The 545,242-nt window shown below is 35.6% G+C and overlaps 14 protein-coding genes and 2 long non-coding RNA genes across 30 annotated transcripts; 8 read left to right on the top strand and 8 right to left on the bottom strand.

Moving 5' to 3' along the window:
• Window positions 1–6,704: 6,704 nt before the first annotated feature.
• On the bottom strand, window positions 6,705–10,105 carry LOC141482243 (choline/ethanolamine transporter flvcr2b-like). The gene is made up of 5 exons (XM_074175249.1): window positions 9,992–10,105; window positions 9,677–9,818; window positions 9,413–9,618; window positions 9,089–9,192; window positions 6,705–6,984 (listed from the first exon to the last, which is right to left on the bottom strand). Exons 1-5 carry the CDS (start codon window positions 10,103–10,105, stop codon window positions 6,705–6,707), a joined length of 846 nt encoding a protein of 281 aa, XP_074031350.1.
• A 1,310-nt stretch (window positions 10,106–11,415) lies between these two features.
• LOC141482184 (eukaryotic translation initiation factor 4 gamma 3-like) lies at window positions 11,416–18,874 on the top strand. The gene is made up of 7 exons (XM_074175098.1): window positions 11,416–11,566; window positions 13,174–13,361; window positions 13,442–13,662; window positions 13,751–13,867; window positions 13,926–14,142; window positions 16,667–16,774; window positions 17,817–18,874. The coding sequence occupies exons 1-7, from the start codon at window positions 11,544–11,546 to the stop codon at window positions 17,906–17,908; spliced, it is 966 nt and encodes a 321-aa protein (XP_074031199.1). The 5' UTR covers window positions 11,416–11,543; the 3' UTR covers window positions 17,909–18,874.
• Window positions 18,875–22,875: 4,001 nt separating this feature from the next.
• Window positions 22,876–26,881, bottom strand: LOC141479902 (choline/ethanolamine transporter flvcr2b-like). Its single transcript, XM_074175248.1, has 6 exons — window positions 26,768–26,881; window positions 26,453–26,594; window positions 26,189–26,394; window positions 25,866–25,969; window positions 23,634–23,761; window positions 22,876–22,898 (listed from the first exon to the last, which is right to left on the bottom strand). Exons 1-6 carry the CDS (start codon window positions 26,879–26,881, stop codon window positions 22,876–22,878), a joined length of 717 nt encoding a protein of 238 aa, XP_074031349.1.
• Window positions 26,882–28,192: 1,311 nt separating this feature from the next.
• On the top strand, window positions 28,193–35,805 carry LOC141482183 (eukaryotic translation initiation factor 4 gamma 3-like). Its single transcript, XM_074175097.1, has 7 exons — window positions 28,193–28,343; window positions 29,950–30,137; window positions 30,218–30,438; window positions 30,526–30,642; window positions 30,701–30,917; window positions 33,441–33,548; window positions 34,591–35,805. The coding sequence occupies exons 1-7, from the start codon at window positions 28,321–28,323 to the stop codon at window positions 34,680–34,682; spliced, it is 966 nt and encodes a 321-aa protein (XP_074031198.1). The 5' UTR covers window positions 28,193–28,320; the 3' UTR covers window positions 34,683–35,805.
• A 3,803-nt stretch (window positions 35,806–39,608) lies between these two features.
• On the bottom strand, window positions 39,609–68,522 carry HisT (Histamine transporter). 5 transcript variants are annotated; one of them, XM_023159717.2, is made up of 9 exons: window positions 59,928–60,035; window positions 54,427–54,725; window positions 49,867–50,091; window positions 49,552–49,693; window positions 49,288–49,493; window positions 48,964–49,067; window positions 48,802–48,909; window positions 46,622–46,878; window positions 39,609–39,752 (listed from the first exon to the last, which is right to left on the bottom strand). In XM_023159717.2, the coding sequence occupies exons 2-9, from the start codon at window positions 54,700–54,702 to the stop codon at window positions 39,742–39,744; spliced, it is 1,329 nt and encodes a 442-aa protein (XP_023015485.2). In that variant the 5' UTR covers window positions 54,703–54,725; window positions 59,928–60,035; the 3' UTR covers window positions 39,609–39,741. The 5 variants fall into 5 exon arrangements, with proteins under 5 accessions (XP_023015485.2, XP_074031188.1, XP_074031189.1 ...); XM_074175087.1 differs by lacking the exons at window positions 39,609–39,752; window positions 59,928–60,035 and adding exons at window positions 65,917–66,021; window positions 68,382–68,426 and having other exon boundaries at window positions 46,345–46,878; XM_023159718.2 differs by lacking the exons at window positions 39,609–39,752; window positions 59,928–60,035 and adding an exon at window positions 68,382–68,522 and having other exon boundaries at window positions 46,346–46,878.
• LOC111502094 (choline/ethanolamine transporter flvcr2a) lies at window positions 67,113–121,913 on the top strand. Of its 3 annotated transcripts, XR_012465392.1 has the most exons (9): window positions 79,907–80,060; window positions 81,535–81,826; window positions 96,860–97,084; window positions 104,225–104,366; window positions 104,534–104,739; window positions 104,824–104,927; window positions 112,050–112,157; window positions 116,524–116,868; window positions 117,545–121,913. XR_012465392.1 is itself a non-coding variant. In XM_074175090.1 (8 exons), exons 2-8 carry the CDS (start codon window positions 81,566–81,568, stop codon window positions 116,801–116,803), a joined length of 1,326 nt encoding a protein of 441 aa, XP_074031191.1. In that variant the 5' UTR covers window positions 67,113–67,268; window positions 81,535–81,565; the 3' UTR covers window positions 116,804–121,913. The 3 variants fall into 3 exon arrangements, 2 of the variants coding, with proteins under 2 accessions (XP_074031191.1, XP_074031190.1); XM_074175090.1 differs by lacking the exon at window positions 79,907–80,060 and adding an exon at window positions 67,113–67,268 and having other exon boundaries at window positions 116,524–121,913; XM_074175089.1 differs by having other exon boundaries at window positions 116,524–121,913.
• Window positions 90,954–93,327, top strand: LOC141482182 (uncharacterized). Its single transcript, XR_012465393.1, has 2 exons — window positions 90,954–93,072; window positions 93,128–93,327. It is a non-coding gene; the product is annotated as an uncharacterized lncRNA (long non-coding RNA).
• Window positions 121,914–143,351: 21,438 nt separating the features above from the next.
• On the top strand, window positions 143,352–203,222 carry LOC111512354 (choline/ethanolamine transporter flvcr2a-like). The gene is made up of 8 exons (XM_074175091.1): window positions 143,352–143,531; window positions 157,904–158,192; window positions 182,854–183,078; window positions 188,525–188,666; window positions 192,679–192,872; window positions 193,007–193,110; window positions 200,702–200,809; window positions 202,852–203,222. Exons 2-8 carry the CDS (start codon window positions 157,932–157,934, stop codon window positions 203,129–203,131), a joined length of 1,314 nt encoding a protein of 437 aa, XP_074031192.1. The 5' UTR covers window positions 143,352–143,531; window positions 157,904–157,931; the 3' UTR covers window positions 203,132–203,222.
• LOC111512353 (uncharacterized) lies at window positions 193,852–195,328 on the bottom strand. Its single transcript, XM_074175094.1, has 3 exons — window positions 194,984–195,328; window positions 194,703–194,924; window positions 193,852–194,646 (listed from the first exon to the last, which is right to left on the bottom strand). Exons 1-3 carry the CDS (start codon window positions 195,152–195,154, stop codon window positions 194,011–194,013), a joined length of 1,029 nt encoding a protein of 342 aa, XP_074031195.1. The 5' UTR covers window positions 195,155–195,328; the 3' UTR covers window positions 193,852–194,010.
• Window positions 195,414–196,850, bottom strand: LOC141482181 (uncharacterized). The gene is made up of 3 exons (XM_074175093.1): window positions 196,638–196,850; window positions 196,357–196,578; window positions 195,414–196,300 (listed from the first exon to the last, which is right to left on the bottom strand). Exons 1-3 carry the CDS (start codon window positions 196,806–196,808, stop codon window positions 195,653–195,655), a joined length of 1,041 nt encoding a protein of 346 aa, XP_074031194.1. The 5' UTR covers window positions 196,809–196,850; the 3' UTR covers window positions 195,414–195,652.
• A 12,225-nt stretch (window positions 203,223–215,447) lies between the features above and the next one.
• Window positions 215,448–265,041, top strand: LOC111503440 (probable tubulin polyglutamylase TTLL2). 4 transcript variants are annotated; one of them, XM_074175080.1, is made up of 12 exons: window positions 215,448–215,618; window positions 222,542–222,682; window positions 244,147–244,260; window positions 250,763–250,866; window positions 250,966–251,134; window positions 254,078–254,354; window positions 256,133–256,335; window positions 256,562–256,719; window positions 258,584–258,744; window positions 258,806–258,888; window positions 260,501–260,660; window positions 263,965–265,041. In XM_074175080.1, exons 2-12 carry the CDS (start codon window positions 222,602–222,604, stop codon window positions 264,183–264,185), a joined length of 1,731 nt encoding a protein of 576 aa, XP_074031181.1. In that variant the 5' UTR covers window positions 215,448–215,618; window positions 222,542–222,601; the 3' UTR covers window positions 264,186–265,041. The 4 variants fall into 4 exon arrangements, with proteins under 4 accessions (XP_074031181.1, XP_074031183.1, XP_074031182.1 ...); XM_074175082.1 differs by having other exon boundaries at window positions 215,455–215,618; window positions 260,501–260,674; XM_074175081.1 differs by lacking the exon at window positions 215,448–215,618 and adding an exon at window positions 221,772–221,866.
• Window positions 264,806–399,727, bottom strand: Zasp52 (Z band alternatively spliced PDZ-motif protein 52). 3 transcript variants are annotated; one of them, XM_023157727.2, is made up of 16 exons: window positions 399,467–399,727; window positions 329,148–329,299; window positions 321,864–322,038; window positions 313,723–313,856; window positions 310,905–311,005; window positions 309,417–309,561; window positions 300,397–300,483; window positions 300,239–300,340; window positions 298,149–298,260; window positions 297,710–297,847; window positions 283,066–283,231; window positions 275,161–278,170; window positions 268,684–268,870; window positions 266,377–266,497; window positions 266,037–266,152; window positions 264,806–265,342 (listed from the first exon to the last, which is right to left on the bottom strand). In XM_023157727.2, the coding sequence occupies exons 1-16, from the start codon at window positions 399,569–399,571 to the stop codon at window positions 265,265–265,267; spliced, it is 4,929 nt and encodes a 1,642-aa protein (XP_023013495.2). In that variant the 5' UTR covers window positions 399,572–399,727; the 3' UTR covers window positions 264,806–265,264. The 3 variants fall into 3 exon arrangements, with proteins under 3 accessions (XP_023013495.2, XP_023013494.2, XP_023013496.2); XM_023157726.2 differs by lacking the exon at window positions 309,417–309,561 and adding an exon at window positions 308,965–309,145; XM_023157728.2 differs by lacking the exons at window positions 297,710–297,847; window positions 309,417–309,561 and adding an exon at window positions 308,965–309,145.
• LOC111503439 (cilia- and flagella-associated protein 99) lies at window positions 331,212–335,671 on the bottom strand. The gene is made up of 2 exons (XM_023157736.2): window positions 334,191–335,671; window positions 331,212–331,809 (listed from the first exon to the last, which is right to left on the bottom strand). Exons 1-2 carry the CDS (start codon window positions 335,346–335,348, stop codon window positions 331,279–331,281), a joined length of 1,689 nt encoding a protein of 562 aa, XP_023013504.2. The 5' UTR covers window positions 335,349–335,671; the 3' UTR covers window positions 331,212–331,278.
• LOC141482179 (uncharacterized) lies at window positions 399,653–407,114 on the top strand. 2 transcript variants are annotated; one of them, XM_074175084.1, is made up of 3 exons: window positions 399,653–399,881; window positions 405,777–405,818; window positions 405,883–407,114. In XM_074175084.1, the coding sequence occupies exons 1-3, from the start codon at window positions 399,653–399,655 to the stop codon at window positions 406,008–406,010; spliced, it is 399 nt and encodes a 132-aa protein (XP_074031185.1). In that variant the 3' UTR covers window positions 406,011–407,114. The 2 variants fall into 2 exon arrangements, with proteins under 2 accessions (XP_074031185.1, XP_074031186.1); XM_074175085.1 differs by having other exon boundaries at window positions 405,879–407,106.
• A 26,088-nt stretch (window positions 407,115–433,202) lies between these two features.
• On the bottom strand, window positions 433,203–495,388 carry LOC111503441 (cytochrome P450 CYP4BN11). 2 transcript variants are annotated; one of them, XM_074175078.1, is made up of 8 exons: window positions 495,068–495,388; window positions 460,837–461,037; window positions 456,865–457,050; window positions 445,767–446,131; window positions 438,902–438,970; window positions 438,615–438,786; window positions 435,543–435,716; window positions 433,203–433,433 (listed from the first exon to the last, which is right to left on the bottom strand). In XM_074175078.1, the coding sequence occupies exons 1-8, from the start codon at window positions 495,237–495,239 to the stop codon at window positions 433,264–433,266; spliced, it is 1,509 nt and encodes a 502-aa protein (XP_074031179.1). In that variant the 5' UTR covers window positions 495,240–495,388; the 3' UTR covers window positions 433,203–433,263. The 2 variants fall into 2 exon arrangements, with proteins under 2 accessions (XP_074031179.1, XP_074031180.1); XM_074175079.1 differs by lacking the exon at window positions 495,068–495,388 and adding an exon at window positions 484,899–485,126.
• Window positions 452,496–479,612, top strand: LOC141482178 (uncharacterized). 2 transcript variants are annotated; one of them, XR_012465391.1, is made up of 3 exons: window positions 452,496–452,811; window positions 469,220–469,946; window positions 478,932–479,612. It is a non-coding gene; the product is annotated as an uncharacterized lncRNA (long non-coding RNA). The 2 variants fall into 2 exon arrangements; XR_012465390.1 differs by lacking the exon at window positions 452,496–452,811 and having other exon boundaries at window positions 463,075–469,946.
• Window positions 495,389–545,242: the final 49,854 nt, after the last annotated feature.

Genomic DNA, 545,242 nt, shown 5'->3' with positions numbered 1-545,242 from the left:
TGTCATCAAACACAAACAATGAATCAAGAAAGTGATAAAATAAGTCATTTCAATATTGACCAAGCCATACTGAAAAGATATTTTATATATTCAATAAACACTCTATTAGTCTATTGTGAGATTTTCACTAAACAGTTTTACAGGAACGCAACACGTGTTTCACTATTCAGTGCTTCTTCAAGCGTATCTATGCATATAGACACGCCTGAAGAAACTATTGTAAAGCGAAACACGTTGCGTTTTTGTAAAACTGTTGAGCAAGTATGTCACAAAGTGTTTCTTGAAAATATTATGGATTTTCATCAAGTATCGGCTGATTTCATCTAAGAGATTTTATGACGAACAACTACAGAAGGCTAAGTTATTGATAGATAGTCACATGTGAAAGCAACAAAAGTTGTGAAAGGTATAAATGAAACCTCTGACATAGAATTAATATAACTGAACATACTATTGAATTAATGAGCACGCATGAAGAAGGAGTGAATATAACTAAAAAAGGACTTTATGACAGAATCAGAAGTCCTTCAAGTTGTCTATCAACAGCTGCTTAACAAAAAAATAGATTTCAAAATTTATTATCATTTAGAAGCTCAATCAACTAACTTTTTTTTAAATACAGATCACTGGAACTTGAAAATAACACTAAATTTCTAAGAGTGTTCATTGACCAGAATTTAAAATTTGTGGATCATGTTTAACAACAGCTGTTATGCGGTTGAAGTGGTTTATAAAGAATTGGGGTTCAGCACTGCAAAGATGACGTACTATGCACTCATAGATTCTCACTTACACCATGGACTACCATTTTGGGGAGCATGCAGTCCAACTTTATTCAAAAGTCTACTAATTTTACAGAAAAGAGCAATAAGGTATATAGAAAACCTTGAACCAAGAGACTCCTGTAGAATCTTCTTCAAAACTCATAATATTCTAACGGTAACTGCATTATTTATACTGGAATCTGTGTGTTTAATAAATAAGCCGATATAAAATTTTGCTGCATCCTCTTACTACTAAAACAGCAGACACACTCTGAAACTCACTGTGTCAACTAAAAACATCACCAGAGACTCCATATTTTACAACGATGGAAAAATGTACAATCATTTGTTATGGACATAAGATCTGCCAATTTCATTTGGTATGTATTGCATCATATGCAATACATACCATATGTCTTATTATAATAAGGCATATTATTATTATTATTATTAATGTTGACAACATCGGATATATATGATGGAATTGGCCGATACTTGTTGAACGTATTGAAAAAACACTTCATTGTGAGATTTTCACTAAACAGTTTTACAAAAACGCAACATGTGTTTCGCCATACAATGGCTTCTTCGGGCGGAGTAAAGACACGTATTCAAAAAACACTTTACTGCAAGATTTTCACAAAACGATTTTACCAAAAACACAACTCGTGTTTTGCCATACAATGGCTTCTTTGGGCGGAATAAAGACACGCCCGAAGTAGTCATTGTATGGCAAAACACGTGTTGCGTTTTTGTAAAATCGTTTTGTGAAAATCTCTCTTTTGTGAAAAGTGTTTTTGAATACGTTACTATCGGATATATCATGAGATCGAAATTTACCCAGATATGAAATGAAGTTCAAAGGATAGTGCGTTCATGAAAAACAGAAAAAGTTGATGTGTTTAGAAAACGGGTAATTGAAGGCTTACAAAAAACCTAGAGGGACGGTTAAGTTACCTCAAAGTAAAATGCCATGTCAGGTGGCTATGCACAGTCGTAACTGTGTTTGTGCCAACATTCTTCATTAGTCTGCTGACCAGGAAGATTCAACAAGCCAGCTTCTTTGTAAGTATGACGATATATATATATAATGGAATCAATCACTAATCTGACATAATACATGACTATGCTACTTGATGAAAATTAATAAAACTATCCATGATAATAATTGTACAATTTTCACACATTTTATTGGAAACGCGTATCACTACACGGTAGCTTCATCAGTTGAAATGGTACAACAAACTACTCAACAATGTCTTTTATTTAACAGTATATGTAAAAGTTATTAACTTAAATATATACATGATTAAGTAATTCTGGCAAAACAGGAAGATTATGGAAAATCAATCACAACACATACTTCTAAGAAAACAGGTTATTTATAAATATATTGAATTATTGTCATTTTATGCCAAAACCTAATTAGATTTCTAGCAAGAGAGGAACCCTAGAGTTCCACGATACCCCCGTAGGGATTCCACAAAAAATTAGAAACAAATTCAAAACACCTATCACTGTTCGACCGTTTTGACGCGGCGTATCACGATTCACGAGGCGCAGCCGAACGGGCCGCCGCGCCGCTCGAGACAAAGCTACCGCTGCCTTGTCGAAAGGCGGCGTTCGGCTACTCCAAAGAATCCGATGCAAGCATTTGGGTGAACGTACCGGACAATTTTACTATGCCGCCACCGCCGATATCTACTTGTGAGCGCGCAATACTTTTTTGATAAAAGCCGCTTCTGAGATTAGACGCTATAGTTGTGAACAGGCGACTTTCGGATCTAACTTCAAAACATTAAGTCGAGATTGTTTACAGCGCATTTTTTGTATACCTATTTTCATTTAGGCTTTTTATTTATCAAAGGCGCCGATTCGAGTATTTTTGAAAATGTTCTAGATCGAGGCTACGACTATGAAAGCGACATTTATTCTTTGGACTAACTCTTTGACGCAGTGATTATCGGGCGTTATTTTGACCAACCCCTCTGACGTGTAATATTATTAATGAAGAGGAGTGGAATGTTGGCCTAAAGTCGTTAAACGCGATGCAACAATATTTTCTAACGAAGCAGAATGTTCAAAAAAGCAGTACTCGCAGAGTATACAGCAATTACCGATCTAGACGATGATGCAACGACGTCAAGTTCCACGGTTTTAAAGACGAAAAAAAGGAAGTATGATGAATCATATATCAGTTTCTTATTTGTTGATTCCAACGGCTCAGCTCTCTGCATTCTGTGTAGTGAACTGCTTCCTAATGTTCCATGGCCCCTGCTGAGTTGCACCGACATTTAGAAACTGTTAACCCCGACTCTTAAGACAAGAATAAATAATTTTTTGGTATGATTTTTTGTAAAAACGAACAGTTATTGAAAATTCAAAAAACTATGATCCATGTAACCCAAATTAACAATGAAAAGGCCACGGAGGCATCATATTTAGTTAGCTATGGGACTGCACAAGCAAGTGAAGTTCACACTATCTCTGATAATTTAATAAAACCATGTGTGTTGGACATAACAAAATGTATGCTCGATGAAAAAACTGCAAAGCATCTTTCTACCGAGCCGCTATCGAACGTAACTGTGTCACGAAGAATTCATGATCTGGCAAGCTACGTCATACAACTATATATTTACCTACACGTCTACAAAAAATACGATTCGTTTTGAAAATGGATGAGTCGACTGATATCGCTGGTCTGGCTATCTTGCTGGTTACCGTGAGATATCCATATGAAAGTTCTTTCGAAGATGACATGCGTATGTGTTCACCGCTGTTCATAAACACTACCGGAGAAGAAATTTTTAATGATATTTTTTAAGAAAATAATGTCAGATGGATCGATTGCATTTTGCCATTTGTGCAGATGGGGCCAAGGCGATGACGAGTAAAACAACAGGAGTAGTGTCACGTATAAAACATAAAGCGCCTTGTTGTAATTCCATTCATTGTATCCTGCATAAACAAGCACTTCTGATGAAGCAAATATGCCGTTGAATTTAAAATTAGTTATGGATGAAGCGGTAAAAATAATAAATTTTATCAAATCACGACGACTACAATCCCGATTGTTCTCATTATTGTGTGAAGATTATGGCAGCAAACATAAAACACACTGCTGCTCCATACATAAGTGCGATGGCTATCTGGGGATAGAACTTCAACAAGGCTATTTGAACTTAGAGCTAAGTTACAAATGTTTTTTCCAGGTACGTATTTTAATTTGAAAAACCGTTTGTTTGATACAACTTGGATGTTCCGACTGTCTTTTATGGCGGATATCTTTGAAAAAGTGAACGAATTAAATTTATCATTGCAAGGTAAACAAACAACAGTGTTTCAGGCTTGTAACAAAATAACTGCATTCAAAAGAAAATTAGACTTTTGGAATATTTGCGTTGGTAGGAGCGAAATAGAAAGCGATAACGACTAAGAAATGTTTCAAGATGATGTATTTGAAGAATTTGTCCAATACCTCACTTCGATGTGCGTACTTTTGAGAAGTATTTTTCTAAAGAACAGAATTTTGTATTCTGCTCTGGAACAGAATTCATAGATTCATAATCCCTGATTACCCAACTTACAAAAGCCCGGAAGTATGTCAAACGAGATATATGAATCTTTTTTAGAACTGTCATCAGATACAAGTATGGAGTCACTGTTCGAAACGAATCTTTGCTGCATAGTCCATGATTAATATCCAATGCTTACCAAAATGGCTCTGAATATTCTTCGACAACCATCTTCAGTTCAGACAGGTTGAAGTTTAACTCCCTTACCCTTTCGGCTGATTAAATCTGAATATTTTTCTCTCGTTCCCAACAATATAGTGCGAAACAGGATTCTCAACCTCTGCAGCCACGAAAGCAAAATACCGCAATGTACTAGACACCGAACCTGATATGAGACCTCAACTTTCTTCTATTAAACCTAATATCAACCAATTGATGAGAAATAAAAAAAACAGTTTCATACCTTCCATTAGATAGATTTTTTCTTTTTTAATATCTTCTAGTATTATATACTTAATATGTAAGAAGGTAATAAGTAATATATTACATTGTACTTTTAATACTTAAATGAATAATACACTTTAAAAAAGTATTGTTTTATTGTGAGGCTCCGTCAAAAATTTTAGAACCGCTGTACCAGTCCAACTGATGAAACAACCGTGTTGCAAAACACGTCTCAAATATAACTACAGTATGAAAATTGTATAACCATTATCATGGATAATAATAGTAATACCTAACAGTCAGGGCCGTAGCGAAAAGAAAAACCAGGGGGGAGGGAATCCGAATATTCCCAACCCCACCAGCAAAATTTCTCAACTTTTGAAATAATGAAAACCGCGTAACCAGATTCTGTTGTTTGAGAAATTGCTAACTCGAAAACGACGGAAGCGATACACAACATGGACAAACTAAACACGGACGGAAATACATAACACATAACAGGCCAGAGTCCAACGTTATTTCTGATGAAAACCAATCGTGCGCTTCTTCGATATCGAGCCTTTTAATGCGCATGCGTCAGTTTTTCTACCCTCTTCACAATACTGGTTTTCCCCTCGCGAAAAGTTGGGAATTTTGTGAAATTGTCACTTCAAAATTTGTGAACTGTTAAGGACTGTTCTCTTACTTGGGAGAAATTAAAATTTTTGAAGTCTTCAAACAACTCAGAATTTCAAAGTATGGGATCTCAAAGTTATGCATGTTGGGAAATCCAAACCTTCTCCTGGTTTCTTTCCCTTTTCTTATAACATCTCCCTTTCTTTTCTCTCATTTTCATTTTTTAAATCCTCATTCATTTTTTTACTATTATTTTTTTCTATCTTCACGGCCCAAAATTTCCCAACTTTTTCCCAAGTCGAAAAAGCAGGAGGGGAGGCTCCCCCCAATCCCCCACATGGCGACGGCCCTGCTAACAGTAACTACAATAGTTACTGGTTCAACATGTATTCACATAATACATAACACTGAACACAATGTATTGGATGATAGGCAGCGTAGGTATTAAACCACAAGCCCAGGGAAATTCTTAGGGGGTGATTTTATACACCACGAGTCATATATAATCTTGAAGTGCTGGTCGAAAAACAAATTTTAGGCACTATGTCGTCAATTTTCCGCGGTACAGGTGAGTGCACATGTGAGATGAAATGTTGTCAAAAGGGGGTACTTTTTGATTACATCATAGATGACGGCTCTATTCTCGTTAAAGAGGCAATGAAAAAAGAATACTTTAAAACCAGTGCCGTCAAAAAATATCGGTACCGGAAGTCAGAAATTTTTTTTGGAAATCGGCGATTTTACCCCCCCTCCCCAGTTAATCGAATACTTGACGGCGTTGATTCAGTTAACTTTGCCTTTACTTAAAAAACTATAATATATCTATGCCGTCAGAAAAGGGGGGTACATAGGGTCATAAATCGCGAATCAAAACCCGATTTTTACCCTTTGTGGGGATGGTTATTCAGAATTTGACGGCACCGATTTGAGTTGTAGGTTGTAGGTGTTGTAAACATTGTGCCGTCAAAAAATGATAGTTCATGCAAAAAAAATACTAAAATTTTAGAGCAAAAAATCAATTTTTTTCTGATAAGGTCATTTATTTCAGGACGGCATATGGTTTTTTTTTAATTGAAACTAATTATTATGGTTTTATAATTATGGCATCAATAATTCACGGTACCCTATTAAAATACAGAATAAAAATAAAAATAATTCGACATTTCAGTATTGAACCATGAAGGCAGGCCAGTGAATAAAAAATTGGTTTACAATTAGTAGATGTACTGATACGTGATCGTTCTGATGGAGTATAATTTAAGATTTATGAAAAACTTATATACTGCGAAATATTCGAATCTTTGATAAAAATTTTCAGTAGACGATGAGTACGACCTTCGAAAATTCGAATATTCGAAACTACTCATAACAAAGCGTTTTTCTCACTGTGTGCAGCCTGTCTCCTCAAGTCCGAACTCGTGCACGCCAAAAGCACCGTCCCCACTATCAGCGTGACGCACATGGCCAGGTTAGCCCAAAGACCGCTCCACTGGTAGAAAATGAATGAGTAAATACTGGTGAAAATGATGCCAAAGACGTTAGCAGCCGCGTTGAGCAGACCTGCAGAAGTGCCTTCGGGTTCTGGGTAGGTCAGCTCGGCTGCCAGTTCGAAACCGACGGGGAGCAGTCCTGTCATGAAAAATCTGAAATGAAATGAAAATTAAATAGTTCAGCATAGGCTGAACTCACGTTATCACGTTTTCAAAGGCCCAACTAATTGATAAAAATACCCATGACTATATGAAGCGATAGAAATTAAAAAACATTTTCAACAGAAAATGAGAGGAAATGAACATCAACAAAATCTAGGTTGGGTTAGGTCAGGTCCAAGGTGAGTCAGTCTATTCGATCTCCACCGCAACCCGCAAGGGTTTAATCTGGCTCACACCTATTCACACTCGACCAAATAAATCCAGCTTCTTAACGAAGCCGATTAGTTTGTATGGTGTGTGGTCTTTCATGGCAGATGGAAAGAGTACGGCTCTGCCGAACTCTATAAACCTGATTCGGTCCCCAGCGGGGCAGGCACTGTGCCTGCCAGCGGGGCAGGCACAGGCTGTATGAGACAGCAGGCTCTGCTGTCGCGAGGTATTTGTCGCGAGATTTCGACCTTGATACACGCGACAACCTTTCCATATGAAGGTTGTTGCACGTCAGCTACACCTGACGATGCCTCAAATTCAACCGTACAGGGCTTTTTCGCCTCTGATTTTGGTGAATCATCACTTGAGCGCAAACGTTTGTTAACCTGCTCATGGGAGGTTTGTTCCTAGACCTGAGACAGATTCTGCGTACGCCGCTCAAGAACTTGGTGCAAGGCGGTTTCATGAGGTACGCCAGTCTTGAGGAGACGACTCAGTCGTTTCCTGGCTGCACCACCAAACCTTTTTTTTACGTTCAGCTATTGGATCAGGAGTTGGGAAGCTCTCGCTCCTGATCTAAATTTATAGGGAGGTCAGTTGGAGTCGTAAGCTCGACATCCACCTCCTCTGTAGACTTGCTCCTGATCTGAATTTGCAGGGAGGTCAGTTAGAGTCGTGAGCTCAACATCCATCTCCAGCTCAACATCCATCTCCTCTGTAGACTTAGCGTCCATAAAAGTCCCAGGAGTAGCTAGGGAAAGAAGGTCAATCACGGCAGAGCCCCGCATCACCGTGAAAAGGCGATGCTACGACGAGAGGGCGCCCGGTATCTGGAAGGTTCCGTAGAGACAGCTGATTAGCTCAGTGTCATTCATCCTCTCGGCATGGATACACACACTTTAGGATTAAGCCATTGTTGGGATGCCATTCAGTTAGGGAATAAGAGAACCACAAGTGATTCTGTCATTCCCATATCCAGCGGGGCTACGTGGAAGCAGCCATCCGATGGCCGATTTGCTCAACCACCACATCCCAAGCCAATACACTCGCCAAAAACAGCATGCACAGTGGTTCAGGCAGTGAAAGATGAACAAAGACAGTCATTTCGCCCAAATGTAGTAGACAAAAATCTAGCTACCGGCGATAAATCACACTCTTAGAATGAGGCTGGGCAGTTTGAACTTTTGAAACGAAGCCAAGACCTCCACCAATGGAAATTCAATCATCGAATGTATTATTTGCTGTGAGGACACTTCGTCCGTTGTCTCATCGCCTTTGATGAAACGCCACGCAGAGAATATCTTCGACACAGTTATATCCAGACGTGAAAGTTTGCACTCTTTGATTAACACAACAATTAAGTCTGTTCATGAATCAATTTCTTACGTTATGACGTATTCCTGAGGCAACTGTGTTACAATTTCTATTCTATGTATGAACTCTGGAATGCCCTGCGGTTTGTAACGAGTGCGTGCGAATCCTCGTTAAAAATCTAAGGGTCTCATAGAAGGTGATCTTGCAGGCTATTCCACTGGTTTTATATTTGTCATTCAGTCAGTTCAGAAGTCCATTTCAACATTATGGCAATTACCTTAGAATCAATAATTTTTTTTCGTTACGGACTCCCAAGCCCGTGGATCCTTATATTCCAGTGGCAACTGCAGAGAGTATTCGGGCTTATAAAATTGTCGGTCAGAAAACTGAAAAAATATCGAATACTTACCCCAATAAACAGGAAATTACGTAGACAACAGGAATAGGGCTTGATAGGGTAAACGTATAGGTGGCCATGCCTACCAACGAAAACGCATATACAACCAAAATCGTTTCTCTGCGAAAAAAAGTAATTTATTGAAAAATCCAGACTATAACGATTATCACCTACTTGAATTTACGGTATTTGTCTAAAACGACACCACAGCAGACTGACCCCAGCATTCCTGCCAAAATAATGGCTAACCCTATACGTCCAGCGTCTTCGTTGGCACCCTGTGAAATTTCTTTATACAGTAGGGGTTGAAATTGTTCCAATATGTCCAATAAAAGTACATATTTGTAAATGATTCAAATTTATTTTTATTTATTCAATTTAAAGGTATGAAAGTATTTTTTTGCTAAAACAAAGATGAAATCCTTTACAAATCAAACAAAAGTATAAGGAAGTATAAGTATAAGTATAAGGAAAAATCTACCAGTTTTGAAAACTTACCGGATAGTAATATAGGATGATCTGATTCAGAAGTGTCGAAATTGCATAAAAAACTCCTGTGATGATACCATACGCAATCAGAAGCAATACATAAGATCTATTCTGAATTAAATTTTTCAAAGAAACTGAAAAATCGACGGTATCCCCAGAAGCGATTTGCTGAGCTGCAGCATGAGAGGGGGGAGTGGGCGGGGCGTTTTCGAAAACTGAAAACATGAAAATCATTCAAAAATGCAATACACAAAAATTTGTGCAGTAACTCACACAATAAAATGAGGACCAGAATTATTGTCGCCACAACAGCACTGGATATATGTAACACATAAAACTGCGTCGAAGTTTCCTCTATTGTACTATCGGCTCTGACAATGATTGGGGGTACTAGAAACCCTATAGCGATTCCGAGCTGAAAAAAATCATTCACTTCAAGATCTGGGAAATAAAATAAGATGATCGAAGGTAATCCTACTCACTGCGCCAAAAAAGTTGCTTCAGGGTCGAATATCAAGTATATATTATATGTGGAGAGCATTTATGGCGCAGTTGGTAGGATTGTGATCAGAAATCATTGTATCTTACCTGATTACCGAATACTCTAATGCTACACGCTGAAGACACTTGCGTGGGACCGAACCAAACGGCCGCCACCCGTGCAGGAACAGACAGAATGAAAATTTGAGAGAAGGCTATCATGGTTTGACCGACGAACGCCAGCCAGAAGCGGTCCGGACTGACAGATCCCACTTTGACCCATGCTCCTGCGCATGTGCCTACTATGCCTATTATCACAGCTTTTCGTAAACCCTGTAGAAAAATTGAACGGTCGGAAGTGTTTGGAAACACTTTTCCAGGACTGAAGTATAGTGTCTCGAAAAGCAATTCGCTAGCCAAGCATTATCTTCTGACGATGATTGATTGAAATTAAAAAATATTTAATTTTCATTTCTAGTTAATAATTTCTTAATTTTTTGTCTCGTGTTAATTGTTTATTTTTTGATTTTTTCGTTGTTGCTTGTATTTTATTTCATTGTAATTTCAGTTTTTTTGTTTATTATAGCTGTTTTTTCAGCTAATCGTTTTTAATTTTTTACAGATTCTTTCAGGTGTTTCAAATCAATTTATATCATATTAGACAATAAAAGTCCGAACTAATGAAATGCAAGTTATATATGAATTGATTCAAAACATCCATGTTGAAAATATTAAATATTTTTTTAGTGCGAAATTTCTTGGTTTCATTCTAGATGAAAATTTATCATCGATACAACATATTGAAAAAATAAATAGCAAAATAACTTCTATAATTAGAATTTTATTCAAAGATGTTTTGTACCAGTGAAATTCTTCAAATTGATTTATTTTTCATTAGTTTATACAAAAATTCAATATCAAATATTAGTATGGGGAATGACAACAAATTTTCTACTGAAACGAAGTAATAAACTTCAAAATGAAACTATAAATTGTATATCAATTTAAAGTACAAAGAATCAGAAATGAGCTTGTATAAACAACAAAACAATTAGATTTGTCATTTTTACATGAATTCAAATTATGTTGCTTCATTCATTTAGTCAAAAATAATCTCAAATATTGAAATCTGACTTTTAAAATTGATAGTGATGAACATAACCAATCATGACAAGATATTCAGGTAATCTGAAAACGAATACTGGCCAAATTCGATTTATTATAGAGGATCAAGTTTTACAATGAGTTATCAAATGTTAAAAAAATTAATGAACAAAAAATCCACATTGTCCCAGGTAAACAGAATTCAGGTACTGAAATAAGTTGATACCTTGATTAGGTTAGGTTAGATTGGGTGAGGTTAATTCAGGTTACGTTAGGTTAGGTGAGGTTAGTTCAGGTTAGGTTAGGTCAGTTCAGGTTATGTTAGGTCAGATTAGGTTAGTTCAGGTAAGGTTAGGTTAGAATAGATTAGGTTAGTTTAGGTTGGGTTAGGTTAGAGTAGATTAGGTTAAGTTAGGTTAGGTTACCTACAGTGGTGTTTAGAAGAACAGAAGAACAGATTGAGAGGAGGATATCCAACAGTCTGGAAGAGTATATAAATGGAAATTGTTCCGTTGGTGAATACTTCGAAGAAATATCGGAAATTCCTGCCTCTTACATGAGCAGAGTCGTTTGCGATAGGTAAATAATCAATATCGTAATAATACTTCTTTAATTTAAAACGATAATGACAACCTGCAAAACTTCATAGAAATATCATCTCTTGTTGCTAACATTCCATGTATAGAGTGACCCATTTGATATGTGACCTTCAAATGTATTCATAAAAAATACATTAACGCGTCTGCAAAAATAAATTGATGACTCACTGATAAAAGTCGTGACAGCTTTTTCTAGAAGCGTTTACTGGTTGACGTTGAATTCTAATTATTTCTATGTCGGCTGGCTTTTCTTCTGTAAACTAGTGGTCTACTATTGATAGCATACTGTTATCATTTCAACGAAAAACTTTTTGTTTAAGTGAATTCTATGTTCAAATAAGTCGTTTCTTCCCATAATTAAAGTTATTCCATAAGGAAACAAGGCTCATTATATCATAAGCTAATATATACATGATCAAAAAATGGGGATTTTTATCTGGGAGGGACATCTCTCAGTCTGTACTTCTCAAATTTTGATACAAGTTTATGATGATTGACACAGTCAAAATCACCACTCAAGTCACAGATCACAAAATCTACAGTTTTGATGTGAAAACTGTTTTATGTAGATTCAAAAATGAGGTAGGACTATTCATGAATGCATATTCAAATATTTTTTAGTCTTCATGAGACTTTCACTATACATTAATTTTTCATTAGAGTTCATTTGTGTGAGGACAAAGATCACTTTTTCATTTTCACGGCAGGTTAATCTGATATGTACAAAGGAATGCCAATTGCACCAGATTTATCATTGTTTCAATAATAAGATAGTAATTGATTTTTTCTAAATTGCGTAGCGACAAACAACTACTTTCCTATCTAATATGATGAGGTAGATAGATAGATATTCATTCATTTCTACAGAGTATATGTTAATCTTTTAAAAAATTAAAAGAAATACTTTGTCCGAGAAATACGTCAGTGAACAAAATTACAAAAGATTAATAAGATACAAAATTTGAATACAACACTCGTACAAATGTATGTTGGACATATTTCAATGCCCATCGTGGTATTAGCCAGGGAAGTGGTTGTTTTCCGGTAGACATTTACCAGATCTCCCTGCGTAGGTACATTGGGAGAGGTGAATTTTTCAATACATATATATCTCTCCTCAATATAGTTATCAGACTTATTTTGATTTCAATCGAAATGAAATGAACGAAAAGAATAAGTAAGTACAATTAGATTGATCAACTGTGGCAACATTGAGTAGAAAGAAGTGGAACATTTCATTTAAAAAATATATTTGGCACATCCAAGGCAACTGTGATACTATATTTTCGTATCTCAGTGTTCGGATTGTGCAAAATAAAATCTGGGAAGGATTCGCTAACACCATGAGGATTATGGTCCGATGAATGGAGTTTGATAGTAGCCTTCCCACAATATACGTCTTTTGAGTGATTCTTATCAGACTGTAACATTTATTGACGTGTTATCTTATAACTTTGACTTGTGTAAACTGTGTAAAATCATAGCACTTTAAGAATAGATTAAAATTCTTATCAGGTTGAAGAATAGATTAAAATTCTTATCAGGTTGAAGACCACATTAACTGATCACCTTTCAATTTCTCTACAGTTTCTTTTATGTAATTGAGAAGAAGCAGCATTATCGTTTGAAGACTGGACTTCTATTCGCCAATTTACTGAGGTCAGAAAAGATTCAGCTGAATGATTACATCAACGGGCTGAAAGAGGTTCTGCCTCAAGCCGACGATCTTAAAATTGACATTCCCAAGATTTGGGACTGTTTAGCCGAGTTGTTAGGTGAGTATTCGAATCGGGAATGGGTTTTGTGTTTCTGTGCTCTTGGCTGATGTATTAACTGATTATTCTTATAATTCCAGTGGATGTGATTTGCGAAGAAGTACTCCCTCTACGAGAGCTCCATTCGTGTTGTCACGTTCTCATCGAACAGAAACAGGCTGACAAGTTGTTGGCTCCGCTGTTTAAATTAATGGTTAGCAGAAAAGGTCCAATGTTCTTGAGTAGCATATGGAAACAGTCGAATCTGCGAGTGGAGGATTTCGTTAGTGATAATGTTACTGCTGGTTTCATCCAAGACAATGTGAGTATTCTGTCTTTTCTAATGAAGTTTGAGTAAAAAATCGTTATCTTGAATATACCTGTTTGATCGAGTATTTTTTTTTTTGCAGCAATTAGAATTTTTAGTTGGCGGCAAAATAAAAATGTCGTTTGAAGAAATGCAAGAGGCGTTATGCAAAGTTATATCGACTAGCAGCGAAATTGACTCGATTAGCAATTGGATATCTGTAAGTACTCAAAATTTATTGCGAAATGGAATCACTTACCATTTTCGTTCTGTTTTAGAGCAACATAGAAGGTCAACTCAAGGAAAACACGTTCATCAGAGCACTCGCTACAGCGATAACTATTGTGTCACTAGACAACAAGTCTAAATTATCGTTGTCCAAGCTTACTGCGTTTCAGAAATTGATTACCTTATACGTTGACAACGACAGTAACAAGGAGATGCAGTACCTGTATGCCATACAGACTTTAATTAACAAAATGGAGCATCCTCAGGGTAAGTAAACATAACTTCGTTAATTTTTTGCTAATGGAAATAATGGGTTTGTTTCATGCTATGGAAAATGATACTGGTTTGCTTATAGACTGATCGAGTTAGGGGTTTATTATACTTATCAAGCCTAATCGATCCCAAAATCTCTTTATATTTTCAGAAAAAAGAACAATTCGAAAAGTAAGAATTTAAATTGGCCGTGTGTCTGTTGACCATTAAAAATGATCGTGTCTAGAGCGGAGTTGCCAAGTGTATTGGTTATTGATATCCAATCACAGATCTGATGATCCAATTTGACAAACGCCATTTTTGTTATTATTGTTTTGAACTCGATGTGAATACAACTGTTACAATTATCTAATTGAACGTTTTTTTTTTGTAAAAGGTAGGTCTCGGCGGGTGCCTATTTTGCTGCATATTCTGTATCATTAAGTTTACATTCAGAAAAATATTTTTTCAGGTTATTTTTGAATTGATATGTTCTGGAGTAATTCTACATATCACTGTACATATTTCTTCTTCTCTTTTCAGTCACCATACTGCTCCTTGGCCGAGTTAAAATAAAAATTAAATCAAAACTTTCCATCCTTCGATAAAAGACACAGTCTGAAATGAATGTCATATAAATAAAAGGGACCTACTAAATATACCACTTATCGTTTTCATTATTCATTTCGGTACCAAAGTATTGCAAATTTTTCAAGTAAAATTCATCGATCATTTCAAAAACGACTCTAACAAAACTAGGCTCAGCATTTATTTTGAAATTATTTTAACAAAGATTCAAAGTTTGTAGAAACCATTGACATTAGAAAGAGCACATTGTCGCATACACTACAGAGAGCGCTGGCTGACTGGATGACAATATGGCTAATATACCAGTAACGTTGAATTTCTTATTTTTGATGGGTGGCATGAATGCATCATTGATTTATTTTATTAGGGTTCATAAGCATTCGAAAACTATTAGAAAATACAGCTCGTTTAATTCTATTTAGAATCGTATTTAGATATAACTTGTAATATATCAGTTATCAAGGCAAATATTATTGTCCATTTTTATGCTTAATTCGTGGATTCGAGCGACCTTATTATTGTATATTTATTTGTTTACTGGCTTTATTCTTAAAATGAATGAATAATTACATAAAATTTTGATTGATCGTCCATTTTCTCAGGAAAATGGAGTACCCATATCACAATTTATTGGTTTATTCGGCATTGAAAATGTATGTCATATCGGATCCATTCTGCTTGTTTTTGCAACATTGAGTTTCAACTTTTTATTTGCTGACAGCTCGCATAGGAACAATTTGTTTTTTCATTGAGTTTAGTTTGTGTATGTTTTAAAAGTGTTTTAGAGATATATTTGAATATTAATATGATACATTCTTGTTGCTGATTTTAATTGTGCGGAAAGGCACAAGAAAACAGAAAGCGCATTGGTTTATTCCATATAATGAGTTTAGGTTCCCAAAGGATAAAATGATGAGAAAAAAAATGGGTGAAAGTATTGAAAAGAAAAAACTACAATCCTTCTACTCTTTCAAGACTTTATAGAAATCATTTAAAAAGTGACTATAAATGAAATGGGAACGAAAATATTGAATTTGATGACACAGTTTTTTATTTCATCTTCAAGTATTCTCCACAGAAAGTATTATCTGGAGTTGATCTTGTTACTGATAGTATGAAACAAAATTAATTAAATTTTATCATATGATTAATGGTATTATTACCTCAGAAGCTTTTGTTGGATCAGTTCGAATACAATCAATTCTGTCTATACTAGACCTCATTCAACCTTCCTCTCAAGTTTTGGAAGATTCAACAGATTACCCAAGCAAGCTTATACACTTGAATTTAGTAGTTATATTAGAAAGAGGCGCGTATGTAGGAATCGTTTTTTTTATAATAAATTGAAGTTGTACAGATTGAGGATTGTAGAATAAATTGAATATTTGAAACGATTCTTTAATCCAGTTTGCTATATTTTTTTATTTTTATAACTGTATATTATTAAATAATGCATAAAATCATAGTTTAGGTAAATATTTTGTGATCTATAGACTTTGTGTACTGATTTTAGATATAGAACTTATTTCCGAATATGATTTTTCGTGTACATTTTATTCCACGTGGAGAATTTTTCATTAATTGAAACGTTAACGGGTTCATATACACTTCCATAATTAAATTGATAATTATAGGCTCCGTAAATTTTACGGCAATGTTGATTATTTCTATTGTTCGTATTGGTCAATCGAAAAAGAAGCGGTAATAGGGGCGTGACGTCACCACCCTACCACATTCGATTTTTAATAATTAATTACGGGAAAACTACGGTACTTGGAGAGATGAAACAAAGTGCACTGTTTTTCAATTTAAAATTTCTATCTAAGTGAACTATGAACCAAAAATCATGAAACAAGCTCATTTTCTATCCAGCATGAAGGAGCAAAACATAGGGATCTCTTGAAAAAGAAATGCAGGGAATTGTAATAACCAATCAATTTTCTTTATCTAGGTCTTCTACTCCAAATTTGCAATTGCCTGTATGATATGGGAGTGATTTCCGAAGAAAGTTTCCTCGCATGGGAAAAAGATGAAGACCCGGCTGAACAGGCGGGTAAAGGTAAGCATTTATGAATAATACAATTTTTGGTAATCTGGCACGTCCAAGGCAACTGCGGCTCACGATTTTCGTGTCGCAGTGTTCGGATTGTGCAAAATTGAATTTGGGAAGGATTCGCTAACACCACAAGGATTCTGGTCCGATGAATGGGGTTTGATAGTAACCTTCCTACAATGTTTTTTTCAGATGCCTTTGAAAAATGTTTTTGTATGCAACCGATTCAATGAATGCCAATACATTTTTTGTCACAATTCTCGTGGCTCAAGTACTGCCATTCTTCCTGTAGACATCATATTCTAGGTCCTGGTTACTTCTGTTCACTGAAATATTCGAAAATGTTATCTCATTGTTTTCAATATCACATGTGAATTTAATATTTTGGGGTTCTGTTGTTGAGAGAGTTGAAACAACTTTCACAGGGAAATTTCCCGCAAATTTCTACCCGAAATTATTGATGTGCATCTGAATATACATAGAGAACAGTTTTGAAGTTGGGAATTAGTTTTCATCTCCTGAAGTCCTGATTGATGAAACGCGCGTCGAGAAGAGTATTGAATCTCTGATAATCAGAGAATGTGCTTGTTTTCAATTTATTCTATGGCATAGGTTCCAGTTTCATCTCTGATTACTTTTTTATGCAATCTTTGAAATTGTTTTCTATGCAATATAGAGAAAGGCTTTAACATGTCAATAGTATTTGTATTTTCAACTGAAAACTAATAGAACTGTTCATTGTATATCAGAAGTGATTGTCAATTGTTTTGAATATTACTTATCAAATTTATGGAAATACCGCCAAATTTAAATGGTATTTTTATTATCAATTCGAATGTCTATAAATTTTAAATATAGAATTATTTTGAAGTATATTTGACAAATGGCAATTATCAATTGTCAAAGTTTAGAAGTCCCTGTTGGAAGACTCTTTAATAGTTATATACGTTTTATTTCCAATATGTATTTGTTTTTGTTGCTTATTTGTATACTGAGTATTTAAGTTTTGAGGTACCGATTGCTCAACAAAATTCTCTTTTGTCCCCAGGAGTTGCTCTAAAACAGCTGACGTCGTTCTTCACACAACTGAAGGAAAACGACGAAGACGAGGAAGATGAAGGTTCTGCATCGGGAAATTAACAAATGCCCCCTTCGGTGCCAGTGCTAGTGCCGTCTACATAGACATGAAATAAATTTTATAAATAATTATGAAACACGTCGTGTTTTAACTGAAAGACAGAAAAACAAAAGTAGCTAAAAAATTTATACAATTGTTTATATATACATATTATACATATTTAATTATATATAAAATAAAACGGTTGTGTGGTTCAAAGAGGAGGGTAAGAGGAAGCGAGTGCGGGACGATAATAACGCCCGCCTCCGCCGCTACGACCGCCTTCTCGTCGTGCTCCCCCACCCCCACGCGTGAAAACAAATGGACAAAAAAAATTTAGTTGTTAAGGACTCAGTGAGACGGAATTTAGGAGTGAATCGGAGAGTAAAACGGTGGGCTCAGCCGGTTACGGAACATTTTTATATACCATTATTCTGTCTTTATTATTTATATATATTATATATTTTATATTCTTTAATACCCTTTTATTGTTCATAGTGACGTTGTTATTTTAGTGGCGCTGGCCTCTGTGATCTGCTGAGCCCTCTTGCCGCCGTTGCAGCAGCAGCAGCCGCCTCGAGGTGTCTTTTCGAAAGGAAACAACAACAACGTTGTTATAAATATTGATTTGTTACGCACGCCTTTGATAATTTTTCTTATTGTTAAGTTGTATACATAGGTATAACAATGTGTCGAGATTGTTCTGTATAATAAAATATGCAGCTGCACGATTCAGTTTTGGATATGCGTCCGCTACTGCGACGTTGTTGCGTTCTCTTTATCAACCACGATATTTTATTCGGAAACGATCTGAAACTGCTTTGGGCTACTGTTGCTAGTCAGAAGTTGATTTATTCGATGCTTGAAATGATATTGTATATATTTTTTTGGTATAAACATATACAGTATTTTTTTCTCCTCCTTTCTGACTGATGATGATAATGTACATAGAATACTTTCCCTTCTAAAATAAATATTCTTCGAACGTATTCGTTCCTGATGCAGGTTTTCTTTTTTTTTGATGGATTATGTATCTTGTAATTTTTTTTGTAAGTTTTTTGTGGATAATTGCCAAACGATGATGACTTGTTTCCTCGAGGCCTTCGTAAACTTATTAATTTTCAAATAAAAGGCTGGTTCGTTTTACGAGTGTTTTGTTATTTCCGGATTTTCGAAGATGAAGAGTCCGAAAATGGGCGGCTAGGAATAAAGATGAGATCGAAAAAAAATGGAAATCACTAACAGAAGTTACTACCCATCACAGCTGAGGTGATAGAATATTGTAAGTTACGAAAATATTTACTGGTGTACCTGAGAAAGCTTTGAGAAATTCATATAACTGGTGTATATGAATAATAATAAATATTACTGGAGTTTTTCCCAACACCATATTATTATTTTCAACACCTTGACACATGTTTCGATCACCAAGTGATCATCTTCAAGAGGAAGATTGAACTAACAGCTAATTTATCAACTAGAAACACCTGAAGAGAGTAAACAAAAAATAAAATAAGGGAAACATTAAGCTTAGGAAACCATAAGCTCACATGGTAGAGTAACTTTCAAGTTACGTTAGGTTGACTAGAGTGTCAAAGTTTCTCAACATGGTTCTTGAAATAAATGAATTTTTCCTGTGAAAATTGTTTCTGAAAAATGTATATCTAAGTTATACTTCACTTCTCATTCCTTTTTTGAATTTTAAGAGGAATTTCATCAAGGTGATCCCTTTCTAACTGCGGCCGATTTCGAAGTATTGCAATTTTTTTGGAAAATCATTGTCTGAGCAACCCCATTTCACTCTTATGCCACACCTGGTTGGAATATTCAGAGCCTCTCTAGCTCTGAGGTATATTCCCAGTAAGTGGAGAGAAGTAAGAGTAGTATTTATACCCAAACCAGGTAGGATGGACTACACCCTACCAAAAGCATTCCGACCAATTAGTCTCACATCGTTTTTCTTAAAAACCATGGAGAGACTATGTGAGCGGTATATAAGAGATGAAGTACTTGTTAACAACCCACTTCATCCAAATCAGCATGCATATACCTCGGGAAGGTCTACTGATTCGGCCCTTCACCATGTGGTTGGCAGAATCGAGAGATCATTGGATAACAAAGAATCCACCCTAGGTATATTCATAGATATTGAGGGAGCGTTTGATAAAACAACCTTTCCAACAATTACCCAGCAACTACACTCCAGGAATGTACCCCTGGTAGTAGGAGAATGGATACTCCAGATGCTCTCTAGCAGAGCAATAAGTATTAATGTAGAAGACATCACAGTAAAAGGACTGGTCATGAGGGGATGTCCACAGGGAGGGGTCTTATCACCCCTTCTCTGGAACATAGTTCTGGATACCCTAATTAATCACCTTAACAAAAATGGATTCTACACAATTGCATACGCAGATGACATAGTTATCTTGCAGACCGGCAAATTTGTAAACACACTGTGCGATAGAGCGCAGGATGGGCTCAAATTGATAGAAACATGGTGTAAGGAACACTCACTGTCGATCAATCCCAAGAAGACTGAGATGGTCCTTTTCACCAGGAAAAGAAGTTTAACGAGCTTAAAACCTCCCGAAATCTTCAAAAGCCAACTAAACTTCTCTGAAGAGGTGAAATACCTTGTTATTATCCTCGACAAGAAGCTAACATGGAACTCTCATCTACAGAGTAGAGCAAAAAGAGCATACGTGGCTTATGAGCAATGTCGGAGGACAGTGGGACGCGCATGGGGTCTTTCACCCCGTGTAGTCGCCTGGATCTACACTGCAATTATAAGACCTATGTTAACGTATGGAGCCATTGCATGGGGACCTAAAGTTCTACAAGCAACGGCCATCCAAAAATTATACCAAATACAGCGACTGGCTTGTTTAAACATCACAGGAGCCATGAGAACAACACCAACCGCGGCAATGGAATTAATCACGGGTCTGACCCCTCTGGACCTGTACGTTAAGGAGGTTGCGTTAATGGCCATGGTACGATTGCACACGGCTGGTGTAAACCTAGAAGTAGGAATGAGTCGATTGAGGTTGGGCCTATGGCAGAAAGCGCTTACTGCGCAACCTCTGCTGCAGGCAACAAGTGATGCAATTGAACCCAGGTTTGTGTTTAATAAACCCTACAAAATACAAATCAATCAGAACACAGAGTCAGATGTTACAAATGCAATACGGATTTATACAGATGGCTCAAAAACCAAAGAAGGCTCAGGATGTGGAGTGTACTCCAGATCACTAAGCCTAAGGATTAAGTGGGGAATGGGAAGAAATACCAGCGTGGTCCAAACAGAACTGGCTGGTATCTCAATCGCCACAAAAGAAATAACCAAGAAAAGAATTTCTGGCAAAAACATTACAATCTGCACTGATAGCAGACAAGCACTATTAGCCTTGAACAGACACCGTGTTACTTCAGGGCTAGCACTAGAGTGCCACGAAGATTTAGCCAAAGCCTCGATAGATAATAACATTATCCTGAGGTGGGTTAAAGGGCACAACAGGAGTAAAGGTAATCGCATTGCCGACTCTTTAGCTAAGGAAGCGGCTGGACTAAGAATTTTAGGACCAAGTGGCACCCACGGCCTGATGACTTCGACAATTGCGGAACTAGTCAAAAGTTACACCCATGCTCAATCTCTAAAGAGATGGGATGAAATCAAAGGATGTAATCTTGCCAGGATCACCTTAGGCGACCCTGGGAAGCTGGCGCCGAAGAAATATCTGGCGATGACCAGGAAAAATCTACGCCTTACAGTAGGATTTCTGACTGGCCACTGTCAGCTAAGGAAACACCTACATAATATGGGGCTAGTGGACACACCTCTATGCAGGATGTGTGAACAGGAAGATGAGACTGTCAGGCATGTCCTGTGCGAGTGCCCGGAGTTATCGTCAATAAGAGAGTGTGTGTTCGGCGAGTCTTGGCCTACACCTGCCGATATAAAGGAGATGTCTCCCAGCGACCTGTCCACCTTCCTGGAAAGGACAGGATGGACGACGACCTAGGAGGACAACTCCTCGGGAGGATGTACAATGGGTCACATGTGGCCTAAGTGCGTGGGCTTACACTCACCCTCCCTACTCTACAGATACAGAACCCCATTTCACACGAAATAAAAAAAATATTTTCTGGGATGAAGGTCTCCTAATTTACTTTCGAATGAAGTACATTGTTCCTATACCTAAACTTGAAAGTTTTCGAATAAATAACGTTTTCTAGTTGTTTTTAATTTTTAATATTTCGATAAAGTCAAGCCATTGTTTATTCTGCATTGTCGAGTCGTGGTCATTTTTCTGCCAGTAGTGTTCCGATCCAATGTAATTTCTTATGGCTCCTTGAAATGAAAAAATATGTCGCATTTATTTGCACAACCCATTTCATAGATTCGAATCATGCCTATTAAAATTCAAATTTTGTTATTTTCAGTTTAAATTCAATTTTCTTCCATATAACCTTCGATGTATGAACAAATATGTTTCAACACTTTGAAACAATTCTTAGTTCGACTACTACATCAATCTCCCTTAATGTTTCATTTTGAGTTTGATTGCGAACCATTCGATTGGATCTCTTGTCTGTCATTTATTCCACGTCATACACCTTTGTTTATAATGAAAGTTTATTCTATCCAAGAAAGAGTCAATATGGTTTAATCCAAGATTTGCTCAACGTTTTCGAAAGATTGTTATAGAGATTGCTTGAATCTTGTTCCTTTGATTACCCGTAACAAAAAAGAAGATACAAAGTAACTGGAAATGAAGACATTGAGGTCATAGTTTTGGGGTCTGTGGCAGAGAATCCAAACATAAGATTCAGACGAATTTTCAAACGAACTGAAATAATTTAACTCCAAAATATGGCTCATAAAGGTTGTCACAGTAAAAAATATTTGACAAATATTTTGCCGTCAGTTGTCAAATAAATAATATTTACGAATTCGCAAATTTCAGTTTAATTCATAAGCATAAACTCATTCTTCTACTACAAACATTCCTATAAATAGTACAAATATAAATAGTGGCACTTATGATGTTCAAAATACATTCACTCTGACGTGGCAGGTGTGGTATTACAGTGTTTCTGTAAAAAAAATTAAACTCATTTAATTTCAAATAAGTTCATTAAAAATATAGGTAGTTCATTTATTTATGTTTTCATCTTTGTATACACAAGGTATTTGTAGATCAACACATTTGAAAGCACAGATTAAACTACAAGGAATAAAAATGTCATCAAACACAAACAATGAATCAAGAAAGTGATAAAATAAGTCATTTCAATATTGACCAAGCCATACTGAAAAGATATTTTATATATTCAATAAACACTCTATTAGTCTATTGTGAGATTTTCACTAAACAGTTTTACAGGAACGCAACACGTGTTTCACTATTCAGTGCTTCTTCAAGCGTATCTATGCATATAGACACGCCTGAAGAAACTATTGTAAAGCGAAACACGTTGCGTTTTTGTAAAACTGTTGAGCAAGTATGTCACAAAGTGTTTCTTGAATCTTTGATAAAAATTTTCAGTAGACGATGAGTACGACCTTCGAAAATTCGAATATTCGAAACTACTCATAACAAAGCGTTTTTCTCACTGTGTGCAGCCTGTCTCCTCAAGTCCGAACTCGTGCACGCCAAAAGCACCGTCCCCACTATCAGCGTGACGCACATGGCCAGGTTAGCCCAAAGACCGCTCCATGGTAGAAAATGAATGAGTAAATACTGGTGAAAATGATGCCAAAGACGTTAGCAGCCGCGTTGAGCAGACCTGCAGAAGTGCCTTCGGGTTCTGGGTAGGTCAGCTCGGCTGCCAGTTCGAAACCGACGGGGAGCAGTCCTGTCATGAAAAATCTGAAATGAAATGAAAATTAAATAGTTCAGCATAGGCTGAACTCACGTTATCACGTTTTCAAAGGCCCAACTAATTGATAAAAATACCCATGACTATATGAAGCGATAGAAATTAAAAAACATTTTCAACAGAAAATGAGAGGAAATGAACATCAACAAAATCTAGGTTGGGTTAGGTCAGGTCCAAGGTGAGTCAGTCTATTCGATCTCCACCGCAACCCGCAAGGGTTTAATCTGGCTCACACCTATTCACACTCGACCAAATAAATCCAGCTTCTTAACGAAGCCGATTAGTTTGTATGGTGTGTGGTCTTTCATGGCAGATGGAAAGAGTACGGCTCTGCCGAACTCTATAAACCTGATTCGGTCCCCAGCGGGGCAGGCACTGTGCCTGCCAGCGGGGCAGGCACAGGCTGTATGAGACAGCAGGCTCTGCTGTCGCGAGGTATTTGTCGCGAGATTTCGACCTTGATACACGCGACAACCTTTCCATATGAAGGTTGTTGCACGTCAGCTACACCTGACGATGCCTCAAATTCAACCGTACAGGGCTTTTTCGCCTCTGATTTTGGTGAATCATCACTTGAGCGCAAACGTTTGTTAACCTGCTCATGGGAGGTTTGTTCCTAGACCTGAGACAGATTCTGCGTACGCCGCTCAAGAACTTGGTGCAAGGCGGTTTCATGAGGTACGCCAGTCTTGAGGAGACGACTCAGTCGTTTCCTGGCTGCACCACCAAACCTTTTTTTTACGTTCAGCTATTGGATCAGGAGTTGGGAAGCTCTCGCTCCTGATCTAAATTTACAGGGAGGTCAGTTGGAGTCGTAAGCTCGACATCCACCTCCTCTGTAGACTTGCTCCTGATCTGAATTTGCAGGGAGGTCAGTTAGAGTCGTGAGCTCAACATCCATCTCCAGCTCAACATCCATCTCCTCTGTAGACTTAGCGTCCATAAAAGTCCCAGGAGTAGCTAGGGAAAGAAGGTCAATCACGGCAGAGCCCCGCATCACCGTGAAAAGGCGATGCTACGACGAGAGGGCGCCCGGTATCTGGAAGGTTCCGTAGAGACAGCTGATTAGCTCAGTGTCATTCATCCTCTCGGCATGGATACACACACTTTAGGATTAAGCCATTGTTGGGATGCCATTCAGTTAGGGAATAAGAGAACCACAAGTGATTCTGTCATTCCCATATCCAGCGGGGCTACGTGGAAGCAGCCATCCGATGGCCGATTTGCTCAACCACCACATCCCAAGCCAATACACTCGCCAAAAACAGCATGCACAGTGGTTCAGGCAGTGAAAGATGAACAAAGACAGTCATTTCGCCCAAATGTAGTAGACAAAAATCTAGCTACCGGCGATAAATCACACTCTTAGAATGAGGCTGGGCAGTTTGAACTTTTGAAACGAAGCCAAGACCTCCACCAATGGAAATTCAATCATCGAATGTATTATTTGCTGTGAGGACACTTCGTCCGTTGTCTCATCGCCTTTGATGAAACGCCACGCAGAGAATATCTTCGACACAGTTATATCCAGACGTGAAAGTTTGCACTCTTTGATTAACACAACAATTAAGTCTGTTCATGAATCAATTTCTTACGTTATGACGTATTCCTGAGGCAACTGTGTTACAATTTCTATTCTATGTATGAACTCTGGAATGCCCTGCGGTTTGTAACGAGTGCGTGCGAATCCTCGTTAAAAATCTAAGGGTCTCATAGAAGGTGATCTTGCAGGCTATTCCACTGGTTTTATATTTGTCATTCAGTCAGTTCAGAAGTCCATTTCAACATTATGGCAATTACCTTAGAATCAATAATTTTTTTTCGTTACGGACTCCCAAGCCCGTGGATCCTTATATTCCAGTGGCAACTGCAGAGAGTATTCGGGCTTATAAAATTGTCGGTCAGAAAACTGAAAAAATATCGAATACTTACCCCAATAAACAGGAAATTACGTAGACAACAGGAATAGGGCTTGATAGGGTAAACGTATAGGTGGCCATGCCTACCAACGAAAACGCATATACAACCAAAATCGTTTCTCTGCGAAAAAAAGTAATTTATTGAAAAATCCAGACTATAACGATTATCACCTACTTGAATTTACGGTATTTGTCTAAAACGACACCACAGCAGACTGACCCCAGCATTCCTGCCAAAATAATGGCTAACCCTATACGTCCAGCGTCTTCGTTGGCACCCTGTGAAATTTCTTTATACAGTAGGGGTTGAAATTGTTCCAATATGTCCAATAAAAGTACATATTTGTAAATGATTCAAATTTATTTTTATTTATTCAATTTAAAGGTATGAAAGTATTTTTTTGCTAAAACAAAGATGAAATCCTTTAAAATCAAACAAAAGTATAAGGAAGTATAAGTATAAGTATAAGGAAAAATCTACCAGTTTTGAAAACTTACCGGATAGTAATATAGGATGATCTGATTCAGAAGTGTCGAAATTGCATAAAAAACTCCTGTGATGATACCATACGCAATCAGAAGCAATACATAAGATCTATTCTGAATTAAATTTTTCAAAGAAACTGAAAAATCGACGGTATCCCCAGAAGCGATTTGCTGAGCTGCAGCATGAGAGGGGGGAGTGGGCGGGGCGTTTTCGAAAACTGAAAACATGAAAATCATTCAAAAATGCAATACACAAAAATTTGTGCAGTAACTCACACAATAAAATGAGGACCAGAATTATTGTCGCCACAACAGCACTGGATATATGTAACACATAAAACTGCGTCGAAGTTTCCTCTATTGTACTATCGGCTCTGACAATGATTGGGGGTACTAGAAACCCTATAGCGATTCCGAGCTGAAAAAAATCATTCACTTCAAGATCTGGGAAATAAAATAAGATGATCGAAGGTAATCCTACTCACTGCGCCAAAAAAGTTGCTTCAGGGTCGAATATCAAGTATATATTATATGTGAAGAGCATTTATGGCGCAGTTGGTAGGATTGTGATCAGAAATCATTGTATCTTACCTGATTACCGAATACTCTAATGCTACACGCTGAAGACACTTGCGTGGGACCGAACCAAACGGCCGCCACCCGTGCAGGAACAGACAGAATGAAAATTTGAGAGAAGGCTATCATGGTTTGACCGACGAACGCCAGCCAGAAGCGGTCCGGACTGACAGATCCCACTTTGACCCATGCTCCTGCGCATGTGCCTACTATGCCTATTATCACAGCTTTTCGTAAACCCTGTAGAAAAATTGAACGGTCGGAAGTGTTTGGAAACACTTTTCCAGGACTGAAGTATAGTGTCTCGAAAAGCAATTCGCTAGCCAAGCATTATCTTCTGACGATGATTGATTGAAATTAAAAAATATTTAATTTTCATTTCTAGTTAATAATTTCTTAATTTTTTGTCTCGTGTTAATTGTTTATTTTTTGATTTTTTCGTTGTTGCTTGTATTTTATTTCATTGTAATTTCAGTTTTTTTGTTTATTATAGCTGTTTTTTCAGCTAATCGTTTTTAATTTTTTACAGATTCTTTCAGGTGTTTCAAATCAATTTATATCATATTAGACAATAAAAGTCCGAACTAATGAAATGCAAGTTATATATGAATTGATTCAAAACATCCATGTTGAAAATATTAAATATTTTTTTAGTGCGAAATTTCTTGGTTTCATTCTAGATGAAAATTTATCATCGATACAACATATTGAAAAAATAAATAGCAAAATAACTTCTATAATTAGAATTTTATTCAAAGATGTTTTGTACCAGTGAAATTCTTCAAATTGATTTATTTTTCATTAGTTTATACAAAAATTCAATATCAAATATTAGTATGGGGAATGACAACAAATTTTCTACTGAAACGAAGTAATAAACTTCAAAATGAAACTATAAATTGTATATCAATTTAAAGTACAAAGAATCAGAAATGAGCTTGTATAAACAACAAAACAATTAGATTTGTCATTTTTACATGAATTCAAATTATGTTGCTTCATTCATTTAGTCAAAAATAATCTCAAATATTGAAATCTGACTTTTAAAATTGATAGTGATGAACATAACCAATCATGACAAGATATTCAGGTAATCTGAAAACGAATACTGGCCAAATTCGATTTATTATAGAGGATCAAGTTTTACAATGAGTTATCAAATGTTAAAAAAATTAATGAACAAAAAAATCCACATTGTCCCAGGTAAACAGAATTCAGGTACTGAAATAAGTTGATACCTTGATTAGGTTAGGTTAGATTGGGTGAGGTTAATTCAGGTTACGTTAGGTTAGGTGAGGTTAGTTCAGGTTAGGTTAGGTCAGTTCAGGTTATGTTAGGTCAGATTAGGTTAGTTCAGGTAAGGTTAGGTTAGAATAGATTAGGTTAGTTTAGGTTGGGTTAGGTTAGAGTAGATTAGGTTAAGTTAGGTTAGGTTACCTACAGTGGTGTTTAGAAGAACAGAAGAACAGATTGAGAGGAGGATATCCAACAGTCTGGAAGAGTATATAAATGGAAATTGTTCCGTTGGTGAATACTTCGAAGAAATATCGGAAATTCCTGCCTCTTACATGAGCAGAGTCGTTTGCGATAGGTAAATAATCAATATCGTAATAATACTTCTTTAATTTAAAACGATAATGACAACCTGCAAAACTTCATAGAAATATCATCTCTTGTTGCTAACATTCCATGTATAGAGTGACCCATTTGATATGTGACCTTCAAATGTATTCATAAAAAATACATTAACGCGTCTGCAAAAATAAATTGATGACTCACTGATAAAAGTCGTGACAGCTTTTTCTAGAAGCGTTTACTGGTTGACGTTGAATTCTAATTATTTCTATGTCGGCTGGCTTTTCTTCTGTAAACTAGTGGTCTACTATTGATAGCATACTGTTATCATTTCAACGAAAAACTTTTTGTTTAAGTGAATTCTATGTTCAAATAAGTCGTTTCTTCCCATAATTAAAGTTATTCCATAAGGAAACAAGGCTCATTATATCATAAGCTAATATATACATGATCAAAAATGGGGATTTTTATCTGGGAGGGACATCTCTCAGTCTGTACTTCTCAAATTTTGATACAAGTTTATGATGATTGACACAGTCAAAATCACCACTCAAGTCACAGATCACAAAATCTACAGTTTTGATGTGAAAACTGTTTTATGTAGATTCAAAAATGAGGTAGGACTATTCATGAATGCATATTCAAATATTTTTTAGTCTTCATGAGACTTTCACTATACATTAATTTTTCATTAGAGTTCATTTGTGTGAGGACAAAGATCACTTTTTCATTTTCACGGCAGGTTAATCTGATATGTACAAAGGAATGCCAATTGCACCAGATTTATCATTGTTTCAATAATAAGATAGTAATTGATTTTTTCTAAATTGCGTAGCGACAAACAACTACTTTCCTATCTAATATGATGAGGTAGATAGATAGATATTCATTCATTTCTACAGAGTATATGTTAATCTTTTAAAAAATTAAAAGAAATACTTTGTCCGAGAAATACGTCAGTGAACAAAATTACAAAAGATTAATAAGATACAAAATTTGAATACAACACTCGTACAAATGTATGTTGGACATATTTCAATGCCCATCGTGGTATTAGCCAGGGAAGTGGTTGTTTTCCGGTAGACATTTACCAGATCTCCCTGCGTAGGTACATTGGGAGAGGTGAATTTTTCAATACATATATATCTCTCCTCAATATAGTTATCAGACTTATTTTGATTTCAATCGAAATGAAATGAACGAAAAGAATAAGTAAGTACAATTAGATTGATCAACTGTGGCAACATTGAGTAGAAAGAAGTGGAACATTTCATTTAAAAAATATATTTGGCACATCCAAGGCAACTGTGATACTATATTTTCGTATCTCAGTGTTCGGATTGTGCAAAATAAAATCTGGGAAGGATTCGCTAACACCATGAGGATTATGGTCCGATGAATGGAGTTTGATAGTAGCCTTCCCACAATATACGTCTTTTGAGTGATTCTTATCAGACTGTAACATTTATTGACGTGTTATCTTATAACTTTGACTTGTGTAAACTGTGTAAAATCATAGCACTTTAAGAATAGATTAAAATTCTTATCAGGTTGAAGAATAGATTAAAATTCTTATCAGGTTGAAGACCACATTAACTGATCACCTTTCAATTTCTCTACAGTTTCTTTTATGTAATTGAGAAGAAGCAGCATTATCGTTTGAAGACTGGACTTCTATTCGCCAATTTACTGAGGTCAGAAAAGATTCAGCTGAATGATTACATCAACGGGCTGAAAGAGGTTCTGCCTCAAGCCGACGATCTTAAAATTGACATTCCCAAGATTTGGGACTGTTTAGCCGAGTTGTTAGGTGAGTATTCGAATCGGGAATGGGTTTTGTGTTTCTGTGCTCTTGGCTGATGTATTAACTGATTATTCTTATAATTCCAGTGGATGTGATTTGCGAAGAAGTACTCCCTCTACGAGAGCTCCATTCGTGTTGTCACGTTCTCATCGAACAGAAACAGGCTGACAAGTTGTTGGCTCCGCTGTTTAAATTAATGGTTAGCAGAAAAGGTCCAATGTTCTTGAGTAGCATATGGAAACAGTCGAATCTGCGAGTGGAGGATTTCGTTAGTGATAATGTTACTGCTGGTTTCATCCAAGACAATGTGAGTATTCTGTCTTTTCTAATGAAGTTTGAGTAAAAAATCGTTATCTTGAATATACCTGTTTGATCGAGTATTTTTTTTTTGCAGCAATTAGAATTTTTAGTTGGCGGCAAAATAAAAATGTCGTTTGAAGAAATGCAAGAGGCGTTATGCAAAGTTATATCGACTAGCAGCGAAATTGACTCGATTAGCAATTGGATATCTGTAAGTACTCAAAATTTATTGCGAAATGGAATCACTTACCATTTTCGTTCTGTTTTAGAGCAACATAGAAGGTCAACTCAAGGAAAACACGTTCATCAGAGCACTCGCTACAGCGATAACTATTGTGTCACTAGACAACAAGTCTAAATTATCGTTGTCCAAGCTTACTGCGTTTCAGAAATTGATTACCTTATACGTTGACAACGACAGTAACAAGGAGATGCAGTACCTGTATGCCATACAGACTTTAATTAACAAAATGGAGCATCCTCAGGGTAAGTAAACATAACTTCGTTAATTTTTTGCTAATGGAAATAATGGGTTTGTTTCATGCTATGGAAAATGATACTGGTTTGCTTATAGACTGATCGAGTTAGGGGTTTATTATACTTATCAAGCCTAATCGATCCCAAAATCTCTTTATATTTTCAGAAAAAAGAACAATTCGAAAAGTAAGAATTTAAATTGGCCGTGTGTCTGTTGACCATTAAAAATGATCGTGTCTAGAGCGGAGTTGCCAAGTGTATTGGTTATTGATATCCAATCACAGATCTGATGATCCAATTTGACAAACGCCATTTTTGTTATTATTGTTTTGAACTCGATGTGAATACAACTGTTACAATTATCTAATTGAACGTTTTTTTTTTGTAAAAGGTAGGTCTCGGCGGGTGCCTATTTTGCTGCATATTCTGTATCATTAAGTTTACATTCAGAAAAATATTTTTTCAGGTTATTTTTGAATTGATATGTTCTGGAGTAATTCTACATATCACTGTACATATTTCTTCTTCTCTTTTCAGTCACCATACTGCTCCTTGGCCGAGTTAAAATAAAAATTAAATCAAAACTTTCCATCCTTCGATAAAAGACACAGTCTGAAATGAATGTCATATAAATAAAAGGGACCTACTAAATATACCACTTATCGTTTTCATTATTCATTTCGGTACCAAAGTATTGCAAATTTTTCAAGTAAAATTCATCGATCATTTCAAAAACGACTCTAACAAAACTAGGCTCAGCATTTATTTTGAAATTATTTTAACAAAGATTCAAAGTTTGTAGAAACCATTGACATTAGAAAGAGCACATTGTCGCATACACTACAGAGAGCGCTGGCTGACTGGATGACAATATGGCTAATATACCAGTAACGTTGAATTTCTTATTTTTGATGGGTGGCATGAATGCATCATTGATTTATTTTATTAGGGTTCATAAGCATTCGAAAACTATTAGAAAATACAGCTCGTTTAATTCTATTTAGAATCGTATTTAGATATAACTTGTAATATATCAGTTATCAAGGCAAATATTATTGTCCATTTTTATGCTTAATTCGTGGATTCGAGCGACCTTATTATTGTATATTTATTTGTTTACTGGCTTTATTCTTAAAATGAATGAATAATTACATAAAATTTTGATTGATCGTTCATTTTCTCAGGAAAATGGAGTACCCATATCACAATTTATTGGTTTATTCGGCATTGAAAATGTATGTCATATCGGATCCATTCTGCTTGTTTTTGCAACATTGAGTTTCAACTTTTTATTTGCTGACAGCTCGCATAGGAACAATTTGTTTTTTCATTGAGTTTAGTTTGTGTATGTTTTAAAAGTGTTTTAGAGATATATTTGAATATTAATATGGTACATTCTTGTTGCTGATTTTAATTGTGCGGAAAGGCACAAGAAAACAGAAAGCGCATTGGTTTATTCCATATAATGAGTTTAGGTTCCCAAAGGATAAAATGATGAGAAAAAAAATGGGTGAAAGTATTGAAAAGAAAAAACTACAATCCTTCTACTCTTTCAAGACTTTATAGAAATCATTTAAAAAGTGACTATAAATGAAATGGGAACGAAAATATTGAATTTGATGACACAGTTTTTTATTTCATCTTCAAGTATTCTCCACAGAAAGTATTATCTGGAGTTGATCTTGTTACTGATAGTATGAAACAAAATTAATTAAATTTTATCATATGATTAATGGTATTATTACCTCAGAAGCTTTTGTTGGATCAGTTCGAATACAATCAATTCTGTCTATACTAGACCTCATTCAACCTTCCTCTCAAGTTTTGGAAGATTCAACAGATTACCCAAGCAAGCTTATACACTTGAATTTAGTAGTTATATTAGAAAGAGGCGCGTATGTAGGAATCGTTTTTTTTATAATAAATTGAAGTTGTACAGATTGAGGATTGTAGAATAAATTGAATATTTGAAACGATTCTTTAATCCAGTTTGCTATATTTTTTTATTTTTATAACTGTATATTATTAAATAATGCATAAAATCATAGTTTAGGTAAATATTTTGTGATCTATAGACTTTGTGTACTGATTTTAGATATAGAACTTATTTCCGAATATGATTTTTCGTGTACATTTTATTCCACGTGGAGAATTTTTCATTAATTGAAACGTTAACGGGTTCATATACACTTCCATAATTAAATTGATAATTATAGGCTCGTAAATTTTACGGCAATGTTGATTATTTCTATTGTTCGTATTGGTCAATCGAAAAAGAAGCGGTAATAGGGGCGTGACGTCACCACCCTACCACATTCGATTTTTAATAATTAATTACGGGAAAACTACGGTACTTGGAGAGATGAAACAAAGTGCACTGTTTTTCAATTTAAAATTTCTATCTAAGTGAACTATGAACCAAAAATCATGAAACAAGCTCATTTTCTATCCAGCATGAAGGAGCAAAACATAGGGATCTCTTGAAAAAGAAATGCAGGGAATTGTAATAACCAATCAATTTTCTTTATCTAGGTCTTCTACTCCAAATTTGCAATTGCCTGTATGATATGGGAGTGATTTCCGAAGAAAGTTTCCTCGCATGGGAAAAAGATGAAGACCCGGCTGAACAGGCGGGTAAAGGTAAGCATTTATGAATAATACAATTTTTGGTAATCTGGCACGTCCAAGGCAACTGCGGCTCACGATTTTCGTGTCGCAGTGTTCGGATTGTGCAAAATTGAATTTGGGAAGGATTCGCTAACACCACAAGGATTCTGGTCCGATGAATGGGGTTTGATAGTAACCTTCCTACAATGTTTTTTTCAGATGCCTTTGAAAAATGTTTTTGTATGCAACCGATTCAATGAATGCCAATACATTTTTTGTCACAATTCTCGTGGCTCAAGTACTGCCATTCTTCCTGTAGACATCATATTCTAGGTCCTGGTTACTTCTGTTCACTGAAATATTCGAAAATGTTATCTCATTGTTTTCAATATCACATGTGAATTTAATATTTTGGGGTTCTGTTGTTGAGAGAGTTGAAACAACTTTCACAGGGAAATTTCCCGCAAATTTCTACCCGAAATTATTGATGTGCATCTGAATATACATAGAGAACAGTTTTGAAGTTGGGAATTAGTTTTCATCTCCTGAAGTCCTGATTGATGAAACGCGCGTCGAGAAGAGTATTGAATCTCTGATAATCAGAGAATGTGCTTGTTTTCAATTTATTCTATGGCATAGGTTCCAGTTTCATCTCTGATTACTTTTTTATGCAATCTTTGAAATTGTTTTCTATGCAATATAGAGAAAGGCTTTAACATGTCAATAGTATTTGTATTTTCAACTGAAAACTAATAGAACTGTTCATTGTATATCAGAAGTGATTGTCAATTGTTTTGAATATTACTTATCAAATTTATGGAAATACCGCCAAATTTAAATGGTATTTTTATTATCAATTCGAATGTCTATAAATTTTAAATATAGAATTATTTTGAAGTATATTTGACAAATGGCAATTATCAATTGTCAAAGTTTAGAAGTCCCTGTTGGAAGACTCTTTAATAGTTATATACGTTTTATTTCCAATATGTATTTGTTTTTGTTGCTTATTTGTATACTGAGTATTTAAGTTTTGAGGTACCGATTGCTCAACAAAATTCTCTTTTGTCCCCAGGAGTTGCTCTAAAACAGCTGACGTCGTTCTTCACACAACTGAAGGAAAACGACGAAGACGAGGAAGATGAAGGTTCTGCATCGGGAAATTAACAAATGCCCCCTTCGGTGCCAGTGCTAGTGCCGTCTACATAGACATGAAATAAATTTTATAAATAATTATGAAACACGTCGTGTTTTAACTGAAAGACAGAAAAACAAAAGTAGCTAAAAAATTTATACAATTGTTTATATATACATATTATACATATTTAATTATATATAAAATAAAACGGTTGTGTGGTTCAAAGAGGAGGGTAAGAGGAAGCGAGTGCGGGACGATAATAACGCCCGCCTCCGCCGCTACGACCGCCTTCTCGTCGTGCTCCCCCACCCCCACGCGTGAAAACAAATGGACAAAAAAAATTTAGTTGTTAAGGACTCAGTGAGACGGAATTTAGGAGTGAATCGGAGAGTAAAACGGTGGGCTCAGCCGGTTACGGAACATTTTTATATACCATTATTCTGTCTTTATTATTTATATATATTATATATTTTATATTCTTTAATACCCTTTTATTGTTCATAGTGACGTTGTTATTTTAGTGGCGCTGGCCTCTGTGATCTGCTGAGCCCTCTTGCCGCCGTTGCAGCAGCAGCAGCCGCCTCGAGGTGTCTTTTCGAAAGGAAACAACAACAACGTTGTTATAAATATTGATTTGTTACGCACGCCTTTGATAATTTTTCTTATTGTTAAGTTGTATACATAGGTATAACAATGTGTCGAGATTGTTCTGTATAATAAAATATGCAGCTGCACGATTCAGTTTTGGATATGCGTCCGCTACTGCGACGTTGTTGCGTTCTCTTTATCAACCACGATATTTTATTCGGAAACGATCTGAAACTGCTTTGGGCTACTGTTGCTAGTCAGAAGTTGATTTATTCGATGCTTGAAATGATATTGTATATATTTTTTTGGTATAAACATATACAGTATTTTTTTCTCCTCCTTTCTGACTGATGATGATAATGTACATAGAATACTTTCCCTTCTAAAATAAATATTCTTCGAACGTATTCGTTCCTGATGCAGGTTTTCTTTTTTTTTGATGGATTATGTATCTTGTAATTTTTTTTGTAAGTTTTTTGTGGATAATTGCCAAACGATGATGACTTGTTTCCTCGAGGCCTTCGTAAACTTATTAATTTTCAAATAAAAGGCTGGTTCGTTTTACGAGTGTTTTGTTATTTCCGGATTTTCGAAGATGAAGAGTCCGAAAATGGGCGGCTAGGAATAAAGATGAGATCGAAAAAAAATGGAAATCACTAACAGAAGTTACTACCCATCACAGCTGAGGTGATAGAATATTGTAAGTTACGAAAATATTTACTGGTGTACCTGAGAAAGCTTTGAGAAATTCATATAACTGGTGTATATGAATAATAATAAATATTACTGGAGTTTTTCCCAACACCATATTATTATTTTCAACACCTTGACACATGTTTCGATCACCAAGTGATCATCTTCAAGAGGAAGATTGAACTAACAGCTAATTTATCAACTAGAAACACCTGAAGAGAGTAAACAAAAAATAAAATAAGGGAAACATTAAGCTTAGGAAACCATAAGCTCACATGGTAGAGTAACTTTCAAGTTACGTTAGGTTGACTAGAGTGTCAAAGTTTCTCAACATGGTTCTTGAAATAAATGAATTTTTCCTGTGAAAATTGTTTCTGAAAAATGTATATCTAAGTTATACTTCACTTCTCATTCCTTTTTTGAATTTTAAGAGGAATTTCATCAAGGTGATCCCTTTCTAACTGCGGCCGATTTCGAAGTATTGCAATTTTTTTGGAAAATCATTGTCTGAGCAACCCCATTTCACTCTTATGCCACACCTGGTTGGAATATTCAGAGCCTCTCTAGCTCTGAGGTATATTCCCAGTAAGTGGAGAGAAGTAAGAGTAGTATTTATACCCAAACCAGGTAGGATGGACTACACCCTACCAAAAGCATTCCGACCAATTAGTCTCACATCGTTTTTCTTAAAAACCATGGAGAGACTATGTGAGCGGTATATAAGAGATGAAGTACTTGTTAACAACCCACTTCATCCAAATCAGCATGCATATACCCGGGAAGGTCTACTGATTCGGCCCTTCACCATGTGGTTGGCAGAATCGAGAGATCATTGGATAACAAAGAATCCACCCTAGGTATATTCATAGATATTGAGGGAGCGTTTGATAAAACAACCTTTCCAACAATTACCCAGCAACTACACTCCAGGAATGTACCCCTGGTAGTAGGAGAATGGATACTCCAGATGCTCTCTAGCAGAGCAATAAGTATTAATGTAGAAGACATCACAGTAAAAGGACTGGTCATGAGGGGATGTCCACAGGGAGGGGTCTTATCACCCCTTCTCTGGAACATAGTTCTGGATACCCTAATTAATCACCTTAACAAAAATGGATTCTACACAATTGCATACGCAGATGACATAGTTATCTTGCAGACCGGCAAATTTGTAAACACACTGTGCGATAGAGCGCAGGATGGGCTCAAATTGATAGAAACATGGTGTAAGGAACACTCACTGTCGATCAATCCCAAGAAGACTGAGATGGTCCTTTTCACCAGGAAAAGAAGTTTAACGAGCTTAAAACCTCCCGAAATCTTCAAAAGCCAACTAAACTTCTCTGAAGAGGTGAAATACCTTGTTATTATCCTCGACAAGAAGCTAACATGGAACTCTCATCTACAGAGTAGAGCAAAAAGAGCATACGTGGCTTATGAGCAATGTCGGAGGACAGTGGGACGCGCATGGGGTCTTTCACCCCGTGTAGTCGCCTGGATCTACACTGCAATTATAAGACCTATGTTAACGTATGGAGCCATTGCATGGGGACCTAAAGTTCTACAAGCAACGGCCATCCAAAAATTATACCAAATACAGCGACTGGCTTGTTTAAACATCACAGGAGCCATGAGAACAACACCAACCGCGGCAATGGAATTAATCACGGGTCTGACCCCTCTGGACCTGTACGTTAAGGAGGTTGCGTTAATGGCCATGGTACGATTGCACACGGCTGGTGTAAACCTAGAAGTAGGAATGAGTCGATTGAGGTTGGGCCTATGGCAGAAAGCGCTTACTGCGCAACCTCTGCTGCAGGCAACAAGTGATGCAATTGAACCCAGGTTTGTGTTTAATAAACCCTACAAAATACAAATCAATCAGAACACAGAGTCAGATGTTACAAATGCAATACGGATTTATACAGATGGCTCAAAAACCAAAGAAGGCTCAGGATGTGGAGTGTACTCCAGATCACTAAGCCTAAGGATTAAGTGGGGAATGGGAAGAAATACCAGCGTGGTCCAAACAGAACTGGCTGGTATCTCAATCGCCACAAAAGAAATAACCAAGAAAAGAATTTCTGGCAAAAACATTACAATCTGCACTGATAGCAGACAAGCACTATTAGCCTTGAACAGACACCGTGTTACTTCAGGGCTAGCACTAGAGTGCCACGAAGATTTAGCCAAAGCCTCGATAGATAATAACATTATCCTGAGGTGGGTTAAAGGGCACAACAGGAGTAAAGGTAATCGCATTGCCGACTCTTTAGCTAAGGAAGCGGCTGGACTAAGAATTTTAGGACCAAGTGGCACCCACGGCCTGATGACTTCGACAATTGCGGAACTAGTCAAAAGTTACACCCATGCTCAATCTCTAAAGAGATGGGATGAAATCAAAGGATGTAATCTTGCCAGGATCACCTTAGGCGACCCTGGGAAGCTGGCGCCGAAGAAATATCTGGCGATGACCAGGAAAAATCTACGCCTTACAGTAGGATTTCTGACTGGCCACTGTCAGCTAAGGAAACACCTACATAATATGGGGCTAGTGGACACACCTCTATGCAGGATGTGTGCAGATGAGACTGTCAGGCATGTCCTGTGCGAGTGCCCGGAGTTATCGTCAATAAGAGAGTGTGTGTTCGGCGAGTCTTGGCCTACACCTGCCGATATAAAGGAGATGTCTCCCAGCGACCTGTCCACCTTCCTGGAAAGGACAGGATGGACGACGACCTAGGAGGACAACTCCTCGGGAGGATGTACAATGGGTCACATGTGGCCTAAGTGCGTGGGCTTACACTCACCCTCCCTACTCTACAGATACAGAACCCCATTTCACACGAAATAAAAAAAATATTTTCTGGGATGAAGGTCTCCTAATTTACTTTCGAATGAAGTACATTGTTCCTATACCTAAACTTGAAAGTTTTCGAATAAATAACGTTTTCTAGTTGTTTTTAATTTTTAATATTTCGATAAAGTCAAGCCATTGTTTATTCTGCATTGTCGAGTCGTGGTCATTTTTCTGCCAGTAGTGTTCCGATCCAATGTAATTTCTTATGGCTCCTTGAAATGAAAAAATATGTCGCATTTATTTGCACAACCCATTTCATAGATTCGAATCATGCCTATTAAAATTCAAATTTTGTTATTTTCAGTTTAAATTCAATTTTCTTCCATATAACCTTCGATGTATGAACAAATATGTTTCAACACTTTGAAACAATTCTTAGTTCGACTACTACATCAATCTCCCTTAATGTTTCATTTTGAGTTTGATTGCGAACCATTCGATTGGATCTCTTGTCTGTCATTTATTCCACGTCATACACCTTTGTTTATAATGAAAGTTTATTCTATCCAAGAAAGAGTCAATATGGTTTAATCCAAGATTTGCTCAACGTTTTCGAAAGATTGTTATAGAGATTGCTTGAATCTTGTTCCTTTGATTACCCGTAACAAAAAAGAAGATACAAAGTAACTGGAAATGAAGACATTGAGGTCATAGTTTTGGGGTCTGTGGCAGAGAATCCAAACATAAGATTCAGACGAATTTTCAAACGAACTGAAATAATTTAACTCCAAAATATGGCTCATAAAGGTTGTCACAGTAAAAAATATTTGACAAATATTTTGCCGTCAGTTGTCAAATAAATAATATTTACGAATTCGCAAATTTCAGTTTAATTCATAAGCATAAACTCATTCTTCTACTACAAACATTCCTATAAATAGTACAAATATAAATAGTGGCACTTATGATGTTCAAAATACATTCACTCTGACGTGGCAGGTGTGGTATTACAGTGTTTCTGTAAAAAAAATTAAACTCATTTAATTTCAAATAAGTTCATTAAAAATATAGGTAGTTCATTTATTTATGTTTTCATCTTTGTATACACAAGGTATTTGTAGATCAACACATTTGAAAGCACAGATTAAACTACAAGGAATAAAAATGTCATCAAACACAAACAATGAATCAAGAAAGTGATAAAATAAGTCATTTCAATATTGACCAAGCCATACTGAAAAGATATTTTATATATTCAATAAACACTCTATTAGTCTATTGTGAGATTTTCACTAAACAGTTTTACAGGAACGCAACACGTGTTTCACTATTCAGTGCTTCTTCAAGCGTATCTATGCATATAGACACGCCTGAAGAAACTATTGTAAAGCGAAACACGTTGCGTTTTTGTAAAACTGTTGAGCAAGTATGTCACAAAGTGTTTCTTGAAAATATTATGGATTTTCATCAAGTATCGGCTGATTTCATCTAAGAGATTTTATGACGAACAACTACAGAAGGCTAAGTTATTGATAGATAGTCACATGTGAAAGCAACAAAAGTTGTGAAAGGTATAAATGAAACCTCTGACATAGAATTAATATAACTGAACATACTATTGAATTAATGAGCACGCATGAAGAAGGAGTGAATATAACTAAAAAAGGACTTTATGACAGAATCAGAAGTCCTTCAAGTTGTCTATCAACAGCTGCTTAACAAAAAAATAGATTTCAAAATTTATTATCATTTAGAAGCTCAATCAACTAACTTTTTTTTAAATACAGATCACTGGAACTTGAAAATAACACTAAATTTCTAAGAGTGTTCATTGACCAGAATTTAAAATTTGTGGATCATGTTTAACAACAGCTGTTATGCGGTTGAAGTGGTTTATAAAGAATTGGGGTTCAGCACTGCAAAGATGACGTACTATGCACTCATAGATTCTCACTTACACCATGGACTACCATTTTGGGGAGCATGCAGTCCAACTTTATTCAAAAGTCTACTAATTTTACAGAAAAGAGCAATAAGGTATATAGAAAACCTTGAACCAAGAGACTCCTGTAGAATCTTCTTCAAAACTCATAATATTCTAACGGTAACTGCATTATTTATACTGGAATCTGTGTGTTTAATAAATAAGCCGATATAAAATTTTGCTGCATCCTCTTACTACTAAAACAGCAGACACACTCTGAAACTCACTGTGTCAACTAAAAACATCACCAGAGACTCCATATTTTACAACGATGGAAAAATGTACAATCATTTGTTATGGACATAAGATCTGCCAATTTCATTTGGTATGTATTGCATCATATGCAATACATACCATATGTCTTATTATAATAAGGCATATTATTATTATTATTATTAATGTTGACGACATCGGATATATATGATGGAATTGGCCGATACTTGTTGAACGTATTGAAAAAACACTTCATTGTGAGATTTTCACTAAACAGTTTTACAAAAACGCAACATGTGTTTCGCCATACAATGGCTTCTTCGGGCGGAGTAAAGACACGTATTCAAAAAACACTTTACTGCAAGATTTTCACAAAACGATTTTACCAAAAACACAACACGTGTTTTGCCATACAATGGCTTCTTTGGGCGGAATAAAGACACGCCCGAAGTAGTCATTGTATGGCGAAACACGTGTTGCGTTTTTGTAAAATCGTTTTGTGAAAATCTCTCTTTTGTGAAAAGTGTTTTTGAATACGTTACTATCGGATATATCATGAGATCGAAATTTACCCAGATATGAAATGAAGTTCAAAGGATAGTACGTTCATGAAAAACAGAAAAAGTTGATGTGTTTAGAAAACGGGTAATTGAAGGCTTACAAAAAACCTAGAGGGACGGTTAAGTTACCTCAAAGTAAAATGCCATGTCAGGTGGCTATGCACAGTCGTAACTGTGTTTGTGCCAACATTCTTCATTAGTCTGCTGACCAGGAAGATTCAACAAGCCAGCTTCTTTGTAAGTATGACGATATATATAATGGAATCAATCACTAATCTGACGTAATACATGACTATGCTACTTGATGAAAATTAATAAAACTATCCATGATAATAATTGTACAATTTTCACACATTTTATTGGAAACGCGTATCACTACACGGTAGCTTCATCAGTTGAAATGGTACAACAAACTACTCAACAATGTCTTTTATTTAACAGTATATGTAAAAGTTATTAACTTAAATATATACATGATTAAGTAATTCTGGCAAAACAGGAAGATTATGGAAAATCAATCACAACACATACTTCTAAGAAAACAGGTTATTTATAAATATATTGAATTATTGTCATTTTATGCCAAAACCTAATTAGATTTCTAGCAAGAGAGGAATCCTAGAGTTCCACGATACCCCCGTAGGGATTCCACAAAAAATTAGAAACAAATTCAAAACACCTATCACTGTTCGACCGTTTTGACGCGGCGTATCACGATTCACGAGGCGCAGCCGAACGGGCCGCCGCGCCGCTCGAGACAAAGCTACCGCTGCCTTGTCGAAAGGCGGCGTTCGGCTACTCCAAAGAATCCGATGCAAGCATTTGGGTGAACGTACCGGACAATTTTACTATGCCGCCACCGCCGATACCTACTTGTGAGCGCGCAATACTTTTTTGATAAAAGCCGCTTCTGAGATTAGACGCTATAGTTGTGAACAGGCGACTTTCGGATCTAACTTCAAAACATTAAGTCGAGATTGTTTACAGCGCATTTTTTGTATACCTATTTTCATTAAGGCTTTTTATTTATCAAAGGCGCCGATTCGAGTATTTTTGAAAATGTTCTAGATCGAGGCTACGACTATGAAAGCGACATTTATTCTTTGGACTAACTCTTTGACGCAGTGATTATCGGGCGTTATTTTGACCAACCCCTCTGACGTGTAATATTATTAATGAAGAGGAGTGGAATGTTGGCCTAAAGTCGTTAAACGCGATGCAACAATATTTTCTAACGAAGCAGAATGTTCAAAAAAGCAGTACTCGCAGAGTATACAGCAATTACCGATCTAGACGATGATGCAACGACGTCAAGTTCCACGGTTTTAAAGACGAAAAAAAGGAAGTATGATGAATCATATATCAGTTTCTTATTTGTTGATTCCAACGGCTCAGCTCTCTGCATTCTGTGTAGTGAACTGCTTCCTAATGTTCCATGGCCCCTGCTGAGTTGCACCGACATTTAGAAACTGTTAACTCCGACTCTTAAGACAAGAATAAATAATTTTTTGGTATGATTTTTTGTAAAAACGAACAGTTATTGAAAATTCAAAAAACTATGATCCATGTAACCCAAACTAACAATGAAAAGGCCACGGAGGCATCATATTTAGTTAGCTATGGGACTGCACAAGCAAGTGAAGTTCACACTATCGCTGATAATTTAATAAAACCATGTGTGTTGGACATAACAAAATGTATGCTCGATGAAAAAACTGCAAAGCATCTTTCTACCGAGCCGCTATCGAACGTAACTGTGTCACGAAGAATTCATGATCTGGCAAGCTACGTCATACAACTATATATTTACCTACACGTCTACAAAAAATACGATTCGTTTTGAAAATGGATGAGTCGACTGATATCGCTGGTCTGGCTATCTTGCTGGTTACCGTGAGATATCCATATGAAAGTTCTTTCGAAGATGACATGCGTATGTGTTCACCGCTGTCCATAAACACTACCGGAGAAGAAATTTTTAATGATATTTTTTAAGAAAATAATGTCAGATGGATCGATTGCATTTTGCCATTTGTGCAGATGGGGCCAAGGCGATGACGAGTAAAACAACAGGAGTAGTGTCACGTATAAAACATAAAGCGCCTTGTTGTGATTCCAGTCATTGTATCCTGCATAAACGAGCACTTCTGATGAAGCAAATATGCCGTTAAATTTAAAATTAGTTATGGATGAAGCGGTAAAAATAATAAATTTTATCAAATCACGACGACTACAATCCCCTTTTGTTCTCATTATTGTGTGAAGATTATGGCAGCAAACATAAAACACACTGCTGCTCCATACATAAGTGCGATGGCTATCTGGGGATAAAACTTCAACAAGGCTATTTGAACTTAGAGCTAAGTTACAAATGTTTTTTCCAGGTACCTACGTATTTTAATTTGAAAGACCGTTTGTTTGATACAACTTGGATGTTCCGACTGTCTTTTATGGCGGATATCTTTAAAAAACTGAACGAATTAAACTCATCATTGCAAGGTAAACAAACAACAGTGTTTCAGGCTTGTAACAAAATAACTGCATTCAAAAGAAAATTAGACTTTTGGAATATTTGCGTTGGTAGGAGCGAAATAGAAGGCGATAACGACTAAGAAATGTTTCAAGATGATGTATTTGAAGAATTTGTCCAATCGATGTGCGCATCTTTTGAGAAGTATTTTTCTAAAGAACAGAATTTTGTATTCTGCTCTGGAACAGAATTCATGGATTCATAATCCCTGATTACCCAACTTACAAAAGCCCGGAAGTATGTCAAACGAGATATATGAATCTCTTTTAGAACTGTCATCAGATACAAGTATGGAGTCACTGTTCGAAACGAATCTTTGCTGCATAGTCCATGATTAATATCCAATGCTTACCAAAATGGCTCTGAATATTCTTCGACAACCATCTTCAGTTCAGACAGGTTGAAGCTTAACTCCCTTACCCTTTCGGCTGATTAAATCTGAATATTTTTCTCTCGTTCCCAACAATATAGTGCGAAACAGGATTCTCAACCTCTGCAGCCACGAAAGCAAAATACCGCAATGTACTAGACACCGAACCTGATATGAGACCTCAACTTTCTTCTATTAAACCTAATATCAACCAATTGATGAGAAATAAAAAAAACAGTTTCATACCTTCCATTAGATAGATTTTTTCTTTTTTAATATCTTCTAGTATTATATACTTAATATGTAAGAAGGTAATAAGTAATATATTACATTGTACTTTTAATACTTAAATGAATAATACACTTTAAAAAAGTATTGTTTTATTGTGAGGCTCCGTCAAAAATTTTAGAACCGCTGTACCAGTCCAACTGATGAAACAATCGTGTTGCAAAACACGTCTCAAATATAACTACAGTATGAAAATTGTATAACCATTATCATGGATAATAATACTAATACCTAACAGTCAGGGCCGTAGCGAAAAGAAAAACCAGGGGGGAGGGAATCCGAATATTCCCAACCCCACCAGCAAAATTTCTCAACTTTTGAAATAATGAAAACCGCGTAACCAGATTCTGTTGTTTGAGAAATTGCTAACTCAAAAACGACGGAAGCGATACACAACATGGACAAACTAAACACGGACGGAAATACATAACACATAACAGGCCAGAGTCCAACGTTATTTCTGATGAAAACCAATCGTGCGCTTCTTCGATATCGAGCCTTTTAATGCGCATGCGTCAGTTTTTCTACCCTCTTCACAATACTGGTTTTCCCCTCGCGAAAAGTTGGGAATTTTGTGAAATTGTCACTTCAAAAATTGTGAACTGTTCAGGACTGTTCTCTTACTTGGGAGAAATTAAAATTTTTTTGAAGTGTTCAAACAACTCAGAATTTCAAAGTATGGGATCTCAAAGTTATGCATGTTGGGAAATCCAAACCTTCTCCTGGTTTCTTTCCCTTTTCTTATAACATCTCCCTTTCTTTTCTCTCATTTTTATTTTTTAAATCCTCATTCATTTTTTTACTATTATTTTTTTCTATCTTCACGGCCCAAAATTTCCCAACTTTTTCCCAAGTCGAAAAAACAGGAGGGGAGGCTCCCCCCAATCCCCCACATGGCGACGGCCCTGCTAACAGTAACTACAATAGTTACTGGTTCAACATGTATTCACTTAATACATAACACTGAACACAATGTATTGGATGATAGGCAGCGTAGGTATTAAACCACAAGCCCAGGCAAATTCTTAGGGGGTGATTTTATACACCACGAGTCATATATAATCTTGAAGTGCTGGTCGAAAAACAAATTTTAGGCACTATGTCGTCAATTTTCCGCGGTACAGGTGAGTGCACATGTGAGATGAAATGTTGTCAAAAGGGGGTACTTTTTGATTACATCATAGATGACGGCTCTATTCTCGTTAAAGAGGCAATGAAAAAAGAATACTTTAAAACCAGTGCCGTCAAAAAATATCGGTACCGGAAGTCAGAAATTTTTTTTGGAAATCGGCGATTTTACCCCCCTCCCCAGTTAATCGAATACTTGACGGCGTTGATTCAGTTAACTTTGCCTTTACTTAAAAAACTATAATATATCTATGCCGTCAGAAAAGGGGGGTACATAGGGTCATAAATCGCGAATCAAAACCCGATTTTTACCCTTTGTGGGGATGGTTATTCAGAATTTGACGGCACCGATTTGAGTTGTAGGTTGTAGGTGTTGTAAACATTGTGCCGTCAAAAAATGATAGTTCATACAAAAAAAAATACTAAAATTTTAGAGCAAAAAATCAATTTTTTCTGATAAGGTAATTTATTTCAGGACGGCATATGTTTTTTTTTTAATTGAAACTGATTATTATGGTATTATAATTATGGCATCAATAATTCACGGTACCCTATTAAAATACAGAATAAAAATAAAAATAACTCGACATTTCAGTATTGAACCAAGAAAGGCAGGCCAGTGAATAAAAAATTGGTTTACAATTAGTAGACGTACTGATACGTGATCGTTCTGATGGAGTATAATTTAAGATTTATGAAAAACTTATATACTGCGAAATATTCGAATCTTTGATAAAAATTTTCAGTAGACGATGAGTACGACCTTCGAAAATTCGAATATTCGAAACTACTCATAACAAAGCGTTTTTCTCACTGTGTGCAGCCTGTCTCCTCAAGTCCGAACTCGTGCACGCCAAAAGCACCGTCCCCACTATCAGCGTGACGCACATGGCCAGGTTAGCCCAAAGACCGCTCCACTGGTAGAAAATGAATGAGTAAATACTGGTGAAAATGATGCCAAAGACGTTAGCAGCCGCGTTGAGCAGACCTGCAGAAGTGCCTTCGGGTTCTGGGTAGGTCAGCTCGGCTGCCAGTTCAAAACCGACGGGGAGCAGTCCTGTCATAAAAAATCTGAAATGAAATGAAAATCAAATAGTTCAGCATAGGCTGAACTCACGTTATCACGCCCAACTAATTGATAAAAATACCCATGACTATATGAAGCGATAGAAATTAAAAAACATTTTCAACAGAAAATGAGAGGAAATGAACATCAACAAAATCTAGGTTGGGTTAGGTCAGGTCCAAGGTGAGTCAGTCTATTCGATCTCCACCGCAACCCGCAAGGATTTAATCTGGCTCACACCTATTCACACTCGACCAAATAAATCCAGCTTCTTAACGAAGCCGATTAGTTTGTATGGTGTGTGGTCTTTCATGGCAGATGGAAAGAGTACGGCCCTGCCGAACTCTATAAACCTGATTCGGTCCCCAGCGGGGCAGGCACTGTGCCTGCCAGCGGAGCAGGCACAGGCTGTATGAGACAGCAGGCTCTGCTGTCTCATCATTAATGTGTTAGTCGGATAGTCAAGGTGCTAGATTTCGACCTTGATACACGCGACAACCTTTCCATATGAGGGTTTTTGCACGTCAGCTACACCTGACGATGCCTTAAATTCAACCGTACAGGGCTTTTTCGCCTCTGGTTTTGGTGAATCATCACTTGAGCGCAAACGTTTGCTAACCTGCTCATGGGAAGTTTGTTCTTCGACCTGAGACAGATTCTGCGTACGCCGCTCAAGAATTTGGTGCAAGGCGGTTTCATGAGGTACGCCAGTCTTGAGGAGACGACTCAGTCGTTCCCTGGCTGCACCACCAAACCTTTTTTTTACGTTCAGCTATTGGATCAGGAGTTGGGAAGCTCTCGCTCCTGATCTTAATTTACAGGGAGGTCAGTTGGAGTTGTAAGCTCGACATCCATCTCCTCTGTAGACTTGCTCCTGATCTAAATTTGCAGGGAGGTCAGTTGGAGTCGTAAGCTCAACATCCATCTCCTCTGTAGACTTAGCGTCCATAAAAGTCCCACGAATAGCTAGGGAAAGAAGGTCAATCACGGCAGAGCCCCGCATCACCGTGAAAAGGCGATGCTACGACGAGAGGGCGCCCGGTATCTGGAAGGTTCCGTAGAGACAGCTGATTAGCTCACTGTCATTCATCCTCTCGGCATGGATACACACACTTTAGGATTAAGCCATTGTTGGGATGCCATTCAGTTAGGGAATAAGAGAACCACAAGTGATTCTGTCATTCCCGTATCCAGCGGGGCTACGTGGAAGCAGCCATCCGATGGCCGATTTGCTCAACCACCACATCCCAAGGCAATACACTCGCCAAAAACAGCATACACAGTGGTTCAGGCAGTGAAAGATGAACAAAGACAGCCATTCCGCCCAAATGTAGTAGACAAAAATCTAGCTACCGGCGATAAATCACACTCTTAGAATGAGGCTGGGCAGTTTGAACTTTTGAAACGAAGCCAAGACCTCCACCAATGGAAATTCAATCATCGAATGTATTATTTGCTGTGAGGACACTTCGTCCGTTGTCTCATCGCCTTTGATGAAACGCCACGCAGAGAATTTCTTCGACACAGTTATATCCAGACGTGAAAGTTTGCACTCTTTGATTAACACAACAATTAAGTCTGTTCATGAATCAATTTCTTACGTTATGACGTATTCCTGAGGCAACTGTGTTGCAATTTCTATTCTATGTATGAACTCTGGAATGCCCTGCGGTTTGTAACGAGTGCGTGCGAATCCTCGTTAAAAATCTAAGGGTCTCATAGTGCAGGCTATTCCACTGGTTTTATATTTGTCATTCAGTCAGTTCAGAAGTCCATTTCAACATTATGGCAATTACCTTAGAATCAATAATTTTTTTTCGTTACGGACTCCCAAGCCCGTGGATCCTTATATTCCAGTGGCAACTGCAGAGAGTATTCGGGCTTATAAAATTGTCGGTCAGAAAACTGAAAAAATATCGAATACTTACCCCAATAAACAGGAAATTACGTAGACAACAGGAATAGGGCTTGATAGGGTAAACGTATAGGTGGCCATGCCTACCAACGAAAACGCATATACAACCAAAATCGTTTCTCTGCGAAAAAAAGTAATTTATTGAAAAATCCAGACTATAACGATTATCACCTACTTGAATTTACGGTATTTGTCTAAAACGACACCACAGCAGACTGACCCCAGCATTCCTGCCAAAATAATGGCTAACCCTATACGTCCAGCGTCTTCGTTGGCACCCTGTGAAATTTCTTTATATAGTAGGGGTTGAAATTGTTCCAATATGTCCAATAAAAGTACATATTTGTAAATGATTCAAATTTATTTTTATTTATTCAATTTAAAGGTATGAAAGTATTTTTTTGCTAAAACAAAGATGAAATCCTTTACAAATCAAACAAAAGTATAAGGAAGTATAAGTATAAGTATAAGGAAAAATCTACCAGTTTTGAAAACTTACCGGATGGTAATATAGGATGATCTGATTCAGAAGTGTCGAAATTGCATAAAAAACTCCTGTGATGATACCATACGCAATCAGAAGCAATACATAAGATCTATTCTGAATTAAATTTTTCAAAGAAACTGAAAAATCGACGGTATCCCCAGAAGCGATTTGCTGAGCTGCAGCATGAGAGGGGGGAGTGGGCGGGGCGTTTTCGAAAACTGAAAACATGAAAATCATTCAAAAATGCAATACACAAAAATTTGTGCAGTAACTCACACAATAAAATGAGGACCAGAATTATTGTCGCCACAACAGCACTGGATATATGTAACACATAAAACTGCGTCGAAGTTTCCTCTATTGTACTATCGGCTCTGACAATGATTGGGGGTACTAGAAACCCTATAGCGATTCCGAGCTGAAAAAAATCATTCACTTCAAGATCTGGGAAATAAAATAAGATGATCGAAGGTAATCCTACTCACTGCGCCAAAAAAGTTGCTTCAGGGTCGAATATCAAGTATATATTATATGTGAAGAGCATTTATGGTGCAGTTGGTAGGATTGTGATCAGAAATCATTGTATCTTACCTGATTACCGAATACTCCAATGCTACACGCTGAAGACACTTGCGTGGGACCGAACCAAACGGCCGCCACCCGTGCAGGAACAGACAGAATGAAAATTTGAGAGAAGGCTATCATGGTTTGACCGACGAACGCCAGCCAGAAGCGGTCCGGACTGACAGATCCCACTTTGACCCATGCTCCTGCGCATGTGCCTACTATGCCTATTATCACAGCTTTTCGTAAACCCTGTAGAAAAATTGAACGGTCGGAAGTGTTTGGAAACACTTTTCCAGTACTAAAGCATAGTGTCTCGACAAGCAATTCGCTAACCAAGCATTATCTTCTAACGATGATTAATTAAAATAAAAAAAAAATTTTTGTTAATAATTTTTTATTTTCATCTGGTGTTAATAGTTTATTTTTTTGATTTTTTCGTTATTGTTTGTATTTTATTTCATTGTAATTTCAGTTTTTTTGTATAGTTGTTTTTTCAGCTAATCCTTTTTTTTACAGATTCTTTTAGGTGTTTCAAATTAATTTATATCATATTAGATAATGGAAGTCCGAACTGATGAAATTCAAGGTATATATGAATTGATTCAAAACATCCATGTTATATTAAATACTTGCTTAGTGCGAAATTTCTTGGTTTCATTCTAGATGAAAATTTATCATCGATACAACATATTGAAACAATATATAGCAAAAAGCTTCTATAACTGGAATTTCATTCAAAGATATTTTGTACCAGTAAAATACCTTAAAAATAATGGTCAAAAATAAACTCAAATATTGAAATCCAACTATCAAAATTAATAGTGATGAACGTAACCAATCATGACAAAATATTCGGGCAATCTGAAAACGAATACTGGGCAAAATTTGATTTATTAAAAAGGATCAACTTTTACAATGAGCTATCAAATGTTAAAAAAAATAATGAACAAAAAATCCACATTGTCCCAGGTGAACAGAATTCAGGTACTAAATTGAGTTGATACCTTGGTTAGGTTAGGTTAGGTTGGGTTAGGTTACGTTAGGTTAGTTCAGCGTTAGGTTAGATTGGGTTAGATTAGGTTAGTTCAGGTTGGGTTGGGTCAGTTCAGATTAGGTTAGGTTAGTTCAGATTAGGTAAGGTTAGTTCAGGTTAGGTTAGAATAGGTTAGGTTAGTTCAGGTTAGGTTAGGTTAGTCTCGGCTGAAGCACTCTGCGTAATTGCAGGAGTGACGCCAATCGACCTCCAAATCGAGGAGAGGGATGAACAGTACCAGACAGCCGAAAACAGGAACAGGGAAATGAATGCAGAACTGAGAAGGAACACACTCGAGAAGTGGCAGGATAAATGGAGGGCAAATACAGCGGTGGCACAAAGGACGAAAGTACTGATCCCCGATATAAGCGTGTGGACGGAATGTTGACACAAAAGGGTGGACTATCACATGACGCAGTTCATAACAGGACACGGTTCTTACAGGACATACACCCACCGTATCGGGAAAGCGAAAAACGCCTTGTGCATCTATTGCGGAGAGGAAGACGACCCAAACCATACGATCTTCTATTGTAGGAGATGGGAGCACTACAGGGAAGACGTGGAGGTAAATGAGGAAAACATAATCTCATACATGCTAGAAAGCCGCACAAAATGGAACAGAGTGCATCATATGATAACTAATATCATGTTATACAAAGAGAACGAGGAAAGGCGAAGTCAGCAGTAGTCCTTTGCTGATATCGGAAAGAAACGACGAGATACTTTCACGTGACTGATGTAATATCCTAAGGGATTCTCCAGGTTACGTGAAGCAGTTCAGGGGGGTTTTAGTCGGTAGGAGTCCGACACTACCGTTCGCGATAGATCATAAGCGGCGTTGCCCATGAGCTGGGTTTCCCCCCGACCAAAAAAAAGGATAGGTTAGTTCAGGTTGTGTTAGGTTAGGTTAGGTTAAGTTAGGTTAGGTTACTTACAGTGGTGTTTAGTTATATCAGGGCTAGCATTATCATTCAATTTCAGTTTTGTTGTATTGGTTTTGTAAATGTCCATATAGAACAAAACTGCTGTCACGATAGTTTAATATAAAATAAATAAATTGATGGATGTAGCCATTACTATGTGGTACGTAAGACCGGTAAGAGAGTAAGAGAACTAGGAATACGTCTTAACAAGTTGTTCAAAAATATTACCAATTTGTCCCACCTCACAGCATTAAAAATTCACTGACTTCAGTAGAAAACATAAGGAACCAAATCACGCCACATAATTCAATTTTAGTGTCATTCGATGTAAAGAGTATATTCTCCAAAATACCGTACAACGAGTGTAAGCCCCTCATTTTAGACATATTGATCAAGCCAAATTAGATCATATCACTTCCTTTGAGGTTTCAACAGCTTTCGATGTGTGCCTGAATCAGAGTTACCTACAGTTCAACAACAAATTCTATAAACAGGATTCAGGTATACCAATGGGCTCACCCCTTAGTCCACTTTTAGCAGACATATTTATGAACAACTTGGAGACCAAGATAGTAAACTCCGACCTGGATAAAAAACATATTCATTTTTGGTACAGACATGTAGACGATATTCTTGTCTGTTTCAGAGGTACTACACGACAGCTGAACCAATTTATGACATTCATGAACAATCTCAATAGCAACATTCAGTTCACACTCGAAACAGAGATAGAAAAACAAATAAATTTCTTAGACCTGGTCATTACACACAATCAGAATAAATTCGAGTACAATGTTTTCAGAAAACCTAGCTATACAGACATCACCATCCCAAGCGATTCTTTCCATCCAGACAGTCATAAATCAGCAGCCTACAATTCAATGTTGCACAGAGTATTCTCACTGCCTTTGTCTGCAGACAATCTAGCTAGGAAAATTGATACAATTAAACAGATAGGTCATAACAACGGTTTCAACGCAGATACTATCTAGAAGTTAGTCAGGAAACAAAGCCGGAAATCCACTTGTAGAATAATACATCAAGAAATGGGTAACGCTAACATATTTTGGAAAAAAAAAACAGAAATTGTCGCAGGTTTCTTCAGAAAAAACAATGTGGAAGTAGCATTCAGACCACATGCCAGGTTATCTCATTTTATTTCCAATGCCAAAGATAAGGTCGACAAGTTGGAAAAATCTGGAGTTTATAAGCTTAAGTGTCCGGAGTGTAATAGTGTTTATGTGGGACAATTCGGACGAAATTTCCAAAAACGGTATGTTGAACATCAAAGGTCCTTCAGACTGGGAAAAAATGATTCGACGTGTTCAAACCATTCCTTGTTATGCAACCACAAGTTTCCGAATCTAAACAATACGGAAATTCTGCACTATGCAAGGAAGGGTTGCAAACTCAATTATTTAGAATCCTTGGAAATTCACAAGCATAAATATTGCGGGTGCAACCTGTTAAATGACCAAATCGATTTAATTTACTCTCCGGTTTTTAAATTGGCGCATTGTGAACTGTAAATTCAGGTACTCAATCAAGTACCTGAATGGTATATATTAGCGAATGTAATGAATCATTCTTAGTTTATTGTTTAAGTTTGAAAATATCCATATAGGACGAAACTGCAGTAACGTTAGTTACAAATAAAAGTCGCAAAAAACATAGAAAGTTTCATTTTCATGATGATCTCCCACCAGGTAGTAACGGCATTTTTCATCGGAAAAGTGGATACCCCATTCGATTTAGACATATTTCGAACATCTAGATTTCGAGTTTCAGCCCAATATCTCATACAGAGTGTCGGTTAGACGATGACAAATTTTCAAATCCATGATTTTTTGAGTGACCCTGTATGAAAGTCTATGAACTCTACAGAAAAGATGAAGTAACCATTCAATAAAATAATACTTCGCAAGCTCAGCTACGAAGTTATATAAGTAGTGATCGTTTTATGGAGTTGTCTCTAGTTTAATTAAAATCAACAATTCAAATGTTGAAAACGTGTTTTTAATTTTAAAAAAATTACCAACAACAGAAAATTCAGGCAGGTCTTCTTCAATTGGCCTAGAGTTATTTCACCACACTTTTGCCTTATCCTCTCCTTCAATCCGTTAAAATTTCGTGGTCCATTTCTATAAACACTTTCTTTCAAATATCCCCACAGAAAAAATAACGGAGTCAGGTCTGGTGATAAAAGGGCTGTTCCTTTGAATCCATCTTCCTTCTGCGTTCTTCAATTCTCAGTTTTTCGATGAAATCCAAGATTATAAAATCTTCCACTGTTCAGTGTCTTTTCGAAAAACACTGGACCTATTATAGGTTTTGAATATTCTCAACCAGACATTGTTTTTTTTTGTGAATATTGTCTTTTCGCATTTATCATCCAGTTTGGATTCTCCCTTGCCCATTACCTGGAATTCTGAGTGGACAATATACCGTTAGTGGTAAATGTCGCCTCATCGATGAAGAGAATATTGCCCAGAAAGTTATTATTATTCAAATATTCACCTTGGTAGAATAAACAGAATTTCAACCTTCGTGTCTAACAAATAACTTAATTTTTTTTTTCGGTAGGTATAAAATGCAACTATCAATAGAAGAAATTCATGAACTCACCAACTTTTCCAAGAGATAGCTAGCAGGAAAGACGAAAGGTACATATAGAACCATGAAGATCATAGAGGTCCAGTCAACCCATGTGGTCGAGATACCATAGTACTTGACTATGACGTCCGTAATGATGGAGAGCTGAATCCAGTGGCTGGAGTTGCAAGCCGAGTACATCACAAAAATGGCCAAAACCACCCATCGCACCCCGTATACTTTGGTCTTCGGTACTGAAGGGACGTCCACGACCTCCAGAGCCTCTTTGCTTTCTACCATCTGGTTCATGTTGATGTAGGATTGTAAAATTCCTGCGGAGGAACAATTTGTTAAACGTTGGAATATCTAGTGTGCTAACGAAATTGATCGGATCGTCAATTGGGAATTAATCGATCGGTTTTATTCTTTCAATTAGTGTGGCCTGGTGACGAAATTTGAACCGTTCATACGGAGCGTCAAAAATTTGGCGTGTGTCGATTGTTAATTTGTATTACAGGGTGTTCTAAAACCTAACATGATCACTTCAAGGTCTGATTGGGCAACATAACATCAATATATGAATTCAGTTTGACATTTGGAGAGGTATATAAGTACAAAGGCATAAAATAATTTGTTTCAGAAAAAGTGTTTAGGTGGTTTGAAGAAGAAAAGTTTGAATGAGTGCACGTCCCAAACCTCTTGGCTTTTAAGCTACAGGGTGTTAAAATCTTGAGAAAAAAGTTTTTTCGTCATAACTAAAGTAATTTCATAGATATGTTTATGGAATTCCGAACACGCTATCTGAGCATCTACAGTCATATTTTAATGTAGATGATTTTTCAAAACTTCAACCAGTGGCGTCCAAACAGGTATGTGAATAAGATATAAAAAAATATACAGGGTAATTCGAATTCAACCCCCACCATTGGGATCTCTTAAACTACAGGAGATATGTCGAAGCTTAAATTGGGACAGAGTTGCGTTTTTTGTGTTTAACAAAATACTGTTTTGAAACTTGGAAAATTCTGAGTATTTCCGGAAATATCCAGAAAAAACTGAAAATCGTAATAGCTCAAAACCAAGAACATTTTTTTAAATACTTTTTTCAGCTACACGTTTTCAGACAATCATCATCAACTTTTTTTTATATTATGGGCACCATATTGTTTTTTTATACATAAAAATAGTACTTCTCATTCTGATTTGCTTGACGTATAATTTGTTACGATTTGCTCTTCTGAAATCACAGGCATTAAAAAAAAAATAACTCCATCTGAGATAGTCATGACTCCATCGAAAAATTTTGTTTAATAAACACTAGTTGTCAGAACTCATCAAACATCATAAGTCTACACAAATACTTCAGTCGAAATGTCCTCATTCTCAAATGAAGAAAACAGAGATATATTGAAACTTTATTATAAATTTGATAGGAATAGTACGAAAACAGCATAAATTAATTTTGAATTATATACGGAAAGACAACAGCCAGATAGAACATTATTCGGAATTTTGGACAAACACTTGGCTGAGTACGGTGCTTTTCAAAAACCAAGACTGAAGTTTGAAAAAAAATCTGTTTGAAATCTGTTTTTCCGTTAACCAGCATTCGCAACCCTACGAACGACAACCCTCAGAAGTCAAAACTTATGCCAGCTAAGGACTAACGAAATCTCATCTTTTAACGTGAGATTCCTAATACGGGGACAGAATAGAATAAAATACCAGAAATAACTCATTAGCCGAGGTGATATGATTGTTCTCTCCATATTCGAAGAAGAATGATTATTTTTGGTACTTTTTTAGACAAATGCAGATCCTTCCAAATCCACGCATCTAGTCTCGGTAGAAATGAATGTGCCACAGACGAGTGTTTGGAGGGAATTCATAAAAAATGGTTTGATATGTTATAAGATACATATTTCACAAAAATTGCAACCAGGTGATCCTGAGAGAAGGATGGATTTTTGAAAAACATTATTTGGACCGACGAAAGTACTTTTTCGACCTGTGGTGTTTTTAATAGAAATAATGAGCACATTTGTAGTGAAAATAATCCACGACACTTCAAAAAAGTGAATGTGTGGACTGGAATTTATAATCACCGAATACTTGGATCTTATTTCTTCTATAATACTTTGAACAGGGACACCTATCTTCGGTTCTTAAGAAACGAATTCGAAGAATATATGGATACTTTTTCCCTTGTTAATTATAACAGCTGCTGGTTTCAGAATGATGTGGCTCCTCCACACAATAAAAGAGCAGTTTGCGAATATTTACACCAAAGATTTCCTAATAGCTGGTTACTAATTTCTAGACCACCTCACTGGATACTTTTTTGTGGGGCACTTTAAAAAACAGAATCTATGGAGATCAAGAATATGACATAGTAGGTGAACTTAGTGAACTTAAAGAAAATATCATCACACAATTCAGGTCTATCAGAAAAAGGGATATTGTTAGGGCTCTTCTTAATTTGAGCCGACGAGCTCGCTTATGTATCCAAGAGGAAGGCTATCATTTCGAACACTTGTCGTAATACTTTTTGTGCATTTTTAAAAAGCTCATGATTTCATTCTTGGTTTTTCAAACGCACCGTACTCAGCCAAGTGTTTGTCTGAAATACCGAATAATGTTCTATCCGGCTGTTGTCTTTTCGGAAATAATTCAAAATGAATTTGTGCTGTTTTCGTACTATTCCCATCAAAAATAAAGTTTCAACATATCTCGTTTTTCTTCATTTGAGAATGAGGACATTTCGATTGAAGTATTCGTGCAAACTTATGATGTTTGATGAGTTCTGGTAACTAGTGTCCATTAAACATCTCAGATGAAGTTGTTTTTTTAAATACCTGTGGTTTCAGAAGAGCAAATCAAATAAAACGAAAATTCGGATTTTCAGTTTTTCCGGTTTCCGGTAATAATAAGGCAAAATGAGGTGCTTTTCGAATACGGTGGTGTAATATTTACTACGTTTTGATTTAGAGTCACAAACAGTGGTTATATTGTAGTTCGCGTATCATTGATAGAATCGACAGAAGGAAAGAGAAAATAAGCAAAGTAAAGTGTACCCAATCTATGTTACATATTGGTTCAAAGTATGACTCCCTCCAACACGTTTGAAATTTTGATTCTCAGTGTTTTCTACATAAGTTCAACCGCAGCAATAATTTTCGGCTCTGCTGAATTCTAAAAACCTGATTCGGTCCCCAGCAGGGCAGGCACAAAGTATGTGCTCTGCTGTTTCATAATTTTTCAAACAGAGGCGACACACACTGTCTTTTGACAGTCCGAGTCTCTGCATATGATGATTCAAATAACGGTGACCTGTAAGAAGGCCTGTTAGATATCGTAGTTCATCTCTACTGTAGTCCAACAACTATTTGGTATCAAGCTTTGAAGGGTGAATAAACGCCTTGGAGTTAGCCAATCCTGGAAGATTCTGCCAGAAGTCCATGAATCTTCTTGCCATCCAGTTGTTCAATCTTTGTTTGGCGAAGCCTAAAGCGATGCCCATTACAGGTTCTGGTCCGATGAAGCTAACTGCAGCGCCCTCCTTTGCAAGAGAGTTAGCAGCTTCATTGCCTTCCAGGCCAGTATGCCCAGGAATCCAGACTAGAGACAATCTGTTTAGTCTTCCTATCGGGAAGAGTCGTTTTTGGCAATTAGCTACCAACTTAGACGTTGCTCGCTAGTATCATATGAAGAAGGACTTCATATTATACTTTGACTGAACCACATGGCCTCAATCCAAAAATGTATTTTCTTGGCTATAAGCCTATTTTGTTTTATAAAAGTCAAATATTGCAAATGTGCCATGTACTTATTTTGATACTTCCTGTTGCCTGACAAGTAAGTAATCTTAAACAATTTTTCCAAATTTCTTAACCTTAAAGTTTAAAAACTTTTTGCAACTTCAATTTTCACTAAATTTCCTTTTCAATTAGATCACTTACTTTCAGGTGAGCACTGAAGATGACGAAAGTCGAAAGCGCTTTGCAAGAATTTTAAAAATTATACACTTTAATACAAAAACCTCTTCGATTCATTAATTCTCAGGAATTGATTACATCTATAGAAAGGGTATTATCTAGGGTTAGTATCATATAAAAATATCATTATTTATTAAAGTATTACATTTTAGAGTTTTTCAACAGAAATTCCAAAACTGTCATCAGTGTTGAAAGAGACCTAAATCTTTATAACTAAATCATAATCGGTTAGGTTAGGTTAGGTCCAAAGTGAGTGGGTCTATTCGACCCTCCACCGCAACCCGCAAGGGTTCATTGTGGCTCACACCTATTCACACTCGACCAAATAAACCCAGCTTCTTAACGAAGCCGATTAGTTTGTGTGGTGAGTGGTCTTTCAGGTCAGATGGTGAGAGTACGGCTCTGCCTAACTCTAAAAACCTGATTCGGTCCCCAGCGGGGCAGGCACAAAGTATATCGTTAATGAGGTAGTCGGATAGTCAAGGTACAAGTTTCCCACCTTGATACCCGCGACAACCTTTCCATATGAGGGTTTTTGCACGTCAGCTACATCTGACGATACCTTTAATTCAACCGTGTAGGGCTTTTTCGCCTCTGGTTTTGGTGAATCATCACTTGAGCGCAAACATTTGCTAACATGCTCATGGGGGGTTTTTTCTTTCACCTGGGACAGATTCTCCGTACGCCACTCAAGAATTTGGTACAAGTCGGTTTCATAAGATACCCGCTTAGTCGTTTCCTGGCTGAACCACCAAACCTTTTTTTTTTTTAGGTTCAGTTATGGGATCAAGAGTTCAAAAGAATAATAGATCAAAGAAAAAAAATAATCTACGTATTATTCAACGAATATTTACGCTCATGAATGTTAACCTAATCGCGCTCAACTGTTGGGCCTGTCTCTTGACAAATCCTCCTTTTTTTTTGCGCTCACAAACATTTCTGTGTACGCAAAGTTGCCATTTTTAAATTTTAGTCGCAGAATATAATTCAAATATTTCATAATTATTTAATGAACATTGATGCTGTTGAAAACATTTCATTAGCAGGAAGTTTCTTTAATGAATAAAACACGTTTTCCGCTATTCTATGGCCATTTAGCTGCGTGTGTATGATCTAAACAGAAGATGATGAAATATACAGAATCACAACTTGACAACAAAGTTTTCGTTTCAATGCAAAAAAAAATCTGAGAGTTTAGTGCCTACCATTATGGGACTTTGGATTAGTTTATTCATACAGTCTCCCAAATTAACTTTCGCAACGCCTCAAACTTTTTGATTTCTTTCGATTAAAAAAAAATAATGAAACTCCCTCAAAACTTCATTTTGCGCCATGGTTTTCTTCTTACTACGGTCCTGTCTTCTCCGACGCCGTCGACAAAATCCCAATTATTAGGATTAGTCAGTAAACGTAAACGTGACATGCCGGCAAAAACATTTGCATTACGTTAGCGTTAATTATTTTAAGCAACATTTGGCTTGTTTTTCAATAATTTTACAAGCGAAACAAATTTGAAAATGACCAGACAGATGAACTCACCTAATCCAGAATTGCCCAAGGAGGTTGATAAAGTCGTCAATAACTAATGTAGTCTTTTGAAGGAAACCGCTAATTCAGCACATATAACCGTAACAAAAGATACGTGGAATATAACTCTATACAGGTCAGGTCCGCACCGACCCGTACTCGTTAATTTTCAGAAATTAGAATAATTTTTAGAAATTATGGAATAGAGGACCATTGAAACATTAATTTTTACCTTTTTTTGTCTCGAGAATTCGGAAAAGTCTGGAATTTACGAAATTGAATGTAAGGACGGCGATGCCAAATATTATAGACAGACAAAAAGATCTATTAAAGTAAGATATAAGGAACACATAGCACACTTAAAATATGGAAAACCTGAAAAATCAGCAGTCGCCCATCATATTTTGCAACAGAACCATTCCATAGACTTCATTCCATTAAGATTATTTAGACAAGTTAACAACAGGCAACTAGATGCCTATGAGAGTGTAGAAATAAGTAAACTAATAATATTATGAATAACGATGACGGACCTATACCAAAGAGCATAGTATATAGCTTGTTAAAATAATATTGTTGGGTTTACTGATAACTACGTAAGGACACATTCCAAAAATAAATTTAGATAGGCAATATAACAGTTAAACATATATTGTAAAATAATAGATAAGGCAAAATTGTAACATTAACTTAGGTTGGTATACCTGTATGGGTGGTACACCTGAATTGTTTACTTTAATGGGATATCTATTTAGCATAAATAGCATTAGCTTCGCGTTAGTTTCCAGTTTAATCTTCCTCTTTGAAGATGATCACTTGGTGATCGAGGTGTTCAAAATAACCATTTGGTGTTGAGAAAAAACTTCAGTAATATTGATTTTTGGCCACAATTTCTTAAATCCGTCAGTGGATGAGGTTTTGAAACATTTACAAATATGAATCACCAGATATGGGAATAGCAATGTGATTTCTTAATATTCCTGCTTAGACATTTATTTTCTAATGAGTTTTAGTGTGTCGAATAATAGGTGAGTTCATATCTGACCAATATCGTATATTGTGGCGGTTAACAAATACTTTTTATGCATTTTCGATTTGAAATCAAACATTTGGACATTAACTCATAAAACTGCATTCTCTCTATGGCATATTCACATCTGTTTGTCTTTACATACTATATTATAATGATATTAATGATAATAATCATTATGGAGTGTCTACATGACATAATGGTACTGGATATAGCCCGTAAAGTCGTCAGGAGTTCGGATTCCCTTCTCTGCATGGTCCGTGACCATGAGAGAGCGGGAATTGGAGCATTTCTCTTCAGGGCAGCTGCTCGAGCAGCTGATGAACTCGGTTCAGTTTTCGACACTGAACGAGGTGACCACAACTCTGTCACCAAGTTGGAACCCGTTCAGCAAAACGCTCATATGAAAGCCGCAGAGATCACCTCACTTCTTCGGAAACATAGGGATAAGCCAATGTATTGGGTCTTCTTCAATAACATTGAAGACCTTGGCTTATCAAAGCGCCTTACTTTCGCTTTCCTCAGGTCGAGTGGGCTGAAGTCGGAAACTGAGGGGTTCATCATGGCTTGCCAGGATTGTGTCTTCAACACCTTAGTCTACCGCATTTGCGTGATGGGTATAGAGGTTCCTGACACAAGGTGCAGGGCCTGCCGCGAGGTGCCCGAGACCCTAATGCACTTGCTATCAGCATGTCCAGCATATGCGGTCTGGGACTATATCCATCGACATAACTCGGCCCTAAGAATGCTATATTACTATCTACGACACTCTTACGGTATTGACGAGACACCGGTGTTGCCCTACGCTCCGGGGGATATTGAATCCGTTGTGGGGAACGAGAAGTGCCGAATTTATTGGAACTATTCGTTCCCCACCCTCAGGCTCATACAAGCTAATAAGCCTGATGTAGTCCTTCTCGACCACCAGAACAAGACGATATTTGTCATGAAGTTTTCAGCTCTCGGCGAGAGAAATATCGTCAGAAAAAAAGGGAAAAACGGATAAAATATCAAGATTTTCTCTTCGAACTCCGCAGACTCTACCCAGACCACTCTGTCAAGATGGTTGTTCTGATTATTGGAGTCCTTGGTGGAATGATACCCTCTCTACTCTCGAATCTCAAAATCATACCGGCTTGCCGCACTAAGGCATAAATCTTAGCCGGACAGATGCAGAAGGCTGTCATTCTTGGCTTACTGCGCTTGCTCATGGCACATGATTCTCGGACATTGGTCATTGGTTAATAATGCTGGTGCGCCCTCGGAGCTTCGGGGGATAGGATCTAACCAGCGCACACTACGGTGAAAAAAAATAATATAATTTTATCAACAAAAGATAAATACAAAATCAGATACGAATAAGTTACAACATAGAATAAATGAATAAAGCGATTCTAGGATAAGTGCAAAGCACTTGTTTCCCATAACAACATTTAGAAAAAATGACAAAATAAAAATGTTATAAAAAATTATGAAATGTGGAATATGCAACAATTTAAGAATGCGTGTGTATATAAATAAATAAGTCAAGCATCATAAAGAATACACAATGCAATAATTATAATAATAACTTTGTTCACTTAACAGATAGCTGTAAAAATTACAAAATATAAATACATTTTGAAATAATTATTAAATGAATAAGACAGTAAAAAATGTTAAGTACCCAAGTACTTATAGAAATAAAACATACATGAAATTAATTTTAAATAGATCTATAAGAATTATAATGAATTTTCAATGAAGTTATATAATAAAATAACAGGCAGGTATATACACATTATAATAAAATTTCTATTATAATGATTATATATTATGTATATATGTTTTTAAAAATATGAGTGAATTATCCTGTAACCAGCAAGGTCAACCTTACCCTTAACCTAACTAGGCTAGAGAGATGCTAACATCTTATCCCCAACTAGTCTTAAACACCTTCAAGTTCTGCCAATTACTCAATGTTTAAGTCACGATCTAAGTAACAGAAACAGCTATAGCAATGAAGAATTTCAACAATAAACTTATTAGGTTGTTTCAAAAGTTTTGAGTCTACTTTAAACTGGAATACATCAGTGAATACCTCAATTCAATCGAAATAAGTACAATTTGTATCAGTGTACTTTTGCAAACGTAACACAAGTCAATTAATTCCGTCAGCATAAAAATTGAGTGCTCGGGATTAGATTAAGTCGACGAAGTCGGTTTTCTTCTGATATTGATTGACGAAGGTTCTACCGGTGAAAACGTTATCGAGGTGCTTGAGAAGTTCGTAGTCAGTTGGCGAGAGGTCTGGAAAGTAAGTTGGGTGAGGCAGAGCTTCGACGCTCAATTCGTTTAATTTTCTGACGGTGATTTGGGAAACGTGCGGACGGGCGTTGTCGTGGAGCAGGAACGGATAATCTCCGTTGACCAGTGCCGCAGTTGCTGACGCAATTTTTGGTACATCTCGTCGCAACGGTGATCCTCCACTGCAATTGGAGACGTTCAGGATAGTGGTTGGATAGTCGACACTGGTCAGGAGAAGAGGTCATCCTGCTCCACGATAACGCCCGTGTGCATGTTGTATGTTGGCAAAAAGCACTGATTCAAGTGGCGCTTATTTCGATTGAATTGAATAAGTATTCACTGAGATATTACAGTTTCAAGTAGACTCATAAAATCGAACACAACTATCGAAACAACTTAATATAGCTATTTATTCCCAGTGATGTGTATTCACCCAAAATACATTCTGTAGGTTTTGATTGATCAATTGATTACCTCAAAAAGTAACGACGGCTCTCACTGTTTGAAATAGAGAGATCCAAATAGAGATTTTGAATCTTTGATCATATCTAGTGGTATCATACTATATCTGACGAGTTAGAAATTAATTTCAAATTTCTAGAAAAGTGATTCAAAATGAAAACGGTCAAAAGGTTTCATTGAAAAAAAAAGATAATGATGTAGATAATGTACTAAAAAACAATACCGAAGGTCCTAGGCAGCAGTCATCACACCACTCTCCTCAGCGATTTACGGAATTGATCGGATATAAAAAGATAAAATCGTGGTGACGCTACACCCAACGATTTTATTATTTTTTTTATCTTTCAAGTGCATTTTGGGGATGTTTTGCTCAGCACGATCATTAGCTTCAGAGATTCAGTCACTCAGAACTTGTCCAGATTTTACTACCAATAATTAAACCACTGCAAGGAAAAACATTATCTTTTGTGAAAAATACTAGGCATTTTGTTGAACTACTAGGGACAATCGAAGTCAAAGAGCAGGATCAACTGATCAGTTCCGACGTGGAAAGCTTCTACACCAACGTTCCTGTCGAAGAAGCACTTCGAATCATACAGAGGAAACTAACCGAAGATGGGAATCTGAAAGATAGAACAAAGTTACCGATACAAGTAATCATGAAATTACTAGGATGATATGTTCGAAACTGCCACTTCAAACTGAAAGACGAATTATTTACGCAAGATGAGGGACTGCCAATGGGATCGCCACTTCCACCGGTTATAGCCAACATGTATATGGAGTGGTTTGAAACTCTGGCCTTCGAAGAAGCCCACAAGAAGCCCCGAGATTGGTTGAGATACGTGTACGACACCTTCATAATATGGAACCATGGAAATGCAGAACTAGACATCTTTCTGAAGCACATCAACTACATAAGTGCTTTCATCACTTCCATAATGGAGAAGGAAGTCCACAACGAATTGCCATTCTTAGACGTATTGCAGAAGAGAACCGCCACAACCAGTACTTGTACTTCCCTACATCAGAGGATTATCGGAAAGGATAAGTAGAATTGGTTCCAAGTTTGACATCAGAACCTGCTTCAGATCTGAGACACTATCCGTAGCAGCCTCACGAAAACCAGGCCACCAAACGCGGACTGCGTTTCCAAGAATTCCATTTACCGGATACCCTTCGAGTGCGGAGAATCATACATCGGTGATATTAAGAGGTCATTGAAAGTTCACATTGTCGAGCACAAGAAACACACACAGCGTGGAGAAACCAGCAAATCAGGAATAGCAGAGCATATTTGGACTCATCAACATAACATCAAGTGGGCTCAAGCTGAAATCATCCACAAGGAGGAACACTGGTTTAGAAGGAAATTCAAAAAACCGCATATATGTTATTCAACAAAGCATTTAGCCAAGCTAGCGTAGAGATACGCAACATATGGAAATCTCTAATCAAACGGAACACGATCAACTCCCGCTAAACGGTTCTCTCCCGCTAAAACCGATGAAGCGAGGAGAGGGAAGAAGAGAAAGGTGAAAGCACTCGAATGCCCTCTAAATAGACAGATCTCGAAAGAGTAAGACCAGTTATCATCACCTGAAGACGATGGTGGTTACCAACAAATCGAAATGTCGTGAAGTTACTTGGTTTGGACTCTTTTAATTTTTATTAAAAGCTTTTATTTAATTTGAGTTGTATGTATGCTAACAAATCTTGCAAGTTTAATTTGACCCACTTCCCGGTATCCGATTGACCTGAAATTTTGCATGTTGGTCCAGAACCGATGACAATGCATGTTGATCATAAACGTGGCCTGATGCTGCTGCCAGGATCGGCTCCGTACGAGAGATCTCGTCAGCGGTAAATAGCAGGGACACGAAATTTTGTATGCGCATTCGTTTATGATAGGCATTTGGTTGGCTCACCTTGAAATAGATGCCATATCCAGGGTTGGCTTCAATAAAAAATATATTTCCAGAAAAAAAAATCAAATCAAGCTTTTACCTTCAAATACCTACTTCCCGACTTTAAAAAGAGGACAATAAATGGTGTAGTAGGTTGTAAGAACCCATATTTATTTGCATTGTAAAACAATATTAGACTGTTCGAAATTAACTGGAACTCGGCCATGTAATAATGACGCTATCAATGAAATGAATGGACTAAGAAATATAACAAGCTAATTCTTCTATAAGGTATGCCGGAGGAGTAGGTACCTACCTACTTCTATTGAATATAGTTTTCCCCGTTCCTTAAGTTTTTCTGTTGAAGGACTCTCCGTTTTATAGATGGACTTTCGTATTGATCGAAAACTATCGATTGAAACTAAAAAATATAAAATAAAATAATGATAAAAAACTTTTGAAACAAGCTTTTATTTAAGTGCCCTAAAAAGATCAAAATAAAATTTTAAATCACATTAACCACATTCATTTATGACTTTACACAATTGAAATTATAATAAAAGCTTGTCGCGATGCCTAGAAGAAATAGAAGAAATCTCTACATATTCAATCAGATGAAATTTAAATTAAGAAACCTTCTGACAGATCAACTTGGTACTGCAATAAATTTCAAACCCCATAAATCCTATGTGTGCAAAAAAGTTATTCAAGGTTAAAGTTCCACATTTTAAGCATTCACGGCACTTTTATTTAATTACAAACATCATAAATTGCTCCGAAGTTTAGTAGGTGCCTCCCTGATTACAAAATTTCAATTACAAATTGAAATTATCGCGACAAGTTTTTATTATAATTTCAATTTAAAGTCATAAATGGATGTGGTTGATGTGATTTAAAATATTATTTTGATTTTTTCAGGGCACTTAAAAGTTTTTTTTATCATTATTTTATCAATTTTCATTCGTTTTCAATATTTTTTTTAAACTTTAATGTCGTGTTAATAGTTCAATTTTTTTATTTTGTTGTTGTTGCTTGTATTTCATTTGATGGTAATTTAAGTTTTTTTGCTTGATATAATTGTTATTTTTCAGTTATTTTTTTTATTTTTTGCAGATTCTTTCAGGGATTTCAAATCAATTTATATCACGTTAGACAATGGAAGTCCGAACTAATAAAATGCACCACGGAACATTGTCAACCACCTTCAAACAGAAATCACAGAAGTTTACAAAAGTAAAAGTTGGCAAGATGGTGACATGCAAAATAAATAAGAATTAAGAATAATTCTTTCCATTATCTGAACTTCGTTCTTGACCTGATTTCCAGGCCTACACCAAAGGCAACCAGTGTGAGACAGAACAGTTACCGGTATGAGACAGAAAAGGGACTCTATAACGAAACCATTTGCGCATGAAAATCGCAGTTGAACTCCAGCTGCACCAGGTGCTCCCCCCGTCGGTGTCATTGTTATTATTTTGACTGATTTTTTCCTGTTACCAATTGTTGCTAACGTGCAGTACGTGAACTTCTGCATAATCGTCCACTCGTACGATTTCGGTGGGTGTATCGCGCACGTGATTGCGATCGATATCCATTCTTAGTGATTTTTTTCCTTCCCTTATTGTTGAATGTAGGAGACTGCATGTCGTCTAGTGTTGAATAGATAAAGTGAGTGGTTTCATTGATGATAACTTTTAAGAGAAGAAATTTCAGAAAACATGCATTCGTTGATAATTTTTCAATGATAGAATATTAAGATTTTTGAAAATACTAGCGTTTCTAGAAATGAAACCACACTGAAAGTGTTGATGGTTCATTGGTATATGAAGTCATAAATGAATGTATTCCAGCCTACATGAGTTTACAAAAAATCAATTGGTATCAGGCCTGGGAGTTTGAGGGGTCTATCATTCGTGTTCATTGAAGGATATCATGGAAAATAGAATGTTATGGTCATCGTGCTGTTAGACTTGAAATGGGGATAATGCATTGGAAATTTGAACTTTGAAAGGCAGTATGAATTCTTGAAAACTTTCTCTCATGAAAAGCTACTATTTGTAACATTAACTTTTGCAGTCTCAGTAAGTCGTCCCCAACAAACTTCTGCATACAGATAGTTTGTAAATAACATGCTGATATTTAAGATAAATCATTTTGGGTCCATTTCGAGAAAAAACTGAAGAAGAAAAAACCATGGTGCTTCTGCTTTCTTGCGAAACATGAGCTTGAAAATACCCATCACTTTGATTCACAAAGTAGTAGGATGATAGCTCCTGAATTTGATCAGGAGAAAAGAACAACTCTGGAAATGCTTCATTTTCAAAAGATCATAATTTTGTTAATAATCGAAGTGACATTCAGGTCTCATATTCACAAAGACTTGAAAAACACGCCGAAATCCATCTTGATTTTAGTCAGGTTGAAGCCTGGCTCCCTTCCTCGTAACCTCGCTCATTTAAACTCGATGAACAGTTTTTGCATATCACTTGTCCCAGTTTTTCATTTTGTTTTTGCCAAAACGTACGTTGTTTTTGTATGATTGAAAAATAAATCATATCATAAGTTTTATTTCGATATAGAACGAATCTTTCGAAGAACAACTACCTAATGAAAGAAAACAGAAAACGGGGAATAATTATTTTACACGAAAGCGTTTGCTTGCAAGGAAAATTTTTAATAAGATTTTGATGAACTGACCTAGATCAACGAGGGAAATATGTTGATATCAATTCCAGAGAAAGGAAAGTATAATATGACTTAATTTAAGTATTTATGTATTACCTGTTGAAATATTGATGTTGACAAGCTTGTCTAAGTAGGTACATTTACTGTAAAAGCTGTCCAACTTTCAACTTATTAATAGTTTTTATGCAGTGAGGAATACACGTATCAGTATTTTTCATTTCAAATAACTTTGTAACAAAATTGTTTCAAATAATGATTTGCGTAACCAACAAAATTAAACCACTTTGGAAAGTACTATGACAGCGATAAGAAAATATATTGTAACGATTCCAACCAACGTTCCGAATTTTTGAAATTCATTGAATAAAGTAGAGAAATTGAACCATGTAATGTGAATTATTGCCTAGTTGATAACCATAGGTGGTTGATGCTTAATCAAATTTGAAAAAAAGTGAAGAAATGAATATTTTCTAGCTATGCTGTTTAAAATAATCGAAAAAACCATTCAAAGGAGAAATATTTCATATTCATTTTCATATTTTGAATATGATTCTGTTTAGTTCAGTAGTTTTGGAGAAATATCCCTCAAACATGAAAGTGGTCACCTTTTTTATTGTTCTGAAGTATTTCATCGCTGAGGGAATTTTACGAAAAAATTTAACGGGCTGAAATCAGGTGATATTGTGAGCCACTTACTGTTCCTTTTTAACCAAACCACCGACCAGAAAATCATCCTTGCACATACTGACGAACATCTCGATACATCTTGTTGAAATACAGACTCATTTTTATTAAAACTTTGGTCTGGATTTTTCGCCAATACTAGAGCTTGTAACAACAATCTCCAGTAGAAGATGGTTGACAATGTTTCATGGTGAATTTCATTAGTTCGGACTTCCATTGTCTAATATGATATAAAATGATTTGAAATTCCTGAAATGTTGTGAAGTAACTTAGCTTGAATTCTTTTAATTTTTATATATTTGTTTTCAATTTTGCTTGTATTTTTTTATTGTAACTTCATTTCAGGGTTTATTGCTTAATATAATTATTATTTTCAGCTATTTATTTTAATTTTATTGATTCTTTCAGGGTTTTGAAATAATTTTATATCATATTAGGTAATGGAAGTCCGAACTAATGAAATTCAGTCTCCAGTAGATTTCTCCTACTGAATTTCCACTTGAAAAATAGTCCACAATGGAATCGCAGTAAATTTCATACATTCAATTTCTGAGGATGTTAGTAGAGAACTTCATGAAATAGTTGTTTATTTCCGATGCGATTGACAACATATGCAACAAAATAGTTTTGCCCTTCGAAAGAAAAGTGCACCTACATGTCACACATTTCGTTAATATACAGAATACTATCAGATAAAAGATACGATATTTGTTTATGAACCACTCTATATGCGGCACATTAAAAATAGAAACATAGTATTTCAACAGATTTGAATAGTTTTTTCAGATTATGGTAGACATTCGAGCATTCTGAAGAAACAACAAATTTCCTGAATAAGTCTTCGTTTTCAAGGTCACCTTTCATTATTTTTCAATGTAAAAATCGGAAAGAATAACTACCACATGGAATTCAGGTGAATGGTATATGTTAAAATTACGTCCATATTCGTTTGTCATCGAAAAAATTATTAGGAGACTGGTGGGTTGACGTGGGTGGTTTGCTTAACTCACTCAGTCCATCGTTGTGTGAACCGGTGGTACGAACCGCAAGGATTTCAATTCCCTATCGTCCAACCCGTGTTAGGAATCACACGTTGAATAGTCCGGTCAAATTAGACAAAAAAATAAGGGTAAAGCTACTTAAATTCCCACCAAGCTGAAAATCAATAAGATTGTTTAAAATATGATTGAAAATGAAATTTGGGAGTTCCCCATCTTTCCCCTGTATGGAAAAAAAATCAAGGTCAAAGGTCAAAAAAATGAGTTTTTCGCGATTTTCAGCAAAACGATAAGTTTTATCATGAAAATGATTCAGACAAAAATTGTAGATCATAAGATTATCTACAAAAAATGTTCCTATACTTTTTTCCTACGAGCCATCGTTTTTGAGATATAACGATTCAAAAAGTTGTTAAAGTTGTAATCGTCATAATATGCATGAGTACGCCAGGTATATACATCTCTGTAGTTGTAATATATGTTAAAATATTTTTCTATCCGTCATCGTAACTTACACTCATAATATAGAATATACATAAGTTATAACCCCTTATCGTTGTTTGATGACATCGGGATGCGTAAAACACAGTAGTCTGCCATTTACGATTGTTTCGAAAAGGTAGATTTTGATATTAACAACACAAATGCGATATAGATCATTGACGTAGGATTCTTACTACATCGCGTTGTATGGGAAAGCGAAGAAACATTTAACGTTATCCTAGATAAATACGTACAGTATGTACGTCGACATTTTGGTTCCAGAATTACTGTCGTATGTAAAATAACGTTTTCAAAATGTTTGAAAAACAAAATTTAGTTCAATGTGCTGAAGTTTTTAAAAATAGTAGTTTAACTCGACAAGGAATTATCACTAACGGCATTCGCTTTCTTCTTTCTATGTACGGAGCTTCTGAAAAAACTACCTGCTTAGATAACTATAGATATGCATGTTCGGTTAAAAATACCAAAAGTAAAAAACAAGTACAATTACCTTGTCTTCCTCCAACCTCAGTTGCTGCTCATCAACATCTTTTTCGGGTATATTACCAAGTTCAAGTGTGGCTTGGTTATCAGCTAGACCTTACAGACTGGGGTTGGAAGTTGGTCAACAATTCATTAGAACCAGTCCAAACTTCACTTCCACCTGCGCCGGAAAAACTGCTGAACACAATTTATTGAAGATGAAGAAAAACAAGAATAAGAAGAACACGACGAACAAGAACAAGAAGAAGAACAAGAAGAAGAATTCGAAAGTTACGACTCGGACGATTTAATTTTACTACTTTTTTTAACTTGAATTGCTTTTATCTTTTCAATCTCTGTTAAAATCCATTAGTTTGCAATAGTTTCAAATTGAACAGGATCACAACTGACCCGTGCTATAGGCCTATTGGGAAAACCACGTTAAAAAAACGTGCTAAATATGCTTCATCATAGGTGGCGTGGAAACGTGTGCATCTTAAGACGATTACAACTTTTACAACTTTTTGAATCGTTATATCTCTAAAACGGTGGCTCGTAGAAAAAAAATCAATGATCACTACAGTCAGTGGAATGTATTATTCGAGTAAATTCAACAAACGTTTCAATTCCGCATATAATTTTGACCTCTGAATAAAATGTTAGTTATTTATATGACTGTTGAATTATAATGAAACTTTAAATTCACTTTCTGAAAGTAAGTTTGGGAATGAAATTTCAATGAATATATTTGAATGACTCAAAGTTTTCCCATGAAACATTGTTGGTAATGAAAATAGATTTTCGTTTGTCTGAAAATATAGCAAATTAAGTTTCCATACTAAATATTTTTCTATGAATATTAAAGATTGTTATATTTAAATTTTTTCGAAAGTGTTGAATATTTACAACATTCACTTTAATGCATTCAATTTAAAATTTGGTTACAACTTTTGTGCAAAACGTTCTCAAGCAAGTATCATTTTATTTTATCAATCTTTTTAAAAAGCAAATTTCTGACAAAGAATTGAATTTTTAGATGATTCAAAACGTTTGTTGTATTTGAAAGATACATTTAAAACGATTGTTGATAATTTTAATTCGGCGCTGGTATCGAGCGGATTTATCAAGAACTTCAACATATGGCAACATGCTAGTTCATTTATAGTACGACAAAACGCCGTTCAACATTGGCGCCAAATGAAAATTATCAACAATCAATTTAATTCATGTATTACTGAAATTCAACAAACAAAATAATTCAGCTCATTTCAAAGGCATGCCGTTTTACTTTCTATTGGTATTTTGTGAAAAGGAATTGTTATCACTGTTGCATTTAGGTGATACATGAATTAAATTGATTGTTGATAACTTTTATTCGTCGCTGCGGTCGAACAGATTATTACCGAACTATGACCAACGCCATAAATATATGCAGTTGAGTAGTTCCACAAAAATAGGCCCGACGTTAGCGCCGAATAAAAATTATCAACAATCAATTTAATTCATGTATCACTGAAATTCAACAAACAAAATAATTCAGCTCATTTCAAATGAATATTAATAAAAAGCAAAAAGGCATACCACGCCGTTTTACTTTTTATTGTTATTCCTTTGGAAAGAATTGAATTAATTTGTTTGTTGCATTTCAGTGATACATGAATTAAATTGTTTGTTGATAATTTTTATTCGTCGCTGCGTTCGAACGGATTATTACCGTACTATGACAAACGCCATACATATATGCAGTTATGTAGTTCCACAAAAATACGCCCGACGTCAGCGCCGAATGAAAGTTATCAACAATCAATTTAATTCATGTATCACTGAAATTCAACAAACAAAATAATTCAGCTCATTTCAAATGAATATTAATAAAAAGCAAAACGGCATACCACGCCGTTTTACTTTTTATTGTTATTCCTTTGGAAAGAATTGAATCAATTTGTTTATTGCATTTCAGTGATACATGAATTAAATTGTTTGTTGATAATTTTTATTCGTCGCTGCGTTCGAACGGATTATTACCGTACTATGACAAACGCCATACATATATGCAGTTATGTAGTTCCACAAAAATACGCCCGACGTCAGCGCCGAATAAAAGTTATCACAACAATCAATTTAATGCTTGTATCACTGAAATTCAACAAACAAAATAATTCAGCTCATTTCAAATGAATATTAATAAAAAGCAAAACGGCATACCACGCCGTTTTACTTTTCATTATTATTCCTTTGGAAAGAATTGAATTAATTTCTTTGTTGCATTTCAGTGATACATGAATTAAATTGTTTGTTGATAATGTTTATTCGCTGCGGTCGAACGGATTATTACCGTACTATGACCAACGCCATACATATACAGTGCTTTTCAGATAAAAGTATCCACCTTTAATAACTTTTGTAATACTGGTATTTAGGAAAAATCCAAAAAACACGTCAATTTATGTTGGAAGGGGCAAGCATTATGGCTTATTTAAACTTACTGGAAAAGCCACCCCCTCACCCCTAGCATCATCCCTTTTTTTTAAAATTACTTCTCATATTTTTTATGTAAAATTTGGATACTCCTCTTTGAGCTGATTTCAAAAATGTATAATACTTGTAGGTTAAAGTGATTAGTTTATGAGATAAACAATTTTTCTTTTAATAGCACAAATTTTACTTATTTTTTACTTTCACCTCATTTGCCTGTAATAAAATGGGTTGTACAAGCCATAATGCTTGCCCCTTCCAACATAAATTGACGTGTTTTTGGATTTTTCCTAAATACCAGTATTACAAAAGTTATTAAAGGTGGATACTTTTATCTGAAAAGCACTGTATGTAGTTATGTAGCTTCACAAAAATACGCCCGACGTCAGCGCCGAATAAAAATTATCAACAATAAATTCAATTCGTGTCATCAATTTAATTCATGTTCACTGAAATTCAACAAACAAAATAATCCAGCTCAGTTTAAAAGAAATATTAATAAAAAGTAAAACGGCGTGGGACGCCGTTTTACTTTTTGATTATTGCTTTTGGATGATACATGAATTAAATTGATTGTTGACAATTTTTATTCGGCGCTGCGGTCGGACGGAATATTGTGTTACTGTCACTAGACTATCATTTTGCCAGATTCAAACATTCAGCTTCTGCAAGAATCCGCTCGACGCTAGCGCCGAATTAAAATTATCAACAATCCTTTTCATTCATGTAACTATAATTATCAACAAAATTTTATTCATGTTTCACAGAAATTGTAGTAAATTATTCGATAGTAATATAGTATATATGACTTACTTCCAAAAATTTCAAATAATGAATCTATATTTATCTCAAGATTGATTTACAACATACACAATTTTAAGACAACGATAAAAATAAAATAAATACAACAATAAAAATTAATTGGCGCTCCGGGGCCACTTCATTGATTCCAGTGGCGCATTTGCTTTTTCAGCTGCAGGAAAACCCGGAAAAACCTGCAGCACCACATCATCTGAAGATCTTGATCCAACAATGTCCTCTCTCTCATAAAACAAAATGTAGGGTATCTCCAGAGGCTCCAATAAATTCAATGCATTGCCAGAACACTTCGTGACACGACTATCGTCAAACTTAAACCAGTCCGTTTCTTCTTTGACCAAGGCGTAATAATGACCACATTCAACGCCAGAACCACAGTGAACAATGACTGCATGAATATTATAACAGTGGTCTGCTAGGTTGAAATGTTCATCTATTTCGAACCTTCCAAAGAGTTTCTTGCTTCCGTTAGAGGTTGAGTCTTGTTTGAAAATCATCAGTGTTATTATTAGATTGACTGGTGCCTCAGATATACTTGTTTCCTTATAACAGTTTGTTTGGCGCATGTTTGACAATACAGTCGATCATCACCTGTTAAAAATTCCATTTTCAGATGATTTAACAATAAGCTTTGCACGGACTGGTAATTAGTCGTATTAGGAAAAGCTAGATGAAGTTCCAGAAATTCACATAAGTTTTCAGTACTTCTTGAACATTTACCACAAAGTAAACAAGTGAGGATTTTTCCAGCAAAAGATTTACAAACACAAGACGAGATGGGTTGTACGGAATCATTCAGTCCAGAGCGGCTGGGAGTATTGATTTTGCCATTGTTTTGCTCACGAAGAATATTCAACAAGAACCCCAAGAATTCAGAACAATCCTCTTGTTGTCCTAACGAGTATTTAGTGGACTTCAACAAAGACTCCAGGAAATCGGTTGGAGGGAAAGATGATACCTTCTTACGAAACTGCAGCTGCATGAACAGTTGTTTGAGTTTGATGAATAAGCAGGAAACATTCCCGTTCTCGTTCATCATTAAAACTTCGTTCTTGAAATTCTTCGTCATGAACAGCACTTGTAAAATGAATCTATATTATATGTTCGCAACTTTTCATCAAACAAATTAATTCATGTAACATTTTAAATCAAGTGTAATTTAAAATAGAACAAATTTTGCGAACAATCGTTTTAAATGTGTCGAACAAATGCATGAATCAATTAAATTCAAATAAATTCAAATAAATTGTTAGTTGAATGAATTGAGGAATGAATATTTGTGACAATAAAAAGTAAAACGTTGTTTCATAAATAACGGTGTGTACTAATCGCTGTTGATGTTGATCTTTTCAAGATAGTCGCACATCCCAAAAGACTTATACCACTACTTTGCTAGCCTTGGAGTCGGTTCGTCACGTGCAGTCCACTCAGATGACGATCGTTTTGATTCTAATGTGAAATAAACCATTGTCATATATCACATGGTGAAATAACTTCAAACACTGCTCAGAATAATCAATTCGTTGTTGTTTTTGGTGGATTTTGAGCTCGCATACCAGAATATTCATGCACGATGTATCCAAAACATTCCGTTGATATCTCTAGCACAGTATACTATATACAGTAAACCGGGTGATTTTTGGTTTGAATTTTCTACACGCAGACCTAGGAGTTGCAGTCTCAGGTCTGCGCAAACGATGAGTTCAAGACAGGCACGCAACCCTTCCATAGTTGTCAAATTTCATGGGTTTCACCCAACCTACTGTGAAATAAAAATATATTTTGTCACATCCGAATATGAACATCTGCCGATCCCATGAATTTTCAAAATCTACTCGAAACATAGTTCATCATTGTCCAAATGATCTGGGTTACTTGAATATTACACAAATGCAAAATTATCATTTGTACAATTTTCTCAGGTGCCCAATATGGTTTTCATCGACTATATTTTTTTGAGCAGTTTATATGAATAGTTGTTATGTTGAGCAGTGTTTAGACGCTTTGGTTGATATTGTAGTAGGGAGAAATGCCATTAGTGTCAAATAAGCCAGCATTGTGAAAACTGAAACTCCTGGACACCAACATCAAAGGGACCGACGCTAAGTGGGACTACTGTATATACGTATACTGTGTCTCCAGACTCTAGACCTTCAGCTATCTCGATCTACCTCACTTCGCGTTCGTCCAAGATTATTTTGTGAATTTTTTCGGAGCTTCCAATGCGTGCATCGTCCTTGTTGCTCATTTCACCTTGTTTAAACTCAGCCAATCATTTCTCAACGGTTGATTTTCTCAATGCAAAGTGCGATTATTGTTCATCAAGCCAACCCTTGGCTTCAACAGTATTTTTTTTCGCCAAAAAGCAATGCATTATTAATACAAAAAAGTTGCTTCACTGGAAATGTTCTATCTCACAAACTGATAGTCCGACAGCTGTGACATTTGTAAAAGTTAGTTATTTGTAAAAGGTTAGGGTTGAATGAAAATTATATGTATTCGATACTAGTACCGCCATCTATGTGCAAGCCCACGAACTTTTCAGTCCACCTAATATTTCTGTCATTTACAGATTCACAAATGATAAACAGATAAACATGTTGAAACAAAATTTACGGAGTACTATTCCATTTCAAAGCAAACTTCCGAAAAAGTTAAATATTTGTAGCAGTTTTTGTAACCCATTAGAATAGACCCAAATACGTGTCAAAGGGCACTTTGAAGTATTATCAAGTATGATATGTTCAATGGATAAAAAATTTATTGCTGATTACATATTTATTCGATTCGTTAGCAACAAATGGACTATTAAATTTCGCAAAGTTTCAAGTAGAAAATCAGATGGCTTTTTGATATATACTCCAACTGATAAACTACCTGAACTTTGTAATTTATTCGTTGTGTAAACACTATGGATCGTGCCGTCTGATACTTTTATCGACTCATTTGAGTAAGTTATTGAATGTAATGCATTTCTATCAATGCAGTGTATATTCTGGACTATTCTAAACCTTACTAGAGGGTGAATCATCCAGGTTCTGATATCTACAAAGGCACGCCCTTCAGGTAAACATGGGAACCTTCCCCAAGGATGGGGAAAAGAGAGCTTCCATACTATATCCCTGGATCTCTTCACATTCATATGGAATACTTTTGGATATTCTTAAAATATTCAGACTATTTCCGAACATTTTACATCATTTCAAAATGTCTCAAGATATCATGGAATGATGCGAAAAGCTTTTGAATACTCTCTAGTGTTATGTGTCGTTGTGCAATATATATGCAGCTGTTGGTAGGTTCAAACATTCTCCGTTATTTCTGATTTGCTAGTTTTCTCCAGCTGGTTTTGTTGTGCTCCACAATAAGTACTCTAGAGGCCCCTTGGATCCAGATTCACATACCCGTTTAGAAGGTTTTTGGAGTTATTGTCCAGGAGTGGTTTCTGGTAGGCTGCTACAAATGGTTTTATTCATAGCAAAAATTGAAAATGGGTGGATGTCAAACAATAGGTCAACAAAGTGGTGAAGTTTTCTGAAAATACTTCGCCAATCAGCTTTATCCTGTTCCTATTTGATTTGAAACATAGTGTAATGACACTATTTAGTCTGTGACTGTAGTACTGTCGTGACTGTGACTGCAGTAGTAGCAGGGGTGCCCACGATGCAAAATGGGGATTAACTCGAGCGTCATAGAGACCTATTAGGTTGCAAAGCTTAGATGATGAGAAGAAAAAAATGTTATATAATATAGACCTTTTCATGGGTAGGGGAAGCTGCTATAGATTATTAAATATGTAAAAAAAAACTGTTGCATGGACATACTCGAGCGCGTCAGATATTGATACCATCAATGTCCTACGTATTTTTGAAAATGTTGGTATGTTAATCTGATCGTTTGCATGATGTGGGTGGTTGTATGTAAGGGTTAAAAAAGAAAAAAAAAATTAATCGAGCGCGTCAGATTTTCTAAGGGGGTGTTAAGTGCACCAAAAAAGCTCTCATTCAATAATGTGACGATTTCGATCTGACGCAAACTCGCGGCCATTATTATAAGGTGCAAAACAAATTCACCATTTCCAAATACTCAAGCGCGTCAGATTGAGATATATATGGTTCATCTTTATGTTTTAAACGTGCTGTCTTATAATCTGACGATTATCTAGAGGGATTCGCCTAATCTGCCAAAAAAATATTTAAATTTTTTTTTTATCATTGAACTTAATTAATTGAAAAGCTCAGGAAATAGCATGCAAATAAATAAGTGTATGTTTTTTAAGTAGAATACTTGTATTTATAGAAAAATAATTTGAAAAAAATGCTCAAAAAATTAAATTTTTTATAATCAATTGATTAATTAATGAAGAAAAGAGAAATGAAACTTTCTATGTTTTTTACCACTTTTATTTGTAACTAACGTTACTGCAGTTACTTATACAATATATAAGTTTGAAAATGCCTTTATAGGACGAAACTGCAGTAACGTTAGTTACAAATAAAAGTGGTAAAAAACATAGAAAGTGTTAGTTACAAATAAAAGTGGTAAAAAACATAGAAAGTTTCATTTCTCTTTTCTTCATTATGATTTCCTACCACGTAGTAACGGCTACATCCATCAATTAATTGATTAATTAATCATCATCATCATCTTCATCTTCATCACGAACGAGTCTCTGTGATCAGCTGTGATGGCGTCATGGCAACAGAATTCAGAGTGGGGACGTAGTGAGAGAGTAATAGATAGAGAAAAAGTGAAAAAGGAATAGAAACGCAGAGAGGGAAATTTCGGCTTGCGGAAATCGTCAGATTATATATTTTTCGATATCCTTGAATTATTTTCTTCAAAATAAAAAACATTAGCTACGCTCGAGAATGTAGAGATGACGCATTTTTTTACATTTTTGCTGCCCTCCCCTATCTTTACGTCACTCTCAAATTGTCAGATTACTGGAATATACACTTTTTAGCATGTAATCAACTCACCTTACCTTAATCTGACGCGCTCGAGAATTTCTGATGATTATTTTTTTTACTAATCTGATCCTTTATCCTTAACGGGTGGCATTATATATGGGGCTCATATTTGTTGGATGTACTTAACTGGGTACACACATCCCCCTGTATATTAATCTGCCGCGCTTCAGTAAATCCCGAAATCCCCGCTTGTGCTCCCCTATTATAGTGTCGTTAAATGTTTGGACAGCTCATAGTTAGTGAACGTGTCATGTTCACGAAAGGACTCAGTAGTACCCTTTCATTGATTTTTGGTAAACTTTTTAGACGAGGCAGAACAGCCTTCTATTTTTCTAGGAGCTTCTTCGTGTTACCATTTAGATTCGATGAACGGATACGGTGATTCGTTCTTCTCAAAATACCAGCGGCCGGATTCCGATTGAATTCTTGGATCGAGTAAGTCTGTAGTAGTTATTTTATTATTTTTTCCTGATTCATTTCATTCCGAACATATAAATTTCAAATGTTTTTGGATCGGCTAGCTCTACTCCGATATTATACTCTTGAAACCGGTTAACGATAAGATTAAGTGGTTTCATCGAAAAACATATTCACTTCTTCACTGAATCGCGATTAAGAACCAATTTTATGCAGATACATAATGACGAATTGACAAATTAGCGTAATGATGATAATAAATGAGGTGTCAATTAGGTTTACAAACGAAACTAAACCAACAGCTGAATCAGTTGTTCGACGTGTACCATCATATCAAAGTTACTTTTATCGAAATCGGAAGAGGATAGAAACAACGTGTTTCAAACTGGATTATTAGTCACGCATTGTCCTAGGTGATAAGGAATACCATTTCCAAGTAAAAGGTATGCTTGGAAATAATTTACTTCTTTTTAATATGAATCTGTTATTTAAAAAATGTAACTTAAATAAGAATGTGAAACAGAAAATATTTTGTTATATGGTTACTGGTTTCGTATCTATAGTTTATTTTCTTGAGCAGCGGAGAAACAAATCATTCTCATTTAGCTTTCCAAGGCGTACCTAATTGAATCGGTTACAAAATGAAAATGTAGGATTCATTCAACATTTTCAAACAACAATCAAAGTTGTTCGGTTCATTTTCGGTCGCTGCCTAGAGGTTTGAGATAGTGAATTGGCTTCTATTCGATACCTGATAAAACATAAATTCATAGCCTGGAAATGAAAAGCAATAAAGGTATTCAAACACAAACAGTTCAGTTTCTTTTTCAATTTGATAGCGAGTGGATCTAATTATATATTTCATTACAAGTTTTTGAAAAAACATCCCCCCATAAATATTTTTGGGCCTTGAGCTTCACGTATAATCCATAAATGTAATTGAAAAGTTTTTCTTGATATTCTTTTTCAGGGAAAGTATTGTGAATTTTTGGAGCAATGTATTCTGGCCCAAAATAAGTACTTTTAATTTCGCAATTGGCACATGGAACTGGTTTTTGATTCTCGTTTCGTGGTGGTGAATACTCTTATTTAATGTGAAACTTGACTTATTTTTATACACATACACACACATTTCAAATATGTAGACTGATGCAAAAGTTAAATTATCGTATTTTTCTAAATACTATCTACAAGAATCTCTTTAGAAAACATTTGCTATGCATCGTACAACGCATTTTTGTGTAACGAAAACATTTTGTGCTGAAATTGAGCCTCCCCAGAAACACCGTACCTAATTCTAGAGTCTACATGAGCATAGTAGGTACTAAACAACTGAACTCCAGTCAACACCGATCTTGAATTAATAAATAGAAACTTCAGGAAATTGAGTTAAGATATCAGATGTTAACAATGACTATTCCAATGTAGGAATCTATTGCTAAGCTCAGCTGTCCTTGAAGGACAAGCCTGAGAAATAATAGTGATGATATCTTTCCTTGCGAAGACGCCATCGATACGGCAAGATTTCATCGACTTCATCGAGTCTACCAACCAGGAGGTTGCAACGCATTATGATCGGAGCCTCTTCCTACTATGAGACAACAAATATCTAGCCTTGCTAATGATAATAATAATAATTATGGTCATCCACTCGATTTTCGAGTGGATGTTCATTAGGATATCAAGATTAATGTATTTCACAATACAATATTTTCAAAAAACTTATTTAAATACGACAAAGAAAATGCATTGTTGCTGATTATTCCAAGAAACAAAGATTTCAGTTTTCCCAGTGTATGAATCCTCGAACAATTCTTATCAATGAATTCTAACTAATGATCAATGTTATCAATGATGATTTTGTAACTGTCGTGATAAATACAAATCATTGGCTTTGAAACTTTGTTTTTATTGCAGGAATTTGCGAGAGGAACTCTAATTAAAAAAAATGAATGGGGAAAATACTGAAGTGAAGTCTTTGCCGGAGATGGAGAAGATCAAAGTATATGGCACAAGATGGGCAGTTCTCGCTATTTTTGTGATGTATTCGGCTTCAAATGCCTATCAGTGGATCCAGTTTTCTATCATCACCGATGTTATTACTAAATATTATGGAGTTTCCACGCTTTGGGTCGACTGGACGTCAATGATCTACATGGTTCTGTACGTTCCTTTTGTTTTCCCTGCCAGCTATCTTTTGGAGAAATTGGTAAGTTGTTTCTGCGTTCATTATTAAGAAATGTTCATGGAATTTGATACAAACATAATCAATGAAGAGTAAATCAAGAACCTATGGCATGAAATAAATCCAAAATGAGCACCTCGATGCGCGTTTCACCAACCAAGTTGGCGTCCGCAGAAGATGAATTCCAAGTAAAAATATAACTTAAAAATCAGCTGTCACTGCCAAACCTTTCTATTAAGAAAGTGGGGGAAATTAGGGTCTTCCACCTACGGCCTGATGACTTCGACAATTGCGGAACTAGCCAAACGTCTCACCCGTGCTCAATCCCTAAAGGGATGAGATGGAATCAAAGGACGCAATCTTGCTGGACGACTCTGGGAAGCTAGTATCTGGCGATGACCAGGAAAAATCTATGCTTAACAACAGGATTTCTGACTGGCCACTGTCAACTGAGGAAACTCTTTTATATTTAGAGATCTAGTGGACACACCTCTATGCAGGATGTGTGAACAGGAATATGAAACTGTCAGGCATGTCCTATGCGAGTGTCTGAAGTTATCGTCAATAAGAGAGTGTATGTTCGGCGAGACTTGGCTTACACCTGCCGATATGAAGAAGATGTCTACCAGTGATCTGTCCACCTTCCTGGAAAGGACAAGATGGATGATGACCTAGGAGGACAACTCCTCGGGAGGATGTACAATGGGTCACATGTGGCCCAAGTGCTGTAGGCCTACACTTACCCTCCCTACTCTACGGATACAGGAAGGATCTTCCAACAGGGACTTCTGAACTTTGACAATTGATGACGGCCATCTTGTTGACCCTATGTCTGGAAATTAGTTGTCATTTATGTAGTCTGTTTTGCCAAATCAGCATAGACGGATAAAGCGATCGACAACACACGCGAATAATAAATCTGTTTTAATCAAAATGAGTGTCCTGTTCGGGAAACGTACCGCGCGCTTCGCTCATTTTACGGTCGGCATAATCGTTCTACCGAAAAGACTATTCGCAATGTGGTGGATATATTTGAGTTAACTAATTCAGTAAACGATCGACCAACACCCGTACGCCGGAAAAACGCCAGATCTGTAGAAAACATCGCCGATGTCTGTGAAAGTGTGTAGAAGCATCCGAAACAGTCGATTTCACGTCGCTCACAAGAACTCGGCCTTTTGCAGACCACAACTTGGCCTGCACTCGTCCAAAATTCAACTGACCCATGAACTGAAGATGAACGACCATAGACAACGACGTGTGTTCGCTGACTGGTCTCCGGAGAAGTTGGCAACTGCACTTGGCCTGCAGTCGTACAAAATCCAACTGACCTAAGAACTGAAGATAAACGACCATAGACAACGACGTGTGTTCGCTAACTGGGCCTTGGAGCAATTGGCAACTACACTTGGCCTATACTCGTACAAAATTCACCTGACCCATGAACTGAAGATAAACGACCATAGACAACGACGTGTGTTTGCTGACTGAGCCCCGGAGCAGTTGGCAACTGCATCAGGCCTGCACTCGTACCAAATTCAACTGATCCAAGAACTGAAGATAAACGACCACAGACAACGACATGTGTCCGCTAACTGGGTCTTGGAGCAGTTGGCAACTGCACTTGGCCTGCACCCGTACAACATTCAACTGACCCAAGAACTGAAATTAAACGACCATAGACAACGACGTGTGTTCGCTGACTGGGCCTTGGAGCAGTTGGCAACTGCACTTGGCCTGCACCCGTACAAAATTCAACTGACCTAGGAACTGAAGATAAACGACCATAGACAACGACATGTGTTCGCTAACTGGGTCTTGGAGCGGTTGGCAACTGCACTTGGCCTGCACCCGTACAAAATTCAACTGACCCAAGAACTGAAGATAAACGACCATAGACAACGACGTGTGTTCGCTGACTGTGCCTTGGAGCAGTTGGCAACTGCACTTGGCCTGCTGCACCCGTACAAAATTCAACTGACCTAAGAACTGAAATTAAACGACCATAGACAACGACATGTGTTCGCTAACTGGGTCTTGGAGCAATTGGCAACTGCACTTGGCCTGCACCCGTACAAAATTCAACTGACCTAAGAACTGAAATTAAACGACGTGTGTTCGCTGACTGGGCCTTGGAGCAGTTGGCAACTGCACTTGGCCTGCACTCGTACAAAATTCAACTGACACAAGAACTGAAATTAAACGACGTGTGTTCGCTGACTGGGCCTTGAAGCAGTTGGCAACTGCACTAGGCAACTGCACTTGGTCTGCACTCGTACAAAATTCAACTGACCCAAGAACTAAAGATGAACGACCATAGACAACGACATGTGTTCGCTAACTGGGCCTTGGAGCAGTTGGCAACTGCACTTGGCCTGCACTCGTACAAAATTCACCTGATCAATGAACTGAAGATGAACGACCATAGGCAACGACGTGTGTTCGCTGACTGGGCCTTGGAGCAGTTGGCAACTGCACTTGGCCTGCACTCGTACTAAATTCAACTGACCCAAGAACTAAAGATGAACGACCATAGACAACGACATGTGTTCGCTAACTGGGCCTTGGAGCAGTTGGCAACTGCACTTGGCCTGCACTCGTACAAAATTCACCTGATCAATGAACTGAAGATGAACGACCATAGACAACGACGTGTGTTCGCTGACTGGGCCTTGGAGCAGTTGGCAACTGCACTTGACATGCACTCGTACAAAATTCAACTGACCCAAGAACTAAAGATGAACGACCATAGATAACAACGTGTGTTGGGCCTTGGAGCAGTTGGCAACTGCACTTGGCCTGCACTCTTACAAAATTCAACTGACCCAAGAACTGAAGATAAACGACCATAGACAACGACATGTGTTCGCTAACTGGGTCTTGGAGCAGTTGGCAACTGCACTTGGCCTGCACTCGTACAAAATTCAACTGACCCAAGAACTGCAGATAAACGACCATAGACAACGACGTGTGTTCGCTGACTGGGCCTTGCAGCAGTTGGCAACTGCACTTGGCCTGTACTCGTACAAAATTCAACTGAGCCAAGAACTGCAGATAAACGACCATAGACAACGACGTGTGTTCGCTGACTGGGCCTTGGAGCAGTTGGCAACTGCAATTGGCCTGCACTCGTACAAAATTCAACTGACCCAAGAACTGAATATAAACGACCATAGACAACTACGTGTGTTCGCTGACTGGGCTCCGAGGCAGTTGGCAACTGCATTTGGCCTGCACTCAAACAAAATTCAACTGACCCAAGAACTGAAGATAAACGACCATAGGCAACGATGTGTGTTCGCTGACTGGGCTCCGGAGAAGTTGGCAACTGTACTTGGCCTGCAGTCGTACAAAATTCAACTGACCTAAGAACTAAATATGAACAACCATAGACAACGACGTGTGTTCGCTAACTGGGCCTTGGAGCAGTTGGCAACTGCACTTGGCCTGCACTCATACAAAATCCAACTGACCCAAGAACTGAAGATAAACAACCATAGGCAACTACGTGTGTTCGCTGACTGGGCCTTGGAGCAGTTGGCAACTGCACTTGGCCTGCACTCGTACAAAATTCAACTGAAGATAAACGACCATAGACAACGACGTGTGTTCGCTGACTGGGCCTTGGAGCAGTTGACAATTTCACTTGGCCTGCACTCAAACAAAATTCAAGTGACCCATGAACTGAAGATAAACGACCATAGACAACTACGTGGGTTCGCTGACTGGGCTCCGGAGCAGTTGGCAACTGCACTTGGCCTGCACTCAAACAAAATTCAAGTGACCCATGAACTGAAGATAAACGATCATAGACAACTACGTGTGTTCGCTGACTGGGCTCCGGAGCAGTTGACAACTGCACTTGGCCTGCACTCAGACAAAATTCAACTGACCCAAGAACTAAAGATGAACGACCATAGACCACGACGTGTGTTCGCTGACTGGGTTCCGGAGCAGTTGGCAACTGCACTCGGCCTGCACTCAAACAAAATTCAACTGACCCATGAACTGAAGATAAACGACCATAGACAACTACGTGTGTTCGCTGACTGGGCCTTGGAGTAGCTGGCAACTGCATTTGGCCTGTACTCGTACAAAATTCACGTGACCCATGAACTGAAGATAAACGACCATAGAAAAAAACGTGTGTTCGCTGACTGGGCTTTGGATCAGTTGGCAACTGGCACTTACTTTCATCAAAAAATCATCTTCAGTGATGAGGTCCGTTACTGGTTGATACCAATTCACATGAGATCCAAGTGAGCACGGTGAGCACTATAGGTCGATGATTATCAGCTTCTTTTGACCTCAATTGGTTGATTTGGACACCAACCACATTGGATATTCCGCACGAGCAATTTGAGGGCATGGTCATCTCACGTGGAGGTGATGTGAACTGTCCACCGAGATCGTCCGATTTGACCCCGTTAGACTTCTTCTTGTGTGGTTTTCTTAAGTCTTGTAGGTGTGTGCGAATAAGCCACAAACCACAGCGGTCCTCAAAACCAACATAACTCATGCCATCGGTTAAATTTCAGCCTGATTTATTGGCAAGAGTCATGAAATATGGGACGTTTCGGATGCGCTTCACCCAGAGGAGTCGTGGCGGACATTTGAACGATGTTAAATTCCACCCACACATAGTGACATCAATAGGCATTTCAAACGAATGAAAAATTTCGATGATATTTTACACACACTTTGTTTTATTTCAATTTAAAGATAGGAAGTGCTTAATGAAAGGCACTTCATAAGTGAACTATTTTGACAAATAGTTTATCGCTTGCAGTTTCTAATATTTGATAACGCTTATCGAATCGAAGGTCATCCTACTGGATCATGACATATTTCGGACGTTATCACCTTAATGACGCACTTTTAACACAAAAAAAAAAAATTACAGCCATTCTATGATTGTTTTTATCTTTTGACTACCTTGCACTGTTTTTCGTGAAGTCTAATCATTGATAAAAACAAAAAGTGTCGTCTGAAATGGCTATTTTACGTACCAAATCAAACGTCCCACGAGCTACAAAAATATCCGATTGAATATAGTCAATGAATTGTTAGTCACTCTAAAATTTATCTGATTTGTTCAAGTAAACATTCAAAATTAGAGTGATTATATTGGAAAGTTAGGAAATGATTTCGTCAATTATTTGTTCAACTTCCAGAAATGTTTTTCTGGCGTTACAAAATATACATTGTGTTTATGATCGAATGATATTATGATACGTTAGCGTTATGATGGAGTACGTTATGAAGAAGTACGTTATGAAGAAGTATATTATGATGAATTACGTTATGAAACTGTACATTATGCCGCTGTACGTTTCTATATATGATCAATTGCGATTTCTATCGTTTGACGTTATGATGGAGTAAATTTCTGTGTATTACGATTTCTATCTTGTACATTATGATGCATTAGGTGTCCCCACTAATAGCGACCTACCAGATAGATTAGTTTCGTATTTTCGCATTTATGACGATGTATCTCTGTAGTTGTTCGTAAAATAATGTTTTGCTGTGAACTGGTTTATTTTGGGCAAAAAACCCAGGAGACATTTTTTGTTTAGAATTAAACAGGCTATTAGAAATAAATTTTCAAATGGTAAACAAATAATAAAACAAAAAGTTACATTGGAAATAAATTTTAGGGGTTGAGTTTTCCACCCATTACAACCATGGGGTAAACCAAATAAATTTCTGGCTAAGTGTCTTTTTGGTAGTACAAAACGTCAGGTTAATTTCAATATTGTAACTTTAGTGCTTGCGAAAAAAATTCTTATACAAATTTTATGTACCCCCTTTAAGGGGCTGTATCTTAACAAGGGATGCTCCAATGAAATTTCTTTATATGAAAGATCCTTTTTTTTGATGAGGAATCACCTCCTTGAATCTTTTACACTTATATAGTTACACCCTGTATTGCCTACAAATGCGGATATAGACCTTAATGTGTAAAACAACTTCTACTGTACGATAGTACAGAAAAATATGAATATTCCAGATAACTTTCACCTATACAGACATATACGAATTGAAACAAACTATAAATGAAATAAAGAACAAAACATCATCTGGTTATGTTGAAATATCAGTTAAAATTTAAAAAAAAATCTCCTAGAATACGCTTTAAATATTCTTGTTAGGCCATAAATAAATCATTTCATTCTGGCAGATTTCCTACATGTCTGAAACTAGCAATAGTCATTCCGCTTCATAAAGGTGGTCAAATGAATGATTTATTAAACTTCCGACATATATCATTGCTTCCGACAATCTCAAAAATAATTGAAAAACTGGTTTGAAAGAGAATGCTTAATTTCCTAAGTAATCATAACATACTATGCGAATATCAATATGGATTCCAAAGCCATAAAAATACAGGCGAAGCAAGCTTTTCTTTACTGGAAGATATATTGGTTTGAATAATAACGAATGTATTGGGGCAGTATTCTGTGATTTCTCAAAAGCGTTCGACTGCGTGAACCATGAAACACTATTATTTAAACTTCAGTGCTATGGCTTTAGAGGATTGTCATATAACTGGCTTTACAGTTATTTAACAGACAGGAAGCAGTTAGTAAAACTCCAAGGAAATACATCGCATATTGAGAATCGTATATCAGGTATACCACAAGGTTCGGTTATGGATACTATCCTTTTTCTGCTTCATCTGAATGATCCGGTAACCATTGACATTAAAGGGAAGTTAACACTTTTTGCGGATCATACTGCGATCGTTTGGCGTGGAACAAATGAAGATAATCTCAGAGACATCATAACTCTGGATCTCTATAGGGTTGAACAATGATGCCATTTCAATTCCTTATGTTTCAACACAAATAAAACAAACATAGTTTGCTTCAAACTCAATTTTAACGACTTACTTATAGAAAATCACGCTATGGTTAACAAAATTCACACAAAATTTTTAGGGGTATTTATAGGTGATAAATTAAAATTTGATGAGCATATAACAAATTTATGCAAAAAATAGCATCTGGCTGCTATGCAGTTCGAGTTGTTTCTAACAAACTCGGTCAATCCTCAACCAGAACTGTGTATTTTTCCTTGATAGAGTCGCACTTGAAATATGGAATCGACTTTTGGGGCTTTTGTAGTCAGCAACTAGTAAATTCAGTATTCGTTTTACAAAAAAGGGATATCAGATATATATAATAATAATAATAATAATAAATCGTCTTTATTGGTGAAGGTACAAAATAGGCGCAGTTTAGCCAAAGGCTACTCTTACACTTAACCTAAAATGTACAATTCTAATCAACTAAAATGCTAAATAGAGAGAAAGACACGATGAAAAAAACGCATAACATAATAATAATTTATATCATAGGTATCTAGGTATCTATGATTCTTAACTCTCCCTTCAAAAGTTGCATACAATTGTATAACAGTGAGTTGTAGAATTTGATGGAGAGATAAGTGAACGACCTCTGAAACAGTGACGTCTTATAACGAGGGACATGCAGTTTATTTTTTGATCTTACATCCAATGAATGTAGCATACACCTAGGAATCAGTTTATTGTAAAGTGATGTGGGAATTTTGTAACTCAATACTTTGTACACAAAATTGCAAAGATTATAATTAGTACGATTGATCATTGTCAGCCAATTTAATTCTTTGATTTTATTCGAGACATGATCGAATTTTCTTAAAGAATAGACAAGTCTACAACAGAAGTTCTGTACTTTCTGTTTCCGATTTAAATCAAATTTACTTAAAAGATTGCTGTACACAATGTCACCATAGTTGAACCGTGATAAGACCAACGACTCAGTGAGAAGTTTCCTGATTGGTCGACTGAAAAAATATCTATTTGAATAAATTAGTTTGAGAGTCCCAAACGATTTTCTGAGCAAATCATTCAAATGCAAATCAAATTTTAGGTCAGAATCAAAAATAATACCTAGGTTTTTAATATGTAGGGCAAAACCACAAGATCACTGCAAACCACTTTTTATCAGTCAAAAAATTCTTACTGTAGCTTGTTTATTCCTTTTAGAAACCGTTTGCCTAATTCACAAAAAGTACTCTAACTCAGCAGCAAATAATGACAGATATTTCTACACGAGAGAAAGTCGGAATTTATCCTTGCCAATCCCAAAATCAGCAACTACAAAATTTTCTTTTATACAGCGTGACTCACGGTCAATGGTAGTTTACACGTTTCTGGAAAACGCAAAGCATGATTTTTCTGAAAATTCCACCTCTTACATTTCCTTACCTGTTCTATCGATCTAAAATATTTTCAGCATTGCGGCGTTGCCACTTCTATCAAAAAGTCCTAGCAATTATATTTTTTTTAATGGAACACCCCATATATTAATACATTTTTGGAATCGCTCTAGTATTTTAATACTTTTTTGTTGATAATGTCCTATAATGTCCTATCTCTATCTGTTTTCGAGATAAAAAATAAAATGTGCTAAATATGGTCCAAAACATAGCCTTAATTGAAATTAAGTACATCAGTACTCTCAGTTCATGAAAAGTTGATATTTTGATGATAGTTTGGACAAACTCGAAATATTCAAACAACACCAAGAAATCGACTTCACATCATACAGGGCGTGCTAAAATTACTAATATTTCCATAAATAAAGCCGTTTTTGTGGAAAAATAGTTATTCACGTTTTACCTACAAGTGTTGAAGGTGACATTTTATTTTGTGAGTGGGGATTAATGCAAAACGAGCGTCAGCAAGTGGAGCAAACTCACGAGTAAAATAAAATCACTTTTAACAAATGTATCATACAAATTTTTTTGTATAACGTTACTGCTGATAATAAAAAAATTATAGGTTCCATGGGATTTGAACACACGATCTTTGAATTACAAGGCATATGTTACAACTACATACGCCAACTCACGTTATTTTAAGGAGGATTATTGGTTAGTCATGAAGGACTTTCAACAGTTGGACTGAATACTACTTCGTCATCGTCAGTAACTTCACAGGGATTTAATATTACCAATAGCACGAACTGCATGTGTGAACTTTTCTAAATGATTTTTTCGTAGGTGTTCTGATTGAAGTGTTTCTATCAAAGAGATTTTTCAATAACAGTTGTACAAAAACTTATTTTTGAAGAATTTGATTTCTAGGTAGCCGTGGAAATATCAAGCTTATGACAGTTTGGTGACTTTTATGAGTAATTGATAAATGGTTATTGACGGTGTTTCAAAAAATCGCCAAAAATGAATGCAAATATTGATTATTCAAATGAAGTTCTTATGAAATTATTTATTATACATGGACAGTGTGATCAAATCATTGCCAGAACTTGTAGAAAATTCAACCAAATGTATCCTGAATTAACACCAATGAACGGAAGGAAGTTTGTAAGATTACAAAATAATTTCCTTAACTATGGCTCCGTGTTAAAAGCGCCATCAACATTACCAAAACCTGTTACTTCAAATGAGGACAATACTGTTAACGTTTTGGCATATTTTTATGCACATCCAGAAGCTTCCATTTGCAGTGCAGAAAAATATTTAGGTGTATCACATGCTTCAGTACAACGAATTTTGAAAAATCACGGAATGCATCCGTATAAATTTACCAAAGTTCAAGCTCTAAAAGCAGGAGACTTCGAACGTAGAATGCATTTTTGTGAATCCCTTTTGATTCATACACAGAAAGATCGGGAATTTTTGTCAAAAATAATTTGGAGTGACGAATCAAAATTTACGAGGGATTTCAATAGAATTTTCAATAGAAGGAATAAACATTTTTGGGCTGATCATAATCCTCATGTTACAAAAGAATTGGGTTTTCAAGAAAAATTTGACCCGAATGTTTTCTGTATTCTGAAGAACAATAAAATTAGCTTTTTTATTTATGAAGACACACTGAATGCAGAGAGATACCTCCAAATATTAAGGACGACTATAACCGATTTTCTTGAAAATTTGCCTTTAGAGGAATATAGGAATTCGTGGTTTCAACTGGACGCAGCGCCAGCTCATTCCACCCAGGAAGTTTCCAGGAAACTTGACGAACTCTTCGACGATTGATGGTTTAGGCGTTTAGGGCCGTGGGATTGGCCACCGAGATCACCCGATCTCACGCCACTTATTTTTTTATGGGGTGTTTTAATAGATAGGGTATACAGTACTCCAGTGCCTACCAAAGAAGAATTGCGACGGCGAATAGTGCGGAGTGTTGAAGATCTGGATCCCCAGGAAATTGAAAAAGCAACCACAAGTCGCGTACAAACAAACATTTTAAAGTGTTTAGAATGTAATGGACAACATTTTCAGCATTTATTGTGAAAATGTGATATTTTGTTTACAATTTTGTTATTTTGAATCATCCTATTCTGTTATTGTCTGTACTTTCACATGTTTTAGCCCACAAAATCTTACGTTTTACCTAGAAATGACTGATTTTTGGTACAGTTGTTCCCTGGAAACTTTGAGCCATAGTTAAGGAAATTGTTTGGTAACCTTACAAACTTCCATTCGTTCATTGGTGTTAATTCAGGATACATTTGGTTGAATTTTTTACACGTTCTGACAATGATTTGATCACTTTGTTCGTGAGTATAATAAATAATTTCATAAGAACTTCGTCTGAATAATCGATATTTGCATTCATTTTGGAAGATGATTCGAAACACCGTCGATAACTCTTTGTGAATTACTTATAAAAGTAACCGAAACGCTTGATAATTCCACTGCTACCTAAATCCAAATTCTAAAAAAAATAATGTTTCTACAAGAAGCGACTTTATTGAGAAAACTTGACAATTCAGGTATAGGGACATGATATATCATCTTGAAGCATTTTTCACCATCTTTCAATTTACCGAGTAATATACAGGGGGTTTCATTTGAAAAAATGAACTTTTGACTACTTTTATGCACAATAGAAATAATAGTAATTTTAGCACGCCCTGTATGATATGGAGTCGATTTCTTGGTGTTCGAATATTTCGAGTTTGTCCAAACTATCATCAAAATATCAACTTTTCATGAATTGAGAGAACTGATGTACTTAATTTCAATTAAGGCTATGTTTTGGACCATATTTAGCACAATTTATTTTTTATCTCGAAAACAGATAGAGATAGGTAAAGGACATCATCAACAAAAAAGTATCAAAATACCAGAGCGATTCCAAAAATGTATTAATATACGGGGTGTTCTATTTAAAAAAATAAAGTTGCTAGGACTTTTTGATGGAAGTGGCAACGCCGCAATGCTGAAAATATTTTAGATCGATAGAACAGGTAAGAAAATGTGAGAGATGAAATTTTCAGGAAAATCATGCTTTACGTTTTCCAGAAACGTCTAACCTACCATCGACCGTGAGTCACCCTGTATATGAGAGCAAGAAAATATACAACCACCTTCCGAAGTGCTATAGGGCAATAGCAAATTTTAAAAACAATCAGAAAATTTTAACTCTCAGTATTTCAGATGCTTACATATCTGTAATGATTTATTTATTATTTATCTGTAATATATTGTTTTATTTATGTGTATACGTATATGTACATTTTTTAACCCTATAATGATTGTTCACTGTATATCAAATTTTGATATTTTTCAAAAACTTCAACATTGTTGACTTCATAAAGTTTCACTAGCTTTGTCAATAAGGATTTCTTAGATAATAGAGCATGATTGATTGATTAATTGATTGATTGATTGATATACCTGTAAGTGCTTGTTTCCTTCCTGAACACATCGTATTCTATAGCTTTCTCTATTGGTTTCTCATCACCAAAACGTCAAGAAATGGAAGTTGTCCCTGATCTTCTAACTCATATGCGAATTTTATTGATGGAAATCTGTTATTCAAAAAGGAAACAAAGTCCTCAATACCATCAATATACGAAGAACTTTAGAAAATTTTTCGAGGAGCTAGGTAGGAAGGTGGTATTTAAAACAAGCAATACACTAGATCTCCTTCTAATGAACTGCAGTCTGAGTCCATTCCTATCCTTATTATACTCATACCGTTTCCTTTAAGTACTGTTTTTGCCAGCTTGGGAACTGTGTTTGCTCTTTATATCCGATTCGTTGTCAAAGTTCAGTCAAGATGTGTGAGAATAATAGAAAACGGGGTTCATTAAAGGCAAAGTTAACCATATTCTTTAAGTATGTGGATGATGTGAAGGGGAAGTCAGAAATTTCAGACTTTGATATCATTCAACTAAAAGATAGATTAGAAAGAATTGAACAAACTATGATTGAATTTGATCCAATTCAAAATGTCATTGAGTGTTTGACAGATGAGTTAGAAAGTGAAATTTCCGAAAGACAGTTATTTGAAGACTCTTTCTACAACCTTACTTCAATTGCAAAGAAAATCATAAAAGATTTTGATATTCTTTCTAATCAAGATAATGTCTCTTCTCATTCCTCAATTCTTTCTCAGCCATTGGCGAATAATTCTATTTCAAACCAAAACTTCAATGTCAAATTACCTACTATAAGTTTACCTACATTTAGTGGAGAGTATGCAAATTGGTTGGAGTTTCGCGATACTTATGAATGTTTAATTCACCAAAATGTAAGTATAACTGACATTCAGAAGTTTCATTATCTTTGATCGGCTTTGGCTGGAGGCCCGACTCAGGTTATAGGTTCTCTTGAATTTACATAAAAAAACTATGCAGTGGCGTGGCGAGCTATGCTTGAGCGCTTTAATAATAATAGAATACTAGTTCAGAATTATTTCAAGGCTTTATTTAATATGGAGTCTTTGAATAGGGAATCAGCAGATGGCATAAGAAAATGTATGGATACTGTTTCAAAACATATGCGAGCGTTGGAACAGCTCGAACAACGTACGGATAAATGGGATACACTAATAATTTATTCAGTGACAACAAAATTAGATTCCTCTACACTACGCGAGTGGGAGGAATATAAAGCGGATAACAATTTACCGGCATTAAATGACCTTAAAATATTTTTAAAATCACGAGCTGATTTATTAGAAACTTTAGAGGTAAATAAACTTGAAAAATCGGCTAAAGCCAAAATATCTAAAAATTTCGTTGCAACCGATAATAATAAGTTCAAATGTAAAGTTTGCAGCAAAGAACATTACATACAAAATTGTTTTCAACTTTTGCAATTACCGGTTGACAAGAGATTAGAGAAAACAAAAGCTTTAAAATTGTGCTTAAATTGTCTACGACCTGGACATAATAGCTATATTTGTCGTCGGGGAACTTACAAAAAATGCAACTCAAAGCATCATACTTCATTACATTTTGAAAAACATGTTTCGAATGAATTAGATGTTAATAACGACGACCCATTCAGTAATAATGTTTCAACTTTGTCTTCTCGGGTGTCAGATTCACACATCCTTTTGTCTACGGCATATATTCAAGTATTAGATGCGAACAAAGTTTCTCATACAGTTCGTGTATTCTTAGATTCAGGATCACAATCAAGTTATATTACAAAATATATATGTAGACGATTGAATTAAATCACTAATGCAATTAATTTATTAGTTTCTGGAATGAGTCAATCAAATTTAAATATAATATGTAATATAAAATGTAATTTAACAATTCAATCTCTTCACAATGAATTTTCTGAAGATATTACATGTTTAGTTATTCCTCATATTTCCAGCGAGTTACCGAGTATAGGTATCTCTCAACATTGAAGACTTGAATATTCCTAAAAACCTGATTTTAGCTGACCCGTTATTTTATGAACCAAGCCAAATAGACATACTCATTGGGGACAATTTGTTTTGGAATTTGTTGGCAGAAGGTCAGACTTCGTTAGGAAATAATCAACCTGTCCTACAAAAAACACGTTTGGGCTGGATTGTTTCCGGTCCATGTAATCAAGTTCAGTTTTCAAATAAGACTTGTAATTTTAGTCAAATACGGGATATTCTATTTGAATTATCACGTTTTTGGGAGTTAGAAGAATATACAGATGAAAAAATGTGGTCAAAAGATGAGATGGCTTGTGAAAATCATTTTATAGAAAATACATTGTGCAATAATGATGGCAGATTTGTAGTAAAATTGGCATTTAAAGACGACTTGGAAAAACTTGGCGATTCTTACGAACACACAAAGTACCGATTTTATTTTTTAGAACGTAAATTTTAAAGGCAATCCAATTTGAGGGAAGAATACATAAAATTTATGAAAGAATATGAACGTTTAGGACACATGACTGAAATGAAACAAGCTGATGCTTCTGAAGAGGCATATGGAGGATGCATCTACTTAAGGTCAGTTAATAAACACGGAAATATAGAAGTCAATTTACTCTGTTCAAAAACTAAGGTCGCACCTCTAAAAACAATCAGTTTGCATCGTTTGGAATTATCGGGTGCATTAATATTAGCATGATTGGCAAACAAAGTATCGAAATCATTACGGCTAAATATCAACAAAAGATTCTTCTGGTCTGATTCAACTATAGTCCTGGCATGGTTGAAAACACCACCGAACAAACTTTTGTGAGCAACAGAGTAGCAAAAATACAAGAACTAACTAATACTGACATTTGGCGTCATATTCCTAGCGATATTTTATCTCGCGGATTGATACCTGACGAAATAGCTAATGTTCAGCTGTGGTGGCATGGTCCATTGTTGCTTTCAAAAGGTTGTGAGGATTGGCCAAATGAAGTTAATTCATTGAAAACAAATGAATTACCAGACTTCAGTTAAGAAATTCAGTTATTTGCAGTACAAAATCTTGAAACCTTTCCTTGAAATTGATTTTAGACAAGACACAGGTACCTAGCAGAGGTATGTACGATATAAATAAGGATACATTGTATGTTATTTAGTTTAATCTTCCTCTTAAAGATGATCACTTGGTGATTGAAACATGTGTCGAGGTGTTAAAAATGACGGTTTGGTGTTGGGACTAAACTCCAGTAATATTCATCAGTACACTAAAGGTTCTAAAACAGTTCATCACAAGTTTGACACTATTAGTTATTTGATTTCAAAGATGACGTATTTTATGCATGTTCATTGCTGGATTTTGATTCTATTTGCATTGTTCATTGTTACAGGGTTTACGAAAAAGTGTGTTAATAGGAATGATTGGCACATGCGCAGGCTCATGGTTGAAATTAGGCTCAGTCAGCCAGGATCGCTTCTGGGTGGCTTTCGTGGGTCAATCCATCGTAGCTTTCTGTCAAATTTTCGTGCTTTCAGTGCCGGCTCGAGTAGCTGCAGTTTGGTTTGGCCCATCCGAAGTGTCTTCGGCTTGCAGCATCGGAGTGTTCGGAAATCAGGTGAGAAGCTATTGTAGGCAATTAATTTTCAGAAACAATTTGTTTTTCATTAGAATTGTTCGATACTTGATCCAAATTCAAAAGAATACTAATGAACACGACAAATTATGAGATTTGCGAGAGTTCCTGGGAACAGCTCTTCAAATGATAATAATCAGTTTGATATGCTGACACATTGTCTTATTTTGAGCAAATATTACTGGCACACTAGAGAAAAAACAATAATAACAAATTTAAAAAACAAATGTTATTAACTACTACCAGAATTTTGAAAGTAGTAATCAAGAAGTCTTTAACATGTCACTAGCGCACAGTTTATTTGCCACAAAAAACCTGATATTGTTTAATTGTCACTGTTAAACAATGACCAAGCATACGAAAGTACTGCCCACTAATGGAATGGAACAGTTACAGCCATAAACGTAGCTCTTTACTATTATTGAACAGTTTATCGTTAGTTACCTATTTCTTGGAATAAGTGTAGTTACAGATTGATTGTGATACGCGAATTGTAATAACAATAAATACTTGAAGCAAATTCTATTGTTTTGTGTTGAATCAAAAGTCAATAGCAGTAATTAAAATAGTGTCAAAATGCACATGTTCACTTGAGCGTTTTTCTTTTGAGGGATGGTTTACGGTGAAGTTTTGTTTTTCACATTTACCTAATAGCTATTTATGATATGAGTGTTAAAAGTGAGGTTTTATTTTGTGAGTGGAAAAGTTTGCGAAACGACCGTAGTAAGTTGAGCAATTTCATGAACAAAGTAAAACTTACTTTTAACACAAATATCATACAAAGTTTTTTGTACAACTGTCCTGTTTTCATAATGAAATAGACGAATTTAATATTTCTACGTTTGTTTGAAGGTGATTGACAATGTTTCCTGATGAATTTCACTAGTTCGGACTTCCATTGTCTGATATTATATGAAATGATTTGAAATCCCTGAAAGAACAAAAAAAAAAGAAGAATTAAAAATTAATAGCTGAAAATAACAATTATATTAAGCAAAAAAAACCTGAAATGAAATTATAGTGAAATAAAATACAAGTGAAAATGGAACAATTGAACAAAAAATAAAAATAAAAAAGATAAAAATGAAAAATAAAAAGTTAAGAGATTTCAAACCAAGTTATTTCACGACGTTTCGATTGTTAGAATCCACAATCGTCTTCGGGTGATGACTGGACTGATTCCTCCGAGAGATGACTATTTATGGGTCGTTCAAGTACTTTCACTTATCCCCGCTTTCCATTTTGTTGGCCAGTTTTCGCATGTTGATGGGTTTCCTTACGCTGCGTATCTCTACGCTAGCTTAGCTGAATACGTTGTTGGACAACATGTATGCGGCTTCTTTGAATTTTTTCCTGAACCAATGTTCCTCTCTGTGTATGATCTCAGCTTGGGACCACTCGATGTTGTGTTGATGGGTCTAAACATGGTCTGCTACTCCTGATTTGCTGGTTTGACCTCGCTGTGTGTGTTTCTTGTGCTCGACAATGCGAACAATCAATGGCCTCTTAGTTTCACCGAAATAGGATTTTCCGCACTCACAGGTAAATGCATTTCTTGGAATCGCAGTCCGCGTTTGGTGGCCTGGTTTTCGTGGGGCTGCTACGGATAGTGATACCGGATCTGAAGCAGATTCTGATGTTGTACTTGAAACCAATTCTGCTCTGATGTAGGGAAGTGCAAGCACTGGTTGTGACGGCTTCTGTTCTTTTCGAGGCTCCTGCTATTTTCGGAATATATGGAGCCTGCTGGCGTGAAGAGCTGTGCCATTTATTGAAGAAGACATCAAATCAATGGATATTTTCGCCATTGAATAACATTACAAATCATACTTACAGTAAAAATGAGCGAAAACAATAAATTGAACATTGAATTGACGAGAAAGTTATACATGTATATGAATTTTTTTGTGGGTTTGACAAATGTCATACCTTCACATAAATGTCATTTTTCAATGGGTATTATGATACAATTTTCATTATTATTATGTTTTTGATGTAGTTCCAGTGAGTTACTGTATATACTGCTGAGATTATCAATGCCAGTTTTCTTATTCATACAATCAGAAGATTTATTAATTTCAACCATTTCAAGAAAAAGGCGTTTGGAAATATTTTTTTCTGTATGTGAAAATTTGATATTGGAGTAATTTGGTTTATGTCCTGTTCCAATATAATTCAAGGTACAATTGTTACAAGGAATGTTATGAATCACATTTGACTTTTTTGTTTTATCTTTCAATTTGGTATTCAAATTCTTCATAGTTTTAATATTTTTTTGGCATATTTTGATATTTTGTTCATTATGAAAAAGTTTAATGATATTTGAAGATAAATTTCCAAGGTTAGGTATATATTGATAAGAAATATTGATAGGTGAACTATCATTATATACATTCCTGTTAATTACATCGGAATTTGTGTTACTGCCATTATTACGAAATCATCATACCCATTGAAAAATTACATTTATGTGAAGGTATGACATTTGTCAAACCCACAAAAAAGTCATATACATGTACAACTATCTTGTAAATTTAATTCAATTTATTGTTTTTCGCTCATTTTTACTGTTAGTATGATTTGTAATGTTATTCAATGACGAAAATATTCACAACTCATTAAATTATAGGCCCTGAAGAAGCTTCACATTAAAAGCAAAAGCTTGGCAAAGTAAAAACATTTCTCCAGTCGCTAAGATTATCTATATATGTATATATATATATATATATATATATATATATATATATATATATATATATATATATATATATATATATATATGTATATATATTGAAAATATTTTTAACGCGCTACTCAATATCTTTTAATACTCTTGACAATCATTAATAATATCACTTTTAATGACGTTTGTACAAAAAACCATTTTCTGGATCAGTTTTCCGTCATTCATTTTGCTTTACTTCAAATCTCACGAATCTCACGAATATCTCCAACAGTGGTTTTCGACAACCTTTTTTTATAATTGGCGATTTTTTTTCATTTTCCTTCCCAGTTTGTACGTCTTGTTGATTGAAGAAGTGATACCTCTTCTCCAGATTGGAACAATCTATTTTTGGGTCCGCAACAACCTTCGATAATTCAACTTGACATGCCCATCACGTTACTCATTTAAAAAATGATATAGCCCATCCAAATTGTACTCTATTACAGCTCGTTAGACACTTTATCTATTAGGATATCCGCAGGGAGATCAACAACTTCTATAGTTATATCATAAATAATTCATACATTTGTCTACATGTCACTCATATTCGCCGTTTTATTCAAAGAAATTATATCTTCAATCAGCACAGAGCCGAACTTGGAATAGTTGGAATATCTAAAGTCCTAAATGATCATTTTATTAAGACAATCTACATGCATTGTTCTGACTTATAACTTCATATCCTCCCCTATTTGAAGAATGGTAGTAATGATTATCTAAAACTAGACAGCACTGTTTCGATCCGCCTTATATCTCATCAGTGGTGCCGAGTTGGACAACTTAGGTTTTACTAGTTGTTTGGTAGTAAAAACCGCAGAGAAAGATAGAAAGCGATTTGTTCAGCGGAAGATATCCAAGCTTGGCATTGCAACAAACTACCCTTGTTTATCTTATTCCAGGTTTTCCTGATGATTCCATAGATGACGTATTTATGAGGAAAGATGTCCATGCTCACTTTTAATACAAATCCTGTTGAGTTTTTCATTATGCTGTTGTATCTTTTATGTGATTATATGAATGAATATAATGAATTTACTCAAAAGATAGGCAGCTCTTCGTCGGTATGCACTATGGGTTATTAAAAAAATTCAGTATCCTAAAATTTCAGCAATTGAATATATTCTTTTATAGAGATCTAAGTTGGGTTCCACACAGCCAATAAAATAAGTGGTAAATTATCTGGTCCACTGTGTAACCAAATCTAATCAAATTGAGTTCTTCAAATCACAGCAATGAAGTGAATCTCTAAGACTCAGATATTCTGAAGATACTTGATATCCACAAAATACTGGCTGGTAAATTGAACAATTGTAGAAATCAAAATCTGAATATGCTACAAATTTGTTATTTAATCGCGTGTAAAATAATTGTAATTACTTAATAATGATCTTAGATGAAAGTACGCTTTGACTTATATAAGGAAAGTCCAAGTGAAAATATGAGGAGAAGTATTACTTATAAGATTCATGTCATTGAAAAATTGAAAAAAATAATTATTGAGAATGGTATCAAAATCACCTCACCAGAGAATACTCGATTCAGGTTTACACTAGCAATGATCATCGCTAACACCGCACCACACTAAGCCCCTTATTTGGACTACCCAAAATCTACAAGAAGGACGTTCCGCTCTGACCGATCATCAGCTCCAGGAATTCGGCTGCTCTTCGGTTTGTCTAGATTTTTACTACCCATAATACAAGCATTACAAGGAAAAATATCGTCTTTTGTGAAGAATTAAAGACATTTTGTAGAACTACTAGGGGCAATTGAAGTCACACAGGAAGATCAGTTGATCTTCCTGTGTGAGTTCGACGTGGAAAGCTTTTAAACCAACGTTCCGGTCGAAGAAGCACTCCAAATGATACAGAGGAAGCTATCCGAAGACGGGGACCTGGAAGATAGAACGAATTTACCTATAGAAGTAATTATAGAATGACTACGATTTTGTGTACGAAACTGTTATTTCCAACTGAAGGACGAATTCTTTACAGAAGATGAGGGACTGCCAATGGGATCGCCACTTTCAACAGTCATAGCCAACATATTTATACTACATATGATTAATTTTATATCTACTTACACGTCTACAAAGTTTTTGAATGTTCTGTATATATTTATTTCACCCTTTTGTTAACCTTATACTCATTATTAATTTTAGTATCTTAAGTTATAAACATTTTTTTACACCACGCACAAGCCACACCTGTAGCTTCTGTGGGTTTCCCAATGTTTATTTGCCTTGTTATGCTTGCTGTTTTTCTTTTTGTGTAAATAAAAGATGATGATGATGATATATATGGAGTGGTTTGAAACTCTGGCCATTGAAGAAGCCCACAAGAAACCTCGTGTCTGATTGAGATACGTTGACGACACCTTCATGATATGGAACCACGGGAAACTGAACTAGACGCCTTTCTGTAAGACCTTCTATCACTTTCACAATGGAGAAGGAAGTCCACAACGAATTGTCATTCTTAGACGTATTGGTGAAGAGGACCGACACTGAGTGGGAAATATCTGTATACCGAAAACCTACTCACACGGGACAGTATCTGAACGACGAATCCAACCGAAATCAATCGACTGAAAAAAGAGTAATCAAGATTCTATTAGACTGTGCTTTCGGGCTCTGTAATACAAAGGAAGGTCTCGAGAAGGAACTAGACATCATCAGAAATTATCTTCAATCGAAACGTCGTGAAGTAATTTGGCTTGGAATCTCTTAACTTTTTATTTTTTGTTCAATTGTTCTATTTTCACATGTATTTCATTTCACTATTATTTCATTTCAGGTTTTTTGGCTTAATATAATTGTTATTTTCAGCTATTCATTTTTATTATTTTTATTGTTTCTTTCAGGGATTTCAAGTCATTTTATATGATATCAGACAAAGTCCGAACTGATGAAATTCATCATGAAACATTGTCAGTCACCTTCAAATTAACATTTGCCTGTTGCATTCTTGTCGAGCTGTAGATGTAGTTTTATTCTATCAGGAACGGGACAGATTGGAAATATATACTTTTTTAATTGATAAAATGGACATGGACTATCTTGTGGACGTGGAAAATGTCATTTATCGAACTGGACGAATGGAAAACCCACCATTGGGCAAATTAACTGAAAATCTATTCCGTGTGGCAATCAGAGATAGAACTTTTTGTTCTTCCCTCTTCAATAATTCCAGACAAATTCTGCAGACTATTTGGTTCAAAATCTTGAAATTGAACCACTAAGCATTCACCCAAATAGTTTTGGCAAAACCTTATTCCCGACTTTCGGTTTAACGAATATAGAAATTGTACCTTGAAGGAATCCGACTGAATCGGTCGTATTGAAAAAAAAACTCACCAATCTATACCAAAAACTAATTATCATACGACTGTTGGGAAAATAAATGACAAAGGGCATTCGAGAAGACCTGGAACTTTCTATGAGTAATGAAAAAGGAATGTTTCATTATAGATATCTCGTTTTTTTTTCAAAATGAGAAGTGAAAATCTTAGCGAGGCAAAAAATGTAATTTGGATTGCATACTCCCCAGAAAACTTTCTTTAAAATCATATGGGATTACGATTGATAACATAAAAAATATATAAAAAGTACTGTAGGTTTTTATAAACGCTACAAAGTCTAAAGAAGTTGATCTACCCAAAAAGCTGTTGCATGTCTAATTTATCTTTCAAACTTATTTGGAGATCTTTTTGTGAAGGTTATTAAAAAACACGAACATTTTTCAATTGAATGTAATTGAATGAATTATAATATGATGAAGTAATATTGTTGATTTCCAGAAAGCCTAACATCGATGGAAGGAACAGTTTAACGAATCTTTCAGATTTACAGATTTTAGAGCCAGATTGGAATTGATGAATATTGTTGAAAAGATGACGGTGAATTTGACTTGTCTGCATTTTTTTGTTTTTATCATTATCGCACAAGTTGAGGCTTTTCAGTGAGATATATCAGCATCAAAAAGAAATACAAAAGTTGACGAATTCAAGTTTCTGGTGATGTAATTTTTTTAAGGGGTGGTTGGATTGTACTTGGAGGAAACAAAAAGTCAAATGTGAGATAAGTGAGGAGGAGGGCAGAACAAGATTTTCTCAATTTGACACACTAACGAAAAGAAAATGCTGGCATAGTAAAAGTCAAGATCCTAAACCACCTAAATGAACAGCACTTAGGGCTAAGATAGATCAATAAAATTGTTGTTACTCTGTTTCCCAAAAATTACCTGTTTCATTTTACCATGCCATGTGATATTGATTAGTTAATAATCAACTGAAAGCAAACACATTTTATTTTGTTTCGAATAGGTACCTTATACAGTCAGTCTTATTATATGTACTAGTTGGACAAATAAAAATTGTTCAATGTTTGGTTTTTTCAGTTAGGAGTCGCTTTGGGATTTTTTATTCCACCACTTCTTGTTCCCGCAGAAAAATCCATGGATGAAACCTCCCAAAATCTGTACATCTTCTATGGATCCCTTGCAGTAATTTCTACAGTGATTTTGTTGTTAGTTTTGTTCTGTAAGTATCCTACAATCAGCACTTATGCAACTTATGCACTGATGCACTCGTGTTTAATATGAAACAAGAATATGGGTCAAGAAGGCCTTACTTACTTACCAAATAGAAGTCATCTGTGTTCTGACAATAGATACTTTTCTCTAATTTGTATCCTTTGCATTCTCCAGTTTTCAAAGACGCACCTCCTACTCCTCCTTCGTACGCCGTAGCTCAGCAAGATTCTACAGGCAGTTTCAAAGAATTCGTAACATCTTTGAAAAACCTTTTGAGAAACAGATCATTCATGCTTCTGTTGAGCGCTTACGGTATCAACACTGGTGTTTTCTACGCCATTTCAACGCTACTCAATCAGATCATCCTACATTACTACCCGGTGAGTGGAATTAACATACACAATTTCACGTATTTTCATTAGTTGATTATTTCAGTTTTGACACCCTATATGTATATTTTTTAGGACGGAAACGAAGATGCAGGTCGAATAGGTTTGGCCATTGTTGTGGCCGGAATGATGGGATCTGTTTGTTGTGGAGTCATCCTGGATAGATATCACAAGTTCAAGTAAGTTTTAGTTTGCAGAGAGAAGGGTTTTTTCCGAAAGTGCGAGAATCTTCAATTTAATAGTCACAAGACACACAGACCCACAGGACTTTTTGAGTCTATCTCTGTTTGGGGACACTGTTGTACCTAGGAACGGTTTTCTGAAATTCCGTCCTAGATGCCAACTAGAACTAGATTTTTCAATTAAACAAATTATATTCCCTTTGTAGTACCTCCTAATAATATATCAAAAATACATTTTTCTTATTAGTCAGTGGGCTATGCTTGAAGACTGGCAGTAAACAAATCCAAAGAAATGAACTTTAAACGTTCAAGCCAGTCTCGAATATATATATTCGAGGAATCGGGCAAATTACGGATATGCAGTTGGTTAGTACCTCGTCCACTAGATGGAGAAACATTTTGTTGTTCGCTCCAACTTAGGAAGAGGAATGAAATACTCTGAGGGAATTCCGACTTTCGGAATATCATTGACTTTAGTTCGATGATGGCCACTATCTTGCACTGATGAGTGGCCAATGAGCCCGAAACCGGTCTGCAAGTGTGCCCGTTCCAAAATTGAACTTCGACTCTTTCAGTTGTATTGCCAATTGCATATGCAGGAAATTTTCTGCACTGTCGCCTGTCAGATATAATCCAACGCTCTTCGTGGTATTTGCCAGGGAAGTAGTTGTTTTCTGATAGGCGTCAGTCCATTCAACCTACTGTGTGGGTATATTCGAGACTGACTTGAACGTTTGAAGTTCAATTCTTGAAATTCATCAAAAATAAATTCCTGCTCCGAATTATTCAGTAATTAATAATAGTATGCAACTTGTTCCAAGGTACACGATGTTCGTGTACCTTGAAACTTACATCGTGTACCTTGAAACGCAAACCAAAAAAATTAACTAAGTAAAAATTCGGATTATTTGAAAATATAATTTTTACTAGTTTTCATAAATTAACAAAAGCAGTTGTGAAAAATAACAAGATATTTGAGAAAAAAGCAACTTAGAATCTAACTATCCTTGTTTTCTTCTTGGTGATGGAAAACTTAAAATATGATTTTGGAAAAAATACAAAAATGAATAACCAAACTATAACTTCTTTGCGCAAAAATTGCATAGGTATGTTTACCACTTATCATCTTTAAGATCGGCACATAGGTTATGAGCCCAGCGACCACACTTAATGCAATGACTCCATTTTTCTCCACCCTTATTTGCCGCTGTGGTGTTGCCACAAAACCAACATGATTCATTGCCACTGTCTTCATGTTCAGTTGATAAAAGAGATATATTGTCTTGGCTGTCTGTGACAATAATTGTTTTGCCTCATTTTCTCCTCTCTTCTTACCTTGTTGTCTAGCTTGTGCTTTAGGAAACGGTTGCACTCGTTCAGGGGAAACAAAGCTTGTTTCACAGGTCTGTTTCCTATTGGTAACCGCAGATATCAACACATGTTGCTGTGAGTCGCGGAAGGTCCTGCAGATGGTTCTTCTTCTAGTTCTACTGATTTATCTTGAATTGTAGGAATAACAGGTGTTGAAATATTCGCAGAGTTGGAGGGAGACTGAGACTATCAGGCTTTGCTGATCTGCTCGATCGAAGTTCTGTTGATCTCTTTTGAGGGTGAACTGTTAGAAACAAATTCAGTGAGTGGTTCGTGATCAGTGACGTAAGCCCCAAGAAAGTCCTCTCCCGAAAAAATTGCTCTATCCAACGGAAAAATTCCTGAGCATCTAAAACTACTCAATACATTACTTGGAGTAAAATCCCTTGGAAAAGCAGTTCCCAAAACCTCTGAAACGCTATAAATATAAAACGTTTTGTCTGCATTATTGACCATCCATGCCTCGATATCTGGACTACAAAATGTTTTTAAAGGACCGTATAGGGTTAAATATAGGGGCTGTATGTAATTCATTAGATGTATAAGGTGGGAATGTCACCATAACAATACCAGCACTAGAAGCTTTTTCTAGTGTCTCTACTGACAGATGGCTCTCATGATTGCCTAACAGTAACAACACCCTCTCATCTCTAGAATATTTTACATTCACAATAAAATTTTCTAAGAATTTAGAAAAATCGTTAGACCATCCTGAGGGAGACCACTCGTTAGACCACTCCCAACAGTTCCAGGGGGTGCACCATATATCATCTTGTCTTTGAAATACAAGCGAGGGAATATTAACATTGGAGAAATGTAGTTTCCAATGGCATTTACAGCGGTTATCGGCTTTATCTCTTTTGTGAGCTGATATTTTGGACTGTGATTGCACCGTGCTGAGCCCAGTCTCATCAAGATTCCATATTCTCTGTGGAGGGATTGGTCCGAAACGAGTATGAACACTTTGTAGGTTGTCAAAAAAAGTATTTACGTTTGTTTCATTAAAACTTGTAGATCGTCTTGTGCTAGTAGCTTCCAGTTTCCTTATAAAAAGTTTCCCGATGCCTTTTCATAAAGCTACGCATCCATTCTTTCCCTGCAATTTCCCTGCAATTTCATCCATGTCCCAACCTGGCGGATAATTCTTTTTATTGGCAGAGGCAAGTTTGTAAGCTAAACTTCTCACCTATTTCTTTGTCAAACCATATTGCACTTTCGCCACTTTTTGACTATATTCTACGAGACTATTTTCTTCTCCATTGGAAAAGACTCGTTCCACAGCGTTATTCGCAGTGTATTTATATAGAATCTCCACTTTCGTTATACTTTCTAGATTCTCTTAGAAGTGTGGCAAGGCTTACGTGAAAAATTTTCACTGCATCTCTATATGAAATTTTCTTTTCTGGATCAGAAGAGTCAACAGCTTCTAGAGGCCTTATGTAAGGATTCTGTAACCACGGGTTCTCGTTTTTTATCTTTACTACGCGGCATAGTTCTGAAAAGAAAATGAAATGAAATTTTCTTTTCTGGATCAGAAGAGTCAACAGCTTCTAGAGGCCTTATTTAAGGATTCTGTAACCACGGGTTCTCGTTTTTTATCTTTACTACGCGGCATAGTTCTGAAAAGAAAAAATGCCGATGTTTCAAGGTACAAAAGGTTGCAACATAACAAAAAAATGGCTGCCTGCGTGGTGAAGCATGCGTCGCCACATTTCTCACTTCTTTAATTATATAGTATCAATTATTGAACGATAGTGACACGTCATCAATTGCTGATTTTGGTTTCCAAAGATACTGGGTGCCAGGGCATTCAGGAATCACAGGTAATGATAAAGCTGATGAATGCGGATCATCAATTTCATATATAGATCCTGAACCAGCTCTGGGGGTACCAAAATCATTGGTAAGAAACCAGATTGGGACATGGACCAATAAGAAATACACAGAGTACTGGACAAAAGTACCTGGCAACAAACACAGTAGAACCTTCATTAGAAAAGAACCGAAGAACTACTTCAATACAGTAGGGATTGGCTCAGAATAATTAAAGGGTTACTAACCGGTCATTGTCCGCTTAGAGGACACCTGAATAAAATGAGGCTGTACAACGGAGACCTCGGCTGCAGATTATGCACATCTTATGCGAATGTGAGGCATTGACTCACAGGAGGCAGGCAATATATGGACGTACGAAATTACGTCCAGAAGAATATGACGAACATCCAACACGGAACCTGTACAAACTAGTACAGGGAACAAGACTGATGGAATGGGTGTCATGAGAAGTTGGAAGAATAAACGCAATGAGCCTAAGAGGCTGCAGTGTCAGACAGCTCCCAAGGTACCAAAAAAAGTTTCCAAATAAAAAAACATTATGTATTTACTTGCCATTGAACACTATTTGCACACAAAAATTATTTGATTATTTGAAAGCTACCACTTCTCAAATTATCTACACACTAATATGTTGCAAATTATTTACTTTTCATGGCGAAAGAACACTTTTTTATTGCGCCACTTCAAAATACGACTGTGACGGGTGAAACATAAGTGAATCACTGAAGGGCACGCAAGAGGGAATTGTAACTGGATTTTAAATTGATAGATGGCGATGTCTGTCTATGAGAATCCTTTCGAAGTACATTATGCTCTAGGTACAACAGTTTCCCCTAAATAAAATCACTCACAATTTGTAACGTGTTGAAATGAGAGTTTATGAAAATAGCACTTAATCATTACTTATTTATATTTTATTAAAACAACGATAAAAATAAAATAAAAACAACAATAAAAATTAATTGGCGCTCCCGGGCGACTTCATTAATTCCAGCGGCGCATTCGCTTTTTCAGCTGCAGGAAAACCCGGAAAAACCTGCAGCACCACATCATCTGAAGATCTTGATCTAACAATGTCCTCTCTCTTATAAAATAAAATGTAGGGTGTCTCCAGAGGCTCCAATAAATTCAATGCATCGCTAGAACACTTCGTGACACGACTATCGTCAAACTTAAACCAGTCCCTTTCGTCTTTGACCAAGGCGTAATAATGATCAAATTCAACGCCAAAACCACAGTGAGCAATGACTGCATGAATATTATAGTAGTGGTCTGCTAGGTTGAAATGTTCATCTATTTCGAACCTTCCAAAGAGTTTCTTGCTTCTGTTAGAGGTTGAGTCTTGTTTGAAGATCATCAGTGTTAATTATTAGATTGACTGGTGCCTGAGCTATACTTGTTTCCTTATAACAGTCAGTTAGTTTGGCGCATGTTTGGCAATACAGTCGAACATCACCTGTTAAAAATTCCATTTTCAGATGATTTAACAATAAGCTTTGCACGGACTGGTTATTAGTCATATTAGGAAAAGCTAGATGCAGTTTCAGAAATTCACATGAGTTTTCGCTACTTCTTGAACATTCACCACAAAGTAAACAAGTGCATATGAATCAATTCTTCAGACGTGTAATATTCACTAAGAAAATTTGTCGAATATGCCCAAAAAAACCACTAATACAAGCGGATGGTTCAATTGCAACAACAGTCATAAAAAAAGCAAATACTCCACAGTTGATTTTCTGGAAAAGGGACCACCCACTATTCCCACACTAGAATTCACAATTCCGGAAATTACATTTCAACAGCGTCTCGTCAGGGGAATATTGAAACAGCTTAATATCAACAAGGCGTCTTGCCTTGATGAAGTGACCGTCATCGTACGCAAATGAACTCGTACCAGTATTCTGCAGATTTTTCAATCTGTCTTACTAGAAAGGAGTTTTTTCTTCTTCGCGTTCAGCCTATTCCCAAAAAGGACAAGAAAAATCTTCCAAATGACTATAGACCAGTCGCTTTGCTTTGATATCAAAAATCATGGAGGAAGTTGTAAAGCACCATATCCTCAAATATTTGAAAGGCTTCAACATCTTGAGCGATCATCAATATGGCTTACGGAAACAAAGATTAACTGGCGACCTTCTATCGTATGTCACCTATATGTTGAATAACGCAATCGAGAAACATGGAGAATCAAGAGCTGTTGCGCTTGATATTTCTAAAGCCTTTGACCGTGTATGGCATGAGGGTTTGCTAATCAAACTTCGATGCCATGGCTTGTGGGATCATTTTTGTGTATGGCTCTTCAGCTTCCTGAAAGAACGTTTCCTGCAAATGGCCGTCGATGGATATCTCTCGAATACTTTCACCATCAACGCTGGTGTTCCCCAGGGACCCATATTGTCTGCAACCCTCTTTTCATTGTATTTCAACGTCTTATTGGAAAAAACCAAGAATCCAATACATTACTTCGCTGACGACAGCACATTTGTGTCGTCATTCCATTTGGATTCTAGGACATCGGCTACGGAGGCACATCTCCACTGGCAGCAGGAGGTTGCAAATCTTAATGAGGATCTAGAAGTGATTTCAAATTGAGGTAAAAAAACAGGTTCAATTCAATGCCACAAAAACCCAGGCATCGATTTTCTCCAAGAATATAAATGTCTCCAAACCGGATAAAATAATGTCAGATCGGACAATTCTGCTGTCTGCTTCGATAAGTTTGTTAAGGGTTGAAATGGACACCAATATGTTTTGGCACAATCATGTCGCTTGAATTGCAAAGGCTGCTTCTCAAAAGCTCGAACTAGAAAGTTGTACACACCTCAGCAACTTTTGATGCTTTATAAAGCTCAGATCAGACCTTCTTTGGAGTATTGTTCTCATGTATGGAGCTCTGCCCTCAAACATACCCTGAAGTTGCTGAATTCCACCCAGAAAAGAGCCATCCGCCTGATTGAAGACGATAACATCACTTGCAACCTTGATAGCCTGGAACATCGAAGATAGGTTGGAGATTTGTTTCTCTTTTTCCACGCGAGATGTTCAAGTGACTTGGCACATTTAATTCCACCAAGAGCGGTACATATCAGAAATACGCGACGGACTGTGGCTGCTCAACTTCACTATTTAAGAACTCTTTCATCTGGAGAACTGCGTTTATGTGGAATAAACTTCTCGAGAACGTTTTCCCAAATGGATTTAATCTCCGGTGATTCAACTCCAATGTGAATCGTTACTTTCGCACAGACACCACTCTGAGAGCGCCTCAAGGATTTTCCTGTAGTGCTTGTGTTTTGTCTCTAAAAAAAACAATAATGAAATTCCGTATTCTTCTAGGAATGCAATCATTATAAGAGTATAATTTATACCTATTTAAATAATGATTGTTAAATATACGAAAGTCTAAGGAATATCGAAAAGAACTTCATTTGACGATATCATATTATTGCGGACCAAAATATTGTTATAAAAATACTGGTCCGTTTCTAAATGGCACCCTGCTTAAAAATTCTGTGAAAATAATCTTATAGACTTACAATTTACAATGGTTTTTGGTTGTTCCTGTAAGACCAATTTTGCGCGAAACATTAACATTATTTTTGGTGGGTTTATTACTGTGCCATTTTTTTTCAAAATATTTTATTTACTAGAAAAAATCTCTCAACATGAAACGCTTATTTCAATTGTTTCATTGAACATTTCAATAGTTGACGGATGAATTTCGGTTGTTTAGACGAGTCTTCAATAAACAAAACGTTTAGAATGCTCTTCATGAATCATAATTTGAAAACGTGATTTTTTCATGTTCCATTTTATTAACGGATTTGACAAAATTTGACTTGTAAAATGAATTACTGGGATACTTTTCTACCGAGCACCGTTTGAGATATTCTTATTTTCAATTTTTAGGGAAACTACCCTTGTCGTATATGCCTTGGCACTGATAGGGATGGTTCTCTTCACCTTCACAATATCTACTGGACTATATGTGGTTTACATTATTTCATTTCTATTGGGGTAAGTATATATATTATAATTCCACCCATACCACCACCTCGACATCTTTTTTCCACTCAATTTTCGAACTATATTTGAAATTGAATAAAATAACAAAAATAGAAAATTTTTTTGAGTGCTTTTTTCAAATAACTTCTCCTATTACTCTGACTCGAAATATCCTTCACAAATATTTTGAAATACTCCTGTTATGAGTCGAAGAAAAAGTATAGTATTCTATTCGTGACTGACTATGCTCTCCTTCAGCACGCGTCGCCACATTTCTCACTTCTTTGATTATATAGTATCAACTCTCGAACGATAGTGACACTTGTTTCAATTGTTGAATTTGGATTTTTGACTCACATTTGTAGGCCTATCTCTCTTCGATATACTCGCGTAAAAGAACATCAATTTATGACGTATTTATATTGATTTTTTGCCAGAAGTGTCCCTGTTTTGATTTCAATACTAAGACTGTTAAAAAAATGATGTGAATGTTCTAATTTAGCGGGCTACGTACATTCGATAAGCGATTTTTATTTTTTTTTATGTTGGTACACTCGTCTCGAACATATGTTCACAGTATCAGCTGTTATGCATGTTGGGTTTTTTGGTGAAGGACGTAAAAGTTGAACGTATTTTGCGTGTTCGGTGAATTTCTGCTATCAAAAAAATAGATAAAATTTTGTGGGAAGAACGGAATTAAGTGCTTGATTATACTGTGAGTCAGAAACTTATTTGCAAGTGGTACAAGCTTTTCACAGAAAGTCAAGAAGATGTGAATGACGATGCTCACCCTGGACGATCAAAAACTTTTACCAAAAAACCGTCGCATGAACATTATTCAGCATTTGTTGAATGACATCAACGACGATCCAGATTTACCTATGAGGGTCATAACTGGTGACGAATTATAAGTATATGATTACCGTGGCGTAGTGCATCAGCAGGTCTTACTACATGATGGTACGGCCAATAAAAAGTATCATCTTCGAACTTATGCACCTGCTCACTTGTCATTGCTTGTTAATAATTTTTGGCCAAAAACAACACCGTAATCATGCCTCGGTCACCTTCTTCACCAGATTTGCCCCCCTGCGACTTTTTACTTTGTCCAAGTTAGAAGGGACCCATGAAAGGGCAATGTTTTGCAATTACTAATGAGATAGAACCCGAATCGCTGAGAGAGCTTGACGACATATCAAAAAGTGCATATCAGAACTACTTGGAAAATGCACCAGTATTTTGCAGACTTTTCAACCTGTCTTACAAGAGAAGGTTTCTCCTTCTGGTTGGAAGATTGCTCGCGTTTGGCCTCAGCAGAGGTTGCGCAGTAAGCGCTTACCGCCACAGGCCCAGCCTCAATTGACCCATTCCTACTTCGAGGTTTACACCAGCCGTACGCAATCGTACCATGGCCATTAACGCAACCTCCTTAACGTACAGATCCAGAGGGGTCGGACCCGTGATTAATTCCATTGCCGCGGTTGGTGTTGTTCTTATGGCTCCTGTGATGTTTAAACAAGCCAGTCGCTGTTTTTGGTATACTTTTTGGATGGCCGTTGCTTGTAGAACTTTCGGTCTCCATGCAATGGCTCCATACGTTAACATTTAACAATTAAGTACACATTACAGTGTAGATCCAGGTGACCACATGGGGTGAAAGACCCCATGCGCGTCCCACTGTCCTCCGACATTGCTCATAAGCCACGTATGCTGTTTTTGTTCTACTCTGTAGATGAGAGTTCCATGTTAGCTTCCTGTCGAGGATAGTACCAAGGTATTTTACCTCTTCAGAGAAGTTTAGTTTGCTTTTTAAGATTTCGGGAGGTTTTAAGCCCGTTAAACTTCTTTTCGTGGTGAAGAGGACCTTCTCAGTCTTCTTGGGATTGATCGACAGTGAGTGTTCCTTACACCATGTTTCTATTAATTTGAGCCCATCCTGCGCTGTATCGCACAGTGTGTTTACAAATTTGCCGGTCTGCAAGATAACTATGTCATCTGCGTATGCAATTGTGTAGAATTCATTTTTGTTAAGGTGATTAATCAGGGTGTCCAGAACTATGTTCCAGAGGAGGGGTGATAAGACCCCTTCCTGTGGACATCCCCTCATGACCAGCCCTTTCACTGTGATGTCTTCTACATTAATACTTATTGCTCTACTAGAGAGGATCTTGAGTATCCATTCTCCTACTACCATGGGTACATTCCTGGAGTGTAGTTGCTGGGTAATTGTTGGAAAGGTTGTTTTATCAAACGCTCTCTCGATATCTATGAATATACCCAGGGTGGATTCTTTGTTGTCCAATGATGTCTCGATTCTGCCAACGACATGGTGAAGAGCAGAATCAGTAGACCTTCCCGGAGTATATGACTGCTGATTTGGATGAAGTGGGTTGTGTACTAGTACTTCATCTCTTATGTACCGCTCACATATCCTCTCCATGGGTTTTAAGAAAAACGATGTGAGACTAATTGGTAAGAATGCTTTTGGTAGGGTGTAGTCCATCCTACCTGGTTTGGGTATAAATTCTACTCTTACTTCTCTCCACTTACTGGGAATATACCTCAGAGCTAGAGAGGCTGTGAATATTCCAACCAGGTGCGGCATAAGAGTGTCCAGTCCCCACTGAAGTAGGGCTGGTCTTATACCATCAGGTCCTGTTGACTTGAAGGGGGAAAAGCCCAATATAGCTCATCTTATTTTGTCCTCATCAATTACTGCACTAGCAGATTGCCAGTCGTATTGTGAGGGTGTTGTTGATACATCCATCCAGTTCGTCGTTCCAGGAAAGACGGAACCTGGGAAGTAAGTTTCCATAAGAATCTCAGCACTCTCCTGGAGGTTGGCGGCTTTGTCGCCATTTTCCCTCATCAGGATGCCGATACTCTCATGGTAGTCATTTGAGAATGCCTTCTGTAGCCTAGAAGCTAGTGGGAAGTCTTCGACTGCCTCACAATAGGCTCTCCAGACTTCTCTTTCATTTCGTCTGCAGACTTTTTTGAACTCTCTACATATATTGGAATAACGCAATCGAGAAACATGGAGAATCAAGAGCTGTTGAGCTTGATATTTCTAAGGCCTTTAACCGTGTGTAGCATGAGGGTTTGTTGGCCAAACATCGATTATATGCCTTGTCGGATTATTTTTGTGAATGACTCTTCAGCTTCCTGAAAGAACGTTCCCTGCAAGTGTCCGTCGATGGGTATCTCTCGAATTCTTTCACCATCAACGCTGGTGTTCCCCAGGAATCCATATTGTCTCCAACCTTTTTTTTATTGTATATCAACGACTCATTGAAAAAAAAAGAAAAAATACAATATATTGCTTTGCTGACGACAGCACACTTGTCTCGTCATTCCATTTGCATTCGAGTAATTTCGAATTTGAAAGTAACCAGGTTCAATTCAATGCCACAAAAAACCAGGCATCGGTTTTCTCCAAGAAAATAAATGACTCCGAACCGTATATAATAATGTCAGGTCAGAAAATTCAGCTTTCTGCTTCGATAAGTTTGTTGGGGGGTTAAAATGGACACCAACATGTCTTGGCACAATCATGTAGCCGAAATTGCAAAGGCTGCTTCTTAAAAGTTTGGAACACTGGTCAAAACCAGAAAACTGTACACACCTCAGCAACTTTTGATGCTTTATAAAGCTCAGATCAGACCTTCTTTGAAGTATTGTTCTCATGCTCTGGCCCCAAACATACCCTGAAGTTGCTGGATTCCATCCGGAAAAGAGTCATCGATTGATACGCGAACATCACGTGCAACCATGATAGCTTGGAACATCGAAAAAAGGTTGGAGATTTGTTTCTTTTCCATAGATACTCTCACAGGAGGTGTTTCAAGTGACTTGGCACATTTGATTCCACCAAGAGCGGTAAATATCAGAAATACGCGACGGACTGTGACTGCTTATCGTTTTGAGGTTCAACTCAGTACACTTCGAACTTCACTGTTAATAACTCTTCCATCTGGAGAACTGCGTTTATGTGGAGTAAACTTCCTGCGAATATTTTTCCAAATAGATTTAACCTCCAGCGATTCGAAACCAACGTGAATCGCTACTCTCGTACGAGAGCCGCTCTTAGAGCACCTTAAGGATTTTCCTGTAGTTCTTATGTTTTCCTTAAAAAAAAGAGGATAGAAAAAAACGGTGGCATAAGTGTATTATAAATATCTGAGGGCGACTACTCTAATGGGGACTGTACAGAAATTGATGAATAAACGAATATTTTTTGAGAAAAATTGAAAATTCACCTTCCTTTTTTCACAGACAGCGTATTCTGGAAATTATGTTGTTTTTGTTGGAAGTTATTATGTATGCTTTAAATTATTTTGTTCGGTATTTAGAATTTGATTGAATCAATTTTCTGCAGATTCTTCATGACCGGACTGCTCCCTGTCGGTTTCGAACTAGCAGCCGAGCTGACCTACCCAGAACCCGAAGGCACTTCGGCAGGCCTGCTCAACGCGGCGGCCAATCTATGTGGCATCATTTTCACCAATTTCTACTCTGCTATTTTCTATCACGTCGACGTCGTGTCGGCCAACATATCCATGAGCTTGATGTTGGTTGTAGGGACAATTCTTCTGGCATGCACCAGCCCAGATTTGAAGAGGCAGGCTGCGCAAGGCGAGAAAAATGGCGTACCGTGAAGGAACACTTAGGAAATTGGTCTACTTATTATTTACTGCTTGAGGTTCAACCTTAGAAGTTGGAAGTAGGTGTAATAATAGACAATCCGTCGATTGACATAATGAATTCGTCGTAACATATTTACGATGCAGATATTAAAAAAAGCTGATAATAGCCATTTTCGAAAGCAAACAATAGACTCTACCGGATAGGTATTTTATTTGGAACACATGTTTTTTTGTCATTAGTGTTAGTTTTCATGTTAATTGTTCATGACGTTACTGCCACTAATTATTTATGAAACTAAATAGAAAATGAATACAATGAAAACAGCAACTAAAACTCAAAATTCGACAAATAAATATCAATTACATATGGAAAATACATAGAGTAACCAACTTAGAAAAAATACATATGTTCTAAACCCACGTGTGATCAAAACACGTGTCGAAGTGTTGAAAATAATGATTTGGTGTTGGGAAAAAACTCCAGTATTATTCATTACTTCACTAAAAGTTCCGTCTTCACCAGTTTTTTATTTTTTTTTATTTTTCATTTTTTTTCTTTGTGTATTTGTCTACTGATGATTTTCATTCAATTTCAATTTCACAAAATTTGTATTCAACGCGAAGTTCGGCTGTGTTTCCTATTCTGATTAAATATATGGAGCGCTCCTCGTATCAATATATTTGGTCAATTGCTGAAACAGCAGCAGAACAACAGGGATTCGATATATAGACTCGCTACAGAAAGCATTTCAGGTGATTCGACAAGCTACTCAATTAAGAAAGTTGCTGGCCAGATAGTGCCGTGTGATCCAACGGGTTCTTACGATCATCCTCCTGGAACCAGAAATCTCTCTACAAGCCGCTACTAGAGCCGACATACACTCAGGTGAGAACCACAGCCACGTAATCTCTCTCGCTCTTTTTTTTTGTCTCCAGAACAAAATTCTATCGGGAACTTTCTCAAATCATACAATCCTGTGTTATACTACAGTCCACTTATCTAATGAAGCTACAGGTTCCAAACAGGGCATCATAAGATACAGGGTGTTAAAATGAAAATAAAAAAAGTTATTCGTAAATATCCTTCACCTAATTTTGTTGTAATTGTCAGTGGTATTATTAAGGAGCTAATTTAGCCCGAACGTGATTCAATTAGTCCAGTGGCGTCTCGAGCGGGATTTGAACGAATATTTTTGACGCCACCGACTTTTGTGCAGTTTTCATTGTTGTATTTGGTTTAGCAATTAGAAATACAACTTTTTTGTCTCTTGAATTTTATTCGTATCTTGCTTAGTTTTTAAGTTGACCTAATTGCATATCTGTGGACCTCACAAGGAATAGTATGGGGAATTAAATGTTTCTTTTGGAAATAATTATTTTTACAATTTTTCTAGCCGCCGCATCATTGAATTTCGCACTCTCCTGAAAATATCTGGCGTATTTTTTATTATATCACATGAATTAATGATTTTATTCCGTTAATCTTTTTCACTTTGAATAGCAGTTTTGTATACCAACGCTTTAAGGTGTCCCCAGAGAAAATAATCTAAGGGATTCATTTCGGCCGAGTGAGGTGTCCATGGGTGTGGGCCTGCTCTCCCAATCCAGCGATTATGGTAATTTTCATCTAAAAATTGCCTGCCGTGCCACTACACTGAAGTGTGGTGGAGCACCATCGTGCATGTACCACATATGGAATCTTTCCATGACTGGAATTTCTTCTAAAAGTCCAGGTAAAAAAAATTTCGAAAAAACCTTCGGTATTCTTCTCCATTAAGTCTAGGTGGAAGGAAGTAAGGCCCAAAGAGATGGTCACCGACAATTCCAACCCGAATATTAAAAGAAAACTGTTCTTGAAAATTATTTTCTATCAAGGCGTGTGGATTGTTTCCGGCCCAAATGTGATTGTTGTGGAAGTTAATATTTGAATTTCGAGAAGAAGAAGCTTTATTTGTAAACAATATTCGACTTAGGAAACCTGGATTTCTTCTTATTTTACCGCGTAAGTAATTATAAAAAGCTAGTTTTACAGGCAAATCTCTGGGCAATAAAGCTTGCACACGTTGCATGTAATAGGGATATAGCTGCTGGGCTCTTGAAATTTGCCACACTGTGACATGGGTAATATTCAGTTCTTCAGCTATTTTCCGAGTACTTGTATAAGGATTTACTTCAATCTCATTTAAAACAGCTTCTTCAATTTGAACTGTTCGTACCGTTGCAGGCCTCCCAATGACAACCGTCGATCATTTTAAGCTGCCTGTTTCAGAAAGTCGTGCATGGAGACGTACAAAAGTTTTTCTATTAGGCACTACACGCTGAGGAAATCTTTCATTCGAGTTTCCGTGAGCCATTCCATAACAGAAATGCATATCTGCCATTTCACTGTTAGTGAATTGTACCATGTTTTACAAAAATTGTTCGAAAAATAACCACTAAACACACTTTTCATAATAATTATAAATCAAAAACTTATAAAGTTGACAACAACTGTCAAGTTGTTTATTGAATGTTGCAATTATTTTCCAGAGCAACCCTTGATTATTATTTATGGTATTTTCAGAAGAGTGCCAAATTCAATGATGCGGCGGCTAGACGGTTGTATTTAAGCCGAAGGAGGCCATTTCCAACACTTAGTTTAGTGCAATTTGTTAGTCTAGATGTTAATGTTATTTAATATTTGTTGTTATTGTTTCATAATTAGTAATGAAAAATTGTAAAAATAATAATTTCCAGAAGAAACATTTAATTATTATTCCTTGTGAGGTCCAGGGATATGCAATTAGGTCGACTTTTTTTTCTTAAAAACTAAGTAAGATACGAAAAAAATTCAAGAGACAATAAGAATTGTATTCCTAATTGGTTAACCAAAGTAATTAATAAAAATTGCACAAAAGTCAGTGGCGTACATTTTTAAGTAAAAAATATTCGTTCAAATCCCGCTAGAGACGCCACTGGACTTAATCACGTTCGGGCTAAATTAGCTCCTTGATGTTATAAATTCCATTGCCAAAAAACAACAAAATTAGGTGAAGGATATTTAAGATATTTACGAATAACTTTTTTTAAATTTTTATTTTAACACCCTGTGTCTCGAGAACAAAGGATTTGTGGACCCATGTTTATATGAACATTTCGTCTTAAAATTACCCAAAGATTTTAAATTTATGGTACATACCTAATTAACACCCTGTATATTCAAAATATTGTCAATTACCAATTCAAAAAAAAAAACAAAATGGACATTCAAAATCAAAAATAATGGATGTTACAGAAAAACATTGCTTGTAACTCATATGAGTTCGGACTTTCTATGTGGATTGAAAGAATTTTAAGAATCTGATCTGACTTATAATTCGTTAAAAATGGTACTTTATTTCCTTACTTCAGATATTAGCAAGCATCCAAGATTTCAAATCTACCAATAAATTGTACAAAATCAACAGACGAGGCTTTCGACTGTAATGACAATTGACGATTTTTTCAATATTAGATGATCAAAACTGAAAATTGAAAGAGACTAAATATAAAATTATATTGACGGATATTAGAAATGTCAGCTGACAGTTTTTGAAAGTTTTGAATTAACTGCGGATTTTCAATTCGAAAGTGTCAACTGATTTGCAATTATTGTAGACAGATTTCAAAAGTGTCAATTAGTGAGTTTTGAATGTGAAAGTATCAAAATTGGCAGGTTTTGAAAGTTCCATTGAATGTACTTAGATAATAATAATAATGAATATTTCCAACTCGTCCACAATTTGCAGGATTTTTTTTTTCACATATAGTCAGTCACTATATGTGAAAAGTTTTCTTTCCTTATACGAAGAATTGGGCAAATTTTGGATATGCGGTTGGTTACCTCGTTTACAGGCAGATAGGGCGACGACAAACCTGTTGTTTGTTGTCTGCTTCAGCCTAGTTCGAGGAATGATACTCTGAAGGGATTCGATTTTTAATTATCGGAAATCATCAACTATATTTTGATAGACACTACGAGTGGCCAAACAGCCCGCAAGTGTGTTCCAATAATTGAAAATCTATTACGGCAATTGTATCGCCAACAGCATATGCAGGAATAACTTCAGTGAAGAATCCTGCACTGACTCCTGACGGATATAATCCAACGCCCTTCGTGGTATCAGTCAGAGGAGTAGTTGTTTTCTGATAGGTGTCAGTCCATTAACCTACAGTGTAGGGAGTTGAGTCTGGCCTGAACGAATTGTTCTTTAGATGATTCAATTTGAAGGATTTTCAAAATGCTAATTGACTGATTTGAAAAGTATCAATAGCCATGTTTTAAAAGTGGCATTTTATTGGTTTTAGTGGTGATAAATCCTTTAACAAATATCAATATGATCAATAAACTGAAGGATTGATTGACTTTGAAAGTGCCAATCAGTGAGTTGTGAAAGTATTATTCGATTTATTTCAAAAATGTTATTGTTTTATCAAAACAGTCAACAGTTTCAAGAGGTGGAAACTGAATGATTTCAAAAGTGCTGATTGCCCTATTTTGAAAACGCCAATCAACAGGTTTCAAAGATGTCATTAGATTAATTTTAATTGAAATCAAGACACAATCGATAGATTTTGAGAATACTAATTGACGAACTCTTCAAAATGTCAGATTTAAGGAAAGGTATTTGACTATTTTCAAAAAGAGTCGATTGACTGCTACTAAATGGAGGAATTTGGAGGTTGCTTGTTGAAAGATTTAAAAAAAATAACAATATACTCAATAATGTTTTGTTCTAATCCATATTTACAAGAAACCAAGAGCGATACTTGATTCAACGGGCGATTTTTTTGGAAATCAAAGATTGCTTTTAGCTGACGCATTTAAAATGTGATTTTAGGGTTCAAGGTATCCTCCTAGAGTCTCATTAAAATGCCCAACGTTTATAAACGCAAACTCGTTAGCATAGATAAGTAGATAACAATAGTGGTATTTTCATGTGATGAAGTAGCTGTGAAATATACGATGTTAGTGAATTATTTAGCTGAATTGTTAGTTGAATGTAAGTTTTGGAATTGGCAGTTCAATTACTAACATGTTTTCAATAGTTTTCTGTTCAAATTGAAAAGGGCATATTTTCAGGAGAGATACTTTTTTTGGGAAAGAGAGATTTCGCCTTTCTACTTCTCTATCTCCATACAAAAAAGTGATAATTTTACAAAGAAAAGAAGAAAGCAATTAATCCCAATTGAATCCTAGTCCTATGGATCTTGTTGAAATTGAAACAGAATACCAATTTTTGGAAACGGAAAACTACATTTGCATTGAACGAAAAATTAATCACAGTGACTGACGTAATTATCTGAAACCAATTTAGTTCTATCAAAGTTACAATTAGAATTTTACGATGTTTCCAAGATTTTCTGTTTTGTGACAATGAAGACCTAATAACTGCCATTTTTGGCATTATTTTGAAACCTAGCTATATCAGCCCTTCTTCAAATCCACCAGAATTAATTTTTCACGAGTTGGTACATTGGGACCGGACGACAAATGCTCATAAAATTTATTTTTATCTTGTTTACCATCTTTTTGTAGATAAAACACAGATTTCTGAAATTCAATAGATTATCAAATGCTTTTGTTTTAAATTGAAATGGTTTTGTTCCTGTTTATTTGCGAAAGGATAAACTGTGCAGTAATTTATTCTGCCAATTCTCATCAAACCAAACACTGTGTTTATGGAATCTCTACAATAACTTCTGACAATAAAATTTATATATGTAAATTTTCTGCTTGAAATATCGATTGATATATATTTTTATTGTAACAGTATTTTTAAGTATTATTAGACTCATATACGAGATTGAAGATATGGTTCAAAGTGATAGATACGATGAAACGATTTCATGGTGAGTCCATCTACGCTGAATGGAATTGTGTACAACAAATAGTTTACATTAGCATTAGTAAAATATTAATTTTTGGATATACTGACCTGTTACTCGGTGAAAATACATAGTTCTATTCATGATTATAATTATTGATGATTATTCAGTCTAACTGAGGATGCTACTATGTAGTAAAATATGTATTGGAAATAAAATTCATATTGAGAAAATTTATAATTAATATCATGATAGTGTTAAATATTATTTTTGTAAAATAATTTATTGTGATAAGGAGTAGCTGATCAAATGAAAAACTATTTTTCATCGTGACATACTAGGACAATAAAATTTAATTTTGGAAGATTACAGCTATTTCAAATTCAGGGAAAAATTGTTTGGTGCCCAAACAAATATTTGATATAAATGATCTATCGATTAAAGACAAATATCATATCACCTTCACCTATAGGACTCATAATTTCATATCTACAACTATTGAAAACATATCTCATTGAAACATAGTGGGTGATATTCATTGTTTTCTGTATTTTGTTTAAATAAAGGATGTATTCGTTAGAGAAATGAGTTTACTTTCACTTCAAACAATTCTATGACTTTCTGGTCTGTAGAGAAACTTCAACAGATGAAGGTCTGAAAACCCGGAACCACAAATAATTCCACTTTGGATTCTTTGGACACAAACTTTGATTGTATTTTCCTCAGAGATACTTGGAAAATCTGAAGTTCATGTTTTTTTTATAGATTCCTTCTCATTGTAACTCTGCGATACGAAAAAGGTAGGTAATAACAGAAGTCCTCAGCAGATGTTTTCAAAAAAGTTCCTTAACCATGCTAATCTGAAAACCGTCGAGTAAATTTGATCGATTAAGTCAGGTCACATCCCAATGTTTATGCTTATGATGTAAGGATTCCAAATAATTGAAAAAGGATGAAAAAGAAATTATTAGTTACATATACCCCAGAAAGGAAAAATAAATATAAATCATACAGAAATCGATAAAATAATATTATAAAGTTGACAAAAAATTAATATCATAAAAACAGTTTGAGTACAATAAATGGAAATTGTAAAAACACGTGTGAACTTGTAAATGAAATAACTTGAAAAAACTCATTAATAAAAACAAAAGTCGGTAATATAACGTTCAAAAATCAAAACGAAAAACCAATCTCTGACAAAAAAGATAATCCTTATAATTTTAACAGTTACTTCACTAATATTGGAACTGAAATGGCAAAAAACATTAAAAAAACAGGAAACTTACCTGATCATTTTCTCAAAAACACCATGCAACAAGAATCCATGTTTCTGAAACCAGTAACATAAAATGAGCTGATTGAAATTATATTCAAGCTAAAAACCAACTCTTCATCTGGCCCTGATGGCATTTCTTTGAAACTCATAAAGAATATTCATTTATTCGTTATATCTCCATTAACTCACATGATGAATTTCATCCATAAAAATGGTAAACTATCACACCAATTTAAAGAGTCAATCATTACTCCCATAAATGGAAACAGGAAAGCGTGATGACATTGAACACTATAGACTGATATCGGTTATCAATAATTTTGCTGAATCATTTAAACAATCCTTAAAAGGTAGACTTGTAAACTGTAAACAGACAATTTGGTTTCATTAGCAACTCCAATACCGAAAAAGCAGTACTAGATTTTGTACAAAAAATTATTGGAGCATTGGATAGATCAGAAAAATGTTCAGCTATATTTCTAGACCTAGCTAAGGCATTCGACACCGTTGATCACGACATGCTATTGAAAAAATTACATGGGTATGGTATACGTGGCCCAACATACAATATTTTGGAAGACTATCTATCACATAGGACACAAAAGGTCAAAGTTGATAATAGCCTGAGTGAATCAATGAAAGTTAAAACAGGAGTACCACAGGGAACAGTTTTAGGTCCCATACTATTTCTTGTTTACATTAATAGTATCCGTTCTATCAACAATTTTGGGGGTCATCTCATATCATCTGCGGACGATACAGCACTCATATTCACAGGTAGTAATTGGAAGGAGGCATTTGAAAAATCAAAAAAGAGACTGAAAGATATCCAGATATGGCTTGATCACAATCTTCTGAGTCTGAATATGAACAAAACTAAATTTATTACATTCACCCCATTACAGAACGATCAACCTGGAAATAACATAATCCATATACATGACAGAGACTGTAATAATACAACAAATTGCAATTGGGATGTTATAGAAAGAACGGAAATGATTAAGTATCTGGGAGTTATAGTGGATCGGCATATGAGGTGGGATGACCACATAAACTATCTTGTAAAACAGATTAGACTTTTAACAAAAAAATTCTATGAATTGAGAAACATTCTAGAATACAAAAATTTGATCACCATATACCAGTCTTTAGCAGAATCTGTAATAAGATACTGTATTGTTGCCTGGGGTGGTACATTTAACAATTCTCTCAATACCCTCCAAATATCTCAAAATACAATCTTGAAAATATTATTCAAGAAACCTAAAATATACTCCACCGAATGTCTGTATAAGGAAACGCAGTTACTGAAAACAAGAGAACTCTATTTCCACCAATGTTTAACTTGCGTGTACACAAACAAACTCACACTTCAATCAACAAACAAAGAAAAACAAACAAGATTCGTCACTAGTTCTTCCATAAACATACCAACATTTAATAAAAGTCACACACAGAGATGTATTTTCTATCACGGTCCAAAAAATTATTCAATCTTTTGCCAGTTAACATAAGAAACTATTCCAATCTCAATACATTTAAAAAATCAATCAAAACATTCATTATGTTCAATACCGAACTTCTCGATTTATTCGGTTGAACATATACGATGTTCAGCAAGCTCTTCATCATTCCCAATGTTTATCAATTCTGTAAATTAATTAATCAAAATGTGTGTATATATAGATATAAGAGTTAATTGCATATAATTGAATACCCTGAGTGGTAGATGGCAAGCGCAACACAAGTACTTTAGTTACTTAGGTGCATCCATCCTCACACTGAGGGTAATAAAACTGTATACATATATACATATATATCTACATATATATATATATATATATATATATATATATATATATATATATATATATATATATATATATATATATATATATATATAAATATATGTATATATATATAAATACATATATACATATATATGTATATATATATACATATATATCTACATATATATATATATATATATATATATATATATATTTGTTCATTGCATATTGGTGAGCCCGGTATATGAACGGGGCGTTGGTCCACCCAGCACTTCCCGAATATATTTAGGTATATACTTTTTGGAATACTCTTCAGTGGTATGATTTTATTAATAGGCCCATCAGAGGGGTAGATTTTTTCTGAAAATAAAAATTTTACATATCCTTTAAACCTTTGTCAGCCCCATGCTGTTGGTCAGCCCATAGTTATACAAATCACTATATGAAGAGCATCTTGGTCAGCCCTACAATGCTGCCACATCGAAGGGCTGACCAGGAACGCGATCCATTTCAGTGTATCATTGGATTTCATCGTGAGGGTATCAAGTATTTTTAAAATCCTGGCAAATCCAGTTTTTCAGAGGTAAACTATGTGTTAGTTTACCGGAAAAAATATATTAGGAAAAGAAAAAGATGCCGTTACTATTTACTATTTATGTTTCATATAGTTTCTGTATTATGTATGATTGATCACCTGTTTATTTTGTGGTAATTCATGATCACTTTAATGAAATGAATAAAAACACTTTTGTCTAAGTACCACTAGTTGATTTTATGTATACGACCAGTTTCGGGTTTGACATCGCATTATTAAGTATTTTTTCAATACTTCAAATCAAATCAATAATCTTTATTTCCGTAGACCTAGGGACGGCATGGAAAAAGTCACATAACTCAGTACAATTACAATGAGGTCACAATCATAAAACAACATAATTATATGATATATTATATAACATTCAGACCATAAAAGGGGTACAAAAATTAAAATTTAAAATTCCACATCAGACTGAAAAAATTCATCAAGCGAATAAAATACCTTTTCACATAATACTTTCCGAACTTTTTGTTTAGAGAGCTTTACACTAGTTATTTTTTAATGGATATTGGGAGCTTGTTGTACAGTTTTTTTGACATGATATGAGGTCCATTAGTCACCTTGGCTAACTTATGACTAGGAATTGAAATGTTATAGTTTTTTCTCAGGGTGAAGCCCGAAAGAAGACATGTATCATCTCTGTTCTAAAACTTGGAGCAATTTGATTTAACGTAGATTACGCAATTAAAAATATGCATGCAAGTAACAGTTAATATATTCAACTTTGCAAATAGTGGTTTACAGGAATCGAGTTTTTTTTTAAACAAATTGTTCTAATATTTTTTTTCTGGAAAATTAATAAGACACTGATTCTATTGCAGTTGCCAAAACAAATAATACAGTAATTGAGGGCAGAGTAAATATATGCATAATAGTAACTTTTAAGAATTTCAATAGACACAAAATTACGCAGATTCCATATAACGAAACAATGTGTCGCTAATTTCTTCAGTATGAAATCTACATGATGATTCCAATTGAGTTGGGAATCAATAAAAACTCCTAAAATTTTTTTATAGTTTACCTGTTCAATATTTTTAATCTCAGACCTAACCAATACACTACAATCAGTTTCCTGAATTGTAAAGAAAATGGTGTTGGTTTTAAGATTATTTAGAATCAAGCCATTCTTAGAACAATAATTTTGCATGTTGAATACAGCATCATTTGCTCTTACTGACAATGTTTCACATTCCGAACCACTGATAGTAAAAGATGTGTCATCAGCAAATTGTATAGAGCACTGTGGATGATTAATTTTTGAAAGGTCATTAACAAATAAAATAAATAGTGTAGGCCCCAAAACACTACCTTGGGGCACACCTGTAACAACGTTTCGAAATTCAGAGAAAAATGACCCAGTCTGAAACCTAACTTTAACAACCTGTGTACGACCAGTTGAATAGGTTTCAATCCATTTCAGACTTGGACCACGAACGCCCATGCCAAACAGTTCATCAAGAAGAAGACCATGATGACTGATATCAAACGCTCGTGTCAAGTCGAAAAGAACACTAAGTGATTTTTCATCGTTGTCGAAGTTTGATAATACATGATTATGTAGAGAAAGGATGGCATCCTGGGTTGACAAGCCCACTTGAAACCCATATTGGTTGTCAGATACGATATTGTATTTATTTAAAAAGGACACAAGTTTTGATATGATTCTTCAAATATTTTCGAAAATGGAGATAGTAAAGCAATACCTCTGTAGTTCGACATTACATGCTTATCGCTTTTTTTATAGACTGGAACGACCATTGCTTGCTTAAGTCGGGAAGGAAAAATACCTTCAGAGAAAGATAAATTGATTAGATAAATCAGAGGTTCCATTATTTTCAAAGCAGCCTTCATTAAAACATTGCCTGGCAATTCATCAACCCCACTGGAATTTTTCGAACATGCGAATTTAATTATTTCCACGAGTTCAGTTTCATCTATTGGATAGAGGAAAGGACTCTCAGTTTTTACACAACGATTTTCAATGCCACCAGGTGCAGTATTTTTTACTAATGACTCCACTGAATCGACAAAATAACTACTAAATGCTTGAGATATACCGGGACCATCGTCAACAAGTACACCATCGCCAATGTCTTAGATGAATCGTTTATAATAGTATTTTTCCTGATGATAGACCAGGCAGCTTCAGATTTATGTTGAGCCTTGAGGAATTGATTATTAAAGTATTGACTTTTTGAGAGCACAATTTTTTGTCTATGATTTTTTAAGAGCTGCTTATATTGACCCAATAAATGTACATTGGTTTGGCACTTGTTCAAATTATAAATATCTCTGAGTAATATACCTTCTTCAACGATATCCTTAGTAATCCATGGTTTGTGTCTACTTGAATTTTGATTTTGTTTAATTTTTTGAAACTGTTTAGGAAAGGATATATCAAAAGCTTGAAGAAAAACATCATGAAAATGGGAAAATTTAGTATCGAAGTCAAATTCAGTGAAGTATAGAAAATTGCACTTTTCATCCGATAATAAATTTATGAAATGGAGGATATTATGATCATCAAAATTTCTCTTCAAAAAATAATGGTATATATCAGCGGCGACGAAATTTATAGGTAAGGTAATACTTGGTAATGGGGTCAAACCCGAAAACGGTCATATAAATAGAATCAAATATAGGTAATTAGACAAAAGTGTTTTTATTCATTTCATTAAAGTTTCAGTATTCCTAGGAAATCTGCAATTGTTTCACACGCGTTAACTATTTTGGCGCGAAACTCTTTGAGAACCGTTACGATCTTTGCAATGGTCCTAATGCTATTTTGTTAATTAGCTTGCCAATATTTTGGTATACTTAGAGAATGATTGGAGAATATATAGGTATATGACGATTACAAATACATATCATAGAATCTACTTAATTTTAAGTAATTCACTGTTTTCCAATTCCTAACTCAAATGAAATATTATTTTCCTGTGTTTTCATTTTTAGTTCGAATGGATGTTCCAAATTTGGTATATCGATTTGATGTGAATGTGTGTAGAAAGTAGCAAGTATTAGAATAAATATGATACTTCACGGAAGCTCATCATTTTTTTTCAACAAATAGACGTTACAGTTTGTTCAGGACTGTTGTATTAAATATTCATTATGCATGTATTTCTTCAAGCATTACGATATCCATTTATCACTAGTGAATAATGACATCATTACAGAAAAGCAAGTAGGCAAGTTCGTTGAATATGTCAATTCCATCCACCCGTCAATGAAATTTACCACTGAGAGGAAGGTAAATAATTCTTTAAATTACCTTGACTCAACTATTACAAAAAATAACAATGAACATGAATTTGGAATTTTCCACAAACCATCTTACACGGACATTATCATACATAATTCCTCTACGCACTCTTACCAGCATAAAGTTGCTGCATTCAATAATATTCTTCATAGACTATTGAATAATTTCCAGAGAGAGCTGAGTTTGATCAAACAAATCAAATAAAAACTACAAAAGCAAGCCATGGACCATATCTACCCAAATTCAAGATGCGATAACGTCAGTTATGAGACATTGTCATTTTTGGCTGAACCAACCAATAATATTTTTTTGAAGAAAGACTGCGTAAACTTAGCTCACAGAAATAGTAATAGTCCGAATAATAGTGTAAGTGCATTTATTAAAAACAATAAAGACAAAACTTCGGTATCGGATAGATCAGGAGTATATCAGCTAAGTAGTGGCTCTTGCCCAAAACTGTATAATGGCCAAACAGGGAGATTATTTTCCAAAGAATTAAAAGCTTAGATGTAATTTTGTGAATAGAAAGACCAATTTCACATTTGCAAACCATCTTTTAGCAGAAGTACATGAGTTCAGTCATGAATATGACATGTTATATTTAGAAGAGAAGAGTTTGAAATTCAATCTTCTAAAATGTCAAGCAATCAATAGATTCAAGAATTCGGGTAACTAACTAAATGATCAATTAGAATTGAATAACCGTTAATGAATATTTTTCAAATGTGGGGACTGGGACATAAGCTCAGGTCATTTAATCTATTACAAATTCAAGTACTTGAAATGTAGGTACTTTAAATTTTAGAATTAGGTATTCCAAGCATTAAATTCGTAAAATATAGTAGATAAAGATACGCCCGAAGAAGCCATTGTATGGCGAAACACGTGTCGCGTTTTTATAAAACTGTTTAGTGGAACATTTTTGGCTGTGAGTTTTAGAAAGTATTTTGAAGTGTTTTGTGTGAGAAACTTTGCCAAAAATCCGACAGATATAATTCAACGCGACAAAAGTTGTTTTCTGTTAGGAACTTGACAATAGAAATAATTGTTGTATACGTTTTTGTGAGAGATTGTATCAATTAATCTAAAAAGTTGTTCACTTATACTTCAAGGTCCTTCTTCACAGTAAATTAGAAATCAACCCTGAAAAATCATCGTTGAATTCCTGATAAAATCACTCATCCAATAGATGGCATATATGGGGTTATTTTGTTTGATATTTTGAAGAGGAGTGTGTACGCATCTTAGCGATACCTTATATTATTTCACAAAAATTAGGTGTTTCGGGAAATTTACATTACTGTCTTATATATGGAGATATTGAACGTGGTTCCTTTTGAAAAAAATTCCCTATATGCAATCAATTATTTATATTTTGAGCTGTTTTGGAATCATCCGTATCTCTGAGTATAGGTTGGAAATGAGTCAAATCACTTTTCAGTATCGTCCTTCCATTTTTTATTTTTATCATTCATTTTTGGATCCATTTTCAACCCGTTTGATATCTTGATAGAGTTTTTCAACACACTGATCTCATTTCAGATCATCAGACACGCACAGTTTTGAAAACAATAAAACCTTCTCAAAAACAAACTTGGTCTAAGGAGCAAAACGAAATATAGTCAAAAAGTTTTTCGCTCCGAAAAAAAAGAAGTGCTAGAATTGAATTAGTTCTTGTTTGTATCTAAAATATAAGGAAAAGAAATATTCATCATTATTAAAAAATAGAAACTGAGCTGCAATCAAAGAATACGTTTACTGTTGTTATAGAAAGAAGAAATAATATTAATAATTTTCATTTGATATTTTTTTACCCATGTTGTAGTTTCATTTCATTAGAAATTATGTTATTTTTTCATACTACGTGTTTATTAGTTTACCGAAAAATTTTTGTCAGCAGTTCTCAAATTGAAGAATAATACTCCATTCAAATAAATGTTTATTCAACCTGATCAAATTTTTTCTGTGCTAAAATATTCCAAGTCTTTTTTATTTTGATTGAAATGTCTGCTGCAGGTTATAATCGATGATGATATGACGTATTCATCGTCATGAACAGTCAACATCATAAAAAAACATTGGTTTAATCTCCACTTCATTATGTTCAACCTGAACAACATCATACCTCCAAAAACTGAAAGGGAGTTTTCGAAAAAACTATTGCTAAGAAAAAGAGAATTGAAACTTATTACTAATATCTGTTTCACAAATTATATCTTACCTTATGCTAGTCACTCAGAATTTCGTTTCGTCATAGAAAACATACTTAGTGCGATTTTTACCTAATTTTTGAACTAAATTATATATCGGAAATCCGTAGTGCTGCTGCGGATTTTTATATAGAATTTATTGAAACTGTAGACGTTCTGGATATTCACTATTCATTTCTCAATAAATTCATTACCAGATGATTCATCACATTTTAGATTTTTCGTTTGTGAAAAAAATGTCATTTTTCATCTACTCATTTCTACTCAGTCACACTTCGATTATTTTTGTGCAGTCAGGTTTTTAAATCTACAGTTTCAAAGTCAAATCCGAAGTTTCCTACTTAATGTCTAAAATTGATTTACACAACGCGATTTCTGTTGAGGCGTCCATGCCAAATAATTAGAATTTGAAAATCTACATTTGAAAATACAAACAGGAAACGGTTTAAAATATGTCTGTCGCACCCCTACGAACGACAACCCTCAGAAATATAAACTTGTACTAGCTATAGATTAACGAGGTCTTACATTTTAACGTGTGATTCCGAACACTATATTGATATTTTCAACTTATAACATATTCAAATTTTTGTATCTAAGATAGTGCAGAGGTTAAAATTGCTTCGACAAGCTAAATGGAATAACGCACTGTTAGTAATTATATTATTATTATCCTAACTAGAACGGAAACAGTACATTTCCGTACTCGACACCGTTATCCGAAAAAGTTGATTTCGGGTAAGTAGTCGAATGTGGGAAAGTATGAGTTCAGATCAAGCATTTTTCTACAAGTGAATATGTTACGAAGCTCTGATAAAACTTTGTATAGATATAAGGTGATGCACGCACACGAACGCTTGTACAAAAAACATACAAAACAGGAACTTTTTCATAAAATTCTACATCTCTCAAAAAAATTTCCATTTCTATTATCGAATTTCTGCACCACGACAATCTAGTTAGAATCATGAAATGCAAGTGCAGCGTTGCCCGATTGTGGGCTGACCAACATGCTATCCATTGAAAGTGTTCGTATAAACCTGGGCTCACAAAGACACTATTCACATCAGGTGTATACAATTACACAGACACGCCTCCTGGCGAAGTTTTGTGAAAGTAGGTGGTGTATCAGCTATGTGTATATGGTGTAATGGTCGGCCCAACCGAAAATTTGCTAAACGTCATTTCACATGATAACATGTCCAAAAAACACTATATACAGTGGGAAACGTTGGTGAGCCCGAAACCGGGACGACCGACGTTTCCGAGGGCTGACCAGAGTTCACATCGTATATTCTACGGGCTGACAAATGACCGTTTACATATATATATATATATATATATATATATAAAGGAGTTTTTTAATCGGACATAGCACTCAAGGAAGTGGCAAACCATAGACACGTGTTTCGGGCTTTTGGCCCATCATCAGTATGGTACAGCCAAGTGTAAGGATGGGCAACACTTGGTTACTAGAAGAAATAAATACAAATGCACGGAGCCACCAGCAGGAGCCAGCCGCACATTTGTGGTTTCACTTAATAGATCTTGTGTTTACAAGAAAACTATCAAAATCACCACGGAGGCAGCTATAGCTACCTGCGTGACATCCGGGTGTTGCCCATCCTTACACTTGGCTGCACCATACTGATGATGGGCCAAAAGCCCATCATCAGTATGGTGCAGCCTATATCAAGACACTCAACAACCTTCTTATTTATATATATATATATATATATATATATATATATATATATATATATATATATATATATATATATATATATATATATATATATATATATATATATATATATATATATATATATATATTCCTTTCATGCTCAGCAAACCGTTTTGAGAAATTTCGTCCACATTGTCCCACATGAACACTATTACATTCCGGACACTTAAGCTTATGAACTCCAGATTTTTCCCAGTTACGTTTTTTTCGTAGATACAAATGCAGGAATTAAATGGTGTCACATTTTTATTTTTCAGCAGTATGAATATTTAATGAGAATTATATCATCTAAATTGCCGGGAATTTTGTACAAAACTCAAATGAACTTAACTGAAATGTACATATTACTGAAGCTTTTTCCCAACACCAAACCGTTATTTCAACACCTCGACACGAAGATGATCACTTGGTGATCGAAACACGTGTCGAGGTGTTAAAATAACGATTTGGTGTTGGAAAAAAACTCCCAGTAATATTCATTACTACACCAAAAGTTCCAAAAAGTGCATCACAAATGAAATGTAACGGGTGATTTTTTAAGAGCTTGAGAACTTAAAAAAAAAAACGCATAAAATTTGCAAAATCTTATCGGTTCTTTATTTAAAACGTTAGATTGGTCCATGACATTTACTTTTTGAAGATAATTTCATTTAAATGTTGACCGCGGCTGCGTCTTAGGTGGTCCATTCGGAAAGTCCAATTTTGGGCAACTTTTTCGAGCATTTCGGCCGGAATAGCCCGAATTTCTTCGGAAATGTTGTCTTCCAAAGCTGGAATAGTTGCTGGCTTATTTCTGTAGACTTTAGACTTGACGTAGCCCCACAAAAAATAGTCTAAAGGCGTCAAATCGCATGATCTTGGTGGCCAACTTACCGGTCCATTTCTTGAGATGAATTGTTCTCCGAAGTTTTCCCTCAAAATGGCCATAGAATCGCGAGCTGTGTGGCATGTAGCGCCATCTTGTTGAAACCACATGTCAACCAAATTCAGTTCTTCCATTTTTGGCAACAAAAAGTTTGTTAGCATCGAACGATAGCGATCGCCATTCACCGTAACGTTGCGTCCAACAGCATCTTTGAAAAAATACGGTCCAATGATTCCACCAGCGTACAAACCACACCAAACAGTGCATTTTTCGGGATGCATGGGCAGTTCTCACTTGGTCGATTATGTAGACCATAAATCGGGCGTAAAGCGCGAAACACATTTCGAACCGAACACTGATTTTGGTAATAAAATTCAATGATTTGCAAGCGTTGCTCGTTAGTAAGTCTATTCATGATGAAATGTCAAAGCATACTGAGCATCTTTCTCTTTGCACCATGTCTGAAATCCCGCGTGATTTGTCAAATACTAATGCATGAAAATCCTAACCTCAAAAAAATCACCCGTTACATTTGAAGTCATTTGATTCAGAATTTTCAGCTATGGCTGCAATGTTTTTCATAGATATATAGATCTTGTGTTCATACTGAAAAGCAAAGAAAATGAAGTGCTTATTGCTGTGCAAAAAAATAAAGTGAACCTGTTACCCACAGCTAATTGTTATACTTGCATTTGGCGGATTATCATACATTTCAATTACGTGGTACAAAGAAATTAAACACAATTTGAGATCACAAGGAACAGCAATATAATTATTTCCATTGGTCTCGTGATGGATACGTATTACTTTCAAACATATAACATTGTATGGACGAGGACAAGCGAACAGTGAATTTGAATCTTAGAATGATTCAAATATAAATGTTGAAAAAGCAATTCTCTTGGTCCCTATATACAGTGTGTGAAAGCCAAATGGAATAAATTCATTAATTCTGTTACTATACATATTTGAAAAAATCCTGAAACACGACAAATGTAAATTATAATTTGACATTCTTCAGCATAAAAATGCCATCTCTACCTTCAACCCTCTTCGAATGACAGGAACAACCCCCAATTTTTTGAATGGGAAGTATAGGTTTGTAATATGTCGTTTGAAAAGGTTTCTTCATTCTCTATTGAAAAATGTTATCGTTTTCAAGTTCATTGCAACAATTGAGATAAAATAAATTAAAATCATGTGGTTACCGAAATTCGATAAATACACTCAAAAACTAATATAACGTAATGAAAAACGTAGTGAAATGTAGAATATGAAAAAGAACTATGGATGTTAACGAAGTAAATGTTCAAACTGTTCACCGCGAACGTCTTGTCAACATCTCAATCTCAAATAAAACTGTTTTCTAACATTATTTAACATATCAGGCGAGACCGACCTAATCGCAAGCGTTATTCGTTCTTTTAAGTCATTCAAATCTGAAGGTTCAGCTTTGTACACATTGCTCTTTACATATCCCCATAAAAAGAAATCTAATGATGCAAGATCAGGTAATCGCGCTGGCCATTCAATCGATCCTCGCCTCCCTATCCACTGGTTGGGAAATGTTGTATCGAGGTATTGCCGGACATCAACTTGGTAATATGGTGATGCTCCATCCTGCTGAAACCATATCGTATTCACTGGAACTTGAGGTAGTGCCAAATAATAATCGCCATTCAAGTTGCTCTCAATGAAAAAGGGACCAATGAAATGGTTTTCTACAATCCCTGCCCAAACATTACCCTTTGGATTGCCTGTATTCTCACATCCAGTGAGGATTTTCCGTTGATCAGTAGTGGCAATAATGCCGATTAGCATGACCATTGAGAGACATAAAAAAACAACATATTGTTATCCAACATGTCCATCATTTGCTCACTTCTATCCAAATAGTCTTCCATGAGGTCCTGAGTAGGTATCATTTATAAGGATGCATTTTATTTTCCTTTGATATGCTTACTATCGATGTATGGCTAACATTGAATGTAGTGGATGCCTCTCAACTCTATGTATGTGGATTTTCCTCAAACTCAAGCATCACATCCAATTTGAGTTCATCACTCATTGTATTGGCAGCTGCTTTTTTATCTGCCCCACATGACCGAGCTCGCGAAACTGCTTCTCTATTTTGTTTATTGTTTCTTCAGATATGGGCGGTAAATTAGGAAATTTCTCATGGAATAGGCGAGCTACTACCTGTTGTGTTCGGGTTTCATCTCCGTGACCAATAATCTGTACAACTGTTATTTTATGCATCTCCGTTATTATGACCATTTGTCAGACTTGAAGTTAACGAACTTTGAACTTAAATTGAAATACTGACAGCTTATGTTGTAACATAAAAAAAAAGTTGACAAGGCGTTTTAAACTAACATTGCTACGGAAATTATTCACAGTTTTTTAAAGGATACCGCCTAAAAACATTGCTATGGTTTTTGCCTACTTTTTTATTATCAATACCTCAACATGAAATACGTTTTGAATATATTGCAATAAGTTTTGAATGTATTTTCTCGAATTTCGTTTATCACATGATTTTAATTTAATTTATCTTAATAGTTGCAATAAACTTGGAAGCGATAATATTTTTGAATAAGGAATGAAGGACCTTTCAAACGATATATCGCAAGCCTATCTTCCCATTTGAAAAATTTTCGGTTGTACCTGTCATTCGACGGGGGTTGAAGGTAGGGTTAGCATTTTTCCGTTGAAGTATGTCAAATTATAATTTAAATATACCGAAATAATGAATTTATTCCATTTGACTGTATATTAAACACCCATCATTGTGAGATATTAATCAAAAAAATATCAAATTACAAATTTCACCAAAATTTGTGTATACCAGATGGAAACTAAATCTCAAACACAATTCAATATGATTCAACAACAGACAGCGCTGTTTCGACCGGCTATAGGGTTCATTAGTGGTGATATGCGTTGCTGGGCTCAACTGCCTTGAACGGCAAGCCTGAAAAAGTGAGGTCGACGACATTTTTCCTTATGAAGATGAGTGGTCTTAGACTGAAACAAAAATGAGTTGCTGTATTTTTAAATAACAACCCTGAGTCGCTGACGTAATATAATTTCTCAACCTAATTGGGACCACTGAATCGTTATAGGATATCTTTCCGGATTTCTTCACGGATATCTTCACGGAAATCTTTATGGTGACTTCAATCAAGTAATTTCATTACTAGTATAACAGTATAACATTATTTATTGGACTTCAATATGACCTGTCGGGTTGAAAGAGGTACTCTATTATTTGTTTCAGAGAACAAACACCAACCTACCCTAAAGTTCATAATTACCCTCAACGAATATCACTCGGATATCTCATACAACACAGAAACATACAATTACAACTTTAAGCCGATTTTCCTGGGCTATTCCCAGGTTGACTAGATACTGATTGGACTTCTCTTCAAAATTCTTCAGATGTGAACGTAGCATTAAATGGTTTTTGGTCTCTGTTGTACGAGATGTTTGATAGGCATATTCCACATCAACCCAACTGTCAAAATAAAATATCCACCATTGTATAACAATTAAATTATTCGTTGAATAAAAAAATAATGTATTCTCGAAACTGAAAGAATTCAATTTAGATATTCGTAGAGTTCAATTCTCCTCCCTATGGAAATAGATTGAAATAGATATGAAAATTGCATACAAGCAATAAATACAGCAAATCCTTCGAAGTTCTGCTGCATGTACACAGCCTCTGATACACAATGCGATAATAATGAAACAGTCACAGATCTGTAATTAGTGTTAATTCCGTAAATGGAAGCAGAGTTATAATAGCTTTAAAAAAGTTGAAGGATAAATTTACTTGTGGCTACGATAGAATCCCAAGCTTCTTAGTTGAAGATGGTGCTCATATTCTTCCCAAATCACTACGAATAATCTTCAATTCCGCATTAAGAACAAGCACCTTTCCCCAGGTTTGGAAAATAAGTGAAGTAATTTCTATTTCCAAAACTGGTGAGATAAATGACATAAAAAGTTTCGATCCATCACCTACCTGTGTCTCTTTGTGAAGGGCTTTGAGATATGTATCTATAATAGAATATCTCCCAGAGAACAAAATATAATAATTCCTGAACAACATGACTTTCTCGAAAAAAAAATCTACAATAAGTGATCGAATAACATTTACACAAGCGATAAGTTGTGCTTCAGATAATCAGAATATTGTAGACACAATATATATACAGACTTCTCAAAGGCGGACCTCACCATACCCATTTCAAAATTAAATTAAATCAGTTTTGATTTAAACCTGCTAAAATTCTTTTATTCCTGTCTTACGAATAGGTCCCAATTTGTTGACTACAGAGGACAAATCTGAATACAGTGCTATCACTGGTGCTCCATAGGGAAGCAACCTAGCTCCCCTTTTATTCTTCCTGTTTATCAACGACATAGGAATAAATATGGATAATGAAATTATATTATATGTTGATGGTCTGAATGTTTTCTTGACAACCAAATACTATGAAATGATTTGAATAAATTAGCTCTCTGGTGTTCTTCAACAACCTTCGACTCAATTTCACTCAATACTCTTTCAACGAACAATCTAATCATCAAAACATTTTCAACGCACATTTTTGTATCGACTTCAGTATTCGCTACGAATTCTATTTTATGCCATCTTTTATGCCATGATCCTTTGTTGATTGATAACTACCGACCAATAACTATTCCTAGTGAGTTGAGCAAAGTTATTGAAACATGTATCTATGAACAATTACTTCTTTTCTTAACGAAACATAATGTGATTATCAAATGTCAAAATGGATTTTGCCCTGGTAGATAGACAAGAAGTGCGACTACAGCTTTCTTGGAAAATATCTATAGAGAAATTGACAGAGGAAAGTTTGTGGCCGCACTGTTCTCTGATTTATGAAAGGCTTTTGATTCTATAAACTTCAATATACTGGCCAAGAAACTAAGTACAATTGGAATTCGAAGTGAATTTTTATTTAGTATTATGTCTTACATGAAATTTCAAAATATGTACGTAGAATGGAATAATGTGAGCTCGAATATTTATGACTTGAAAGTTGGGGTTCCACAAGGCTCAGTATTGGGACCATTAATGTTTTTACTATACATAAATGATTTACCACAACATATCGGCACTACTTAGATAGTTCTTTTTGCCAATAATACTTCTATTTCCGCAGAAGCCGACACTCCTTTGGAACTTCAAAAAAAATTTAATGTAATAAGTCAAAATTTCTCAAAGTGGTGTCAAACAAATAGACTTATGGTCAATGCAGAAAAAACAGTATTGGTACAGTTTTCTCCAAAAAAATCTGTCAAACATCCCATACACGTTATTATAAATAACACAAATATATACCCTTCAGAATCCACAAATTTTTTAGGAGTTCACATCGACCACTCATTGAACTGGCAATTTCAAGTCGACTACGTGAGTAAAAGATTTAATAGCAGTGTCTATGCCTTAATGCAGCTTAAAAAAATTACTCGTATAGGGAAAGAAAACTTTTCACTTGAAGACTAGTCTTCAAGTGACTATATGTGAAAAGTTTCCTTTCCTCATACATATAGTCAGTGTTTGTTGAGATTTGTTGAGTTTTTGATCAGAAATTCGGTCACAATGAAAGCGTTGTGAAAAAAGGTCGTTATCGTTGTGAAATCTATGAGTTTTCTTGCTACATATCGCTCAGATGATATTCTTTTTTCACAGTTCCATCTTGTGGCAAAAATTTTGAGTGCACAATACCGCTGTGACTATTGATATCACCCTCACTTTCGATCGACTTTCACGACCATTTTTCGGTTTCGGCTTAGTTGGGAGGTGCCGATCCTAGGCTGGTTCATTTTTGTCGAACCTAAACCTTTGTCTTACCACAGTTACAAGGCGTTTTATGAATGTGAAGTCAAAATGTTCTCGTGCTAACAGGTTTTTACTGAATTCAGGTGTTTCGGTATTAGTCCAGCGGAAACATGTTTCATACTTAAAAATCGTTCAAAATAATACGAACTTATTCGTGAGACGTAGACATTTCAGCGGCTCTCTCTCTCTCTCTCTCTCTCTCTCTCTCAGACCCAAAGGATAATTTTCCGCCATAATTTCTTTAAGTCAAGTTCATTTGGGAATGTTAATGGTCAATGGTCAGAGCGAGGCAAATGTTCCACCGCTTATGAGTGTAAAAAGTGTGCACTGTACATCTCATACATAAGTGTTTTGATACTATTTATAGTTCAATCTACAACAGTTCAATTTTTCTGATCATTGTAATCACGAGCAGACCTAATAAAATAATCTTTGAGTTGCCTCAGTGCAAATTTTGTATTTTCCATATCTGATTTTTCAAAAGTAGCTGATAAAATAAAGATATAAATTAGTGCGTACTTCGTTGAAGAAGAGTCTTCTTAGAAACTGCCCCCCTTCAATACAAAATTGGCATTTCTTTCCGATTCTTCATATTATTTTCTGGGGAAAAATATTGATGGTTAAACCTTCCCAAATAATAATAATAATAATACATTTATTGTGCATAAAAAATACATTTTAGACACAAAGGGGATCGGGTTAGCCGGAGGCTGTCTTCCACCCCTCCCATAACTGACATGTGTAATACAATATGAGATATTATAAACTAAAATAAAATACAACACAGATATCCCTCATATAGAGGGATATAACTACATACACATTTCAAAGTGGAGATTTTTCTTTTTTTATTACAATGAAGATTATGATGTAACAGAGTATCAATACATAAACAGACAATATACATATCATATTCAGATGGAGAAGATGTTTCACAATATAATAGAAAATATAATAATATAATATAATAGGAATAATAAAAACATAAATAAATAAATAAATAAATATATCAAATCTAAGTATTCATCAATTTTAATTTTAATTCTCTTTTGAAGAGGTTAAACGAATTATTAAGTAATGACAGAATATTGTTCAGGTTATAAGGAGCAAAACATGAGAAACAATCTTCAAATTTTGTAGTTAGGTGCTGAGGAACACAAAAGGAATCGGTTCTTACATTTACTGTATGAATGTCAGACCGTCTGTTTAATGAACGAAACAAGTAAAAAGGAGTTTTGGTTTTCAACAAATTATACAAGAATAAACAAGTGAAATATTTTACCATAGCTTTAACGTTCAACTCTTTCATATTCATTATGTAAGGCGTAACATGTTCTCTATACGGTATGCAACAAACGAATCGCATGCAAGTATTCTGTAAACGTTGCAATTTCATTTTATTATATTCTGGTAAGAAGTTGTAATACACCATGCAACAATAATCAGTATGAGGGTAAATTAGTGATTTGACCAATTTGAGTTTCGTGTCAGAGGAAAGTTGAAATTTAAATTTGTACAAGTTTTTTAGCTTGAAAAACGAAGTTCTACATATACTTCTCACATGGTCATCGAAAGTCAAAGTGTTATCTACAATGACACCTAAGTTTCTTGCAGAATCCACCCAATTTATTTCAGAGTTATCTAAGGCAAGCGTATGGTTTCTTTGTACATAGTGATTTGTGCTTGAGATCCTAAGCATAGGGCGACTGTTTTAGTGGGATTAATTTTCAACCCATGATTATTTGAGTAGATTGAAGTATTTTGAAGATCCTCATTTATGAATGTAATGCCATTTTCTATATCGTCGGGTTTAAAAGATAAATATAACTGAAAGTCATCTGCATATAGATGAACATGACAATTAGTTATAAAAGAAGGATAATCGAAAATAAAAATCGAGAACATAAGAGGGCCAAGAATACTCCCCTGAGGAACACCCGAACAGGTTTCCCTAAAAGAGGAGCATAACATATTTTGATCAAGTTTCACTCTCTGAGCTCGACCAGTGAGGTAACTAGACATCCAATTCAGTGTTGAATTGTCAAAGCCGATATACTTGAGTTTGGTAAATAATAAGTTGTGATTAACCAAATCGAAGGCTTTGCTTTGATCGAGTGAAACCAAGAGTGAGATATATGATTTATCCCTGGCTTTCCCAATGTCATCAATCACCTTCAAGAGAGCGGTTTGAGTTCCATGTTTCCGTCGAAACCCCGATTGTACATCAGGAAGAATTCTATGACTTTCCAAAAAATATTTTATTTGATTGGAGATAATTTTTTCAAATATTTTGGAAAAAGCAGGCAAAATATTTATTGGACGTAATTCATTGAGAGAGGAAGGCGAACTTTTTTTTGGAATGGGTATGACATTTGCCATTTTCCATATGTCGGGAAACACACCCTGATTGAGAGATTCGTTGAAGATATATTTGATTTCATTGACACAAAATCCTATTCCTATTCCTAAGGCATTGGATTTGACATCTCTAACAGCATTAAGGATGTCTTCGCATGTTATTTCAGCAAAAGAGAACTTGAATTCGTGATTCAATTTATTACTGTTATAGAAAGCGAAAGTATCATTGTTTATTGAAGTGCTACCTGAAACATTCAGGAAATAATCGTTGATTTCTTCTGGATTTTGTAGCTCCTCAGGTAAATAAGTATTTTGCTGGCCAGACTTTGTAGTAATACCCCAATTAGAAAATGTTTTCCATATCATTCTATTGTTATTTTTGTTTTTATTTAGAACGTACTGTATGTACGCTTTTTTCTCTCTTTTCAACGCATCATTGATGTAATTACGTAAATCGACATAATATTTCCTATTAGCAGGTGTTCTATTTTTCAAATATTTGGCATGGGCCCTATCTCTAATGTGCATCATTAGTTTGAGGTTGTATGTTATATAAGGAAGACTTCTATATTTTTTATTACTTGAGCAAACGGGGGCATGCTTATCAAATAAAAATAGTTTACAGTCATTACAAATATTGAACACGATAATAGTAAGATTAAACTGGTTCCATTGAAAAACTCATTTAATTATCAACCGCAACCAATGTCCTTGGGAAGAACAAAATTAACAAAATGTTACCAAATTCACAATTGAGTGTTAATTGAAAAAGAAGAAGCATTGTTTCGATACATTTATTAGTTTTTTCACCGAAATCAAAAGGAAACACAAGGTACTTGCTAATCGGATCATAATCAGAGTGGCCTCACTGGAAAATAAGATCATTTCTCAAGACAGGTATGTTGAAAAATAAGTTATTTTGTGTGTATGCTGAATATTACTTTTACCTTACTATCCGTCAAACTAGAGAAAATATTTATGTGGCGGCCTCAGAAGGTTTGCAAAAGATTCATATCATTTCAATATCGAAATGAATTTCTACAGTAACGATGACATTAGAGAATTTTTCCTGTCTTTTTTGGTGTAGGCAGTACATTGGAACATTTTTTGTATTCGAATATCCGAGTGGTGTACTGTATTATAATTGGGATGTGAGTGGTGTTTTTCGCAGAAAATCATGCATCGAATTTCTTTCGTCAACCAGAACCAGGCAAAAACGACTTTCGTCGACTTCATCGAATCCCGAAGTACACAATTTTTATGCTGGTGAAATCAATCAGTTCACTTTTTCCAATTGTGTTGCAATGGCAAAAGTGCACTGATTCAAATGACCCTCATTTCAATTAAATTGAAAGTTCAGTGTAGAATACCGGTCAAACTGAGGAAACTACAGTTGTGGTGAAGCGCGTATTGGAAATAAAGTCTTTATTATATATATATATATATATATATATATATATATATATATATATATATATATATATATATATATATATATATATATATATATTATATATATATATAGTCCTATATATATATATATATATATATATATATATATATATATATATATATATATATATATATATATATATACTGTCACCGATAAAGTCCGCATCAAACCGTTCCTCTTTTCTTCATAGATAAACCTTGCTTAATGGGAGGAGTTAAGCAGAAATAACAGTCGTCTGTATGATTGGTAGGCTCACGCCAAACCATAGGTACTGCAAAAGCCATTGCCTGGTTTTTATTTTTCAGCCACTCTCGCAATATGACGGAACAAAAATTACAACATATATGAGGAGCCCATGATTTATCTTGGTCCCCAACTTTCACACCAAAATAATGTTCATAGGCTGTCTTAACGATAGGTGTCATTTTACGTTTATGAGCCTTAAATGTTATTTCACCACATATATAGCAAAAGCTATCGACAGAATTCACACACTTTCGAGGCATTTCAGATCAGCACTTAAATTAATTTAAAAATCAACTTCACACGATAATTTCAATAGCAACCACGTGCGTACAATTGACAAACTCACATAGGTTATGTTTACTACTTAAGAACAGCTGATGAGAGGGGTGTTATGTAAACAAACATGTGTACCAACTGTTGGTGATGAAATATTTCATTTGTTGAAAACTCAATATACATATATATATATATATAATATAATGATACAAGAAAACAAGAGCTAATATATAATTTTTATGGTCACTTTCGGTTTTAACACGTGGAAATACATTAAAATCATCTAATTTCAACCCCGAAACAAAAACTTTGTTGTGTTGTGTTATTATTCTTCCCTTTACTGCACCTATACTGTAACCGTCAAATGTCAACTGGTAACTGAAGTATAAATTCTAAAATCCTAAATACATTCCCTTTTATAATCGAAATATCCGACGGTATACTTCGAATTGGATCGTTGTAGATACGCAACGCTGTGTTAAGGCATCGTATAATAGCCAGTAACAATTTAAAAGCCTATGAAATCGGTTGTTGTAATATTGCAACAATATGCATTTAATGATGCGACCAACTGCGACCCACTGACATTCAGTGTTCGTCGAATTCATTTTTTTTTATTAAAAAAGTGCATTTCTAGATCGAATTCAACAAAAAGTTACTTGAAAAAGTTGTGTCTACGGCAATTTTTTATCCATATGCCAAATTTTATGCAACTAGGATAAAGTTAACGTTTTGCTTATTTTTGACAGATTTCCCCTTTATTTTAAAAAACAGGTTCGGTTAATTGTCATCAATTCATGTATACATAACAAACTCATCATGAAAGTTCAACATTTCTGATACATTTTTACTTATACGGACATTTTTAGAGAGAAATTAAAAATTTGCTACAAAAATTTTAATTGGTGCAAAGTTTCAATCACTTGGCTATTTTCTTAAACTGAGGCAACTGAAAAAAATGCAAATAATTTCGATAGAACTATTATTATTATAAATTTTAAACAACAATAATATTATAGAAAATACAAATGGATTCAAAAAATTACTCATTGATCTAAATGAGGTTGTCAAACACTTATAGCCTACATTTCAGTATGTCATATTCAACGTGATTAAGCATCCTTACCGCCCTAGTTAGTGTTTATAAATAATCTGTGAATACTGTATATTGAGATTTTAATGTAATTTCAACTCTAGTAATTTCATTGATACTTATTGCAGTTTTTGAGTTGTGTCTGCTTTTTTCAAAATTGAAGGTACTGACGATTAAGAAAATAGCCAAGTGATTGAAAAAGTGATTGAAATTTTTATAGCACATTTTTAATTTCTCTCTAAAAATGTCCGTATAGGTAAAAATGTATTAGAAAAGTTAAACTCCATGATGAGTTTGTTATGTATACATGAATTGATGACAATTACCCGCTAATGTTTATTAGCTTTATCGAAGGCTGTAATATAAAAAGGACATAATATATATATATATATATATATATATATATATATATATATATATATATATATATATATATATGGATTAACTATAAATCGATTTAATTCGTGAGGTTGCAGTCAATAGCTGGGCTGTTACAAAGAAAACTCTTTGTTATATGTCAAGCTTTCGGTATATTTCACACCTTCGTCAGGACAACTACAATAATAAGATTATATATCTTGTAAAAAATATATAAATATGGAGAACTTACTAACGTGAGACTAAAATATAAAATGGTTCAAAAACAGATAGAAAAACATTAATAAATGACAGTTAATAAAAATTTTGTCTGACAATGTCAAGTGGGAAAATTCTGAATGATACTCGAATTACTAGATTTTTTATTTTCTTTATCATATTTCAGTAGGTACGTGTAAATTTTGCTGAGACTATCAATATCAGTTCGTTTATTCATTGAATGTTCTTCGTTATTAATATGTATCATTTCCAAAAATATTCTTTTCGTTGTATTGGTTTCTCTATCTAAAATATTTGGATTTTCAAAATTCATTTTATGATCCTCCGAATTAACATGTTCTGTTAATGCAGAACGAAATGTTAATTCTTGTGCATTGAACCATTTTATATTTTATTCTCACGTTAGTAAGTTCTCCATATTTATATATTTTTTACAAGATATATAATCTTATTATTGTAGTTGTCCTGACGAAGGTGTGAAATATACCGAAAGCTTGACATATAACAAAGAGTTTTCTTTGTAACAGCCCAGCTATTGACTGCAACCTCACGAATTAAATCGATTTATAGTTAATCCATATATATATATATATATATATATATATATATATATATATATATATATATATATATATATATATATATATATATATATATATATATATAGGCGGTTCCACTTATGTTTCGCTTGCGTTTACGCAGCTATTTTTATCAAGTACTTTCTTGGTTTTTTCTCATTTTGTCTTCAATCGAGGACCGCCTGACCGGTACTGACGATGCCCAATAGGCTGAAACAGCTGTATACCGGTGGCTCTTAAATTGAAATCAATATGGGAATGATCAAAAAGTACTAATCTATTCATCTTTTGATTTTCATGGAATTATTTTCCAGCAGCTTGACTGCATTAACCTTTCTCGATATTATATATATATATATATATATATATATATATATATATATATATATATATATATATATATATATATATATGAATATATATATATATATATATATATATATATATATATATATATATAATGTTAGCGACTGGAGAAATGTATGGTAAAATGGATTAACAGGGTCTCTCAGTCAAAAAATCAAAAATCAAACTCTGCTTTACTTTGCCAAGCTTTCGCTTCTAATGGGAAGCTTCTTCAGGGCCTATAATTTAATGATTTTTGAATATTTTCGCCTTTGAATAATATTACAAATCATACTTACAGTAAAAATGAGTGAAAAACAATAAATTGAAGATAGAATTGACATAAAAGTTAACATGTATACGATTTTTTTTGTGGGTTTGACAAATGTCATACCTTCACATAAATGTCATTTTTCAATGGGTATGATGATTTGATAATTTTTTACTGTAATGAAAGAGTTATTGATTGATACATCTTTCATTATTATTATGTTTTTGATGTAGTTCTAGTAAATTACTATATATACTGCTGAGATTATCAATGTCAGTTTTCTTATTCATACAATCAGAAGACTTATTAATTTCCACCATTTCAAGAAAAAGGCGTTTGGAAATATTTTTTTCTGTATGTAAAACTTTGATATTAGAGAAATTTGGTTTATGACCTGTTTCTATAGAGTGTTGTGATTTTGTATTGAGCTTTATATCACTTTTATGTGAAGTTATTCTATCATTAAGAATTCTAGATGTTGTTCCAATATAATTCAAGTTACAATTATACAAGAAGCTTCCCATTAGAAGCGAAAGCTTGGCAAAGTAAAGCAGAGTTTGATTTTTGATTTTTTGACTGAGAGACCCTGTTAATCCATTTTACCATATATATATATATATATATATATATATATATATATATATATATATATATATATATATATTATGTCCTTTTTATATTACAGCCTTCGATAAAGCTAATAAACATTAGCGGGTAATTGTCATCAATTCATGTATACATAACAAACTCATCATGGAGTTTAACTTTTCTAATACATTTTTACCTATACGGACATTTTTAGAGAGAAATTAAAAATGTGCTATAAAAATTTCAATCACTTTTTCAATCACTTGGCTATTTTCTTAATCGTCAGTACCTTCAATTTTGAAAAAAGCAGACACAACTCAAAAACTGCAATAAGTATCAATGAAATTACTAGAGTTGAAATTACATTAAAATCTCAATATACAGTATTCACAGATTATTTATAAACACTAACTAGGGCGGTAAGGATGCTTAATCACGTTGAATATGACATACTGAAATGTAGGCTATAAGTGTTTGACAACCTCATTTAGATCAATGAGTAATTTTTTGTATCCATTTGTATTTTCTATAATATTATTGTTGTTTGAAATTTATAATAATAATAGTTCTATCGAAATTATTTGCATTTTTTTCAGTTGCCTCAGTTTAAGAAAATAGCCAAGTGATTGAAACTTTGCACCAATTAAAATTTTTGTAGCAAATTTTTAATTTCTCTCTAAAAATGTCCGTATAAGTAAAAATGTATCAGAAAAGTTGAACTTTCATGATGAGTTTGTTATGTATACATGAATTGATGACAATTAACCGAACCTGTTTTTTAAAATAAAGGGGAAATCTGTCAAAAATAAGCAAAACGTTAACTTTATCCTAGTTGCATAAAATTTGGCATATGGATAAAAAATTGCCGTAGACACAACTTTTTCAAGTAACTTTTTGTTAAATTCGATCTAGAAATGCACTTTTTTAATAAAAAAAAATGAATTCGACGAACACTGAATGTCAGTGGGTCGCAGTTGGTCGCATCATTAAATGCATATTGTTGCAATATTACAACAACCGATTTCATAGGCTTTTAAATTGTTACTGGCTATTATACGATGCCTTAACACAGCGTTGCGTATCTACAACGATCCAATTCGAAGTATACCGTCGGATATTTCGATTATAAAAGGGAAAGTATTTAGGATTTTAGAATTTATACTTCAGTTACCAGTTGACATTTGACGGTTACAGTATAGGTGCAGTAAAGGGAAGAATAATAACACAACACAACAAAGTTTTTGTTTCGGGGTTGAAATTAGATGATTTTAATGTATTTCCACGTGTTAAAACCGAAAGTGACCATAAAAATTATATATTAGCTCTTGTTTTCTTGTATCATTATATTATATATATATATATATGTATATTGAGTTTTCAACAAATGAAATATTTCATCACCAACAGTTGGTACACATGTTTGTTTACATAACACCCCTCTCATCAGCTGTTCTTAAGTAGTAAACATAACCTATGTGAGTTTGTCAATTGTACGCACGTGGTTGCTATTGAAATTATCGTGTGAAGTTGATTTTTAAATTAATTTAAGTGCTGATCTGAAATGCCTCGAAAGTGTGTGAATTCTGTCGATAGCTTTTGCTATATATGTGGTGAAATAACATTTAAGGCTCATAAACGTAAAATGACACCTATCGTTAAGACAGCCTATGAACATTATTTTGGTGTGAAAGTTGGGGACCAAGATAAATCATGGGCTCCTCATATATGTTGTAATTTTTGTTCCGTCATATTGCGAGAGTGGCTGAAAAATAAAAACCAGGCAATGGCTTTTGCAGTACCTATGGTTTGGCGTGAGCCTACCAATCATACAGACGACTGTTATTTCTGCTTAACTCCTCCCATTAAGCAAGGTTTATCTATGAAGAAAAGAGGAACGGTTAAATACCCTAATCTCCCATCTGCTCTTCGGCTTGTACCACACTCAGACAATTTGCCAGTCCCTTCTCCACCCCAAAACTATGAAATTTTAGAGGAAGGTGATGAAGACTGTTTAGAAGGAGCAACCCATCCTTCTACATCCTATGACCCTGATTTTGAGGTAAGCGATAGGTCTAGTGATCCGCACAGAATTAGTCAAGCAGAGTTGAGTGACCTTATAAGAGATCTTCGCTTGTCTAAGAAAAAGGCTGAGCTGTTAGGGTCAAGACTACAACAGTGGAATCTTCTAAAACATGATGTGAAAATATCTCATCTGTGGTGATCTGAAAGTCATTGCTATACTCCTAGGAATGCAATTAGGGTTCACCAAGTACTGTTGTTTTTTGTGTCTGTGGGACAGTCGGGATAGAAAATCTCACTATAAAAAAATGAACTGGCCTACACGAGACCTAAACCCTAATGAGAAAAATGTAGTTTACGAGCCTCTTGTAGATCCTAAGGATGTTCTCCTTCCCCCATTACATATTAAGTTGGGACAATACGCGCTTCACCACAACTGTAGTTTCCTCAGTTTGACCGGTATTCTACACTGAACTTTCAATTTAATTGAAATGAGGGTCATTTGAATCAGTGCACTTTTGCCATTGCAACACAATTGGAAAAAGTGAACTGATTGATTTCACCAGCATAAAAATTGTGTACTTCGGGATTCGATGAAGTCGACGAAAGTCGTTTTTGCCTGGTTCTGGTTGACGAAAGAAATTCGATGCATGATTTTCTGCGAAAAACACCACTCACATCCCAATTATAATACAGTACACCACTCGGATATTCGAATACAAAAAATGTTCCAATGTACTGCCTACACCAAAAAAGACAGGAAAAATTCTCTAATGTCATCGTTACTGTAGAAATTCATTTCGATATTGAAATGATATGAATCTTTTGCAAACCTTCTGAGGCCGCCACATAAATATTTTCTCTAGTTTGACGGATAGTAAGGTAAAAGTAATATTCAGCATACACACAAAATAACTTATTTTTCAACATACCTGTCTTGAGAAATGATCTTATTTTCCAGTGAGGCCACTCTGATTATGATCCGATTAGCAAGTACCTTGTGTTTCCTTTTGATTTCGGTGAAAAAACTAATAAATGTATCGAAACAATGCTTCTTCTTTTTCAATTAACACTCAATTGTGAATTTGGTAACATTTTGTTAATTTTGTTCTTCCCAAGGACATTGGTTGCGGTTGATAATTAAATGAGTTTTTCAATGGAACCAGTTTAATCTTACTATTATCGTGTTCAATATTTGTAATGACTGTAAACTATTTTTATTTGATAAGCATGCCCCCGTTTGCTCAAGTAATAAAAAATATAGAAGTCTTCCTTATATAACATACAACCTCAAACTAATGATGCACATTAGAGATAGGGCCCATGCCAAATATTTGAAAAATAGAACACCTGCTAATAGGAAATATTATGTCGATTTACGTAATTACATCAATGATGCGTTGAAAAGAGAGAAAAAAGCGTACATACAGTACGTTCTAAATAAAAACAAAAATAACAATAGAATGATATGGAAAACATTTTCTAATTGGGGTATTACTACAAAGTCTGGCCAGCAAAATACTTATTTACCTGAGGAGCTACAAAATCCAGAAGAAATCAACGATTATTTCCTGAATGTTTCAGGTAGCACTTCAATAAACAATGATACTTTCGCTTTCTATAACAGTAATAAATTGAATCACGAATTCAAGTTCTCTTTTGCTGAAATAACATGCGAAGACATCCTTATTGCTGTTAGAGATGTCAAATCCAATGCCTTAGGAATAGATAACATAAATATTAGGATGATTTCTCTTGTTATTCCTTTTTGTGTCAATGAAATCAAATATATCTTCAACGAATCTCTCAATCAGGGTGTGTTTCCCGACATATGGAAAATGGCAAATGTCATACCCATTCCAAAAAAAAGTTCGCCACATTGGGAAAGCCAGGGATAAATCATATATCTCACTCTTGGTTTCACTCGATCAAAGCAAAGCCTTCGATTTGGTTAATCACAACTTATTATTTACCAAACTCAAGTATATCGGCTTTGACAATTCAACACTGAATTGGATGTCTAGTTACCTCACTGGTCGAGCTCAGAGAGTGAAACTTGGATCAAAATATGTTATGCTCCTCTTTTAGGGAAACCTGTTCGGGTGTTCCTCAGGGGAGTATTCTTGGCCCTCTTATGTTCTCGATTTTTATTTTCGATTATCCTTCTTTTATAACTAATTGTCATGTTCATCTATATGCAGATGACTTTCAGTTATATTTATCTTTTAAACCCGACGATATAGAAAATGGCATTACATTCATAAATGAGGATCTTCAAAATACTTCAATCTACTCAAATAATCATAGGTTGAAAATTAATCCCACTAAAACAGTCGCCCTATGCTTAGGATCTCAAGCACAAATCACTATGTACAAAGAAACCATACGCTTGCCTTAGATAACTCTGAAATAAATTGGGTGGATTCTGCAAGAAACTTAGGTGTCATTGTAGATAACACTTTGACTTTCGATGACCATGTGAGAAGTATATGTAGAACTTCGTTTTTCAAGCTAAAAAACTTGTACAAATTTAAATTTCAACTTTCCTCTGACACGAAACTCAAATTGGTCAAATCACTAATTTACCCTCATACTGATTATTGTTGCATGGTGTATTACAACTTCTTACCAGAATATAATAAAATGAAATTGCAACGTTTACAGAATACTTGCATGCGATTCGTTTGTTGCATACCGTATAGAGAACATGTTACGCCTTACATAATGAATATGAAAGAGTTGAACGTTAAAGCTATGGTAAAATATTTCACTTGTTTATTCTTGTATAATTTGTTGAAAACCAAAACTCCTTTTTACTTGTTTCGTTCATTAAACAGACGGTCTGACATTCATACAGTAAATGTAAGAACCGATTCCTTCTGTGTTCCTCTGCACCTAACTACAAAATTTGAAGATTGTTTCTCATGTTTTGCTCCTTATAACCTGAACAATATTCTGTCATTACTTAATAATTCGTTTAACCTCTTCAAAAGAGAATTAAAATTAAAATTGATGAATACTTAGATTTGATATATTTATTTATTTATTTATTTATGTTTTTATTATTCCTATTATATTATATTATTATATTTTCTATTATATTGTGAAACATCTTCTCTATCTGAATATGATATGTATATTGTCTGTTTATGTATTGATACTCTGTTACATCATAATCTTCATTGTAATAAAAAAAGAAAAATCTCCACTTTGAAATGTGTATGTAGTTATATCCCTCTATATGAGGGATATCTGTGTTGTATTTGTATTTTATTTTAGTTTATAATATCTCATATTGTATTACACATGTCAGTTATGGGAAGGGTGGAAGACAGCCGCCGGCTAACCCGATCCCCTTTGTGTCTAAAATGTATTTTTATGCACAATAAATGTATTATTATTATTATTTGGGAAGGTTCAACCATCAATATTTTTCCCCAGAAAATAATATGAAGAATCGGATAAACGTAAAATGACGCCTATCGTTAAGACAGCCTATGAACATTATTTTGGTGTGAAAGTTGGGGACCAAGATAAATCATGGGCTCCTCATATATGTTGTAATTTTTGTTCCGTCATATTGCGAGAGTGGCTGAAAAATAAAAAGCAGGCAATGGCTTTTGCAGTACCTATGGTTTGGCGTGAGCCTACCAATCATACAGACGACTGTTATTTCTGCTTAACTCCTCCCATTAAGCAAGGTTTATCTATGAAGAAAAGAGGAACGGTTAAATACCCTAATCTCCCATCTGCTCTTCGGCTTGTACCACACTCAGACAATTTGCCAGTCCCTTCTCCACCCCAAAACTATGAAATTTTAGAGGAAGGTGATGAAGACTGTTTAGAAGGAGCAACCCATCCTTCTACATCCTATGACCCTGATTTTGAGGTAAGCGATAGGTCTAGTGATCCGCACAGAATTAGTCAAGCAGAGTTGAGTGACCTTATAAGAGATCTTCGCTTGTCTAAGAAAAAGGCTGAGCTGTTAGGGTCAAGACTACAACAGTGGAATCTTCTAAAACATGATGTGAAAATATCTCATCTGTGGTGATCTGAAAGTCATTGCTATACTCCTAGGAATGCAATTAGGGTTCACCAAGTACTGTTGTTTTTTGTGTCTGTGGGACAGTCGGGATAGAAAATCTCACTATAAAAAAATGAACTGGCCTACACGAGACCTAAACCCTAATGAGAAAAATGTAGTTTACGAGCCTCTTGTAGATCCTAAGGATGTTCTCCTTCCCCCATTACATATTAAGTTGGGACTAATGAAAAACTTTGTGAAGGCCATGGACCAGGAAGGACAAGCTTTTAAGTACTTGAGAGCAAAGTTTCCCAGGTTGAGTGATGCTAAAGTCAAGGAAGGCATCTTTATTGGGCCTCAAATCCGTGAAATCGTAAATGATCCTGCTTTTGACATGATTTTAACAGGAAATGAAAAAAGAGCCTGGGAAGCCTTTAAGGGGGTTGTACATGAGTTTTTAGGTAACAAAAGAGTAACTTCACAGCATTGGTTAAAGAGCTTCTTCAAGCTTACCACCAACTTGGATGCAACATGTCCTTAAAAATTCATTTTCTTCACTCTCATCTTAATTTCTTCCCACAAAACTGTGGAGCTGTGAGTGACGAACATGGAGAAAGATTCCATCAAGACATTGCCTTAATGGAACAGAGATATCAGGGCCGTTGGAATGAAGCAATGCTTGCAGACTACTGCTGGTCTGTGTGTAGGGATGCTCCAGAAGTGTTTTATAAAAGACAAGCTAAACGACACCGATCTTACAATGAATCGGATGGACTTAATTGAAATTTGGTGGTACAAACTTCTTTTATTTGTCAAAACACTAAGAATAATGGTTTTTTTTATTAATTTTGTACTTAAAATATTCTAAAAGAAACATAACAATATTGTTTTATGTACTTTCACTTTTCACGTATAGTATAACTACTCTTTAAGATTAAGTACTGTGTATCTCAAAAACCAGAGCTAATAAAAATTTTTCATTGGTATTTTCGTTTTTATCACCCCAAAATTAGTAGAAATTGACTAATTTAGTGTAGGAAACATTCAAAAAATATTTTTTTGTTGTGTTGTGTAATAGTGCTTTTGAAGAAAACTTCATAAGAAAAATTGTGTTCTTGTGCAATAAGGTATGTACTTTTGATATAATTTCATGAGGAATGTCAAATATAATATATTGATAGTGATAATTGATTATGAATTGTTGTTGCAGAATTGCAACACTGTGCATTGAGAGGTAAAACTTTCATAATAAGCATGGATTGGAGAAAACCGCTTACTGACGAAGAATTGGCTGATATTTGGGAGAATTGCTCAGACAGCGAGGATGGCTTGGACTTTTCGGATACAGATAGTGTTGCTGACCCAGATTATGCACCAAGTGAGACAGACATAATAAATGCACTTGTAGATCAAAACGAAGATATTAAAGAAGCATTATCCCAGGAGCCTTCCAATGAGATGAAGGAAGAATTTGTACCAGAAGATCAAAATCAATCTGTCCTGCAGCATTCGGTGGATGAGTCGGTAAAAAAAAGGTTGCAAAAGCGAAAAGTGGTTTGGAGACATCGAAATATTCATTTGAACGATCTGCAATTGGCATTTCATGGGGAAACTGAACTCCCACCTGCAGTTATGGCTTTGGAAACCCCACAATAGAAAATACTTTGGAACAGACCAATCTATTCGCTATTCAAACAAATCCGAATAATTCACAACTGTTTACTGTAACAGACATAAAGCAGTTCATGGGTATTTGCTTCTATACTTCAATAGTTCATTTGCCTAGTGTGAGATCTTATTGGAGCAGTGAGATAGGCTATGATCTTGTGAGAAATGTAATGCCTCTGAACAAATTCGAAAAGATCAGACGTTTTATACATATCAACGATAACTCTAAACATGTCCCACGTAATACTCCAGGACATGACAGATTACATAAGCTTCGCTCAGTAGTTGATCATCTGAATGAGAAGTTTATCAGCATTCCACTAGAACCTACTCTTTCAGTAGATGAACAAATGTGTGCCACAAAAGTAAGGCATTACATGAAGCAATATATGCCCATGAAACCCCACAAAAGGGGTTTCAAATTATTCGTACTTGCTGGTATTTCTGGATTTGCATATCGTTTTGAAGTATATTCAGGTCAAGAAAATTTAGGAAATAGACCTGCTAATGAACCAGATATTGGGGTGCTAATATTGTTGTTCGGTTGTCCCGGGTCATACCTAATATGAAAAACTATAGATTGTATTGTGACAATTATTACACGTTATTAGAACTAATGCTTTATCTTGCAAAAAGAGGTATATTATCTCTTGGAACAATCGGACGTAATCGAATTCCAGATTGTAAATTACCAACAGAAAATGACCTGAAAAAGAAAGAACGTGGCACCTCCGATGAGTACGTAGCCACTATAGAGGATACTGAAGTGTCATCCCTGATATGGAGAGATAACAAATGTGTGACACTCCTCTCAATATATGCTGGTGTATATCCTATAAAAAGTGTTCAACGATATGATAAGAAGAAAGGGGGAAATGTGAATGTAGAATGCCCTTATGTCATTCAAGAATACAATCGACATATGGGTGGAGTGGATTTAATGGATAGTTTCATAGGATGCTACATGATCAAGTTAAAAAGTAGAAAATGGTACCTACGAATATTCTATCATTTACTTGATTTGTGTATGGTAAACGCATGGCTACTATATAAGCGAGTCTTGACTTCACACGGAAAACAGAAAGCAATATTACCACAGTCGAAATTCAGAAGCTAAGTGGCAAATTGTTTGTGTATGGCTGTATCTAAAAATACCACCACACGAGGTAGACCAAGTCATAGTCTGGAAGAAAATATTGAAGCTAAACGGGACAAAGGCAATGCACAACATATTCTTCCAAAAGATGTACGAACTGATCAAGTTGGACACTGGCCAATCCATGTTTCAATAAAAAAAATAATTGTTTCAGACAATTTCACCATTGAGAAACTTTTATGAATTTGTGTACAATGTTGCATTTCTGCAACAACGACAAATGTTGAAAATATTAAAAAAATATGCAAATAGAATTTTCTTCGTTATTTTTCCCTTGTTTCTTTGATCATTTTATAATGAAAAATATTTTTTTTAATCGAAAATAAAAAATCATGCATTTAAGGGTAAGTTAATTTTGAAGCACAAACAAGTGTCGAAGTTGAATTTCATTGAAACTTTTCGAAAAAAAAGTTTCCCACATGGTGCGCACTTTAATGGTGACACTGTATATTATGATTCTTATATATTCAGAAATGATTATTGAATAACAAAATTAGTTAGCTCCCCAATGATTTTATCAAAGTGGAACTGCTGGAAGGTAGGTTTACTATATCGTTTACTTGAACTGTACCTCGTACGTTTGTCATTGAAACAATGTCTAAACTAGGTGGTCTGTGTAAAAGACCTTTCTGCAGCATATAAGAAGGTTAAACATTTTAATATTCTTTGGGGGTACTAAAAAATACACGTAGTTTCGGGTGTGGAAGGGGGGTTAGTCTTGTATCACCAAGGGGTAGGGGGGTTAATGAATGCTAAAAAACATCACATGATTCATGGACGATCCCTTAGTGATATGTAGTGTCGAAATAATGCAAACATGTTTGTATTCCCAGTATTCGAATTCGTGTACGCTTCATCAATACGTAATAACTAATAATTAATACTGTAGATAATGATTTTCTAATTGTCCAAGTAACAACCAGTCACTGGTTCTTAATGTCTTTTTTCATTGCAGACATTTTTGTGAAGAACTCAAATAAAAAATGAACGGAGATAATCCCGAAGTGAAGTCACTACCTGAAGTTAAAAAAATCAAAGTGTACGGTACCAGATGGGTGGTTCTCGCTATTTTTGTGATGTATTCTGCTTCCAACGCTTTCCATTGGACGATGTTTTCCATCATTGCCGATGTGATTACTGAATATTATGGAATTTCAATGGCTTGGGTCGACTGGACGACAATGATTTACTTTTTGTTGTATATTCCGTTTGTTTTTCCTGCCAGCTATCTTTTGGAAAAGTTGGTAAGTGTTTTCCTGCTCAATAACAAAAAAGGTTATTTCAAAAGTTTTGTCCATTTCAATATGATGTGTTTTTGTAACTGAATATCTCAATAAATATTCATTCTACTGTGTCGTATATACTGATCGATAGAGGGCGTTCCAACGAAAACTTGACCCACCGTAAGTCAGCAACTACTCCCCTATCTTGTTCCTCTATTACTTCTGTAATTTTTGTCGAAAGTGGTTCATTCGTTATCGAGAAATTAAATGTTGAACGTTTTATTTATGAAAAAACAAAACATTCGCTGTCACTCATTTTATTGAGAAAATCAACAATAGTAATATCAAGGCAATACAATCAAAGGATGAAGTGTTCAAAATAACCTTCATCTAGTTCCAAATAATACAGTCTATTTTCGAAAGCGTTCCTTACATTATTGAAGATGTCCTGAGTCAGGAATCGGAATTCCCGAACAATTCTCTGTAGCAGGTCTTCTAGATTTGTAGAATTAATTTGATAAGTAGTAAACGTATCGAAATGGAGGACGCTGTTAGTTTTTTCTGCACTGCTATTTTTTGTTTAATCTAGTTGTCGCAGAACAAAGAGTAGATAGTTGGCCACTGTCACTTCTTCACGAATTATTATTCCGTCATCCGGGTTCACTGTGTTCCAACATGGTTTATTCTACTGAAGAAAAAATAGAAATTGTTGCAACCTATTATTGAAATAATGAATGTGCTAAAGCTGCTGCAAATATTCATAGTACGAATCATTTAGACCACAACGTTAAACACATAATGGACAAGTTTCGAACTTCAAGTTCTGTTCAGAACAGAAAACATAAAGTATCCCGTCCTGTCAGAAATGACGGAGTTGAAGTTGCAGTTTTGGGACATGCACAAAAGGATATTATCGACAATTTATCAGACAAGTAGTTCAGGAATTCAACGAAGATGATCCTGATCGTCGACTTCAGTTTTGTGAGGTGTTCAGCGAGACATTGACCAATAACCCAAACCTATTATACAATAGGTTTGGGTTATTGGTAAATTCAGACGAAAGTTCTTTCATGTTGAATGACGAAGTGAATAGACATAATTGTCATTACTGGAGCTTTGTATATCCTCATTTGCTGATGGAAACACATTTACAAACTCCACAAAAATTGCATGTTTGGGCCGGCATTTTTGGTAATCATATTGTTGGACCATTCTTCATTGAAGGTAATCTCAATGGAGACACATACTTAAATCTATTACCAGACTGTGTAGATCCTATGATTATACAAATTTTAGAAAATTATGACAATTTAGAAGAAAATGAAATGACATACCAGCAGGATGGTGCTCACCTACATTTTGATGTTCGAGTGAGAGAGTTTTTGGACGAACGCTTTCCAATGCGTTGGATCGGCAGAAGGGGTCCAGTGGAGTGACCAGCTAGATCACCTGATATCACACCGATTGACTTCTCTCTATGGGGATATTCGAAGTCGAAAGTGTACTCCACTGAGCCTACAGATCTAGAAGAGTTGCGACAGATAATTTTTCGGGAATGCTGATTGTTGACTCCGGAACGGTTTCGAGAGTAGATTGTATTATTGTATGGAACTAGGTGGAGGTCAGTTTGAACAATTTATCCGTTGATTTTGTTTTCATTGATATTATTTTTTTCGATTCTCTCACTGAAATGAACGATAGCGAATTTTCTGTTTTTTCTTAAATAAAACGTTCAACATTCAATTTCTAAATAATCAATTTCGAAAAAAATTACAGAGGTGATAGAACAGAAAGCCTTCCAAATGATGTATCACTCGGTCCCCAATGCCATTCAAAAAATAGGGAGGGGAGTTGCTGACCGCAGGGGGGCGCAGTTTCGGGAATGATTTCCATATCAGAGTTAGTCCCTCGTCCTCAAATCCTCGTCAGCCTCAGTAGCAGCCACACTGGTCCAATCCTGCTTTACGACAACGCTCATCCGTACGTTTCAAAAATCACCGTCCTTAATATAGACGAATTGAACGTAGAAGTTCTACCTCACTCATTGTCAGGCGCTTCAATAACTTTCTCACTGGTAAAACCATCGAATCCTGTGCACCCAAATTTTATGCTGACAGAATTATCGACTCGCGGTATGTTGGTAAAATTGCACGGATTCGAATGGCGCTCATTTCGATCATTGAATAAGTATTCACTGATATATTATAGTTTTAAGTAAAATAAAAACTGACTAAACATTTAAAACAACTCAATACATTTGAATTGAAGGGGTTATATTTTTAGGAGTGATTAATTTTTGGGAAAGAAAGGTTTTGGCGAAACATCAGTGTATACCAGTGAGGGTGACAGTGTTCCATGTGAGTGCAATTTATTACCATTAATTCAAAGTAGAACTCGTGTGAATGATATCTGAATTTTATTCCACAATGAATGTTTGAAATACAAACTGAGTAGAGAAAAGTATCTTCTGTATAATTCAATGTTCATATAAAAGTATTTGTTTCGAAAGAATTTTTTTTCTTTCGTGTAATTCAATGTTTATATGAAAGTAGCTGTTTCAGGAGGACTTTCTTTCAGTTTGTGTCTGAAAGTTACTTCTTTGCATGATCTACACATCCATGTATAGAGTTACTTATTTTCAAATTGATTACTTCCTTCCTTTCTTTGGAAGATTCTCTCATCCCTTTTTTTGTATCAGATGGAGAAGTAGAAAGCCAAAACCTTTTTTTTCAAAAAAAAAAACTCAATACAATTTCGTACAAACTTATTCAGGTAATTAGGAAAATGCATATTTTGATTTTGCAAACATTCATCACTTTCACTGTACTAGACAGTAGTATCTAGTATATATCTACTGGAAATAACCTATCGGAAATATAAAACACTTTTGAAGGTGCTTCTTATTCGTCTGGCAGAAGGACCCCACAGAAATCAATAGAGTGATCTTATGTAGACCCGTTTCGGAAGCGGGTTTTATCCCTCATCAGTGCAGGTCAGATTCAACTCGGTCTCCACCATATTATGATTGTTGAAGTACCTCAGGGTTCATTTTTGAGCATGTTAAGAAGTATTGCTACCGTAAATGTTAAAAACTCTATTATCTTCCTGATGACAGGTTCGTTCACACCCCAACAGCATTTGAGGATCTATACCATCGGATCATCAATTCTGAAAAACCGTCTATATACAGGGTGTTTATTAAACATGTGGCAAACATTCAAGGGACTATTTCTTGGACTATTGTGAGGATATTTTATCTCTCGATGATTTTTGATAGGGCGCTTTGTTTCGAAGATACAGAGCGAAAAAAATTTCAACAATTATAACACAGGTCTGCGATGAAAAAATTTTAGGATATTTAACAAGCGACTTTAACAGTATTTTGTGTACCAATTACGAAAAAAAATACTAAAAAAATTCTATCACCTATAGATAAGTCACAAATTTCACCTGAAATTAAATGGGTTTTTAGGTTCGGTGTGGGTTCGATGATTATAGCCTATATAAGCGGTAAATTGAGCCTGAATTATAGAGCTTTTATGATGAACAAGTTACTACACAATGTGAGTGTATATCTAAGATAAAATACGGTTTTAATCTATTTATTTCAATAAAAAAAAAACGAATCTAAACTGGGAAAATCCAGTTCCTACTGCAACAAGGCATATATGTGTGGGTCTTATGCCATCTAGAAGCAACAAAGGAATATTTTTAATTTTGTTCATAATGTGTATTTTGCATACTTTGGTATTAAATTAGGGAATCAAGATAAATCTTGGGCTCCCCATATAGTGGGTGTTGTGTGTTGAAGAATAATAGTTTCAAAGTAAGAAAAAGTCATTTCGGTTTGGAGTACCAATGGTTTGGAGAGAGCCTAAAAATCACAGTGATGGCTATTATTTTCGTTCTTGTTCAGTGCAAGGTTTCGATTTAAAAAACAGAAAAGATATTTCATACCCCACCAACATTCGTTCACCTGTTCGCCCTGTTCCTCACGAACCTAACTTAACTACTTCTTCACCTACGGATACCTTGAACCACATTTTAGACGATTTTGACGCAAAAACACATAGTAGCAGTAGCGACAGTGATGACAGCTGGCGATTCAGGTACCAATGACCCTGAACTTTTCTTTCAATCAGACTTGAACGATTCAGTACGAGATCTGGGACTCGGCAGAAATTTTAGGATCTAGACTTAAAGAAAGACATATGTTAGCCTCCGGTGTTTCATTTTCATGGTACCGATTTAGAGAAAGGTAATTTGTCCCTTTTTTTACACAAGAGAGTGACCTAGTTTTCTGCAACAATATTTCCGGCGTCATGGAAATGTTCAACATAACGTATGAACCAGAGAAATGGAGACTTTTCATCGATTCATTAAAAGTGAGTTTGAAAGCTGTACTTCTTCACAATAGGAACCAATATGCTTCTGTGGCCTATTGGACACTGAGTCCATCTGAAAGAGTGCTACGAAAATCTTGAATTTGTTCTTAATAAGTTCTTAATGAACTCTGATCGTAAGTGGACCATTTGTGGAGGCTTGAAAGTTATTTCAATGTGACAAGGTCAACAAAGTGGTTACACTAAGTTTCCATGTTTCCTATGTTAATGGGATAGCCGTGACAAGAAACAACACGATGTCAAGCAGCTGTGGTCAATAAGAAATAGTCTTATTCCTGGAGCTAAAAAGGGTGAAAAACAAAGTTTAGTGGTTCCTAAAAAATCTCACTTCCACCACTCCATATCAAATTGGGGCTAATAAAACAGTTTGTGAAAGCATTAGACAAAGAAGGAGATTGTTTCAAGTATCTTTCTGAAAAGTTTCCTAGTCTATCCGATGCTAAATTAAAAAAGGAATCTTCGTTGGGCCTGACATAAGAAAACTCTCAAAAGGTGAAGGCGTTGTCACTAAAATGGAAATGAAAAAAAAAATTGCCTGTAATTCATTTAAACTTGTTATAACAGGCTCTCTTGGAAACAAAACAGAACCAAACTACAAAACTTGATTGCTGAAGTGATACAAAACTATAAAATGTTGGACTGCAACAAAGTCCATTTCCTTCACTCACCTTCATCTAGTTCCAAACAATAATACAGTCTATTTTCGAAAGCGTTCCTTACATTATTGAAGATGTCCGGAGTCAGAAATCGGCATCCTCGAACAATTCTCTGTAGCAGGTCTTCCAGATTTGTAGAAATAATTCGATAAGTAGTAAACGTATCGAAATGGACGACGCTGTTAGATTTTTCTGCGCTGCTATTTTTTGTTTAATCTAGTTGTCGCAGAACAAAGAGTAGATAGTTGGCCACTGTCACTTCTTCACGAATTATTATTCCGTCATCCGGGTTCACTGTGTTCCAACATGGTTTATTCTACTGAAGAAAAAATAGAAATTGTTGCAACCTATTATTGAAATAATGAATGTGCTACAAGTGATACAAAACTATAAAATGTTGGACTGCAACAAAGTCCATTTCCTTCACTCACATCTGGACTACTTATTCGATAATATGGAACGCAGATACCAAGGTCGGTGGAATGTTAACATGATGGCAGACTACTGCTGGATGTTAAAAAGGGAAAGTTCACAAGAAAACAGCCGAAAAAGTACCAAAAGAAGTTTTTCGTAAATACTTGTGTATCACTATTATGCTTAATTTAGCTTGGTAGCATTGTTTCTTTGCTTTTACTTCATATTTAAATAAAAATAAATCCACAATTTCTAGTTTTTTTGTACTTTTTCAATTATTTCATCCTTATTTTGTATGCAAACCTCACGTGATAGATAAAAACAAATGTCATTTTTTAAATCAGCGCAAAAAACTACATAAAGATCAGTTAACGAAATCGAAAAAAAATTCAACTTTTTTATAGACCTGTGTAATTTATTACCAAAAATTACATGTAATGTGTTTTAATCTACAGGAACCTTTGAAAAGGTTACCCCCCGCTCGGATGCAAGACTCCAATCTACTCCTCATAGACTCCCGAACTCAAAATACCATGATCACTTACGAGACACACTATTTAACTTGAATGTCTGCAGCCGTTTATAGTAATCGGAATGTTGTTGATAGGTACCAACGGAATTGTTAGATTTTTCTTACTCGGTAGGTGTAGTGTACTATGCTATACTTTTATTCCGGCTACGTTGATAATTTTAAAATTACCAAAATCGTTATTAACGAAATTCTTCGTATCTTCGAAACAAAGTGCCCTATCAAAAATCTCTGAAGGACAAAATATCCTTAATATAGTCCAAGGAATAGGCCCCTAATTTTTAACACATTTTTGATAAACACCCTATATAGAGTGTGTCTCACATTTAGCTCCTCTCAGAAGAAGGAAAGTTATCAAAAAATGTTTCAGATAACAGTGGCATACATTAGTGCACTGGATTTTCTGAAATAATTCAACAGTATAATGGGTCTTTCATTAAGCGTTTCCTATCTTTAAACTAAAATTAAACGAAGTTTACATATCATCCACATTTTTATCCGTTTGAAAGACCTATTGGTGTCATTATGTGTTAAATATAACATCGTTCGAATGTTCGCCAACATCCAGTTTTCCATCACTCTGGCGTATAAATTATTCTGAAATTGACCAGTGGCATGGGTTATGTTGGCTTTGAGGACCGCCGTGATTTGTGGCTTATTCGCATACACCTGCGACTCAAGAAAACCCTATAAGAAAAATTCTAACGGGGTCGAATCGCACGATATCGTGGGCCAGTTCACATCACCTCCACGTGAGATGACTATGCCCTCAAATTGCCCGTGCAGAATATGCAATGTGGCATGAGCTGTGTGGCATGAGCTGTGTGGCATGTAGCGCTGTCCTATCGAAACCACATGGAGTTGGTGTCTAGATCTTCCGATTAAGGCTGATAGAAATTGTAATCATCGCCGTTGACAGTAATGGCCTGGCCAACGTCGTTCTCAAAGAAATATGAACCGATGACGCCGCCAGCCCAAAATCCACACCAAACAGTGACTTCTTCGGGATGCAAGGGACGCTCTTGGATCTCATATGGATCGATATCGTCCCAAATTCGACAATTTTGTTTTTTTACGTACCTCTTCATCGAACAAACATCTTCATCGCTGAAAATGTTTTTTCGATGAAGATTAGAGTCCGTTGCCAATTGCTCCAGAACACATTCAGTGACCACACGTCGTTGTCTATGGTTGTTTATCTTCAGTTCCTGGGTCGGTTGAATTTTGTACTGGTGCAGTCTCGACCCGAAATTTGCTAAGTTGTGGTCTGCCAAAGATCGAGTTTTTGTGAGCGACGCAAAATCGACTGCCTAGGATTATCTGGCAGTCTCACAGAGTGGCGATGTTTCTGGCGGATCTTTCATTTCGTCAACCTACAGGTATTGGAAGATCGTTTACTGAACTAGTGTAGTCAAATTTATCCACCACATCGCGAATAGTCCTCTCGGTAGCACGATTATGGCGATTGTAAAATGGGCAAAGCGCGATACGTTGCCTCTACAGAACACCCATTTTGATAAAACAATTTCATCATTTGCTCGTGTTGTTGAATGCTTTATCCATTCATGGTGATTTGGCAAAACGGACTGAATAAATGACAACTGATTTCTAAGATGTAGCTTCAACAAAATAGTCGTTATCAATTGTGAAAGTTTGAAAGTCTCTATTGGAAGGCCCTTTACGCGGTACACAGTAGAAGAGTGGTGTATTCTCACAAATTGAGTATTCGTTAAAAACATTCAAAAATCCTCCACAAAAAAGATTCTGGTCAATTCATCATCTGACAACAAGAAGATTATATTTTTGATGGGAACCAAATAAGTCTAATGATTGTATCGAGGATAGAAACATACTCATAAGAAAATAAATATCTGGAAAGGAATTCTCTAAAAATTCTTCTCTTCCAACGTGTGTACGCAGTAGGTCTTGCATGCACTTACGAATCTTTCCTACACTAATGAAAGGTAATACTCCGAAACCAGTCTGTAGGTGATCTACTCGATCGATTTTAGTGGAGTCCTGTTGCTGGATGAACAAGAAACATCTGCAAAACCAACCTCCGCCAGGCAACTTGCATAAATATCTGTCGGATATAGGTTAGGTTAGCTCCAAAGTGAGTGAGTCTATTCGACCCTCCACCGCAACCCGCAAGGGTTTATTGTGGCTTACACCTATTCATACTCGACCAAATAAACCCAGCTTCTTAACGAAGTCGATTAGTTTGTATGGTGGGTGGTCTTTAAGGTCAGATGGTGAGAGTAACGAGTAAACAGCTCTGCTGTTTCATCGTTAATGAGGTAGTTGGATACAAATACGGATGAGAAGTACAAATTGAAAGTTCAAATAAATAACGAGATGCCCGATAAGTAAGTGAATACTTGTTTCGAGATACAAATTTGGAGTGAATGGGCATATACATACATACCTTGAAATAGTTAAGAGTGAGAGGCCCGGTTTTACCGGGTATGCCTACAGACACGTACGCTTTATCAAAATGTGTAGTGACAGATATGTTTAAATGATTTCTGCTCATTCCATTATATTCAGAAAAGGGCATGGAAGGTTTGGATGGCGAGATTTTTTGAGAAAATGAAATACTTTTCCAAATATCATTGTGTGAAATGTCTTGTTTGAAGAAATTTTATTGAACTTCTGCACAGGCTAATGCTTACCAAAAATTCAAATATGTCTTCGTCCGAACCTTACAATGCCTATGTAGCTTACAGTAAGACACTTAGTTTCCAAAAAAAAATAATTATAAGATCATATTTTGCAAAATTGAATTAACAGAAACGCTACTAGTTAGGCAAATTATTCACATCAGATCATCGCTAGTTGACTGAATTCAGGCGCGATAGAATAATCAGTGGAAGTTTGTGGTAGTAGCCACGCCTCTAGAACAGCGGCGCGCGTATACATATTTTAATATTTCTTCAATAAAATGTAAATGGGATATTCCAAAATTACTGGATAAATATTCAGTACTGAATATTTCACAGGAAGTGGTCAAAATTACGGGTTAGAGCGCATAATGTATATTTAGACAAGCTTTTATTTATAAGCTTGTAGGATTAGGTTCACTTGCAGAAATACTGCAAGTTGAATTTGACCCAGTTCTAATCATCCGATTGATTTGAAATTTTGCAGGTATACATAATCCCAGTGACAATGCATTATGAAATTTTTATTAACAGAAAAAACAAAAGAGAGACTTCATATGGCGAACGAGTTTTGTTTTTATAGTCCGATTCGAATCAAATTTGGTATCCAGTGGTTTTTGGGGTCGGAGATTATGATTCTCATATCAAAATTGGGAAATTCAACGTGATGGCTCCAGAATGGTGGACGAGTTTTGTGATTATCGTCCGATTTATTCAAAATTGGAATCTGGGGGTTTTCAAAAAAAATGAAGATGGAGGCGAAATAAACGGAAAAAAATGTTATTTGTAGTTGTCAATAACAAGAGAAATAAAAAGTTGAAATAAAAAAAATAAAAAACATTTTCCAACAAAAGCTTTTATACGAACACACTAAAAAAGGAAAATAATAATTTGTTATTTGATCTAGGTTATTCTGTAAGTTTTTTATTTTAAACTATATACTCAATACTCACTTGACTTGCAGCAAACTGCTGCGCTATCGAGAGATTGCGAAATTATTGACAATTCGTATTGCTGTAGGTCTAGTGATATCTGACTATTTTCTAAATATAGGTATTTACTTTTTGAAAATACTTCGCCTCCCACTGATTTGTATTATTTTGCAAAATACTGGGTGTTCTATAAATGAATGTTAAAATTTATACTTATAGAATATAAATAGTTTAGGTTGTCAATGTCAATAAGTTATTTCAAAGATGTCGTACCATGCGTCACTTTTACTTTAGGGAAAAAAAGTACGGCTTTACTTCCCACAGTGAGGTCAGGAAATGTATACTTTCGATAGAGGTTGGCGGAAAACATATTCATTGTCTATTTCTTCCTAATAAAAGTGTGTGTATTACTTGAAACCCAAAGTGAACTACGTGCAAATACGCAAAGAAACAAAAATGCAAAATATTTCTCTTTGTCACAACTTGGGGTGTTTAAAAAAGTATCAATAAATAAGTTATATAATCGAATAAATTTATTTGCTGTTAAAACAATCAATTAAGGAATTATTGAACTGTATCTTCGAAGATAAAAATGAAAACAACAATAAAAATTAATTGGAGCTCCGAGGCGGCTTCATTGATTCCAGTGGCGCATTTGCTTTTTCAGCTGCAGGAAACTCCAGTAAAATCTGCAGCACCACATCATCTGAAGATCTTGAACTGTCAATGTCCTCTCTCTCATAAAACAAAATGTAGGGTGTTCCTGCATTTTGCTTTTCCAAAAATTTTCGTCCCTTTCAATTTCCTTAATTTTAATTCTCTTGAAAGTCCAAACTTCGAAAATACACTTTTTATATCCAGTAACATGCAACTGGCCTTGTATTTGATAATAACATTTGTGACTCGTATTGACAGTTCCAGTTTTTTTCTACAAAACGTTATCTTTCCATTTTCGATTCCTTCTTGAGGAGTAATCGATTTCGCCGAATATGGACATTTCACCTCTATAATAGCAGTACCGTCTTGCAAGACTCCATCTGGTGAAGCACCAAGAAATTGTTGATCTTTATCGACGTAAAGACCACATTTTAGTATTTTTTGCTTTACTTCTATTTCCAATGCAAGGACCCTTTTTTCGTATTGCTTTCCATGCATTATTGTTGGCGTAGATAAGTACTTGGGATAAATAATTTGTACTATGATATCGAAATTTGGTTTGGAGTTAGGTGATACTTAGACACTTCCCACACGTCAGCCTAATCTCCGTTACTTCAATACAGGGTGGTAAAAAAATACAGTTTTTTCGTTTGCTTGAAAAAGTTGTTGAAATTTGATTATATTAAATGGAACACCCTGTATATTATTGAAAATTCGGAAAGCTGCTGAAATTTGCTTTCTTTTTATGTATATCATACCTATACCTAACTAGTCAAGTTTCGGACTTATGAACATTTATTTGTGAAAATGTCCCTTCAGAATGGTATTTCCATTCGGTATTTGGTAAGCAGGCCATGATTACTATTTGACAGTAGCGTTGTGACATTCTCATAATAATATCGACATTTTCGTCACTTCAGAAGTTGCAAATACCTTCAAAACGATGGAACAAAACTATTCAAACGAAGTTCTTATGAATTTGTTTATTATTTTTGGACAGTGTGACAAAATTATCAACAGAACATGTAGAAAGTTCAATGAAATGTATCCGAATCTACCGCCAGTGAACCTCAAGAAATTTATACGAATTCAGAACAATTTCAATATGTTTGGATAAACTTTAAAAAAGCACCAAGAAACTTGAAATTGGAAATATTGATATGAATAATTATAAAAAAGTAAAACAATCATGTGGAATATTTCAAAATATGTTCGAATCGCTGGCCGTTCACTTCCAAGCACTTTAAAATGCGGGTGTTGACTGCTTTCGTGGTGGCAGATCTGATTTCATTGGGATCCAAATCTTCAAATGTTTAGGCAATCCTTTCTAACAATTCATCTCTCGAACGCACGGGTATTTTGTAAACTTTTTCTTTAAGCATTCCCCACAAATAAAAATCTAATGGATTAAGATCGGGTGATCTCGCTGGCCAATTCCATGGTCCCAAGCGCCTCATCCACCGATCGTCAAATAGTCTATCCAGTTCTGCGCTCACTTCTCTTGTGCAATGTGCAGGAGCTCCGTCTAGTTGGTACCAACAGTTTTGATAATCTTCGAGTGGCAGATTATCTACGAAACTGTCTACAGTTTTCTCCAAAATATTCAGGTAGCTTCTGGATGTTAATGACTCCGCGTATATCACGTACCTCAATTTGTTGTCCATCAACATGCAGAAGACATTTAAACTAAATTTTTCTTGAAATCCGGCTTCTTTTGTGACGTGAGGATTTTCACTGGACCAATAATGACGATTTTTTCTATTGAAAATCCCTTCTCTCGAAAATTTCGATTCATCAGTCCAAATAATTTTATTTAAAAAAGTGGATCTTCTTGAATGCGTGTCAACAACATTTCACAAAATTCTACTGTCTGTTGAGGATCTTGAGGCTTCATTGCTTGAATTTTGGTGAATTTATAATCATGCATTTTATGTCTTCGCAAGATTCTTTGAACCGATGAATATTTTATACCCAAATCTTCTTCAGCACTTCTTATCGATGACTCGGGAAATGCGTGAAAATATGCTAAGACATTAATCTGGTTGTCTTCGAAAGTTACGGGTCGAGGCAAGTTTCTTGATGCTTTTAAAGTTGATCCAAATGCATTGAAATTGTTCTGAATTCGTATAAATTTCTTGAGGTTCATTGGCGGTAGATTCGGATACATTTCATTGAACTTTCTACATGTTCTGCTGATAATTTTGTCACACTGTCCAAAAATAATAAACAAATTCATAAGAACTTCGTTTGAATAGTTTTATTCCATCGTTTTGAAGGTATTTGCAACTTCTGAAGTGACGAAAATGTCGATATCATTAGGACAATGTCACAACGCTACTGTCAAATAGTAATCATGGCCTGCTTACCAAATACCAAATGGAAATACCATTCTGAAGAGACATTTTCACAAATAAATGTTCATAGGTCCGAAACTTGATTAGTTAGGTATAGGTATGATATACATAGAAAGAAAGCAAATTTCAGCAGCTTTCCGAATTTTCAATAATATACAGGGTGTTCCATTTAAGATAATCAAATTTCAGCAACTTTTTCAAGAAAACGAAAAAACTGTATTTTTTTACCACCCTGTATTGAAGTAACGGAGCTTAGGCTGACGTGTGGGAAGTGTCCAAGTATCACCTAACTCCAAACCAAATTTCGATATCATAGTACTTCTTAACTAAAAGATATCGGCATTTTTAGAAGTCATGATTTTCGAAGAAAAAAATTGAATTTAATTTTTATTTCGAAAACGGTAACAGATAGGTATAGGGAAATATCAAGAAAAGTTGTCGTGCAATTGTTGGAGATTCCAAAAATAAATTCTCAAATTCTTCCTATCTAGAATATCTCGTAGGTTATAGAAGGTGTAAATGAGCTTTCTCAGTCTTTTTGTGACTTGACTTATGTGTTCATCCCACCTGAAATGCTGGTATTTGATAGTTGAATTCTTTTCTATTATATCACATGTACATGGTGGATGTGAGTCGCATCTCAAAGTTTTTATTTTCAGTTTTGTTCTATGTGGCTGATCAGTGTTTTGCAGAGAAAATGTCATAAATCTTGTCTTATTAACATTCAAAGTCAGTAGATTATAATCAAGCCATGTTTTTATCTTTTGAAGCCCGTCTTCAGCAAGTTTATAGACATCTTCCCATGATTCTCCTGTGTATACAATAGCTGTGTCATCAGCATGGCAGATGAGGTGACCACAGAAGTCGGTTATTTCTGTGATACTGTTTATGTAAGTTAGAAGGAGAACTGGTACAAGAACAGTTCCCTGAGGAACGCCAATAGTGACTTCTTGTGGGGTACTCAAGTGTTCATCAATTTTAACTCTTTGTAATCTATTTGCTGAATAATTCTGCAAGACATCTAGTGTCTTATCTCGCACTCCATATGTATATAATGTTTCTATTAGTAATCTATGGGATACGGTGTCAAATGTTTTGGCCAAATCCAGGAATATGGTTGAAGATTTCCTCGACTCGTCCAATGCACCGACAGCCTTCTCAACAAGGTTCATAATAGCATTTTCAGTGCATAATTTATTCAGAAAGCCGTACTGATGTTTTGTTATGACGGAATGTTTATCAAAGAATGATAATAATCATTTTTTAATGCAGTGTTCGAAAATCTTTGCAAAATTGTTAATGACAAAGATCGGCCTGTAGTTGTTTAATTGATTTTTTTTACCCGTTTTATAGATTGGTGTTATGACTGATTCTTTCCATTGTCGAGGCACGGCTCCTGTTTGAAACGATAATTTTATAATATGTACCAAGGGTCCTATGATCTGTGTGTGAGTATGTTTTATCATTTTAGCAGTTATTCCATCAGGTCCAGGGGAGCAGTTATTTTTGAGATTTGCAATCAAGATAATTACTTCATTTTCATCCGTAGGTTCCAAATACATAGTAGAATTTATAGATGTTTTTTTTTAGAAAACCGTTTGGCAAATCTACTGCAGGGATTTTTTTTAACATGTCCTTGCCCATGTCCTTTTAGTGCTGTTTTCATTTGAAATATCTTTGATAATTTTCCAAAGTTTTTTACAATCACCGTTTGCTTTAACCAGTTTATTTCTGTAATATTGATTTTTTGTGTGCCTTATCGGTCCGGTCAATTTGTTTCTCAGTTCTTGTATTTGATTTTTGCTTCAATTGTTTTGGTGTTATTCCATGTTTTCTTAAGATAATCCCGGTACTTTATAGAATCTATGAGTTCCATGGTAATCCAAGGTTCAATATGTTTAATCTTGTTTTTAACGAATGTGATTGTCTTAGTTGCCCTATCTAAGCATTGTTTGAATTTATCAATGAAAAGATCATATGCAAGTTGTGCTTCCTCGCAGTTCAGAATACTCACCCAATCCTCTCGTTCTAAGAATAAATTTAGCTTCATATAATCAATTCTCTTGGTGATTTCACTTTTTGTGTTTATGAATACATTGTTTTTTTTCTTTTCGTTTATGAATAAAAATACAGGGTAATGATCTGTCATGTCAGCTAGAACCATTTTTGGTATCATTTGAATTTCGTTTCTATTAAAATTTTTTTTCCCAATAAAGATGTGGTCAATAATAGTACTTGATTCTTCCGTTATTCTACTAGGCTCATTAATATATGATATGAAACCGTGTTCAGTTAGAATGTTTAAGTATCTTACTGTGTTTTGTATAAGGGTGTCCTTCAGATTAATGTTAATATCGCCCATGAAAATCTCAATATTTTTTTTGGTAGAGTTTGCAAAGAACTGTTCTATATTGTCCAAATATGTTTGTACGTTCACAGATGGGGGTCTTTATGATGCAGTTAGGCAAATTGAGACACCACTGGTTTCAAAGGTCAGACTCAGAAGTTTTGTTTCAGATAGTGAGATGATTTCAGTATTTACATTGATATTATTTCTCACATAGATGATGATTCCATCATTTTGATTAACTTTAGATTCATTATAGAATATATTGTAATTTGGGATGTTAAATGTACTCACACCTTCAATATTCCATGTTTACGACAAGATTACTACACCGAGAATGCGTTTTCCAGACTCTAAGTAAACGAGTAATTCATCATAATGTTTTTGATACTCCTTATATTAAAATGGATTATTCCAATACCTCTCACTCCCCATCCTTCAGCCTCAAAACACTCCTACAAACTCCCTACAATTTCCGTTTTAATATTCTCCTCCTCATCTAAAATCTCTAAGGAATCTATCATTACAGTTCGTTCCTATATGCATAGAATTAAGGTGCGTATACCTAGTAAATATGTAGAAATCAAATCAATAGTAATAGTGGATACAATTATTTTACAGCTTTTTCATTAGGAATTCATAGAGAAAAGTTCATCAATCTCTTCCCTGGTTCTTATTCAGGTAACTTTGTTTTAAACATCAACATAAATTTCACCAGCACTTGTCCATACATTTTGCAGATGTGTTTTTTCAACTGTACGAGCCAGTAAATCGACTCTATTGCTTGTTAGATTTTCTCGAATTACTATTCTAGTACCTATTAGTAATTTTTTCTTTCTATATATCTCCTGCTTCATTTCAAAATCTTTTAATTTCAAAAATATTCCTCTTGGTTTGCCTCCATCTTTTTTTTTTCCCACCCTATAGCACAGAACTATATCGTTTGTGGAAATGTTGATTGCCATTTTGGTTTCCAATAGTTTGATGATGTATTCTCTAGTATTTTCTTTGTTACTTTCTTCAACATTGAAAATTCTCAAATTCTTCGTTCATTTTCCTTGATCTATGTTGTAAACTTTTTTCTTCAGCAATTCATTTTGTTGTATAAGGTTCGCAATATCATTCTCACTTTTGATTCTCATATTTTCCATTTCTTCATTCATACTATTCAGATCATCCTGTAGATGGGCGATTTTTTGTTCAATTTGGCTGAACTTCTTTTCGATGTTTTTCATCACTGCGCTTGCTACATTGTTTTCCATCGTTTTTATGAATTTCGGGTCCTTTAGACATCGGGTCAACGAGGAATTTCCTGCCGTCTCCACTTCTTCTCGGACTTCTCTCGTAATAACCATTGGTGTTGTATTTAAGACTATTTTCCCACAAAGGTAAAACCAATAGTTTTGCTATTCAAGAGAGTTTTCGTCAATTTCACACTGTTTTCACTGTTTTATTCAAGACTTTACTAGGAGCACACCTGCTCACGCCTTTTCAGTACGCACCATACTTCTATACTATCATCTTTATCTTGTATACTATCCTCTTTAAATACTTTGAATCCTTCATCATCTAAGTCTGGTTTTTTGCAACATTCACCGTAATCCTCGTTGTTACTTTTTTGCCAGGCCCTGTTTTAACGCAAATTTTGTGACGACGTGTGTATCTCTCCTCAATTTTTTTTGATAGTGCAGGCATTCTACCTGTTAGCGACTGCGATAAAATGGACACAAAATGTTTTGTATTCCATTCCACAGTAGAAGCTTCACATCTCGCTTGAAAGGGTCGTCTTGAACAATAATTGATCCGTTTTCCACCTATGTGTTCACAAATGATGGAATTAAATTTTTCAACAGTATTCGTATCGACATTATATACTAAACTTTTGGAATGCGTGGCAAAATATTTGACTGGGACCATCATTATTTTGTATATAGCTGGAAGAAAATGATAAGTTAGTATATAATTCACATACCATCAATGTTTTAATTTGAATATTCTAATTAAATTTCAATCTTATCTTGATAAATGAATTTCACTCACCTATAAGCTTCATATCAGTTATTATTGAGTTTGCATTCGACTTTTCATTGCAGAAGTATGATGAGCAATTTCTGTGTTCTCCTGAAATATGACTGGGTCCATTCAATATCTTTCCTTGAATTTTCAATTTTTTTATATAAAAAAGTATTTTCTTCTGATCTATATTCGATAGCCTTTGTTACTGAAGACCTAAACCGCAGAAGATTCTTCTGAAATTATCAAAAAAAAGTATCATTACCCGAGAATATATCAATGTTGATAATTAATGGGGTATATTTCTTATAGATTTTTTCATTTGTTCTGATGAAATAATCGTTCATTGACCTTAATTTGTTTTCTCAAAACTGCAGGGCCAGCATGTTTGTTATTGCAAATATCTGCCAATTTATTGACATAATTCCTTAGGAGATGGTTTCTACATTCAATTTTTTCCAGTGTAATGTTGTATTCTGCGTAAGGGTCGCGTTCCAATAACTTTTGATAACAGGAGCTGTCCCCATCAGTAATCATCGTTTTACAAATCACTCCGTGCTTTTCCAAACTTTGTTGAAGTGCTGCTGCAATTACATCCGACTCCATGGCACTTGAAGACAATATCCAATTTTTGAAATAGCGATGGGCTTTGGCTGACTTCCTTTATTTTGTTACACACAACGCAATATTTATTTTTAACACCCATGCTAATTACTTTATTAGTTTTTGCACCAATCACCACACCACCACACCACCACCAGACAATGACGAATAGTTCCTTTTATACGACTTTTCGGCCCAAAATCCATCGCATTTTACGGTAATAAATGGAATTCCGTTGATAATAACAATCAATAGCAATTTTTTTTCTTCTTCTATAGCTTCATCTATTACTTCTTGGGATTTCTCCTCTATCTTATCACAAACTCTATTGTGAAATTTATCGTATTTTCGATGGGATCTATAAGGAATTTCTAATGTTGCTGCGATCTTCTCAACATGTTTGTATCCCAATCCTAATGACATGAACCCTAAAACCGCTTGTTCATTCACTCCTTCGGCATCATAGTTAGTTTTTATATTGTAATATCTATTGCACATGTTACATTTCAATTTTATAGTCGATGCGAATCCAGAACGATGTTCATCAATAACAACAATATTTTGCAAAGTGCATTCCGTACCGGGATCATGATTTTCTGGAAGTGAAATTATTTTCAGTGTATTGAAAAAATGGTCGATATCTATAATTCTTTTCCTAACCAAAATATATTTTTTTCAACAGTGTATCTGAAATTTCTTTTTTTAGATTAATTGGTTTTACCATCCATTTGGGTTTTTGTATCTTCACCAGAATTCGTATCTGATGATGATATCTCTCTGTTATCGCTTTCCAATTGATCTGCTGATATATTTCCGTATTTGGATCGTTATTCTTATTATTTTCCAAAATTAAAGGTTACTCATTCGTTACATTGTTTGTTTTGGACCTGAAATAATAAAGAATAAGACACATATTCAATATTTATGGAACACATGAATGATATGTTGTGGGTACAAAAAGTGTAATTCACGGCCTAGTGCATAAAGTTGAACTTTATAAACTACGAGTAAAATTTTTACTTCATGTACGGAGTAAATAAACTTTTCATTTTTCCAATATAGTTCTAGTTTCGGTTCACAAAAATATTTCTTCGAAATCTTTTTTGAAACGTTTTATAAATCCCTTCAACATTTTGTATGGTTACTTAGGCCTGATCCAAAAATAAAACCAACTTGATTTTTAAACTTATTTGTACAAAATTTTGACTTTACCAAAAGTTGTCAAAGTGACCACTTTAGGCCACTAGGTAGGGCAAAGTGGCCACTGCCTAAATGGATTTAGGTAGTATGGAAAAAATAAAACGCATATAGTTTCAGAACTCAAAACAATTGTATTAGGGTTTTAAACAAAAATAGGCATTACTGAAAGTATGTGGAACTATGATATCACTGGTATTTACATAAATGACAAATAAACTCATCGTCCTCCTCTTCGGCTCCTGTGCAGGCTTCGTGAGCCCATTTGAGGCACCCAGAACATCTAATCCAGCCTTCGTTGTCCTTGGATTTCGAGTAACAATCACCACAGAATAAACAATCGACGTCGCTGACGTTGCCTTCTTCATCATCATAATAGAGATCGTCATTTTTTTTCTTAACCAATGCGCGTTCTCCTTTATTTTCAATTTTAGTCACCCTTTTCTTTGGAGCCTGCTGTTTTTTTTTCGATATTCCTTTCTCTTTTTGCTTCCAGCATACGTTGTTTCGCATTCTCTTTATCTTCTTTTTCTTTTCCAATTGCCATGAGAGTGGCCTTATATGGTCTGGAATGTTAGAACTGTTGCTGTCGCGCTTAGTTTCTCTTTTGATAATTCTATTGATATTTTTGATATTCTACAGAAACAATTTCACGTGGACTTACAGCAAATGAAGTGGACTTCTTGTTTGGTGGACTATTCAAATTTGAAGTTGTTTGTAGGGAACCAGCTGATGAAGGCGATATTGGGGTTTTCAAAACCACCAATGACTTCTGTTGAGCTACTGTTGTTTACAGTCTGAGATGAAGATGTACAAACTTGTATGATGGTGTTCTCTTCTCCTGGCGCAGGGTCTTATTGTAGAGTTATTTCTGTTGTTTCAGCAGCTGCATAATTCAGTTCTGTAAACACATTTGTGTTAACAGAACTGAAGTTGCCGGGAAAGTTGCCGGGAAACCTGGAATTGAGTCACTGTTCGTCCTGGATTATTCCTTAAGAACTTTTCAATGCTTTGTACAAAATACGTATTGAAAAGTGCCATAAACGCAACGTCGAATGGCTGCATTTTATGACTGCATTGGGGGGAAATGCACAAAGTCTAAGTTGTTCGTGTGAGTTGCATGACCGTCTAGTACCAGAAGAATCGGGTCGCCTTTTGTTGGCTTTGAAAATTTCAAGAAGTGGTCAAACTATAAGGTGAATATTACCATTTACATTCAACCAGTAGGATGACATGAAAAAGCTGATCCAGGAGGTGCACCATCTTGCAGTTCAACTTACATTCTACGCCTTGGTAAAATCACAAAGGGTGGTATAAATGTCCCTCCAGCCGAAACACAGACTACAAAAGTTGAAAGAACGCCTCGTTCAGCAGATGTTAAAGAGCCAACTTGTCGCCGACTTTTTAGAGCGAAGACCCTGGACGACTTGGACTGGACTGTTGAGAGTGCAGTCTTATCAACAGTGTACACCCTATGAGGTGGGAATTCGTGATCTTTCTGAATGCCTTCCAAAATTTTAAAAAACTTTGATGCATTAGTTTTGTTAAACGCTTGAGCCCATGCAGCTGAAGTCGCCTCAGGCTTCCGTAATGCAATCATAGGGTGGCGTTTTCTAAATCCCTATTCCCAATCTTTCCCAGCAGTTTTTTTTTCATTACTAAAGTTATGAGGTATGCAATTTTCAACAGCGAGTTTGTAGGCAAGAGCCTGCAGATCAGCGACTGTTACACAAAAAAAGGACTTCCATGTCCAAAAGATGGTTAACTATTTCTTTTTCCTGCTCCTCAGTGAATATGGGTCGAAAGTGACAAACAACCTTTTTTGTGTTTACTGCATGAACATTTTTGTCGAGTGTACACCGTTTTAAAGTATTTCGAGGTACCTGGAACCTTTTAGCTGCGGTTTGCTAAGGTTCACTGCATCAATGGCCTTTTGCATAGCTTCAGAGTTCCAGGACTGCTGAGCGGTTTTCTTTTTTATACTTGGACACCAGACTGTTTTTCTTCTGTAAAAAAAACACGGAATTAGAATAACTGAAGTTTGCCGCAATATTGCTTTTAATATTATAGGCCTACACAGTTTTGTTTGTGATGAATGCAGTTTCAAAAATCAAGTTTTATGCAACATACATTGCGGGCAAAGTGGGCACACTCTAGCACGCCATTTTCTAAATATAATATTTCACGTACAACCTGTTGTAGTATCTACTGTTGAGACATATGAATTTAAAGCTAGAAACATGTTTTGTATGATTGATGTACAATTTACTTCACCTAGGCCTACAATAAAATGAAGCGAAACATGTGATGCACTTACCTAACATCAGAGGGTCGAAAAAGTGGAAAATTTGCGATATCTCGGTGAGCTTGCGTCTGAGCGGAACCAAACTACAACACAATAACAACGGCTTCCGGGCGAGTCGTTGAGACTATTGCCGCGAGGCTGCAGCACTATACAGGGAAGAAAACTTAGAGTGGCAACTTTGCCCGCAATGGCCACTATGCCCACCCTTCCCCTATGCTAAGCACAACTTATACTTTACGAACTGAACTAAACCGAAATAAAACAGCAATAATCCAACCGAAAACCTAGAAACACTATTACAAAGTTTTTTATGTACCACCACTGTCGAGTTCCTTCTGTATCGATATTGTGTTTATGTGCATATCTAGGCTACTTGCAAGCTCCACCTTTTCCCTTCCTCCCGCCTGACCCTTGCACCCCTCAGAAACTGTTCGTGAAAGGCATGACACTGTTAAACAAAAACATAGAATGAATAACATATAAAGGTATTCGACTACGAACATATTCAATCGTAAATGTAATCAAACATGTACAGCCATTATACTTTGTTATTATACCTAAAATAAAATGAAATGAAAAAACAAACACTATAATACAATATAAAGACACAGTTCAAGATTATTTAGATTTCAACCAGTTCTGTTTAATATAATATATCAATCGTTTGTATTCATGCTTGATAAGAGTGAGACATATGTATTTAAAATGGTGTTAAATTTTCATTTTCCTTTGAATAAAAATATGAATACAAATAGTATAATACAGTAACACAATTTTCAACTTAGCGAATATCAAACTTTTAAACAGTTCAGTACATCGGTATTTAAAAGGTTTTCAATTTTCATTTTCCTTCGATTATTTCAGTGACTACTATTCAAGGCATTTTCAGAATGTATTTTTTTAATTCTTTCTTGAAAGTAAAAGTGTTATTGATGTCGGTTATTAATTTGGGAATAGAATTATATACGTTAGGCGCAATGTATCTGTATGACCTTTGACCAAAAGATTTAGCCATGTGAGGTACTATATGTTGATTTTTCTGTGCTTGATTCCGCGAAATATGATATTTCAAACCAGTTTTCAGATAGTACAATTGCCTTGGATCAAGGATATAACTTTCACTAAAAAGCTGGTCTAAAGGATATCTGTTGTTTTTTGACAGCATTATTCTCAGTGCGCCGCCCCATCCCAAAATACCATTTCTCAAATGACTTTCTAACACGGCGTGATGCCTTAGATTCAATCGTCCAGGGCTTTCTCGCCTCTGGTTTTGGTGAATCATCACTTGAGCGCAAACGTTTGCTAACCAGCTCAGGGGGGGTTTGCTCCTCCACCTGGACCATATTCTGCGTAAGCTGCTCAAGAATTTGGTGCAAGGTGGTTTCATAAGGTATCCCGTTCTTGAGGAGATGACTCAGTCGTTTTCTGGTTGCACCACCAAACCTTTTTTTTAGGTTCAGTTATTGGATCCGGAGTTGGAAAGTTGAGGAGCTCTCGCTCCTCACCTGAATTTACAGGGAGGTCAGTTGGAGTAGTAAGCTCGACATCCATCTCCTCTGTAAACTCAGCGTCAGAAATAATTTTTAAGTTTACTCTGACCATAAAAGTCTCACGAGTAGCTAAGGCACTATCAGTGCTATTCTTTCTCAAATATTGCTTGAAAGAATGCATTGATTTACGACGTTACTAACAACTGATGAAGAATATTCTGGAATATATCAATATACACCCATCAAAGTGCCTCTATGCCATTATAAGGGTGTCAGAGATATGGAGGTTGAAATTTGTCAACTCAGAAAAAATATGACCACAATCACGAAAGGATCTGGATTGTTTCTGAATTCAAAATGCGTTCGAGAAATTTCAAGAATGTTTTGAAAACTTGTGATGTTTATTTCAGTGTAGTTAATTACTTCAGATTAATTCTAATGATTCTAGAACCGTCTGGACCAGTCTGAAAACTTGTGGAACGTTTTAAAATTATCTTCATTGCAATATCATGAATGGTTTTGAAATAATTCTACTGGATTTATGTTCTGGAGCGTTTAATAAACTTTTGAAAATTTTTGTCTGTTGCACTCTGCATGAAATTGATTTGTGCAATTGGTAATGTGCACAAGTCTATATGCAGTCCATCTAGCCGCTCTCTCCAGAAAAATGTGGAGAGGAGGTAGATCAAGAAGGATCCCCATGGCCGCTGACGGTGTGGTACATGTGTGGTGGTCAAACAAGCCTGTCCCTGTAAGCCAGAGAGCTATGCCTGGGCCGTTTTCTGTAATGCCTTCGGCCATCAGGTAATTGCACCATAAGTGATCAATGGTCTGACAATCATCACATAAATCCAATTGATTCGTTTGAGACCAAAACCCTGATTTTTACCATAAATCCTTCGACATGTCCATAGGGACAGTCTGGCTTTGTGTGAAACAAGTGAGCTTTCCAGGTGACTTTAATTAAGGACAATGCCACGATATTTCACCTCCGTTCCAAATGGAATGACCTCACCATTGAGGAAACGTGGCGTTAGATCGTCTAATTTTTTCCTCCTGGGGAAGGGGATTATCACAGATTTGCTGGAGTTGACAGTCAGCTGCTCTCTCAGTCACCAACTGTGAGCAACGTCCATCATGCTTTGGGGGATATTACACGCTACCCTTCCCGACGTGGACCTTGACAAGATGACAAGGTAATCTGCATAAGCTTGCGGATCCACTTTTCTTCTATCGAGGGCATCAAGCAGACTTTCCATCAGGAGCGACCACAGAAGGGGAGATAGTACCCCACCTTGAGGGCAGCCTCTGGCGACTTCGCCTTGACTAGTCGTAGTTGCAGTTATGTTTACCAGCATGGCATAGATCCAGCCAGTTATGGTCGTTTCAATACCTATCCTGGTCAGAGACGATCCTATAGATTCAGGTAGTGCATTACAAGGATGTTTCATGCTAAATTTGTCGATTTACCGGTTTGATAAGCATACTAGCGGTTATTTTGGGGGGATGTATATAATGCCACCCTCCTGATGTGCCCGTCCAGTATCCTCTCAAAAGGATGTGAGGCTGATTAGTCGTACCGATTTAGGGTGTAGGTCTTTCCGCTCCACTTTTGGTATGTATACCACCCTTGCTGCCAACCAACTGGGTGATATATAGTTTCACGCCAGACTAGCTCTATACAATTTTATGAGAATAGGTAAAATTATTTCCAGTCCGTTTTGAAGAAGAGCTGGAAATATAGCATTCTCTCCAGAAGATTTGAAGGGGTTGGTGATGAAAGGGTCAAAAGGAAGGTTTATATATTCTTCAAAGCCACATCATAAAAAAATTAAAACAAAACATTTTGTTGAAAAAAATAAAAAATAGTTTGGGGTGGTGCACCCTTACCACTTAGGGGTATGCAAAGTATATTTAAACCTTTTCTCAAACCTACCGAATATACATATGAAATTTTATAAAAATCTGTCAAGTCATTTCCGAGATGTAAGGCAACTTACGCTGTGACATGAGAACTTTATATATTAGATATGAAATGAACCATCAATTTGGACCAGTTTTCTCTCTGTGTGTATGATATTCATTCACTTCTCTGTTCAATTCATTTTTTTAATTGGAACAGGGTCTGCGAAAAATTGTGCTGATAGGAATGGTTGGCACATGTGCTGGTACATGGTTGAAACTAGGCGCAGTCAGTCCAGATCGCTTCTGGCTAGCTTTCCTGGGGCAATCTATAGTGGCTTTCTGTCAAGTTTTCGTGTTGTCAGTGCCTTCCCGACTAGCTGCAGTTTGGTTCGGTCCTGCGCAGGTATCATCAGCTTGCAGCATCGGAGTATTTGGAAATCAGGTAAGAGAGGGAATTGTGAACGAAAGAATCATCAGAAATCATGTTTCATTTTGGAAAATACAATGGAACTGTTTAGCGACCAACTGCATTGGAAATGGACCTAGAATAGATATGTAGATTATTGTAGACATAAGTACGGAATATTTATAATATAATTTTTGTTGTTGTTCGTCTTCCTACAGAGATTTTTATAAATAAAAAATAAAGCAGGTAGAACAATAGGATGCAAATTAGATGGGCTGGAGTCAAGGCTGGATTTATATCTGCACTCCGGAGAGGAGGAGAATAATTTGTAAATTTCGGGGAATTAGTGATTTTCAGAGGGATTTTAAGGAAGTATTTGCGTGTAGATATGTATTACAATACTCAATTGAAATGTAGTGTTAATTCAAAAATTAATTTAAGACAATTAAGACGCAGGTACCTAGCAGAGGTATCTATGGTATGAATAAGGACACCATTGCATGTGTATTTAGTTTAATCTTCCCCTTGAAGATGATCACTTGGTGATCGAAACACCTGTCAAGGTGGCAAAATAACGGTTTGGTATAAAACTCCAGTAATATTCATTACTACACGCTCTCGAAGTAAACTGAAGAATATCACGACTAACCCCTCTAACATGGGCTTTGAACTCCCAACAGAAAATAATGTAATATTTTATTTCTATGGAAAAAGCCAAGTCAGTCCTATTATTGAGTGTAGTGTGTCTGTTGAAGGTATAATTCAAAGGAATATCTGTTTATACCGCCTTCAAAAAAACAATGTTTTTTCAATCCCTTTCAACTAAATAGTCATTTGTTGGAGAATTCATTTCAAAGCACGATTTTTCTGAAAATTTCACCTCTCACATTTCTTTACCTGTTCTATCAATCTAAAATATTTTCAGCATTGCGGCGTTGCCACTTCCATCAAAAAGTCCTAGCAACTTATTTTTTTTAAATATAACACCCCGTATATTAATACATTTTGGGAATCGCTGTGGTATTTCAATACTTTTTTGTTAATAATGACCTATATCTATCTCTATCTGTTTTCGAGATAAAAAATAAATTGTGCTAAATATGGTCCAAAACATAGCCTTAATTGAAATTAAGTACATCAGTACTCTAAATTCATGAAAAGTTAATATTTTGAAGATAGTTTGGACAAACTCAAAATATTCAAATAACATCAAGAAATTGACTCCATATCATACAGGGCGTGCTAAAATCACTATTGTTTCCATTGCGCATAAAAGTAATCAAAAGTACATTTTTCCAAATGAAACCCCTGTATATTATTCGGTAAATTGAAAGATGGTGAAAAATGCTTCAAGATGATATATCATGTCCCTATACCTAAATCTTCAAGTTTTCTCAATAAAGTCGCTTCTTCTAGAAACATTATTTTTTTTAGAATTTGGATTTAGGTAGCAGTGGAATTATCAAGCTCATAGCAGTTCGGTTACTTCAATAAGTAATTTACAAAGAGTTATCGACGGTGTTTCGAATCATCTTCCAAAATGAATGCAAATATCGATTATTCAAACGAAGTTCTTATGAAATTATTTATTATACACATGAACAAAGTGATCGAATCATTGTCAGAACGTGTAAAAAATTCAACCATGAATTCAACAATATATTAACACCAATGAACGAGAGGAAGTTTGTAAGGTTACAAAATAATTTCCTTAACTATGGTTCAAAGTTTCCAGGGAACAACTGTACAAAATCAGTCATTTCTAGATAAAAAGTAAGATTTTGTGGGCTAAAACATGTGAAAGTACAGACAATAACAGAATAGGATGATTCAAAATAACAAAATTGTAAACAAAATATCACATTTTCACAATAAATGCTGAAAATATTGTCCATTACATTCTAAACACTTTAAAATGTTTTTTTGTACGCGACTTGTGGTTGCTTTTTTAATTTCCTGGGGATCCAGATCTTCAATACTCCGCACTATTCGCCGTCGCAATTCTTCTTTGGTAGGCACTGGAGTACTGTATACACTTTCTATTAAAACACCCCATAAAAAAAAGTCAAGTGGCGTGAGATCGAGTGATCTCGGTGGCCAATCCCATGGCCCTAAACGCCTAAACCAACGATCGTCGAAGAGTTCGTCAAGTTTCCTGGAAACTTCCTGAATGGAATGAGCTGGCGCTCCGTCCAGTTGAAACCACGAATTCCTCTATTCCTCCAAAGGCAAATTTTCAAGAAAATCGGTTACAGTCGTCCTTAATATTTGGAGATATCTCTCTGCATTCAGTGTGTCTTCATAAATAAAAAAGCTAATTTTATTGTTCTTCAGAATACAGAAAACATTCAGGTCAAATTTTTCTTGAGAACCCATTTCTTTTGTAACATGAGGATTATGATCAGCCCAAAAATGTTTATTCCTTTTATTGAAAATACCATCCCTCGCAGATTTTGATTCGTCGCTCCAAATTATTTTTGACGAAAATTCCCGATCTTCCTATGCATGAATCAAAAGGGATTCACAAAAATGCATTCTACGTTCGAAGTCTCCTGCTTTTAGAGCTTGAAATTTGGTAAATTTATACGTATGCATTCCGTGATTTTTCAAAATTCGTTGTACTGAAGCATGTGATACACCTAAATCTTCTTCTGCACTGCGAATGGAAGCTTCTGGATATGCATAAAAATATGCCAAAACGTTAACAGTATTGTCCTCATTTGAAGTAACAGGTTTTGGTAATGTTGAAGGCGCTTTTAACATGGAGCCATAGTTAAGGAAATTATTTTGTAATTTTACAAACTTCCTCTCGTTCATTGGTGGTAATTCAGGATACATTTGGTTGAATTCTAAAAGTTCTGGCAATGATTTGATCACACTGTCTGTGTATAATAAATAATTTCATAACAACTTTGTTTGAATAAGCAATATTTGCATTCATTTTTGGCGATTTTTTGAAACACCGTCAATTACTTATAAAAGTCACCAAACTGTCATAAGCTTGATATTTCCACGGCTACCTAGAAATCAAATTCTTTAAAAATTATTTTTTGTACAACTGTTATTGAAAATCTCTTTGATAGAAACACTTCAATCAGAACACCTACGAAAAATCATTAAGAAAACTTCACACATGCAGTTCGGGCTATTGGTAATATTGAATCCCTGTGAAGTTACTGACGATGACGAAGTAGTATTCAGTCCAACTGTAGAAAGTCCTTCATGAGTAACCAATAATCCTCCTTAAAATAACGTGAGTTGGCGTATGTAGTTGTAACATATGCCTTGTAATCCAAAGATCGTGTGTTCAAATCCCATGGACCCTATAATTTTTTTTATTATCAGCAGTAACGTTATACAAAAAAATTTGTATGATACATTTGTTAAAAGTGATTTTATTTTGCTCGTGAGTTTTCTCCAGTTGCTGACGGTCGTTTTGCAATAATCCCCACTCACAAAATAAAATGCCACTTTCAACACTTGAAGGTAAAACGTGAACTATTTTTTCACAAAAACGGCTTTATTAAGAAAACTTGACGATTTGGGTATAGGGACATAATGAACTTTCGGCTACTTTTATGCACAATGGAAATAATAGTAATTTTAGCACGCTCTGTATGATATGGAGTCGATTTCTTGATGTTATTTGAATATTTCAAATTTATCCAAACTATCATCAAAATATCAACCTTTCATGAATTGAGAGTACTGATGTACTTAATTTCAATTAAGGCTATGTTTTGGACCATATTTAGTACAATTTATTTTTTATCTCGAAAACAGATAGAGATAGGTATATAACATTATCAGCAAAAAAGTATTAAAATACTAGAGCGATTCCAAAAATGTATTAATATACGGGGTATTCTATTAAAAAAAATATAATTGCTAGAACTTTTTGATAGAATTGGCAACGCCGCAATGCTGAAAATATTTCAGATCGATAGAACAGGTAAGGAAATGTGAGAGGTGAAATTTTTAGAAAAATCATGCTTTGCGTTTTCCAGAAACGTCTAACCTATCATCGACCGTGAGTCACGCTGTATATATATATATATATATATATATATATATATATATATATATATATATATATATATATATATATATATATATATCTTAAAAATTTTTCATATTATTATTAATTTGATGTTAAAAGTTCACATATTTTGTTAGTTCAGTGTTGAAAGTTTGTGAAAATCAAAGTTATTTTTAGATGTTTAATTTTATTAGAAAGCCAGATACTTTACCTTTATTCAAATTCTTACCTGTATAATTTGGAGTAATGTTCATGCCCAGATCAGGCAAAGTTGTGACTTATCAGTATTAGAGTATTTCAGATCATTTCCAAACAGCACAACTAACCAGAAACCATCAATCATCGGGATAAATACACTGAAAACAGTAAAGACATTAATACAACATAATAACATACAATAAAACAGATTTACACTACAAATTGATAACAAAAATTCAATTAACACTGACATTAGGAATTTTATCTGAAAAATGGTAATAACACTCAGTACATGATTTGGATGCAACTAGAGTAGCCAATCAGATTGATAAATTAAAAAGGAGGTGTTAACTTCTGAAAAATGATGAATTTTGGATTCAAAATTAGAAAAATTCAAAACTAAATGTGATGAAATGTAATCAAAATTAATCATTATTAGTATTAGTGAAAATTGGGTAACAGAAATCATAGATATAATATGTGTGAACAGTGAAAAGTGTCAAAATTGAAGAAATTTCAAAATTACTGTCATGAAGAGTAGCAGGCAGAAAAAATTTTGTCTGGTTGCCAGGAGTGAATCAATAGAGACGGGGGAGAGAAGCGTTTGAAATGTTCAGACGCGAATTTTTTGGAAGAGCTGTTTGAAATAAAAAAGGAAAAGAAAGAGAAAAGGCCGTTTTGCATGTTATTATCAATATAAAACCATCAATAGGAGCCAGAGTATAAATAATAATAACGAGAAAGGATACTTACTGGAGATTTTAGAGTGTCTGGAAGAATTCAAAATTCCAATCAGGGGAAAGCCAATCCAGGGAAGCTGTACCAGTTTTGAGGTATTACAATATCATTTATAATTCCCAATCCATAAGAAGAATACATGTTTGAAAATGTTGAACAATTCATAACCTCCAAATCGAATCAAGAGTTCTCCAGTCACAACTTCCAGTGTGAAAATCACAACTTTTATTTATCAACGAACTTCATCATTTTATTTACAAGAACTATTATAGGATTTAATATTAGGAAAATTTGAAAAATTCACTGACATTTAGCACAGATATTTTTAAAATCGTTTCCCACGCACGAACCACAGACATCTTAAGTTTTCAAGTAACTATATATATATGCTGTTTCTATATATATATATATATATATATATATATATATATATATATATATATATATATATATATATATATATATATATATATATATATATTTATATTATGAGACTATTTTTTTCAGTTAGGAATCGCTCTAGGATTTATACTCCCACCACTACTGGTCCCGGCAGGAAAGTCTACAGATGAAACGACCTACAGTTTGTACGTGTTGAATGGCTCAGCTTCTGTAATTCTCACCTTGATTTTGCTGTTAGTTTTATTCTGTGAGTATGAAAATACGTGATGGAATTGGCCGATGCTTTGATGAAAATCTACTATTTATTCGATTAACACGTCATTGTGAGATTTACAAACATATGAAGATGCTTGAGGAAGCATGAAAATGAGAATTGGAACTTCCTATGCTTTTATACCACTTGTATTTGTAATTAACGTTTCATCCTATAAGAACATTTTCAAGCGGATACAATAAGCTGAAACAATCAACAATTCACACCTTTACATTCTATACAACATTGTCGGTAATAACATATGATCCTTAATGACTTTATTACCTGAATTTTGTTTACGTGTGACAATGTGGGTCCGCTAATCTGGAAACGGGCAAGTAGACCTGGTCAGTTTGGTCATTTAGTGAGTTACATCCGTATTGATTGTGTTTATGTATTTAGAGGGATTCCAAATAATTGAGTTTCCAGCCCCTGTCCCACATAAACATTATTACATTCTGGACACTTAAGCTTATAAACTCCAAATTTCTCCAACTTGTCCACTTTATCTTTGACATTGAAAAGGTGATTAGATAACCTGGCATGTGGCTTGAATGCCACTTACACATTGTTTTTTATGAAAAATCCCTCAATTGTCTCTGTTCTTTCACCAAAATATGTTGGAGTTTCAAATTTTTTGATGATCTCTGATTTTTTGATCGAGGGGTATATTAATCTACGTGAATTTGATGCTTTGCTTTCTGACTAACTTCTGGATTGTGTCTGCGTTGAAACCATTATTCTGTCCGATCTGTATAATTGTTTTGATTTTACTATCTATCTAATATACAGATGGGACAGAATAATGGTTTCAATGCGGACACAATCCAGAAGTTAATAGGAAAAATAAGCCTCAAATTAACGTACAGATATCCCCAGATCAAACAATGAGAAATCAATAAATTTGTTACATATTTTGGTAAAAGAACAGAGGCAATTGCGGGACTATTCAGAAGAAAAAAAAAACAATGTGGAAGTTACAATCAGGCCACATGCCAGGTAGTCTAATTTCATTTTCAATGCCAAAGATAAAGTGAACAAGATGGAGGAATCTGGAGTTTATAAGCTCAAGTGTCCGGAGTGTAATAGTGTTTATGTGGGACAATGTGGTCGAAATTTCTGAAAACGGTATGCTGAACATGGAAGGTCATTTAGACTGGGTAAAATGATTCTAGGTTTTTGAACCATTCCTTGAAAGGTATCCACAAATTTCCGAATTTACACTATACGGAAATTTTGCACTATGCAGGCAAGAGTTGAAAACTCAATCATTTGGAGTTTCTGGAAATTCATAAACATAAGCATTGCGTATATAACTTACTGAATGACCGGGTCTACTCGCAGGTTTTCAGATTAGCATACCCACATGGTCACACGTAAATAAAATTCAAGTAATGAAGTCATTAAGGATCGTCTGTTATTACCGACAGTGACTGTACAGGTATATAAAAAGTTCCAGTAAGACGAAACTGCAATAGGTAACATTAGTTACAAATACAAGTTGTATGAAAATATAGAAAGTTTTAATTTTCATTTTTATGTTGATCTGCCACGTAGTAGGTTATGTTAGGTTAAGTCTGAAGTGAGTGGGTCTATTCGACCCTTCACCGCAACCTGCAAGGGTTTTTGTTGCCCACACCTATTCACACTCGACCAAATAAACCTGATTCGGTCCCAAACATGGCAGGCACAAAGTATATGCTCTGTTGTTTTATCATTTTCCATACAGAGGCGACACACACTGTCTTCCGACAGTTCGAGTCTCTGCATATGCTGATTCAAATAGCGGTGACCTGTAAGAAGGCCTGTAAGACATCGTAGTTCATCCCTACGGTAGTCCAACACTGTTTGGTATCAAGCTTCGAAGGGTGAATAAACGCCTTGGAGTGAGCCAGTCCTGGAAGATTCTGCCAGAAGTTCATAAATACTCTTGCCATCTAAGTGTTCATTTTGGAAGCCTAAAGCGATGCCAATGAAAGGATCTGGTCCGATGAAGCTGCTTGCAGCACCCCCCTTTGCAATGGAGTCAGTAGCCTCATTGCCTTTCAGGCCAATATGACCAGGAGTCCAGACCAGAGAAGATCTGGTGAATCTACCTATCGAGAAGAATTGTTTTTGTCAATTTGCTACCAATTTAGACGTTGTTCGGTAGGAGTCAATAGCTTCCAACGCCGCTTGACTGTCAGAGAATATTTTTATTGACTTGTGTCTGAGGTTGGACTTTTCAAATCTCTCCGCACACAATTCAAAAGCGTACATTTCCACATGAAATATAGTCGTATAGATTCCTAGGCAGGTAGATATCTCTGTTCTGAGTCTGCGACCAAAAACACCTGCACCAGAACCGGAAGGTATTTTTGATCCATCTGTGAACCAACAACTATCTGCTCTTGATATTTCCTTCTCCCGTAGGATCCACTCCTCTTCACTCGGGAACAGTACTTTATAAGGCAGTTCGTAGTTGACAGTTGGAGGCATAAAGTCAGAGGTCATTTCCAGAATGCTGTGACTTCCAGTGTCAACCAACAGTCTGTTGCACTCTGCCACGTAGTAATGGCTACATCCATCAATGGCTCGGGGTGATTAGCGTGGGAGTCACTGTCACTCTCTTACGGGTGATTGACAGGCCCCTGGTGCAGACCACACGGCACTTACCCAATAAAGTCATCGGTCAACGACCCAATCCCGCACCTGCGGGCAACAGGCGTTGGCCGGTTTCAAGCTAGATGTGTGGGAGAGGTGTCTCGCAAGAACCCTCGACGGTTACTCATCTAACATTGGAAAGACAGCTTTCCTAACATGAGTGCCTTTTGGGGTAACGTAAGTGTATGCAGTGCAGACCACACGGCGCACACCCAAAAGTTGTTGGCGAACCGCCCTATTTCACATCGACACGGGTAATGGGCGCGACGTATTCGACATAAGATGTGTGGTAGAGAATGCTCGAAAGAGTCATCGATGGTTACTCATCAAACGTTGGAAAGGGAACTTCCCTAACATGAGTTCTAGAAGGGAGATGAGTGCCCGCTCGCGGCTGGAGGCTAGTGAGCCTCATCTCCGCCTGGCGTTGGCCTCTTAGAGGCAGAGGCTAAAGGGATAGGCTTGCGGTAATCCATTCATGGGTGCATTGCAGCCCCTTATTGAGGCACTGGATGGCTTATGCTGTTTCGTGATCCTCGCCTGCTTATGTATGGATTCAAGCGTTCGAGGTGTCGGGGCTCGCGGTCCTTCCAACAGGCACTAATATCCGAGTCTAGCCTTGGAGGGCACCAAGGCAGACGTTCGAGGTGTCGGACCCCGGGATGGACGGAGCTGGTAGTATCCGAGCTTAGGATCCCGACTTGCCACTTCCGTTACCATATTCCCAACTGATTTGGCAGGTTAGCGGGGGCAGGTGTGCGACGCGAGCACTCTCTGGCGAAAGACGAGCTCAGTTAACTTGTACGAACGTTTGGTCGAACGCTGCCGATGTTCATGTCTCTTGGTTAGCCACACTAAGTAGATGAAAGGAGGCAACTCCGGGTTCGGTGAAGCGGGAGGAAGCCCTGCGAAATCCTGTTGGTGTGGGCGAGGGGCGTTACCCGCAAGCATTTCCCGAAAATCCACTCCACCACACCCGATCGCATCCAACGCCAGGGTGCGTCTGGGAGGCCTAATTGGCCCCCAGGCCCCCCGGTGCGGTCGTAATTATGACTATCTTAATGGTAGCTATTGTATAAAGAAAAAACACGTGTTGCGGTTTTGTGAACTGTCCAGAGCAAATCTCACAATGAAGTTTCAGTTGAATAACTATGAATATAATTGATGAATTCCTAACTTTCAAATGTGATGACGAATATAAGAAGTACGAATAAGTTTACCCATATTTCCGTTTTATCAAAACATTTTGAAAAAACTATCAGTGTAAGTTGATGCCATCTGAAGTAGTAGTTCAACAATCCAAAAGTAAAAATGTCGTCGGCACATACAAAGAATAGTTTTCCTAGTTTGTCCTTGCTTTTTCTAGTTTTCAAAGACGCACCACCCACTCCTCCTTCACACGCCGTAGCTCAGCAAGATTCCACTGAATTCGTGATATCACTGAAGAATCTGCTTAAAGACAAATCTTTCATGCTTCTGTTCAGCGCATATGGCATCAGTACTGGTGTTTTTTATGCTATTTCGACTCTTCTCAACCAGATCATCTTACATTACTATCCGGTGAGTGAAATCAATGAATTAACCACAATAAGGAAACCTTCAATGAACGAGTTGAGGTAGGCTGTAGGACGACTTTTCAATTTTCAACTCATTCATTTTTGATGTTATGTAACATCCTATATTTATATTTTTAGAACGGAAATGAAGATGCTGGTCGTATAGGTTTGGTCATAATCGTGGCTGGAATGATTGGATCTGTCTGTTGTGGCGTCATTTTAGACAGGTATCACAAGTTCAAGTAAGTTATTATACACGGACCGAATGAGAACACTTTTGAAGTATTCTTCATTATAATTTCCGTTCACAGAGGTAGGGGAGAGTCGGTCGATAATACCGCGCACCACATTATCTCCCAGAAGAAAGTCATTTTTGGCAATACCGCACAAATAGTCGTTAGCTTCAACGTCTTTTTTCGCCCCGTAGTTCAAATATTTCTATTGCAAGCACTGGATCGAGCTCGGCACGTGTTTATTGTTTACCGTGAAAATTCTTATAACTTTTATCATTTTTTGGATCAAGGTAGGTACTAAACCTTTTATTCAAATGTTACATATTGTGCTGCCATAGACGGCTAATAATATTAGGAAAACTATGTGATGTTGATTGCTTGTCCCAGATTTCCATTTTCTGAATTATCTTCGCATGAATTCAAAATGGTCACATCTGATAATTGCGCGCCCAGGGCGCGGTATTATCAGCCGCGCGGTATTATCAGGCCATGCTAATATAGTTTTTCTACAGATGACTGAACCTACTCCAAAGAGAAAAAAGGCGTTATGGGATCCAGCTCAGATGAAAGCTGCTCTGGAAGCTGTACGTTCTGAAAGAAAAGTACAAGAGGTGGCAAGAACTTTCGACTTGCCAGAATCGTCAATACGAGACAGACTTAAAAGAGGAGCATATTATGATCCTCGTATGGGTCGACATGCAAAATTTACAAATGAAGAAGAGAAAGAATTAAAGTATCATGTAGACTAGCAAAAAACATTTTATTTCTGACCGGGATATTATAAGCTTATATCGTCATAGTTACGCTATCAATAAAGAAGGTCATAACTCCCTTGGGACATTATAGATTTTATAATTCCCTCTACCTTTCACAAGTAAAAATAAATAGAAATGAAAACTGAACCATATTTTATTTATTCACGTCATTACAAATAATAAATGTACAATTTTGAAATGTTCCCTGAAAATTACTTCCGCCACTGGAAACAATTTCTTCTTTTGTATGGCTGGAGCTTCTGTTCACTACAGTCGAGGTACCTGCCTCTTCTGATGACAAAGTAGACAACATACGCGCCGTTTTATTTCTCAATTCGATGCTATCCTCCAAATACCCCTCCGCCACCGTGGAACTTTTCCAACCTCCGTGTCTTTTTAAGTTAGTCATAGTTGCTCCTGCATTGGCTAGAGCAGTAGCAGAAGTCCGACGAAGGCAATGTCCCATATAGGAAGATGAGTTTGGCAATCCTAAATACATTGCGATTTTGCTGGGGATTTTCCCAAACATGTTTTTTCCAATTGGCTGAGATGTACATTTATTTTGTCGGAAGCTCAAAAAAAATCGTTCAATACCTTTAGGACGCAAAGACATATAAAGTCTTAATAAAGGGAAAGCGGAGAACTCTTTTTCATTCACAACTGTAAATTTCTTCGATACACCAGTTTTACTTTCCGGTACGTTCACTACCATAACGGAATCCCGGTCCTCTATATCCGATATCTTCATATTCAAATTGCATCCTCCAAAATAACCCATAGTCAAAACAACCTATAACAAAAAAAGGAAATAAATACACACAAAAAGGAAAATAAGAAAAAAATTACCTTATGCAATAAATGAATATCATTAGGAGCGTCCTTTAGGAATCTGATAACATCTTTAGGAGATAAAACAGCAGACTTTTTCGGCTTATAACTCTTACTCTTCCGTTTCAAAAAAGCCTGTAGTTCATTGAACTTGGTGATATCTCGTTTCTCATGTATAGTCACCATCGATTTTAGCATTGACCATTTAGTCCATAAAGAATTCGGACTATACGTTTCTGACTGAAACGAATAAACACAATTACTATCAAATCTACCGAAAAACATAGAAAATTCCTTACCAGTTCTTGAAAATATGCCAGAAATACAGTTTCAGTGACATCTTTTGGCATAACATTTTTCCGTGTCAGCCAGTCCAGATATATCTTGTATTCTTTTTGGTATACGGCTTCACTTTTCGATGGAATTAATGATTCTCTTGCTTGTTCAGCTTTTTTCAAAATATCCTCCATTATATTTGGGGTAGAAAACACGTTTTCACCGCAAACACAGCTTGATAACAAAGTTCTGTTTATAAACAAGTAACATAGCAACAACCTAGCAACAAGAAAACTCTACTATAATCAACGGTACCTGATTCAAATATACCGGGAAGGTAATGAATTGGTACATTTTTCCATTTCAAAAATGAACAAAATTTTATTAAAATCGGTCAGAAATAAAATTATCTATGTACCACGGGAATAAATGAGCCTTAATAACCTCAGGCAATTGCTGTCCCTCGGGCCAGAGGCCCTCGGGACGCAAACTTTGCCATCGGTAATTAAGGCCCTCCTAATTCCCTTGATACATAAATAACTATTATTTCTGACCGGGATATTATAAGCTTATATCGTCATAGTTACGCTATCAATAAAGAGGGTCATAACTCCCTTGGGACATTATAGATTTTATAATTCCCTCTACCTTTCACAAGTAAAAATAAATAGAAATGAAAACTGAACCATATTTTATTTATTCACGTCATTACAAATAATAAATGTACAATTTTGAAATGTTCCCTGAGAATTACTTCCGCCACTGGAAACAATTTCTTCTTTTGTATAGCTGGAGCTTCTGTTCACTACAGTCGAGGTACCTGCCTCTTCTGATGACAAAGTAGACAACATACGCGCCGTTTTATTTCTCAATTCGATGCTATCCTCCAAATACCCCTCCGCCACCGTGGAACTTTTCCAACCTCCGTGTCTTTTTAAGTTAGTCATAGTTGCTCCTGCATTGGCTAGAGCAGTAGCAGAAGTGCGACGAAGGCAATGTCCCGTATAGGAAGATGAGTTTGGCAATCCTAAATACATTGCGATTTTGCTGGGGATTTTCCCAAACATGTTTTTTCCAATTGGCTGAGATGTACATTTATTTTGTCGGAAGCTCAAAAAAAATCGTTCAATACCTTTAGGACGCAAAGACATATAAAGTCTTAAAGGCAAAGCGGAGAACTCTTTTTCATCCACAACTGTAAATTTCTTCGATACACCAGTTTTACTTTCCGGTACGTTCACTACCATAACGGAATCCCGGTCCTCTATATCCGACATCTTCGACATATTCGAAAGTTCCTGACTTCTGCATCCTCCAAAATAACCCATAATCAAAACAACCTATAACAAAAAAAGGAAATAAATACACACAAAAAGGAAAATAAGAAAAAAATTACCTTATGCAATAAATGAATATCATTAGGAGCGTCCTTTAGGAATCTGATAACATCTTTAGGAGATAAAACAGCAGACTTTTTCGGCTTATAACTCTTACTCTTCCGTTTCAAAAAAGCCTGTAGTTCATTGAACTTGGTGATATCTCGTTTCTCATGTATAGTCACCATCGATTTTAGCATTGACCATTTAGTCCATAAAGAATTCGGACTATACGTTTCTGACTGAAACGAATAAACACAATTACTACCAAATCTACCGAAAAACATAGAAAATTCCTTACCAGTTCTTGAAAATATGCCAGAAATACAGTTTCAGTGACATCTTTTGGCATAACATTTTTCCGTGTCAGCCAGTCCAGATATATCTTGTATTCTTTTTGGTATACGGCTTCACTTTTCGATGGAATTAATGATTCTCTTGCTTGTTCAGCTTTTTTCAAAATATCCTCCATTATATTTGGGGTAGAAAACACGTTTATTTCTGACCGGGATATTATAAGCTTATATCGTCATAGTTACGCTATCAATAAAAAGGGTCATAACTTCCTTGGGACATTATAGATTTTATAATTCCCTCTACCTTTCACAAGTAAAAATAAATAGAAATGAAAACTGAACCATATTTTATTTATTCACGTCATTACAAATAATAAATGTACAATTTTGAAATGTTCCCTGAAAATTACTTCCGCCACTGGAAACAATTTCTTCTTTTGTATGGCTGGAGCTTCTGTTCACTACAGTCATCAGTTCTTGAAAATATGCCAGAAATACAGTTTCAGTGACATCTTTTGGCATAACATTTTTCCAGGTCAGCCAGTCCAGATATATCTTGTATTCTTTTTGGTATACGGCCTCACTTTTCGATGAAATTAATGATTCTCTTGCTTGTTCAGCTTTTTTCAAAATATCCCCCATTATATTTGGGGTAGAAAACACGTTTTCACCGCAAACACAGCTTGATAACAAAGTTCTGTTTATAAACAAGTAACATAGCAACAACCTAGCAACAAGAAAACTCTACTATAATCAACGATACCTGACTCAAATATACCGGGAAGGTAATGAATTGGTACATTTTTCCGTTTCAAAAATGAACAAAATTTTATTGAAATCGGTCAGAAATAAAATTATCTATGTACCACGGGAATTAATGAGCCTTAATAACCTCATGCAATTGCTGTCCCTCGGGCCAGAGGCCCTCGGGACGCAAACTTTGCCATCGGTAATTAAGGCCCTCCTAATTCCCTTGATACATAAATAACTATTTCACCGCAAACACAGCTTGATAACAAAGTTCTGTTTATAAACAAGTAACATAGCAACAACCTAGCAACAAGAAAACTCTACTATAATCAACGGTACCTGATTCAAATATACCGGGAAGGTAATGAATTGGTACATTTTTCCGTTTCAAAAATGAACAAAATTTTATTGAAATCGGTCAGAAATAAAATTATCTATGTACCACGGGAATTAATGAGCCTTAATAACCTCAGGCAATTGCTGTCCCTCGGGCCAGAGGCCCTCGGGACGCAAACTTTGCCATCGGTAATTAAGACCCTCCTAATTCCCTTGATACATAAATAACTATTATGGGGTCACTCAGCAACAACTACGTAAACTGGTCTACGAGTTTGCTATTGAGGAAAACAATTGTTCCCAGTGACAGCAGTTGTCAAGAATCTGCCGATAACTATATTTGCTATTTTTGCTGATTTCTTTCATATTGCTGCCTTCAATAAAGACATATTTTTGAAACACGGTATTGTCACACAGGGAGCGCGGTATTATCAGACTGGTTTGACAATACCGCGCTTTTATTAACTTTTGTTTTTTTTCTCCCCCCTCTACCACTTCAACTTAACTCAAAATTTCTCATTTGAAGTTGTTTACTAGATAACTCATCTATTAGCTGACATATACAGAGTTGGAATTGAATACATCTAATGATTTCTAGAGCGTGTTTTCCTTAAGGGCGCGCCAATATCCGACTCTCCCCTATAGGGAACCTTGCCCATTTCAAACCAAAATATGACTATTGAATCAATCATGTGAGAATTTCATCTTCATCCAGTGGTATACAACAATATGTTTGACACACGTATTAAAACATTCGAAAACATCCATATAGCACGTAACATGAATATCATCACTACATATTATAAAAACGTCCCTCCTCCGTTTGGAAAAACGTTCTCAAGAAAATTATTTCACATAAAGGCAACTCTCCAGATGGAAGAATTTTCAAACAGTGAAATCTGAGGTGTACTGAGTTGAACCTCAAAATGATGAGCAGTCACAGTCGTCACGTATTTCTGATATTTACCGCTCTTGGTGCAAACAAATATGCCAAGTCACTTGAACACTTTCCATGGAGATATCTATAGAAGAGAGACAAATCTCCAAATTTTTTCCTCTGTTCCAGACTATCAAGGTTGCAAGTGATATTTGTGTCTCCAATCAGGTGGATGGATCTTTTCTGGATGGAACCCAACAACTTCAGGGTATATTTGGGGGCAGAGCTATGTACATGAGAACAATACTCCAAAGAAGGTCTGATCTGAGCTTTATAAAGTATCGAAAGTTGCTCAGTGCTTCAAGCTTTTGAGAAGCAGCTTTTGCAATTCCAGCGATAGATCGTGTCAAGACATATTGGTGGCGATTTTAACCCCCAACAAACTTATCGAAACAGGAAGTGGAACTGTCTGACCTGACATTATTATATCCGGCTTGGAGATATTTATCTTCTTGAAGAAAACCGATACCTGGGTTTTTGTGGGATTGAATTGAACCTGGTTACTATCACGTCAATTCGAAATCACTCCTAAATCCTCATTAAGTTATACAACCTCCTGCTGCCGGTGAAGATGTGCCTCCGTAGCTGATGTCCTGGAATCAAAATGGAATGAGGAGACAAGTGTGCTGTCGTTAGCAAAGCAATATATTGGGTCGTTGATATACAATAAAAAGAGAGTTGGAGACAATATGTTTCCCTGGGGAACACCAACGTTGATGGTTGCACTTTCAATGCAAGACATACAAATGCTCTGTATAGAGGGGTATCATTAATTGTCTGAATAATTTGTGTTGTTTCTGAAAAAAATGTCAACGCCTAACAAAACACCAGTCATCAAGAGTGGGGGACGTTAAATGGTTTTTGAAGTATTCAATTATTTTCAAAGTGTTAAGTGTGAGTCACATATGTCATCAGAATTGAAAAATAAAACAACTTTTGCTACAGGTAACATTAAATAAATTTGAAAGAATAACTATTTCGACAGAAATTAGGTATCTCAATGAAAACCATTGAAAGAGTGGTTAAAGAAGGGAAACAACTCATTTCTGTGAACAACGGAAAAGTTGAATGTTCCACCCCAAGAAAGAAGCAGCCTAGAAGAGCACCAGTAACTGATATTTCCGAGTATGAGTATTCTAATATTAGACCGATTATTTACGACTTTCATAAGACGGAGGGGTGTCGTATTGAAGTATAAACGTTCCAATACAAAATCAATGACATTTTGGGAATTGTGAAAATAGGTTTCAAATGGAGAGGGACTGAAAAGTGTCAAAAGAGAAAATGAACATTAGAGCAATGAGGATCAAGTACCAAATAGTTGTTGGACTATAGCAGAAATGAACTACGAATTCTAACAGGCCTTCTTACAGGTCACTGCCATTTTAATCATCACATGTAGAGACTCGGACTGTAGGAAGACAGTGTGTGTCGCCTCTCTTAGGAAAATGATGAAACAGCAGAGCAAATACTTTATGCCTGCCCCACTGGGGACCGAATCAGGCTTTTTTAGAGTTTGGCAGAGCCGTACCCTTACCTTCTGACCTGAAAGAACACTCACCATACAAACCAATCGGCTTCGTTGAGAAGCTGGGTTTATTTTGTCAAGTGTGAATAGGTGTGAGCCACAATGAACCCTTGCGGGTTGCGGTGAAGGGTCGAATAGACCCACTCACTTTGGACCCAACCTAACATATATGGTTTTTTCAAACTTTATTGTAACATCTGATTTTGTTCCAAATTTCAAAGTAACATGTTTTTTCACCTTTTAACCTAGAACAATAAACATGGAGGGGGCATTGAAAGGCTTCATTCAGATTTATATTTTTCAACCAGTTGTTTTCGAAAAATTGTTTTCTATAATCACAAAATACACAATAGTCAACTTTTTGTGCATTGAGAAATCAGCATGGGGCTTATTATTGTGTAATGTAATGGAAAATTGATAACAATCTCATTGTTTCGAAGACACATCTTTCATTTACAACTCCTTGTATTATCAATATGGATTGTTAGCATCGTCTTATATATTTAAATTGTTTTAAGGGAAACAATCCTCACTGTATATGCCTTGGCCCTGATGGGGATGGTTCTCTTCACCTTCACAGTATCGACTGGACTATACGTGGTTTACATAACCTCGTTTCTATTAGGGTGAGTATTTTCGATATCAGGTGGCCTAACGAAAACGAAACAGATATTTAGTCGAAATACAGAAAACTTGATTTTTTTGTTAAAGAGACATATCCTTTCCTGGTATTTGTGACTTCGCAACTATTACTCTCCAACCACTGGAGATGTAATTCAAACTCAGAAACAGACATACGATCAGAAATCTGAAGATTGTATCGAGAAGAGAAAATTCGTATAAGGAAATAAATATTTTGAAATGAAATCTCGTACCCTTACAGTGGGTTCTGGTGAATTCCTGGCGGAAAACAACTTTTTCCCAGCTGATACCACGCTCTTTAAGGTTTGTTCACGACATGGAAGGTGTTCAGGACATAGGAAGGTGTCATACATGTCGTCGAGCCGTATGGAAGTCAGTCGAGTACCAAGCACACTGGTCTTTGGATTGGCTCCTTCCTCCACTGATCTACTGGATTTATTTCAGCATGGTACTTCTGTTTGATGAACGAGAAATATATACAAGACTATTTTCTGCATAAATGTATGCCGGATATTATTCAATGTTCAGTGGAATATTAGCCTGGGAAGTAGTTGTATCTCGGCAGGCATTTACGAGAACCTACTGTGTAGATACGTTGGGAGGAATTAATGTTTCAACATTTCATTCCGAAATATAATGGAGGCGGTCCAATTCTGATATGAAGTTCATACCCAAAACTTCACGTCCTTGTGGGCAACATTTATTTCCCATTTCTACTGACAAGGGTGGTCAAGTGATTCATCTAAGTATTTTGTTATTTTATTGAGATAAATTGACAATAAACAACAACAAAAGGAACAAAATTACTCAATATAATGACTTCCACTAATTATCTTACTATATTTAAGCCAATTTTATTTCTCTTCATTTATTGTGAATTGAATGGCTTTTATTCTTTCTCAACTTTTGATGCTTTATAAAGCTCAGATCATATCTTCTTTGGAGTATTATTCGCATGTATGGAGCTCCGCCCCTAAGCATACCCTGAGCCTGCTGGATTCCATCCAGAAAAGAGTCATCCACCTGATTGGAGCCACGAACATCACTTGCAACCTTGATAGTCTGGATTATAGAAGAAAGGTTGGAGATTTGTCTCTCTTCTATAGATACTTTCACGGAAAGTGTTCAAGTGACTTGGCACAATTGATGCCGCCAAGAGCGGTAAATATCAGAAATACGCTACGGACTGTGGCTGCTCATCGTTTTGAGGTTCAACTCAGTACACCTCGAACTTCACTGTTCAAGAACTCTTTCATCTGGAGAACTGCGTTTATGTGGAATAAACTTCCTGATAACGTTTTTCCAAATGAATTCAGACTTGAGAGATTCAAATCCAACGTGAATTGCTTCTTTCGTACAGGCACCGCTCTTGGAGCGCCTTGAGGATTTTTCTGTAGTGTTTGTGTTTTCTCCTTAACAAAATAATCTCTTCTAAAAACACCACTTTCAGTTTTGATGGTGAAAACTCTCTTTCTCAGATATGAAATAAAATTGTCTGGCTAGCCCCATTATCCGATCCACTGTCTAGAAAAACGCTCGTCCAGAAACATCTGAATATGGGGATGTACCATCTTGCAAATATGGAGCTTTGACCTTGAGCCTAGTTTGGGCTACAAGTTTCTCCAAAAAAGCCATTTGCCTATATAAGCATGGATGATTTAGTGTAAATTTTCAAATATAATTTACAAATTCATTAGTCAAAATTTGTGGATTTAATGTCTTCTTACGTGCACTCCGAAGTGAATTGCATCTCTCACGACCCACATACCATTCAATAATTTAATGTTGACTATGACTTTTGCTTGAGGTGGAAGTGACATAGTCAAAAATATTTTTAAAAGTATCTACCTGCAATAAAATATCAAAAAGTTCTTGCGTTTTTGAAAAAAGTTTGCTGAAGTAGCCGATAACTGATCTGTTTTGTTTTCTTTTGACCATCCTGGATGTATATTCATCTAGTTTTGATCTAAAATGATTTTTTCATCATTCAGAAGCACAACAATATTATCGAATTAATTATTTTCAGATTCTTCATGACCGGGTTGCTCCCCATAGGTTTCGAATTGGCAGCCGAGCTGACCTATCCTGAACCAGAAGGCACCTCCTCAGGTCTGCTCAACTTGTCGGCCAGTGTATGCGGAATTATTTTTACCAACTTATACTCTGTTATTTTCTACCAAGTCGATGCCATGTGGGCCAATATATCGATGTGTTTGATGTTGTTTGTGGGAACGGTTCTCCTTGCATGCACCAGCTCAAATTTGAAGAGGCAGGCAGCGCAGACTAAGAAAAATGGAGTGCCCTGAAGCATCCATCAGGAAATTGGTTAACTTTTTGCCTGAAACTTTGTTAAAATCATTGCTTCGCCATTTCTTTCGATTAAAAATTTCAAATATTTTTCGTATTCGAGTATTTTCTAAATTCTGCTTCAAAATCGCTTGAAAATATTTCATAAAACTGAATAGAGTCGGACTATCAGACTATAAGTCCTACTGAAAGGGCATCGAAGTATTCATATCAAATTAACAAAAAGACGGATTTAACTCTGCATAACCTTGTAGAGAAAACCACCCAATTTGTTGGATTAGCTTAGGCTGAAAAAAGCATTGAAATGACCACAACGGGCTGGATATACGTTTTGCTTATGAATGGAATATCTACTCTTTGAAATAACGCCTTCAGGTTCAAGGCGTTGGAGTTTTCTTTACGGCGAAGTGCAATGTTCCCTTCTGTGGTCACTTCTGATGAACAGTTTACTTGATATTCTTGATAGAAGAGAGGTAGCGCTGCAAGCTATTGTTGATGGTAAGGACCCAAGTGATGGCAGAGGAATCAGATGTCTGGAAACTTTAGCAAGACTGTGAAATACCCGTATCAAGAAGATCAATCTTCATGATACAATCTCACTTTCCTTCAGTAATAAGGCTTCAGTATAGGGACTTGAGACTCAAACCAGTCAATTGATTATGATCATCAGACCAATAATCACATACTGAGCAATTAGCTGGTAACCGAAAACTTGACAGAAAACGGGCTTAAGCAGATCTGGAATGTATGGAGACAGGCTTGCCAGGCTATTACCAGTGTCATCTGCAATACATCATTAGCGACCACGAAAGTTTTCCTGAAGAGAAGATCTATACACTTTTGTATGCGTTTGAACCAATTGTCAAAGCACTTTTGCCACTCTGATTGAGGTATCTCCAAAACATGCATACTGAATGCAGCAACCGCTTCTTCAGGTGTCGAAAAACGTTGACCTCTCAGTTTGTTTTTTTCGTGTGGGAATAGAAAGAAGTCATTCGGTGCCAAGTCAGGATTATACGGAGGATGACTCATCAAATCGATGTTTTGGGTGCTCAAAAATACAGTTGTTTCAGCCGATGTGTGAGAGCTCGCATTATCGTGGTGAAGAGTGATCCGTCTTTGGCGATTGGTTTTCCTGATTTCTTGGACGACAACTGGCAAACAAACGGTTGTGTACTACTCAGAAATGACTGTTCTGCGTTGTTCTAGTGGTACGGTTGCGACATGTCCAGTTTTTCCGAAAAAAGAGGCGACCATTTGCTTGGAAGTGCTTCGTGGGCAAACAACTTCTGTTGGATTTGGCTCATCTTGATACACCCATACAGTCGACTGCTGTTTACTTTCTGGCTCATACGGTTCAATCCACGATTCATCACCTGTCACGAAATTATAGACGTGTTTCGAAGCACCGCGATAGTATTTTTTGAGCATTTTCTTCGACCAATCGACACGGGCCTTTTTTTGAGCGATTGACAAATTGTGTGGGATTCAACGCGAACAAATTTTTTCGACGGCCAAATGTTTATGCAATATTGAAATATGCTGGTCCCACTAATGCCTAAGGTTGTCTCAATCTCACGATAGGTCACATGACGATCTTGCAATATCAGTTCGCGCACAGCATCTTGGAGTGAACTACGACCATGATTGAATTCACCATACCATCGAGAAACACTGGTTCTTGATGGAGCTTTATCGCCAAAAATTTAATTAAGTTCATCCATGCACTGTTGCTGAGTTAATCCACGAAAATGTTCACAATTCAATTCCATGGTAAATTTTCGTTATGTGGACACCCGGCGATTTTGAAAAAATTTTTGACTGTACTTACGTATTTTGATGCGTAGATTACGAATCCGAAAGAGAAAAAGCGGCGCTCTCCGTTATTTAAAAAGTTACGGCCCTTCAAAGTTCAGAAAAGGACAACTTTTCAGCCTTCTTTTTCACTGAATAAACTAATTAAAAACACAACCATTTATTCACTAGGTCACCTTTATACCTTATCCCTCCTTCTTCAACACTTTTCACTTCAATAATCAACATTTTTCTTATAAAAATGTTAAAAAATGTACGGTGTCACCTCACAAACCACAAGAGGAGACTAAAGGCAGGGACACATATCCGCGGTGGCGGTAGCGGTGGCGACAGCGGTGGCGGTGGCGGTAATCACTAAACACATACATGAGCGGTAGCAATGCGGTCACTCATGCGGTATAGTCTCTCAAAACATTCATTTGTGAATAATATTGGGTAGGTATACTTATCCATCCTATGGATTTCGAAGAGGAAGTATTACTTTTGGCAGCCGCCAATGAAGAAGAACAACGGGAGTTGCTCCATCAGAAGAACCGAAGGTACGTTTTGTTCAAATGTGTTGGATGAAAAATTGAATTTTCTTAATGTTATTTCAGGAAAAACCAATGGGTTCATGAAATAAATCAGACGCGTCTTCAGGAAGGGGAATTCCACACGTTATATAAACAGCTACGAATGGATGAGAAACGGTTTTATATTTATTTTCGAATGAATTTTGAATGCTTTGATGAAATATTAGCACGTATAGAGAATGATATAAGAAAACAACACAGTAAATTCAGGGAACCAATAGAACCTGCAGAGCGGCTTGCAGTTACCTTAAGGTCAGTTTATTCATTTGAAGTAAAATGAAATCAAGAGTCGATGATTTAAAAATTATTTGAGTTTTTTGAAGTAGAAAGAACACGTTTCACGATTTAGCGCAGTTATATTTGAGACTGCAACATACAAATATGAAAATTCCAATCCGTACAAGACTTTCAAATTAAGTTTGTAGTTTTAAATTTACTTCTAAGATGCTACTGTTGACTAGGTAGTAGTGAAACCAAACGCAGAAAAAAAAATAGTGCATATCGTAGTATATTTATGTTGAATATCAAAAATACGTAAGAACACAAAAAAAAATTCTGAATACTGGCCAGGAACGTAGTACACAATAACAGAAGAAACGTAGAAACCCAGCAACAAAAGTTAAAAAACAAATAAATTTAAGTCAAATATTACTATGGCCAAAATTTTCATACCAAGTAGCAGTGGCCGATAGTGATTGTGAGGTTATTGTTGTCACAGCTGCGGCATAGCCCAAAAATATTTTGTCTATTTCATCGCACTCTGCTACCATCGACCTTTTTAGAAGGTAACTTAATATTTTTGGTTGTGAAGAGGGTGTGACTTTAGTAACCTTCCTTTTTCTGCTAGTTTGAGGTGTGGGTAATTGTTCTATGTCTGCTGTTTCTGTACGTTGAACAGTATTAACTGGCAATTCCACTTGGTAGTCATTAGTAACTGAGTTGTCGTCATTTGGTATTTCTAAAGAATTGACTGGTGAATCAGCTGGCGACTCTTCTTGAGTTGACTCTAATATATCAGACGATATACCTGCACGAGAAATATTAGACTCCGTTGTTGCAAACCGGAGGAATGGCCGAAATGGTTCCATTTGTTGAGCCCATGGCCACTTCTTATAACGACAAATTACTGATGCTTTCTGTCCAGTTGTCGTTTTTTCTGATCTAAGATGTTTGGCATTATTATCGCGTAAATTTTTCCACTTCTTTTTAATATGTTCCCCTGCAAACAAAAAAAAATATGCCGTATAGACGGCAAACATGTAACTATAAAGTGCCCCAAAAACAGTGGATCCCTACATTATTGTTATTTAAAAAAATTTTCGATAGCGTTAATGGCAATTATGGATCCGTACTATGAATTCATTTCCATCGATGTCGGAGCCTATGGAAAAAATAGTGATGGTGGTATTTTTGAAGCTTCAAATATGGGTAGAAAATTTGAAACTGGAACCTTTAACATTCCTGCCACTAAACTTTTGCTTGGGAAGGATGAGCCACTTCTTCGTGTCTTCGTTGGTGATGAAGCTTTTACATTAAGCTCGTACTTAATGAGACCATTTCCTTATTTACAAATACGCCAGAACGCCAGAAAAGAAAAACTTAATTACCACCTATGCCGAGCTCGTCTAGTCGTGGAAAACGCTTTTGGAATTTTGGCTCAAAAGTGGCGGCTATTTTTTAGCCCTCTAGAAATGAAAGTTCCAACTGCAATAAGTATTGGGAAAGCTACTTGTGTTCTCCACAATTTTCTACGATCAAAGAATGTAGACGAACATTTTCATCATCTAACTGAATATGATCCAAGACCAGTGCAGGGATTAAATAATTCGCCAGCTGACAGACGAAGAGCAACTAATTATGCTTTTTATTTCCGTGATCAATTTGTTGATTATTTCAATAGCTTGTAGTGTTTAATGTTACTAAACAGTGAGTTATATTGACATAACATAACAACATAATAAATTACGAATACACAATAACACTAATATTTTCATACTTACCATCCATGCCTTCAACATTTAAACTTTTTGCCATTTCGTCCCATTCTTTATTCTTAATCCGAATATGTTTGTAATGAGGATGAGATAAATCATATAACACCCTGCATTTCTTTACATGTTCTATAAGTCTTTCAGTGACACTTTCTTCAATTATAGAAATTTTTGCGAGCGGTACGCGTTTCAACAGCGGTCGAACTCAACAGCCCATGTTTCACCGCCACCGCGCATTAGAACGCTTCCGTACCGCTCTGGCCGTAGACATGTTACGACAAGTGTGCAACGGCATATTTGATTGTACATGTTACGTCTGAACGCCACCGCGTACTCCACCGCCACCGCCACCGCCACCGCGTATATGTGTCCCTGCCTTAAATCATCTGTCGGTAACAAATAAGACAGATGGGTATCCGCGGCTAAGCTAAACAGTGGAGACGGGAGTGGGTTAAACAACTTAGCAAATTTCAAATAGATCTTAATGGGCGCCAGGTAAATTTAATCCTCCAGATACCCTAAGTAACTCACAATATCAATAACTTACCAATTAATATTGGAAATAAAAGATAAAGATCCCAATATGATTTATTCAGTTATCCTAACTTACATGGATTAACCAACAACGCTTCTAAGACAACAATGCAATATTCACACTACTACGCGATGTTCAAATGTCAATACAAGAGCGCGGTGTATATACCACGAATTCAATCAGCCATAAATTACGGTAGTAACGACGCTCAAAAAAAAACTACAATACGTCGAGTAAAACTACCACGAAAATTGAGTAGGTGAAATCGTTAATACTAGTATCGGAAGGTAAGACAAACTCGTTTGCGTCGCGTGAGCTCAGGCGTAGGCGCATCGGTGTCAATCAGCAATCGTGAAAGGAAGAATATATCTCAATTTCCGTTTCACAGATGAATCACTATATCAATCTGGTACCAATAAACAAACTATTAATCAATAAACGATAAACAAACACTATATCAAACAGGTATCAATAAACAGAAGGGCAAAGAATCATTTAAATAACTCAGTATAGCACAAATATTCAAATAAATCAATTATAACTTGCGTGCTCCTTTTGGGCCACCCGGTATATGGTGTTAGGCTACCCTGTAGTTCGACGGAGATGGATCACCCTGTAGCACCGGTGGATCACCCTGTAGTACGGCGGAGATGGATCACCCTGTAGCACCACCAAGATAGATCACCCTGTAGGGCACGACAAGCTGGACCAGTAATGGATCATCAAATAAGACCCAAAAAAAGAAAATAGGAAAAAAAAACCCTAAACAGGAAAACAGAAAACAGGAAAACAAGAAAACAGAAAAACAAGAAAACAGGAAAACAAGAAAACCCTACGGAAGAAAATTCTCAATCAGAATCAGATAAAACAAGGCGAGATTCAACCCCCATTCAATAGGGACCATTTGACTAATCAATACCCCTGGTATATTTTCATTAAGCAAAGTAGCAAGATAACAAGAGTATATTTTTGGGTGCCCTGTATAACCATATGACCCGTAAAAATCAAGAAAATTGAACGAGCGTTGAAACCTCTCTTCAATACTAATATTCAGTTGAGATATAACGATGGAACCAGAAATTACTAAAATCATCAAAAACACATTTAATGGTAAAATTCTTACCCTGGCCAAGGGGTTTTCTACACGTTTCTTCGTGTGCGGTGCTCTGAACGGAAGTCCTACTGGGACTTGATGAGTGACTGAGGGCCTTCTGTTTCTTATGAATCTAGAGACGAGAAACGAAGGTTGTAGAATTGAAGAGGTGATATCATAGCTAAGACCACATGAGAGATGCGACAGTGATTCAAACATACCTAATTTCGGAAATCCTTCCACCTGGCACGAGATCGGTAACCACCACAAATCCTCAAAAGAGCTTAAGTTTCGGACTGCAAATATCCACACCAAAATGACCAATCAGTCTTCCACTATACAATCCTGACTTGTAGAAATAATCCCCGTGAAGGATGGCACAAATACAACCATATATATCCTACAATCAGTCTGATGGTATGCTTGAACCCCGAACCAAGCTCATCGAAGGCCAACTTCCGAATACTAAGAGACTGCCACATCTGACAGCTAACCAGTTGTTGCCACAGTGCGTCCAACCTACCCTACAAGCACCAAGGGGGCGCTGTGCACAACATCATAAATCTATCAATTCCTCCACAGCCACTTGAGTCAATATCAACAAATCCATGACCCATCAAAACTCCTTCTCAAGCAATGCAACCCTAAAACAACCCTTGACAACTTGAGTAGCCGATCAATCCCTCACCCGTGAACAACTGTAGAACTAGTTCGGTGTAAGTCGACGGAACGACACTACGAAAGTTCGGCAGATGTCAACCAACAGCTGTCTCTTAACCTTGTTTACGAATGTTTACAAAATATTGTTCCAACCTATTTTCAACTATTTCCAATTCTTATTCATGCGATGGAATAGAAACATATAAGGTAAGTCGCCACATCCTTCCCTTTCAGTACAAATATTTAAGCATTCGTATTAGGCAGAATATTTACCGAAAATATCAAACAGTATTCAGAAACCCAGAGCTAACTAATATTGTTTTTCAGGCGATATGGCTCTAATATGTAGTAATCCTTCTGGAAGTGATGAATAACAATCTATGCAAGAAATATTCTTGGAAAGGTATAGGGAATAAGGCAGACAACGGCTAAAAAAATGATAGGTGAAGAAAACTGAGAAACAAACAATAACAACTATTTCAACCTAGCGAGGAATTTCGGATCTCCAACGTCGATTGGCAATAGGAGAATGCGTAAGTACTGGTCAAAGCAGTTAGTCAGGGAGCATACATTTATTCTTGTACATTTCAGGTATGGTTTTCTATGGAACGGAAGATTCCCATTACTATGATGTTAAATGAATAAAATCAACTTGTAACTGTATTTATTGTTGTATTTATTTTATTTTTAATGTCATAAATTATACCCAGAATTACAACTGAATTACATTGTTAATATCCTTTGAATAAAAATCTTAAAAGGTAACGTAGTGTTTTGAAAGGTCACATAAGAGCAGTTTGATCTAGTGCTAAATTGAAACGTAACAATGGAGCTGCTTTTTGGTTACATATCACTGTACACTGGTTACATTTCGTTTTTAAGGTTAATGATATGGTTGGTACGACTGATGCAGTCCATATTCCTGAAGTAATTCAAATGTTTTTTACCTTCATTCTTGAGATCGTAAATGAGAATACGCTGAAAGGTCGGTGCTGAAGAGCAGAATGAGATCTCATAAAATTATTCAACTTGACCAAGCTGTTCATCACTTCTTTCAGTGTAGCACTAAGTTTACCACAAAAGGCTACCTGGTGAATTATGCACTGGGTTTTTATCCCTGATTCTCTTCACTACACCTCTTTTTTGCCAATCATTGCTGGGGTTGCAAGAAAATATTTCCGTAGAAATGGTATGTAATTCAACCTATGGATGTTTCGTGTGCGTAATAAAGATTTGAAATTATTACTAATTCGCACAAATACACACGCACACACAGGCTAGATAGGAAACTGATCAAACCATATTACAGATCCTGCTTGGGTGATGTTGATATTTTTTTGACGCAATTTGAAGGACTCTTAAATTACTTAGCGAACAAGTATGATAAACTAATTATAGATGGCGACTTCAATATACATTTCGAAAAAAATCTAAAATATTGGATGAATTCACTTGCCTACTTTCATCTTTCAATTTAGATATAACCATATCTGACTTTAATAGACCGACTGGTTGTATCGATAATATCCTGACAAATTTGAAATCACATTTATATGTTAGTAGCATTATTGAACCTAATATCTCGGATCATTAAGGACAAATCATTTCTATTATTGGCGATATTGAAATCAATCCTGAACCAACAGACGAAAGAAGAAAAATTACAAAGAAAGGAATTAATAATAGTATTCAACAGAGAAACTCTCTGTTGAATACTAACTCTACCCTCTTGTGCGATAATGAAAAATCTGATCCTAATTTGGTGTCATCTGAATTTGTGAAAACATTGCAAACATTGATACACAAGAACTTTCCATTAAAAAAGTTCGGGCGTAATGATCGAATGACTCTCAATTTCTTTAACGATAATTTACGGGATATGAGAAAAAATCTAGCTTATTTAAAAACCATCTCTAACACAACAAATGATGAACATGACAAAACTGCATACAAACTCTACAGAAAACATTATCGCAGAGCAATAACTGAGAACATAAGAATTTCCTTTAATAATTTTTTAATGGGATCGACCAACAAACAGAGATACTCTTGGAGAATTATAAACCAAGGAAAGAAGTCGAATATCCAAAAAAAAGAATGTCCCATTTCTTGTGAAGATTTTGCTCTTCATTTCCCTACAGTAGCGGATCTTCTGTGACAGGATTCATTCTTGCTTCTTGAGGTCTGTACCATCTCCAGAGGAGACCTTCTTTTTAGAACCCGTTTCCGTATCTGAAGTAATTGAGGCTATTCGGTCAGTTAAAAATTCATCAAGTGTCGATATCTATGATTTGAATTCTCGTGTTTTGAAAGAAATTGCTGAGTTTATTGTGGTTCCACTCACATCCCTCATAAATTTGTGTTTCAGTTGTTACGTAATATTTTTTTCTTATTACTTATTTATTCAATCATTAGTTCATATGTGGGGTATTTTAGATATAAACAGGATAGGGTTATTTGCTCACAGCTTTCAGACAGTGAGAGGGGGGTGAGTTATACAAATGATTTACGTTCCAAGGGCGTCAATAGATTTACTATTAACCCTATTTAATGTAATAGCAAGCAAATCCAAATCTATAAATTATCCACGATACAATAATGCCCCGATAAAACTCAAAATTTGGCAAATGGATATATTGACATATTTTCACACAGGTGCACGACAGAGAAAACTGGACAGGGTGTTTGGGAAAAAGAAAACTACCCTTTCAATCTCCTGCACAACGAGGGGGAAAACTTATTTTCTAGTTAGAAATTTCTGAAGAGAAATTTGACCGGAAGACATGATATTGGTAATGTGAAATGTGGAGGTATTAGTATAAAAAATAATATATATTCGATTTTCACTCGAAAGGAAAGTCCTTAATGCCGCTATGCGGTACTTAGCCTCGATTCTAAAGGGCCAGCTGTAATACGGCACTATTATTCTGCTCCATCAAGGAAGAGGATGAAATCCCATATGTCATTTCCTCATTTCCTTGTCCCCAAATGACTGTTCGTATAATAATATCGGGTTTTTCTGGGTGGTACACAAAGTTATTGAAAAAAAATGCCTGAAATTAAATTATTGTCAGATTTCTCGTATTATGTGGGATATATTGTTGTCCTGTGATGACACAAGGAATAATACTTGAAAACTCACCTCCGATTATCGAACCCTAATAATTCGAAAACGTTTTCATATACAGTTGGAAAAAAACTGATATAAATATCCTCCGAAGAGATAAAAAAACGGAATTCTCAACCTTCCAAATCAGCACTATTACGAATCCGTTTCTGTGAACATGTGAATTACAACCGCTTATAGCGTTTACGAAAATCCCTAAGTTAAATTCACAGTTCGAGTATCATTGTCAATTTCCAACTGAAAAATGATTAAAATACCTTGGTCAAGGACCAACAAGGTTTCTAATTTTTCCGTTAGTGGCAGCAGCCATCGGGAGGTTGTTTATGATCTCGATATGAGTTATTAGTAGATGGGCAAGCGACAATAAATAGGTCCTTTTACGGATAACGTAACACAGTACTGGAGTATTTCCGGAATCATTAAAAATCGCTAGGGTAATTGCCATTTTAAAGAAAAGGAGACCCCTCGATCCAAGGCAATTATCGACCAATATCATTAATTCCGATTATTGGGAAAGTTTTTTAAATCTTGATTAAAAATCGCTTGATAGCATAGTTTTCTTTGAAAAATACTCCCTTATACACAAATTCCAGTTCGGGTTCAGAAAAAATCGGAGCACACTTGATGCAGTTTACACTGTGGTAAAAAATGTAGTTCAGAGTTTTGAAGAAGGTACTTATACTTCAATCACCTTAGTTGATCTCAGCAAGGCCTTTGACTGCGTTTCCCATGATCTACTGATAAAAAAGCTGGAGCACTATGGTATAAGAGGGCTACCACTGAAACTATTGAAATCTTACCTAACGGACAGATATATATGCGTCTCAGATGGCACGAGATGTTCCCAAGTGGAAAAAATTAATCATGGCGTTCCGCAAGGGTCGGTTTTAGGGCCCCTTCTTTTTATCATCTATATAAATGATCTTTTCTATCAATTTTTGCCTAATAAAATAGTTATGTATACTGATGACGCTACCATACTTAACACCGACCGTGTTCTACACAATCTCACAAATATAGAGGATGAGGTATTAGACTCAGCTGAACACTGGTATTCTGATAACATGCTGACTCTGATTATAGATAAAATGCAGAAATTAAACTTCTTCAGCAATTATACGTCGAGTAAAGGTGATACCGTTAACCTTCTGGACATAACACTGGATGACAATCTAGCCTGGGGTCCACATATTGACATTCTGTATAAGAAAATCTCCTCATATGTCTCTGTTCTCCGCAAACTAAAAACATTTACAAATCGAGAAACTCTACTCAGTACTTTTCACGCCCTCATTCAATCACATCTGAATTACGGTGTCATGTTGTGGGGAAATTCAACGCACGCCAGTAAAGTGTTTATTATACAGGAAAGAGCGCTGAGAGTTATGGATAATGCTGAATACAGAGATCATTGCCGTTCGCTATTTGTCAGGTATGGTATCATGACAGTGCCTTCATTATATATTTATCATACTCTTCTTCACATTCATAAACATAAAGACATATTCACAACCAGTTCGGATTTCCACTACTTACAATAGAAGAACAAAAGACATTTTACTTGAGTCTCGATATCGTCTAGATAAATCGGCTAGGAATTCTCCCAATATGAAACTTTATAATAAATTGACTGAGAAGACAAGAAATCTTGACAGGATTTATCCTGTCAAATCTGCGATAAAAAAATCTCTTTGACAATACGGTTTTTACTCTGTTAATGAATATTTGATTAATGATTACTCTATATAGCCAGCTAGTCTAGACATTAAGGTCAAACCCTCTCATTTATTTAAATAGCTGAATTTATGCCGGAAGTATACTTGTTTTTCTAATCTGAATGTTAGATTAGTATTTATATTTTTACATCTTTTATTGTAACCTAGAACTAAGGAACTGACTTGCTATAAATGTATCTTTGTACATAATGTAGTAAAATAAACATCTATCTATCTATCTATCTATTAGTTGTACGTACTTGTAAAACAAGTTAACTATGTAACCTAAAATAAAATAAGTACTTAGTTAAATTCAATAATTGAATTTCAATAATTGAAGGTAAAGTATATCTTAATCTACGTATTGATTTATACTCAGTATACAACACATTGTTCGGCGTTCCGAGGATCGACCTTTCGTGGTTCGCAAACGGAGCGTGGTTCGCCTGTTGCCGACCGTTGTATAAGACGAGCATCTCATTCCGAAACTTCGAAGTACATATAGAAATTTCTGTGTATGATCTGCAATTGTCTTCAAAGAGTTTTTATTGTATTTTCTTTTCTTTCATCAGAAGTTTCCCATATGAATGAGTGGTAGAAAACCATCAAGCGTTTTTCCCCAGGAGTTATGAGTTATAAATTCACAAATCAATACAAAACTTACGTTGAAATCTTCAATGAAAAAAAACAACTGCTCTCACCGACCGATCTACCTCACTTCGTAATTCGCGGATCGACCTGATCAATGACAGCTCGTGGTTATGACGTAACTGGCACAGTCAGGGAGAAGAAGGAAAAAACTAATGATCGCCAATATGAATGGTATAAAGTAGCGTGTCACAGCTGACGACGACGTCTGGCGTCACGGCGCTCATCCGTCAGTTTGTTCTGTTCCCGGTCGACCGGTAAGACGAAAACGTGAAATTTTATTTCACTCTTCGCGACTGTAGTTATTTTTTTAATTTCGTTTTCGAACAGGTGAGTGAGGAAAGAATTAGATTTTTAGTGAATATTTACACGTTTCGGAATATAATGATTATAATTCGATGATGATCATGAAAGTGCAAATCATATTTCAATACAAAAAGAAATATTTTTAGGAAAGATCAATTTTTTTGGAGAAAAAGGTTTCTGGTTTTCTACTTCACCACCAATAGAAAGGAAGTTTATATCCGAAAGAATTTTCTCTGTAAATCTTGTAATTATTTACTTTCTTTCTTTCTTTGGAAGTTTACCACAGTTTTTATTTATTGATGCAAATACTTACAAATCGAGGAGGGTGAATTTACTGAATTAAACATATAAAAACAGATTTCACAAAAAAAAAATACTTTTCAGAATATCCTTGGTTTCTCTTTGAAGTTCAAATGAATGATGAATAATACATATTTCAGAAGAAGTGAACTATGTTTTTTGAATGATCTGATGAGTGATTATTTTTAGAAGAAATCAGTTTTTTGGGAAAAAAACTTTCTGCCTTCTATTTACCCATAATTGAACAAAAACATCATTGAGGATAAAAGTAACATTTTATATCAATATTTTTTTGGAAAAAAGATTTTGGATTTCTACTTCTTCATCTTTATACCAAAAAATTTGGGAATCTTCCGAAGAAACAATTTTATACAAAGATGTGTAGATCATGCAAAAGAGTAACTTTCAGACACAAACTGGAAGATACGCCCTCTCGAAACAGGATAGGTAAGGTTAGGTCCAAAGTGAGTGCGTCTATTCGACCCTTCCACCGCAACCCGCAAGGTTTTATTATGGATTACACCTATTCATACTCGGCCAAATGAACCCAGCTTCTTAACGAAGCCGATTAGTCTGCATGGTGAGTGGTCTTTCAGGTTAGATGGTAAGAGTACGGCTCTACCGAACTTTAAAAACCTGATTCGGTCCCCAGTGGAGCAGGCACAACGTAAATGCTCTATTTCATCGTTAATGAGGTAGTCGGATGGTCAAGGTGCAAGATTCCCACCATGATACCCGCGACAATCTTTCCATATGAGGGTTTTTGCAGCTACTCCTGACGATACCTTAAATTAACCCATGTAGGGCTTTTCCGCCTCTGGTTTTGTTGAATCATCACTCGACCGCAAACGTTTGCTAACCTGCTCATGGGGGGTTTGTTCCTCCACCTGAAACAGATTCTGCGTAAGCTGCTCAAGAATTTGGTGCAAGGCGGTTTCATAAGGTACCCCTCTCTTGAGGAGGACTCAGTCATTTCATGGTTGCACCACCAAACCTTTTTTCAGGTTCAGTAATTGGATCAGGAGTTGGAGAGTTGAGAAGCTCTTGCTCCTGATCTAAATTTACAGGGAGGTCAGTTGGAGTCATAAGCTCGACATCCATCTCCTCTGTAGAATCAGCGGCAGAAAGAACTTTTGAGTTTACTCTGTCCCTAAAAGTCCCACGAGTAGCTAGGGAAAGAAGGTCAATCACGGCAGAGCCCCGCATCACCGTGACAAGGCGATGCTAAAATGAGAGGACGCTTGGTATCTCGAGGATTCCGTAGAGACAGCTGATAGGCTCAGTGTCATTCATCCTCTCGGCACGGATACATACACCTTAGGATTAAGCCATCGTTGTTATGCCATTCAGTTAGGGAATAACAAAACCACAAGTGATTCTGTCACTCCCGAACAAGGACAGCCAACCCGCCCTCGAAACAGGTACTTTCATGTAAACATTGAATTGAACGACAGAAAACTACTTTCGAAACAAATACTTTTATACAAACAGGTTTCCTACACATTTTAGTAAATGAAAGAGGTGAAATCTCACTCACATGGAACACTGTCATCCACACTGTCATCTGATGTTTCGGCTCTTCAGCACCAAATCTGAATAACATCATAACATTTTTTATAGAGATAATAGAAAGCCAAAATCTTTTTTTCTCTAAAAATTGACCTCTCCTGACAATATACCTCTTTTAATTTATATCAACATTCTTTCGTATATCACTTTTATATTCATAACTGAATGGAAAAAAGCGATTTTCGCAATGAACATTTTTCCTGAACTACGAAAAATCACTCACTAGCAGCGCTAGTAGTTCGGTAGGGACAAACACTGCCTAATCCTCATATAAACATATCTGTTTAAAAATATGTTTTAAATCGGTTTAAAATCTGTTCTTCCGTTAACCAGCTGTCGCACCCCTATGAACGACAACCCTCAGAAGTCGAAACTTGTACGAGCTAAGGATTAACGAGGTCTTACCTTTTAACGTGTGATTCCTAACACGGTAAAGTACAATTAAAAAAGAATGTTTTTAACAGAAGAAGATTGTCCTACATAACAATGTAGTAACATTAAAACGTTAGCTTTCATGTCGTAATTTGAAAGTAACTGGAAAAAAAAAATTAATAGATAGGTTAGTATACAGACTCTAGTAAAAGAGTTGTGGTAGATTCAAACTGTAATAAAAGGAATTTAAAATAATTATGAATTTCAGATTTATTTCCGAGTGAAATATGAATCAAATATAGATGGTAATGAAATAAATTTATTCAAATATAATAAATGAATATAATTTAATAAACGATTGACGTTATATCTCATTCTAATCAATGGTAATTAACTATGAAAAATTTACTATTTATTTCATGTTTAGAGCATACATATACATTTTTAATTATTTTTTGTACTGTTGAATCCACTTTCCTCGAAGGATGTATCCATTTATTACATCTAACCTCATTATATGCGGTTTTATAAATGGTATAAAAAACACGTTTTCTTCCGGATATCGATTATCCGACGTACTATTCGCAAAACAGCAATGCTTTGTTGGCATTATACTAGCACAAAATAATTTTTTATATCAGATTTATATTTTTAAATAATAAATTTATATTACGTAAATAATACTGTTTTACATATGAATATTTTGTTTATCCCTACCTCTCGTGACACGTTCGCTGTACTATTCTCAGAAAAAAGGCTCATTAAATGTTAATTTTTTTCTTCCAGTTTGTACATGAAATAACATTTTGTGTACAATCTACATCTGTTTATATCTCTTCATAAATATTTTTTTATTGTTGTCATTATATTTCTTTCTTTTTTGGAAGTTTCCCTTAGTTTCATGCTTATTATGGATATGAACATCTTCCATGTGCACCGTTGTTTTCCAAACTGATGGTTTTCATTTTGTGGTTGGTGGATGACTTTAAACCCCTTCAAAACTGGAAAAGTTTCATTCGCCAATGGAAAGAAGCTGTTGAGGTTATTTCATTTACAGCAGAAGTAAAACATCTGGATGATAAAATCATCTGAAAAACTTACTTGGAAAATGCTTTAAACATAGCCAGACTATTTTTAAGAAATCATGTTTGTGGAATATTTTGGGATATAAGTCTTAAAGAAATCCATGTATATTTTTATGTTTGTTAGACTAACGGTCGAGCCATTACTGAAAACTTTACAGTAATGTTTCGAGCGGAGCTTACTAGTATACAGAGACAGGCCTGTCCGGCTTCTTCCGATGTCTTTTGCAACACAGCCAGTAACATGAAAATGCTGGACCTATCTGATCTTCATATCTCTCTGGAAAGAGAGGCTAGACAGAAAACGTACAGAATTGTGCATATTGCTAATCACTCAAAACAGTCACATGTAAAGAATAGCAGAACACCAGTTGACACTGAAAGTCGAAGCATTTTGAAAAAGACATTCGACTTAATGCTTCCAGCTGCTGATTGCTTTTTGGTCAGCCGCTTCATTATGGTTTCATCTGACCAGAATCTGTCTCTGGCATAGCTTCAGATTTCGTCATGCAAACATCAAATGATTGGATTACAAGAAGAATTTCCTGATAAAATATCCCAGGATTGTAGAGATTCAGTCTTCCGCGGCCATCTTTCGGAAGTGATTGTTATTTCAGGTCTTTACGACGTCGTCCATCGGATTTTTTCCTGATGTTTTGTCGGCACTGATTAGTGTGTACTTATTAGGTTCGCTCCAAAAATTGGAGATACATTGACACGCAGAATATATTTATGAGAGGCTGGAGAGAAAGGGTGGAGTTGCTCGATGTGCTCAGATGGTTTGGGCATCTCGAGGTACCGATTAAGCAAGGCGCACACTTCGACAGGACGGCACAGGACGGCACAGGACGGCACAGGACGGGAACATGACGGGACATGGCCTACCTTTGCCTCCTTCGCACACTAGGGCAGGAAGATATACCGCGTCCAGTTCCTCCACCTTTTTCTTTCCTTTCTGTTCGGTTCCTCTTCTCATTTCCCGTTCCGTATTCATTAGCTCGATACTAGTGTTATTTACGATGACTTTCCTGTCAGATTCTGACACCTCATCCAGTGAGGAGGACATTATAATCGCAACTTCCACAAGGTATTGTTGGATAACACAAATCTATTTTTCCCCGGAATTCTCCATATTTTTACAGTGAAAATCCAGACGCTGGAGGAAATACGTGTGGATATCTCGTGGTGACTTTGTAGAGTACCAAAACTCAAGGTCAATCATGAGTCATAAGAAGGAAAGAAGCAAGAGGGGGGAGGACGGCCTGGGACAGGCACAGGAAGTTTTGGCTCTTCTGCCTGGCATATCCTGTTCCCATCCTGACATGAACCTGTCCGTTGCCCGCCTATGTACGCATCCCCCATATGAAACTATAGGAAGAGTAATTAAACTTCACATCATGTTCCCGACCCGGCATGTTTCCATCATATGTCGTCCTGTCGCAGTGAGTGCCTTGCATTATTCGTTAAGGGTAAAGTTTTATCGTTCTCTCTTTCCGATTCTTAGGGACTAACGTTGGATGTGCTTGAAGCGTATCCTGTGCTCTCTTGCGCTTAGTACATGCTCTATCACAGAAAATGTTTTCATGAGTCCCAGACTGCACTTCCTTTCAAGTTAAGCAATTTTTGTGCTAATCGAATGCTTGGTCGTGCCATTATATACTCTTCATCGGGAGCACGGAATGCGGTAAACCCCTGAATCCGATCTGGAGTCTCTCCTATTTTTTGCCAACATCAGACGGCAGAGGATAGAAGAGACTCCTGAATATTGTCCTGGTATTGTGTTTTCTAAGGAAGTCGGTAACTTTCGGAATGGAGGGTAGAAAGACCTCTGTCATTGTCTTCTGATTTTGCTTTCGTTCGAGATTGATTTTCTCGATGTCCTCTTTGGAGTATCCAACAGCAAAAAAATCTTTCTCAAGGTGTTTTTGCTTTGTTATCACATGTTGTGGGGTGCAGATCCTTTCTGTTCATTTCATCAGTGCTGTAATTATTCCGAGGTTCTGACACTGACTGAGTGGTGGTTGGAGCGAGGTATCTGTTTTAAATAGTCTTCCTTTTATGTCAGCAGGACATCCGGAAATCCTAATGGTCTGTCTACCACCAACCCCGTCGTGAATTGTTTACTTGGGTGATGACTCTCGAAATGTATTAGGAAATCATTTAGACTTCTCCTGACATATTTCCAGCTAACAAATGTTTCGTCTACATACCGTAACCACACAAGTTTGACGATTCTATTATTTTCCTCACGATATAGATGTTAGTGACGATGAAACTTAGAATAATCTCCATGGCTACCTTATCCAGATTTTTCGTAAAAATTGTCTTTCTAACGGCAAACAGGTTCTAAGGCAAACAGAAAACAGTTTGGTTATGTCTTGTGTTAATAGATTCCTAATAAGCTAGGGGCTCCGTCAGAAGTAACTTGCTGCATAGTGAGTCAACGTTGAAACTAACCAGAATATATCCCATCTATGACCTGATTCTTTCAGGACTGGCCAAGTCCAAAACATTTCAATATCTTCGGAGAATGGCGCTAAACAATTACTAGCTTACAGCAGGGTTGATCCGTTTGTCAGACCTACTTATGGGTCAATGTCGACTGAATCATCTTATTAGACTTTAGTAGTGTATGTCATGTAGTGTAGTAGTGTATGTATGTAGTAGTGTCATGATAAAAAATGAAACAGCAGATCACATATTTTCAGCCTACCACACCGAATGGAGTAATTCGCTTCATTGAAAAGCTGGTCAAGTTTAAATCAGAGTAAGCCACAAAAAAATTTTGCGGATAAAATACACCCACTCACTTTGACAAACAACGAAAACTAACATAAATATATTTACTCGCACAGGTGATGAAGAGAAGTATCGTCCATCTGTCTGTAAAACCATTTATTTCAAAAAAAGTTTTGTGCATTTTCAACAGATTCATGACGTTCTTGAAAGGTATCTTCTTCTTTTAATGATTGGTTACAATGAGTAAATTAGGCTTCATTGCTGTGAGATTAACAAACAAAGGATCTTTCTACTGAATTTTACTCGTCCTAATCACGTAACTGATGAGATAGGTGGTTCTTAAAATTCCACAAAAACGCAGCTTATGTGGAATAAACGGAATAAAGATCATTTTTATAAATGGATTTGATTTGCAGCAATTCAAATCCAATGTGAATCGTCACTTTTGCACAGGCACCGCTTTTACAGCACCTTGAGAATTTTCCTGTGGTGCTTGTGTTTTGTTAAAAAAAAAAACAGAAAAGTCTTACTTTAATGTAACAATTGACATGCCAATAACTTCTTCGATTCAACATCATTTCAATTTTATTGTACCATTTCTCTATCATCTTTATCAGTTATTTATGCGTCTTCCACGACTCTCATGATTGTACGTGTGATGCACTGTTTGGAACTTTTGGTGTAGTAATGAATATTAGTGGAGCTTCATCCCTACACCAAACCATTATTTTAACACGTGTTTCGATCACCAAGTGATCATCTTCAAGAGAAAGATTAAACAGTCTAAAAGATGATCACTTAGTGACCGAAACACGTGTCGAGGTGTCAAAATAACGGGATAAAACTCCAGTTATATTCACTCTCATGATTGTTTGACATTTTCAGTTCATAGAAGAATGATGGAAAAAAGTTCACCATAGTCGAGTAATAGTCCAATATTCAGGGATGTTCGAAGAATGTTTTGGTAACGGTCCGTTCGTATTCAGACTGAACGAAAATGGATGTGGACCTCAACTACTCACTCAGGTTAGTAACAGTAACTACTGAAGATGTGTGTACGAAACAAATAATTACAACTCATGAATGGATATAATTAACATTCTGTATAACAGAAAATTTGAACGATTCATTATCAATTTTGAATTCAGATGGAATACCTATATTCGCATAGAAACGTGAATAACTGATATTATCATAATGTTATTGATAGTCTTCTTCAAACTGTAATATTTATCTCCTTTAATATTTATTCAATTCAATCGAACGTAATAAACGCCAACGTAATAAAAGTCGATCAATTCTGTCAGCATAAACATTGTGTGCTTGGGATTCGATAAAGTCGACTAAGGCCACTTCTGCCTGCTCCTGATTGGCAAAAGTTGCATCCGTGAGGAATTTATCGAATTTATTGAAAAGATGGTGGTCGATTGCCGAGAGATCTGGGGGAAAATAGTGGGTGAGGCTCTATTCGTTTAGTTTTCGGACGATGATTTGTGAAACGTGCGGACGGGCGTTGTAGTGGAATAGGATCAGACCTCTTGTGTTGACCAGTGCCTAGCACCGCTGAGGCAATTTTTGATACATTTTGTAGATTTCCATATAATATGACTGCTGTGATGGTTTGGCCCGGTCGTAGAAAGCTGAAATACACACCAGCCGCTGACAACTATACAATAACCGTGATCTTTTTTGGTGTGTTAACGTCTTCAGGAAGTGTTTGGGTGGCTTATCGGTGTCCAAGTACGGCCCTGAAGGTCTCCTGTTGTAGAGGATCCACTTTTCATCACACGTGACGACCTGAACCAGAAAAGGATCGTTTTGGTTACGCAAAATCAAAGAAGAACAGATCTTGAAACGTTATAATCTCTTTCGATCGTTCAAATTAAAGACACCCACTTCTCGAACTCATTGACCCTTCTAAAACGTTTCAAACCATCAAAAACCGTATGGAAGCTGGCGTCCAGTTCTTCTGCCATCCCACGCATCGTTAGCAATGGGTCAGTCTCGTCCTAGGTTACTGTAAGTCGACCACTTCGGGACCATTTTCGATGCTAAACTCTCCGTAACGAAATTTCGTTTGAACAACATCAAAATTCTCTATCGATCAGTATATACCACGACACAATAAAATGAATATTTATTTGGATATGGAGCTATGGAGACATACGACATTGGAACGGATAAATACAATAATGAGTAGATATAATATTCTTTCAAATGGCACACCATCATAACCCTTCCATACCATGAGTTTGAATGCCTATGCAAAAACTAAATTGGCTTTTTCAATTTAAAATGAGTTCAAATAATATATAATTATATATAAAGAGTTGGAATGTGAAATATTTTTTCAAATGACCACTTCATGATCATATTGCACCTTTCAATGTTTTAAGGTGCAATACGAATTGGTATGCAACTAGTAGAACACTTGTGGTTTGCTAAAGGGTTATGCAGTTTCGTTGAAAACTAGATGAAGAACAGATGCCAGCTAGCAATTTCGGGTAAAATGTTAACAAAAAAGCTGAAATATCTGTAGAGGGCTACAGTGATTCATTCCTGGCCCTTGATCACTACACATAACAATTTCGTAGATATATTACCATTTTTACGGTATTTACTTTTTCGATGAGCATGGATCGGCTTGTAAGAAATTGAATGCAGATCTTTGTCGCCGTCTCGAGAACATCTCGATAAGTTTTTGTTTTGCATATTTTTAGTTCCATCCAAATCGTAGGTCAATTTATTTGGTACTTAGGATACCCACAATCCCAGTCTTGATATTTCATCCAATTTTCCTTCTCTTGTCGGATGGTATTAATGTCACCCGGAGCTGAAAACTCCATCATGAACATAGTCTCAATTTGATCGTATCTCCCGGAGCGTAAGGCATTCTAAGGGTTGCTTCAAGACGATAAATACAAGTTGAGACACACTAAGAGTGAATGGATAAGCCAAATGTTCGCTTCCTAATACCCCTCGAAGTATTGAAGAAAATATTTCGACAGATCATAATGAACCCATCAGATCCTGACTTTAGTGCACTCAACCTGAAAAAAATACAAAGTCAATTGCTTTGATAAGAAGACGTCTTCAACATTGTTGATGTGAGTCTTCTACTGCACAGGTTCCAACATGGTCACAGAGGCATGAAATTTTCAAGTTCATCTAAATAAAACGAAATTGTGGCCTTGTTCGGTTTTCGATTGTGCCACAGTTATACTTTTGAGTTTTCGGCGCAACAGATAGTTGTAATAGTAGATGCAGAAAAGAAGAGACACCGAGAGAAATCGATCTGGAATACAACTCTTCTGAAAAAGATCTGCTCTGTTTAGTTTGTTCTGACTTATGATGAGGCGAAGTCCCTATAGTGGTATACAGCAAGACATCTCAGGTAGAATGTTGTATCAAAAGCTTTGCAGTAATCGTTTCAAGGAATGGAGCGACTCCTATCTAGGTTAATCTATGCTCATATAACCGTTCAAATACTGAATTATGTGTGGAGAGTATTTGTGAATATAAAGTACCTGTGGACATTTCATAATACGAATCCGTGCATGTTATGGATGTGTAATCCTTTAAAATCAATGAATTTCCATTCGTGAAGCTTCTCAACAACAAAAATTAGGAATTGGCTGCTCTCTCCAGCCATGAGTTGAAAACTCTGGCCAGATAGTGTTGGAATAGTTTTTTTACCAAAATTTAGACTGAAGAAGTTCTTCGAGTGCAGGCAGCAGAAGTTCTCTACAGGAAACGTCCAACAGCGCTCGATTGAATGGTTGCGGATGTTCATAAATGTTCTACCAGAAGGATTCCACCCGATTAGCGGTGATGTGGTTATTATCATCGTTGTGTCTGATTTATCAGCAGATACTTCGACAACTGTCATCACTTGAATTTGATACAAATTTGAGCATAACATGCTGGTAATTTAAATATATGGAAGAGGAAAGTTATGTAAGTTCCTAATTATGTAAGGTTTCGATGGTTCAGTGTGAAAAATACTTCTGCACTCTTACCAGATCCTTCGTGACCCCCTATTTGCGTGCATCTCGAGCAATTCTAGCCGTCGTATCTAAATAACCTCTTCTGTCGCCATATTATCCAATCGCAGTTTCTGATCCGACTCATAAATCCCGAATTATGCGATTGTTATAACGTTTCCTATTGTCTTTTTCATTCTTAAAAAGTTCGCTACCTCACGCAATCCAGGAAACGGTCTCATATCTAATAAATAACTTGCACAATTTTAATGAATTCCGAATCCACACGCAACGAAACTATTCCAACCTTGGCCCATCCGGATGAGGCTTCGCGGACTGTCAACTATCTCCTGCCACGGAATTTCCGGTTCTGGAACTTTACGGGGATGAACTTTTCCATGGCATTTCGTTCATTGCAGTTGATGGTTGCTGGCTGATATGACGACGAAAGGAATTTCAAACAGGAATTTTAAACTTGATGATTATCGAGTTACTTCTATGGTTTGAAATATCCTGTTTTCACGTGCAATAATAATAATAAAATCGTCTTTATTCATCTTTGAACACATATGTAAATAGATAACAAGTCAAGTGAGGAATCTTTTCGTGTGAAACAAAGGCAAAGGTCATGACAAACATAATGACATGGATGTTATTCAATTATATTTTATCCAATCGAAGACTGGAAGCATCGAAAACGCTGCCTGATCCGTTTCTGATATGGAAATGATGAATAACTTGAGGGAGAGATTCAAAAAAATATGGGAAACGTCCAAATCTAGGCAGACAACAATTAGTTTTAAAATAAATTCATTACAATGATTTGTAGATCATATCAAGAAGTGACTTCCAGAAATAAACCCTCTCGAAACAATTATTTGAAACTACATTGAATTATTCGAAAGAAAAAGTACGTTCGAAACAACTACTTTTGTGTTATTCGAAAATAACTCGATGTGGATCAAGATATTTGAGGAGTAAAAAAGCATAAAATACTTGGGGGTTACATAGAATGAAACTTTCTCGTTCACAACACATATCAACAATATAATCAGTTCGGCAAACAGAATGTTAGGCTTTCTCATTAGACACATGAATTATCTCAACAATCTTAACATTATAAAATATTTATACAGTCTAATGAAGCCTAAGATTGTATTTGCTTCAATAATTAGATTGGGAGAAGATTTCACAATTTCATATGGAATCGAAAAAGTACGGAATAAGTTTCTTGGCCGAATTATACCGTAATACAACAACGTCAGGTATACCGCACATACAGGTATACCACACCTAAATTAATTTTACAATTTGCCTTATCTATTATTTATCAATATGTCCTTATGTAATGTTTGAATGTTATATATATATATATATATATATATATATATATATATATATATATATATATATATATATATATATATATATATGCCTCCATTTTTTGAGTGTTCTGTCCACAAATTTTCCCCTTTTTGATTTATATATATATATATATATATATATATATATATATATATATATATATATATATATATATATATATATATATGTATATATATATATATATATATATATATATATATATATATATATATATATATATATATATATATATACACATCGGAAAAGTCTAGGGATATTTTTAAAAATGGCAATAATTTTTTTTTAGATCGCTTTAGGGAAAAAAAAGTTGACGGGTGATTATTAAACGAATGTAACTTACAACAAAATTTATTAAATGGTCAAAAATACTGAGTGCGCATATAAGCAAAACTAAAAAAATATGGCTCTTCTTTGGCACCCCGAAAATAAATCATAATACAAAAAAAAAATGGAATCAGTACAAAGTATGGCCTCCACGCTGGTTTACTACGGCCCTACATCTATCGTGCATCGACAAAATGAGATTGTCAATGTCTTGTTGAGGTACATTTGCCCATTCAGCGATTAAAAGCTCTCTCAATTGAAACGTTGTGTGAATATTCCCCATATGTGGAGTAATTCTTCGTTGAAGCATGTCCCACACATGCTCGATGGGATTCAGGTCCGGTGATTGTGCTGGCCATGGCAATACATCAACTCCTTCGTTGGTGAGCCAGTCAGTCACTAGACGCGCGACATGTGGACGAGCATTATCGTGCATTAGGTGGAAGTTTTCACCAACAGCACCAGCAAACGGACGGACGATAGGTAGAAGAATAGTGTCAAGGTACTGTCGAGCTGTGAGGGAGCGATTTGGAAAAACGAGATCGGTTCTGCCGCCGATCATGATTCCGCCCCAAAGCATTACTGTACCACCTCTGTATGTGTGTACTTCCTGGACGTGTCTTAAACGTTCATTATTTCCAGGTCGTCTCCACAGTCCTACTCGACGAGAATCTGGATGAAATCCAAATCTGGATTCGTCTGTAAACAAAACTGTGGCCCAATCATTTGCATCCCAGTTTGCACACCACTCTAATCTTCTACCGTGATTACCTCTCGACAAAGGTGGACATCTAAGTGGCCTTCTGTTGTGGAGATCTGCTTCATGCAGTCGATTTCTGACAGTATCACGACCAATGGTTACCTGGTGCGTCTGCTGCAACACGTTAACCAACTCAGGTGCTGGACTGCCAGTTTCACGGAAACGCCGCCACAATCGACTGATAACACTTTGGGAGACCCCCAAACGAAGAGCTACATCATTTTGTTGCATGCCACCTTGAAGAAGCCCTACAGCTCTATTCATCTCAGCCAATGGTAAGTGATGGCGTTCCATGTTAAAGCACAATATTTCCGGTTTAATTGCTGAGCAAGAACTGCATAGAATGTACAAACTCGACACTTTCAGATTATTCATTTTAGCCGAAAACCTACAGTTTGTAAAAAACTTGATAAAAGATTAGTTACCGTTTTAGCAGGCTTTGTTCAACCCATAGAAATCTACATGGTGATCGAGTGTACCAATTTAATCGAAATTAAACGACCTCATGCATTTATTTTTATGATATTTCGTATGTTATAAAAATATCCCTAGACTTTTCCGATGTATATATATAACACATGAGAATCTCATTCAATTAGAAAAATTATTGACTAACATATCTAACAAAATTACTCAAAAACTACCTGATAATATTTGGACAGATTTCAAACATATACAACAAATTAAATATAATCGTCAATTTTTTCCCATAAGACAACGTAACATAAATAAATTCATCTCAATCAAAAATGAAATGAAAGAAAAAATATATATGAATGATAATTGGCTCAAAAATTTAACAAATTGTGATATTCCTGAGGATATTCTAGCTTTTCTTTCTTTAGTTCACAAATTCAGTGTTCCACCTGATACAAATGATATAAAAGTCACAAAATTATTAGCTGACATAGAAAATTTAATATCGAATGTGAATCAAAATAAACAAGATTTATTCACAAATAACAAATATCATCACAAATCATTTTCAAAAACCTAAAACAAGTTGTTATTTTTCTTATATTTACAATAAATGTAAAAAATGTATCAAAGACCATCCAGAACTGATAAAAACCAATTCTGATAAGGGCAATACCACAGTTATCATGTTAAAATCTCAATATGAACAATTATCTCATGAACTCTTAAATGATGGTGATTATTATAAAAAACTCAATCATAATCCAACGTCCACTATACAACAAAAATCTAATGCACCCGCATAGCTCTTCATAAAAGTAATTGTAAAAATTTAAAACGAAATTCTTGTGCACTCACACAACATGTTCTAGATAATGATCATTCAGCCAATTATACTAACACCAAAATTCTCCATTTCGAACCAGATTCAAATAAAAGGCAATTTCTGGAAATGGCTGAGATCAAAATTAAAGAAAACAATATCAACAAAAAGACAGACATCGACATATATATATATATATATATATATATATATATATATATATATATATATATATATATATATATATATATATATATATATATATATATATATATATATATATATATATATATATATATATATATATATATATATATTTATTATGTCCTTTTTATATAACAGCCCTCGATAAAGCTAATGAACATTAGCGAAAGCTCGGGCAGCTGAAAAGAGTAAATATTTATTCTAATAAGACCGAATCCCCGAAAAACTACTATTCTTTATATATATATATATATATATATATATATATATATATATATATATATATATATATAAATAAGACAATTTTCAGCGATATAAAACTATGACTATCCTAGTGACCTTTTATATAGAAACTCTGGAGTTTTTGACCCTTGAATGCTTTCACAATATTGTCTATCTAAATTTATTTTTAAAATGTGTCCATATGTAGAAGTCAGTAAATCCAATAATATTATCTTAACAAGCTATATAGTATGCTATTTAGTATTTGTCCGACATCGTTATTCATAATATTATTATGTTTACTTATTTCTACACTCTCATAGGCATCTAGTTGCCTGTTGTTGTTAACTTGTCTAACTAATCTTAATGAACTGAAGTCTTTGGAATGGTTTTGTTGCACAATATGATGTGCGATTCCAGACTTTTCCGAATTCTCGACTTTGTCTTTTGGACTTCCTAAAAGGATCTGTAGTGTATGACTTGTTTTAAAAACCACCTTCATACCTAGTTGCTTGAAAATCTTTCCAAAGGTCTTCGTGTATTGGTGGATGCAACTGAGATGTATTTATCTTGGTTTTTGTCCTTTCTGAAAGTCGAGTTGTTCATTCTTAACCTGAACTTCTTCTTTCTTATTATGTCATCTACAATCCCCCTCGAGAAACCGTTAGTGGTTGCTATTTCCTGTATTATACGTTTTTCTTTTGTGAACCTATCATGTGTTAGAGGGAAAGTCAAAAGACGATGCTCTAAAAAATTCAACCCAGCACGTTTGTGCTGTCTACAGTGATGTGAACTGTCAGGAATATACCTGTACGTGCTGGTTTCTTTTCTAAATATATCGTATTCTAACCCTCCATATTGGCTCCCCATCACCAAAACGTCAAGAAATGGTAGTTGTCCCTTATTTTCTAACTCATACGTGAATTTTATTGATGGACATCTATTATTTAAAAAGAAAACAGTCTTCGAAATTCGATTTTTTGGTATCGAATATCGCGAAAATATCATCCAAATACCTTAGCCAAATCCTAAGAAAATACTTTGACTTTTCTTTAGTTTCCATTTCGAATCTGTTCATGAACAGATCTGCCAGGTAGGGGGATAAGGGGTTTTCCATGGCCGTTCCTTCCTGTTATTCATAACATAAAAACTTTCTACCTGGAACCGATTTTGTTTCATACACAAATTAGTAAGAGAAACGAATTCATTGATTTTGTTATTATTGAAATTATTTTTCTCCAGTGATTCCACATGCAAGGTCTGTGGAATTGGGACGCTAGGAAATAAGGAACTAACATCAAAACAAATCGAAATCTCATCTTCTTGCAGAAGAATTGTAAAATTAATTTAGGTGTGGTATACCTGAATGGTATACCTGTATAGCATAAATAGGGTTAGCTTCGCAAAGTTTCTAGTTTAATCTTCCTTTTAAAGATGATCACTTGGTGATCGAAACACGTCGAGATGTTAAAAATAACGATTTGGTGTTGAGAAAAAAACTCCAGTAATATTCACTGAAAGTGAAAGCATGAATGTTAATGCTTCTAGCTGCTGACTGTTTCGTAGTTAGCAACTTCATTACGGTTTTATATGTTTTATGTGTCATTGGCAACGCATTATCAAGAAATTGTTATGTTGGCAACATTGCGTCGGTAGATTTTTCTGTTCTTGACTTGGGCAATGTTTGTACATGTGATCATTGTATTATGTTTGATTAATGAAACAAGGTTCAATATGTTTTTGGGTTTATATTAAACCCAATGTTGGAACCCGATACCGACTTAACATTGGCGACGAGTTAATTGGAACTGTTTTTGGTTTATTCTCGCGTGTGTAGCTTGGAACTGTGTCGTCCGTTGAACATAATTTTAACCAACGTTTTTAACTATCACAAATGGATTCTTCAGACAATAGCTCTAAGGTAGAAGGAAAAGCAAATCATAAATTGAGTCATATTGGTCGGATAACAGTTTTGGGACACGTCAATCCTTATTTATGTGCCGTCTCTTGAACCGTTTCAAAACTACCTCGACAGGCTCGAGGCGTTTTTCGACTTAAACGACACTGGTGAGTTGGACAAAGTCAACTCTCTTGAGGTGCTTATCGGTCCCGAAATGTACGGGGACCCCAAAAACTTATTATCGCCTGCAAAACCTATTGACAAGACCTTCGACCAACTCTGCTCCACTCTGAGAAATCATTACGCACCAGAAGGCGTTAAAGTAGCCGAACCTTATGAATTTTCTCAATGAAGCCCTTCGAGACCAGTTAGTTTTTGGAATACGGGACTCGGTGGTTTGAAAAAAGGTTGCTGTATGAAAAAAATCTGACCTTTGAATCAGCAGTAAAAATCGTTTCGGAGATGGAACTCGTGTTAACCATCCGCCTTACTCACCAGATCTAACTCCAAACGACTTCTTTCGTTCCGTCATATGAAAATTGCGCTCGGGGGACAGATATTTTCGTCAAATCAAAAGGCAGTCACCTTCGTAAGCACTTATTGAAAAAAAAAGTCTTTTACCTTTCTTAGGTCGGAAAATTTTCAGACCACCTATTCCTTTTGACCATGGTCTATCAGCCCGGATATGATTTTTTCAAAATCTGGAATAAATTTGCATATAACGAAAAAACATTCTATGTATCTTTAGATAATAATTTATATTAAAGATTAGTGCAATTATGAAAGTAAAATATTCAAATACATTTTGGAAATCAAACACACAATGTTATGATTTTTCAATTGTTCTTCAGTATGAATTGATGTACTGTGAACCAATGGTTTGAGGTGACTCCTCAGAACGTTATCTGAACCATTGAAGTCCGGGAATCGTGGTGGTCTGTGGCTTCAACACATCCAGCGATTATTTTCATTCATCATTTCATTCATTATTTCATAACACTAGGATGAAACCCATTAGAAAAGGAGGGAGGGAAATATGATGAAAATTAAAGGAAAAGCGAATTACGGGCGATCTGAGTTCGGGAAGTGGGAGAGGGTGAGTTTGTGAGAGTAAAAAATGGTTATCTTTTTATGTCTCAAATACACTGTGATTCATTTGATTTAAAATATTAATTTTTTTACCGTATTTTGACTTAAATCAAAAAAGCACCCTAAGTTTCAATCGAAAATTCTTGCGTCAAAATATCAGCTTTTTTCAAAAAGTCGGTGTGGTTTTTGTTCATTGGAATCTCTACTTTCTGATGGTGTGAATAAAATATACATTACTGTAGTAAATGTTCTCAGAAAATGCAAAAAATCGAAAAAAACTCTAATTGGATTTTTTTTTCAATCATTATGTACATTTTCATCAAAAAATGTGATTGCTGCAATTTTATTCAGTAAAAAGTTTATTTTTTCAATTCCAATTACATTCATGTCCTAGAAAATCTCAGAAAATATAAATATAGATACATGTAAATCGTACTATTGAATTTAGATACTTCATTCTGATTACGTTATTAATTATAATATTTTTGAAAATGTCAATCTTGTTATTTATAAATACCTTATCTTGAATTTCAATCACTTATCGCCATTAGTTTTTTTCTCTTTGATGGCATTTCTTCATCGTTAGATTCGACAAACCTTTCCAATTCTAGTTGATCTTTGAAATCTACAAGACCATCATCTTCTTCGTCTCCAATATTATTTTCAGTCTACATTGGTTCTTCATTCACAATTTCATCTGAATTATTACTTTCCTCGTAGGTTTTTTTCCATATTGGAGCAATTTTCAGAACCATGACAATTTGAGCATAAATTTGTGCATTTCAAACAATGTTTCCAACAGCCACATTTTAAACTGTTACATCGATTCTCACAGCTGCAGCAAATAGTTTTGAGCAATACTTCCGGAATTAATTCCTTTTCTGTAAATTTGAGCATAATGCCATATTGATGTTGTTTCCAGCCCCAATCTGTTGCTGTCAGTTCATTACCCAACCAAGTTTGAAGCTAATAATATGTCCTGTAACAATGTTGTTCGGCTGCTCCATCTGTGGGTGGGAGGTTTGCCAAAATGAAAGATGATTTGATTTTTGCCAATTGATATTTTTGAAATCTTAATTGATTCAGTGTAATTTTTTCATTTTTACATTCATAAATAGATTTGATTGATTGTAATCCAGTTTTTTGTATCTTCTTTACTTGCCTCTTTCTTATATGAAACATTGGCCATATTTGACACATTTTTAGCGTCTAATAATGAGTTGACGATACTTTTCTTTAATTTTCCGGCAAATCCAGATGTTGTGTCGCAACCGGAAAAACAATGCAGAAATGCAACAATATTTTTGAATGATTCATGTTTGTACTATTAGACGTGAAAAATAGATCCTTTATATTCCCAATTTGCAATATTTTCGTTTATCAATGTAACATGAAATCTCACGTTTTTTGAGTAATTAAAGTGTAAATTTTGATAAATAGCTCAAAATTGTACATAATGACTAAAAAAAATTTCGAATTCGATTTTTTTTCGATTTTTTGCATTTTTTGAGAACATTTACTAGAGTATTGTATATTTTTTTACACCATCACAAAGAAGAGATTTTAACGAACAAAAAGCATACCGACTTTTTGAAAAAAGCTGATATTTTGACGCGAGAATTTTCGATTGAAAATTAGGTTGCTCTTTTGATATTAAGTCAAAATAAGGTGAAAAAATAAAATCAAATACATTACAGTGTATTTGGAACAAAAAAGGCACGTTTTCACCAAATTTCTAAGGAAAAAACTCTTGATAAAATAAAAATAAAAAACCAAAAACTTGGTTATTTGAATTTTTCACAAGAATTTTGAGATTATGTGAGGAAATAGTGAATACAAAAATTGTAGATCTGTTCATTACCTACAAATTTGCCATTTAACTTTTTTCCATAGAACTTGTAGTTTTGCCGGAAATCGGGATAAACCATTTTTTACCCTTGAAAACTCACCCCCTCCCACTTTCCGAACTCAGATCGACCGTAATTTATTTTCCCTTTCATTTATATCATACTCCCCTACTTTTCTAATGGGTTTTGAAGTCTTCAGCCCTGGTCTAAGTTGCGAAAAGGAAAGAACTTTCATTGAAGTTTGCAATTATTTTTCGAATAACTGCCGGTAAATAAATGAAAGAGGATTAGTCTCAGAACTGAACCATGCGGTATACCTGAATTGATATTTCATTTGATAGATGTTGTCCTTCTGACTTCGCCCTGTTGAACTTGACGCACACTACTTATACGCCACATCTCTGACGTTGATGTTCGAATACATAAAGAAAAGGAAAAATTATGCAATGGATTTTTTATTTTAGAAACCAAATTGATTCTCATTCATAGTCGAAGTATATGGTATTGACTTAAATTGGATGTTCATTTAATAAAATCATTGAAAAAACAATAACGACTGATACAAAAGCAATGAGATTCCTACAACTGAAATCATAAGGAAGAAGTTGGATACTTCCGGCCATAACGTGAGTTGCTGTAACAAAACTCTTCAGAATTGGATAAAGTAACTAGGATTTAGATTTAGAATAATACACAAATGTTAAGCAGTAATGGAAAGCAGAAGAATAGTGGAGTTGCGTAACAAATACTTAGAACAAATAAGTAAATATAGACAAGAACAACGGTAAATTTTCTATTTGGACGAAACTTGGGGTATGACACTCACGACTTAGTTACGAATGGGTGGACTGAAGGTTCGAGAATCTGTATGCCTAACATGTCTGCAAACAAAGAATCGCGACTAATCATTGTGCATTGCGGAGGAAGTACACAATGGGTTCTGAATTCTTTGAAATTATATGGGAAAAAACTTTAGGACTGCAATAATGACTATCATAAGAACATGGAAGGTAATATTTTTGAGAAATGGTTTGAAAACACATTGATCTCAAATTTGGATGCGAATAGTGTAATAGTTCTTGACAACGCTTCCTATCATTCGTGACAGCTCATCAAAGTACCGAATAAAAATTTGAGGAAAAATGAAATACAAAGTTTTTCAATGGATATCGATTTGTATTTTCAAGATAACTATACCAAAAACTCACTACTTGAAGTTTTACAGACAAAAACATTTGAAGAAGATTATTTCCTTGAGAGTATTTCTGAAATGTATGGACACACCATACTGAGATTTCCACCCTATTTTTGTGTTTTTAATCCCATCGAGTTGATTTGGGGAAATCATCAGACGTAAAAATCAATTTCCAAAATTTGATATCAAGGTAATAAAGCTAATTAAATAAAAAGTATTCATTATTACTGACTGGCAGAAAAGGATCAAACACGTTAATTCAGTTGAAGCCTATATGGAGATTGGACACTTCCATACTAATGGTGGAAATAAATTCATCATAGATTTAAATGACGACAGTGATAGGGAAACAGAGAATATGAAAGAGGAATTATCAGAAGCTTTCGAAGAAAGTTAGTGAAGTGTTTTTGAAGCGATCGATTGTTTGTATATGTGAGTAAATAGTATTCAGAAGTATTTTCAATTATCACCCCTTTATTTGAATCCCTAGATAACTGCTGGAATCCGACTGTTTAAAAACAAAATGTAGTTCTTTTCCCTTTCAAACGAAAAAAACCAAGGGACCAAATTAGCTCAGAAAGGTAGAAGTAATTTTTATTTCAAGAAAAAGCAGTGGCGTATCACTTTTCTCTTCAAAATGGGAGGTATAAAATTTTCAAAAATTGCTCCTTACATAAAGATTGAAATTTCTTCGGGTTGAAGGTGAGGAAGCGAGCAAGTAAATGAACTAATACAGCTTTCGCTGACTTTCAATTTCCATTCAGAATACCACGCGATCCAATGAGCTTTTGGTACAACTAGCCATTTAGCCAAAATTCGAAAACAGTTAGCGAACTAGTTGGCCATTATTTTCAGATGCGGTTTCATGCTCACGTCATTTCATTGAAAATTGTTGATATAACTAATTCGTTACGGCGTAACAGCTCATCAACATGCAAACGCGAAATTCTGTGGTAATGCCTGTTTAAAACTTTCAGCAGACATAAAACGATGGCGGGTTATTTCCACATGAAAACTTGGATAATTTGCCTTCCACAGAGACATAAATTTCTGAATGAATCATGAAACGTTATAGGTTAATTAATTTTATGGCACTTCTGTTTCATTTTCACAACAGATAATCACGCTGGTATCATTGCAGCTGTAGAACGATTGAGCCACAACCGCCAGACTTCTAGAAAGGTACTAAAATGTTGAGATAAATCACTTGTTTGCAATTATTTCCTGATATTCTTGTATATGCGTGAGATTAGTAGATGTTGATTGTTTTAAAGTTCACATGTGGTGTAAGCAATGTAGAATAAAGAAGAAGAATAATAATGGGTAGGTATAAATAACAGTATGGGATGAAACAGACAAAATGTTTAAAGCTTTCGCGGCCGGGGTTTTTAGTGTCACTATTCTTCGGGTTTGAAGGCCGTGGATTTTTGGAATTTCTTCCTGACGTTTCGCAGCCGCGAGTGACTAGCTTCTTCAGATGTTTATACATCCTAAGTTTATCTTCGATGACTGAATGTTGCGACTGCGTTTGGTGTGCTGATATCTATACCTGGATTAGGAAAATTGTATGAAGCGTGTTTATGTTGACTCAGGTACTCTGGTGTGATAATAGGTTTACCTGAATTAGGTAAATTGGCAATAACATTCGTCGACCCTGTTCTACCTGCCGTCATGTCGTTTGCTTTTCTTGAACTCAGGAACTTAGAACAGAATTCCATATTCGGTGGAGGTTCTCGCTTTTTCCTGTTGATATTAACCATGTGTTTGTAGATCTCCATTGCTTCCTGTACCAGTCGGTTATGGTATCCCTGGTTGGTGGCAATGAGCTCAGTGTTTTTAAAAAGAATCCTGTGGTTTCCTTCACTGAGTGCGTGTTCGGCCACAGCCGACTTGTCTGTTTGGCCTAATCTGCAGTTTCTTTCACGCTCCAGCCTTGTTTCCATGGATCTTTTGGTGGTTCCGATGTATACCTTTCCACAAGTACACGGAATGCGATATACCGCTGCTGCTGATAGTGGGTCTCTTTTGTCTGTAGCCGACCTGAGGCTTTGCATCTTCTTGATGAGTTTGAATGTTGTCTTTCCTCAATAATTTTCCAATTTTGTCTGTGAACCTGGGGATATATGGTAGATAGGCACGTGCCACCATCTGAGCCTCCTTATCCGTTTTTAACCATGGAACTCTTCAGGTTCATCTTGGTACACTGTATTCAATCGATCTCAAGGTCACTTGAAGATGTTTCAGTTCTTCCTCCACATGCTCTGTTTCAAATATTCTTTACGCCAGTTCAGTAAGAGTACAGATGACTCCCATCTTTTCACTGGGATGGTGGTTTTAGAGTGTGTGCAGGTATCTATCCGGGTGCGTGGGTTTTCGGTTCCTTTTGTGAGTTAGTCCAGTATGGACTTCTCAAACTTATTTTGTCTACCGCCCATTTCGAAAATTATTTATTTTCTAGCGCCCCCCAATTTTTTTACTTAACTACATCTTAAGAATCACAATCGCAGTCATTATTTTAATAATTAAATTATGTGTGTCATGTGAAAATGAGACTTTCTGATGAGGTTAATGTAAAACACCATTTTGTGATATTAGGAAAACTTTTATTCATGTTATTAAAACAAACACTTCAATTTGAATTTTGAAACTAATCTAATGTGAAGGATGAACTTGATGATTTTTAACAAGTTTGTTAATATCAGGCTCGAATTTACTCAAAAACAGCCGTAAGTCACCGCGTTTGGTAATCTGCAACCGATTTCTCTTCTTAGTTAGCAACGTTGCCACAGCACTATTGGCTTTTGTAGCCAAAAGTCTTGGTATCCATTTTTGAATTTTATTTTTATTTCCTCGTTCATTATCCGTTCTATGAGTTCTTTTGCCAGCTGAGGTGATCCTGGTGTATTGACATTTGAATAAGGATCCAACACACAGTCCGGTATTTCCAGTTTTAAAATGTCCTGGAATCGATCTCTGCAAAATGACTGTGGAGGTTCTCCAAATGTCAGTAAACAAGCAAGTCGTCGTTGTTGAAAGATACTGCTGATAAATTAGGGAAATTGCGAAACTCACGTCTGCCGATATTATTCTTATATAAAAACAATTTGGCTACAAAAGCAGCAATGACATTTTTTTGTTTTAATCAAATTCAAGTCGTCACCTTGAAGTTGGAGATTGACATCACTAAATAATTTATACAGGTCTGGCAAGTACGCAATGTCATTCTTTGAAGTGATGATGTTGTCGTGCAATTCTTTGTCTTTGTTTTCCAAGAACTCTATTACAGAGTCAAATAGATTGTAAAATCGATCAGATAGTTACCTCTTGATAACCAACGCACTTCTGTGTGAAATAGCAATCGGTTGACATTTTCATCATTAGCAACACAAAGCTGATTAAATAATCTGTTATTTAAAGAGCTTTTTCGGATTTTATTGACTGCTGTGATGATATATTGCAGTTATCGAGAGAGGCGCTCGCTCACATTTTTCGCAACCAAATGTTGCCTATGAATGACGCAATGTACAGCGAGCACATCTGGTATTTCATTTTTTAAGTACCCTATGAAGCCTTTGTGACGTTCTGTCATAGCCGGAGCGCCATCCGTAGCAGCAGATATAATATTCTTCAGTGGAATTTCTTTCTCATCACAAAATTTTTCCAGTATATTTCGTATGGTTTCTCCTTTTGTATCTGTATCTAAATTTCTGGCAGATAGTAGTTCTCGATATATTTTCTCATTTTTAAAAAACCTCACGTATGACAACAACAATGCTTCATTGGTTGGTAAAGTGGACTCATCTAACTGAATTGAGAATTAAGAAGTCTTCATATGATTGCACAATGACTCTTCAATGTTTTCAGCCATGTCATCAATCCGTCTTTGCACGGAACTATTGCTCAAAGGAATTTTCCGGATAATATCTGCCACTGGTTTATGGAGCACATTCTTTTATTGCCATTCATCTGAATGTAAAATGCATCCCTTCAAATGATCTTATAGCCTTGAGGGTTTCATTGCTTCATTCGAAAATGTTTTAGACAAAGAAGGCACATAGGCGAAGATGGATTTGTGAGATTTTCAATAAATCCATATTTTATATATTTCGCGCTATACTGCCGTTTCTTCTTTTTTGCTTCCGACATAATTTTGTCTTCAAAAATGCCGAAGTAAATAATCGAGTATTAAAAAATTGATAATGACTCCACTCAACAGTATACACCACCGCACGTTCAGCACTTCACCTAGCTAGTCACTAACTAAATTTACTTGTTTTCGTAATATCATCGAATGACAGTACTAGTTGGATGGCGCGCGCGCTATTATATGAGGCAGCGGGCGGGCCTAGTACTTTCGAAAATGGAGACTAGAAACTTCTTGCTTCGCATTGAAGCTTACCGCCATCTATTGTACAGTTTGAAAACTATCGAATAGGAAATAATTACTGTCTAGTCCCCTAGATGGCGTTACACGAGGAGACGCGCGTTAAGCGTAAAGGAGCGTTAAAGTTTGTGTTAAAAACAAAAAAAAGGACTACAAGAACTTTGTAGCCACGGACTACAAGAACTGTGAATTGGAGGAGGCGGTTCTAGAAGAAATTAGTGAACATCCAGAGACAAGTACAAGAAAAATTTGTCAAACTTCAAAAGTGAGTCACATGACAGTTTACAGAATTTTAAAGGAACAGCAATTATATCCTTATCATATTCAGCGTGTCCAGGCACTTACGCTACGTGATTTCCAACCATGAATCGAATTTGCTCAATGGCTTCAAAGAAAAGTCGAACAACATCCGCAAATTTTATCGAAAATTCTCTTCACAGATGAGGCTAAGTTTTCAAGAAATGGTATCATGAACTTCCATAATAACCACATCTGGGCGGAAGATAACCCACATGCGATAACGCAAACTCATTTCCAAGACAGATTCTCTTTTAATGTATGGGTAGGCATAATTGGGGATTATTTAATTGGGCCCTATTTTCTCCCCTTACGTTTGAATGGAGATGCCTACCTACATTTTTTTGGAACACGAGCTTACCCAACTCATAGAAAATGTCCCCATTGGTCTCCGAAATCACTCTTGGTTCATGTACGATGGAGCTCCTGCTCATTTTAGTGTGATAGCAAGACATTTTTTAGACGTAGCATATTCCCAACGATGGATAGGAAGAGAAGGCACTGAGCATTGGCCCCCGAGGTCACCGGACCTCAATTCCGTCGATTTTTTCTTTTGGAGACACCTAAAATCACTCGTTTATGCTAGCCTCATTGAAAACGAGGAAATGCTGCGGGATCGCATCATAACTTGCTGCGAAACGATAAGAAACACTCCGGGCATTTTTCAACGGGTGCGGAATTCTTTGATGAGGAGAGCAGAAGCTGGTATTACTGTTGGGAGTCGTCACATTGAACAGTTGTTGTAATAGTTGTTTCGTTCAATTTTTATATGTTTATTTTCCTAATAAATAACATAGTACTTGTCCGAATTGTTTTTTACAAATGTAGCACTTTCTAATTGAATAATTTAACCTGACAATTTTTTTCAATTTGAATTGAATAACCAGTTAGTTAATGCTCAGTTTAGAAGAAGTCTGTATGGATATACTGCGTATAAAGTTTGATGAAAATAACTCAAATTGCAAAAAGCTTATGACAAAAACCTACCATGTTTTGAAAAATTTCAACAATCTCTATTTCGAAAATGAATCATTCTTCGTTAAACATTTAATAGGGAAAAGTTGTTTATTTTGACGAGATCCACCACATACTTAGTTTTTGTAATGTTCTCAGAAACTTTACTTAGCGCCCTAGGATCTAAGTAATATGCATCGATATAGAAAATTGTAAATATCTCGAAAACGATCACCTCCAGCGTTGTTGAGGAGGTGTACCTTTTTTACCTGGAAAAGGTGTGGGAATTAGGTTTTTTCATGAAAATTACCAAAAGTTTACTGTCAAAAAAGTTAGGGCAATTTGAAATAAATAATGACAGCGTACGCAGTGCCCTCTAGATGTTACATGATAATTATTACGAAATTATGATTTCCCACGTCAAAAAAACCCCAGGTACTGAATTTCGTGCAAATAACTCATTTTTTGCAAGAATTATTTTCAAAAAGCGAACAAAAAATTCAATTTCAACACCCCGTATCTCTGAAACAAAGCGTTTTCGGACACAAGTTCATATAGACTCTTTCTCTAAACAAATTTTCTGTATAAATTCGTATGAAATAATGTTTTCTTATAATTTATACTATTATAAACCATTTGTGATGTCAAATGATATCAGATATTGATAATAACATATTTTGGTCTACAAAAAAGTCCGCGATGGTATTTGTCTCTTAGAGATAACACTGTTTGGAACCTTTAATGTGGTAATGAATATTACTGGAGTTTTTCCCCAATATCAAACCATTATTTAACATTTCAACACGTGTTTATTTCACCAAGTGATCATTTTAAAGAGGAGGATCTAATCTTCCTCTTAAAGATGATCACTTGGTGATCGAAACACATGTCGAGGTGTTGAAATAAGGGTTTGGCGTCAGGATTAAACTCCAGTAATATTCATTATTACACCAAAGGTTCCAGCACTGCATCACAAGTACATATTTCATTTTATACAAATTTACAATGATACAGAATTTATTTAATTGTATTGTATAAAAACCAAATATTTGTACCAAATATCAGATCAATCTGTCAACAGGAAAGGAGTTAAACTTCAGTTATTAAATTTAACCTAAAACCTGAAGACACAAAATATAACTCACCAGTAATCCTCTTTTCCAATAACACATCGATATCTCGTCCAAAATTCACTTAATTTTCCCCGATTCACAAACTTTTCACCTCATTATCACTCAGTGGCATAGCCACACAAGTCATGTATGAATATAAGTCATGAATATTATGAAGCACACTCTACCTGTTTTGTTTTACAAAACACCCGTGGTTTTTCTATATGAATCCTCGGAAACAGTGAATAATGATTTGCAATAATTGCTAACAGGTTTTTTTATTCATCGGCCACAAGAATTCAGAAGTCAATCTGTGTTTTGAAATGTTCTTGTTTGAATAGTTTTCTCGCTGAACAGCTGTGCATAATTTGTTCGTATGTTTTCAGCTGCTGTATTTGAATATAATTCTTTTTGAAAATTACTGAAGTTTTATCCCAAAACCAAACCATTGTTTTTAACACCTCAACACCATCTGATTAATCTTCCTCTTGAAGATGAACACTTGGTGATCGAAACAAGTGTCGAGGTGTTGAAATGAGGGTTTGGTATTGGGAGAAAATTCCAGTAATATTCACCATTCTTCTTCCTCGAGAAAAAATGGCTTATTTAAGAAGCGATTTTAAGGAATACAGCATTTATCCTCATCCAATTATGTATCTCAACTAAATTGTGCATTTAATATAGATCAATATGGCCCTTCAGAGCATGTAATTTAAATTGATATTTTCGAAGATATAACAGATTCAAAATGCAGGGATATAGCGGTTGCGGTGGTACCGGCATTCGACGGCGTGTGCCTATTAATAGGGCGCCGAAAACCGCGCTTCTCCCTTATAGTACTTCATGAATAGCACCGATCGCACACGTTTATATATTTAATATCATCATTGCACCCGTACGGAGCCGGGGCGAGCGCTAGTTCTGATATGTTTAGACTTTTGAAAATTACTTGATTTAGTATATGCGTATGATTGGTAGACTGTTTTGTAGTTCAAATGTGATATGAATGAAGTGCTAGCAATGTAGAATAATGGAGTGAAAGAATATAGGTTAGGTTTAAATAACAGTACGTGATGGAGCATTTTTCTTTTTTCCATTGTCATTGTTATGTTATTAGGTGTAAGATAACATGTAAGTAATTGAGTATAGTGTGCAAAGCAATAAACGATTCTCAATTTATTAGAAAAAAACCATCACGATAAATAACAAAACGGTCATTAACAGTTTTTAGTTGAAGACCGAGTCATTAGTCAATTTCAACACTGAACAAGGCGCTCCTCTTGTGCGATTCCTTCGTCTGCAGTGGATTGATTCAAAATATTCCGCAGTCTAATTGCATTATCGCTTCGTTGTGAAACAATCGATATTCTCGCTTGTGGCATCGTGAATAATACTTTGATTGATATTGCTGATTTTGCTTTTATGGCATAATAATCATTAATGTGCTCAGAATCACAAATATCCTAACCTCAGTTGTCTTTACATACACCACAACTATCATAACCAGATAAACCAAACTGTCAATTCACAGTTATTTTTTCATTGCTTCAATCAAATCATTTTCGTGATCTCTGATAAAATATTTTTTCTCAGGTTTGCTTGGAGAGAGGTTGGAGAGAATACAATTGTGAGAATGACAATTGGAACCTTTGGTGGAGAACTTCTGGTTTTCCCGTGAGTCATCATAGGAGTCTTTACGCTTGGCAGGTGACGTATTCCTAACATTTTATTGTTTCCATAAAAATGGCAGAGTATACAATATCAAATTTGCACTTGCAATACCTTTTTTTGAAAGAAAAATATTTGGAAAATTTCAAGAAATCAATGCAGCATTGAATCTAGTAGTGAATATTTGTCGAAAGATGGTGATGATAAAAAAATTGTTACATAAATGCTTATTTTTGAAGTATCTGTCCCATTCCAAATTGTTCGTTGTTCATCTTTCTAAATCATTCGAAATAGAAACCAGGTGAATATTAGATTAATAATAGATAGTCACTGACATATGGATTAGAAATTTAAATCACACAATACTAGAAATTCATATATTGAACCTTATCTCATGATCCTCATTACCTGAGCTATCGATGTGTAGGTATAATAGACCTATTATAGACCTATCTGAGGATGCTAACGTGGTTAGCGAAACGTGCGTCGAAGAACAGTGTTTTTGTTTTCGTATAAGAAAAGGTTTTCTTTGGATTCATTTTATTCCAGAATTCCGATTTTACCTTTCAATATGTAATTTACTAACTGTGAAAAATAAAGCGACTACAACAATGAAAACAACTATTTGTGTAATTGTGATGCACTGTTTGAAACCTTTGGTGTGGTAATGAATATTATTGGAGTTTTTTCCCAACAATAAACCGTTATTTTAACACTTCGACTCGTGTTTCGATTACCAAGTGAAGGAGGAATATCAAACTGATCAGTTTAATAGGTTAGGTTAGGTATGCTCCGAAGTAAGTGGGTCTATTCGACCCTCCACCGCAACCCACAAGGGTTTATTATGAGCCACACCTATTCATACTCGACCAAATAAATCCAGCTTCTTAACGAAGCCGATTAGTTTATATGGTGAGTGCTCAGATGATAAAAGTACGACTCTGCCGAACTCTAAAAACCTGATTCGGTTCCCAGGGGGCAGGCACAAAGTATATACTCTGCTTATTCATCGTTAATGAGGTAGTCAGATAGAGTTGAGGTGCAAGATTTCCACCTTGATACCCGCATCAGCCTTCCCATATGAGGGTTTTTGCACGTCAGCTACACCTAACGGTGCCTTAGATTCAACCGTGCAGGGCTTTTTCGCCTCTGGTTTTGGTGAATCATCACTTGAGCGCAAACGTTTGCTATCTTGCTCATGGGGGTTTGTTCCTCCACCTGAGACAGATTCTGCATACGCCGCTCAAGAATTTGGTGCGAGGCGGTTTTATAAAGTACACCGCAGCTAGGAAACAACTGAATCGTCTCATGGCTGCACCACCAACCCTTTTTTTTAGGTTCAGTTATTGAATCAGGAGTTGGGGAGTTGAGAAGCTCTCGCTCCTGAACTAAGTTTACAGGGAGGTCAGTTGGAGTCGTAAACTCGACATCCATCTCTGTAGACTCGCTCCTGAACTAAATTTACAGGGAGGTCAGTTGAAGTCGTAAACTCGACATCCATCTCCTCTGTAGATTCGCTCCTTATCTAAGTTTATAGGGAGGTTAGGTGGAGTTGTAAGCTCGACATCCATCTTCTTTATAGACTCAGCGTCAGAAAGAATTTTTAACTTTACTCTGTCCATACTGTCCAGACTCTGTCACACGAGTAGCTAGGGAAAGGAAGTCAATCACGGCAGACCCCGCATTACCGTGACAACGCGATGCTACGACGAGAGGGCGCCCGGTATCGCGAAGATTCCGTAGAGACAGCTGATAGGCTCAGTGTCATTCATCCTCTCTGCACGGATACACACACCTTAGGATTAGGCCATCGTTGGAATGCCACTCAGTTAGGAAATAACAGAACCACAAGTGATTCTGTCATTCCCGTATCCAGCGGGGCTACGTGGAGGCAGGCATCCGATGACCGGTTTGCTCAACCCTCACATCTCAAGCCAATGCACTCGCCAAAAACAGCATGCACAGTGGTTCAGGTATGAAGATGAACAAGGTACCTTCACAGTAGGTTCTGGTGAATGCCTGTCAAAAACAATTACTTCCCCGGCTAATACTACGCTGGGAATTGAACTATGTCCAAGAGGAATTCATGCAAAATACATCACAGAGGTTAGTCTTGCAGATGTTTGTCGTTCATGTGGCTGCTATTATTGCTTTTGTAATTTACAATGCTAATAATCCTAATTCCACAACACCACGTAAGAAGTTTCTTCGAATACTGGCGATGTCCCTTGCAAATGAGTATTAAAAAAACGTGCTTGTTAGGAATATGAATGAAATTCAAATTCAATTTCCTAAACACTGTTACGCCACTGTGTAATTGTCTATGTCTGGTTGTCAAGAGATACCTACCTACCAATAGCGTGGGTCCTGTTTTCTTTACCTCTCGCTGAAAGAGTACCCTGGTTCGACAGTATGGTTTTAATGTAACGTAAGAAAAGTCTGGTTAAGTAGGAAGTGTTACTTTATTGTGGAGAATATCAAAAGTTCTCATTTGTATGAATTAGTGATAGTGGTTCTCACATCAAATCACATCACATCAGATCAAAACAATTGTCTCATTCGAAATTCTGTGAAATCTGTAAACTAGGTGTGACAGAATAAAGTGTGTTACTTAATTACCTACGTCGCGAATTTCACTAGTTCGGACTTCCATTGTCTATTATATAAAATGATTTGAAATCCCTGAAACAAGTAAAAAAGAATAATTAAAAAGAGAATAGTTGAAAATAACAATTATATTAAGCAACAATAAACCTGAAATGAAATGATAGTGAAATAACCTACAAGTAAAAATATAATAATTGAATAAATAAAAATTAAAGGAATGCAAAAAGAAAATAATAAAAAATAAAAAAATAAAAAAGTGTAGAGATTCCAAGTCACGTTAGTTCACGACGTTTCGATTGTTGGTATCTACAATCGTCTTCTGGTGATTTTTTATTTTTATTTTTTATTATTTTCTTTTTGCATTCCTTTAATTTTTATTTATTCAATTATTATATTTTTACTTGTAGGTTATTTCACTATCATTTCATTTCAGGTTTATTGTTGCTTAATATAATCGTTATTTTCAACTATTCTCTTTTTAATTATTCTTTTTTACTTGTTTCAGGGATTTCAAATCATTTTATATAATAGACAATGGAAGTCCGAACTAGTGAAATTCATCACGAAACATTGTCAATCACCTTCAAACAAATACCTACGTCGCATTGTTTAATAGTATACAGTCCACTAGAAGGGGGCCAGCAAGCACAAAAACCAAAATTGGGACTCAGCAGTGTTATTTCCATCAATTTACAGAGGATCATTAGGTTGAGGTTGCAAGAAATCTGTGGTTTGGAGCCAGAACAAGGACCGCCAGAGAGGGTACCGGGGCTATTGGTTGGTGTGCCGTGTGCGCCGTGTGCGGCGCAAATACTTTTGCGAGCATTGTGCAAAATATTTATGTTCACAACACATACATCCAATGTGCGGTACCTGTTTCGAAAACTTGCTGTAATATTTTATTTTCAGTTTTTATGTTAGTTTTTGAATCAAATGTATTTTCAGAAGTTATATAAGCTTTCTGTTAGTTAATAATTTCCACATTTATGAGTTTCAATGTATTAAAGTACTCATATGAGAAAAAATGTTCTCTACTTGATTTATTTATTTTCATAGAAAAAAAAATATTTGAGTTCTGATTCAGTGAGTGTAATCAATAAAGATGATAATAAATAAAAATCGAGAAATATAATAGTTTAGGTCATGAACAAAAAAAAAAGAACCCGGAATTCTAGACCGTGCGCGAGACCTAAATCTTGCTGCGAGTGATAGAAGGTTAGGTAGGTAGGTCTAAAGTGAGTGAGTCATTCGATCCTCCACCGCAAGCAAGGTTTATTGTGGCTCACACATATTCACACTCGGCCAAATAAACCCAGATTCTTAACGAAGCCGATGGTGAGTGGTCTTTCAGGTCAAATGGTGACAGTACGGATCTACCGAACTTTAAGAACCTGATTCGGTCCCCAGCGCGGCAGGCACTAATTATATGCTGTGCTGTTTCATCATTTTCAAGACAGAGGCGACACACACTGTTTTTCAACAGTACAAGTCTCTGCATATGATGATTCAAATGAGAGTGTCCTGTAAGAAGGCCTGTTAGACATCGTAGTTCATCCCTACTGTAGTCCAACAACTGTTTAGTATCAAGTTTCGAAGGGTGAATAAACGCCTTGGAGTGAGCCAATCCTGGAAGATTCTGCCAGAAGTCCATAAATCTTCTTGCCATTCAGGTGTTCAGTGTTTCTTTAGAAAAGACCAAAGCGATGCCAATGACATGTTCTGGTCCCGTAATGAATCCGATTGCAGCACCCTCTTTTGCAAGAGAGTCAGCAGCTTCATTGCCTTTTAGGCCAGTATGGCTAGGAATCCAGACCAGAGACAATCTGAATTTCACTAGTTCGGACTTCCATTGTCTACTATATAAAATGATTTGAAATCCCTGAAACAAGTAAAAAAGAATAATTAAACAAGAATAGTTGAAAATAACAATTATATTAAGCAACAATAAACCTGAAATGAAATGATAGTGAAATAACCTACAAGTAAAAATATAATAGTTGAATAAATAAAAAATTAAAGGAATGCAAAAAAGAAAATAATAAAAATAAAGTGTAGAGATTCCAAGTCACGTTAGTTCACGACGTTTCGATTGTTGGTATCTACAATCGTCTTCGGGTGATGACTGGACTGATTCCTCCGAGAGATGACTATTTTATAGGTCGTTGAAATACTTTCACTTTCTCTACTTTCCATTTTCCGCTTCACTGATTCCGTGAGGGATGACCGTTTTGGCGGGAGTTGGTCATTTTTCGTTTGAAGATGGGTTTCCATATGTTTCGTATATCTACGCTGGCCTGGCTGAATACGTTGTTAGACAACATGTTGTCTAACAACGTATTCAGCCAGCATGTTGTCTAACAACGTATTCAGCCAGGCCAGCGTAGATATACGAAACATATGGAAACCCCTCTTCAAACGAAAAATGACCAACTCCCGCCAAAACGGTCATCCCTCACGGAATCAGTGAAGCGGAAAATGGAAAGTAGAGAAAGTGAAAGTATTTCAATGACCTATAAAATAGTCATCTCTCGGAGGAATCAGTCCAGTCATCACCCGAAGACGATTGTAGATACCAACAATCGAAACGTCGTGAACTAACGTGACTTGGAATCTCTACACTTTATTTTTATTATTTTCTTTTTTGCATTCCTTTAATTTTTTATTTATTCAACTATTATATTTTTACTTGTAGGTTATTTCACTATCATTTCATTTCAGGTTTATTGTTGCTTAATATAATTGTTATTTTCAACTATTCTTGTTTAATTATTCTTTTTTACTTGTTTCAGGGATTTCAAATCATTTTATATAGTAGACAATGGAAGTCCGAACTAGTGAAATTCATCACGAAACATTGTCAATCACCTTCAAACAAACAGAGACAATCTGTTGAGTCTTCCTATCGAGGAGACTCGTTTTTGACAGTTTGCTACCAATTTAGACGTTGCTCGGTAGGAGCCAAGAGGTTCCAACACTGCTTGACTGTCCGAGGAATATTTTTATTGACTTGTGAGTGAGGTTGGATTTATCCAATCTCTCCGCACACAATTCGATAGCGTAAATTTCCGCTTGAAATACAGTCGCATAAGTTCCTAGGCTGGTAGATAATTCTGTCCTGGGTCTGCGACTAAAAACAACTGCACCACCAACTGTTTTTGATCCATCTGTGAACCAACAACTATCTGCTCTTAATATTTTCTTCTCCCGGAGGATCCATAACTCTCTACTCGGGAATAGTGCCTACTTCATGAGGCAGTTCGTAGTTGACAGTTGGAAGCATGAAGTCAGAAGTCATTTCCAGAATGCTGTGACTTCCGGTGTCAACCAACAGTCTGTTGCACTCTTCATTGAATTGATTTGTGCAATATGCATTGTGCACAAGTCTGTATGCAGTCCATCTAGCCTCTCTCTCCAGAAACATGTGGGAAGGAGGTAGATCTAGAAGGATCCCCATGGCCACTGACGGTGTGGTACTGATGGAACCACTGATACCCAGACAAGCCTGTCTCTGTAGCCAGAGAGCTACGCCTGAGCCGTTTTCTATAAAGCCTTCGACCACCAAGCAATTGCACTATAAGTGATCATTGGTCTGACAATCATCACATAAATCCAATGGATTTGTTTGGGACCTAAACCCCAAGTTTTGCCACAAATTCTTCGACTTGTCCATAGAGACAGTCTGGCTTTGTGTAAAACTTTTTCCAAGTGAGCGTTCCATAAGAGTCCTTGATAAGAGACGCCCAGGTGGGCTCTTATCAAGGACAATGCCAATATATGATGGCAAGTTAAGGATGGTACCAAGATCTGCTCAGATCTAAATAAACACTCAAGTTTTCGAATAGTCATGAAATTCAGGTGCCTTTTGAGAAAGAAGAAATAATTTTTGGTACTTTTTATTTGGTGGAAAAAAACGCTAAATTACATTTTTTTCCAGTATTTGAATCATATCCCGAAGGGAGCTGCAATATGCAGAAAAGACAACCTTGTTCGATATCTGAGATGTATGCGGAAAGTATACGGTTCCATTTATGATTTTAGGTGAGTGTTTTTTCCAATATAATCATAGTCATATTCAGAGTTCCACTTGAAGGACTATCAACCTCTTGAGTGCAAATGTTTTTAAATTTATTTTTGCAGTCCTCACGGTTACAATCTCCCATTAGAATTTACGAAATTAGCAGCAGAATGTAGCAGAGGAAGACCAACTAGCGGCAAAGAGGACGTCAACAAATACTTCGAAGAAAAACCCATTTGGATTTGTAAACCGGTTGCCCAAAGCCAGGGACGAGGAATATTTTTATTCAGGGTGAGTTTTCAGCTATAGATGTATTTTCAAAAATATCATTCAATTGGAGATATAAAGCAAGTTATCTAGAATAAAACTAGCTCTATAGTTTCAGATACAAACTGGAAAATGTTTCGGAAGGGCGTTTTTTCATAGTTTTTATCTGAAAGTAACTCCTATGCATCATCTATACATTTTGGTGAAGAGTTTATTTTGAAATTATTTATTTTCCACATTTTTGTGTACAAGCCAAGTAGTACGCCAAAAGTTTTCTCTCCCAAAAATCAAAAGATATAATTGAATAATTTATTCAGTGATAATAATGTTTGTTCGACGATGAGTAGAACAAGTCAGTCTCAACTAATGTTTGAATAACCTATTTTTTTTCGTATTTGATAGTTTCCGTTTGGTTGGTTTCCGGGTTTCATCATGGTTTTATTCAGTTCCAATCTCCAAAAGTTCTAACTGCAACTGCGGCAGTCATCTTCAGTGGCGTGGTTGAAGTACCACGCCACTGAAGATGACTATTTCTATACTAGAATCCATAATGCCGAAAATTAATTTTCGACAGACTAGTCAGGCGAATTTTGAAACAGCTCAATATCACCAAGGCGTCTGGCTCTAATGAAGTGCCCGTCATCGTACTTAAAAAGTGCGCAAATGAACTCGCACCAGTATTTTGCAGACTTTTCAACCTGTCTTACAAGGAAGGGGTTTCTTCTTCTTGTTGGAAGATTGCTCGCGTTCAGCCTTTTCCCAAAAAGGGAAAAAAATCTTTCAAATAACTGTAGACCAGTGGCTTTACTCTCAGTGATATTGAAAATCATGGATAAAGTCTTAAACCACCATATCCTCAAATATTTGGAAGGCTTGAACATCTTGAGCGATAATCAATATAGCTTTGGGAAACAAAGATCAACAGGCGACCTTCTATCGTATGTCACCCATATTTGGAATAACGCAATCGAGAAACATGGAGAATCAAGAGCTGTTGCGCTTGATATTTCTGAGGCTTTTGACCGTGTGTGGCATGAGGGTTTGCTGGCCAAACTTCGATGCTATGGCTTGTCGATTCATTTTTGTGTATGGCTTTTCAGCTTCCTAGAAGAACGTTCCCTGCAAGTGGCTGTCGGTGGATATCTCTTGAATACTTTTATCATCAACTCTGGTCTTTTCCAGGGATCCATATTGTCTCCAAACTTCTTTTTATTGTATATCAACGACTTATTGTGAAAAATTAAAAATCCAATATATTGCTTTGCTGTCTAGAGCATACTTCTTTCGTCATTCCATTTGTATTCCAGGACATCGGTTACAGAGGCACATATTTACCGGCAGCAGGAGGTTGCAAACTTAATGAGGATCTAGAAGTGATTTCGAATTGGGGTGAAAGTAGCCAGGGTTCAATTCAATTCCACAAAAACCCAGGCATCGGTGTTCTCCAAGAAGATAAATGTCTCCGAACCGGATATAAGTGTGAGGTCAGACAATTTCTGTTTCTGCGTCGATAAGTTTGTTGGGGGGTTAAAATAGACACCAATATGTCTTGGCATAATCATGTCGCCGGAATTACAAGGCTGCTTCTCAAAAGCTTGGAACACTGTTCCGAACCAGAAAAGTATACACACCTCAGTAACTTTTGATGCTTTATAAAGCTCAAATCAGACCTTCTTTGGAGTATTGTTCTCATGTATGTAGCTCTGCCCCCAAACATACCCTGAAGTTGCTGGATTCCATCCAGAAAAGAGCCATCCGCCTGATTGGAGAAGCGAACATCACGTGCAACCTTGGTAGCCTAAAACATGGAAGAAAGGTTGGATATTTATTTGTCTCTCTTCTACAGATACTTTCACGAGAAGTGTTCAAGTAACTTGGCAAATTTTATTCCACCGAGAGCGGTACATAACAGAAATACGCGACGGACTGTGGCTGCTCATCGTTTTGAGGTTCAACTAAGTACACCTCTGACAAACCCCAAGGTGACATCCAAACTGGTCTGGGAATGACATGAAGAACTGAATGAACTTGCAAACAGAAACAAATCAACTTTGTACTGGGTGCCGGGGCATTCAGGAATCACAGTTAATGATAAAGCTGATGAATGCGCTAGACACGGATCATCAACTTCATATATAGGTCCTGAACCAGCTCTGGGGGTATCAAAATCATTGGTACGAAACCAGATTAGGACATGGATCAATAAGAAGCACACAGAGTACTGGACAAAAGTACCTGGCAACAAACACAGTAGAACCTTCATTAGGGAACCGAGAGAAAAAAACCGAAGAACTACTTCAATATAGTAGGGATCGGCTCAGAATAATTACAGGGTTACTAACCGGTTATTGTCCGCTTAGAAGACACCTGAATAAAATGGGCCTGTACAATGGAGACCTCAGCTGCAGATTATGCAACGAAGGGATAGAAACAGCTCTACAGATCTTATGTGAATGTGAGGCACTGAATCACATGAGGCAGGCAATATAAAGACGTACAAAATTACGTCCAGAAGAATATGACGAACATCCAACATGGAACTCGTACAAACTATTGCAGGAAACGAGACTGATGGAATGGGCGTCATGAGAAGATGGGAGAATAAACGCAATAAGTTTTCTGAAGATTTGGACTAAATGGACAAGTCAGACAGCTCCCAAGGTACCAAAAAAAACACCTCGAGAACTGCGTTTATGTGGATTTAATCTTCAGCGATTCAAATCCAATGTGAATCGCTACTTCCGCATAGGCAACGCTCTGAGAGCCTCTTGAGGAATTTACTGTAGTGTTCCTTAAATGAAAAGTTGCAGTTGAAACGTTGAAACCTAACCCAACCAAAGATCACGGCAAGCCGGAAAGCCTACAGTCCTATACTGATACTTTTTGTTCAAATATTCATCTAGGGATGTTGGTGTCTTGTATACTCTGTGCTCCCATAATCATTCCATCTTTCGTTTTTTTTTTCAGAAACTCAGCGAGCTCAATTACGATACAAATACCATAGTCCAACGATATATCGAAAAACCTTTGCTTATAGGAGGGTATAAATTCGATTTAAGACTGTATGTTTGCATTCCTTCCTATCATCCAGTTACCATCTACATGTACAGGGAGGGCCTGGCTCGTTTTGGAACCGACAAATTCAGTCTAACCGATCTGAGGAATCCCTTTCGACATCTAACTAACTGCTCTATAAACAAGTTGGGTCCAGGGTATGCAGAAATGAAGGATCGGGTGGGATCTGGTAAGTCTCAGGAAAGCTTATTGTTCAACTGAGTTGAGAATACTCAGTGATTATATATAATGAACGTTTGTTTGAAAGTGGTTGACAATGTTTCATGACGAATTTTGTTAGTTCGGACTTCCATTATCTAATATGATTTGAAATCTATAAATGAACACATTTTTATTGGTGTTGAAATAAATATTAAGTATTTACACAGGTCAATATAGCACAGATACAGAAATATAACTTAAAAATTAAAAAAAATATATCGAAGTAGGTACGTAGTTTTCACAATATCAACAATTTAGAGTTTTCATTTCATTTTCTCAAAAACAAATACAATAAATACAACATTCTAAAGATTACATTCCATTTCAAATCTACTGTTAAGGAATTCATCGTAGCTGTAGAAGGCTTTCTTTATTAAGTAATCTTTCAATACAATCTTCAGTTTATTTGTTTTAAGATCCCTGAACTGGCAATGTAGTTTGTTGTAGAATTCTGGAGCATAATAAAGTGAAGCATTTCTAGATTTATATAGTCTAAGATTATTCATTTTTATATTGTCTCTTTTCCTTGTGTAGTGATTATGTACATTGCTTTGAGTTTTGTATTGACTAATATTTTGATGCATATAAACAATGCATTTGTATATGTATCTTGATGGAATGGGCATGATTTTGAGATCACTAAACTTCTGTTTGACATCGGCACGATACTCCACGTTGGAAAGTACCTACATGCATTGCTTTCCTCTGATTGAAATAAAATTAGAACGAATAGCTAAACTATAAATTATAACAAGTGATAACACGTGAAATGGAAATACAATGAAAAAATCAAATAATCAGGATAAAAAATTGATTTCATAAAATACATCTCACGATTTGATCTTTTCAAACTTGATGTTCAGGAAGTTCACAAAGTCGTACTGTGTAATTTATGAAATTACTATGGATCCTCTTCAAGTAACGGCCGAATCAATCAGGAAAGAAAATAATAATGACCAGAGAGTGAAGAGAAATAAAAAAAAATAAAGATAGAAATCAGCAAGAAAATAAAGAAATCAAAAGAGATTTCAAACCAAGCTACTTCAAGATGTTTCACTTGCTACAACCTATTCCCTCTTCTCTCTCTCTCCGCTTCACCGCTTTAGCGGAAGTTGACCGTTTCCCTGCTTGATAACAGGTTTTCATATGTTGCGTATCTCTACGCTATCTTTGTTGAATACATCGGTTGACAACATATATGCAGTTTCTTTGAACTTCCTCTTGAACTAATGTTTCTCCCTGTGAATGATCTCGTAAACAATATCATCACCTGCTCTCAACTGTTACATATGTTGAATTTTTAGGTTCCTAGACGGTCATCTAGGAATAGTGTCACATTTTATCTCAGCACTCCGCGTACGAATATAATGAAAAATTCTTCAATTTATACAATGTGCGATACATCTAATTCTGTTAGTCATGTTCTAGAAATATTCAACTGCCAGATTATACAAATCAAAAGACATTTCTTAGCTAACTGACAGTTCTGTTTTTATTTTTTTATATAGATTCACAAATTGAATTATATAAGTACATATTTGTAAATTCCACTGTTATTCCCTATTCTGTAATCGTATTCATTCTGTAGAATAGTGTATGAAATGAATAAATAAATAAATAAATGAATATTTCAGCTATTCATTCTGATTTTATTTGTTCTTTCATAGATTTTGAATCATATTGGACAATGGAAGTCCGAATTAGTAAAATTCATACAAAACGAAGATTTTATTGTTGTTGTTTTAGGTTGCAAATGGACACTGCGACAACTGAGGAGATATTTTCAGCAAGCTGGCATATCAGACTGGTTGCTGTGGCAAAGAATAACCTCCCTTGTTATTTTAACTGTGCTCAGCCATGTTAGCCAGATCCCACCTACCGTAAATTGTTTCGAGTTTTTCGGTTTCGACGTTTTAATAGATAATTCTCTGAGGCCTTGGTTACTAGAGGTTGGTATGAATAAACTAAAGTATCTTCTAGATACTCAAGCAATAATTTTGGGATATTACGAAATTTTTAGCTATTAATTGATATGGCAGTTAGAAAATGAAATAAGAACAGTCTTTCAAAATGTTTCTCATGTACCCTTAACATGGTCAGCGTAACGATACTTACTATTTGCAATATCACAAGGGAGGCGTTGAGTTTATAGATCTCCATTTTTTCTAATTCCAGGTAAACCTGAGTCCAGCCCTGAGTAATGACTGTGATGCAGATAGATTAGTCAAGAAGCCAATGCTGCACGACATGTTTGATCTTCTTGGACTGCCCCTTTATAATACTGGACTAGCCGTGTACAGTATATTTTCTGATGAAGCCAACGACGAAGCCAGGTATTAAATAATTGTGTTCTTGAAATTTTTCATTTGGACTTACTAATTATCTAAAAGAACAACAACTACTCCCCTAGCTGTTGGCGATACAACTGGCGGATTCGATTTTCAATTATTGGAACGGCTACACTTGCAGACCGGTTTCGGGCTATTTGGCCTCTCTTCAGTGTACGGTAATGTCCATCCTTAACATGAAATTAATGATTTTCCTTAATTAAAAATGCAATTCCTTTCAAAGTACCGGTCTGCAAGTGTACCCGTTCCAATAATTGAAAATCGATTCCGGCAGTTGTATCGCCTACAGCATATGCAGGAATCACTATCGTGAAGAATCTTGCACTGACACCTGTTGAATACAATCCAACACCCTTCGTGGTATTAGACAGGGGAGTAATTGTTTTCTAATTGGGTGAGAGTACATACTTACAAAATGTAGGTGAGATGAACCTGGTCTGAACGAATTGCTTTCTTAGATAATTTGATTTACAGCCAGACTTCATTAGATCCCCTTACTACATGTGAAACTTCGACTTACAGTCGAGTTGAATAAATCCCCTTCAACTAAAAACTACCTTGTGAACTGTAACTGTAGGGTAGGGAGGGTGAGTGTAGACCCACAGCACTTAGGCCACATGTGACCCATTGTACATCCTCCCGAAGAATTGTCCTCCTAGGTCATCGTCCATCCTGTACTTTCCAGGAAGGTGGATAGGTCACTAGTAGACATCCCCTTTATATCGCCAGGTGTAGGCCAAGACTCGCCGAACACACACTCTCTTATTGACGATAACTCCAGGCACTCGCACAGGACATGCCTGACAGTCTCATCTTCCTGTTCACACATCCTGCATAGAGGTGTGTTCACTAGCCTCATATTATGGAGGTGTTTCCTCAGTTGACAGTGACCAGTCAGAAATCATACTGTTGAGCGTAGATTTTTCTGGTCATCGCCAAATATTTCTTTGGCGTCAGCTTTTCAAGGTCGCCCAGGGTGATCCTGGCAATAATGTATCTTTTGATTCCATCCCATCTCTTGAGGGATTGAGAATGGGTATGACGTTTGGCTAGTTTCACAATTGTCGAAGTCATCAGGCCGAAGGTGTCACTGGGTCTTAAAATTCTATGTCCAGTCGCTTCCTTGGCTGAAGAATCTTTAATGTGATTACCTTTACTTCTGTCGTGTCCTTCAACCCACCTCAGAATAATGTTATTATCTACCGAGGCTTTGGCTAAATTTTGGGGGTATTCTAATACTAGCCCTAAGTAACACGTCTGTTGGAGGCTAATAGGCCTTGTCTACTATCAGTGCAGATTGTTATGTTTTTGCCAGAAATTCCTTTCCTGGTTATTTCTTTGAAGCGATTGAGATACCATCCAGTTCTGTTTGAACCACGCTGGCATTTTTTGCCATTCCCCATTTAATCCTTAGGCTTAATGATCTAGAGTACACTCCAGATCCTGAGCCTTCTTTGGTTTTGTGAAAACATATAATGAATTAAATGTTATGTTAATGTAAGGTTTGATTTCTATAAAATGGAATTTATGTGGAAACTACGTTAGTGATTATAGTTTATTCCGCAGAATAATCAAGTTTTTTAGACTAAACCTTAACGATATCTTTGACAATGTTTTTTGTAGTAGTGAGAAAACGTGTCATGATACCTTCTAACTCTGTCATTTCGATTTCTCATATTCGTTTGAAGAGAATGAAAAACACAAAGGTAATAATGTTGAATCCAATTTCACATACACTCACTGACTTGTCTGAATCATAGATACAGTTACCTAACCAGCCAGTTGTGAACAACCTCTCAGACATTGTTATCTGATATTTTCATGCCTCATCATTGTTTTTTATTGACAGGGAAGATATAGAAAATGCCAAACTATCTCTGATGAACACAATCTCCGTCGTAAATGCTGCTGGTCGTTGGAGAAGAAAACAAAAGAAGATGTCTGCATTGCATCCCCGATCAGGCTATGCCATACGCACTAGAAGTAGATCGACTTCTGCCAATATTCAAAGTAAATGTTAATTTCGAAAACTCCAATCTTTCTTCATTGCTCTGTATATTTTTCATTTCAGAGACTTACATGACTTTACCAAGGGTTCAAATAGACGTACATGGTCTAGGTTCACCAACTCATACTAAACCAACAACAAAACCAGTAAGTGTCGGTATCACATGAAAGTAAGAAAATAATACCATTACATCTGTTAACTTACTTGAAGTTCATGAATTTTCTATCATAAATGATCAACCAATGAGAATCAATAACTATAGTGATACTTTAATTGAATGCTGATCACGTCGCTGGTCATTGCCTAGTCCACTGTAAATTTGACGACGAAGCTATTGAATAGAATCAAACTTTAAATATGATTCATTTGATCCACAAGTTACAGCCTAGCAAGTGCACTCCTTGAAAAATATTCGTGTATTGATGTAGAAACTTCTTCTCAGATCCAAAAACTTCGGAATACTTGTGTTTGCCTAATTTTCCTGCTCAAATGTAGATACCATGTAACAACACATTCATAAACAATCTCAGTATCCACAAACAAATCAATAATTATTGCAAATCACCATTTTCTAGAAACTCAGGTCGAACTGAGTTCCTAAGCAGGGGATAGGTAGACACCTGAGATAACATTTTCAGAAGCAGGGGTAGCTCTCTAGACTATATTAGGTCCAGTCGATCACGAATATATAGGGCTTTCTAACAGGGACTTACGAACTTTGATAATTGATAACGGCCATCTTGTTGAAGCTACATCTGTCAAATTAGTTGTCATTTAGTCAGTCTGTGTTGCCAAATCACCATGGACGGATATATCATTCAAAACAACATGTGTAGATGATAAATTTTTTGTATCAAAATGAGAGTTCAGTTCGGGCAACGTACCGTGCACATCGCCCATTTCACGGTCGCCATAATCGTCCCAAAGACAGGACTATTTGTAGTGTGGTGTGATAGATAAAGACCATAGACAACAACGTGTGTTCGCTAAATGACACCCGACCTTAATTTTCATCAAATATTCATCTTTAGCGATGAGGCTCATTTCTGGGTGAATGGTTACGTGCACAAACAAAATTGACAAATTTGGGACGATACCAATCTACATAAGATCCAAGAGCGTCTAATGCATCCCGAAAAAGCCACTGTTCGGTGTGGATTATTTTGGGCTGGCGACATCATCGATCCATATTTCTTTGAGAACGACGTTGGCCAGGTGGAGGTGATGTGAACTGGCCACCGAGATCGTGCGATTTGACCCCGTTAGACTTAATCTTGTGGTGCTTTCTCAAGTCGCAGGTGTATGCGAATGAGTCACAAACAACAGCGTTTCTTAAAGCTAACATAACTAATGCCATGCGTCAAATTTAGCCTCAAATATGCACCAGAGTCATGGAAGATTGAGCGTTTCGTATAATGGCATCAATAGGTATTTCAAACGAATGATAAATTTTGATTATATCTCACACGAACTATATTATTTTAAAACGATTTTTCCTGATGAACGGTAATCTTAATACATTTTGCATTTGAAATCAAAACGAAAGCCGTTCTCTTCGTGAATAATGAATTTTACTAACGTGTAGTTTATCACTTTCTATTCATTCCCCTTTTTTTCGTTTTACGATCAGAGGAATGTTACTTAGTTTTAAGTTACATACTGAATAACATAAATGTATGCACATAAATGTATGAAAATATCTTAGTTACGTGGTAAAATAGCATTACTTTCATGATAATTATTCATATTTTTTTATAGGTATATGATGATCATAAGAAAACGAACCTAAAAAGTTGGGGTAACGGCCGAGATTGGAATTTACCGAAACCCAGAGAAGGTGGATGGGTGCGAATATGGCCTCTGGCAGTAGAAGTTTCTGAAAAGCCCACTAATAATATCAATAATGGACATGTTAAGGGTATGGTTAATAAAGTATGTACAAACTTTCAACACAACTACGGTGTATGTAAATAGTTCATTTCTAAAAAAAATTGTTTCGAAGCTATTTTTCGTGTTTTTGACAGTGACCTGAAGCATAGTAGCAACGCTTTTTATGCAACTGCGGAAGACATTGTCGAAGGCCATGAGGCATAGAACGAAGTGCTTTGGTTGTCCCCACAGCACATACTACTTCGTTTGAGGTTTGAGTCTTCTGCTTAAGGGCATGACTTTGCCCCTATTGGCTGGGTTGATTGATTTGATTCGTTCATTGTTGAGTGTGGGTAGCCAAATTTTATTTATGTTAACTCCCCCTCCCTTTCGGTTGAGACTGTTTTTGTGTGAATGACAACAATTTCCTGCACCAGACAATGACATCTCTCACTCACGTAGACTCCATCTACTATTACACTAGGTTCCTCAAGGCGGTCCCTTGCGAAACAAAGTTTTTGAGCCCTGATTTCAATTGGTTGCCTTGAAGTGAAAAACAAAGGACACATCTTATACGGCGGTCGATGTCAACGCTTGAACCATCTTGGGAAGACTCATATACCATTGATTCGTGGATTGAGTCTTTTGTTGATCCCAGAGAGGGCGTCTTTGAAAGAAGGGATGTCATCGCCTTCATTTATACAGGTTTATCTCTCAAATATATTTGGGTCCAGTAATGCATTAGGGGTTTAGCTTTATACCATTGACGATGCCTAGAGCGGGTCGAAACTGCGCTGTCTTGTGGCGATCACAAATGCTTTATTCTTGGGTCCTAATTTCAACTAATTTTTTTTATGTTTAGAGAGCTGAGTTTTAACACTTTTTTCATGGGTCCTATTCAGATCCATACCCAGCTACTAGAGATCCGGTATAGCTCTTGTATTGCTGAAGGATCCCTGGGGTCCTTGACCTGAAACTCTCCTAGATGGTTTTCGTTGGCTCGAATATTGGTTTTACAATGTATTTCTCCGGAATTCACATTCTGTAATATTTTTCACATGGGGCGGAAAAGTTTTTCTATTGTTGGGAGTAAATTTGCATAGTTTGTAATCCCCTTCGGAAATCCAGATTTGGTGTCGTTCGAGTATTACGCAAAGCAATTTTTGAAGATTTTTCACCCTCCTCTCCTCCATGTAACGCGCAGTAACATTTTTCTGTACCCCCTCCCCCACCTTAAACGTTACGTAACACCCAAGTGACCATTTTTACCTAAAAGTCACATTTATGTTGAGCTAAGTACTGGCAAGTGGATGAAATACCTTCGTTATTGTTTCAATCGCATTTGCGGTAATAATAAATAAAACAAAGGATTCCTAACTATACACAATGCGTATATTGTGTATTTCATTCATATTGTTATTTAACAATCATATATAAATGAACATTTACTTAAGTATGTTAAAATAGGCTCAACTAATACACTTTTACTACTAATCATACATTTGATTATGCCCTTTCCTTAAGTACTTTTCTGGTTTCATCATCTATTTCAGCTTTATTTTCACTAATAAACTTTCAAAATGAAATTACACACTTATATAACTTTTAACTTTTGGCAATGCATTGCCAAAAGTTCTATTCTGACTATACATTTAAATAATGTATAGTCAACGTAAACAAAATTGTGCATATTTAAAGTTGACGGCACTCTCAGAAGCCAAAAAAACCAATACGTGGAAAGCCGAAATTGTTCACGTTGACTGTAGACTTGGCGGCTCGTATTGGATCATTTTTGGTTGTAAAACTTCAAGTAATTGGTTTTTGGTATAGTTATCTTCAAAATACACATTGTTATTCATTGAAAAACTTTGTATTTCATCTTTCCTCGAATTTTTATACGGTACTTCAATGAGCTGTCGCGAATTATAGGAAGTGTTGTCAAGAACTATTAAACTATTTGCATCCAAATTTGGGATCAATGTGTTTTCAAACCATTCTTCGAAAATATTAGCTTCCATTTTCTTATGATCGTCAACATTGCAGTCCTCAAGTTTTTTTTCCACATAATTTAAAAATATTCGTAACTTATCCTTTACTTCCTCCGCAATGCACAATGATTAATCGCGATCCTTCGTTTGCAGGCATGTTAGGCTTACACATTCTCGAACCATCAGTCCACCCTTTCGTAACTGTGTCGTGAGTGTCATACCAAGCATCGTCCAAATAGAAAATTTGCCGTTGTTCTTGTCTAAATTTAGTTACTTGTTTTAACTATTTGTTACGCAATTCCAACATATTTTTTTCATGTCGTTTTGTGTTGGTGTTGTCTCGAAAATTTGGTTGTTGCAATGTTTTTTATATTTTTTTCAATATGTACCTATCTAATATTTCTGATGGTTTTTAAAATAGTAATATTATCAACACGAAAAAACCACTTTTCGATCTCTGAAGAAGAATTTAATTCAATTCGAAACGTCGGCAAAAACACTTGTTTTTTAAAGAAAAATTCATCCTGTTACCCAACCAACCTGTTTTTAAAAGAAACAATGTTACGTAACACATTGTTCGAACCCCCCCTAGCGCCCTGTAACGCATCGTAACGTTTTACAAGACCCCTCCTCCTCCCAAATTTCGTTACGTAATACTCGAACAACCTCTTTGTTATTACACATTAATATCCTTGCAGGGCGTCTTTCAAATATTTAAATTCCTTGGGGAGTTCAACTGGAGTGTTGATTACATCCTCCCCTCTTTTGAAGGTGGTTGACAATGTTTTGTGGTGTATTTTATCAGTTTGGACTTCCATTGTCTAATATAATATAAATTGATCTGATAACCCTGAAAAAAATCAAAAAGAATAACCGAAAATAACAATTTTATTTAACAAAAACTGAAAGTACAAAGAAATAACATACAAGCAACAACTTTACAAATAAAAATTGAAAAATTAAATATTATTATTATTAACAAAAAATGAAAAAAAAAAATTTAAAGATTTCAAACCAAGTTATGTCACAACGTTTCAATTGTTAGTATCCACAATCGTCTTCGGGTGATAACTGCTTGTATGTTATTTCTTTGTAATTTCAGTTTTTGTTTAATAAAATTGTTATTTTCGGTTAATCTTTTTGATTTTTTTCAGGGTTATCAGATCAATTTATAATATATTAGACAATGGAAGTCCGAACTGATGAAATACACCCTCCCCTCGTTTGTGGCTGCTTCTGAAAATATCTGCAGCAGTTGTAAAGAAAACGTCAAGCATAAAAACCTGCGGCAAACTGCCAACAAATACGATAAATAGCTTTGACACACTTATCTTCGGACGTGAAATATTTTTTGGTTTTATTTAGGTTATGAAGTTCACCAAAACTGCAAAAGATTTGGCCAAAAAACATCCTACAGCTTCGGAATGTCAACTGAGCGAATTTTTACAAGAAGAAACGAAAATGACAGGAGATGTCTGGATTCCTCCAGTTTGACTCATCTCATCGTAAGAGGGTTGAATACAACAGCTTGGAAATCTAAGGTTTTGTCAACCAAACAGGTCTTTCAGGGCTTTATGAAAGATTGATTGGTGCTACTTAAATAACGATTTTCGCAAACAGTGAATAAACTTTTGGTAATGTTGTTGGAGTAGATAAAAAAATGTAACTTTTTGGCGTCGAACTGGTTTCATTCCTCTGGAATTCATTGCCAATTTTTCAAACTGCCGCTACATTGCCAAATTCTCTTGTGATTTATTTGTTTTATTGATTCATTTGCCTTAGAATAGATGGTTTTTTCTATCACATATGTCTGAGTAGACTTGTAAGTAGTATTGCTCTTGAATATATATCACAAATTGTACTGAGTCGACCAATTATTGATGGTTTGGGAACTTTTCCATCCATCTGCTTATTTAAAATTTAGGTAGAATCAAAATCGATGGTATTTTCTGAGATGTTTTTTCACAGTCTATACAGCATGTATTTAAAATCATTGTGTCACATTTTTGTTGATGGGTAGGAAATATTTCTCTCCATTGTGAACAAAATTACTATAGAATAGTTAGCTAATCATTTTCAGTTAGTTGAAACTGGTCTAATATTTGAACACTTAGTATTTATTACAGCGACAAGTTATTTACGATATTTCAATTGGAATGTGTTTGATTTTTAGCATATTTCAAGTGTAATTCACAAAAACACCACATTGTACAACTAAAATATTTATTTATACAACGTGTTTAGCAAAACAATCCAGCTACATTTCAAAAATGGCACAAATCACTCATTCTTTCTGCGATTTCAACAAAATAACTACATTTAACAATTTCAAGAAAACTCCATAGCGAACCTAATCTATTAATGAAATTTAAAAGATAAAATAAATATGTTTTTGGTTGCTGCATTAGTTTCCTTTCATCTATACATAAAATAAATAAATAAGATACATTAGAACTATCTAATAATGTTAGAACGGTTACGAGACGGAAAAATATAACATTCATTTACTAAAATAAGCCTGCAATCGATTACATTATTAACGAGTATGAAGCAGTTACTGCGTATATTGCGAATAGTCGATCCGATGGAACTTATCTACAGACTGAGTGTTCGGAATAAACGCAGTTGATAAGGTAACATGATAGTGGTAACTTATGTTGTTTACTCAACGAGCATGATTTTTGCAGAATGGGCGGCCTCCCTTCGCGAAGAAACTCTGTCCTTCGAGATTTTTCTTGCACATCTAAAAAAACACATTTTTGTCAGTAACAAAAAAACAATCCTTTGAAATATGTGAAAATTGTGAAGGTAACGAATTATAATTATATACGGAGTCAACTATTGATTTATACAAACCTAAAACTACAAAAAACAAATTGGAACACTCATATTTGATTTTCGAAATGAAAAAGTTATTAAAAAAATCTCAAGGATTTCGAATATTACATTTAATATTGGCAAATAATCGATTTCCTGAAGTTTTTTGAATAGTGACTTATCAAATTCAAATGTCAGCAAAATCAATGACAAAAAAAACCTAAAAATAGTCTTCTGTTATATATTATATCATAACTTATATTTTGAATATACCATACACTTTAAGTACAGACTTCTTCTGTTTTTTTTTATTATCATATAATCTGGTTTTTATATTCCACGGTGATAGGTTTTAAGTTCCAGGAAAATCAGTTAAATACCAATACCACCATTATTTTTTTCAATCACACAAAATTATTAGGTACTCTCCATAGTTTCGTTTTTGCCACAGTTCATCTTGATTCAGTTTGAAATAATTTGTTGTGAACCAAATTTGAGCTTTGTTACCAACATTTTGTGTTTTATGAAAATTATTTAAATCAAAAAAGATGATGTAAAGCACCCCGAAATTTAATATTTAGTTTTTGATGATGAGAATTGCAGTTATAAAAAAATCTCACCGTACAGTTGAAGCACTGACTGTGATAATTGTTGTTCAGTGCTTCTACCCAGCGGTCACCTGCTTCAACTGGAAATCCACAAGCGAAGCATTTGGTAGTGAAAAGTTCATTCCAATCTGTGAAAAAATAAAACATCCATACAATCTTGTGAATACTAACTCAATTGCAATTTCTCGTCCTATGACAATTTGCCATCAGCATTTGAAAAGTGCAACTCAGGGTTCAGTATTGAGACTACTGTTGGATTTAGTATACACCTAAAGCAGATTGCTGGTATAAACATTTTCATTGGTAACGTTTAGAGTTGCAAATATGTAGTAGATTTTCAGTGGGAACTTACCAGCTTCACAATATGGACTGCCATCTTCCAAGAAGAAAGGAGAGTTTCCAAACAGTTTTCCACAGTATGTACAATTGAAGCATTCTGGATGAAAGTTTTTCCCGATGGCTTTCAAGCAGTCCTGAATATAAAGAGAAAATATAGCATTCATTTACAATTTATCTTAGGCGAATGATGACATATTACAATAACTCGCAATTGAGTAAACAATCACAAACTGCAACAGAAACAATTTGAGTAGACTATACTATTTTTCTGAGGACAAACATTCTTTTGTCTATTTTTCACGGTAGTTTTATATTTGTCGACTAGTTTCGGTCATTACACCATTTTCAAAACTGACTAAACTACATCTGAGTATTTATACCTACTAACTCAATTTTTAGTAAACCCCCAGTAGATTTTATGATGGAGATAGGGAAAGTCTATAAAATTCCACATAGTTCATAGTTTACTTAAGATATAACAAAAATAATTTATTTCGTATTACGATTTATTATGACCCTGTATATGCCAGGAATATGAAACGAGTCTTCGTATTTTTGCTGGATCGGCAGATTCACAAAGATTATTCATAAGATATCGTTTTTTAAAAAATTATTCATCTGTCTTTTATGACAGTTCATGACACTTCGACATTTGGAAACTTCAGAAAGAAAACGTCTCTTCCTTCTTTTCTTGGTTTTGGACCAGACACGGGAAGAACATCGCAATTTTGCGGATTTTAAAGAAGGTTTCAAAGTATTCCTGAATCGAAAATTGATTTATGCCAAAGAAGATAAATCAATTATCTACTGTCGTAGGATTTATGTAGGAATTACTCGAAACTTTCAAATTGAAGTTTACCGAAGAACTCGGACATCTCAAAAGGCAACACTCCATCTCAGGTATGAACAAACATTTTGTGTTTTATTGATACGACCTTCTTGCTTGCAAGAAATTATGTTCAGACATGTATGAATTTTAAGGCCTTCATTTCCCATTTGCCTGTTCGTTGCTTACTGATAATGCCCTTAAAATCTCCCCAAATTTGGATTATCATTGACTTTAGGTCGATGATGGTCACTATCTTGCACTGATGAATTGAATTGATGAATTGAAGGTCGACGCTTTCAGTTATATTGCCAATTGCATATGCAGGAAATTTTCTGTGAAGATTCCTGCACTGACGCCTGTTGGATATAATCCAACGCCCTTCGTGGTATTAGCCAGGGAAGTAGTTGTTTTCTGATAGGCGTCAGTCCATTCAACCTACTGTGTAGGTATATTCGAGACTGGCTTCAACGTTTAAAGTTCATTTCTTAAGGAAAAAATAACTGTCTTTCTTTATATTTGACCGACGCTCTCTTTCCCATAACTTTCATCAATATCATCAAATTCATCAAATTAATTTACTCCTTTCTTCTTTCTTTATATCCACTCCCGTCTCTACTGTTGAAAAGCTGGTAGGGCATTTGTGGAGGTAATAACCTATCATGAATAATTTGATACTCACATTGTCTATACCTGATGGGATAACCTCAATTAATAGCAGTATATCGATGAACATATCAAATAAATTTTATAAAATGTAGGTTTTGGGTACTGGGTTATAGTTTCAGTAGAGGAATTTTTCTTTGAATTGTTTATTTCCATAGAGAAATTTTAATTTATCTTTACATAATTTATGTTTCGAATTTTGAATATGTTCATACATTAATGATTTTTTATCCGAAATGACATGTTCATGGTACCTTATATCAAAATTTCTATCAATTTGGCCTGTAGGTATATATGCGGGGCATTCACCACATTCTGGTCGATATATACCAGATGTCTTCCCTTTGTCTAATTTAGGTTTGGCATTACATAATCTCTTTCCTTAATTTTCGTTGGATATTTGTAGATTGAATTTTGAAAGATAATGTTTGAAATTTTCGAAGATTCTACCTGCATAGTTGATACTAACATATTTGTGTTCTGGTCTTGTGGAAATTGAAATAGTTCTTTCATTACCGTTTTTGTTGATATTTCATTATAATGTTGTTAACCAGATTAATTGGTATTTTGTTATCAACTGCTATTTGCTTAATGATTGCGATTTCACTTCGGAGGTTTGGATTAGAAAGGGGTATTGTGAAAGCTCTATGTATCATTCACCTAAATGCAGACACTTTCTATGAATTCAGTTTGAAAGGGGCAAAAAGTAATGTGCAATCTGTGTTTTTATAGTATATCCTCAGCGAACATGAAAATCCACGAAATAAACAAGTCGTCAATCAAAAAGCATACTATTTCTATCTCCTCTATCAATCTGCAGTCACTTACCCCTTTGATTTTTCCGCTACACTTGGAACACTGCGGCGCGAGATACTGTTCGAAACAGTACTCGCAGTATAGTTGTCCTTTTTCTTCAACGAAGCCAAGGTCTTGAAGAGGCCTTCTACAAGATGGCGTGGCGCAGATGAAGTGGTTTGGGCACCAGATTTTTCCTAATGCAGTTATGAACGGTCCTCTAAAAAATGTCGAAGATGATTGAAAACTGTGCTCTGAGCAATATGTGAACAGATCCTCTTTGGATTGACTGAAACGTATTCCGGAGAGTTGCATAATGAAATTGAATTGATTGTACCAAATGTCGTTTTTCTTTCATAACTACAATATTTGTACAGAAGTGTGGTAGTTGCAATACCGATTGGGGTGCAATAAATTTTCTTTGGAAGAGGTAGTTTCCTGTATATGGACAGCAGGAATCAATTCCACTCTTTCATGAAGAAAATTAAGGATGAATAGTGACTCCTCAATGAAGATAAGTTCAGTTTTTGAACTGAATATTGCATATTCTTATTCCTCTGAAGCACGATCTACTCTGAGGCCCTTATTATTTTAGGAATAGAAATATCTATCTCATTATAAAAAGATGTTTCAACCTATTAAAGGAAATCAAATCGAATCGTTGAAATGATTCAACTATCTACAGTTATGAAGAGAAGAGTTTGGAGTGGATAACTAACTTAATCCTTGTTCAAATGATGAAATAGATAAGATAGATACTAACCTAATATAATGCACTTCTGATGCACTGTTCGGAAAATTTGGTGCAGTAATGAATATTACTGGATGAATTGATGGATGTAGCCGTTACTACGTGATAGGAGATCATAATGAAGAAAAGAGAATGAAACTTTCTATGTTTTTTACCACTTTTATTTGTAACTAACGTTACTGCAGTTTCGTCATATGAGGACATTTTCATACATTAAACTAACATTAGCCCTTATATAGCACAGCTACTGGGGTGCTATATAAGGGCTAATGTAATCAACCATTGTTAGTTTACTGTATAAGTTTTAAAATGTCCTTATAGGACGAAACTGCAGTAACGTTAGTTACAAATAAAAGTGGTAAAAAAATAGAAAGTTTCAATTCTCTTTTCTTCAATATTACTGGAGTTCAATCCCAACACCAAACCGTTATTTTTTTTAACACCTTAACACGTGTTTCCATCACCAAGTGATCATCTTCAAGAGAAATCTTCCTCTTTTCAACTCCTCGACACGTGTTTCAATCACCAAGTGATCAACCTCAAGAGGAATATTCCTCTTGAAGAGGATCACTTGATGGTTGAAATACGTGTTGAGGTGTTAAAAATAAAGGTTCGGTGTTGGGATGGAACTTCAGTGATATTTACTATAATATTCTGGAGGGAAATTGAAACAGTTGGAAGTATGACAACCTGAGGAAGAGAAGCAAGTTTATGGTGGAAATCTTACAGAAATTTGATTCAGTTGATTTAAAAACTAAATTGTTCGAAGATTAATGAAAGAGCATTGTGATCTATTGCTATCGTGAATCAGAAACCAGAAGAAAAAATATTCAGATACAAAATCTACCTGAAGTGAAGCTTGGAAAATAGGTAGATCTATGGAATATGTAAGTCAGACACTGAAATGGAAATTATTTGCACACGAAATCTTCATTACGCTTTGAATGTAGATTCATTTCGAGAAAAATATGATTTAGCTGAATACTGGAGAGAACTTTCAATGGGGAATATTCCTCCTGACAAAAATCAAGTAGTTTTCATAAAAGAGCTCTAAAACAACGCATTTCAAACTTATCATTTCAACATTTTTCTTTGAAAAATTATTTAAATACTGAAAAAAGTGGAATGAAATAATTCATTCAACATTTAAAGAGATTCGTTTCTATTTCACCATTTGGCAACATCGGTTAAAGCTGATAAAGAAAAATTAATCTGTTATCTGTACAGACAAACAAATATGACATATTTCAGAGGCGTGCTGTTCTGTTTACTTATGTTCCGAGTTCCGAGACATTCTGTGACATATGACATTTTGTGCACCTAACCTATCTTCCTCTATATAAATAAATAACAAAATAACTGTTGTTTGTGTGGCTTGTGGAGGTGGAATTGAACTATAATTTATATTTTGCCTTAATTGTTGATTTATAAATTTATAAATTATTTCAACTTAATATAGGCGCTGTTGCCAACATGTGAATTAGAAACAAATTCCTTTAAAAATCAAAACCTAACATTTGAAACATCAATTTGAATACTCTTCGAAGTGAATTTGAAAAACTCATGAATTAAACTCAACTTTATTCTGTTCAAACTTGCATTTGTTGTAATAACCCAAATTGAGGAACATTCCCCATTGTTATTGGACTCCCCTCATTTTCACTTGTGAGTGAGTTGAGTCTAGAAAAAAACACCTACTGATACAGAACTACTTAATTTGCCCAAAGAAAACAAAACGAAATTTTTATGGTTGAAAACGTCGCCTAATATCTTATTTATAATAACTCACTGTCGTACTAAATACCAAACATTTACGAAACACTACCCATTCAGAGGATTCCTCAACAAAATATAGCTGTACTCTTAAACCTCAATTACAATTCGTCATGTTTTATGAAATTGTGTGGAACTGAAGTGAAACAGTGTAATAAAACGGCAATCAATGAAACTATACAATCTAGTGCAGGACACAATATTGTGAAAATGAGTGCTATGAAAGAGAGAAAAAGAAACGCAATACGCAAACGGCTACAGTGTTCTCAGTCAGAAGGCCTAAAAAAAACGCCAGGTACAATCCATGGTACTGCCGTGAACACCGGCAATTCAGTAAATCCACTGAGGAAAATAGTAGAAAAACACAGAAATCCATGTTCTTCGGCAAATCCTGAAATTCACTATCAATGTTTACCTAGCTATCTCAGTGTTACACACGCAACAAACAGGCACATCAGCCGGGTTATTTTTAAAATCAGCAGCATCCTGGGTTACGCTGTTGTTAATATACACCCTGGTGGCGCCCTCTGCCTCTTTCTCGTTCAGTTTGTTGGTAAAGGTAAGGTGATCGGGCAAAGGCAAGCTTTCTGTACTGGAATGCTTGGAGGCATGGTAGTCATTGATGGGAATGAAAAGCTCGGAAGTAACTTTCTTATTTCCGTTGGTAACAGTAGTCTCGACGTTGTTCACGATGTAGTTCAATCTAGGGCTCTGAGTATCGGACATGCTGACCTTCTTCAGCTTAGGGGTCAAGTTTCTAATATCCGCGAAGACCTTGTCCCTGGCGGACTGCAAGTTCTTTCCGCTCGAGGAGGAGTGGGAGGAGTAATCCGATTTCGGACTGGACCCGATGGAGTCTAGTTGGGGAGAGGTGCTCCGGATGGGGATGGTTATATTGATTTGGCTGAAAACGGGAACAGGAGGAGGAGGCGGAGGATATTTGGGATATTGCAAACTGATCTCGTCCAGTTCCAGAGGATTTTCGTTTTCGCTAGCGTGACACAGCTCACTCGCATGCTCTAAAATACGACAATGAAAAATAACAAACATGCATTACTAAAATATATACGATGGATGTCCGTTAGGAAGCAAAGTTGTCGAAAAATATTTTTTAACAAAATCTTAGATGTCGATGCAGTTCATCTTTAAAAAGGAATGTTAACGGGTAATGTAGTGTGGTGGTATGTTTCCTGATCAAACATCATAATAATGATTACAAATTTTTGCAATATAGACTTCATTTTCAATACTCGTTTCACTACCACAGTAGTTCCCTCTATTGGACTGGTACCCCACACTAATTTATAATGCAATTTACTTAAATTACCTATCTCAATTATAGGCGATTACTAATTGGTAAGCAGGTGCCAAGAACGTACAAAGCAGGTTAAATTATTGTTACTAATGATTCGACTAATCCTGTGGAATTTTTTATTTAAACGAATTTTACAGTGGTGAGAGATTAACTTTTTGTTGGTCGGTCAACAGGATATTTGTTTGTTTATGTTAATTGATTTCCATTGATTGCAAACTAGAAGTCGTTGCGTATGATGTTCGATTTCTATCCGGTGTCAAACGAATTCCATCCATAATGTGAGTTTGTCTGCGAGTATCGAGTTCATTCAGCTTATTCATTTGTATCGATATGGTTTCCATACCTAAGCAGAAATTGTCAAAAGTGTCTCTTCTCAAACTTTCGATACAAACCTGAAGACGTATCTACATGATAGCTCTGTGGCTTTTATGTGGGCCTATTGCTGAAAGGGTTCCGACTTGACGACATCGTTGTGATCATCTCGTTCAGTGTCGGAAAATAAACCAAGTTCATCAGCTGCTAAGAAGATATGCTTCAATTCCTGCTCTCTTATTATCGTGGACTATGCAGAAAAGAGGATCCGAACAATGACTTTATAGACTCCATCCAGAATCATTCTGTTATGTAGACACTCCAAACTTGAAAGTCCATGGCATTTCTCTTGTCGGGTGAAGTACTTTTTTTCTAAGACAAAACACAAGCACTACCGGAAAATCCTTAAAAGCGCTGGAGGTTGAATTCATTTGGAACAACGTTCTCAGGAAGTTTATTCCACATAAACGCAGTTCTCCAACTGAAAAAGTTCTCTAAAAGTGAAGTTTGAGGTGTACTGAGTTGAACCTCCAAACGAAGAGGAGCCATAGTCTGTCGAATATTTCTGATATGTACCGCTCTTGGTGTAATCGAATATGCCAAGTCATTTGAACACCATCCGTGAGTGTCTATATGAAAGTGACAAATATCTACCTTTTCTGACTATCAAGGTTGCAAGTGATGTTCGTATCTTCAATCAGGCGGATAACTCTTTTCTGGATGGAATGCAGCAGCTTCAGGGTATGCTTAGCGGCGGAGCTCCATACACAACAACAAGGTCTGATCTGAGCTTCATGAAGCATCAAAAGTTGATGAGGTGTGTACAGTTTTCAGGTTCGGAACAGTGTTCCAAGCTTTTGAGAAGCAGCCTTTGCAATTTCAATGACATGATTGTGCTAAGGCATATTGGTGTCCATTTTAACACCCCAACAAACTTATCGGAGCAGAAAGCGGAATTGTCTGTCTTGACATTATTATATCCCGTTCGGAGACTTTTATCTTTTTAGAGGAAACCGATGCGTGGGTTTTCGTGGCATTGAATTAAACCTGGCTGCTTTCATCCCAATTCGAAATCACCTCCAGATCCTCATTAAGATATGCAACCTCCTGCCGTAAAGATGTGCCCCCGTAGCCGATGTCCTGGAATCCAAATGGAATGACTAGACAAGTTATGTTGTCCGCAACTCCTGTAGAAATGCATCACTTTTTGGGTCGTTACGTAAACACGATATAGCTCTTCCTGAATCCATTTCACTACTCCAATTGAGTTGAATAAAATCGGAACAGCGAGCATATTTGTAGCAGCAACTTTGTGCTTATCCGACAGTTCTGATGACCAGTTCCTGCTGATACTTGCCGCGAAGAGAGTTCTTAACTGCTGTCACCTGTTGTGAGTTGCCTTGTTCCACCTCGAGGTAAGTATACGTCTCTCCGGCATCCAGATGACGCAATATGCTTCTGTTTACGAGTTGGACATCCATTTCGTATTATTATCATTGTCATATTTTCATCTCATCGACGGTATTGGGCTTGACCACGAATACCTAGTTAAAATCAACTGTCGAAGTAGATTTTGCAAATCAACTGTTTTTTTGTTTTATGCCTGAAAAGCTTGGCAAGTTATAATAGTGAATCAAAATAGTCAATTTGTATTGAATAAGACTCTTTTCTGTGGAGTCTTACTGGCAACTGTGTGAACTTACTGTCATTTTTCACCTTCCGCAATATGGAAAAAAACTTGTAATGGAGAACTAGAACTTTATACAGGTGTGGAAGGACAAACTTTTAGTTCATTTCTTGAGCTTTTATAAATGTCAAAAAATCACTTTAATAAAAACCAGCCACACAAACCACAAAAATAAAGTCAAATAACAGTGAGCGCAGGTGCAGAAAGTCGTTTATTCCACATAAAAGAAAATGAGTGCTGGAGATCCAAATTTTGAAACTATGGTTAACTGGACTAGGCAGCCGCTGCCTTCCTTACTCATCTCTTTGCTACCATTACAGACATTTCATCGATAAAATCGTGTTGAAAAAGAGTAAGTGAGTTATATCAATATCTACAATATTTTTTATTCAGAGACTTCTAAATGTGAGAAACCCAACAGAATAATATTTCATAAAAACATTGAATTCAACAAAAAACTCAAAAAGAAAGAAATTCATAGCCTCCTCTAACTCTTCAATAAACAGTATTTTTATCAATCATCTTTTTGACATCTCAACCCTGTTCCCACAAATCATACAGTCACGACTCCAAAGCAATTTGGTCTCCATCACTTCCCATTTCCCTATCATCTGCTGAGTTGTTAGTAAAGCTGCTCTCCACAAACACATCAGTGGAAACACCCATGTCTACCTTATCTGCATGTTACAATGCCCGCACAGAGGAATTCTAGTCCCGGCTAGAGCAGCAGCGTTCAAGACGCCTCTGCCACGTTTTGGGGCAACACTGACCCCTCCCATTTGACGACCGCTGCCTGCACCTGTATCGGATTGGGAAACAGAGGGAGAAATTACATTTTGACTGGGTTTCTTTGAGGAACTAGGAGGCACTACGTGCTTGACGGGAGATATCGTGGAGGGGGCATAGACATGCTTTATAGAAGCAGAAGCGTCAGTAGCAGCTCTACCTTGAGAGTTTGAAATTATTGAGGATTTGGCGCTAGTTTCTTCACGAGCTTGCCCTGTAACTTTTTTGTAGGAGTAGGAAAGTTTGTGTGGGTCTGTCATGTGGCCTTTGACTGTAGAGGCTTCAATAGTAGTATCCTTCACTCCACAGAAGGGAAGCTTCTTCGTAGTGGTGACGTTCTTTTCGATTTGAATGTTAGTCTCCTTCTGCGACCGCTCAAACTCTTCAGTTACTACCTTCTTGCGCTGCACTTGTGTGCGACCGTCCGCAGATCTCTCCAAGCTCTCACTCTGGGACTTTCTCAGCTGCTCCATGTGGGCTTGTCGAATCTGTTCCTCTACAGCTGTAGACATCACAGTGTCCTGACTTTGGGATGTGTACTTTTGAGCTTTGTGAGACTCAGAAACGTCCATCTTCTTCGAATCGTATACCTCTTGCTTGCAGATCAATCCTCGCTGCTGTTCGACAGGGTAACTTTGAGTCTGCACTCTCGACGTGTACATCTGCGTTGGCTGGCTCCTGTATAAATTTGCTCCATGAGCCTCAATCATTTCTTGCTTGGTCATATGTTCAGGGATGTACGTCGTCAAGCTATCACGTGCCTGGTCTACTTTTGAATCGTGTGGGTTAGGCAGAGGCTTGTGAGACTGTAGAGGATTAGGTGGCGGACCAGGCGCAGGAGAGACAGGCCTCACGTTACCAAGAGTAGTGGGAGAGGGACTTACTTCCCTACCTCTTCCTGGACAGGGACTGGGTGAGCGCGAGACTGCTGGACTTTTAGGGTCGAAAAGGGTAGCTGAAAGGGGGCGCATAGGTTGAGCTACTAAGTTTGCCTGGTAGTAGGGCAACACGGGAGGAGGTTTATTGATTATACTCGGAGTTATCGACCCCGGCCGTGGTGAAAAAGTCTGGCTGGGTGGTCTCTCTTCTGGGATTGGTTTGAACATTTGCACAGCTGGCTGTACCTCACTGACGGTTTCTATTTTGATCATAGGTTTGGCCATCTCTTGCTGCTGCTGAGCGATGATCTTTTGCTGCTCTAGTCGTACCTGTGCTTGCTCCATCTTTTCCATTCGATGCAGCTGCGCTTCAGCTTCAGCGGACAGTTCCACTTGGTACTGTGGTAAGTACTGAGGTTTGTGCAGTGTCACCGGAGGCTGAGTTTTTTTGACTACTATCTCCTCTGCTTGCTTGGCTGCCTGGATTTCTTTTTTCGTCTCTTCCTCTTTAGTCTGCTCATGTTTTTTCGTCTTTTGCTGTCGTTTATGTTCAGATTCCGTGATGGTTTCCTTCTGGACATATCCAGGCTTACTCTCAATGGTTTTTACACTGGGAGTTTTGGGGATTGGTGACATAACTGGAGGAGTAGTGTTAACCGAGACCGAGAATTGTGAGTGTTCAGACTTGTTCTGGAACGAGCACGAGAAGCCCTGAAACAGCGGAGGAAATTGTTGAGGAGGCTGTCCGTTATCCACGACAATTTGAGTAACTTCCGGATTGTGGATTGTTTCCCTTTGGACTGTCTTCACTTTACTGGTATCAGACTCTTCCGACTGTTCTTCGCAAGCAGATTCTTGCGTTCTCTGATACAAGATGGCAGGAGAGTAGTAACTAGGAGGTTTGGGGTCTTTTTTGTTCACCTGGAAGGATTCAGGCAGGACATCGGGTTTCGTGGGCCTGTTCAACTGAGAGCGATCGATATTTACCTCAGATTTGGTCTCAGATTTGTTTTTTACGCCCACACTTTCTGTTACTAGAGGTGAGTATGGTCTATCAGGAGCTGTAGTAAGAGCTGCCAGCATAGAGAGCTTCTCCTGAGGTTTTGGCAGCTCTTCGAAGTATTTTTCGCTAGAATCTTTCTTCTTCTTTCGAGATGCTGGAACTATGGTGTCTTTAGGAGAGTCTGGAACTGTTTGGAGCGCTCTCACGAACTGGCTTTTTGGACGTTCTTGCTTGGGTTTGAGTTCTTCTTCTCTAACTGGTAAGACTGGTCGCTCAGGTGGCAAATACGGCACAGTTTCCTCTGGAAGTGGCACCGGTTCTTCTGTGACCGTTGCAGGGTGAAATGGCTGAGAAGGAGCAATTGATAACGCTGAAGCTAAGGGGGTATGCGAGAATTTGGTAGGAATCTGAGCGAAAGTGTCTTCATCTGGAGCTGTCGTCCGAATGGCTTGGGTAAGAACAGATTCCCACTTTTGAGGTACAGCGTTCTCGACTCGACTAGGTTTAACTTCCAGTGTATTTGGGCTATACTGTGTAGGCCTCTTCAGTTCGCAACTTTCTCTCCCGGAATAAACTGTATTTTCAAAACGCTGAACCGAGGAGAAATCTTCAGAACTCGCCACTGATGATTCATACTGGTTTTGCTCCCTTCTAGTCTCTGTAAATGAGGGCATATCTTTATCGAGAGGAGGAGGCTGCCTCGTTTTGACAATATCTTCAACAAGTTTTTGAGTATCCAATGTTTCCGTTATCGTCTCTCTGCACTCAGTTGTGCTCCTGCACCCGCTGGAGTATTCGTAGGGGTACTTTGTGAGAAACTGCGCCATTGCGTTGATTTCCTGCACCTCCAAGCAGTTTTCTGAGCAATCAATTCTCAGCTCCGACTCCTTCTCGATTTTTTTGTTGAGGATGCTGTGTTCAACTTGAGAGGGTGGAGGATAGAATATCGGACAAGCAGTTGGAAGGTCTTGGGATTCCTGAGGAGGGGGCCAAACAACGTTATCAACAGCGCGAGCTTCAGGGTGAACATCGAACACAAGTGAGACAAACGAAGGAATAAAACAAAGGCGGTGCAGGAATGAAAAATAATTAGTACAGAAGCGATAACTTAGGGCTACTACAAAATAGTATAACTATGCTGCGTTTTAGTTACGGTTCCATTTGAAGATCCGCGAAAATTCAAGTTGATATTTATCATATTTTGGAAAGGTCGAAAATGGTTCAGTTTGAGAGAATTGGCACAACTCTATGGGATGATACAGAAATGTCCTATTCACAAATTAATTTAATTTCTGAAGCATCCCTTGTTTGTTGTGCTCGTCAAGTAATTTATATAGTTTTGAAAATTTAGTATTTACAAGCGGTTAGCGACTGAGGAAAAGTGCTTCATTCAAGGACTAAGGAGAAAGGTCGTGGCCTGGAATTGAAAGAGTTTTCTGCAAAAGAAGGTTGTATTATTAAAGGAAATGAAAGTATTGAGTGTGGTTGTCATAGTTATACTATTTTATCTTATCTAATCGTTCCAGTGAACTAAGTCTTTGATAATGGTTTGAATAGATCACTGGTGACTAACTACAAAGCAGTAGGCCTAGTGCTTGAGAACTCAGCCAAACTTCAAATATACCTTTGAAGAGGCCACCAGCTGGTTTGACAGAAGAGGAATATCGTCCTAGGAACAAAATTGTAGTATTTGAGACAGGGGTGTGGATTTCAGAGGAACTCACTTAAAATCTTTTTATTATTGGGTGTAGGGTGTGATTTTACAACAACAAAAAATATTTACTGATATACTTCGTAACAGTTTCCGATTCCAAGTCCACATTCATTCAGTAGAAAGTACATTTATTTTGAAGACCAATTTTCCGTAGATTACCATGGAAAAATATATAAACGTTGAAAGTTTTACATTTTCTGAATCCCAACAATTTTTTCGAAGTGAAATTTGAAAAAATGCAAATTTTTCAAAAAAAAATCAACCTTTTTCTTTCTCAGAAGATAAACATTGAAGATTAGGATATCAATCTATCAACTACTTGATATATCTATTACTAGTTTCCTTGTACCTGGTATTTGCAGGAAAAATAGAAAACCAATAGTTTTTCACCCAAAAATCAATTTCCCCTGAAATAATTTTTTGAATTAGATATAGTTTTAGTATTTTGACACATTTTAAATTTTCGTTACATGTACAGAGTGTCCCATTAGTGTAAGGAAGTACAGTAACTTGCCTATAATGATGAGTATGATAAACTGTTTCAGATACAAGTTATATGGTTTACTTTGTTGCTTTTTCAAAAATATTTTGAAATATACAGAGTGTTCCTTCAAAGTGGAGTAATACAAATCATAATTTTTTTAAGTGGACCCGAATATCATAAACTTGATTTTTTCAAATGACACACCCAGTATGTTATGTCACCATTTTTTAGAACTATTTCATTCCTACAAATTTGAATACGATAAAATAGTCTCTAGAAGTGTAAGTTTCTGAAAAAATTTACAATTCAGTTCTCAATTTATCAAAAATTGTTTTTCTTTTTCCGTATAGGCCAGCTAGGATTTTGACACTTAGTTACTGTTACTAAAATTTAAAATAATTGTAATGTCAAACTTAAAACTGAAAATCGGTTGGTAAAAGTCTGCTAGTCTTGTGTGTTCAAAGCCTAGCGACTGCAGAATCTTTTTTCTGAGAGAAAGTGATTGAAACGATACGTTGAAACGTAAGACCTCGTTAATCCTTGGCACGCACAAGATCTGACTTCTGAGGGCTTCTCGTTCATAAGGGGACGACAGCTGATAAACGGAAATAGCTTTTTATAATTTTTCAATTCATGAGAGTGAATAATTGAAACAATAACAAAAAAATATCAGAAATTTATAACAACTGCTCAAAATGACTACCGGGTACTTCCAAACGATAATGTATTCGGTTTATGAATTTGCCTCAACATGCTGACTGGAATATTTTGGAATACGTCTTCAATTCTATTTTTCATATACCCTTTTGCAGATGGGGGTGTTCTATAAACTTCATCTTCAACGTAGACCCACATAATCTGGTGAGTGGGGTGGCCACTAGAAAGGGCCTCTTCTACCGATGTATTCTCTCTCCTGATAAATGATAACAGGTGCTCCATCGTGTGAATATCACATTTTTCGTTTGATTTGAATGGGTAAATGATTAGGTACTCAATTGTAGTAACAGGTTTCCCAAAAAATCAAGGTAAATTGAGCCATCAACTCTTCCCTCAAAGAACGATGAAATTTCAAATTATGCCGCCTCATATATTTAGGGACCACTTTGTCTGATTGGTGGTTCGAAAGAAATGGGGGTTATCTGTTGAATAATAATGGAAATTATTACAAACTCTTATGAAATGTTGCTTCATCGGAAAATAAAACATAATTAGAATCTCTGTTTTGTAGCAACTAAGTCTATTTACACAGTCACTCTTTTCTCAAAATCATCATCTAATAACTCTTGATGTTATTGAACACGGTACGGATGAAACTTATCCTTTTTTAAAATTCTTTGTGTGACAGCCCGGCTAATGTCAGTTTGTATCTCTGTGCGAGATATGAGGATCTTTTGTGACTTTCAAGAAGACAGCCGTTTCAGTTTCTCCAGTTAATGCAGCTTCGAGTAAATCGAAGAAGCAAATTTGTCAATGCTTCTTATCTGGGTTGTTGGCGGGTTGCCTGTCCTTGTTAATCTTCCACTGCCTGAACCACTGTGCATGCTGTTCTTGGTGCATTGGCTTGGGATGTGGGGGTTGAGCAAACCACCCATCGGATGCCTGCTTCCATGTAGCCTCACTGGATACGGGAATGACAGAATCACTTGTGGTTCTGTTATTCCCTAAATGAATGGCATCCCAACGATGGCTAAGGTGTGTATATCCGTGCCGAAAGGATGAATGACACTGAGCCTACCATCTGTGTCAACGGAACCTGCGAGATACTGGGGGCCTTCTCGTCGTAGCATCGCCTTGTCATGGTAATGCGGGGCTCTGCCGTGATTGACCTTCTTTCCCAAGCTACTCATGGGACTTTTATGGACAGAGTCAACTTAAAAGTTCTTTCTGACGCTGAATCTATAGAAGAGATGGATGTCGAGCTTACGATTCCAACTGACCTCCCTGTAAATTTAGTTCAGGGGCGAGTCTATAGAGGAGATGAATGTCGAGTTTACGACTCCAACTGATCTTCTTGCAAATTTAGTTCAGGAGCGAGAGCTTCCCAACTCCCCAACTCCTGATCCAATAAATGAACCTAAAAAAAAGGTTTGGTGGTGCAGCCAGGAAACAACTGAGTCGTCTCCTCAAGAGCGGGGTACCTTATTAAACCACCTTGCACTAAATTATCGAGCGGCGTACGCAGAATCTGTTTCAGGGAGAGGAACAAACCCCCCATGAGCAGGTTAAAAAACGTTTGCTCTCAAATGATGATTCAGCAAAACCAGAGGCAAAAAAGCCCTGCACGGTTGAATCTAAGGCATCGTCAGGTGTAGCTGACCTGCAAAAACCCTCATATGGGAAGGTTGTCGCGGGTATCAAGGTGGGAATCTTGCACCTTGACTATCCGACTACCTCTTTAACGATGAAACAGCAGAGCATATACTTTGTGCCTGCCCCCTGGGGACCGAATCAGGTTTTTATAGTTCGGCAGAGTCGATCTGACCTGAAAGACCACTTACCATACAAACTAATCGGCCTCTTTAAGAAGCTGGGTTTATTTGGTCGAGTGTGAGTAGGTGTGAGCCCCAATAAACCCTTGCGGGTTGAGGTGGAGGGTCGAATAGACCCACTCACTCTGGACCTAACCTAACATAACTTATCCGTGTTGTTGCCTGTCTGGATATCGTTCATTGAAATTCAGGTCGCTAATGAACAGTTTTTATCACTTGCCCCCAGTACAAAAATCATATGGGTCAATTTTTCGGTGGAGAAATTCTGAAGCGATTATTTTGGCACTGTATAATGAAGTAAGCGTTTTGTACCGAGCATAACCTATGGAAAACTGTTAGTTCTTGAACTTTGTAAATATTAAAGTGATAAACATGTAGTTTCAGTCGAGATAAAATGATATTGCAAATTTCACAAAATATGTCAATTTTGGGAGCTAAGTCATATCAACAAAAATTGTAAAAATAAAGTAGTTCTTCAAAATAGTAGAATAACATATTGGGTGTTTCATTTGAAAAAATCAAGTTTTTGATATTTGAAGTTGCCCCTGTATAAAAATCTCCTGTTTGAGAAATATAATTTTCAGTCCATATCGACATTTTATCCCAGTCTTGGTATTGCATGTATCAAACATTTCTGCTTGAATTCTATTCATAAATTTTTTATGGCATTTACGGTTGTCTGTTTTCCGAAGATTTTGTTTCTTTCGGCAATAACTTGACAACGCCGCAAAATTTCTGAAAAAAAGGAAATCCCTCTTTGTGTAAAATATTTTTCTCAGTTCAATGGTGAATACCCTGCTTCGAAGAAACACTCTGTATATTTCAAAATACCTATTTGTACAATGAGCAACAAAGTAAACCATAAACTTTCAGCTCGAAAACTTATCAAACTCCTCATTATAGACTAGATACTGTACTTCACACTAATAGGCTGCCTTGTAGATATTCATAAAGGAATAGCAATATAGAATGTTTGAAGATAACAATATAATTTTTCATAATTATCAAAATAATCAATATTCCTACCGATTTCACCATTTACTTTGCTAGGACCTTTTTGGGATTCCAAGAATGTATCAACTTTCAAGCTGCTCTTGAAAAACCTCATCGAGTGAAATTTATCTTGGATTTAAACTTTTGTTCACTTTTAAAAGAACTAATATCTACGCGAAACATACACTGAAAAAAATGTTCTCCAACCCAAAGTATCCTTCAATACATACCTGTTGTGGAAATTGGGCTGTAAGAAGTGGTGTTGTACGAGTTATTGAAATGTGGTGCTGGAGGTGGTGCTACTGGAGACAAGGGGGCTGCCTTTGGTAGGGTGTTGTAGGTCGGAATAGGTGCAGTGACGCTAGAAAACGGTTTCGGTCCAGATACGTTCGTCGTCTGAAAATTAACGATGATTAGCAGAAAATACAGGCAGTCTTTGGAAATGCCCAGGAATGCTTTCGATTCCGGTGGCCTTTTTTTAATTTTTTGTAATTGAACATTGTTTGAAATCAAAAACCTTTCGAAGCGGAGAAAGAATTGTTACTATTGTTTAAACAATGTGTACGACATTTATATGAGCGATTCAATTTTGTGGTTGTGGTGGTTGTAACTATTTGTTTAAAATGGTCTGTCAAGAAACTTAATGTGACAAACCAAGTTCTACGCTGGCGAATCCGCGGGCAACAGCTACTAATTTATATTTTTACTTTAAAAACATAGTCACTGAAAAAATATGTCAACTGCACTGAGTAATGAATAGCTTCGAGAATCGAATTATGTTACTTATAAAGATAACACAACCGTCAACGAATCTGACCTCACGCGTCTGCCCGCGTTCGGGTTGCGTTCTCGGCGATGACGCTTCATTGCTTAGACCGCCCCTCTACCCCCGAGCATCGTCTCCCGTCGTCTTAGAGTAGACGTGACGCGTAATGGCTTACTGCCATTATCGTGATAACTTTTCGATTCGTCCAAATTGCCTCGTATAAAAGACAAAGTTCATCTATATTTAATATTTAAAATGACAGCGCACGCCAAGATAGCTCTCACGAAGTAAGAATTTTTCCGGCTCATTTAATAGTTATCGTTATATTACGATCAAAATTACACAAATCCTTCAGGTGTATTCATGTAAAGTTTTAACCAAATTCTTCAGTCGTTGAGGCGTGAAAGAGCCACAAACATACATACATACATTTACCCATCGTCACAAACTTTCACATTTATAATATAAGTATAGATATAGATCATCTTCGAAACGTAGATTTCCGCTTAAGGGCTATTTTGTGAATGAATCGTATGACCCATCTATGAGTTAAACTGCAACAGGTGTTCAGAAAACAGCTACAGATTCCGTCATCTTGATTGAAAGTAGTCATCGTTTTGTCAACCCTCACTGGAAGAGTATTATGGATTCAATATTTTTTTTTCGATTTTTGGTTGAACTTACAAGTGAAGTCTTTTAAAATGTTATGTTGCTGGTACATTTGTCGGAAGTGATTAACTGAGTTGTATAGTATAGGGGATATTCACATTAAGAAAGAATGACGTCACTTTTGGTAATTTTGTGTATCCAACATAACAACTTTAAAATTCACAATGAAATGCGTTCAATAGCAATGAAACTAGTGAAATTTCATTTTGTAAGTTGCTCAACTGTCAGTCTCTCTTTTCTTCTCAGAACTGAACATTTTTTTTGATAAGAACTGCGCATATTCAATATGCCTTAAGCATTGTCGAAACAGTCTCAATAAATTTGTATTTTAACTAAGTAAATTATTAATAAGTAAGGTTGATAACAATAAAACAAATTAACAGTACAAAAAAATCTGAGAGTTGGAAATAGTGCACATGTTGGCAACGCCGTAACTTGCCACAAATTAACAGTACAAAAAAATTTGAGAGTTGGAAATAGTGCACATGTTGGCAACGCCGTAACTTGCCATCTTGTGACGTGAATCTCTTCTTAACGCGAATATCTTAATTTTCAGAGATATAGGTACCAAAACGAGAATTCATCTTGAATGACGTACAAATTGGACATGTTTTCAAGTTAATTATTGTGAATACTTGAGCTTTTTTGTGGATCAATATAACGCTCCTTCATTTGTGAATGGTCTTACAAAAATTCACTTTTCTCTTGAGTACCTATCTACCTTTATACGTCAGTATGAAAACGCTAGAAGATCTATTGTGTAGCAAAACACGTTACGCGGTTTTGTAAACTGTTTTGTGAAGATCTCACAATGGAGTGTTACTTGAATTCCTTCTTGAAGCTTTTCAAAATGTTCACGATAGAAATGAAACGCGAAAGGTTAGATCCAAAGTGAGTGAGTCTATTCGATCTCCACCGCAACCCGCAAGGGTTTATTGTGGCTCACACATATTCCTCCCGACCCAGCTTCAGCGGGGCATGCACAAAGTATCTGCTCTGCTGCTCTGCGACACACACTGTCTTCCGACAGTCCGAGTCACTGCATATGATGATTCAAATGACAGTGACCTGTGAAAAGACCTCTCAGACATCGTAGTTCATCCCTACTGTAGTCCAACAACTGTTAGGTATCAAGCTTCAAAGAGTGAATAAACGCGTTGGAGTGAGCCAATCTTGGAAGATTCTGTCAGAAGTCCATAAATCTTCTTGTCATCCAGGTGTTCAATTTTTGTTTGGCAAAGCCTAAAGCGATGCTAATGACAGGTTCTGGTCCGATGAAGCTGCTTGCAGCACCCTCCTTTGCAAGCGAGTCAGCAGCCTCATTCCTGGACAGTATGGCCAGGAATCCAGACCACATTCAATCTATTACGTCTTCCTATCGAGGAGAGTTTTTGGAAATTTGCTTCCAATTTAGACGTTGCTCGGTAGGAGCCAAGAGCTTCCAATGCCGCTTGACTGTCCGAGAATATTTTTATTGATTGAATTGAAGGGGTTATATTTTTAGGAGTGATTAATTTTTTGGGAAAGAAAGTTTTTGGCTCCATCCAAAAAAAAAGGGATGAGAGAATCTTTCAAAGAAAGGAAAGAAGTGATCAATTTGAAACTCATACAAGTTATGTATATAAAACCCTCCTTTATGCTTATTCATCAAATGCTGACTAAGTTATAATAAACTTATAAAAGCTAGCCATCTTGAAAGAAGAGTCAGTTCTGTTAGTACGATTGTCAGAGTAACTTCTGTACAATAAAGTCTGTAAATCTAAATAAAGTCTTTTTAAAAAGTGGTTCCCGTGGCCCGAAACTATAATTGGCGCAGTCGATTGTAGGATAGTGGAAGAAAATCGATCCTGAATTTTCTTCAGTACCAACTGTTTGTCCACTACAAGAAACCAGCTTCGTCCACCAACCACCCACAAAAAGGACCGGATCGTCAGACTCAGCTACTACAGTCCTCCAGGAAAGAATACTGACACACCATCGAGGTAAGTCGAGTTTTCCTACCTGATTCCAAAATTTCCTTAAATCTTTATCGTAAATATTTGTGGAAGTTTCGGAAAAGTGATTATTATAATCAAAAAAAAAAACGAAAACAGACATCATTTTCTCTTATAGCAATTGAAATTGGTGACAGGACTATAGAAGTCACGTAGATTAAGAAAGACAATTTAAATACTGATTTAAATTGAAGCAATTAAGTGAAAAACGCCGAATCAAAATTTCATACATTCAAATCATTTTTCTCTTTCCTCACTCATAGCAAACAATAAATGCATAGTGTTCACTAAATAGTAAAACAAAGAAGCTAAAGAATAACTTGCTGCTACTTATATCATATGCTTAATAGACAGAAAATAATCTATTTATATCACACGCTGATATAAAGAGAGTATTCATTTCACACACACACAACGACGCTTCAGAAATATTCTTGTGATAAACTTCGCAATATTATTACCGTGATTCTTTTCTGAATAAATGAAGAAAGCAAACTCTTATCTTGAATAGATTCGCTGAGTAATCTTTTCCGATAAGATCGCGACAATAATACATGACCGAACCTGAAATTGAAGATTTAGTACAGTCGCTTGTCTCTCTATCCGTTTCAAATATGTCCACCGAAATTAATTATACTTTATTTAAAATTTATTCTGACACCATACCTTTGTATGATGGATCTCCAGACACCCTCGAAATTTTTATAAATGCAATTGACAAATTTCATAATAAATATTATAGCGCTGACGATACACTAAATCAGTGTATCTTGAGTATTATTATTGGTAAACTCAGAGATAGAGCACAATTATTGATTGGTGCAAGAACAGAATTAAACACATGGATTTTAATAAGAAATGAATTAAGAAATACATTTGGTGATAGACAAAATTTAGATAACCTTGAACAACAACTTTTTACACTTGTCCCTAATAGAAACGAACACCCCCTCGATTTTGCGAAAAGAATACAAGTACTGAGAAGTAAATTAATCTTTAAAATTAATTCTATTGCCGCTGTAGACCCACAGACTAAAGCGATATATATTCGTCAATATCAATCACAGTCTTTGAAAGTATTTATGAGAAATTTAACTATTAGATTACAAGATAAAGTAATTGTTCAAAAACCAGATAGCCTTGAAGAAGCAATGAATTTAGTTTTGGAAGATGAAAATTTTAGACAAACACAAAATATGGTTTTTCAGAACCGCTCAAGCACTAACGTTCAAAAACAACACCCATCAAAACAAATAAAACCAAATCATAGTAATTTCCCTGTACAAAATTATTCACACTTACAAAATTTTCAACAAACTAACTTTAGAAATCCTACACCTTCTACTAGTCAAATGCCAAATAGACCTTTTAATAATTATCAACAATTTAACCAAAAACCACAATTTCCAAGCCAACCCATAAATATCCAACCTAAACAAGTTCAACATAAATTTTTAACGAATAAACAAGTGTTTGGACCACCCCAAAATGTGTTTAAACCAACAAATAAACCTGATACTAGAATCATTCAACCAATGTCGACTACTTCTAGAAATCCTACGGTTAGTAGATCAAATATGCCTTACCACCCAGCAAATAACCGATCTTTTAGGCAACCCCCAAGACAAACCTTTATAAGTGAAGAACTTTACAACCATAATGATGACAATGAATACGACATGACACTAGGTTACCCCATTAACCAATACCCTGTCGAAGACCAATACCCAATTGAAGACCAACACCCTCCAGATCAATATCAATTAACTGATGAATTAAATGAATATTACTTTACTCCCCAAGAAACGACTGAAATAACTGACTCAAACACTGAATACGAAGACGAAAATTTTTACAAACCGCCTCCGATAAACAAGACGGTATAATAGAACTTTATTCAGGCTCTATAAATGGATTACCTTATATACAAATCCAAAATCCCCCTATCAAACTACTAATTGATACCGGATGTCATACTTCCATGTTAAGACCATCTATTGTAGAAAAATATTATCCAGACAGAATATTTAGAGAACCCTCTCAGTTAAAAACTTCATTAGGTGAAAAAGAAATTCAATATAAAGCTATTATCCCAGCTTTTGAAGAATTTCAAAGCAACTATGAAACGGAATATATTTTATTCCAATTTCATGAATTTTTTGATGGAATTTTAGGTTTAAAAGAACTTAAAAATCTTGACTTAAATATTGATTTTAGCAATCAAATCTTAAGAAATGAAATTGTACAAATCCCTTTCTACTATAGACAGCCTCACGAAACTTCTTTTACTATCGAAATACCACCATATGAAACTTTAATAAAGAAATACCCTGTCGATATCAGTGAAGGAGAAATAATAATTCCAGAGGGATTTATTGATAAACTATACGTACCTGAAACAATAACTTATGCCAAAAATTATCGCGCAACTTTCGAAATTTTTAATAAAACTAATAAAACTATCTCTATAACAATGAATGAACCGTTCCCATCCAACCAAATAAATAAAGAACAATTTGAATTTTATAATATTGAACAAGCCTTACCTGAAAATTATAATAATAATTCCATAACTGATATAACAAGTAAAATTAGGACCGACCATATGAACACGGAAGAAAAAAACGCAATTTTAACAGTTTGCAAAGAATTTTTAGACATATTTCATGATGAGAATACTAAACTTTCTTTCACAAACAAAATAAAACATGAAATTAAAACGACAGACGAAATACCAGTACACACTAAATCCTATCGGTTTCCTCATTGCCATAAAGAAGAAGTAAATAAACAAATAGAAAAAATGTTGAATGACGGAATAATACGACCATCATCATCATCTTGGAGTAGCCCTATTTGGATTGTACCGAAGAAAGCGGACGCCTCAGGAAAGAAAAAATGGAGAATTGTCGTTGATTATAGGAAATTGAACGAAAAAACGATTGATGACCGATACCCCATTCCTAATATCGAGGACATACTGGATAAACTAGGGAAATGTAACTACTTCACTACTCTAGATTTAACTTCAGGATTTCACCAAATAGAGATGGAAGAAAATTCTATTGACAAAACAGCCTTCAACGTAGAACACGGCCATTACGAATATGTCAGAATGCCGTTTGGATTAAAGAACGCTCCAGCGACGTTTCAACGCGTTATGGATTACGTTTTGAAAGACCTAAGAAACAAAATATGTCTCGTCTATATGGACGATATAATAATTTTTTCGACCTCCCTTCAGGAACACATCTCTAATCTAAAACAAGTCTTTAAAGTATTAAGAGAAGCTAAATTGAAAGTACAATTAGACAAATCGGAATTCTTAAAACAAAATGTAGAATTTTTAGGACATATTGTAACACCCCACGGTATAAAACCCAATCCGAATAAAATAAAAGCAATCCAAAATTTTCCCATACCAACTACTGCTAGAGATATTAAATCATTCCTCGGTTTGCTAGGATATTATAGAAAATTTATTAAAGATTTCGCGCAATTAACAAAACCGCTAACTCAATGTCTAAAAAAAGGAGAGAAAATCCTTCATTCTGCCGAATTCCTAGAAACCTTCGAAAAATGTAAACAAGTTTTAACTAATGAACCTCTTCTTCAACATCCCGATTTTAGTAAACCTTTTATCTTGACAACCGATGCTTCTAACGTAGCAATTGGAGCTGTGTTATCACAAGGCCCTCTAGGTAAAGATAAACCCATCGCGTATGCCTCAAGAACTTTAAATCCCGCAGAACAAAATTATTCAACTATAGAAAAGGAATTATTGGCAATTGTCAATTTTACCAAATACTTTAGACCTTACCTTTTTGGTAGAAAATTTACGATTGTTACCGATCATAAACCACTCCAATGGTTATTCAATTTAAAAGACCCCTCTTCAAAATTAGTAAGATGGCGCCTAAGATTAGAAGAGTATGAATATAACATCATACATAGAAAAGGAAAAAAGAATTCTGTTGCTGATGCCCTATCCAGAATTGAACTACATCCATTAGAAAATTATTCTTTACTAGGAAATTTCGATACGGAAGAAGACCGTTTAGAAGATTTCGCAGAATATTGCGTAGATGAAAACGATAACCCTGAGATTGATGAAATTGCCAAAATAGTGCAAGAAATAGATGAACTCGCCAATGAAGAAGTCGAAAAACATCAATCAAGAGAAGAACCCCAACCCGAAAATTACCACACAGGACATTTTCAACCAGCTAAAGAAAAACAAAAACTCCCAGAGGAAAAGAAGATTAAAATACTTTCAGACATAATAGTCGTACCAGCCCAACAAGAAGAACCGAAAATAAAACACTCAAATGAAACACAACATTCTTCGCAAGAAGACCCAATTTTAGAAATCCCAATATCAGAGCAACCATTAAATAAATTTAAAAATCAAATATTCTTAATTCAAAGTAACGACATAATTTCACCAAAAGTAAGTATAACTAAACCCTTTGATAAGACACGTTTAAAAATCGTAATATCTAATAGAAACATTGAAAACGATATAGTTAAAATCTTTTTAGAATATTTAAAATCTAATACTGTTTATGGTATAATATTTCAAGAGGAACTAAAGAATGTAATAATTCCGATAATCCAAAAACATTTTAGAAACTCAGCCTTTAAACTTGTTCAAAGTAATATACTATTGAAAGACATTTTGAAGAAAAATGAACAACGAGAAAAAATTAAATACCATCATGAAACAAAAACTACACATAGAGGCATAAATGAAACAAAATTGTCTCTATCAAAAGTATACTATTGGCCTAATATGATTCAAGACATAACAAACTACGTAAATACATGCGTAACATGTCAAAAATCAAAATACGAAAGGCACCCTAATGTCATAAAATTTAACCCAACACCAATTGGAGAATACCCGTTCGAACATATTTATGTTGATGTTCTATCACTTGATAGACTAAAATTCCTAACAATTATTGACAGCTTTTCGCGCTTTGCACAAGCATACCCCATACAACTAAATGCGACAGACATCTTAGATGGTTTATTAAAATTCATATCCCATTACGGTATTCCAAATAAAATAACTTGCGATTCTGGCACAGAATTTAAAAATAACTTGATTGAAGATTTTTGCAAACTTCATAAAATTATGTTGCATTACATCACCCCAAAAAACCCGAACAGTAATAGTCCGGTAGAACGTTTTCATTCTACTCTAATTGAGGAAATACGAACTTTAAAATTAGAATTTCCTAATCGACCAATAACAAAACAAATGTTGTATGCGATTCTAGGATATAATAATACTGTCCATTCCGCAACTAAATTCACACCCTTCCAAATTATTAAAGGTAATGTAGAACACCAGAGCCCTTATGATGTAACGTTAGAAAAGATAACCTCAAACTATATAGAAAAACATTCAAGAAATATGAAAATATTAAAAGAAATAGTAGAACAAAACAATGAAAAAGCCAAGAACCTATCTAAAGTAAATTCCAACAGAAATGATCCCCCAGAAATTGAAATTGATAAAAATACTTTTCTTAAAGAAACTCCTCGAAATAAATTATCACCCTTATATAAGGAAATTCAACCAAAAAAAGATAGTAACTTCAAAATTGAAACTTCTAAATCAAAATACCATAAAAGTAAGTTAAAGCCACAAAGAAAAATCATTAAGAAACAAATTGTTTCAGATGACAACGTTATACCTTCTACTTCTCGGAATCCTTGCGACGACAGGACAAGACATAATAATGACGAGGATAAATAACCCTATCCTTCCCTTTTCCCTTGGAAAAGCAAGATCCACTACACAAAAACATACGTTTATAAAATACATTGACTTAAAACAATTTGATTCTCCCCTAAACATCTTAAATAATAATACAAAAACAATCGCAGAATTTATCTTGATCAAAGACCCTTTATACCCACAACTACACCACATGTATAATCATCTGAATTATTTGCTAGACACAATCAAAGTGAAATTAATCAATATTAAACCTCAAGAAAATAATCGATCGAAAAGGGCACTTATTAATATAGTAGGCAGAACAAGTAAATGGCTCTTTGGTACTTTAGATGATGAAGATGCAGAAAAATATAATAAAGCAATTTTCACTTTGGAAAAGAATCAGAACATGCTTCACCATGATTTAGAAAATTACCTAACTATCACAAGAAAATTTATGAATGAAACTACGAATAGCTTACAGCAGATTGTTAAAAACCAACAATTAATTGACGAACAAATAAAAAGTATTGTCTTAAATCTGAATAAGTTCACGCTATTCTTAAGACTTCAAAATTCTCTTGATACAATGATAATAGATTGTCAAATTATATTATCAATACTTAATAACATTGAAGATTCAATTTTATTTGCAGAATTAAACATTATTCATAGCACGATATTACCATTATCTGATATCGAAGAATTATTAAAAATAATGTCAAACCTTTACAAAGGCAGTTTACCAAACTTTAAAAACATTCAGTCGTATAATAAATTACTAAAAATTGAAATTAATTATAAAAATGGAATTATTATATTTGCAATTCATTTTCCGATACTTCTTGAAAATGTTTATGATTACTTCCATTTGTTCCCAATTCCAATACTCAACCAAGCTATCGTTCCTTTAAAACCCTATATAATTCTTAACTCGACTTATCATCATTATGAAGATGAACCCTGTACGAGAATTGAAAATACCTGCATATACCATGTTGACAACCAAATTTCAAAAGAAGATTGTTTACCGAAATTACTAATTGGTAAAACCGATCATCAATGCCAGACGATTCAAATTCAATTAGACCAGGACATAATAGAACCTGTCAACGATGCCTACATGATTATTATCCCCATTGATAAGATCATGATTGAGAAAAATTGTAAGGAGCATGGATACGAAAATATCAGACAACCACAGTTGATCCATATCCCACATAAATGTAACCTCACTGTTAGAGGCGAAGTTTATTCCAACGACGCCACTTCCGTTCAAGGAAACCCTCTACAGTTACCCGAAATAGATACTATCCAGCTACATCCTGAGAATAACCCTATGAAAGTTCCTGAAAGAGTAAACCTCGACGAACTAACCCGACTTCAGGACCTTGCTGAAAAAACCCAATTACATCGACTAGAAGCCTTAGAAGAAGACAGCACTTCTTATACTTTAATGTATATTTGTATATTCATATTTATAATACTTCTTACATATTTTATTTTATATTCCAAATATAAGAACAAATTTAAATGTTTTAAAAGGAAAAATAAACAAGAAAATATTCATTTAGAAAATGTTGATGAAAATAATGTTAATGTATTATTTTCATCTTAGGGATGGAGGAGTTATGTATATAAAACCCTCCTTTATGCTTATTCATCAAATGCTGACTAAGTTATAATAAACTTATAAAAGCTAGCCATCTTGAAAGAAGAGTCAGTTCTGTTAGTACGATTGTCAGAGTAACTTCTGTACAATAAAGTCTGTAAATCTAAATAAAGTCTTTTTAAAAAGTGGTTCCCGTGGCCCGAAACTATAATTTACATGAATGTGTAGATCATGCAAAGAAGTAACTTTCAGATAAAAACTGAAAGAAAGTCCTCCTGAAACAGCTACTTTCATATAAACATTGAATTACACGAAAGAAAATAATTCTTTCGAAACAAATACTTCTATATAAACACTGAATTATACAGAAAATACTTTTCCCTACTCAGTTTGTATTTCAAACATTTGTTGTGGAATAAGAATCAGATATCATTCGCATGAGTTCTACTTTGAATGAATGGTATGTGTATGAGGTTGGATTTTTCCCATCTCTCCACATACAATTCAATAGCGTGAATTTCCGCTTGAAATACAGTCATATATGTTCCTAGGCAGATTGATATCTCTATCCTGGGTCTGCGACTGAAAATACCTGCACCAGTACCGAAAGGTGTTTTTGAAACATCTGTGAACCAACAACTATCTGGTCTTAATATTTCTTTCTCCCGGAGGATCCAGTCCTCTCTAGTCGGGAACAGTACTTTATAAGAAAGTTCGTAGTTGAGAGTTGGAGGGATAAAGTCAGAGGTCATTTCCAGAATGCTGTGACTTCTAGTGTCAACTAAGAGTCTGTTGCACTCTGCATTAAATGGATTTGTGCAATTGGAAATGTGCACAAGTCTAAATGCAGTCATCTAGCCTCTCTCTCTCTCCGGAATAATGTGGAGAGGATTTGTTGATAGACACAATAGTTACTATTCAATACCACTCCCCCCTTAAACAAACTCAGTCACTCGATTCCTTGGATCAATACATATCAAAATTGAGATGATAATTTCTTCAATATCAAAACCACTTCACTCTGGTAAATATTCGGAAAACTTAGAGACACTAACTTTGATTCATTTTCTGTTTTCTTTTGTCTAGTGACACGACGGTTTGAGTGAGACTGAAATATCGACTGGCTGTAGTGGAAGGTTCTAGACACAAGCTCAAGTTTGTCGAATATTCAATAATAAGTACTTCAATTGCCGTATCACAAAATCAACTATGAGAAGAGGGAAGAAGTGTCACTATTTTTCGGGTTTGAAGGCCGTGTATTTTTGTATTTTCTTCCTGACGTTTCGCTGGTGCGAGTGGCTAAATATCCTCAGCTTTAACCATTTTGTCAAGAGTAAAGAAGTTGCGAATTTCGGGAAACGAACAATGAACTTCCATACAAAGTGCATTCAGCTCACGAGCTTCACGAATATAGTTACGACCGAAAATTATAATTGCGAAATGTTACTGTGAGTGAGCAAAACTGCCGGGCATTCGAGAAATATCCACCCTCACATTATTTCAGACATTCTTCATAGGGAAGTCATTGAGATCTGTAAGCATGCCAACAATTTCAACAAAAAAATAAGAAGGTATACGAATCAACAGAATGTGATATCCAGTAGGTACTCGAAATGACCAGAAAAGGACTAGAACTGAGATCCATCCAACAGTACACTTATCAACAACGTGAATCAATCAGAACACCTCAGCAGAAGTGCCGACCAGTCAGGAGTGGCCATTCTTATGATTGTCTCATCCTCACCACCTCCTACCAGTATGAATATGGGTGAACAAAGAAGTCAAATCTGGAGTCCCTCAGGGCTCTGTTGCCCGCCTTACCTATTTCTCATTTATGTAGACGATGCTCCGACTACTTTGAGAATCCTACAATACGCAGACGACACGATCTTATACTCTTCCGCAACAAATACACGCACACTATAATGACAAACACAAACAATGATAAACTTCCCTGTTTTTTTATGGTGCAGCAAGTGGCGTATCAAAATTAACCACAGATTATCCTTTTCAGACACTCCAACACCACAACCACTTGACCTTAACTGAATACTAAGCACACTGAGAGGAGAACATCACGTGACAAACACAACCTCCCATTTCGATTCCTTTCCTACGAATTTTATGACACAGTGAATAATACCCATAAATTCGGAATTTCACGAACTTCAAGGCCAATACATCGCCAAGACCCTTGGCAGCAGCAACACCACTGCTATAGACACGCTGGCCACTTTTTGGAAGTCCCGCGTTTCCTTTAGAAGGATTACAAGATAGAAGCTTCCGTTTCCTCCAGTCAGGCTCCTAGGAGCCTTGAAGGATATTCGGAAGCGATTCCAGGACAATCTTCGATGAGTTCCTGCTGGCAAACAGGTAGTGGGCAGCCCACAGCCTGGAGCACACCAAAGTCCGACTTATTCCCCCATTCCTACCTTAGGCCTACCCGTACCGGAACCCACCAATTTGACCACCAGTTACTAAGGCACTCGGAAAAACCCACTAACTATACTAACCTAGAATAAGCGTATTGTCAATTAATACTAACCATTAACTTGGATATACTTTACTTTACTTCACTATACTAACCTAGATTAAGACCTAATTGTAAGAGGCATTAGCCAATAGCAGAGCCCCTCGCAATCTTATGTAATAACACTAGCTCATTACCACAATTTGTCAATAAACGTTTTGTTTGAGCTTTGTCAGTCGTTGTTGAAAGATGACTGCCGCACATCTTCAGTCAAAATATTTGTCACTGCAAGTTTCTTTCGACCACAAGCTAGTAGCCTGGATTTTGTTATTTCTTATACAGTGTCATACCCAAAGTATGCACCATATGGGAAACTTCTTTATTAAGGGTTTTTCGACAAAATATTATTCCTGTTGAAAGTTTGTGCATCTCCTGAAACTGAACATGCACCAACAAAATACAGTAAAACATACGTAATATACGAGGAGCCTTCAAATATTTGATTTTGAGTCAGGCGTACTCTTATTTTGAAAAAATCTCGGAAAATGTAATTTGAAAAAGTTGTTCAGCATCAAAAAATACATCCAGATTTGACGTCATGGCCATCTAAGTGGAGTTTTATTCTTTACCAATTTTTTTTTAAATGGGCATTACAAAAAATAAATTTGTTAAAACGATAAATAGACAACATACTGTATAAAATGGTTTATTTTGGAAGCCTGAAATATTATGAATTAGACAACTATGGTATTAACCACGGTCAATTTTTTTGAAGAGTACAATAATTTTCAGTTTTTCGTGCAGTTATTTTTATTTTTTGTTAACACCGAAAATTACTCAAAATTATACAGTACTGTAACAAGAACTTGATATTCAATAATATCAAATCACAAAACATCTTGATAAAATAGGTATTTCGGAACAAACTCGTTGATTTTCTGGAGATTTTCTTGTCCAAAATAAACTCCAGAAAATCAACGAGTTCCAATACCTATTTTATTTTGATGTTTTGTGATTTGATATTATTGAATACAGTATAATTTTGAGTAATTTACGGTGGTAACACCATAGTTGTGTAATTTGTAATATTGCAGGCTTTTGAAATAAAACGTCATATACAGAATGCTGTCTATTTATCGTTTTAGCAAATTTTCCTTTTCGTAGTTCCCATTTTAAAAAATTGGTAAAAAAAATGAAACTTCACTTAGATGGCCATGACTTCAAATCTAAATGTATTTTTTAATGCCGAACATTCTCAATAACATTTCCCGAGATTTTTTAAAATAAGAGTACTTTACTCCTGTCTGAAAATCAAATATTTGAAAGCTCCTCGTATAATATGTGTGTCTTACTATATTTTGTTGGTGCATGTTTAGTTTTATTGGATGCACAAACTTTTATCAAAAATAATTTTTTGTCGATAAACCCTTAATAAAGAAGTTTCTCATATGGTGCTTACTTTGGGGATGACACTGTAGATACATTGATTTTTTTGGTGATTTTTTCATCATCCTGTATAAATTTATCACATATCTGAAATCAGTGTTCATGCAAATCTTTCATATAACTCCTAGACTATTTGTACTCGGAGACTGTTTAGAACAAAAAGAACTGTTAGTGGTTAGTACTTACCTTGTTCAAAAACTTTCTGTACGAAAGAGGAGTTGAAGGACTAAACACACTATTATTATTACTAGCTTCGTTTGAGTTAGACTTTGGTAAAACTGGCACCGACGAAGAAACATCTACATTCTCGTTATTTTCCTGCTCCTAAAAGTGTCAATGGGGTGAGTTTTCTGTGTTGCATCATGCAGAACACTGTGCAAGGGTTAAACGTGTTGAGAAACAAGAATAAAACTGGTATCTAAAACACTTCGAATGCCTTTGAGCAAGTCTAACAATTCTGGATAATATCAAACCTATTTTCCGGTATTATCCAGATTTTCATGTCCGACGTTTCGTCAATACATGCGGTAGGGTCATCTCCGGACACAATATAATTTTTATATTTTTGTTCTCGGAGATGATGGTTTTATTCTTGTTACTATTAGAAATGCTTTGAAATGTTTACCTGGTAACTGGGGGCAAAGTTATTATTTATCTTTGGTGATAGTGGTGATTGTGTTGGTAACGAATGAGAGGATAGAGCTGAAGATATTGCGTGAACAGGTGCTTTTCCACCACTGAAACAAAAATGTGAATAATTCAGCACTCACTTCGAAAACAAGTACAAAGTTTGTTTATTAAATTGTTCTGTTCTGTTATGCAAGAGATGAAACTGAGATCATTGAAAAAAATGTAAAACTGACAATGAACAATTAATCAGTTATATGCACTACCTTTGAATTTTTTCAAATCTTTCACATTCGACCAACAATCACAAAAACTTGAAACACAGAAATATGTTTGATATAAGGGCTATTCAAATTCCTTTCTGTACATGGGGGATCTCGTAAATAGAGTGTCGGTTAAATTGTTGCAAAGTTGCGTATTTTAGAGACTTATTCAATGACTTAAAAAAATCGAATAATCTCATTTGGTTCTGGAGATATACAGAAAAAACCAAAAATTACCAAATTATGTTTTCGCTTATATCTTCTCTATTCGCAGACATATTGAAAATCTGTCCACATCCTGCTGTTGGCACTTGATGTGAGCTATCAGAATATGTTCATGAATTTTTTATACAGGGTGTCATCTGACTTAGGCCACCCCCAATTTTTGAATTTTTAAAAACGGACCTGTACTTTTGTTGTAGTTTTTGTATCGTTGACATTCACTTCATACTGAGAAAATAATTTCAATTTTTTATTTCGGGATGTTTCGGTAATATTTTATTTTAATTGTGTGAATTATTTTTTTTTAAATTGCGGCCCTGGAAAGTGGTTAACTGAGTTGAATAAAAACACAATAGCAACTTTCACGTCTCCCTATGTACCGTAGAGTTTTTCGAGAGTTTTTTTTCATTTTTAGGTACCTATTCATATTTTTTCCATTGTTCTGAGCGTTTTCTACAATGAACTTCGAATAGGAAAACATTTTATGATTATCTGAAACATATCAATATCAAAAATATATTATATGTGTTAATAAGCAGAAAAAGAAATGATAGCAATAATAACATCCGAAACGAACATTATAATTGTAAGGAAAATTGAAATGAAGTAATTCAGTCCGAAATAGTAAGATCTGGTCATCTTGCAGGCCCATTATTTGTCTCGAAATGAAAGGGCTCCAATTATTGCGCCATTAATTTTTTTGTGTATATAAATTATTTCATTTCAATTTTCATTATAATTATAGTGTTCGTTTCGGATGTTATTATTGCTATAATTTCTTTTTCTGCTTATTATAACGCACATAATATATTTTTTGATGTAGATATGTTTCAGATAATCATAAAAGGTTTTCTTATTCGAAGTTCATTGTAGAGAACGCTCAGAGCAATGGAAATAAGAAAAAATATGAATAGGTACCTAAAAATGAAAATAAAAACTCTCTAAAAACTCTTCGGTACATGACGTGAAAGTTGCTATTGTGTTTTTATTTCAGTCAACCAATTTCCAGGGCCGTAATTTAAAAGGGAATAATTCACACAATTATAATCGAATATTACCGAAACATCCCGAAATATAAAATACAATTCAATTTCAAAGTATGAAGTGAACGTCTACGATCCAAAAACTACAACAAAAAATACAGGTCCATATTCCAAAATTCAAAGATGGGATATAAAAGATGCATGTACATATTCTGATAGCCCAGATCAAGCGCCAATAGCAAAATGTGGACAGATTTTCAATATGGCTGCGAATAAAGAAGATATTTGGTATTTTTAGATTTTTCTTGTATATCTCCAGAACCAAAAGAGCTATATTCAATTTTTTCACATCATTGAATAGGTCTCTAAAATACGCAACTTTGCCACAGTTCAACCGACACTCTATCTCTTATCGTTTACGAGCTCCCCATCTACAAAAGCGAATTTGAATAGCCCTGTATAATTCAAGTGGAGAAATCTGACTGGAAATCCTAATAAAAACTTTATTTTATATATGTTTCAAATTTAGGTGCAACGTTTTACATTTCAATTTTTTTCGATGAGTTCGTTTTCAGATCTTGCAGAATGTTTATTGAATGTTAATAAATATTTATACTTACGGGGGTACGGTGATTGGTACTAAATTAGGGTTGGGGCTGTTTTTGAGCGCTGCAGACTTGGCATGTATGTCACAATATAGCTTGTTGTTGATGTTGTAATATCTGAAAGGACGAAAACTGTGATATCTGTATACCCAAATGCCCTTTTAGGGTATTACCCAACGTTTTTCAGCGATGAACCGCAAGTAGAGCACTTAAAGCACTCAACGTGCAGATTTTTGTCCTTGATTCTGACAAACACACCACTGAAAACAGAAAATTCATAAACTAAACCGAAAATACAATTTCATTGATTTTGGACAGTGGATACATTGTTCCGGATTCACAGAAATTCACGCTAGCTGTTTCACATTAACTATCTGTTGAGCCTCATCAAAGTATGCTTCACTCAAAATAAACTATGAAGAATCAAAGTTTTTAAAGAATATCACAAGAAATACGACTCAATCAAAAATTAGATCAGAATAGCATCTTACTTTGACTTATTATATAATAATGACAATTCTAAATGTTGAAACAAATTCATTTAATTTCGAAACTATTATGTATCAAATTTGATGTTTTTTGGGTATTATAGAAGTTTTATGAATGGCTGAATACCAAGTTTCATGTTTTAATCCTGCTGATCATTGCTGTTTGTAGAAAAAACACATTGGCATAAAAGTTTTGTATTGTTTTGCGATATCTGAAGGAATTTTACTATGACTATTCTTTTTTCATATTCGTATGATCATTTGCAGTATCTAAGTAGGTATACCAATTTTCTTACCAGCTCGTTATATTCTAACCAAGTTTACCCAGGAAATGTTCTCTTAGAACCAAAAGCATAAAGGATGAATAGATTTTTTCAATAATTTTATTATATTGACTTATCAATATTCAACTTTTCAGTTCAATTTACTTCTAGGAATGGTTTCATCTAAACACACTTCATGCAGAAAACAGTTGCATTATGGATATTGTGCTGTTTAGAAATGGGAAATGTGGCTGAATATAAACTGGTGATTCATGCAAGAAAGTGGAAAGATTCGAAAAATAATGGAATGGTTTTGAAACGTAAAATTCTTCTAGTTTTAGCCTCGTTTCATTTTCTTCTTTCGAAGCATGCATGTATATCTGAGAAATAGATAGAAATGATGGATTTCTGGTTGAGAAAAACACATTCTACGTAAAGAAAAAAGATGGGTATAAACAAAGCACAGACAATTCTTTGCTTCTAAATTACTACATTTCGTGTCATCCCACTTGTGAAAATATCATTTCTCTAGAGAGTAATCCCTTTAAAACAAGATTTGACAGTTCAATATACCGATTATTAAATTTTTTATTTCTCATTTTCAGTTCATAACTTATATATCTATTCAGTGCGTTAAGTATAAAGTCCCTTCTTTTGTTTGAAGGTAGTTGACAATGTAGTAGTGCATTTCATTAGTTCGGACTTCCATTGTCTAATATAATATAAGTTGATTTGAAGTCCCTGAAAAAAATCTATGCAAATTAAAAAGATTAGCTAAAAAATAACAATTATATTAAGCAAAAAAACTGAAATTACAATGAAATAAAATACAAGCAACAATTGGAAAATTCACAAGAGATGAAAATTCAAAATTAAAAGATTCCAAGCCAAGTTACTTCACGACGTTTCGATTGTTAGTATCTACAATCGTGATGACTGGAATTATTCCTCCGAGATCTGACTATTTATAGCTGCCCGTTCGGCGGGAGTTGGTCGTGTTCCGCTTGATTATAGGTTTCCATATGTTGCATATATATATATATATATATATATATATATATATATATATATATATATATTTCCAATGGCCTCTTAGTTTCATCGATATAGAATTTGCCGCACTCAAAGCCGCACTTGGAATCGCAGACCGCGTTTGGTGGCCTGGTTTTCGTGAGGCTGCTACGGATAGTGTTCCCAGATCTGACGCAGGTTCTGATGTTATACTTTGAACCAATCCTTCTTATCCTTTTCGATAATCTTATGATCTAGGGAAGTGCAAGTACTGGTTGTGACGGCTTCTCTTCCTTACGAGGCTCCTGCTGTCTTTGAGCCAAAGTATGTTCTACCATAGCTTTGGAGTAACCATTCCATTGAATATCATTTTTTATGATGTCTAGTTCCTTCTCGAGACCTTTCTTTGTATTACAGAGCTCGAAAGCACGATCTATTAGAATCTTAATGATTCCTCTCTTAGTCGATTGATGGTGGTAGGATTCCTGGTTCAGATACTGCCCCGTGTGAGTGAGTTTTCTGTATACAGATGTTTCCCATTTAGTGTCGGTCCTCTTCACCGATACATCTAAGAATGTACGTTGTGAACTTCCTTTTTCATTGTGAAAGTGATGAAAGGACTTATGTTGTTGATGTGCTTCAGGAAGGTATCTAGTTCTGTATTCCCATGGTTCCATATTTTGAAGGTGTCATCAACGTATCTCAACCAGACTCGGGGTTTCTTGTGGGCTCCTTCAATGGCCAGAGTTTCGAACCACTTCACATATATATTGTTATAACCGGTGAAAGTGGCGATTCCATTGGTAGTCCCTCATCTTGGGTATAGAATTCGTCCTTCAGTTCGAAATAGCAGTTCCGTACACAGCATCCTAGTAATTCCTTGATTACTTGTATCGATAATTTTGTTTTATCTTTCAGGTCCACATCTTCGGATAGCTTCTTCTGAATGATTTGAAGTGCTTCTTCGACAGGAACGTTGGTGTAGAGGCTTTCCACGTCGAAACTGATTAGTTGATCCTGCTCTGTGACTTCGATTGCCCCTATCCGTAGCAGCCTCACGAAAACCAGGCCACCAAACGCGGAATGCGATTCCAAAAATTGCATTTAGCGGATAACCTGCGAGTGTGGAGAATCATACGTCGGTGAAACTAAAAGACCATTAAAAGTTCACATTGCCGAGCGCAAGGAACACACACAGCGAGGACGAACTACTAGATGATCACTTGATGAGGATCACTTGGTGATCGAAACACGTGTCGAGGTGTTGAAATAACGATTTGGTGTTGGGAAAAAACTCCAGTAATATTCATTACTACGCCAAAGGTTTCAAACAGTACATTACAAGGACGTACAAATAGTCAGATCTCGGAGAAATAAGTCCAGTCATTGCCCGAAGATGATTGTGATTACTAACAATCGAAACGTCGTGAAGTAACTTGGCTGGGAAACTTTAAATTTTTTAATTGTTGCCTGTATTTTATTTCATTGTAATTTCAGTTTTTGCTTAATATAATTGTTTTTTTTAGCCAATCTTTTTAATTTCCATTAAGGTTTTCAGGGATTTCAAATCAACTTATCATCATAGTAGACTATGGAAGTTCGAACTAATGAAATGCAAAGTCTCTCCTGTTTTAAAGAGACGAGATATCAAGGTTCATACTCAAGTGTGTTGTTGATTTTTGTGATTATCAGGTCCAAAAAGTTCATCGAATTATTGGTTTCGAATTGTATTGTTGATTTTATGCATAACATAACGTTGAAATTACGAATGCATAACATAACACAAAATTCACACTAGAATTCTAAACCACTAATTAGATAAACTTTTTGAGTTTGACAATCATAAAAATTAACAACAAACATTCTAATCACCCTTAGCAACATAAACTAACATCTTACCACTTCCTGATCCACATCGTGGTCTGCGAAATTTGAACATTCGCCTTATATTTTGAACAACAGTCCACGTAAACATTAAAATTTTTTATTAACGACCAACAAGAAATTAATTTTTCACCCCTATTGAATTTTTCATGAAAAATTCCCTAGTATTAGTCGAATCATTAGTATTAATAATTTTCACCTGCTTTGTATCTGCAGGCTAACTGTTTTTAAAACTACCCGTTTACCAATTAATGCTCTCTATTAATTAAGATCGATATTTTGTATAATATTTTGTAAAGTAATGTAGAGTACCAATCCAACTGGGTGAACTGTAATATAATAATTTGTAATTATTATCTATTATGAATAGTGTTATTGATTTTCTTCAAGTAACGGATCAGTGTATTCGAAATATGTATTATAGATTCACAATAGTGATATGTTGCCAGTAAAACATCAATTCAACTTTCGGTAATATTTAGAGATTTACAAGTTTTCGTATGACATAGAGTCTGAGACTTTTCACTGTATAGTCGAAGTAACCAGTATTGTGAATAGTTAAAGGTATCGGCGTCCTCAACAGCCAAAAAAAAAATACGAAGAAATGATGTCGCTGCCGACTAGTCCACGTGGACTGAAGAATTGGCGGTTCGTATTGAATAATTTTTACTATCCGAGTTTTATGATTGGCTGAAAAGTCATAAAATTAAATTTGAAGTCATGTTACGGTGACGAATAGAATGCGAGGATGTTTGTACTCGTTGTGTTGTCAATGTTCAGTTCAGGAACTGATCGCGATTTTAGTGTTGAAATTTGATATTGGTGCAGTTATAATTACTTAAAATTTTTGTTATCTGTTCAAAATGTGGCGTCCTTGGACGAGTACTAATAGATTGGCGTGAAGTTATCCACAGATTTCTGGCCACACATGTCGACGTAGAGGAAAATAAAAATCTGTGGTTGGGATACAAAATTGTTAGCACCCGTACTAATATCTGTGGCTGGAAATACCTATTCACTATAGGTTGAACGTGAAATTATTAGGACTATTTGGTGTTTGACATTTTTATAGAGTCTTGAGTAGATTAAAGCGTTGATAATCCTTTTCTCATCAACAATACAAATTCAGGGAAGAATAAAATTGAAAATATTAGACTTACTTTCCAATACCCTATATAAAAATGACATCCGATGATGTGCGTCAATCAAAATCACATAACTTCCATAGTTTCTTGAGAAGATTAACTTGGTGATAACAGTTTTCTTGTCATCTAAACAGATTTTGAAAAAAAAAATTGTTGAAACAATCAGACTCATTTTTTGAGATTCCTTGTATTCATGAAAACCACTCAACTCTTATAGAATCTTGAATAGATCAACACAGTTAAAACCGTTTTCTTGTTACCCATACAGATTTCGAGAATAAAGTTGTTGAAACGATCAGACCAACTTTTTAAACCCCTTGTAGAATTGAAACCAGATAATGTGCGTGCATAAAAATCGCATGAGTCTTATGGAATCTTGGGTAGATTGACGTAGTGATAACAATTTTCATATCACCCGAACAGATTTCGAAAACAAACATGTTGAAACAATCAGACTCATTTTTTGAGATTCCTTGTAGAATTGGTACCAGAAGATGTGCGTTCATGAAAATTACACAACTGTTATAGAATCTTAGGTAGATCGATATAGTGAAAACCGTTTTCTTGTCACCCATACAGATTTCGAGAAAGAAATTGTTGCAATAATCAGACTCACTTTTTAAACACCTTGTAGAATTGGAAATAGAAGATGTGCGTTCATGAAAATCACAAAACTGTTATAGAATCTTGGGTAGATCGATATAGTGAAAACTGTTTTCTTGTCACCCATACTGATTTCGAGAAAAAAATTGTTGCAACAATCAGACTCACTTTTCAAAGCACCTTGTAGAATTGGAAGCATATGATGTGCGTTCATGAAAATCACAAAACTGTTATAGAATTTTGGGTAGATCGATATAGTGTAAACCGTTTTCTTGTTACCCACACAGATTTACAGGAAAAAATATTGAAACAATCAGACTCACTTTTTCAAACACCTTGTAGAATTGGAACTAGAAGATGTGCGTTCATGAAAATTACACAACTGTTATAGAATCATGGGTAGATCGATATAGTGAAAACCGTTTTCTTGTCACCCATATAGATTTCCAGGAAAAAATATTGAAACAATCAGACTCACTTTTTAAAACACCTTGTAAAATTGGAACTAGAAGATGTGCGTTCATGAAAATCACACAACTATCATAGAATTTTGGGTAGATCGATATAGTGTGAACCGTTTTCTTGTCACCCACATAGATTTCCAGGAAAAAATATTGAAACAATCAGACTCACTTTTTCAAACACCTTGTAGAATTGGAACTAGAAGATGTGCGTTCATGAAAATTACACAACTCTTATAGAATCATGGGTAGATCGATATAGTGAAAACCGTTTTCTTGTCACCCATACAGATTTCGAGAAAAAAATATTGAAACAATCAGACTCACTTTTTAAAACACCTTGTAGATTGGAACTAGAAGATGTGCGTTCATGAAAATCACACAACTGTTACAGAATCTCAGATTTTCATGAACGCACATCATATGCTTCCAATTCTACAAGGTGCTTTAAAAAGTGAGTCTGATTATTGCAACAATTTTTTTCTCGAAATCTGTATGGGTGACAAGAAAACGGTTTTCACTATATCGATCTACCTGAAATTCTATAACAGTTGTGTGATTTTCATGAACGCACATCTTCTAGTTCCAATTCTACAAGGTGTTTTAAAAAGTAAGTCTGATTGTTTCAATATTTTTTCCTGGAAATCTGTGTGGGTGACAAGGAAACGGTATACACTACATCAATCTACCCAAAATTCTATAACAGTTGTGTAATTTTCATGAACGCAAATCTTCTAGTTCCAATTCTACAAGGTATTTTAAAAAGTGAGTCTGATTATTGCAACAATTTTTTTCTCGAAATCTGTATGGGTGACAAGAAAACGGTTTTCACTATATCGATCTACCTAAGATTCTATAACAGTTGTGTAATTTTCATGAACGCACATCTTCTAGTTCCAATTCTACAAGGAATCTCAAAAAATGAGTCTGATTGTTTCAACATTTTTGTTTTCGAAATCTGTTCGGGTGACACGAAAATTGTTATCACTACGTCAATCTACCCAATATTCCATAAGACTCATGCGATTTTTATGCACGCACATTATCTGGTTTCAATTCTACAAGGGGTTTAAAAAGTTGGTCTGATCGTTTCAACAATTTTATTCTCGAAATCTGTATGGGTAACAAGAAAACGGTTTTCACTGTGTTGATCTGTTCAAGATTCTATAAGATGTGTGTGGTTTTCATGAATACAAGGAATCTCAAAAAATGAGTCTGATTGTTTCAACAATTTCTTTTTCGAAATCTGTTTAGATGACAAGAAAACTGTTATCATCAAGTTAATCTTCCCAAGAAACTATGGAAGTTGTGTGATTTTGATTGACGCACATCATCGGATATCATTTCTATATAGGGTATTGGAAAGTAAGTCTAATATTGTCAATTTTATTTTTCCCTGAATTTGTATTGTTGATGAGAAAAGGATTATCAACGCTTTAATCTACTCAAGACTCTATAAAAATGTTAAAAACCAAATAGTCTTAATAATTTCACGTTCAACCTATAGTGAATAGATATTTCCAGCCACAGATATTAGTACGGGTGCTAATAATTTTGTATCCCAACCACAGATTTTTATTTTCCTCTACGTCGACATGTGTGGCCAGAAATCTGTGGATAACTTCACGCCAATTACTAATAGTAAGAACGAGTGTGATGACAACGCAGACTTTTTCCTGTGTAGTGATTCCAATAGCGATGGTGAACAATGCAAAACAGAGATACCAGTGAATAAGATTCGAATGCATTTAAATATTGAAACACTGAGAGTATGTTTCAATGTATATAAGAATCTACATCTTAAGTTTGGTTTCGAGGAAAATAAACTATAACAAGCAACATCAGATTTGACCGAAATTCCGTTCTCAACTGTACGTAAAATAGTCAAAAACAAACCTTGTGAACGCAAGACGCGATGTGATAGGGGATAACCAAAACCTTTAGATGTTCATTTAATAAAATCATTGAAAAAACAATATACGACTGTTACAAAAGCAATGAGATTCCTATAACTGAAATCATAAGGAAGAAATTGAATACTACGGCCAAGTTTTTATGTCAGTGTTGGTGGTTTGACCAATCAATCGACAACTGCGGTAGCAGAAATTTGGGAAGCTAACCTGAAATGCCATCGGAAAACGAATCCACATGTTTCTAGAAATGATATGAAATCTAGAAAGGTTAATGCAGTCAAGCTGCTGGAAAATAATTCCAAGTTGACTTGGGTGTCACACCAATAGGTGGTTCCACTTATGTTTCGCTTGCGTTTACGCAGCTATTTTTATCAAGTACTTTCTTGGTTTTTCTCATTTTGTCTTCAATCAAGGACCGCCTGCCCGGTACTGACGATGCCCAATAGGCTGAAACAGCTGTCTACCGGTGGCTCTTGAATTGAAATCAATATGGGAATGATCAAAAAGTACTTATATATACTTGTATAATAACAAAATTAGTTAGCTCCCTAACTATATTATTAAAGGGAAACTGTTGGAAGGTAGGTTGCATTATTTCGTTTAATTGAACTATACATATTCATGTATCCTAAATTTGTGTCATTATAAATAGAACTCAAAATAAAAACTAATGGTAATATGCGTTCTCTTTCATTTTTCCGTTTTTGATAAGTTTTGGGGTTACTCTGTAGAGAAGGAAGTGAACAAAAACATACATGGAACTTTAGTCAGGTGACTTTCAATATGTTTTGGAGATAGTCACAACAGAAATCAAAGAATCTATCTACGCTGTGCAATTTTTTCTACAAGAACTAAGTAGCAAAAATCAAAAAAGTGTGTATGGAACACATGCCAGGGCATCAAAAACAGTCGAACACATAGGTCTAGATCTAGAACAACATCGATAGCCATCCAACATAGTCGTCGGACTTACACAATGACCCTTTCGCAATCTGTACACACTGTAACTGCTTCTGAGGCGTTACTCTGTTTCGGGTGTTCACCCTGTAGGCTGCTAGGAGATCGGGTGTGAATTATTGGGGGGTAACTTTGTGCTGGAACGGTCTTTCGACCTCCGATCGCGTGGCTATGTGTTGAATAAAAATCGTGGCTTACTGTGGGAAAAACAACTGTTCAAAAACTGACTGCTAGCTTGACATGCAGTGTGTCGAAAAAAAAACGGCGAGATTTGAGTTTGGTGAGATCGAAATATAGATAGTAATATCAAACAGAATGGTATACGTTTGTATGAAGGGATTTCTCCCCCACCAACCTCAAGCTCTGATAGTTGATCCAACACACTGCGCCACTAAAAATATAAATGGTTCCCACGTTCTCCGGTACTGAGGCAAGCTGCAAGATGACGCTGAAATAGAGAATACTTACACAATGAGACGTTCGCAATCTGCACAGATATTTTGGCCAGGAGGTAATTGCGGGTTGGCTGGAACAGGTCGATTTTCGGGAGCCTGGACACGTCTTAATCCTGCTACGCCGATGGTCGGGGACGTTACTACTCCTGACTCCGGTTCTGAATGGGCAAATGTTATACATATGGTGTTCTATATACTCGGTAGATTTATGCTGTGATTAGATCATTCATTGATGTCCTTTTTTAAAATCATATGCAAAGATCAAGAAACATGACTGAATATTAAAAAATTTATAAACTCGAAATATTTTAAATTATTTCTTTAACTTCAGTTTTTCTTTTATATTTTGAAGTTGTTGAATGCCGTTAATATTTTTTTTATTTCTCAGGGTTTCACCGACACGAGTGGTTGATATCTTCAGGAGGAATATTGTGACTGACATACAATAGAAAATTCTATGTCATACATTCAACCATGAAAAATGGATGAAATGACAAATATTGGGTGTAATACCGATACAAACAAGACAAAAATATGACTTTGACTGAGAAGAAATAAAATCTGATCATTTTGTATGTAAAATACTTGAAAATTGAGATAGGATTTTTAATTGTAGTTCATACATAACTTCATACAAATGGAAATGGATTCTCAGATGTCTCAAGAGAAGGGAGAAGAAGAATACAGTAGCGGAGAAGCAGATTTGTCAATGAAGTATGATTGGGGGAATAAAGAATAAGGTGATTCAGGATAAAATAGAAGGGGAATGAAAAATTAGGACCTACTGCTTTGTTTTCTATGTAGGTATTCAAAACAAAAAGCAATCACCAACAGACAGGAACGATAAGAATATCAAAGATATTGCTCAAGGTATCAACAATCCCAGACTTTATGACTATAAGAGTATATTATCAATCTATTTGGGCACATTCAACAGGAATATTGGAATATTGTGATAAAAAAAATGAAGTTGAATGAGGTTGGGAAGGAGTCCATCCACTGTAACATCGAAACTTTCTCATTCAACCTTATTTCATTTTTATTATTGAATTTATCCACAGTAAATTCATCAACCTAATATTTACGTATGAAAGTGTCCGTGCTTATAATGAAACTAAGGAAATGAAGTAACATTGAATTTTCCTTTCAAAATCGAAAAACATTATTTTAGAGTATCGACTGATAGAAATGTTATTTTGAACGTAGTCTGTTTCATGGCAGAAGAATCCATTGAAATACTTATTACATGATAATCATTCTATATAGGTCAGTCAAGAAACAGGATAATTGATCCTGGGCTTTTGCCGACCTTGTATGTATGTTTCAGCGCCAGTTTTTCACATAGATTTTCTTGTACTCGTCTTGTTCAGATAACTATTCATTTCTGTTCATCGTAACTATGCAAATTAACTTGTGATCATTAAAGCTATTCACCTTTATACAAACCTGTTGAAAACATTCAATAATATTGCAATTTTTTATAAAATTTGAGAGATATTACCTTCATCGGGGGTCTTTGGTTCGTTTTCTGATTCTTTGAGCATGCGGAGAACTGCACTATTTGAGGCATCGTAGTTCTTTTCGTTTTTCTTGAAATTAACTCTGGAAAATGGAAAAAAAAACATTGAAAATGGAACCAGTTGTTTAGTAAGTTCAACTATCAGTAAGCAGTTACAGGCAAATGCATTCTAAGAGACAGTATTTTTATTCAGGGATGAATAAAGTGTTTTCAATGCATTTTATTAATGCACTTATCATGTTACAAGAGCAAGTGTGTCGCCATATTGAAAGAGCGGTAGTTTGAAAGTTTCGATAATGTTTCGAGCAGTAATGGCCGGGAAAGAAATATTATCTGCATAAGCAAATCAAATACTTTTAACCATTTCAGTCGAAGCACATAAGTAGAAAAGTCGCACAAAACTAAAAAGATCGTGAACGTTTGCAAAAAGGCAAGGTTATTTACAATGGAAGGTAGGGGTGTGGAGAGTGTAAATCTCGAATGAAGCTCTAACCGTTGAAGAACACGGAGAGCTACATAAAACGTATATCTACATCATAACACTCTTCATATTAGCGTCATATTGGTCGAATTTTGTACTTTTACTAGTTAACAGTCTGTCGGATCTTTCCTGCAGTGATGAAAGGTAATACCTCGAAATCGCTCTGTTGGTGATCTATTCAAATAATTTCAGCATAGGCCTGCTGCTGGATGAACGAAAAACATCTGTGAGTCTAACCTCTGTGAGATATCTTGAATGAATGTCTGTCGAATATAATTCAATATCCAGCAAAGGAATCAGCCGAGGAAGTAGGTGTCTTCCGACAGGTATTTATCAGAACCTACGGTGTAGGTTCTGGTTAATACCTTTCAGAATATTGGTAAGCCCCACTTGGGGCTTTGTTTGCGAGATGGAGCTATCACTAGTTAACAATGTTTCTCTTCGAAAATGTTTTCAAAAATGCATTTGAGATGAATATTTCAATATTTTACAGCTAAATCTAAACTTGAGATGGTTCTCCTTGCCTTTACCCTCTATAGTTACTGTAAAAATTGATCGAAAAACCATCAATTGATTCTATTTCAATAAACTATAACAATTCATTATTACTACTGGTAGAAACTTTCCGATTTACATAGAAAACAATCACTAATATGATTAATAATATAAGTATGTAATTGAAAATGTTGAGATTGTGGTTATATCTTCTAGACAGAGGTTCTCAAACTTATTTTGTCTACCGCCCACTTCGAGAATTAATTATTTTCTAGCGTCTACCAAATTTTTTTACTTTACCACATCTTAAGAATCACAATCGCAGTCATTATTTCAATAATTAAATTATGTGTGTCATATGAAAATAAGACTTTCTGATGAGGCTAATGTATAACACCATTTTGTAATATCAGGAAAACTTTCATTCATGTTATTCCAGGGTACAATCCAGGGTATAATTGCGGGATTGGCTTTTGTAGCCAAAAATCCATTTAATAATTTTATTTTTATCTCCTCGTTCGTTATCAGTTCTATGAGTTCTCCTTCCAGCTGGGGTGATCCTGCTGTGTTGACATTTGAAAAAGGATCCAACACCGAGTCCGGTATTTCCAATTTTGAAATGTCCTGGAATCGTTCTGCGAAATAACTGTGGAGGTTCTCCAAATGTTGGCAGTGAACAAGCAAATTGTCGTTGTTGAAGAATACTGCTGACAAGTTAGGGAAATTGCGAAACTCACGTCTGCCGATATTATTCTTGTATAAGAGCAATTTGCTCTTAGACAAGAATCCTCTCCAATAGTGTGAGGTTTACCTGTTTGAGCAATTAGCAAGTATATATTGTAGGAAGCTCGGAGTCCGTCGTTGTCTTGCTTAAAAGCCGTTGAAAAAAGTTTTGACACAGTTGGCTGAGCTGAGTGCTTCTTCTACAGTTCTTGAAAATAAGTCACACTTTTGTCTTTTTTATCTGAATGTGTTTTATTCAAATGATCTTGTAGCCCTGAGGGTTTCCTCGCTTCATTCGAAAATGTTTTTTGACAAAGAAGGCACATAGGCGAAGAGGGATTTGTGGAATTTTCAATAAATCCATATTTTATATATTCCGCGCTATACTGCCGTTTCTTCTTTTTTGCTTCCGAATCGAGTATTAAAAACTTGCCAATGACAACACTCACAGTATTCACCACCGCACCTACAGCACTTTACCTAGCTAGTAGCTAACTAAATTCACTTGTTTTCGTAATATCGTCGAATGACATTACTGGCTGGAGAGCGCGCGCTTTTATATGAGGCAGCGGTCGGGCCTGGTACTTTCGAGAATAGAGACTAGAACTTTCTCGCTTCGCATTGAAGCTTACCGCCATCTATTGTACAGTTTGACAACTATAGGACAGGAAATAATTACTGTCTAGTCCCCTAGATAGCGTTACACGAGGAAACGCGCGTTGAGCGTAAAGGAGCGGAAAAGTTTGTGTTAAAAGCAAAAAACATTTTTAAATTAGCCATCGCCTCCCTAAACCGCTTCAACGCTCCTCAATGGTCTCTGTGCCCTTTACAATAGCAATAGCTTCCCCAAGCTCAAACCAAAAAGAAGAAGAGGAAGAAGGGGAAGGAAGAGGAAGCTATTGTATAGCGAAACAAATGTCGCGGTTTTTGTAAAACACTCTATAGTGAAAATCATACAATAAACTGTTTTAATTAGTTTTAATATATATTTCTATCAGATATTTCGACACGTTTGTCTACGAATAACAGTACGAAGAACATGGTTGATGCTGACGCAAGCGCATAGAAAAAATTGTGATGAAAATGTTTTTCAATTCTTACCCTAGTGCTCCAGTAGAAAGCACCTCAGTTTGTGCGGAAAGTGTTTCTGCTATGCTTTCTTCCGAGTATAGTTTCACTGGGGAGTTGTATTGCTTGTTGACTAACTTTGGGCCACCATTAACAGCACCGTTCAACTGTAAAATTAATTTTTGATAAGTGTATCGAAAAATATTTTTTGACAACCGTCCGGGAAGTAGGTAATTCCCGGACTCATTTTCTTTGAGAAAGTAACATTTTTTCGGCCTAGTATGGAAAAAATCACATCATTGTTGTCATTGTAAATCTGATTATCTTGGTAGGTATAGTTTCGCTAATTTCAGTTGGTCATTACCATTGCAGCGAAATAACGATTGACAGCTATTTGACATGAAATCAATCGACATTTTGATTTTTGAAAGTTTGCATAGTTTTTGTTTGCAATAAACTATGAAAGCGACAGCGATAGTGAGTGTGAGAATGTGCCTTACGATATTTCCAATGCAGCAGCTGCTGCTACAGCACAATTATTGCCTAAAAGTCCAAAATCGAAATGAAAGGAAATAAAGAAATGCAAAATTATTTCAGAGGATGTAATTTTGGCTTATTCGGTGCAAATAGCTGAAAGTATCAACCCTCTAACTCGTAAAGCGTGTACTCTATGTTGAAAAGTGGCATTTTAGTGAAAAAAATGAACTATGCCACTTTTCCAAAGATTTTCGTAAAAATATCTGATGCTAAGGATAATTTCAACAAGATATACCGATTGTAACCGATCTCAATTCTAAGGTAGTAACAATTATTAGGTTAGACGATGTGTGTAGACAGAAAGAACTAACAAAAAATGTCAATTGATCTAATGAACAACAAGAAAGACATGTTGCTGGTGAAAATTCCAGATTCCAGAATACATATTGAAAGAACTTTTGTTGTAATTGGGCAAGAAAGCGTACCGTCGTATAGGCGATATTCATCTTTACGGCCATCCCTTGCTTCACATAACAGATTATCCGTGAATTACAAAAAAGGAAACATCACAAATTTGAAGAGATACGGTGGCTGGAATTAAAATCAAGACCATTCAAAAATTATCAGATGAATACAATTGAAGTGAAATGGAAACTTTACCTCCTTGTTCTGACATCAACAAAAGGAATTCAAATATACCATTTCAAACAAATTTTATCCCTTCAATATAAGCAATTACACAAATTTTCATATAAATATTGATGAAGTTGAATATTTAATACAAATGAGAATTGAATAATAGAGGTTTTGGCTTTATACTTCTCCATCTTTTAAAAAAAAATTGGGAATCTTTCAAAGGAATCTGTTTCGAAAGTACTTTTTCTTCAATTTTGTACCATGACGTTATTTTTTGCATAATCTACACATATTTGTATAGAATTTCATTAGTTCAGCCTCCCGTTGTCTAATATCTAATAATATAAAATATAAAATGATTTGAAATCCCTAAAAGAATCAATACAAATTGAAAAATTAAAGAGAACATCTGGAAGTTACAATTATATTAGGCACTGGAGAAGGAAGTCCTCAACGAATTGCCTTTCTTAGACGTATACCTTTCTTAGACGTATACCTAAAACCCACTCATACGGTACAGTATCTCAACCACGAATCCAATCACCTGAATCCAATCGACTGAAAGATGAATCATCAAGACTCTATTGGTGCTTTCGTGCTCTGTAATACGAATGACGGTCTCGAGAAGGAAATAGACATTATCAAAAATTATCTTCAAAGAAATGGCTACTCCAAAGCGATGGTGAAACAGACCTTGGCTGAAAGACAGCAAGAGCCTCACAAGAAAGAGAAGCCGTCACAACCAGTACTTGCATTTGCCTACATCAGAGGATTATCGAAAAGGATAAGAAGAATTGGGTCAAAGTACAACATCAAATCTGCTTCAGATCCGGAAACACTATCCGTAGCAACCTCACGAAAACCAGGCTACCAAACGCGAACTGCAATTCTAAGAATTGCATTTACTGGATACCCTGTGAGAGCGAAAAATCCTATATCGGTGAAACAAAGAGGAAATCAGGAATAGCAGAGCATGTTTGGACCCATCAACATAACATCGAGTGGTCCCAAGCTGAGATCATACACAGGGAGGAACACTGGTTTAGGAGGAAATTCAAAGAATCCGTATACATGTTGTCCAACAATGTATTCAGCCAAGCTCACGTAGAGATACGCAACATATGGAAATCCATAATCAAGCGAAAAATGGCCAACTCCCGCCAAATGGTCATCTTCCGCCAAACGGTCATCTCCAGCTGAACCGGTGAAGCGGAAAGAGGAGATAAGTGGACGTACTCGAATGACCCATCAATAGTCATCTCTAGGAGAAATTAGTCAAGTCATCACCCGAAGACGATTGTGGATCTGTATCTGTAGAGTAGGTAGGGTGAATGTAAACTCACAGTACTTAGGCCACGTGACCCATTGTACATTCTCCAGAGGAAATGTCCTCCTAGGTCATCTTCCATCCTGTCCTTTCCAGGAAAGTGGACAGGTCACTTGGAGACATCTTCTTCATATCGGCAGATGTAGGCCAAGACTCGCCGAACACACACTCTCTTATAGGACATTCCTTGTAGTCCCATCTTCCTGTTCACACATCCTGCATACAGGTGTGTCCACTAGCCCCTCATTATGGAGGTGTTTCCTCAGTTGACAGTGACCAGTCAAATATCCTAATGTTAAGCGTAGATTTTTCCTAGTCATCGCCAGATATTTTTTCGGCGTCAGCTTCCCAGGGTCGCCCAAGGTGATCCTGGCAAGGTTACATTCTTCGATTCCGTCCCATCTCTTTAGGGATTGAGCATGGGTGTAACATTTGGCTAGTTCCGCAATTGTCGACGTCATCCAGCCGCTTCCTTGGCTTAAGAGTCGGCAATGCGATAACGTTTATTCCTGTCGTGCCCTTTAACCCACCTCAGGATAATGTTATTATCTACCGAGGCTTTGGCTAAATCTTGGTGGCACTCTAGTACTCGCCCTGAGGGAACACGTTGTCTGTTCAAGGCTAATAGGGTTTGTCTGCTGTCAGTGCAGATTGTTATGTTTTTGCAAGAAATTCCTTTTCTGGTTATTTCTTTTGTGGCGATTGGTTTACCAGCCAGTTCTGTTTGGATCACGCTGGTATTTTTTCCCATTCTCCACTAAATCCTTATGCTCAGTGATCTGCAGTACACTTTACATCCTGAGCCTTCTTTGGCTTATGAGCCGTCTGTATTTATGCGTATTGCATTTGTAGTATCTGACTACGTGTTCTGTTTTATTTGTATTTTGTAGAATTTATTAAACACAAACCTGGGTTCAATTGCATCACTTGTTGCCTGCAGCAGAGGTTGCGCTGTGAGCGCTTCTGGCCATAGGCCAAGCCTCAATTAACCCTTCCTACATTCCTACGATTGTGGATACTAACAATCGAAACGTCGTGAAGTAACTTGGTTTGGAATCTCCTAATTTCTTCATTTTCATTTTTTGATCAATTGTTCTATTTTTCACTTGTATTTTATTTGACTGTGATTTTATTTCAGGGTTTTTTCACTTAATATATTTGTTACTTCCAGCTTTACTTTTTATTTTTTCAATTTTTAATTTGTATTGGTTTTTTCAGGGATTTCAAACCATTTTATATATTATTAGGCAACGGATGTCCGGAATAATGAAATTCATCAAGAAACATTGTCAATCACCTTCAAACAAATATTTTTGGAATTGACTGTTTCCTTCCTTCCTTTGGAAGATTCATACATTTTTTGTATCAAAATGGAGAAGTAGAAAGCTAAAAACTCCCCAAAAATGAATTACTCCTGAACATATACCCTTTCGATTAAAATAATGAAAATGTTCGAAATTTTGTTTCATCGATTCGTTATTCTACACGGTTGCAGGAAAAATAGTGTATGCAACCCCCTCGAAAACATTTTTTGTACTCGCAAACTTCCAGGACTTGACTACAAGTTTTGTCTACTCGTCCAAAAAAAACAGTATTTTTCGAAATTATCACAATAAAAATGTGTTTATACGAAAAAGAAAACTTGTGGAGAGAATCACTAGTATTTTTTATAGGAACCTTCTTTGAAATTGTGTTTTGATCAGTAAGTAAATCATTGATCATAACGATATATGTTTGAGGGTTGAATATAGAGGGAAAACCACAACTCGTATACAAGTATTTTTTGGAGTTGAGAGTTCTGAAATGATAACCAACTTTACCTCTATAGATGCCTTCATTATTAATTTGGATTGGATTCCTTGTTGATAAGGACCTAATATGATAGATTTTTCATGATATTCTGACAACTACCAACAGAAAAACTTGAAAAATGGAATAGTTTGAAGATCAGCTATGCTCTTATCAACTACAATGTCTTTGAATCTGTTAGAGAATTCAACAAAGTTGATCATTAATTTAAACCTTGACTACTCCTCGCTTATGTAATTTTCAATGAGAATACTTCTTTGAGATTTCCTCAGTAGGATCAGTAGAACGCGATTGATATAATAGAGACAAAATCTAGTCCTATGAATAGGCACATCTCACAGCATTCCGTCAACACACAATGGCAATTGGCAAAGTTACTTCAGTTGGCATGAAACCCAGAGCTTACATAATTCACATGGCAACTGAAAACATTCATTTCCGTTTCTGTTGCATCAGAACTGTTGAAAAAATTCAAATAGAAATGGTTCACAAGAATTGTTTCACAAAACTGTATCAAAATGTCTCAGATGATATCGAGGAAACTTGTGCAATCAGTGGGAGGAGAGCAAAAGCTCCACAATGGGGAATGTTCCTCCTTTCGAAAATCAAGTAGTTTTCATAAAAGAGGTCTGAAACAACGCATTTTAAACTTATCATTTCAATCTTTTTCTTAAAAAAAATATTTAAATACTCAAAAAAGAAGAATGAAATGATGCATTCAACATTTAAAGGGATTCGTTTCTATTTCACCATTTGGCAACATCGGTTATAGCTAATAAAGGACAATGAATCTGTTACCTGCATGAGACAAACAAAGATGACATATTTCAGAGGCGTGCTGTTCTGTTTACTTATGTTCCGAGTTCCGAGACATTCTGTGACATATGACATGTTGTGCACCTAACCTATCTTCTTTTATATAAATAAATAACAAAACAACTGTTGTTTATGTGGCTTGCGGACGTGGTATTGAATTATAATTTATATTTTGCCTTAATTGTTGATTTATAAAGATAATTTTCCTTTTTTGAAGTAGAATATCTAGGCACGTATTTTAACTTGATATAGGCGCTGTTGTCAATACGTGAATTAGAAACATCAATTTGCATACTTTTTGAAGTGAATTTTAAAAACTCATGAGTTAAACTCAACTTTACTTTGTTCACACTTACATTTGCTGTAATAACCCAAATTGAGGAACATTCCCTATTGGTCAAAGGTTTTCAAAAATTCCGGCCTTTTCACAAGGTTGAAACTTCACATCTGTCACATATCAATTCCAAATTGGAATAGCTTCTTCAGGTGGTACTCAATACTACTACACGGCTGAAGAACCTATTGTATAGTGAAACACATGATGTGATTTTGTAAACAGTTTTCTATATAGCAGCAGAAATGAATATGTGACATATTTTTTAATACATCATGCATCTTTGGGATAATGCAAGATAATGCAATCGAAACATGGAAAGTTGTGATGTTGCTGTTACAAGGCCTTCGATCGTGTTGCCATGAGAGTTCACCAACCAATATTCAAGTCTAGTGCTAGGTGTTACGGAGCTTCAGTGACAGAAAATGATGTACGAATGCTTCATACTTTTTATGTCCAGAACAATTGATTTTTCATATTTTTTTATAAACCTGAACTACACTCATTTTGTTGACTGAGTTTAATAAAAAAAATAATGAAATTGATATGACTCGAAACTATAACGCAGTTGCCATTTTTGTGGTTCAAAGCCTTTGACTGTGTCTTCCATCAACCACAGTTCATGAAGTTGATGAATAACCCTCAATTTATTTAAACATGGAAGAAAAAAACTGTTTCAGTTATTGGTCAAACATTTTTCAGCTATGGCAAGTGCAGTGCCACAAGGTTTAGTTCCGTGGTTCCTATTTATCATAGTATATGTTAATGACACCAGCTGATGCCCAAGTTCTTTGAACTCCCACTTAGTAAACAGAACCCAAAAAACGCATATATGAAACTGAACAACTTCAGTCAAATCATGTAAAAATCAGGAAAAGACTTCTCATTAATGCATATTACATTTCAGTTAGATTTTTATGAATAATTCACTATTATTCAGGTTTTCTAGTTGTATTTGTTTGAACATGTTTGACTTTTATTTTATGCATCTCATTATCTGATACGCTGGTATGCTATTTTGATATAACTCTTCTCAAACTGGGACATTTTGTAAACTCAATAAAATAATTAAAGCTATTTGCAATTTGACGCGATTCTCTATTAAAGCATCTTTGTTAATTTTTCAGATTGTGGGAGGTTATACCTATACCCAAGAACAGAAATATGCTTGTGAATATTTTGGTAAGTACGCCTATGTCTAGTATACGTTAACGTGGTAACTTCAGATGGATCTTTTTTCTCTTTCTTTCGATTTCTGACAGAAACATCTGTGATTTGAAAGATTCGACTGTTCTTCCTACTATAGTACCACGTGAGTTTAAAGTGCCGTTTTTCCGTAACACACTAAATTTTGTTAACTGAATATATTATCGATTTGAACTACAGTTTTTCAAATGAAGGAAGAGCTTTCTGAATTCCGTTATGGTCCCTTCCACTAGATCTGAATAAGAGAGAGAGACAAAGATTTCTCAAGTTTCTTCATAGATTTGACAGACTTTACGTATTTCAAGACAACTTTAGAATCGGAACCATTTTTCATTACCACAACAGCACATTTCGTGATGGATCAGATTATGACATACCGTTGTCACTATTATCACTTAACGCTGAGACAAAAATGTTGTTGCAATGTGTACTAGATGTAAAAAATAATTTTGGATAAAACTGTCGAGTACTCAAACGAATTTCTGCAATACTTCCACTTTCTTTTGGATAGTAAACAAAGTAAAAGACTGCTTCATGAAGCTTTTTGTACGGTTTTATTTAGTTTGCCTTGTTTGTTTGGGTCAAATCCAGTAATTGAAGTTGGACCCTCTTTCTGTTGAAAGATTGATTTGATATTTGGTACACACATTTAGTTTTGATGACAATACAAATTATGTTTCATTGTAAATCCAAAATGGCCGCAGGTACAAAATGGCGGATCACATATTTTTTCACAAATTCCTCAATATGTTGCGGTCCAATATTGACGTATCGAAAGGATTAGTAAACGGCGCTATCGGCTACATGGCAGAAATTGTTTGGCCTCAATTTTGTCGAACTCAAATGTACGAAACAGATGTACCGTCAGATCAAATCAACTTTAGAAGAGACGACGTACATCTTATCCAACCTAAAGCCATACAATTCCCAGCAAAGTTCAATCATGGGACTGCTGAAAAATGATGTTACCCTCAATTTTGTCATGGACTTCCACTGTCCACAGAATGCAAGGCAACACTGTGCACCACGCAGTTGTGCATTTAGGTTGGAAGGTTTATGTATTGAGGAGTTAGATTGCAACAAATTGATGGGAAATAAACCTTGTAATACTGAGGCACCAAATGAACTAAACAGAATGAGAAAAATTGAGTAAAAAAATAAGAAAATAAAAATTAAAAAATAAAATAATTGATAAAAGTTTTACGTGGAAAGGCTTTATTGAAAAGAAAAAGATAATAATGATGTAGATAATGTACTAAAAGCTGAAAAATAATTGGAAAGCCTTGGTATCAGTCATCACACCACTCTCCTCAGCAATCTACGGTATTGAACAGATAAAAAATTATTAGAATCGTTGGGCGTAGCGTAACCTGAGTAAATATGTAAATACTACGCCTAACGATTTCATAATTTTTTTTCTAATGAATACCGTAGATTGCTGGGGATAGTTGTGTGATGACTGCTATTTTCTAGTTTTCAGCACATTATATACATCATTATCTTTTTTTTTCAATAAAACCGTTTAACTTTTTTTTTTCTTATTTCATTTTTAGAAAAATTCCGACTTACCTGTGGACTGAAAGGTTTAGCAGCTAGATTGTGTCCTGTACCGATGGCACCGATATTCTCTGTTTTTTGCGCAGCCAAAGAAGTCCTCGTAACGGGACTGATGTTGTTTATGTTGGGTGTTGGTGTTGAAAACTGGCCAGTAGGAATCACTGAAGGCTTCCACGTCGAACCTCCTCTGAAAATAAAAAATAGGTGGAGGTGAACGAAAATAAACAGATTGATCATCGATTTGGGCAACCGATCAATTATTCCGATTGTTTCATGGCGAACCACGTGGCTAGATTCTAGAACACCGACCGAGGATGCTGATCATGCATCCGAGGATGGAATTCAAGAGCAGTGACTTAAAATGTAATCATTGATTTATAAATGAAGATAAGGAAAATAACTTACAGAAAACTTTTCTCGAATACTCGAGACGCTATGAGAAAAGAGATGAACTTCCGATGTTTTTTCAAAATTTCAGTTTATATGATGGTTGTGTATCTACTGTCACCCAGCTGAATGACTTTTTTCTGACGCTTAGAGGGCAATGTTCATTTTTCATTTTGACTTTTATGTATACTTACATAAATATGACTTCATATTTCCTTTACATTGAAAGGGAGGATTCCATAACATGTGACCATTATTTTGAATACAAAAATGATCCTTAAAAGATGACACGCACACGCCATCGCACAAAAGGTGGCAGTATTACTTTTCATATTTTGCCAAAAGAAGATACCTACATGATGTACTGTTTAGAACATTTGGTGTAGTAATGATTATCACTGAAGTGTTTTTCCAACACCAATCCGTTATTTTAACACCTCAACAAGTGTTTCGATCACCAAGTGATCATCTTCAAGAGGAAGATCAAACTGATACATTGGTCTTTATGAAAAATATTACTGATATAGATTTTTTTCTCTCACCCACTAATTCAAATGGAATGATTGAAACTCTGGATAAAATCGAAGCCAAGAACACATCAGGTTGGGATGATATATTTGTAAAGCTTCTTTTGCTTCTACCGGAAAATGCACTTTAGCTGAAGCAACCAACAGCTCATTCTCGAGTGGTTTATTTCCTGATCCACTTTCTTATTGATACTAATAATCCATTGCCCAAAGAGGTAAAATATGATTAAGTATCAAACATGAGTTCCTTTCCACTGTTGCCAACTCTTTCAAAACTTAGAGATAGAGGAACTTGTTGAGAAGGATATCGTGTCACTTCTCAATAAAAATCACCTACTCAGCAACTGTCAATTCGGATTCCAGAAATCGGAGATCATGACTTTTTATTCTGAAATTTTCATCTTCCATCTACGATCCAAATGGAAAAAAATGTTCCTTTTAATTTCATAAACAACTTTTATCTTCGAAGCTGAAATCTCCGGAACGAAATTTCGCAAACCAATTTAGAACAGTGCGTTCATTAATATTATCAATGCCAATTGCCTGATTAATTTTTCGGGCTGCTTTGGCAGCGCTTTGGTCAATTTGAATTCGTAAAGGAAAACTGGCCAAAAGTGGCTCAAGGACATCATATAGTTTTAATCTGAAAAATTAAAATTTGTAGAAAATTAACAGCAACAATGTATAGAGTATAAAATTCTCTATCGAACATTTCATGCCACGGCACAGTAGGATAAATATTTATTCAGATATGCAGCTACAAAAACACATGATAATAAAATGGACAAAACTTATTGTAACGTGGTTTTAATAAAATTTTAAAATGTTTTAAAATACCAGGTTAGCGCCGCGAAAGAACACTCTGTAGGTATATTAAACAGTGTGTCTCACTTCTCATGGAAACACCCCCGTATCTTCCGTAATATTCGAGGTGGAACGATGAAGCTCTCAGGACTGATGGAAATGCTGAAAATGCACCTACCACCTGAATGGGGTTGGCCAAAGTGATATACACTATCCGCCACTCGCGATGGAACACCCCATTATTTCCTTCAACTCTTCTCAGTTCTCTAGGTGTGATTTCTCTACACGTTTGTATAATTCTTGCACGGAGATCTTCCTTATTTGTTGGCCTATCCTTATAAACTTCATTTTTCAAGTTTCCCCATAAATAAAAATCCAACAAATAGTCGTCCGTTTGAATTTTGATTCAAAAAATGGCCCGATAATATTTTCGTTCAGGATACCACACCACACATTAACTTTCTGAGATATTTGGTCTCTTCAATTCACCACCCAATTTGCATTTTGTTCAGCCCAAAACCTAATGTTCTGGGAAGATTCAACACCATTCGTGGTAAAGGTAGCCTCATCACTGTATAAGATATACTTTAAAAAATTCCTGTCATTGAGATAATTTCCCTGCATCCATAAACAATACTCCATACGGCGGATTTCATCTCCTTCGTGCAAAGTATGTAAAAATTTGGGTTTGAACGCATGCATTTTATGCCTCTTTGAACACCTCCATATTTTACTGCGGCTCATATTGAGTTGAAGCGATAAGTTTCTCAAACTAATCCCAAGATTAGCTTGATGAGCCGCCAATATCGTATCATCATCAATATGATGTTTTACAATTTTTCTGTCCTTTGTTACTTAGCCGGTGGTCACGAATAGATTATATATTTTATGTACAGTTCCAGGGTGTACAGCTACCTCTAGCGGGTGCCTTTTAATAAATTCAGTGGCCGCTTCACGATAAGCCTCACCCCTTCACCAACAATTGAAACAATTTCAAATTTTGCTTGAAGTGACAGACGTACCATGTTGAACTTTGTCAATCAAAATGAGCTGATATCAGTTAAAATGGGAACTTCAGAAATATTAAAATATGAACAGGAACTCACGAACAGAAAACAACTGGAACACAGGAACAATATCCAACACAAATACAGGAACAATAAACACAATGGGAACAAAAACACGGCAGAAACAACAGGAACAACGGTGATTCAAAGAACAACAATACTAGAAACAACAAATGCAATGAAAACTGGTCTGGGGGTTAATACAACAAGATCTTTCTACAATATTGTCAGGTTGACAGTAAATATCAATGAGTAACTGTTTTCCATGGTGATTTCGGGGCACCGCATGATTCAAGGAAACTGATATAATTCAATCCCTTCAAATGATTTCAGACAACAATTCAGCAAGTAGGTAAAATAATATAAATTCTACCTGTTCACCGAGTGCGATTTTTCTTTAAAAATTAACAGTTGTTTCGGTGTTGCAATGAGTATGAAGATTAATTTTGTTTCGGATGGTAAAATGTTTCCTCAATAATTTGATGAAGGACCCCGCACATTTCTAATGAGAAATGGCTTACTTTGAATTCTCCCGAAATTTTGATAAGTTGTAGTTCTTGATGTGCTGATTGAAAGTGTCCACAGCCAAAGCTCAGAATTGTACAGTTTTCGAGATGTGAACCTTCGAATATAGATTTTTTCCATTTTTTGCAGTTTTTGTTCATCAATCGAGAGCTCTCACTTCTGGTCGGGATAGAATTTGGATGTTCAGCAACCAGAATTAGTTTTACGAATAATCTTCTTCAGTTATAATAGATGCCGCCATCGATAATTTTTCATACACTGCTTCACACTATCTCGATAATCTGAGAATGTGGTGCGGTGACATTTTCCTCAGATAGGCTCAAAATGGATGATAGCATCTCACAGCATCTGTATCTTTCATACCTGAGAGTACTCCCCAGATAGAATGAAGGGGTTCAGGTATTGGAAGCGAACTATTTTGCGCCGTAATACGTTTTACCTAAAAATGGGCTGTTCCATCGCGAGTGGCGGACAGTGTATATCACTTTGGCCAACCCCATTCAGGTGGTAGGTGCATATGTTATAAACAATATAGAGTATTACTTCTTGATTAAAAGAATGAAAATACATCGGCTATCTGCCCGTGGCTGTCCTCATAGCTTGTGAAAGCATAATAGTGAAATTTTCACTTCAATAAGCTGCAGCTCTGAAACGGTAAAATGTATGAAAAAAAAAATTTAAATAAAAGTTGTTTATGAAATTGAAAGAAACAATTCTTCTATTTGGGTCGTATTGCTGAAAAATGAAAATTTCAGGACAAAAAAGGGAAAAAACACTTTTTTGACACTTTAGCGCCACCTACTGCGCACATTTTTTGTTGTACAACATAGCACCAACATTAATTGTAGATGACGATGCCCTCTACATTTTTTGTTGAATGCATTTTTTTGTAAAATGCATAGTTTGAAAAAAAATGCATTTTAAAATATGTTTGAGTTTTTCAGCCATTATAATTTTTTTTTGACAGATTGACTGTAGTACTATTACGTATCGTTATTAAAGTATTTTCCACTATTTTTGTTCCAAATTGACAAATTTCATTTTGGGGTATAGTATCTTTTTGGATATCGCCGGATTCTCTTTAACAATAGAGGATATATAAGTCTATGGTATATTAGTATTCAACGTCTCAGCGTTGCGTCGGGTTTTTGCAGATGAGTGAGTTGTCGATAATTATATTCCCTTTCACATCACGTTTTGTCTCGTTCAGACCGTAACACTTTCAATGGCTTTTAGGCGTTTCGACTTCTCTGAGGAGTAGGAGTTTGTGGTAGTCTTCGAGTTAATAAAAGAGTTAGATACTATTTCTTTTTGAACTAGGGAGAACGAGTTTTATTCATCTCCGATCCAACATAAGACAGCTGATCGAGAACTGATGAAGGCTTACCCTATTTCGTGAAACGTCCCTATTGGATTCGCTTAAGGACATAGTGATAAGTATCACCCAGTGGGTGTTTCTTTATTTTTTTCAACTAGTGCGCGCACAAAAGGAAAACACTTGCTGTGCATGAACAAGCCAAGTATTTTTTTCATCAAAGCCTTATAGAATTCATATATGAATGTTAAGCTTGATTTAGCTTTACTGATGAGTAGGTGCGTTTTAAGATACATACTGATTTTTATAGACTTTATTCTAGAACCGTTCTCTCTCGAGAGTTTTTCTTTGCCTTTACCTCTGAATTTTGTATAATTTGTATTATAATCTACTTACTGCTATTATAGAGACCTATTTTTTTAATTTCAACTAACCTATAGTTTGGCAAGGCAGCCAATTGGATTTAGTGATTTCAGCTTTGAGAGAGGTGTATGCTTCATTTTGTTGTTAATCACTTGGCGCCCTCCCATGCATTTTCTTGTTTAATGATAATAATTATACCCACACCCGACTCCACTGAGATATTATTCGGTGTACACCTAAACTGTTCTATCGCTTGCTAAGAAAAGCCAAAAATCACGAAACATTGTGAAACATTGTGAAACAATAGCCCACTGACTAATAAGAAAATAAATAATGCCAAAAAATCATTCATAACTATTCATAAGAAATTCAAGAATTATCTGAAATTTTTACTGCTAAGTGAAGCGTACTACTCATAAGACGAATATAGTGAAAACAAATTATTGATATTGAAATTTGAATATCACTAATTTCAATCTGTGAATTCAACTATTCCACTTGAAAATTTGTGATAATATTTTGAGATATTACTTTGCTCGTATGTGTACTGTATTTCTGTAATTGTATATTGTTGTTATTTTTTTTTCTAAGGTGAATATTGACATGACTCAATGAAGTTTTTCTCCCAAGTTATCAGAAATGAGTTAGAGTAATTCTCGATAGGAAAAGCTCATCAGACTCATCAGACAATTACCTCTTAATAGTTGAAACTACTGGAAGATTAAACTAAATATAGGAAGGAAACAAGCTCTCACAGGTATATTCCTGACACCACTGTAGATAGCATAAACGTGCTGGGCTGAATTTTCTAGTGCATCGTCTTTTGACATTGCCTCTCACACATGAGAGGTTCACAAAAGAAAAACGGACATTACAGGGAAAAACAGTCAGTAACGGTTTCTCGAGGGATATTGTAGATGATATTATAAGGAAGAAAAAGTTTGGGTTTAGAATGAACGAAATCTTGACATTCAGAAACGACGAAAACCCTGATAAATATATCTCAGTCTCATACCACCATACACGAAGAACTTTGGAAAGTAAACATAATAATATGAATAACGATGGTGGACCAATACCTCATAATATATTATATAGCATGTCGAAATATTTTATTAAACAGATTAGATAAGGCAACGAAATCTCGACTTTTAGATACGACGAAAACCAAGATGAATAAACTTCAGCCCCATACCACCATACAGGAAGAACTTTGGGAAGTAAACATAATAAATACTGGGAAAGAAAGTTTTTGGCTTTCTACTACTCCATCTTGATACAAAAAAAGGGGATGAGGGAATCTTCCAAAGAAAGGAAGTAATCAATTCGAAAATAAGTAACTCTATACATGGATGTGTAGATCATGCAAAGAAGTAACTTTCAGACACAAAATTGAAAGAAAGTCCTCCTGAAACAGCTACTTTCATATAAACATTGAATTAAATGAAAGAAAAAAATTCTTTCGAAACAAATACTTCTATATGAACACTGAATTATACAGAAGATACTTTTCTCTACTCTGGAATAAAAATCAGATATCATTCACATGAGTTCTATACTTTGAATGAATGGTAATAAATTGCACTTACATAGAACACTGTCACCCTCACTGGTATACATCGATGTTTCGCCTTAAGACACTTGCCCCAAGGCTCTTCAGTACCAAATTGGATAACATTATAGAAAATACACACAATTCATTCATGAATTACGATTTTTTAATGTCACGTAATAAGCTTGATCTGCTTATGTCATCGATGACATCGTAATGACATTCATTCACCTATTTGATTCAGTCCCAGCCAAGAGGAATCTTATTTGAATTGAAGTGGTTATATTTTTAGGAGTAATTAATTTTTGATAAAGTTTTTGGCTTTCTAGTAGTAGCTGGAGATCAAGATGGAGTAGTAGAAAGCCAAAAACTTTCTTTCCCAAAAATTAATCACTCCTAAAAATATAACCCCTTCAATTCATAATAAATACTATTTTTATGAATAATGACGGTGGACCAATATCTAATATATACTATATGGCTTGTTCAAATAATATTTCATTTATCAGATTGAGATGCAGGTACCTAGCAGAGGTGTCTATGGTGTAAATAAGGACAGCATTTATGTTTATTTAGTTCAATCTTTCGTTTGAAGATGATCACTTGGTGATAGAAACACGTGTCGAGGTGTTGAAAACAATGGTTTGGTGTTGGGATAAAACTTCAGTAATATTCATTACTACACCAAAGGTTTCAAGCAGGGCAAATCGATTTGATAGGGGCAAAAAAAGCAGCTATTTTCAAATTTCAACTCACCTTTGAATAGTAATTTCGAAATTGTGTCCTGCTCTTACTACTACGTCTTGTGCGTCCTTGTGCCTCAAGTTGAAAACGTCTGTGTTGTTAATTTTTATTACTGAATCTCCAGCGATGAGACCTGCTCGTTCTGCCGGGGAGCCCCCATTTACCTGAAAATGAAAATAAATCATAAATTCTCTCAGAAAAGGCTAGAAAAAAATAAATAAACGAATGAAGAAATTATCCATAGATCAAACTTGAATAAAATACTGATGAACTTATCTGTAGATTAGAAAAATAACTGGTGTTTATAGATTTTCAAAAGAGTTTTCCATACCATCAATAGAAATACGTTGGAATAAATATCAAAAATGAGCTCGAGTTAGAACATCACATCGTGGTTCAGAAATTGACAGGCCAACTATTTTACGTTTACGTTTTTCATAATATGTAAAAATGCATTTTTCTGGTTTGTTGGTCGTGGTCTGCAGGTTTTTATGCTTCTCGTTTCGTCTACGACTGCGACATTATGAAAGGCAATGAGAAAACAGACGAAATGGTCAACTGGAGCAATTCTTCCGCTGCCACATACCTTTCATATCTGCCGCAGTCATAGACGAAACGTCAGGTATAACAACCACACCATGGGCCAACAAATGTGTAAAATGCTATGATACAGATGATTGGTTAATCCAGTTATTCGGACAACATGAAATAGACGAAAACCAGATATTTGGTTATGGTACTTCATTGAAGATTATAAAAAAACGACTTATTTTTTGATAAATCAGCATATTACCCCTGAATAGAATATAACATCAATCTGTTCCATTGGATAACATATAGAAATATTAGGAGAAATGCTTTATTTAGGTGGCAACCGGGCCTGTAGTTGGAGATTATGAATCGCTGCCATCGTCGGATTTTGTTTCATTTGCTGGTTTGAAAACACCACGTGTTATGTATTTTTGAATTCTTTTGTTTTTAAAACAATTTAAAAGTTAAGGACCATTATGTGTTCATTAGAAGACAGCTTTAGTAGAGACCTGGGTCACTTGGTTTCTGAATTGATGTCTCAAAACAATCAATAATGCACTGTACGTTATTATAACGATGCAATGTATAAAAGGTATAAGCAGATTTTCCCTAACCTCCTCTATAGCTTTCCATGGAATGAATGTTTTCAAACAAACTGCTAATTTTGGAAGTGTTCTTTTTATGGATTTACATACGGAAGCAGCAGATAAACAAAAATCGTCCGCCAAAATTTCATAGGACCAATTCAATTCAATTTTCTTCCAAGTAATGTATATATATATAAATTCTGGGTAACTGCCATTTTTGAGACAAAAGTTCTAGAATAAATAAAGAGTCCCTTGGGATTCCAAGATATACATTTGGAGGTTTCTAAATGAAGTGAATAGATCTTTGCTCAATATTGTTTTTTGAATTCCAGTTTTCAACAAATATTCCAGACAAAGTAGAATCTGATGATGTATGAACAGAAGTCACGTCTGACGTACTCGACCTCTCACTATCCTCGGAGAACTTAGTACTAAGTACTAGTTATGAAAATTTTGAATTTTATTGAATGTGCGCAATAATATTATGAATAAATGATTGATTATTATTTTTTTCAAAAGAATCCGCAAGAACTCTGCTCACTTACTGGGTAAAAACTGATTGCATATGACATTTCCTTTCTTAATTCTACAAAGAAAACCGAATAGAACTTTCTATATTATTCTGAATTTTAATTTACTCTATTCAAAAAATGAAGATTTTGGATAAATTATAATATGTATTGCCAACTTTTTTATGAAATAATATAGTTATATTTATTTGATCAATAATATACAGTAAAAATTGAAGTCTAATAAAATCATGTATCTCAATATTGGAGTTTGGCGTCATTCACGTTTTATGAATTTTCTGCGAGACACCTTATGAAGTAACTTAACCTTATAACATAACTTGAAAATTTAAATCAAGAAAAGTTTAGATGAGTTAGGGTTACTAGTTTTCATTTATTACCCCTCATTTTCTCATCACGATTATTTTGATTTGGATAAAAGAAAACTGTTCCAGTATAAAAATATTTTATTCAAATGGATTTGTCTGAAAACTCTAAAATACAAATCAATTTCTATCAAGTTTGTATTCTCAAATTTCTCTTCTCCTCCAAACGTTTTCTAAGCTCGACCAAGTCAGCACTCTGTTCTGCAGTCGTCATCAAAATCGGCCTGGATACTGGTTTTGGCATTTTTCTTGCTTGAGCAATAAAATTCTTAACGTTGTTCACCATTTCGCGTTTATCGTCCTTTTTAGTCAGTATGCTCTTTCTCTTTTGTTCGAGCTTTTGTTTCATGACCATTTTTGTAATGAACAGTCTCTCGTTAAGCTCTGCGATAGACATTTCACACATCAAACCTAGATTCGGACTTTCCGTGGGATCGAATTCTTTCTTGGATTCGTTCATCTTGGTAGTTATCTCATGGAGGGTTTTGATCTCTTGGATTAGCTCCACTTTTCTGGCAAGTTCCTTGGCTTTCTCCATCTCGACTTTTTTCAGAAGCTCTTTGGTTTCGTATTGCTGCAGCCTTACTTCAGTCTGCTTCTGTTCTAGGAGTTTGGTCTCAGCTTCTTTGGCATCTACTTTGGATTTTTGGCAACGCTCCACCTAAGGCAGTTCAGACAATCATACTCATATAGATGATGGTCAACAATAATTTATGTTTGCAAATTGAGGAAATATATCAGGCTCTTTTACTCCTTTTGCAAAACATATTCATTTCAATATCGTGTTAGGACCATTCAGTGGACTGGGTGTCTATTCAAACTAGAGTGTTTTATAATCTCACATTAGAACCGAAAGAGTCCATGTATTTAGTTTCATATGGTTTCTTAAGAATTACTTAGAGATATCTAAATATTAGGTTGGGGTAGCTTTAAGAAATATTGGAAATTTTCCCCAAGTTAAAGTGATAATGCCCATATTTTTTGATGAAGCTAGAGATGATGAACATCATCTTGATGACAGTACTAGTCAAGATCTTTGACATTGACACCTGACATATGCAGCGTTATGGCATCTTTTTGAAAAAAGTATAAATGAAGAACTCTCATAAAAATTTGGAAAAACAATAAGAGCGTTCTCCAACGTTTGTTTGAAGGTGGTTGACAAGTACGATACAAGTAATTATGAAATCACTAAGATGCTATTTACGAAACTGCTACTTCCAGCTGAAGGACAAATTTTTTACGCAAGATGAGGGACTGCCAATGGAATCGCTACTTTCACCGATTATAGCCAATATATATATGAAGTGGTTTGAAACTCTGGCCATTGAAGAAGCCCACAAGAAGCCCCGAGTCTGCTTGAGATACGTAGACGACACCTTCATAATATGGAACCATGTGAATGCAGAATTAGACACCTTCCTGAAGCATATCAACAACGTAAGTCAAGACTCTACTTAATCGTGCTTTCGGGCTCTGTAATACAAAGGAAGGTCTCGAAAAGTAACTAGGCATTATCAAAAATGATCTTCAATGGAATGATTACTCCAAAGTGATGGTGGAACAGGCTTTAGCTACAACACAGCAAGAGCTCCACAAGAAAGAGAAGCCGCCACAACCAGTACTTGTACTTCCCTACATCAGAGGATTGTCGGAAAGGATAAGAAGGATTGGGTCCAAGTATAACATCAGAACCTGTTTTAGATCTGGAAACACTATCTGTAGCAGCCCCGCGAAAACCAGGCCACCAAACGCGGACCGCGATTCCAAAAAGTGCATTTACCAGGTACCCTGCGAGTGCGGAGAATCGTTCATCGGTGAAACTAAGAGGCCGTTGAAAGTTTGCATTGCTGAGCACAAGAAACACATACAGCAAGGAGAAACTAGCAAATCAGGCATAACAGGGTATATTTGGACTCATCAACATAACATCCAGTATGCTTAAGCTGAAATCATCCACAAGGAGGAACACTGGTTCAAGAGAAAATTCAAAGAAGCCGCATATATGTTGTCCATCAACGCATTTAGCCAAGCTAACGTAGAGATACGCAACAAATGGTAACCTTCAACTAGGCGGAACACAACCAACTCCCGCCAAACAGTCAGCTTCCGCTAAAACCGATAAAGCGGAGAGAGGGAAAAGGTGATAGGTGAAAGCACTTCAATGACCTATGAATAGTCAGATCTCTGAGGAATAAGCCCAGTTATCACCCGAAGACGATTGTGGATACCAACAATCGAAACGTCGTGAAGTAACTTGTTTTGGATTTTTAAATCTTTTTTTAATGTTTAATTTTCATTCCTTGTTGATAATTTTTTAATTTTCATCTCGTGTTAATAGTTCAACATTTTGATTCTTTGGTTGTTGCTTGTATTTCACTTCATTGCAATTTCATTGTTTTTGTTTAATACAATTGTCACTTTTCAGCTTTCTTTAAGTTTTTACAGATTCTTTCAGGGATTTTGAATCAATTTATATCATATTAGACAATGAAAGTCTGAACTACTGAAAAAGCTTTCTCCAAAATGTGCTCAATAATGACATGCACAACAATATCTATGTCATTCAAATCCAAGGCATGGAAGCAACAAACAATTTGAACACTAACAGCAGTAGTATCCCAAAAACTTGAACACAAAAACACAAAGTATTTGAATTGGAAGTATGCTAGAATGCTAAGTGAGGAAGACACTGAAACGAAGATTGAAGCATTTGGATAGAACTTTCTGAGCAAAAGGATACATAAAAAATATATGGCAAGGAATGCACCCCAAATGATAGAATAAAAAGTTAACCCAAGAGAATATATGAAGGATAAGGGGATCAAGAAGGGTGTTCCTATTTTTCATATCATATGTTGATATTGGAATCACGGACAGGTGGATCAGCAAGATTATAAGTCAAAGTGACTTGAAAGAACGGAAATTTTCAGTTAGAATGCTTCCAATTTTGACTGATTTCTGACTTTCCAGTGAAATGAATAATTGTTGATTCAGATACCGTGAGTGTGCAAGCCAGGCAGTATCAAATATCTACCAAACCTGAGCTTTTATTTTGTTCTGCTCCTCTTGCCTCCACTTGTCCAATTTATCTGCCAATTCCTGCTTGGTAGCTTTCACCTCCATACTTCTCAACTTATTCACTTCAACCAGTTTTTTCTTAGCCAGAATTGCCTCTTCAAACGTCAACAGTCCCAGTAAGTGTTTCTTCTGTATATCCTCTATCGCTCTCCTCTCTGATCGTATTCGATCTTCTATTTCGAGTTCTTGAATTCTCTGCTCGCTAAAACCCCCTTTTATAATTTCCTCGATACTATGAATTTCGGTTTCGTGCTCCTTCATCAAGAAAGCCGCTTCTCTAAGCGTTGTTGTGAGATTACCCTTCGTTTCAACTACTTTCTTCAATGTAGGTGGCACTCGCCTAGCCTTGATTGTAGGTAACTTTGATATGGGGGTCTTCACGTATTTTTTTGCTCGGGTGAGACATTCCCCCATCTTCATAGCCTCCGCTAAGAGATTCTTTGCCCTCACAAGGTTCCTGTGATGATCCTTCCTTATACTTTGCAGAACTCGCAGGTCAGGAATGTAATTCGTCCTAGGAATCGCCTTTCGCGGAGGCAGTCCCAGTGGCTCCATGGGTGTATTTGAGGGTGGGGGTGGAGAATTTCTAACCTTCAGTTGAAATTTAAACTCGACAGGCTGGGTTAGCTGCCTTGTAGGAAATTTGCACCGTTTTTGGTCCTCCAAATACTCCGCTAGCAACTTCAGCACTTGGGCTTTGTTCAACAGAGGATGGATGATGTTCTTCAGGACATGGTCATTATCGAAATAGCTACTGGCTGTTTTTGTGATGTAGCCATATTGCTCCTCCGAGGAGAGGAAACAAAGGAGGTTCTTCCACCGGTGCATCGAATGGTGCAATATATTTTGGAAGTTTGTTTCATCCAGGAGGAAAATAATGAAATATATTAGAACGATCAGGTTAGTTCTGTTGCATTCCATTGGTTTGTTGAGGAATATGAATTGCTCTGATATTTCAGCCAAGAATGCTTCATGTTGTACCAGTTGGATGAAGAGGTCTTCGTCAATATTCAGTCCGTTTTTCAGTTGCTCCTCCACGAAGTCCACTGGGGTGCAGTACTCGGCGCTTTTATAGGTACTGAACAGTTTCAGCAGTGCCTTATAAACATTTTGAGTCATTTTGACAGAAGTTTTGATAACTGACAAAAATCATTGTCCAGTTGATGATAATACCGTGGAATGTTCATTATGAAGTTGCTCTTCTTTCCATTTATTGTCCTCTTTTTGAATTCGCAACTTATTCTCAAGAAAACCAAGGGAATAGTTATATTTTTTCTGAACAAGTATCCGAAGTCAATTTAATCGCAGCGTTTGATTTAAATTTTCTCAAAATATCAATTCTGTCAACTCGTCATGAATACTGACAGTTTCATGTTGAAACCCTAACTGACGTCAAAATCTTCATCTGATATAAGAACAAGATCGTTTTGATTTGAAAAATTAATTAAATCAATTATACATTCAGCAAAGTGACAACTAACGATTGATTGTCACAACGAAGCCGTTATGCAATTATACTGTGGAATATTTTGAATTAATCCACAGCACATTAAGAAGAAATCGCACGAGAGAAGCGCCATGTTGAGTATTGTTAGGTCTACTGTTTTGTAGTAGATTTTCTGGTGCGAAGACTTTTTTAAGTGTTTTGCCAAATGGGCATCATGTACAAAAATTCAATTATTGTAGGTAGTACTTTAGCCTATATATTCAATTTTATTTTATCAATACGAGTATAGAAGGAAGCAATGTATTTCTGTTTTTAATGAGATCATGAAAGTAATCCACGCAAAATCATTGAAGTACACTGAAAATAATATAATAACTTCGTTGTTCACAGTAATTGATGGGAAAGCAGTATTTAATTGAGAATTCCAATTCCCAAACACAATTTCAATTTGTCCGACGAATTGGCTAATATTCATTTTTGCTCATTCAGCTGAAAAACAAGTTGGTGTTGTGGGCCGTTGCCAAAAATGCGAGCTTCGTCACAAATTTCGTCATAGAACGGCTTGGAAGATAAATAATATATTTTTGAAACGATTTTAAAAATAGAAGAGAAATATTACTTTTCAAACGTTGCGTAACTTTTTTAGTATTATCCATAAGGTGGGAGTATCAGAATCCGAAGTATTTTTATCCAATAGTTCCGTTTTACACAGATGTGAGTGTCTGGTGGAAATAACAGTTAGCGTTGAATTCGTGAAAGAATTATTTCAATTTACTTCACATTCGATTCAAATTCACGTATCAATAAGTTGAAAGCATACATTTTTCGGGAGGGGTTAAATATCTGTCAGTGACACTAGACGCTAGATTGACGTGAAAACAACATCCAGAAAAAATCTATATTTTTTTTAAACAAAACACAAGCACTACCGAAAAAACTTCAAGGCGCTCTAAAAACGGTGCTTGTGTGAAGGTAGTGATTCACATTGTATTTGAATCGCTAAAGATTGAATCCATCTGGAAAAACGTTCTCAGGAAGACTATTCCACATAAACACAGTTCTCCAAATAGGAGAGTTCTTGAACAGTGGAGATCGAGGTATACTGAGTTGAACCTCGAAACAATGAGCAGCAACAGTCCGTCGCATATTTCTGATATGTATTGCTCTTGGTGGAAACAAATGTGCCAAGTCACTTGAACACTTCTTATAAAACTACGTATAGAAAATATCCAACCTTTCTTCGATGTTCCAGAGTATCAAGGTTGCGAGTGATGTTCGCGTCTCCAATCCGGCGGATGACTCTTTTCTGGATGGAATCCAGCAACTTTAGGGTATGCTTAGTGGCGGAGCTCCATACATGTGAACAATACTCCAAAGAATGTCTGATCTGAACTGTATAAAGCATCAAAAGTTGCTCGGGTTTGTACAGTTTTCAGGTTCGAAACAGTGTTTATAGCTTTTGAGAAGCAGCCTTTGTAATTCCAGCGACATGATTGTGCCAAGACATATTGATATCCATTATAAACCCCAACAAACTCATCGAAGCAGAAGGCGGAATTGTCTCACCTGACATCACTATAACCGGTTCGGAGACATTTATCTTTTTTGGAAAAAACTGATGTCTGTGTTTTTGTGGCATTGAATTGATCCTGGTTAGTTTCACCCCAATTCGAAATAACTTCTAGATCCTCATTAAAATATGCAACCTTCTGCTGCCGGTGAAGATGTGCATCCGCAGTGTGCTGTCGTCAGCAAAGCAATATAAGGGATTCTTCGTTTTTTCCAATGAATCGTTGATACACAATGCAAAGAGGGTTGGAGACAATATGGATCCCTGGGGAACACCACAACACCATCGAAGTTTGGCCAGCAAACCCTAATGCCACACACAGTCAACAGTCTCAGAAATATCAAGCGCAACAGCTCTTGACTCTCCATGTTTCTCGTTTGCGTTATCCCCAATATGGGTGATATACGATAGAGAGTCGCCTGTTGATCTTTGTTTTTGAAAGCCATATTGATGATCGTTCAAAATATTGAAGCCTTCCAAATATTCAAAGATAGGGTGGTTTACAGCTTTCCCTATGATTTTTGATATCACTAATAGCAAAGCAACTGCTCTACAGTTATTTGGAAGATTTTTCTTGCCTTTTTTAGGAATAGGCTGAACTAGAGTAATCTTCCAACAAGAAGGAAAAACCCCGTTCTTGTAAGACAGGTTGAAAACTGTGTAAAATACTGGTGCGAGTTCATTTGCGGACTTTTTGAGTACGATGACGGGCACTTCATCAGGACCATAGGCATAGTTAGGACTAATACTGGTCAGACGTATCTATGGAGAGGTGTATATGCTGAAACCAGACAAGATTTATTAACTTCAACCCGCGAGGGTTCATAGTGGCTTACACCTATTGGCACTTGGCCAGCTTCTCAACGATAACAATATTAGTCGATCCACAACAAAATTATTCTAGTCACAGGTACACTGCTGTTTGAATTGGATCTTTCCTGCAGTGATAGGAGTAATACCTCAATTGTGGTCTGTACGTGATCTCCTCGATCAATTTCAGCAAGAACTTGCTGTTATACGAACACAAAACATCTGCAAGATTTATCTCTTTACGGGATCTTCCATAAATGCCAGATATAATTTAATGTCTACCGTGATATCAGCCAGCTGAGTAGATTTTTTCTGACATGCTTTTACCAGATCCTACTGTAAAGAAACATTTGAGAAATGAATCTTTCGAATTTTGTTCTTGTTGTATTCAATATGGTAAAGTATGGAGCAATGCCTAACCTAACCTAACCTATGTCTGTTACAAATCACTAGGTAGTAGTTACAATTTCATAATGAGATTCAAAGAAGTTAAAAAGCAAATCATATTCTTCACTTGATATCGTCCTAGAGCTTCTTTCAAATCTTGAGGTATATTGTAGTTGTTTCTTTCTATTTGGAACATCGGACATTCCGTTATGATGTTTTACTCCTCGAGATATCAGGTATTCATGGGTGAGCCTGGTATGTCCTATTCTGAGGCGAGTCACAATCACTTGTTTGCTTCTCGTCAGAGATACATGATCCCACGGTCCTACCTCTGTTTTGATTTCTTTGAGTTTGAACTGTGTATTTTGCTATTTTTTATTCCAGGTATCCATCAGCAAACTCTTTTATATATGGTTTCAAATCTACTTTTTTTCTTTGGGAAAAGTTTTTCCATGTTTGGCCAATATAATGTTTTAGGCAAGAACCACAAGTCAACCCATATACTCCCGATGTATCTGACACCTAAATTTTGTCTTTATTGTTTGTATAAGTCTGTCTATCGTTTTCAAAAAACGAGCGATGCTATTGGTGGGTTCATCCAAGTTTTTTTATCAATTTTTGAAGTGGAATAACTCTGGTGAATGGTTTATTTCTGTACGTTTCGTTAATTCATTTGAAATACAAATCATGAAATCATAAAACAAAAAAAATTAATTGGCGCTCCGAGGCGACATCATTGATTCCAGTGGCGCATTTGCTTTTTCAGCTGCAGGAAATCCCGGAAAAACCTGCTGCACCACATCATCTAAAGATCTTGATTTGCCAATGTCCTCTCTTTCATAAAACAAAATGTAGGGTGTCTTCAGAGGCTACAATAAATTCAAGACATCGCCAGAACACTTAGTGACACGACTATCGTCAAACTTAAACCAGTCCGTTTCGTCTTTGACCAAGGCGTAATAATGACCAGATTCAACGCCAGAACCACAGTGAACAATGACTGCATGAAGATTATAATAGTGGTCTGCTAGATTGAAGTGTTCATCTATTTCGAACCTTCGAAAGAGTTTCTTACTTCCGTCAGAGGTTGAGTCATGTTTGAAGATCATCAGTTAGATTGCCTGGTGCCTCAGCTATACTTGTTTTTTTATAATAGTCAGTTAGTTTGGCACATGTTTGGCAATACAGTTGATCATCACCCGTTAAAAGTTCCATTTTCAGATGATTCAACAAATGCTTTGCACTGACTGGTTATGTTATATTAGGAAAAGCTAGAAGAAATTCCAGAAAATCACATTCGTTTTTGCTAATTCTTGAACATTTACTACAAAGTAAACAAGTTGGGATTTTTCCAGCAAAACATCTACAAACACTAGACGAGATAGACTGTACGGAATCATTCAATCCAGAGCAGTCAGGAGTATTGATTCTGCTATTTTTTGCTCACGAAGAGTATTCAATGAGAACTCCAAGACTTCGGAGCAATCCCCTTTTTGTCCTAACGAGTATCTGGAGGACTTCAAAGACTCCAGGAAATCGCTGTATTCTTACGAAACTGCAACTCCATGAACAATTGTCAGAGTTTAGTGAATAAGTAGGAAACATTCTTGTTCTCGTTCATCGTTAAAACCTCGTTCTTGAAATTCTTCGTCATGAACAACACTTGTAAAATGCTATTCATGTAGCAAGTGTTTCCTAAATTATCTAATCCAGTTTTCTTCTCAAGATTTTCAGAACAACTGTCTACTGATGAGTGAGAAAAAACATGTTTCACAGAATTTGTTTCAGAGAATTCTGAAAATTTGATGAATGATCAAATATAATTAAATTAATTTGAAAGGGTTATATTTTTTTAGGAGTGACTAATTTTTGGGAAAGAAAGTTTTTAGCTTTTACTACTTCATCTTGATACAGAAAAATGTGTGAATCTTCCAAAGAAAGGAAGAAAGAAATCAATTTTGAAAAAAGTAACTTTATATATAGACGTGTAGATCATTCGAATGTTTGGAATATAAACTGAGTAGAGAAAAGTGTTTTCTGTATAATTCAGTGTTCATATAAAAGTATTTGTTTCGAAAGAATTTTTCTTTCGTGTGATTGAATGTTTACATGAGAATAGCTATTTCATGAAGGCTTTTTCTTTCAGTTTGTGTCTGAAAGTTATTTTTTTGCATGATCTACACATCTATGTTTAAAGTTACTTCTTTTAAAATTGATTACTTCCTTCCTGTCTTTGAAAGATTCCCACATTTTTCTGTATCAAGATGGAGTAGTAGAAAGCCAAAAACTTTGTTCCCAAGAATTAAATTCTTTCCATTTTCTGAATCTGTTTTCCAACGTGGAAATTGGTAATCAGTTCATTACATGCCCATTTAGTGTTTTCCTCCATCATTTTCAGTTGGTTCATACCTAAATTCAGGTGAAATTAATATTCATTAAGTAGATAGAAGGTCATATGATTCAAATTGTTATTATATAAAGAAGATTATAGATAGATAGATTTTATTTAACTACTTCACAATATGTTTGTTTATAGCACGTCAAAAAAGAAAGTCCAATAAAAATATTTTTACATAAAATTTGACAGCAAATACAGTAAAAACAGGAATTTAAGAATTGAGTTACAATATGTCATTAAACTATAACAGCAGAGATGCGGCAATGCGGTTGGCTCGGCAATGCGCTATGTAACCCTCAATAGTGTAAAAACAATATTTCAGGAGATACTTTTTTAAATATTTTTTAAAGGCATTAATACCCATTTTCTTTACATTTGATGGCAATGTGTTAAAAAGCTCATAGTTCAGTGAGTTCGACTGTGAAATATTTAGTCGAAAACGGCTGCTTCGGATAAGGTGAGCTTTGCGAGTGTTGTGCCTGTGTACATCCGAATTTCTCGGCAACACCGACTGACTTCTATGAATTTCAATTAAAGTGTGAAATAAAAACAAACACCGTAAAGGCATAATTTTTAATTTTTTAGAAAACTCTTGACAGTGATCTCTAAAACCAATTTTGGCAAGTACCCTTATTGCCTTCTTCTGCATTTTAAAAATTGTTATCACATGATAGAGTAATGCCATAGCTAATGTGCGAGTGAAACAGTGAAAAATACGTGGTGTTAAAAGTTGTAAAATTAGTTATTGTTTTCAATTGTCGTAAAATAAATAGGGAACTAGACAGTTTTTTAAATGATTGATCAATATGTGTCTGCCAGTTTAGTCTGTGGTCCAGCACTAATCCAAGCAGTTTTACGCTTTTTGTTTCTTGATTAACAGTTGATTGGTTATTTGCTGATATTTGCATTATTTGTGTTTTATTACTATTCAATTTCAATTTGTTTGTTGCAAACCATTCATTTGCCTTGTTAGTAGCGCAATCCATTGAAGCATCCAAGTTTACGTTGTCTTTCTCAGAAATAATAAACTGCAAAGAGAACTGACCTATAAGGTGATTAGTTATTTGATGAACTTTTTTCGGAGGATTTGGTCATGATAAAATTCTGAAATATGAATTTATTTTCACTTGAATATTACACTTGAACATCGACAGATTATGTATAAAAAAGGTACTTTCGGAAGACGTTGTATGATGGCTAATTACATCTCTGTAAACAACACGAGCCAAACAGTATGCCTTGCGTGAAGGTATCGATATTTATAGCCGTACGCCTGAGACTGGGACAACTGAAACGGATGGGAAAAAACACGACTGGGTAGATTGCCGCGCAATTTTCAATGCAACTTTTGCTTCGTTAACGAACAAAAGTGTTGTCAGAAATGAGACAACGTTGTCTCTATAGAAATGTTTAGTAATTATTCATTTGCCACTCTAAGTATTACGTATTTTCGGATATATCAGCGTTTTTATTTGACTCTTCAAAAATTGTCGCATACTCTTAGTTAAAAAATAGCTATTTATGATATGATTGTTAAAAGTAGCTTTCATTTTGTGAGTGAAAAAGTTTGCAAAACGAGAGTAGTGAGTTGAGCAATTTCACGAACAAAATAAAACTTACTTTCAACGCAAATATCTCACAAAGTTTTTTGTACAACTGTCCTGTTTTCATAGTAAAATAGATAAATTTAATATTTCCATAAAAACACATTTTGGCATCTCTTGTCAGTTAACTATTGTCATGTTATCATATTTGCTGTGAAGTGGCCGTGTCAGGTGACGTTGAATCACCTGGTTACCAACAAATAGTATTGTTTACAGCTCACGCGTTTTATTTAAAGTCACATTCAAAGTTCTTGCTGGTGTTTATTGTCTTGCATAATGAAGAACAATAGTGAGGAATTGTGTGTTCCTGACGATATTGAAGAGGCTGCAAAAAGAGCTTCAATTGAATTGTTATCTTGTTATCAAAACAATCGGCTCAGCAGTACGACATCAATATTCTAATTTTCTGAGATGGTGTAGACTTAAAAACATTGAAGGAAATTTCAGCGAAACCATCTGCTTAGCCTATCTAGAAGAGAAATAAAAAATATGGAACTCGTCAACTTTGTGGAGTAACTTTTCAATGATAAAGTCGAGTGCGCTCGTTGAAAATGGTGTTAATACAAGCAAATATTTCAAGGAGATGAAAGTTATAGGCCCAAAAAGTCAAAATTTCTAAAGTTTCAATAAGTCCAGAGGTTCATAAATGAGGCGCTACTATTTTCGGAGTATATGGAGCCTGCCAGGGTGAAGAGCTGTGGCATTTATTAATAGAAGACATTAAATTAATGGATAAATTATTGATTGTCCAAATTCCAAATACAAAAACGAAAATAGGTCGTATATTTTGCATTGTTGGAAAAAACATTGACTATTTTAATAAATACGTTGCATCACGCCCTTCTGTTATCAATCATTAACGTTTTTTTCTGAAATACTCAAATTATAAATGCAGTGCCGACCCAGTTGGTATAAACATGTTTGGGAAAATGTCCTCTACCATTGCTGAGTTTCTGAACCTCCCGAAACCAAAGGAATATACAGGTCACTGAAAGAATAATACCGACAGTTATTGTCTGTTCAGAAATGAGAGAGACTACAGCAGTATATATATATATATATATATATATATATATATATATATATATATATATATATATATATATATATATATATATATATATATATATATATATATATATACTGCTGTAGGGGATTGATGAAACATGGTTTTTTTGAAGGCGGTATGAATAGATATTCCTTTGAATTATACTGTCAACAAACACATCGCACCCATCAAGAAATAAAGTTTTGTCAGTTATTTGTGATGACAGTTTATTCCTGATATTAGAAGAACTCGATTATGACTATTTAATTCAAATGAAGAAAGCCAAAGCACTAGGTAAATCTATTTTTTATTTGGAAGAAACATGGGTCAATGAGGGTCATACCGTCTCGAAGGTTTGGCAAGATCAGAAAATCAAAAGTGGAAGGCAAGCCTTTATGGAAGGTTGGTCCACTAGTTTGAAAATTCCAGTTGGAAAAGGTCGTCTTCTCATCATCACTCACATAGGCAGCAGTGAAGGATTCGTGAAAGATGGATTGATGGTGTTTCAATCGAAGAAAAATGGGGTTATCATCGAGAAATGGATGCCACAGTATTCGAAGAATGGTTTAAAAACATACTTGTAAAACTTCCGCAGGGATCCGTAATAGAAATGGATAACACAAGTTACCACAGTAGACGAGCCGAGAAGCTGCCGACATCATGTTGGAAGAAAGCAGATATTACTGGGTGGTTTCAAATGAAAGCTATTCCTTTTGAATCGACCATGTTAAAAGCGGAGCTCCTCAACTTGGGTAAACGTCATAAGTCAAAATTCGTCAGGTATGTCACCGATGAGATGGCGAAGACTAAAGGAATGTCGGTTCTTCGGTTGCCGCCTTATCATTGTGAATTGAATCCAATAGAGTTGGTTTGGGTTCAAATTAAAGAATTCATCGCAAGGAATAATAAGACCTTCAAGTTGTGTGAAGTAAAGAAATACCTATACAGTGCTCTGGAAATAGTCGACTAAAAAGCTTGGGAAAAATGTATCCACAATGCAATTTCTGAAATTATAACCAAGACGATGACAGGTAACATGCATAATTCAATTAGAGACCATGCTAGTCGCATGGCAAAACCGTTGGCGAAATTTAACATCAAAGCTAAGAGAAGTGAAAAGTTTCGTGAATCTATGGACTACATTACCTATACATCGAAGGGGCCAAGTAATCCTAACCCGTTTACGGTTAGGCCACATACGTCTAACTTACGAGTATTTACGAGCTTCAAAACAAGAATTAACCAACATGCGAAGCGTGCCACGTAAGGAGATGATGTGAAGCATCCGTCCGCTGATCCGTCCGCTCTTTAACCAGCAGAGGAATGATTATGGAATACCATTATCTTTGAAGAATACACAAGGCCCTAATTATGCATTTGATAAATTATTGTCTTTTCTGAAGTCAATTCAAATCATAATTAAAAATGTAAACTGAACTGTATCGCTAATAACCAATTTGGTTGATGCGTTTTTTGTAAAAAAAATGTCTCGATAGGCGAGTGGATAGCGTTTGTTTATATTTGGTAATCGAAGGCGCTGGAATATTCCTCGAAATTGCATCGAAGCCGGTAACATTATTCTCGCTACAGCGAACATCGTATATTCGCTCGCTCTTAGATACGTCACAATTGGTTTATGGCTACCAGTGGCGGCCGACGTTATTTTCTTCACGGCATGATTCACAACAGTATATAAACGTTGAGTAGATGCTCTAGGTAATTATGATTGAGTAAGTACCTTAGTGTCTTGATCACGCTTAGACACGCCCGAGGAAGCCATTATATGGCGAAACACGTGTTACGTTTTTGTAAAACTGTCTAGTGAAAATCACACAATGAAGTGTTTTTAGAATACGAAGATTTTTCATTTACAGTTTTTGGTTTTGAACCTTTATTATTCAAACACCCCTCACAAAGTTGTCGATTCCACACAAAGTAAATCAATTGTTTTGCTTTAGATCACCACAGAAGTGTTGCACACCATGGGGTTTTATGCACTTTTTCAACCTTGACTCATCCTATACATACAACTGAGTTGATTTCTGGAAATACTTGCTGGAGATGGTTTTTCCATTTTACACAGTTTCTCAAAGTTCAAATCATATCTCTCTTCAGTTCTCGCTGTATTCAATAAACACTAAGAGTATAGAGAGAATTGAAAAGACACGTGAAAAGGCACGATTGTTTCTTCAGGCGTTTTCATACTGACTAATATCTACATAATTATATATTTCATATGGTCGGTCGGTAGCCAGGCGGTTCGACGTGGTTCAAGCCGTGGTTCCAGCTGCAGGCTGAACGATCTATTTTTACTTGCTATCGTCCAACTAGTGTTAGGAATCACACGTTGAAAGGTAAGACCTCGTTAGTCCTTAGCTAGCACTTTCTACTTACTGACTTTCTGACTGACTTTCTACTTACTTAGTGACCAATATTACATTAAATGGATATGTTATAAACGAATCACTAATTTCTACATTATTAAACATTAACAGAGTGAAGGAGTTCAATTATATGCGATCATTCAGTAAATTGAATTTTTTTTACAAAAGCCATCAAGCCATGCACCAGCTCTATTCCAGTTCAAGAAATAATATTAGGCGTCATAGGATATTGGTATACTTTAGTGAACCCACCAATAACATCACTCTTTTTTTGAAAAAGATAAACTTGGATTTGGCTTAGGGAACAAATAATGATATGAGCAAATGTATTAAAAACAGAGAAGACTAAAATTCATTGTCGAACAGATCGGAAGTATATATAAGGTGACTTGTGGTTTTTAACCAGGACTCTATATTGGCCAAACGGAAAGAACCTCCCTCAAAAAATGAAAGAACATGTGAAAATTGGTAACTCGTTCATCACATGTCCATTTAATGGGTTAGTAAATTGTAAAACAGGTGTTAGGAATGACACGTTTAAAGGTAAGACCTTGATAGTCCTTAGCTCGCACAAATTCCAACTTTTAAGAGTTATCGTTAGTAAGGGGGTGACAGCTGGTTAACGGAAAAATATATTTCAACATATATTTTTTGGTAAGAGTTCCTTATGAGACCATAGTCGGAACAAGATCAAATCATCACAGTAGACATGATGATGATGATGATAAGTCATAAATAAATTGTCCTGGAGGCGCGAAAACGTCAATTTTATTCTAAATTTTTGATAACAAATTAATGGAAATGGCTATAAAAGCATTAGAAACCTGACCTAACCTAACTTAAACTAACCAGTACGTGAGAAAGTTTTTTCCTTTCGTGGGCATCTAAATTGTCCACAATATTTTCTATCTATGAAAAAATTCATAAAAACGCGATGGTTCCTGCCTTTATATGAACCATGGAGTGTGTTTCCACTTACTTCCCAAGTAATGGCAGTTTCTTGTGTCATGGCAATAAGTTCAGTCTCATGCCAATTTACCTGCTCAGCACGAACTGATACACGAGAAACGGCTCTTCTCACTTCCGCTGACTTCCATTCTGGATCATAATCATTTTCAAACAATGACATCGTAATATTTGAAGCAATTTATGTTTACAAACACTTCTTTCACGAAGAACAACAATAAATGAGCGGAAACGGAAATTAAATTAGCGCATGCGCACCTTTGTGTTTCGCACCATGTGACCTGTGTCACCTGACAATAGAGAGCGCCACAAGTCACTGTGCGAGCTTTCATGTTGATCAGACCATGGTCTCATAAGGACCTTTACCCGTTTTTTCAACGTGTTGCAGTTTTGTAAACCATTCTGTGGAAATATCACAATAAAATTTAACTTGAATACGTTATGAACTTTCAGCAGGAGTATCTGCCAATCCACCTTTTGTCTCTTCCCAACCACTGGTATATGGTACACCCTGTACGTTTATAGCGTATACTTTTTTCAGTTTAACGAACTATCAACATTGGCGCTACACTATTTGCAGCAATATTTGTCTGAAGGTAAATGAGCTTGCATCCCAGACAAGGTTTTCCAAATAAAACAAAAGAATAATACGCTCGTATTCGAAGAATGCAATAATTTATAAATGAGGACATTCCTCGTCGCCGGCGAGGTTCACCTGGCGCGGAGTTGTCCCGGGAGTTTGATGAACTTTATTCAGTCATTTCCTTCGATCTTTACAAAAGGCTGTTTATCAACAATTATTCGATTCGATGGTAATTTCTATAAATATGTGTTTCCTATTCGAGCTTAAGAAACGAGATAAAAGAAAAAGTATAGGATGTTTAGCACAGTCATATAAGTTGATATTTTAAAAAACTTGTCTGTACTATTCAGATAAGTTTTTTTTGAAATCATGTTCTGAATAATATCGTCTCTTCAATACTGTATGTTTCATTATCTGTTGACAAAATAAAAAAAATTATATTGGCAATTCCAATGAACAAAATTCTCGAGGTGGATTTTGCATAATATTATAGAATTGTCTATTCAAATCAAGTGGATAACATTAATTTCTAATTTAGTTTTTTACCACTGCCCAGAACAAAGAAGAAAATCTCCTGTAAAAGTGTCACTCAATTTTATAAACAAACTGTGTTTTTACCAGTAACTTGCTGAAAAATATACAATTTCCAGGCTTACATTACGTTACGATAAAAAAAGAAAGTTGTAGTTAAATAGTTGTAGAACAGTATTCCAAACATGTTTTTGATTGGACTTCACTTTTTGGTTGGATAATTGTTTTTGAATGTATTGGACATGTCGAAACCGTTGAATTGTACACTTAAATCTTATTCACATACTCAAATACCGCAAATAGCACTTCTCACTTCCAACAATAATTCTGAAAGAACGCAACGAACGAGAAGAAAATTAAAAAGTTATCGGTACCTATTTCAGACAAAAAAATATTGGTACAAGCCCTAATAGAATTTCATTAGTTTGGACTTCCATTGTCTGATATGACATACAATGATTTGAAATCCCTGAAAGAATCTGTGAAAAATTAAAAAGATTAGCTGAAAAATAACAATCATATCAAGCAAAAAAAAATTAAAATTATAATGAAATAAAAATACAAGCAATAACAAAAAAATTGAACTATTAACACGAGATGAAAATTGAAAAAACTATTAACAAGAAATGAAAAACAAAAATCAAAAGATTTCAAACTAAATTACTACACGATGTTTTGATTGTTAATATCCACAATCATCTTCGATTGATAACACCTTCAAACAAACCCCTAATAGAACATTTTATTTTTATACATTTTCGGAATTGGTGGAAAATCCAAGTGCTTTTCTGGTTCTTCACATTTTGTCTCCAGTCGAGGACCACCTGCCTGGTACTGACGATAACGTTAATTCTATCAGAGGAAATTTCACAAAGATCTTCACAGAAACCTTTCAGGAACTGAAATTGAACCACAAATAAGTGAAATTGTTTTGAACAAACGGGAAGTGTTTGAAAATCGTAAAATCATATTTCGCTAGGACGACATACCTGCCCATTTCTATGAAATGGCTGGAGTGTTCCGACACAAACTTTTTTGGACGAAATATAGATCACAGGAGGAGTACACAATGACCACCGTGATCTCCGGATCTCATACCTCTATATTTTTTTCTTAGGTGATATTTGAAGTCAACAGAACATTTGGAATGGAGGATATGAGTAAGAAATATGAGTGAATAAATAAATGAACAGACTTTTCGTTATGAGAGGGGTCCATTCGAATGAAAGAGTTTCTATTCAGATTAGCTGAAAAATAACAATCATATCAAGCAAAAAAAATTAAAATTATAATGAAATAAAAATACAAGCAATAACAAAAAATTGAACTATTAACACGAGATGAAAATTGAAAAAACTATTAACAAGAAATGAAAAACAAAAATCAAAAGATTTCAAACTAAATTACTACACGATGTTTTGATTGTTAATATCCACAATCGTCTTCGATTGATAACCACCTTCAAACAAACCCCTAATAGAATATTTTATTTTTATACATTTTCGGCATTGGTGGAAAAACCAAGTGTTCTTCTGGTTCTTCACATTTTGTCTCCAGTCGAGGACCACCTGCCTGGTACTAACGGTACCAGGCAGGTATATATATATATATATATATATATATATATATATATATATATATATATATATATATATATATATATATATATATATATATATATATATATATATATATATATATATATACCCAATAGGCTGAAACAGCTGTATACCGGTGGCTCTTAAATTGAAATCAATATGGAAATGATCAAAGAGTACTTATCTATTTATTTTTATATATATATATATATATATATATATATATATATATATATATATATATATATATATATATATATATATATATATACAGAGATATAAATATTAACGATATACATATATAATATATATATGTATATCAATATGGGAATGATCAGAAAGTATTTTTCTATTCATATATATATATATATATATATATATATATATATATATATATATATATATATATATATATATATATATATATATATATATATATAATCAATTTTCTTCTCCTGTGGATGCTAACTTTGTTGGCGAAACGCGCGTCGAGTGCAAAAATATCAGTTCGGTGTTAGGGCAATTGATCTCGAAAAAAGTTATTCAATTTTCACACCAAAGGTTCCAATCTCATCGTTAAACTTGTTCTCAGGTGAGAATAATAATAATTTTTTCATAAGAATGTAGCTGCTTGTTTCCAATTTGAGCCCACCAAATTTCATTGCCATATACGAGGTCGTTCAAAAGTTGATAGGAAGAAACTGTATACAAGCACTATATGTGAATTTAAAAAATTATATTTGAATTCTACAAATCAATTCCACTTTCTTAATTCACCTCTTTGTAATCTAAGTGAAGTTTGTTAATGTTTATATTACTCTACTTGTGCACTAGGTTATGAGACAAGTCCATTATACTGTTACATATTCTCGAGTTCAAGGAAAAACCGATCGCAGACTTAATTTGTCGACTAGAGATAGTTAATCATCAATCGTAATGGCTCCAGTTACCAATTAAGGCCTTCTACTCTATTCAGCACAAATTGTTTTACAACGAGGCCTAGATCATCTTCTGTTCGGCATTATTCACAGCGTACTCCATAAAAGGACACCTATTCGCACAACTATTTCCATAAACGATCCAAACGAGATGACTAACTTGCATAACACTGTTTCAGTTTGGCGACAAATGATAGAAATAACTTCATCTCAAAGGTCTACCGGTCGATAAATCCAAAGGATTGGTGGGTATCCTTAACATTTATGGCTGATTGAGGTTGTTCACGAAAATAACGATGAAGGTGTATCTGGGTTATGGTTGTGTGACGTGCAATTCTTGAGGTATTGGAAGCGTTCAAGGGTAGTTGAATTTTAACTTAATTGTTTCTGATGAATTTCATTAGTTCGGACTTCCATTGTTTAAGAACGAATAATAAAAAAAGAAGAATTAAAAAGAATAGCTGAAAATAACAATTATATTAAGCAAAAAACCACTGAAATGAAATAACAGTGAAATGAAATAACAGTGAAATAAAATACAAGTAAATATAAAACAATTGAACAAAAATTTAAATAGAAAGTTAAGAGATATCAAGCCAAGTTACTTCACGACGTTTCGATTGTTAGTATCCACAATCGTCTTCGGGTAATGACTGGACTAATTCATCCGAGAGATGACTATTCATGAGTCTCGGAAAATCCAATATCGGTAAAACTAAGAGGCCACTAAATGTTCGCATTGCCGAGCTCAAGAAACACACACAGCGAGGGGAAACCAGCAAATCAGGAATAGCAGAGCATGTTTGGACCCATCAACATAACATTTAGTGATCCCAAGCTGAGATCATACACAGGAAGGAACGTTGGCTCAGGAGGAATTTCAAAGAAGCCGCATACATGTTGTCAAACATTGTATTCAGCCAAGCAAGCATAGAGATACGCAACATATGTAAACCCATAATCAAGCGAAAAATGGCCAACTCCTGCCAAACCGTCATCTCCCACTGAACCGGTGAAGCGGAAAAAGGAAAGCGGAGATAAGTAAAAGTACTCGAATGATGACCCATAAATAGTCATCTCTCGGAGGAATCAGTCCAATCATCACCCGAAGACGATTGTGGATACTAACAATCGAAACGTCGTGAAGTAACTTGATTTGGAATCTCTTAACTTTCTATTTTTAATTTTTGTTCAATTTTTCTATTTTTACTTGTATTTTATTTCACTGTTATTTCATTTCAGGTTTTTTTTGCTCAATATAATTGTTATTTTCAGCTACTCTTTTTTATTAGTTCTTTCAGGGACTTCGAATCATTTTATATACTATCAGACAATGGAAGTCCGAACTAATGGAATTCATCATGAAACATTGCCAATCACCTTCGAACAAAGTACATACGAAGGGTTTTGTTGAGGTTGAACGTGTGGTGAAATTCTGAGTTGAAACTTCAAAAAGTTCTGAAATAGTTCTAGAGCAGAATGTAAAAATACATATCGAACTACAATCTCAATCCTATGGCTTCTTGAAAAATTCATTCCTCTTCAAGAAATAGGCATTTTCCATATTTTCTGTTCTACATTCTCAAATTTTTCTTGTTATTACGGTTGAATATATGGCGAAGTTCTGAGGTCCAAAAAAAACCAAAACATCGTGTTTCAAGGAATTCATTGAATATTTTCTATTCTCCAGCCTTTTCTGCTTATAGAAAACATTTTTTATCCACCACTAGTTTTGAAATTTTTTCGAATGACCAAACTACTGTTTGGAGTTGAAGCTGCAGAGAGAGACAGAGAGAAAGACAGATAGTCAGTTGTCACTTTTGATTTTTGACTTCATTATCTAACGAATTCGATATTTAATTTTCCAAAAATTCATCTATTGTTATAGGTATAATTCTATTCACGAAAACAAAAAAATACCACAGAACTAGAAACCCATAATTCGATAAACTTTTAAGACCACGCAATTACAAAAATCAACAACAACCTATACAAACACAACTATCAATTACCATTCTAATCACTCTCATAAACATTAATTAGCAGTTAATCATAGCATGATCCACAGACTCATCAATATTCCGATGTCAACAAAGAATTTCAAAAAGAAATTGAATTTGATAAAACAAATTTAAATAAAAAATAACTTCAATCCAAACATGATGCATCACATCCTTGCTTAACATCCCTAAAATTAAACCACATTGAGAATAACACCTACGAAATACTTACATATTTCATACTCGGGCCTAACACATAGATGGCGGTAGTTTTATTGCACTCACCGCTTTTTCAGTTTGTACTAACCTTCAAAAGAAAGCTGCTGAAATTTCATGATATACTACTCATAAGTTTGTGAGTTATTGAGAGTGACATTACTTTTGTTATTTTCGAAACAATGGATCGAAAACAATTTCGTGTTTTAATTTTACACTGCTTCTTGATGGTAAAAAATACCGTTCAAGCGAAGCAATGGCTTGAAAACTGTTATAAGGACTATATTCCATCAGAAACAACAATTAAACGTTGGTTTGCTGACTTCAAACGTAGTCGTAGAAACACCGATGAAAACAAGAACGTCTTGATGATTCTGAGCAGTGTTTGGCCATGTTTAAAAATAACTAACCAAAATTCATACGTCGATATATGACATCGGTATCAGAACGATGGTCATCTGAGTTCGTTCGTTCGTCCAAAGCGCTCGAAAGCACAACAGTTGACTGAAAAGGTTATGGCTTTGGTATTTTGGGATGTCCTTGGTGTAATATTCATCGACCATCTTGAGAAGGGAAATACCATCAACAGTGAATATTATATAGTGTTATTGGAGAGTATGAAGTCCGAAATTGCAAAGTAAAGACCGCATATGGCAAAGCAAAAAATGTTGTTCAATCAAAACATCGCACCGCGCACAGGTCAATCAAAACAATATCAAAACTACATGAATTGAACTTCGAATTGCTCCTAAATCCACTGTATTCGACATATTTGCCTCCCAGCGACTACTGGCTGTACGCAGACCTCCAAAAATGCTCAATGGTAAGAAATTTCGTGGAAATAGCTGAAGCTGAGGCCTATTTTGAGGCAAAAGATAACTCGTTCTACAAAAGTGGTATTGAAATGATAGAGTAGCTCTGGAATGTTTGATGGATATTACACTGATGAATAAACCCAATTTCAAACAAAAAAAGGCGTTCTCTTTCTCAGGCCCGAAATTCTTCAGCCCATTATACAGGAAAATCACCAAGAAAATAAAAAGACCACTAACAAAAGAAAACATTAACATACCATGAAAAACTGGTAACTCCTTGGGTAGACATATGACAAGTCAAAATTTGACAAAGATAACAAACCAGGGGTCTACACACTAACATGTGCAATGGCTAGTTCTTTCTCGTGACATTATTCGGTGCTATTATTTTTTCAAGGTTGCTTAGGGTTGAAAGTATAACTGAACAGATTAGATAATGTTGAAGGTTTCAAAGGCAGAACTACTAATAGTAGATATAGTGAATTAATCTCACTACAGAATAAACCTAATATAGCAGGGAATTGAAAGTTCTCACCTATTATTATTCGTGTCTTTTTATCGTCAGGAAGTTCTTTCATAAATGAAAATCGACTATTTGAATTGAAGGGGTTGTATTTTTAGGAGTGAATAATTTTTGGAAAAGAAAGTTTATGGCTTCCTACTACTCCATCTTTGGAAGATTCCCTCATCCCTTTGTTTGTATCAAGATGGAGTAGTAAATCCGAAAATCGACTAGTTCTGTGATTTGCTTTACAAGCTATCTTTTGAATTGTACTGTAACAATTTAACAACATGGACATTCTACCGATATATCTTCCAAATGATATGTTTTTTTTTCACTAACTTTGTGCTAATTTTCTTATCCCATGAGAAAGTATTTTTTAATCCACTCAAATGTATTAAAATCATAATTTTCTTTGATAACTTTGATTTAATTTCATCAGTATTTTGGGCATGCAAGAATTTTCATTAATTTGACTATTCCTGCATATTTCACTACTATCACTGTTCCATATGTATTTAGAAGAAAATTGAAGAGATTTACATTAATAATTCCAAGACAAACCATACATGATATAATCAATCTAAATGCTTAGCAGAACAATATATATTTCATATAAGATTTTCCAAAAATTTCGTGCATCATTATTAAAATTATATACTTATCTGTATTAATACTATATATCTTTCCCAAAAAATATCCTTTTCTCTTATACGTTCTCATCTTTATATTAATAGTTGTGATTTTAATTGTGTATGTATGAAAAGTGTTATTAATTATTATAACATTACATTACATTATAAACCCTTCCTATTCTATATTGTGCTGCATTACTAGGGATATACATCTCTGTATTCCTATTAGATTATGTTTTATTTTCTTTTCTTACATATTTTTACGTTTCAATTAATAATTGTGTTCTGACTTGTGAATATGTAAGCGAATTGTTATTAGCTTTAGAAAAATGTTTATATCTTGAAATTTCACCATTTTATATTATTATAGTGCCTTAATTTATTTGTTTAGCCCCACACAAGCTTGCTTAAGGGATCCTTTTCGCATTTATTTCTACTCCACATTATATACATGAATTACTGTGAAAAATCAAGATCTGTTTGTAGAAATAAATTTCATTTATTTATTCATCAAATATCCAAACATATGATAAAAAAATAATAAAAATTCGTGAATGCACCACATTACTCTTCTTTAACCCCATTTGACAAAAATATGTTTGGATAAATGTTCTGTTTTCCTAAATTTTGAATTTTCATGTATTTATTTTTATTTTCTTTCGAACCTTTCTTAGTTACCTTTTCTTGTTTGAGTTTCTATTTCCTGCTTTGCTTTTTAATGTGTTGTTCATACAATGAATAGAAATGGTCTATTTTAGCTATTCAATATATCAGGAATATCTGTATAGTCTGCATAGTTAGTTTCTTGCCACTCTCGTATTCAGTTATAATTTATTGAAAAGGAAATATTTCTACAGGAGAAATTAGTTTCTGGGAAAAATCATCATCATTCTTTAGAAAGTGTGAAACTGCCACAAATCAAATACATCAACAAACTTGTAACAAATATAAGTAGAACATGCAGAGAAGTTTCAGACATAAATTTAAAAAAAAATCATCCAAAACAACTACTACAAATATTCGAGATGAAATTGAAAGAGATATCGTACATATGAACGCCATACACAACATAGTATATGAGATTATTGATATGAATTTCAACTAACAACGAAAAATTTCAATCTCAAGATGTTCTTCGGAGTTTGGGATAGAAAAAATTTTTGTGTAAACAGTTTTTATTTATTTTCCCTCTTTTCGAAGGTAGGAAGTATAAGATTTTTTACGGAATACTAAAAAGTTATTGAATCTTCATGTGAATGTGAATAAAATCAGAAAAGAAAAAACTAAATCTGAAAATGATGTAGAAATACGGTTTGGCGATTCCAACTGTCTTCCTCGGTAACATTCATATGCCTTCATTATATTGCAGTGAGATATCGCGTTACCTTGAGCATAACAACAAATGACGAACTACTGATTAGTTATCGGGAGTCAAACACGCTTGAAAGCATAGCTGCAATAAAAAAATAGCTGTTTTTACTTATGGAATTGCTTTCACGCTTTGCTGTTATCTCTCAGTCAGAGATTCCACATGCGGGTGTTTTGGTGAGTGACAGTACCTACCCAGGTGTCAATGAAATCGAATAAATTGACGGACGGTCGAAAGTTCAAATTAAGTAGTTTTGTAGCTCAACAGTGAAACTGAAAAAGTCATGAATATTTCAAAAGTTTCTCAGATCATATGATCTCACTTCAGTTGATATCTTATGAGCATCCTCAATGTTGTCGAAGATCCATCATGTCTAGTTGAAAGAGATGCAGAAAAGAGATTTTCAATATGTTCGATTAAAAAAACAACGATTTTTAGAGATAATCCTGGAGAATGTATATTGTATATACCACAGTGCGTAGTGAGACAACTAAATACATTTTTTATCGCAGATGTGCTGATATACTATTGTTGCAAATTTGTTTCAGAGATAAATAAAATACACGATTTTAGTTCTTTCGACTTGTTAATGAACTAGCGATTTTCTTTTACTAATCATCAAATCATAAAGTGATTTGATTTCATGCGAAGAAACAGTTGAATTTATCGTATTTGAAGGTGATTGACAATTTTTCATGATGAATATCATTAGTTCAGACTTCCATTGTCTGATAATATATAGAATGATTTGAAATCCTTGAAAGAACTAAAAAAGAAGAATTAAAAGACTCTATTAGACCGTGCTTTCGGGCTCTTTAATATGAAGAAAGGTCTCGAGAAGGAACTAGACATCATCAAAAATGATCTTCAACGGAATGGCTACTCCAAAGCGATGGTAGAACAGACTTTCCAAGTACAACATTAGAAACTGTTTCAGATCCGGAAACACTATCCGTAACAGCATCACGAAAATCAAGCCACCAAACGCGGACTGCGATTCCAAGAATTGCATTTACCGTAAACCCTGCGAGTGCTGAAAATCCTATATTGGTGAAACTAAGAGGCCACTGAATGTTCGCATTTTCGAGCACAAGAAACACACACAGCGAAGGGAAACCAGCAAATCAGGAATAGCAGATTATATTTGGACCCATCAACATAACATTGAGCGATGCCAAGATGAGATAATACACATAGAGAAACATTGGTTTAGGAGGAAATTCAGCCAAGCTAGCCTAGAGATATGCAACATATGGAAACCCATAATCAAGCGAAAAATGGCCAAACGGTCACTAAACCAGTGAAGCGGAAAAAGGAAAGCGGGGATAAGTGAAAGTACTCGATTGACCCATAAATACTCATCTCTCGGAGGAATCAGTCCAGTCATCACCCGAAGACGATTGTGGATACTAACAATCGAAACGTCGTGAAGTAGCTTGACTTGCAATCTCTCAACTTTTTTATTTTTATTTTTTGTTCAATTTGTTCCCTTTTTACTTGTATTCTATTTCACTATTATTTCTTTTCAGGTTTTTTGCTCGATATAATTGTTACTTTCCAGCTATTCATTTTTAATTCCTCTTTTAAGTTCTTTCAGGGATTTTAAATCATTTTATATAATATCAGACAATGGAAGTCCGAACTAATGAAATTCAGTTGAATTTATGTAGAAATTAGATCACTATATGTACCAACAGCTCAGATTGTCAACAGACTTACTAGTCTATTTAAGGCTTCTCCAGAAGTCTTGAGCTATACCACAAACCTGTTCACTCAGAGATCGAGGCAAAAAAATCAGTAGTTTCATAGTATAGTAAGGATTATTTAACTTAGATTGTGTCAACTTCAATATATAGGAGTCTGAATAGAAACTTGAAAATTACCTATTATTGTCATCATTACTAACGATGGAATTACCTGCCTGATCTCTACTTTAATGAGCAAAACTTGACCATCTACTTATATTTTGTGGCGGAAAAAACACTTGTGCACTCCAAATACGCCTTATGCCCCGACAATTAGCAACATATAGTTTCGCTTCCTTCTGGAGGTATCTCTTTGATTCGTCACAATCCTATTTCCTTGAATTTGAATATGAGTTTATCAGTCTATTTCTATATACACGCATCATACATGCTTATCTGGATTTCAACCTCCATGTAACTGTCCTGCATTATTAGCGCTCTTTTCATTTGCATAATCTAATTCAACTTCGATACCCACAATATAAATAACCATCGGAAGCCAAATAATGAGCCAAAGTAATTTATGGAACGTTTGTTACATACATTTCATGAAGTGAAAGATTTTGAAAAGAGTTTTATCACTTGGCTATTGATTCCATTTGAATTTTCAAGAATGAATTTCAAATCACAAAATGTCAACTAGGGCTGGAGAAAGCAAAGAAAAATTTGGATAGCAAATTGAACTTCCAATCCTCCAGCCATTCGAGCTTCTGAAATAATTTTCTGCAGATGCTAGAGAAATTGGAAGTATGTGTGGTTGCCAAAGAGCAGGTCTAAAATGCTGTGCGGTGTGCTTCAATTGTTCTGGTGAAACCTGCAGTAATATCATGTTGATATCAAAATAGATAAATTGATGAATGAATGAATGAATCTCTGATTCACTTAGCAGCACAAGAATTCACAAGATTCTCTCTAGAGAGTCGACTGCTTTAACTGAGTCGCTGTAACGACCCGATGAAACATTTTCGACCTCCAAAAAGAAACGTTAGGGATTTTGATAAAAAACCACTTTCCTGGATTTCCAGATATTCTGCGAAACGCGCTGGAAATGATTTTACCCATTCTAATACAATTCTATAAAGCGAGTCTGGCGTGGAACTACACACCACCCAGTTGGTTGGCAGCAAGGGTGGTATATACCTAAAGTGGGTCGAAAATACCCTCACCCCAAATTGGTACAACCAATCAGCCTTGCATACTTCCTGTACGGACACATCAGGAAGGTAGCTTTATATGTAGCCCCCCTGAAAAACCACCAGTATAAACATTAAAGAAACTTGTAGAGAAAATTTACCAATCCCTTGACAAGGAGATTGCGGTTGCTGTATTTCTCGATATTGAAGTAGCATTTGACAACGTACTACCTAAATTTATAGAATCAGCCCTGGCTGGAAAAGGCATACAACCGACCATAACTGGATGGATCTATGCCGTGCTGGTGAACATAAATGCAACTACGACTCTTCAAGACGAGGCCATTAGGTTCTGCCCTCAAGGTGGGGTGTGATCGCTCCTGATGGATAGTATCAAGCACCCTTGTCAGAAGAGAAGTAGATCTGAAAGCTTATGCAGATGACTTTTTCATCTTGGCAAGGTGCACGTCGGGAAGTGTAGCTTGTAATATCCTCCAAAGTACGATGGACGTGGTTAATAGTTCGTGCCAAAGGGAGTAGATGTCTGCCAATCCCAACATAACTGTGACAATTACGAAGAGAAAATTGTACGATTTAACGCTACTTTCCTTCAATGGTGGGGCCATTCCATTTGGAGCGAAAGTGAAATATCTTAGCATTGTCCTTGATAAAAAACTCACCCGGAACGTTCACTAGGAAAAAGTTTTACACGAAGCCAGAATGTCCTTATAGGATTTGCGAAGGATTTGCGGTTATTGTTTAATGGGGGTTTAGGTCCCAAATAAATCCATTGGATATATATTATGATGATATGAGCAATTGCCTGGTGACCGAAGGCTTTACAGAAAACGGCTCAGGCGGAGCTCTCTGGCTTACAGAGACAGACATGCCTAGCTATCTATGGTGCCATCAATACCACACCATTAGTGACCATTGAGATCCTTCTAGATCTACCACCTCTCCACATTTTTCTGAATAGAGACGCTAAATGGACTGCATATAAACTTGTGCCCATCGCCAATGTCACAAATCAATCGAATGCAGAGTACACCAGACTGCTGGTTGACACTGTAAGTCACAGCATTATGGGAATGACCTCTGAAATTATGTCTCGAACTGTCTTTTACGAACTGCCTTATGAAGTACTTTTCCCGAGTAGAGAGGACTGGATCCTCCGGGAGAAAGAAATATTAAGAGCAGACAGTTGTTGGTTCACAGATGGATCAAAAACACCTTCAGGATCTGGTGCAGGTGTTTTCAGTTGCAGATCTAGGACAGAGATATCAACCAACCTAGGGCCCATACCTTATTTCAAGCGGAAATATATGCTATTGAATTGTGTGCGGAGAGATTGGTAAAATCCAACCTCACACACAAGTCAATAACAATTTTCTCGGACAGTCAAGCGGCGTTGGAAGCTCTTGGCTTCTACCAAGCATTATCTAAATTGGTAGCAAATTGCCAAAACTGACTCACCTCAATAGGAAGACTCAACAAATTGTCTCTGGTGTGGATTCATACCTGGCCACACTGGCCTAGACGGCAAAATGAGGTTGCTGATACTTTTGCAAAGGAGGGTACTGTAAGCAGCTTCATTGGACCAGAACCTGTCATTGTTATCGCTTTAGATTTTGCCAAACAAACATTGAACACCTGGATGGCAAGAAGATTTGAGGACTTCTGGCAAAATCTTTCAGGATTGGCTCACTCCAAGGCATTCATTAAGCCTTCGAAGCATAAAACCAAACAGTTGTTGGACCACAGTAGGAATGAACTACGATGTCTAACAGGCCTTCTCACAGGTCACTGTCGTCTGAATCACCATCTGCAGAGACTGTCGGGAGATAGTGTATGTCGCCTCTGTTTGGAAAATGATGAAACAGCAGAGCATATACTTCGTGCCTGCCCTACTGCGGACTTAATCAGGTTTTCAGAGTTTGGTAGAACCATATTCTTACCATGTGACCTGAAAGATCACTCACCATATAAACTAATCGGTTTCGTCAGGAAGCTGGATTTACTAGTTTTAATAGGTGTTAGCCACAATAAACCGTTGCGGTTTGCGGTGGATCTTTGTGGATTCTTGGATCAAAATTGATCCAAGAAAATGAATTCGAAAATGAATTACTCACAATGAAGCCAATTCTAACTCCTGATACTGAATTAGATCCTGAACTGTAGCCTGCACCATCAAAAAAGTGTTGAGAAAATGATAAATTATATGAACTGAGTATAATGGTTCGTAATGGTTCGTTGTAGTAGAGATTATTCATTAAAAAACTCTCTATAAGATTGTTCTGATGTCATTTCATTCTAAAATGATCAGAAAAAAAAGTATAACTCCCAAAAAGAAATCTGTTAAAAAATTTTTGGGTATTTTTATTTTTAATTATTTTAATTTTCATTTCACGATAATAACAATAAAATTGTGACAATTTTATTTGCTACAAATAATGTCTGTAGGGTTGTTAGATCACGAAATACAGCGCGAAAATCATTTGCATCCCTTTTTCCAAGATGGCGGCCGGGGGACACGAGTTGCGACTCCACAAATTAACGAATTATATAATAAATATAACTTTTCAATTAACTAAATCTAACCTTACATAACTTAAGTTTAGAAAGAAATCAAATCCATCAAATACAACTATCAGTGAGTGTCCTATGAAGGATTCGTAAGACATGATTTTTGTTTTGCTGAGCAACGAGCAGTGTATTTTAAATCATTCTACTTGGAAGAGAATGTCTTTTTTTAATTTATTTTCATTTCAAAAATAACCAAAAATAACCGCATCAACCGCGAAGGGTTATTAACGGAGGATCAATTAGGTATAATTATAAATGATATGGGAACGAACGAATGATACATAAAAACATATCCAGATGAATGTAAAGTATCCATCATCCCTTGATACATTAGTATAATAACCACTTTGTTTATGGGCCATGATACGACAGAATATTATGTTACATCAGAATCTATTCAGTATCATGTACCTACGTCGAAAAAAGGGATAATGAGACATTTGTTTCGATGTACACAAGCCTACCACTGTTTACAATCAGAGTTTATTTTTATCCGACGATGATTACGACTTGTGGTGAATCACGATCAACCATCATTTAATGTTTTCCATGATTTATCAGCTGTTGTCTGAATTCGTGTTTGTAAAGAAAACAACCGAAAATAAACAGAAGTAAGTGTGTGTTATTCGATATGATTTCGTGTCTAGAGAGACTGTGTTCTTTGTTTGCGCTTCCGAGATTGATGATTTATAAAGGGCTTCGTGGAACACAGTGTGGCCCATAATGATGGAATTCCGTTACCAAAAATTTTGTTTTGTACAACTATCATTAAAAGTGACATTTTTAATGGTTGTCAGGAGTATTAAAAGATGATGTTTACAAAGTAGCGTTATCACCCGAGGACGATTGTGGATACTAACAATCGAAACGTCGTGTAGTAACTTGGTTTGGAATCTTTTAATTTTTATTTTTCATTTCTTGTTGATATTTTTTCAATTTTTATCCCGTGTTGATAGTTCAATTTTTAGTTTTATTTTTTGGTTGTTGCTTGTATTTTATTTCATTTTAATTTCAGGTTTTTGCATAACATAATTGTTATTTTTCAGATAATCTTTTTATTTTTTTTATTTTTTACAGATTCTTTCAGGGATTTCAAATCAATTTAAAACATATTAGACAATGGAAGTGCGAACTAATGAAATATAAAGTAGCTTGTGGAAATATTTTTAACACTAGTGTCAAAAGTATTTTTAACACGATTTTTTCAACAAAATAGCAATAAACAAAATATAATTATTCAATTTTCAATGGGGTAAACCAAATAAATTACTGGCTAAGTGTCTTTTAGGTAATACAAAACGTCAGGTTAATTTCAATATTGTAACTTTTTCAGTGCTTGTAAAAAAATTGTTATACAAATTTTATGTACCCCATTTAAGGGGCTGTATCTTAACAAGGGATGCTCCAATGAAGTTTCTTTATATGAAAGATCCTATCTTTTTTTAGATGAGGAATCACCTCATTAAATGTTTTACACTTATTCTGTTACACCCTGTATACATTAATTACATTATCATTATTTATGAACATCAATTTGAAAAGTACAATTAGAGTAACTGTTGATATCAATATTTTGCGATGTTGAAGAGGCTTGTAATATATTTGAAGTAGCTGAGTTGATAATTTCATGGGCATTACAATTAATTCTTGAAGTGAAGAGGACGATGCTGTAACGCAGCAATAGCCTTTTTATTAGAAATAGATTGATCGATGTAACCCCCAGCTACTGTTGTAGACTTCCATCCTCCGTGATTCTTAATATCCGTTATATTTGCTCCTGATGCTGCTAGCAAAGAAGCAGAAGACCTTCTGAAACAGTGACCTGTATATTCCTTTGGTTCCGGGAGGTTCAGAAACTCAGCAATGGTAGAGGACATTTTCCCAAACGTATTTATACCAACTGGGTTGGCACTGCATTTATAATTTGAGTATTTTACAAAAAAAACGTTGATGATTGATAACAGAAGGGCGTAATGCAACGTTCTTATAAAAATAGTCCATGCTTTTCAACAATGTAGAAAGAACGACCTATTTTCGTTTTTGTATTCGAAATTTGAACAATCAATAATTTATCCACAGCTCTTCAGGCCGACAGGCTCCATTTATTCCGAAAACAGTAGCGCCTCATTTATGAACCTCTGAACTTGTTCAAATGTTAGAAATTTTGATTTTTTGGGCCTATAACATTCATTTTTCCACTTTAAGAATGCTATTACCTTGAAATATTTGCTCACATTAACATCATTTTTAACGAGCGCACTCGACTCTATCATTGAAAATTGACTCCACAGAGTTGACCAGTTCCATATTTTTTATTTCTCTTCTAGTTAGGCTGAGAAGACGGTTCCGCTGAAATTTCCTTTGATGTTTTTAAGTCTACACCAGATTAGAAAATTAGAATATCTAATGTCGTACTGTTGATCCGATTTTTTTGGTAACAATTCAGTTGAAGTTTTTTTTGCAGCATTTTCAATACCGTCAGGAACACACAATTCCTCACTATCGTTCTTCATTATGCAAGACATAAAACACCAACAAGAACTCTAAATGTGACTTTAAATAAACTTTTAATAAAACAATACTGTTTATTAGTAACCAAGTGATTCGGCATCCCCTGACACGGTCACTTCACAGCAAATGCGATAATAGTTTACTGACAAGAGATGTAAAAATGTCTTTTTATAGAAATATTAAAAGCTATTTCATGAAAGTTTCGCAGTTGAAAAAATCTCTGTAGCATGTTGAAAAATGAAACAACCTTTTCAGTCAAATTGGTTAACTCAGTAAAGAAATGATACATTTTGTTAATGTTGTCTTCAGATAGGAAGGATATGAATGTATCCTAAAATACGCGAATAATCATTGAGAAACAAATGTTTTGGTTCTCTACTCCTCCATCTTTATACAAAAAAAGTGGGAATCTTCCAAAGAATGATCCGAAATGTTCTGAAATTCAAATTGAAAAGAGAATATTTTCAGGGCAGATCAGTTTTTTAGGAACAAGCTTTCTGGCAGTGTACTTTTCCATCATCAGACAAAAAAGAACAAAACGGCTACAACAAAAAATCTATAAAGATATGTAGACAATACGTTGAAATTGCTCAGTGATAAAAACTCTTCCAAAACAACTGTTTTCATATGAACATTGAACTACCGTAAGAGCATGCTTCCTTTTGAGTATTGACATAAAATGTCACCTACAAAGATCACTAGTATGCTCAATGGTGTACTTCGGAGTTTCGGGACAAAAAACTCGTTTCATACCATCATCAGCATCGTTTTGGATACAATTACTAGAAGAAGCATTGCTTTCTCCTGAAACATTATGATTTTATGTCACTAGAAGAGACATCAGCTCTACTCTTGCTGCAATGACGGTACGTATACACATTCATACGATTATATAATTCAATCCCAGTCATAGAAATCTTGCTCAAATTTCATTTTTGTTCAGTGATGGAGAAGAACTTCTGTACATGACCTTAGTTTTTACCGTAGTTTTTTTTTTATTTCTTTGGAAGATTCAAACACTCTTTGTCGAATGATAGAGGAGAAGAAAGCGAAAAACCGTTATTCTCGAGAATACAATCTCTTCAAAAATAAATAGTACATTTCCGTTCAGGAAATGAATGAAAACGACTTATCGTCGCTAGGTATCTGTCTATAAGGACATCTTGAATCTATAGTATACAATGAATAGTATGTTACTGTTTGTGAAGGAATTCAGACAAAAATTTCTTGAAACGTCAAAAACTAGCTAGAAAACTATATTTTCTAATTGTCCAACACAATTTGTGTAAATTATAGAATGATTTTCGGAATATTGAATGTTTTTACCTGATTTGAGGATAGAAATGATACAAGAAATAGGTAATGTTTTCGTAACGCTAATTGAGGGTCCTGTATAATAAAGTATCATTCATTCTCTTCTCTGGTTAAGATTGAAGGGTATATTTCCATCTCCTCAAGGGTAGATGTATAATTGAATCAAAATGAGCGTAACTTCTCGTATTATGTATTTCGTTTGTTACGTTTTTTCTGTACAGTTTGATCGCTTCAAAAAAAGCCTAAAGAATTTCAATCCAACCAAGTTGCATATAAATAAAATTCAATTCGGTTGTGCTCGAAACCGAAACGACTGGAACTGGGACTCGCCTGATCCAAGCACTTGGCCTGGTCTAAATTTGAATTTTGGCAAATGTCCGTCCATACAAACAAAACACTCCCACGCGTCGGTAATGTGATACAGTGTTTTCGCTAATGTCGAAATTAGTTTAATTTACAGGGGTGCATAAAAATCAACTGTTCTTTAATTATAAATTGGAGTTTACTTCAATAATTGTAATGGATCTTGATGTTTTTCAATCTCTCTATCCCGACAGTTATACAAAATATTAATAAAATAATAAAATCGATAGAAGAATGATTTGTTTCAGTACATTTTTCGAAGTTGAAGACCCTCTGTTTGATAGTCTGGAATGTCTGAAATATTATCGATTTTGAAAAACAAACACTAAACTAGTAGTTTTGGTAATGGGAAAAGTTTGAACCTGTACTAAGAAAAAGTTATGATTTTATCGTGAACATGTATAGATGTGATTTGTATAATGAGTTTTGTGAAATTGCTAATGAAATTTTTAAACAACCAGCAGCAGACTAATTCTTTTGTACTTGTACTGGCCATTCATTGCTTTTGACGAACCTAACCATAGCTGATGTTGGAATTGACCTCAACAATTTCTGAAAAACAGCCAAGTTTCTCAAAAAATATACGACTCAACATCTTCAGAATCAGTTGCATCAGACGAACATAGTACATCATGCAGAAGGCACCTCTTAATGATACATTTGAAAACGCAATTTCCTGAAGTTATTCAAAGAGTGTAGTAAGTATATTTCTTTCAGAACCACACTCGGTTGTTCTTTTTCCATTTTAGTTAGTCATGAGATATTATGTTCACTGTATTTCGACTTTACTCAATCTACGAAGTGAAGCTTGTTGCCCACTTGTCCGGCACAGCACAGTCCGTCGCCTGATGGCGACGAGTAGTAGTGTTGCCAAATTGTCCAGCTACAACCAGCTTACTGAAGGTGCTGTTTGTTCGATTTCAAGGAAATTTCAGTTGACATCGAGCGGTGACAAAAACATGTCTATCACTAGCAGTTCTGACGAGTCGTCATTATAGTGGCCGCATTATTGAATGTAGAAGAAAATAGTCACAAAAAAGAATATATGATGGAATCGGCCGATACTTGATGAAAATCCATAACTAACGTATTCCAAAAACACTTTATTGTGAGATTTTCACTAAATTGTTTTACAAAAACGCAACACGTGTTTCGCCATACAATGGCTTCATCTGGCGTGTCTTTCAACTAATTCTACACATTCAATACTAAATATATATATAGTTTATGGAGTACCTGAAATCAAAGTACCTGTAAACGAAGTACCTGAATTTTAAGTAGCTGATATTTTACCTGAGTTTCTAACGAATTAAATTACCTGCACTTATGTTCCATTTTCACATTTGAAAAAATATATTCAGTAACGGAGAGTTATTGAGTTCTAATTGATCATTCAGTAAATTACCCGAATTCCTGAATCTATTGATTTCTAAACATTCTAGATGATTAAGTTTCAAACTCTTCTCTTCTAAATGTAACACCTCGTACTCATGATTGAACTCGTGTCCTTCTGCTAAAAGATGGTTTGCAAATGTGGAATTGGTCTTTCTATTTACAAAACTACTCCTATGTTCTTTAATTCGTTGGAAAAATGTTCTTCCTGTTTGCCCAATATACAGTTTTGGACAGGAGCCACAAGTCAGCTTATATACTCCTGATCTATCCGACACCAAAGTTTTGTCCTTATTGTTTTTAATAAATTTACTTAGGTTATTATTCGTTCTATAAGCTACGTTTACGCCTTCTTTCTTCAAAAAACGGGCAATATTCCTGTTTGGTTCCCCCACATATGTCAATGTCTTATAACTCACGTTATCGCATCTTGAATATGGGTAGACCAGATCCATGGCTTGCTTTTGTCGTTTTTTGGAAAGAATGGAGTTTACAATATCTACCTTATAACCGTTATTAATCGCGATTTGTTTGATATTGTAAACTCCATTCTTTCCAAAAAACGACAAAAGCAAGCCATGGATCTGGTCTACCCATATTCAAGATGCGATAACGTGAGTTATAAGACATTGACATATGTGGGGGAACCAAACAGGAATATTGCCCGTTTTTTGAAGAAAGAAGGCGTAAACGTAGCTTATAGAACGAATAATAACCTAAGTAAATTTATTAAAAACAATAAGGACAAAACTTTGGTGTCGGATAGATCAGGAGTATATAAGCTGACTTGTGGCTCCTGTCCAAAACTGTATATTGGGCAAACAGGAAGAACATTTTTCCAACGAATTAAAGAACATAGGAGTAGTTTTGTAAATAGAAAGACCAATTCCACATTTGCAAACCATCTTTTAGCAGAAGGACACGAGTTCAATCATGAGTACGAGGTGTTACATTTAGAAGAGAAGAGTTTGAAACTTAATCATCTAGAATGTTTAGAAATCAATAGATTCAGGAATTCGGGTAATTTACTGAATGATCAATTAGAACTCAATAACTCTCCGTTACTGAATATATTTTTTCAAATGTGAAAATGGAACATAAGTGCAGGTAATTTAATTCGTTAGAAACTCAGGTAAAATATCAGCTACTTAAAATTCAGGTACTTCGTTTACAGGTACTTTGATTTCAGGTACTCCATAAACTATATATATATTTAGTATTGAATGTGTAGAATTAGTTGAAAGACACGCCAGATGAAGCCATTGTATGGCGAAACACGTGTTGCGTTTTTGTAAAACAATTTAGTGAAAATCTCACAATAAAGTGTTTTTGGAATACGTTACAAAAAAGAATGTTGTGGGTCCATCCCATTAATCAAAAGAGGGCAAATCTGGAAGAGTTTCATCATCTTTTCAACGACCTGAAAGAAGAGGAGGAGACATTTTTCCAGCATTTCCGAATGACTCCAGGCAAATTTTCAGAACTTCTGAATATTATAAAGTCTGCCTCAACAAGCAACTCCATTTTTCTTCATTCATTTCCATAGCTGGCCGGCTTCGCGTTCACTTGGCCAGTCCGTCACAGCACGTACTCTTATTTGCCGTACAGGATCGGAGACTGGAATCCTTTCCGGCGGCGGACGCTCTTGGCTGTGCCATTCCGTGCTAGTGGGCGGTTATCCATTTATTTTCATTGTTCCAATCCTATCCGTATTTTGACGGGATGGGCCGTACTGTGCTGTGCCTGACAAGTGGGCGACAAGCTTAAATATTTTGATTTCCGTTGTAACCTCTATTCTGCACTCCAATCAACCATGGTCAAATGAAGGCTATGCGAAATCGATAAATGTTACGAAACTTTCATCATCAATATAAACTATTTGTAGAACATAAAGCAATATGCATATAGAATTGAGGAAACAAATAGGTATCTACAAATGAATATCAAAATAATAATCTCTATCAACGTACATATCAGTGAGATACGACAAATCAACTGATACCAAGACATACAATGAATCGTATTCGACAGATATGTGTGTGAGTTTCCCAAAAAAATTCTTGCATTGTTGTCGTTCGTCCTGCAACAGGAACTCGCTGACATTGATCAACCACAGGCTGGCTTCGGTTACCTCTCACTGTCGCAGGGCAGATCCAACCAAAGCAACTGTATGTCTGAAACTAGACTGATTTCATTGCAGCTCGACTGCTATAAGAAATCTGCTTTCTTAGACATTGTCTATTTTAACTATAGTGAAGTAGTAAGTTGAAAAGAAGTCGTCCGTGTACAAAAACTCCAAGAGAAAATCAAAATTAGTGTGATTCACCTTTGGAATATTTCGAATGTGAGCCGTGCCCAATTCAAGTATTTCCATCAGTTCTTTAATTGTGAATCCATGTGAATTTATTTATCTGGAAATTATATACTTCACTCTTCAATACGTTATATCCTGATCATAGCCTACATTTTTGCATACGTTTGCATTCCAAACAAGAATATTAGAATACAGCAATGTTTTAAAAGACAAAAGTTTTTTTTTTTGAGTATAAATCCGACCTTGAAGATCATTCCGCAACTGAATAAAGAGCACAAGATTTTTCACCAATAAATGTACGAATGGTTTACGTTTATTCCACAAACATTAGTCACAAATTAAATTTTCCAATTACGAATAGCGATTACAGTTCCATTATGCGACAGTACAATATTATGCCTATGAAGGATAGAAGAACTGTTACGGATTTTATCATGATTTTCAAGTTGATGAAACAATTAGTGCACTGCCCAAAACTGAGTTCAATGTTCAGGGTAGAACGTTGAGGCGTACAGAATTATTTAAGTTAACTTGCACAAGGAAAATGCTACTCAAAATTCACCACTTTATAGAATGCTTAAAACCTTCAACGAAATTTGCAATGAAATTCAATATTTTGATATCTCTTTAGACTGTTTCAAACGCAGGATGAAAAAAAAATTCATTGATAAGTCGTGATCATTTCTGTAGTCTCTGTCACTCTTATAAGAATTATGTTATTCTTCGATTGTCCAATTTAATTTACCAAAAAATAATATTTACATTGTTTTTTTCAAAGCCCACTTGAACTATTGGATTTGTTAATCTGTTTGTAACTCCTATATTGGTAAATAAATAAATAAATAAAGTGTTCCGCCAACAGAAAAAAGATAGATACATTTTTCTGAACGAATGATGAAAAAGATCTTCGATAGGAAGACGAGATTTCATCTTCAATATTCCAGATCATCATGGTTGTTCCTACATATCTGATGGTAAAGCAATTTGGTGGGGGTGTTTTTTCTAAGGTTGGAAAATTCCCTTTCTTATAAACTAAAGTTCACAAAACACTGATGAAAGTTCATTGACATATTTTTGAGTGAAACCATAATGATCAAAATCTCGATAGATATTGACCTGGTTCAGATTTCGTCTTTAATGTTCCAGATCATCATGGTTGTTGCGTCATATCTAATGGTAAAGCAATTTCTTGTGAGGGTTTTTTCATAGGTTGGATAATTCCCTTTCTTATAAATTAAAGCTTACAAAACACTGATGAAAGTTCATTGACATATTTTTGAGTGCAACCATAACGATCAAAATCTCGGTAGATATTGACCTGGTTCAGATTTCGTCTTCAATGTTCCAGATCATCATGGTTGTTCCGACGTATCTGATGGTGAATCAATTTGATGTGAGGGTTTTTTCTCAGATTGGAAAATTCCCTTTTTTATAAACTAAAGCTTACAAAACACTGATGAAAGTTCATTGACATTTTTTTGAGTGAAACCATAATGATCAAAGCCTCGGTAGATATTGACCTGGTTCAGAATTCGTATGGTTAGACATTGCATCAGTTTCTGGAATTGTGTATGTGGCATCCAGCCACTATTATTTTTGGTTGCATAGAACTTTGAAATGCCATGGAAATTCTTGAGTAGTTTTTTTTCTGTAGCTTTGATAGATAAATGATAATTCATACAGAATGGATTTGTATCTCTACAAAATAAGAGACTCAACTTTTATCATAACCCCCGTAGCAGAACGTCTCATACAACATCCAATTCACTCGCATTAATTCTGGGAAACGTTTATTCGATGAAAGTTCTTGTGTGGTCATCAACAACACTATCATGTTTGTCACGTTCCTAAAAGACTCTCACTCAAAGGATGAAGGAACGTATTATGTAAAGTATGACTAATATTTCGAGAAATCTGATAATCACGCTTTTTTCGTAATGGCGAAGTGTTTATCGAAGAGAACATGAGGTAAAAGCGGTGTCACTCACTGTCTTCTAATTGCTGATTAATAATTGCTCAAATATTTCGTGAAGACGGTATTGGATTTTGTGACGCAAAGATCGATTTCAACATGCTTTGATGAATGGATGGTTATTTTTAGAAGTAAAATTAACGAACGGAATGTGTCTGGGTAAATTACTTTCGGAAATTCAACTGAAAGTAAGTAGACAAAAGTGAAAATTTTCTAATATTCACGGGTTTTCACTGTCCTGAAATCATAAAGGTGATTGTAGTAATCCAAATATGGAAATAAATTAGGTACTGCGTTCCAATCATTCAGACAAAAATATTTATCTAACTTGTCAGCAACATTTCATATGAAAAAAATTGCCTTAATATATGCTCAAACGTATATCAAATTAATAGTTATTCTTGACCTATTAAATCAAGTAGCATATATTCCCAGCTTGTTTTTATTAAGTCTATGAGTTGTTCCAGATACTTGTAACACAGCTTCTGACAGAACTACTTGACATTTGAGAGATGGGGACTAGGCGTCATCATAAAAAATGTTGAACAACAAAAGAGATTGGTTTAGGAAAATGGGCATATGAATCACGAAATTAATTTTTGAATATTATTTACTGTATTTCGTCTTGAAAATTTGAACAAAGTTTTTTCATAAGATTCTTCCCAACTGTCTAGTGAAAATGATAATAAATAAATATAATAATAAATAATTACTTTATTGTCTCTTCCATCAACATTTCTACTGATTCAAGATTTAATGAATGTCATCAAAGTAAATGAACCAAGAAATAAATAAATCAATACCATATTTTGAAGTCGAAGAAGAATTATATTTGTGTTTATCGTCTTAGAAAGTGCACAATGTACACAATTTTTTCTATTGAAACAAGAAACTTCTGAAGTTTTTCGGACTGATTATTGGTGTTGGTCTATTGAAATGTTTATGAACTCAATAGTTACATAATTAATTATCATTCAAAAAGTACATCATTGCTGTGTCACCTACGAATGATTTTTGTTCCTAATTTCAAAATTAAATTTAGTTGTGGGGTACTAGAGACTGAAATCAAATGGGTTATATACAGTGCATTTCTTCAATGTCCCCCTCTTTTATTTTTTGAACGGGTCAACTAACTCAAAAAATAGAAATTTGAGATAATGAAATTAATGCATGAATACTTTATTTTGGAATGAAATTGACAGATGAAACTTTCAAAATGGCGATTGGCCGCCATCTGGGAGGAAAAATTGAAAAGAAAAGGGGTGTCTTGTGACACATCATTTTGAAGCTCCTGACGAATACTTCACAACCCTAGAATATGAAGTCAATATCTTCACCTACTACAAAATGCAGAACATTTAATAATTTCCTGAAGACAAACACATTAATATCAATATTTTTAGAAATATTTCTTTTAATCTGCCATACGGCAATTCCATTAACCCAATAAGGTTTGTTAAGTTATTTTTCATTTATGAAAACGACAAAAAATGTCAGTACGACAATGAACATCATTGTTCAGTTAGAATAGTCTCATTTAGTTTTCGGTTTTACTAGTAGAAAGGTACCACGTCAACAATCTCTAAAATGGTCAATTCTCGTCTAGTGGAAGAAAAAATTGAAGCGATTTATATTTACGGTGCGACGCGTAACTTTCACGAGATCGAAAGGATTTTCAATGAACGTTTTCCGAATCGTCCTATCTGTAGAAAATATTTGGAGGAACTTGTATCCAAATTCACAACTACCGGTAGTGTACATAACAAAAAGCCCCCAGGTCATCCGTCCATTCCGGAGAAGCAGCAAGTGCAAATAATTGGTGAGATGGTAGTAAATCCTGAACAGTCTACTTATTCCGTCGTGAATGTTTGTGAGGTGTCTCCTTCTAATGCGTGGAGACTTTTGAAGAGACCGCAGGACGGAAAACATTGCAAGGCATCCTACCTATCTCCACAATATTTGTTTTAGTGACGAATGCACATTTTTTAACGACAATGTTCACAGACAAAATTGCCTTTATTGGAGTAACACCAACCCTCACGTTTTCCGGGAAAGACATACCCAATATTCAGAAAAAATTGGGCAGGAATATTGGGAAACCATATTGTAGGACCCCTATTTATTGATCAGAATTTAACAGGGGAACTGTATTTGAATATGCTGGAAACTACTGTTGGCCCTCTCATCACTGAAATCGTCGAAGCGAATCCTAATGAATTCGATATGGATATTGTATTCCATCAAGATGGATCACCACCACCACCACTATTTGGATAATACTTTTCCCGGTCGTTGGATTGGCAGTCGAGGTCCTATAGATTGGCCAGCCCGCTCGCCAGATTTGACACCTCTGGACTTTTTTATAGAGCTATTTGGAGCAAAAGGTGTATGAAACTGAACCTGCTTCAATATTGGATATACGGCAGAAAATAATAAATATTTGTTGAGTTACTGTTACTGTATCCGAAAATGTTCGGCGTGAAATATCGGATAGGTTGTTTATATGTTAGGCAACATTTTGAGCATCTTCTGAACTGACCTCAAGCTTATTACCTCCTATTATGTAGTTAAATGTCAATGTATTCAGGTAATTATTAAAAGTTCCGCCATTTTGTAGTAGTTGAAGAATTTTGTAGTAGTTGAAGATATTGACATTATATTCATGGGTTGTGAAGTAATTTTTTCCACCAGATGGTGCCCAGTCGCCATTTTGAAAGTATCATCTGTCAATTTCATTTCAAAATAAAGTTTTCATGCATTATCTCAAATTTCAATTTTTTGAGTTGGCCCCTTCAAAAAATAAAAGGGGGGGCATTAAAGAAAAACACTGTATGAAATTGAATATTATTTTCTTCACATAAATAATGTACTGACAAATTGATTACATATACTTTGATCGTACATGAATAATCTCAAATATATACATTGATGAATGTAGACATTACTTCGTGATAGGTGAGTCATTGATGAATGTGCGAAATATCAACGGTCCTAAAACGGATCCCTGAGTAACCTCTAAATTGGTTTTATTCTTTATCGTAAACAGTAAAATAGATTCTAACAGCAATCTTTTTATTTCTTATCAACGAATTATGAATACGTTGCACTTAATTTAAGTCTTGGTGTAGTTGATATCTACAAACTCAGGACCATTTTTCTCAATAATATAATTAGACCAAATAATTTACTGAATCAATTCGGCTTCTCATGAACTGAACATGTTTTTATGTAATGTTAATGATATCCAATTCTATGACGGCTTGCAATGAGGATTTCAAAAATAATTTCTCTTTTGAAGAATATCGGGAGAGTACTATTTCTCCATTCAAAATGGAAAATTTCAAAATCCGCATAATGCAAGTGTCGAAAATAATAAAAAAAACAGCAGAAACTGCCTTCCAATGTATAGAAGATGCTTACTACGTTGAAGTTTGAACTCTTACCGAAGTTATTAAAAAACTTTAATTTATTTTAGTACCAAGCGTTCTAAAATCCAAAACCTTAAAGAACATATGTTTATATGAAGTTTTTTCCCAGAAAGAATAAAAATAACTTTCAATAAGTATAAGGAAGTAAGTGATATAAGAATATTCAAGGAAAAGTTTAATTCAATTCATAGTTTATTTTTTTTTGGACTGATGAATAAAAAAAGCGTATGATTGAAAATGGTTTTTCACCATTATTTTATCAGACAATGGGAGTGCTAAAATATTCACTTACGGTTTAGTAAAGACCTTTGTATAACTTCGTTGAAAATAAAGTAGTTCCTATCGTAAAAATGTTAAAAAAAATTATAAAAAATGTGCTGCATTAGCATTTAAAAAACATTTCAAAGCATTCACGTATGACTAACAAAATTTCCATTATTATGCGCGCTGTTTGCTTGGCAAGCATAATTTCTAAAGCCTTCACTGTCGTTTCGAAGCAGACAATATCATCGTAAATATGCCATATTCTACATCTAGCAATTTTTTGTGCTCCCATTGTTAGATCAGACAACCTGCAGCATGCATCAAGTGCAAAAAACGAATTTCCTTGACAGTGGCAGATGCGAACCACGTTAATAAATTTCAGATGGTGGAAAATTCAGGTTGAACAACCACGTGCACCTGCTCGACAGTGGCGTACGAGGTAGAAATGTTGAACATTTTGAAAATTTCAGTGATTTTCATTATTGCTGATGATGAAGAAGACAAAGAGTTAACCATGGATAGTAAGGACAAAAGTTCGATGCCTATTTTCATTACAATTCTCAATTGATACTTTTATTATTTATTGTTTTGTATTGTTATATTTTATATCGATTTTAACTGTATCAATGGTACTCAATGAATATTATATGTAAGGAACTTTAAAAAAACCGTGCATCATGTAAGTGGAAACCATTCTGTTTGTTGTTCAGTATGAATACATTTCTATTCTAAATTTCTATTCTGAACCCCTCAGATTTTCTTCCGATAGCCTGTATAAAGATTCAATTATTTTTGATATTGGACAGCTATATTTCCTGTGTGTAAAAGTCAGATTTCATTTCTGTAACTCAGAACCAGCTAAGTCAGAACATGAATATAGTACACGAAATCTAAATGTACTCACCTAACCGTACATTCTAAAGAAATCAATTTCTCAACGAGCTTTTTCATATGTTTCGTTGAAATTATATAATTCGGTACTTGAAACAATAACAAAAATTAATAATAAGCATTTTTTAAAAAAAAAAGCTGGGGATATATATACTCGAACGTGAGAGATATTTTGTACAAATGCTGAACTGAACAGTCATTGCTTCTCTTATCATATTACTGTATTGAAATTTCATTATAATGTTTATATACCTATCTGTTATTTTATCATATTACTTCATTGAGAATTTATTATAATTTTCATAGATATATTTAAAATTAATTTCATGTATGTTTTATTGCTATAACGAGACAAGTACTTGTGTACTTATCGTTTTTGCTGTTTCATAAATTTAATAATTATTTCAAAAAATGTATTTATATTTTGTATTCTGTACAGCTATTTGTTAAGTGAATAAAGTTATATTATCATTATTATTATTATAGTCTAGTGAACACGTGAGCTAACAGTAGCATAGAGTTGGGAATGAAATAAGTATATGGAATATTTTGAATACATTTTTGTAGAGGAGCTCCTGGTTTTTATGTTGTTGATTTTGCAGAATCTGAAGAAAAGCTGGATGCTGCTCAAGCAAAGGGTAGGTAAATTTTGAAAGTTCGACCAAAAAAATTACTTCTCGATTTAAATAAACCTCTGAATAATTAATTAGTTACTTTTTATATTTATACATTCTGCCTGAAAAATGTGATGAATCAATAAAAAATATATACCTACTTAGCATTCTTCACAATGGTTAACGTTTTGAAAAGCAGCCAGTTTCAAAACTGGAAATTCTTTGAAAAAAGTCGCCATGATTGAGAATATGTAGCTTTCTTCTGAAAAGTTTCAATTGTTATAAAACAAACTGAATATCTTCAATCGATATCTTCAATTACAAAAAGGAAATACTCAGTGGAAAAGGGAAATTTGTTCCCAAAAAGAGTCATCCACTCTTAATAAAGCTATTGACCAAATACGAGTTTTCGTAGGTTTATATTACGTAGTAACTTATCTGGATTTCAGAGGTGAACTTTCCAATATGTCTTTTATTAAAATCCCATGTAATATCAAGAAACATTTTATAACAACTTGTCGTGTTCTGTAAATGAACTCATGAATGCTTAATATTTACGTTCTTCTCTTTTTGACTATGTATTGAGTGAAAAATACAAGGTGACATTGACTTATATTCAGTCTGCAGAACAGCAAAATGATGATTGCTTCGCAAACTTAAATAAAACCTGGTGAGAATCACTACAGTTATAGTCGAAGTAAAAGATATTGTGCATTCTCAAAGTTGGCGGCATTCTCACATGCCAGAAAAACCAATACATAAGAAATAAACCGGCTGTGAAATAGTCCACATGTACTGTAGAATTGATGGCTCGTATTGGATAATTTTTACTAACCGAGTTTTATGATTGGCTGAAGGGTCATAAAATCAAACTAGAAGTCATGTTACGGTGACGAATATAAATCGGGGAATGTGGGGATGGTTACGGCGTCGTGTTCAGTTCAGGAACTGATCGCAATTTGAGTGTTGAAATGCGATAGTAATAACGAGTGTAATAACAACTCACACTTTTTTCAGTGTAGTGATTCCAATAGCGATAATGAACAATGCGAAAAAGAGATAAGATTCGGGTGCATTTGAATATTGAAACACAGAGAGTATGTTTCAATAAATAAAGAATCTACATCTCAAGTTTGATTTCCAGGGAAACAAACTATTACAAACAACACTGACCCAAGCCGCGAAGTAACAGATTTGACCGAAATTTGACTAAAATAGTCAAAAACAAACCTTATGAACGCAAGACGCGGTGTAATACAGGATTACCAAATCCTTCAGATGTTCATCTAATAGAATCATTGAAAAAATAACAATATACGACTGTAACAAAAGCAATTAGATTACTAGAATTACTTACTGAAATCATAAGGAAGAAATTGAATACTTCCGGCCATAACGTGAGCTGCTGTGACAAAACTCTTCAGAATTGGATAAAGAAACTAGGATTTAGATTTGAAATAATAAACAAACGTCAAGCAGTTATGGAAAGCAGAACAATAGTGGAAATGCGTACCAAAACTTAGAACAAATAACCAAATATAGACAAAAACAACGGCAAATTTTCTTTATGGACGAAACTTGGTATGACACTCACGACACAGTTACGAAAGGGTGGATTGATGGTTCAAGAATGTGTACGTCTAACATGCCTGCAAACAAAGGATCGTACTAATCATTGTGCATTGCGGAGGAAGTAAAAGATGGGTTCCGAATTCTTTGAAATTATGTGGAGAAAAACTTGAGGACTCAAGAAGCTAATAGTGTAATAGTTCTTGACAACGCTTTCTATAATTCGCGACAGTGTATGCCCTTGGGAGTATTTCTGAAAAGTAATTAGTTAGCTCCCTAACTATGTTATTGAAGGGGAGCTGTTGGAAGGTAGGTTGCACCATACCGTTTACTTGAACCATACAAAGTTAAAAAAACATTCTGTAGTACAAAAATAGGCATATAATGACAAAATCAAATAACATTTGTCATCAGTTGAAATAAGTAAAATTCATTATGAAGAGGTTATTCGATGAAAATGAACGAGAATAAAAAAACTTCATAAGACTTCATTGTTTACATTTTTTATCGTTGGAGGTTCAAATCAAAAAAGTAGAAGGAAATTATTCAATAACCAACTCACATGAAGTTGTTCTATTCTAGTGCCTAATAATAAAACCAATATGTAGATAAAAATCAGTGACAGGCTAAAAAATACTCAAACTCTTGAAAACAGCAACAAAGCAATAAGTGGATGTTAATATGAAGAGAATAAAAAATTATATAACTCTGAAAAATAAGGACAATAGATAACTGAAAAAATAGACAAAACGAATAAACAAAAACAAAAGAAATCAATAAGCCCTATCACAAATGAATCGAACTCGTGAACATAAAACCGTTGTGGACCTTTCTGTGTGAATCTGTAATAATTTTTTTAAAGAACTAAACACAAGCACTGCAGGAAAATTCTTGAAGCGCTCTAAGAGGGGTGCCTGTGTGAAATTAGTGATCCACATTGGATTTGAATCGCTGGAGATTGAATCCATTTGAAAAATTGTTTTCAGGAAGTTTATACATAAACACAGTTCTCCAAATGAAAGAGTCCTTGAACAGTGAAGTTCGATGTGTACCACCCTGTATAACCCTTGAGACTGCAGACATTCCTTAGGAACTGACTCATTGTGAATATTTCTCCAGCGTTTATCGAAATCTACAAAGGGGGTTTTCGATAAGGAAACCACACACAACGATCTATTTATACCAGCATATGTTTATTGAATTTCGCATGTTTATTCATACAGCCATCACATTTTGTTATAAGGTTTCAGTTCCGCCATTACTAGGAATATTCCGATATTCAGAAGCGTAAAATGAGAGAGACAAATGCTTTAGGTGCTGGATAGAAAAATGACTTGTAATAAAAGTAAAATTATACTTCACCACACATAAAAGAGGAATATGTTTGTTATATGCTCAGTGTTTATAACTTGTTTATTATATGCTTTATATATGATGTGATCGTGGAAACAATATATGGTGTTTTATTCTTTTCAAAACTTTGTTCAAACGCTTCTCCTTTTTGGTTTCGTCTACAATTTTAGAATATATTATAACTGTATATATATACTATAATATATTATATATGTATACTTGGCACTTGACACTGCTGATCAAGTTGTCACCTTGATAGCGAAGGAAGCACAGTTTGACAAATAAATCTACATATACTTCATGTCGAAAAACGACAGAAAAATCCTACATAGAATAATAACTCTACCAATCAGGAATGCTTTCAAATTTTCCTTAAAATGTATAACCAAGAAATTTAACCACATTTTTAAAGGTAATTCATTGAAAATTATGTAACCGGAACATAAAGATTCAAAATTAAATGGATACAGTTCCTCAGAGAAAATGCAAATGAATGTTCAGATCATGAATAATCTAGTCAAAGTCAGAATAGCATTTCGAAGAGATTTCTATACTGTGTGCAGCTGAATATTATCGTGACGTTTTTATCTGCAATGAATAAGTTAACCAAATTGGAAGACAAACCGCAAAAGCCAACTCCCAGCCTAGAGTTCACATGTTTATAATATATATAATAACTAGTTTTTTATTTAAACAGTCCACATTCACTTTAGTGAACAAATTTCAGGAACCAGAAAGTAAAAGTGAATTTTCAAGTTCAGACAATTATCTGAACTAAATTGAAGGGTAATTGTCCTGAGAATTGATTATCATCCATTTTTTGATAGGAGCTAATTGCATTCTACTGGATATTTTGAAAATTCATACTCCTGAATTGTTTTCTGCAAGTTGATCAATCTTTCATTTCATACTGGAAAATGGGTTGGATCTAATTTCATTAGTTCGGACTTCCATTGTTTGATATGATTTAAAATGATTTGAAATCCCTGAGAGAATCGATAAAATTTAAGAGATTAGCTAAAAAAATTAGACAAAAAAACTGAAATTACAATGAAATAAAATACAAGCAATAATTGAAGATTGAACAATTAACATGAAATGATAATTAAAATTAGATGATTTCAAGCCAAGTTACTCCACATCTTCACATACCGAAAACCCACTCACACAGGACAGTATCTGAACCAGGAATCCAACCACCATCAATCGACTAAGAGAGGAATCCCCAAGAGGCTAGTAGACAGTGCTTTCAGGCTCTGTAATACGAAAGACAGTCTCGAGAAGGAACTAGGCATCATCAAAAATGACCTTCAACGAAATGGTTACTCCAAAGTGATGGTGGAACTAGTACTTGTACTTCCTCACGTCACAGAGTTGTCGAAAAGGATAAGAAGAATTGGGTCCAAGTATAACATCAGAACCTGCTTCAGATTTAGGCATCCTCACGAAAACTAGGCCACCAAACGCGGACTACGATTCCAAGAATTGCATTTACCGGATACCTTACCCTGCGAGTGCGGAGAATCCTACATCGGTGGAACTAAAAGGCCATTGAAAGTTCGCATTGCCGAGCACAAGAAACAGGAATATCAGAGCATGTTTGGACTCGTTAACATAACATCAAGCTCCAATCATCCACAAGGAGGAACACTGGTTTAGGAGGAAATTCAAGGAAGCCGCATATATGTTGTTCAACAACGCATAACCTATAATCAAGCGAAAAACGGACAACTCCCGCAAAACGGTGAGTTCCAGCTAAAACCGATGAAGTGGTGAAAGGGAAGAGGGGATAGGTGAAAGCACTCGAATGACCTATAAATAGTTATCTCTCGGAGGAATAAGTCCGGTCATCACCCGAAGACGATTGTGGACACTAACAATCGAAACATGTGAAGTAACTTGGCTTGAAATTATCAGCTTTAATATTAATTTCTTGTCAATTGTTCAATTTTCAATTGTTGCTTGTATTTTATTCCATTGTGATTTCAGTTTTTTTTGCTTAATATAAGTGTTATTTTTTCAGCCAATTTTTTTAATTTTATGAATTATTTCAGGGATTTCGAATAATTTTATATCATATTGGACAATGGAAGTCTGAACTAATGAAATGCACCATGAAACAATGTCAACCACCTTCAAACAAAAGATTGTATCTAACTGTGATTCAGTGATCCTCTAACTTCAGTCTAAATTTAATAGTCGCTAGACGATAGACTTTTGAACCGAGTATTCATGAGCAGTCATTTTTGCAAGTGCAGTAGAAATTGACAGATTTTGCTTCTCAAACAGAATATTCAAACTGCTCACGAAAATTTATCAAAAACTTGAACTTGCACTGCTTCTTTCACTAAAATCGTCGATAAAAATATCACAATTATTATATATTAGTTTGATAAAACACTACTCTGCTAAGGCGAAAGTATATACAATTTTGCAGTGCCTCCCACTGAATGAGCGGATCAATATACAAAAAGCAGCTGCACTCAGAATGCCGATGACTTCAAGAACTATACTGGATGCCTGGTCCAGAACTAGCTGCGAGGGTACCCATTATACTGGTTCATATCAGGGAATAGGTCGATAGGAAACATAAAAAGTACTGGAAAAATACCCCTGGAAACGTCCACGTGAAAATCTTTATACGAGTAAAGAGAAATGAAGACTGAAAAACTGCTCAGCAAGGATCAGCTCAGAATATTTACAGTCCGGACATTATCCATTTGAAGGGCACCTGAACAAAAAGGACCTGTTTAACGGAGACTTCGGCTGCAGGCAATACAACAGAGAGACAGAGACATCTTGTTATGTTTTATGCGAATGAGGGAAATTGATGGCTGAAACTCATCGTTAACATTATCGTTTGATGATGCTAACTTTCTTAGCTCAATTTGATTCAAGAGACATTTTTTTCTGTGGTGGAATTGAGCGATGGTTAATGGAAATCCCAACGTATTAAAGTAACACTTTATTGTGGAATTTTCATTGAATAGTTTAAAAAACAGTAATACGTGTTTCGCTAAACAATAGCTTCCTCATGTGTGTTCATACTGACTACATTATACCTAATTAGTGCTTTATATGACATAACGAATTGAATGATGTGGCCTTCTACATCCTTGATGACTAATAATTTCACCGGAGTTTAGGTATAAACTGAATGGAAATTGAAACATTATGGAGGAAATTTCACCAACCGATCAAATGGTCAAGTAATGAACAAAATGCCAATTACCTGATTGGAGAACATATTTAACAATGGGGAAGAATTCAATTCTATTTAGTCATCCAGTAAATTTTTCGAATTCTCAAATCTAATAATTTTCAAGCGTCGAAACAATTGTGTTTTGAAACTCATATCCCTCTGCCAAAAAATGGTTTGCAAATATGTCATTGGTCTTCTCATTCAAAAAACCACTCCTATGTTCATTTATTCTTTGAGAAAAGTTTATTTATGTTTGGCCAATATAAAATTCAGGACAAGAACCATAAATCAAGTTATTCACTCCTGATCTTTTCGATACTATCTTATTTTTTTTTAATACTTTTTCCAAAATTATCATTCGTTCTGTGAACCACGTCTAAGTTTGTTATTTTCAAAAAACGAGCGATGTTATTGGTGGGTTCACCAAAGTATGTCAATTATTATGAATGACACTTTTCATCGTTACTTGAAGTCAAATAGAGTTGATAAATAGCTTGTTTTCGTGGCCGTTGGTGACAGAAAATTTTTGACAAAACTCAGTTCCTTCTGAAAATTACTTTCTGACAGTGGAATATTCAATAGTCTGTGAGGCATACTATTGAATGCTACTACTTTATGCCAATTGGTATGTGTCAAAGAGTTATGCTTTGTGAAATTACAGTTTGTGGAAAACTGCAAAATCATATTTATTATTTTCATTAGTTAGAACTCAATCGATATGAACATGTCTGAGAAAACCATCGTACAGCAAAACGCATGTTACTTTTTTTCAAACTGTTCAGTAAAAATTTAATTATGAAGTGTTACTTCACAATATTTTTGTTCTATTTGGCAGTCAACTGAAAAAAAAAGAAACTCCATAGTCGAAATCTAATCCGTTGGATGGAAGTTAGAAATTTGTGCAAGAACAAGTTCCCTCTTCAATTTAGTTCTATTGAAATAAAAAAAAACCAAAATACTTTTCATATGCTCACCCTGTATACTCATGTTGAACTTTGAGCGACAATCAGTATATTCGTGCTTTCTCAATCATGATCGACGTAGTCAATAACAGAATTGGCTCGTGTGCTATAACTTTTTTATGTGCAATGAAAATGTGTGTTTGACGAATAATAATTCAATAGATTTTGCTGACACTAAACCAAGTGTCTCCCATGATGAAGGTGTTTATTTTCAGTTTACGGCCTAGGAATGAAACTGTATTTGACCTTCTGAACATGTTTACCGATTTGAACTATTTACCCACATTCGAGTACATACAAAGTACCCGTGATCCCAAATATATGAATGAGGATGATTTGATATCACGCAAAACGTATAACAAGTTATAATAACGAATTGAAGGGGTTATATTTTTAGAAGTGACTAATTTTTGGGAAAGAAAGTTTTCGGCTTTCTACTACTCCATCTTGATACAAAAAAAGGATGAGGGAATCTTCCAAAGAAGGGAAGGAAGTAATCATGATAACGATTTATGAAGCTATTTCAATCAGTACAATGTATATGTACATCTAGTAAAACACATTCGTGAGTTAGAGTTGGAGGTAGAGATAGAAACAGAGATATAGAGATAGAGAGAAACATAATATATTTATTTGATATATAAAACAAAGTCGCAAAATCGTTTTTATAACTCAAGAATTTTTGTGATATTTAATTTTCTGAATTTTTCTCCGCCTGATATAGCGGAATAACTATTAAATTACAAACGGAATAGAGAAAAGTATTTATTTCGAAATTATTTTTTTCCGTGTACTCCAATGCTTACATAAAAATAGATGTTTCGACCGGGCTTTTTTTTCCAGTTTGTGTCTGAAAGTTATTTCTTTGCATGATCTTCACATATATGTATAGGGTTACTTCTTTTAAATTTGATTGCTTCCTTCCTTTCTTTGGAAGATTCCCACATTTGTTGTATCAAAATGAAGAAGTAGAAAGCCAAAATCTTTTTTTTTTCACAAAAACTATTGGAACATTTGGAAAATTGAGATAAAAAATATCAAACAAGTTAACTGATGTTGTTAGGTTGTGCCAGTTGTCATGGTGCGAATAAAAATAATTTAGGTTATCACATAACCTACCAAAAAAATACCATGGTTACTGTATGGTGGTCAGCGGCTGATGTGATTCACTATAACTTTCTGCAACCAGGCCAAATCATCATAGCAGAGTCCTATTGTTAGGAAATCAAGAGAATGTATCATGCAGCAACCGGTCCTGGTCAACAGAAGAGATCCAAACCTGCTCCATGATCATTAAAAAATTGAATGAATTGAGCGTCGAAGTTCTACCTCACCCACCATACTTCCCAGACCTCTCGCCAACTGACTACCATCTTTTTCAAGCACTTCAATAACTTTCTCACTGATAGAACCTTCGGCAATCATGACCAGGCTGAAACGGCCCTCTTCGACTTCATTGAATCCTGAGCACGCAATTTTCATACCGATTGAATTAATCGACTTGTATTACGTTGGCAAAAGTGTACTGATTCAAAGGTCGCTTATGTCGATTGAGTTGAGTAAATATTCACAGGAATATTACAGTTCAAAGTAGACTCATAAAAACGGACAAAACTTTTGAAATAACGTAATGTAATACCTTGCAAATTTGTAAACTTCTAGATTGCGATTCTATTTTGACTTCATGAAATGAATACTGGCTCATCCTTATTATTATATTCAAAATCAAGTTTTTATTCATAATTTTTTATCATTTATTTCATATCGTTGATCTTTTGTACATCGCAAACATTCCACATTATATGGTTTGGATTCCATTAGTGTGACTTAAGTGGTTTATTCATAACTTACATACTGACAAATCGATTAGTTTCGTGTTTTTCGTTCTCAACTTGTTGGTGATCTTGGGATAATAGCTCATTAAATTACATTTATTTTGACCACAGTTATTTTCCTAAATTACGTGGTCAGAATGTCTAGCGATATGCCTTTCTGTAATTATGCTCACGAGACTAATGAGGTGTTTGGTTTAAAATGGAAAGTTAGGAGTTAAAATAGTGGAATTCTTGAAACATGCGTTGATTTCTGAAACGCATAGTTTCGTTCCCTTCAAACGAGTTTTATAAATTCAAATTATAGAGAAGCATATATAAAGTGTTTTTAATAGCATGTCGATATCAAAATTGTTTATTCTTGGATTTCCCTTAAGAAACAAACTTAGTGCTATTCTAACAAACTTAGTGTTATTAGTGACTTTGATCAACCCTATATATTTTTATAATGTAACTAACGACCAACCTGGATCCGCATCAGTTAGTACTAACCTTCAAAAGAAAGCTATTGAAATTTCATAAGTTTGTGAGTTATTGTGCTAAGAGTGTTGTTATTTGTTATTTTCAAAACAATGTAGCAAAAACAATTTCGTGTTTCAACTTCACGCTGCTTCTTGATGGGAAAAAAATCCCGGTCAAGCCAAGCAATGGCTTGAAAGTGTTATAAGGACTCCGTTTCATCAGAAACAACAATTAAACGTTGCTTTGCTGACTACAAACGTAGTAGAAGGAACACCGATGATGCAGAACGCAGTGGACGTCCAAATGAGTGATACCAGAAAATATTAAAAATTCACAAAATCGTTTTGAATGATCGAGAAATGAAGTTGTCTGAGTTAGCTGACAGTGTAAAGATGTCAAAAGAACGTATTGGCTTCATATTGCATGAGCATTTGGACATAGTAGAATAGTACAACCAGTAGGCTCTCTTACCACGTGATCCGTGATTCGAGTTGCCGGGGACCTTCAACCACTCTTAGGATAAGATTCTCATCCAACGCGTTCAGTGCTGTAATATCGAAGGATTCGACGGTCCCACGGTCATCGGAATAGTTATAATAAACGGGCGAAAATTGATTGTGTTTCGAGGTCACCGAGAACTTTGTGAATTTATAAATGAAAGTAGTGGGAGTGGACTTATGGTTGATTTTTACTATGATTTGACTATGAGAAAGCTCTCTTCGAAGTGGATGCCGCGTGAGCTCACTGTTGCCAAAAACAAGAGCATCTTGATGATTCTCAGCAGTGTTTGTGACAAAGGATAAAACATGGATCCATCATTTCACTCCAGAATCGAAATGATCGTCATCTGAATGGAGAGCAACTGGTGAACCTCTTCCAAAGCGCTCGAAAGCATAACAATCGGCTGGAAAAGATATAGCCTCTGTATTTTGAGTTGTGCGTTATTGGAGCATTTAAAGGGCGTAATTGCAGAAGAACCACCCCATTTGTCATTATTTCACATCACCTTGTAACCAATGATACCACTAATAATATCACCTTTCAAAGTGTTTGTGGTACACTGTTCAGAACCTTCGGTGTAGTAATTAATTTTACTGGAGTTCTATCCCAACACCAGACCCTTATTTTCAACACATCGACACGTGTTTCAATCACCAAGTGTTCATTTCCAAGAGGAAGATTGAAAAAAACTTTTGAAAGTATGTTCACAACTATTGAATACAATTTTGAAAAAAGTACCTATCAACAAAAAATAAAAATGGGGCTTCAATCCTCAGAGTCATTTACTGGATGAAACAAAACCAACACAATTGCAAACTTTCTTCATTATGCGTATCGTATCAGCTTGTGTGATAAGTTTTTCGCGATAACTCTCAAGATTATCATTCAAATTATATGGTGTGAAGGGCAATTATGATGTACATGAAATGCTTGAGGTAATTGACGTTTTTATTCAATAAGGATCAATAATTTACCCGTTCAAATTGTTTTCCTAAAACCGCATTATATATGATTATTACATTAAATATTGAAATGGGTATAGTGAGCTATCCTTGAAAGAAATACATATGCCATTGTAGACCTATTTGTAGAATTATTTTATTAAATCTCAAAGTGGAATTATGCAACTTCTTCGATAAAAACTGAAAAATGTGTCTTTGGATATGAATCATTTTTCTAGAGAAGTTCTACTAATCGATATTTGAAATACTTCAAAACAAAATATATTGTATATAAAAATTGAAAATTTACATTCCATATACGTCATTAACTTATGTTTTCAATTACTTGATGTTGGCCAAACGGGGAGAACTTCCTCCTGAAGACTGAAAGGTTATAAAAGTAGTTTCTTGAATGTGAAGACCAATTTCACATTTAGAAACTCTCTTTTGACAGAGGGCCACGGGTTCAACTACGAGTATGAAGTATTGCATTTGGAATATAAAAGGTTTGAAACGCAATCTTTTGGAGTGCTTGAAAATTAATAGATTCAAGAACTTGTTCAGATCAACTTCCTTTATTCAAATGATGTTTATAGTTACTATTTGAGTCTTTTTTCTTCTAGAAGTGAAATCAACCCTTTATAAAAAAAACGATCGGCAATCACTGTTTTAGGCGTACCGATAATCAATGAAATAATCGCATTTTGACTTTTTTCCTCCCTTTTAATAAGACGGCCTGTTATCTCTTTCTTATAAACAAGCTTCAGAGTAAGTCCAGCGGCAACTTTGCTAAACGCACCGCAGACATTGACATTGGAAATTGGAATGAAATCTCAATGTTATTGTGTTTAAACACCAATTAATTCAATAGACTCCATTGACAGTTATTTCTGCATCAATTTGAACTTGTTAACGCAATAATTTGTCGCGAGTCCAATGTTTATTATTGCAAGGATTGTGGAGTGCATACAGGGTGATGACATAATAAATGATTGTATGCATATGAATGTTTTTTTCAGCAAAATTTCATTGGTTTAGATAATTCTGAACAATACTTTATCAATGATTAGATTGAAAGAAGATGAGGTTCAGAGTGGCCAGGTAAATGACACAATTTAACACCTTCAAACATTTTTTTTGAAAGTACTTGCTCAGAAAGTATGGTATATTTTTAAAACTTTGCATTATTGTATGGAATTTCCCTTGGGAATCTTATTACTAAATATTATGATAAGAAAGTCCTCTAGAAACAATGCCTTATCCCTTTGAGATATAACAAAATATTTCACTGCTAATTGTTGTTCTTTAATAGGTCTACAGAAAAATCTGTGTTGGTATATGTCTTTTTTCTAAGGATACCTTACTGTAACCATTTTAGCGTTTGAAAAACTCAATCTATCCATATATCTATCTAAGCACCTATCGAAATATTATAGTAAAGCAAAATCTATTTTACATTAATATTGAATAGATTATTTACCTTAAGCAATTCATGCACATTATAGTTCCCTTCACACCATACAATTGGAAATAATATTACAAAATTCAAACTATCCCGCGACAAAATAAATTCAAGTGGCCTTACACATCGATGCGACAAGCGTGATGAAGTGTAAATCACTTTAAAGTTTGGGATCGCATTTTCGTCTTGTGTTGCCTTCAGGTAGATAGATGACAGTTGTGAACACACTTTTGTTTGAGTAAATTCAATGAAAGGTCATCAATTATCAGTTATAAGCTGATACGATACTAATTTGAAGCCTATTGTGAACTATGTGTGAAAATTCAGTAGACATCTCAAAACTTGTTGAATGTTAGAAGAATATGAAGCTATGAAATTACCTATTTTCATTGAAGTGACTGAGGAAATGTGTGTCTCTTGATACTATTTCATAATCTACTAGGTACGCCTTTTCCTATTCTCATATTAGCTACAGGAAAAATCTTCTTTTCTTATAAAGATGTTTGTAACACAAAAAATGTCCATTGTTCATAAAACTGGGCATTATGACTGTTACATCAATTTTTATTTTTACAGAGTCGTTGCTGAATGTATATAAAATCAAACGCAATCTTCTGCTAATTCCCATTTTCATAATCTTACGAGACTTTTTGAGTTGAGTCTGCATACATTTTCTGAAAACTACCAAGAGATGTCAATCTTTACAATATCTTGCCAACCGCCAATGACTATATGGCTTTTTCCATGGTAATGGAACAGAAACTTTGTTTGATACAATGATATATTTTTATGTTTCGCATATGTATTGTTTTAATATATAAATACTAGTCGAATTTTGAATCTCAACCAGACTTGCTACAAATGTTTTATACTTAAACGTGGTCGTATATACCATATTTATCTTTTAGAAGTCAGAGAATGAATGCCATTATGTTACTTAGTGAGCTATTTAATGGAAAATTGAAAATGCTGATTGAGCAAAGGATATTATCACGTATAATGACATAAACATAATGTAACCTAACTAACCTAATCAAACTAACCTTTCATAACTAATCTATCCTAACTAACTGTTAACCCATCCTAACAACCTAACTGACCCAATCTAACTTATGCATATTATATATATATATATATATATATATATATATATATATATATATATATATATATATATATATATATATATATATATAAATGTTCCTTTGTAAACTTCTAGATACGTGATCATTCCTTTTTTGAAGTTCATAGAAACCTAGTTTTGACCAAAAAACTGATTACGCGAAAACAATTGAAGCAAGCTAAGACTAATTCTTCTGAGAATGAATATACCAGCCTTTCATAAATTGTTTGGGATAAAAGTAAACTATTTAAAAAAAGACGGAGCGAAGTGTGTGCAAAATTTCAACGTAGGAGGACCCAATCTCACATCGGTAAATATATCAGATTATTTTTAACGGAAATTCCATTCGGGGCATTGGCGTACTGTTTTTATTTTCGATTGGTACCAATTCGTTTCGTAATCGGTAATTGTATGAAGTCGCATTGGGTATGCCTTCTCGAATCTGCTTCTCTCATGTAATGAATGAAACATAGTCGCAAAATCGTGTTAATCGTGCCCAAAATAGAAATATAACTATTAAAAAATTTTCGAAATTGAAGATAGCACTAATTGAAGACATTCAGTTTGTTAGGTTAGACGTTTGTGATTGTGCGCGCATGAATAATTGTAATTTCATTATAGAGGCAGATATCTATTACAGTTTTAATTCAAATATTGCGAGTAAGAAGATCGATTTTTTCACAATGAAGCCGTACTGCAATTAGACTGTGACATATTGCGAATCAATCCACTACAGATGGAGAAGAGATCACACGAGAAGAGCGCCATGTTCATGTTGCCAAATCTACTGTTTTTGTATAAGAACTCCTGTTAATTCTGGAGCGATACGAATTCCGACGGGTCAGCTAAAAATTTATAACTACCTTTCATTTCTGCGTTTATTTATCGTCGTGAGTAATATTTTGGTACTCTCAATCAGATGTTATTCTAAAACGTTTGTATGGCGTTTGCCACGGAGACACCAAACTGCGAAAATAAACAACAATTCAGTTATCAAAAACTCGCTAAAAATGACATTCCACAAATGCTCCACAAGGTTACATCTCATTCACTTTATTTATATTTCAGTTGAAGTTAATCACATACTGGTTCCACTATTACTCCCTATTCTGTAATTGGATTCATCCTGTAGAATAGTGTATGAAATAAATAAATATAGTTCACTAACAAACAACTAGGAAATTATTTTTGAAATTAACGCTGCCAAAGAAATAAACTTTTCATTTTCTACTAGGTTATGATGTGAATCCAACCCAGGGAACTAGCCTGGAGACAGAGATTACAGGTCAGAGTGATATTCATGATCAACAGTGGAGTTCATTATGAACATCAATTTGATTCGAAACACTGAAACTGATGTTGACCTCACTGTTACATATCCATTGTGATGCAGCAAATTCTCTTTTTACAATTCATGAAGATCGTTATCTGAGTGGACTACACGTGGTGAACCGACTCCAAAGCGTGCAAAGACGCAACAGTCAGTATTTCGGGATGCGCATTCATCGACTATTTTGAAGGAAAAAACCATCGACTGCGACTATAACATAGCGTTTCCAGTTGAGGCTGGGCCTATGGCGGGAAGCGCTCACTGCACAACCTCTGCTGCAGGCAACAAGCGATGCAATTGAACCAAGGTTTGTGCTTAATAAACCCTACAAAATACAAATCAAGCAGAACATAGAGTCAGATGCTACAAATGCAATACGGATTTATACAGACGGCTCAAAAACCAAAGAAGGCTCAGGATGTGGAGTGTACTCCAGTTCGTTAAGGCTAAGAATACCAGCGTGGTCCAAAAAGAACTGGCTGGTATCTCAATCGCCACAAAAGAAATAATCAAGAAAGGAATTTCGGCAAAAACATAATAATCTGCACTGACAGCAGACAAGCCCTATTAGCCTTGAACAGATAACGTATAACCTCAGGGCTAGTACTAGAGTGTCACCAAGATCAAGCCAATGCCTCGGTAGATAATAACATTATCCTGAGGTGAGTTAAAGGGCACGACAGGAGTAAAAGTAATCGCATTGCCGACTCTTTAGCCAAGGAAGCGGCTGGACTAAGAATTTTAGGACCCAGTGGCACCTACGGCCTGATGACTTCGATAATTGCGGAACTTGTCAAATGTTACACCCATGCTCAATATTTGAAGAGATGGTATGGAATCAAAGGATGTAATCTTGCCAGGATCACCTTGGGTGACCCTGGGAAGCTGGAGCCGAAGAAATATCTGGCGATGACCAGGAAAAATCTACGCCTACCAGTAGGATTTCTGACTGGCCACTGTCAACTGAGGAAACACCTCCATAATATGGGGCTGAAGGGCACACCTCTATGCAGGATGTGTGAACAGGAAGATGAGACTGTCAGGCATGTCCTGTGCGAGTACCCGGAGTTATCGACAATAAGAGAGTGTGTGTTCGGCGAGTCTTGGCCTACACCTGCCGATATAAAGGAGATGTCTTCCAGTGACCTGTCTACCTTCCTGGAAAGGACAGGATGGATGATGACCTAGGAGAACAACTCCTCGGGAGGATGTACAATGGGTCACATGTGGCCAAGTGCTACACTCACCATCCATACTCTACAGATACAGATGTAAATACATAGCGTTTTTGAAGCGTTTGAAGGACGAACTCACTATAAAACCACCCCATTGGCCGGGTCAAAAATCAGTGGGAACGATGACAAAATTATATGAAATGGGTTTCGAATTGCTTACGCATTTACCATATTCTCGAGATCTGGCCCCCATAACTGGCCACTGTCAACTAAGGAAACACCTGTATAATATGGGGCTGAAGGACACACCTCTATGCAGGATGTGTGAACAGGAAGATGAGACTGTCAGGCATGTCCTGTGCGAGTACCCGGAGTTATCGACAATAAGAGAGTGTGTGTTCGGCGAGTCTTGGCCTACACCTGCCGATATAAAGGAGATGTCTTCCAGTGACCTGTCTACCTTCCTGGAAAGGACAGGATGGATGATGACCTAGGAGAACAACTCCTCGGGAGGATGTACAATGGGTCACATGTGGCCTAAGTACTGTGGGCTTACACTCACCTTTCCTACTCTACAGATACAGATACAGAGATCTGGCCCCCAGCGACTTTTTCCTGTTCTCAGAACTCAAGAGAATGCTCACTGGAAAGAAATTTAGCGCCGATAAAAATCATCAGAACTGACGCCAATTTTGACGCTAAAGACAAATAGTACTATGAAAATGGTATAGAAAAATTGTACGACCACTATAATCGTGGTACCACCCTCGAAGGCAACTATATTGAATATTAAAAAAAAATGTTTTTTCAAGTTAGCCGATAAACTTTTCAGCTCAACAGTTTAATTTGACATTTCCAACCTATAACATCATCCTTCTATTAACTCTCATGATCTCGTGTTTGAAATAGTGAAACATATCAATCGATTGATTGATTCAGGTTCATTTTCAAAGAACTCAATTTCTTTCAAAGGATTTTACATTCTGCAAAACAACTAATGGTTCATGTTTCAGTCAACAGGAATTTAATCTAAGAATGTTTCCACAAAAGTGCACGGAAACAACACTCAAAATAAGGTAACGAGTAGTTATAATTGCAACAGCGATAAAAGCTATGATAACGCTACTGAATGCCAAGTAAATGGAAACTTCTGATTGTAGTAACAAATGAAACTCTAGCTTCGCTCCTGTTTACGTACCAATACAGATGGTGTAGACGTTTTTATTGTCGCATGATCGAATGATGATAATGGAAATATCGTAATTGGGGAGGGACTAGATTTTGATAATTAGTATTGAACGTAGTGCAGATTTTGGGAACAAAGGTGTCAAGGGCGTCGCCAGCTTATGATAAAGGGGGGGCAATGGAGCTATATTTTGGAGGATAAAAAATATGAACGCCTGGTACAGTCGAAAGCATGAAGCGTTACATTTTGGAAGTCTTTGCCTTGATGACGATTGTAATAAGAACGGTTCTGATATCAATGTATAAAACTTCACAAGCCCTCGACAGCACAATAACTAAATCAAACTTTTAAGGACAGTAATAATTATTTATTTTAACAAAAATAATATTTAATTAAAACATAACCTGTGGGGGTTTTTCGCAAAACTTTCAACCACTCTATCATTAAAATTATTTAGGTTTTTATTTATTTTAGCACTGTGTACACTCATCATGGCCAGACCTTCAAGGCGATCTTATGACATGGTGCTTCTTAGCCATGTTTTCAGTCTTTTGAGGCTGCTAAAGGATCGCTCTATTGTACAGGTCGTGTATGGTAAAGCGATCAAACTTTTCAATGCTTTTTCCTTTTCGGGAAAGAAGGAATTTGTTTCTTTTAGGACATCAACAACTGTAAGATTTGTTATATTAAGTCTATCGTGCCACAATTGCTGCCAAAGTTCGATTTCATTCTTTATGTTCGGTAAATCATAAAACTGGGCAATAGATTCACAAGTTTGTTTCAGATTTTAAGTTGTCATATTTTGCATCTGCGCTGGGTGTAACTAAAATAATGCGAATGATGGCGTGTTTTCTTCAGCAAAACGTACTTCAAGGAAGGTGATAATCGAATCCAAGTATGGTATTACTAAAGACCTCTTCCAGTATTCTGAAGGGCTTTCTACTGGATGATTGCTTCTATGACGTGGTTTCGCCGTAATACGCGGCATCGATGTTATGTCCTCCTCCAGTCCGATTTTCTCCGCAACAGCAGTAGCTTCCTTTATAATTCCGTCTGTCACTTTTTTCGGATTGTCACGATGGTTTTTAATTAAAAATAAAATCTTTCTAACGTGTTCCGAGGCTTTGACCACGTCCAAAGCTACAGATTGGAGTACGTTGACAACGGGTTCAAACAAAGCCGAGTAGTATTTGGCTACCAACATAATCCCGAAAATGAAAGAAATTCTGGAAGTAGCCGCATTCAGTTGGAAGGCACTTTTCCGAGTTGCACTATTTCCTTCCTGAGATGAAGTTTGAAAGGCTTCCAGAATTATTGAAAGATTTTCTTTAAAATCTCTTATGGATTTGGTTTTATTACTCCATCTTGTCTCGCAAAGTATGGAAATATTAGGTATCAGCTTCCTCCTCAAAACTGATTCCAGAAAAATGTTCCTAGTATCTTTGGTGGTTCCTATGGCATTTCTAATTTCAGGAAGGTAATTTAGATCATTGATAACTAGATTCAGTTTGCGGGACGAACAATGAAATAGAGTCATTTGGTGTACTTTTTGCGTAAGCTCGCCTGTACCCCTCCGTCTTTTCCTGATATCGTTGAAAAACCATCAAAACCAACGCATTTATTTATTTTCAGGGCAACTACCCCCCCCCCCTGCCCTCCGTTGGCGACGCCCTTGAAAGGTGTGTCTGTTATCAAGATGAACATACCAGTTCACTTATTTTTTGCCACAGTGATATTAAATTTAAGTTATCTGAATGATACGAGTTTCAACTTAATCATTTGTGTAGTTCTGACATTTATGAGTTCTGTCTTAAAATCAAAAAAAACTTTGTAAAATATATCTAACATGGAAGACCAATCGCTATATTCAGTCAGTTACAGCTTTCGAATAAAATTTAAATGTGTAATCATCTAACTTTTCTAGTCATACTTCTCATATAAATTCTGCTCTTTCGATAACGTTTTCGGTACCACCGATTCAGGATCACACCAGTCTGTCCACACCCATCTGGTGGCACCAATCTTTTGACACCCATCTATTTACATAAGTTCCGGACGAAATAGTTGACCAATGAAGTTTCATAGCATTGGCCATCTTGTTAACCGGAACTAAACCCCCAGGATCATTTTCATTGTGCTTCATCAGAACCAGTTCAAAGCATATGCATCTAGTAGCCACCAAGGATGAAACAAAGAAAGGGTTAGGGTCTGAACGAATTTCTTAATTTTTGTACACCCTGAATCTAGAAAAGTCAGTTTTTATGTCACCATAAGTAACCACGAAAGTTTCATACTTAAAAAACACCAGTTATTTGTTATATAATTCGGAAAATTTCGTGTAATTTATATTTAGACTCGAATGTTAGGCAAAATTACGAATACAGTTTCCTCAATGACATATAAAAGTTAATTATAGCATCGAACGGCGTCGGGAAAGAACACAATATCGGCGGGATATTCGCGTTTATTCTAAATTATTCGAATCAGATGGTGTTATTGATTTTAAACACATAAAGTGTCCAGATTATTGTGTATCGAGAAGAATATCCTGAAGAAACTTATATATTTACTAAAATTTGATACACTCTTTCCAAGCAATCCTAAACAACTGACAACTAAAAAAACAAATGTTTCTCTAACTAATATCATGACAGATATTGACTTACATACGTCAAACTTTCGCGAAGGTATTTTCTACACATGTAGAAAAAAGGCGTTTTACATAAGCTCTTGTACTTTCAATGCCACATTATTACTGGTTTATGGGTCAACATTGTGATTACATGTTGATATTTCGTTGCTAATAACCTGAGTGGAGTAATTTCTAACTTCAAATCCCAATAGAAAAAATTAATTAACAAATACTAATTTCGTAATCAAACTCATATAAAATAAAAAAAAATATTTCGACGAACCTTTTCAGATGAAGTGTACTGCCTATTAGTGTTTTAAGTATTCGTCATAAATACTTATTTTAAATAAAGATACAAACTCTATTTTGAGAGATCACGTTTTAACTGTTGAAATTTGATATTTTTCAAATAATAATTGGTAAAGTTTTTGAAACAAAACGTTATATGTAACGAAGACTTCGAAATTTCACACATAGGAAATAAAGGTTTGAAACTGAATCATTTGGAAGCAATGGAAATTAATGAACTTTAAAATTGAAACATTCTAACTACCAACTGAATTTGAACAGATCTCCATTGTTGAACTTGTTTTCTTAAAAAACCGAGGAAGTATTATTATTGATGTAGAGGTAATACTCGTATGCTACACGTAATCATAATTGAAGAGGTACCTCATGTATATAAAAATTGTAAGGGTTTAGGTAATTGGATTGGCGTTAGAAGCAACTTGTATAGCGAAACACGTTTTGCGTTTTTTGTAATACTGTTGAGTGTGTGTTGAGGTGTTTCTTGAATATATAATAATGAATCATTCAGGCATTTTTGTTGCCAAGTTCCTCAAGCACCAGTCTCAAACCTTACAGACCATATTTATTTTCAAAACTCCTAACCTTTGTCCTTTAGCAGTTTGGAAGTGGAATCATAACCCTCATTTCCAATGAACGTGTATAGAAAAATCCGGGCTGCTGGATGACCAGTGGCGTACTGAAATCCTTTCCGCCCTGCATCTCGAAATCTAGATTGGGCGAATAGCCCTTGTTGATCAAAGCCGCCATGTCACTCAGAATGTACAATTTTGAAAACGTTATGGACGCGACTATTCTGGTAAACTTCATATATATTTATTCAAGTATATAACTTCAATAAAATGAGGAGAATGTTCAGAAAATTGACTGAATTGTTGTAGAGGTGGAGGACATTATTTGGTAATTTTATTGCACCTTCGTTTCTGTTGTCAATTTTTTTGAATAACACGAAAACGAAAGTTTTTTCAAACTAAACATTCGACATTGAATTATATTCGGTACCGACTAAGACCTTTTTTAAAAATTATAGAAGTGATATGGGGACAATATAATTATACTACTCGGTTCCCATGACATTGAAAATGAAATGAGGATAACTGGTACTGATGAATTTCATATTTAAATTGAACCTTCTCCAAACAAACATTGACATATGTGATGGAATTGGCCGATATTTGAACAAAACCGTAACGAATTCAAGTAAGACTTAATTTTTGAGATTTTCATTAAACAGTTTACTACCGCAACACGTATTTCAGTATACAATTGTCGGGTATTTTGAAAATTTTTTCTTTTCCCATTATTATTTATCCATTATATGTGTAATAAGTCACTACGTTACATGGAATCCATTGGTTGCAAATGTACCTGGTAGAAAAATATTTTCTTGTGTGCTTTTTGTAAATACATCGAAATGTTTGTTTCAAGATATTTTTGTGTAATTTCCAAGTTCTCTAAATTTGCTATATACTGCAGTTAATCCATTTAACATAAACTCATCAAGTTCAACTCTACTGATACAACAAATTTCATCCACTAAATATAAACTTCCTGTAAAATACCTGACCACAGAATTATGTGACCTAACCTCTTCCAGATTCGTTCGCAAATCATTTGCGAACAACAAAGTTCGCTCGTAGTAAATTGTGCGAAGGATCAAGAATAGCATTACTTTAGGATCATTCGCAATATTCAAACTTTCGAAGGACCCTGAAAAATGCGAACGGTCAAGTTTAGACCCCCATCTGTATGAATACACCGAGAAATATATTGTATTTAAAAACACTACTAGTACTGATACTTCAAGTATACTATATTTCGAATAAAAACAACTGATGGGGACTTTAATCGACATAGCAAATGAAAAATATATTTTAGGTAAATCTTTCCCATTGAGTTGTTTCTATCTTGAAAACAATTGAGGGTTCCAAAATAGTTTCCAATAGTGAATGGCAATATTTTGAATTGATTTTCTACTTCTCCATCTTTATACAAAACAATGTGGGAATCTTTCAAAGAAAGAAAGAATGCAATCATTTTCAAAAAATTAACTGTATACAAAGATGTGTAGTAGATCATGCAACGAAGTAACTTTCAGACACAAACTGGAAAAAAGCCCTCTTGAAATAGTTACTTTCATATAAACATTGAATTACACGAATAACACGAAGAAAAATACTTTGGAAACAACTACTTTTATATGAAAACTGAGTTATATGAAAAACACTTTTCTCTATTTAGTTTGTATTTTAAATATTTTTTATGGAATTGAATCAGATATCACTTCAGAGGATTGGTACACAATGAATCAAACTAACTTTATTTTGGTGAATGTTAAAGTTATTTATTAAAAAAATCTTGTTTTCGATAGAAGTATTTGTCGAATTCTAGAAATTTTATATGGACCCTTATTTAGAAGATAACTTTTGTGGTATTTAGGACAGTGATAATCAATTTTCACAGAGAGCATAACATCCCCAAAGAATATATTATGAGTGACTGCATAGTCAACAATTGATAAATAATTTATTGCACCCAACAATTGCTTCTAAAAAAAGTTCGGTTCGGTTTCGAATTACATCGAAACTAAATATCGTTAGATCATGTCAAGTGATGCCAACATTGTTCATACTATTTTCTTTCGGAAAATTCACTTCAATCAGAAAATATATTCAGATCAATTTTGTGATCGGATTAAATGTTTAGTGTTCGATTAAATATCATATAGTTAGCCTGAGAGATTAATTATCAAGTTTCACAGGCACCAATCCCAAAACAACCCTCGCAACTCGATTAAGTAAGCCTCCAACCCTATTTTTCGACAAAAAAAAATTATGTCCCTTTCCTGAGAAAAATCTTAAGAAAAATCCTACCTTCTGGATGACCAGTGGCGTACCGAAATCCTTCCCGCCCTGCAGCCTGAAGCCCAGATTGGGCGAGTCGCCCTTGTTGATTCGCACTGTGATCAGAGACGCCATGTCACTCGGGGTGTTTTTCACTTTCGACCACTAGCACGGTATATTCACGGGAGGCGTTGGTTGTACAATTTCAAAAGCGGAATGTGCGCGATTCTTGAAGTGAATCCTCGGCTGGCTGGGACGTGGTGGGGAACCTTCTCGCGATTATTAATAGTACGCTGGACGGAGTTTTATGTATGTGCTGGTGCTTTTCGCGAATGCGGGATATATGGGTCACGTTTATTTTCGAAGAGGTTCATGTCTTTCGATAGCGGTGAGGAAAAATTCAGGGTCCTGCCGGGCGGGGCGGTCAAGATTAACGAGGGGCTTGGTGAGTGACAGCTGAGGATGAGGCGAGTCGGTGGCAAAAACGTTAAGCCGTTTCGAATTGTCTCACCAGAATGTTTTTTCCTGGAGTTGGATAATATTTTATGAATTTTTGTTGATTATCAATCTGGGATGTATCAAAAGCTCGATAAATTATAAAATACCCCTGGAAACGCTCTGCAACTCTGGAATAAGGGATGATTGTTAGCCTTGAATCGAATATATATTTGCGCTATGTATAAAAACAAATATACAGGGTGGGACATTGTAAACGAAACAGATCGAGTATTTTCAAAACACGTTTTCTGAAAAAAAAAATGCGAAAACAGGTCGATTTGTAGTCCAAGGGGGAACTCTTTCTATCATAACCAATATTATGACTTACGGAATCATAGCCTGAGGTGTTGCATATGGAAATTCGTTAAAATCTGTCCAGTCTATTCAAAAATATGCAATAAAAATAATTTTATAAAAACTTTTCAGATTTCCGTCGAGAGTTTTATTCAGAACATATTTCATTTTAAATCTCAGAAAAACATTTCACAAAATTAGTATCATCTATATGAAAAAACATTCTGCAAATACTGACATAATAAAACATCAGTATGATACAAGATCGAAAACTAATAAATGCTTTCAAATTGCTAAGTGTAGTCTGCATTTAATGCAACAACACTGCATATGTATTGGTTGTAAAATTTACAATATAATTCCACGATAAATCAAAAAGTTGAGAACAACAGCATTCAAAAAACATCACACAATTGGATATTAGATAATATTGGAAAAATTTAAAATGTGCTCACATTGAAATAGTTCAGATCAACAGATAATTCATTTCACCCCCATTCATAATAAAATACTATCATTGATACATTTCTTCTTTTCTATATATTGTTTCATGGACAATATCTATTTTAACAGTTAACATAATCATTATTTTTCAACTAACCCAGTCAAACACAAGTGTTTACACTTAGCAGACTGTGTTAAAATATTATACATGTACTAACAATTTTTCAATATTTATAGACATTAATTTGATATTTAAATTTGTTAATAAATTTGAATTTGAATTTGAACTGTCATACCTCTCCCCCGACCCCTCGGTCATTATCACCCAAACAATTTGAATGGGGAAAGTAGTAAGTGTGACACATCGTTGAAAAGGTAATTTTATAAGGAATTCGGCCATTTTAATTTTAGCTATCTAACTTTCTATTTTGTCACCCTCTTGCGGGAAAAAATTGTTCCGTATTCCAAATTATGATACTTCATTTGGAAGCTAATTTGACATTAATGCAGTGACAATACATTATGGAATTTGTCTAAAGGCAAAAACAAAATGGCGGCTCCACAATGGCGGACAAGATTTTCAATTATGGTTCGATTTGATTCAAAATGGATAAGTGGTGATTTTCAGGGTCGCAAATTATGAATACAGAATACAGAAAAACAATATGGTGGCTCCAAGATGGAGGACGTAATTTGTAATTATGGTTTAATTCGAATAAAAATTAGTACGTAGGGATTTTCAGAGTCGAAAATTATGATTTTTTTGTCGATGCAAGAAACAAGATGGCGAGCGAAATTCATAGGTATGGTTCGATTCGACCCGGCACCGAAAACAAATTTTTCAAAGCACATAAATTGTTACAATATTGCAAAAAACACGTCGATTTTAAATCCAAGTAAGACATCTTTAGTCGTAATCTTAACTGTCATACCTCTCTCCCTACCCCTTGGTCACTCATACAATTTTAATAGGGAAAGTACTATGTGTGACACAGCATTGACAAGGTAATTCTATATGGAATTTAGACATGTGAGTGTTTGGTACCTAATTTTTCATTTTGGCGCCCTATTACGGAAAAAACAATTGTTTCATATTCCAACTTATGATATTGTATTTAAAAGAAAAATTATGCATGAATTCAACTAAGATCAATCCAAACTACATTGATTCACAGTAGATGCTCGAAGTGTCCTCCACTCACTGCCATACATGGGTATAAGTTCGTCTCAAAACGTTGACTGACGTTTTGAAGCATGTCTGGGGTTATTTGACGACATTTGGTTATAATATGTTGACGTAACCTGGCTGAGTGGCGTATATTTTACTTTTCAAATGACCTCACAAAAAGTAATCTAATGGGGATAAATCGGGTGATCGGGGGGCCATTCAATGTAAACTCTCCTTCCAATACAGTGTCTAGGAAATCCTTCATTCAGGTACTGAAGAACCGCTACAGCAAAATGCGGAGGAGCTCCGTCCTGATGGAATATTAGGTGATCCTCAAGCTTTCGGTTATCGTTATCTATTATGTCCATTAACGTTGGATCAACGGTATCTTTGAGTAATTTCGAATTCATGTCTCCAGACAGATTACCTGGTAGGAAAAATAGATCAATAATAAGATCACCAAATATTTCAGCTCAAACGTTTAACTTTTGTGGGTATTGCGTATATAGGTACTTGGGGAAACACTCTTGGATTACAATCTGAACAGTACCGACAATTATGTCGATTGACAGTCCCGTTGAGATAAAAACTGCATTCATCCGAAAAACAAATTTTGAAAACGGAATTTGGATCTTGTGTAGCACGTTCAGTCATGACTACACAAAATTGTATGCGACGATCAAAGTTGTCATCGTCAAATTCCTGAACCAGTTTAAAATTATGTGAATGGAATCTGTGAGCTTTCAAAATTCACCCGACGGTACGTCGACTTACTCCAGATTGGTCTACTGCGCCGAAGAGAAGTAAAGACCATAAAAAAAGAGAATAAGAGAAACTTACTTCAGATAATTCAGCAAGCCTCTTGTACCAAGAGTTTAATCCGCAGCAACCTGTCCTAAAACGGCTACCTCCACCGCTTCTTTTTTATACTGGGTTTTCAATTTGACATTTTTTATTTGCCACAGATCCCGTTTGTTAAAATTCTGAAATCAGTTTCAAAACGTATTCACGATTTACGTTTGTTTTTGGGTGTTGCTCATTGAAAATTCTACTGGCTGTGTTGGCATATTCATTATTTTTGAAATAACATTCAATTATTTCTACCCTATCCTGTAAATAATAAACCCTTTTTAATGGACCTGAAGTACTACTGGAAAGAAACTGACACACATAAGCACTGACACAAAAGGGTTTTATATTATACCAATACTCAAATGCTCAAAAACGTCAGACGGTGTTTGGAGAATAACTTTACTCATTTATGGCAGTTCATGGTGAACACTTTGAGCATCTACTGTGAATTAATGTTGTTTGGGATGATTGGATTTGAATTTATGCATGGTTTTCCATTTTTTTTGAAGCTTTCAGTCAACTTGCTCCCAGATAGTTTCTATGTATGTATGTGTGGGACAAATAATGCAGCTGACTTTTGACCCACTTCTAGTTGTTCAATCAACTTAAATCGAGACTTGAACTCTGGTAGGTGTTCATCATTGCGATGACAATGCAATATGGAAATTTTATTGGAGAAAAAACAATAAAATGGCATGTCCAGGACGGCGGATGAGATTGGTAATTATGGTCCGATCCGATTCAGAATTTAATTGTGTGGATTTTGGCTACAGAATTTCATCATGACTAAAACGAATTGAATAAAATTGAATGGAAAGCTTTTAAATGCGATGAGAAGGAAAATAAAAACTCGTCAAGAGTACAAGATAGGTAGATATTCTTGCGCGGTAAAATTTTGAGAGCAATGTAAAACTTTGAGAGAGATGTCATAGAGATCGTTTCTTTTTGTAATGGAAGTAATTTTATTCTATTCTATTTTATCAGAAGTAGTCTCTACTGGAAGTACAAAGTTGATTGAGACAGTGTATTGAAAACTGTTGTGCTTGTTTTTTATTGCGATTACGGATTCAGTGTAGATATTTTCCGGTATTCCTGCGGTATAGGTGAACGAAGATAACGCGAGTACCAGTTCAACAGAAAGTACAGCTCAACAGAATATGCTAGAGAAGTTCATGGAAATGATGATAACAATAGGAAAGAATAGAATGGCATCCGAAGAAAATTTCATGAAACTGCTAGAAAGTCAAAACAATCAAAAACTAATTGGAAATGAACAAAACAAGGAGTTCCATGTGATGTCGGATTTCAGTCACAGTATCGAAAATTTTGATGGATAATCGTTAGGGAAACCCACAATGGATTGGCTTTCCAGTTTGAAACATGCGGCAGTTTTACATAATTGGCCTCAGGAGTTTACTTTACAAACGGCGAAATTCCATATGGTTGGTACTGAAAAGAAATGATATATAGAAAGAGCTTCTGAAATACAAACTTTGAGAGAGATGTCATAGAGATTGTTTTTTTTTGTAATGGAAGTAATTTTGTTATATTCTTGTAAATCCTGACCAATATTTCCAACACATTTTTTTATCAATTCAATTAATTCTTTTCAGTAATACTGGAAACTTGTAAAACCCCCATATGCCAATTTTGAATCGAATCGAACCACAATTACAAATATTGTCTGCCACCTTGTTTTTTGCATCAACAAAAAAATCATAATTTTCTACCCTGAAAATCCCCACTTACTAATTTTAATTCGAATCATATCATAATTACAAATTTCGTCCGCCATCTTGGAGCCACCATATTGTTTTGCTCGTTGACAAACAAATCATAATTTGCAACCCTGAAGACCATCACTTATCAATTTTGAATCAAATCGGACCATGATTGCAAATCTTGTCCGCTATTGTGGAGCCGCCATTTTGTTTTTTCCTTAGAAAAATTCCATGATGCATTGTCACCGAATTGATTCAAATCAGCTTGCAAATGAAGTATTATAATTTGGAATACGGAACAGTTTTTTTTTCGCAAGGGAGCACCAAAATAAAAAGTTAGGTATTGGAAGTTAAGTGGCCGAACTCCTTATGAAATTACATTTTTAATGATGTTTGGGGGACCGAGTGGTGGGGGAGAGGTATGACAGTTGAGGTTATGATAGAAAGATATCCCCTTTCGATTACAAATCGACATGTTTTTGCGTTTTTTTCAGAACATACATGTGTTTTGAAGATATTCGATCTATTTCGTTTTCGGTGTCCCATTCTGTATATAGCAGGCAGCTATATCGTTTTTGATGGGTACCCCGAAATTGAAAAATCAGTTACTGTCACAACAGTACCAGCAGCTAATTCAACTAGAAGAGGAGAATGTGGCCGTAGAAAAACCTCATACAATATTTCAGAGTTTAATTATCAAAACAATACAAAAATACTGTAACAAATTAAAGAATTAACTGTCTAAAACAAATTTATTTTCAAAAATATTTCACTAATCACAAACTAATTCATTTACAACACTTATCAACTAACGCCTAATCTATTTTCACTATTTGAATTCCTTGTTTATCGTTCGATTCACTTTCTGAACTCCCCCTTGGGTCGGGAAGCCGGACTTATATAGTGTAACGGTTCTTTCTCGAAATCTGTAGACGGTTTTACCGGCGGTTGCCGACTGCATTTCTTTTGCGGTGATGTCATGTGTTTGTTCGCTGGCCGGCCGGCTGGCCGGCTTCAGATTCGTTACAATACCATTTTAGCAGGAAAAAATTTTTAAAGAAAAAAACAAGAACAAAATAATGAAAACGTTAATCGAAATATAACAGTCACAAGGATTTTCCTGTGAACAAACAGAAAAAGATGCTGATGCTGATATAATTAAGACCTTGATAGAAATTGCCAGAGATACAAATGAAACTGTCATTGTTGTGAGTCCAGATATTGATTTTTTGGTCCTTTTGAATCAATTGAATTCAAATAATCATGACATTTTTTTTCTGAAGTCAGGTTCTGGAAATATGAAAGATTAATTTTTCACATGAATCTTTTGAAAATATCGTTGTTTTTCTGTATTGTTTTTCAGGTTGCGATACAACATCTGGATTTGCCGGAAAAGGAAAGAAAAGTATCGTAAATTCATTATTAGACGCTGAAAATTCGTCAAATTTGACTAATATTGTTTTAGAAAGATGCAAACAAGGAAGGCACTTCCCAAAGGCGAAAACACCCAAAAAAGACCATGATTACTGTATGGTGGTCAGCGGCGAATCGACGAAATGTACCAAAAATAGCAACAGCAGCAGTCGGCACTTGTTAATGAAAGTGGCCCGATACTGCTTTGCGACAACGTTAATCCGCACGCTTCCCAACGAACTTCCCAGACTTCCCACCAACAGACTACCACTTCAATATGTTTCTCACCGGTAGAACCTTTGTCATCGAATCCCGAGCTGACAGAGTTAACAGTTTGAGGTAGACTCATAATAACGGACAAAACTTCTGAAACAACCTATTATTTGTGATGTCTCTAGCTGATGCCTTCAATAATTCGTGAGGTACAAATCATTTTGACATCTCGCATGTAAGAGAAGTATTTTATGCACTGAACACGTGCTGAAAGGGATATCTTTATACTGACAGGGACGATAGCAGAGTGCAACTCAGGCATTTGCTATTTATCAATTGTATTGTTGAGAAAATCATTTATCATCATTATTTCCACCAAGTGAGTTATTAAAAGCATGCACTTCGAGGTCACCTTCGAGATCCAGTGTATTGATTCGGTCTCCGATGAACTAATCACTAATCAGCACTTAAGTAATAATCATCTTCATTATTATTCGAGAATCGTTTCAATGTCGTAATGACTCGAAATTAATATCAGTGACTTTTTTTTCATAAATGTGAGGAATTTTATTTAAAGCCCATGATCTCACAATAGAAAATGTGAACTGTAATTGTTCGAATCATTTTTGACATTTTAGAATACAGAGCGGACAAATTGAAATGAACACAGTTTTCTTCATAAGGTGGATAAAATATTTGAAATTTTCATGGTAAAGATACACTTCGAATTGTATAAAAAAAAAACATGCAATTATTGAGAGAGGAAAACGGAATTTTTATCACCTCTTTTGGGTTTTTTCACTTTCTACAATCTGAAAAAAAAAATAAAAATTTCAATGGATAACGTTATACAGGTGTAGAAACGACAAACTTCGACATCTATTGAGGGCGCTTGAAAATACAACTCATCAAGAATTCAGAAGACGGAGGCAGATTTCGGTGTTAGAAACGTTAATAAAGTATCTGTATGATTTCTCAGCTTGTTTTTCTATAAACATAACTATTTGATACAACAACAACAACAAGAAGTACTGATAAATAGAATATTTTCAAATTGAAAGGGTATATTTTTAGGAGAGATTAATTTTTGAGAAAGGCTTTGGCTGTCTACTTCTCCATCTTAAATGAAAAAAATATGGAAATCTTCCAAAGCAATCAATTTTAAAAAGTAACTCTGAATGAAGATGTGTGGATCATGTAAAGGAGTAACTTTCAGATACAAACTGAAAGAGAAAGCCCTCTCGAAACAGCTATTTCAAATAAACATTGAATTACATCAAAAAAACTTCCGAAACAAATACTTTCATATGAACGCTAAATTATACGAAAACACTTTTCTCTATTCCGTTTGTATATCGTACATTAGTATGGAATCGAATCAGATATCATGCACAAGATTCCTACACGATGTAATAAATGAAAGAAGTAAAATTTCATTCATATGGAACACTGTCGTCATCAGTGGTAGACATTCAATGTTTCGCCGTAAGATACTTGCCTTATCGGCTCCTCTTCAGTACCAAATACGGATAACATTAAGAGAAAAAACATCAATTGGTTCATAAAATTAAGACTTCTCATCACAGAATGAGTTGAATCCACTCATATCATCTATGAGAGTAGGTAAATAATATTCATTCACTTTTTTTTAAGGAGAAATTAGTTTCTGGAAAGGTTTTGGCGTTGACGAAGGTCTGTTTAATTGATGGTGTTATAGGACATGCATTGTTGCATTTCATGAATACATCTTTGAGCACTGGCGGATTTCCGAAGGAGCTCAAGACCAGTGTCCTTGTGCCAATTCAGAAAGTCTCTTAGGGATGGGAATTTAGACCAATCAACACTTTGCCTTGTATTGAAAAAAATAGAAGAACTTGCAGTTTATAATCAACTCATCGAATAACTAGAAAATGATGATATATTACTAAAATATCAGTAAGGTTTCAGAAAACACCATTCACGTGAGTTTGCATTACAAGTCACAATATCAAAATGGAAAGAATCAATAGATAAGGGACATTATATTATAGCCATATTTTTAGATCTTAGTGCGCCCGTACACGAGCCACATTTTGCGGTCGGATCGACCACACAGTTACAGTCGCCTTTCAGCGAACTCAAGCCGCCCATAACAAATACTGTACTACACGTACACGGGCGTTCACAAAAGTCGAAACGGGCGTCTGCAGTCAACTTGCTGCTAATCTCCGCCGAGATGTCATCGTGGCATCCGCCGTACACTAATCACAAACTTGCAGTCGTACCCAACCGCGTACACCGTCGTGTACTTTTTCTCATATTAGTCTCACAGCATTCAAGTTTTGATGTCAGTTGCCTCAACTGCAAGTGTGGTTTTGTTATGACTGATTGATTCACAGGTCTGCGATGAACAAATTGTACGATATTTAACTAGTGATTAAAACAGTATTTTGTGTGCAGATTACGGGAAAAATAGTGAAAAAATTCTATCACCTATAGATAAGTCAAAAATTTCACCTGACATTTTCTTATTAAATGGGTTTTTAGATTCGGTATGGGTTCGATGGTTCTGTATTATATAGCCCATATACGCGGTAAATTGAGTCTGAATTATGGAGCTTTTATGATGAACAAGTTACTGCACAATGTGTATATTTTGGTATTAAATTAGGGGACTAAAATAAATCTTGGGCTCCCCATATAGTGTGTTCTGTGTGTGTTGAAGAACTTGGACAATGGTTTCAAGGTAAGAAAAAATCATTTCGTTTTGGAGTACCCATAGTTTGGAGAGAGACAAAAGATCACAGTGATGACTGTTATTTTTGTTCTTGTTCATTGCAAGGTTTCAATTTAAAAAACAGAAAGGATATATCATACCCCACCAACATACGTTCAGCGTTTCGCCCTGTTCCTCATGGACCTAACTTGCCTATTCCTTCACCTCCGGATACCTTGGACAACATTTTAGACGATTTAGACGCAAAAACACATAGTAGCAGTAGCGACAGTGATGCCAGCTACGATCCAGGTACCAATGACCCTGAACTTTTCTCTCAATCTGACTCTCCCAAAGGGCGCAGCAGAAGTTTTAGGGTCTAGACTTGAAGAAAGGCATATGTTAGCCTCCGGTGTTTCATTTTCATGGTACCGATTTAGAGAAAGGGAATTTGTCCCCTTTTTACACAGGAGGCTGACCTAGTTTTCTGCAACAATGTACTCGGCATCATGAAAATGTTCAACATAACGTATGAACCAGAGAAATGAACACTTTTCATCGATTCATCAAAAAGAAGTTTGAAAACTGTACTTCTTCACAATGGGAACCAATATGCTTCTGTGGCCTGTTGGACACTCAGTCCATTTGAAAGAATGATACGAAAATCTTGATTTTCTCCTTAATGAGCTCAGCTACTCTGATCATAAGTGGACCATTTGTGTAGACTTGAAAGTTATTTCAATGTTACTAGGTCAATAAAGTTGTTACACTAAGTTTCCATGTTTCCTATGTGAATGGGATAGCCGTGACAGAAAACAACACTATGTCAAGCAGGTGTGGTCAATAAGAAATAGTCTTATTCCTGGAGTTAAAAATGTTGAAATACAAAGTTTGGTGGATCCTAAAAAAATCTTACTTCCACCACTCCATATCAAATTGGGGCTGATGAAACAGTTTGTGAAAGCATTAGACGAGGAAGGTGATTGTTTCAAGTATCTTTCTGAAAAGTTTCCTGGTCTATCCGATGCTAAATTGAAAGAAGGAGTCTTCGTTGGGCCTGACATAAGAAAACTTTTGAAAGATGAAAGCTTGTCACTAAAATGGAAATGAAAGAAAAAAATGCCTGGAATTCATTCAAACTTGTTATAACAGGCTTTCTTAGAAACAAAAAAGACTCAAACTACAAAACTTTGGTTGCTGAATTGATACAAAACTACAAAATGTTGGGCTGCAACATGAGTGTCAAAGTTCATTTCCTTCACTCACATCTGGACTACTTTCCCGGAAATCTAGGGGCTGTAAGTGAGGAACAAGGAGAATGGTTCCATCAATACATAAAAGAAATGAAACGCAGATACCAAGGTCGGTGGAATGTTAACGTGATGGCAGACTACTGTTGAATGTTAAAAATTGAAAATTCACAAGAACACAGCCGAAAAGTATCAACGTTTTTACAAAGACTCATAATCACTTTGCAAACACTTGTGTATCACTATTATGCTTAGTTTAGCTATGTAGCATTGTTTATTCTGCTTTTACTTTATGCTAGAATAATAAAAATAAATCCACATTTCCTCGTTTTGTTTTGTTCTTTTTCAATTATTCCATCCTTATTTTGTAGGCAAACCTTACGTGATAGATAAAAATAAATGTCATTTTTGAAATCAGGGAAAAAACTAGAAAAAGATCAGTTAACGAAATCAAAACAATTTCTTTTTTAAGTTTTTTTGCAGACCTGTGTTATTTATCACAACACAAACAGGTAACCAAAATGAAGGATTCGGTGTCATCATCTCGCGATATCGTTTTCGGGGTACCTCAGAGGAGTGTTTTGGGACTTATATTATTTTTAATCTACCTGAATGATATAGATAACAGTCATGGTTGTGATTTCATGAACCTTTTTGAATACGACGCTTTGTTATCAATTTCAGGAGATAATATAGAAACACTAGCTGATCAAATAAATAATGAACTAAGAAATGTTTTCAAGTACATGAATCGCAATAAACTAAAACTCAACACCTCCAAAACAAAATATATGATACTATCAACTGTTTATAAGCCATCACTTATCAACAAACACGACATAAGATCACAAATTGTAGGTGATGTAATAGAGTTCGTAAATGAATTCAAATACTTAGGTTTCATGGTGGATAATCGTTTATCCCTTCATGCTCATTTCAATTATATATACATAAAAATTACTAAAAAATATATTTTTTCTCAAGAATTTCATCTCAGCTTTCGATGTACTCAAAAATTACATAATATAATTGTATAATCCAACCCCATTTTGATTATTGTTCTAGTCTTTTATACTCATTTGTCCGAAATAAGGTATCGGCTTTACAAAAGTAACAGAAGCGTGGAGTGAGGATTATTTTATAAGTGAATAAGTATATCAAATATGTTAAGTACATTGCAGTAGCTGTCTGTTTCCCAGAGACTGTACGAGTTAGCAATGATATTCATTTTCAAACTAAGACATAACTTGTTTCCAACTTATTTTGAAGAATTATGTATATATAAATCTCAAATCCATAAGCACTTAACAAGAGCGAGTAGCTCCCTAAAATTCCACCTTCCTCGAACTAATTTGACTACTACGATGAAGTCTTTATTTTATAAAGGTTTGAATGAGTTCAACAAACTCCCACTTTCGTTGATAGTTTCAATAAATGATTTTCTTTCTTCTGTTTTGTAATATTTTTGATATGTATATCCTGTTGAAACCACTCTGGAATCATTGAAAAATGCCATTCCTTTTTTTTTCTATCATATCATAATTTTTGTTATTTATATGTTATTTATTTATATATTTTTAAAATAATGTATGTATATTAGGATGTCCTGAAGAAATCAATAAATATTATTAATAATACAGAGATTTCAAATATAGTGTGAAAAATTTGAGAAAACTTGATGAAAATAACTTCAAAATAAAATTCAGGAAACGTTCTTTTTGTCTACAATAAGTGAGTTTTCTAGGTAGAGAAATCGATGAAAATTCGAAGAAGATGAAGAATGAAATCACTGAAAAGGTGAAAAATATGAAAAGACCTTATGACATCAAGTCATTACAATGTTTCACTGGCCTTACCAATCATTTTAGAAGCTTTATATCAAATTATAGCAAAATTACACGTCTTCTGGAAGAACTAAAATGTTAAAACAAAAAATTTATCTGGAATCAAGAATGTGAGAATCCCAGATCCCTGTTTGAAATATAAATTATCGACAGATGCTTCATATTATGGCTGTGGGGCAATTCTCTATCAAAGAGATCCAAACTGAGAAAGATGGCAGATATCAAGTCAAAAGCAAGCAGATGATAAAAAAATTCTAAAATTGTATCACGACGATGCTACTTCAGGAGGTCATTACAAAATTAAAGTTAGATTCATATGGAAAAACATGACTAAGGATATAAAATATTACACAAAAACTTGTATGACGTGCCAAATAGCAAAATTCAAATATTTACTGAAACCTGACTCTATTTGTATCACTAAATTCATATGAAACCAAACATGTTGATTTTGTTGGAATCCAGAAGAAGTCTGACTTGAATAAAACAACCAAATCATTCATTATCATTGTTGATGAAGCAACAAGATACATCTCAGCAAAAGCAATGAAGGAAAATAGTAAATCTGTAAAACAATATTAAGATGAGTTACCATTTGTGTATGAAATAAAAAATATAGTAATTGATTGTGGAGAAGTATTTAAATCTGAAGAATTTCATAAATAGGCAAATGAGAGAGGAAAAACAATTAAACATACTACTCCATATCACCCCGGAGAAAACGGATTTGCAGAACGTCCTATAAGAGATCTAAAGTTATTCATGAAATGTTATGAACATTTTCCTGGTGGTTGGAAGAAATGCTTCGAGGCAGCTGTAAGGCATCATGCATCATAATCAGTGACATTCTACATTTTTAGGTTGTTCACCATCATATAGGTTCTACAGCAAATCAATAGTTTTACAAGCAGATTAATGTGTTAGGCTTGAATTTACAAATAAAGAAAATACCAAAAACGCCAGAACAACAAATGAAATACAAAGAGAGGATTCAAAATAAAGCCAATAAAAATAGAAAATTGAAACCACCTGAACTGAAAGAAGGAGATAGCATTCTAGTAATGTACCAGAAAATTGGAAAAGAGTATATAACAAAAGGTCGATTCAAGATAACAAGAGTCCATTTCATCGATGTGATAGTAGTACTCGTAAATTTCGACAATGATGGACGACCAGAGTCAGCTCATATTTCTAATATAAGAAAGTTTCATCACAGGAGTGATGACTTTGAAGGGGGAAAGCTTTGTAATAGATATATAAACACTATGTATACTTCTTTTTCATATATTTTTATTACCATGGTGATATCAAAATCAAGTAACAAGTAAAGTTATTAATTAGGAATTCATCCTCTTGTTTCTTTGAAAGTTTATTACAATAGGTATTAACATCTCTAGCGAGCAGATATCGTACAACTCGATTGTTACTTGTTGTTCGTCTATATATCTTATCATATCATTGTTTATTTTTCTGATACGTTCTTGAAAAAAATCAGTTTATCATGGAAATACATATTTATCATTTATTTTCATCAACTATTAATTTTTATTGAAATCATTCATTCACTGAGCACAGTTTAGATAATAAGGAGAAGTCGTAGAATTGAATATAACGAATGGAATTGAGAAAAATATTAATCAATCCTATTCAACAATGAATTATTATTTGTCACAAATTTCATTTACTAAAAGAGAAATGTTTGAAGACATCTTGGAATAAGGTATAATCTCCAAAACTATCACCTGCAGCAAAGAAGTTTCTCGATAGTTTTCGACTTTTTTACATTACCAGTAACATATGTTGTTTAAAAATGGGCATTCCCAGTGTCGATTCTATGCTGAAGTTCATATAAAGCACGCCAAATTCGACCAGAGCTCAAGGTTTTACTAACTGTTTTTTTTACCATCAGGAGTTATCTCGAAGTTCGGTGCCGCTTGCAAGAAGCAGTATGAAGAAAACGTCCGGTATGATGGAAAAACAATTCATGGCATTTGCATCACCATAGTGCACCAGCTAACTCGTCATTGCTTGCTCGTAACTTTTTGACGACCAAAGACAACACCGTTATCTTGCCTCAGCCGCCGTATTCACCAGATTTGGAACCCCACGACTTTTTTCTGTTCTCAAAAAAGGACTTCGTTTTGCGACGATTGAGGAGATGAAAGCCGAATTGCCGAGAAAGCTCAAGGTGAGGTTAGGTTAGGTCCAAAGTCAGTGGGTCTATTCAACACCACACCGCAACCCGCAAGGGTTTATTGTGGCACAGCTTCTCAACGAAGCCGATTAGTTTTTATGGTGAGTAGTCTTCCAGGTCAGATGGTAAGAGTACGGCTCTGCCAAACTGTTACTGCCCCAGCGGAGCAGGCACAAATCAGGTGCTTTGCTGTTTCATCATTTTCTAAACAGAGGCGACACACACTGTCTTCCGACAGTCCAAGTCTCTGCATATGATGATTCAAATGACAGTGACCTGTAAGAAGGCCTGTTAGACATCGTAGTTCATCCCTGCTGCAGTCCAACAACTGTTTGGTATCAAGCTTCGAAGAGTGAATAAACGCCTTGGAGTGAGCCAATCCTGGAAGATTCTTTCAGAAGTCCATAAATTTTCTTGCCATCCAGGTGTTCAAACTTTGTTTGACAAAGCCTAAAGCGATGCCAATGACAGGTTCTAGTCCGATGAAACTGCTTGCAGCACTTTCCTTTTCAAGGTAGTCAGCAGCCTCATTGCTTTCCAGCCTGGTATGGCCAGGAATCCAGACCAGAGACAATCTGTTAAGTCTTTCTATCGAGGAGAGTCGTTTTTGCCAATTTGCTTCCAGTTCAGACGTTGCTCGGTAGGAGCCAAGAGCTTTCAACGCCACTTGACTGTCTGAGAATATTTTTATTGACTTGTGTATGAGTTTGGATTCTTCCAGTCTCTCCGCACATCATTCAATAGCGTAAATTTCCCGTTTAAAATACAGTCGCATAGGTTCCTAGGCAGGTTGATATCTCTGTCCTGGGTCTGCAACTGAAAACACCTGCACCGGAACCGGAAGGTTTCTCCCGTAGGATCCAGTCCTCTCTATTCGGGAACAATACTTTATAAGGCAGTTCGTAGTTGACAGTTGGAGGCATGAAGTCAGAGGTCATTTCCAGAATACTGTGACTTCCAGTGTCAACCAACAGTCCGTTGCACTCTGCATTGAATTGATTTGTACAATTGGCAATGTGCACGGTTCTGTATGCAGTCCATCTAGCCCCTCTCTCCAGAAAAATGTGGAGAGGAGGTAGATCTAGAAGGATATCCATGGCCGCTGACGGTGTGGTACTGATGGCACCACTGATGGCCAGAGAACTTCGCCTTGGTCGTTTTCTTCAAAGCCTTCGGCCACCAGGCAATTGCACAATAAGTTATCATTAGTCTGAATATCATCACATTAATCCAATGGATTTGTTTGGGACCTGAACCCCAAGATTTTCCACAAATGAGCGTTTCAGGTGAGTTCACCTCCGTTCCAAATGGAATGAGAGCTCAAGGACATACCTACTAAAAAGTGCATTCACAACTGTTCCGAGGTTTGAAGAAAATAGCTGGCACAAGTGTATTTATTATATGTGAGGAGGACTACTTTGAAAGGGACAAAATAGAAATTGATGAATAAATAAATATTCTTGAGAAAAATCAAAGTTCACCTTTTATTTTTGAACAGACACCCTATCATGTTTTAAGCTTCAGCTCCAAGAAGAGTACATATTTTCAAAACGAAACATTTTCTATTTCTGATCAGATATTCGGAAAAAAATGTGAAATTAGATAACTTTTCATTACAGTCAAGAAGTGGCATAATGACAAAAAGAACCTTTTAGCTATCTATCCACGTATTCTTTCGTTTTTCTAGAACGCGGCAAAATGAGGTTTGGAAGATAATACCTGGCATTATCGTCTACATTTTACAGAATAAAATAATTCAAGCGGGTCTCAAGGCGGGTTTCTAGGGGACTCTCACTTTGTCCTGACAGAGCCTTAAAATAACCCGCTCTGTCTGTTGAAATCTGACTTGTCGTTGACCAGATGTTTACGGACAACCCTCAGAAGTCGAAACTTGTACGAGGATTGACGGAATCTTACTTTTCGACGTATAATTTCTAGCACAAGATATTGTTAATAGTGAATGGACGGCTTTGCTACACAATTAGCAGAATGAACACTTCAAAACATCTTCAGTGATTCGAATAGTCGACTGAGACTTTAAACTATTTCAAAAACATTAATGTTTCAGAAAATCTCGAAAACAAACATTGTTATAACAATGACTTCGTGGAGTTATATATTTTGGACTTACAAGTTCCTATGTGGAATTAGGTACATTTTCACATCTGTGTGAAAGACTGTTAGAATAGATAAACGTAACAACGAATATTTGAAAGTTTACGACTATACTTTCCGTCATAGCTAAAGTTTATCGCCATCTGTTGTTCAGTAGACGAACTGAATATTCATTGAACGTAATAAGCTTTGTATATAGACTTTAGTATTATCAACTTCGTACATTCCCACAAAAGGGATATAATTTTCCTATCCGAAACCAAACTCCGACAGGAACATCGACTGTCACGATTAGAGAAGACCGCCCTAATGCAGTGGAAAGTGGAGGAGTTGCTATCCTGATAAGGAGAAGCATAGCATACACGCTGATACCATAGCGACCTAGCAGCATTGAACATGCTGGCATAAGGCTCGCTGATGGTACCTGCATGTATGCTGTGTACAATCCACCATCGAATGAGTATACTTCGCGCGATTTAGATAGTCCACTTGATGTAGGCAATAAGGTCCACCTTATCGGACACCTGAACGCCAGGAGACGAGAGTGGAACTGTTTCAATCATCCAAACGTTAACGGGAAGACCCTATGGGAGTATTCGCTCAATAACAATATTTTATAAAAAAAATTCCAGAAGTGATTTGTGAAAATCATACATCTAAATATCCTGAACTATATGCTTCTATGGAGGTAATCATAAAACAGGAGAACTTTTCAAAAGCATGGAGACAAGAAATATGGCCTAGTGGAGCCTTAGTATCCAGGTTTATTCGGAAAAGGAGGATGTCGCCACAGGTACAAGAGGGGGCGGATCCACAATCATGAAAACTGAAGATGTTGATACTATTGTTATCACATTGTTATCACATTATACTATTGAAGCACATTGAATATATAAATATTCAATGTGCTTCAAATAAGGTGCATGATTTATGCGCTTTTTTGGTTTATTACAACTTTGATGTAGTCTGTTCATCAGAGCATTGGCAAACATTAGACAATTTAACTACGATTAATATACCAAATTATAATTTGACGTCTAGTTTTTGTAGGGACTCACATCAACATGGAGGTGTTGCAATATATTGTAGAGATAATTTAAATGTGACCGTTTTGAATTTGGAAAATTTTAATGATGAACTACACTCAGAATTTTGTGGAATGTATTTGAATCACTCGAATATTTACATAATTACTCTTTACAGGTCATGCTCAGGTGGGTTGAATATATGAATAATCTGGAAGGTTTATTGACCAGTTTATTGAAACAGAACAAAAAAATTGTCCTGCATGGGGAATTCAATATAGATTTTCTTATGAATTCAACGTCACTATTTAATTTGAAATCTATGCTTCAATAATTTGGATTGGATATAATAATTTCAGACTATACCAGAACTACTAGATTATCAAAAACTTGTATTGATAACATAGTAACAAATCTTACCGGCCACATTTCTAATGTAGGTGTTCTGGAGCCGTATCTGTCTGACCATAAAGGCCAATTTTTATCTCTGTCCAATGGATACAGAACAATGTGAAATACCCAGAATTTGCTTCACACAACAAGGCTTGAGTAATTTGAAAGCATCACTATCAGTAGTAGATTGGAACGCGATTCAGTGTGCTAATCACGATACAGCTACAAACTGTGAACATTTTATCAATAATCTACAAAATTTTATGCGAGAATCATTTCCCATGTTGAAAAAATCAAAACACCATGAAAATAACCATTTGAAAATCAGTTGGTACAATGACAAGCTGTCATGAGAAGCTGCCTCAAAGCTGTTAAAATTATTTCCGAAGTGTCAGGCTGCCCGCAAGATATTGAAGCTTATAAACACATTAAAAAGAAATATCATAATGAATTATAAATCATAAAGAATACGACTACGACGAATATATTAAAAACTCTTCAAATACTTCAAAATCTTGCTGGGATATAATCAACTCAGAAAGAAATAAAATATACGGTAAAGGTCAAACTGAAACAGAATTTTCTGGAAATGATTTCAATAATTACTTTTGTACTGTAGCTGTAGATACGATAAAATCTCTTCCACAAGTAGTTTTCTTCCCCTGTAGATTCATTCTTTTAAGAACCAGTATGCCCACAGGAAGTACTGAGTATTATCAATAACTTGGAAAATTCTAGTTCACGTGACATACATGATCTGAATGGCTATTTAATGAAAGCTATTGCTGAACAAATAGTCATGCCATTAACGACCCTCATTAATCAAATCTTCAAGGAAGGCGTTTTTCCAGACATACTCAAAATATCCAGAGTTATTCCTTTGTTTAAAAAAGGTAATGAATCATCTTTAGACAACTATCGTCCAATTAGTATTGTCTCCATAATTGGAAAAATCATCGAAAAATTATTAAAAGAGCGATTATACTCCTACTTTGAAACAAGGTTGTATTTTAGTGAATCCCAATATGGATTTCGGAAAAACAAATCTACAACTCAGGCTGTTTACAAGATGGTGAATGACATAGTGGAGGGTCTTGATCAGTGCAAGCACACTTCCTTGACTTCATACGACTTGACCAAAGCGTTTGATTGTGTTTCACATGCATTACTCATTGAAAAACTGAGACATTATGGTTTAAGAGGTACCATTTTGAGTCTCCTCAGCTCCTATCTTGAAAACAGATATCAATGTGTTGATCTCAATAATATCAAATCCGACATCAAACCGATACAACATGGAGTACCTCAGGGTTCAGTACTTGGACCTTTTTTAATTTATTGTGTACATAAATGACTTATGTCAAAGTATTACACCAACAAACTGTATTTTATTTGCCGATGACACCACTTTTGTGGAATCGGATAAGTCACACATCGATTTGATTCGTACTGTTGACGAGAACAAAAACTCAGTCAAAAGCTGGTTCACAAAGAATAAATTCAAATTAAATTAAATTAAAACACAGAACCTAATTGTCTCCTCAAATATACTCTATCATAAAGGAGAAAATGTATCTTTTCTTGATATAATCATCGACGATCGGTTAAACTGGTCCAGCCACGTAGATTATGTACTTCGAAAGCTCTCTTGAGTTTTATTTGTTTTAAGACAACTCAAACCAGTCACCAATCTAAACGTATTGAAAATATCTTACTTCTCTTTATTTCATTCTATACTCTCATACGGTATTCTTCTTTGGGGCAACTCAAGTAATGCCATAATGGTATTTCGATATCAGAAAAAAGCCATTCGCATTTTAGCAAATATAGAATACAAAGATCACTGTCATCAACCCTTTGTTCAGCTTGGTATCATGCCAGTGCCTTCATTATACATATACATCGTTTTGTTAGAGATAAATAAAAAAATAAACAAATTCAAAAAACTTTCCGATATACATCAGTATAACACAAGATCTGCAGAGATGTTGAATCCCCAACGGCATAGACTAGCTGTTAGCAATAAAAATTCTTTGAACCTAAATTTGTATAATACTCTCGATAAATCAGTGAAATCATTGGAATTTAACGAATTCAAAGCCGTCATCAGAAAGTTTCTCCTCGAGAAATGTTCCTACAATATAATGGAATATTTGAACCAAGCAAGTTCATTAAAAAAACCATAATATATATTTTTTTCAGCATCAAATGATTATTTGGTCAGCCATTTTATTTTTATTGCAATGTTTCCCTTTATGTACTGTGACCTGTCATGAATGTATTTATACGTAACATGGTTAAATAATACTCTATCTCTATCTATCTCTATTGTTATCGAGCACTCTGATGAGGCAACTCATTACCCTTGGAACGGCGCATCACCAACCACAATCGATCTTGTGATAAACAAAAACGTATGAGATATATCTGACCTGACGGTGGTGGACGAGTTGAGCTCGGACCACTGTCCGATGATCTCCAGTCTCAACAGGGAACAACCTAAGTCTGTGAAAAAAAATGACTACAAGACCACGGATTGGACTAAGCTCAAGTCCGAGTTCAACAAGCTCACCACACTTCAGAGCCAAATTACCATCAAAAATCTGAAAGAGATACCTGAAACGTTTATTGAAAACATCCAGATTGCGAGAGATAAGTCCACAAGATTGGTTGTGGTTAAAAGTCACAGGGATCTTCTTCCACAGGACATTATGGAACTTATTCGCGAGAAACACCGTGCCAGAAAAATGTGGCAAAAGACTAGAGAACCTCGATACAAAGAGCTCAGACTTTCGGACAGGGTCAATCAACGAATAAATGAGTTCACCAATGCTCAGTGGAGGAAGAAACTGGAGAGACTTAACGTTTAGGACAACTCTCTGTGGAGGATGGCGCGACGTTTCGACAACAGATACGAGCCCATGCCTACCATAGAGAAAGGTACCGAAAGTAGGGTAACCGACGTTCAGTAGGCCAGAGTGTTCGGCGAATATTTCCATAATGTTCACCGTACAACGCCAGACAGCACCGAAGAGCATAGAAACATCACCGAGGCGGCGAGGAGGGTGCGTTCAATGCCTCCACCACGCCTTAACGGTGAAGATCTCGCTAAAATCCTCACCAACTTTGAGGAGGTGAGACACTATAAAACGCATGCCACTACACAAGGCACCTGGCAGCGATGGCATTGGAGAAATTCTACTTCAGAACCTGCCTCGCAAAGGTCTCGTACAAATGGTACATATCATTAACGAAATAATCAGATTGCAACATTACCCAGACTGCCTGAAATGTGCGGAGGTAATACCCATTCATAAGTCGGGAAAACCGAAGAAGCAAAGAGAGAGCTACCGACCAATTTCGCTACTTAGCTCGGTCGCCAAGATGCGGACAAGATCCTATTGAGCAGACTTCTCCGTCTGGAGAAAAGTCTGAAACTTGTTCCGGAGGAACAGTTTGGATTCAGGCAGGGTCGTAACATGACCTCGCAACTTGTCCGACTGGTCCACGGAATAAAGGAGGCCTTTCACCAGAAGAAGAATACAGTCATGGTCCTGTTGGACCATGACTCACAACAAATCTCGGTTCATTTCAATGTTGAAGGATAAGTTTATTGGCGAAAATATATTGGTTAAACAGGCTAATAACGATGCCGACGTACTGATTATTGAAACAGGTATAGAGCAATTTAATTTGACAAATACAACTGTTGTTGTTGGTAAAGTTGTAGACTTACTCGTAATTCTTACTGCTCGAACTCCACCTGAAAAACTATTTTCTTTCTAAAGCCAGGAAAAGCTTAAAGTAAACCGAAATATATTCGTCAAAAAGTTTATCTACTTTTGCAAAGAGTTAAAATCATGTACTATTTTTACACGCAATAACTGACTGTGATACGACGTCTGCATTTCACAGGAAGGGTAAAGTAACAGTCTTTAAAATGTTTAAAAAAAAAGATTTATTTCAATGTGCTGAAGTTTTCAAAAAAAGTAATTCGACTCAACAAGAAATTATCACCAACGGAATTCAGTTTCTTCTTTCTATGTACAAAGCTCCGAAAAAACACACCTGCTTAGATAAGTATCGATATGCATGTTTCGTAAAAAACACTAAAAATAAAAAACAGGTGCGATTAGCTTGTCTTCCTCCAACTTCAACTTCAGTTGCTGCTCATCAACATCTTTTCCGGGTATATTATCAAGTTCAAGTGACCCAAAAGACTGGGATTGGAAGTTGGTCGACAATGCATTAGAACCTATTCAGACTTTACTCCCACCTGCGCCGGAAAAACTGCTGGACACAATTTTTTGCAACTGTAAAAAGGGATGCAGCGCTAAATATGGTTGTAAAAATGTTGGACTGTTGTGTTCTCTGGCATGCACACATTGTCAAGGCCAGTCATGTTCTAATGCTGAATGACCATTAGTGGAGGATTCATTTGATACCAACGAGGAAACATGCGATACATCACTCTTGACGCAGTTTACCTACACCCAGGATGAACATCAAGAAGAAGAAAAAGATCAAGAATAAGAAGACCAAGAAGAAGAACGACAAGAAGACTCAGATGAATTAATTTTTACATTTTTTAATTTCAATCGCTTTTATAATTTCCAACCCTTCCTAATATATTTTATTATGCAAGTTTTCAACTTGACAGATTCACAAGAAACATGTGGAATAGGCCTATTGGGGAAACCACGTTAAAAAAAACGCGCTAAGTACACTACCTCATAGGTGGCGTGGAAACGTGTGCTTATAATAACGATTACAACTTTTTGACTCGTTGTATTTCAGAAACGGTGGCTCTAAGAAAAAAAGTATCGATACATTTTTTGTAGAGAATTTTATGATCTACAATTTTTATCTGAGGTTATTTTATGATAAAACTCACCATTTTCCTGAAAATCGCGATTAACCAATTTTTTCCGAGATTTTTGACCTTTGACCACGAATACATTTTTTTCTTGGCATCGCAATCATTCGAAAATTCAAAATATTATTTTTAGCTATGTTTTGAACAATTATACGCGTTTGCAGCTTGTTGTAAATTTATGTACCTTCCAATGTCTAGATTGACCGGATTATACATTCATTCGTCGAAGTGTACACTCTTCGTTCAAATATTTGTAGTTTGATTCATATTTCGTGATATTTTTTCACACAAATGTGAAAGCTACTTCTACATGATGATTCAAAACTACATTGTTGAAGATTGTTTCTGTTACGTAATAACATTCGTTCTACATCGGCAATGATTCTGTACTAAATATATAGGGACCATATATACAGAGTGTCCCAGAATTTAGTTAACAACGATTTTTCCGGTAATTGTAAAGATGCTCTTCTGAGATCATCCTTGAAATCGTTGTAACCCTTGCATTTTATAAGAAAGCACACCAGTGGCACTCCCAGGAACTTTTCTGTTCCTCCATGTCACTGTAAATACTGTCACTTATTATTTTTTATAAAGTCTCAGACTTTAGTTGATATTCGATATTCTCATCGTGAGAATAGATGCAAAAATGAAACAAAGTTGGAGACACGTTGAAATGTCAAACTGACCATCTTTCGAAACACTATTCGCTACTTCAACTTTTGGAATGGCACCGTTCTGATGATAGCAACAAATCAACAACAAAAAGCATGGGGAAGTACAAAAAAGCCAGTTCTCCATAATGCGTTGAATGTCAGATCATCTATTCCAGTATAGTTGACACAGATTGAAATAGAATAGTTTATGACCCATTAGAATGTCTTTTTCATTGACTACTAATTAATATGAAAAATACGATGTGGTCTCAGAAGTAACCAGCCTAACAAAGAAAACACAAAATTTTTGGGAAAAAAATATATTTATCTTTCAACATCTTCTTGCAGCTCTATACACTTTTCCCAGCGACGTTCAAGTTCGATACCGTTTTTATAATAACTGGATTGCTCCTCAAAATATCTATTATCTGCCGATATCACTTGATCTTTGGAAAATATTTGACCACTGATCCATTTTTCCAAGTTAGGGAACAGAAAATGATCCGAGGGGCTTGAATCTAGCGAATAGAGTGGATGAAGTATCAGTTCAAACTTCAATTCGTTAATTTTGGTCATTGCAATAATGGATTTGTGCGCTGGTGCATTGTCTTGATGAAACAACACTTTTTTTTAGCCAAATGCAGCCGTTTCTGCTTGATTTCTTCACTCAAATGTTGCAATAAGTTCGCATAATACTCACCGTTGATAGTTTTGCCTTTTTCAAGATAGTCAATGAAAATTATCCCACGCGCATCCCAAAAAACCGATGCCATGACCTTGCCTGTTCTTTTGTCTTGGGTGTAAAATGATGGACCCATGTTTCATCCATGGTTATGAAACGACGTATGAATTCTGCTTTGTTGCTGTGAAACTTCGCTAAACACTCAATTGAAATATCTTCAAGGGACTGTTTTTGCTCAAGTGTGAGCGGTACTCATCTTGCATACAGCTTTCTAGTGGAAATTACACAAGATCATCTGTACCCCAAGCCTTCTTTTATAGCGGAACGTTATAAGTTTAGTAAGAGGAACCAGTTGGAGCACGAGTCCGTATCCGAGTACATAGCTAGCCTGAAGCGATTGTCAGTACACTGTGAGTTTGGGGCGTCACTGAGCGATTACTTGCGTGACCGCTTAGTGAGTGGAATCAGGAGCGAGTCGACGAAGCAACGACTGCTGGCGGAAGCATCCCTGACCTACGATGAGGCTGTGAAGATAATTCTGTCAGTGGAGACAGCGGAGAGGAACGCGTCGGTGCTGGGTGCCAATAGCCACGTCGGGGACGGCGGTCAGCTGCAGCAGATGACAACGTCGAAGCGCTGGAGCGCCGGGGGCGCCTCCGGACAGGGTCAACACCACTACAAGAAGTCCTCCAAGACTACCAGTCAAGTTAAGTGTTTTAGTTGTGGGAAACCAGGGCATGTCCTTAAGGAATGCCAGAGTTCAGTGAAGTGTTTTTGTTGTGGAAAAGTAGGCCACATATCTAAAGAATGCCGATTACAAGGTAGTGTATGCAAAAATTGTGGTAAGTAAAACCACATTGCTGAAGTCTATCGAGCAGGTAAGTCAAAACCCTTTAATAACAACTGTAACAGAAAAAGTAAACATAATTATGTTGCTGGTGATAATTCCGATGAGGAACAACATGAATGCATATATGACAATCTAGATGGTGTTGCTAATTTGTATGAAATGATAACTATCTCTAGTGTAGCGAATAGCGATAATTCAGATAAATTGTCTTTGAAGGTTGACCCAATTAGTTTAGAAGCAAGCATGGAGGGGCAAATTGTTTCCATGGAAGTCGACACTGGAGCAAGTTTCAGTGTTTGTAATCTTGATTTTTACAAAAATAACTTAAGTGAACTTCCTTTAAAACCGACAAATTTGTCTCTCAGCTCGTATACTAGTCAGCCTATCACACCTATGGGTAAAGTATGTGTTTCTGTGATATATAAGGATGTTAAAAGCAACCTAGATTTGTATGTCATTAAAAAGGGTGCTCATCCTTTGATGGAACGTGATTGGTTACAATCATTAGGGGCTGAAATATCATTCAAATCACCTAACTTGTTTGAAATGACTAAGGTTAACTTAAAAGTAACTGATGATGAACCTTTCATTGTAAATAATATGAATAAACTTGTGAAATATTTTTTTGAGGTCTTTATACAGACAAACTCGGGTTGTACAAGGGGGACCCAGTTAAACTTAGATTAAAAGGAAATGTCCAACCAAAATATTGTAAACCGAGGCCTTTACCATTCACCCTGAAGGCCAAGGTAGAGATCGAACTGCAACGGTTAGTAGACGAGGATTTTTTGAGTCCAGTTGCTACTACTGAGTATGCGACACCCATAGTAGCTGTTTTGTGGTTCTGTTCGTATGTGGTTCTGTTCGTATTTGTGGCGACTATCGAGCTTAAAATAAAGATTTAGAGATAGAGCGGTACCCGTTACCCAGAATAGAAGAGTTGTTCACCGAGTTGCAAAAAGGTGAAAGATTTAGCAAAATAGATTTAAGTCAGGCATATTCACAACTTAAGTTAGATGAACCATCTCAGAAACTATGTACAATTTCTACTCATAAAGGCTTGTTTTCTGTAAAACGCTTGCCATTTGGAATAAATAGTGCACCTAGTATTTTTCAACAGAAAATTGACCAGACATTGCAAGGTGTAGATGGAGTAGTAACATATCTGGATGACATTCTGATTTCTGCACTTGACAATGTGACCCATGTAAATAGACTCAGAGAAGTGTGTAAACGCCTCTCCTCAAACTGTTCTACAGTAAAAAGGGAAAAGTGTGACTTTTTCGCAAAGAAAATAGAGTATTTGGGATTTGTGCTAGACAAAAACGGTTTACATCCGAGTAAGGCTAAAGTTAAAGCTGTTATTGATGCACCTGTCCCGCAAAATGTAACACAAGTTGAAGCATTCGCAAGGCTAGTACAGTACTATGGTGAATTTGTGCCTAATTTAAGTAGTATCTTGAGTCCTATGTATAATCTTTTGAGGAAGGACGTACCTTTCATTTTTGATGAAAACTGTTTGAAAGCATTCAATAAGGTCAAAGAGCTACTTATAAACAGCACCTGTATTAGCTCATCATGATCCAAGTGCGCCAGTCGTACTCACTGTAGCTGCAAGCTCCATGGGATTAGGTTGCGTGTTGAGTATCATAGATAATGAAGGCGTTGAACGCCCAGTGTCATACAGTAGTCGTACGCTCAATGCTGCAGAGCGTAGCTACTCACAAATTGACAAAGAGGCAACTGTTATCATTTTTGGGGTTAAAAAAATACCACCAATACTTATATGGTAGACATTTCACTCTCAAATGTGATCACAAACCTTTGTTTAGCATATTTGGAAGTGAAAAAGGAATCCCTGTGTTTGCAGCAGGCAGACTGCAAAGGTATGCATTGTTCTTAACCGGTTACACTTTTGAGATAAAATATGTTAAATCTGACGAAAATAGCGCTGATGCTTTGTCACGCTTACCACTTGGTGTAAATCACAAAGAGGTAGCAGATGATGAGTTATGCTGGTTAGGAACATATTTGCATTGTATAATGGAAAGTTCAGTACCTATCAATTATGAAGTTGTCAAAACGGAAACTTAAAAGGACCCACTCTTAAAAAAGGTATTTAATTATATTATGAATGGATGGCCTAACTTCTTAGAAGGAGAGGATAGAGAACTCCAAGCGCTCTTTCAAAGACGGAATGAGTTGACAGTGGAATGCGGTGTTATCATGTCCCCACATGATAACACCGCGTTGTAATTTTTAAGTCCCTGCAGGAGTTTTTATTAAGAGACCTTCACACACATGGGTATTGTTAAAATGAAAGGTGTGGCTCGCAGTTATGTTTACTGGAATAGATTCAGATATTGAGCGCCTTGCTAACAGTTGCTCATCCTGCCTGCAGGAGCGACCCAGTCCAGCAAAAGCAGAACTACATGTGTGGCATTATCCTAGTAAACCATGGGAGCGCGTACATGTAGATTACCTTGGTCCATTTAAGGGTAAAATGTATCTAATAGTAGTTGATGCCCATTCAAAGTAGCTTGAGGTGTTTGAAACCGCCTCAACTTCAGCCCATTTGGCTATTGAAAACTTAAGATCTTTGTTTGCCAGGTTTGGTTTGCCTTTAGCGATTCACAGTGATAATGGCCCCCCATTTACTTTTTTTTCTGAATTCCAAAAATTTCTTGGCAGTAATGGAATACGGCACACCACAAGTGCGCCATTTAATCCACAGTCCAATGGATTGGCAGAGAACTCTGTAAAATATGTAAAATTTAAATTGCGTAGTGCATTTAGAGACAACGTAAACACAACACTATCTTTAACCAGAATGCTATTTGACTACCGTAATGCAATCCATGCAACCACTAATGAGACACCCGCTAAACTGATGTTTGGCAGAAATCTAAGAAGCAGGTTTGATTTATTGCGACCTAATCTCGGTAATAGAGTAGCCGAAAAACAAGAAAAACAAAAGTCTTACTTTAGGGGTAAAAGTACCAGGTACTTATACATAAATCAATCTGTCTTAGTAAAAGATTATCGTTCAGGTAGTAAATGGATTGAGAGAATTGTAATCAAACCAGTCAGTGATGTTATGTATATAGTCAAACTAGGCTCTGGAGTTTTGTGGAAAAGACACATAGATCAGAATATTCCAACTGACACAGGTGAATCAGATGTAAACAAACACACCAGTAGTGTCAGTGAACAGCTGTTAGTTGACCCACTAGAATACTCTAGTCAATTAGCTGATGAAGCAGCTGTGTGTCTCCCCATTCAATCCATTCCCCCCGCACTCCCAGTGCAAGGAATAGAATCAGGGAGGTCACATCATCTGACGTCACTCCTTGTCAATCCAGCGCATCCCGTCGATCCAGTGATAATATGGATATCTCCCCTGTTGAACCGTCAGCTGTTGTAACCAACAGCTTGCATTCTCCCCGTATAGTGAGACGTTCACAAAGAGAGCGTAAGCCTGTTGAGAAGCTTGACTTGTAGACAGTTCATTGCATTATCTATGGTTATTATCTTGTTATGTATCCTTAGATACTATATTCTTATCTTGAATATGGGTGTGTGGATTATTACTATTACTATTCGAACCCTTTGTACGTACTCTTATATTATAGTGACAATTTTTATTTTAGAACTTAATGTTTTCAATTTGTTCCAAATTTGGTAGGAAGGTGTTAAGTATATAATGAAACATTATATAGGATAAGTTTTTATTTAAGGTATGTTGGTAATACAAAACGGAGTGATCTCTGAATATTCAAAATAAACTGCTGTGATCATACGATGTTCCTTCCAACCAATCACAGCCTTCTGTCAAATAAACCGAGACCAATACACCTGCTTTTCGAGACCACTTCCTCTCCAACCTCTGTAACATGAGTATGGTATGATCTTGGCTCAAGTACCGTTAACAGTGTGTTTCATTTTTACCAATGTTGTCCCTAGTTTGATGAGATATCTAGTGGTGTAACAAGATATCTTACAGATATTACAGTGAAAATGGTTTATTTCTCATATTTTGAATTAAACTTGGAGATCAGGATAAATCTTGGGCTCCGCATAAGGTATGTTATGTTTGTGTTGAAGATCTTAGGAAATGGTCAAAAAAAGAGAAAAAAGCTTTCAAGTAACGCTGTTCCTATGGTATGGAGGAAACCTAGAAACCACACTGATGATTACTACTTTTGTAATATCGATGTTACTGGCCATAACTCGAAAAACAAGAAGGTAATAAGCTACCCTAACCTAATTACTGCCATCCGACCAGTAGGGCACGATGTAGATTTGCCGATTCCAGAACATCCAGATGATTTGAATTATGTTCAAACTGAAATGTTTTCTGATGTACTGTCACAGATATAAATGAGTAAGATGATGGAGAGTTCCAATGTGCTACAGCAAATATAGAGCCTAAACTGTTCACTCAGATTGAGCTTAACGACTTAACGAAAGAAAAAGCTGAATTGTTTGGTTCTAGACTAAAAGAAAATAACTTGTTGGCAGTTGGAACTAGCATGTATGTGTATAGGAAGAGAGAGCAGCAGTTTTTGAAATTTTTTTAACAAGAAGGTGATTTAGTGTACTGCTCAGACATTCCAGGTCTGATCAAAAAAGAAGACTGGAGGCTGTTTATTGATTCTTCCAAAACTAGTTCAAAAGCGGTTCCATTACACAATAGTAACACTTATGCGTCTATACCTGTTGGCCATTTTGTACACATGAAAGAGACCTATGAAAACATGGAAATAGTGTTGAATAAAATTGGCTATTCGGCTCATGGTTGGATGATATGTGGTGACTTGAAAGTAACATGCATGCTTCTTGGTCAACAAGGCGGTTTTACCAAATTTTCATGGTTTTTTTGTGTGAATGGGACAGTAGAGCAAGGGATCAACATTGGTGCAGAAAGAACTGGCCTGTGAGAGAGTCTTTAAAACCCGGCGAGAAGAACATTCTCCGCAAAAACCTTGTAGATCCTAGAAACATTCTCTTACCACCTGTACATATAAAGTTGCGCCTCATGAAACAGTTTCTAAAGGCATTGTCCAAAGATGGACCTTGTGTCAAGTATCTCTGTCAGAAATTTCCAAACCTGTCACAGGCTAAAGTTAAAGAAGGCGTCTTTGTTCGAAAAATGATTTTCGACGTAAACTTTGAAACCACAATGACCATACATGGGAAAGAAGCATGGGTATCATTCAAGCAAGTTGTTACAAAATTCTTAGAAAATGCAGAAAACCCAGAATGGTAGTACCATTGTAGCTAACACTGTGTCCGTAAAGTATGGAACAAATTCATTTTTAGCTAAACAGGTCATTTTAAGAAATAATCCTGAAACACGTCGATTTTTGATGTTAATTTACCGTATTTTAAAATAATAATCTAATATATAGGGTGAATTACGTTCGAGTAATGACGTCACCGTCATTTTTTTTTATGGAACACCCCCATTTTGTCTCAATTTTCGGATAACTCTAGCTGAGCTGATTCCAAAAATGTATCACATGTTGATTCCAATTGGTACAGGGTGGACAAAAATACAGTAGTTGTGTGTGTGCTAATAAAGTAACGCGTAACATTCTTTATTAGGTAAATTAACAATATTATCAAAAATACTTATTGTCTAGCGGCAATTGGTTTAAATGTAACACCCCGTAGTTTGCTACATGTTTAGAGTAATAAAAATGAGCTGTTTCCAAACATGTTTGGTACTTGTGGTCTAGCAGACAGAATATGAAACAAATTATTTCTCATCTATATTTATAAAAAACATAGTCGTCTAGTTTTTTGTGAAATATCATTATTTGTTTAGTAATTTATTGATGTTCAGTACTACAATATTTTTGGTATTCGTGAATATTTGAAAGATTGCTTAGATTTAATTGGAAGTAGAAATGGAGTTAAGTGTAAAACAAAGAATTGAAATACTTATGATGATTGGGTATGGAGACAGATCGCGAACTCAGATGGAAGTGTGCAATTTGTTTAATGATAAATATCCAGAAAGACCTATAACGCGTTCAACAGTCAGTAAGCTGGAAACGAAATTTCGAGAAACTGGTACGGTTGCAAATGTACGCAAATCAGGTTGTCCCCCTGCAAATGCTGATACAGCATTAGATGTTTTACTGAGTTTTGAAGAAGATGCGCACACTTCTGTTGGTAAAGTTAGTCGCGAAATCGGTGTTGGCAAAACAACGGTACACAAACTATTGAAGCTTGAAAAATGGCATCCTTATAAAATCAAACTTGTTCAAGAATTAAACGAAGATGATCCCGATAGACGACTCCAATTTTGCGAAGAAATGATGGATAAATGTCACCGAGACCCTCTCTTGATACAAAACATTATTTTTTCTGATGAGTCCACTTTCACGTTAAATGGTGAGGTTAACCGTCAGAATTGTAGATACTGGGCAAAAGAAAACCCCCACTGGATGCGTGAGCATCATACACAATACCCTCAAAAGGTAAATGTATGGGCTGGAATTGTACGAAATCGAATCATTGGACCCTACTTTATCGAAGGTAATTTAAACGGGGCAAAGTACCTTGAGTTTTTAAGGAGGTATCTCGTACCTACTTTACGTAATTTATTTCCCAGCAGACGTAATCCTGGGGGTTTTGATGAAAGTTTATGGTTTCAACAGGATGGTGCACCTCCACATTATGCTGTAGATGTTAGAAGGTACGTAGATGAAATTTTTCCGAACAGGTGGATTGGTAGACGTGGACCCACTGAATGGCCAGCGAGGTCACCAGATTTAAATCCTTTGGATTATTTTCTGTGGGGACATCTGAAGAATGTTATTTATAAAACGGAACCAGCAAATATTGGTACAAGTAAAAATTGGTACAAGTGAAAATTCGAACAGAAATGAACAATATTACGCAAGAAACCATACACAAGGTTCAATAAGAATTTGTACACCGTTTGGGTTACTGTCAAATACAGCAAGGGCTGCAGTTCGAACATTTAATATAAAGTCATGTATTCCAGCATATTCTGTCCGCTAGACAATAAGTATTTTTGATAATATTGTTAATTTACCTAATAAAGAATGTTACGCGTTACTTTATTAGCACACACACAACTACTGTATTTTTGTCCACCCTGTACCAATTGGAATCAACATGTGATACATTTTTGGAATCAGCTCAGCTAGAGTAATCCGAAAATTGAGACAAAATGGAGGTGTTCCATTTCAAAAAAATGACGGTGACGTCATTACTCGAACGTAATTCACCCTGTATATCAGATTATTATTTTAAAATACGGTAAATTAACATCAAAAATCGACGTGTTTCAGGATTATTTCTTAAAATGACCTGTTTAGCTAAAAATGAATTTGTTCCATACTTTACGGACACAGTGTATAAAAGAATTTTAAGAAACTAGGATGTTTGATGAGCCTGAAAGTCCACTTATTGAACAGTCATCTTGATTACTTCCCGGAAAATTTGGTAGATGTTAGTGAGGAGCAGGGTGAGCGTTTTCACCAAAATATTAAATTGATGGAGAAACGTTACCAGGGCCGCTAGAATATCAACATGATGGGAGACTACTGTTTGTCACTTCACTGTGAAGCTCAACAAGCGACTCATCGCAGGAAGCTTCGAAGAAAAAAGAGAAAGGAAGTATAAACCAAATCCATTTGACTAGTGAAACCAACATTACAACACTATCATGATTTCAAGTAACCGTGAGTCAGGAAAGCATCATGTTCTGACAGCTCAAATTTGGCTATGTATTTTAGAAAGCAATTTCTGTCTTCAATTTCCAGTGATACTGAAAGTGCTATTTGAATCTCACCGTTTTGAAAAGTGTTTTCATTATTATAATTGAAGTTGAGGAACTAGACAAGAGTTTATACAAGTCAATACATTTTTGATCTAGGTGGTGCAGCAAAAAATTACAGTTACACTGCTTTACTGTAATTTATTACAACTAAAACCATTCATCTACATTTTTGTAATCACTCCAACTCGAATCTTTTTCTTAATGATATACACACTCCATTCTTCGATACTAAAATGCTCTCAAGAGCGAGCTTCAACTTGTGCTCTGGTGTGGCTGGCAAAATCTCGAAATGTCTCAGCACTTTCGAGATGGTACTCTCATTTCCAGCATAGCAAATTTTTGACCTGTAAAAATGTATCGACACAAAATTTTCCGGTTTTTATGTCGATTAACAATTGAGCAAGAGCAATTGAAAATGAGATCGCACGCGATACATTTTGACGTCACACCAAGCAACGAGCTTCGAGCGGTGGCAACCAGGCCTGTGGTTGGAGATTATGAATTGCGCCATCATCGCGTCGCCAGCACTCTCTTGTTGCCGTAAGACGATCGCTGTGACGTCAAGCTTGACCACATTCAACTATTAATTTGAGGCGGAAGATAAAGAGTGAAAATTCAGATTTTTTGCAGATGTACTATTTGAAACATTAACTTTCAAATAATGGAATAAAAAAAATTGTTAAATGAGCCCATTGAAGTTGAGGAACTAGAAAAAATCCATACAAGCCAAACACATTTTTGAACTAGGTGGTGCAACAAAAAACTTCAGTTACACTAATTTATTGTAATTTATCAAAACTAAACCCATTCTTCTACATTTTGTAATCACTCCAACTCGAATCTTTTTCTTAATGATATACACACTCCATTCTTCGATACTAAAATGGTCTCAGGAGCGAGCTTCAACTTGTGCTCTGGAGTGGCTGGCAAAATTTCAAAATGTCTCAGCACTTTCGAGATGGTGCTCTTCATTTCCAGCATAGCAAATTTTTGACCTGCAAGAATATATTCATTTTTAAGTACACTCCACTACAGCACTTGATATCAAAGAACAAAAGCTAGTAGACAAGCAATTATTATATCGATAACACTAGTTTACAGCCAATTTACGACTGTAATGCCAGAGGCAGTGCTTTGCTAATTTTTGTTCTGTAAATGCGAAAATGATAGTAAAAATTTCCTAACACGTAAGATTTTTGAGTTATGATTTTTTTCACAAAAATTTAATAAACACAAATTTGCTTTTCCCCTAAATTGAGCAAATTGTTTAAAATCTGGCAACACCGCGGTTCTACCCGGTATTCGAATTTGCTTTCGCTGTATATGAGACTTGTAACGCCGCTTCTCGAACTTTCGATACTCGAAGTTTCAAGAAAATACTAGAAATACGGAACCGCAATGCATGACAAACGAGTCTGGTTTTTTCAAGAAAGAGCAAACACAAAACTGTATATCCGGATATTTCTTCTGTAAGAAGGCCGGTTCTTCATGGACAAGGTTTACCAGTTCCAACACCCCCGGCAAATTGGGAGGAAGATTTGGAAATGTATGATGACCAGGCAGGTTCCCATAATGTGCCAGAAAAAGATGGTCCTTATTTTCCCGAGAGTGAAGAAAGAACACCCCATTTAATCGAACAACCTGAATCAAATGACCTAGTTCGGGACCTCCACTTGTCCAAAGAGCTGAACTATTAAGGTCTAGATGACAACAATGGAATTTATTAGCCCCTAAAACCAAAATTACAATATTTAGGAACTGTAACCATGAGCTATCATCGTGTTGTACTATGCAGGATAACATGCGTGTTTGTGTAAATCCAAATAGTGTGGTGGAAAAATTAGGATTTGCACATAACCTGGACGAATGGCGTTTATTTATATATTCATCTGAAACAAGTTCAAAAGTCGTTCTGCTCCAGAATGGTAACAAAAGACCCCCTATTCATCTTGCACATGCGGTTGCAATGAATAAAACACACGAAAGTATGTCACTTATTCTAAATGCAATAAGTTATAATACGTATGAGTGGCAAATAATATGTGATGACCTAAAATTCATAGGACTATAACTAGGTCTTCAGAGCGGATTTACGAATGTTTGCTGTTTTCTTTGCCTATGGAACAGTAGGGCAACACAGAGCCATTATCAAGCAAAATAATGGTCTTGGAGAGATAAATGTATTCCAGGTCAAGCTACGTGAAGAATATACCTCTTGTTAATTCAAAAACGTTTTGTTATATCCATTACACAATAAACTGGGGTTAATGAAAAATTTTGTAAAAACATTAGACAAAGAAGGTGATGCGTTCAAATATCTTAAACACGTTTTTCCAAAATTAGGTAAAAAGCTCAAGGAAGGTATATTTGTGGGACCACAAATTAGAAAACTACTAAGTGATCAACAATTTGATCAAAAATTAAGTAATGTTGAATTAGCTGCATGGAGTTCTTTCAAAAAAATTGTTTCGGGAACAAGAAAGTGTTACGAAACACTTCTAGAAGAACTACTTAAAAACTACTGCAGAATGGGATGTCGCATGTCTTTCAAAATCCATATCTTGCACTCCTATTTGATTTTTTCCCAAAAAATTTAGGTACTGTCAGTGACGAATCAGGGGAAAGGTTCCACCAAGACATACTGACAATGGAGCAATGTTACCAAGGCAGATGGGATGCAGCAATGATGGGGGATTATTGTTGGTTCCTCAGAAGGGAAAACGATGAAACATATAAACGAAAGTCAATATTTGCAAAAAGGTTATGCACAAAAGACTTCATTTGAATGTTTTTTCATGTGTATTGTAAATAAAGTCTGTTATCCTCAAAATATATTGTGAACTTTTTTGTATAATATAAAAATAACTAACTCAAAATCTTTACATGATGGAAAATTTTTAATGTTGAAATCGCAATCAGGATGCTCAAATATCTCATCTATAACCATTATAATATTAGTCACAATTTTTTTTCTTATTTGTTGGTTAGTGTAATTTGAGTGAGGTTTTTCTGAAATCATCAATTTTAGCGAACAGAATTTCTGTTTTTGAACATTTCATTTTTTGAATTCATTGATGATACTAAAACAATTGTAGTTTTCTTACCAATACAATTCCTTGGTCCTGCGCTAAAGGGAACATACAAATATGGTCGTTTCTCGTCATAGTTTTCGAATCTTTCTGGAATAAATTTCAAGGGCTCCGGGAAATAGTTGGGACTCCGATGACTTGCAAATATAAGCAACAGGATATTCACTCCTTTCGGATAAATTGTTCCCCCTGAAAATTAATGCTATAATGATAATAATAATGATTATTATTATTATTATAAGGCTCTCGTTGTTGGCCAACAAAAAAATACAACTAAACAAACAACAAGATTCATTATCTGCAATAATAGATCACGACCGAGAAAGCTTTTCTATTCAAGCACATTAATAACACAGGTTGAGATAAAAAATCTTATCAATTTTTGTATGTTGAAACCGTATTTCATAGCAGTTTTTTCATCACCCACCATTTTTTCGCAATATGATATCGATTTATTACTTCAAGAAAATTTGATATATACAGATTATTTAGCAAATCATAGTTTTATAAATTGGTTATATTTTCGCTTACAATCATAATTGATCCTTTGAATTATGATATAAAATGCTCATATTATGAAATGTTCTCTCCATTTTCTTCATATAATTTCTTTCGTAGCTTTCAAGCCTATGAATTGCGTTTTGTTGTTCTCTGTGAACGGTAATCACCCATCATTTTGATATTCCACCGTCCCTATTATCTGATGAAACTTTTTCCCTTGCTCTTCACTCACATCCCCCAAGTTTTTATGAAAAAAGTCAACATGATTGTGTTAAAAGTGGATTTTAAGGCTCATCAGGCGTCCAAAAGTTTTAATTTTCTGTTCGGGTCTTTGGCATTACCCAAAAACTTAATCACAACTTCTTTGAATGATTTTCAAGCCTTCTTCTCATTTATTGTTGCTTCGAAGTTTGAATCGGATATCAATTTACGGATATCAAGACGAAAATCGCTTCTTTTAACTCAGCTTCTGATAAATGGGGAAATTTCGCAAATAAATATTTAAAACAATCACCATCTTTGGGTGAAGCTCTAACAAATTGTTTTATTAAACCCAACTTTATGTGCAGTGAAGTTACAATAATCTTCTTGGAGTCAACTAAAGTTTCGTGTAGAACATTTTTATGCCAGATCTCGAAGAGCATTGGTTTTGAGACCAATGTTGATCCCTTTCTCTACTGTACCATCCACATATAAAACATGGAAACTTCATGAATCTTTTTTGTTAACTAAGGAGCATGGAGGCGACTTTTAAATCCCCACACAGCATCCAATCATGAGCTGTATAGTTATTTTTCTTCAAAACGATAATAAGATTTTTGTAAGTTTCCTTCATATGAATTGAATGTCCCCCAGGCACTTGAGCATGACTATTTCCGTTATTTTATAACACACCTTTCAAACTTGTTTTTGGGGAGAATGAAAAGTATCCATTCTTCTTGTATTCAGTGACAAATTCATTCATTAGACCGTAAATATCATGGCAGTAAAGTTGAATGAATTGTTCTATAATAACAAATAGATGTCTCAGGTTCCAATAAATATTTCTGTTCCAGTCTAGAACCCAGTAATTCTAATTTTTCCTTAGTCAAACCCAAATCTCTCACTGAATCATTTAAATGTGCTTGCGCAAATAACTGTGATTTCAAATTGTCCAGAGTACACTGGAAATCAGTCGATTCACTTTGACTATATTTGGGAATATACTGTCAAATATCACCAATAACCTCAAATGGCTGATCAGCAGATGTAACGTTAAGATAAAAAATAACTTTTTTATTTTTAGATTTATATCCATTAACATCTAAACTGCAAAAATAGCAATCATCTAAATGATTCTTTGCTCTCTCCATATCTTCTCTTTTTTATACCATTTCCTTAGATCCTCGACACAAACATAACATACTTGTCTTGTTTAATGTATGATTAATGACTGTTTTACTAAAATATGCAAAGTAAGCTTTTTTCACGAAAACAGTAATGTTTTTTAATGTCTTTTCAATTTCAAAATCACCATAAATACCTATAGCAAAATCACATTTACAATCACGTTTAACCATTTTGATTTTTTACTAAAAAGCACACAGTAATTTGAGTTTATATTTACACCCATTTAGATTATATTTAGTGAAAAACTACACGGCGATAAAATTTATTAGAACTACCAACCTCAGAACATTTTATTTCATTACCAACCCCATTACATTGAAATAATGTTGCCAACTTCAACATATTTAAGAAGTAAAAAAAGTATTTTATACAGTTTGATACATAAACGTTATTCTTATTCAATAACGAAATGTGAAAAATTGGAGGGTAATAAAACCTATTTTATCTTTTTCGTAATCGGGACACCAAGTCATGCAAATTTTATTAAAATTATCGAAGAAGTTTTTGGTTGTTAGCTCTTGTGATGATTTCATTGTACAAAATTCATGATGATATTTCGATTCAAAAAGAAAGGAATCCACTCAGAATCATGCCTTATGTTTTCATGATTGAGTGGTGAAATAATAATTATCATTATATTCATCAGAATTATATTCATTCATCATCAGAATATAATGATAATTATACGCAGAATATACAGAATGAATATGAAAAATGCCTCGTGAGTGGCTGATAAAAAATGAATGGGATCATATTTATAAAACGAAATCGATAACCATTACAATAACTTTAAAATAAATTGTGAACAGAATAGTATTTATCAGTGTTACAAAAAGAATTAGACACTTCTGAAGCGAGATAAATGTTATTAACTTCAGTAACAACTCTTCACAAAGATGTTTGGATCAGGAAAAAATTTTTTTTGGTTACAAACTGGATAAAAAGGTTCAACTGAAATGACTACTTTCAAGAATACGAATATCGAATTACATGGAAATAAAATGTTCCCACAAGATTTTATTCAACTCGCTTTGTATGTATATCAGTTCGGGTCAAATTTTAAAACTGAATTTGGATGAGAACGCACGATTAGCTAACTGATACCATTCTATATCCACTATAGCGCATCGCCCAAGATTATGGAATAATTTTTTATACACCCTACCCTCATGATGAAGATATCAAAAAATTATATACCCCATTCGAAATCTTCTGGAATTTTCCTGCCAAGGAAAGGTACTGAAGGATATAACCTCAGAACCTCTTTTATCACTAATTCCAAATATTTCATATTATTCAGATCCTGAGCCTTGGGTCTCACTTCCTTCAGGTTACCGAATAGATGTTTTTGTTCTTCTAGAGCTTTTTTCTGAAATATAACAATCGGTGAAGCGAGATGGCTAAAAAACATCGCAGATTAAAAATTCAATTCTATACCCAAAAATAATGTGTTTCAAATAGATTATGCTTTAAGAAATACTCACCTGCACTTCTGGGTGTGCTGCCAAACAATATATCGCAAAAGAAATGGCGGATGATGTAGTATCGTGACCCTGAAAAAATATAAAAAGGAGGTTCAAGGTGCAAGACAAAAAATAAGAACGAAATATTGATATGCCTGACTATTCAGTGATATGAAAAAACTAGCACTCATCTTATATCAGATTTGTTTTTTCCCCAAAAAGTCATTCGCTTTCTCTGCTTGATGAAAATATTCAAGCAGAGACAGTGAATAACTTTTGAGGAGAATGGCTCAAACTATATTAAGGATGTCACAAGTTTTGAGTCTTGATGAATTCAACATTTTCAAAAAACTTACAACTTGTGCATATAGAGATTACCTTCAACGAAGAATGGTAAAAAAAATATGAATACCAAAAATGTCGGCCCAGACATTCAATTTTTGTGATTCATATCGCTCCAGTAAAAACAATTAGGTCTATTCACTTCACCATTCATAATGAAAGAACTTCCGTCTGAAAAATAGGTTTGGGTTATTTGTAAATTTCTCGCTGAACACCTCACAAAACTGAAGTTGATAATCAGGATCATCTTCGTTTAATTCCTGAACTAGCATCATTCCGAAAGGATGGAATTTTAAGGCTTTCAAAATCCAAAAAACACCACTAGCTGATACACCAGATGCAATAGCTACTTGTCCGATAGATTGTTGATCATCCATTTGTGCATGTTCTAAAACTGCAAACTTCAACTCCGTAATTTTTGACGGGACGGGATACTTCATGTTTTCTGTTGTGAACATAACCTGAAGTTCGAAACTTATCCATCAACTGTTTAAAGTATTGATGGCTCACATTATGGTCTGGATGATTCGTATTATAAATTCTTGCAACAGATTTAGTACATTCATTATTTCGATAATAGGTTGCAACAATTTCTATTGTTTCTTCAGTAGAATAAACCATGTGGAGAAGTGAAAATGGCCAACTATCTAGTTTTGGTTCTGCGACAACTAGATTCAACAGAAACTACCAATGCAGAAAAAACTAACAGTGTTGTCCATTTCAAAACGTTTTCTACTAATTGAATAAATTCTACAAATATAGTATACCTAAGACAGGGAATTGTTCGGGAGTGCCAATTTCTGACTCCGGACATCTTCAATAATGTAAGAAACGCTGGAGGTAATTTTGAACACTTTATCCGTTGATTGTTTTGCCATTGATATTACTTTTGTATTTTTGTATGGAACTAGATGGACTTAATTTTGAACACTTTATCCGTTGATTGTTTTGCCATTGATATTACTTTTGTTGATTTCCTCCGACGTTTTCTTTGAAATTTTCGATTACACGTCCGTTTCTGACTTACAGGGGGGATCAAGTTTTCGTTGGAACTTCCTGTATACGTGCATGGACATTAAAGATTAACTGTTTATGATTTCCTACGCTAAGCAACTTAGCTTAGTTACCACTTGAGACTGAGTGTATGAATCAACCTTGAAATAAGTGAAAATTAAACGCACCTATTGTTATGAAGGAATATTCCTTAGGAATAAAATGGCAAATGCTTTCGCGGCCGAAGTTTTCAGTGTCATTGTTTTTCGGGTTTGAAGGCCATGGATTTTTGGAATTTCTTCCTGATGTTTCGCTGGCGTGAGGGTCTAGCTTCTTCAGAGGTTTATACATCCTGGGTTAATCGGATATCAACCAATGAAATTGAGCCATCTCTACAGAGCTATGCTTTGTCCACCTAAGAACAGCCTATTTTGCACTTATAGATTTCCATATTAGATATGGAATTGCCTTCAGCGGAGTCTGCTTCAGTAATTCATTTCGAACGATTTTTGTTTTTCAAAAAAGGCTGCCCTATACATGTGCAAAGTTGCTTCCCGGGTTATATGCTAACCCCTTTTGAAAGCTCATAGTGTCTTAATAGTAGCCCCCTGACACATTTTGGAATCTATCTGTTCGATAAGAAACATTATGTATTTGTGATTCTCACTTTTTCTTATAAGACCCGTTGTCACAATAGCACTATAGAACTGCCTATTCACACGAGCTCCTCAATGAGGGACTCAATTATTTTCAATAGTAATAAACTATTCAATCACCTGGCAGTCCAAATGAAAGAAATCATGGTACAATAGATTCAGAAAAGAAGTCAAAATGTTTCTGGTTGGTGGGGGCTTAATACAATTCAGGAGTATTCTGATGATACTTTCGACTCTTGATACGCTCATGAACTAATATTCATTGGCTTAGTACGTTACTACAGTTTCGTCCTTTAAGGACATTTTCAAACTTATACATTAAACTAAAAATGATTAAATAGATTTGGAGAAGCTGAATACACTTATTTGAATGAATGAATCGAAGAGGTTTTTTGAATTAACCCTTAGTTGCCGGAGTATTGAAAATATTTGTTTTTTTTTGTAGTTATATTTTACGAATTATCTTTCTTTGAAAAAAATTGGCGGTACTCTTGAGTACCGTCAGCTGCAATGGCACCAAAACAAAAAAAAAATTGAAATTGGCTTATTTTATTAAAAATTATCACATAGCTGAACATAATTATATCTGTATTTCATGAAATCTATTAAAGCAATTCTTCTTTTCATTACTGCAAAGATGAATGTTGCAAGTGGAACACTTGGAATGAGGTCTAGATTGTATACCTTCCTGGCTGCATACTTCACATCTTCCTCTAGTTTGAACATATATTATCCAATGAACACCTTTATTGGCTAACCTCACGTCGTTCACTACGGAATAGTTAGTCTTACGGCGTTTTGGTGGTGCGTTCATGGTAGAATTTTGTTCGGAAGATTTTCTTTTCGTTCCCTTGGCCAATTGTGAATAATTCGTCAAGCCTTGCACTATCGAGTTAATGACAACAATATCAAGCATTCCCCAGAATAACCGGTGCCACCATTTTTTTGACCGTCTAGATAAACCATAGGCGGCACGAAGTTGGTCAGCGTGGTCAACGCCGCCCATATTTTGATTATAATCTTTTACAATATATGGACAGATGACATCGATTGATGTACCATCCTTTTGCTTCCGTTTCACAGTTGTTTCTTCGCTTCGGTGATAATTACTGCAAAAGAAAATAGGTTTGCTGTCCTTCCATTTGAAAACACCAATATCTAAATTGGAATGCCTAAAGTCGTAGTCACCCCTTTTCATATTTTTATCTGGTATCAAATTTTTTGGCATGAATTTTCTAGTTTGACGTATAGTTCCACAGGCCATTACTTTTTCAGCTTTCAATTTTTCCAGAAGAGGAATGGATGTAAAAAAGTTATCAAAATACACTTTCCTGTTCTTTCCCCATTCATTTTCAGTTAGAGTTAGAACAACTTTTTCTCCAAGACCAAATCTCGGAAACATATCAGTTTCTGATCGACTTTTGCCTTGATATACGTCGAATTTCATAATATAGCCCCTTTGATCTACCATGCACCATAATTTGTATCCACGCTTGATCGGCTTCATTGGGTTATACTGTTTGATACTACTTCTGCCCTTGAATAATATCATGCTCTCGTCGATGCTAACTTCCCATGTTCCTTTATAAAGTTTGTCGAAAGTTTGATTCAATGTTTGCATAAAAGGACGTAACTTATAAAGTTTATCGTCATTGTTGGGAGGTATCATTGTATTGTCGTTTACATGCAAATTACTGAGAATTGCATCAAAACGATCTCGTCTCATTCTGGAACTTACAAATGGTATAGCCATATCATCGCCTGTGGACCAATAATGCTTCCAAGAAGGCAGTCTATGATAACCCATCAATTGGTTTATTCCAATAAATACGTACAGTTCTTCTTTTGTGAGGTTCAGTTGTTCGCCTCTTTGTATTGCATACAAATTACTCTGGAAAACTAAATCTTCCACAACAGGCAACAAAAACGTCAAAAAAACATCGGTGGGCGAGTTGCAATTTTCAAAACAATTGTCCACTGGCCCCACAAAATAATCATAATCTGCGGTTATCTCATGCATATCTTTCTTTCTCCACTTTCTCTCTTGGGCTTTTTCTATATGCAATAGTTCAAAAAGAGGAATATTGTCATCTGAATCAAAATCAGAGTGTTCTGCTTCATATATTGTTTGGATTTGGATTTTCTACTTGCGGATGTTCTACGTCTGCTAATGGCATGTCCTCATTTTCTTCTAATGCATCGTCGTCTTCTATATCTCTATCATAATTTTCTATCTAATGCAAATATACAATCCTCATATGCTTCTTCAGCTGCTGCGAGCAATTCAACGTCAGTCAATGGTCTGATCCAATATCGGTCTATTTTTTCCATCTATAACAAAATGACCACTAATAGTTGACTTCAAACACGAAGGAAAATCTAGTAATGTAGCTTCAATTGTAGTTCACCTAAAATGTCCACTACAAACTTTACAAAAGCAGCCATATAAGACTGAAGGTACTTCTAGGTACCAATTATAATTTACCCAATTTACGAGATATTAGTATCTCATTTGTTGAAAAGTATTGGCTAGCACATTATATAAGCCATGATTATTGTGAAAAATATAGATGTACTCACCTCAGGCTTGATAAAACACAGGAAAAGTAGAATTTTTTTAGAGCTGATAAACCACCTGTGACACATTAACTTCAACCTCACTTTTGACATGCACTATTAGCTGCCTACATTCAGGCGTTTATTCAGTTGATTATTCTAATGTACTTTAACGTACCAACAAGCCCTCGGCAGCCAAATATATTTTCTGTTGAAGATATGGAACTTTGAAACGCTTGGACTTTAAAGTACCGTTAGTTGACTAAGGGTTAAAGTGTATAATTTTTAAAATTCTTGCAAAGCGCTTTCGACTTTCGTCATCATATGTGCTCACTTGTCAGGCTTGACTGAGCCACATGGCCTCAATCCAAAATGTATTTTCTTGGCTATAGGTAAGCCTTTTTTGTTTTATATAAGTCAAATATTACAAATGTGCCATGTACTCATTTTGATACTTCGTGTTGCCTGAAAAGTGAGCACTGATGATGACGAAAGTCGAAAGCGCTTTGCAAGAATTTTGAAAATTATACACTTCAATATAAAAAACCTCTTCGATTCATTCAAAAAATCATTGATTATATTAGCTCTTATATAACACCACTGTAGGTAATTAAAGAGGTACTTAACTCATATGAGTACCTGAATTTTGTTTACCTGTGCACCCGCAATGTTTATGCTTAAGAATTTTCAAGGATTCCAAATAATTGCTTTTCTAACCCTTCCTTGAATAGTGCAAAATTTTCGTATCGCTCAGATCCGGGAACTTGTGGTAGCATACCAAGAAATAGTTTGAAAACGTCGAATCATTTTTACCTAGTCTGAAGGACCTTTCATGTTCAGCATACCGTTTCGAGAAATTTCAACCACATTGTCCCATATAAACACCATCACACTCCGTTAAGCTCATAAACTCCAGATTTCTCCAACTTGTCCACTTTATTTTTGTCATTGAAAAATAAATCAGATAGCATGTGTTCTGAATGCCACATCCACATTGTTTTCTCCGAAGAAACCCGCAGTTATCTCTGTTCTTTTACCAAAACCAAGTATCAAATATGTTGCTTTGCTGACGACAGCACACTTGTCTCGTCATTACATTTGCATTCCAGGACATCGGTTACGGATGCACATCTTCACCGGCAGCAGGAGGTTGAATATCTTAACGAAAATCTAGCAGTAATTTTGAATTGGGGTGGAAGTAACCAGGTTCAATTCAATGCCATAAAAACCCAGGCGTCGGTTTTCTCCAAGAAGACAATGTTTCCGAACCTGATATAATAATGTCAGGTCAGACAATTCCGCTTTCTTCTTAGATAAGTTTGTTGGGGGGTTAAAATGGACACCAATATATCTTGGCTCGATCATGTCGCTGGAATTGTAAAGGCTGCTTCTCAAAAGATTGTAACAGTGTTCCGAACCAGAAAACTGTACACACCTCAGCAACTTTTAATGCTTCATATTGCTCAGATCAGACCTTCTTTGGAGTATTGCTCTCATGTATGGAGCTCCGCTCCCAAACATACCCTGAAACTGCTGGATTCCATCCGGAAAAGAGCCATCCGCCTGATTGGAGACGCGAACAGCACTTGCAACCTTGATAGTCGGGAACAAGGTTGGAGATTTGTCTCTCTTCTATACATACTTCCACGGGAAGTGTTCAAGTGACTTGGCACAATTGATTCCACCAAGAGCGGTATATATCAGAAATACGCGACGGACTGAGCCTGCTCATCGTTTTGAGGTTCAACTCAGTACACCTCAAACTTCACTGTTTAAGAACTCTCTCATTTAGAGAACTGCGTTTATGTGAAATAAAATTCCTGAGAACGTTTTTTCAAACGGAGTTAATCTCCAGCGATGCAAATCCAATGTGAATCACTACTTCACAGGCACCGCTGTGAGAACGCCTTTAGGATTTTCCTGTAGTACTTGTGTTTTGTCTTAAAAAAAATGCTGTTCAAAAATTTTAAACAATTCAAAAAATTAAGTCCACACAAACAAAGCTGCGTTATTGTATGTTCAATATACTGCACATTAAACCAGTATTTTCTTTTTTACGCAATTATTATAGTTACGAAACCAAGTGAATAACAGGTAGTCAGTATTAGAGAAGTGAAACACAATAACGATAACATTCGACACTCATCTGATATCATCATTATCAAAGGTAATGGGTCAACCAGATGAATATGATAGCTCTAAGTTAGTTGTGATATAGATTTTGGTCATCTCCTTGAGATTTTGATTTGGTTATCAAAACGTGCTTTGAGTGGCAGTATTTCCATTCTGGTGTTTCACTTTCGAATAATATAACAAAATGAATATTGTTGACAACTTACCTCAAACATAAACGTATCAACTTCCTCCCTAATGTCTGCCATTGACAGGGATTGCCCATCGACGGAGCTCTTTAGCAGCATGTCCAGGAACGCCAGTTTCTTCTTTCTCCCAACGTCATCGATGCCATCATCAATCCCATTCACAGCCACCTCTTTCATTCTCCTCTCGATGATGAAATTGGTGTGTGCATGCAACTTTTTGACGGCTATTTTTTCTCGGATGCTGGTCCACGTGAGGGGATACAAGCGGGGGTCAAGGGGAGAGAAAATTCTGCTGATCACGATGGCGCAAATCTCTTTCACACTGCGGACGTACTCGGAGTGGGAGTTTTCTTGGGCGTTTATTGAGACTCCCATTGCGGCCTCTGAATTAGGGTAAAAACATCAAGATACATTGGAAATATCAAAATATTCATTAATCATGATGATAAATTTCATTTGAGACGCGATTCGCTACAAGTTAGCTTCATCAGTTGGACTGGTACATCAAACCATTCTACTTTTTTTTTTATACGACAATAGGTAATTACAAAACTGAATGGGCTAAAAAGTCTCGGGCCTAAGAAAGAAAACACGTTTTTTTTAATTAGCTTTATTCATTAACGTCATCTCCATCAAGTGCCACACAATCATTCCACGCCGCTCTTAAATTTTAATACCACTTTTGTAAAATGATTTATCTATTGCCTCAAAATAGACCTCAGTTTCGGCAATAACCTCTTCATTTGAGCGAATTTTCTCAACGGTGAGCATTTTTTTGAGGTCTGCGAACAGCCAGTAGTCGCTGGAAGCCGAATCTGGCCAATACGGTGGATGTGGGAGCAATTCGAAGTTCAATTCATATAATTTTGCCATTGTTTGGATTGACTTGTGTGACGGTCCGTTGTCTTGATTAAATAACAATTTTTGCCATATGCCTTTTTTTTGCAATTTCCAATAACGCTTTATAATATCCATCGTTGATGGTATTTCCCTTCTCAAGATAGTCGATGAATATTACAACACGCACATCCCAAAGTAGCGAGGCCATAATCTTTTCAGCCGATTGTTCTGCTTTCAGGCGCTTTGGAAGAGGTTCACCAGTTGCTTTCCACTCAGATGACGGTTGTTTTGATTCCGGAGTGAAGTGATTGATCCATGTTTCATCCATTGTCACATATCGACCCAAAAATTTCGGTTTGTCATGTTTAAACATGGCCAAACATTGCTCAGAATCATCAAGACGTTCTTGTTTTTGGTCAACAATAAGCTCGCACGGCACCCACTTTGAACAGAGCATTCTCATTGTCATATGCTCATGCAATATAAAGCCAATACGTTATTTTGATATCTTCATAATGTCGGGTAACTCATGCAACTTCACTTTTTGGTCATTCAAAAAAGTATTTGGTGATTTTGTTTATGTTTTCTGGTGAGAAATCATCCACGAATTGGGAAGCCTTCAAGGCTCATCTAGTGGAGACACGTACGGACCGTGAGGCGCTTCAAACTCGCTGATTTCGAATTGTCTGTGAACAACGCTTTCCGCGCAGCCACAACCAGGACAGAGTGTCCTCTGCGAAACTATAATGAGTTTCCTCCCAGGAAAAAGAGCCTTGAGAAATCGTCTCAGACGAGTTTATTAGGGGACTCTCTATCCTGGAGACAAGACTGCGACTACCAGGATGGCTAACGAAGTTGAACAGGCCATCACTGACTACGAAAACGGGAGGTGGAGCGAGTGTTTGGAATCTCTCGAACCTGGAGGTGATGAGCTATGGCGAGTCACCCGCAGGCTCGGGAAGAGAGAGACCGCTCCCTCCCCTCTTCACGGACAGCGCGATATCTGCTACTTCCCCGCCGAAAAGGCGTTGGCCTTTGCAGACACAATGGAGAGTCAGTTCCAGCTCAACGTTGATCCGGATGATGATATTGTCCGTGATATCCGGCTGGAGCAGCGAGTTCAGCGAATCCTCAGGGAAAATGATGACGACGTGATTCGTCCAGCTTCGGAGGAAGAACTAAGAGGTTACATTAGGGCATCCAAACCCAAGAAGGCTCCGGGAATTGATTCAATCAACAATATGTTGTTGAAGCAGCTCGCGGAGAACTCAATCAGATATCTATTGGATATAATAAACAGCTCAATCGCCCTCAGATACTTCCCTCGAAGATGGAAGCATGCAGTGGTTGTCATGATTCCGAAACAGGGCCAGAACCCGCTGTTTCCCCAGAATCATCGTCCGATCAGTCTGCTTTGCTCAACGGCTGAGCTGGCTGAACGTGTTGTGCTGCAAAGGCTGACCGAAGAAGTTGAAGACTGAGATGTTCTGCCTGATGAACAATTCAGCTTCAGGAGGGCACACTCCGCCGAGCTGCAGGCCCTGAGACTGGTTGAAAATTCCATCTCAGAGCTGAACAATAGGAAGATACTCCATCTTGTCCTCCTGGACATTTCGAAAGCCTTCGACCGAGTATGGCACGAAGACTTATTACACAAAATGTTCGATTTCGACCTGCCTCGGGGCCTGATCCGGTGGATTAAGTCCTTTCTGAAAGGCAGAACATTTCAGGTCCGAGTTGAAGAAATCCTGTCTCCTGTCAGGAAAATCCAAGCTGGAGTGCTTGAGACGTAACGTGGGGAGACGTAACGTTTCTCCAGATACAAGAGTCACGATTTCAGGCAGGAAGATCGAATGGCAAACGCGAGTTAAATACCTAGGTCTTTGGGTAGACCGCCGACTCACCTGGGTACATCACATTGCACACATCAAGAGCAAAGTACAAATGAGGATAGCCAAACTCTATCCTCTGATAAATCGAAACTCCAAGCTCAGTCTTGAAAATAAGATTTTACTATATAATACGATGTTCAAGCCTGTCATTATGTATGCTTCAGGCGCTTGGGGACAAACCGCTCCGACAAACCTCTCCACTTTGGAAAGGTTGCAAAATAAATTAATCAGGATGCTGGTGAATGATCCATGGTTCGTGCGGAATGAAGCCATCCGCAGAGATTTGAAGCTGTTAACTATACGGCAGTCCATTCAGTCGAGGAATCAAGAGTTTTCGAGTCAGCGGAAACTCATGATAACCCATTAGTCAGGAAAGCTGTAGACTACACTATAGACAACTCCACTCGATTCAGAAGGCCCCGTCGCTCGGTTGAGTGAAGGCTGTTAAAATGGACAGTTTGTTCATCAAATACCCCAGTCAGGAAGGAGTACACAAGGTCAGAGCGGCATAGATGTCACTGACCTTTATGTCGCCACCAAACACCCTACGTCATGAACCACTCGTCCTCCTGACGAAAGACAGTTGAAAGGGTAAGGGATAGGTTTCCAACCTGATTAAAATGAAGATGCTATCGTGGGCGTCCACTTCGTTCTGCATCATCGGTGTCTATACGACCACGTTCGAAGTCAGCAAACCAACGTTTTATTGTTGTTTCTGATGGAGCAAAGTCTTTGTAACAGTTTTCCAACAATTGCTTCTTTTGAACGGTATTTTTCACACAAGCAGTGTAAAAATAAAACAAGAAATTGTTTTTGAACCATTGTTTTGAAATAACAAAAGTAGTCACTCTTAGCACAAAAACTCACAAACTTATGAATAGAATATCGTGAAATCTCAACAGCTTTCTTTTGAAGGTTAGTACTAACTGAAATAGCGGTGAATGCAATGAGACGAGTGCCATCTATGTGTTAGGCCTGAAACTTCTCAACTCAGGTAGTAAGTAGATAAATCATTAAATCAGGCAAAACAGGTAGATTCAAAATAACAGTAGCAATAAAATAGTACTTCCAGATCAATTATGAATATGGTAATGAAAAATAAGAAAAGTGGTACCACTTTTGTAAAAGTGGTAAAAAACATAGAAAGTTTCAATTCCCATTTTTCATGATGATTTCCTACATCAATTAATTTATTGAATATGTTAATTATTGACATTTTATGCCAAAACTCAATCAGATGAATGATTATTTCTGGCAAAACAGGTAGAGAAAATAATTACAATATTACTTCTAGGAAAACAGTTAATTCATGAATATATTTCAAATATGTTAATTAATGATATTTCATAAGAATGATTTTGACAATGATGAGTGAATAACTTCTTGTTCGCCGTTCTGGAGAAAATTTAAATGTATGCACGTTCACTAATTTCCAGATATTCCAGCAGGTTTGATTCTTCCATGTTTCTATGAACGGCGCCATATTGGGGGGAAAATTTTGAGTTTTGTTGAACTCAGTGAAATCAGTTATTATCAATGTTGCATATGTCAATACCATTGTCGTTACGTACAATCGAAAAAACCTACAATATATTGTTATTTGTGAAAAAAAAAGGAAAATAGAAAGTTAAACTGAAACCTCTGACGTATAAAAAATCTTAAACAAGCACTTTTCCCAATCACCAGGTATAGAAAGATTATTGGTTCATGGTCACAGAACACATAATATATTGGTGTTCTGTGTCACGATGCATTCAGAAAATAAAATTTGTTGTCGATTCAATTCGATTCACAGAACACAAATATAAATTATAATAAATATAATTGATCACAAAACTTGAAACTCAAGTGTAACCTATACTCCAGCCAATCATATACAGGGTGTTTCAAATTTGATCCTCACCATTGGGATTTCGGGAGAGATACGAAGATGGTTTAATTGGGGCAAAGTTGCGTATTTACCTGACTACCAATATGCCGTTGAGAAAGTTCAGAAATTACTAGTATATCCGGAGATATCCGGAAAAAACAGAAATTTCGGAAAATGGTTTTTATTTTTTCCTAGCTTTATTTTTCGAAGGATTCAAAAATAAATTGCACTTCCACATTGCCACTTGTTTCCCGCTACATAATGGTGTTTTCAGATTTGCTATCCGGCGTTTTCGTTTCAACTTTATTTTTTCTCATGAGCGCTACATTTGATTCTTTCTGTTATGAATAGAACCAGATTTCACCTTTCCAAAGATAAGTTATCATTCTTTTTCGAAAAATTGAAGATATTGAAAAAAGTTAATTATTATCATAATAGGCTTTGACTTCGATGTTCCTAAATTTGACTTTCGATTTGTTACACTCAATGATATTTTGTTATTGTACAAGTCATTGCATTTTTGGCGAACAATGGCTTTCACGAATGAAGAAAAAAGAGATGTGATACAAATGTATCACAAATACGATAGAAACAGTGTTAGGATATCGGAAATGTATTTAAACTTGTATCCCGAAATACGACAACCACATCGAAATATGTTCAAGTTATTGGATCAAAATCTCACCGAGTTTGGTTCATTTGAAAAGCCGAGGAAAAAATACGGAGACAGAATGGACCAGGAAACAAAAGAAAATTTGATAAATGAGGTATGCATGAGGTAGGTTAGACATTGTTCCTTTTCAATAGAAATTAATAATTTGCAGATAAACAGGGACCCGGGGAAATCTACACGTCATATTTCCTCCGAAATGAATATTTGTCATACAAGTGCTTGGAGACATCTCAAAAAAAGCGGTTTGAAATGAAACAAAATACACATATCTCAAAAATTGCATCCAGGTGATCCCGAGAGGCGATTAAAATTTTGTAATTGGCTAATAAGAAGACCTGATTTTCCTGTTTTCTTGAAAAATGTAATTTGGACAGATGAAAGCACTACTACTAATTGTGGAATATTCAACCGAAATAACGAACACATTTGGAGCAAAAAAAAAACCAGACAGTTTCGAAAAATTTGTCCACACGTATTAACGTGTGGGCAGGAGTTCACAAAGATATAATTTTGGGTCCTAATTCATTTGACGGAATTCTGAATGGAGAAATCTATCACCCGTTTTTAATGTTGATTTTCGAAGACTATTCGGATGATCTACCTTTGGGTAACCATAACAACATCTGGTTTCAACATGATGGTGCTCGCACCGTACACTATCAGACGAGTATCTAATTACCTGACTGAAAGGTTTTGTGATAAATGGATAGGGAATAATGGGCCGGTGAGATGGCCAGCAAGGTCTCCAGAATTGAGTGTTATTGATACATTCTTATGGAGTACACTGAAAAATAAAGTGTATGCTCCGAGGGAATATCAAAATATTGAGGACTTTCAACACAGCATTGTTAGAGAGTTCCGAAAATTAAGAAGGAGGGAAATTAATCGTGCAGTGAATATTATTCGAAGAAAGGCACAGTTGTGTTATCATGAACAAGGCCAGCATTTTGAGCATTTGCTGTGATTTACTTTTGTCTTTACATTTTAGTTAATTATTGTTATTTGTTCAAAGTTCTATTCTCATTGAAAAGACACACCTCATTTATCAAATTTTGATTGTTGTTTCTGTCTTCGTATTTTTTATTGGCATTTCAAACGAACCAAACTCGGTGAGATTTCGATTCTATAACTTGAACATAGTTCGATGTGGTTGTCGTGGAATACAAGTTTAAATACATTTTTCCATAAACTCCCATAAGAAAAATTAAAGTTGATGATGGTGTCCGGAAGACGAAACATCGGATATCAAATCTGAAAACACCATTATGTACCAGGGAGGAAGAGGCAATTTGGAAGTGCAACTTATTTTCGAATCCTTCGAAAAATAAAGCCAGAAAAAAATTTAACCATTTTCCAAAATTTATGCTTTTTCCGGATATCTCCGGATATACTCAGAATCTCAGAACTTTCTCAAAGGTATATCGTTAGTCAGGTAAATGCGCAACTTTGCTGAAGTGAATTGAAGGGCAAACTGAAAAGTTCATCCCGAAAAGTTACTGCGTAATGTAAACTACTGGAAAGTCCAATTAGTCAGTAAATTAAAGCTTTAAACTAAATGCGTCCAGCAGTTATAGTAAACCAAACCAACGCAGTATCTTATGTTATTATCAGAATGTCAGGGGTCTCAACAGTAGAATTGACTCATTCAACGCAGCTGTCAGTGATTGTGAATTTAATTTGATAGTGTTAACTAAAACCTGGCTGCGTGAGGATGTTTCAAATTGTGAACCCTTTACAAGCGCTTATTGTGTACATCGAAAAGATCGCAAACTGGAAATGGTGGATAAGGTAACAGGGGAAGGTGTATTAATTGCTTTAAGGAACTCCATAGATTCAGAAGTAATGGATATTAATACATTTAATACACAGTTTCCTTTGATTGATATCTTAATAGTTAAATGTCATTTGGAGCATAAAACAGTCTGCTTCATAGCTTTGTATATACCTGATACGATTGGATTTTATGAATTTGAATGTTTTTTTGATGCCTTGGAACAGTTAGATTATTTATATGAGGGAAATTCAATTTTTTTGTCGATTTCAATGTTCCGCAGTTCATCGAAAGTGATGTTAATGATCCAAAAACGCGTATAACCCTCAACTACTTTGACATGCTTAAGTATAAAAAATCAAACTGTATCACTAATTACCTGAACAGAATGTTAGATCTAGTTTTTTCACCTTTTTCTTGTTATGTTACCCATGAAAATTTGTCTTTTGTACCTGAAGATAACCACCATCCTGCATTAAGTATCAAAATAGCTGATATACACATCAAAGAAAAGAATTTCAAGTTAAACCAATCAAACATCACATATAACTTTAGGAAAGCGAACTTTCCATCTTTGTATAGAGAGATAGAGGAAACTGATTGGAGTAATTTAGGTACGTACAAGGACGTTAATAAATTAGTCGATAACCTATATTCAATTTTATATGGCATTTTTGAGGATCATATACCCAAATTAAAAAATTTTAGTCATGTTTATCCTAAATGGTTCCATTCTGATATCATAAATAACATTAAACAGAAGGCTAAATTCAGAAAAAAAATCAGGAAATTTAGACGTGATGAGGATAGATTTGAATTCCAACGTTTGCGTGCTTTGATAAAAAGCCAAATAAAAACCGCACATGATAACTATCTTGCAAACATACAAACAATGTTGTCTAGAGATCCTAACAGATTCTGATCATATATTCACTCTAAGAATAACAGCACAAGAATACCAGGATCAGTAACCTACTCAGGAAACAAACTCGAGAATCCTCAAGATATTGTTGATGCCTTCAGTAATTTTTTCCGTGAGAGGTATTCAAAATCTGGCTCACTTTTGAACAAAGTTGGTTCATAACGAATTTTTATAATGCAAACACGTTTAACTAACGAAACTCAAGAGCCTCAAGAGCAAACAGAAATGAAAAATCCGCTACAGAAACTGCTCGATATGACCACCTTCTCTCTCTATACATTTTCTTAGTCTGCGAAGACACCCTCTCTGTACTTGAAATAGCATTCCAGGGTCGTTTCGTATGGCTTCACAATGTAATGTTATTCTATTCAACAATGCATCTCTTGTGTGAATAGGTGTAGCGTAAACAAGGCTTTTTAGATGCCCCCACAGAAAGAAATCCAATGGATTTAAATCCGAAGACCGCGATGGTCATGAATATGGCCCACCTCTACCAATCCATCTATTGTGGAAAATATGGTTCAGATGGTCACGCACAATCAAACTAAAATGAGGAGGAGCGCCATCATGCATAAACCACATATCTCTTCGGGTTTGCAATGGAACATGTTCCAAAAGTCCATTCAAATCGTTCTGAATGAACTCCAAATAACGTTCTCCATTCAATCGGTCCTGTAGAACGAATGGTCCTATAAGATGGTTTCCTATGATACCAGCCCAAACATTCACGTTGAATTTCCGTTGGTGTTTGGTTTGCAATATCCCATGGGGATTTTCTTCGGCCCATATATGGAGATTATGAGAGTTGATAACTCCATCTCTACTGAAACCTGCTTCATCAGTGAATAAAACTCGATTAATAAAAGTCATATCCTCTCTTTGCCTATCCATGAACCAATTGGCATATTCCAGTCGAGCTGGAAAATCTTGAGGTGTCATAGCATGTACCTTCTGGATGTGAAATGGGTGGAGCAGTTGTTCCCTAATTATTCTATGAATAGTGGACTTGGATGTATGGAACTGTTCTGATAGATTTCTGATGCTCATTGAAGGATCATCAGCGACGGCTTCCAAAATATTTTCCTCCAATACAACGGTACGTACAGTCCTAGGAGCGCCCTCACCACCTCGTTTTGGCAAAACTGTACCTACAATAATATCGAAATAAAACAACGTGCTCAAATTAATTATCAATTCATACATACCTGTCTCCCTCAAGCTGCGATCGACACGCTCGAATGTTTCTCTTGACGGTACCGTTCGATTGGGAAAATGCTCGGAATACAGACGACGAGCTTCTGCAGCATTACAAAATGCTCGTCCATAAAATACATGCATATCTGCATATTCATTGAATGTAAACTGTTCGGCCATATAAAAAAAATTCAAAATATCCTATAGAATATTGACAATACAATGATAGTCATATGACAACGCACCACTCAACAAAACAAAATCGCATTCCAGTTTCTCATTTTTTATCAAAACTTTCTAAAAGGTTTTTTTGTCAACATCTGTGAAACAAATGGAACATAATTATTCCCTGGATATTTTTCACCTGATCATGTGCAGCCGTTTTTGTAGTTCATTCGTGTTAAAGAATTTCTCCCATAAAATTATAATTATCAGTGAAACTCCTCAACAGTTTAGCTGTGAAGAAGAATTTGAAACATTCGAATGTTGAGTTTCATGAGATTCAGATAACTGATCAACACGAAACGTGATTATTCCACACGTATTATGTACATACAAATAATGGAATGAATTCAATATTTCATAGTAGAGTAGCTTGTTAGTTTAAAAACACCACGAATCTACAGAACTTGATATTTCTTTTGAAAAAATATCTGCTATCACAATTGTGACTTCCATATAGGTACTGTACTTTTTGTTTACGACTTCATTTTAGCATACTTTGTATTATTCCTGTTATAAATGTTGTTGAATTAACGTTATCATTATTATTTCTGCTTTGATAATTATTCATTTCAAATAATGGTGGACGAGCGGGTTTGATGTCGTCGAGTAGAACTACATTTTTATCAAGACTCGTTGCTCCGATCGACTTTCCACACGTGTACTTTCATTCATAAAATTGGGGGTAGTCCGTTTCTGACTTTGTAGCAAAACAACTGACTCCTGCATGAAAGCTCATCGATGGAATTCATTTGTTTAGTCAATTACCAAAATTATTCACTTGAAAAGTTATCAAAGAAAAACATTTTTCATTTTGTAACTTCGAGGGCCCGTAACTTGGTTACGAAGACTTTTAGGAAAAAAAGTTATATGAAGTACTGGTGATATTTTGACCCCATCTATACATTCCCGAGAGAAAAAGAGGAAGTCCAGGGACACCCTGTATAGAGAATTACAGACCCATATCTATTTTATGTATGTTTTCTAAAATTTCTGAGATTATTTAAGTTCTCCATATTAATATATTTTTTACAAGATATATAATCTCATATATATATATATATATATATATATATATATATATATATATATATATATATATATATATATATATATATATATATATATATATATATATATATATATATAATATAAAATAAAATAAATGAATGATTGAAAAAAATATGTGCTTCAAACAAATTCCATATGAACAGTCATAAGTGACAGTGACAACAGATACTCGTATCAAATGAATATAGTATATATCTCAGTCAAAAATGGTCGATTCAACGTAAATTCTTCTGAAGAAGTAATATGCTTCTAGCGAATGTAATAGACTTCTTAAGAAATTTTACTTTCTATTATTATTCATTCTAAAAAAATGCTATACAAAATTGAACATTGCTTATTATACTAGTTTTCCTTTCCCAATTGAATATTATCCATGATAATAAATATGGTATTATTAATTTCTATCAAGAAACGGTCAGTCCATTCACCAATTAAATATGTTCTGAAGTGGAATATATTATGATTTGTATCACTTTTTTCAACACTAATTTTTTTTCACTCTTCTCTTCATCATCTTTCTTTTTTTCATTCATCTATTCTCATTCTCATTAAAACTCAAATATGTCTACAGAAATCAACAAAGAAGTAAAGCGGAAACATATAACTAATTAAAAACATAAAAAAGTAAAAACCTCATAAAATATTATATTCGCTAACTCACCACAAATTATATCGAGGGTGCATAGTGATACCAAAGGGTAAATGTCGAAGCTAGCTTTTCCAACATGTTCCTCAAGCTTTTTCATAAAAATATCTCCAACAGATTCAAAAACATCTACGAAACTCTCTAAAATAGAAAAATGGAAGGCTGGAGTCAGCATTTTCCTGCGTTTCTTCCATTTGAGTCCTGAAAAGTGAATATTTAATCAATAAGTTCGGGAAGAAATAACACGCAATTCAGAATGAAACATTGTCAACCACCTTCAAACAAATTAGAATAGTTCACTTTGTATTATTTTCATAATGTTTCAATATCACATATCGCTTTAGTTTTTTATTGACAATAGCAGAAGTATCAGTGTGACTTTCATATTACGATTTTGATAAATTCATTGGCACTCACGAGTTATACAAAAAAATATTGAAAAATATTTACGATTTAGATGGAAATGAAACTCAAATTACGGCAATAATAAAGAAGAATCAACTGTATCATATGCAATGAAAAGAAAGTACCCGATATCAAAAATACAGTAATTATTGTGGCTAACAATAACAACTTAGGTTTTATATCTCATGTTGAAATATTCATTTGTCGGACGTGTAAACAACTTATCTAAATAATATTGATCCAAAATTAAATAACTAGTCTTTATTTCTGACGGTCTTTTTTCAAATTTTAATATGTGCAATGGTTCTTGAGATATTAGCAAAAAACGAACACCTCTTGTTTTATTCAACTAAATTGATTATATAAGTGTGAAGTTACCAACAACATCTCATCCACAGTTTATGACGAGGGATTCGTCTATCAGCCAACTATCTCAATATGTTTAAAAATATAAATATATGTTTTTTCCGTTAACCAGCTATCTTGATTCCTAACACGGGTTGGACGATAAAAAGTGAAAATCTAGCTTTCAGCCTGCGGTTCGAACCATCGACTTACACATAGGTCGATTGACTGAGTGAACAAAGCATCCACGTCGAACCGCCCGGCTACTGACCGACCAATACAAGCATTAATACCAAAAAACATGTAAAATAAGAGTATAATATTATTCAGGAAAAATTCATTTGCACCAAATCAGGCAGTACCTATATGGGAATTGGAAAATTGGTTTCTCGGTAAAAATTGTATGACTTATAACTCAAAAATATCCTGCGTTGAACACTATCGAATGTCCAGGAAAGACTAATTCAAAAAAATCCAATTTCTTCCTTATCAAAAATACATAGTTTATGAAAATTTTGAAGTATATTCTTCGAAAGTATGTCTATTGACGTGTTTGAACAGATTTGCGTAACTTCGGTGGGAAAAAAATAGTTCCTTATATTCGAAACTGAATTATTAAAAAAAAACAAATTTTTCACTTATTAAAAATAACTTGTTGATGAAAATTTCAGAATATATTCTTCGAAAATATGTCTACTGACTATGTATGTATGTATGTCAACAGAACCAATTTTTTTCGCACAGAAGGAACATATGGTCGTGTTGTCAATGTTCAGTTCAGGAACTGATGGCGATTTGAGTGTTGAAATTCGATATTGGAGAAGTTATAATTACTTATAATTTTTGTTACTTGTTTAAAATGTGGCGTTCTTGGACAAGTACTAATAGTAATAACGAGTGTGATTACAACGCAGATTTTTCCTGTGTAGTGATTCCAATAGCGCCGGTGAACAATGCGAAAAAGAGATACCAGTGAATAAGATTCGGATGCATTTGAATATTGAAACACAGAGAGTATGTTTCAATGTATATAAGAATCTACAAATCAAGTTTGGTTTCGAGGGAAAAAAACTATTACAAGCAACATCAGATTTGACCGAAATTGATATAACAACTGTACGTAAAATAGTCAAAAACAAACCTTATGAACGCAAGACGCGATTTGATGCAGGATTACCAAAACCTTCAGATGTTCATCTAATAGAAATCATTAAAAAATACAATATATGACTGTTACAAAAGCAATGAGATTCCTACAATTGAAATCATAAGGAAGAATTTGAATACTTCCGGCCATAAAGTGAGCTGCTGTGACGAAATTCTTCAGAATTGGATAAAGAAAAAATAATAAACAAACGTCAAGCAGTTATGGAAAGCTGAAGAATAGTGGAATTGCGTAACAAATACTCAGAACAAATAACTAAATATAGACAAAAACAACGGAACATTTTCTATTTGGACGTAACTTGATATGACATTTACGACACAGTCACGAAAGGGTGGACTGATGGTTCAAGAATGTGTACGCCTAACATGCCTGCAAAGAAAGGATCGTGACTAATCATTGTGCATTGCGGAGGAAGTAAAGAATGGTTTCCGAATTCTTTGAAATTATGTGGAAAAAACTTGAGGACTGCAATGTTGACTATGATGATGAATGATAGGAAGCGTTGAAGACAACGCTTCCTATCATTCTCGACAGCTCATCAAAGTACCGAATAAAAATTCGAGGAAAGATGAAATACAAAGTTTTTTAATGGATAACAATTTGTATTTTGAAGATAACTATACCAAAAACCAACCACTTGAAATTTTACAGACAAAAATATTTGAAAAAGTGTATGCCCTTGAGAGTATTGCTGAAAAGTATGGACACACCATATTGAGACTACCTTCCCTCTTTTTTTTGTGTTATGGAAAAGAAATTATCAGAACCTTTCGAAGAAAGTTAGTGAAGTATATATATATATATATATATATATATATATATATATATATATATATATATATATATATATATATATATGAAATCGAGAAAGGTTAATGCAGTCAAGCTGCTGGAAAATAATTCCATGAAAATCAAAAGATAAATTTTGATCACTCCAATATTAATTTCAATTTACATACAGCGGTATACAGCTGTTTCAGCCTATTGGGCATCGTCAGTACCGGGCAGGCGGTCCTCGATATATATGTGAGTAAGTAGTTAGATTAGGTTAGGACATAAGTGAGTGAGTCTATTCGACCCTCCACCGCAACCCGCAAGGGTTTATTGTGGTTCACACCTATTCAAATGCGAATAAGTAGTATTCAAAAGTATTTTCAATCATCACTCTGTAAGTTGAATCCCTACTTTTCCACTCATCTATATATATATATATATATATATATATATATATATATATATATATATATATATATATATATATATATATATATATATATATTAATAGAGATTTTATCGAGTGTGCATGATATGAATAAAAAATGAAGAAATCCGTGGATACAACACTCCAAACAGAGGGGCAAACCGCGGACACGTGTTTCTGGCTATTGGCTGCACCGCGCTGATGAGACCAATAGCCAGAAACACGTGTCCGCGGTTTGTCCCTCTCTTTGGAGTGTTGTATACATATATATATATATATATATATATATATATATATATATATATATATATATATATATATATATATATATACATATATATATATATATATATATATATATATATATATATATATATATATATATATATATACATATATATATATATATATATATATATATATATATATATATGTCAAAGTACTGGGCTGTTGTTTAAAGAATACTCTTTGTTATATGGTCGAGCTTTCGAAAATGTTTATTCCCTTCATCAAGACATTAACTTGAGGCTATAGTAAAAAGTAAGACATGGCAATGAGAAAAACGAAGTTAATACTTTCAAATGTTTAAATAAACTAAGTTTTTTGTACTTTTTTTCTGAAACTCAAAAATTGAATGTGTGACACTTTTTTACATGATGAAAAGTATTAACTTTGTTTTTCTCATTGACTTTTTACTATGACCTCAAGTTAATGTCTTGATAAAGGGAATAAGCATTCTCGAAAGCTCGACCATATAACAAAGAGTATTCTTTAAACAACAGCCCAGTAGTTTGTATATATATATCGAATGACAATCGAATGACAACTCCACCATAATTTTTGTCAGACGAATTTTATGAGCCCATACCTGTACTAGTCAGCAATCCCAATCCAAGCCAGTTGTGTAAAAAACTGTACTCGTCAGCCTTGTCGATGAGCTTTGGAGAGCTGAGAAAGAACTCTATGAACTTTTCGTCCGCCGAAACTACTGCCGTGCTGATTGGTCCGTTGTACACTTTTATATGCGGTCCATACTTCTTCAAATATAACATAAGGGTTGACAGAAATTCTGTAAAAGGCCATAAATGAGTTGAGACATACAAGAGACATTTGTGATAATTACATATTATAAAACAGAATCCCCCGCCGCGCCGCCTCAAAAACTTTCGAACGAATTTTTTCACTGTGAAAGGTTTACAAAGCCGCGACAACTGTTTTTCTATACAAGATTTGATAAACCACTTTTAGAATGAAACATTTCATATTCTGAAAATATCATCATGCTCTACGGTCCAATCAAATATTCGATTCTAATCTAGTTTTAACTACCATGGAAGAGCAGATACACTCATTTCAATGACTAGTAGAAGCATGTAAATACAGGTAAAAAACTTATTGAATGGTAAAAAGTTTGGCATAATAATCTGGTAAGAACCTATCAAGTAACGGAAAACTCAGTTTAATCGTTCCTTAGATATTGGGTATTTTTGATTTCCATACTTTCCAGAAGGTCACGTTTCAATTTCCTCTGGAAATGAAGGATTTCTGTAGGGAGGTGAGTAGCATACGTTCAATGTATCTTCTCATTCCAAAAACTGTTTCTATATTCTTTCATACGTGCTTTGAATTGTCTTCCAGTTTGACCTGTGTAAAATATCGGACATGAACCACAAGACAATTTTGCCACTCCTGACCTATATGACACTGAACTTTCGTCTTTGTTATTTTCAATATGCATGCTCAAGTTATTTTTGATTTTGAATATTATATTCACACCTTTATTTTTTAGGATATCAGAAATACAGGGTGTCTCCTAACTTCGGTGCGAAATTCAGAGGGCGATTCGTTACCGTTAGGTCGTTTAAAAAAACTTCCTATGAACATATGTCCGGAGTTGCTTCGTTTCTGAGATACAGGGGGTTGAAGTTGAAAAAACAGTATTTATAAATATCCTTACAACTATCTCGTTGAAATTTGCTGCAGTTATTTGAAGTAATAAGGTACTTATTCAGCCCGAGCTAGAAAGAAATTATTAAGTCCGGTGGCGTCTTCGTGAAAAAAAAGAAAACACCACTGACTTTTACTGTAGTTTATTATTTTTCTAGATTGAGCAACTGATAATATAACTTCTTTGTGACTTGTATTTTCTCCATAATGAGCTTCGTTTACGATAAAAAAATCACTTCTAAAAACTATCCATGGACAACATAGAATAAAAACCAAAGGTGAATAAACAATTTTGACCTTGAAGTCAAAGCAAAATGTCCATCTTTTGATAAAATACACGCCTGCAATCGATTTGTCATTGACTGTCTGACACGTTCAAAACTACCTGGAATATTCTATTTTTGAGGTCCTGCACGTCCAATCCAGCGATTAGGTGTAGGACCTCCATAAAGTTAACAAGGCAATTTGAAGTAAAATTATTGAAATATTCTTTTTTAATTGTCGAATAATTTTCAAGAAATTGTCGTGAAAGAAAAATAATTGTCGCGCATCTCCTTTTTCTTATAAGGGGTAAGACCTGTACTGGGATGATCGTGGTAACTTTGTATCAAGTTAGCAGAGCAACCTATTTAAAAAAAAAGTTGAAGAGCGACAATTGTTTTTCATTCATAAACAATTGTCGAAAGAGATACGACAATTGATCAATAAGTTGTCTTTTGTGAAAAAAATAATTAACAGAAAAACAGATCACTTTGCCTGCTGGGAGAAATTCATAATTCTTCTTAAATATACATACGATATATCAAATCTGCTGTTTCGACAATTGAACAATACTTTTGTTTTTGATTGATATTTATTTATAAACGATTGTCGAAAGAGATACAAGTTGCTAATTGCGAAAAATATTCGACATGATTATAGGATTACAAAAATAGATGAAACAAAAAAAATCATCGATAATTTCCACGTAGATACATTACACATTTATTTTAGCACTTTTCATTGGCGATCCTTTTGAAAAATATATGAAGAAATCAAATACGCCTGTTGCGGCGTTGCCATGTGGTTTAAAATATCCATATAGTACAAGGTATGACACGAAAAATGCTATATTTTCCAAAAAAATACGTTTCAGTTAATTTTCTGATATGGCAATTATTCGACAAATACTAGTAATTAAAATTTTAATATTTCAGTTACATTGAAAATTTTACTACAGGTGCTGTGCTTTAACTTTATATCAAGTTAGCAGGGCTACCCCTTATAAAAAAAGGAGATGCGCGACAATTATTTTTCTTTCACGACAAATCCTCGACAATTATTCGACGATTGAAAAAGTATATTTCAATAATTTTACTGCAAGTTGCCTTGCTAACTTTATGGAGGTTAGGGTAGGTGATGTCGAGATACTGACGAGCAAGAACACTTAAATGAGCTGAAGTACTGACACTTCTACTAACAAAATGGGTGAATGATCTCGTAAAGAGTGCATGTAGGATTCACCTGTTGAGCTTGCTGGTTGGAAAAAATGGGCCAATTAGGTAGTCACCAATCATTCCTACCCAAACGTTCAGCGAAAATAACTTTCTCCTGAAACGTGGGTATTGTCGTCGGCCCAAAAATGGTCATTGTGAAAGTTCATAATAGCATCTGTGAAAAATTTGCTTCGTCCATAAATTGAATATTTGGTCAAAAATTATTATTGGGTGCCATCGTATGCCACAACCACCTGCAAAACCTTATCCTTGGGTGGAAACCACAAGACACTAGAGCTTAGACTCGCTGTATGTTATATGGTTATAGAAGATTTCGTTTCGGAACTGTCGGTTTTTGGGCTGACTTCTACCTGCAGTGCAATCTTCCTGATACTATTTGAAGGATCTTCTTTTATCGCATCAAGTATAGTTTCTGGTATTCCACCACCTGCATTTTTATGGGAACTCCCAGTTTCACATATTCTTGTATGCAGCTTTCTGAATGTTTTAGCACATGGAATTACTCTGTTAAGATATCTGTTGTGGTAAATTCTCCGTGCTTCTTTCACATTTTCATTTGCTAATCCATTAATGAAGTGCAAGTTAAATACTCGGAACGGAAAATTGTCTTTTTGAAAAAGTATTCATTTTATAAAAGTACAATGAGTGACGCGTTTCTCTACCAAGAGTTACAAACAGAATGAATAGAATTGAAATGATGTGCATCGTCCCGAAAGTCTAGATAAGGATTTCTTGGAAAAGCGCCGTCAGCAGATCACGTTTCTATGAGAACAGCAAATCGTGGAACGGTCGTTCCATAACTACTCTCTCCTCAAATTCAAAAATGACGAAGTCATTTTTGTCTGGATGGAACCATCTCAATTTCCGGGATATTTTCTTCTTTCTTTATCTTCTTAGGGCGAAACTTCGTTTCTGATAACGGGAACATGAATTGAGAAAATCAATTTTGTGTTCGAAAATGTAACTTGTGTGCCAAAAAATTGACAGTATGACAAAATATTTTCGAATTTTGAAATTTCGCTTTCATCGTAAATTTGACTCAAGTATTTTATCATATCTTCTAGATCTGAACTGGATATAATTGAATTATGCAAGGCGTTCAATTTTGCGAATGTTATTGCGTCTTCTAGGTTGTCAATGAATGTTATGATATTTTGGCAATCCAAAATGATTTGAGAAAGTACTACACCTTGAAAACTGATATAATTTTTGAGATCTACAATGGTTTTTTGAATGGCAACCTGGGATGTTTTCGAGCTGTTTTCGAGCGCTTCTTGGTTTGAATTGAGCGTTCGAATAGTTCGATTATAATGATTGATAAGTTGTTTTGATAGTGGGGTCTGAAGATTCAGTTCGTGAATGATACTATATATAATATATATTTTTTTCTAAAACTGCGATGGTTTGATCGTTACGCTTTCCGTCATCGGCGTCAAGTGTTCCGAAAAGCCATTTATTGATTTCGACGATTCCATTGATCATACCTCGTTTAACACGAATATGAGGTTGAAGGTTTTCCAGTTTTTTTCTGAGTTGTTCGAATGAGATATTCAGCTCTCTAAAGCATATTTTCGGATAGACCATGGTAGGAAATTGGGTTTGTAACATTTTCCTCATTGAAGTTATTTAATTGATTGATAATTGGAATCAAATCGATGTAGTGAAGGAATATGTGTTTACTATAAATAATTTTGGCGTTATCTAATTGAATAGGAAGAATGGGGTTATGGATGGTATTGATTTGAATGTCTTCGTCACATAGTACTTGGAGTACGTGAAGTACCAGGTACAAGGTTGGTGACCTCATTTTCGTCAGTTCCTTGAAACAAAGGTTTTTGTTAGTCCTGGGCTTTCGGGCAATATTTTTGAATAGGTTCTTTTGTTGGTTTTGAGATTTATACTTGTTTCCTTGACTATATTAGTTTTTCAGAATTTGGGTTGGTCTTCTTGTGCTTTGGTCCTTATGTATGCTACTTGTTGATCGGAAAAATCGGGGGGTTCGTCTCGGTTTTCATTTTTTTTGTCTCAAAAATATAACCTCCTATCAAATAGCAGGATTCAATTTCTGACCATGCTGACCATTGAAAAAAATCGTAATTCATAAATTACGATTTTGAAAAAAATCGTAATTCATGAATGAAATGTGTGTATTTTCTATAATATTATCCAATTTGGTACTGAAGAGCCTTAGGGCAAGTGTCTTAAGACGCGCTTGATAGCGTGACAACCTGACAGTTCCCCCCCTCCAACCACGTGATAACCGAAGTTGACAGCTGACACTGCTATCTGATGTTGACAGCTGACAGTGCTTCCGACCACGTGATTCAAAATAGCCGACCTGCTGGCGGAGCTTAATTGGCAAGGGTGTAACAAATGGGCGGAGTATGGCTTCGATAGGTGACAACTGGGGGAGTTGATGGATCCGTGACTGGTTGACCATGTGCGGAAGGGGCGGGGCTTCACACACTGATTACCTGTTGCGGTCAAGGGGTGCTTGATTCTGATTGGCTGAGGGGACAGGGGATGAAAAAGTGGAGGGGGTGCTTGATTCTGATTGGCTGAGGGGGCGGGGCTAAAAAAGTGGAGGGGGTGCTTGATTCTGATTGGCTGAGGGGGCGGGGCTAAATAAGTGGAGGGGCTGGTCTATAGTGACTCTATCCGCTGTAATATCAATTTATTACCATTCATTCAAAGTAGAACTCATGTGAATGATATCTGATTCTTATTCCACAACAAATGTTTGAAATACAAACTGAGTAGAGAAAAGTATCTTCTGTATAATTCAGTGTTCATATAGAAGTATTTGTTTCGAAACAATTTTTTTCATTCGTGTAATTCAATGTTTATATGAAAGTAGCTGTTTCAGGAGGACTTTCTTTCAGTTTGTGTCTGAAAGTTACTTCTTTGCATGATCTACACATCCATGTATAGAGTTACTTATATTCAACTTGATTACTTCCTTCCTTTCTTTGGAAGATTCTCTCATCCCCTTTTTTTGTATCAGATGGAGTAGTAGAAAGCCAAAAACTCTCTTTCCCAAAAATTTGTTTATGTTTTTATGTATCTCTAACAAAATGATGTATATGTATAATGAAGGCACTGGCATGATACCAAGCTGAACAAAGTGTTGATGACAGTGATCTTTGTATCCTATATTTGCTAACATGCGAATAGCTTTTTTCTGATATCGTAATACCATTATGGCATTACTTGAGTTGCCCCAAAGAAAAATACCGTATGAGAGTATAGAATGAAATGAAGAGAAGTAAGATATTTTCAATATGTTCAGATTGGTAACTGGTTTGAGTTGTCTTAAAACAAATAAAACTTGAGAGAGCTTTCGAAGTACATAATCTACGTGTCTGGACCAGTTTAACCGATCGTTGATGATTATACGAAGAAAAGATACATTTTTTCCTTTCTGATAGAGTAGATTTGAGGAGACAATTGAGTTCTGTGTTTTACTTTCATTTAATTTGAGTTTATTCTTTGTGAACCAGCTTTTGACTAAGTTTTTGTTCTCGTCAACAGTACGAATCAAATCGATGTGTGACTTATCCGATTCCACAAGAGTGGTGTCATCGGCAAATAAAATACAGTTTGTTGGTGTAATACTTTGATATAAGTCGTTTATGTACACAATAAATAAAAAAGGTCCAAGTACTGAACCCTGAGGTACTCCATGTTGTATCGGTTTGATGTCGTATTTGATATTATTGAGATCAACACAATGATATCTGTTTTCAAGATAGGAGCTGAGGAGACTCAAAATGGTACCTCTTAAACCATAATGACTCAGTTTTTCAATGAGTAATGCATGTGAAACACAATCAAACGCTTTGGTCAAGTCGTATGAAGTCAAGGAAGTGTGCTTGTACTGATCAAGACCCTCCACTATGTCATTCACCATCTTGTGAACAGCCTGAGTTGTGGATTTGTTTTTCCGAAATCCATATTGGGATTCACTAAAATACAACCTCGTTTCAAAGTAGGAGTATAATCGCTCTTTTAATAATTTTTCAATGATTTTTCCAATTATGGAGACAATACTAATAATACTAATTGGACGATAGTTGTCTAAGGATGATTTATTACCTTTTTTAAACAAAGGAATAACTCTGGATATTTTGAGTATGTCTGGAAAAATGCCTTCCTTGAAGATTTGATTAATGAGGTTCGTTAATGGCATGACTATTTGTTCAGCAATAGCTTTCATTAAATAGCCATTCAGATCATATATGTCACGTGAACTAGAATTTCCCAAGTTATTGATAATACTCAGTACTTTTTGTGGGCATACTGGTTCTAAAAAGAATGAATATACAGGGGAAGGAAAATTCCTGAAGTCATAGTCTCCTTCAGAAACTACTTGTGGAAGAGATTTTATCGTATCCACAGCTACAGTATAAAAGTGATAATTGAAATCATTTCCAGAAAATTCTGTTTTAGTTTGACCTTTACTGTATATTTTATTTCTTCCTGAGTTGATTATATCCCAGCAAGCTTTTGAAGTATTTGAAGAGTTTTTAATATATTCGTCGTAGGCGTGTTCTTTATGATTTATTAATTCATTATGATATTTCTTTTTGATGTGTTTATAAGCTTCAATATCTTGCAGGCAGCCTGACACTTCGGAAATAATTTCAACAGCTTCGAGACAGCTTGATTTAAGTTTGTCATTGTACCAATTTATTTTAAAACGGATATTTTCATGGTGTTTTGATTTTTTCAACATGGGAAATGATTCTCGCATTAAATTTTGTAGATTATTGATAAAATTTTCACAGTTTGTAGCTGTATCGTGATTAGCACACTGAATTACGTTCCAATCTACTACTGATAGTGTTGCTTTCAAATTACTCAAGCCTTGTTGTGTGAAGCACATCCTGGGTATTTCACATTGTTCTGTATCCATTGGTGGTTTTATGGTCAGAGATAAAAATTGGCCTTTATGGTCAGACAGATACGGCTCCAGAATACCTACATTAGAAATGTGGCCGGTAAGGTTTGTTACGATGTTGTCAATACAAGTTTTTGATAATCTAGTAATTCTGGTATAGTCTCAAATTATTATATCCAATCCAAATGATTGAAGCATACATTTCGAATTGAATAGTGACGTTGAACCCACAAGAAAATCTATATTGAAGTCCCCAAGCAGGACAACTTTTTTGTTTTATTTCAATAAACTGATCAATAAACCTTCCAGATTATTCATATATTCAACTCACCCGAGCATGACCTGTAAAGAGTAATTATGTAAATACACTCCACAAAATTCTGAGTGTAGTTCATCAATAGAATTTTCCAAATTCAAAACGGTCACATTTAAATTATCTCTACAATATATTGCAACACCTCTATGTTGATGTGAGTCCCTACAAAAACTAGACGTCAAATTATAATCTGGTATATTAATCGTAGTTAAATTGTCTAATTTTTGCCAATGCTCTGATGAACAGATTACATCAAAGTTGTAATAAACCAAAAAAGCGCATAAATCATGCACCTTATTTGAAACACATTGAATATTTATATGGAATATCTGTAAATTGTTTTCAACAATAGTATCAACATCTTCAGTTTTCATGATTGTGGATCCGCCCCCTCTTGTACCTGTGGCGACATCCTCCTTTTCCGAAAAAACCTGGATACTGAGGCTCCACTAGGCCATATTTCTTGTCTCCATGCTTTTGAAAAGTTCTCTTGTTTTATGATTATCTTCATAGAAGCATATAGTTCAGGATATTTAGATTTATGATTTTCACAAATCACTTCTGTAAATTTTTTTACAAGAATTTTCTTTAGGTTCTCATGCGTTGTGGATGGATCCAGCCTCGTTACATGTAGTGAAGTATATTTGGCGACTATGCTAATTCCAGTATCGTCATCATTTCGCCCCACAACAAATCGTCTATTTTTTCGGGGGTTCTGTCTTGGTGAAAGTCTTATTCACTCAACTTCTTCCTTGTTTGTAAGATCCTAAATCTCTGTTTAAAATTGTATATATTTGTTTTCACATGTTTTTGTTAAAACCGGCAACAGTGTCTAAAATGTAATGACAGGCCTGGTCCCTTGAGAAGGAAGGAGTTGAGTCGCTATTTGTATGTCGAATAATAAAGTTCAGTTCAATCGACGCTATTTATTTATCACTATACCAGCACTATTAACAACTGAAAATTCGACATCAGTTTATTCAATTCAATTATTCAAATAAATCTTGGTCCTTCGAGCCGGATATAGTGATAAATCAACGAAATTTCAATTAAAAAACTTCAATTATTCTGGAATAAGACATCTGAAAACGATCAAGGAAAGAAAGCAGCTAGTCGACCAAATCAATTATGGATCTGGAGTCTCGATGAATCGCTGGTCAACCACATGGGCAACTATACGCACTCATAGAAGATAAAATCAACCAGTCTAATAAAAAAAAAACATACAGTTGGACAAATCAGTAAAGGATATCGAGCAACGACGAATTTTTGACCTTTGGTTTGGGTGAATTTATGCATAGCAGACAACGAGCCGATAAGTAAGTCAGTTCCTTCTATTTTCCAATTGTTTATCTTCCTATTTTTTTTGCAAATCATTAGCTCTGTTTTTAAGTGGTTTCGACTGAATTAGTTTAACGATGAATACTGCGGAATTGCGGCAATTAATAAGAAATCGTAGTTCGCTTGAAATACGATTGACTTGTTTATCTAAATACACTGATTCAATTCAAGATGAAACAATTTCACCTGCTTTCAATGATGTTAAATTACGTTACGAAAATAATGTCACATTATTAAGTGAAATAATAGAAGAAAAATGTTCTGACGATCAATTAGAAACGCATATGGATGAAAGAGAATCATTTCAAGACAAATATTATAAAGCCATTTCAATTCTGACAGAATTTATTAGTCAAGAGTTGAATTCAACTGTTCAAGTACATCAAAACACAAGTGTTAATGATTCACTTCAACACTTTTTATTGCCTAAAATTAAACTTCCTACTTTTAACGGTGAATACGATCATTGGCTTGAATTCAAACGAAATTTTCTAAATACTATTGATTCAAATACAAATTTGAATTTTGGTCAGAAATTTTTGAAAGCATCTCTAGATGGATACGCGAAAAGAACGATTGAAGGTATTGATGAATCACAGGACTATCAAGGTGCTTGGAAAATGTGGAAAATACTCACATAAGATCTATTTTCAATATCAATTCAATAAATAGAAGTACATTTTTACAATTCCGAAGCATGCTAGATGACATTTCCAAACATCTGTCCTGTTTGGAAGGTATCAAGCTTTCAAAAGATACTTTATTTGATATGACTATTATACATGTAATTTACAATAAATCAGACAAAATAAGTTAAAATAAGTGGAAAGACCATCACATTAGTACATTAGTACAGCACAACTCTTTGTGTTAAAACCGGCAACAGTGTCTAAAATGTAATGACAGGCCTGGTCCCTTGAGAAGGAAGGAGTTGAGTCGCTATTTGTATGTCGATTAATAAAGTTCAGTTCAATCGACGCTATTTATTTATCACTATACCAGCACTATTAACAACTGAAAATTCGACATCAGTTTATTCAATTCAATTATTCAAACAATCTCCTCCATTTCATTTGTTGACAGAGCATCTAAAATTGCTGTTTTAACTTCGCTAGAGCTAAAAGTCCTTTGTTGTGGAATATTTTCTGACTGTATGAAAGACTTTGCACTTGCGCTAGTTGAGGGATAAATTTGTAATGTTTCTGTGTTAGTGGTGTCCTGTAATATAACAGATTTTTGTTCTCCCATCATAGATATGCCTGCCATATGTGGTTCAGTAGAAGGAGGTTTTCGGTATTTTATTTTCATTCTGTGGTATATTGTTTAATTTTCTGCCATCCATAAAATGACTAGTTTTGGTTTCACTTCCATGTTGCCTGTTTTACAGGTTTTTAACTCTTACTAGCAATAATTCGTTGTTTTGCTTCAAACATTGTTTATGTCACTAACTTCATTCAAAAGTTCTTTTAAATACAAAATTTCCATTTCACGTCTCTGTTTATCTAGGTAAAGAAGTGCAGGTGAATCAGTTCTTACAATAACCTCACTTTCACAGCACACTATTATATTATCAAATAACACAACCATTTTCTTCTTTTCAGCACAGCTTTTGTGATATACTGATAGACAATTTTTGCATACCAATACTGCACATGATTTATCACAATACTTCATTTTTGATTTTTCTAAATTTTCATTTTCTTTATCTCTATCATCGATAACGACCGAATCACCCGCCATCTTGATATGTTGATCAACGCAAGTGTGGATAACTTGTGATTGACGGTAGAGAGATCGCTCTAAAAATCTAACGTTTCCCGAGATTTGTCGAATTTTTTATCAAGGTTTGACATCAACTTGAACATATCTGCTAGCGTGATATCATTAGGAGTAGGCATTTTCAAAGGAATCCAAAACAACCCACAACGTGAATCGGAAGCAAGCACCCGTACTACCGTCTTATCGTATGTCAAGTTTCTTCTATCTAAGATAAGATTGCTTGTTGATAGTTTTCACAACAGAATTCTCATTCGATATTAATTGTGAGAAGTGAATATTCGGATGTAATTGCGTAATTATGAAGATGAGACAGCTCACCAGAACTTGAAGATGAAGGTACCCCTTTCCACAATGACTAGGAAAAACAACGAAATATCCTATATTGAAATTAATTGCCAAAATCACAATAAAAGCGGATCACGAGACGTATTTGTGTCACGAACACGATTGGTACAATTTTTGCATAATGGGCTTGAACGTAGTCTGAAATGATGATATGAGATCATTGAGATCGAATGGGTTCGTATTATTGATGTGACCTCTTACTACTTCAAACGGGGTGAATTTTGTGACACTATGAATTGAGTTATTGTATCCCAGAAGGGGCACGTTCCATCATCTGGTGAGGAGAAAGATTTTTGTTTTCCTCTCTCAAATATTGATAGTGTTCAATCAAGGTCAAGTGAAACCTTTCAACAGGGGAGTTGGAATTGCTGTTTTTCGGTGTTTTATAATGAAGTTATATTCGATATAGTTTACAAACATTTTCTAGTTCTTTATTTTTGAACTCGATACCAGAGTCTGTGCTGATTTTTAGCGGTAACCCATGGTGGGAAATGAAATTGAAAAGATTTTCGAGAACTTAGACACCGGTAAGGGCTTTTAAGGGGTATACCTGACCATATGAGTCAATAATTGTCGTAAAACTTTCGTTCTATATCGTGAATGTATCGATATGAATATGTTCGAATGGTTTTGAAGTGGTAGGAGTGAGATTGAATTTTATGATTGGAGGATTCCGATCATATTTGTTCTTTTGGCATATTTCGCAGTTATTGACAAAAGTTTGGATGTCATCAATCATTTTGGGTCAATAAAACGTGAACTCTGTGTCACGTTTTTTCGTGTGGTAAAGTTGAAGTTTTTCTTTTTGGTCATTTAATGTTTCTACATCAGTGAGGAATGTTGGACATTCGACAATTTTGAAAGAGGAATTTTTGAAAAGATATCGTATTGTATTACTGAAAATCTTTTGCAACGAGGGGTCCTTAAAATGAAGCGCATACGTTTGGTTTGGATGGAAGTAATCTTTGAGTAATTTGACGATATTATTTTCGATGTTTCTATTTGCTAATGTGATATATGACCGAAAATTCTCAAACATTTTTTCGATTCTACACTTGAGTTTTTCTATATCTCCAAGTGTAATGATTACCTGGTTTTTATATGTATTTAAAGCGCGTTCTCAAATAGGAATATTGTATATAGGATCCTCAAGTGAAGTGTGAACAGTCTCTAAGTCAGAATTTTCTTATTTTTCTTTCGGAGGATCGATTTGAACGTCGGAAATTATATTGATTTCATGTGAATTTTTTGGAGGTTCAATAATTTGGAGAACGGTTTTCTCCAATTCGGGGATTTCTTCAGGGTTTGTCAATATGTCTCTCATTATTCCATCGACATCACCTGGATTATTTTGATGGATAAGGTTTCAAGGGCATTTAAGTCGACGTTGGAAGGGTTTCTAGAAGGGGCACCAGCTGCTTGATTTGATTTGCCTTTTTTGTACTTTATGACGTATTTGAACTCTTCGAGTTTTAAACGCCAGCGTACCAATCTAGAGTTGGGTACTTTCAAAGAAAAGAGCCACTGAAGGGGTTGGTGATCGGAAAATATTGTGAATTTTCGACCAAATAAATAGGGTCGAAAGTATTAACAGCTCCAGACGATGGCAAGAAGTTCTTTTTCGATTGTCGAAATATTGATTTCTGCTGGGCCTAGTGTCCGGGAGGCGTAACATATTAGGTTATCATTTTGGGATAATATGGCGCCTATTGCAGAATTTGAGGCGTCTATGGTCAATTCGAATGGTTTTTCAAAGTCAGGATATGCTAAAACTGGTTCAGACATGAGTATTGACTTGCATGTATTGAAGCAATCAACGAAGTCATTCGTGTGTTCTACCTTTTCATTTTTCTTAAGACATTTGGTCATAGGTTTCGTGAGTCTAGCAAAGTTCTTAATGAATTTCCGATAATAACCCAATAGTCCCATAAATGATTTTATATCCTTTTTGAGTCTTCGGAATTGGGAAATTGTTGATAGCCGTGATTTTTAGGGGATTAAGTTTGATACCTTCAGGTATCATCACATGTCCTAAGAATTCGACTTGCTTTCGAAGGAATTCCGATTTATCTAACCGAATTTCCAATCGAGCTTCGCGCAATTTGGAAAAAACCAATTTGAGGTTTTGAATGTGCTCCTGAAGTCAGGTTCTGAATGTGATGATGTTATCCATGTGTAGACCATGCAAACTTTATTTTGCAAGTCTTTGAGAACCTCATCTTTGAAAGCTTGATGGTGCGTTTTTGAGACCAAACGGCATCCTCAGGTTTTCATAGTTCATGGTTCACATTGAACGAGGTTTTTTCGATAGAATTTCCGGCCATTTCGATTTGGTGGGACCCACTAGCCCAGAGATATCGTCCGGATTGGGGTGTTCATAATATTGATATTGGTTAGCCAGTTGATTATAAAAATAAATCGAGTTTTCATATTCGTTCGAAAATAATTCTTCTGAAATAAAATTTGGTCTTTCACTCTGTTGGAAGAATCGTGATAGGTTCTGGAATTGATTTGAACCGTATGGCGTTCTGAAGTTGGTTCTGGGGTCTTGCCGGCATTGAGGAATTTGTTGGTGTGATATCCTAATGGGGTAGTCGACATGGGTTTAGATTTTGGCAATTGATTTAAAAAATTTGTTTGGGTTTGAAAACATTTTGGGGGGTACCAAACACTTCTCAATTTGTAGGATATTTTCTAGGTGGTTTCACAGGTTTCTGGGTTTTACATATATTGGTTGTTTATGATGCACTGTTTGGAACCTTTGGTGTAGTAATGAATATTACTGGAGTTTTTTCCCAACATCAAATTGTAATTTTTTTCAGGAGTCGCCCATCATATTTTGCAACAAAACCATTCCATAGACTTCAGTTCATTAGGATTAGTTAGACAAATTAACAACAACAGGCAACTAGATGTCTATAAGAGTGTAGGAATAAGTAAACACAATAATATTATGAATAACGATACTATATAGCTTGTTAAAATAATATTTTTGGGTTTACTGATTACTACATAAGAACACATTGCAAAAATAAATGTAGATAGGCAATATTGTGAAACAATTTTATATTGAAAATTGTTTTATACACAGCTATAACAGTTGAACATTTATTGTAAAATAATAGATAAGTAAAAATTGTAAGATCAATTTAGGTTGCTATACCTGTATAGGCGGTACACCTGGATGGTTCACCCGTATGAGATATCTATATAGCATAAATAGGGTTAGCTTCGCGTTAGTTTCTAGTTTTAATCTTCCTCTTTGAAGATGATCACTTGGTGATCGAAACACGTGTCTAGGTGTTAAAAATAACGATTTGGTGTCGGGAAAAACTCCAGTAATATTCATTTATTGGTTGATTGGGCCAAACGAGTCTCGAAGAAAAGTGCTGAGATAATTGATTGTGATTGTGATTGATTTGGTATTGATTGCTGAAAAGTGGTGTTCGTTGGAACACTGGTCGTGTAAGTATGTCTGTTTGTGGGTCTATTGAATTTGGTTCTATAATTATCTTGGGCGGTGCCATATAATTTTTCAAAATTTTCGTTTTCGTTCACATACGCCACCGCGTCTTCAAGATAATTTGGGTTTTTGAGATGTAAATTATTTCTCCGAATGCTCCGAGTGTTTATCCAGCGATGAATGTGCCAAGTGTAATCTTATCATAATGTGAAATTTGACAAAGTTTCTGTTCTCTACTCAAATTAGAATAATTACTGATTCTCGGTACCATGCTACTTCTAATTAGTTGTAACCTACTTCCGAAACTGAGTAAGTCTTCACTTTTATGAGGTCGAGTTCTTGTTAGTTTCAGAACAAGACAATCTAAATTCCTACGGTCAGAAAAACACTGTTCAGAGTATTTTTCAGATTTTCCCAATTGTTGAGTTCTGGTCGATTTCCAACCATATACGCTGATTTCCCAATCAATTTTTTCTGAATACATTCGAAGACGTGTTCGGTTAAAGATGCATCGTTAAATGTTTCATAGGTATTGATCAATGAATCACACCTATCAATAAATTTATTCAGTGCGTGACTGTCACCATCGAAAGGTTTCAGATTATTAAGTCGAGACTTGAAAAGATCCCAGTTCATCTGAACATTTTGTTGTGGTGCCATTGTTATTCTTGGTATTGCAAGTTCGGTATTACTTCTGCTAACTTCTGAATTTTTTTGAAATGATTAACTACTTAGTCTATTCAACATCGTCATCGTCAAGTTCGTTCATGAATCAATATTCAATCAATAATTCTGTATTATTGACTTCAAATTCGAATTTTTTCTGAAATGCCTCAACAAAAATTCACAAATTGTTTTTTTAATTGAATTACTCGTCTAGAATAGGCACTGGTTTTGTTTGCAATGAACTGCCCTAAATTATCTTCACCGAAATCCTTATGCAGTGGGTTCAGTAAAGGCGAAAAGGAAATTTGGCACTCACAGCTATTTTGGTGGATCGCGATTTTTCGAACTTGTGCTTAAGGAGTAGACACTTCAAGTTGCGAAAAAGTTCTTTTACCGCAATGCGCAAATCCTACCGACTGCGCAAGTTAAATACTCGGTACGGAAAATTTTCTTTTTAAAAAAGTATTTATTTTATAAAAGTACAATGAGAGACGACTTTCTCTAGCAAGCGTTACAAACAGAATGAATAGAATATGAGTTGAAAGATGTGCATCGCTCCGCAAGTCCGGATAACGATTTCTTGGCAAAACGCTGTCAGCAGATCATATTTCTGTGAGAACAGCAAATCGTGGGAACAGTCGTAATATAACTTGCCTGTCAGCCATTTCAGCGTTAGTGAAATTATTCATGATGGAATTACTGCTAATTGACAACTCTAACTTCCACTGATATGACAACACTATCACTGTGAGCTGGTCTCCAAAGCAAGTGTTCATATTATGTAAAGTGGCTTGAATTTTTTTCTCGAAAACGAAGCTAGATATAAAGAAAACACAAGCGACGATTAAGTTTTATTTTCAGTTGAAAAATTTCAAAAAATAAAAAGCTGCAATGTGGTTCCCATTGAAACTCCACTAGACCTGATAATTTCAATTTAGTTAAAGCTAAATAGGCGCCTTATTACTTCAAATAACTGTAGCAAATTTCAACCAAATCGGTGTAAGGATGTTCATGATATTTTATAAGTGCGGTTTTTTTAAACTTCAACGCCCTATATCTCATTCGTGGATTAGCAACAGTTAGCAACAAAAAGAAGCACGGAGAATTCACCAGAACATTTATCTAAACAGAATAATAATTCCATGTGTTAAACCATTCAGAATGCTACATGCAAGATTATGTGAAACTGGAAGTTTCAATATGGACAGTTCTAAAAAGAAACCTCCTATTCCTTTATCACATACAGCGGGTTCAAACTCTACTGCCTCGGGATTTTTACCCAAGAGTAATGTTTTGCAGGTGTCGATTCATAGGATAATAATTTGTTACCAAATGAAATATTTAATTTACGGACGAAGCAAACTTTTCACGAGATGCTGTTTTGAACTTTCACAATGACCATTTTTGGGCCGACGAAAATTCCCACGTTATTTTCAGCAACAATTTTCGCTGAATGTTTGGGTAGGAATGATTGATGACTATCTGATTTGCCCATTTCTTCTACCAGCAAAATAAACAGGTTCCTACACGGACTTTTTGCCAGATCAATTGCTCATTTTGTTAGAAGAAGTGCCGGTACTTGTGAGAGGCAACATGTGGTTTATGCACGACGGGATTCAAGCTCTTTTTGGTGTTCTAATTCGTGAGCGTCTTGACATCACATATCCTAATCGCTGGATTGGGCGTGGAGGATCTCAAAATTGGCCAGCTTGCAGACCATGTATGAAACCTCTAGATTTCTATTTAAGGGGTGATCTGAATTATCTTGTTTATAATACTCCTGTACTAGATATGAATGTGAGGAATCGAATAATTGACAATTGCAATGTCAAAAGGAACACTCCAGATATTTTTGAACGTGTCAGACAATCAATGACAAATCGATTCCAGTCGTGTATTTTATCAGAAGGTGGACACTTTACTCATTTACTTTGAGGTCAAAATTTTTCAGCATTTACTTTTGATTTTGATTTCATGTTGTTCATAGAGTTTTTAGAAGTGATTTTTTTTCTCGATAACAAAGCTTGATATGAAGAAAACACAAGCAAAGAAAAAGTTGTATTTTCAGTTTGTCAATCTGAAGAAATTTAAAACTATACAAAAAAATCAGTGATGTTCTTTTTTTTCTCAATATTTTTGGCTGTGGTACCCAGTGAGACGCCACTGGATCTAATAATTTCAATCTAGTTCGGGCTAATCAAGCGTCTCATTACTTCAAATAACTGTAGCAAATTTCAAGCAAATAGTTGTAAGAATATTTATGATATTTCATAAATACTCTTTTTTAAAATGCAAGTCTCTGTATCTTAAAAACGAAGCAACCCCGGACATATGTTCATAGAAACTTTTTTTCTCAAATCGACCTAATGAATCACCTTCTGAAGTTTTGTACCGTAGTTAAGAAACACCCTGCATAATCAATGTTAATTTTGGAGTCATATATTTTTTGTTCCAATTAAGATGTCTCAAATTATAATTTTTTTCTAGGATTTGAGGAGATGGCCTGTGAAATGTATTTTGGTGTGTTTTGAAATCAATTTTTTTATATGAAACTTCGAAATACCAGAGAAAGTGTTGCAAGAAAATATCGAGCACATCTCCATCTTTTTTTCCCTTTCGGAATTGAGTGCCCCATTTGAAATAAAATTCACAAAACAGACTATGCCAAGTACATAGTTGTTGCCAAGTACAATATCAGAACCTGTTTCAGATCCGGAAACACCATCCGTAGCAGCCTCACCATAACCAGACCACCAACCGCGGACTGTGATTCCAAGAATTACCGCATACCCTGTGAGTGCTACAAATCCTATATCGGTGAAACTAAGAGGCCATTGGAAAGTCCACATTGCCGAGCACAAGAGGAACACATAGCGAAGAGAACCCAGCAAATCGGGAATAGAAGAGCATGTTTGGACTCATCAACGTAACATCAAACGGACCCAAGCTGAGATCATACACAGAGAGGAACGTTGGTTTAGGAGTAAATTCAAAGAATCCGCATACATGTTGTCCAGCAATGTATTCAGCCAAGCTAGCGTAGAGATATGCAACATATAGAAACCCACAATCATGCAAAAAATGGCCAACTCCCGCCAAATGGTCATCTCCCGCTAAACCGGTAGAGCGGAAAGGGGAAAGAGGAGATAAGTGAAAGTACTCGAATGATCCACAAATAGTAATTTCTCGGAGGAATTAGTCCAGTCATCACCGAAGACGAATGTGGATACTAACAATCGAAACGTCGTGAAGTAACTCGTCTTGGAATGTCTTCATTCTTTATGTTTATATTTTATTTTTTGTGAATTTTTTAAATTTTCTATTGGCATTTTATTTCACTGTGATTTCATTTCAGAGTTATTTTTCTCAATATAATTGTTATTTTCAGCTACCTACTGTTTTTAATTTTTCATTTGTATTGGTTATTTTGGGGATTTCAAATAATTGTATATAATAATAAACAATGGGAGTCCGAACGAATCAAAGGCTATGCCAATTCAAACTTTTTTTTCATGCAAAAATCAGAAATCATTTCAACTCCTGGGCAATTCTATCTCACGTTTTCTGTGGCCCACTGTGTATAAAAAACAAATATAATGGATTATGGACCCCAGAAAATAAATAACAGGTTTGCAATACCAGAATTGGTCATATCACAGGGTTATCACAAACTATTCAAAAAAATAATTGCTCAATATTTTGTCTTCACTATCGAAGGTTGAAATAGTCATGGATGTTTACATCATTTCTTTCGAATAGCATTCTGTTGACAGGATAAAATTTAGTCCTTCATATCTACTATATTTTTTAGGAGTGACTAATTTTTGGGAAAGAAAGCTTTTGGCTTTCTACTACTCATCCTTCTTTTTTTTGTATCAAGATGGAGTAGTAGAAAGCCAAAAACTTTCTTTCCCAAAAATTGATCACTCCTAGAAAAATAAAACCCCTTCAATACAAATAAGATTCCTATTGGCTGGGATTAAATCAAATAGGTGAATGAATGTCATTACGATGTCATCGATGACATAAGCAGATCAAGCTTATTCCGTGACATTAAAAAATCGTAATTCATGAATGAAGTGTGTGTATTTTCTATGATGTTATCCAATTTGGTTCATTAAGAGCCTTAGGGCAAGTGTCTTAAGGCGAAACATCGGTGTATACCAGTGAGGATGGCAGTGTTCTATGTAAGTGCAATTTGTTACCATTCATTTAAAGTAGAACTCATGTGAATGATATCTGATTTTTATTCCACAACGAATGTTTGAAATACAAACTGACTAAAGAAAAGTATCTTCTGTATAATTCAGTGTTCATATAGAAGTATTTGGTTCAAAAGAATTTTTTCTTTCGTATAATTCAATGTTTATATGAAAGTAGCTGTTTCAGGAGGACTTTCTTTCAGTTCGTGTCTGAAAGTTACTTCTTTGCATGATCTACACATCCATGTATAGAGTTATTTTCTTCCTTTCTTTGGAAGACTCCCTCATCTTATCAAGATGGAGTAGTAGAAAATCAAAAACTTTCTTTCCGAAAAATTTCAAAAATATACATTGAATTTTCGAATATTGCTTGTAAAGGCGGTGTTATCTCTCCTCACAAAGATTTAAATATTGCGATCGAAGACTTGATCCACGAGTCAGTTACAAAGCCAAACTTTGACCGCAATTGCTAAACAAGGCACGTGCTTCAACGTGATTGAAAATTTGGTAACCGACTTGCCATATATTGGTCAAATCTGTAAACGTGTTCAATAAAATGCTATAAATTGCTTGAATAACCTCTTCACCTTCTCCTATCGAAGAACTGATAATGAATGTCAGATATATTTTCGTTTTTATTCAAGAATATCACCTAAATACAAATAAACATTTTGAATGCTGATCCAATTCGACACAGAAAATACTCCAAAACATACAACCTAGAAGGTATATGATTCTCAAGGAAAAAGAGACAGGAGAAATATTTTTTTGAAAGCTTTCTATTTCCCAAGCATGCTTTACTTCGCTCAGCTAATCAATTGAGTGATTACTGAAAATGTTATCCGTCATCCTCCATACAATAATACAAGTTATTACCTGGCCTGAAAAGTATCGGGCCTAACACATAGATGACGCTAGCCTTACTGCATTCACCGCTTTTTCAGTTAGTACTAACATTCAAAAGAAAGCTGTTGAAATTTCATGATATTCGACTCATAAATTTGTGAGTTATTAAGCTAAGAGTGATACTACTTTTGTTATTTTCAAAACAATGGATCGAAAACAATTTTGTGTTTCAATTTTACACTGCTTCTCGGAGAAATTGATGTTGAATACAAAGAAAAGACATGTACAGATCTCAAATATAACTTGATTATCTGAAAAATGTTATCAAGTGTGTTAGATTGAACAAACTTGACTGAATTTGATTAAAATAAGTTATTTGCCCTTCTGCTGATAATGGATTTCCTAAACTCAGATAAATTGATATTGAATTAGGTGAGACCTACAAAAATGAATATCTCAAATAACTTCGAGGTAGGAAATGTTTCAGTTTTTTTATGCAATCCTAATAATCTTATGGTATTTCAGGATAGGGTAGACATGATCATTTTATAAATGAAGTTGTAGTTTTCCAGAAGTGGATCATCAAACTCATATATATAAACCCACAAAAAATCTTATGGGTACATGTATAACTTTCTCGTCAATTTATATGTTCAATTTATTGTTTTTCTGTTTTTCGCTCATTTTACTGCCCTGAAGAAGCTTCCCATTGGAATCGAAAGCTTGGCAAAGTAAAGCAGAGTTTGATTTTTTGACTGAGAGACCCTGTTGATCTATTTTACCGTATATATATATACGGAAGTATATACCGGGTGTCCCACATTTTATGTGACAGGCAATATCTGGTTTGTTGAAGGAGATACACAAAAATGTTTCATAAAAAAGTTTTAGGAGTTCATGAGAGCTATATTTTGATATAATTTTTAAATATACAGAGTGTTTGGTGTAGGTGCTACAGACCAAAATTCCATTTTTTTAAATAGAACGCCCTGTATATCATTACATATTCAGATGCTACGTTAAATTCTGATATCATTTCATGTTTGGTTTTTGAAATTCAGTTACGGCGTTGTTGAGTTATTACTTAAAATGTAAAGTCTTGAGAACGACTATTATTTTTAAAAATATCTTATACAATTATTCTCTCTGCATCAGATCACATGAAAATTAGTCAAAATTTTGGGTGTTCGAAGTAATGGTTTCAATTTTGAGTTGTGGAATTCAGTCAGGAATCATTTTGAATATGAAACAATTGCAAAATTGAAAGAGGTGTATTCGAAAACAAATCTTCAATTAATAACAATGTAAATAATATAACCTGATAAATCATTTCATAAGAATGGTAGGTACCTAGCAATAAGTCATAAAAATTGTTCAAAGTGATGCCCATTAGATATTATACAGGCTTCGAAACGTCGAATCACTTCTCTCGTACAAGTCGCTCTTATAATATCAGGCGTAATATCACTGCACGCTAGTCGAATTTTCATTTTCAGATCATCCACATTCAAAGGGGGAGTAGTGAAAATAATATCTTTTAAATAACCCCATAGGAAAAAATCAAGCGGTGATAAATCTGGGGAACGAGCCGGCCACCGAATTGGACCCTTATTACCAATCCATCTATTTGGGTACGTTCTATCCAGATATTCAGTAACAACCTGTGAATTGTGAGGAGGAGCACCATCTTGTTGCCACCAAATTCCTTGTCGTTCTGCTATGGGAATATCTTCCATCAACTGGATCAAATCATTTTCTAGAAAATGTAAATATCGCAATCCATTGAGATTTTCATTGAAAAAGTAAGGTCTTATGATGCGGCCATTGAACAATCCACACCATACATTAATACCCCAAGTAGTTTGAAAATTACTTTCGCGGACCCAGTGGGGATTTTCTTGAGACCAATAGTGACTGTTATGTCGATTCACAACTCCATTATTGTGGAATCGCGATTCATCGCTCCACAAAATTTGACTGAATATGTTAGGACTTTCATGTAATATTACCTGAATACAAGCAATGAATTCAAGTCGTCGGCGTCGTTCAAAGTCCGTGGGTTTCAAACCTTGTACCAACTGAATTTTGAATGGGTGGTATTTATTTTCTTTCAGAATTCTCTGTACATCAGATATACTCACACCGACTTCTTCTGCAAGAGTACGGATAGAAACATGTGGATGAATAATAATATAAGCCAACACATTGATCTCTAAATCTTCAGTTCTAAACAGATCTCGTATGATGACGATGCTTTATAGTAGAAGGAAATGACCCAGTTCGCAATTTTTCTACAACTTTCGAAAAAGTCATTCGTGACGGAATGGGTCTGTCTGGAAAACGTTCTTGGTATAGACCTTGTGCTTGACGGCAGTTTTTCTGACATTCCCCAAAAATTAATAACATATCAATGCAATCACTTGGACTAAACGCGAAAGGTATACTGGAGTTTTCGCACAAAGAACACAGTTACTGTTTTGCAAGGAATCACTGAATCGAACTGACAAGTAGATACAATTCAACAACATTTGTTACTATGGCATCAACAAGTATAAGCTACTTGATGAAATTGTGCAATATAAAGCAATTCACCCTCAAGTTAGTCACATTCTCAAGAATTTCAATATTATATTCAACTGATATCGATATCGTATCGTAGAGGTGAGAATAATGGTTTGTATTAAGTAGTAGCCTAGTTCACTTTAATAAAAGATATAGACTGGATTCGTGTACGAGTAAATAAGTTTTTTTGAAACTTTATATTTAAGGAAAAGTGTAATAACTCAACAACGCCGTAACCGAATTTCAAAAACCAAACATGAAATGATATCAGAATTCAACGTAGCATCTGAATATGTAATGATATACAGGGCGCTCTATTTTGAAAAATGGAATTTTGGTCTGTAGCACCTACACCAAACACCCTGTATATTTATTTAAAAATTATATCAAAATATAGCTCTCATGAACTCCTAAAACTTTACATTTTTGTGTATCTCCTTCAACAAACCAGATATTGCCTGTCACATAAAATGTGGGACACCCGGTATATATATATATATATATATATATATATATATATATATATATATATATATATATATATATATATATATATATATATATATATATATATATATATCTATATATGTGTGTGTGTGTGTTTGGATAGGTTCCTAAGGTAGATTGAAAGTAGATTTAGTTTAATCTTTCCCTTGAAGATGATCACTTGTTGATTAAAACACAATGAAATAAAACTCCAGTTATATTCATTACTACACCAAAGGTTCCAAACAGTGCATTACAATTACAGAAAGGTCAAATAAAAAACCTTCAGTTCTTTTCCCTGCAATACTATCCTTCGCAATTTGTCCCAATATTACTTGCTATCGCTAGCTACCAAATTTCCACACTGCGAAAATTTTTAGGTAAAACTTTTACCACTTGATTTTGAATATTTGCAAAAAAAATTCTTCGCCAATATTGCCCTCCAGAAAATTTTTGATTTCCCAACATGAGATTAGGAGAAAATGAAAGTATGATACGTCAGAGAAAAAGTTAAACCTCGTTTTCCACAGAACCACAGGTGCATTTGGAAAAACAAAGGATGCAAAGTATACGCCACTCACCCTCAGTAGTTCCAAAGAAATCTATCCAATTTCCCACAAACATATTAGGCTTCGGACCCGGCAGATTCCTCAGGTACTTTGAATTCCTCTTGGAGTAATGATAAACGACAGGAAACGACAAAAACACCATTACCAAAATAAATAGCTCCCACAGCAAGAACATCATCAATGATCTTCACTCAACCTCTTGTCCCTCTTGAGGATCCTTACTCATTGGCAACTTACGAATATCTGTTGTTTGAAGTTCGACTTTAGTGAACAGCGAACTGATATCTCTGCTGTATAATTTTGATAGTCGAGTTGATGTTATGCAACCATTTAAGAGAGTAGTGTAGGAATTTTTGGTCACTTTTTTTTGTCCCTGACGAATATAGTCATTCCAGATAGTTTTTTGTCAGCATGCAATGTCTGCTGTTTAAAAAAGCTGTTAATTTAGAATTTTAATTTCATGTAGGTATCAGTTTTTGTGGCATATGTGTTCCTCCTCGATACAACTTTGAGACTGATTTTTGTTATAACTGAATTTTGGTACAGGGATGCTTCTCACTCAATTTGTAGTTTTTTTCAAAACTTGGTTTTCACGGTTCCAGTTCCAGACGAATGTTTAGTTTTAGCGGTGCAACCACTCGATTATTCTACAGGGCTATTCAAATTCGTTTCTGTACATGGGGATCTCGTAAACGATAAATTATGGCAAAGTTGCGTATTTTAGAGACCTATTCAATGATGTGAAAAAATCGAATATACCTCTTTTGGTTCTGGAGATATACTGGAAAAACAAAAAAATCTCAAATAATTTTTTTGCCTATATCTTCTTTATTCACAGATATATTGAAAATCTGTCTACATTTTGCTATTGGCACTTGATGTGGGCTATCGGGATATGACTTGGGCCACCCCCATATTTGAATTTTTAAATACGGACCTGTATTTTTTGTTGTATTTCTTTTGTATCGCTGACGTTCACTTCATACTGAGAAATTAAATTAAATTTTATATTTTGGGATGTTTGGGTAATATTTGATTATAATTGTGTGAATTATTCCCTTTTGGATTACGCACCTGGGAATTGGTTGACTGAGTTGAATGGAATACAATAGCAACTTTCACGTCTCCTTATGTACCGCAGAGTTTTTCGAGAGTTTTTTTTTCATTTGTAGTTACCCATTCATATTTTTTTATTGCTCTGAGCGTGTTCTACAATGAATATTGAATAGGAAAACCTTTTATGTTTATCTGAAACATACCTATATCAAAAATATATATTATATGTGTTTCAATAAGCAGAAAAAGAAATGATAGCAATAATAACATCCAAAACAACACTATTGATGACGCAATAAAAATTGGAATTGGAGTCCTTCCATTTCGAAACATTTTGAACTCGGTTTTTCAAACTATTCATTGCCCTTAGTACACTCATTTGCTGGATTGTTGTGAAATCATTCAAAATCCTCAATCACGAGTCTTTCACATTTTATATCTCTTTGCCAGCGTAAGCCCTATTTTTCAATTTCCCCATAGAAAATAGTCCAAAATAGTAAGATCTGGTGATCTTGCAGGCCATAATATTAGCCCAGTATTTGTCCCGAAATGGAAGGACTCCAATTCGAACATTTATTGCGCCATTAATTTTTTGTGTATATGATTTACTTCATTTCAATTTTCATTACAATTGTAGTGTTGGATTTGGATTTTATTATTACTATCCTTCCTTTTTTGCTCATCAAAACACATATAATATATTTTTGTTGTAGATATGTTTCAGATAATCATAAAAGGTTTTCTTATTGGAAGTTCATTGTAGAAAACGCTCAGAACAGTGGAAATATGAAATGGTACCTAAAAATGAAAAAAAAACTCTCTAAAAACTCTATGCTACATAGGAAGACGTGAAAGTTGCTATTATATTTTTATTCAACTCAGTCAACCAATTTCCAGGGCCGTAATTTAAAAGGGAATACTTCACCCAATTATAATCAAATATTACCGAAACATCTTGAAATATGGAATGAAATTCATTTTCTCAGTATGAAGTGAACGTCTACGATCCAAAAACTACAACAAAAAGTACAGGTCCGTATTTAAAATTTCAAAGATGAGGGTGGCCCAAGTCAGATGACACCCTATATAAAAGATTCATGGATATATTCTGATATCCCACGTCAAGTGTCAGTAGCAAAATGTGGACAGATTTGCGATATGTCTGTGAATAAAGAAGATATGGGCAAAAAAATAATTTCGGATTTTTTGGATTTTTCTGTATATCTCCAGAACCAAAAGAGGTATATTCGATTTTTTTACATCATTGAATAGGTCTCTAAAATACGCAACTTTGCCATAATTCAACCGACACTCTATCTCTTATCGTTTACGAGATCCCCATGTACAGAAACGAATTTGAATAGCCCTATATATTGGTTAGACTTACCCTACTGTGATGAAGAGTACCGAAACTAAACTGTATCCATGCAACAAAGTAATCAAATGAAGAAAGATGCGAGATCAAAACATGATCACCTCGCACATTTGCATCTATTGGATAAAATAAACAAGCCTTCTTACACTGGCCAATCAGATTTAACTGCAATCGGCTGGCGGAATTCATTGTTACCGTCTCGGAGTGGTCAGTTACGTTTTAACGGCTATGGTGTGTAGATATAAGATATTTTGAAATTTATATAATGTCAAGTATTAATACGGCTGAAAAAACTGTTACTTCCTACCTAAAATATTTTCCTGTACCCAGCTGTATATTATTAAAAACATTGGTCGTTCCCTAGTGCGACTCTGTACAAGTAGCCTTGTCTGGAAGTTCACGTGCACTATGCATGATAATGTTTTGGAGCACTCCATTGCTTAGATGGACAGAGTAGTAAAACTCAAACCTCTGGCGTAAAATAAATGCAAACGAAGCACTTTTCCCAATCACCACAAATGCAACGACGCACCAATCAAGTAGGCGTCTTTAGGCGATGAACAAAACTTCTTCTTCTCCTGAACAGGAGGTAAAGAAATCTTCTTCTGATTCTCCTTTATCATCTCCTGAAGACATCAATTCAGTTAAAATTACTGGAGTTTTTTCCCAACACCTAACCGTTGTTTTAAGACCTCGACACGTGTTTCGATCACCAAGTGATCATCTTCAAGAGGAATATCAAACTAAACATACTTACAAAGTTATCCTTATTTATACCATATATACCTCTCCTATACTTTAACAATTTTCAATTCAAGGTGATTCATTAGCAACGTCGCACTTGAAGTGACCAACGGATAATCCTCTTACCAACTCTGCAGAGGCTTACGTAAAAATTGTTATAGTAGGTGGCGCTACCTGGTGTCAATGGTGAAACTGATTACATTTTCTTATTATGCCTAATACAGTACTTCAAAAAAACAGAAAAATTTACAAAATAATTATGTTTCTTTTATATAGAAAGAGAACTACAAAGCAAAGAAATAATTACCTATGTTATGCTTATGAAGTTTCAGAATCCATTGACTCATCCGAAGAGGAATCCCCAGTCACACTTAAATCATTATCATTTGGTCGAAAACAGTGTCTACCAGTCCGTCCAATCTCCACATTTTCTCTTCTTCCTTGACCACATGGGCTACAGCATTAGCCCAATCTTCTTTTCGTATCCGTTCCATTGCGAGTTTTAATAAACGTTGGACATCAGAAATTTTATATGTCACGTTTTCACGAACTACGTAACCCTTAATTTGAGCCCAGATCAATTATATCGGGTTTAACTCGCAATGGTAAGGGGGAAGTCTCAAAATGGTGATGCCTTCAGCACGAGCTATTGTATCCACCACATGCTGACGATATCTGTCACGATGCTGTTTAATGACACTCATAAGCTCGGCCTTAACCATTTCCTCTAAAAATTGAATTCTTTTTTGTCCTAACCAACTCTGTATGTCTGCTTTTCTGGTGGTCATAGTTGGCAGCTGTTCTACTAATCGGCTGTGATAAGAAGCGTTATCCATTACTATTACCGAATTTGGCTCGACTCGTGAAAGAAGGGATTCAAACTATCCTTTAAAGCGTTGGGCTTCCATGTATTCGTGATACTCCCCGGTTTTTTTTTTGATAAAAAAATTAGTGCACTAACGTCTAAAAAGCCACTCTCGCTACCTATATGGGCGACAATTAGTCGTCGCTCTTTACCCCTTGGTCCGCGTAACCCTGTTGAACTAGTTACAGTAGTATCTTGTCAGATCTTAGATACTGTGTGACCAGCATTCACCCACGTTTCGTCCAGATAATTAATTTTTTTGTGAGCAGAACGCATTTCCCTAATAGAGCGAAGATATCTCCGTCGCCATGAGACTATATCTATTTCTATTGAGACAGATTTACGGGATCGTTTGGCATATATGTACACATTTTAAATTTCCTTTTATTATTTTCCTCAACTTCTCTTTGCTCATTTTTGGAATGAGAGCATTATCCATTACCTTTATCCTAATGGATTCGAGGGTTGGCGCTTTATTCTCAAAAAAGAAAGAATGAATGGTATAGCGTACTAAATTTTTCTGGTACTCATCCAATTCAATTTTTTTTCTACCACGACAATGTACTTTTGGAGCTTGCACAATCCCAGTCACCTTTTTTTAACGTACAATGCGTTCAATTGTCGACACGGATATTCCCGTTGAAAGTGAACACTGAGCTACAGCTTCCACTGTACGGAGTGTATTTTTTAAATTTTCGTACACTCTACAGACAATCTGTTTTTCTTCTAACGACATAAACTTCCGCTTTCTTTGTACATTACTTGGACCTGCTACGGCATCCATCTTAATACTATAAAAATAATAAAATTCAATCATATTATTCAGCTATTTGTCAGTTGTTGACTTACCTCAAAAACTATTTTGGAGTTGATGTATTTTGAAAAACACTTTATTGTGAGATTTTCACTAGAACAGATTACCAAATCCGCAACACGTGTTTCGCTGCACAGTAGATTTTTCAAGCGTGTTCACTAACAAACTGAATTCTACATACATTGTGATTTATATATACTTTTTGAAATATTACTATCTACATAGAAACAAATGATATTCTAGGAACTAATTAATGACAGTTATACCTGAGTTTAACGAACATTTATACCTGAGTTTAATGTCTAGGTCAACTAATTATCTCACAATAAAATGTGAATGTGATGAAAATCTATGATAATGTATTTTGAAAAACAAGTATCGGCCAACTCTTTCTTATATTTTAAAGTTAATAAATAAAACAGTGTATTTAATAAATATAATAAAATAAATTTAATAAATACAAAATAAATTCACCTCCACAAGAAACAGAACACACTACGCTTATGCAGTTGAGGACGCTTGATAATGAAGGAACCGAATTACTAGTTGTGGCATTTTAAGGACGCAAATATAATAGACCTACGAAGTGTTGATCAGTTTACCGATGTTTCAAAGTATTCAAAGAACTGGTTCACCTATTCGCTCGTACATCCTATCGATATGCAGAAGCTATCTTGTTATGGGGAGCAAATTTTATGGTATCATCTTACTTTTCAATTATTCACAATGGTGATGCATAGACAATAAAAATGACCTCGGTAAGAATTTACTTCTAACATTTAACATTTTTGTCGTTAGCTGTCAGTTCAATATGTATATGAGTTACCTTCAATTGAAAATTGTTATACTATAGGTATCTGCATCTTAAGTGTCTCAAATTAATTTTACAATATTACCCTATCTACTAGCCTTAAAACTAGGTAAATAATGATTTACATGACTATTATATAAGAACCCATTCTAAAATTAATTCAAGACTAGTAGATAAGGCAATATTGTGAAATTGTTTTAAGACACTCAAGACGCACGTACCTAGAAGAGGTATCTATGGTATAAATAAGGATAACTTTGTAAGTAAGTTTAGTTTGATCTTCCTCTTGAAGATGATCACTTGGTGATCGAAACACGTGTCAAGGTGTTAAAATAACGGTTTGGTGTTGGAAAAAAACTCCAGTAATATTCATGACTACACCAAAGGTTCCAAACAGTGCATCACAAATCAATTTAGTTGGTAAAACCTGCGTCGAAAGTAGTATTGCATGTCTAGTTATTGGAAAAAGTGCTTGTTTTGGATTCATACTATGATAATTTCATTGACAAGTTGAGAAATGTATCTAAGAATCCAGAATTGAGTTTTTTATTTAAATAACTAACGCTGGAGCACCATTCAGTTTCTCACTAGAATATTCTAAATGTTTTTCGATTGCGTTATTCCAAATATGGGTGACATACGATAGAAGGTCGTCTGTTGATCTTTGTTTCCGAAAGTCATATTGATTATCGCTCAGGATATGGTAGTTTATGGCTTTCTTCATGAATTTTTATATCACTGTTAAGCGACTGCATGATCTATAGTTATTTGGACGATTTTTCTTGCCCTTTTTGGGAATAGGGAATATTAAAATCGCAGTAATTTTTTGATTATTTGAAGTCAGCCAAAATATAACCTAAATTGATTTGTTCGCAATTTTATATTCTGAAATTCTAAAATATATCTATAATAACGTGATCAACGTATCATAATGAGCAAACACCGGTTACAGATAATTTAAATTTCTTTCATCAACATTGCTATCTGAGTCGCTGTATTAGTATTTTAGTTTATTCATCTAAACTTGCGTGATGACGAATAAAATAATGATACTAATAATTATTAGCCTGGACTCTAGACCATCCCCTGATAACGTAAATTTGATTGAGTAAACGTGCGCCGAGAAGAGTGTTGAGAGTTCTCGTGATTGAGAGAAGTGTTTATGTTGGACTCATAAAATTCTACTCCAAAAAATATTCCTGTGACGGAAAATGTGCAAAGAATACACACAATGATCGGTCGGTAGCCGGGCGGTTCGACGTGGGTGCTTTGTTCACTCACTCAAATCGACCGCCGTGTTGGTCGCTGGTCAAGCCCCAGGCTAAAAGATCGATTTTCATTTGCTATCGTCCAACCCGTATTAGGAATCACATGTTAAAAGGTAAGACCTCGTTAGTCCTTATCTCGCACAAGTTTCGACTTCTGAAGGTTGTCGTTCGTAGGGGTGCGACAGCTTTTTAAACAGATTTTTAACAGAATTCAAGCTCTTAACGTTCTAAATGATGAACAGGTCTGTATGAAATCAATTTCGTTGGGTAAAACTAAGAGTCAATTTTAAAATAAGAAACTTCTTTGGAGATATCAAACGACACATCTATATACTATACTAATATTATGAATGTGAAAGTTTGTGAGGAAGGATGTATGTATGTATGTTTGTGGCTCTTTCACGCCTAAACGACTGAACGGATTTAGATGAAACTAGTAAGTCGGAAAAATTCTTGCTCCCTGAGAGCTATCTTGGCGTGCGCTGCCTATACCGCAGGAATTATACAGTGTGTAAAATCCAAATGGAATAAATTCATTATTTCGGTTACTTTACATATTATATAAAAAATCCCGAAACACGTCAAATGTGAATTGTAATTTGACATTATTCAACGTAAAAATGTCACCGCTACCTTCAACTTCCTTCGAATGACAGGTACAACCCATAACTTTTTAAACGGGAAGTATATTTTTGTGATATATTGTTTGAAAAGTATCTTCATTCTCTTTTCAAAAATGTATCGCTTTCAAGTTCATTGCTACAATTAAGTTGAAAAAAATTAAAATAATGTGGTTACCAAAATATGATAAAATACACTCAAAAACTAAAATATAATGCAAATTGTTGTGAAATGTAAAATACGAAAAATAACTATGGATGTTTACGAAGTAACTGTTTGAAATGTTCACCGCCAATGTCTTGGCAAGATCCTAATCTCAAATAAAACTGTCTTTTAACGTTATTCAACATATCAGGCGTGACCGTCCTAATCGCAAGCGTTATTCGTTGTTTTAAATCATTCAAATATGAAGGTTTAGTTTTGTACACATTGCTCTTTACATATCCCCATAGAAGGAAATCTAATGATGAAAGATCAGGTGATCGCGCTGGCCATTCAATCGATCCTCTCCTCTCTATCCACCGATTGGGAAATGTTGTATCGAGATATTGCCGGACATTAACTTGGTAATGTGGTGATGCTCCATCCTGCTGAAACCATATCGTATTCACTGGAACTTGAGGGTTTCCTGGACCATGATATAAATTTGCTAAACTTGGAATGACATCATTTTGAAGTAGTGCCGATTCGCATGACCGTTAAGAGACAAAGGATACTCATCAGAAACATAATATGACGTCTTCTAATTGGATGATATTGTTATCCAACATGTCCATCTTTTGCTCACAAAAATAAGTTCTTTCATCAAGTCATCTTCCATGAGCTCCTGAGTATAATTTTATAGGGATGCATTTTATTTTCTTTTAATATGTTTGCTATCGATGTATGGCTAACATTGAATGTAGTGGATGCATGTCTACTCGATGTATGTTGGTTTTCCTCAAGCTCAACAACTTATCTAATTTGAGTACATTACTCATTGCATTAGCAACTTCTTTTTTTATCTGCTCCACATCTGCTATTTTGCTTATTATTCTTTGAGGTATGGACGGTAACTTAGGAAATTTCTCATGGAATAGGCAAGCTATTTCCTGTTGTGTTCGGGTTTTATAACCAATCATTGTAAAACTGTTCTTTTATGCATTTCCGGTAATCTAATCATTTGTCAGACTTGAAGTTAACGAACTTTAAAATTAAATTAAAATACTGACAACTAATGTTGTAATATACAAAACAAGTTGATAAGGCGTTTTAAACTAACGTTGCCACCAAAATGATTTACAGTTTTTTAAAGGATACCATCTAAAAAGACAATTACTATGGTTTTTGCTCACTTTCTTATTATCAATACCTCAACATGGAATGAGTTTTGAGTGTATTGCAATACATTTTGAGTGTATTTCATCGAATTTCGGTAACCACATGATTTTAATTTTTTTCTATCTTAATTATTGCAATAAACTTGAAAGCAATATCATTTTTGAATAGAGAATGAAGAGACATTTCAAACGATTTATCATAAGCCTATACTTCCCATTTGAAAAATTGGAGGTTATAACTGTCATTCGGCAGGAGTTGAAGGTAGGGGTAGCATTTTTCCGTTGAAGTATGTCAAATTATAATTTAAATCTGACGTGTTTTGGAATTTTGTAAAAATATGTATCGTAACCGAAATAATGTATTTATTCCCTTTGGTTTTTACAGACTATATGCAGATAATGCACTGTGAGATTGTTTATCTTAAATAGTTCCAAATCAAATTCCGCGCTAGCATATATCTACGTCTTATGTGGTAACCACAATATTCAAAATATTGGGCCATAAATACAGTGGAATTGGATACTTTTTTTACAATGCACATTTTAGAATATTTGTCAAATTCTTTCAAAAATTGATACAATTGTCGTTTCAAGTATTTAAAATAGATAAACTTTGTCTTTCACACTAAGTAATTTGGACGAATCGTTTGAAAGTTACCACGATAAGACTAACTTGACGCAACGCAGTAGGCCATTATGCGACGCGTCCACTGTAAGACGACGGCGACGATGCGCAGGGGTAGAGGGGAGGTCTAAGCAATGAAGCGCCATCGCGCCGAGAACGCGACCCGAACGCGGACAGACGTCTTTTGACGTTTGTGATAGTTTTGCGAATTTCTTTATAGGTGACATAATTCGATTTTCGAAGCTATACATTACTTAGTGCATTTGGCATATTTTTTCAGTTACTGTATTTTTAAGGTAAACCTTTAAATTACTAGCTGTTGCCCGCTCTTATATTAATGTACAGCCGAAGCTACTGAACCTAGAATATTGAAATATGCAGGCAGGTGTTTTGTATAGCGCAAATAAGCATCAAGAACGGAAGTCAGTAATGTCCATCCCCAAGGGGAAAAATAAGGGTTCGGGGTTGTATTGAATTTCATTAGTTTTGGAGTTGGGAACCTGAAGTTTTCGGTTAATAAAAGAATATTCAACTATTCGTTTAAAATGGACTGTCACGAAACTTAATGAGACAAACTAAATTCTACGTGGGCGAAGCCGCGGGCAACAACTAGTTCATTCAATATTTCGACATATTATTATCATATTATATAAAACAACGAACTTTCACCAGAAAATACTCACTATCTGTGGTTCCTATGAAATCAATGAGATTCCCCAAAAACATGTTTGGTTTCGGTCCAGGCAAGTTCCTCAAGTACTTCGTATTCCTGTTAACGTAATGATAAACAATTGGAATCGATAACAACAACACTAACAAAATAAATAATTCCCATAACAAGAACATCTTCAGCATGAGAGGCACAAGGACTGACTGCCGTCTTATAAAATCATCGGAGATGGAAAACAAACACTATCGGGTAAATATTAACGACAAAATAAGTGAACACCGGTTCTGAGGTCGTTCAGAGCGCAATAGTTTAGTGCGTTCAAATTTTGTTCGATTGTTCGCGACCAGTGTGCAGTTTCGAAGGTAAAACAAAGCCAGGTTAACGTTTTAGTACTTATATTACTTGTGAACTGTGAATCAGATTAAAGGGGGGACAGAAGGTTATGATGAATATTCATGAATTTTCATACATCAATATCTCAATGCGTGCAACCACGTTTATATGGAATCCACAGAAACGATTATATTTTGTTTGAATCGTTTTTTATACTGTGTCGGTTCCTTTTTAGATAGCCTCATTAACATTTTAGGGTTTATGAAACTTTTTTTGGTAATTTTTCGAGACTCTAAATATATATTCGACCAAAACTTTGCCAGATATTTTTTTTCAGTAATGGAAGTTATAGTTACGAAATGATATTTAATGACCTGGTCAAATAGGAGCAACGACCTCATTAGTTTAAATGATTTCAATCAAAAAAACATCATTATAAGAGTACAACGTGAAAACGACTGCCTACTAAAAAAATATTAGACAAATTCAATGTTATAGCTACCGAACTGATCGGTTTCAGGTTACTACTGATGGGATGATATACGAGGGTCAACTTTTTGCCAAAAATTGGTAAAAATTATTCTTTGGAACGAATTGTTTTGTTGATCAGGTTTATAGACTTGCTTGTGTTCAACTATATTATCGACACAATTTTTTTACTAATTTTTTTTTTGTCCAACAGGAGGAAATCAATAAAAAAAATAATGAACAATGGTTTTTCTCCTTCGAATAATCAATTTTTTCAGCTAACACTTTATTGTGAGTTCACAACCAGTTTACAAAACTGCAACATGAGTTTTGCTATACAATAGATTTCTCAGGTTCGTTCATACTGACTAAATTCCACCTAATCAGTGCTTTATATCTATACTAATATAAATGTGAAATTGTTATGATGGATGTATGTATGTTTGTGGCTCTTTCACGCCTAAACGACTGAACGGATTTAGATGAAAGTTTACATAAATACAGCTTATACATCAGAACATATAGGCTACAATTCACAAAGGTTTTGTGTGATTTTCGTCATAATATACCGATAAATATTAGGTAAGTCGGAAAAATTCTTGTTCTCTGAGAACTTATCTTGGTGTGCGTTGCCTAAACCGTTGGAATTACATACAGATCATTCACTGCAAGATTGTTAATTTTAAATAGTTCTAAATAAAAGTCCACGATAGCATATATATTGTTATGATAAGTTTTTTTATAAGATTATTCTGTTTTCAAAGTTAAAGATTTTCATATTTTAATTAGTTAAATGTTAAAAGTTTGCATTTATTTTAGTAGTTGAAAGTTTGTATTTTGATAGTTCGATGTTAAAAGTTTTTCATATTATTATTAATTTGATGTTAAAAGTTCACATATTTTGTTAGTTCAGTGTTGAAAGTTTGTGAAAATCAAAGTTATTCTTAGATGTTTAATTTTATTGGAAAGCCAGATACTTTACCTTTATTCAAATTCTTATCTGTATAATTTGGAGTAATGTTCATGCCCAGATCAGGCAAAGTTGTGACTTATTAGTATTAGAGTATTTCAGATCATTTTCAAACAGCACAACTAACCAGAAACCATCAATCATCGGGATAAATACACTGAAAACAGTAAAGACATTAATACAACATAATAACATACAATAAAACAGATTTACACTACAAATTAATAACAAAAATTCAATTAACACTGACATTAGGAATTTTATCTGAAAAATGGTAAGAACACTCAGTACATGATTTGGATGCAACTAAAGAGTAGCCAATCAGATTGATAAATTGAAAAGGAGGTGTTAACTTCTGAAAAATGATGAATTTTGGATTCAAAATTAGAAAAATTCAAAACAAAATGTGATGAAATGTAATCAAAATTAATCATTATTAGTATTAGTGAAAATTGGGTAACAGAAATCGTAGATATAATATATGTGAACAGTGAAAAGTGTCAAAATTGAAGAAATTTCAAAATTATTGTCATGAAGAGTAGCAGGCAGGAAAATTTTGTCTGGTTGCCAGGGGTGAATCAGTAATCAAGAGGAGAGAAGCTTTTGAATTGTCGAGACGCGAATTTTTTTGAAGAGCCGTTAGAAATAAAAAGGGAAAAGAAAGAGAAAAGGCCGGTTTGCATGTTCTTATCAATATAAAACCATCAATAGGAGCCAGAGTATAAATAATAATAACGAAAAAGGATACTTACTGGAGATTTTAGAGTGTCTGGAAGAATTCAAAATTCCAATCAGGGGAAAAACCAATCCAGGGAAGCTGTACCAGTTTTGAGGTATTACAATATCATTTATAATTCCCAATCCATAAGAAGAATACATTTTTGAAAATCTTGAACAATTCATAACCTCCAAATCGAATCAAAAGTTTTCCAGTAACAAGGAACTTCCAGTGTGAAAATCACAACTTCTGAACTTTTATTTATCAACGAACTTCATCATTTTATTTACAAGAACTATTATTGGTTTTAATATTAGGAAAATTTGAAAAATTCACTGATATTTAGCATAGATATTTTTAGAATCGTTTCCCACGCACGAACCACAGACATCTCAAGTTTTCAAGTAACTAATTTGCCGTTACACGTAAATTTAACTGTACGGAACACAATTCTAAGAATATTTTTGTTTCAAATTTAACATTTACTGAAACATTTCTTAGCATAAGGTATTTTGGCGCAGTTTTAGGGTAGGTAATTTAAGTTTGGTTTGACAAAACATTTACAAAATTTTACATTCATTATATTTTTTTTTGTAACTTTGAGACAAAGTTTTATTTTCAAAAACACAGACATACAAAATTTTATTCATAACACCTTTCCAAGAACTCTACTCTGAGAAAGAAAGCTGCATGAGCTTCGATTGAGCTGAGCAACCTTGAAGAATAGAGGTAAGATTTAGAGGTAAGGACAGGTATCTGCCGGAGCACTAAGAATTTTGATATCACAGAAAATTTTCAAATTATTTGAACTATCAGAATAACAATCAAGAATCAAATTAATTAAATTATAAATACTCTTCTAATTTTATATTTTTATAACAATATATATATATATATATATATATATATATATATATATATATATATATATATATATATATATATATATATATATATATATATCTTATATTGTAGCCACTATATGCAAAATACTGAGCCATAAATACAAATAAATTGGACACTTTTTTACAATCGTCGTTTTGAGTAATTAATATAAATAAACTTTGTCTTTTACACAAAGTCATTTGGACGAATCGTTCAAAAGTTATCACGATAAGATTAACTTGACGCAACGCAATAAGCCATTACGCGTCGCGTCTACTGTGAGATGACAATTCGATTCTCGAAAATATTCATTAATTAGTGCAGTGCAGTAGTGCAATTTTTTAGTTACTGTATTTTCCAAGTAAAAATATAAATAACTAACTGTTGCCCGCTATATTAACAGCCGAAGCTATGGAACCTAGAATCTTTAAATACGCAGGTAGGTTCTTTGTATAGCGTAAATAAGCATCAAGAAAGAGAATCAGGAATTTCCACTCCCAAGGGAGAAAAATAGGGGTTAAAAAATTGTATTGAATTTCTTCAGTTTTTAAGTTGGAAACTTGAAGTTTCCGGTTGATGGAAAAATATTGTAATTATTTGTTGAAAGTGGTCTGTCACGAAACTTATTGTGTGATATGTCATATTCATGTTTGAACTCATATCCCTCTGCCATATGATGGTTTGCAAATGCGGAATGCGTTTTCACTTTCGCAAAACTATTACTACGTTCTTTCATCCTTTGAGAAGAGGTTCTGCTCGCCAATATGAAGGTCTGGGTAAGAACCATGAGACAATCCCTGATGTTTTGTTTTTAAAACATTCGCATGGATTTTCATTTTTGTAACTCATGCGATGTTATTGGTGAATTCACAGAATATCAATGTCCTGTGACGTTTAGTATCGTTTTTCGAAGTGAGATAGCGTGAGTAAATGAATTGTTCTTCTAGTTGGAGTCAATAATATGTACCTTGTGGATCATCCAATAGTCTGATAGAGATGTGTCAAAGATTTATGTATGTCATTAATTTCATCAATAGTAACTTTTAGAAAATTCGTTTGAATTATTTATCTTCATTTCAAAGGTAAATTCAACTGATGGGTGAATGGTATTAACAAATTCGACAATTGCCTACCTGCACAAGTAGAACAGACCAAGATATTATCAATATTTAATTTTTTATGTGTTATGTTGAGTAATGACTTTTGGCCAACAAATTTTTTCATACCAGTGACCAACTATCATATTTTCGAAAGTGATTCGTGAACGAAAATTTTTTGTGAGATTTTCAATATAATCAAACGGTAAATTGTTGCTAGTTTCCGGTTCACGTATCAACATTTCGTTACCATCAATAATGCGTTACCTAAAGTGAGATCGTATGAGATGAGAGGTAGGTATGAGTTGGTGAAGATATTACTGTAGGGTTAAGAGAGAGAGAGAGAGAGGTGCGAGCACATTAATAGTGAACGTAGCCTCATCAGTGAACAATATTTTTCATAGGAAATTTCTATCAATTAAAAAATTTCTTTGGGCCCAGTAACACTAATCTAATCATTTATATTCGTCACCTCCTTTCAATGTGTTCAAAACTTTGATTTGAATGAACGGAACATCTGATTTTCTCTCCACTCAAATTCAATCGCTCGAACCATTCACGCAAACCAATGTAGGGATTGGCAAGAATTAAAGCTAAAACAGTAGCATCATCATCGTACCTTCGATTTCGATGTGGATTGTCAATAGCTGGACAATTCATCAATACACTTCCGGTTTGAGTAGAACATGCATTCACAAAGGCTGCCGTTCCATGTCAAATACGATTCCGTTGGGGATATCTTCTGTTGAATTCTGGAGCAACTTGTCGACTACTTCGAACACCATCACCAAATAACCTTATTATTTCAATCATTTCCTGTGAATTGAGACGTTCATTTGGCATTTTGTTGCTGTTTTGAAGCATTTACTTTCAAACTGAGATTTGGGTTTCCATGACACTAGCCCAAATTGAAAACTTTTGGCAACATTCCATCATCACATTCACTGGATGAAAGTTTTCTTCGTCCTGTTGCTTGCAAATCATATTTATACCCTAGTCACGATGAGAGATTGTTTCTATCAAGATGGCGACGACTAGCAATCAGTTAGATACATCGCTCTCTGCAAAAGTATGCAATAAATGTAAGTTCAGGCCCAAAGTGGTATGAAATGTTTAAAATGTGAAACCGTAATACACTACGGCGGTATTAAGTACCTAAAAACCATTGTGCTCATTGATAGTGAAAAAATAGTGTGTTCTGGTGTTCCAGGTGTCAATCAATACTCCAGCAAATGAATGCGACATACCATTTTTTGACGCTGTCACCGATTTAGTCGGCCAGGATAAAAAGGTAGACTTAAATATTTTTAACTACATAATAAAGCAGAAAGATATAATTATTCAAGAACTCAAGGAGAAAGTAAACATTTTATATGATCGTATTGAACTAATGAACCGCCAGAACTTAAACTGCCGGAAAAAAAACCACATGAACAAAAACTGCCAGAGATTAAAGAAAATAAAAACTCAACAACAACACAGAACATAAATTACAATGAAACGGAGATTCCTAGAAAAAATAATCCTACTCATCCAAACAATAATAAACAGAAAAAATTCTTTCCGGAAAAGGGTTCTCTCTCTACCTGTGAAAAAAAATGAATCATCTAACATTGTTTTACAGGAACAAACAAAAATTAAACTAAATGAGATTATTCATTTGAATGATGATGCTGAACCTAAAGCAACAAGCTCACAGGATTAGATCAAAATAATTGGGTCAAAGTCAACGGCAAAAAAAAGAATCGCCAACAACGATTGGTTATTGTTGGTAACAACTCAAATATTGATGTCAAGGGAGTCCCGAAATATGTTACACTACACGTGTACCGATTGGACAAGAGCACTACTACTAGCTCTCTCTCAACATTGCTTAAGAAACACTTCTCGGAAGTAACTTGTGAAAGCCTGACACCCAAGTATCCGGACTTGTACTCCTCATATAAAGTTACTATTTTTGCTAATAATTTTAAGACGGCAATGGATCCCAATGTTTGACCACAGAGGGCATGCGTATAAGTAGTTTTTTAGATCTAACAAAGAGGTCTCAAATGAAGACATAATATTTCACCCATTCCTGTTTTTGGCTAATGTTCAGTATTTTCAGACTAAAATATTCAGTATTTTATTAGATATACAAGATTTCAATAGTTATATATGGTGTTTAACAGAGACCTGGTCTTCTGTCTGTTCGATAGAATAATATTACTTTTATTGTTTCCATTTGACCAGTTACTCTAATAGAGCACAGATGAAGTGTGGTGGTGTTGCAATATTATCAAGAAATGTTTTGAATACTGTTGCTTTAGATCTATCTGAATATTGTCTGGAGCAGCAATTCAAGATATGTGGTATATCATGTATGCTGAACCAACGACATACAATAATATTGTGTATTCAAAGAACGCCTTCCCCTAAGGGGGATCCAGATGTTTTACTGGAAAAGTTATATGATGTTCTTGAATTTTTGTATAAACAAATGTAAATTCAGGATACTTTGATGATTTTTCCAGTATGATGAACTGCTTCAACATGAAGTCACTTGTTAAGTGGCCAACCAGAATATCATCTGGAGGTAGAGCCTCACCAATTGATCATATATTCAGCAACAATTATGGTAATGGAGTATGCCCTGTTTTCGATAATCATTTTTCTGACCATCGTTCCATCCTATTTGATCCCGGACTTCCGGTTGACGAGCCAAGATCAATCAGCACATTTAAGCAAAATTTTTCCGAGAATACAATAACTTCATTTGAATTTGATATCTGTAATGAAAATTAGGAGTCTCTTTTTGCCATGGAAAATATGGATGGTGCCATTCAATATTTTTTAGAAATTTTCCTGTACTGTTTTGATAAACATTTCCCTGAAGTTAAACAATATAAACATCACCGTATGAAGCAAACCAACTGCAAATGGGTTACTGACGATATTAAGAGGTCCAGCATAAGATTAAAGGATATGTTTGTGCTTAAAAGCCAACATCTTCAATGGAATGATTTCTACAAAGCAGAAAATAAAAAGCACAAAATCTTAGTAGATAACTCAAAAAAACATTACTTTCAGCATGAAATAAATAATTCAGACAACCCTACTAAGGCAGCATGGAGTGTAGTGAATGAATTAACTGATAAATCGCGCAAGCAATCAATCTCCTCCAAAAAATATGAAAATAAAATATTCGAGTCTCCTGAGGAAATCTCTGAGATATTCTGCAATTTTTTCAAAGAAGAACCACTGAAATTAATTTTACAAATTGAACCGCTTGATGAAGATATAGCTAATCAATATTTCAATAATATTGAAATACAGTCTAGTTCTTTTCTCCTCCTTCCGTTTAATGAACATGAACTCTTTGTCATGCTCAACAGAAAACTGAAAAATAAATTTTCCTCTGGATCGGATGAAATACCCCATGTGATCGTTAAACGTGTTCTTAAACATCTTATGACATCTAACTCTCATAAATCTATTTCATAAATCTATCTCATAAATTTATCATTTGCAAATGGAACATTCCCGCATGCTTTGAAAACTGGTAAAATTACACCTGTATATAAAAAAGGTGATTCCTCCCTAATAAGTAACTATCGACCAATTACGGTACCCTCCATCTTTTCCAAAATATTTGAATTATCATCCTTGGAGAGATTGTTTTCTTATCTCAAGCATTTCAATATCATAACTGCGGATCAACATGGTTTTGTGCAAAATAAATCGACCACAACTGCAATACACTCATATGTTCTTGAAGTCATTAAATGCATTGATGCGGGTGAGTGCCCTATTGGGGTATGTTGCGACCTAAGCAGGCGTTCGATTGCATCAGTCATACAATCTTATTGAATAAACTATCTCGATACGGTATCCGAGGTGTCACTCATGAGTGGATAAAAAGTTTTTTGAGTAAACGTAATAATCGTGTCACTATTGGTAACCATATTATGTGCAACGATTATTCTAAAGTAGGTGTTCCTCAGTATTCGGTCCTAGGACCTACCTTGTTTATACTTCATATCAACGATATTGTGAAGATATGTGATAGCTCAATTATTGTTTACGCTGATGATACATCAGTTATTATATCAGATATATAGGGATGAATATTGTATACGTCAGAAATGTAAAAAAAATCCTTTGATATGGCTCAGTGGTTTAGAGCCAAATCACTTCATCTAAATACAAATAAAACAAAATGTATACGCTTTCACAAAAGACAAAAAGGAGCTAGTGTAGTTGATTTCGGAGACTTACAGTCAGTTGATAAGACCGTCCGATTTCTTGGATTATATATAGACGAACATATTTCCTGGGGAGAACACTGTAAAATCTTAATCAATGAATTGAATTCTGTTTCCTATCAATTACGTAATTTGAGATCAGTTCTGTCTAATGATCAGTTGCTGATGCTTTACTATGCCCAAGTAGACTCCAGACTTCCATATGCCATCTCCCTCTGGGGAAGGTCTTCGACAGCTAATGATGTATTTGTTGCACAAAAGAGAATACTTCGAGTAATGTTTAATCTATCCTCTCGACAAAGCTGTGTTGATGTATTCAAAACATGTAAAATCATGACGCTACCATCACTCTTTATCTTTGAAGTTTGTGTGTATATATTTAGTAACTATAACAGTTTTTCAACCAGATCTAGCATTCATAAACATGACACAAGAATAAAAAATCATCTGAATATACCCTTTTCTAGGGTCCATTTATCTAAAAACTCTACAAACTCACCAGGTCCTTTATTATTTAATAAATGACCAGACTATGTAAGAGAGAGTCAAACCTTAAAATGTTTAAAAAAATGTCTTAAACATTGTTTAATTGGAAGATGCTATCATAAAGTCGATCAGGCACTATAATAAGTATTTGTAAATCCTTTATGATATGTCTGTTATTTGTGTATTTGGGTGAATATATGTATATATGTGTATAAGTGTATATATTTTAATATTAAATTTCACAAAAAGGATTTGAAGCTTTATATCTTCTATTAATTATCTGCGAGCGCTTTCGACAGCTGGTCGTACTGTCGTCTTCGAGGCACTCCTCAAACTGAACTTGTCATCCTGTCGTCTGCCTCTTTATATGATCTGAACGTCTCAACTCAAGTATTTCAGGTACTTTAGGTAAATTTGCCTGTATTTGTACTGCATCAGGTACTATTCTTTGTGTTAGATCTTCTCTAGGAATGTGTATGGTTTTGTTTAATATATTGAATGTGAGGTCTTGTTGTGTTTTAATTTGTACTTGTTCCTCGATGAGTGATTTATGACTGTTAAATTTAAGGATATTCAAGTTTTCCCAAATGTCCCAGCGGTTTCCCTTGTTGACTTGTTTTATGAGTGTTATGTTCTCTGGTGGGGGGAAATTATGTTTGTTTTGTATGGCGTGTGTTGCGAGGTTTGATTTATATACTATTAGATTTATGTATGCCTTTTTGTGCTCATTGTACCTTTGGATCAGTTTTTTCTTGGTTTGGCCGAAATAGAATTTGTTGCAGTCCGAGCATTGTATACTGTATATCCCGTTTTGATCTTTGTCTTTTTTTTTCATAGTTGTTTATTTTTTGTGTTATCTTCGTGTTTGGCTTGTATGTGATGTTGATGTTCAGTTCATTCAAAAAAAAATACGTATATATGTATATATGTCTGTATATTCGACTACTCCCATACAATACTTGTATTGTCCTTCTGTAGAATAAAGAATTATTATTATTATAATTATGTTTTCTCGTAAAATATGCCATATTTCTTGTGATACTCTCCATAAGTTCCCATCATCAGAAATATGAACAAGTTCTGGAATTATCCTCTTCCAAATTCAAAATGTCTGCCATATCCAATTCAGTTTTAGGCAGTTTAGCTTCGAATTCCGTATCCCACCGATCCAAGGGGTGAATCATCTACTCAGTGATTACTCAGAAGAAGACAGTAGTGGCGAACGTAGTATCAACAGTTACATTAGATCAGTGATACATTCCTCAGTCAGAACTCTTGGGTTCAATTGGTTGAAAAATATTGGAAACACTTGTTTCATGAACAGTGTAATCCAATGTTTATATGGAATATTTAAAAAAAGGACACATACATAGAAGATATTAATACAAGTATTTCTAGTATGAAATGTGCTTTAATCAAAGCGTTCGCAGAAGTTATCAAAGAATTGAGGTCAGAAGATTCATCTGAAAGAGCAATAAACACTGCCTATTCAGATTCAAAGATTTGCCCCTCGATTTGCCCATCGAGACGCCCACGAATTCCTTCGATATCTTTTAGAAGGTTTACATGAGGACCCCAATAGAATTACTGAGAAACCTAAACCAATCTTAACGGAGATTGAGGAAAAATTGAGACAGCGGAAAAGCGCAAGAGTCCTGGCTGAGATATTTGAACATGAACAACTCTAAGATTGTAGACAATTTTGTTGCTGAATTAAAATCCACTATGAAGTGCACACACTGTGGACACTCATCAGTAATCTTCGATCCTTTCTGGGATTTGTCTCTCCCCATTCCACAAAGAACTGGCCAATTGAGTTCGTCACAATGCTTGGACTTCTTCACAAGAGAGGAAACTCCGGATGGAGTTTCGAGGTGCAAGGAAAGCAGAAAATGCACAAAGTCCATATCGATTCATAAGTTTTCCCGTATTATAGTGATTCATTTAAAAATATTCTCTCCAATGGAAAGATTCAGAGCCAAATTGAATGTTGACATTGATTTTTTTTAGAAAGATTAGATATTAGTAATTATGCAGCAGACAATGTAGATTCTTGTCGTTGTAATCTATATACACTTTCGACTCACAGTGGGACTACTTACAACGGGCATTACACAGCATATTGCAGATACCCTTATAGTGACACGTGGCATGAATATATCGATTCACACGGGTCCCCAATTTCAACAAAATCGCTTGTGAGTGGGGAGGCATATGTCCTCTTTTATGAACAGGAAGGAACAAAGCAGCACTTTTGAGGTGTTTTTTTTTCTTTTTTTCTCAACTGAATTCTGAATAAAATATGAAATTCCTTCGAAACATTGAGACGATTTTCCATCCAAAATTAGTCAAATTCGCAAAAAATCGAATTCAAGAGTGAGTTGAAAAATTCCTCAAAATTGGAGACAAAATAATATTTCAATATATTTATTCCATTGATTTGGACTAATTTATCATTTCTGTAGCTTCTTATTCGGAATCATTGATTGAAACTTACAAAAAAATTCAAATTTCGAATTTTGGGCTGAAATTCGATATGTAGGGTCAAATAACCCATTTCGGTACCTCCAAGGCGAAGTAAAATATCGATAATGTGCCCTTTACGAAAAATCATATATCTACTTTGAAAAATGACTCAAATACAGGGATGTCTCTATTTTAAGTGTGTCACACTTTATATAGAGCGAAGACTAGTAGATCCAAAACCGGACTTTGTGGAAACCCGTACGGTTTTTGTCAAAAGTGGAGATTGCTTCTTATCCACAATAACAGATCAAGTTTAATCAGTCTCACTCTTCAATAGACTGGGTGGTCCAAATGCTAAATCAAAATGTGTAGCGAAATGTGTCTTAAATATTATTGTGTAAGTTCTATAATTAGGTATTATCATGTCCAATAGTCTGAACCTCACCGCAGTCACATTCATGTAGATGGTATGCCCAGCAGCCGTATCGATGGTTGAGATGGACCATGTTCTGTTTGGTGGATCAAAGCCAGGATGTTTCAATAATGCAGGACATGCTATTATTTCGATATGAGGGTATCAGTTCTTCGGTTATATAAATGCTATTCAATCTCTATTTGGCAAAATATGAAAGATTCTGGTTGGATGTCACCATTTGCAGCGCCATTCCTTGCAAGAGAATCAGCAGTTTCGCCACTTCCTAAGCCAATGTGACCAGTAATCGCAACAATTTGTTAAGTCTTGGAATGAAAAATATATCATCATCAGGTTAGGTTAGGTCTATTCAAGTGGGTCTATTCAACCTTCCACCGCAACCCGCAAGGGTTCATTGTAGCTCACACCTATTCACACTCGACCAAATAAACCCAGCTCCTTAACGAAGCCGATTAGTTTTTATGGTGAGTGGTATTTCAGGTCAGATGGTGAGAGTACGGCTCTGCCAACACTAAGAAACTGATTCGGTCCCCTGCGGAGCAGGCGTAAAGTATGTGCTCTGCTGTTTCATCATTTTCCAAACAGAGGCGACACACACCGTGTTCCGACAGACCGAGTGTCTGCATATGATGATTAAAATGACAGTGACCTCTAAGAAGCCTGTTACACATCGTAGTTCATCCCTATTGCAGTCCAACAACTATTCGATATCAAACTTCGAAGGATGAATAAACACCTTAGAGTGAGCCAATCCTGAAAGATTCTGCCAGAAGTCCGTTAATCTTCTTGCCATCCAGATGTTCAATCTTTTTTTGGAAAAGCCTAAAGCGATGCCAATGACAGGTTCTGGTTCAATGAAGCTGCTTGCTTGTGTAAAACTCTTTCCAAGTGAACGTTCCAGGTGAGTTTTTTATCAAGGACAATGTCAAGATATTTCACCTCCGTTCCAAATGAAATGACCTCACCATTGAGGGGACGTGGCGTTAGATCGTCCAATTTTCTTCTCCTGGTGAAGGGGATATTTACAGTTTTGCTGGGGTTGACAGACATCTGCTCCTTCAGGCACCAACTGTGAATAACGTCCAACGTGCTTTGGAGGCTATTACAAACTACCCTTCCTGACGTGGACCTTGCCAAGATAACAAAGTCATCGGCATGAACTTGAAGATCTACTTTTCTCCTGTCGAGAGCATAAATCAGACTATACATCAGGAGTTACCACAGAAGGGGAGATAGTACCCCACCTTGAGGGCAGCCTCTGGTGACCCTGAACCTAATGGCCTCGCCTTTAAGAATCGTAGTTGCAGTCCTGTTTACTAGCATGACATAGATCTAGCCAGTTATGGTCGATTCTATACCTTTCCTAGCCAGAGATGATACTATAGATTGAGGTAGTGCATTGTCAAATGCTCCTTCAATATTGAGACATACAGCAACTGCAATCTCCTTGTTTTCAAGGAATTGGGAGATTTCCTCTACAAGGTTGTTTAATGCCAAATCTGTTGATTTAGATGGTTTGATAAACATACTGGTGGTTATTCAGGAGGGTTGCATATAATGCCACCCTCCTGATGTGTCCGTCTAGTATCCTCTCAAGTCCTTTCAACAGTAAGGATGTAAGGTTGATTGGTCGTATCGATTTAGGGTATGGGTCTTTCCGACCCACTTTATGTATATATACCAACCTTGCTGCCAACCAACTGGGTGGTATATAGTTCCACCCTAGACTAGCTCTATACAATTTAATGAGACTGGGTAAAATTATTTCCAGTCCGTTTTGAAGAAGGGCTGGAAATATACCATCCTCTCCAGGAGATTTGAAGGGCTGAAAAGACTTGATAGCTCATTCAACTACCGGTTCTGTGATAGCCTTCTTTGCGACGTCCCAATCGTTCTTTTTTGGGCGTTTAGCGCCCTCGAAAATGGGAGGTATGTTGTTATCAAGAGTCAGATTTCCAGGAAAGTGGTTTTATATCAAAACCTTCAACGTTTCTGTACTAGAGGTCGTGAATGTTCCATCGGGTCGTTCAAGCGACCCAATTTCAGCAGTCGGCTCTCTCAAGAGAATCTTGTGAATTCTTGTGCTGTGAGGTGAATCAGAGGTACTCTCACAGAACTTCCTCTAAGGCTCTCGTTTAGCCTTTTTAATTCCCTTTTCTAAAGCTCCCAGTTACCTGACTCTTTAGCTCGGTTGAGTAATCGTCGAACGTCTTTGTTTTTCCAGGCTTTTGTTCCACCAAGAAGAGTTATGGTTATCTTTTTCAAACCTCAGTAGGATGATAGGATAGGATAGGATGAGATCACTGCTCCGCTATTGTATCCATATCATTTCAAGTGTGAATAGTAATGAATTCGTCCTCAAAGTACGATTAGAGGGAGTTTTCATACTCACTCCAATCAGTAGATTATCGTTATATATTTTTAATGAATATTCAATGAATGCAATGTTCTAGGTGAGGGATTTGCTGTCTACAAATTACCTTCGTTTCAAAAATATGATTATTCTTCAAAATGAATTAACGAATTATTGAATTTGTGGTATGCAGATAGAAATGAAATAAAAACTCCTTTGAAAAAATGTGATCCGATCGGGATTCGAACCCTCCTCTCATGTTGTCTAGACAAATGAAAAATTGAAAGCAAAAATATTTTTATATCTTCAGTTCATGAGTACCTCTATCTTAAGGGAGAACGTGCGTATTAACCAAGTACGCTTTCGCAATTTATTATTTTCAACATCAACCATTTCTGAAAACTTTTCAATTTCCACCATATTCCATAGGTAACTTTTCCCATACCATTAACGACAATAAAAATAATATGCTTATTAGACTAACCAGTGTTTGATTCTACATGATATCTTTATTATATGTTTTTTTTTCAGTCACGATAGAATAATCAAAATCATTACGTGTTATTGATCTGTGCCACTACATGCAATTCAAATCAATTTTAATGAATGGAATTTGTTGTAATTTGCTTGGAAGTGTTATGTTTCAAAATCCACCGTATTTAATATCACCATTGTTTTTTCCGTTTGCACATTATAAATATCGATCAATATGAATATTACTGGAGTTCTATCCCATCAACAAACCGTTAAAACACTTGGTGATTGAGACACGTGTCGAGGTGTCAAAAATAACGGTTTGGTGTTGGGACTAAACTCAAGTTATATTTATTACTACATCAAAGGTTCCAAACAGTGCATCACAAGTATCAATCGGTATGTTACGTCATTTGTGGAAACTCACTTATATTAGAACCATCAGGAACATTCACTAGAACGGAAACTGGTAAATATTAAAGGAACTGAAAGTTTTTGGTCCCAAGAAACCGAAGAAGCTGTGGGGAATTCAAAAATTAATATTTTGAGGATCGTCAAAAATGTTTGCCGAATTAACTGCTGCAAAATCATAGTTATGGCTGAGAATATCGTTAAGACTGCTCTTTTATGATGGAGGAAAAGTGTCACTTCCAGATAAAACATGACAAGTTGAACAGCCTGCTGAAGTTTGCATTATACAGTTCAATTTTTTCCATGAATCCTCTTAGGGTACAGTATTTACTGAGTAGCACTGTCATCATTATGAGCTGATCCCTACTTTGTAACAACAGTTTTAGTTCTTTTGTTGAATGGTAAAACTTTTCTTGTGTATGTTTCCGAATATGTTTTCCCGGTACTCCAGATTTTTTATATGGGTAGATTCATTTTTTGATTTTGTTCTATACCACAGATTTTGGTACTTCCAGTATTAGTACCCCTACATATATAATAATAATAATAAATACTTTTATTGAGACATTAACTTGTTTAAAATGTTTTTTTCGTTAACCAGCTATGGCACCCCTACGAAAGACAACCCTCACAAGTCAAAACTTGTGCAAGCTAAGGACTAACGAGGTCTTACCTTTTAACGTGTGATTCCTAACATGGGTTGGAGGATAGCAAGTGAAAATCGAGCATTCAGCCCAGGGCTTCAAACATCGACTCACACTGACTGAATGAACAAAGCACCCACGTCGAACCGACCGACTTAGTACAAGACATACTAACCATACCTAACAAATGGCAGAGTTCAACATCTGCACATGATAAATCAAGGCAGATATTGCTCTTCCAGCATCCAACCAGCAACAGCTAACTCATATTAACACAAAATATTTTACAATCGGACTTGAAAAAAAGAAGAAAAGAAAAGAAGGATGAAGAGCAGGTAACGAATAAATGAGAATTTGATATTTCAAATGTGAAGAGTCATGTGATGAACATAAAGGAAACTTAATATAATGATAATTTTGATATTTTATACATTTTATAGTTCAAGTACGGGTATCAACTGATCAAATTTTATAAAAAAAAATATCCGGATTGAAACATATATCTCTTCAGATTTTTTTTGAAACCGAGTGGTGATAGTGATTTCAATACGATGGGTAGCCGATTATAATAATAATAATGCTCTTTATTATTTCCAAAAAAAAAGTACATATTTCTCATAATTTTTACCTATAAATAAAAAATTGGAAATAAAAGGCGAAGTTCAATTCATTCAGCAAGAATATCACTGATGACTTGTTCTACCACCTAACCTCAAACTTTCTTCACTATCAGAGTTTGTAGTCCGTACCTAATTGTATTTAAATTCAATTATGGATTGGTAGTAAATAGTATAATTCACATTTTACCTGTCATTGTGCTGATTCTAACAGTAGTGTCTTAAATGCTACTTTAAAGCAACTTTGGCTCATTTTTTTTCAATTCAGAAGGGATGTTATTATACATTTTTGCAATCTGGTAGCTGTGTGAGCGCATGAACATTTGGGTTTTGAATAAAGGGGGAGTTAATGTTCCCTTGAACCTGATGTTCAAGTTGTGGATATCCGTGCGGTATTTTATTTTATGATAAAGATATGGAGGTGCTTTATTAGTAATAATTTTATGATACATACATGCACTATGGAGATATCTTCTGTTTTCCATACTCAACCATCTTGTTTCTTTCAATTTATGTGAAATCATTTGGTGCATCCTCATCACATGTATTAGCCGAAGACACGAGTTCTGTACTCGTTCTGTACTATAAATACAAAATCCAGAAATTTTGTATTTATAGTTTGTGGTTAGATTTGGGTGATATAAAATATCTGCATAATTGAATGAAGAAAGAACCAAGGTTTCACATAAAGTAATTTTTATTGAGGTGGGAAGAAAATATCTGTTTCCATATATTATTTTCACAGAAGAATATGCTCGTTGGATCACTTTCTTTATGTGTTTTTAAAATGTTAAATTCGAATCTATCAATACACCAAGGCTTCCTCCATTCACTATGTCGAGTTTTTCACCATTAATCATGATGTTCATATCGTGTACAATACTTCGATCATTTTTTGGTGTAAAAACAATGATACTTGATTTACTCGGATTTATGAATAAACAATGGTCAGTAGCGGCTTTTACGAATGATTTCAGATCAGTATTTATTTTCATACAAGCATCAATTACATTAGACGATGGAAAATCATAATAAAGCTGAGTATCGTCCGCATACAAATGTACAGAACAGAATTCAAGACATTTCAGAATGCTCGCGGTGTACATTGTAAACAGTAAAGGGCCCAGTGTGGATCCCTGGGGAACTCTAGATTTCAAAGTGAGGTATTGAGAGCAGTTGCTATTGATGTTGACTTTCTGTTGCCTTTCACTGAGAAATTCACGCAATAGTGATATCGTTCCATCTGAAAGCCCTAAGTGATGGAGAATAACTGGTAATAAGTTGTGGTTTATGGTATCAAAAGCCCTACTAAAGTCGAGCAATATCAGTGCCGTACATGAACCTTGATCTTTAGCCCTAAATTCATCATCTATGACATGTAAAAGAGCAGTTGTGCAGCGGTATCCTTTCCTGAATCCAGATTGAGTTACTGGTAACAGTGAGTATTTACTCAGATGATTCCGTAACTGTGTATCCATTGCTCGTTCCAGTATCTTTGATAGAGCTGGAAGAATACTCAATCCTCTCAGATCCTTATATTCTACTGGATTAGGTTTTTTTGGTACAACTCTCACAACTGCTCTTTTCCACGCATCTGGTATAATATTTCCTGACACACAGCAATTAACAACATATGTAATGTATGGAATAATGTGAGGACAGCACAGTTTTATCATTGTCATATTGAGATTGTCGCACCCAGCAGCATTGGTTTTGATACTACAAATAGTTTCATACACAAAAAGATCATTAACTTCCTCAAATGTAAATTTTGAGTTGGTCAGGCAGTTGGTACTATAAAAATTCAAAAGATCAGGGAAAGGGTTGCATGATGGAATTGAGTTCATCAAATAATCATTCATTATATCAGCATCTTGTAAATTTTCCGGTAAGTCATTGGATTCATTAGGCAACAATGCATTTGTTTTTTATGATATATATTTTCATATAAGCGTACAATGTTATAAAAAAGAACCTCCAAAAAGCGAGGTTTTATGTTCAGGTACAGTCAAGAGATATTAAAATTATGTATATCGGTTCTGAAGGACAATTCATTGAATTGGTAAGTATGTTTTCCAGTGGTTAACCTCATGAAATATACTAGCAAAATGCAGTGTGCGTCTAGTATCCATGTTAAGCCACCCAAGTTATTCCAAATATTGAGACACATGCTCACGTCTCTTCGTGCCTGTGACGAGTCTTATGCAGTTTTTGAAGTGTTCGCCTGTCAGATTTCAAGAGACCTGGACCATAAACAGTATCTGCATAATTGGTATGAGATAGTACCAGTGCGCCGCAGAGTAAAATTTCACTTATTTTGTTCAAAATATTTTATTCAAGTATACGTACTACTTCAAGATTCATTTAACCCTTTTAAGGAATCTGAGAAACATGTGTAGTGAAATCGCAGATAATTATCGAGATGAAGGCTTGAATTTTTCGTTACGTCTCTATTTGGTAATTGAACCCCAGCGATGGAAATAATAATTAATTCGATAAAACAATGTGTTTCAGCTGGCCTACCGAAGATTATAAAATAAAATTTAGATAAGTTTACAGAAAAATAGTATTTACTTGATTCAGTTATCAGATTATGACTCATTTGATCGAGTGTAGTATTGAGTGGATTTTCATCGAATTCTAAATACAACTGTGTATCGTCTGCGTAACAATGCATAGAAGTATGAATAAGGCACTGTGAGAAATGAGAAGTGAATAAAACAAAGAGAAATGGACCTGAAATTGATCCTTGTTGAACCCCATTATTTATTTTAAGGGTAGCCGATTTTTGTTATTCAGTATGACACACTGAGAACGATTGAGCAGGTAATTTTCTAGCAGAGTTAACACGTTAGAGGCAAAACCCAGGTAGTTCAGTATTGCCAGAAGTAGGAAGTGGTTAATGCGATCAAATGCTTTAGAGTAGTCCAGCAGTACTATAATGTTATTGTCTACAGAACAATGTAACTCATCTATAACTTTCAGGGGACTGTTGTGCAGCTGTGGTTTGCCCGGAACCCTGATTGACAGGTTGGTAATATATTGAAATTATTCAAGTAGTTAGGCATCTGCGAGTTCAAAAATGTTTTCAAATGCTTCAGATATGGCACACAAAATATTAATCGGACGAAGGTCAGTCAGATTCTCTGCATTGCTTGCTTATTTTAGCTAATGGCATTCCAGAAATGGATCACTGATACCATATGTGGAGTCACCAAAAGCTGTGGTACAGGACCAGATCAAAAAATTGAGAGTAGATACTGGAGAAATATATCTGGAAACACATACAGAAAAACTTAAGGCAGAATCGTGTCTTTTGATCTTCAATTCATCCTTCACTCTAACAGATCATTACCACAACTTCATCCACAACGTTTTTGCAGCAGTGGATTATGACATTTATTTGGTACTAGCGAACCACATCAGCTACGCATGGGTGCAATGCTGATACTTAATATAAATTCACACACCGAAAATTATTTCGTTTTATAGGCGCGTTTTTTCCCCGCGGCTGGCGCCCCATTTGGAATATTTAAATATCCTTTCTTATTGCACATCTACAATATAAAACGAACGTACATACAAAATTTCAGCCTCCAAAAGGTGAAAGTGATGAAAAGGTAATTTTCATATGTAAACGCGTCCCTTTTATCCCCAGTGCTGGCTCTCCAGTTGGAATATTTGAAAGTCCCGTCTTATTGCACATCTACAACATGAATCGAACTTAGATACAAATATTCAGCCTCCGAAAATATAGCGGAAGAACAGTGTTGAAAAAGTAATTTTCATATGTAAACGCGCCTCTTTTACCCCCGCGGGGGATCCCCAGTTGGAAAATTCGAAAAAATCTAATTCCTAAGAAGCACCTATATGCCAGATTTCAGCTTCCTAGGACTTATCACTAAGGAGAAACAGAGATGATTGAGTGGTTAAGTGACTTTATTTATAAGTATAGATTTAAAAAAGTTGTTTTACCTTTGATTTACTTTGTTTATACTAGTTTCTATTTCCTCAAAAGTTTTCCATGTTTTCAATATTAGTGGATTCCACAAATAATTCTATTCCCGATTCGCTAAAACACCATAGTAATTTTTATAAATTCTAAAAAGAGCTTAGAAGTTTTCTGCAAGTTAACACATTCTGATTTTACTTTTCAATGGAAATAAAGACATTATTATTATTATAATTTTTTTTTTCACCGGCCCTATCCCCCGAAGCCCCGATACATTCGGAAGGGCGCGCCAGTATTATCAACCAATGACCACTCTCCACAACGTGGGGTAAGTGATCATTGGGTCCGAGAATCATGTGCCCTGAGCAAGCGCAGTGAGCCAAGAATGACAGCCTTCTGCATCTGTCCGGCTAAGATTTCTGCCTCAGTGCGGCAAACCGGTATGATTTTAAGATTCGAGAGTAGAGAGGACATCATTCCACCAAGGACTCCAATAATCAGAACAACCATCTTGACAGAGTGATCTGGATAGAGTCTGCGGAGTTCGAAGAAAAAATATCGATATTTTATCCGTTTTTTCTCCTCTTTTCTGACGATATTCGTCTCGCCAGGAGCTGAAAACTCCACGACAAATATCGTTTTGCTCTGGACCACATCAGGCTCATTAGCTTGCATGAGCCTGAGGGTGGGAAACGGATAGTTCCAATAAATTCGGCACTTCTCGTTCCCCACAACGGATTCAATATCCCCCGGAACGTAGGGCAACACCGGTGTCTCGTCAATACCGTAAGAGTGCCGTAGATGGTAGTATAGCACTCTTAGGGCCGCATTATGTCGATGGATATAGGCCGAGACCGCATATGCTGGACATGCTGATAGCAAGTGCATTAGGGTCTCGGGCGCTTCGCGGCAGGCCCTGCACCTTGTGTCAGGAACCTGTATACCCATCACGCGACTGCGGTAGACTAAGATGTTGAAGACACCATTCTGGCAAGCCATGATGAACCCTTCAGTTTCCGACTTCAGCCCACTCAACCTGAGAAAAGCGAAGGTCAGGCGCTTTGATAAGCCAAGGTCTCCAATGTTATTGGAGAAGACCCCATGCATTGGCTTATCCTTGTGTTTTCGCAGAAGTAAGGTAATCTCTGTGGCTTTTATCTGAGCTTTTTGCTGAATAGGTTCCAACTCAGTAACAAAGTTGTGGTCACCTCGTTCAGTGTCGAAAACTATACCGAGCTGCTCGGGCAGCTGCCCTAAAGAGAAATGCTCCAATTCCTGCTCTCTCATGATCACGGACCATGCAGAGAAGGGGATTCGAACTCCTGACGACTTTACAGGCTGTATCCAGCACCATTCTGTCATGTAGACACTCCAAACTCAAAAGTACAACCGTGAAACGGACGATTTGGGATGCAAACGCGTATAGAGATGCATCATTTTTCGGGTCTTTACGTCGAGTTGATACAGCTCCTCCCGAGTTCACCTCACTACTCCAAACGAGTAGAGTAAGATTGGAACGGCAAGCATATTTGTTGCAGCAACTTTGTTCTTCCCCGACAATTCCGATGACCAGATCTGTCGAAGTTTGTGCTGATACTTGCCGCGGAGAGAGTTTTCCACTGCTGTTACCTCTTGTGAGTGGCGTTGTTCCACCCCGAGGTAAGTATACGTCTCTCCGGCATCCAAATGGTGTAAGATGCTTCCATCTACGAACTGCACTTCCTCTCCGTAGTCCCCGCATCGTTCTCTTTTGAGATGGACCATTGCCCATTTGTTTATCCCGAATTTCATACCGATAGCATGCGTGTACTCTTCCACCACCCTCAAGGACTGATGGTGATCCTTCTCTCCAGAGGCATAAAGTTTGAGATCATCCATATAAAACAAATGGGTGACCTTGTGCCTCCGGTTTCCGGAAGTGCCACAGTTATACCCTCGAGTGTTTCTGAGCGCAACGGATAATGGCAACAGTGAGATGCAGAAGAGAAGGGGACTAAGGGAATCACCCTGAAATACACCCCTTCTGGAAGTGACCCACCCTGTTTGGACTCTTGCTTGTTCAGATGTTATGGTGAAGCGAGTTCGCCAAAGTGGTATCAGTTGTTCAATGCATCTCACTATTTTGTCGGGTACCGCAAGGCATCTGAGCAAATGCAAGATGAGCTCATGCGAAATTGTATCAAATGCCTTACGGTAATCGATCCAGGCCATTGAGAGATTACGCTTATATTGTATCGAGTCCTGCGCTACACATCTATCGATGAGCAGGTTCTCTTTACATCCAGCGACTCCTCTCTTCGACTCTCTCTGCTCATATATCCGTTCGAACACTCGGTCAACTGCGGTGAGTATTCGTGTGTATAAGATGCTTGTAAACAACTTATAACACGAATTCAAGCATGTTATCGGTCTGTAATTGTTAGGAATCGACAAATCTCCGCTTTTGGGGATAAGAACGGTCCGCTCCTCGACAAACCAATCCGAAATCGGCTGCTCTCCGTCCAGCCATGAGTTGAAAACTCTGGCCAGATGGCGGTGGGTGCTTGGTAGTTTTTTCCACCAATAAGTATTCAGCCCATCTGGGCCTGGAGCAGCAAAGTTCTTGGAACCCACAAGGTCTCTTCGAACGTCATCCGGGGTTATCGGGTTGCGCAGTTCATTGAGCTCAGGCTGTCGAAGCTCTCTGTTGAAAGCTTCGAACTGCGCTAAGGCTGGAGTGTCTAAGTTGAGTGGCTGCGGGTGTTCATTGATATCCCTCCAGAAGGATTCCACCTGATCAGCGGTCGGCGGAATAAGCGATAAAGTTTCTCGCGGAACCTAAGGTTTTCCGCGATACCTCTCGCTCGTCTCACTAGTGACTTCTTAGCAGCCACTAGCATTCGTATACTATCAAGTTCCTATCCTGTTTGGTGGTCAGCAGCATGCCTTGACTCAAAGTGTGATGGATACGTCGTAGTTTGGCGGCTATTCGCCGCACTGCGGACGTGAAAGGCCTGTTGGCCGCTCTGTAATCCATCACATATTGGATACGAGACGCGTGTTATCTCGCCGACGTGATCTTAGCCTCCTTCTTGTGTACACGCCGTTCAATCTTCCGAACCGCAAGGCCGGGATTTTGTCCTTCCGATTCGGAAACCGATTGGACGACGCTATACACGGTGGAGTTGATTTGCCAGATGTCAGCTAGAATGCCAGATGCCAGATGTCTGTTAGAACACTATGAACCTCCGCATCCAAACAAGCCAATTCTTGTGGCTCCAGGGGCCTAATTCTGTGGAGCGCCCTGCGTGTTCTGATTGTCGTCTCCATTGGTGATATGGTGCGAGTCTCCTCTCCAGCCGTGCCAACGGGTGGTAGAACTGTCACTTCTACCACTTCGTTAGCAGGCTGGGAAGGAGCTAAATAGCCCTGGCGCCGAAGATAAGATACGTAATCCCTAAGGTTCTGGGCGGAAAAGGCGGCATGCTCCGGATGTGTTTCACACCACAGAGCATGCAATCTCGCCATGTACCCTCCTCGCGAAGGCTCACTACTCTCGTAGCAATGCATAAGGCTATCTCTTAGCTCATGTGTCCACTCGAAACGTCCGTTTTCATTGCCAGGGTTGTCATCGGTAGGAAAATCATCGTTATGGGTCCCACCACCTTACCTCTGACCCCTCCGAGCGTTCGATTGTGGGGGCCCCTTCCTTGATTATTGGGAACCAAGTGTTGGGTCCACCGGGTGGTTAGCCCTGTGGAACCACGGCCGGCACCGGAGAGAGAACAGAGTTCTCCTTCCCGGGTGTGCCTGGGCTGCCGGTCCGGTTTTGCACCAGTTGCTCGGGTAAGTGGTGTCGCAACTCACCTAAGGCCAAGGGTGTTAGTGGCCATCCCTGCTTGTCATTATTATTATTATTATTATATATTGGCGGACATTAACAATCGATAACGCCTATGGTGATGGTTAATATTATGGAATCAAAATCATTCCATAATATTAACATGAAACTTTTAGATTGTATACACTGAAATTCACTTATAATTTAGTCGAATTGCATATAGTGTAATAGCATGTATTCATTTTAATTACAATATCGTGAGTGAAAAAAAATCTTCAGAAGATATCATGTGGAAACGAACACTGGTTAGTTTAATAGCGTGTTATTTTCGTTCTCACGGAACGACCTTCAACAACAAACCGGGAAAATGAGACCTTGTCGTTGATTACATGGGCAATATAGAATTCAATTGAAATCGAAAATGAATGAAATAATGATAATAATAATAAATGGTCTTTATTTCACGTTTCACATGGTGGACTTCAGCAAAACGACATTCTTTCACTCAACGACGTTAAAAAATTACCAAAAGTGGCATATGTATAACATTGAAATTAACTGAGGGATGTCTGCAGAATGCTGTATAATGTCCGCTGTAAGTAGAACCACTGTGATTCGAAAGTGCATATAGATCATAACGACAAGGAGTCACATTGTCTGCTGCAAAATTGTTCATATCTGATCCATCTAGAGTGTGTGCACTTAATTGTGTATTTTAATTTACCAACAAAATTATCTACAATCTTAGAGTCATATGTACTCAAATGTGCTTGTGCTTTTCCGCTGTCGCTCAATTTTTTGTTAATCTTCGTTAAGATCAGTTTAGGTTCCTCATTAATTATATTAACGCCATCATGTAAACCTTCTAAAAAATAACGAAGGAACTCCTGGGCGTATTGATGCACGTGACCCATGAATCAAGGGGCAAAACTCTGAATCTTACTTTTCAAGGAGACTGTTCACTGCTCTATCAGATGAATCTTCTGACTACAATTTCTTGATAACTTTTGGGAAAGCTTCGATTAAATCACCCTCCATACTAGAAATATTAGTATTGATATCTTTCATGTACTCATTCTTTTTCAAATATTCCAGTAACTATCTCGTATTTGATAAACATTAGATTACACTATTCATGAAACAGGTGTTGCCAATATATTTCAAACCATTAGTCTCAAGGATTCTGACTGAGGAATGTATCACTGATCTAATTGTGTTGTAACTGTTGATGATACGTTCGCCACTGCTGTTTTCTATCGAGTAATCATGGAGGCGATGATTCTCCCCATCATTGGACCAACGGAATGAGGAATTTCAAGTAAAATTGCTTGAAACTAAATTAGATAGATTTATGGTGGTTTTTTCGAATTTGTGAGAGAATTATAATTCCAGAACTTCTTTATTTTCCTCTGCATCTTCTGAGAAAATCGGAAAATGGTCAATCTGCTTACTCCATTTTGCGTTGTTCATAGGAAGTTCAAGACAATAGTGAAATGAAAGACAAATATTCATGTTAAGATCACTGATTCAGTGAATGAATTGAACATTGTTACAGCATGATACGTGATAGTGCGCTTATGATTCGGAATATCAAAATTATTATTGAATCTGAGGTGTCGTGGATGTCTCTGATGTCTGGGAAAAAGTTTTTCCACCAAATAAGTGGGCCGTTATTTTTGTATCAGATTGCAAATGATACAAGCGAAATGCAATTCTCTTCTGTTTTGCACTTTGATCAATTCAATTGAATAAATTATTAAGGGGTCACATGATCTCTGTAATTCAGGCTGAATATTAGTCTAATGCAGGTGTACTTTCCAAATTCTTGCAGAAGTTGTGGAATCGAGACAAGGGCCATAGACGACATCGCAATAATTGAACATTGATATAATAATTGCGTCTGAAAGGGTAACTTTTTGTGACCTACTAAAATAGTGTATGTTTCAATTCAGATGTTTCGGTATACCGTATGACCTTTGAGTGAGAGTAGTGACTTGATGAACAAATCTGAGGTTAAAGTGAATATGAAGTCCTAAGCATTTGATTTTGTCGGTCAATTCCACAGAATGTCCATCAATATGCAAATGGATATTATCTACGGCTCTTTCACGATCTTTGACTTCTTCAAAAATTATTGAATATGATTAACTAGAATTTAGGTTTAGGCACTGTTGCTGCGAAATCTGAACAATATTTTCCATACCATCATGAAACGATATTTCGTGTTCCATTAAATGATTTATTTTATCAGGGTAGTACAAGTTAGTGTCGTCTATATATGGATGATGAAAAACTTTGGAACATTGGAGAAGTCAGATGTGTAGATGATAAAGAGCAACAGGGCAAGAAATGAACCTTGCGAGGCTCCTTGACGTACACTCATATTATCAGACTAATTACCCTTCATCACCACACATTGCCCTACTGTAATCAAGAGGCGAGGAAAAATAATCTATAATATCCTTTATAAGTTGATATAATCAGAAACATAGTTCGAGAGTTTTTATTGTAAAATTATCATATTTTTGGCTTGAAGGCGATTTTGAAGTACCATCTGTAGACAGCGAATTCCTCCGATGTGAACTCTGCATTCAAGACAATAGGCATCAGCACTTAGCACATTATGGATATTTCAGATTCATCAACAGTTCATTGATATTATAGTAAAATATTCAATGAAACAAAATCTGAGCTGTTACCTAACCAATTCGAAATTAAATTCAGGAAAAGCAGCTGAAACTGAAAGAAACTAGCGATGCATTACCTATTCATTAGGAATATAGTAGGTAGAATTTTCTATAATTCATATCTGAGAATACTTATCTCATTTTTCAAAAAATCCCATTTTGTTACTACTATGGCATTGAAGCATTACAAAAAGTGATTTTGAAGAAATCTTTCAGTAAAATTCAAATGTTTTAAACTTTCTCTGAACTATATCAGTTACAGTTCTGTCGTTTGATTTTCAAAAGATCCTTTGAAATGCCATCAGAGTCAACATAAATACGAAAAAAATAAAGGATGCTATAACAAAGCTGAAAAATATTGTCAACTAGTTTAAATTGGAGAAGATACAAATATGGTTGAAAGAAGTACCTCTCGAGATGAACAGGAGAAATTTCTCATCACAAGTATCTGAGAAAGACACAAAAACAGTAGAAACACAAACAAAAGGAAATAAGATGTGTTCTGAAAAAAGAGGATACAGGCACCCACTCCGAACAAGGATGAATAGAGGCGCCGGAGATATTTGGGAGTTTAGAAAGGTGGGTACCCTGGGATATAGCTGATAGAATCACGTACTTCAACTGGTAAGAAAAAAAATAAAAAAACACCAAAATAGAAAATGGAAACCAGTTCTACGCTCCCAATGTATGGATAACGTCGTTTTGGTGAACACCGATGACAGAAATTCCTCCACAAATAAGACGAAAAGGGAACCTTTGCTGAGGAATATATTAGAGGCAAAAAAGCCAGCGCCACGTGAAATATCATATTTGCGAAGTAGTTAAGAGACAGTAAGAGATGGAGAGGAGGGAGAACAAAATTCCTCACAGAGATATACGTTTCTTGTGAGGGTTGACTAGGAAAGTAGTCCTGGAGAAGACCTACATTTATATGAAGTCCTATAAAATATTTGAAAAGCCAGCTCTAGGTTAAATATCATATTTGCGGAGTTGTAAAGAGACAGTAAGAGATGGAGAGGAGGCAGAACAAAATTCCTCAAAGAGATATACGTTTCTTGTGAGGATAGACTGGAAAAGTAGTCCTGGAGAAGACCTATATTTATATGAAGTCTTATAACATTTTCGAGAGATGGCGAGGAGAAAGAAAAAGAAAAAGCTACCTGCGGAAGATAAAGCATGGGGACACCTATGTATAGTTTACTAGATGTCGTCAAGGAGTCAAAAAAAGTTCATAAACACAGAAAGAGAAGACCGAAAACAAGTGCATAGACTATACTGGTGAAACCCAGAGAAGCCACTGGGAATCATATGAAGAACGACATCGATATTGACAATCTGGGCATGCAAGTTGAATGGATAGTAAAAACGAAAGCAGGACATATTCAACTAAACATGATTCTGAAAGAAGTTCAAGCAAAGAGTGATATTGAAAATGAATGGAAAAATAATTCAAAACAAGGCTACACTACAGGTGTTGGTAGGAAGAAAGCTCGTCGAGGCAATCATAGAAGAAGAGGTGAATAAAAACTGAACCTGAACGTTTCGTATGCAAAGCGGAAGGTCACAGGGACAATACCATAAAATGTTTATAATACAGAGAGACGGTTCAGAAGAGTGGTTGACACTTTAGACTTGAAGGTACATAAATAGCGAAAACACACCAACTTTTGTTAGGGGAGACACCAAATCTTACATAGATTACACCTGTTCCACACAAAAAGTAACAAAACATGTTACAAACTGGAATGTTCTGAAGAACAAACCTATGAGTTACCACAGTTTCATATATTTTGAGGTGAAAGCAAAGAAACAAAAAACATAATGGAAATTGAAAGCCAGAAAGTCTTGTTTCATGATATCACATTCAGAAAATTGATAAAAAATACGGTGGACGAAATGGACCGCGAAAGTAGCTATATGGTAGCAGCATGCATGGAAATTATGGAAAAAACGTATAAAGGAATCTGTTCGGATAGAGACATGTGCATAAACACATCAGGACACCGACGATACTGACCAAGAGCAAACTTAAATGAAGCAAACTCGGAACAAGTTTAAGAGCAAGACCAGTAAAAAATACTGAGAAAGACCATGTGACAAACTCGAGAACAACCTAGGAGAAATCGGATATAAAATAGTCACCAAATATCTGAAAAGTCCCTATATGCTATACAGTTTATCTGATGAAGACCACTGGAAAATGGTCCAAACACCCGATTGCCCCAGAATTTGTTCTTGTTGTGGTGAACAAGCTACTACGTACACACACTTTCACAGAAAGGTGAAAAGTAGTTGGAATATTCCACTTGTGGAAAATTGGGAAGCCAATGGAAAGCGTATCAGCGTTTATACCTATTTGCCTCCTGGATGTCATTAGAAAACTATTCGAAATGATGATCAGGAAAAGATCGGGAAAAGAAGTAGTTGGTGGAGGACTTGTCACACGCCCAATTCAGGTTCCGAAAAAGCAGATGAAAAACAAACTTCCTGCAACGAACATTCGTTGTTTCTGTAGGTTGTTCAATATTTTCTTGAATAATGTTATTATTCAGTAAGGAGCAAAGGAATATTATTTTCATCGTTATATTCATACCATAATTATTATTTCATCAAAAGGTGGGGCTGGTTGTTGTTGTTAACGGCAATACCCCTACCATAGATGTATCGTAGATCGAAACAAAACTGTCTGCTACTGAATCAGTTTCAAAAATTCTATTACGTATTCACATTTTTAAACAGTTCTATTCAGCTTGCTCTGTTTGTTTGGGTCAAATTTATTAAGTGGAGTTTGACCCCCTTCCTGTTGACAGATTGATCTGATATTTGGTATACAAATTTAGTTTTGATGACAATACAATTATATAAATTATGTATCATTGTAAATCCAAAATAACCGCAGCTACAAAATGGCGGATTACATATTTTTTTACAACTACCCCAACATGCGTATCAAATGACTGGGCTTGACCACAGTAGAATAATACAACCAGTAGGCTCTCTTACTACCTTCAACCGCTCTCATGATAAGATTCTCATCCAATGCTTTCAGAGATGTAGTATCGAAGGATTTGACGGTACCACGGGCATCAGATTAGTTATAATAAACGGTCGGAAATTGATATTGTGTTTAGTTAATTAGCTGTTGTTATTATTTTTTTCGTAGTTGGTTATAAGTAACTTACCACAAAATCTTCTATAACATCCTTAAATTTCATTCAAATCGAATCAAAATATCCTTTATTACCCAAGATATGAACATCTTTTATTTAGTTAGTTATATTCCAGTTAGTTCTCACCAGGTGTGGACGTGTTTATCGGCTCTGCCCATAGTGGTGTTTTTCAATCAATAATACTTAGTATTTCTATTTAGAAAATTCACAGTGTTTGAAGTAAAACGAAAGCGAATCAAATTTAAATCATCTAATTATGTCTAATAATAAAAAGTGTAAGGCGTGCGAGCAAGTTTGTTCCAAAAAGTCGCCAGGTCTTCAGTGTGCAGGTTTTTGCGGTAATTTTTTTCATGCAAATTCTAAATGCTCTGATATATCGAGAGCCCAACTCGGACTCATCAACAGTCTACCTGGTAATCGATGGGAGTGTATCGATTGTAGATCCGATGAGCAAGGCCGAATCCGAACTCGTAGCCAGCAACAAGTAGGATCTAAATCAGCTGATCGGCGTTCTCTCCTTATACAGGACGTCGAATTATCGGAATTAGATTCAGATGAGAATATTTCAAACGAAAACAAAACCTCCGGGTTCAATATTCTGCTTAAAGAGATGAGAGATCTTCGCAAATCGGTTGAGTTTTGTTCCAACAAAATATCAGATTTTGAAAAAAAGTTATCAAAACTTGATAATTATTTTAAAGCTACGGATCAATTAAAATTAGAAAATAATCAGCTCAAATCTGAGATGAAAGATTTACGTAAAAAAGTCGAACATCTTGAACAAATTAATAAAGCAAATAATGTTGAAATCCATGATATTCCAGAAAAGAAAGGAGAAAATTTATTCGTCTTGTTCAATAAGATAGCTAATTTTTTTAATCTTCCTTATACCGAGGAAGTAATCAATACAATCTACAGAACACAAACCCGGACCGAAAACAAACCTAATTCAATTCAATTTCTTTCCAAGCGTAGCCGTGACAGTTTTCTAAATGCAGCTAGATTGTTACGTAAGCAAGATGAATACAAGTATGGATTTAAACTGGATGGTGTATCCCAAAAATTCTTCATCAACGAACATTTGGCAACTCATACGAAAATACTTTTCAAAGAAGTTCGGGAAAACTTAAGCAAGATAAAAATTGTAAATTCATATGGGTTCAAAACGGAAATATTTTGGCAAGGAAGAATGAAACATCAAAAATAAAACAAATTTCCTGTCTTCAAGACCTGAACTTGATTTAACTATATGGTATATCTCGAATAATATCTTGAATTGAAGGGGTTAGGTATTTTTTTTTTGTGGTGATTTTAATTTAAGTACAACAAATTGGGCTAATGCGAACAACTTCTTGATAGCGTCAAATGTAGATAGAAAATATTCGAATTTAATTGATACCTTTTCATTTAAGAATCTTATGCAATTTAACTCAGTTCGAAATTTGAACGGTAAACTTTTGGATTTGATTCTTTGCAATGAATTCAATATTTCTAATTTATAATGCTCTTGTCCACTCGTAAAAGAGGACACTCATCATCCTTGCATAGAATTTTTATTTGAAGTTTCATATTCTAGGCAATTGAAACCGGTATCGTCGTTATTCTTAAATTTTAAAAAAGCGAACTATACTCGAATCAACGACTCTCTTGCTGATATTTCTTAGGAAGATATCTTAAATACCGGTTCAGTTGATTCCGCCGTTCAGAAATTCAACTGTATTGTAAATAAATTAATTGATCAAAACGTTCCAAAAATTTTTAAAAGTAGACAGTTTCCTTCATACTATTCTGCTTCAACTATTAAAGTAATAAAAGAAAAAAATAAGTTTCACAAAAAATGGAAAATGTATAAAAACTTACAATGATTTAAATTCATTCAGCTTCTCCGTGCTAGATCAAAAGCATTAATAAAGAGAGATTTCGACAATTACATTTTAAATGTTGAGGCTGACGTAGTAAATAATCCCAAACGTTTTTGGAACTTTTCATCAATTAAAAAGCACTCGGTCAGCAAGATTCCCCACAAAATGCAGTTAAATAATCATGAAGCAAAAAATGGTCATGAGATAGCAAATTTATTTTCAAAATTCTTCAAAAGCGTCTTTGTTGATAAACAAAATGCATTTTGTCAGGACCAATTTACTGAAACAGACAATAATTCTAATTTATCACAAATTATTTTAAGCAAAAAGGAAGTAGAACAAGGCTTAGTAGAATTAGATGTTAATAAAGGCTCAGGACCTGATCAAATACCTGCAATCTTCTGCAAAAACTGTGCTCATACTTTATGTACTCCTCTAACAATTCTTTTTAATATGTCACTTTGTTGTGGATATTTTTAAAAACGGAAGGAAAGATAATATTGAAAATTATCGTCCTATGAGTAAAATATCAATAATACCGAAACTATTTGAACGCTTAATTTATAAATATATATTTCATTTAATTAAAAACATTATTATACCTGAGCAACATGGCTTTTTTTAAAATCGATCTCTTGAATCGAACCTATTTTGTTACTCTGAATTTTTACATGATAATTTGGATAATAAAATTTAAGTTGACACTATTTACACAGATTTCAGCAAGGCCTTTGACAAAATTAGTCATAATACACTACTTCGGAGAAGTTGCTGAAGTTGGTGTAAGTGGTGCGATGCTAAAATGGATCGAATCATATTTAAAAAACAGAACTCACTATATCTTTATAGACGGTTATTCATCTGAACCTTATACAACCCCTTCTGGAGTGCCACAAGGGTCCCATCTAGGGCCCTTATTCTTTATTATCTATATTAATAACATTAAACAATGTTTCAAAAATGCCAAATTCTTAATGTATGCTGATGATCTGAAAATTTATCTTCAAATAAAATCATTGTCAGATTGCTTGAGAATTCAGAGTGACATAAATAATTTACTTGAATTTTGTAAACAAAACGAATTATATCTTAGTTTTTCCAAATGTAGTTGTATATCATTCACCCGCAACAAAAATATTCTTACATATTCATATCACATAAATAATATCTTGCTGTCACGAGTTAATACATTCAAAGATTTAGGAGTTATTTTTGACTCCAAACTTATTTTCGATAAACATAGTGATTATGTAATAAATAAGAGCAGTAGAGCTCTGAGATATGTCAAGAGAAAATGTAAATTCTTCAATCAAACAAAATCAATACAAAATCTCTATAATGCTTTTGTATTAAGTAAGTTAATGTTTGCATCAACCATCTGGAGTCCACAGTATAATATATACATCGATCAATTAGAACGTATCCAAAATCGATTTTTAAAACTCGTTGCTTACAAACAAGGTATTCGAATTACTGAAAACAGTGATACTTTGCGAATTAGACGAGACCTCCAGTTAGTATCGTTGGAACATAGGCGTAACATATCAGATATTTTATTTTTACAAAAAATAATAACAAACAAAATAAATGGTCCATCGTTATTATCAATTATTTACTTAAATGTTCCAAATACAACAATGAGAGCACATGAATTAGTTAATTTACCTTTCAAGAGAACAAACTGTTCGCAGAACTCAACTCTATGTCGATGCGTTAAATGGGGTAATTCTCTCGCAAACTACTTCGATATTTTTAATACTTCTTTGCTTACTGCCAAAAAAATATTGAAAGATTATTTTCATAAATTATAATCAACACATTTCGTCAATAACTATTAATCAGTTTTTATTGTTATTGTATTTGATTTTAATTCATCCCTTACTTTAGACACTGTGTACATGTGTAGTATAGATATTACTCTAATTTAATATCAATTTAATTATGTGGATACTGTAGTGGATTTTTTTTCTGTTTGTATCCCGAATATATATAAATAAATATCTTATTGGCAAAGTCTAGTAAAGTAAAACATGTATATGGGACAATTAACAAATATAAACTTTAAAATAATGCTTTGAGACAAGAGCAGAATATATGGACAGAACAATATTGAGTCCAGCTGAACAGATACAAATATCAGTACATAAAATTATGAATATTAGGTAAATGTAAATATATAATGCTACATAATGAACATTGATAGCCATTTCGTGTTGGTTTCAATAACTTGTTTACACAAAGCTATATGACAATTACTCGATAGAGCCTTGGTAGAATTCGTCCACACTATAATAGGGCCTCCCAACAAGGAATTCTTTCACTTTCTTTCTGAATTTCTTTTCATTATATATTCGCCTTAAATTAATGGAAAGGTGGTTAAAAACTTCTTGCTATTGAAAAAAACCGAAATTTTGTGTCAGGGCTAGAGAAGGTGTGGGAAGGGTAACGGAGTGAAACTGACGTGTACTATAAGTTGCGGTGTTACTAAATTGATTTTTATATTTTTTGTGGATAAGACACACTGTTTCCAAAATAAAAAGACATACTAAGGTCAGAAAGTTTTGCTTCACAAATAATGGGCGGCATGAATCCCTGTAGCCTAGCCTTGCATAAATATCTGATGGATCTTTTTTGTAGAGAGAATACCATAATTGAATAACTTTTTTCCCTAACACCAAACTGATATTTTTGCACTCGACGCGCGTCGAGTGCAAAACACCAACTTTCACACCAAAGGTTCCAATCTCATCGTTGGAGAATACCATATTGAAACGAAATTTTGCACAATTTCCCCAGAAACAAATTCCATAACGTAAATAGGACTCAATTTGTGCAAAATAAACTGATATTGTGATAGTAGTGTCTAACTCTCTGTAACAGTTCATTTATGAGATACAATTGAAATGACGTGCAGGTGGACAGAGGACGATTGAAGCGAGTGCGAGGCTGGAGTGAACAAACATCGAGCAGAGAAAGGGTCGGTGCTGCTCGATAAAATAAATTTTACACTTAGTGTACCTATTTAACTTCAAAGGCCTAAAAAGAAGCTAAGGCCTAAAAGAAGGAATAAAATCAAGAAGAATCAGATTCAGTTGAGTTGACGTTAATTTCAATCAATTCAACTTTATCCAGCAAATTTGGCTTCATCTATATCTTGATCGTTCACTGCCTGCTACGTCGTTGTCCGATTGTCTACCTTGAGAGCCGATGTTCATTTGATAAGAAATTCGATGCGAGTTACACCACTAACTAGCGGAGTTGAGAACAATTTTCTTAAGTAATTTCGGTCTGGTCGTGTCTGCAATTTTAGGAAGACTCGTGGAATTTCATCCCTTCCGGATATATAAGTACGTGAAAACCTACTTCTTGAGACAGAGTGAGTACCTACATTCTCCTTCAATGTCAAGTGGACTATTGAAATAAAGAAGCTATGCGTTTTATTCATTATTGTTACCGAATGATTATTTATTGATCGTTTAAACTTGTAAATGCTTTCCCTCCAATATTGTTCTTGTATACCTATTTGTGATTTAATCGACAGCTGTTGATTCAACAATTCCTATTGATTAAAAGTATTGGGTTATAATTATTATGAAATTTTGATGTTCATATATCTATTCATATTTGTGGGCTTCATTAGAAACCAATCTCCGTATTTCATGTGAATTTATTTTTCTGCTACTTGTTTGCTAATTCAGTTATATTTCATAGTTAAGAGAGTAGCAAACCTCTTGGCAAGTTATCATATTTTTATTGATTAATTATATATATATATATATATATATATATATATATATATATATATATATATAAATCAAAAATGAAACAATTAGTGGACATAACACTCCAAAAATATATATATATATATATATATATATATATATATATATATATATATATATATATATATATATATATATATATATATATCTTCAATTATTTTGTTTGAATCCCCATTCCTCGTCAATTTATATAATTATATTTAGTGGCTGGCGCCCTCTCAGCTTACTGAAGAACATCTTGAATTTTCAATCAGATCTCAAGAATTCGAATCCACGCCTTGGTTGTGACGCAGAATTTTCGTTTTTCAAGTAAGTACGCCACATCTCTTGCAACAACTCTCACTGCATGACATCCTGCTGCTAGTCTTTTACATAAGTAGTCGACATGGGAATCAAATTTTAGATTTTCATCAATGAAGAGCCCTGAAAATTTGTTTTTCTCCAAATTTTCAATTTTTACATTTTCCAAGTGTACTTCCCCTATGTTACATCTAAACGCGACCACATTTGTTTTATCGATGTTGAATGATAAGAGATTGGAATCACACCACTCTTCAACCCTTCTTATGTCGACGATGATTTGATGAAGTAAATTGGAGGCGGTATTGCTATGCCAGAGGATAGTGGTGTCGTCAGCGGAACATGTGGATTCACCACTTATGTCAACATGGACCAAGTCATTGACATAAATGAGAAACAACACCAGTCCCAAAACGGAACCTTGTGGAAACCCACTGCCAATGAAACGTTACTCTGATGAAATTCCATCTAATAGAACATTCTGCCACCGATTCTGAATTTCGAATGGGAAATGCACAATTGAAATTCACAGATAGTAATTTATGGAATTCACTCAGGGGGTCCTCAAAATGTAGGACGTTATTCCAGTCAGACTCTTCACAAAGTTGGGCAAACTTATTATAGTTTTGTTGACGTTTCTCTCGAATCATAAATTACACAAAATGGCTTCATGTTCCGATAAACCAGAATTCAACCAAACATACATTCAACGGCATTATTATTTGTACAAGAATAATCGATGATCGTGGAAGAAGAATTAGAGGTTCTTGTAGGAGTGTCTACGTGCATATGAAGGTTAATCGATGTCAATAAGTTAAGCAATAAATTAGTATTTGTAGATGTTGTATCAGAAAAGTTTATATTGAAATCACCTGTGAGAAGTGATCTAGAGGAACCTCCAATCCCTTCAAAAAATTTGTCACATTAGGGGGTCTGTATACACATATTACAAAAAGATTTAATTCGGCGAATCTTATGATTGAGAATTCAAACTCTCTTTCCATAATTAAATGATCCAATTCGTCAACCTTGAAGAAATTAGAACTTAGATAATCTTTAACTAAAGCAAGGGTGCCTCCACCAATTGAGTTGAAGCGACAATATTTTGAAATCAAGCTATACTGAGGTGGAAATATTGGTTCTTCCGGTTTCAACCAATGTTCAGTTGAAAGAATTATATCCGGATATTCATATTCAGCTAACAATAATAATAGTTCATCAGTCTTGTGTCTTAATGATTGAATGTTCAAGGACAATACTCTGATCCTCGTTTCCTTGCTGCGCCTAAAAAAGAAGGGTCCTCAGAAGTTCTTGCAGATCTCATTTCTTGTACTCTTGACATTGTGGAAGGACGAAACTGATATGGTGCCACGTTTTCGCATGTGAATCCTTCTTCCACTGATGATGAGATTGGTTCGATTTTATTCAACCCAAAATAGTTTTCCATATGAGCTTTTATTGCTTTGGATAGGAAGTACGTACCTTTATTATTGATACTTGTTTCATAGCCCCTTCGGATGAAGTTTGATTTTCGGAGAATATTGTTGCATTCAAAGAAATGTCTTTGGATATTGTCTTGATGCAGTGCTTTGAATAAGGCTAGATTGTTATAATAGACACATTCATTCAAGTAGCTGTTGAGTTTGTAATTATATGGCTCTGAAATTATGATGGTGTTGGTGTTCTTTAGATTATTGAGTAAATTGTTTTTGATGTTGTGAGGTAACTTTTTGGGCCATAAGATTACCAAATCACATTTTGTAAAATGTTTTGTGTTTTTTTATAGCTGTTTCAACCAGTGCTGCGTCAGGTGCATTATTGGGCTTTGATATGGCCTAGGTGAGGTAGTTTCCTTGCATTTGCCTATTCAGAGCAATTGCTAGATTTCTACCATAGTATCCTGATACAATTAGTATTTTCCCTTTATCTGATTTAACATCATCACTATGAAGGTGAGGGTGATTTATATTAACCTGATTTTTTTTATTGTTAATAAAAGTTTCCATTTTTTCATTAGAGATGTAATTATTTTCATCCATCATGCTACTCATCCCGAAAAATTCACTCGCTATCATCGTTGATTTGCTACTGACGTTGGAATTGTCTTCACACCGTTTTTTTACACGTTCGATAGAGACCGTTGAGCTTGAGGTTTTCACTATATTTTGTAGTTTATATTTCTTTTTTATATTTTTGTTTTCGGCATGTAGAATGCACTTTTCATTTTTTAATTCAGTAATTTCCCTAAGATTGGCTTCTGTTTCTTGTGAGAGACACTCGATGGAAATCATCATATTATTTTTGATCTGAGAAAATTCTTCAATTTCCAGTTGGAATCCAGCTATTTGTTTCGTCATTTCATCCAAGTCTTCTTGAAATCTTCTATTTTCCTGTTCAATAAGCAGCTTTTTATTCTTCAATTCAGCTGGGATAGAGTACCATCAACAAGGAGCATGAGAACCCAACCTCAGGCAAGACCAAATTTCAATCCAGCTCCCATGTTCAACATTGAGCAACATGACGAAGATTTTGCATATGAAGCGAACCCCTATTACATTGAAGAAACCTGCTCTTATCCCAATCAAGAACCAACTGAAGAATTCCAGGTTCAAGAAGACCAACAGGAACCAGATGTAAATTTTCCATTGGATCCAGGACAAAACCAAGAAACATAGTGGAACTGCATACATTTGACGATAAGAGAGAACTTCCTTATATAACCATTGCAAATCCTCCCCTCAAACTCCTCAACACCGGATCAACAAAATCCTTTCTCAATCCTGAATTAGCTTTCCAATATTACAAGGATTGCATCAAAAAAGATCCCTTCGTCGTCACTTCCATTTTCCAAAACTATTCTCAAGATTACAGTGCAGAAATTCCCATATTTCCTGAGTTTAACTCAAACGGCATTCTGAAATTCTACCTCTTCAAATTCCACAAAACTTTTGATGGCCTCATTGGACTCGACAACCTGAAATTTCTCAAAGCTGAACTGAATTTTCCTGAATCCTCCCTTTTAACCGAATACTCCTCTCTCCCAATCCAGTACTACGAAACCAATAAGACCCAGTTCTACTCTATTCAATTGGAGCCAGACAGCGTGACCCAAGTACGACTACCGGTGAAGGAGAAGAATGGAACTATCATGATACCAAGACAGAAACTGCAAGGCGCTTACATCCGTGAAGCTCTCACTGATGCCCGTGATCATCTAGCCTGGACGGAAATTGTCAATTTCAGTCCAGATAAACTCCAAATCGTTCTAGCCGAACCAGTACGCAGCAGCCCAATAAATCTTCAAAAGCATCATATCTATTCTGCTGACATAATCCCATCAGGAAACAGAGACCCAATCAACAACAGGGATGATCTAATCAGAACAGACCACCTGAATCCAAAAGAGGAGATCCATATCAGAAAATTATGCGGAAGATATGCTGATATTTTTCACCATCCAGATTCCTCACTCACGTTCACCAATCAGGTCAAACACCATATAAAAACCAGAGACGAAATCCCAGTCTACACAAAATCATACCGATATCCGTATGTACACAAGGAAGAAGTCAAGAAGCAAATAACTTCGTTATTGGACCAAGGAATCATCAGACCTAGCCAATTTCCCTGGTCCTCACCAATTTGGGTCGTTCCAAAAAAACTGGACGCCTCTGGAAAAGCAAAATGGCGTATCGTTGTGGATTTCCGCAAAGTCAACGAGAAGACAATCGACGACCGCTACCCTATTCCGAACATTTCTGACATCCTCGATAAACTGGAAAGGTGTCAATATTTCACTACCCTGGATTTGGCAAGCGGATTTCACCAAATAGAGATGGCAGAGGAGGACATCCCTAAGACCGCATTCAACGTCGAAAACGGACACTACGAGTACCTGCGTATGCCGTTTGGACTTAAAAATGCTCCAGCGACCTTTCAAAGGGTTATGGACAATGTCCTAAAGGGACTACAAGGGACTATCTGCTTGGTTTATATGGATGACATAATCATCTTCTCTACATCTCTGCAGGAGCATATGGTCAACCTCACAAAAGTTTTCCAATGTCTACGAGAAACTAGTTTCAAAATACAAGTGGACAAGTGCGAATTCCTGAAAAAAGAAGTCAGCTTTCTAGGACACATCGTCACTCCAAATGGGATAAAACCAAACCCAGCAAAAGTCAAAGCAATCATGGACTATCCTGTACCTCGAACTGTCAAAGAGATCTGAGGATTCCTAGGACTCCTAGGGTACTACAGGAAGTTCATCAAGGACTTCGCCAAGACTACCAAACCGTTAACCTCCTGTCTCAAGAAAGATGCCCATATAGAGCATACGCCAGAATTCCTAAAATGTGTTCAAACTTGTAAAAACCTGCTTACCAATGAACCACTACTACAGTATCCGGACTTCACAAAGCCCTTCAATCTGACCACAGATGCCAGCAATTTCGCCATAGGAGCCGTTCTGTCCCAAGGACCCATAGGAAAAGACAAGCCAATAGCTTATGCATTCAGGACCCTGAACGAAACTGAAATGAAGTACTCTACCATCGAAAAGGAAATGCTAGCAATAGTTTGGGCCACCAAATATTTCCGACCGTATCTTTTCGGCAGAAAATTCAAAATTCTGTCAGATCACCGTCCCCTCCAGTGGCTCTTCTCTTTGAAGGATCCAAAACTGGTCCGATGGCGCCTGAAGCTAGAAGAGTATGACTACGAAGTGGTCTACAAAAAAGGCACAAGCAATACCAACGCCGATGCGCTCTCCAGAATAGAGATACATACAAAGGAGCTCCATGACGACGACAAGGCATCTCTATTCAACCATCCTCCATCAGAAGTTCCTGAGTCTGCAGATGACATCATCAACGATCTTTTTAAAGATTGCTTTCATCACCATTTTCCTGAAGATAAGGACCCCATACCGCAAGAACAAGAAATTCAGAATGAACCCCCAGCTGAAGGAGACAAAGAATGCGTGAACCTGAACCCGGAAATTACCCCAGATGAAGATACTAGTGGCATCACCAACCATACAGCCAGAGAAAGTCCAATATTAGAAATACCAATATCAGAGAAACCTCTCAATGTCTTCAATAACCAATTCATCTTCAAACAAGTAAGCTATAAACCAGCAAGAACGGTGATAGAATAAATATTCTCGAATAAAAGAAGATACCATGCTCAGTTGGGAAACGACAATATGGACGAAAATGTTTTTAACTTTTTCAAAGAATATATCAGCCCGGGAAAGAAATACGCTTTGATGTTCGAAGATGAAGAACTGTGCATGTGCAGAATCTTGAGAGAGACATTCAAGAATTCCGCTTTCGATCTCATAAAATGCAACCGCCTTTTGGAAGATGTCAGTTGCTCAGCTAGACAAAAAGAAATAATCAAGCAGCATCATGAAGGAAAAACAAACCATAGAGGAATCACTGAAACGGAAACTCGGATTAATAGATTGTATTATTGGCCCAATATAAAAAAGGATATCGAAGAAGCAATTAACTTATGCGAAACTTGTCAAATCAACAAGTATGATCGAAGACCAGAGAAGCCAAAGTTCATGCTGACACCTACCCCAACGAAGCCTCTTGAAATAATACACATGGATACCTTTCAGGCTAGTGGACAAAAATTCCTGACGATTGTGGATGCATTTTCAAAATATGGCCAGGCGTATCCAATAGAGGGATGTAATGCTATCAACACTCTTAATGCTCTCTTAGTATTCATCAACCATCATGGAATACCACATATGATCGTCACTGATAATGGAACGGAATTCAAAAATGGACTGATCCAAGAATTTGTTGATACACATAAAGTCAACATTCACTATCAAAAATCAAAAATCAAAAATCAAAATGTTCTTTATTAACTATTCTCCATACAATTTTAAGGTATTTTTTTTTTGTGGTGTTTATAAAATATATACAATAAAAAAATATATATACAAATATACAAAATGTACACAAGGGTTTCCCCAATGGAGTGGGACAGTGGTAAGGATTGGGATGGGTAGTGAATGGGGTAGAGGGAGTGGCAGGAAAAGACCCCGATACATTTGCGCTCTCAAGAATTCCGCACGGAAGAGAAAAGCGCCTCCACACAGTCCCCCGATGGGACAGTGGGAGACGCCCCCGCTGGTGTTGGCGGTTGGCTCTCCACTCAAAAACGCCTTATATCAGCCTCATATATAGTTTTCCGCTTCCTGCCGAGGCTTACGCGGAAGTTGTTATTCTGTCGCGTTTCGGTACTTCTCAGAGAATCATTCGTCTGTTTGTTGGTAGCAGTTGTCGATATCCCCCTGGAAAAAGTTCATTAAAAAACCAGGTAAGAGTATTTCTGCTATCACGTCATCATGTGTGCGTGAATACTCTTATCCAATTTTTCCATGAACTAAGCGCGATCGCATTCGCGCCGTTCACGGTATATCTCCAGTTCTTCATAGACTAGCCCGTGCTTACGGCGCTGTCCATGATAGCTTCTAACTGCCGTGACGTCCCTCGTCAGCGGGCTCTTCGGTAGAAAGAACTTGAAGAATTTCTGAGCCAGTCTCCTGATATGGTCGGTGACTGACTCCACTTCTGCCAGATCTAACAGATTGTTCAATGAAATGTATCTGTCACTGTTAGTGCAAATACGGAGCACCTTATTCTGCATTCTCTCGAGTCTCATCAAAGGGGACTTCTTGAGACTGCAGAACACAGGACTCGCGTACAAAAAGCCGGCCTAATTATTTGTTTATAAATAAGCAACTTGTTGTCAACACTGAGCTTAGAGTTCCGTGCAATGAGCGGATACGTGCGTTTTATCGCCGCACCTGCTCGTTGGATAGCCATACTCAAGTGTTCCTGGAAGTTCAGGCGCTTGTCCAGGATCACTCCCAGATATCTCGCACTCTTCTGCTCGTCAATGCACTTATCCTTAACTCGCAACTTCTTGAAGATTTTCACATTCGTGAATTTCCTCGTGAAGTTTACGAGTTCAGTTTTATCGGGATTTATTTCGATTTTATTTTGTTCAAAATACGGCACGACTAGCCTATCGAGGTGGATCTGAAGCTGCTGCTTCGCCACCTCGCTCGAGAAAGAGTGCGCGTAAATCGCGGTGTCATCCGCGAAAATACCCACCTTCGTCCTCGAGAACATAGGGAAGTCATGCGTATATAATGAATATAAGTGTGGTGACAAACAGGACCCCTGCGGGACACCTGCTTTGATTGAATAATTTGCAGATGTGGTTTGGTCCACTCTTACACGAAAAGTTCGGTTGCTCAAGTAGGATTCTAGAATCCTAATCACGAATAAAGGCATGCCTGCCGACCACATTTTGGCGACAAACCCTTCTATCCAAACTTTATCGAATGCTTTCTTGACATCTAACAGAACCATAACTGTATTCTTCCCCTGGTTGAAGGACTCCCTCACCCCGTGAACAACCCGGACCAGTTGCGATGTCGTATTCCGACCTCGACGGAACCCGAATTGCTCCTCGGGGATGAGTTTCATCCTATCTTCCAGGCGGAGAAGTCTGCTTAGGATGATTTTATCAATAACCTTCGCGACCGAACTGAGAAGCGAGATCGGTCGGTAGCTATCAATACGTGTTTTGATTTTTCCTGGTTTCGGAACGGGCACTACCACCGCATGTTTCAGACAATCTGGGTAATGCTGGTGCTTGATTATTGCGTTCACAATATGCACCAGTTGTACGATACCCTTTCGCGGTAGGTTGCGGAGCAGAACTGCATCAATTCCATCAATGCCTGGGGCTTTGTTTTTCCCCAGGCGCTTGATGTTCAAAATGATTTCTTCTACGTCTGTGATCCACTTTATCAATGTTTGCTCCGGTATAATTGGAGCCGGCCTATTTCTGACTTCATTAGCCAGTCTGGTTTTATTGGTGTGTTCTTCACAGACATCCGGTTCAACTCGGTGCACGCTGGAAAAATATTCCCCGAACAACTGAGCCTTTTGATGGTCCGTCACCGCGTGCACTTGCCCGCTTTTTATGGTAGGAGTAGCCTCAGACCGATTGCTCAGTTTTTTGGCCATCCTCCACACAGAGTGGTCGTGCACGTTCAGGCTTTCGAGTTTGTTCTTCCACTTCATATTGGTGAACTCATAAATTCGCGCATTAACTTCCGCAGCAAGTATCAGCATTTGATCCTTGCTGCGGGGGTCTCCTGTGCGCTGCCAATCTTTTCTGGCTCGATGTTTTTGCTTTATGAGCTCAACCACATCATGCGGAAGAATATCTCGCTCCCCTTTCACCTCTATCTTCCTGGTAGAAACGTCACGAGATTTTTGAATATTCTTTATGAATTCTTCACAAACCTCGTTGATCCGTGATTTGGAAATGTTGTCTCTTATAGTTGTGAGGTTATTCATGGTCGATCTAAACTCCGCCCAGTCCGTGCTCTTGTAGTCATATTTTATTTTTTTATTGTTGGGTATCTCCCTTTTGAGATCAAAGAGCACCGGACAATGGTCGGAGCTGAGCTCGTCCACGGTAACCAACATCCCCAAATCGCGGACGTTTTTATTCAATACCAGGTCGATAGTTGTGGGTGACGAACCATTCCAGGGGTAGTGGGTAGGCTCCTCCGGGAATTCGATATTGATATTGTTGTTCAGGGAATATTCCAATAGCGTGCTACCATTCGTATTCTGTTGATTGTGGCAGTTCCACTCACGCCTCCTGGCGTTGAGGTCTCCCACAACCAGCACTTTATTCCCAACATTAAGCAAATTGTCCAAATCATGCGGAGTGAAGTGTACACTTGGTTTGTTGTATACCGCAAACACGCAGGTACCGTCAGCAAGCTTGATTCCAGCATGTTCAATGTTACTGCGTTGCTGCGGTATCTGCGTGTGTGCGATACCCCTCCTTACCAGTATAGCCACCCCACCGCCTCTCACAGCATCAGGACGGTCCTTCCGGATAGTGGTAAAACCCCGCAGTTTCAGTTTATGCTCCTGTCGTAGCTTTGTTTCAGATAGAAGCATTATGTCTACATTATGTGTATGAATGAAGTTAACAACACTGGGGTATTTGTTGCCAATTCCATTCACATTCAACATACACGCCTTTATAGGCATTTAGAAGCTGTAACTGTTGATATTACTCGCGAACGTCGCGAATGCATTCCACTTTTTCAGGGGACTATCGGCCCCTGCCATCAATTTACAAAGGTCATTCGTCGCACGAATGATCTCTGAGAGGTTTACGACCTCGTTAAGCCTCTGGAAGCAGTTAACTGCTTCCATAAGGTGCTCTTGAGTCTCCACCGGGGGTCCACCCTCCTGTTTTCTCTGCACAGGAGGGGGGGGAGGGAGTGGCTGGGATACCTGAGCTTGTCGAATCTCGCTCCTCTTTGCCCACGGATTTACCTTGGGCAGTGGCGCAGGCACAAGCCTGGGGACAAGGGGCTTCCTGGATGCCTGTGTTTCCAATTGCTTGGATTCGATCTCCTCCGCCTTCTCTTTGTAGACTTTACAGTCCCTAGAGTTGGCAGGGTGATCTCCTCCGCAATTTACGCATTTAGCCGGTTCAGTTTTCGGCTTTTTACATTCAAAAGTTTCGTGTCCTTCTGCGCATTTCAGGCATCTCGGGGTCCTATAACAATTGCTCGTCGCGTGGCCCCATAGCTGGCACCTGTGACACTGCACCAGCTTTCTAGTATTTCGTTTGAGTTCCCATGTGATCCTCGTAAAAAGGACACATAGGACGTTTCTTTTTAAATAGTTGAGGGTAACATCTTTGTCTGTGACGACCATGTACAGTGGACGTCTATCCGTCCTTAATCTGTACACGGTCGCCACGTTGACCTTTCTGAGTTTTCTCATGTCATCCTCAATTTCTTCCGGTTCGGGGCAAAGTCCAACCCCCGAAGGACAAAAGCGTGTGTCCTCCGGAAGCGTGTAGGTATGGAACTGAGTGTCCGCCTGTCTGATGGTGTTGACTAGAGAGTAGTGGTCTTTCCTCGATTTCGTGTAAATAAGAGTAGATCTCCCAGTGTATTTAACTGAGATGTCTTCCTCCAACTGTCCTTTTATAGCATTCATTGCCTTGTTTATGGGGATTATTCCCTGTACTACAATTGGCGGAAGACTTCTAGTATTTTTGTTCGGTTTTTTAACCTCATTGGGCACTGGGGGATCTGTCTCCATTTCCGTGTCGCTGAGACTGTTGTACATGTTCGACAAGCTTACAGGTACCTCTTTCGGCATTTCTTTTCTACGCGCGGTCCTCTTGGGAGCTACAAACTCACCTGAAGGTCTTTTGTGAGGGGGTAAGAAGGGAAATTCTTTTTTTTCATTTTTATTCTGGATTTTTCCCAAGCCTTCTAGTTTCCTGATTTCTTTTTCTGCTTCGGTGATATATAGGTCCCTATAGTATTTTCGGATCGTTTCAATTTGGGTTTTCCTCATCTCTTCCAATGGGAAGTCCTTAAGGGCTGGGTCCATGACTGGTTTCACCTTTCTGAAAATTTCCACTTTTTGGTTGACCTTTTCCATTGTGGCCTTTTTGATTCGTTCTATTTTGTCTTTGATGTCATTGGAAGTGCTGTATTCCTCCTTTTCCTTAAGGGGTGTGGAGGGGGTGGGAGGGGTGGAGGATGTTTTCCTCCTCTTCCTTCGTTTTCTCTTCCTTTGCGCCGATTCTTCCTCGTCGCTTGTGGTTTGACTTTCATTTTGTCTTCTGACTTTCAACTTCAGTTTACCCTCCGTTTTTTCGATTTGTCTTGCCGGTGTTGTGGTTGTTTGTTTTTTAATATTTTTCAGTATGTTAGCTAGGTCGGGGAGATGAATTCCTTCATTCTCTCCGATCCTAGCTTTATTTCGTGGGGTAGCCTTTTCATCTTCTATGATTGTTATCATGTCCAAATCCTATATGTTTTCTTTTGTGTTGCTGTGTTCTTGTGCGCAATCACCTCAACTGTTTTAGGTGTGTCCATTTCATTTTTTTTATTATTTTTTGGTTCAGGATGAATAGTGGCCATTGTGATAATTTTTATTTTGTTATCTTGTGCTTCTGAGTAGCCTGTGTCTGCAATGGCCAGACTGCAGGGCTGCGTTTTGTCCCCACTATGTGGCTTCATCACATCCCCAGCAGCCTGGTCGCCGCTATTCTCCAGGCTCACTTCCATTTTCTCTTCTTCCTTTTTTGAATTTTGTGATTTGTCCTGTGTATGCGTTGTGTATCTAAGCGTTGTATATACTTTGTTTGGGTTTTGTCGTAGAGATTTTTTAGTAATATTGAAACTGCTTCCTGATGACGCCTCTGATATCGGATTGTCACTTTCAGGTTGAGTAGTTTCCATTTTTGGCTGTTCAGCAGTATTCGGCCGAATTTTTGTTTTTTCCTGGTCTCTGTTTCGGAGTTTCCAGATTTTCTACTGTTAGTGACTCCGGGGTCCGACCCCGGAGTGGGTTTCTTGAATTCTTGACTCACTACTAGTATTTCTGTATTTATTTTCTGCTAGAAATATCCCAGAAAGCTTTCGCAGATGATTCAGAAAAATTTTTCTTTGAATATCCTTTTGTCAAAAATAAAATTTTCTCTGGTTGGAATTGTGATCTTATCGGCTTAAAGTTTTTATGTTGTAGTTGATTTCGGCGATATTCCAAAAAACTATCCAGTTTTTTGGTTAAAAAACTTCACTCGACAAATTTCTTTATTTTCTCACTACGATTGCTTATCTTCAGAACGGATCTTTACAATTGAACACGTCTGACTTCAACGGCTGCTCACAGCGAACTTCCAACATTCACTATACCACTCCAGAAAACCCTCAGTCAAACGGGATAGTCGAAAGATTCCATTCCACATTGATCGAGCACTTGAGAATATTGAGAGATACGCACAAGAAAAGAGATATCAAAGAACAGATGCTCTATGCCATCCTAGGATACAACAACTCTATCCATTCAGCAACAAGACAGAAACCTATGGATATTCTGAACGGACATCTCAATAGTCAAAACCCATTCGATATCGACATAAGACGAGCCTTGATTAACAACTACGTCCAACAACACAGGTAAAAAACGAAGGAAATATATAGGAAAATCAACGAAGATTTACAGAAACAGAAAACAAATATCATAGAGAAGAGAAACAAGAAAAGAGAAACTCCTATTACCTACAAAGCCTGCACCAAGGTGTAAACAAGAAAAACAGTGAAAAGAAACAAACTGCTACCACCCTTCTTCCCAAAATCCATCCAAAAAGACCAAACAGTAACTGTTGAGACAGAAAATGCAAACGTCCATAAGAAAAATATAAGACATTTGCCTAATAAGATAACTGAATTCTTCGTCCCTTTACAGCCTTCATCTGACGAGAGGACAGGAGATCGAAATCCAGAACCTCAAGACAAATCCAGGACTACTTCCCCTCAAGATGGGACAAGCAAAGATCAAGACTAGTACCCACGACTTCACCCACTACTACGATCTTCAACCCATCCACGAAGAGATATTCGCTATAGAATCCCAATATGATGCCGTCTCCACAGCAATTCGTAACGGACTAAGTGACCCTTATTTCTTCAACTTGCAAAATTTCGATCAAGGACTGAAGTACCAACTGAAAACTGCCAAGGAAAAGCTACAGACTCTTTATCCTCTCAGTAGACCCAAAAGAGGACTCATAGATGGCTTAGGAAGTGTGATCAAAGCCATTTCTGGATGACTCCCATTTACATTTCAATCACCATCTTCATTCTATACGTAATTTACAGATTGAAAAGGCAAACGAGGAAATAACCATCCAATGATGATCCACCAGTTCCCGAATACGAAGCATCATCTTCAGTCTTGTTCGTCCCCTACAAGACTTCCCCAGGGGATGGAGAAGTTACAGTTCGATAACCTCTTACATCAGCAGGATATTGTTCGATGACCCGAAGACGACATCAATTATTTTGCTGATATCTGCAAAGTCGGCAATAATTTATATATAAATAGGTGCAATTGATTTGTAATAGCCAGTACTTATATTTCATAGTTATTAGTTGTTACTCTGTTCAAATAAAAAGTTTTTAAAAACCCTTTTGTGTGAACGAGAAATATAATTCGTGGAACATGTTGAAGCACTGGATACAGCAGACATTTTGTCACTCTTTGTTCTTGCAGCATTTGAAGTTCGATGTCATTGAGAACTAGTCCTTATCCTCTTAATACCGAAAACGTCAATGTTTCAACTTTGCCTATAGGCGTTTTCATATGAGCTCACGCCTATGGTGAAAGAACGAAATTGGCTCCGTAGAATAGTAGTACACTCTGATAAAGATGCAAATTCGAAATGGCCGCAGCTACAAAATGACACACTACAAATTATTTCACAACTACCTCAATATGTTGTGGTCCAATAATGGAAAGGATTGGAAAACAGCGCTATTGGCTACATTGCAGAAGAAATTGTTTGGCCTCAGTTTCCTCGAACTCAAATGTACGAAACAAATGTACCGTCAGTTCAGATCAACTTTGGCAGAGACGAAGTACATCTTATCCACCCTTGAAAAAAAATAAAAAATTCTTCATTGCCTATTTCTCTAGAGTGAATCTAAGGTCCAGAGGTATAGAGTATATATACAATATTTACATCTCTCCGACAAGCGGGAGTGTGTAGGGGGACAGGAAAAGGGTTGGTAAAGGAAAGGGGAGGATCAGCAGGATGAAACTTCAATATCGAGCCCCAGGACGTACACAGGGTGAAGCGCCACCACATAGACCCACGACAGGCCAATGGGTGATCATAACCGCCTTAACGGTTAGCTCTCTGCCCAACAGAGCCTCATTTCAGCATTCAGCCAAGACTTTCCGCTTCCTGCCAAGGCTTACGCGAGATTTATCGAGATGTTGCGATTTCGATACCTCATAAGTAAGTGTACTAAGTGGGTGCTACAGGATCATTACTAGCTAGCCCCCTGGAAAAAGTTCATGAAAAAAACGGGTAAGGGTAATTCTGATGTCACGAGCTTTTTCATGAGCTAAG

This window comes from Leptinotarsa decemlineata, unplaced genomic scaffold, assembly GCF_025532065.1.
Source record: "Leptinotarsa decemlineata unplaced genomic scaffold, Ldec_3_MD MMD2_tig00000882_RagTag_RagTag, whole genome shotgun sequence".
NCBI lineage: Eukaryota > Metazoa > Arthropoda > Insecta > Coleoptera > Chrysomelidae > Leptinotarsa > Leptinotarsa decemlineata.
This window is presented reverse-complemented; position numbering and strand designations above follow the sequence as displayed.

What these genes read in the sequence shown, in the direction of transcription:
- LOC141482243 (XM_074175249.1), bottom strand. Translation starts at nt 10,105, where the DNA reads ATGATAGCCTTCTCTCAAATTTTCATTCTGTCTGTTCCTGCACGGGTG. An exon ending in TCTGGTCCTCATTTTATTGT is followed by an intron (nt 9,619 to 9,676) that starts GTGAGTTACTGC and finishes TCATGTTTTCAG; the next exon opens with TTTTCGAAAACGCCCCGCCC. An exon ending in TCATCCTATATTACTATCCG is followed by an intron (nt 9,193 to 9,412) that starts GTAAGTTTTCAA and finishes GAAATTTCACAG; the next exon opens with GGTGCCAACGAAGACGCTGG.
- LOC141482184 (XM_074175098.1), top strand. Translation starts at nt 11,544, where the DNA reads ATGAGCAGAGTCGTTTGCGATAG. An exon ending in AGCAGAGTCGTTTGCGATAG is followed by an intron (nt 11,567 to 13,173) that starts GTAAATAATCAA and finishes ATTTCTCTACAG; the next exon opens with TTTCTTTTATGTAATTGAGA. An exon ending in CTGGTTTCATCCAAGACAAT is followed by an intron (nt 13,663 to 13,750) that starts GTGAGTATTCTG and finishes TTTTTTTTGCAG; the next exon opens with CAATTAGAATTTTTAGTTGG.
- LOC141479902 (XM_074175248.1), bottom strand. Translation starts at nt 26,881, where the DNA reads ATGATAGCCTTCTCTCAAATTTTCATTCTGTCTGTTCCTGCACGGGTG. An exon ending in TCATCCTATATTACTATCCG is followed by an intron (nt 25,970 to 26,188) that starts GTAAGTTTTCAA and finishes GAAATTTCACAG; the next exon opens with GGTGCCAACGAAGACGCTGG. An exon ending in GACAAATACCGTAAATTCAA is followed by an intron (nt 23,762 to 25,865) that starts GTAGGTGATAAT and finishes ATTTCATTTCAG; the next exon opens with ATTTTTCATGACAGGACTGC.
- LOC141482183 (XM_074175097.1), top strand. Translation starts at nt 28,321, where the DNA reads ATGAGCAGAGTCGTTTGCGATAG. An exon ending in CTGGTTTCATCCAAGACAAT is followed by an intron (nt 30,439 to 30,525) that starts GTGAGTATTCTG and finishes TTTTTTTTGCAG; the next exon opens with CAATTAGAATTTTTAGTTGG. An exon ending in GGCTGAACAGGCGGGTAAAG is followed by an intron (nt 33,549 to 34,590) that starts GTAAGCATTTAT and finishes TTTTGTCCCCAG; the next exon opens with GAGTTGCTCTAAAACAGCTG.
- HisT (XM_023159718.2), bottom strand. Translation starts at nt 54,702, where the DNA reads ATGAACCAGATGGTAGAAAGCAAAGAGGCTCTGGAGGTCGTGGACGTC. An exon ending in TCATCCTATATTACCATCCG is followed by an intron (nt 49,068 to 49,287) that starts GTAAGTTTTCAA and finishes GAAATTTCACAG; the next exon opens with GGTGCCAACGAAGACGCTGG. An exon ending in GTAATTTCCTGTTTATTGGG is followed by an intron (nt 46,879 to 48,801) that starts GTAAGTATTCGA and finishes ATTTCATTTCAG; the next exon opens with ATTTTTTATGACAGGACTGC.
- LOC111502094 (XM_074175090.1), top strand. Translation starts at nt 81,566, where the DNA reads ATGAATGGGGAAAATACTGAAGTGAAGTCTTTGCCGGAGATGGAGAAG. An exon ending in TCATCCTACATTACTACCCG is followed by an intron (nt 104,740 to 104,823) that starts GTGAGTGGAATT and finishes TATATTTTTTAG; the next exon opens with GACGGAAACGAAGATGCAGG. An exon ending in ATTATTTCATTTCTATTGGG is followed by an intron (nt 112,158 to 116,523) that starts GTAAGTATATAT and finishes AATTTTCTGCAG; the next exon opens with ATTCTTCATGACCGGACTGC.
- LOC111512354 (XM_074175091.1), top strand. Translation starts at nt 157,932, where the DNA reads ATGAACGGAGATAATCCCGAAGTGAAGTCACTACCTGAAGTTAAAAAA. An exon ending in GCTATCTTTTGGAAAAGTTG is followed by an intron (nt 158,193 to 182,853) that starts GTAAGTGTTTTC and finishes TAATTGGAACAG; the next exon opens with GGTCTGCGAAAAATTGTGCT. An exon ending in TCGGAGTATTTGGAAATCAG is followed by an intron (nt 183,079 to 188,524) that starts GTAAGAGAGGGA and finishes TATTTTTTTCAG; the next exon opens with TTAGGAATCGCTCTAGGATT.
- LOC111512353 (XM_074175094.1), bottom strand. Translation starts at nt 195,154, where the DNA reads ATGGAGGATATTTTGAAAAAAGCTGAACAAGCAAGAGAATCATTAATT. An exon ending in TGGCATATTTTCAAGAACTG is followed by an intron (nt 194,925 to 194,983) that starts GTAAGGAATTTT and finishes TATTCGTTTCAG; the next exon opens with TCAGAAACGTATAGTCCGAA. An exon ending in ATATTCATTTATTGCATAAG is followed by an intron (nt 194,647 to 194,702) that starts GTAATTTTTTTC and finishes TTTTTGTTATAG; the next exon opens with GTTGTTTTGACTATGGGTTA.
- LOC141482181 (XM_074175093.1), bottom strand. Translation starts at nt 196,808, where the DNA reads ATGGAGGATATTTTGAAAAAAGCTGAACAAGCAAGAGAATCATTAATT. An exon ending in TGGCATATTTTCAAGAACTG is followed by an intron (nt 196,579 to 196,637) that starts GTAAGGAATTTT and finishes TATTCGTTTCAG; the next exon opens with TCAGAAACGTATAGTCCGAA. An exon ending in ATATTCATTTATTGCATAAG is followed by an intron (nt 196,301 to 196,356) that starts GTAATTTTTTTC and finishes TTTTTGTTATAG; the next exon opens with GTTGTTTTGATTATGGGTTA.
- LOC111503440 (XM_074175080.1), top strand. Translation starts at nt 222,602, where the DNA reads ATGTTCGAAGAATGTTTTGGTAACGGTCCGTTCGTATTCAGACTGAAC. An exon ending in GACCTCAACTACTCACTCAG is followed by an intron (nt 222,683 to 244,146) that starts GTTAGTAACAGT and finishes ATTTTTTCTCAG; the next exon opens with GTTTGCTTGGAGAGAGGTTG. An exon ending in TGAGGCCTTGGTTACTAGAG is followed by an intron (nt 256,336 to 256,561) that starts GTTGGTATGAAT and finishes TTCTAATTCCAG; the next exon opens with GTAAACCTGAGTCCAGCCCT.
- LOC111503439 (XM_023157736.2), bottom strand. Translation starts at nt 335,348, where the DNA reads ATGACTCAAAATGTTTATAAGGCACTGCTGAAACTGTTCAGTACCTAT. An exon ending in AGAACAAAATAAAAGCTCAG is followed by an intron (nt 331,810 to 334,190) that starts GTTTGGTAGATA and finishes GAACTGCCTTAG; the next exon opens with GTGGAGCGTTGCCAAAAATC.
- Zasp52 (XM_023157726.2), bottom strand. Translation starts at nt 399,571, where the DNA reads ATGGCGTCTCTGATCACAGTGCGAATCAACAAGGGCGACTCGCCCAAT. An exon ending in GTACCAATCACCGTACCCCC is followed by an intron (nt 298,261 to 300,238) that starts GTAAGTATAAAT and finishes TTTTTGTTTCAG; the next exon opens with TGGTGGAAAAGCACCTGTTC. An exon ending in GTCAGTGCTTCAACTGTACG is followed by an intron (nt 265,343 to 266,036) that starts GTGAGATTTTTT and finishes GTGTTTTTTTAG; the next exon opens with ATGTGCAAGAAAAATCTCGA.
- LOC141482179 (XM_074175085.1), top strand. Translation starts at nt 399,653, where the DNA reads ATGTGCGCGATTCTTGAAGTGAATCCTCGGCTGGCTGGGACGTGGTGG. An exon ending in CAAGATTAACGAGGGGCTTG is followed by an intron (nt 399,882 to 405,776) that starts GTGAGTGACAGC and finishes ATTGTTTTTCAG; the next exon opens with GTTGCGATACAACATCTGGA. An exon ending in TGCCGGAAAAGGAAAGAAAA is followed by an intron (nt 405,819 to 405,878) that starts GTATCGTAAATT and finishes ATATTGTTTTAG; the next exon opens with AAAGATGCAAACAAGGAAGG.
- LOC111503441 (XM_074175078.1), bottom strand. Translation starts at nt 495,239, where the DNA reads ATGCTGAAGATGTTCTTGTTATGGGAATTATTTATTTTGTTAGTGTTG. An exon ending in GGGATTGCTGACTAGTACAG is followed by an intron (nt 457,051 to 460,836) that starts GTATGGGCTCAT and finishes TTCACTTTTCAG; the next exon opens with GACTCAAATGGAAGAAACGC. An exon ending in CACCCTCGATATAATTTGTG is followed by an intron (nt 446,132 to 456,864) that starts GTGAGTTAGCGA and finishes ACCCTAATTCAG; the next exon opens with AGGCCGCAATGGGAGTCTCA.